This window comes from Lissotriton vulgaris, chromosome 9 (genome assembly GCF_964263255.1).
Source record: "Lissotriton vulgaris chromosome 9, aLisVul1.2, whole genome shotgun sequence".
NCBI classification, from domain to species: Eukaryota; Metazoa; Chordata; class Amphibia; order Caudata; family Salamandridae; genus Lissotriton; species Lissotriton vulgaris.
In genome coordinates, this window is record NC_141697.1 from 151,583,371 (window position 1) to 152,160,086 (window position 576,716).

The 576,716-nt window shown below is 46.0% G+C and overlaps 3 protein-coding genes across 4 annotated transcripts in view; 2 read left to right on the forward strand and 1 right to left on the reverse strand.

Moving 5' to 3' along the window:
* The first annotated feature begins 27,025 nt into the window (after positions 1-27,025).
* Positions 27,026-120,763, forward strand: HAUS2 (HAUS augmin like complex subunit 2). The gene is made up of 6 exons (XM_086936588.1): positions 27,026-27,175; positions 45,918-46,010; positions 76,890-76,959; positions 87,160-87,292; positions 113,044-113,152; positions 119,832-120,763. The coding sequence occupies exons 1-6, from the start codon at positions 27,086-27,088 to the stop codon at positions 120,021-120,023; spliced, it is 687 nt and encodes a 228-aa protein (XP_086792714.1). The 5' UTR covers positions 27,026-27,085; the 3' UTR covers positions 120,024-120,763.
* A 12,151-nt stretch (positions 120,764-132,914) lies between these two features.
* Positions 132,915-477,765, reverse strand: HEATR4 (HEAT repeat containing 4). Of its 2 annotated transcripts, none has more exons than XM_086937243.1 (17): positions 477,664-477,765; positions 437,758-438,677; positions 434,334-434,521; positions 376,643-376,783; positions 366,257-366,445; positions 331,906-332,049; positions 320,217-320,399; positions 296,018-296,178; positions 282,948-283,052; positions 278,824-278,942; positions 255,622-255,802; positions 248,602-248,671; positions 199,680-199,869; positions 191,738-191,816; positions 170,328-170,484; positions 134,115-134,167; positions 132,915-133,778 (listed from the first exon to the last, which is right to left on the reverse strand). In XM_086937243.1, exons 1-17 carry the CDS (start codon positions 477,670-477,672, stop codon positions 133,599-133,601), a joined length of 3,069 nt encoding a protein of 1,022 aa, XP_086793369.1. In that variant the 5' UTR covers positions 477,673-477,765; the 3' UTR covers positions 132,915-133,598. The 2 variants fall into 2 exon arrangements, with proteins under 2 accessions (XP_086793369.1, XP_086793370.1); XM_086937244.1 differs by lacking the exon at positions 477,664-477,765 and adding an exon at positions 476,946-477,037.
* A 74,529-nt stretch (positions 477,766-552,294) lies between these two features.
* The window catches only part of LOC147689764 (acyl-coenzyme A thioesterase 1-like), a 114,439-nt gene continuing 90,017 nt past the window's right edge, over positions 552,295-576,716 (forward strand). The window contains exon 1 of the mRNA XM_086939436.1: positions 552,295-552,378. Within this exon, the coding sequence (XP_086795562.1) occupies positions 552,295-552,378 (84 nt within the window). The remainder of the gene's footprint in view (positions 552,379-576,716) is intronic.

The following is a 576,716-nucleotide window of genomic DNA, read 5'->3' on the forward strand; positions in this document are numbered from 1 at the left end:
TAGTTGGTTAGTGGCTAGCCACTGGACAGTCAGTTTTAGGGTCTCGTTCAGGGAGAGGATCTCCTCCAGCGAAGAGATATTGATGTATATTTGGGTATCGTCTGCGTACATATGGTAGGAAATATTGGCGGTACGAAGAACTTCAGTGAGTGGCTCTAAGTAAAGGTTAAAGAGGGTGGGGGACAGGGTTGAGCCTTGGGGGACTCCAACCATCACCGGAGTGGGAGCTGATAGGTTGCTGTTGATGAGGAATCTCTGTGATCGATTATGGAGGAAGGACCTGAACCATTCTAGGACCACACCATCCAGACCCATCCAGAGATTGAGGCGTTCGAGAAGTTTATCTTGATTGACCGTGTCGAAGGCGGAGGATAGATCTAAGATGATTAGCAGGCAGGTTTTGCTTTGGTTTAGGGCTTGGAGGGCATCATCCACGATGTAGAGCATAGTGGTTTCAGTGCTATGCCCCGAACTGAACCCAGATTGGAAGTCATCAAGTAGGTGGAAGTTACTGATGTGCTGACTTAGTTGTTGCTGTACACATTTCTCAAGTACTTTGGCTAATAGCGGGATATTGGAGATGTGTCTGAAATTGTTGAGTAGGATGGATCCAGTGATGGTTTTTTTTAAATGGGGAGAACTTTGCCAGCTTTCAAGGGGTCCGGAATCGATCCCTGTTGGAGAGAGGCATTTATTATTGCAGTACAGCAAGGAACAATGAATTGGGAGGCAGCAGTGAGGCAGTTGGAAGGTAGGGGGTCATTAAAGTGGTGGTAATGAAAAACTACTGGGACATGCTACGATTGTTTGTATTGGAAAGCTGGATGACACAAGCTCACCCCTGTAAGCAGCAAACTTTAATACCTCGGCCTCTCTGTTTGGGTTCGCTGGAATGTCACTTCACTCTGACTGTCAATAATCCTTGCACTATTTCTGAGTGTGCATTACCCTTTCTATTTCAGAAGGAATAGTAAAGTGCCTTTCTCCAAAACAGTGAAGGAGAATGCATATGCCCATAACCAGATTCAAAGCAGCTTATGGCCCTGGTTCATCACTGGGAATGGTATAAAAGAATGTCGTTTAGGATAAAGGGAAAGGGCAAGAAGGTGGCTGGGTGGTAATGGGGCAGCACTGGGTATAGGAAACTTCCCGGTAAAATAAAATAAGAAAACCCTGAAAAATGTAGCAAAGTGTTAATTCAAGGTTTTTATTCGAGATTTAGACCTTACAATGAGATATATAATACATAAAAAGCATCAATTAAAATAACTATAAAATTAGCAAAAAACATAAAAAATATTACAACACATTAATTTATTCATAGCACAATTTATCATCTCCATTGCAGCTTTAGCAGTTGCAATTCCATATTTTTAAAAAAGTGATTTTAAAAATCTATTTTGATAGACCCTTAAAACGGGACAGACAAATATAACATGTTCAATAATCTGTATACCATTATAACAAATTGCATAATCTTTCCTCCCAGGCAACATTCTGCCATGCATCCATGACTGTTTTAATGGTAAGCATTTCAACATACAAAGCATTATACACCTTTTGACCCCAGGTTCCAATTCAAATATGCTTCGGGAACTGTTGCCTGACATGCATGAATAACACACGGAAAGCGGGGTTTTGCACTACATATTACCATATCATCCTCCATTGGCAAATTTGCCATAGTGAGCTTTAAAAAACATTTAAGGTATAAGAAACAGAATATGTACCACCTTGTCACTCTATTGCGATTTGTTAACTGTTGATACTTGACCATGTCCTGTATTGCTGAGATTCCACATGCTCATGTATTTTCTTGCATTTGTCTACGATCTTCTGGTGCATTCACATGCTTATTGTGTTCTCTGCAAAATGTCAATTTTTTTAATTTGTTTAATTAATGCAAATCTTTTAAGGTCAGCATAACTCATATTCTGAATCTCTAAGTTAGTCAGGAAACGTGCTGAAGTGCAGCTAAAATGTTAGTCAAAATGAAGTGGCCTTTCTTGAAGGAAGGAGACATTCCATGACTATAGGACTCCTTAAAGACTTTTCCTTGGCATCTAGAATACAATAGTACCATCTTAAAATAGTGGCTAGTCCTCTTATATAAGTGCTAAGCAATCCTAATTCTTGCCTAAGCACTTCTATCGAGACCATTGAGTTTAAAGGGCAAATAATGCGAAGAATTTTACCCTCCACCTTTTGCATAAAGTGTCATTGATAATGTTTATTAATATTTATTGGCACTATAGCATATATGAGGGGCGACTGAATCTTCATTTTATATACTTTTAGGACGATTAAAGTGCCTGTGACCTGTTGCACCAAAAAGTGAATTAGTGCATTCCCATGAGTGTATACCTTATTTGATGTGTGTCCAGTATGTTAAGTGCCGGTCGAATTTGCAGTCATAATTATTCCAAAATAAGGAAAGTATTAATTTTTTGTTGAGGACTTGTTAATATATAATCTCAACATTGTCATATTCATAATCTCACAGGTCCAGTTATTTTCAGGTGTCCTGTGCAGACACCATAGTCTTTCATGGGCAGGGCCATAAGGATTTACTCTGAAAAACCTCAGCCGAGGAAGAGAAAATGCAAGAAATCTCCCACGAGAACCGCAAATCAGCACACGTCCTTGAAAACAAACTTCTTAGAGTTAGAGGGACTGACTATTCATTTGTTGGCCAAATGCCACCTATGTTGTCTGTATAACAGCGCAGAGCAGTTAAAATGTTCTGCAGAGCCTTGGGTGAGCCACAGTTTAGAAGAAAGCTTAACAATCACTACTCAGGGAGGATGAGTTAGGTGGTAATTTGAAAGGCCAGGTATAAGGGTTGTTGCAATCTGATTTGTGTGTTCTGCTCTATAGGATTATGATTGTATTTAAATTCTGGAAATTTTCAGAGGCCGTTTTTTAGAGGTGATAGCTGCAATGTGCAAATGAGGCACTTCGTGCAAGTTAATCCGTGGACTTTATCCTGCCATGCCCGTTTTTGATGACAATGAGCAGAGAAGATCTGAGGAAGTCCTTGACAGTTACAGGTCCTTTTACTGGAGAAAGGACTTTTCTCTTGAGTCCCCACAGACTGTACGATCAATCTGGCACTTTGTCATGTCAGAGCCAGAGTCAGGATGATTCCCCGGCTATCCAGGTTAAGCATTTCTTTTCAACAGGTGCAGAGGATGGGGAAGAACCACTGGATACTGGGCCTGCTGATTTCTGTTACTCAGCAAGTTGGTGCTGTGAGTCTCAGTTTAGGTCTGGGTGAGATCTCTTCCTTCACTGTCAGGGGACAGCCATTGACTGAAGCCTCATGCTTTCCTGAGGGGACTTTATTCCATTGCCTGAAATTTAGGTGAATCCATGGTGTCTTGGGTGTAACTTCGATATATTTACCACCAGCGATGGAGGGGGTGGCCTTGCTTGTGGTGCAGGAGATTCAGTGAGGTTACCTTATGTGTGTGTGAGCTATAGGGTCTTTTGTGTGAGTGGTATAGGGCCCTGCTGATCAGGAAGGAGGCTATAAGAATGCTCAATATGTTAATGTTTTTGTCCCAGAAATACACATTGCATATTGGGCTACTGTACATGGTAGCACTATATGCATCTTCCTTTTTATCAACATGGATGTCTTCCAGAGAAAGTCTCAACCAACAAAATCAAAGATTTGGAAAAGGGACCTCAGAAATATCAACACAGAAGATCTAGAAACCCACCGTATATCTGCCCTCTCTCCTCACTAACTTCTACAACTCTACTATCACTAGCATCATGGAGGCCATTGCTCCTCTACAACAAACAAATGCCCCAATTAAAATTTCCAAACCATGGTTCAATGACAACTTAAACGCGCTGCAACCATAGGTCAATCGAACGATCTTGGAAATCAAATCCATCTTCAGACCAACTAATAATGCTTAAAACGGTAAGGAGTTCCCATGACAAACAAATCAAGATGGCGAAGGCTGACGACTTCAGGTCCCAACTCAATCAAGCCGCTAATCGCCCCAAGAAACTTTTTGAGCTGGTGAAACAACAATAGGTCGACACACCAAACCGCTCGGTTTCTGGAGTCAGTCCACCTTCAGGCGATGAACTGACTGCCTTCCTTGCTGAGAAATCCAGACTCATCAATATAGATCTTGAGGAAGACACTAATGTTATCCGGAAGGTCTGCACCCCCTCCCACCCCCCGGCGCTATCTGAGAAAATCAAACCAACTAGCCTGAACAACAAGAACAATGCCTCCTAGAGCACCTTCACTTCCCTCAGTGAAAGAGACACTAACAAGATTCTTCAGAGCATCAACCCACTAATCATTTTAGCGACCCAATACCACCGCCCATCGTCAAAGAAATGAAGGAGGTCGTCACCCCCATCTGGACAAAGATTGTCAATGCATCTCTCTCACAAGGTACGATCCCGGATTGCCTAAAAGTTGCTCAGGGAACACCAATCCTAATAAAGCCTACAGCAGACAGTACGGACCTTAACAACTTCCGCCCTATCTCTAACATTCTCACTCTAGCCAAACTCCTAGAAAAATGCTTCCAATCTCAACTCTGTGTCAACATTGAGAATTTCCACCTCCTGGATCAACAACAATCTGGCTTCCGGAGTTCGCACAGCACCGAATCAGCTCTCACTCACGTTATGGATGACATTTTAAAACTGCTCGACCAAAATGAATCCTGCCTCCTTATCCTCCTTGACCTTTCCTCAGCGTTTGACACTGTTAATCACGACAACCTCCTATCCATTTTGAAGCACAGGATGGGCCTTTCTGGTGCAGTGCTGCAATGGTTCTCGTCCTTCCTCCACCACAGATCCCAAAGAATGAAGGCGAACCACTCTCTCTCCCAGCCATCACCAGTACCCGAGGTTACGCCCTATCCCCTATACTCTTCAATCTGTTCTTGGAATCTTTAGCTAGAGCATTAAATTCCGCGGACATTCTCTTCCATATGTATGCGGATGATACGTAACACTATCTGAAAATCTCCTCCCCGAATAACCTCATATCACCCAACTCTACCCTAATAAATACTCACAACTGGTTAACTGAGAACCATCTTTTGCTAAACACCCCCAAAACAGAATTCCTTCTCATTTCTCCCCCGAATCACATCCCCAAAATAGACCTTTGGATGAACCACCTTACTGCCTTCAACTGCTCCCCCCTCATTGTTGACTCACCCAAATCTCTCGGACTCACCCTAGACAAGCACCTGAACATGAAAAATCATATCAGCAATGTGTGCAAGGGAGCTAATCACCTAATGAGGATACTCAGGAATCTAAAACCTTTCCTCCCACAAGCGGACTTCAAGCAAGTGGTCCAAGCACTTGTTTTGCCGAGGCTAGACTATGGCATGCTACTCTCTGTGGCCTCCCCAAATATACCTCGGCCCACTAAGGGCTTCTCTGAATGCTGCGGCCAGATTGGTCACAGGTACTAAAAGAAATGAGCACATCTCCCTAGTCTTAAAATCCCTAAATTGGTTGCCCCCTGAAGCAAGCATTCAGCTAAAGATTGCCTGTCCGTCTCACAAAGCCTTCCATTTCAAAACCCCTAGTTATCTAGCGCAAAAGCTAGAATTATCTGGAGGGGTAGACCTTCTAGGAGTGCTAACTCTCTCCTCCTGAAACCACAGATCTTTTGCAAAAAGAGAACGTGTCAACAAGCTTTCTCCGGCTCTGCGCCGAAGATCTGGAACTCTCTCTCACCGGAAATACCCAGAATCTCCTCCAAGATTGCCTTCAAATTGGAAGTAAAAAGATTCCTTATGAACAAGTTCCTACCTTAAAAGGGTCTTGGATTGTCTGCTCTAATGCTCTGGACTTACACCCTAAATCCTGCCTTTGGTATTATTCTGCTTTATGGGTCACTTGCTCCTCTCCCAGTTCTCTATGGTCCAATTATTATATTTCCCTTTGTTGTCCCTTTTGTTCATAACCTTTTGTTTGATATGCATATTTGATTTGCTTGGGTTGGTATTCCTTTTGATGACTGTACTTCAACTATTACCTTCCTCTCCCTCAAATTGTAAAGCGCTCTGGTAATCTTCGGGATCATGTTCGCGCTGTATAAAACTTTATAAATAAATAAATAGATCAGTGGTCTTCAAACTTTTTCATCCTGTGCCACCCCTGAAAAAAATCGTCATACTCCCTCAGTATTTTTTGCAATTATTCTAATCAATTGGCAATGTTTAAATAATTCTGCACTTCTTTAAACATTGAAGTTATGTTACTGTTTTAAACATGCAATCAAATGCATGATTGCCAAACATACTTTTCAGGTCAGGCCTTACTAATAACGTGTACGAGTATGATTATTAGAAGTGGGGTGTCCTCTCATGGTCCCAGATGGCTGTCCCGACCCCTCCCTTAAACACAATCAGCTTTAGGCCAATTAAGGATATGGATCTTTTATTGCGCGATATTTGTCACCAACATAGGGAGATGATTTCTTCTTGAACTGTATGATAGTTCTCAGGAATTTTAAGGCAGTCTGAAAATAAACATGGGTAGCATATCCTTTCTTGCTGCTTTACTCCCGGTTTGGGTGTAGTCCTCAGGAGGGATGGCGAAAACCGAAGGGGATTAAACATAGAAAGCAAAAAAAGTTCAGGTTACTGGCTTTACTCCGTCGTAGGGGTTTGGGGTTTGTGCACATCCACCAGTGCCCTATCTGTGAAGTGCCTAGGTGAGGAGTTTTGTGTCTGCCCACGAACACTTTAAAGAAAATAAACGTGCAGCTGGCACTTTCCTGAGTTCACGACCCTCCTGAGCCGTGGTGAGGGGAGCTACAGCCTCCTCGTTCCCCTTTGGAGTACCGGTCTCAATAGCAGTGCTCTGGGAGTATCTCTCGTCTTCCATGGTCTCCTCCTTCCCTCATAAACCATCCACCACCTTCGGGGACTCTTCTTCTCTCTCTTCGTCAGTTCGGGTTCTCATGAGGAACCACCGCAATGTGAGTGTTAGACTTTGGAAGGTTAATACACCTAGCATACCAGGGGCAGGAGAAAAATATATCACTACTCCGTCTATGACGGGCTGTCCTACTAGTCATTACAGCTCCACCTATATAAGGATACAATGCCACAATGTGCCCCACGCAACTAGCGATATATGAGAACTATGTGTTGTCTTATTGTACATTTACAAATCTATATTTTTTCTCCCTTTTTCTTTACAGGGGCAACAACAGGTCACCCCATTTTTTTGCTTAATTGGGGCCCACTTAATCCCTTAAGCAGAACCTATTAGCCGATTTTTGCTATTAGGTTTTAGGATCGTAGGCATTTCTCTCTTATTTAGAATTGAGAATTTTTCGGGATCATTTGAGGTCCTGAGGAGTAAGCAGTAGGGGACTGCTTACAAAACATGTCATGTCGACCAGGTAGTTAAACATATTCTGTTCCACTACATGAACCCTCCCTTTTTTACTGTTCCCAGCTAGTGAATCCATTAAATCAATTATTTCCACTAGCCAGGGAATTTTTAATTATTTTTTGACTATTTGCATCCACTTATTTAGGTCCCTACACCCCTATCACTTATCACTTCTACACTACCCTTACACCACACATAGCCTACCATCAATATACAAGTGCTCCCTTGTAGCTCGTCAGTCGCAGCACGCCCGCCCCGTAGAGGGGCGGGAAGACCCCCATGATGAAGCATGACACTAAGGGATTCTTAGTGTGTGATGGGGTATTTTAAAAACACATAGTGCTCTTCATTTGCCACTTGCAAAGGGAGTCTTTCTCACCATCTTTTCACTACATAGTTGAAAAAACATAAAAAATAATTTCCCCCCCCTTTTTTCATACTGATAGAATCTCTTTGTTTTTGCGGGTTCTCATGTCCTCTACTCCCGTAGCTCTCTCACATTGCTCCTCCTCTTCTCCGTCTGCCAACAACCTGCGCTTGTCTGTGCTGCTCCTTCTTGTCTCTCCCAAATTGGGGTCACGCTCTCTCGACGTAACTGGTGGTCTAGACCACCTCCTTCACTTCTGGGTTGACCCGTTTCCACCGTCATTTTGGATATGTTGTGATGCTCGCGGTTGTCAATGCGGAACTCCTCACATGGGGGTTTAGAATAATATTTGGAGCCCCTTCTCTTTTGACACATATTCCTAGCTGGGATATAAATGACATGTTAGTGATGGCCAATTACAGAGCAGCTTACTGCTGCTCATTTTATTTCAGCTTAAAACAAAGCACTGTTATCAGCATTATACTTCTTTTGGTCAGACCCTGGTGTCCACCTGGGATCACTTGAGGCACCCATGTGTCCTCTCCCCACACCAGTTTGAAGACCTCTGCTATAGATACAGATAATTTGCTCCTGGGTAGCTGGTCGTTTTCACAAATGTAGAGCCACAGCTCTTAGATACTTCAGTATATATTAACTCAAACTTTGAAAGCATCACTTTATCAGTTACACATGAAAAATTGACTGAGAGAAAGCAGTATTCTCTGACATCAAATCTACAGCAGTATGCCAGTTTGAGTGACGAAGTCTTGAAGGGAAAGCAAACTGGTAATTAAAGCACCCAAGATAAAACTTAAGAGCTAGCACCCTTACCTGCTAACAAATAGGAATAGGGATGTGGGATACTTACAAATAATAATCTGGAGATTTTAATTTCCCCATCAGTTTACATTGAAGTGGAGGAAGCTATTAGCGGGAGAAAGCTAGAATTCAGCAATTTGTGCCTAACAAGATCATGTGTGGCCTCCCAACATTGAAAGTGTTGATATGTATGAGAGCCTCTGTCTCCTTTATTAGAGTGTAATCCGATAAAAAGTTGAGCACTTGTAAATGCATAATGTCCCTAACAATTTGGCGTAAAAACCATTTGTGAAATTTATCAGCAAGGGGTAATTAGACACAATGACACCAGAATTGATAGAGTGTGTGATCTGCTGCTTTTTCTTTAGTCTCCAATCAAAAGAGCTACTGATGAACTGCGGTTAATCCCCGAAGGATTTTGTTGCTCTACAACTGGATTCGATCAACGAGTAAATTCAATATCAAATGACATTTCATAATTAAATGTAAAGCATATGATGCTTCACAATAAAGACAGACAAATATAATGAAAACCATGACAATTTATTTAAAAATGTTAAGTCATTACAGGAACAAGATCAACGGAAAAGCATTTGTCATATAAATGCTTGAAATTCTGAATGAAATGCCAATCCTAAAATATTAGGACATAGTATAGGGCAGACCAGTAAATAGGTCATAAATCAGAGCTCAGACAGACAGTGTCGCCATCGAAAAATCAAGGTATAGTGAACCCTGCACCTTCTGGGAAAGGCTCACTTTATAGGATAAAATACAAGAAGTCCATACATTTGATGTGAAAATGTAAAGGCCCAAAATTACTACCCAAACATATTACAGTAGGAATGATACAGTTTAAAATCACATTTGTCAGCACTTTCTCACTGAACAATGTCGTTTCAACACCCGGTGTTCCTGCAACACCATATATTTACTACAAATTCTGATACCAGTCAATGTTTAGTTCACATGAAAATAACAGTGTAGTCCCAATGGGTAAGCCCTTGGAAAAACATTCACTTTGCTAACACAGAATGAGAATGAAGCTTGAGAACACAACATCATGTTTTACATAAGAGAATGACATTGTGTTTCAAACATTATTTACAAATTACTAATCGTGTGCCGAGTATATGGTGGGGAAAGGACATAGACTTGACTAAGTGTAAAAATAAGATAGCTCCAGGAAGCATCGTCCATCTTGAAATCGAGGCCTACATTATCAATGTTAAAAAATAAAAACAGTTTCTCATAAAAAAATCTTGAATTCATTATGTTAATCACATCATGTTAATACAATTCTGATTTTTCATTAAAATTGCTTCACCTTATGTAATTTGCTGTTTTCTTGGAATGAGAATAGAGACTGAGCTCAGTGCAAAATAATTTACTGAGTTAACACCAATGCCCAGTCCTGTTTGCCTTTATTTCAACTTTTTCCCACTGAAAAAATCCCTGCTCCCACAATTTACCCTGATTTACTCCTTCTTCTCTGTTCCCAAAAATATTACTGTATGTTATAGTAAACATTTTGAAGCACATATTATTGGTGTTTTTACAATTTCTCTGTACTATGAATAACAGGCACTACTATTACTTTTATATTTAATGGTACTCTAGTTTAATATAATCCCTTTAAAAAATCAGTGAGCTTATTTATTTTATTTAGTAAAGCTATTTGTGTATCACAGATCATGGCACTTAGGCAACTGAGGGCATCACATAGACAGATAGAATAACAGTAAAGTAACGCTAAACATAACAGTGCATCCCTTAGATAGCTAGATAAAGCCTGAAATCGTGTGCTTGTCGTTTCTTTAAAAATGTTAACAAATTAGAATTTAATCATTGTTCCTTGAGTAACAACAGTGTTTATTTCCTATGTATTTTACACAAAAATATGTTTTAATAGTTTCAGAGTTTTTCATTTAAACATTGATTTCTGTACTGGTAAAAAATGAATTCTTCTAGAACAGGACCAGAGGCTTCAGATTATGCATTCATTCTCCTCTCTGCTTTATTCAGATATCAGCCATGTATGCTACCCATTTTTTCATTATGTTAAATTGTTGTATCAGTATAATATTGCCTATTAGATATGTTGTTGTTCTGATTTTGCCGCAAGGATCTTTTGGTAGGTGGCTAAAATATTTTGTTTATCCCAGTTGGTCAGGTGCATTAATTCTATGGCAGGACCGGAGGCTCCGATTATGCTTTTCTAATTTCTTTACTAGAAATGCTCAGCAGCCAATCACAGATAAGTAAGAAAAAATACAACTACAATACCCATGAATGCTTTGGGTATTACATGGTAAACTGTTAGAAAGGCGATTCTAGGGGGAGGCCGAGATTGTCTGGCCTACCACCCTGAGACCCACCTCTCCTTCTGGAGTTGGCCGAGCGCGGTCGAGAGGCCTCCTGGCGAGGTTCCTCTCCTACAATCGTACAGGCGAGCAATCACACCACTACAAATGGACACCACACCAGGATGGATTCTTAAAGTCTTTATCAGCAATCAAGGCAGGTTATCTCAGCAGTATATGTACAAATGGATTGAGGGATCCTTAAGGTCTCGGTAACTGTGGGAAGGGGGTAGCGGGACAGTCTTGGTACCAGCCTGGTACAGAGATACCCTGCGCTCAGCTCTCAATCCTCGAGCTGGGGGGTTCCTCGGGATCGGGCCGCGGCAGCGCCAGCAGGGCTCCAAAGATGGTTCAGCGAGGTCGGGCCGCGGCAGGGCCAGCAGGGCTCCGAAGATGGTTCAGCGAGGTCGGGCCGCGGCAGTGCCAGCAGGGCTCCGAAGATGGTTCAGCGAGGTCGGGCCGCGGCAGTGCCAGCAGGGCTCCGAAGATGGTTCAGCAAGGTCGGGCCGCGGCAGGGCCAGCAGGGCTCCGAAGATGGTTCAGCGAGGTCGGGCCGCGGCAGTGCTAGCAGGGCTCCGAAGATGGTTCAGCAAGTTAGGGCCGCGGCAGGGCCAGCAGGGCTCCGAGGAGTTCAAGGTTTCTGTAGTGAGTTCGTCTCCGGGTCAGCCGCGGTTCAACCTGCAGGGCTCTCGACTCCGGGATACAACTGCCGACCCATTCCAGAGCTGCCCCAGATATGGGTCTGGAGTTCTTTGATGTCCGGGCCCTCGCACCTGGGGGTCAGAGGGGCCGGGATGAGAGTGTCCAGACACCCAGCAGGGGGGTGGAGCCAGCGCCCAGGGAGGCTGGAGGGCGATCGAAACCAGGCGTCCGGGGACGGCTTGAGGGCCATCGAAACTCTCCTCATCCTTGATCCATCAAGTGGCCGTTTTACCACCTGGTCGGATCTTGGTGCCTCGATGTCGGGACTTCGCTGGGGCCGCGGCCGAGGTCGGGCTGAGGCCACTGGGCCCGGACGTGGAAGGCCCAAGATGGAGTCGGGGCCTGAGAGGGTGGCCCGGGATAGGGGTCGGACCAGCAGCGTGGGGCGAGTAGGGGTCGCCATGCTCTGGAGGGGGAGAGCCGCGGGTCGCCATGAGTGGCGGCTCTCGTGAAGGCTGGAGGGGGTAGCTTCAGGCCGGAGGACAGGGGTCGATGTCGTCCAGGGCCCGCCATGCGAGGAGGAGTGGGACCACTCCACGAGGCCGGGTCCAACACACGTCCCCCCCAGCTGAAGGCAGGGGGAGTCACCCATCTCCTTGGGGGTTCTCCTCGCCGAGGCGGAAGAAGCGGGACAGGCCGTCAGCGTTGGCGTGGTCGCTGCCGGGGCGATACTCCACAGTGAAGTCCATCCCTTGTAGGGAGATGAACCAACGTAGCAACTTCAGGTTCTCCCCTCGCATCTGCATCAACCACCGCAGGGGTCGGTGGTCAGTTTGCACCCGGAAGTGGGTGCCGAAAAGATAGGGTTGGAGTTTCTTGAGGGCCCACACACGGCGAAGGCCTCTCGTTCAATGGTGCTCCAGCGTTGCTCTCGGGCCAGTAGACGTCGGCTGATGAAGTCCACCGGCTGATCAACTCCTTCGGCGTTGATTTGGGACAGGACTGCCCCGATACCATGCTCGGAGGCATCTGTTTGGACTACGAATTCCGGGCTGTAGTCGGGGGCTTGGAGCACGGGGTTGGTACACATCGCTGTCTTTAGGGTCTCAAAGGCGGCCTGACACTCGGGTGTCCAGTGTACCTTCTGTGGCTGCTTCTTGGAAGTGAGTTCAGTGAGGGGGCCCACAATGCTGCCATAATTCTTCACAAAGCGCCGGTAATACCCAGTGAGCCCCAGGAAGTCTGGACCGCTGTCTGGGTGACCGTGGGCTCCCAGGCCAAGATGGCGTCGATCTTGGGTTGGAGGGGGGCCACCTGGCCGCTCCCCACTTGGTGTCCCAGATAGGTCACGGAACCTTGGCCGATCTGGCATTTGCTTGCTTTTATGGTCAACCTGGCCCGGCGGCGAGCCGCCAAGACCTCCCGGAGGTGCTGGAGGTGTTCGGCCCAGTGGAGGCTGTACACCACGATATCGTCCAGATATGCGGCGCTGAAGTCTTCTAGTCCCGCCAGCACCTTATTCACCAGTCTCTGGAACGTTGCGGGGGCGTTTTTCATCCCGAAGGGCATCACCCTGAAGTGGTAGTGGCCATCGGGGGTTGAGAAAGCGGAGCACTCCTGGGCGCCTGGTGTGAGTCCGATCTGCCAGTAGCCGGAGGTTAGGTCGAATGTGCTCAGGTAGCGGGCCGCCCCTAGGCGGACGATCAATTCATCAGCCCGGGGAATGGGGTGGGCATTGGTTCGGGTGACGGCGTTCAATCCCCGGTAGTCTACACAAAACCTTAGGTCGGGAGAAGCGCCAGGGGTGGCGGCTTTGGGGACCAGGACGACAGGGCTGGCCCACGGACTGTCAGAGGGTTCGACCACCCCCAGAGCCAGCATCTTGGAGACTTCCGATTGAATGCAGGTCCGAACTCGATCGGGAACTCGGTAGGCCCGGTGTCGCACAGGCGGGCTGTCCCCGGTGTCGACATCGTGGACGCACCACTGGGTGACTCCGGGGGTGAGAGAAAACAAGTCTGCAAATTGTCCCAACAGCTTTTGGCAGTCTCGGCGTTGTTCTGGGGTCAGGGCAGAGGAGAGGTTGACTCCCTCCACGGAGCCGTCTTTCTCGGAGGCGTTCAGGAGGTCCGGTAGGGGCTCGGAGTCGTCTTCGGCCCTGCCGTCAGTAGCCATCAGGAGGCTAAGTTCCGTCTGGACAAAGTGAGGTTTGAGCCTGTTGGCGTGGAGGACTCGGAGGGGGTTCCTGGGGGACTCCATGTCCACCAGGTATGTGACAGGGCTCTTGCGCTCCACCACTTTGAAGGGCCCAGTCCACTTGTCCTGGAGGGCACATGGTTCGACCGGGGACATGACCCAGACCTGTTGGCCCGGCTCGAACTCAAGGGAAGAGGCGTTTTGATCATACCAGTGTTTCATCTCTTCTTGGCTGGCCTCGAGGTTGTCTTTGGCAAGTTCCCGGAACCGCCGAGTCTGGTTTCGGAGGGTCAGGAGGTACCGGTATACGTCGGGCGGAGTATCTTGGGCGGCCACCTCCCAGCCTTCCTTGACCAGGCTTAGGGGACCCCGGACGGGGTGCCCGTACAATAGTTCGAAGGGGCTGAACCCCAGGGACTTCTGAGGGACCTCCCGATAGGCGGAGAGGAGGCAGGGCAGCAACACGTCCCATTGGCATCGCAAGGGCTCTTCCAGGCCCATGATCATCCCCTTGAGGGTTCGATTAAAATGTTCCACCAGTCCGTTTCCTTGGGGGTGGTAAGGGGTCGTAAATTTGTACGTGACCCCGCATTGTTGCCACAGGGACTTCATGTAGCGGGAAATGAAGTTCGTACTCCGGTCACTGACGACCACTCGGGGGAAGCCCACCAGGGAGAAGATCGCCATCAGTGCCCGGCCCACCACGGGAGCCGTCACGGTCCGGAGAGGGATGGCTTCGGGATAGCGGGTGGCATGGTCCACCAGGACGAGAATAAAACAGTGACCTTGAGATGTTCGGGGCTCCAGGGGTCCCACAATGCCGATCCCCACCCGCTTGAATGGGGTGTTGACGACTGGGAATGATTGCAGGGGGACCTTGTGCTTCCCGCCGCTCTTCCCGCTAGCTTGGCAAGTGGGGCAAGTCCGGCAGTGATAGCTTACATCATTCCTCATCTTGGGCCAGTAGAAATGGGTCACCAGGCGGCTGTATGTCTTGTCCTGCCCCAGGTGCCCGGCGAGGGGCACATCGTGTGCCAAATTCAGGAGGAAGTCTCTGAACCGGAGGGGGACCACCAGCACCCGGCTGGCCCCCAGCTCGGCAATCTTTTGTTCGCTGTAGAGGAGATCGTTGTCCCAATAGACCCAGTGGGACCCCGAGGGGTCTCTGGCAGTTTGAGCGGCGGCTTGCTGTCGGATCCCCTCGAGGGAGGGACACGTTTTCTGTTCTTAACGGAACTGTTCTCGTGTGGGGCCACCTTCTTGGCGCCATTGGGCCAGTTCCGGGAGGTCGCTGAGCGGGGCAATTTCTTCACGGTTGGGCCCCCGTGGACTGGGCTCAGGGTCGGAGTCTTCGGAGACGGCGGGCGGCGGAGGCTCGGGCCACTCCGGTTCTTCGGTTGGGGTGGTGGCCCGGGCGGTCATGGATCGGGTGGTCGCACAGACCCACTCGGGGAGGCCTAGCATCCCCAGATGCTCTCTCCGCTCGACGTCATTCCAGGGGGAACTTTCCAGGTCGTTCCCGAGGAGGCAGTCTACGGGGGCATCGTCTCGGACGGTCACTTTCAGCATGCCCGACACTCCCCCCCACTCAAAGGGGATTCGGGCCATCTGGCACAGGCTCTCTGAATTGTCCACTGACCGCACTGGGCACAGTACATTGGGCAGGATTTGATCAGGGGTCACCAGGTGGCAACGGATGGCCGTCACGCTGGCTCCCGTGTCGCGGAGGGCTTCGGCCCGGTGTCCATTAATGGTGACCCACTGGTGGTACTTCTGAGTGTTGCCCGGTATCGGGGCCCGAGGGACCATGTCTCATTCGCCTAGACATACCAGGGAAATGGCGGCGGGCTCCCACTCGGTCTGGTCTTCGTCATAGTTCTCTTCTTCGCCCCTTTCCTCTCCCAGGGAGGCGGCTGCTATCTGGCGGTTTGGCGGACCGGTGGTGCCGGGCCGCTGGTTCATCGGGCAGTTGGGGTCATTGGCATAGTGACCGGGTCGCTGGCATCTGTGACAGGTGATGTTCGGGCGGGGCCCCGGCCGTGCTGGGGGGCCCCTCATCTGGCCAGGGATGGCGAAGTGTTGGTTGGGGAAGATGCCGCTGGGGAGTCTCGGTTCCTGTTCTGGCCTCCTCCGCCGCCTCGTGGACGGTGGAACCCCTGGGGAGATCGGCCGTAGTCTCCCATCGAGTTCCGGGAGACCCGGGTGTTCACCCACCCATCGATCGGCCTTGATGGCGAGTTTACGTGGCTCGGTCAGCTTGCTGTCGAGGAGATGGTGCCTGAGTTCGACAAAACAGTTGTTGGAGAGGTGTTCCCATACAATGAGGTTGAACAGCTGCTCGTAGGTGGTGACCTGGCTGCCTTTGATCCATCCCTCTAGGGCTCTACTATAGAAGTTCACATACTCCACCCATGTAGTACCGGGGATTTTCTTAAGGTCTCGGAATCGCTGCCGGTATATCTCAGGGGTGAGTCTATAGCGAGTAAGGAGGGCGGCTTTCATATGTTCGTAAGAGGTCATCTCGGCGTCGGGGAGCTCCAGCAGGGCGTCCCTCCCTTCGCTGACGAACTTCCCCCATAGGCCGGCACCCCAGTCTTTTTGGGGTACTTGATGAGAGGACATGGCTACCTCGTAGGCCTTAAACCATTGTTGGATGTCGTCATTTTTGTAGTATTCTTTGACGACATCTTTGGGGATGTGGACCTTCGTGTCCGCAGGAGGAGGAGGGCTCCGGTTCTCAGAGGCGCTGGTCTCCCCATTATTGGCCTTGATCTCAAGTTCTTTTAAGCCACGCTCGTGCTCGAACATGAGCTTCTTCTCCTCTAAGTCCCTCTGCCTTCGTTTCTCCTCCAGGTCTCCTTGCAGCCGTAATTGCTCAAGGGCTATCTTTTTCTCGGCCAGCTGTAGTTCTCCGTCCAGACGGAGTCGGGCGAGCTCCAATTCGTGGAGTTGGCTCCTTTCTCGCTCTAGGGCGTCTTCGTGGGAGAGGCCCGTGTTCACGTTGGTATTTCTTTCTTCTGCGGGGGTTGTGAGGGGTTCGGGTTGCATATCTGGAACCGTGTTATCCTCATTCTGGGTTGGCGTCGCTCCTGCCTCCACCCATGTTTGCAGGGCCTGCTTGAAATCGTCCTTGGTGCTTAGTCCCGTGGTAGCGATGCCCAGGTTATAGTCTTCCAATCGTTCTTTCTGGAACTCTGCGGTCGGTCTTGTTTCTTTGGTAGTCATGGTCGGTAGTGGGTGAGTCACTCTCTGTACGATTTGAGTCGGCTCGGATCCCACCGCTTGCCACCAAAGTTAGAAAGGAGATCCTGGGGGGAGGCCGAGGTTGTCTGGCCAACCACCCTGAGACCCACCTCTCCTTCTGGAGTTGGCCGAGCGCCGTCGAGAGGCCTCCTGGCGAGGTTCCTCTCCTAGAATCGTACAGGCGAGCAATCACACCACTACAAATGGGCACCACACCAGGATGGATTCTTAAAGTCTTTATCAGCAATCAAGGCAGTTTATCTCAGCAGTATATGTACAAATGGATCGAGGGATCCTTAAGGTCTCGGTAACTGTGGGAAGGGGGTAGCGGACAGTCTTGGTACCAGCCTGGTACAGGGATACCCTGCGCTCAGCTCTCAATCCTCGAGCTGGGGGGTTCCTCGGGATCGGGTAGCGGCAGCGCCAGCAGGGCTCTGAAGATGGTTCAGCGAGGTCGGGCCGCTGCAGTGCCAGCAGGGCTCCGAAGATGGTTCAGCGAGGTCGGGCCGCGGCAGGGCCAGCAGGGCTCCGAAGATGGTTCAGCGAGGTCGGGCCGCGGCAGTGCCAGCAGGGCTCCGAAGATGGTTCAGCGAGGTCGGGCCGCGGCAGGGCCAGCAGGGCTCCGAAGATGGCTCAGCGAGGTCGGGCCGCGGCAGTGCCAGCAGGGCTCCGAAGATGGTTCAGTGAGGTCGGGCCGCGGCAGTGCCAGCAGGGCTCCGAAGATGGTTCAGCGAGATAGGGCCGCGGCAGGGCCAGCAGGGCTCCGAGGGGTTCAAGGTTTCTGTAGTGAGTTCGTCTCAGGGTCAGCCGCGGTTCAACCTGCAGGGCTCTCGACTCCAGGATACAACTGCCGACCCATTCCAGAGCTGCCCCAGATATGGGTCTGGAGTCCTTTGATGTCCGGGCCCTCGCACCTGGGTGTCAGAGGGGCCGGGATGAGAGTGTCCAGACACCCAGCAGGGGGGTGGAGCCAGCGCCCAGGGAGGCCGGAGGACGATCGAAACCAGGCGTCCGGGGACGGCTGGAGGGCCATCGAAACTCTCCTCCTCCTTGATCCGTCAAGTGGCCGTTTTACCACCTGGTCGGATCTTGGTGCCTCGATGTTGGGGCTTCGCTGGGGCCGCGGCCGCGGTCGGGCCGAGGCCACTGGGCCCGGACGTGGAAGGCCCAAGATGGAGTCGGGCCTGAGAGGGTGGCCCGGGATAGGGGTCGGACCAGCAGCGTGGGGCGAGTAGGGGTCGCCATGTTCTGGAGGGGGAGAGCCGGGGGTCGCCATGAGTGGCGGCTCTCGTGAAGGCTGGAGGGGGTAGCTTCAGGCCGGAGGACAGGGGTCGATGTCGTCCAGGGCCCGCCATGCGGGAGGAGTGGGACCACGCCACGAGGCCGGGTCCAACATAAACCATAGAGTAACCACACTATATAAGGAACCATAGAGAATAACACATCCTCTTTCTTTGCTGCTCCGCAGCCAGTTATGTCCTTTTCTCCATTATATTATCTACTTACTTGTGTCTTTTGGATTTGACTTGTACTGCTTTGTATGCATATTTCTTCACTTTGATTGTGCTGTGTTGTTTTCCTTTGCCGCTGTTGTTTCCGGCACTTTGCAGCGTTTTCAGCGTGTCGCGCTGTTTCTCGGCGGTCCCTTTGTTCTGCCGCTGGTGCGGGGAGCGCGGGTTCGCCTCCCCGGTTCGGGCGCGAGGCCCCCGCGCCTTTTTTGCAGTGGAGTGGGAGTTCTGGGGGACTGGGAGGCAGCGCGCGGTGCTTGCGTTGTCATCTCTGTGTCTTTGTGTAGGCGGCCGTTACCGCGCATGCGCGGCGGCCATTTTGGTTGTTGTTTTTCCGTGTTTTCACGAGGAATGCACGCCGGAGCAACGTTTCTTCACGCTAAAGCCCACAGCCTGCATTTTTTCTTGTCCCGAATTTACGCCCATATTGGTATTGATTGAATTTGGGCTGTACAATCAGCATAGGCATTGCCTAGAGTAGCCAGTGTGTCGGCAAGCCCTCCCTCCACATTTTATATCATATTGCTACAGTCAGGTGGCTGCCTGCATTCCTTTGGCTTGCTGTGGGGTTTTACCACTCCCCCTGACATTGCTTCTGGCAATTCGAATATCTACCTTCCTCTAGTAGGCATATATATCTTACACTCTGTGTAGAAATGGGTGATTATTACGAGGAAGAGGGTTACTATGATGATGAGGAAGCCTCTGGTTCTCTGGAACAAGATTTGGTGGAGGCCCTGGATCAAGGAGTCCAGTACTCTGTTAACAAGGCGTTGGTGCACGCCATAGAACCCTTGAAGCGTCATCTCTCCGATTACGCATTGAAGCAAGGCTGGTTGCCATCTTCGTCAGGGCGCGCATCTAAATCACCCAAGAATCTGCATCAGTCGGACTTTGCTAGGCTGGCCAAGGTGTTGTCAACTGAACAGGCTTCTGGGAAGTCTTCCAAATCTGCTCGCTCGTCGCCTGCTCGCCACACAGATGATGGTGATACCACCTCCACTACTTCTTCCTCTGATGGAAATATTCCACCTCCTACTAAAAAGTCTCGTAAGGAGCATTTTGTGGATGCGCCAACTCATCCTCAGTTACTCACCTTTGACCCTACCGACATTGTGCACCCAAATTCTACGTCCTGGCTTCCTTCTCCAGAGTGGCTGAATATATTCAGGCGCATATTCACCAGCCGTTCGAGCAGGATGTTCGCTCCTGCCTAAGGTCAGAATGTCCACGTCCAGACCTGGCGGAAAAGTTATCTGATACCCTGGATGTGGATCCCACAATGGTTACATACTTCAAGAAATATGCCAAAGATCCGAAAAAGGGTATAGACAGGGCCTGGTGTTCTTGTCAGGATAAGATGTTGGACATTTTGGGTCCCCTGACTAAGATTCTGGACTTGGGCTTTCGGGCCAAGGAGTCTGCTACTGTCATTGATCCCGACGATTTGATTGGTTGGTCCCAGAGGGCCATCTGTTTGTTAGGACATGCGAATTGTGCAATTTCCTGTGAGCGTCGTCGCTCTATTTTGCTACAACTGGATCCTAAACTTGCAGAGTTTGCCTCGTCTGAATCAGGTTCTCTGGCTCAGGGGTTGTTGTTTGGGCAACCTTTTCTCAACCAGGTTCGTGGTCACTTTCAGTGGGCTCGACAAGGCTCAGTCTTCGCTTTGACAGGCCTTCTGCCCAGTTTTTGGAAGGGCCGGCTGAGGATCCAACCAGCATGGTTATCAATCCCAGAGAGGTGGTGGCCAGGATTCCTCCTACAACACTAATAAGTCCAACTACTATCCTTCCCGCAAAGGGAGAGGACAATTCAAGAAAGGTCACTATGGTGGCAATCAAGGAGGTCGTCATGACTCCTCCACCTCAGGTGAGTTTGATTCTATCCTCGGAGGTTATGTTGGGGGGCAGGATAGGGTTTTTCCCCCAAATTGGCGATTGATCTCGAGCGATGCTTGGGTGTTGGACACGGTGCAGGGTTACAAGATAGAGTTCTACGGTTGTCCTGCCAGCCCCAGCCTCCTTCGCCCCTAGTTTTTTCCCAACAAGATCAAAAGATCATTTCCGCAGAAATCATGTCTCTTTTGGCCAAGGGGGCCATAGTTCAGTCTTCTCGCCATCCTCAGGGTTTCGTCATGCAATGTGTTTCTGGTTCAGAAGAAAGGGGGCGGTTCCAGATTGGTTCTCAATCTCAGGGAGTTCAATGGAGGAGTCGTTTACCGTCACTTCAAGATGGAGGGAATCCATCTTCTGAGGGATCTTCTTCAAGAAGGGGACTGGATGGTCTGCCTCGACCTGAAGGATGCTTATTTGTCGATTCCGATTTATGGCCCTCATCACGGTTCCTCCAATTCCAGTGGCTCGGGACTTGGTTTGAGTACAAGGTTCTCCCCTTCGGCCTCTCGTCAGCACTGTGGTACTTCACGAAGCTTCTGAGGCCAGTGGTGGAGTCCTTGCGAGCCCGCAGCGTTCGTCTGATCATATATCTCGACGATGTTCTCATTTTGGCACAGTGTCCTCTCCTATTGAAGACTCATTTGAATTGGTCAATCGATCAGCTACAATTGCTAGGGTTTCTGGTGAATCCTCAGAAGTCTGTTTTCACTCTCTCTGTCGATAGACTTCCTCGGTTTTCTAGTCAATTCGGTCTCCTGTCAACTCCTCTTGCCCAATCAGAAGATCAGATCCATCAAGAGAGAGTTGAGGTTAGTTTTGTCCAGACAGAGTGTGTCATTGAGATCGATAGCTCAGATTGTCGGTCTATTGGCTTCTTCGATTCAGGCGATTTTCCTGGGTCCTTTGCATTACCGGGCTCTTCAGCGTCTCAAGATCAGACATCTCCAGAAAGTCCTCCGCTATTCAGATCAGGTTCCTCTGTCGGAGGACGCGAGGTGGGAGATGTTATGGGGGTTGGAGCACATGGAGTCTTGGAATGGGCGTGCCCTGTTCTGAAAGTCCCCGGATGTGGTGATGGAATCCAATGCCAGTCTGTGGGGTCGGGGAGCCCGTTGCGGTCAGGTTTCGACGGGAGGCCGCTGGTCTCGGAAGGAATTGTCTCTCCATATCAATTGCTTGGAGCTTCTGGCAGGCTCTTTTGTGATTCGTTGTCTGGCCTCGCAAATGACAAATTGTTGCATACTCCTCCGCATGGACAATGTCTCAGCGGTTCGGTATGTCAACAAGTTGGGGGACGAGGTCCAAACTTCTGGCCGAGATTGCCAAGGATTTTTGGCACCTTTGTCTCCAACGTAAGATCACTGTTATTGCAGAATACCTTCCGGGTCGCGACAATCTGATCGCCGACTGGAACTCTCGTCATCTGAGGGATTTCAGTGATTGGAGGCTTTATCCTCGTGTGTTCTGGACTCTGTCCCGGATTTGGGGTCACTGTCAGATCGATCTGTTCGCTTCTCGCCTCAACACACAACTTACCTGGTTTTTCAGTTGGCGTCCGGATCCGGAAGCCCTAGCCATGGATGCGTTTCTCCAGGTCGGGTCTCCTCTCCTGTGCTATGCGTTTCCCCCATTTGTCACGATACCCAGGACTTGGCTCGCACAAAGCATTTCCAGTCGGAGCTCATTCTGATCACTCCTCTCTGGAGGGCTCAGGCTTGGTTCCTGGTTCTTGTGGAGATGAGTTGTTCGCCTCCGCTCCTTCTCCCCCAGAAATGGAACCTGTTGCTGGACCCTCTGCTCAATCCGCATCCTCTTGTACAATCGGGTCAGCTCCTCTTAGTGGCTTGGCGGGTTTCGGGGAACGCTGGCAAATTCCAGGCCTTTCTAGAGACGCTACTAGATTTATCAGCGAGGCTTGGTCCCCCAACACACACAAACGTTATGCAACAGCTTGGAAATGGTGGTGTGATTGGTGTTCACAACGGGAGGTGGATCCCGCTTCAGCAGATATCTCTCTGATTGTGAATTTTCTGGCCTCTATTGCCTATTTGGGTCTGGCATATAGAACTGTCAACAATTTTCGTTCTGCCATTTCTGCAGGCCACATCTCTATCAATGGCAAACCTGCAGGGAACATCCTTTGATTTCTAAATTACTCAGGGGTATATGGCTGGTAAAACCGCCTTGTCCGAAGTATGTGGCTCTATGGGATGTTTCTGGTGTTTTGCGTTTTTTTGAGTCTTGGCCTTCCAACTCTTTGCTAACTCGCAAACAGCTCTTGGCTAAGTTGACAATGTTACTGAGCTCTGGACCTTGCTGGTCGTATTTTTTCACCTGAGGGTGTCACCTTTACTATCTCCAGATGCACCAAATGTAATACGTCTTCCGTTACATATCCTGCTTTTCCTAACCACCCACAACTTTGTGTGGTTCAGTGCATTAAGGATTATGAGGTGAGTACTGCTCCTTTTCGGCAAGATCTGCATGGTCAATTGTTGATTATTCTACAGAAGCCATTTAAACCTGTGGCTGCGTTAGCCAGATGGGTGTGTTGGCTAATGCTTGAGGCAGGCATTGATGTTTCCATTTTTGGTGTGCATTCCGCACGGGGAGCTATGGCTTCTAAAGCTTTTTCTATGGGTGTGAGTCTGCTTGACATAATGAAGGCCGCTGATTGATCCTCTGATTCTGTGTTTAAATCTTTCTATTTTAAACCTATTGTGGATATTGCATCAGTAGTGGTGGCACAGCTTTGAACAAGCATAATCGGAGCCTCCGGTCCTGCCATAGAATTAAAAATGTGCAAACATACGTGACAAGAATTTTCAATTCTATTAAGGACACGGAGGCGAAGATTATCCCACCCAAAATTTTGTCTGAATAGTTTTTTCTGCATATGTTGATGTTATTGCTTTTTCATGCAATTGGATATTGTGTTTCATTTCTCTATGATCCTTGTTGTTTTACCCTCCCTCTTTTGGTCATTACACATTTCTTCTAGTATGGAATGGTGTATTACGACTTTTATTCCTTTTCAGGTTCTGATCCTAAATTAGGTTATTCCTGTCCATTCCTTTCATCTGCCTGATGATTGTCTCAAGTTCCAGTATTTATTCTGTTGCTGCGAGCATCGCGTCCTCCTATTCCAGTGGTCTGCTGTTTCCTGGTGTTGACCTCTACCCCATGGTTTTGTTTTGGACTGCGACTTTCTTCAATTGAACTGTTATTATGGACAAAGAAAGAGGATGTGTTATTCTCTATGTTTCCTTATATTGTGTGGTTACTCTATGGTTTACCATGTGATACCCAGAGCATTCATGGGTATTGTAGTTGAATTTGTTCTTACTTATCTGTGATTGGCTGCTGAGCATTTCTAGTAAAGAAATGAGAAAAGCATAATCTTCGCCTCTGTGTCCTTAATAGAATTGAAAATTCTTGTCACGTATGTTTGCAAGTTTTTAATTCATCACTGTCTGCCACGGCCAGCTCCTTCCAAGCAAACCTGCTACCATTTTGAGTTTCTCCTCAGACAGTGGCGGTCGCAGAGTGTCCGTTCTGTCGTGTGTGGACCCTCCTGTGCTTCCAATATGAGCCTTGAGCAGATGCTCACTTTCTCGCTTCCCGCCTGAACATGCTCCCAATTTGTTCTGAGTGCCTGATTTGATCCTTGTGCTGCCCTCTGCTGGCCCTCTCCCAGCCACCTTGTGTTGCCCTCTGCTGGGCCTCACCCAGCCCTTGTACCTGGTTTATTTCCTGGCAGCTTCTGTGCTGCCCACCCTGATCTTGCTATTGCCCACCCTCTTTAGAGGGGTTTGGGTATTATTCCATATTTAGCCGCAAGCCTACTCATCTAAAAACCCATTTCAGGCTTACTGCCTGTAATAGACGTCGTTGCTACTTAAAAGCAGGCCTGCAATAATTTATTAGGCACAGTTAACTGCGGGGGCAAAAGATTTAAACACAAAACCAGGACTGATAGTTAAATTAAACAAAGACAGGAAAGGCAATGTTAAAAATTAATATGGTCCCCTTTCTTGGAGACTACTGTGGATGATGACTCTACATCCATTCCTTCCTCTTCTACACATACTGTTTCGGCTTAATTCTATTCCTTCTCTATCACTTTACTGTGGGTACCCTTCCCCCTTCCTTTCTTCCAGTTTATTCCCTCTCTGTTTCTGTTGCTCTTGTACTCTTCTCTTTTCTTTTCTTTCTGTCTTCCTTTCTCTTTTCCTTTTCTTGTCTTTTCCTCTCCTTTTATATTATAATTTACCTATTATTCTTTCTTATTTTATCTTATATTGGAATATGGAATATGTTATTCTTTATCTCCTCATATTTGCTATATCTTATGTAAGTTTCATTATCACTTATATTTTCATCTGTTTATCATTATATCATTTTACTTTGTCAACACATTTGTATTTCTATCTGCAATTTTCAATAAAAAATTTCAACACAAAAAAAAAAAAAAATAATAATTAATATGGGGAATTGTATATAAAGTCCTGTTTAAGTATTATGTTCCAGCCTTTGCAGTTTCATAAAGTATGAACAAATAGCTAGTATCCAATCTCTGGAAAAGGTGAGAAGCCAAATTACTGCTCATGAATATATGGTCTCCGGGCTTGTGATTGATTAACATACCCCAAGACTCCTGGAACATTTTTCTAATATTGTTCATGGGTATTGTAGTGCTTTGGGTGTACTTTAACCATACATGCCAACATTTTAGAGCAGGCAAGTGGGAGATTTTAAAAATAGTTTGGAGAATGTATTTTTCTCACTGACATATTGAAGCAGAGACAATCTACTTGAATCGAGTCTATTGGTGTGTAGGATGACAATCTGCATTTCATTTTTGACATTTTTATAACATATCACAAACAAAAACTGAGTTTTAAACTCTGTTTTTATTTGCGCTATGTAAAACTGACAAAATAAAATGTCGAGGCCTGACACATGCTCTAATTTCCCTCTCCAATAAAACAAAGAGTGAACCTTTGATGGCAGAGGTAATTCTTGGAGGGGGAGATTGGAGCACTCGTGACAGTTATGAATATTTTATTTTTTGCCGTTTTACAAAACTCTAAATTGGGTTTCTGCATGCCGGAATCGAGAGGCAGGAGATTAGCTTTGAAATCAGTAGTGTACCTCCTAAATCTGGAGGGTTGGCATATATGTTTAATTCCTATATTTATGTTACTGTACATGGCTGCTGTTTGAATAAACTCAATCAATCAATCAGTCCGATTTATATAGCGCGCTACTCACCCGCTAGGGTCTCAAGGCGCTGGGGGGGAGGGGTACGTTACTGCTCGAAAAGCCAGGTCTTGAGTTGCTTCCTGAAGGAGAGATGGTCCTGGGTCAGCCGTAGGTGGATGGGAGGGAGTTCCATGTCATGGCCGCCAGATAGGAGAAGGATCTTCCTCCGGCGGTGGCTCTGCGAATGCGTGGTACGGTGGCGAGGGCGAGGCTGGTCGATCGCTGCTGGCGGGTGGGCGTGTAGTAAGTGAGGCGGTTGTTGAGGTACTTGGGGACCAGGTTGTGGAGAGCCTTGTGTGCGTGGGTGAGGAGCCTGAACGTGATCCTCTTGCTGACGGGGAGCCAGTGCAGGTCTCTCAGGTGGGCGGAGATGTGGTTGTGGCGGGGGATGTCCAGGACTAGTCGTGTGGAGGCGTTCTGTATGCGCTGGAGTCTTTTCTGTAGTTTGGCTGTGGTTCCAGCGTAGAGGGTGTTCCCGTAGTCCAGTCAGCTGGTGACGAGGGCCTGGGTGACCGTCTTCCTGGTTTCGGTGGGGATCCATCGAAAGATCTTTCGGAGCATGCGCAGGGTGTTGAAACAGGATGACGAGACGGCGTTGACTTGTTAGGTCATCGAGAGGGAGGAGTCCAGGATGAAGCCCAGGTTTCGTGCGTGGTCCTTTGGCTTGGGGGTGGTGCCCAGGGCAGGGGGCCACCAGGAGTCGTCCCAGGCGGAGGGGGATGATCCCAGGATGAGGACTTCCGTCTTGTCTGAGTTCAGTTTCAGGTGGCTGTTCTTCATCCACTCGGCGACGTCTTTCATTCCTTCGTGTAGGCTGGCTCTGGCGGTGGCGGGGTCGTTGGTGAGGGAGAGGATCAGCGGGGTGTCGTCGGCGTAGGAAATTATGTTAAGGTTGTGTTAGCGTGCGATGGCTGCGAGGGGGCTCATGTAGACGTTGAAGAGGGTGGGGCTGAGCGAGGATCCTTGAGGTACTGGAAGAGAGACTGAATAATCCTCCCTCCTATTCCTTAATAGAATTGGAAATTCTTAAATCACAGATGCTATCCCAAATCTAACTCTATCTAATAAAGTGCTAGAAAAATGCAAAACCTTATTGCAGAAGGAATTTGAATTGGGAACATCCTTAATTCTACTACAAATGTCTGTGTACACTTCCTGCTAAGACTTGAAGAGACACACAGACGCTGTCAGCGTTCCATTTACACCCAATTGAAGCACTGCTGTTTTAAGATGGCCGCCAAGCATTACATAACCAGAGCCTGTCTTTACCGTCCGTGCTTGACTTCCCTAGTCCCTTTTTTGTTTCCAGACTCGGCGGCAGTTTTGGATACTGTTGAGAAAAGTAAACCGGCCAGTCTGTTCTGTAGGTGTTTACTGATGGCGTTTTCCAACCCATGGGACCCGGTGCAGCCGTCGGCCGCTGCATTAATGCTGACCCAGTGTATCAGCTCAGGAGTCCTGAGTCAGGTGAGCAACTGCCGCGATAACCGACCTCCGCCCAGTCAGTGTAATGTAACATACAGAATGAAATTGGGGAATCCTCATCAATCCAGAGGATGAGCTGCGCCTAACACCGACGTTGCTTTCTTTGGATGTAGAGATCAAGGTTCTATTCCCAGCGTCGATCAACATCCTGTGATTCTGGGCAAATCACTTAATCTCTCAGTGCGGAAAGAAACATGAGTCTGACCTTGTGGAATGTGGTCACGTAAAATCGCCACAATGCTTTTTGGGTTGAGCTCGTGCCATCTTAAACTTCAAAAAGTGAAAAAAGCCAAAATATAGTTTTTCAGGGGCTCCCTTACAGTTCCATTCTGTACACTACTGTTTACAAATCAATTGTTAACATTTTCCTGATGTAGATCACTACCTGGCAGCCTGCATTACACCCTCATCTAACATGCCACATCCTGTCAACCACATTTTTTCATGTTTTTGTTTTTATTTACTCATTCTGTGGATAGCACAGACAACGGAAGTTGTATGTCGTCAAAGATGCATGTATCGCTAATGGTATCGTAGACAAAGGAAACATTTCTTCTCTATGTATACGTAAGGAAGCATTGTCAAAGCCAATAGGCCTCATCTATGGGCACTATTGGTTCTGCAAATGGTTCAAGCCAAGCTGAACAGCATAACCGATGCTGTGTCGCATGGCTTGTAAATAAAGACAGATGGTATATTTTATTGTGCAGCAGGCTGTAATGTTATTATTCTGGAAAGCAGTTCATATTACAAGCAATATTAAATAATGCGTCTGTAAGTAACAATTATGGGCAGGAACTGAAGGAAAGGGTTTAATCTGATGTCATGTAAATAACGGTGAGAGAATGTTTTGTTCACTTCTATCGTGATTGTTTATACAGTGCACATCACAAAAGGATTTGTACATTGGTTCTTAAAAATTTAAATTATTAGCAAATGAAGCAGTATTCATTGTGCTCTACTGTGAAAGTATGAAAGGCTGAGTCAGTCGTGCTGCGAGGTGAGCCTTTAACATGCAGGTTACATACAAATATCTTAGAGTGCTTGAATCGCTGCTTAATGTTGCTAGTTTTAGAAGGCAGCTGAAGGAAATGACGTTCTCAAGTCGCCCATAGCATTAAAAAAATGGGAACTCTAAGCTGTGATGACACAGAATACTGTCTGCATCACACAAAACATGACACGTGTGGACAGAGAAATAATCCACTGCTAAATGGCAAATTTATTTTTATTTATTTAATGCGATTTTATATAGCGCAAACATTACCTGAAGGTGTTGGAGCGCTTTACAAAAGAACCAGTTGCGATACATAAGGATTTAGGATTACATGAGTTACATAAAAGATACAAACGGAAAAAAATTGCAAATGTACAAGTTGTAAAGTCACACAAGGAAGAGATACAAACAGAGTAAATTGCAAATGTACAAGTTGTAAAGTCACTCAAGGAAGGGATACAAATGGATAAACTCTAATAATCACATAGGAATGGTTGTTAGTACAAGGGTCTACTACATATACTAGTGGTTAGAGTTATCTCTATATAGATATATATACAAATAGTAGATTTGCTCAGGATTACATTTTACTAGCGATTAGGCTGGACAAGTATATATCACATATTTACAGAGTTAACAGGGATATAAAAAAAATCAAAAGGGGTAGAGAGCGGTAGGTGGGGGAGAAGAGTCAGATGCTGAGTTTGGTGAGAGGAGAGAGGGTGACCTGAGGGGGAGAAATAGATAAGGCAGTCCAGCAAAAGAGAAATGACTAAAGGTCGGCAGGATGGAATCCAATGGACCAAAGGAAAGGACAAGAATCCACAAAATAGCGGACCCAGGTCGTGGGCATTGATGGAAACCATCTCAAAATGGCAAGATGCACCCAGGTCAGGACCCAATAACCATGAGAGCAGAGTTCTATTAAGTGGGGTCGGAGGGGGAACGCAGTCAGAGCCCCGAGGAGCACTCCGCCATCTTGTGCTCAGCAAGCGCGCATCTGACCCGGAGAGTTTAATGCCGGTGGGGGGACAGGTCATCGGAGCCCCCCACCGTCAATACCATAATATCTGGGGGGACTATTAGGTTTGTACGGCGCAAGGCCCTAGTGTCCTTTTAATAGGCGCTAGGAAATGTAATGTTTGTTGTGTGATTTATGCACCTTGATTTATGCTTATAGATGTGCTTTTATGCTTATGTTTTCTACTGTGGTCTAGGTTTGATGTATTCCCTACTGCAGGTTATGTTACTAAGTTTATTTCCTAATGCAAGTAATGTTTAGGAGTTGTGGTCTACTAGATTTAGGCTTATGAGGTTGGTGCAGAATAGAGTTCTCGCCTTATGTGCTACTGTGCCTGTTCTTTGATGTAATTATGTTCAGTTCAGTTCAATTCAATTTTATTCGGATGCAACAGTACCCATAACAGCACACAAAACAAATACATCACAAAAATTAACTATAAAATTTGAAATAATTACAAAATATTCAATATACAGATGCTAAAGTGACTTTGTGCAAAGCTATACATCATGACAAAACATATAAAATTGTTAAAATAGAAAGGCATTACAAATTCCATTTATAACAATATCAAGGGTCTGTCCTAGTTCTGCGCGCCCTTACTGCCGTTTTTAGAAAAGTGCTAGTGCGGAAAATAAGATCAACATCGTCTAATTCTAACATGGATCGAAATGCTACCTCTAGGCTGATTGGTCTTCTTTTGTTAAAGTAAGGACATAAAAACTGTTGAAAATACTTGATATAGTATTTGCAGAAAAATATAAAGTGCATGATAGTTTGCTCACTCTTCCCGTCACAAGGGCACAAGTTCAAATTTGAATTAGGGCTATAACCAAGTGGAAAGCAGAGTGAAAAACGAATTGTACCGGCTCTCGGGCAGCCATGCGCTATATAAATCCCGCTTTCATTTCATTTCATTTCAGACGAAACATTAAACTTGTCTCCCATCGGCTCATAGGTAAGGACAAATACATATGAAGTGGATGACAATACCGTTCAATATCCATGTAGTTGCGTACAGTTATTTTCCTGGCCTCTGCCGCCTTCCGCTCGATCTTAGGGAGTACAGAGCATTCTGCATTTCTTTTTTTGCGACTGAGGCAGCAAGTGTGCAATCCCAAAAAATGCTTTCCATATTTATACTGCGCAAACTACTCAGCACACCGCTCAACCATTGGATTTCTCCTAGACAGTCCTTGATAATGAACTGTGTCAAGGAAGCTGCTTCATTCTTCCATACTGCAATCCACATGAGTGCTGGGCAAGCCCGAATAAAATCAGTAATAAAATTAATATTAAGCTCTTTGTGACATATGTATTGGGAGGTTGAGATTGGGACATTCAATAATTTCCTACAAAACCTATTCTCCTCCTGCTGTATAACGGAGCAATTGACCGTTCCCCATATCGTGGCGCCATATGTGGCTACCAGGGTGCACTGAAGTTTGTAAATTTTTTGTACACCTAATAGTGCACCCGTGGTCTTTACAGCGGGGTATGCTTAAGATCGAATTGGTTGCCTTTGAGAACTTGCTCCTGGCTAACTCCAGGAGCTGTTCGCAGCAAAGGCCAATCCTAAATATACAAAAGATTTTACCGCGGTCATCTTATGGCCGTCTATTATGATCGGGCGTATGTCATGCTTACCCGGGCCACTGCTCATTAAAAACGATTTTTTAAAATTTACCCGCAGGTCTAGATTTTTCATAACATTGTTAAAATTTTGGACAAGGAGGCGCAGTTAATTTGGTGTACGACCTATTAAAACTGCATCGTCAGCATAAAGGAGCATAGGGATGGGTACTTTATTAATATATGGAACATCTTGGGTGGCCAATTTCAGGGAGGCATTCAGGCCATTGATATATATTATAAAAAGCAGGGGGGCCAACACACAACCTTGTCTGACCCCCCCCCTGCCGATGTCAATGAGTCCCGAGACCTCTCCCCCGACCCAATTCTTACTTGGGTCTTAAGATCTCTGTGCAAAAAAGCCAAAAGGTAGACCAGAGTTTCATCCAGACCCCCGGCCAGAAGGATTGCCCACAGCTTTGACCTATTTACTAGGTCAAAGGCTGTGGACAAATCCATGAAGGCCATATAGACCTGGGATTTCTTAGCAATGGCATATTTGCCAATAATTAGGTTCAGGTTGAGGCATTGTTCCTTGGTTCCTACCTTACCCCTGAAACCCAGCTGATGGGGATCTAGGATGTTATTTGCTTCAGTCCAATCTGTAATTTAATTATAAAGAACTCTACCTAAAATGTTAAGGGTATTATCTATTAGGGAGATGGGGCGGTAGTTACACGGAAGTGACCTATCACCCTTCTTAAAGATCGGGAATATTATACTTCTAGCCCATGTGTCAGGTATCTTTGCCAACGTCAAATTGTTTAAAATATTCAAAACCAAGGGGATCCAGTAGGCCGGGTTCCACTTAATTAAATCTATGGGAAGCTCACCGGGGCCAGGTGCTTTGTTGCCTAGACTATGATTGATTGCTTCAATTACTTCTAAAATACTGATATCTATGGGTATTGGATTACCAAGAATAGGAGTTGAGTCGGATGAGGATGGCACAGAGTAGATGGTTGAGAAATGATCCACCCAAGCATCGCTAGGTATATTGCAGCTAATTGGCGTCAGTGACTGACCCATGGAGCGCACTTCCTTCACTGCCGCCCAGAAGATGTTACCATTTTTTAGATTAGGTGCATCGGACAGTTTGTCCCAGCGTTCCTTCAGAACTTCATTTTTCCGATTCTTGGTAGCCACCTTGTAATCATTTCTAGCCTGTTTAACCATCATGGGGCATCTCAGGGTAGTAGTTAATGCCCTAAGTAGGTTCCTGTTTGCTTCAGAACAGTCATGATTGAACCAACTGCGGGCAGATGCCACCTTTTGGGCAGGTTTAGATAAAATAGTTTTTATTGTCTGACATATCTTCCCGAAATCCTCAATTATCTGCGCTGGTGGGGATTCAAGGGAAAGGCAGGAATCGATAAGTGGCATATTGCCTTTTACCAATCTCCTGAAAATGTACTCTGAACCTTCCCTCACCGTAGAGACCCTGCTATTTGTCCGGTGGAGCTACCTGTTAGCTGAAGAGGAGATGGGTTGTGGATTCCCCCCGGCCGTCACCTACCCAGCCGGATTTTGGGCAGACTTTCCTTCGTCTCTGTCGTTTCCCCCTCCTACCCTTTTACCCCACCCCTTCCCCTCTACGCTCCCTTCTTCTCGCCCTCTTCCCCTTTAATGTTTTTCTGTTGAGACCTAGCCATTTGACCGATGCCCGGTGGACCTACCTGATAGCTGAAGAGGAGCTGGACTGAGGATTCCCCCTCAGCCGTCACCTACCCAGCTTGACCTTGGACAAACTTTCCCTTCGTCTCTCCGCTGTATCTATACACTACCCCTTTTGCCCTCACCCCCTTTCCATTCCTCACCCCATTTTCCTTTTCTTCTATGCTCCTAAAGTTTTTTCTGGTATCTTTTGTAACTATTTTCCCCTCGTCTCTACGTCCTGTCTTCCTCCTACCTCTTTACCCTATCCCCTTACCCTTCCTGCTCCATTCACCTTGTTCCCCTATGTTCTTTAAATGCTTTTGTTGATACTTATGTAACTTTTAACTGATGTCATTTGCAACATTATTGTCCCTCATGTAAAGCGCTCTGTTTCCATCGGGTCCAGCCAGCGCTATATAATAACTCATTAATTACATTTGTTCCCATTTAGTACTCTTTCTCCCTTTATCTACCACCCTAGCTCCTAGCTCCTATCCTCTCTCCCCTCAATCTCTCGCCTTACCTGCTCGTCTGCCTAGCCCCTTGTCCTTTGTGCCCTTTGACTAAGCACTCCTTCTCCCCTTGTTGGGGAAAGATCCAATATTTATACTCTGGAGTCTCAGCGTACCCGCTGAGAGAGTCCACTGCGCCCAGGGAGCCACTCGAAACTGAGGTATGGTATGGCACCCCTTGCCAAAGCACTCCCTCTCCCCTTTTTGGGGAAGGATCCAGTATGTAGGCCTGGAGTCTCAGAGACTCCTCTGAGAGAGTCCACTGCGTAAAGGGAGCCTCCCGCAACAGAGATAGGTAAGTGATACCACTTCCCCTGGGATCAGAGCATAATGGACTTTGGACGTTGCTTTGACTCGTCTACCGGTTTGTGTCCCCGTCGCCCTTCCCCTCCTCTTTCCTTGCGATGTCCTTCACCCTCCCCTCCTCTTTTCCGCCTTCATTACCTATCTACTTCCCCAGCTCCTTCCCCCTCCCCTGAATCTTTCCCCTTGCTTGCTTTTCCCCTTTCATATTTGTGCTTATTGTTTATCTTGACCTTACAAGTAACTATGTTGCCATGCTCTGATAACTGTGTAACCTTTGTAACGATGTAACCTGTCACAACGATCTGATGCTCATGTAAAGCGCTCTGATACCTCTGGGTCTAGCCAGCGCTATATAAAACCTTTAAAATAAAACACCAGGGTGATTAGCAGTGCCCCCGCTCATCGTCTACCATCCCGCGGTGCGTGACAGCAGACAGTGGAGAGACCCCATGCATCCAGCGCTGCGCTCACCCCTCAAGAAGCACATCGCCAGCCGCCAACTCCGCTCCGATCTCCCGCACCGCGAGTGCCTAGGCGAGGCTTGCTGAAGTGCTGGGGGTCTCCGAGAGCGCCCACGCCTACCGTGTGTAGTGTGGGAAGGTGCCGGCAGCTGCGGGCAGTGGATCAGCCTTGGCAGCAGTGATGGCCGGTGGCGTAGCTCCGCCGATGCATTCTGCGGTTCCTCTTCATTACTGGCGGGACGGCCGCCAGGTGGCACTGGGGAATCGCAGTTCTGCAGCCACCCACTCCCTGGGTGTGTTGGAATCAAGATGGGCCACTTTCAGGGATATTTCGCCGAAAAGGCGATCCCTGGCCCGGTAGCAGATGCCTCCTTTTCTTTATGCTTTCCTATGTGCACAGCATCAAGCACTAAGTACATCGACTAGCTTAACGTTACTGAATGTGGTTAAGGTTTCTGTGCTCTGGCTTGGAACTGTAACAGAAGAGTATGGGAGACAAGAAAGGGAGAAGTAAAAACATGAACATAACGCCACTTCTGCACCTGTTAAACACGGATGGGAAAGCAGATTGCATAAGGATTGCTTCGGTACATGCTCTCACCCACTCAATTATATTTTTGGGTAACCCTGATGGAGAATTTCTTAAGTGAGTGTGTCTGGAGATAATTTATGTTTCTAGACAATGTGAACATTTTTTTTTTTAGATATGTAGGGTATATGCATTCTAATTAGATGCTTCCAGTTGTCACATTTCATGCTCGAGTTGCCCACCGAATCCTGTTTTTTGCCTTTTGAAATGTGTACTTCACTTACGCGGTAAAAGAAAAACGACGAGTACCTGAATGCAATGAGGAAAACCATGACTGTATTAGTCAATTACACTTTTGCAAAAAAAATGTAAGTGCTCCGTTCTACATGGTATCCATGTGTCCCCAAATCGTGTGACACACATTCAGCTAGCAAAAACATCACATGGTAAAGGGAGCGAGCGCTGGTGTGCAGGGCTCCCAAACAAAGTACAAACATGGTAGCAGTGGATGGATGCAAGTACGATAGAAGTACTTCGCCAATGCACTGGGGGGGGGGGGGGGGGGGGGGGCTGAACACAAGAAGATGCATGCCATGTACCAACCAAAATGAAGGATTTGAAAGTGACGAAGGAACACATAAATGGTAAGCCTATAGGCGGGCTGAAGTGCACTGAATTATACAACGCAGTCTATTCGAGACAGCGCATGCGCTCTCTAGCCAAGACCGGAAAACATGTCTTGTAAAAAATACATTTGTTCCATTTGGTGTCATGCAGTATTGTGACATTGTTTATTTTTGTATCAGAGCCTTGCTAGCCTTCCTGATTATGCTAGGCAGGGCCAGCGCTAGGTGTGGGCAGCTGCCCAGGTCCCGATGCTTACCTTATCACTGTAGGGTCCCACATCTCTTTTTCTCTCAGCTTGCCCTCGCAGTGCTGTGTCAAAGCTGCAAGGACCAGGGATGGGTTTCCTGGGCCTCCTCACTATGGCCAGAACTGTGAGGCCCAGCTGAGGTCTGGAGAGAGCAAAACATGTCCACTTTCTCTGGGTATCACAGTGCTGGACCATGGCTGGGAGGGCCATGAAACGTGTGGCCACAACCCCTGGGCCTCACAGCTCTGCATGTATGCCAACTTATGCAAACAAGAAAGAAAGAGATGTTGGAAAAAAAATCAGAGGGACACCCCTCCCCTGGGTTTGCAGTTATGACCCAGCACAGCAGAGGGAGCAGGTATTGCCAAAGCCAATAGGTCTTGCCTATGCAAGAGCTATTGGCTTTGACAGTTTGTATTAGCCATGTTTTACACCAGCGTGGTTGCAGTTCAGCATGGCTAAAAGTTAGTGGCGTAGAGTTTCGTGGAGTGTTGTGGTGTAGAGTGGAGTGGCATAGTGTTGTGGAGTGGCAAGCAGGGGAGTGGAATAGAGGGATTTGAGTAGAGTGGCCTAGAGTTGAGTGATGTAGAATGTTGTGGAGTGGCGTAACAGAGTGAAGTAAAATGGCATGGGGTGGAGTGTCAGTGTTGTGGAGTAGTGTGTCGTAGAGTTGAGTAGTGTAGAGTGGAGTCTGCATGGTGTGATAGTGCAACTTCTTTTGAATTGAAATGACCATTAAGTTTGCACAGACACCCAGGTTTGCTGATGATCTATACAGCTCACAGGCGATAATGTGTGAAAATAGCATCACCTAGTGTATTGATTTGATCATTTGAAAATATTGATTTTCAGCACACTTGAGAACTGCTTGATTTGTGCTTTCATAATTCTGATATATTTTCACAGTTCATTTACAGACATTTTAATTTTGTTGGTAGTAGAAAAAAGCCTTTCCTTTCACGCTCGTAGATTGTTAGATAAATCCTCTCACTTTGAAGTCAGAGAAAGAAAAGTAAACCCCAAGCTTTCTCGGAAACCAGAGCCTAACATCTGAACTCTTTCTTTGGATCTACAGCAAATGTGACAAGATAGGAACAACATTGAAAGGCCTGTTTCCAGAAAGTGAGTACTCAAGGAAGATTACAACAGACAGATTACGCTCCGCCGGAGGGACAAAGACATGCTGGGCAGCCTAAAACAAATAAAGCCAGCAAATGAAATGCAAGTAAATGGGAGGTACTAAGCCAATGGCGAGCAGTGGGTGAAATGCATTCTTAAGTCTGCTTTCAGAATGTCCCCAAGAAATCTTTAGCAACATGACAGCTTTGCTGTCTGGTAGGCTTCAACCTAAAAAGGCTCCTCTCCTGGGCTTCACTGCGCTAGATCATGCTTATAAAGACCAGGGGAGTGAGCTCTCCTCCTGGGCCTTGCAACGCCAGACCATGACTGTGATACTCCATACCCTTGGCCTTGCAAGACAAGATAATGGCTGTGAGGTCCCTGGATCTCAGGGACGGTAGAGGATGGCTGGTAGGCCAAGGGGAAAGGACCAAAACAAATGATTGAAGGGGAACAGTTATGTGGAAAAGCCCACCGGTTTCCCTGAACTGATATACATAAACCGAAAGTGGAGGATGCCTCCCAAACTAAGCAGTCACTATGCCCTGCTTCTTAGTGCTCACCAGGCACAGTACATGTGTTGTTATAGAACCCTCATCCACATTCTAATGATGTGCCATGCTTCCTCATCTGGCCGTCACCTAGTGAGGTACTCGCCACTAGGTGGGCCCACCTCGCAGTGGGAGTGAACACTTTGATATTCTCTATGTTTTTAATAGAATCTAAGGACAGAAAACGTTAAAATTATCTCCAGGGAGCTTGTTGTATTCTATTTCCATGGTTACTGAATGTGGAATTGGAATGTACTGGGGGATTCCAGCTGATCATTCGAGCTCCGACGGTTATGCGGAGACCTCTGAAGTAGGCTGGTGTGTTGGGACTGTGCTGTGTACTATTGGAGAATAAAGAAGACTTTAATCATCTTCATACTCTTGTGGATTCATTGAAGAACCCTTATTACAATTGGCGACGGTTGGGATATCCTTGTACACACTACAGCACTTCCTGACTTTGTTCTTGGAGTTTACGGATTTCTACACTGGTTGACGTGCAGTGCTTCATATCATGTTTGAACTGTAGTGCAGAAGCTTACAGAACTAGTTGGCGGCAGGTCGTATGTTTTTTTTTTTTTTTTCTCTTTAAAAAACTTCAATTGGGCCTGTCTCTCCTCCAACTGCCACCTCGCGAGCGCTCACTCCTACCTGCACATGTAATTCAGAATCTTCTTCACTAAAGATTCTTCTGCTCATCAGTCATTCTCCTTCCTGTTTGGTAGAGAAGGGGTTCCTAAATGACTAGTTTCAGATAATGGAGTCCAATTTAAGTCTCATTCTATGCAAAATATTTTAACCAATATGGGAATCATGCACATGACTGTGGCCCTCTATAGTCCCCAGGGCAATGGTTTGGTGGGGAGAGTGAAGTTTCCAAACATGCAGTCTTGGTAGAGAATGGGAAATGGTGGAGTATAAGGAATGTGGTTTTAGTGAAAAAAAATGTCCATGAAAATTGTGTCATTGAAACTCCTTGCACTTACTCTGGTCTGTCGTTAACAGATTGTTCTTTCTCCAGTCATTCTAATGATTTATCTTCTCACCACACTGGTGGTGGTGATGCCACGTTTTCTCAGGATGTTCAAAATGAAAGTTGTTCTGCCTCTAATTTTGCACTTTCTAATTCTTGCTTGTTGCAAGACCGTGATAGTGTTGTTGCTGATTCTAGAAATATAAACAGAGGAGAGAGGGACCCAAAACTCCCACAGGGGTAGGGTACCAAAAGACAATTGTCTAGAAAAGATTCCCCTGGGAGACCAGTATAGCAAACCACTCTTACAGGCACACTCGGCATACAACAAGATATCTATAGCACACTCACAAGTTATTCTATCCCCAAAGTGAACCAGAAAAGCAAATCGGATTGAAACAATTGAATAGTTTAAGAAAAATTAGCTTAACAATTTATTAACACGTGTAACAAAAGCAGCTATGTGATTAAAAATTCGTTGTACAATATAAATGACAAGTTAAAAACATTTCATAAAAACACATAAATTATAAAAGTGGGACAGAAATACAGCAAGACAAAATATATATCCAGTCAGGGAGCACCACGGTACTACGACCTATTGATAGATACATTTAATGCACAGAGCTCTAGGTAGAGAACACTTTAAGCTAGATACTCAAGAGCTATTGAATGCATATGGCATGTATCCGTGGAATATTCCCAGACAAAAAGCATTGACGCGTTTCGGCGGGTCCAAAATGGATAGCTGCCCGCCTTCTTCAGGATAACAACTTAATCTTCCCACATTCTATTGTAACATCTAATAAAAAAAACATATAAAACAACATACATATTATAATACAAACTAATAGTTTTTTTTTGTGCCATCTAGTGTGATCTTGTGAGACTGCTAGCAGCCTGAAATGTTTTTTCCAACCACAGGATGGTGGTTTGATACTTTGCTGTACATCATTGGAGTACTCTGTATTCCCTTAGCACTCAGCCAATCATAATATGGCGATCAGCATTTTTGTTCGCCGCAAAGTAGTCCGTTATCTTCAATAGTTTATCAGGGGACAGCGTCCCATCGCTTGAAGGCTCCTATTTTCCATTTTTCAGGGCAATACCTATGGGCGCCGTTATTTTAAGTCCTTTATTTTAGAAGCAAGGATTGCGTAATATCTAGATGTAGGCATTCTAAGATGGCGGCCACTCTAGTATAGGAACACCACGTGGCCCTTATATCCCAGCTGCCATGGATTTACAGCGGCCAGCGCGGGAGTTGTTCGATATATAAACGGGCACTATTTACTAATTCAGACGCCCTTGGAGGAACATTACCCCGCGTCAGAGCCCCTTCGATTTAATTCCTGGACAACCGCATGGAGGTAAGCTCATCTTTAGCGGTAGCGAAAAACAGTAACTTCAGTACGTGCAGACTAGCCCCCTCCGTTCTGCTGCACGTTTTTCTTCCGCTAGGATTAACTTTATAAGTGAAAACATCTATCTTTTTCATTGATTGAACCAATGGGGCTAGTTCCTCAACACAAAATATTAAAAAGGGTAGGGCTAAGCGAAGATCCCTGGGGAACTCCGCAAGGAAAACTAAAGGAATTTGATGAGAAGGCATCAATGTTTATAGTATGTTGAAATTCTCATCTCATCCTCTATATGTAATTCACAGGCCTGAAACTGGCTCATGAGGAGTACATTATTAAGCAGCATTCCAAACTTTTTGGACTTAGCAAAATGTCTGGACATCCTACTAAATGACCACTTGAATTTCTAATAACACAATAAGGAAGTAAATAAGAAGTCTTGATGGTCTCCACATGAGTCAGTTGGGAATTAGGCATGCTATCTTCTAGAGGACAGACCGAGTGCGATCTTCAATGGAATGAGACATCTATCACAAAGGACAAGATCCATTTCCATTTGACTCTTTTACTGGCAATTCTCACAATGAGAAGCCTCACTTTTCATAAAGGCTGTGTCTAGGGTGCAAGGTGGAAAAGACATTTGAAAATAAACCAGCCCAAACTAGTTCTGAAGCATGAAAAGTGAATCCACACCCCTTTGCTGTAAATTGTATATACTCGTAGGATTACTACCGCCTGATTGTTCCAGTTCTAATTTCTTCATGAACAAGGGAGGGAGTGCTCTGCAAAGTGCTAGAAGAACTGCTATGTAACTACAGCTCTTGTCTGCCTGACAACCAGTCTCCCAGATGTGAGGACATCACCTGAAGTATACACTTTCTGCTGGAAGAGTGGAGGTTATGCGTAGGGCATTGAAGCCCGCCTTCTAGGAAAGAGAAAGTGTTTTCTTTGCACAGCATGAGTTGAGACCATCAAGTATGTATGCATGTATTGCGACTTATATAGCGCACGTATCACCCGAAGGCATCAAGGCGCTTGCCTTGGGAACCCGTCCTGGCTTTTCCCTGTGAGATAACCCCTAGGCATCCCCAAGGTGAAAGCCAGGCATCCCGCAGCGGGTGGGCCGCCGTAGTGGAGATTAAGCAGCTATTGCCCAGAGTTGTAGCGTGGGACCCCATGATTAGAATAGGCACCGAGGTGAGAATTATCAAGTCCGTGGACATTTTTTGGGTTCAGGACCCTGCTGCGTCGGGAATTGAACCCTGGTCCCGGGCCAGACCTCTGCATCAGGGTCTGCCGCTCTAATCAGTGAGCCACACTTCTCCACTCCAAGGAAGAGAAGCCTGACATGCTGCATTCCTCTGGGAAATCGTGTTCCCAAGGGTGACTGCTATGCACTCTGACCTTCCCCTCCCAACGATTGCTGAAGAACCAACAAGCAGATATACAAGCCTCTGCTTGCAGTTGGAACAGAGCAAATGTAATGTGTGCCGAATTCTAGAGCGTGAGGGATTGAGACTGTTTGTTTTTTCCCCACATCAGTAACGGGGGTAAGAACAAGCAAGCTCCAATTTTGAACTTGTGGGATCAGCAAAACATAATGTGTGCCTATGTCTAATTCATGCCTCTGTCACAGAACACTGGCAACTAGTAGGTGAGGTCTTCTGGGTGGGAGAGAGTACTGGGGATGGGGGGGTTGTGGCACCTACGTAAGATGGTAACCATGGTTACCACCCTCTATTCACTAATTGGATTGCGTTGTGTATTATTTTGTTCTGCTGTGTGAATAAAAGTATTTACGTTTACAGAAAGAGAATCACTGTGCTGGAGGCTGGCTATTCAGTTAACTGTATCGGTTGGTTGGAAGCTTGTGACTGCTCGGCTGTCCTACCATGAGAATCCAGTGCAGGAATGCTTGTTCTTGACCCAATGTTTTGCAGAGCTATATATAGTACAATGGGCATCGGGACACCAGTTGCAAACTATCCCAACCACCTCAATTGTGTCACAGTAGCACTTGTCTGCCCTGTTCCCCCCCCAAAACGGCGCGTGACACACTGCAATTTGTTTTAAATTGTTAAATTGCAGAAACAACTAGAATATATATATATATATATATATATATATATATATATATATATATATATATATATATATATATATATATATATATATACACACACACACACACACTGGAACTCCGCATTACCACCTCCGATCCCCCAGGACCGGCGAAGCAGGAGACAGACCACAAGTTTCTTTCAGGTAAGTTTGTTTTCAGTTCTTCGTGGTACAACCAACCATGACGCGTTTCGGGCTTTGCAGCCCTTGTTTATATATATATATATATATATATTCACAGAAAAAACCATAGGTTATAGACCATATATAGTTAGGAATTTGCATTTACAAAACCTTGAAAATTCAATGAAAAAACCATAGGTTATAGACCATATATAGTTAGGGATTAGCATTTAAAAAACCTTATTTTATTTGCACAAAACCATTGAAATTCCATATATAGTTAGTTGCACTAACTATATATCGCGGACCCGCAATCCACTGCTAATGATGTCACATATTACATCATTCATGACATGGTCAGTGACATCACTGATGACAACACCCAGTGACTGTATGTTTCTGTAAAGTTAAAATATGTCTTACATATTGAAGAATGAGTGGATGTATAAGTGTCTGGATGAAGGATTTAGTAGGTGCATGACTGACTGTATGAGAGAATGATTAAATGTGTCTCACTGAGTGCATGGGTTAGTGATTAAAGTGTCTTAATTTGGCAATCATTATTTATGTTGTTCTGTAAACTGCTGCATGTTTAAATCAGTAGCTATATCAGAAACTATATGGGTTATTGAATGGTTGCCCAAGTATTTGTATGGGAGACTGAGTATGTGTGTGGGTGGCTGGGAGGTGTATAACTCTGTGCATAGATGTGTGAGCAGTTGATTCCCTAGGTGTATGGGTTCAAAAGTGCATGTAGAAACAGCTGTATGGACAGTTGACTGTGTGCATGAGTATATTGGTGAGTGAATGGATATCTCAGTGCTACATGTCAAAGTAAGTACATATGTAAAACACACTCCATGTGAGAGTTGACATATATAAATAACTGAACATAAGAGCCAGTGAATGTGAGAGTGGCTGTATGAATCATTACGAACTTGTATCAAGGATTGTATAAGAGAGTAAATATGTGTTAGTATATGTTTGAATAAGTAAGGTGTGTATAACTGTATAGTTGAGGAAATGGAGATGTGATTGATTCTTTGCATGACTGACTAGGTGTGTGAGTAACTCCATGGATGTGTGACAGTCTGTGAGTGCCTGTTTACACTGAGTGTATCTAAGGTTATATTAGAGTCTGAAGATGTATTATCACATAAATGATATCATCAGTGATGTAATCAGTAATGTCAAATGAGATGTCAGTGATGTCATCAGTGATGTCATTTGAGATGTCATCAGTGGTGTCATCAGTGATGTCATTTGAGATGTCATCAGTGGTGTCATCAGTGATGTCATTTGAGATGTCATCAGTGATGTCATCAGTGATGTCACTGACCATGTCATGAATGATGTAATATGTGACATCATTAGCAGTGGATTGCGGGTCCGCGATATATAGTTAGTGCAACTAACTATATATGGAATTTCAATGGTTTTGTGCAAATAAAATAAGGTTTTTTAAATGCTAATCCCTAACTATATATGGTCTATAACCTATGGTTTTTTCATTGAATTTTCAAGGTTTTGTAAATGCAAATTCCTAACTATATATGGTCTATAACCTATGTTTTTTTCTGTGAATTTCATTGGTTTTTTAAAAGCTAATATCTATAGCTGTAAAATATATTCTTTATTAAGTGACGTATCACGTAGCCCGTGAGACGCCTCATGATGCATCTCATAACCGTGACGTATCGTCTCTGCAGCGCGAACCAAACCCAAAACGTAAGCGCGCCAGAACACGCTTAAAGATATATATATATTTTTTTAACCTTAATTAGACAAAATCCACACGTGCACATATCACAAACGTTCAAAAAACACAATATGTCGGACTCCCGTTACGCTGCCGGTTAGCTGCCCGGTTAACATACCAGGAAGCACCTTTACCGCGAAAAATCGCAATTTTTTTTTCTTTTGCCCCGCAGGGAACTTTAATAGCCCCCTCATCAATCCTAGGGGTTCAGGAGGGGTCTGCCTTACCCCTTTCATTCATTTACACCTTTTTTTTCCACCTCTTGTCTCTCGATCCCACAGAGAGACAAGATGGCGGCCGCTCCAGACTGTTTACAATGATAACAGCCAATCAGCTTCTCCTCAGACTCCCGTTACACTCCCGGTTAGCTTCCCGGTTAGCTGCCCGGTTCGCGTGCCAAGACGCGTCTCTACGGCGAAAAAATCAGATTATTTTTTTTTTTTGGCCCCGCGTGGCTTTATAATATCCCCCTCATCAATCCTAGGGGGTCAGAAGGGGTCTACCTTGCCCTCTTCCTTCATTTCCCCCTTTGTTTTGGCCTCCTCTTGTCTCTCGATCCTACCGAGAGACAAGATGGCGGCCGCTCCGGACTGTTTAGAATGTTGACAGACACCGGAGAGCCAATCAGCTTCGCATCGCAAAGTTCCGTTACGTGAAAAGTACGCGAACCGGAGCGCTGCCCGGAGCGCTGTTACAGATATATATCTTATTTTAAACGTTAATTTCTCAAAATCCACTGAAGCACATATATTGAGACCTAGCAAAGGCACATCGGGCTAACAGTCCCTACAATTTTGCCAAGTTTCGTGCAAATCCATTCAGCCGTTCGAGCTAAAAGTGAGGCCAACCGCCCTATGGAAAAATGAATGGGAAAAACGCGTTTTGGGACCCCCCTTTTTTCTCGGCCCCCCCTTGACGGCCCCCCCCCCAAATTTTCAGGGGCTGCTCAGAAACAAAATGTGCCATTTTCCTGAAAATTTCAGCCAATTCCGTCCACAAACGCCAAAGTTATTAGACATAGAATTTTCAAAAGTTCCATAAAGAAAAAATCTTAACTATATATACCTACTGGCTATCGCCAGTAGGTAATATATATTTATTAATATGTGACCTCATCAGCAGTGCATTGCGGTCGCGCGAGTTATAGTTAGCTGAACTAACTAGAACAGGGAATTTCAAAGGTTTTGTATGAGTGAAATGTTCAGCTAACTATAACGTGTGAAACCTATGGCTTTTTCAATTAATTTGCAAGGTTTTTTAAATGCTAATTCCTAACTATAACGTGTGTGAAACCTATGGTTTTTTAAGTGAATATAAATATATATTCAATATATATATATATATATATATATATATATATATATATATATATATATACATACTCCATGAACACAACAGCTCTTTTTAGAGCCAACCAACATCTAAACACTCAAACTTATGTAACTGTATTTTTTTTTGTTTTTTTCTGACGTGCGCGCAACGTGCGCACCTCGCGATTTAAAAAAATTAATGAAATTTTTTTTTTGCCCTTTGGGTTCCTTCAGGGACACCCTGAGAAGGCCTAGGGGGTCAGGGAGTCTCTACCCTGCCCCCCTTTCACGTTCTCCACTTTTGTTATGGGCTCTCTTCTGCCTCGCAGTGACAAAATGGCGGCCAACACTTTCTGGTTTCCACCGATTAGAATGTTGACAGACGTATAACAGCAAATCAGAATTCTGCTCGCGCACACCCGATTCGCGCACGGTGCGCACTTATAGATATATATATTTTTTTCTTTTCATTTTCTCAGAAACTACTGGAAGGATTTACACCATTTCAGAAAAAGCGTGATCTGCGAATCAGACTCCACCATTTTGCCAAATTTCTTGTAATTCCGTTCAGCTGTTCGGGCTGTAGGTGTGTCTAATTGTCCTATGGAAAATAACATGGGGAATACACGTTTTGGGACCCCCTTTTTTCTCAGCCCCCACTTGACAAATCCCCCCCAAAACTTTCAGGGAATGAGCGGGCCATCTTCCTTGAGAAATTCGCGAAGATTCATCAACCGGCGCCAAAGTTATTCCCAATAGAATGTTGGGGATTTTCTATGGAAACTAGGTCCTAACTATAACTACCTTCTGGCGACCGCCAGTAGGTTATATATATATTTATATATTTCCAACAATGGCCCGAAAGCAACGAAAGCGCACTCAACAGCCGATAATTAAAATTGGAAACCAGCATCTGCATTCGGATGTCTTTATTTTATCTCGCCTGACGTGTTTCGAGGCTTGGCGCCTCTTATTCATAGGCAGCTTGCGTGCGAGTTCTCACAGAAAGGCTTTAATCACTGATTAAGTGCATGTGATTTCGATTTATCTTGACCTCCAATACGTCACATTGAGTATGTGTAGTTTATACATGTTGGGATTTGTAGTCCTTAAAGCCATTAAAGCCATCATTGTACTTTGGTAAGTTCTGTGCGCTCACATCTTTTAAGCAAATTTAAATACCACAGTGGGCTTCCGAGTGTTGCGCTGGGCATGTAACTCCCATCTGCTGTGCTGAACAATACTGTTAATTTCACTGCTTTAGAATATTTCTGTCCTCACTAAATAATTTTCCTGAAATCCATTACATATTAGAATATACTGCCAGTAATATGGAACACTGAAACAATACATTTAAATGCACATCTTGTCTGAAAAGTTAAGAATGCTGTTTATTCTATTGCTTTGTTATTTTCACAGAGCATGCTGGACTTTGCCCATGAAGATACTCGATGCTTTACTAGAGTTACAGAACTGGAACGCCTTTTGGACATCAAGGCAGAAATAAATCAGGTATGCCACTTTTTCGTTATTGTATATAACCTTGGTACACTCTGCTACAAGTCTGGGGAGATAACCTTAATACTCTGTAGGGCAAATCACTGCTTAAGAAAGCATGGCTGATGTAAATCCCCTTGATACTACAAAAGAAAGGAAGTCTCCTTCTTGCTAGCAGGAGTAGATTCCGGAAAAAGTTGTGGGTGAAGCTGCAGCAAAGGAGAGTGGAGATAACTAGGTGAATATAATTAAGGACTTCCTCTATGGGTAACAAATATCTAGGGACCCAACAAGCCTTTCAGGGCTGGAAAGAAGTCAAATGAGGCCTTTCATGGGCCACAGCACCATGCTGTTATATGTAAACATGGTATTTGGAGGAGCAAAGGGGTTATCCTTAGATTTCCCAGTTATCAAAGGCTTTAAAGGGCCACATTACGAAGATGTCTCAGTCTCCATCTTCAGGAAGAAACGACCATGTAAGTGCCATCTGACTGCACTGGGGAACCTCTGCAAGGAAAAAAGACCTTGATCAACCCCGGAAAATCCTAGCGTTTGTCCTCCAGAGAAAGAAAAGGTAACATTTACAGGTTAGGAAGGACAAAATTGAGCAAGAAAAATAATTCCTGTATTTTGATGATATAACTGCCAATCCAATTAATTTAAAGTATGAACACATCCCCAAACTAGAACTTGGCAAGAACTATGGCAATGGCATCAGCAGTCAAGTGGACATGATCATCTAAGCAACATATGGATGCAGGCTCTCGTACAGGTATGAAAAATGAGGGTTGAGCCCCAATACGAGTGAAGTAGGTGTAACAGAAATGAGATTCTTCAAAAAACTTCAGTGCTATAAGAATCCCTCAGCTGCTTCCCTCAAATGTTTCCTGAGAAGGATGTTTTTGAATGGAAGGAGGTGAAGAAAATCTCAAAGCTGATATCCAGTGAAAAGAAGTCTCGCGAACGTGTCTTGTTGGATGCTGCCTGGAGAAAGTTTGTGAAAACTGGCAACCCCAAACTGTATACAAAGGGCTGGGAAGAGTACATTATCAGGTCTAGAGACCACATTTCCGTTGTTCTGATAATACGAAGCTCTGATTATTAACGTCCCTTTTGACAATATGAGGAATCTGCATTGCATAATATGAAGTCCCCATTTCAAATGGCCTGCTAGGGGAAAGAATCGGACACATCCTTATCGACGGTAATTACCCCACCCCAAGACAGCTGGCTGTTTGTGTTAACGAGATCTAATTATCTTCTCCTAGGAGTGAACTTAGTCAAATCTGGAATGTCAGGCAAATGCACATGTGCAGAAGTAAAGAAACTCTGCAACATGTGTTTTAATATGTCAAGATGTTAGACAATTAACAATGAAACATCCGAAAGAGGTCAACATGCGGCCACTGCAGACCCCTCTTCAGCAGATTATCTACACAAATTGTGACATTTCTGAGGGAAAGATTGTAGAAAGTAAGTCTGAGGCTATCTCTACCATAGTCTTTAACTGGCACTAGATGTTGGGCATGAAGATGGCATCTAAGTAAACATACAAAAGGTAGAATGTGAAAAACAGCACGATGTCCAAGGGAATTAGCTTAGATAATGTACTTAGCAAAATAAGGATACCCCTGTCCATCTCGGGGCTACTGTACGTGACTTAGAGCAAGCATCTACTTTAGATTGGGCAGGCTGAGGATAGACATATATTCCTTAAAATTATTAGCAGTGACACACATGTTTTTGTGGGGGTTTACTAAATTGAAATCCCACCAACAAAGTTGTGCTAGGTTCTCAGCTTGATGACAACGGGAAGGACATGGGCACAGATTTGCTAACAGTCAGATGTTCCCACAAATCAGTTCTTCAGGAGATTTTTCCAAGTCTTTTTTTTGTGAGAGACAGAAATATATTCCAATCACATGCACATGGCAGACATATCCGGGACAGAGTCCGAATGTTCTGGATTCGTAGCAGCTGATGGAAGGCCTTGAGCTGCACTGTATCCTGGTTCCCTCCCATAAATGGCAACCTCTATGAAGATGATGTCAGGAGGGTCACAGTCATTTGGAAGTGGTGTATGACTGACTCTGACGAGCCCACCTTCAACAGCCAGTCGTTGAGGTAGGGGAAACCTGGTATCCCAAACTCCGAAGGTGTCCTGTGACCACCGCCAGCACTTTTGTGAACAACCAAGGGGCTGTGGTGAGGCCGAAGGGAAGCACTGCAAAATGAAAGTGCTCCTGGGCGTCTTTAAACCGCCTGTAACATCTGTGGGACTACAGTGTGGGAACATGAAAAATAACATTCCCTGAAGAGCCAAAGACACCTCACCATTCAGAGCCCCAAGTTTAGAGCAGCCAAGATCAGGGCCAGCGTGATCATTTTGACTTAGTCGTTCCACAAGAAGGTATTCCGGAGCTGAAGTTCCAATATAGACCAGAGGCCTCTGTGCTTTTTCGGCACAAGCAGATAAGAAGAGTAATACCCTCTCCTCTTTCAAAGTCTGAAACGCTCTCCTCTTTCCGAGTTTAGAACCCTCTCAATAGTACTTTTGGAGAGCAACACTCGCATCTCCTGTAATAGAATGGAGAAGTGCTCCTCTGACAGTCGGTCGGATATGGGGAGGAATATGGCAGAGCTAAAATTAGGGGTACAGTATAGCCATGCTGAACGATTTGTGTAACTTATCTGTCAAATGTGATGAATCAACACCCCAGGAAGAAATACTGAACCCATGAGATGGGTGTGTGCAGGTAAGGGCAAAGTAAATCTGCTTGGTGGCTGAGAATACTGGTGACACTGGCCAGTGCTTTGTATGGAATACCCAAGTACCCGATCTCAAAAGGACTAGGGTGACTGCTGCAACAGTTGGGGCAGCTATCGCTGTCTGCCATCAGCCACCTGGAGTATCCTTTGAATTTTCTGAACTTTTGTGAGAATTGCTTGACAGGGCCTAAGAGACTTGGCAAAAGTGCTGTGGCTCTTTTGTCCTTGAAACACCCAAGGGCAGAATCGGCTTTTTCATCAAAAAGACATGAGACCTCAACGTAATTATCCATAAAAGAGGCACATCTCCAGAAAATCCTGTGGAGCGCATATGTGCATGGCGGCAGAGCACAACTCTGGTGCCTACTGTGCCTCCCAGTCAATCAGTAGTACCAAGGCCAGCACAAATCGTGTATTTGGCCGCATCCTGACCGTCATGAATTGTTTGAGCCAGAGTAGGCCTAAGATCGTCCCGGATTGCCAGCACTATCTCACTGGCCATGTCCTAACTGGTATGTGTGTAACGACCCAACAGACAGACTGCATTGACTGATCTCTGTGCAAGGTTACCCGAAGAGAACTTTTGTTTTCCAAACACTTCAATTTTCTTGAACTCCCTATCTAGAGGAGTCTTGGGAAATGAACTGGGTTTCTCTCTCATAGATATCTTTTGAAAGTCATAAGCACTGAATAGTCCTGCAAACGTGCAATATATCTTCTTAAGTATAGATGTTTGCCTTTCTTCAGTAAAGCCTGAAGAAACACTTAAGACATTAATATTTTGCAGCATATAAGGAAGGCTACATTGGCCAATTGCTTCAGATTGCATTAAAAAAAGTCTAATAAATAGATGAAAAAATTCAGGCAAATTAACTGGAATTGTGATATTTGACTGTTGAAATCTTTCTCGAACCTTTTTTAAAAGGACAAAAATGAAAGCAGAGAAGACAATGTAGCCCCATAGGATGCCATTATGTAGATGTGAAATGAGCAATTGCGCCTTTAGTGGCTCATAGCTCATCAGTATCCCATCATGCCCAGCAGATTACAGTTGCCTCAGTTCTTTATCCAGCTCTTGGTGACAGGGTTGTGGAGCACTGGGCATGACCTTTTTGGCTTTTTTTCCTCAGAAATTTGACTAGGAATTCTTTGAAAACTACTTCACTTGACAGCTTTCATCTGTACCAGATGTAGTCTGAACATGGGACATCATGGGAGCAAGGAGAGGGTCAGTCCTCTACCAAGGCTCTTCCACCTTACTCTGAGGACTCCAGGCGAGGGAGATACAAAAAGAGAGACCACCATCAAAAACAACATTGTACCAGGTCAACGTAGAGGACATCAACGGTGAACTCGCCGTCGAGAGCCGGTAAATGCCGAAGGATTTCAAGACGTAGGAGAAGTTCAACGTCAAGAAGTCTGTCTAGGCATAGGAAAAGATCGACGTTGAGGAGTCTGCCAACATCGAGGTACTCCAGACCTGTAGAAAGAATCAGAAAATCAAGATTAAGGCGTTTAACATCAACTTCTGATACTGAATATTCCAGGGCATATTCACCATTGTTTCCCATATTTCTTCCAGATTCTCCCTCGCCTTCACTACCTCCTCTGGTGCCTCTTCCATCTCCTATACCGGCACCTTTCCCACAACCAGAGACACCTTTGGAAGCACCTTTGCCGGGGAAACCTCTTACTATTCCAAGATCTCTATCATCTCACTCCAGATCTCGACATTGATCTAGAGCACGGGTGCCTTCGAAACACTGCTAGCAATCTCGGCACTCCTCTTCACACCGAGACATCGCTATCTATCTCGGCACTCCTCTTCAACTGATCTTCCAAGCACACACGTCATTACCATCCTGCGTCCAGATCTACATCTAGAACAAGATCAAAATGCAGAACTCTTTATTCGACTTCTTCCTCCAGTGCTGGAAGATATTCACCAACTCAGCCAAGAGTCTCTCCATTTGACAACATTAACACCTTTCAAGAGTTGCTACTCAAAATTAAATATTCTGTTACCTGCCTGACAACATAAACAGCGGTGATTTTTCGAGATGTTCCACCAACAAACAGAGTCTATACCCCTCCTGCTCCTAATTCTGGGTTTATTGGAACCAGCAATTGCACTGTTCCTTACTCCAAATCAGCTTTGTTGAGGTTCCAGAAAAAGTATGGACCTCCGTAGAAGTACACGCTATTCCTTTGTTCTGATCCTCCTCCTGATTCAATGGTCATTCTAATTGCAAAAAATGTGCATTCTACTACTCCTTCGTCTACAGGCCTCCCGATCAAAAAGAGTAAAAAAACTTGATTTGGCTGGGCGCTAGGTGTGTAGTACGGCAGCCAGTATAATGAAGGACGCTAGTGTATCTGCCCTGCCGGGCAGGTAAAACAGGGCCTCATTAGACTCCTTGCAGCAGTTTGCAGAACACCTCCTGAGAGATTGAAGGGACGATTAACTTGAAGTGGAATATGGGTCCATAATGGTCTCCAACCAAGTAATTGGTGCTGCTGCAGACACTTCACTAGTGGCATCCCATAAATATTGCCATGGATCGACCCTTAGGTGGCATTCTTGGCTTTGTTTAACAGCACTAAAACAAGAATCCCAGTAGAAGATTCTTAATCTACTAATCTCTAGCAACACCATACTCTGCAGTCATACCAATGATGAAATGGCTCCGATGAAATCAGAAAGGGACACCATAAAGACGGTGGGCCTTGAAAAGCATAAGGAACAACACAGACAAAGCTGTATGAATGATGTTTCTATCAACCGAGGGTTCAAACCCCTCAGTGGTTGCAAGATCACCACCTGCATCATCAACAAAGACCTTTCCAGGAACACCAATGTCGTCAACCCAAACAAAATGTTGGTCATCAACTTGCCCAAGCAGAAAAGGCTCCAGCAGGCTCCAAGAAATGAATCTCTGCTTCCCCGTCTTCCGTTTCCCACTCTGGTAGGGGGAAGTGTCTTTCATTTCCTGACAGTGGCCATCCATCAATTTTGTGAAAAGAAAGGCCCCAAAAATGAATTCAGGGAGGAGCTTCGCGGGTGCCCAAGATGGCCGCGTAAGCTCGGAGCTCCGTGGACCGTCCGACCCGCCGCAAATATCCTGCCTGACATCCTAATCCACGTTGGTGGAATTGTATTGCTGGTGGTCTGCTGAGGCGGGGACTGCAATCGGCTTTCAAATCGGTAGTTCCTGTGCAAAGTTATGTCGAGCTGAACTCCGCTCCGTGACGGTGCCATTGTCCCTCTGTGGTAAATATTTGATTTACCGTCCTAATTTCTATGCAGGTAAGTACTTTAACAAAAATAACTCAATCGGAAAGAAAGAGGCAGAGTCCGTGGTGTTAGAGTTCTTAGGGGTTTTATTCCTTAAAAAGGAATGGTCATGGTACCAGATCGGATATCGGGTTCCTGCCACCACTGGGGTGCAGGAAGGGATAGAGCATACTTTAATGACAAGACACAACTTTTATACTTTAAGGCATATACTGGATACCAATACAGTAGGCGTAACAGCTGAGAGAAACAAGATAACAGCATACACGTGTTAGCAATACATAATCAAAAAGGCGTGAACTAGGCGTGAACATAGAGGTGTGTGCTAGAGACGTCACATGTAAGTGTCACAAGTAGGTGGGTACAAAGCAGAATCTTGCAATGTCAGCAGAAATCTGAGGTCTGGATGCGCGCGCAGCTGCATGACGTGTGATTGACGTGAAACTGGAGGGTGCATGGGACTTGACATTTACACTAGCGGAAAGAGACAGAAGTCTGGCATGCCAGATCAACTTGTTCCTATATCATATCTGATATCTGATGTTTGGGAACCATATTATCTAGAGGGAAAGGTCTCTTGAGCAGAGGCTGTTCTATACTGACTGTGAGTGCCTGTATAAGCGTCTAAGTGTCTGCATGAGATGCGAGGGGGCATGAGCCTACCATGGTAACAGAGGCTATGAATTATTTGCACGGAGACAGTGAGGCCGGGCCCTTTGCTCGGCAGCTGGGGGAATGTTTACTTAAACTAGTAGGTAGGAATGCATTTTCGAGGAGCGGAACAGATAATTCGAAGGTTGAATACAGTCTTGGCAGGCAGCAGGCTGAGCCAAGCGCCGTTAGCCGCACAGGGAGTAAGGCAGAGGTCACGGGTACAGAGGCAGCCTGGGCTGAGGCTTTCAGAGTCAGAAGGCAGGAAAAGGCTCGATGGCAGAATTCAGGGCCTACTTCGCCAGAGCAGAAAAACGTGTAAAGTACACCACGAAAAGACGTTGGCATGGCATACTTAGGAACGGAATATTAAACCCATTCAGGGTGGGTCTGAAAGAGGACATGTTAACGTTGGACGCAAATGTATTTGCGTCTTCATAGCTGACACAGGAGGGAAGTTACATGCACTTTAAGCTGGTACATGGAGACGGTGGGGTACACGTTAGGGAACATTACTTGACCATAACATTTATATTTCCTCACCTCCGGACTTCGCCACTTCGCACGATCGGACTGCGTAGTGTCCGCCTGCCGCCCTCAGTGGTGGGGTGATTGTGTTCCTGCTTGTGCCTTCTACACCTTGGTCTTGCCTCCTTGGCCCCACCTGCCTTCTGGCTGCGGACCCGGACTTGTGGACACCTTGCCTTTGTTCTCCCGTACCCATCATGGCGGGCAGAGGTGACCCGGACAGGACATCGAACAAGGGTGGCCGGGGCAAGTCGCAAACCCAACAGAATCGCATTGAGCGATATGTGAATCTCAAGTCACCGCCTACATCGGGGGCCGTTTCTAAAGGGACCCCATCGACGAGCCCGCCGGATGGATCGGACCTCACCCTCGTGGACATCATGGGTGCCATCACGAGCCTCCGGGCCGACATGCAGCAACAACATGAAACCCTTAATCACAAAGTGGACTCTATGGCCGTTGATATTACCCTTATAAGGGCCGACTTGGGCAGGACCAATGAGCGTGTGAAGGCGCTCGACATCAAGACCTCCAGCCTAACCTCCGACGTTTCCAAGTTACAGACTGAGGTCCGCAACCTGCGGACGACCACTGATCTATTCTCAAGGCGGCTGGAGGACTTTGAGGGGCGAGCCAGGCGGCAGAACGTCCGCATAGTAGGTGTACCGGAGGGGTCCGAGAATGCTGCAACGGACCTGTTTGTGGAGGACTTGATTAAAACTTATTTGGCGCCCTCTGGATTGAGCAACTTTTTCTCGGTGGAACGTGCCCACCGGGTACCGGGTGGCCCGCCGAAGACGGGGGCGGCACCGCGACCGATTGTGGCGCGCCTCCTCAACTTCAGGGACCGCGATGCGATCCTGCAAGCTTCCAGATCGCATGGTCCACTCCAATACCAGAATGCGGAGATACACTTTTATCCGGACTTCACCAGATTGGTACAGCGCCAACGCCTGAGCTACGCGGGAGTGAAGAGGCGCCTCAGGGACTTGGGTCTCAAATACTCAATGATGTTCCCCGCGAAACTCCGTGTTGAACACAAGGGACGTGCCCTTTTCTTTGACTATCCTGAAAATGTCAGTGAATGGTTGGACACGGTTTCGCCGCATCGGGATGAACAGGAGTATGAAGTTGGGGGCGCCTCGGGCGGAGCGGAACGGCGAAACTGAGCAAGGAGCTGATGCTCCCCCGCCTCGAATGACTGCCGGAATTGTGACTCGTTAATTAACGGTCTCTCCTTCATTTCCATGGTGGGTGGCGGGACGTATTCATGGGGATTCCTTTCTCCTCTGGGTCTTTCGTAGAGTAGTTAATGGGGCGACAGGCACACTGCTGGTTGGGGGGGGCTTTTTAGTCTGATGCAGGGGTGCAGGGTGGGGGGCATGTTGGGGAGAGTTATCTTGTTTGTTGGTTTTTCCTTTCTTTCTTTTGTGTGGCAATGGGTCATTTGTGCTCCTGAACTGTATTTGATGCGGGTGTCTTGTGGGACTGGGTGGGGCGGGCTGTGGAGGGATGGGGGGTAGAAAGTTGCGAATTCTCAGTTGGAATGTTAACGGGTTGGGTGACCGAATTAAGAGAGGGGTGGTGATACAACTGATCAAACCCCTGCCAAATGCACTGCAAAATATGCCACTTTGGCCAACTTGTGTGCTTAATTACTCCAACTTTAATCAAGTTTCATTTTAGTTGTACTCTCCGTGTTTCTCCGTGATTTTCAAAATGACTTTAGTAATGTAAATCCCCACAAGGAATCATGCGCCAATTTCCATGCTTCTTAAAGTTCGAACAGTGCCGCTCCGGACCTCATGTAAGAACCTGACAAATGCGTGATTCATCAATGGCAGTGTTTATTAAATCCAATGCATTTCGGGCAACGCAGTGCCCTTCGTCAGGGAACACTGTAAACAATAGAAATGATAGCCTGTTACTGCTTATAATTTAACATTTTGTTGCAAATATCCTCATGATTAAAAATGTAATAATGTAATGTGCCCATTATCCTCGATGTGTAACAATTAATTCGATTTTACTTCCATTCACTCTCATTACGGAAAATGTTTGTTTCCAAATGCTTTCTTACATTGCTTAATATCGAATAAGTTGTCCACTCTATCTTCACCTCTCTCCTATTTAAACCAACATTAGATAGAGTGGACAACTTATTCGATATTAAGCAATGTAAGAAAGCATTTGGGGATTTACATTACTAAAGTCATTTTGAAAATCACGGAGAAACACGGAGAGTACAACTAAAATGAAACTTGATTAAAGTTGGAGTAATTAAGCACACAAGTTGGCCAAAGTGGCATATTTTGCAGTGCATTTGGCAGGGGTGTAATGACGCCTCATATCATAGCAATTTTTGATGTTCCAGTGCCGTCTGGGCAAGGCACGATCCAAGTCGCACGCACACCTTGAAAAACAGTTGACTGAACATTATTGAAATCGGAGTGCATCCCGTATTACCAAATGTATGTACAACTGATCAAACGTCACATGCCTGATGTTGTCCTCCTTCAAGAGACACACCTGGTGGGAAACGCATGTAAAGCTTTGAATAGCAAAGGCTACAAAATGGTGGCACACTCGGGGTTCTCTTCCGGTTCCTGGCGGGCGGGTATCCTCATGCGCGCGTCCCTTCCCCTAGAGATAGATGTCACCTTGATTGATGACAGGGGGCGTTACGCTGCCGTGGCTGGTAGATGGGAAGGGCGTTCCCTCACGTTGTTTTCTGTATACGTCCCCCCAGGGCTTCAATCCAGTACATTTCAGGACCTTGGTGGTGCCATCTTGTCTATGCCGTCTGGCCGATTAATAGTGGGAGGTGACTTTAACTCGGTTTGCTCTGGTCTGCTTGATCGCCAACCGCCCCGTGACCTACGTAATCAACAGATGTGGCTGTCCTCCTTTCTTGAGTCTATGGGCCTGGTAGATGGCTGGCGTCTTCTACATCCTACGCTCCGTCAATTTTCCTTTCTTTCGGGTGCGCATGGGAGTCTTTCCCGCATCGATTATGTCCTCACATTGGCATCGCACGCATTGGCCGTTTCCGAAGCCCGCTTCTTGGCACGGGGCATCTCGGATCACTCCCCGATATGGGTCTCTTTCGACTTTGGGGTGGTCTTGTCGGAGCGACCGGCCACGGTCAATCCGTGGTATTTTCGTAACTTCAAGACCCGCTCTCTCCTGGCCAAAGCCATTGATCTTTATTTTTCCGAGAACGTGGGCTCGGTTAGGTCGGCAGTTACGTTGTGGGAGGCCTTTAAGACAGTGCTCCGGGGTGAGGCCCAGGCGCTCATCGCTGAGGCCCGCCGGACTAGGGATTCTGACCTGTTGATTGTTGAGCAGGAGGTCCTGCGTCTCGAGTCCCATTTGGGGCCCGAGCCGGACCCCTCTGCTTTACATACCCTCTCACTGAAACAAGCGGAGTACCACGACTTGGCCGTGAATGCCGCACTCACTCTGGCCAGAGAACAGCAGGGCGGTGTGTATGATGTGGGCGATAAGGCCGGGAAGTTGCTGGCTTGGTTAGACAAGAGGGAAATGGCTAGTCGCGTGGTACCTGAACTCCTGGGAGACGATGGTGTGGTCCTTATGGACCCTAGTGCCATTGTCGACTCATTCGCTGGTTACTTTCGTGGAGTCTATGAGTCTGCTTCGGAATTTTCTGAGGCGGACTCGTCGGCTTTCCTTTCGGATATTGACCTTCCCTGCCTTTCTGATGACGAGAGAGCGGACTTGGATAGGGACATCACCGCCGAAGAGATTGCTTTGGCGATCCGCTCCCTACGAACCGGTAAGGCCTCTGGGCCTAACGGCATACCAGTTGAACTGTATAAAATCCGCCCGGATGCGGTGTCTCCGCACTTGCGGAAAATGTTCCTGGAATCCTTTGAGAGGGGCTGTCTCCCCCTGGATCAGCGGCTGGCCACCATTGTGGTCATCCACAAGGAGGGTAAACCACGTGACGTCTGTCGATCGTACCGTCCTATATCTCTCCTTAACGTGGAGCCCAAGGTCCTCGCCAAGTTGCTCGCCAACCGGCTGATTGGTGTTATTGGCGACCTCGTACACCCTGACCAGTCGGGATTCATCCCCCACCGGAACACCGCTCTCAATTTACGTCGCCTCCACGGTGTAATGGCTAGAGCCCACACCCTCGAGGAGCCAGCTGTCCTCGCGTCCCTCGACGCCACGATGGCTTTCGATTCTCTCGAGTGGCCATACCTCTGGGCAGTGCTGTCCAAACTTGGTTTTGGGCCGATCTTCATGAGCTGGGTGAAGCTACTGTATGCGGATCCGATGGCTAATGTCACGGTCAACAGCCGCCTGTCGACGCCATTCCCCCTACATCGAGGTACTAGACAGGGCTGTCCCCTGTCGCCTCTTCTGTTCGCCTTGGCTCTTGAACCGCTCGCAGCCCTACTGCGTGTGCATCCTGATCTACGCGGGATTACGTGGGCCCCTGGCTTCGAAGACAGGGTTGTAGGAAGGTACATCCTGACTATGGTTGCTCCCAACTTTTTGCCCTGTGTTTTAGCTGGTTTTGGACATAGTCGACCTGGGACCCTGCCAATCAGGACCCCAGGCCTACTGCTCTCTCTTTAAAATGGATTCCATGTACCCTAGGTACATTTCCAATTGGTACTGGGCCACCTTATCAGACCCTGTAACTCAGGGCATAGGTGTACCCAGGGCCGCCAGGGGCTGCAGCATGTATTATGCCACCCCTGGCTGGCCTCCTAAATTTGACACAACTGGCTGCATGACAGCTGGGGCGAAGTCATGTAATCACCCTTTGCTTTAGATATAGTAGCCCTATATCTAACCATACAATGGACGCCCGAGTTCCTATCAGTCACTCCTATGGCAGGCCTTGACAATCCTGAAGGCAGAGTGCATGGGCTCGTGTGAACTAAGCTCAGGCCCGAGCCGAGCCCGGTTGCAGCTTGCGGAATCAAGACCCAATGGCTGTTCCATGATAACGCGTACCATATCGGTAACTTCGGTGTCGCGTTATCAAGACATGTCGAGTAAGGTGTCATACGAATCGGGGTGCTGCCCTCTCACCAACTCTGGCGACGAGGTTAGCATTCCGCCCTTCTAGAGGGACACGACATGTACGTAACTGTGAACCCCGGTTAAAGTTAACGAAAGCCTCAGCTCCACAAAATGGATGCTGCCACCACAGACACGAGTCTGACCTCCTGCTGCTGGGAGTCCTTCCAGCGAGGAGCACTTGGACAAAGGGTTTCCTGTCAAGGGCGGTGTTCGCACCGTCCCAGACAGGGTTTGTGTATTCTGGGTAGGTAGGGCTTTTGCGAGAAGGTGACTGCGGAGTGGCACCCCGGTGCTCACTACGCATCTGCCGGTTAGAACCAGTTCCAGGGGCGACAGCCCTGGCCTGGGGAAAGTCCGGCAGGGGAGAGGGGTGTAACTACCCCCCTTCCTGGTCCCACCCTTAGGGCAGGACCTAGTCATGTACCCACCCCTTTCTTTAGAATAAAGGCCGGAGCGGGGACCCTTCCAAATTAGATCATCTTTGAATCAAGAATACTTTCTACGAAAGGACCTTCAAGACTCTTCTCAAGATTTCTCCCTTGTGGCTAAGGAGTAGTCACCCTGCATCAGCGGGCACCATCTAAGAACTCTGCGGTTTGCTGTAAGTCCTTCCTCAAGGAATCCGACGGCCCAGCTCGACGAGAACCGGCTTCCCTGGCACCTCTGACCTCTACCCACGTCATCAGCTCAGCTGTGATCTGTGGGTGCGACGAGACCTCGAGGGACCGGCCATCATCAGAACCTGCACGCTCTTAAAAACCAGCACGACCATCGAGGTAACTCTCTGGTGAGTGCTCTGGGGTCCGAGAAGCCCCGACCCTGAGCCGCTCCAGCACCGAAGTGCAGTCTCCCAGCATCTCCACGATCTGCGTGGGGCCCTTCTGCTCGCTGCTCAGCACGTTGTCTGGTCACTAGCCGCTGGCTTGTGCCCTTCTGTGACGACATCCGAGAATCAACACTGCCGGTCTGGTTGCTCCAGACTGGCCCTTGCTTCCATATTTTTGAGAAGCACCCCGGACCCTCCTGGTCCACTCAAGACGCCGACAGCGACATCCGTCGTGGGACAGCTCGCACCTCCACCGTGGTCGCCGACAACGCCTCCTGGTCCGTGAGACTGCAGAGCCTAGCGTCGCCCACTCACCTGGTCGAGGTGACGGCCAACTGGTGCCTTCCTGGTACCCTCTGACTACTGGCTAGTAGTACGAACTTGGTCCCCTCTGCTTTCAGGTTTTCATCAATCTCCGATCCAGGCTTGGATCCCTACGAACTATTCATCACTGGTCGCCGGCCAGCAACTCCTTTTCTTCCGGCTCCTGGCTCGTCAGCGAAGACCCCGACGCCTGTAAGACTTGCAGCCGCAGCCCTCGTGGCTAGGTAACTCGGCATTTCAGTGCCTGCATAGCCTCCTTACTCTAGGGTCCCGAGTCCCTCGCTTCCGACTTGCCTTAACCTTTCCGTGTCCCCGGACACTTGTTTTAAACTGTGCACTTGAAGTATTTACTAAAGAGATTTGGTTTGTGCTTAGTACCCTGTCCTCATAAAGAGTACAGGGCTGTTGTGATTCTTAATAAATATATTGTTTATTTTCATAACACTTGTGTGGTGTCCTTTCACTGGGTGTTCAAGGGGTACATGTGTGGTAAACAGCTGGCTTAACGCGCCCTCTCGAGTCTTTAGCCTTAGACTGCTCGTATCCACGCTACTAGGATAGCTGGTCTATAGGTTGACTTACAACCAAACACCATAAGGGTCGTTGGAACGATACATAGCGGTCGCTAGAATAGCGAACGTTGCATATCGGGCCAACTTCTCACATTGGTGAGCAGCGGTTGGGATTTGAGCTTGCTGTTGTTTTACCACACGTATCCTAAGAATATCTTGTTGAAAGATCGCACAAGTACTGTTAGTACATATAACTAAAGCTTAGAATACTCTGAGTTCTACTGAACCAGCTGTTGTAGCTCCTCAAGGCTTAGCACACCTTGGCTACAGCTCTTAGCAAGGGAAAAGTAGGTAAACACATAGTGTAGGTAGGTGCATCACTTACACCACACTAGAAACAGTATGTCGGACAAAGGAGGAAACTCTGAGTCTCCCCTTGTGTCAGTTGACCCTCCACAGGTCATCCCGTCAAGATATACTGCGCTTAACTTCCATGAGTTACGACAAGTATGTACCTCTAGGAAGATTAAGCAAGGGGCTAACCCCACCACCTCCTTTCTGATTGGTCTCCTAGAGACTTATGATGCCAGAAAGGCTGAGAAGCTTCTTAGCCCTTCTAATCCAGAAGGAGACATGCCTCCCCTCGAGGGAACCCGGGACGATCCTGACCTCATTCACCTCGCAACCGAGAACGAGGATGTGGAGGAGGATGAGGATGAGGATCTCTCAGGGGACGAGGCAGATAAGGGACAGGTAGAAGTCGTCAGACTAACACGGTCCAACTTAAGCAGACACGATAGTGGTACTGGGGGAACCCCGGCGCTACTGTCGGTTCCGCTTAACATGGGGAATGGACGAGCCAGATCTCTATCGAGAGGCTCTGGCAGATCCCTCCATACCAACGGCTCTCACAACTCTTCTCAAAGAGGGATGACGTCCCCTCAGAGGAGAGTGTACGAAGCGAAGGAAAGGGCAGCTAATCTGCGGATCGAAAGGGAAGAACTTGCCCTGGCCAAGGAAAAGCTTGCTTTTGCTAGAGAGCAACAGTTAAGTGGGGCAGTCCCCACTGGTGGCAGCAATGTACCTAGTAATAGGGAAAAGAGTTTCGATACGAAACACCTTGGGAAGATAGTGCCCCCCTTTAAACAAGGGGACGACATCCACAAATGGATTACTGCTTTGGAGAGGGCCTGCACTGTGCAAGGCGTTCCCCAGAGTCAGTGGGCAGCTATCTTGTGGCTCTCCTTTGAAGGAAAAGGAAGAGACAAGCTCCTCACCACAAGGGTAGAGGACGCTAATAATTACCAAGTCTTGAAAAATACACTCGTTGAAGGGTTTGGCCTAACCACGGAGCAGTACAGGGTGCTGTTCCGGGATACCCAGAAAACGCAGTCTCAAGATTGGTCTGACTTTGTCGATTGTGCCACTAAGGCTTTTGAAGGCTGGCTACTGGGTAGTAAGGTTACTGATTTTAAAGGATTGTATAATCTAATTATAAGGGAGCAAATCTTAAATAATTGTCAGAACCAGTTATTACACCAGCACCTGGTAGACTCTGATCTGACCTCTCCACAGGAATTGGGTAAGAGGGCAGACAAATGGGTCAGAACCAGGGTTAGGCCTAAAAACCAGGGTGGTGACCAGAAAAAGGAATCGACCAAGCCTCAAGAGAAGGGTGGGGATAAATCCACAGAGAAGACTTCCCAAGGGCCCCAAAACTCCAACAAGGGTGGTGGGTCCCAGAACACTCCTTCAGAACAGAAGAAACCTTATTGCCATACCTGTAAACAGGTGGGCCATTACAAAAGTGATGCCAAGTGCCCTAAAAATAGCAATAAGGAAAACATACCCCCAAGTAACACTCCCAGACCTCCTGTTACCACTAGTGGTAATCCCCCAGGTGGTGGGAGTGCCCCCAAGAATGTGGTGGGCATTACTTTGGGAAATCAGGAGGACTATGGCCTAGCCAGGTTCCCTGACCACACTCTTGTCTGTGAGACTGGCATGGGGTTTGCCAACTTCACTACTGGACCCCACATTTTGGGAAGGTATAGACAAGAAGTTTTAGTGAATGGTCAGAAAGTTGAGGCATTCAGAGACACAGGGGCCAGCCTCACCATGGTGAGTGACCATCTGGTCCCCTCTGCTCAACTGACCCCTGGTTTTACTTATCAGGTGACGGACATTCATGGAATGAAGAGAAGGCATCCCATGGCAGTAGTCAAGCTCAGCTGGGGTAATGTCACAGGGCCCATGAGAGTGGCCGTGACCGATAACCTACCTGTAGATTGCTTACTGGGGAATGACCTGGAACTCTCAGCATGGGCTGAGGTGGAGCAAGAAACTCATTCCAGAATGATAGGCCTATCCAGACAGGTTAGTGGGGCAGTAATAGCTACAGCCCCCGTCCAAGCACCATTCCTCCCTGAAAAGGTTGGAAGGGCAGTGGTAGCCACTGCCCAGGCTCAGACAGAATTTCCAGAGCAGGATAGGAGGGCTGTGACAGTCACCGCCCAAACACAAACTGAGTGCCCTCCTGAAAAGGTTGGCAAGGTTGAAATGGTCTCAGCCTCTACTCAGACAGATAGTGAGGTTGTGAAGCCTGAAACAATGGATCACTCCACTCAAACAGAGAGCATTGAGGAGGAAGAAGAGTCTTCCCCCTCCCAGACACTAGGTGAGAGCCAGCCTCCTCAGGGAACTGACTCTACCCCTGTTGAAGGAACTGCCCCAGAGGTAGTCAGGCCTAGCCTGGCAGAGCCCCTGATGGTAGTGGACCCTTCCCAGGTGGGACCCAGTCTGGAGCAGGTAAACTGCACCTCTCTACCGTGCCTCAGTCAGCCCAGGGCTGAAGAGGACAGGGAGGCCAGTGGTGGACCCAAAAGGGCCCCCTGTCCAAAAGAACCCCTTAATCGACAGATTAGGATCACTGAAGCTGGTAAGCCTAGCCAAGTGAAAATAGAACAGACTCCTGAGGGATCCCCCTTAAAAGTAGTTAGGGAACTCCCACAGCTGGACACTGTAGGGCACAGCCAAACATGGGGCCTAAAAACCCCAGACCTGACCTGTCCCCCCAGTAAGCCAAACAGAGGGACTCAGCCTCCCGCTTTAGGTAGCCAGAGGCTGACCCTGAGAGCTCAGTGCATCTCAGCTAAAGAAAGGAAGGCACACATGATGGATGGTGATTGGAGGAAGTTGAGCCCGAAGGTAGAGGAGCCTCACTTCAGTACTCCATCCCAGCATCAGCCTTCTTCTTTCCCAAGACACACCAGAGACAGAGATTCCCTATGGTGGAGACCCTCAGATGCCCTTAGGGTGAGGGGTTGCCTAGTGGACCATGACACAGGGGGAAACCAAGCCAGAGCTGGTCCTTCCTTAAATGGCCACTTAGGTAATAGAGGCTTACCTGGACAAGGATAGCCTTATCTCCTTTCGTTTGGGGGGGGGGTTGTGTAGGAAGGTACATCCTGACTATGGTTGCCCCCAACTTTTTGCCCTGTGTTTTAGCTGGTTTTGGACATAGTCGACCTGGGACCCTGCCAATCAGGACCCCAGGCCTACTGCTCTCTCTTTAAAATGGATTCCATGTACCCTAGGTACATTTCCAATTGGTACTGGGCCACCTTATCAGACCCTGTAACTCAGGGCATAGGTGTACCCAGGGCCGCCAGGGGCTGCAGCATGTATTATGCCACCCCTGGCTGGCCTCCTAAATTTGACACAACTGGCTGCATGACAGCTGGGGCGAAGTCGTGTAATCACCCTTTGCTTTAGATATAGTAGCCCTATATCTAACCATACAATGGACGCCCGAGTTCCTATCAGTCACTCCTATGGCAGGCCTTGACAATCCTGAAGGCAGAGTGCATGGGCTCGTGTGAACTAAGCTCAGGCCCGAGCCGAGCCCGGTTGCAGCTTGCGGAATCAAGACCCAATGGCTGTTCCATGATAACGCGTACCATATCGGTAACTTCGGTGTCGCGTTATCAAGACATGTCGAGTAAGGTGTCATACGAATCGGGGTGCTGCCCTCTCACCAACTCTGGCGACGAGGTTAGCATTCCGCCCTTCTAGAGGGACACGACATGTACGTAACTGTGAACCCCGGTTAAAGTTAACGAAAGCCTCAGCTCCACAAAATGGATGCTGCCACCACAGACACGAGTCTGACCTCCTGCTGCTGGGAGTCCTTCCAGCGAGGAGCACTTGGACAAAGGGTTTCCTGTCAAGGGCGGTGTTCGCACCGTCCCAGACAGGGTTTGTGTATTCTGGGTAGGTAGGGCTTTTGCGAGAAGGTGACTGCGGAGTGGCACCCCGGTGCTCACTACGCATCTGCCGGTTAGAACCAGTTCCAGGGGCGACAGCCCTGGCCTGGGGAAAGTCCGGCAGGGGAGAGGGGTGTAACTACCCCCCTTCCTGGTCCCACCCTTAGGGCAGGACCTAGTCATGTACCCACCCCTTTCTTTAGAATAAAGGCCGGAGCGGGGACCCTTCCAAATTAGATCATCTTTGAATCAAGAATACTTTCTACGAAAGGACCTTCAAGACTCTTCTCAAGATTTCTCCCTTGTGGCTAAGGAGTAGTCACCCTGCATCAGCGGGCACCATCTAAGAACTCTGCGGTTTGCTGTAAGTCCTTCCTCAAGGAATCCGACGGCCCAGCTCGACGAGAACCGGCTTCCCTGGCACCTCTGACCTCTACCCACGTCATCAGCTCAGCTGTGATCTGTGGGTGCGACGAGACCTCGAGGGACCGGCCATCATCAGAACCTGCACGCTCTTAAAAACCAGCACGACCATCGAGGTAACTCTCTGGTGAGTGCTCTGGGGTCCGAGAAGCCCCGACCCTGAGCCGCTCCAGCACCGAAGTGCAGTCTCCCAGCATCTCCACGATCTGCGTGGGGCCCTTCTGCTCGCTGCTCAGCACGTTGTCTGGTCACTAGCCGCTGGCTTGTGCCCTTCTGTGACGACATCCGAGAATCAACACTGCCGGTCTGGTTGCTCCAGACTGGCCCTTGCTTCCATCTTTTTGAGAAGCACCCCGGACCCTCCTGGTCCACTCAAGACGCCGACAGCGACATCCGTCGTGGGACAGCTCGCACCTCCACCGTGGTCGCCGACAACGCCTCCTGGTCCGTGAGACTGCAGAGCCTAGCGTCGCCCACTCACCTGGTCGAGGTGACGGCCAACTGGTGCCTTCCTGGTACCCTCTGACTACTGGCTAGTAGTACGAACTTGGTCCCCTCTGCTTTCAGGTTTTCATCAATCTCCGATCCAGGCTTGGATCCCTACGAACTATTCATCACTGGTCGCCGGCCAGCAACTCCTTTTCTTCCGGCTCCTGGCTCGTCAGCGAAGACCCCGACGCCTGTAAGACTTGCAGCCGCAGCCCTCGTGGCTAGGTAACTCGGCATTTCAGTGCCTGCATAGCCTCCTTACTCTAGGGTCCCGAGTCCCTTGCTTCCGACTTGCCTTAACCTTTCCGTGTCCCCGGACACTTGTTTTAAACTGTGCACTTGAAGTATTTACTAAAGAGATTTGGTTTGTGCTTAGTACCCTGTCCTCATAAAGAGTACAGGGCTGTTGTGATTCTTAATAAATATATTGTTTATTTTCATAACACTTGTGTGGTGTCCTTTCACTGGGTGTTCAAGGGGTACATGTGTGGTAAACAGCTGGCTTAACGCGCCCTCTCGAGTCTTTAGCCTTAGACTGCTCGTATCCACGCTACTAGGATAGCTGGTCTATAGGTTGACTTACAACCAAACACCATAAGGGTCGTTGGAACGATACATAGCGGTCGCTAGAATAGCGAACGTTGCATATCGGGCCAACTTCTCACAAGGGTATCCTTGTATGCCGACGATATTTTGCTTTATTTGACTTCCCCCTGCAGATCCCTTATCGTGGCCTGTGATGTGATCAGGCTCTTTGGACGGTACTCTGGTCTGATTATAAACTGGGCCAAATCGTCCCTGTATGTCCTTAAAGGTGACATTCCACGACTTCCCAGAGGCTGCAACATTCAGATTGCCACACGTGGCTTCAGGTACTTGGCCATCTACATCTCTGGTAACCCCAAGCTGCGATACGACCACAACCTACTCCCTCCCCTCCAGCGTCTGCAGCGTGATGTAGACAGCTGGCGTAAGCTTCCGCTCTCTCTCCTTGGCCGTGCCGCGCTGTTTAAGATGATGTCCCTGCCCAGGTTCTTGTGCGCCCTGCAAAACGCCCAGGACCCTGTCCCGGCGCGCTACTTTCGAGTCCTTGAAGGCCTCCTTCGTACTCTTCTCTGGGATGGTCGCCCCCGCGTTGCCATCTACAAACTCACGCTCCCATGGTACGATGGTGGCATTGCTCTCCCAGACGTGCGCCGTTACTATTGGTCTTCTCAATTTGCTGCCCTCAACCACGGGTTCTATGGCCCTGTGGGTAGTCCTGGCTATGCCATGGATAGATGGCTGATGGGCGACGGTAACTACTATCGGGCCCTATACTCGAAGTCATTCGACCGGCGGTTGACGGGCCCTACACGTACGGCGGACCACACTTGGCGGGCGGTCACTAAAGCACAAGGCTGGCAAGGCAGACTCACTAGGTTCACTCCCCTCTTTGATTCGGACATTCTGGGTAGACTATGGCACACCAAGGGGTTTGATAAGTGGGACCTCATCGGCATCAGCAGGGTTGAGGACATGCTCTCCAGAGGCTCGATTAAGACCTTCCCCCAGCTGCGCACCGAATACCAGCTGGGTGCGACGGAGTTCTTCCGTTACGCTCAACTGAGACATGCGCTGCTCGCGGCCTCACCGCCGGACGGCGACATCCCTGAGAGTTCCCCCCTGGAAGACAGGATACTGGATGGGCACATGCCGGACAGCGCGATCTCCCTCTCATATAAGAAATTGATTAACGTGCGCACAGATCTCCTTGTTAGCTTGCGGGACCAGTGGGTGGCGGATGGCCTTGAACTTGATGACGAGGATTGGCAAAGCGCGATTTCCTCCCCTAAGGAGGTTGCAATTTCCTCCCGTCTTCGCTTCGTGCAATTCAAGATCCTGCACCGGGTGTATATGACAGGGCCTCGATTAATGCGCATGGGATTCTCGCCTGACGGTCTTTGCCGTAGAGGCTGCGGAGCCCTCGCCACTTTCTTGCACATCATTTGGGAATGCCCAGTAATAGCCTTCTACTGGAGGAGAGTGCACCGAGTCATGGAGGAGGTCACGGGCGTGGTTGCCCACGCGGAAGCTCGTAGATGCCTGTTGAACGTATGGGAGCCTTCTGACCACAGCGCTGCGCAGACTAGGTGGGTGACCCTTGGGAACATGGTGGCCAAAAGGGACATTGCTCAGAAGTGGGGTGCGTCCGCGGCCCCCCTATTGATACAGTGGAAAGCCAACATGGACTGGTGCATGTTCCGGGAGAGGACAGTCTATGTGGCAAGAGGGAGACCTCAAACTTGGAATAAAATTTGGGGGGCATGGAATGAGTACAGGGGGGACGTGTGCTTACCGCCTGAATCAGTCAGCCTGCACGACATTGTGTTACCCTGACCTGTAACGCCAACTGAGCTCTGATGTACTGTATTCTCCTGGTCCTTTCCCCCCCCCTCCTCCTTTCCATTCTGACGTCCCATCCTTGTTGTTCACTTCCCTGCCTTTCCTCCCCTACCCGTCCCTGACGCCCAGCTTCACATTGCCTCTATTGCTCTTTTCGCGCCCTCGGGCGCCCTTTCGTTGAACTTTCATCTTAATATAAAAATAACCTTCGATGATAATGTGTAAGATTGTTTGGCACTAATTCTCTCCTGTCATCCATGCTGCCTTGCCTCCGGGATATCAGGCTGAATAGCTGTGTGCTCTGTTTTAAAATAAAGGTTTTCAAAAAATTAAAAAAAAAAAAAAAAAAATGAATTCAGACCCATACTAGATCTGAAAGTAGCCATCAAATGGATTTGGAGAGAAGTTTTCCAAATGCTAGCATTACATCAAATTAATCCTCAAATCCATCAGGAAGACTGACTCAGCTGAATAGGCCTCTAAGATGGCCAACTTTCACCTCCCAGTAGCCAGAAAGCACTGCATATTTCTGAGATTTGTAGTAGGTCACGTTCACTACCAGTACAAGGTACTTCCATTCGGCCTCAAATCAGCCCCCAGAACTTTCTTGAAGTCCACGGCAGTGGTCACCACACATCTCAGGAAACTTAGAATATTCATCTATCCATATCTAGATGACAGTCTCATCAAATCGTTAACGCAACAATAAGCGCAACTCCATTATCAGATGAAGATCAATGTTCTCCACTGATTAGGCCTGCATGCCAATCGCAACAAATTAGGCTCTTCTCCTGTCTGGTCTCTGCATTTCCTAGGTGCCACCATCAACACCATACAAGCAAGAGTGTATCCTTCAGAGGAGAGATTGTTATTGATCAGTCTGAAGGGTCGCTCTCTCATGAAAGGTACTCCTCCTACAGTGAGAAAAGTATAATTTCTCCTGGGCTCAATGGCATTGTGCATTTTTCTGACTCCAAACGCCCGTTTCCACTTGAGACCACTTCAAGAAAGTCTGGAGAATCAGTGGGATCAATATTCAGGTAATTTGAAGGAGAAGATCACTCTCTCCCAAAGCAAAACAGTCCCTGAAAGGAGTGTGCTCACTGAAAAATCTCCTTCAAAGAATGCCTTTTTATCATGATATTCCCTCCGACTGTAGTAACAGATGCATCTCTGTTAGGTTGAGGAGTTCATATGGATCAACTTCAAATCCGGGGGAAATGGTCTCGGAGGGAAACGAGCGGTTCACCTACTGCTGAAGGCTTTTCTCCCATCTGTCAATACGGAATCCCTGCGTTTTCAGAAAGACATGACAACAATTTACTATTTAAACAAGAAAGGGGGAACAATGTCCAGGCCATTATCTCACGAAGCCCAGACAATTTGGAATTGTTTTATAACCAAAGACCTCAGAATCACTGTAACTCATCTTCCAGGGGCTCAAAATCTTCAAGCAGTCTCCCGAAGCAGGTTTCTTCAGGGAAGCCACGAGTGGGTTCATCTCAACGAGGTTATACAAGGCATCTTCAGTATGTGAGGTACTTCTATAGATTTATGCACAACTGCTGAAAACCATAAATGTTCAAACTTTGCCTTGAGGAACTACCAACCAGGGACGCTGGAGAATGCCCTATGGATCGACGGGCCTGGCAAATTTCTTTACACCTTTCTTCCGATCCCCCTGATTCTATCAGATATCATCAAACAGTGTTACCAGAGTTCCAGAGCAATCTTGATGCTCCGGAGTGGCCCTGACAATGGTGGTTCACAGACCTTTTCCACATGTCTGAGCATCCACATGTGACCCTGCCGTGCAGACCGGACCTTCTCATGAAGTTCGGAGGCCAGATGGTTTATCTCAATCTCTCCACTTAGGCAGCATGACTCCTGAGCTAGTACAGTAGTCAAGTCAGTCAAGTCAGAGAATTTATTGCTTTCTAAAAGCTAGGTGGTTCTGGGTAAGGCGAAGGTAGGTGGGGAGTGAGTTCCATGTTTTAGCTGCCAGGTATGAGAAGGATCTGCCTCCCATGGTGGTCTTGTTGATGCGGGGAACAGTGGCGAGGGCTTGGCTGGAAGAACGTAGTTGGCGGGAGGGTGTGTAGAAGGACAGTCGTGAGTTGAGGCATTCTGGGCCGATGTCGTAGAGTGACTTGTGTGCGTGGATTAGCAGTCGGAAAGTGATCCTCTTATTGACGGGTAGCCAGTGGAGGTCTTTCAGGTAGCCAGAGATGTGTTCGTTACGTGGGATATCTAATATGATCCTGGCTGAGGCGTTTTGGATTCGTTGGAGTTTCTTCTGGAGTTTAGCGGTAGTACCTGCGTAGAGGGTGTTTCCGTAGTCCAGTCGGCTCGTGACCAGAGCATGGGTGACTGTTTTTCTGGTTTCGGTGGGGATCCAGCGAAATGTTTTTTTGAGCATGCGAAGAATGTTGAAGCAGGATGAGGATACGGCGTTGACTTGTCTGTTCATTGAGAGTGAAGAGTCCAGGATAACACCTAGGTTCCGTGCGTGGTCTGTCGGGATGGGTGCTTTTCCAAGGGCTTCCGGCCACCAAGAGTCGTCCCAAGCAGAGGGGGATGTACCTAAGATGAGGACTTCTGTTTTATCTGAGTTCAGTTTCAGACGGCTTTGTTTCATCCATTCGGCAACTTCTTTCATTCCTTCGTGTAGGTTTGTTTTGGCGGTGCTGGGGTCATTGGTGAGAGAAAGGATCAGTTGAGTGTCATCCGCGTAGGAGATGATGTTGAGGTTGTGTTGGCGAGCGATGGCCGCAAGGGGGCTCATGTATACGTTGAAGAGGGTGGGACTGAGTGAGGATCCTTGTGGTACGCCACAGATGACTTCAGTGGCTTCGGATTTGAATGGTGGAAGGCTGACTCTCTGGGTTCTTCTGGTGAGGAACGAGGTGATCCATTCGAGTGCTTTTCCTTGTATTCCGATGTTTCTGAGGCGTTGTAAAAGGGTACTGTGGCAGACTGTGTCGAAGGCTGCAGAGAGGTCGAGCAGGATGAGGGCGACTGTGTCTCCATTGTCCAGTAGAGTTCGAATGTCGTCTGTTGCTGCGATGAGGGCGGTCTCAGTGCTGTGTTTTGCTCGGAAGCCAGATTGTGAGGAATCGAGGGATTTGTTGGCTTCGAGGAAGGCGGCGAGTTGGTTGCTGACAGCTTTCTCGATGACTTTGGCTGGGAATGGAAGAAGCGATATGGGGCGGTAATTTTTGAGTTCGGTGGGGTCTGCTGTGGGTTTTTTCAGAAGGGCGGTGAGTTCAGCGTGTTTCCAGCTTTCCGGGAAGGTGGCGGAGTTGAAGGAGCAGTTGATGACGTCTCGGAGGTGCGGTGCTATGACGGAGTCTGCTTTGTTGAAGATGTGGTGAGGGCATGGGTCTGTGGGGGATCCTGAGTGGATAGAGTTCATCAGGCGGATGGTGTCCTCAGTGGAGATTGGGTTCCAGTCGTTAAGAGCCTTCAAGGGGGGAGAATGTTCAGCATATGGTTGGATGGGTTGGTCTCCGGGTTGGTTGTCGAAGCTGTTGTGGATGTCTGCAATTTTGTTGTGGAAGAATAAAGCCAGGGAGTCGCAGAGGGCTTGGGAAGGGGTGATGTCGTTGGAGTTGGCCGAGGGGTTGGTAAATTCCTTGACGATGTTGAAAAGTTCCTTGCTGTTGTGGGCGTTGTTGTCTAGTCGATCCTTGAATGCTGTTTTCTTGGCCTTTCGGATTAGTTGGTGGTGTGTGCGGGTGGCGTTTTTGAAGGCGTCCTTGGTGCTAGTGGTTGGGTCTTTTTTCCAGGCCTTTTCAAGGGAGCGACAGAGTTTCTTGGACTTCTTAAGATCATCGTTGAACCATGAGGCCTTCTTGCTGCTAGGTTTGCGTTGACGTTTTTTCAGTGGTGCTAGGATGTCGGCGGTGTTGGATAACCATAGGGTGAAGTTGGCGGCGGCTTGGTCTGGGTTAGAAGAGTGGGCTGGGGTGTTTAGAAGGAGCGATGAGGAGATCTGGTCGATGGTGATTTTGTTCCAGTTTCTTTGCAGAGTTGGTTGGAGGTGGTTGGTGGGTTTCGGCTTGTTGTAGGTGAAGTGAACGCAGCTGTGGTCAGTCCAGAGGAGATCCGTAGTGTGGCTGAAGGAGACATGATTGCTGGAGGTGAAGATGGGGTCGAGTGTGTGACCTGCGATGTGGGTGGGGGAAGTGACCAGTTGTTTAAGTCCGAGGTTGGCGAGGTTGTCCAAGAGGGCGGTGGTGTTGCGGTCGTTGTTCTTTTCAAGGTGAAAGTTGAGGTCTCCCAGAAGGATGTAATCTTTGGAGGGGAGCGCGTGTGGAGTGATGAAGTCCGTGATGTCTTCACTGAATTTTGTGCGGGGTCCTGGTGGTCTGTAAAGGAGGGTGCCTCTGAGTGTGGTCTTGGGGTCGATGTGGATCTGGAAGTGAAGGTGTTCAGAGTTGGCGAGGTTGACGTCAGAGCTGGTTGAGATGTGGATTGATTTTTTTATGGACGATAGCGATTCCTCCTCCTGTGTGGCCGGTACGGTCCTTGCGTATGATCTTATAGTCTTCAGGGATGGCAATGGTGATGTCTGGAGCGGAGGAAGCGTTCATCCATGTTTCTGTTAGGAAGGCGATGTCGGGAGAGATGGTGTCTAGTAGATTCCATAGGTCAATGGCGTGTCTGTGGACCGATCGAGTGTTGAGAAGGATGCATTGTAGGTGGTTGGGGTCGGGAATCTGTGGTGTGGTTGTAGCGGAGATGTTGTCGGTGCCGATGAATTTGCAGGAGTAGCAAGAGAAAGGTCCATGGGTGTGTCCGGGAGCGGCTTGGACGCAGTTGGGGGCGCGACCGGGGTTAAGGGCTAGGAGGGTGGTGGCGTCGTAGGTAAAGCGGGAGGGCTGGGCAGCGCGAGGGGCAGGGGGTCTGGCGCTGGGCGCGGTCCAGGCGCGGACGGGCGTAGACGGGCTTACCTTTGGCGCACCTTCGGCGCGGATTGGGCACGGTCGCTGCGCGGGAACGCTGCGCGCGGGAACAGCTGTCATATATGGGGAGTGGAGGGGGAGGGGCGAGGGCGTCTCAGCTGGGAGGCGGGGCGGGCACACGAGGACAACAACAAACAAAATGGAGGCGGAGGGGGGAGCAAACTACAGGTGAACGCGCTGGCAGACTTTCAACAGCGCTATAACATACACAGAGCGCAAATTAAACAAAGCGGTCAAGCAGCACACAGTAAGCAAAATCAAATGGCTAAATTGAGAGGAGAGACAGAGGAGGCAATGCAGCGTTACGATACCAATTCTCAAGGACCATCAACACATTCAGCTCATTCATTTAAATTGAAGAGGTTCTGTATCTGTCCTGACAACAACTTTGATCCAACGAGCAGTCAAGAAGGACCGATTCTTCCATATTTGCTTTATCTGGCCAAATTACTGCCTATTACTTCCTACAGGAGATGTCCTTCACAAACCTCTTTCTTCAAAATTCCTGTTATTAAGGACTTCTTAGAGGGTTTGGGAAAAGATTGTCCCTCTAATACAGCGTCCATCTCCTCCCTGGGAGTTGAACCTAGTCCTTTCACGCCTCATGCAGGCCCCTTTTAAGCCCACTCTTACATCTTCATTGCAACACCTTTCTTGGAAAGCTGCTATTGTAGTAGCTGTCATGTCCGCACGTAGGGTCGGTAAGATTCAGGCCGTATGGTCTCACAAACTATACACTGTTGTTCACAGTGGCAAGATAGTATTGAGGGCTCATCTGAAATTCTTACCTAAAGCGGTGTAGGATTTTCACATTACCCAGTCCATTTCTTTGTCTGCTTTCTTTCAGCAACCTTCCACTCCAGCTAAAAGAACTCTAGATGTCAGGTGAGTTTTAACATTCTATGTAGATAACATATAGAATATCTGCAAGTTGGACCAATTGTTGGTAAACTATGGTCCTGTCCATACAGTTTTTGCCATGTCTCAACAGTCTATATCCCGATGGATAGTGCCTTGCTTTCTGTTATGCTGACCGAAAGCAGATAAGGTTTTGTCTGGTAGACCTAAAGCTCATTTCACAAGAGGGAAAGCGGCACCAGCTGCTTTAATGATGACTATTTTAATCGCTGAAATATGTAAACCGGCTACATGGAGATATGTTCACACTTTTACCAAATGCTATTTTTTGGACTCCGATACTAGAACAGATGCTCAAGTAGGACAGGCCTCCCAGAGAAATTTACGTGTTTAATCTGGTCTGAGGGTTGTGGTAGACGCATTGGTACAGAGTCCAGTTGTATGACAACTGGTTGCGCTTTAGTATATGGTCAAGATCACGCTGTAGTAGTTTTGGGTCAGATATTGCAATTCGTATTGGATCGTCATCTGGCGCTAACAAGAAACTGCCCTTTGCACCTCCTCGAGACAGTAGACGGCTGTGTCAGAGTGGGCACAAGACCCTAAACTGGTCCTAAGGGGTTAGATTGTACCAGGGAAGGTATTTACAGGCACACTGCTGGGCATCTGGGCAATGGTGGGACCTTGTCCTCCAGAAAACCAGCAGATTGCAAGGTGTCATAGGCTTACGAGGATCCTGCCTTCTGCATCCAGCACTCACTCTGGATAGACTGGTGGTGCAAGCCTCCACAAGTCGTCATAACCCAAATGCGTTTTCGACTGCCCTACCGGGCAGAGTCCTGTTTAGCCGTTCGCCTAAAAAATTTTCTCAGGCAGCCCTGCTCTCAGGTTGGAGAACAAAAGCTGCCTCCTGGGGAACATACTCGCTTGCAATGTGTGATTTGTGTGGCGGACATCTTGCCAGCAGTCCCTGATGACAACCGGACTAATCTCCTATGCCATATTTAAGATGGCCATGATGTAGGGAAGTACTCCATCTGCTTCGGTCTGGACACCACCAGTTGCTTGTGTAGGGCAGTCAGAACCAGCGTGGTGCTTTGTCGCCATGCTTGGATTCACACATGGGCTTTTCTCATGACATCCAACAGAATCTTATGGACCTGGCATATGATGACACCCCTCTCTTCGGAGACGAGACTTACTCAGCCCTGGAGTACTTTAAAGAGAGCAAGGCAACAGTGAGCTATCTTCAGTTGACACTATATGTACACCAGTTTCCTCCGCAATTTTGGCCCTTTGGAGGCTTCAGAAGGGAATATCCGTGGAGGCAGCATCACACCTTGCCTCCAAACCAGGCCTTTCAAACCTTTTGAGGCAAAGGCCGGGGATGTGGCCACTAGCCTTGAGGCCCCCATGGGCACCATACTACTTAATCACCTGCCCCTCCCCCGCTGCTACAGCAAAACTGCTTTATGTTGCCCTCAGTGGCCCACGATTGCCTGGTAGGAGGCCGCTTCACCTTTTATCTCCCCGGGTAGAGCAGCATCAAATGTGTCTATTGGCAGGTCCAGATTGCATAGAATCGTTACTTCCTTCCTGTCACCCCTCCCGACATGCCGCCCACACCACAGTGCCTCCTGGAGGATCACTTGTCCATACTCTGAGGAGAAGATCAAGCTCACTTGACTAAGCGAGCCATAGAAAGCGTATCGGCATCAGAGATCGGTATTGGTTGCCATTCTCTGTACTTTTTGGTGCTTAAAAAAGGACTGAGGCCTCTACCATATCCTCGATCTTCCCCCTCTGTACTTCTTCCGGTAGGACAAGTGCAAAATGCTCACCCTTGTCCAAGATATCTCTGCCCTGGACTCAGTCGATATAGGTGGCATTGCATTTTCAGGAGGCCTACTTCAGTTTCCTCAACCTGCAGTACAACAGATGCTACCTGTGGTTTCAGGTAGGCCATGAGCATTTTCAGGTCACGTGAGTAAGTTAGAAGTGCTGTCTGTTCCGCTGCCTTATTCCACCTTCTTCCCAGACGAGCTGGTGCTCATGGCAAAAGTGACATTTCCACCAAAGGTCATCATGCCCTTCCAAATAGGGAAGTCTATTACTCTGCCAGCTTTCTTCGGCCCACCTCGCTTTCTAAAGAGGAAGGAAGTCCTCTTCACTTTGATCCCAAGAGAGGCCTGGGCTTCTATATCAATCACACTAAAGAATATCGGGTGGATATTCAGCTCTTTGTGAGTGTCTTTGGGTTGAAAAAAGGGAAGCGTGTACAGAAGAGCACCGTCTCCAAATTGATTGTCTTCTACATCAAAATCCGTCATGGGCTTGCCAAACCACAGCCTCCAGAAGGTCTGTCCGATTATTCATCCGGAAGAAAGGCTGCTACCACTGCGCTGGCATGCAATGTGCCAGTCTGGGACATCTGCTAGGCATCTACATGGGTGGCAGTTCAAACCTACATGAAGCATTACTCCCTGGATACCTGGGTCTGCCTTAAAGGGCACTTCACCTATGTTGTCCTTGTATGTATCATTCCACAGACCCACCTGCTGAGTAAGTTCTAATTGGGTATCTATTCACAAGGTGAGGAATCTGCTGCTAAAACCATCCATTCGTAGAAAAAGTTACTTACCTTCAGAAATGCTTTTTCTGGCGGAAACTAACTGCAGATTCCTCTGGACCCCCATACCCCCGTGAAGTGGAAAGCACTTATTTGGTTCATTTTAATAAGGTTCTAATTTAGCGAGCTGTACACTGGCATAATCTGATTTCTAAGAGTGTGGATAGAGATGACAAAGAAACAAATATTTACATAAAGAGATGGCGGCTATGAAGTGATCCAGATGTCCATATGTCACTTCCGGGGCGGATCCAACACAACTGCGCAATGCCACCTAACTAATTGAGGGAGTTGCTATGAAAATCTTTTGGATCGAGTCTAGCACCTGGGGATATTTGCAAAGTGAGGAATCTGCGGTTAGATGGAGTATGCACCAGAAAGAGCATTACCGATGGTAACGTTTTCTTCAGTGCTGTTCTCACCCAAGTCTGGATAAATACAAATGATTGATTATGAGTCCATCTGTGTGCATACCATTTTGGGCAGAGTATGCAATCGCATACTAACGTGACTTTTTACAGTGCTGGCCGTTACTTGAGTAAGCTATGGCGCATGCAAGAACATTAAACAAAGGCTTAGAACAAAAGTAAAAAATATAGTTCTTAAATTTGAGAGGGTCCGACTGAGCTAGAGCAAAAAGGGCAAGCTGCAGTTCACAACCTACGCAATCTGGAACCACCAGAACGTAAACATTTTAGCAGGAGTGAAATTTCGACTGTGAGCAATTAACTTACCTAAACCCGCTTCTCATTGCTGTAAAAATGTGTTGTATTAAAATACCCCTTTCTGTCTGCATTACATTGCAGCTTTGTGAGATGTGAGCCTTGTGTGTAGAAATTCTAATGAAGTTTTCTATAGGTAGAATTGAAAAATGATAAACCTGTTGATGGCAGCACTGCCTTTTTATTGTAGAAAAGCCTTGAAATCGAGCTGCTCAGGTTGGAGCAGGAGACTGCAGACATCGCTCATCCTTTCTACCTTCGTAAGTAGTATTCAGTGACATAATAACACAACATGGGTTGCCTAGATCCAAATGAAAGGCATGTTTACTAAGGAAAAGTTTTCTTGCTGTTGGATGACATTTATGTTAACCCCTCGTAAAAATAACTTGCTTTATATTGAACTTGAGCAGGATTGACCCTACATGGGTCGATTTATGACCTAGTGGGTGCTTCTTTGGCATGTACTGCAAGTTTACTGTTCTGATGTTGGGTGTTACTATTTGCCCCAGGAGTGGCTGGGGAAGCCCAATCACGAAGAAAGGATTTGAGAACCTCGCTCTACTCAAAGTGTCAGCAAATACATATGATCCCCATCCCAAGATGTGTTTTAATAAGCATCAGCCTGAAAGAACTAGTTAACATGTGTTGTTAAACTTGCATTTGCCCTGTGGATTCACCCTGGAAATAAGAGAGGGGAGGTGTGGTGGCTGAGTAAAAGAAATAGGTGCAAGATTCCAAAGGAAGCAAGGACAGGGATGTAGCAAATGGAAGAAATGGAGGACGTTGACTTGGGGAGAAAGGAAGGAACAATGTAATAAAGGAATAGAAGTAAGTGGCATAAGTGAGCACTAGGCGAATTAGGTGCCAAGGCAGTGGAAGGCATGATTTAATTCAAAGGCAGACGTAAAATAGGATGGAATAAAGTAAACTGAGGAAGAAATGCGAGGAACAAGAGCAAGGTGCCAGTTCTCTCCATCTTATCAGTGCCGATCTGATCTGTCATTTCCAAATGTAATGCATTCTGGGAACTGAAGTCCTGGTTTACTTTCATTGAGTTACTCAGAATAAACCTGAATATGATTTAGTATATCGGAAAAGCTCAGGGCTGAAAAAGTGTTTTGCTGACATGGAACAGTGAGGCAACTGGCTAGGGACATTTTTGTTTTAAAAACCCATCTAGCTCAAAAAGTGGTTAGGGACGCTTTGTCTACGTATGGCGGGGCAGGGCCGAAATCAGCACTCTGCGGCTGGAAGCCGCAAGCACTTGTGCCAGCGCTCGAAGGCGCCTACTTTAGCCATGGGGATTCCCGCTGCATGGGATGCTTTGTCTGTGGGTGGGAAGGCAGGACCACAAGCCCCAGCACTCTCTGCGGCCAGAAGCCACCAGCAACCAGACGTGCCTACCTTAGCCGCGGGGGTTCCTGCTGCAAAACCTGACCGGGCCTAGAGCTGGCCGGGGACAATGCTGGGCTGGGCCAGCACCCCTTTTGAAGCCAGATTATGAAGGTCTGCAGGGGTAAGTTCCATTTGATTATTCCTAATTAAAGGGTCTAGGAGGACCCTGCGTTCGATGGGGAAATGCAGTTGTACCGGTGGGGGGCTTGCCACTCAACAACCTGCCAGAGTAACTACCATTAACCAAATGCTCCAGCGAGCAATTGGTGTAATTGCTACTGAAATAGAACTTACAGAGATGAGGCTCTCCTATGGGGAGAATGGAGAAGCCCCCACAAGCCCCGCCTGTATAGCTCAATCTACTCCCTGTCAGTCGAACCCTCAAGCAGATGTTGTTGTAGCCACTACTGATCTTGATCGTGACTCTAGCCTTGCAAGCAAACTACCTACTATGACTGCCAGTCCTACACGTGTTGTCCCACTGTTGCAATGGAACACTTAAAGGGAGGTGTCCCCCAGTTGCAACCAGACACAATCGGGCATTAACCAAACCGCGCCAGTCCAAAAGTGTTACCACTAGAGCCACTCTGGTAGCCAAATCCAAGGCTAAAAGTGGAAAAATTACTTAAGCCAAGAGTGAAGAAAAGCTAACTACATCAAAACCAGTCTGGTTAGACACGTTTGTATGTTCACTAACGGACCAACTTAAGGGGATGATACATCTGGAAATTGCCCTGCTCTTCGTCAAAATATCTGCCCTTGAATCTCAGGTAACTACGCATTCCAGAGTACATCCACACCAGCCCGAAGCATCACCGCTGGGCCTTGAGCAGCCAGTGGGGGATGGCATTTCTACTATTGAGGAAGGAGAGCTGGTGGAATACCACCAGTATGCCAGGCGCACTGCTGTGATTGAAGTATTAAACTGTTAACATAGGTAAGGCTGATTACTTGAAAAACCAATGAATCATGTAATTGTTTAACCGCTTTTTAGATCAAAAAAAGTTACTCCCGAAGATACAACGTATAAGTATGTTGCTAGTTGTATTGAAAACAAAATCAACAAGAAAATCACATTGTTTGCAATTATCATAAACATACTATTGTGTACAAAATAACTTAAATCAAACAAAGTTTATAACATCACAATACTTCAATGTTGTACAGAATTCATAGTTATGCCCAATGCATTTCGGGATGAAATCCCTTCTTCGGGGTCTAACCCCCTGACCTCCTAGATTCCTGCCCGCCCATCTATAGTACACCTGGCACCCCCGAAAGGCCCGGTGCGCTCCTTGTTCGAGTCGAACATGTGCTCATGCCAGATACGAGAGACGCGGCAGGGCGTCACCGTAGCCTGTTGGACAGTCAACAAAGAAGTAACGCTAGCCTTTCCACAATCTGCGGTCCAACTCGGGCACTACGACTGCTTTAAATGCTCAAACTCTGCCCTCTAACAAAGCTGGCGCCTCAGCTCCATACCTTCTAGCCCACCTCTAAGCAAGGAAGTGCAGCCTGACTCACGCTTTCGGAAAGCAGGGACTGTCCGCCCGATCACATGTTAACGTGATCGACGCTCCCCTGCCTTCCCGTGACCCCAGGACACCTCCAGAGCGAAACTTACAGGCACTGGAGCCACCTTCAGCCGTCAACATCGCCCTCTCCGCAATCCTCTAGCTGATGCTGGATCGTCTACAATTTGGCTGTCTTCAAGGACACTCCGGCTCGCGGACACCAGATACAAACTTGGTGAGTCGCGTCACCTAGCGCAACGCCGTAACTAAACTAGGTACTCTCACGCCCTTCACTACCTTCAGGATGGCTCGAGACCGACCTTCCCCTCAAGTATTATCTACCCACCTGAAACCCCACAGCCGTAACTCCTTCACCATCATCTTCCCCCCTCCTCACTACTACATCGAGATGCTCTTTCAAACAGAAACTTATCCGTCAACATAGGGAAACCCTAATCACAGACATCTACCACTCGTCTGCTAATGGTCCGACTAAAATGGACCATATATTCCATACTGAGAGACCTGATTACTGGATCTCCGTGATCAGAACGCAACTATTTATCGCCAAAACCACATCCACTCCCCATAGTTTCAAACTTACCACTATACTCCCTTTTAGATCGGTCGGTAGTGGCTACACTACGGTGACCATCTACACCAACGGCACGGTCCTTATCCAGGCCAATAACGAGAACCTTGAAGCCTTCGACTCCCTTTTCCCCACATTAAGATCAACCTCCCCAACCCTACCTCACCACTCCGCAACCCCCTCTCCGCCCTCCCTTACTACTAACAGAGAAGACTATGATCCTCTCCTCCGTGATATCTTTCCTGCCTGCTACGCCCCTCCTCGCCCCGTTGTCTCACAACAGGCTTTTACTCCCAATCAGCCACAACAAGAAACTCCATCCCCTCCCTCAATCCCCTCTTCCAACAGCCACACCCCCCCCAGTCACCGCCTCCCTCGTCCCCCTACTGACAATTCTTCCTCGCCTCCAGGAACCTCACGCCCCACGAACGTCATCCCAACTCATAGTCACTCAAACCCTCCCCCTGTCCCTTCCCCTCCTCGTCCTCCGTCTTCAGTAACCCCCCTCATCCCTGCTCACAGTCACTCAAAACCCTCCCCTTCCCCTCCCCTTCCCCCGCCTTCTCCCCTGATCCTTCAACCCGATCCCATCAACCGCACCCTGATCCCCCAACCTGATCCCATGAACCTCATCCCAGCTCACAGTCATTCAAAGACTCCCCCTGTCCCTTTCCCTCCCCTTCCTCCGCCTTCAGGAACCCCCTCCCCACGAGTCCCATCCCAGATCAGTCACTCAAAGTCCTCCCCTGTACCTTTCCATCCCCTTCCCCCGTCCTCTCCCCGGACCCCTCAACCCCCCAACCCGAACCTCCACACACCTGGCGCTACCCCAGTTACCCCCATCCCATCCCTCAACTCTGTGTCACTACGCCTCGCGGCTCTCGAAAACCAGATTGTCACAATCACCCAGGGCCTACTAGAGATCCTCTCTAACCTAGGTATAGCCCGCAGACCCCCCAAATGCCCCCCGCTGACGGCTCACTCCGGCAACGCTAACATCTCTCCTAGGCCCACAGAAACCTCTAATACCCAGCTTCACTATCCCCCCCCTCAGGATCTCGGAATCCTGCCTTCAGCAGGCTGCAATAATCGGAGACCCCTTCCCTAGGTCCAAGACTCGTACTCCTTCCCACACTCCTCCAAACCCCCTATCAGACACAAAAAACTTGACTTCAAGGCCTTTAAGATCAGCAGCACCTATGTCAGACAGCGAAGCAGCCCTACTAGCCGCCACTAACAACACCCCTGCCTTAGATTCTCCCAAATCCAAAATCCAAGTAATCACAGGTCACCGGAAAGTCCCTCCCAGCACTAAACCTCAGAGATACCCTGTCCTCGCCGCCATACCAAGGGAGATCAAAGATAAATCGGCCAGCAATCAGGAGCAATTCTCCAATTGCTTGCTAATCAACTGTAGATCGGCCTCGCTGCACGCAACAGAACTAGCTGAAGCCATCCTCACTCACGATATTGACATTGCGTTCCTCACAGAGACCTGGCTAAATAAGATATCCCCCCCTGCCTTGACTTGCTGGTACCACCTGGCTTCTCCCTCATTACCAAAGACACGATAGAGCATAGGGGAGGAGGGGTGGCCATCATCCACAAGGACAGCCTGGACATCTCGGAAACCACCTCTTTTGACTACGACTCATTCGAATGCTTATCCACCATCATCAAGATCAATGATAAAGACTCTCTACTGTGTCACCTGCTCTACCACCCCCCAGGTAAAAACAACCCTTTTGGAGGGTAGGGTGTTAAAATATCGATAACAAAAATATAGCTGACATAAATATCGTTGCAAAAATATCGTTTACAAAAATATCGACACCCTATACTTAAACAGGTAAGTACATAAATATCGACTCCAAAATATCGTTGTAATTAATATAGATGTAAAAAATATCGACTTTTTAAAATAATTAAAATTACATTAAATAATAAATAAATATAAGTACTATTAACAAAATACATTACATTACTTTTATTTTTTAACTATTTCAAACAAATTTACTACACTTTTTAATTATAAACTTAATAAATGTGGACATATAAATTAATTTTACACATTACTTTATATAACAACAATAATACATATATATAATTAAAATACCCCTTTACCCAAAAACCCAAAACTGACCCTGAACCCTAAAAATACCCCTTTACCCAAAAACATTTTCACAAAAAAAATCCTGTACACACACCTAAAAATAATTAAAAAATTAACATAATTAATGACATAATTATTATTCAATTAACTAATTAAAATTAATTAACTATTATTTATTACACTATTTATATTTATTTAAAACATTAATTAATCTATTATTTCATTATATTTAAAAACCCCTTTACCCAAAAACTGAAAACTGACCCTGAACCCAAAAAATACCCCTTTACCCAAAAACTAAAAACTGACCCTGAACCCTAAAAATACCCCTTTACCCAAAAACTGAAAACTGACCCTGAACCCTAAAAATACCCCTTTACCCAAAAACTGAAAACTGACCCTGAACCCTAAAAATACCCCTTTACCCAAAAACTGAAAACTGACCCTGAACCCTAAAAATACCCCTTTACCCAAAAACTGAAAACTGACCCTGAACCCTAAAAATACCCCTTTACCCAAAAACTGAAAACTGACCCTGAACCCTAAAAATACCCCTTTACCCAAAAACTGAAAACTGACCCTGAACCCTAAAAATACCCCTTTACCCAAAAACATTTTCACTAAAAAAATCCTGTACACACACCTAAAAATAATTAAAAAATTAACATAATTAATTACATAATTATTATTCAATTAACTAATTGAAATTAATTAACTATTATTTATTACACTATTTATATTCATTTAAAACATTAATTAATGTATTATTTCATTATATTTAAATTACTTCCCACCCTACTCCCCTATAAACCCACAACCCGCTACGGAACTATTAATACTAAATTCAACTGAAAATACATTATTAAATAATAATATACTACTAAAAATACTACTTTGACTACAAATAATCATTAAAAACACTACATTACTTATAATTATTTAAAAAACGATATTATTGTAAACTATGTTTTTGTAAACGATATTTATTACAACTATATTAATGTTAACGATATTACTTACCTGTCTGTCGATATTTTGGTCAGACGATATTTTTGTCATCGATATTTCTTCCTGTAGATATTTTTGCGGCGATATTTATGTTAGGCGATATTTTTGCGGCGATATTCCTGCTCTGTACCCTTTTGGAGAACAACTTTCCGACTTGATTGCACAAGGCGCACTCGGTGACTCCAATAACCTAATTCTTGGGGATCTGAATCTTCGCTGGAACGAGACCCACAATCCCCTAATCCAATCGTTATCTAGCCTCCTTCATGATAACAACCTGCAACAACATTGCACTGAGGAGACTCATTACAAAGGAGCCAGACTGGATGCTATCATCTCACAAAAGAAATCAATCACGATCAACCACATTCTTCCCGTCGACTGGTCAGACCACCACATGATCCTCTTTCATATCAACCACCCCATTACCTCCCATAACCCCCCCCCCCCCCCCAAATGGACAAGAAACCTCTCCCAAATACCCCTGGATATCCTGGATGATCAGTTAAGCTCTCTTCTACCGGCCAATAAAGCGCACCTTTCCACCAATGAGCTCATCGACTGCTACAGCTCAGAGCTAGTGTCCATACTCGACAAACTTGCGCCACTAAAGCTCAAAAGAAGCAGAGTTATCCCTTCCAGAACGTGGTTCAACACCGACCTCAATGCAGAAAGGAGAACTCTAAGAGCCAAGGAAAGAAAGTGGAGAAACAACCCAACGGCCATCCTTCGCGATCAACTGAAAGCAGCCCGAAGGAAATACAACAACCACATCAAAAACAAAAAATCCAGCTTCTTCCGCGAGGCACTGGACAAAGCCAAAAATAGACCGAAGGAGCTCTACAGCATCATCAGGCAACAGACGTCCAAACCACTGTCTTCTTCTGTGCTAGTGTCCAAGGATCTTTGCGACAATTTCGCCCACTTCTTCAACGAAAAGATCACAAAAATTGAACTCTCACTCGACCCCAGCAATTCACACCCCAAGAAGACCAGTTCGGCTGCACCGCAGGCTCTCTCTCCCGGCTCTTTGAGCACCCCTTGGCTTAGCTTCCGCCCCGTCACAGACGCAGAGATAATCTCGCTGATCTCGTCCTCCAAACCATCAGCCCATATCTCCGACCCTATTCCTCCCTCACTAATCATGAAAATGAAACACTCTCTTGCACCTATATGGGGCATCATCATAAACAGCTCCCTAAAAAATGGAGTGGTCCCTGACTGCCTAAAAATTGGGCAAGTTACCCCCTTGCTGAAAAAAACAGGTCTTGACTCAACAGACCTGAACAACTTCAGACCAATATCTAACCTCCCTCTACTAGCCAAAACATTGGAACGCTGTGTACGCCTGCAACTGACTCAACATCTGGACAACATCAATCTCCTAGACCCCCTCCAGGCTGGCTTCAGACAAGGATGCAGCACAGAAACAGCAATGCTGAACATCATAGACGATGTCCACGGATCTCTGGATTCAGACAAATGCTGCCTCCTTATTCTCCTTGACCTTTCTGCAGCATTCGATACGGTGGACCACAAACTCCTCACCAAGGCTCTTCAAGAAAGAGCTGGCCTCGGCGAAGTAGTTCTCAAATGGTTCTTCTCATTCATACACAATCGAACACAAATAATAAAAATCAAGAATTTCACCTCCGAAATCCAACAGGTCAATAAGGGCGTCCCCCAAGGTTCGGTGCTCTCGCCTCAGCTTTTTAACATCTATATGGAACCACTTTCCAAGCTACTCAGAAAAGCCAACATCCGCTTTCACCTCTACGCGGACGATACACAAATCTATCTGGAAACTTCCTCTCTCACTGACATACATAGACTAAATGATGTCCTGAAAGATGTTCAACAATGGCTGACAAACAACCACTTGAAACTGAATCCAGACAAAACTGAGACACTCCTCATCTCGAACAAGGAAGACCACCCTCAAATCACCGAATGGCTAAAAGCAATCGATGCGCTTAAAGGAAATCTTACTCTAGCTGACTCTGTTAAATCTGTTGGCATCATCATAGACCCCAAACTAAGCATGGTAAAACACATCAAGAATGCAGCCAAAGGTGCCTTCTTTAACCTCAGACTGTTGAACAAGATCAAACTCTACATTCCCAACAAGGATCTCAAACTGGCCACTCAATCTCTAGTACTGTCAAGGCTAGACTATGGGAACGCAATCCTAACAGGCATCCCGAAATCAAACTTGGCACCGATCAAAACAACACTAAATGCTGCATCTAGAATGATTACCGGCATCAAAAAATCGGATCACATCTCCCCAGCACTCAAGGAACTCAAATGGCTCCCAGTAGAAATGCGTAGTAACTTCAGAACGGCCTGCCTAACCCACAAAGCCCTCCATACCGGCAAACCTGAATACCTGGCAAATAAACTCAAAAAAGCAGGCCAAGCCAGGAATCTGAGAAGCTCTAACTCCTTCCTTCTCATCCTACCCAAAACCAGAAAGAAAAGAACAGCGGACTGCTCTTTCACTGGAAACGCCCCCAAAATCTGGAATTCCATCCCCCCGCACATCAGAACTATTCCTTCTTTTGTAGAATTCAAAAAGCAACTCAAATCCCTGTTCCTGATCCGCTCCCTTGGCTGTGGATAACCGGGGTCAGCAAGCAACCCCTGAACTATGTGATTACAGTGAATCCCATAACCAAAGAAGCTCGGCAACTCACCCATGTTCCGCTTACAATGTCACTCATTGAATGCTTATACCTCACATATGTTATGTTTATGTTTATGTTATGGATATGTTTATACAGATTTTTGTCATTCTATTACTGTAAAGCGCTCTGCTACCTCCGGGTCTTGACAGCGCTATAGAAAACTTCCTAAATAAATAAATTAATACTAATAAACATACAATCTAGTAAGACTAAATGTTATTTGCTATTGAAAAGTAGCCTCAAAACGACCAGGGAGTCAGGTCAAAAAGAAGGGAAATAACTGATATGACTACTCATAGTCAATAGCGCAGAAAGTGAAGACTCCACCAATAAAAATATAAGTGACCGAGACTTACAGAAAGCTAGTGTTCTAGTGAAATATTGTGAGGAACACAGAGAAAGTCAATAGCGCGGAAAGTGAAAACGACGCCAATAAAAATTGAGTGACAGAAACTTGCAGAAAACTAGTGATCTGATAAAGTGTTATGAGGAACACAGAGAAAGTGATCGTGATTTCATGCAAAACACCACTAAAAACGGGTATAACACTCACATGTAACCTGAAGTCTGATAGAATGTCCTGTTCTCTACTATAGGCGACCGCGGTCCCTATTGACAGAGAAAACGATGTCTACTGAGTAACAACTGGACTAAACTGGTGCCAGAACTAGGACAAACACAGAGTAAACTCACTCCGAATAAGATGGGTGGTACACCAACCTCCGTAACGGTGAACAAGAACTCACTCAGGATCACTGTGAGTAAAAAACAAGCCAAGTTTCTGCCACTCAATTATCAATTTAGTTAATTATCACATATGGAAAGAGAAAATTGTACATTTACAAAACTCCTTAACAGAACGAGCATGAAAGCAAATATAATCTTCAAACATGAAGCAGTAATGTGATTTACACCCATCAAACCATCATTATCTTTTCGCCTTCTCTGTACTATGGACTTCTTAAGGTACTCGCAGTGTAAATTGGCATGACTTCCTTCAGCATGTTGAAATGGGAGAAATAGTTATAGACCATCACTGTTTGGGGAATACTAGGTGCTCAGAAGGGATGCTAAGCGGGGATGCTTGAGTCGAAGTTCCTGATATGGACTGTACTTTGTTCATGAATATCTTCTTTATCAACAAACTTCAGGACAAAAGTGTGAAGCTCTGCAAACTATGAACACCCATCTGGATGCAGTGCTTAAGGAAAAGAGATCCCTGAGACAGAGGCTGGCAAAACCCCAGTGCCAAGAGAACCTGCCTATTGAAGCCAGCTGCCACAGGTAATCATGCAAAGATGGAATTATGTGCAGTTATATGCTAAGAACGTACAAAGCTTACGGCCACATTCCAGAGTTTTAAAAATTAGCACCCAACGCAAACATTGAAACGTAAGAAAAAAAGAAGAAACAAGCACTGGCGTTGCCAATAGGTCTCGCAGTAGGAAAGTTGGAGCTATTACAATTGCAAATAACAATGCCTTTTTTTTGTTTTCATTTAAAAAACATAAAGGGCTTTGTCATTTACAAAACCAATAGCTCCAACTTTCCTACTGCGAGACCTATTGGCAACGCCAGTGCTTGTTGCATTTGTCACCCCGAGTGAGAAGGGTATGCTCAGACGTGAGTCCCGTGCTCTCCATGCCACTGGAATCAAGCTATCCAGGCTGATGAGGGCTGAAAGCCCGAAACTGGTCCTTGTATGCTTGTTTCCAGTCCAGGGAGGACCTGGTTTGGCAGTTCGGCCTGGACTGTTCCCATGGGGGAGAGGTTCAAGACTGATTTGCATATGGCTGGGTTCAAACTGGAATGGCATGGTGAGCAAAAAAACGATGGATTTAGGCCCAGATCTCTGTACTGGGGTGAATGTATGACATTGTTCTGCATTCTGTCCATCACCTGTTGTTTTTTTAAGGTGACCTGAAGCAGCCTGAGATACGGTTGACAGTGCATCTTCGTTGGGAAGGATGTTTATCTTCGCCTGTTGGAGCTGGCCCGAGAAGTGGTCCGGTGGATGTTCGGTTTCAGTCTAGATTGCTTAAAGGTTTTATGAACTTATGTTGTTTTCTGCACAAAGAAAGGAGGGAGGACTACACTCGGATGGACATTTATAAACCGTGATGATGCCCTTTGATTGGTGGAGAGAAGGAGCTGTGAGGGCTCACAGGTTATGTAGTTTAATGTTTGATTGGCTGCTGTGATTTACTAGTAAAGAAAGTGAAGAATAATCCTCACCTCCGTGTTCTGAAAAGAATTCAAAATTCTTGATGCATTAGTTGTTTTTTTTTTAATTTTATTTGTCAGCAGGTTAAGGTATATTTCATTGGCAAGTGTACAGTCCTTCCAGAAATGCCTTACTTGTTTTTAATCACAGAAAAAACAAACCTTCATGTATCAAAGTTTAAATAATAAAGAGACCACCCTTTTTGTTCACTGTGGCAAATGCCTCATTTCTACTGATGGAAAAGATGCACTTGAAGTGCTCTGTTTCTGATGTGCATTTTTTTGCGGTTTTCTACAGCGTGAACTTGAAGGCATCAGAGCGCTTTACTCGAGCACCAGTTTCGTTACAGGCGGACACATTTTTGGGCATTGGGAAATTAAGTGATCTACCCAGAATCACAGGATGTTCAAACATTAGCCTTATGCCAGACTCTAAAGTTGTTCCCCACCTTCCGAGACGGCCCTCCAGCCCTTAAAGCCACATCCTAATTGCGTTACAACATAGCTTCCAGCAATATTTCCATGCTAAGAATTCAAATATCATAAAGCTGATTTTGTGAAACGGATGAGCATACTAATTTAACCGTATCGCCAGAAGCAGTATTTAGGTGCCTGCCATGCGATCAGTAACTCTGCCAAAATGGAGCGTCAGCGTCACTCAGAAAACTCCAGTCCGCTTGCTTAAAACTGGGCGTCACCTACCGACCACAAGAAGGTCGGCTAAAAAAACAAGATGGGCATTTAGATATCGGGAGCACTGTACAATGAAGTCTAGCACAAGCTTCTTCAAATTGTTGGTATTCCTGTCGCATTGGCTAAGATCATGCAATTCGTCGCCACTGATGAACAATGCAGTGCTCCATGAAAGATACATTAATCTATATAACAAGAGGGGAGCTGGGTAGAGGGTGGATTGTTGAAGTAACTAGGAAGAAAGTGGGTGAGGGGTGAGGGGGGGAGGCAGGAGTGTTGCAGGGGGCGAGAGGAGGCTGCGTGTGAAAGAAAAGGCATAGGGGAGGAGAAGCCGCAGAGCGCACGCTGGGCGAAGCCCTTTGATGTGCTGTGAGCGGCCGGGAAAGTGAATAATTAGGGGAGGTAACCAAGGGGTTTCAACAACAACAAAAATGAGTAGTATCAAAAATATATTTTTATTTTTTCTATACTTTTATATATTTTTTCTTTGTGTTCCGAAATCAAAAAGACTGGCAACATTAAACCACCGACGTAAATATCATAAATCATGGGGTGGCGTACAACACCTTTACCAAGGAATGTGGACACAATGAAAGACCCACATGCACAATCCTATATGTGCAACCTAATTCATACAGTGTTGTTACAAATGAATTTTTACAGTCTGGTTGTCTAAAAGGTGTTTATGCGTCGACGTTTCGGTCCATGTTGGTCGCAAAGATCCGAAGGACCATCTTCAGGACAGAAAACGTTGCACAGAGGTATCTAATATAAACATAATAACATAACAATATCAGTGAAACCCTAGGGTACACGGAGGTATTTTGCAGCTCAAAAAACAAGAACAAAGTGACAAAACACTTTACTAGGTGTGGCATGCACCCACAGACCATCACCAAGTGCACTTAAAACAACACACTGGTACATGTGTGCCAAAAACAATCCCAAAGAAAATGCCATAGGCAAGACCACGTGACTTGTGCCTCCATGTCTTAATTACCAAGGTGCCAAGAAAGTAGACCCTTCCACTGCATACAAATATTAGCATGAGGCATTACATCCAACAAACACTACCCTGTTTAGCCTATCTATTACTTACATAAAGCAAAAAACGCCTCACAGGTCGTTTCTGTAAAGTCAGTAAATCAGAATGCATGAATAACGTTATGTGAGCCAGAGAGGTAGACTTATAGCCCAAGATGCACACAAAATCAATCTGCACAACAAATCAAAAACCACTTACATTCTAGCAGGCCAACCGAACCCCTGAAAGACAGACAAGTCGGTGATCAGGAAAATATAATCACCGGAGTTGATTAAGAAGCGACATTCTAACATGCCTTCCACTTACTTCACTATCCAAAAGTCGCCGGCTCCGAAGGAGTCCGAGTGTCAGCGCTGGTAGCGCTCGCGGAATCTGTATATTCCGAAAGACAAAGCAAAGCCAATATGTAATCAGAGGCTGTCGGCACCTCGGGGACTGCAAAACTATTATTTAGCATGCGTCAGACTTACTATTTTAGCGAGAGACGCCGGCTCGACGGAGTCCGTGTGTCCTCTCAGGTTGCACTCGCGGAGCCAGTCAGCTTCCGCAAATAACACAAATAACGTTTGTGCGCCATGACGTCATTACAACAGTGAGCTTGGCGGCCATCTTAGAATGGTCTATAAGGCTCATGCATTCAATGCTAACAGAATGGGGAACGTTTAATAAAAGGTGAAAAGTAAACTAACGATAACTGAAAACTGAAATACAAAGATGTACTGAACTCTAATGAAGTTACTGATACAGTATTACATACAGCCGTATGTAAAAGTCAGAGCTTGAAACAACCTACATTAAGGTAGCCAGAGAATGCCATTCGATAAGGGTATTCAGCCCATTCTCTACAGTGTCGCATAGCCAAATCAGTTTGTTCTCCCTTTGAGCAAGCAATTTATCCACATTAGGACGTCTCCTTGTACCCCTTACACACTCAATAACAAACCATTTCAAATCAGTGGGAGCATGGGACATGTTATTAAAATGCTCAACTAGAGGCGCCGTTTGAATTTTGCATCTAATACGGGACTGATGTTGTGTTATCCGTTTCCGTATCTCCTGTGTTGTTTTTCCCAGATAATACAGGCCACAGGGACACTGGATGCAGTACACCACGTTCTTGGACATACAGTTGGAGTGATGTTTCAACGTCAACTGTCTCCCATTAATACAACAGGTTTTCGTTATTTGTGTGGTCGCGCAAGCTGTGCATCCACCACACGGGAAATGCCCGACAATGGGTGTCAGGCCCCATAGCCTAGTTATGGTATTGACCTTAGGTTCCCTGTATGCTTTGACCAAATGGTCACGTAAATTCTTTCCTCTTTTGAAGGCAAATCTGGGGAGGGCTAGTTGAGGTTCAACCTTATTGATCAGGTGCCAGTTGCGTTTGATGATTTTTGTAATTTCTGTAGATTCAGTACCAAAAGTCAGAACACAGGTTGTGGATACTGTGTCTGATATGGTACTGGGATTAGGCAGTGGCTTTTTTTGGAGAAGGGATTGTCGGTCATAATACCAAGCCCGTTTCATCGCATGTTTGACTAACCGGTATGGGTATGACCGGGTCACAAGTTTTTCTTGTAAGATTTTGGCTTCCCTGAAATAATCTTCCCTGTTGGTACAATTCCTCCGAATTCGGAGAAATTGACCAAAGGGGAGATTATCCCGTAGGTTTCGGGGGTGGTGACTATTATACCTCAAAAGGGTATTACGTGCCGTGGGCTTAGTATATAAACTCACGGAAAGTGTCCCTCCAACATGTATGATATTCAGGTCAAGGAAGTTCAACGCCTCACAATTACTCTCCAGGGTGAATTGTAGGTTCACGTCCTGTGTATTTAGCCATGTGTGGAATTCTTTCAACCTGTCTATGCTTCCCTCCCACACTATACAGACATCATCGATGTATCTTAGATAATGAACCAAGTTGGATGCAAAGGGGTTGTTATTGTAGATAACTCTTTCCTCAAAATCTGCTACAAACACATTCGCTACTGTGGGAGCAAAAACTGCTCCCATTGCCACCCCCTTCAGTTGGACAAAGAAGTCGTTATTGAAGAGGAAATAATTTTCCTCCAAAGCGAGTCTTGCACATTCAGTAATGAACCAAGTTGGAACTTGGTGAGGCCGGGTGCGCGTATCTAAGATGTTATAGATTACTTGTAGAGCTTCAGCCTGGTGGATATTAGTGTAGAGACTTTCGATGTCCATTGTAGCCAGAATGTTATGATTAGGGCTAAAATGGACACCCTCCAATTTTACAATTACATCTCTACTGTCTTGAGTGAATGACCTGGTTGTGGTAACAAATGGTTTCAAAAAATGATCTACGTATTCTGCCAAGGGTTGGAGAATAGACTGGCAACCCGCCACAATTGGTCTTCCCGGCGGTTGTTGATCATTCTTGTGAATTTTTGGTAGCGTATAAAACGCAGGGATACTGTAGTCATCTTTATTCAGGTAGTCGAATTCCTTTTTGCTAAGCCATAAACCTTCCAGGCCTTTGGTGGTCAATGTGAGGATAAGTTTACGAATCCTAACCGTAGGGTCACTAGAAAGTTTTTTATAATGCTCTTGATTGCTCAATTGTCTAAGGGCCTCCTGATCATATACAACTTTGTCCTGCAAGATGATTCCTCCCCCCTTATCAGCCGGTTTAATTACAAGGTCTTCCTGCTCTGATAAGGTTTTTATAATAGACATGTCGTTCTTTGATAGATTAAATCTGACATACTTTCTGTCTTGGAACAATTGTTCAATTTCAGTGAGTACCACATTTTCAAATGTGATCATCTCCTTTGGTATTAGGTTGTTGGCTGGAAAGAATGTCGACGGACATTTCAGGCCACTGATGTTACTAGGCGTACTAATAGTGGTTTTGTGAAAAAAATGTTTCAATCTTAGGGTTCTAAAAAACCGATGAGCCTCAACTAAAATTGAGAACAGATCATTCCTATTGGTGGGGACAAATGATAATCCATGACTCAGAACTTCTATCTCCCTGGAATTCAACTGGTATGAGGACAAGTTAAAAATCGGTACAACTTCCATATTCGGGTGGTTGGTGGTGAGCACACCCGTATTATCAGTGGACTGTGTGGTTACCATTCGTAATAGTTGTTGCGGGTTTGCCTGAATCCCGGGGTGTATTGGTTCCTGAACCAGCCTCGTCTCGGATTCCGAGCTCGTCCTCTGTGTGGCGTTTGGCCTCTGCCTAAAAAAGGTGTAGAGTTTGTTCCTCTATTAGACCTATATGAAGAGGCTGCTCTATTATGATTATCGTCAGAACTTGAAGACCCAGAATCAGAAAAAGTTGTGTGTTTTGGTGCAGGATTATCCTGATTCCCTGTTTGTTGGAAAAAATCTTTTTTCAGGTAAGGATAGGTGCGTTCACGATTATAGTTCCTTAGATCTTTCTGTAACTTTTCAGTTTTTTTCAGAATGTTAGTACGTTGGAACTCTGCTATGGTCACGTCAAGTTTACTCAAGAAATCGTTTGCGTCAGTGATTGCTGGATCTTCACGTATTTGTTTTTCCAGATCTGCAATTTCTGCCTTGATTTTGTCTATCAGTCGTGCCGCTGTCTCTATACTAAGCACCATCCAACTTCTGGAACACTTATTGGAAACAAAGCTGAATCCGGTCTTATATTCTTCGTCCTCTATAAAAATACAGGGTATATTCCGCACTTGTAAACCTATCGGAATGATATTATTGGTGAGGCAGTCTCTTAGGAATTTCGCATGCAATTCTGTTCTAATCAATTTTTTATGGAGTCTTTCCAAATTATTACGTAGAGTGCTCTGTGGGGAATTTAGACTACTAGCATTAGTTTGGGGACCTAAGAGAGAACAAACTGATTTGGCTATGCGACACTGTAGAGAATGGGCTGAATACCCTTATCGAATGGCATTCTCTGGCATTCGAATTCGGAGGAATTGTACCAACAGGGAAGATTATTTCAGGGAAGCCAAAATCTTACAAGAAAAACTTGTGACCCGGTCATACCCATACCGGTTAGTCAAACATGCGATGAAACGGGCTTGGTATTATGACCGACAATCCCTTCTCCAAAAAAAGCCACTGCCTAATCCCAGTACCATATCAGACACAGTATCCACAACCTGTGTTCTGACTTTTGGTACTGAATCTACAGAAATTACAAAAATCATCAAACGCAACTGGCACCTGATCAATAAGGTTGAACCTCAACTAGCCCTCCCCAGATTTGCCTTCAAAAGAGGAAAGAATTTACGTGACCATTTGGTCAAAGCATACAGGGAACCTAAGGTCAATACCATAACTAGGCTATGGGGCCTGACACCCATTGTCGGGCATTTCCCGTGTGGTGGATGCACAGCTTGCGCGACCACACAAATAACGAAAACCTGTTGTATTAATGGGAGACAGTTGACGTTGAAACATCACTCCAACTGTATGTCCAAGAACGTGGTGTACTGCATCCAGTGTCCCTGTGGCCTGTATTATCTGGGAAAAACAACACAGGAGATACGGAAACGGATAACACAACATCAGTCGCGTATTAGATGCAAAATTCAAACGGCGCCTCTAGTTGAGCATTTTAATAACATGTCCCATGCTCCCACTGATTTGAAATGGTTTGTTATTGAGTGTGTAAGGGGTACAAGGAGACGTCCTAATGTGGATAAATTGCTTGCTCAAAGGGAGAACAAACTGATTTGGCTATGCGACACTGTAGAGAATGGGCTGAATACCCTTATCGAATGGCATTCTCTGGCTACCTTAATGTAGGTTGTTTCAAGCTCTGACTTTTACATACGGCTGTATGTAATACTGTATCAGTAACTTCATTAGAGTTCAGTACATCTTTGTATTTCAGTTTTCAGTTATCGTTAGTTTACTTTTCACCTTTTATTAAACGTTCCCCATTCTGTTAGCATTGAATGCATGAGCCTTATAGACCATTCTAAGATGGCCGCCAAGCTCACTGTTGTAATGACGTCATGGCGCACAAACGTTATTTGTGTTATTTGCGGAAGCTGACTGGCTCCGCGAGTGCAACCTGAGAGGACACACGGACTCCGTCGAGCCGGCGTCTCTCGCTAAAATAGTAAGTCTGACGCATGCTAAATAATAGTTTTGCAGTCCCCGAGGTGCCGACAGCCTCTGATTACATATTGGCTTTGCTTTGTCTTTCGGAATATACAGATTCCGCGAGCGCTACCAGCGCTGACACTCGGACTCCTTCGGAGCCGGCGACTTTTGGATAGTGAAGTAAGTGGAAGGCATGTTAGAATGTCGCTTCTTAATCAACTCCGGTGATTATATTTTCCTGATCACCGACTTGTCTGTCTTTCAGGGGTTCGGTTGGCCTGCTAGAATGTAAGTGGTTTTTGATTTGTTGTGCAGATTGATTTTGTGTGCATCTTGGGCTATAAGTCTACCTCTCTGGCTCACATAACGTTATTCATGCATTCTGATTTACTGACTTTACAGAAACGACCTGTGAGGCGTTTTTTGCTTTATGTAAGTAATAGATAGGCTAAACAGGGTAGTGTTTGTTGGATGTAATGCCTCATGCTAATATTTGTATGCAGTGGAAGGGTCTACTTTCTTGGCACCTTGGTAATTAAGACATGGAGGCACAAGTCACGTGGTCTTGCCTATGGCATTTTCTTTGGGATTGTTTTTGGCACACATGTACCAGTGTGTTGTTTTAAGTGCACTTGGTGATGGTCTGTGGGTGCATGCCACACCTAGTAAAGTGTTTTGTCACTTTGTTCTTGTTTTTTGAGCTGCAAAATACCTCCGTGTACCCTAGGGTTTCACTGATATTGTTATGTTATTATGTTTATATTAGATACCTCTGTGCAACGTTTTCTGTCCTGAAGATGGTCCTTCGGATCTTTGCGACCAACATGGACCGAAACGTCAACGCATAAACACCTTTTAGACAACCAGACTGTAAAAATTCATTTGTAACAACACTGTATGAATTAGGTTGCACATATAGGATTGTGCATGTGGGTCTTTCATTGTGTCCACATTCCTTGGTAAAGGTGTTGTACGCCACCCCATGATTTATGATATTTACGTCGGTGGTTTAATGTTGCCAGTCTTTTTGATTTCGGAACACAAAGAAAAAATATAGAAAAGTATAGAAAAAATAAAAATATATTTTTGATACTACTCATTTTTGTTGTTGTTGAAACCCCTTGGTTACCTTCTTTAAGTAAGTGATCATAGTGATGACACTGTTGATTAATAATTGATACTGCGAATGATTCCTACCCGGACATTTGGCTTATATGATTTACATTACCCAGTCCTGGTGGGATTATTGGGTGGCTCTGTTCTAGTACTACTGTGAAGCGCAGACGCTGTCTGCAAGGGCCCTTTATGAAGTGGTTTGTCCTATTTGTTAGAATATATATGTCAGCTCTTTGATGTTGTATATGTTATATGTTTTGAATAGTGTGCCACAATTCTATATTTGTTGATTTGATTGTATATGTTGAAATATATAAATGTCTGAACTCGAAACCATCACTTATACTGATGATTACATCAAGACAATTGCAGGCGGACCTTCTCTCATAGGTCCCCAAACTAATGCTAGTAGTCTAAATTCCCCACAGAGCACTCTACGTAATAATTTGGAAAGACTCCATAAAAAATTGATTAGAACAGAATTGCATGCGAAATTCCTAAGAGACTGCCTCACCAATAATATCATTCCGATAGGTTTACAAGTGCGGAATATACCCTGTATTTTTATAGAGGACGAAGAATATAAGACCGGATTCAGCTTTGTTTCCAATAAGTGTTCCAGAAGTTGGATGGTGCTTAGTATAGAGACAGCGGCACGACTGATAGACAAAATCAAGGCAGAAATTGCAGATCTGGAAAAACAAATACGTGAAGATCCAGCAATCACTGACGCAAACGATTTCTTGAGTAAACTTGACGTGACCATAGCAGAGTTCCAACGTACTAACATTCTGAAAAAAACTGAAAAGTTACAGAGAGATCTAAGGAACTATAATCGTGAACGCACCTATCCTTACCTGAAAAAAGATTTTTTCCAACAAACAGGGAATCAGGATAATCCTGCACCAAAACACACAACTTTTTCTGATTCTGGGTCTTCAAGTTCTGACGATAATCATAATAGAGCAGCCTCTTCATATAGGTCTAATAGAGGAACAAACTCTACACCTTTTTTAGGCAGAGGCCAAACGCCACACAGAGGACGAGCTCGGAATCCGAGACGAGGCTGGTTCAGGAACCAATACACCCCGGGATTCAGGCAAACCCGCAACAACTATTACGAATGGTAACCACACAGTCCACTGATAATACGGGTGTGCTCACCACCAACCACCCGAATATGGAAGTTGTACCGATTTTTAACTTGTCCTCATACCAGTTGAATTCCAGGGAGATAGAAGTTCTGAGTCATGGATTATCATTTGTCCCCACCAATAGGAATGATCTGTTCTCAATTTTAGTTGAGGCTCATCGGTTTTTTAGAACCCTAAGATTGAAACATTTTTTTCACAAAACCACTATTAGTACGCCTAGTAACATCAGTGGCCTGAAATGTCCGTCGACATTCTTTCCAGCCAACAACCTAATACCAAAGGAGATGATCACATTTGAAAATGTGGTACTCACTGAAATTGAACAATTGTTCCAAGACAGAAAGTATGTCAGATTTAATCTATCAAAGAACAACATGTCTATTATAAAAACCTTATCAGAGCAGGAAGACCTTGTAATTAAACCGGCTGATAAGGGGGGAGGAATCATCTTGCAGGACAAAGTTGTATATGATCAGGAGGCCCTTAGACAATTGAGCAATCAAGAGCATTATAAAAAACTTTCTAGTGACCCTACGGTTAGGATTCGTAAACTTATCCTCACATTGACCACCAAAGGCCTGGAAGGTTTATGGCTTAGCAAAAAGGAATTCGACTACCTGAATAAAGATGACTACAGTATCCCTGCGTTTTATACGCTACCAAAAATTCACAAGAATGATCAACAACCGCCGGGAAGACCAATTGTGGCGGGTTGCCAGTCTATTCTCCAACCCTTGGCAGAATACGTAGATCATTTTTTGAAACCATTTGTTACCACAACCAGGTCATTCACTCAAGACAGTAGAGATGTAATTGTAAAATTGGAGGGTGTCCATTTTAGCCCTAATCATAACATTCTGGCTACAATGGACATCGAAAGTCTCTACACTAATATCCACCAGGCTGAAGCTCTACAAGTAATCTATAACATCTTAGATACGCGCACCCGGCCTCACCAAGTTCCAACTTGGTTCATTACTGAATGTGCAAGACTCGCTTTGGAGGAAAATTATTTCCTCTTCAATAACGACTTCTTTGTCCAACTGAAGGGGGTGGCAATGGGAGCAGTTTTTGCTCCCACAGTAGCGAATGTGTTTGTAGCAGATTTTGAGGAAAGAGTTATCTACAATAACAACCCCTTTGCATCCAACTTGGTTCATTATCTAAGATACATCGATGATGTCTGTATAGTGTGGGAGGGAAGCATAGACAGGTTGAAAGAATTCCACACATGGCTAAATACACAGGACGTGAACCTACAATTCACCCTGGAGAGTAATTGTGAGGCGTTGAACTTCCTTGACCTGAATATCATACATGTTGGAGGGACACTTTCCGTGAGTTTATATACTAAGCCCACGGCACGTAATACCCTTTTGAGGTATAATAGTCACCACCCCCGAAACCTACGGGATAATCTCCCCTTTGGTCAATTTCTCCGAATTCGGAGGAATTGTACCAACAGGGAAGATTATTTCAGGGAAGCCAAAATCTTACAAGAAAAACTTGTGACCCGGTCATACCCATACCGGTTAGTCAAACATGCGATGAAACGGGCTTGGTATTATGACCGACAATCCCTTCTCCAAAAAAAGCCACTGCCTAATCCCAGTACCATATCAGACACAGTATCCACAACCTGTGTTCTGACTTTTGGTACTGAATCTACAGAAATTACAAAAATCATCAAACGCAACTGGCACCTGATCAATAAGGTTGAACCTCAACTAGCCCTCCCCAGATTTGCCTTCAAAAGAGGAAAGAATTTACGTGACCATTTGGTCAAAGCATACAGGGAACCTAAGGTCAATACCATAACTAGGCTATGGGGCCTGACACCCATTGTCGGGCATTTCCCGTGTGGTGGATGCACAGCTTGCGCGACCACACAAATAACGAAAACCTGTTGTATTAATGGGAGACAGTTGACGTTGAAACATCACTCCAACTGTATGTCCAAGAACGTGGTGTACTGCATCCAGTGTCCCTGTGGCCTGTATTATCTGGGAAAAACAACACAGGAGATACGGAAACGGATAACACAACATCAGTCCCGTATTAGATGCAAAATTCAAACGGCGCCTCTAGTTGAGCATTTTAATAACATGTCCCATGCTCCCACTGATTTGAAATGGTTTGTTATTGAGTGTGTAAGGGGTACAAGGAGACGTCCTAATGTGGATAAATTGCTTGCTCAAAGGGAGAACAAACTGATTTGGCTATGCGACACTGTAGAGAATGGGCTGAATACCCTTATCGAATGGCATTCTCTGGCTACCTTAATGTAGGTTGTTTCAAGCTCTGACTTTTACATACGGCTGTATGTAATACTGTATCAGTAACTTCATTAGAGTTCAGTACATCTTTGTATTTCAGTTTTCAGTTATCGTTAGTTTACTTTTCACCTTTTATTAAACGTTCCCCATTCTGTTAGCATTGAATGCATGAGCCTTATAGACCATTCTAAGATGGCCGCCAAGCTCACTGTTGTAATGACGTCATGGCGCACAAACGTTATTTGTGTTATTTGCGGAAGCTGACTGGCTCCGCGAGTGCAACCTGAGAGGACACACGGACTCCGTCGAGCCGGCGTCTCTCGCTAAAATAGTAAGTCTGACGCATGCTAAATAATAGTTTTGCAGTCCCCGAGGTGCCGACAGCCTCTGATTACATATTGGCTTTGCTTTGTCTTTCGGAATATACAGATTCCGCGAGCGCTACCAGCGCTGACACTCGGACTCCTTCGGAGCCGGCGACTTTTGGATAGTGAAGTAAGTGGAAGGCATGTTAGAATGTCGCTTCTTAATCAACTCCGGTGATTATATTTTCCTGATCACCGACTTGTCTGTCTTTCAGGGGTTCGGTTGGCCTGCTAGAATGTAAGTGGTTTTTGATTTGTTGTGCAGATTGATTTTGTGTGCATCTTGGGCTATAAGTCTACCTCTCTGGCTCACATAACGTTATTCATGCATTCTGATTTACTGACTTTACAGAAACGACCTGTGAGGCGTTTTTTGCTTTATGTAAGTAATAGATAGGCTAAACAGGGTAGTGTTTGTTGGATGTAATGCCTCATGCTAATATTTGTATGCAGTGGAAGGGTCTACTTTCTTGGCACCTTGGTAATTAAGACATGGAGGCACAAGTCACGTGGTCTTGCCTATGGCATTTTCTTTGGGATTGTTTTTGGCACACATGTACCAGTGTGTTGTTTTAAGTGCACTTGGTGATGGTCTGTGGGTGCATGCCACACCTAGTAAAGTGTTTTGTCACTTTGTTCTTGTTTTTTGAGCTGCAAAATACCTCCGTGTACCCTAGGGTTTCACTGATATTGTTATGTTATTATGTTTATATTAGATACCTCTGTGCAACGTTTTCTGTCCTGAAGATGGTCCTTCGGATCTTTGCGACCAACATGGACCGAAACGTCGACGCATAAACACCTTTTAGACAACCAGACTGTAAAAATTCATTTGTAACAACACTGTATGAATTAGGTTGCACATATAGGATTGTGCATGTGGGTCTTTCATTGTGTCCACATTCCTTGGTAAAGGTGTTGTACGCCACCCCATGATTTATGATATTTACGTCGGTGGTTTAATGTTGCCAGTCTTTTTGATTTCGGAACACAAAGAAAAAATATATAAAAGTATAGAAAAAATAAAAATATATTTTTGATACTACTCATTTTTGTTGTTGTTGAAACCCCTTGGTTACCTTCTTTAAGTAAGTGATCATAGTGATGACACTGTTGATTAATAATTGATACTGCGAATGATTCCTACCCGGACATTTGGCTTATATGATTTACATTACCCAGTCCTGGTGGGATTATTGGGTGGCTCTGTTCTAGTACTACTGTGAAGCGCAGACGCTGTCTGCAAGGGCCCTTTATGAAGTGGTTTGTCCTATTTGTTAGAATATATATGTCAGCTCTTTGATGTTGTATATGTTATATGTTTTGAATAGTGTGCCACAATTCTATATTTGTTGATTTGATTGTATATGTTGAAATATATAAATGTCTGAACTCGAAACCATCACTTATACTGATGATTACATCAAGACAATTGCAGGCGGACCTTCTCTCTTAGGTCCCCAAACTAATGCTAGTAGTCTAAATTCCCCACAGAGCACTCTACGTAATAATTTGGAAAGACTCCATAAAAAATTGATTAGAACAGAATTGCATGCGAAATTCCTAAGAGACTGCCTCACCAATAATATCATTCCGATAGGTTTACAAGTGCGGAATATACCCTGTATTTTTATAGAGGACGAAGAATATAAGACCGGATTCAGCTTTGTTTCCAATAAGTGTTCCAGAAGTTGGATGGTGCTTAGTATAGAGACAGCGGCATGACTGATAGACAAAATCAAGGCAGAAATTGCAGATCTGGAAAAACAAATACGTGAAGATCCAGCAATCACTGACGCAAACGATTTCTTGAGTAAACTTGACGTGACCATAGCAGAGTTCCAACGTACTAACATTCTGAAAAAAACTGAAAAGTTACAGAAAGATCTAAGGAACTATAATCGTGAACGCACCTATCCTTACCTGAAAAAAGATTTTTTCCAACAAACAGGGAATCAGGATAATCCTGCACCAAAACACACAACTTTTTCTGATTCTGGGTCTTCAAGTTCTGACGATAATCATAATAGAGCAGCCTCTTCATATAGGTCTAATAGAGGAACAAACTCTACACCTTTTTTAGGCAGAGGCCAAACGCCACACAGAGGACGAGCTCGGAATCCGAGACGAGGCTGGTTCAGGAACCAATACACCCCGGGATTCAGGCAAACCCGCAACAACTATTACGAATGGTAACCACACAGTCCACTGATAATACGGGTGTGCTCACCACCAACCACCCGAATATGGAAGTTGTACCGATTTTTAACTTGTCCTCATACCAGTTGAATTCCAGGGAGATAGAAGTTCTGAGTCATGGATTATCATTTGTCCCCACCAATAGGAATGATCTGTTCTCAATTTTAGTTGAGGCTCATCGGTTTTTTAGAACCCTAAGATTGAAACATTTTTTTCACAAAACCACTATTAGTACGCCTAGTAACATCAGTGGCCTGAAATGTCCGTCGACATTCTTTCCAGCCAACAACTTAATACCAAAGGAGATGATCACATTTGAAAATGTGGTACTCACTGAAATTGAACAATTGTTCCAAGACAGAAAGTATGTCAGATTTAATCTATCAAAGAACGACATGTCTATTATAAAAACCTTATCAGAGCAGGAAGACCTTGTAATTAAACCGGCTGATAAGGGGGGAGGAATCATCTTGCAGGACAAAGTTGTATATGATCAGGAGGCCCTTAGACAATTGAGCAATCAAGAGCATTATAAAAAACTTTCTAGTGACCCTACGGTTAGGATTCGTAAACTTATCCTCACATTGACCACCAAAGGCCTGGAAGGTTTATGGCTTAGCAAAAAGGAATTCGACTACCTGAATAAAGATGACCACAGTATCCCTGCGTTTTATACGCTACCAAAAATTCACAAGAATGATCAACAACCGCCGGGAAGACCAATTGTGGCGGGTTGCCAGTCTATTCTCCAACCCTTGGCAGAATACGTAGATCATTTTTTGAAACCATTTGTTACCACAACCAGGTCATTCACTCAAGACAGTAGAGATGTAATTGTAAAATTGGAGGGTGTCCATTTTAGCCCTAATCATAACATTCTGGCTACAATGGACATCGAAAGTCTCTACACTAATATCCACCAGGCTGAAGCTCTACAAGTAATCTATAACATCTTAGATACGCGCACCCGGCCTCACCAAGTTCCAACTTGGTTCATTACTGAATGTGCAAGACTCGCTTTGGAGGAAAATTATTTCCTCTTCAATAACGACTTCTTTGTCCAACTGAAGGGGGTGGCAATGGGAGCAGTTTTTGCTCCCACAGTAGCGAATGTGTTTGTAGCAGATTTTGAGGAAAGAGTTATCTACAATAACAACCCCTTTGCATCCAACTTGGTTCATTATCTAAGATACATCGATGATGTCTGTATAGTGTGGGAGGGAAGCATAGACAGGTTGAAAGAATTCCACACATGGCTAAATACACAGGACGTGAACCTACAATTCACCCTGGAGAGTAATTGTGAGGCGTTGAACTTCCTTGACCTGAATATCATACATGTTGGAGGGACACTTTCCGTGAGTTTATATACTAAGCCCACGGCACGTAATACCCTTTTGAGGTATAATAGTCACCACCCCCGAAACCTACGGGATAATCTCCCCTTTGGTCAATTTCTCCGAATTCGGAGGAATTGTACCAACAGGGAAGATTATTTCAGGGAAGCCAAAATCTTACAAGAAAAACTTGTGACCCGGTCATACCCATACCGGTTAGTCAAACATGCGATGAAACGGGCTTGGTATTATGACCGACAATCCCTTCTCCAAAAAAAGCCACTGCCTAATCCCAGTACCATATCAGACACAGTATCCACAACCTGTGTTCTGACTTTTGGTACTGAATCTACAGAAATTACAAAAATCATCAAACGCAACTGGCACCTGATCAATAAGGTTGAACCTCAACTAGCCCTCCCCAGATTTGCCTTCAAAAGAGGAAAGAATTTACGTGACCATTTGGTCAAAGCATACAGGGAACCTAAGGTCAATACCATAACTAGGCTATGGGGCCTGACACCCATTGTCGGGCATTTCCCGTGTGGTGGATGCACAGCTTGCGCGACCACACAAATAACGAAAACCTGTTGTATTAATGGGAGACAGTTGACGTTGAAACATCACTCCAACTGTATGTCCAAGAACGTGGTGTACTGCATCCAGTGTCCCTGTGGCCTGTATTATCTGGGAAAAACAACACAGGAGATACGGAAACGGATAACACAACATCAGTCCCGTATTAGATGCAAAATTCAAACGGCGCCTCTAGTTGAGCATTTTAATAACATGTCCCATGCTCCCACTGATTTGAAATGGTTTGTTATTGAGTGTGTAAGGGGTACAAGGAGACGTCCTAATGTGGATAAATTGCTTGCTCAAAGGGAGAACAAACTGATTTGGCTATGCGACACTGTAGAGAATGGGCTGAATACCCTTATCGAATGGCATTCTCTGGCTACCTTAATGTAGGTTGTTTCAAGCTCTGACTTTTACATACGGCTGTATGTAATACTGTATCAGTAACTTCATTAGAGTTCAGTACATCTTTGTATTTCAGTTTTCAGTTATCGTTAGTTTACTTTTCACCTTTTATTAAACGTTCCCCATTCTGTTAGCATTGAATGCATGAGCCTTATAGACCATTCTAAGATGGCCGCCAAGCTCACTGTTGTAATGACGTCATGGCGCACAAACGTTATTTGTGTTATTTGCGGAAGCTGACTGGCTCCGCGAGTGCAACCTGAGAGGACACACGGACTCCGTCGAGCCGGCGTCTCTCGCTAAAATAGTAAGTCTGACGCATGCTAAATAATAGTTTTGCAGTCCCCGAGGTGCCGACAGCCTCTGATTACATATTGGCTTTGCTTTGTCTTTCGGAATATACAGATTCCGCGAGCGCTACCAGCGCTGACACTCGGACTCCTTCGGAGCCGGCGACTTTTGGATAGTGAAGTAAGTGGAAGGCATGTTAGAATGTCGCTTCTTAATCAACTCCGGTGATTATATTTTCCTGATCACCGACTTGTCTGTCTTTCAGGGGTTCGGTTGGCCTGCTAGAATGTAAGTGGTTTTTGATTTGTTGTGCAGATTGATTTTGTGTGCATCTTGGGCTATAAGTCTACCTCTCTGGCTCACATAACGTTATTCATGCATTCTGATTTACTGACTTTACAGAAACGACCTGTGAGGCGTTTTTTGCTTTATGTAAGTAATAGATAGGCTAAACAGGGTAGTGTTTGTTGGATGTAATGCCTCATGCTAATATTTGTATGCAGTGGAAGGGTCTACTTTCTTGGCACCTTGGTAATTAAGACATGGAGGCACAAGTCACGTGGTCTTGCCTATGGCATTTTCTTTGGGATTGTTTTTGGCACACATGTACCAGTGTGTTGTTTTAAGTGCACTTGGTGATGGTCTGTGGGTGCATGCCACACCTAGCAAAGTGTTTTGTCACTTTGTTCTTGTTTTTTGAGCTGCAAAATACCTCCGTGTACCCTAGGGTTTCACTGATATTGTTATGTTATTATGTTTATATTAGATACCTCTGTGCAACGTTTTCTGTCCTGAAGATGGTCCTTCGGATCTTTGCGACCAACATGGACCGAAACGTCGACGCATAAACACCTTTTAGACAACCAGACTGTAAAAATTCATTTGTAACAACACTGTATGAATTAGGTTGCACATATAGGATTGTGCATGTGGGTCTTTCATTGTGTCCACATTCCTTGGTAAAGGTGTTGTACGCCACCCCATAATTTATGATATTTACGTCGGTGGTTTAATGTTGCCAGTCTTTTTTGATTTCGGAACACAAAGAAAAAATATATAAAAGTATAGAAAAAATAAAAATATATTTTTGATACTACTCATTTTTGTTGTTGTTGAAACCCCTTGGTTACCTTCTTTAAGTAAGTGATCATAGTGATGACACTGTTGATTAATAATTGATACTGCGAATGATTCCTACCCGGACATTTGGCTTATATGATTTACATTACCCAGTCCTGGTGGGATTATTGGGTGGCTCTGTTCTAGTACTACTAATTAGGGGAGGAGCATCCAGCTTTGCTAGTAGTATCAGTGAGGGACCCCGGCGCCCACTCAGAGAACATGAGAACTCCCCTCTGAAGCGAAAGAGTAGGGACAGTGTGTGTGGGGGGGGGGGGAGGGGGGGGGGAGTCTCTCCTAAGAAGAGCATGGGGTCACTGTCACTCACTCATCGTTGTACTAAGGAAGCGCTGCACAGAAGCACGCGCTGGAGTGCAGTGGTCGTTTCCTCACACCCCTCTATCTGGTGTCTCTGATGCACAAGGGTTAGCTATAATAAGTACAGTAGTTGCACCGGGGGCTAGGGGGTGGGGAAAGGGGCGTGGGGAGGGGGGCGATTGTGCCCCAAGTAGAGCTGATGGAAGGGGACAATTTTCCTATAACTACTTATCGTGCAACGTAGGCTGCGTCTAGCGATAGCTCTGCTGTCTGGGGCCTGCGACGTTGGTGAAGCACAGCAAGTACATGGAAGTGCATCAGTGAGGAGGATGTGGGCATGCGTGCTCGTGTTTGCGATCAGATAGTTAGTTAATCGCAACACGTAAGGAAGTGTATCAGTGGGGAGGATGCACAATTTGGCACTGTAAAACAAACACGGGCCAGTGAGGTTTGAAAATCTATGTCTGTCCTTCTTGGCACAAGAGGGCAGAGGCAAAAACAGAACCTCGGATCTGCCATAGCGAAGTGGCTCCGTCTAATGTGAGACTCCAATAGACATTGCGTGCTAATAGAACAAAACCGCATGTGATACTCCAATAGACATTGCGTGCTAATAGAACAAAACCGCTTTGTACTCTGGATCTTGCAGTTTCCCAGGCACCCTCATAAGTATGGACTTAAAACCACAACACATATTAAACAAGCAGGGCAACATTTGCAGGGAACGGTGGAGGCAGGGCGGGGAATGTGACGTCAGGGAAACTGATACAGGAGGGAACTGAAAGTAAGGCCGGCCTGCGGCCGGCCATGAATAATTAGGGGTGGAGATGCCGGCAAACTGAAAGTGCAGCCGGCCTGCGGCCGGCCATGAATAATTAGGGGAGGAGAAGCCCTTTGATGTGCTGTGCTAGGCGGGAATGCGCGTGCTTGTTGCTCACGTGATTCACGTGAACTTCAAGAAAACCGCGGGGCTGAAAGCCCTTAGTTTGAAGTTGATTTTGCCGACATGAATTCTCGCTCCGCTCGATGCGCTTGCGCACATCGATAGGTCGCGAGACCTAAAAAAGCTATCTCGTCGTACTGCGCCCCCTTCCTTAGGAAAACTGGTACTACTCATTTTGAAGTTTATGAAAGAATTCAATACTTTCCTAATCTCAATGCATTTAATCACCCCTGACCTCAGACCCAGTGAGACCTGTGGATAATGTATACATTAGGAGCTTTGTGGAAACTGCAAATAAGATGTTTTGCTGATGTAGTTTTTCTTACATGAACACAGACAACTTTGTTACCAGTTTTGTTTGTAAACGCCGACCTACGTTTCCATAACTCCGAGTAAGTGGCACGCACTGACTGGATCTATATAAAGCACGCTGCTACATCCAGGTTTAGGATCCTACAAAATAAATGCCATAAAATAACTGAATACATAGAAGCACTAGCCGTAGTAGACTGAAACCATCTGCTCTCGGCTCCCTCTGCATGAGAGCAGCCATCTTGTGTCAGGAGAGTAACTGGTATCAAGAATCGAGCAATTCGCTAAAAAATGATTTAAGGCAAATCATAAAAAAATATTTCAAAGCAACTTTATTGATGCACGACTAGAAGCACAGATCAGCCAAGAGGCATTTGGAAAACATGTCTAAATGAAGCCCACTCCTGCCATCACCTCGAATGCTTTGCTACCACCTCGAATGCTTTGCTACCACAATCTAATATTTGACCAGGGATATTGATAGTTGATAAATATCTGGAATTATCTGTGCTTAGTGGTGTGTTTCAGATGTTTCATAGGCAATGTCAATCTATTAGGGGCATTTGATATTTTGTATCAATCTATTCAACATGTGTAATTTTAGCTTGAATCATACCATTTGATTTTGCAAGTGTTTCCAATGAAATCTCTGGCTTATTTTTATTAACTGTAGTTGTATTACAAGAGTTTACCATAATTGTGCTTCCTGCTAATCTTTTTACTTAATTGTAGTAGTTTTTTGGGTTCTTCTTTTGCGATCTATAGCACTGCAAGTTTTTAGTGGTGCATTAATCCTTTATTATTGTTTTCATACTTTGATATCCATGCAGCATTTGCTTTAAATCTTCTGAAGAGTTCGGACTTTTGGATATAGGCATATGCAAGCGAGGCACGAAGCACGATGCTAATTAAATCCTAGATTGAGAGCTTTGTACAGGAAGCCAGCACAAGCTCCTTCCTTGCCCATGGTCCCACGCCTGTGCTCAGGAGTCGCCAATCAGTTTCTTCACCTATCATCAAGATGTAAAGGAAGGTTTCTCATGACAACAACTTTTTTCAGATTTGCCTCTTTTTGCTTTCTCCAGGTCATGGACACTGGATGTTTTTGCTTCATTTTCCAGTTTCATTTCACTAAAAAATAAAGAAATTGTCTCCTTCGTCCCTGCATGCCTTTGAAATCCAGCATGTGGTCCAACAATTTTTGTTTTGGTTCGTTTTCCATTTCCAGTTGGCTAAAAAAAGCTACATCTCTCTTCTCTGTAAGCCGTTTAAAACCATCTTTAAGCATTATAGACAGTGCAGCAGTTTTGATGTGGCTCATCCTCACAAGGGAATTTTCCAGCAATCACTTGCTATCCTTTCTGTGCATTACGCTGTCCAGTCAACTAGGACAAAAATGATGTTGTCTAAAATTGGTCTAGTCCAGCCGGAAACATCAACTTTGTGACCAAGCTAGGCATGTTGCAGAGGAAAATCGGGACCTAGCAGAGTGCCTTTTATTTTCCACTCAGGCGGCACTCCCTGGAGCTGACACAATTGTAAGTACGTCTTGGGAAAGTGTCCAGTTGTTGACCTGTGGTGCTGTACACCCTGTTCAAACCTTGTATGGTACTGCAGAGTAGCACTTCTGCTGGGGTCACCAGTCAGTGAAAAGGTCAGAGCTCTTTGGGGTTGAACATGGATGCTGAGTCGATATACTATATGCTAGGTCTCTTCACCCAAGCAATTGAAGAGGACCTTCATAGCCCCATTCTGGCAGAGCTAGACTTAGCGACAATACAGTGGCATCACTTTTGCCTTTCTGCTCTTGATCGCTGCCTCAAGCCTTAACTTGATTCTTTGGCTTAATGTTTATGACCCATGTAGCTAATTCAAATAGCCTGGTAGACTCCTGAAATCGCTCCCTCACTGAACCAACCAGAGGTATTTCATCCTTAAAGACAGAGGAAGTAAGGACTCAGTATGTTGTACGTGTTGATAAATAGTAATAATAAATCCAGGATTTGTAAAGTGCAGCAAATTACCCATGAGGGTCTCAAGTCGCTGAATTATAGTCGCATGAAGATTACTAGATTTGCCTAGAATCACAGGATGTTGAGCCGACGACGAAACTCAAACCTGGTTCCTACCGTCTCTGAAGTCGCCAGCTCAGGCCATTATGCCACATCCTCTCCCTACTACACTCCCATACCGCATCAGTTCCTTCAGAAACATCATCGTTTTGAATTTGGCCAACTTTATCACATCAGATGCTTACCTGTCATGTTCTACATCACTATCAGGCACATGCATCAATGTAGGCTTTTGCGATTCCTTGATTGAGATTATTAAGGAATCGCAATTAAGGAATTGCAAAATCCTATGCATGTAGGAATCGCTATAAAATTAGCGATTCCCAAACATTCCTTAATTGCGAGTCACAAATTGCGAGTCGCAATTAAGGAATGCCTTCCCTTTCATTGGTACTCGCATATTGCGCATGTAATTTCAAGGGTGCAAGCGTGTCAAAAGGATACCCTGTTGCACCCCTGAAATTGCTCTGTGCACACATGTTGCGCACGCACATGCCCCAAGGGCATGTGTGTGTGTGTGTGTAACCTACAACTTTGAAAAATGCAATTAAGTGCATTTTTCAAAGTTTTTGCCAATTACCATCTAAGTCATGATGGTAATTTGCGCCCACTAGTAGCGAAATCGCTATTTTAAAGCGGTTCTTGCAATGCATTTAAGGAATCACAATTTGCGATTCCTTAAATGCAATCTCAATTTGAGAAATCACAATTCATTGCGAATCCTCAAATTGTGAGTTCCTTGAACCTTGATGCATCACAAATGCCCTTTTTGCGGGCGCAAATGGCTGATTTTTGCAAATCGCACAGTTTACGCTCGCAAAAATGGTTGATGCATGTGCCTGTATATCTATACTATTTCATGTCCTTGATACATGACACACGTATAGGTATAAGATGTATTTACCTCTTTATGACCTCAACACAACATCATTCAGCTGCTGTTAATCATACTGCATTATCCCTGCATATGCAAATTGTTTTGCTATGTATGCTGGCTATGCAGTTCATTGTGCAATTTTATACCCTTGTCTGGATTATGTGGGGTGAGTGACTACCTACCCCAAGGAAGAAACACAACCCTTGGCAAAGTCACTAAATTAACTTGAGCTCAATCCCCTGGTAGCTATGGCACTGAGCAAACTTAGGGCGTAATAGCACTAAAGTCAAAAAGAAAAACAATAAAATTCCCAAACTGAATTAGAAAACTATACTAAGATTTAATGAACAAAATGACAAAAATAAAATAAGGGGATCAAAAGATACACATTTTAAAAGTTTTTTTAATAGCGGTAGCACCAAAAAAGCACCAATGATAGTCAATGGTGGCAGTCAACCCGGAGTTAGGCGTAATGAGAGGCTGACCATGATGGAGGCCTGGTCAGATCCACCAAACATGTTCGTATTTGTCAAAGATTTAACCTTCTGACTTAGGTTGCAATCCACCACTGGAGTTCTCAGAGGAGGCACTTAGTGTCAGGCATGGGTCAACAGCAGGATCCAGTTCAGATCCAGTTAACATTGGTCAGTTTGGGAAAAGGCCTCTTGCAGCTTGTTGTTCCCGTGTTGCCACCTAGGAGGTCAGCCAGCTGACTCTTGGACTTTACTTCTTTGTCCTGTGTATTAGGGTCTCCAGTGCTTCTCTCCAATCACAGAGAGCAGCTGCAGCCCTCTTCTGATCTTCCACAGGTCCTGAAAGTGCTCCGAAGTGGGTGCCTGAAACTGCCACATTTATGCATGGAACAGGTATAGAGGGTGGGGGGACTCCTGAGCTTGTTCTAACTAATGGAGTAAAAGTTACCGGGCCAACCTACTAACTTTACCAGCAATTCTTGTTTGCCTTACTGCAAATGGACCCAAAATGCCATTTGTCAGGGCATTTTCAAAATGACAATAGCCTTTGGCCACACTCAACTTAGGCCCTGAGGGATGGGGTTGGAGAAGTGTACTCTGGTATTCCTACTGTCGTCCCACATTTAACACTAAAATCCAGTTTGACCCAGGCTCTATACCCAGAGCAAACCCAGATACTGAAATCTGGTAAGACCAAGCATGGTTCTTCTTCAAGCAGAAAGCTTAGCATCCTGTTCTTTCTCTTTCAAGTGTGCCCCAAGTTAACATGTGGCTCACCAGAGCTCTCTAGCAGGATTTGACACTGTATTGCCAAAAAGGATGCCCTCAGCCCCCCCCCCCCCCCCTGCATATTCTGTGGAGTTCAGAGGAGTCACCTCTGTTCCTTCAGCAGCCTATTGCTTGTTCTTGGGATGTATTTCATATTTTTCACATGTTTTCAAGGTGGAGAGCTAGCAGAGACTTATGTTTTAGCCCCCTGACAGTTCAGGCAGAGAGTAACTTTTAAAAAGCTAATTTTCCTTCACCGTTTAATTGGATTTTACCAACCATTAAAAAAAGTGGTTTAATTCTGTTTTATTAGCTGGTCCCTCCATTCTAGAGATACAATATTAGTATTTTAACCTGTGCTCCTATTTTCTACATAGGACAGCTAGGCCTGCCGGAGTGCATTTCGTTTTAGGGCCTTGTCACAAAAGGGAAATGGCAATATTAACGTTCTACATGTCCTATTTTTAAATATCAAGCAGTCTACTTTGTGGCTACAAGGCTTATTTAAGAGTAACTGATTCATATTTAAACAGGAGGTTTTTATCCGTCAAAGGGATTTTATTTAAGGGTCATAGTGCATGTTTACACTAAAACAACCAGGCTTCACAGGGTAGGCCTGAAGCCATGTTTGCACTGCCGCTATAGAGGATGGCACAATAAGTGTTGTAGTCCTCAAGTGGTATTTAACTGCCAGACCTTGGGTGCACTTTTAACACCATTTATTAGGAACTTGCAGACAAGTTAGATATTGACATTCAGCACTAAGCCAATGTAACTGTGGCTAAATGGGGCACAGGCACTTTTGCTGCTGGTTATCAAGTGTAAAGTGCACAACGTTCTAAAGTCAGCAAAAAAAAATGGTTCGGAAAAAGGTCACAACTTTGGGGTTACCATGCAGAAAAGGCAGGTTTACTACAGTTTTTATGCAGTAAATTCCCTTTTAAATCTCTGACTCTTTTGTACGAGATTCAGTGTTAGCAATTTCATTTTGTAATACCAACAAGTAAACTCTACTAATTCTAGTTGTATGAAAAATGGTTCAACCCTTACAAGTTCTGGCACTCTGCTCATCCGCATATTCCCTCTTGTCATCAAAACAGCTGCTTGTCTCCACTTGTGAAGGAGGGTGGGCGAACTGATGCCACACAGTCATTGTCAAATCCTTAAGTAACTTTCAATAGTTTCTGTAGTAGAAATCCTAGAAATGTCATGCTTGATGACCATAGCTGGTGAAGAGTATTCATGGAGTTTTTTTCTCGTGCAAACTTAAATTCCCCTTCACATCCCAGCCTTCTGTAAATGAAATTCTGCACTTACTATTTTAGTTTGTGTTGCTAACATATGTAACTTGTACTAATCATCATAGTGATTTAAAAGTGTATTTTCTTTGGCAGGGATGTTGCAGAGCTATTAAAGCTGGGAATCACCTTTGTGGAAAAACTGGAAGTGTACCTGCAGACTGTGCGCACGATTCCTGATATAGATGAGCATATGCGAAAGATGGTAAGCACTGACCTTAATGTAGCTGTTCTGTGTACGCAACATGGAAGATTTAAGGAATAAGCCAGAGCATCATTCTATTTCAAAGATTGTCAGGAGGAGAGCTGGAGAGAGGCTATCCTTGGGGCAACATAGCCACAAGCTCATAGGTTGACCTGGAGGTAGCTTTATAATAGGGTATGATGTCTCACAAATATCCAGACCTACTGACCATGCATGGTCTCAGTCAAGGCATATTAAGTTATACCTCTTTTTCACCACTAATTCACTAGAACAGCTGTATGAATCCACATATGAGACAACCGATTTACCGCAAAGGAGTCCAGCTTTTGAGAGACTGGCAAAGCTACCTGCCCATATTCCAAGGTACCACAGGCCTTCCAAGGATGGTGAGCAGCATCTGTTTATGCGCTTCATTGCTGATCATCTCAGATGACTAATAGCAACCTGCAGGAGTCCGGTTCACTTAGGACATTACCACCCAGCCAGATACTCCCACCCAGCTTACCCCTGCACCAGCCTCACTTTCTGATAATCAGCGGTACTATGGACATATGCATCCTTACGCTCTGCTGTCATTTCCCGCCCTGCATCTCCAGAGTCATGACCATTGTGAACTACCTCACAGATCGTTCATGCCTTTCCTCCCAACTAGAAGCCTCCGGTCTGCTAACAGAAACCTCTTGATCGCCTGTGTGACCATCTATAAGCGGTATGGTGGCCGAACTTTGCAAGTGCAGTTCAGAACTCCCTACTTTTATACCAGGCTTGAAAATGACTACGTCAAAATCAGGAATCACTTAGACTCACCTTTCATGGTATTTGATTAATTCATTCCTCATCAGTCTTTTTCATCAGCTGAGCTGAAAATCCAACATGATCAAATGCCTGAGACCAGTATGGACCACCTTAGGATCCCTCCAGCCCCTAATTGGGGATGACAAAGCAGCGACAACTGGGCCTCTACTGTGTGGGTTGAGGTTGTTTGCCTCTGATGTTCTGGGGTCCATCCTGCTATGGCTGTGCAAACTGGGCCAAGTACAATCCCTTGAGCACTTGACTTTGGTAGCAATGGTGAGTTGTCACAGGTTTTTTGGGCATCACGTGAAGGTGTTCGAGCTCACCACTCAAATACAAATCATTGTAATAACAGATTGTCCTAGCCAGTACTTTGCTTAAAAGAAGAAAAGTACTTTAGTGCACAATAGAAATATGTTGTATCCGAAAATAAATATACATGATGCATCTTGGTGTCCTGGTGTTGGAGTACAGTGGCGCCTCTCCCAGCTAGAGCCCCGCGTCCCCCACTCCCTTGTTGACCCAGATGAATTATCCCCTTTCAACAAGGAGTAGCAAGAATCTGTGGTGCAGTTTTACCCCGGGCACTCTTACAATATCGCACAGTCTATTTGTCTTTGTTATTGAGTCTCACCATGCGTGTATGAAAGTCTGTAGATCTGGTTGTTGTCTCAGCTGGCCACTTCTTCCTTACAACTCTGAAATGTACCTGCTTCTCAGGTTGAGCGTGAGACGACATCCCTTTTAGGGCCTCCTCATCAGTTACACCAGTTTATCAAAGCTCTGCTCAGGTTGTGCGTTTCTAGATCGATGTGGCTACTTGCAGACCCGTTCCTTAGTAGTTGTGAAGTGTTGAGTGGGCCTAACCAGGAGGGTCAGAGACCATGGCCCAGGTCACACCATAGCCTTTGGTCTGTAAGTAAGTAGTGTGGCTCACTGGTTAGAGGCGGCAGACCCGAGAGCAAAGAACGGCCCGGGACCAGGGTTCGATTCCCGGCGCGGCAGGTTTCTGGACCAGGGTCAGCGGACTCGATAATTCTCTCGCCTCGGTGCCCACTCTGATCAGCGATCACACTCGGCAACTCTGGGCATTAGCTTGCCTCATCTACACTAACGGCCCCACCAGACCGCCGGGGATGCCTGGTCTCACCCTGGAGATACCCATTAAGGGACCATCTCTCAGGGAAGCCAGGAAGGGTTTCGCAGCGGTCGAAGCGCCTTGGGACCCTACGGGTAAGTAGTGCGCTATATAAATGCCTATACATTTACATTTACATTTAACTTTGGATGCAGCAACTCAGGTCATGCTGCAGTTGCTTACCTAGGGTGTAGCAGCTCACGCCATGCTGCATATTAACGATTCTTCATTGGAATTGCAGAGGAGAGTGGTGCTCTTTCATCAGCACACAGACAGCTCTCCCTAATCCTTCCCTCTCCTTCACCCCCCTTCCCCAACCCCTCCTCCGCGCTAGGATCTGATTTGGCCCTTTGAAGCGCAGCTTTTCACTACTGGGCCAGTTGTCGTCCACTGTAGGGCAATAGATAAAAGGTCTGATCACAGCTATGGATTCTGAGAAGATGGTATGCTGCCACCACCACTCTGTGAGCTACACCCTTCAAAAGGGAGGTAATCCATTGTCTGCACAATGAGGGCACACTGGGTGCGCTCATCCGGGTCACAAGATAGATCCAGAATCTCACTCAGTTACTAGAGGGGTTATTGCCCTCTTTGATCAGGATCGCGCTACTGTTTATGCTGCTATACCTTATTTTTTAAAACAATTGCTGCTACGGTTTTATGTTCAGTGCTCCGGTGGTGGGGACAAGAACAATAGCAATAGCAATAGCAATAGCACTAGCTCACACAAGGGCTCTCGCAGTTTAGGCGCCGGGTCAGCGTTCTAGCGGCTGGACCTGACGCACAGCTGACTATATAAAATGCCAGGTGGCGTGACTGCGCAGCAGACGCTCGCAGCGGTCGTCCCAAAGGCAAGCCTGTCTGCGCCCAGGGGCCAGAACCCCTGTGTTTGTGCCCCCAGAAGGCTTTTCCTATTCCAGTTTGTTGTTAAAGCAGCCTAACAGAACCACAGGCCCCAACTGTGCTTACGCTATTTCCCTGGAGGAGCTTCAGGACAGATGCTCACACTGTGGTCTTAGAACCCCCCCCCCCCCCCCCCCCCTCATCCTCAGCGAGGACCTTTTATAAATTACTTTTACTCAATTGCAGATCCCTATCCGAACACACAACTGAGATCTCAATGCTGTTAAAAGATTCTGGCCCAGAGGATTTGTTTCGTACGGAGACCTGGCTTACTGCTAGCTCAGGGCCGGACATCGTCCAATCACTTCTCCCTGGATATTTAAGCCAGAGGAAAGATAGAACGACAGGGGTGGGCGGTGAGATCGCCATTATCTACAAAGACCATATGACCTGTCAACTTCTAGGAAGTCCGCTATCCGACTGCGAGAATGTCCCTTTTTTAATTGAATTCACCCCCTCACTGTCACTCTCAGGTATTCTGATCTACCCTCCACCTGGGTCAATGGGCCAATTTTGTAAATCTCAGTTCTAATCAGTTATTAATCTTGCTAGCTTCTCGGCTAATTTCACTCTTCTTGGAGATTTCAGTTTGCACTTTGATGATCCCTCGGCAGCTCTGGCGATTTAACTAGCACAAGATCTGATGGCTTGTCTATTACACCAGAAGGTCTCCCAAGCAACTCATATTAAAGGTCACCTTCTTGACCCAATTTTCTCTAGTTTGAGGGAAGTAAAAGGGAAAGCCCCATCTCCATACCATGGTCAGACCATTTTTTAATCTCGTTTGTCTGGGCCCCACCTACCCCCGTCTCATACACCCAAGCAACACAAATACAAATCCGTCCCTGGCCCCAACTACACTTGAAGGGGTGGATTCAGGAATTGTAAAAACTCCAAACCTAACCTGGATCTCAATCCAGCCACGGATTATCAGAACTTTACACACTGGATGGAGGAGTCACTGAAAACTGTGCTCCCAAAGAAATCAATCCAGAAGAAAACAGGACCTAATAAGTCCGCATGGTTCTCCCCTAAGCAAGGTGTCCTAAAACAACAATGCAAAAGACTGAAAAGGACATGAAGGAAAGATTTCTCACACGTTAAGAAACCGGAATGCAGGGCGGCCGTTGGAATATACAAGGCAGAAATAAAACATGCCCAGGCCACCTACTATGAGGAACAAATTACAGCAGCTGCCAACTCCTCTAGAGAGACTTTTCTCATTGCCAAAAAGCTTCATAAAGTCCCTAATCCTCCAGCGGCACGCGATCCTTCAGAACACCGCTGTAACAAACTTGCGGAATTCTTTGCCACCAAAGTTCATAATATTCTTAAGCATCTTCTGCAAAGAGACAATGACGCACCCAAGTTTATGGCCGCCGACCAGCATCGAAATGAACACCATCTGGAGACATGTATCCCGTTGACTCAGGAGTCATTTCTAGCCACCTTAGCTTCAGTCAAATCTGGGTCACCACTGGACCCGGCACCACATTTTGAAAGTGGTAGCACCTACAGTTGCTCTTATAATTTTCAGCCTGATTAATGCCTCCCTGGCATCAGGTATGATGCGAGTGGAAAAGGGCAATAGTAAAAGCCTTGCTAAAAAAATAACTAACTTGGACCCTGCTGACTTGGGCAATTACCGTCCTATTTTGCTCCTGCCGGGAATAAGCAAAATCGCAGATAAACATGTTAATCACACGCTCTCTGCGTTCCTTCAGTCCCATAACCTGCTTCACCCCACAAAAACGGGTTTCCGCCCTCGTCAAGGCACTGAGACAGCCTTATTAACGGTGGTGGAAGAAGCGAGAAATTCTTGATTCAGGAGGAACGTCGGCCATAATACTTCTTGATCTAAGCGCAGCCTTTGATACAGTGAATCACGGCTTCCTGGATGACAGGTGTTTCCAGGTTTTAGAAGGTGACTCCTTTTCAAAACCTATCCCCCTTCAGTGTGGAGTCCCCCAGGGATCATCCCTGAGCCTGGCCCTTTTTAATGTCTATATGTCCCCATTGGGGGATATTCTTTCCCCCTTTGGGATTCATATAGTAACATATGCCGATGACACACTGCTGGTTGTGGCATTGAGCCAGGCTGACCATACGCCCTCTGATCTCCACTCTTGCCTTGAGAAAGTCGCCAAGTGGATGAGTTTGTCCGATTTAAAACTAAATGGGTATAAAACCGAGCTCATGCTTCTTGGCAACCAGCTAAATTTCAAATGAAGGACCATGTGGCCTGTCTGTATGGGCCCGGTACCATCCCCGAAAACTGAAATAAAAAGCTTGGACGTCTGGTTAGATCAAGACCTTACATTTGAAGTCCAAGCCAGGAAGACCGATGCTTCATGTTACAGCAAGTTAAGAATGATTCGCAAAGTGTTGCCACTTTTACCGGACCAAGCAAAAAAAACGCTGGTCCAGGTGCTCATTCTCTCCAGGATTGATTATGGCAACGCCCTCTACTTGGGCACCCCAAAGGCAGTGGCCAGGAAACTGCAGATAGTACATCAATCTGCTGCAAGACTGCTCATGGGAACCCACAATTGCTGTTCTGCAAAGCCAGCACTACGCACCCTTCATTGGCTACCGGTGCAGGAGAAAATTAATTTTAAAGCCCTTTGCGTTGCCCATAAGTCTCTAGGAGGGAATGGACCTCCCATCATTAAATCCATGATTCGCCCTTACAAGACCAACAGAAGACTCCGTTCAGATGAGCTTTACCTAGCAGTGGTACCTAGGATTAAGAAGGCCAAAAGTGACGGACGGTGTTTTTCATATAATGCAGCTTAACTTTGGAACAGCCTTCCACTGCAACTTCATAGGGAATCCAACCATCTCTCATTCCGGAAACAGCTAAAGACCTGGCTCTTTCCATAGAGATCCTGCTCGACTCTAGTAACCGCTACAGCGCTGGTATGCTCCCAGGAAGCCATACGCTATACAAAAACCTTTCCAATCCATTCCTTATCCAGGGACAGGCGCAGGCCTCTGTGTACACTCTAGATTAGTGTGAGCCTAGAGCCAAAATCGAAGACTAGGTTACCGGATACATGGAGTCCGGCACGCAAGGAAAGGGGACAGCACTGTATACCATGCAGGTAGAATTCCCATCCCAACAACGTCCATCCATGTATCCGCACATTGACTGATTCGCTCATTCACTGACCCACAGAAGCACATACAAACTTACCAATCAGAAGCAGTCATTTATATTGTAAAAAAAAAGCCAGACATCGTGGCCTTGTTAGTGCTTGTTAAACATTTCATAAAATAAAAAGTTTTGAGAAAATAAATTAAACAATGCCTTTGTTCCCTAACTGCCTTCTTGAACCCTGCGTCCCTCGGCACTTTGCTGGTTGCTTTGTTGTTTTTGTAACTTTGAGCTCCTACTCAGTGTCCCCTAATACAAGTGGTTCATCTTTGGCTTACAAAGGAAAGAAAGACTGGAAATAGGGATATTTTTGTTGTTTTATGAGGGTATAAAGCTGCTGTGGTAATGGTTGTTCTCCACCATGTGTAGATATGTTTAAAATGTAACAAAACCTTCCAAGCCAAGGTGGGGGTGGGAGACACACTATGAATGCGCTGTTTAATGTTTACAACGTTAGCATGTGATACGTTTATATTTGTACAGGCTTCTGTTTAGAAAATCCTTTCGTTACTTGATTCATTATTTGTATTTAATGGTATTTATTATGATCTATTTTCTCATTGAAGCTATCACTGCAGCTGTGACTTTGGCACTTGTTGAATGACCTCCATCCATTCTGGAGATAAGCAAGTCTCCACCTTCGAGTTCTTTGCCTGAGGTTTATTCCCTTTTGCCTTCTTTCACAGGACAACTCCCTAGTGCGAATGGAAACCATGGAGACGGAGATGGAAGAGCTGGCCGAGCAGATCATAAAATGGAGAGCCTCCCAGAGTAAAATCCACAGTTCAGTGTTTAAAATCGACCTAGAATCCTTTTGCAACCCCACAGATACGAGCACTGTGTGCTTCACTCCTGATGACGCTGTTCATCAACTCTGATGGCCTGAGCACATGGGTCACCTGGACGCCTCACATTAACCCTTTGGTGACTCCGAAGTCCTCTCTGAGGGCCCGGTCTGATTCAAGGAGAGAAAGGAAGGCCTCCCAGGATAGGCTAGCAGGACATTGTGTTTGTAGACTGGGGAGGCTAGCATGATATATAGCTAGCAGCGAGTTGTACAACCAGGTGGTTAGTATCGAAGTATACCCTCAGTGCAATCTAAAGCCAATAGCTTGTAACTCTGTGAAATTGAAGCTGTGGTGTCCATCTACAGTTGTACAAATGTTGATGCTGCTTTGGTATTTACTGCTATGCTCCCTTATTTCCTACGATCCATAGCAGATACATAAGTACGCTGCAATCACTGATTTTAATACTGCGCCTGCTGTTACACTGTGCCCCAAACATTCAACAGCGGTACTTTGAAATGTAACATCTGCGACAGCGTAAGAACTTAGCCTTAGCCTTGTCCATTTTATGGGAAGGTTTTTCTGCTTCTTTTCCTTGTGGTATTTTGTTTTGGTACTAGTTCTCCTGTTTCGTACACGAGTTGTATCCATTGAGCAATATATTACAGTATTATGATTGCCTGCAGCCTTCAAATCATTCTGTTGTGTAAAACGCCAAACTCTACGCTCCTTGTTACTTGCAAAAATTGGTTTTCCTAATATTAGGCAGTTGTACATTCTCTGTATATAGTCGCAGATTGGTTTATGAATAAAGTATTTTTTCATGCTCTACGCTGTACGGTTTTTTTCAAACCAACAAGGGACTGCATACACTTGATATTCTTATCCATCCATTTCTCGTCTGTTATTCGTTTTGGAGTAAACGTTTGCTACATATAAATAAAATCAAAAACTGCGCTAGCAGCTAAAGGTGTGTAAAATCGAGGAACCCATGGAGGGTCTGAATTTGTCGTCCTCGTGTCCACCTGTATTGCTGGTGTGTCTCACTTCGAGTTGTTTTTGCCATCCGTCTATGTAGGATTTCGGTTGTGCAACAGTACCTTCTGCAGAGTAATTTCCTAAGTTTGTGATGTGTGGAGATTGTCATTCTTTGGGCCTTGGACACTTGCTCGGGAAGCTCATTGATTTTCAGTGAGACCAGAACCTTCACACACTGGTCACTGGCAAATCCATCACAATATGCTCTTTTAAATGTTTAGCCTATCACTGTCCTCGTGTTTTTTGGAGTTTACTTGTATTGAGTCATTCAACCCCGTTCAGCAATGAACGACTCTCCAAGAGCCTGTGGTGAGGAAAGTGACTGGGGCAATTGGCAGTCCCTTTCTTCATCATCTTCAGGCCTTATGCGCTCCGCCGCGAAGACACTATAGGACTACGCGCGTTGCCATTAGGAGCAGCATGGGATGCAATACTAACAGACTTCTGCAGCTCCTGGCAGGAGAATTCGGCAATGCAGGACCCCCCACCCCTCCACCCCCCCCCTCCCCCCCCCTTTAGAAGGGATAGACTAGGTGCCTGAGCAGGCTCACGATGCAGAGTAAATTAGTCATCATGACAGTGGGATTAAAGCCCGGAAGGTCTGCTAGACCCCAAGCATTGTACACCTCATATGCATATCCAAGTTACAACATGAACATTCAAACAGTAGTGATGGACGTCATACAATCTCCAATATGCGATCAATGTGCAGTTGTGGGTGGGGGATGCGTCTAGATGGGCGGCGTTACATTGCCACTGACTTATATTGTTTTTCTAATATGTTGACTCAAGGGGGCGCTACTCTTATGTTTTATTTGAAAATATTTATATACTGTTCTATTTGACACTCCAAAACGCTTTGCATGAATAAAAAACTGATTATGTGATGTTTGTATGAGAAAATTTGCTTTGTACATTTTTCTATCAGTGTCAACATACATTAGATTGCCAATGGCGCCTGTCTTAAGTACGTGAAAAGTTTAAAATAAACAAATTTAAACAAAAATCATCTTCAGGCCTTTGATCATAGAAAGGCACATTTTTTTCATTCCTTTAAAAGCAAGAGTGATGGGTAGTCTCATCTGCTTGAGATATGGGACTTTCGTCCAGTCTGTTTCTGGTACTTCTGTGGAAAGGAAGAACAGTGCTTTTGACACAACTCTACCCTGTTCTCTTTAGTTATCACAGACTATTGTGCCATGACTTTCCCATCTTCTCTGGTTTTGAAACCACACCAGTCCAGCTTCTGGGCCTAGCAATAGGTTCTTGTAGCATGGAGAGATTCTTTGAAGGCCATCTTCGCCATCTACCACACACTACATGAACTAAGACTTTATATTCCTGTTGGCCCAGATTTAGTCAAGGATCAGAAGCCCAAAGGCCCATCTCACTGTTTACGTTCTGAATTATTATTGACCTGGAGACTCAACTTTTTCTAAAGCAGACAACCTAACTATAAGAACTCTTTCAGTCGAAGTAAGACACCTTTATGATCATCTGACATGTTGTAAAGCTCTAAAGACCTAGTTGTTCCATTTTACCTAAAGATCTGGCAAGCAGGCATGTCTTGCACCATGGCCCTCGAACCACATGTAGTTTACTTTTGGGTACTTGTTGGAAAAATGGCTTTTTCCAAACAACTGACTGTACCACTGTTCCAATGTCTTGCTAGGCAATGGACCAGCAATCCTACAAACCTGTTACTCAATGGTTGTACGATGGTACAACGCATGCCTGAACCATGTATGCCTGCACAACGTGGTCTCTTCCATGACCGCGTCTATACCGCACAAGCCTTTATCACACAATTTTGTGGTAAAGACATGATGGGTAAAGGGACAGGCATGTTAAAGTTCATACCCCTGCCCTGTAAACTGTCCCTTTTCCTCCTTGCCCTGAGCCTTAAAAATTAAGCCCAAAAACGACCCCGACCACAGCCCCCCCTGCCCTGTGCCCTGAAAACAGTCCCCTACATCCCTAAAGTACCCCGACTCAGCCCCCCCACACTGAGGTCTAAAACTCCCCGTGCCTGGTAAACTGTCCCTTTTCTTCTGCCCTCAGCCCAAAAAACTGTCCCCCCTAAAAATGACCCAGACTCAACCCCCCATCCTGAGCACTAACAACTGTCCCCTACATGCCTTAAATAACCCAGGCCCCTGCCCTGAGGCCTAAAACTGTCCCTTGCCCTGTAAACTGTCCCCACCCTCTAAAAAAAATACCCCAACCCAGCCCCCTGCCCTGAGCACTAAAAACTGTTCCCTACACTTGCTAGTACCCTGACCCTGCCCTCCCGCCCTGAGCCCTAAAAGTGCTCCCTGCCCTATAAACAACCCTGACCCACCCCCTGTGTCCTAAAATCTAACCCGAAAAACTACCCCACTAAGACCCAGCCCAAGCCCCATTTACCTCACCACGTCCTCTCCCGATCGTCCTTCCTCTTCCTGTTTTCTCTCCTGCCAATCCGCTCGGCATCTAGACCGTGCTTTGCCTTAACCACGCATATATGTTATTAAGGCATATGCGTGGTTACAGTACGCATGGGAGGGCTTGCGTGGAAACCGCATGCGTCGCTGAGCTCGCGTAGTAAAGGGAATTTCCCGTACTCAGTACCAGAATTTTGTGTCGCCCATGGAGGATATGTCTTTATTCCCTCTCCTAAGCTTGCCTGTCGCCATGATCTGAGCAGATTTCTGACCCTCAGACACCACACCTGCCTAGACGCACCCTCATGGCACTGCTACTCACACACATGACTAGCCTACTTATAGGTCCTGATCTTTGGACTGGGTAAGAGTGGTCTGTTTAACTCAGACACTCTGTTCATCACCACCCCCTTTTTGTAAATCGTACTTATAGGTCCTAAGCACGCACTAGCCACCATTTAAACTTAGCTGCACGTTCTGCTTACTCTACTATGATCGAAGTACATCTCTGACCCTCACACGCATCACTTACACATACATTTAGCTAGGGCTTAAAGTGGGGCAGTTCTTGTCAGTTTTCCGTGCTGGCAGTATTTTGTTTTTTGTTTTCAGACATTTTATTACTTTTTTAAATTAAGCCATCATACAAGAATCCACATTACAGTTCTGTTAGCTTACATAATATGTTGATGATGCTTCTAAAGACCACGATTGCATGCAGAATAAGAAAAATCATACAGGCGAGTGACAACATAATCTGCCATAGCCGGTTGGACTTGGCAAACAGTGTGGTGATAAGTCCACCTAAAAACTATAAAGCAAGAGCGATGAGGATCCCTGTGGCTCTGCAGCAACTGATAATATATAACAGAAGCATATAATGGTATACATAAGTCGTCTCATGAGGAAAAAGAGAAATAAAAGGAAAGAAAGACGAAAAGCCCTGAGTAGAACTGGGGAAGATGATAGCAAGAGATAGAATAGAAAGCTACCTCATATTAATCTGTGCGGACAAACGGGGATCATATCTGGTAATAACTGTGAAGTAAGCAACAGTTGCATCATGCATTTGGCAACCTTCTTGTTCAAAAAAGCACCTAAAGGGTTTGCTTTTCCCTAGGTATTTATCAAAGGAGTTCAAAAGGCGTCTAGTTCTGGAGGCATTAGGCAATTTTGCATACAAGATGTTTTTCACACTTCTGATGGAGCACAGCAAATTCCACCATTTATTGAAAGAGCTCACTGAGATTATTTCCAGTCTAAAAGTATTGTCTTAGAACCCAGTGACAGCAGTAGACCTATCACCGTCAAGTTCTGTTCAGTGAAATCCGGTGAATGGGTATTTTGGTGCAAGCCACTGACAAAGTAAATTTTGAAAGATTCTCCTGTGATGGGAATTAAAGCTTGTATCTTAACCCATAAAGGGCGGGCCATCTTACATGTCAAAAACATATGTTCTAGGTCCCCAGCCGCCTCCCCACATCTAGATGGAGTCCAATATGTCTTCTGAGTGGAGCAGAATCTGGTCTGTGCTAGAGACGCTGTTACTTTTGCAATAAAGGGAGATTGCCAGATTTCTTTCCAAGAGGTGTCTGGTGTGTTAGAGAGGAGTGAATATGAATATCCCATTGCCAGGTGAGTTTTCTCAGCAAATACCTTTTAGGAGATTCTAGAAGTTTCCCCTTCTCTTAAACTACCTAGTAATCAGGGTAGGTCTGGTAGGTGATGAGACTTCAGTTTACCAATTGCACTTTCCAATCTCAAGAATTTATAGAAATCGATGTCTGGTAAATGGAGTGTAAAGCGTTTTTCCTAGAAAGGGATAGGGTGTAATCGGTTAGCTAAGTCCCCTGTAGAGTTTAAGCCCTTCCTTGCTCACGATTCCCAGAATACCATCGTCCCATCTTATTTAATCCTATGATTATGCCAGTAACTTAGACCATTAATTTGTTGATCTAGCAGTAGTAGGACAGATTCTGTATCCATTTCTGGATCTTGAATTCTCCAAGGGGAGTCTGGCTAAGTTGTGTATGGAGAAGGTGGCACTGAGAGGTAAAATGTATGATAGCTGGGTCTCTATCTTAAGCTGGGTGTGGGGAGGATAGAGGGGCAAGTCTTGTGTATCCGGATCCACCAGGACTCTTGAGAAGCTAGGTATGCTTGTAGGTATCATGGCTAGTCTAGATTTTCAGACCCCCCCCTAGCCGTTTTACACCTCGTCAATGTTATCATGGAAATTCTTGCTTTCTTGCCCTTCCATAACATTTTGGAGATCTAATTTGCCACCGATTTCAAAAAGGAATGGGCAAGGGAGACCAGAAGCATACTGTCAATAAAACTGACTAAAGGTGATAACATAATTTTAAATTTATGGGAGACCTTGCGTTAAGTAGGTATTTTATTTTGATGGGGGATTTCTGTTCATTAATGGAGACTGAATGTTAGTTATCTGGTTTGGTAAGAATCCCAAAGTATTTGACAGGATCTGGTTGCCCAAGTTACCAATCGCCGCTGGAGTGCAGGGGTTGTTCGGGGGATGAGCTTGGCTTTGTCCCTGTTTAAAGAGTAACCCTCCACTAGTGGGTATCTCACTATCTCCTTCATAATGATGAGAATAGTCAGTGGTGCTTCCTCAGTGAACAAGAGTACATTGTCATCATAGGCTGCCACCACTTGTCTGCCTGGACTAAAATCGATCCCTTCCTTATCTGGGTTATCCCTTATTGAGGAGATCAATGGCTCAATGACAAGAAGTAAAAGAAAAGGGGAAAAGCAGACAGCCCTGTCTAGTCCCTTTTGACAAAGGAAGGTATTGAGATAGGTGGCCATTGACCCTTGCTTTCGCCGTCGGGTTTGAAATAAAGTGCCATAGTCGTACGTATAAAAACGTCCCCTAAGCTGTGTTTGTGTAAGGCTACTTACAGAAATGACCACAAGACCTTGTCTGCATCTACTATGCATGTCGCAGTCGGTGTATGGGTGAGTTTAACTTTTTCCAATACATGGCCAAACGTTCTGATGTCGTCTGAAGCCAGTCTTCCTTTTTAAACCTTGTTTGCGAGGTGACAACAAGTTTCAATCCCACTGGCTCCAGTGTACGGGCTACAATCTTCACATATATTTCACAATCAAGGTTGAGGAGCGATATTAGTCTATAGTTTTTAACATCCAGGTGGTCCTTTCGTTCCCTCGGAATGACCACGATAGTAGCTTCAGTAGTGGAACCCGAGATCGAGCCTGACACTGTATAATATTGAAAGACAGAGCGTAACAGCTTTGCCACTTTACTCCTCACAAAATTTCTCTAATCTGGCCGTATAACCATCTGGACTGTGTACTTTTGCAGACCTAAGACTGTGTTTTATGACCCTACTTGTCTCCTCCACAATAGGCACATTAAGATTAAGTGCATCTACTTGCGAGACCTGAGGGAGGTTACATGATTCAAGATATTCATTTGTCAGGGAGAAGGGTGTGGGCTTGTTGGAGTTGTATAGATAGGAGTAGAATGTTCTGAAAGCATCAATGATAGCCTGTGTTGAGGATATTGTCTCCCCTGCAGTCTCTTATTGCTGGTATGAGTGATTTGCTCTTTGTATATTTCAGATACTTTGCAAGGGTTTTCCGGCTCTGTTTCGATTTCATAATTTCCCAGCATTGGAGATTTCAACCCATTTACTTAAAATTTGGTTGTATTAGTATTGTAAGCCACGTAATTTAGCTAATATTTGTGAACCCTTCGAGTGTCTAAGCTGTTTGTCCAACTCCAGAATGTCCGTTTCTAACTGTGCAAGTTGTACGGATATGGATTTGTTTTTGTGTGCCATTTGTTGGATCATGAGGCCTCTAAGTGTGGCTTTGAGTGCATCCCCTCTCGTGTTTGGGGAAGTTTCGGCAATATGATTCTTTTCTGGAAGTGGTCAATAGCCTCTGCAATTTCCTCTACTTCTGTCATCTTCATGAATATTATAGTTTTGGTGCCATATTTTGGGGGAGGGGGGTAGTTTAGGTTATGGTCGATAGATATACATGCATGGTCTGATATTATCATCAACTCTATTTTAGGGAAATGAGAACAAGGAAGTAGACGTTTACTGACCATTATGTAGTCTATTCTGGAGAAAGAATGATCAGCAATGAGTAGAACGTGTAATTGTTGCCTGAGGGGTTATATAGCTGCCATATGTCAGTTAAATTGTTATCTTATGTTAGTTCGGTATTTAAAAAGCGCACGGCTACTCCCAGGAGTGTCCCGGCTCTGAGCAAAGAACCACATAACAACCACAGTGAGAGAGAGCAACACAGACTGATACAAGCAAAACAGATTAGAGCTGGAAAATGGAGGTCTTGAGCTTTTGCTTAAAGGTAAGCAGATCCTGAGCCTGTCTGAGGGCCAAGGGAAGGCCGTTCCATAGATGGGAGGCAACCACCTGGAAAGAACGACCTCCGACCCGAGCAAGTGAAACTTTAGGAACAGGAATCGGGAGTTGAGTGGAGGACCTCAAAGTACGTTGAGGGATGTTGTGGGGAAATCTTCGTAGGGAGCTCCAATCTGATTAAAGGCCTTAAAAACCTAAATCAGAGCTTTAAAATGAATTCTTTTCTGAACAGGAAGCCAATGCAGGGATGACAGAAGAGGGGATATTTGAGTCCTGGGGCCTGCCCAAAAGATGGCCCTGGCCGCCGAATTTTGAAAAACCTGCAAACGAGCAATTAAATAACTGGGAAGTCCCAGGTACAGAGAGTTGGCATAGTCCAGACGCGAGGTTATCAAAGCTTGGACAATGTTTTTTCCGTGAGGGACAGAGAGCAGGGGCAAAAAGTTCTGCGCCATTCTTAAGATCCCGAAACAAGTCCCGGCTACAGATTGTATCTGGGACTTCATAGAGAGCTTAGCATCTAGTCTGACTGAGGTTCTTGACTGTAGTCGCAGATGAACTTGGAGGGAGGGGTGGGGGGAATAGATTCTGTGGCCAAAAAATTATCAGGATTACATTTCATCTGATTATCTTCCAGCCATGAGAAAATATCTGAGAGACACGCATTTATTGTATGACCATCAAACTCTGCACCCTTCTCACAAGTGAACAGCAGCTGGGTATCGTCTGCATACAATACCATCTTTGTTCCGTGTTGGTCAGCCAGAAGTGCAATGGGGTCCATATATAAATTAAACAGAGTTGGGCTCAGAATAGAGCCCTGCGGGACCCTGACATTCATGGGCGGACTAACCGCAGAAAATGGGGGAGACCAATCAAATCCAAGATCAGTATAAAAAAATATGATGAGCCATATATAAATCCCATTAAAAGCAGGATGTTAAATAATCTGGTTGCCTTCTTTCCTGTACCACGCAGTAAGTAAGTGGTTGCACACGCAGCACACCTAATAATGAATGAGCACAGCATAGTCTTAACGGCTCTTTAAGTGTGCGGCGTCCCATGGTTTGTGCTTGTACATTTGTAATGTGTAATCGTGCCCAGTGTGCCTTAATATGTATTAAAAAAAGAGATGATGTGCAAAAAGACTGACGGGAGTAGGTCAGCGTCCGCCAACAGCCTCCACTAGTGTCCTCCACTAATTTAATTCAAAATTCAAAGTAATCTATAACGCGCGCCGCCTGAGCATTTGATTAAACAGGCGGCCTGTGGACTTTTCGTGCCACTGGATTTCTTCAGTGAGTCATGCAGATGTATTTTCCCCAAGAATTGTGGCGGAGACTGGCACAGCTGCAGTATGTGTCTACTAAGTAGACAAATACCTTGGGATTAATTAAGTTTATTTATGCCTCTCTACTTTCATAACTTCATTTTTACGAACTACAGAAGAACAGAAGCATGGTAGCAAGAGGTGAGGAATAACTTCCTCCTTACTTCTGCCTTCCTCCTTACTCAAACCTCAGAGATATGCTTAGCGCTTGGACGCCTCAGGGCAGCTACCCGCGCTTTAGAATTCGATAACTTAGAAGATGCCAGTAGGGAGGAAAGTGTCGGAAGCAGAGAGGGAGAGAGAGAGAGAGAGAGCGAGAGAGAGAGAGAGGAAAAGAGGGTGAGCCGTGAGGTCACATACCAAGAGAGATATGACAGAGCAAGAGATGGGTGAGGAGAGAAGGAAAAATATATAGAAGGAAAGGGTGTTGAGGGAGGGATAGGTAGACTAGAGAGAAACTAAAGTAAAGACAAACCGAGTTAGAGGTAGACAGGAGGGGCGTGGCGGTGAGATTTAGAGAGAAAAATAGAAGCAAGAAGAGAGAGAATACTGGGGACTCTGCTACATTATGCTCCCAAACAGGGCGTTACACATCTGATTTTTCAACAACTTTGAGCGTTGTTTTTCATATATAGGACAACAAGGTTATGGTGAAAATGTCTCTATTTTGCTCCAGACAAAAACATATTTGTCTAGTGTGGCCTGCAACAAAACTGTAGTCCAAATTATCTACTTTAGGCCTTCGTTTATTACTCCTGAATGTCATTACATTGAAGTTTATTTATCAAATGTGTAAGTTTGATGATGTGTTAAATAAGCCTGCACATGTGCTCAAGCCCGAACATAGATGTAAAGTTATCCCTCACTTATACACCCTATTAGTAGCTACAACACACAGCTGTTGCAGGAAGCTCAACAAAGGATCCCTGCCAGCACAGTATCTCTGAGAGAGGCTCGGGATAGCTTGCCGTTTCACTCTTACCATTAAACACAGGCCTACATGCTGCCTGCAAAGTGCCCTTGAGGCCTTGCTTAACCCAAAGCACGGGTCTGTTTTTCGGATCTGGGTAAGTAATATTTTCCCATTTCGAGGGATGACAGCTCACCTCGCTAACCCATTCCTGAGATTGCCTTAAGTTAAAGTGCCAAGCACTGGAGGTACCAAAGAAAACATACCGAATGTGACGGCAGGAGTAGGGTCCCTATGCAACCTGTGTCTTCCTCACAGGACTCACTTTGCTTCAGAGACCTATGTCAAGCCATCTTGAATCGTTACTGCTGTTTCGTAGAGCTATTACTACATACATATCATTAATAAATAACAACTAGCAATGTCTCTGGTAGCTACTTCACTGTCCAAAGCATCAGCCGATATGCAGGCATTCTACCACAGCACTGGATAGAGCAGGAAGTTGAGGCACTTGGGGTTGGTGAGTGTGGGATTTGGTTCATACAGTTGAGTTCACCAACACCACTCAACAAGCAGTGGGCTTCTAAATGCTCCACTGCAACATGCCACACTCTCATCACCTCCGCCTGAAGGAGCAAGGCTCATTTGCTTTGTTTGTCCTTAGTGTGATGTTTGGATTTTTCTCAATCTTATGACTTCTTCAGGAATGTAACATTGAGGGCAGCATCAACACTCTGAAAATTGTTCGAGAATTAGTCCCAGACTTGGAGGCAATTCTTTGACTTATCCTGCAGCTTGTAGATGAGCCTGTTGGAGGATCCCCTTCGCCTTCTACATAAGGTATGTTGTTCCTGGACCGATGCATTGAGAACTTGCAACATCCTAATTATGAAGGCCTGGATGGCAGAAGAGGGCTATGTCTGAGAGCATGTGTTTTCACATCTGTTTTATTACATTAGTGGTTCTCAACTTTTTGACTGAATCCCTGGACCACAGGCTAAGCAATTTTTATGATTTGAACATCAAAACAAAACACAAAGATACAGATACATCAGGCATGTAATAAACTATGAAATACTGTATTTAATTCACAAACAAAAGAATACAGTGACCACAGTTTTAATTGGAAGGTTTAGAACGTTTCAAAATGTGGTTTTATTTCTAATAGACAAAGTTGTGTGGCATATCTTTATATCTTGTTTTGCACCTAATGTATTCTCTTTTTGTTGGCACATACCAGTGCTTTAATTGAGGACACCCATTGTCCAGAGTAGATTCTGTTTGAGGACATGCACTTCTCCATCGAGACCGGATATGAAAAGCATTTTAATTTTTAGCCTCTGATCTCAAACTCCTTCACATTTACAGCCAATTTTAACATTTCAAATGTTTGATTTTTTATGTCATATACTTTATGAATTTGATATTTAGTTTTCTAAAGAGTCACATAACTCCTAGGTAGGAGATATTGCCCCCCAGGTGGTCTGTTGACCAGAGGTTATGAACCACTGATCTCATGGAAGGAAGAGGCTGAACCTGTGCATGGTTGGGGTTTACTTGAAAGAAGCCTAACCTATCCCTCAAAAGACCATTTTGAATCTGCATCATTGGGTATATATGTACTGCACACACTGACAACTGAATTACATGTAGGTGCTAACAGGTTTGGCTGATAAGGAGTCTGAAGGGAGGTGAGATATGCGCAGAATCACAACTGTAGGCCAGGGGAGAGGCTGAGATTAGGAAACAGATCTAAGTAGCCATAAAACTATATTTCAACCCTAGTTAGCCATCCTCATGATGACTTTACTAAAGGTGAATTTAGTATTAGGCTTAGGAAGAGGGATATATGGGACAACTGACAGATGGGGAGTATCTAGATGGTCTCATGTTGCCCAGGGAGGTCGTCATATCCTCTTGCTACTGCTTCATACAATTCCGGTACTTACATAGAGTTTTTTAATTTCTGTGACTGGTTGAGGCAAATGGGTCGGGTGCAAGTTACATGACAGCAACTTTTTCCACACGAATGGAAGGGCCTGCTCATCAAGTACTGTGAGGCAAAATTCTTTGACTCTCTGTCCTTGCTGCATATCGTTGAGCGCACTGAAGCCAAATGGTTCTTTAAGGCCTTGTTGAATTTCTACCTGTTGCTGGCTCAGAGCAACATCACCCAGGTTTGGATCAGGCTAGCAACGATGGATAGAACCGTGGTGTGAACAAATGTGTGTGCTTCTGGAAACGTGGGGGTCCCCTGAAACGCCAGAAGATCGGGGAGCCAAGGCAAGAACATTTTCAGTGATCCACGTTTTGGGGTTGGCCTATGTGGTGGACTGTGCTGGAGATGCCTTCATTGGTACTGAGCTATTACTTATGAGCTTTCAGTAATGTTGTAATATGCTTTCTACTGTGTGTACCTTATGGAAATGGTTTGTCTCTGAGGTTTGTAGAGTTGTTATAATCTCGATATAGCATTAAATTAGTTTATATAAAAAAGTAGGGCAGAGTCAGTCGCTGCAAAACATTTTACTTGACATACACCTTTTGGAAATAGAAATTCAGTAAGTTTGCAACTAAGTGAAATGTGGCTGAACCACAATTGGTACAGGTAAACATATGCAAGAAGTTACATACTGCAGTCCTTTCTCGGAAGAACTGACTGTCTTGGAATCTGATGCCCATTACAAAAATGGGGTTACCCAATCCTGGTCGAAGACCTGGTTTCAATGTGATACAAAAACAATGGTCCCAGACCGAAGTTTCAAAAAAATATATATATCAAATTCACAGTACTGAGTTCGAAAAGCAATTTCACGAGCATAAACAATACTTAGCTCGCAGTAATCAATACAGTAATTGAAACTAAAGAAGTGCAACAACCAAAGTATACTTCACCAAGCATTTATTTTTATATCATATGGTGAACAGTTGATTATTCACTGTATCAGCGCGGGGGAGTAGGGAAGGTAGGTTGCTCCAACAGGAACGTGCAGAAAAGAGGTGCTCTGGAGTTTGTAGGGTGAAATGGAATTTCAAGGTAGTGAAAAGAATAGAAATAAAAACATTCAAATACTAGACTGGCTAAACTTCCCAGTCTTGTCTGGCCTGGCCACGTAAAATTAATCAAACATTTCTTTTAGTACAATTCATAAATACACAAATATGTATCTTTGGGTGGCACGTTTGAATAGAGCTCGTGGTCCAGGCTCCTTATGGGGTGCGACGTTTCGACCCATCTTGGGGCTATGAGGGTGATTCGTGGCCACGGCCTTGCGGGTCTTCATCAGGACTGTGTAGGGGCAACCTGAGTAGGTATGATGGTCGTGTCATACACCCGCAGAGTTGTGTGGGGCGTGGATTCCTCACATATGATTTAGTCATGATGTGCACATCCTTCCGTTAGAGAAGGTCGTTCACTCCAAGCAATTGATTCAAGAGGCTTTATTTATTTCCCTTATCCACAAATAACAAACATTGTGTTAAACAGAGGAAGGCAGCTTGGTAACAGTGACTTTTGATGAGAATTATGTATCTGCTTCACTCAGCAAGATGTCTCCTTCTCCAACTCAGTCCATCGCCAGCCGTCTACGCGGCTGCCTGTCCCCTTGGCTCTGACCGAAGACGATAAAGCGCCTGTGGTGACTTCTTACAGGTCCTAGGAGTAAGGCGCTTCTTGCCACAACTGTGCACCTCACCCGTGCCACAGAGACCTGGAGAGGCTATTGTGCCCTGTGTGTCCGGCCTGGACGGGCTGTCCATCAGCTCCTGAAATGGAACAGTTCAGAAATGAGAAAATAATAGACTTATGAAATGGAAACCGGATTATGACTATTGTTTTTAAAATAAGTTAATAACCATAATATCACAAAAAGTAATAACATAATCACTGCTGTAATTCTCCAAGGAGAAGCTGAGACCAGCAAGCACTGAATTTCCTGCACGAAGTTAAACTTGTGTTTTACAGTTGTATGCCTCTATAAGAGCCCTGTCTGTGACAGAAGCAAGCAGTACAAACAGGTGTGGACCAGCATTAAAAGTGAAAGAGAATGACTGTAGAACCAGACACCCTTCCCAGACACACTTTGCATTTCCAGACCCTACCTGCAGCTCGGGTTCAGAGGTCGCAGTCATCCTGGTAGAGGGACGGCTTTTATCTGCATGTGTGGGAAAGAGAGACAGCTATCAGAACCAAGAACCATGCATGGAGAGCACAGAGATGTTCTCACTTTGACTACAGCCCCACTCTGCTTCAGATGTACCCAGCAGGGTGAGGGTTAAGTTCTTAATTAACATGGAAAGGATGTTTTGTGTCCACTTAACCCCACACAGTAAGGTATGGAATGGTAAGGCTTGCCTTCGCACTTAGCTCAGGGAAGTATTGTTTTCTATCCTAGGTAAGCACAACCCCTAACACAACTATGATGATAAAATCCACAAATGCATGGCAAAATAAGTGAAATCAATTTGTGAGCTTGTTATAAATTAAGGGATGCAGCAGACAGACTGAAACACACAGGCGTACTTCCTGCACACATCCTCTCACGCACGCACGCACGCACACACCCCTCTGTTGTAAATATAACTGTCCAGTATTTGTAAAGCGCAAACAATTACCCGAGGGTGTCAAGGCACTGGGGGCTGTCAGGAAGATTATCCAGAGTCACATGGGGCTGGGCTGATCTGCCGCTGGTGTTGTGGATCGAACCGTCAGCCCCTGGGTTTTAGAGTCAGCCGCCCTGGCCGCTGCGCCACATCCCTTCCTTGTCTACCAACAAACACTCTGAACAGGCCAGCTCTGAAAATCAGGCCTTCCTGGTCGCAGTATATACTCAGGTCAAAATGTCTGACCCTTCATATGATGAGCCAGACTGGGAGACAAAGTTTAAACTATAGGATCAAGAATGCTTCATAAGGCTATGCCATGCTCTGCAAAGAGGCTGTTATACACACTTACGGGCATATGTATGAAAGAGTTCCGTCCCCCTTGCACCATGCACTGGGGGGCAAGAGCGATGCAACTCATAAGTAAGATGTATCAAGCCACACAAGGCCACCCTGCGTGGCCCTGCATGGCTTGATAAATCTAGTGTAACGCAATGCAGTGCAAATTGCTGTGTTGTGTTACTCTGCCCAAGACATGCATTCCATGGGTGGAGCGTGTGTGTTCCCACCCAACCACCTATGTATTTTGGCGAATGCATCAAAATGCTCCACCTCCTCAGGTGAGGAGTAACGAGGAGAATTGTCTTTATATCTCCTTGTTACGTCCTCTTTCTACGTTTACTGCATTCTGCAGCACTCCAAGAAAGAGGAAAATGCCTTGCAGGATTGTTTTTGTGCTGGAAAGTTTCCCTTCCTAAACAAAAATAATCCTGCTTACAACGCAGTCACACTTGCACCGTGGTGCACGGGTTCCTGCATTGGCGCTAGTCCGCACATTGGGCTCCAGCACAGGGAAAAGATGGTCATGCGCTGTATAATGTTAAGTACAGCACATTCCTGCCGTTTCCCTATTGTACAGCGCAGTAAGGTGACATGCTGCTCTGCATGATGGGGGCGTGGCTTGGATGCCGATCGGGATGGCGGCGTGAGCTCGCAGCTCCGCGCGGAATCCCGCTAATTCTCCTGTTTTCGGAACCCTAGGCGACCCGAAGACGACGCTCCTGCCCTCTGAAGTGTAAGGGGACAGCTGGGCACCATCGGAGAGTCACCGGGGGACTGCTGGCCCCGAGACGACTGAGTTGAAGAGGCGGCCGAGGTGTTGCCGAGGGTGCGAAGAAAATGGCGGCGAGGAGGTCGGACGGCCCCGAACTTCAGCCCTGAGCCAAGTTGTCGCCGACTGGCAAGAGATCCTGCAATCGGCTGATCGAGGCACTGGGATCGGCGGTGCTGTGTCCTAGGACCAGGGGACGCTGACCTGATTCGCCCGGAGCTTGGGGACCCTCGTTGGCCACCGCCCTAAGACTCATCCTTCCCCCCTCAGGCTTCCGAGGGGGGCGACGGAACGGGGCTCGTCTAACTGGTCATTGCTCCTGAGAGCGTCGGTGGGGACATTGCACGGCCTGGTGCCCGGGGACTGGCACGGACCTACGGGCGCCAACGAAAAACGGGCTCCTGGACCTGTGACGCAGCACCCTGGAATGGCGGCGATCGGAGGGCCGATGGCCGAGGGACGCGCAGAGGGGGAATCGGCGACTTCACCTCGGCTGGGCGAGAGTCCCTCCCCGGAGCTTGACCAGGAACAGCGGCTGAACCGGCGTCTGGATGCCATACTTGATGCGATCACCTCAACTAAGGAAGCATTGCACCAAGACATTGCCCAAGTGGCCACGGGCCTGGGGCTGCTACGTGCGGATCACGCGAAGCTAGCGGACAGGGTCAAGGACCATGACCAACTGTTGCTGGACCTGAAGCCATCGGTGGTGACCGCGGAGCACAGGATGACGGACATATTGGCCCGGCTGGACTCGCTGGAGCGGAGGGCGGAGGATGCCGAAGGCCGCAATAGACGGAACAACGTGCGGGTCGTAGGCCTGCCGGAGCGGATTGAGGGGGAGGATGCGGTGGCCTATATGGAGAACTGGTTCCGCACTGTGGTAGCGCCGGAGGGGCTTACTCCTTTTTTCACTCTGGAGCGAGCTCACCGGGTACCTGCTCACCCGCCGGGGCTTGGCCGCCCCCCCCGACCGATGGTGGTGCGGCTCCTCCACTACAAGGACCGGGATCTCCTCATCCAGCGGGCCAGGATGTCGGGCCCGTATGAGGTGGAGAACAGTAAGGTTACGATCTTCCCGGACTACACTCAAGCGGTCCAGAAGAACAGGGCATCGTTCCTCGCGGTGAAGAAGGAGCTCAGGGAGGAAGGTATCCAGTACTCCTTGCTCTACCCGGCTAAGCTGCGGATCATAATGGATGGCTCTACGCACTTTTTTCAGACTCCGGATGAAGTTTGGCAATGGCTGGAGTCGTATAGAGCGGGGACGGACAGATCGCATAAAAGTAGGCGAGACCAACCCAAGCAGCCCCGGGTGAGGCAATCACAACGCATCAGATCCCGCAACAGGCGCCAGCGGGAGAAACGGGAGGCTCAAATGGCGGCGGAGAAGAGGGATGCGCTCGCAGCGACGGCGGCCATTACAGGGTCGCAACAGAACAGTGAACGGGCAGAAACGGACTCGGGAGGGGAAGGCAGCAGGACGGGAGAGGAACTCTCAGAGGCGGAAAGCTCGAAGGGGCCGATAGTGACCCCACAGACATCGGATGGTATCTTCTGCGGCTGAGATTGAATTGGGACTAGATCGAGACTTCATGGTAGGGTGGTATCCTGTTGATGGAGGGCGAGATGCCGGGAGGGGGAGCTGTGTGCTTCGGAGGGGATGAAGGCGCGGGGCGCGGGCTCCGCTTGCTGGGGTCGGCGGTGACTCATCCCCCTTGGGCCCTTAAGGCCGACTGTGGTGGAGACCACAGGGTAAGAGTGCGAGAAGTTGGTTCAAGGTTTGGATGGGGGCGGACATTGGGTTCCTGTGCTCTGTCCTGGGGAGTGGGGTTTGGGAAGTTTCTCTGTTTTGGGTATGTTCGGGGGGGGCAACTGCATTGGGGGGGCTATGAACCTTCGTTATTTGAATCGGACTGTACGAAGCTGGAATGTGGACATTACCTAATTTGAAATGCCTGACGTGGAATGTCCGAGGGCTGCGAACTATGGTGAAACGTCACAAAGTCCATGCATATTTAGTGCGCAGGGGGGTTCAGATTGCTATGCTCCAGGAGACTCATCTCACCAAAAAAGAGTGCGCTGCCTTGCAGAAAAGATGGCGGGGCCAGGTGTTTGGCACCACTTACTCAGCGTACGCCAGGGGGGTGTTGATCTGGGTGAGGGCGGGGATACCCTTTCAAGTGCTGAATCAAGTAGTGGATCCGGATGGCCGGTTTGTGGCGGTGGAGGGGAGGTTGTATGGACGGGATGTGGTTTTCTGCTGTGTATATGCACCGAACACTGATCAAGCTCGATTCTTTGATAGCCTCTCGGGGTCCTTGGCCTCTTTCCTGGCGGGCCCGATAGTGTTAGGGGGGGACTTCAATTCGATCACGGATGTGGCTCTGGATAGGTCCCATCCCCCCCTGGTGGACTCCCCGGTGCGCAGGCTGGCCGCGCACAGGAAGGACTGGCAGGATAGATGGGGGTTGCTGGATGTCTGGAGGGAGCGGCACAGGGGGGCCAGGGATTATTCCTTTTATTCTGCTCTCCATGATCTGCATGTCAGGATTGATTCGGTGCTCTGCGGTGGATCCCTAGCCCCATTGATTTCTCATGCGGAGTACCTGGCTAGGACTATCTCCGATCATAACCCCCTATTGGTACACATTCAGTGGCAGAGGGAGCGCTCAGTGATACCAACATGGCGGCTTCGGCCGGAGACGCTTGAGGATTCTGTGTTCAGCGACGCGGTTCGGCAAGGCATTGACAGCTATTTCGGAGTGAATGAGGGCACGGCCACGAGTAGGTCCACTGAATGGGATGCAATGAAAGTGGTGGTGAGAGGGGTGTGTTTGGGTAGGTTCTCGAATGCTCGCACGACTGTGTTGAACGACCTCATGAAAGCGGAAGAAACTTTGAGGGACTTGGAGCGCCGCAGGCCGGCTAGGCCGGATTTACAGACCCAGTTATTGGAAGCGAAGGAAGTGGTTGCCACCGAGACGGAACGTTTAAGGTGTTATGACTACAGGCAGTATATCATCAGGGCACATGCAGAAAGGGACAAGGTGGGTACCCTCTTGGCCAGACTAGCTAACCCGGAACTTAGGGGCTGCCCGATCCTCAGCATTAGTAATGCGCAGGGAGAAATGGTGTACTCCCAGGCAGCGGTATTGGAACGTTTTAGGGGGTATTATGAGGAATTATACCAGAGTCAGCTGGGAGTGGGGGTTCAGGACATTGCGGAATACCTGGGGGAGAGGCAGCTTCCGGTCCTGGACGAGGAGGACGCGAAGGAGCTGGGTAGCCCGATCACGCTCACAGAAATACGGGTGGCCATCAAACATATGGCCCGCAACAAAACTCCCGGGGTGGACGGTCTGCCGATTGAATTTTATCAACAGTATGTGGACAGCTTGGCTCCCAGGCTGCTGGTGGTGTATACGGAAGCTTTCGAGGCTGGGGCATTGCCTGGGTCCATGCGGGAGGCCTTGATTGTACCGCTCTTAAAGCCTGGCCGGGATGCCGCGGATGTGAGGTCTTATCGCCCGCTATCCATGCTGACGGTAGATTATAAGATTCTGAGCCGAATCCTAGCCACCAGGCTGGCCCCACATATGACGGGCCTGGTACACAGGGACCAGGCCGGGTTTATACCCACGAGGAGTACGGCGCTGAATATCCGCCGCCTAGTGGGAATAATGGACGCCATCTTGGACGGGGAGGGAGCTCCGGCGGTCCTGTCCGTGGACATCGAGAAGGCCTTTGATAGTTTGGAATGGTCTTTCATGGATGGAGTGTTAGAGAGGTTTGGCATGGGCGAGGGGTTCCGCAGATGGACGAAGGTCTTATATACCTCGGCAACGGCGAGAGTGCGTTTGGGCGGCCTGGTGTCTGCGGCGTACCCGGTGGGCAGGGGCACACGACAGGGTTGTTCTCTCTCCCCCCTATTGTTTGCTTTGGCGATGGAACCCTTGGCGGCCCATGCGAGGTCAGGTGACAGGTACGCGGGGATAGCCGGCGGCGGGCAGTGGCATTATATATCGCTATATGCGGATGACTTGCTCCTGTACCTCGCTGACACCTCGCGGGCATTGGTCGGAGCGATGGATCTGTTGTCTGAGTTCGGCCGGCTGTCGGGCCTTAAGGTCAATTGGGCAAAGACTTGTGTGTTCCCGCTGCGAGCGGGATCGCCAGACCCTGGCAGCGACTTGGGCATGGTGTGGGAGCCCTCTTGCTTCACCTATCTGGGTGTTCGCATCTACCACGCGACTGCGGACTTATTGGAGGGCAACATTGGTCGTTGTGTCCGGGCACTGAGGGGCAGCTTGTCTTTCTGGTCGACCCTCCCGCTGACGGTTCTGGGTAGGATTGCACTTTTGAAAATGGTGGCGCTCCCCCGCTTCCTCTATTATTTCCGAACGCTGCCTGTCTGGATTCCCCAGGGGGTCTTTAGAGACCTGCGGTCAATGATTATTGGCTTCCTATGGGGGCATGGCCGCAGTAGAGTGGCCCTGAGCACGCTACTTCGCCCCAAGCTAGAAGGGGGCATGGCTGTGCCCGACTTCGAGCTGTATTATCTAGCGGCGCAGTTGCAGGTCCTTACGCAGAACGTAGCTAGGGTGTTTCGGGGTCCAGAGGAGGACCGGGATCGGGGGATACAACGCCACGTGCTGTCCTATATCATCATGCAACAGAGGCTCGAGTTGCGGGCCCTCACCATGGAGGAGAGGACGCTCCGGCTGTGCTGGCAGAGGAGCCTTCGGAGAGCGAAGGCATCGCGACCTTATGCACCGGAGATCCCGATCGGAATGCTGACGGCCTTGCCGCACGGGGGAGATTGGTCCCCGTTGCTGGATTGGGAAGAGGCGGGACTGCAGGTAGTAGGCGACTTATACATAGACGGGGCTTTGGCGCCGTTCGAAGCGCTCCGGGACCAGTTCGGGCTGCCCGATGGGGGGTTCCTCCTACACGCGGCAGTAGTGGCTGCCATACAGAAGCACTGGAAAGGGGGGCTCATGGAACCAACAACGACTATGGCATGCCAATATGTGGTGATGGCGGCAGGTACGTTCAAAGCTGTGACGTGCCTCCATAATAGGATGCTGAATGAGGGACTGGAACCGCTCCAAGGGCTCAAGGCTAAATGGGAGGAGAGCGTGGGCCGGCCCATACCGGATACGGCATGGGGCCACATCTTGCGGCGCACATGGAAGGGCACGAGAAATGCGCGCTTTCAGCAAGTACATTTCTACGTGCTTCATAGGGCTTATTTAACTCCTGAGAAATTACAGCGGTACTTTCAGGTGCCGGATGCCCGATGCCCACGGTGTTCGTCTCTGGGAGCGGGCATGGACCATTTGTTTTGGGGGTGCTCACACTTGGGGACCTATTGGGCGGAGGTAGGGGAACTCCTGAACGAAGTGACTGACAGGGAGGTGGAATTCGACATGGCGGCGTGCCTGCTGCTCTGGTTCCCGCACACTAAACACACCAAGGTGACGAGCAAATTCATTGACCTGGGTCTGATATTGGCGCAGAGGGAAATATCGTGGCATTGGAAGTCCAGGGGGGGACCCTCACTGCGTAGATGGAAGAATGAACTGCTGCGGTGGTCTGACTGCGAGAGTGTGCTCCGGATGAAGCAGGCTGTCAAGATGGGGAATGAGAAGGCATTGGATGCGGCGCGTGCATGGGAGTTAGTGGTACAAGCTTTGCGTGATTCTTTGGTAGAGGATGAGGATGGTGAGAACTAAGCCGGTGGACACCGCGGGGCGAACACAAAAGTATTGTACCCCGCACTGTAGTGGATCCATCCAACTCGACAGGACGAGGCATACACCTTAGCAGTTGCCAGGGGAGGGGGGGCTTTGGGGGGTCTGGTTAATGGGAGTTTGGGGTGGGCCAGAAGCCATTAGATGGTAGCCCGCTAGGGCACCTTGGATCTACTAGGGAGGTGGGTACTGTGTGGAGAGTGGAATGGCTGGGGAGAGCGGTCAGGCGTGACAGACCCATAGCGCCTAGGGCAGGTCCCGACGAGGGCGGTACCACTGATTATCACTGGGATGGCTGACGGGAGTGTTGTTGTGGGTGGGGGGGTAAAAGCAGATACGCAAAACGACATTTCAACCATGGTCCCTATGGGACGTGCACCGTGATGTTTTCCTATTGAAGGAAGCAATATGCCGCCCGGCCTCCGGGATGCGGGCTGAATGGCTGTGTACGATTTGGATTTCTTATTGAACGGGGGGATATCACGAGTGAACTGGCTGATTAATTGTATCCTGTGGTTTATAACTCTGCAATAAAAATATATTTAAAAAAAAAAAATGTTGCTCTGCATGATTTCTATATGCCCTTTAAGATTTAAAAGATGGTTGTATGGCAGAGGCACACATGGCTGAATCACACGTAGCTCTACAACGCCCCCCAACAACGAATGCATTTAAACGCTGCATTCCTTTACCACGCATGCCTTTATCATGCAATTTTGTGGTGAAGGAATAACTTGTAAAGGGATGTGTGGTAAAGATCACACTCCAACCGCCCCTCCACCCCCTGCCCTCAGCCGTAAACACTATCCCGACTTTACCCCACCGAACCCTAAACACTACCCAACCTCGAGCCCTAAACACTACCCAACCCAGAGCCCTTAACACTACCCGGACCGAGCCCTAAACACTACCCAACCATCTCCTGAGCCCTAAACACTACCCCAATAGCCCCAGGAGCCCTAAACACTACCCCAACCCTCTGAGCCCTAAAGACTACCCCAACCCCCCCCAAGCTCGAAACACTACCCCAACCCCAAAAACGATAAAAAATAACCCCCACCCCCCAGAACCCATCCCCACATACCTCATCGTGTCCTCTCTTGATCCTTCCTGCTCCCGGACCCTCCCATCCCAGCATCTAGACTGTGTACTTCCTTAACCACGCATATGCATGGTTAAGGCATGCGCATTATTAAGGCATGTTTGGTTGAGCCTTGGGGAGCTGGTGTAATCTGCACTGTGGCACTTTCTGGTCAGAGATGGTTGGTACTTGTTTTAGTACCGTCATTGCCAGCGATGGGAAATGGGTGGTGCAAGCCTCCTGGTCAGGGCGCTGGCACTTATTATTTGACAAATTAAGCACTGCCGGGTATCTTCACCTTTTACACATATACTATTTATTTAGTTCATAGTTCGGTTCACCCGTTATCTTCTTCAAAGCTCAGTAATAATGTCTGAACGGAGACCAAATATCCTTCAGGCGTCAGATCTCGGGCAGCAGTTCGTCATAAAGTTCTAGTTGTTCTTTACAATAGGTCAGTTCTGCCAACCACATATTTAGCATTGGAGAGCGACCTCATCCCCTAACTTGGGCCATCAATCATTTTGCTAACAGTAGTGCAAATAATGTAAATTTTTTGTTTGCTGTATTATTATTATTTTTTTTTTTAAATATGTTTATTTCGAACAGCATTGAAGGCATAATCAGACCGTCAGATCACAGGCGCTAGAAGAGAAAAGTAAACGAGTATCGTACAGGATAATACACAGCCAACGGCCCACATCCCAGAGGCCGGGCGGCGTAAAGTCAAGGTGCGCCTCACAGAAATAGATAAACCTGACCATTAGCAGAAAAGAGATATGCAACGCTAGCGTCCGTCGTTTTACATTTAATCCCCCTCCTATGTCTTCCATCAATCCCATCGGGCCTCAGTCCTCACAGATAATGTTCGTATTCGAAACTCAATCAACATAGAACAATGAAACAACCCCTCCCCCCTTCCCCCCCCCCAGAGCCCCACCCCCCATGTGGCATCGACAACTAAGAACGAGTAAAAGGGCGGTGACTGCTTCATGGCCCAGCAGGGTACAGACATCACAACGATAAGCAGTACTCCGGGAATCTAGACAAGCATTTAGCAACCAAATACGGAACAGTTGTGCGCGCTCATCAGGACACTACCCCAGAGCAGGCCCCTCTACCCCATCTCCTGTCACCACCTCCTCAGATTCAGACTCCTCAGGGGTGAACAGTTCGGCACTAGTCGCATCCGATTCATCACCAGGCAGCCCCTCAGCACACATCATCCTCCAAGCCAGCAGGTCGTTCTGAAGCCGCTCATCACGGCGTGTACGCTGCATGTGTGTCTCCTCAGCCAGGGACCATTCCTTAAAATCCCTAAGCCAGAGGGAGAGCTCGGGGGCCCTCTGCCCCATCCATGTAATAGCCACGCGCCTCCTCGCCAACACTAGGAACAACTGTAGCAATTTGTAAGACAAGTTCCTCTTTTTAGCTTTGGGCACCAGGGCCAAAAGACAGTGCAGTGGATCCAATGCAATCCGAAGGCCCGTAACGCGGCCAATGTGCTCCACCACCGCCCTCCAAAAGCTACTGACCTGCGGGCATTCCCAGGCCAAATGGAAGAATCCAGCCCTCTCCGTTCCACACCTAGGGCAGTTGTCAGTCCGATCCGCTGAAATGCGGGCCAGGGAGACTGGGGTCATGTAGGTACGATGCAGAAAATTAAAGTGGATCAAATACGGAACAGTTGTGCGCGCTCATCAGGACACTACCCCAGAGCAGGCCCCTCTACCCCATCTCCTGTCACCACCTCCTCAGATTCAGACTCCTCAGGGGTGAACAGTTCGGCACTAGTCGCATCCGATTCATCACCAGGCAGCCCCTCAGCACACATCATCCTCCAAGCCAGCAGGTCGTTCTGAAGCCGCTCATCACGGCGTGTACGCTGCATGTGTGTCTCCTCAGCCAGGGACCATTCCTTAAAATCCCTAAGCCAGAGGGAGAGCTCGGGGGCCCTCTGCCCCATCCATGTAATAGCCACGCGCCTCCTCGCCAACACTAGGAACAACTGTAGCAATTTGTAAGACAAGTTCCTCTTTTTAGCTTTGGGCACCAGGGCCAAAAGACAGTGCAGTGGATCCAATGCAATCCGAAGGCCCGTAACGCGGCCAATGTGCTCCACCACCGCCCTCCAAAAGCTACCGACCTGCGGGCATTCCCAGGCCAAATGGAAGAATCCAGCCCTCTCCGTTCCACACCTAGGGCAGTTGTCAGTCCGATCCGCTGAAATGCGGGCCAGGGAGACTGGGGTCATGTAGGTACGATGCAGAAAATTAAAGTGGATCAATTTAAACCGTGCATTGCACGATACCTTCCGGGTCAGGAGCCCGATACGTTTGCGTTGTCCTGGCTCCAGGGCCATACCTAAGTCCGCCTCCCAGGCCGCCCAGGAAATGCGCCCAGCGGGGTTGAATCCTGTCTCATGGCTGAATATAATAAGGTGATCAGCTTACGTCCCCTTCCACAGGAGAGAAGGATGTTGAGGGTGTGGGTCAACGGAGGTGCCTCCGGGAATTGAGGCCAAGTCGCCCTCGCCAACTCTTGTAGTCCTCTATATGCAGGTATTGGCCCCTGTTCAGGCTGAAGGCTGCCTCAGCACGCTCAAAAGACACGAAGGAGTCGTCTGGGTAAAGGTCAGCCAGAGTCTCACAACCACTGTCTCGCCACTCCCGGAAGGACATATTCTCCTCCATCAGCTTTACCGGGCCAAGATCCAAACTTGCAGTTCCCTATGAAGGGGGCCCGCCTCAGAATCCGCTCTACGAACCGATGCCAGATCCCCGCCGCATGGCGCACCACATAGGGCAGGGCACTGTCTGCCCCTCGGGCCTGCATCAGCGCCACCTGCAAGGCCGATTCATCCGCTCTACCCGCCAGGAGCTGCAGCTCCCAATTGTCCGTGCCCGCAAACCACCTCGCGGCTGGCAGGACTTGGGCCGCATAATAGTAGAGGTCAAACCTCGGAGCCTCCAGGCCCCCCTCCCCCCAACTTCGGACCACAGTGCAAGGCAACCCTACTACGGCCACCTGCCCAGAGCAAGGACGTAACCAGTGTATTGAGCGTGCGAAATATTCGCGGGGGAGCGGGCACAGCGTATTTTGCTGGACATATAATATCCTAGGCAACATTACCATTTTGGGAATCGCCAACCACCCCATTAGAGAAAGGGGGAGCGTATTCCAGAAGGACGCGGACTGGAGCAGAGAGCAAAGCACCCTCTCAGCGTTGCGAACCAGCAGCTGCTCGTCAGACGAGGCCACCTGAATGCCCAAGTATCGAAAGGCATCCATCTCCCATCGCAGTCCCAGGCACTGAGGGCTCCCATCCGGGTCCACGTCGCAGCCCGCCAGGGGAAAAATCAGGGATTTCCCAGGGTTGACGCACAGGCCAGATGCCGCCCCAAACCGGTCCAATAACCGCAATAGGACGGGGAGCGATTTGCTCAGGGAGGTTAAATAGAATAGGGCATCATCCGCTTATAGGGAAATCACATGCACAGTGTCCCCCACCTTAATGCCCCATTGTTCCATCTCCGCGCGAATAGAGACCACCAAAGGCTCTATCGCCAAGGCGAAGAGGAGCGGTGATAGGGGCCCCCCTGTCGAGTTCCCCTCTCCAAAAACCACTCTTCGCAACGGGCTGACCCAAGCCGAACTCTAGCCCGGGGAGCCCCATAGAGGATCCGGATCCAAGCGCAAAACACAGGCCCCAGCCCCACCTTCTGGAGCACATCCAACAGATATCCCCAGCTGACCTTGTCAAAGGCTTTAGCCAAATCGACCGACACCAGGACGTGTGGCTCCTCACGGCCACGCCTCTCGCGTAGAATATGATTCAGACGCCGCAAGTTCATTGCGGTATTACGACCTGGAATGAATCCACACTGGTACTGATGGACCAAGTGTGCCATATGAGGGGCCAGTCTATTGGCCAAAAGCCTGGTGAGGATCTTAACGTCTGTATTAATCAAAGTGATAGGCCGGCACGCCGCGGGGTCACAACTGTCTCCGCCTGGCTTCAAGAGCATACAAACCTCTCCCTGATTCATGGTGGGCGGGAGGGCGCCGCGCTCCAGGGCCTCGTTGTAGACCTGCAATAAGAGGGGACCCAGGGTTTCCCCAAACGAGTGATAGAATTCAGGCTGGAAGCCATCCCCGCCCGGCTCCTTAGCTCGCGGAAGGGCGGCCAACGCCACTCTAATCTCCCGGAGTGTCAACGCCGCGTCTAGTTCCTCCGCGACCTCCCCCGAGCGTGCCTGGAGAGGCAATTCCTGGAGGTAAGGCTGATACGAGGCCTCCGTAATCGTGGGGTCGGCAGTGTACACCTCCTGGAGGTGATACCGAAGGACCTCGAGGATGTCAGATTCCGAGAGCGCCATGTCCCCAGTGGGGCCCCGCAAGGCAACTATCCGCTCCGGTGCAAACTCACGCCGAAGTATCCAGGCCAGCAGGCGGCCGGACTTGTCCCCCTCACGGTGGAGGCGCTGCCGATATTGACCCAAAGTGTACTTGTGCAGACGAGTAAGGATGTCATGGACAGACACCAGAACCTCCCTCTCCGTCTCCTGGGCTGGGGCATCTGGATCCGGAAGAGACTGACGGCGCCAGAGTTTTTCCTCCGCGTCGTACAACTCACATAGCAAGTGCTTGCGGACTCCATAAGTGAGGCCCATAGAGGCGCCCCGTACCACCGCTTTCAGGGCCTCCCATTTAGTTGAGTGCTGTATTATTTTTTTTAACCCATCCAAGCAGAGCAACCAACAAGGTCATCTGACTCCAGGTTGCTGCTTTTGTGTGTATCTTGTTAGTTGTCAGTTCCCAGAATGCAAAAATCATAGGGCGCACCCACAAAAGATGGAAGAACCCCAATCAGTTTCCATTTAGGTAGGACTGATGAAGTATAGTACATATGGTGTAGGAATCTGAATTTGATTATTCGCAATCTGCTGCTGGGTAACAATTCCCATTTTGTCAGCCGCAATATTTCCATATCTCATTGGGGGTAGGCTCTAAATTCTCATCCCATCTTTCCATTGCAGGAACAACATGCTAGGGCATTGTTCTCAAGGTCATCCAGTATAAGGTCATTCTAAGCTATTTGAGAGTCTTCACAGTGATAGCTTTATCCAGTGGGTCAAACCGCTCTGGTTCTGTGGGGAAAACAGGTGTGATGTTTTTACAGGTGTACTTGATTCTATGGTAATGAAAGACATCAATTGGAATAATGTCAGAGCGTGCTTAGACGATATCTATTGCTATGAATTGACCCCCTTCAAACAAGTCTCTCCAAATATTAATATGTAGTTAAGTATCTGCTTTTTTTGCTTTGACCACAGTGAAGAGAGGATATGATGACAGGGGAACATCCTTTACAACGCGGATGTTACCCCGCAGTGCTGTTCCGACGCGTCTTTTACAAAGCAAGTCATAACCACGACTTGCGCTCGAGGGCGCTCAAGGATAAGGAATAGTAGATTTACTATTCCAACACCTTCCCTACTGTACGTAGGCTGGTGTTGGAATAGTAAATTTAACTATTCCTAAGTCCGCACCCCTACAGCGCAAGTCGTGGTACAACTTGCGTTGTAAAAGACGCGTTGTAACGGTACGCGTGGTAATACCACGCGTTGTACCGTCATACATCCATGAGGACAGTAGTACTAAAAGTTTACATAAGTTCATGTTTGGGCTTGCTTGTGAGTTTGTCCCATGCTATCGCTATACAATCTACTGTGATTATTTCTTCAGTTTTGTTATTATGTTTGGCTCAGAGAACGGACTGAAGAGGGATGGAATCTTCCCCATCCCTCGCCACTGCAAGGTGGGCCAGATATCTCTGTGGATTGAACCTGTAATGTGCGAAATGCGCTTGTGCAAATACATACTCAAGATCCATACTTGGCACTATAAAGCCCCCTTGTTTGTAGGGTGTAGTTAGCGTTTCCCAGGCAATTCAGGTGGCTTTGTTGGCCCTTGCCAGTTTGATCAGTAGGGTTGTAAGGATATGAAAAAAATGTTGTTTAGGGAAATAGGTATATTGACAAAAGAGTATAATAATTTGGGGAGAATAACCATTTTGATCAATCCTAATCTTCTGGCCATAGTATGTGGCAACTTAAGCCTCTGTCAATTTGTTCGTGAATGGTGCTCATTGCACTTTCATAGTTTGTCTTATGATTTTGTCCATATTATGACTGACACATATCATATCCTTAGATATAAAATGGGTTCGGCATGCCATTCTAGAGGACAGTAGTTCTACCTCTTGCGTCTTCTGAGAAGGAAGATCGCCAACTTACTACAGTTGATTGTAGGCCTGACAAGTGTTCAAATTGGATGAATTCCCACATTATGGAAACAAGACTGTCTTGATGGTTTTTACAGATAGCGTGTTACGGCTTCTATACAGAGTGAGGCCAATAATGGTTGGTCCATGAACCATAAGGCATTTTGCTAGTATTTTTGTCTGAGTTTAGCTGAAAGCGGTACAAGTGAAAATAAAATCAGTGATTGAGGTCTTCTCTGACAGGAACCTTGTCCTATTCGAATAGTGGGGAAATTCGGCCAGTCGTATATAGCTTGGCCATTGGACTGGTATCTAATCAGTTTCATAGGTTAGGCATATTAATACGCACCAGTATTTTTGGAAGTAGGGCCATTCAAGAGAGTTGAACCCAATAATATCCTCCAAAGTAGTATTCAAGCCAATATATAACAAGGTTCAGCCAAACCGAGTTTTATTCACAATTTTTTATATTAAATGTGTGAATAGATGAAAAGTATAGTTGAATTTTTGTATCCATTATTGTTTTACATTGTAACTGCTGCCTCTCTCCTGTACCAACCAACCATCTCGCTGTGTTGTCACTTTATTTCACTTTTTTTCTTGGTTTTGGTTTGTTTACACACCTGGGGTCTTCTACAACTATACTTTTCACCTATACACTCATTTAATATAAAAAAGAATTGTGAATAAAACTCGGTTCGGCTGAACCTTGTTAACAGTTTGGATGGAATTGACGCAGAAAATTCTGTGAAAATGTACAATTGTTTCTAAATAAGTTCCATGTGAACGTTTTTTCCAAGTATTCTTGATACCCTTGTTGGCATGGACAAAAGGGTTGCTATTGTTGTTTTTAGGGCCTCAACTAGAATTCCTATCCTCACTGGGGCCTAGCAGGTGGCCAATAGAGTCTCTTTCTGCCACCCCGTTACCAGCGCCATGAAACCACTTGGTGTAGGAGCGCTTTACAAATATTTTAACATAGCATAACATTTCTGTCAGAAAATTTTGAGCTACATCGGAGTATTGGTAGAAACTCTTCCATATGAACATATCTATGGCCTCTCTCCACTGTGCCCAAGTGCAGGCGTGGAGGTCTAGCTTCCTGAACATTTCTATGGTTGGTAGGCTGGTATCGCATTATGGACATTGTCCCCTGTCACCTGAACTGCCAGAATGGTCGTCAAAGTACTTGGTTCATTGAGAGAACCTATGGAAAAAACTGAGCTTCAATTAGAGATGCAGTAACACAGAGTGGCAGACATAACTACAGCCCCCACTCAGAAAGTAATCAAAGGTTTATTCATAAAGGGCATACACTTAGACTCTCCCCTCTCGAAAAGCATCCATGACAAGCTAATCGTTCAAATCTGCAACCAAGAGCACACATCTAAATGACAGTTCCACGTAAGAGAAAATCTGCCATTATCAAAAGAATAATTCTCAATATCCATTGTTGAGTGGAGCAGTGATCACTTCTTCCTCGTTAGCTATAACACTCTTTTGTTCCACTGCCAAAGGAACTTCTCTAGAGGTGCCATAAATGTTGAAAATGTGAACAATGTGGGTCACAGGCTCTATTTCTTGAAATATTTGTTTCTGCTTCTGCCCAGTTCTAGCATTTCTGAAGTAGGAACAGGCATTGTGTTAACTGGCAATAAGGGACTGACAGTCTAGTGCCTCTCCACTGCTGGTGCAAAAATGTGTTTGCCATCTATACATATTTCGCTTCACCACTTAAGCCGGTGGATGTGGTGTTGCTGGAGGCATTGCACATGATCATGAAATACATCAGATTTATTGGAATCTGAAGGTGGTACTCCATGTCCAAAAATTGAGCCATTTGGTCCCGCGCCATGAACCTCTAGACATACACCAGTGTGATCCCACTTGGACCTGTAGTCTGGCTTTTGGGGTGCCTAGCGTATTTAGAAGTATCTTATTGAAAAGTTCTGCTTGTGCATCCACATTGAAATGACAACTTTCTCTTGGAAGTTTTAACCTTAGTAGGAGGACAGTCTGGTTGGCTATTTGTAGTATACAATGAATTTCTTCCAGAACTCCTTGGTGGCACTGGATGCTTAACACTTATGCATATTTTCTGAAATCATCTCTGATAATACTGTAGTTCTTTGACAGTCTGGTGCCAGTAGCATGAAAGTCCACAAATCCCAAATCCAAACAGCCACCAGTTTGCAGGAGCTGTATGTTTTCACTTTTTTATGATGGATATTACTGGTGAAGCAGGAGCTGCTCTATCAAAGCTATGTACTTCTCCCTGACAGGCCTCTGCAGCAGGGGGAGGGGGATTCTGCAGGCCCAGACGAGAATCAAGAGTTACTTCAAAACATGTAGGAAGACATAGTTGGATGGAAGATAGGCATCATCAGTGCAGATCCTGAGAACTTCCTCATCAGAGGCACCCCCCTTACGAACATGTTTACGTTACATCCAGTGGTAGGAGGAGATATGATCTACTCCAGCATCATATGATTTTTTTGATTGTGTACCAAAATAAGGTCAGCTAATTCCAAGACCACATTAACACCAAGGGCCAGATGTAGGTCGCCAATTACCGGTCGGTAACGGCCGAATTCGGCAGTTACCGACCGGTAATTGGTGATTGAGATGTAGGGGCCATTATTTTACAGAATCGGTAAATTTACCGAATCGGTAAATTTTCCGATTCTGTAAAATACCGAATCGGTAATTGTACCAATTCGGTAAATCAAGATGTAGGTGGTACTCTACAGAGTGCCACAGGCCCTTAAGAGTCGGTATTTTACCACCCAATCCTATTGGGTGGTAAAATACCGAATTCAGGTGTGCATGCACACCTGTGCCATGTGACACACAGACATGCCCTTAGGGCATGTATGTGTGCCACATGGCACACAAGCCTGCACTTGGGGTGCTAGAGGGTGTCAAAGTGACTCCCCCTGCACCCTTGCTGGATTCGGTATTTACCGATTCGGTAAATACTGAATCGGTATTTCCCATTGATTCCTATGGGCTCCAGAGCCCATAGGAATCAATGGGGAATACCGATTCGGTATTTACCGAATCGGTAAATTTCGAATCTTACAGATTCGGTAATTCAAAATAAAAAATTACCTACATCTCCCTCCTTCTAATTTACCGACTCTTAAATACCGATTCGGTATGATTCGGTATTTAAGAGTCGGTAAATCGGAATTACCTACATCTGGCCCATAACCTTTCACATTATCATGTTCTTTCATTGAAAACCCCATCATGAACCTCACTCACCAGACCCATATGGGCATGCGTTTTGGCCCTGTGCCATTTTTGTTTTTAATTTTCATTGTCCCATAGAGTATAGTCCATTAAAGCCTGGCTCCTTGATGGCCAGTTGTGTTGGAAATGTTTAGGAAGATCCAGGCTCCTCTGATGGCCAAGGGGCAGATAAGGCTGCCTGCCAATTTGAAGTATGGCCAATGCTGACTAGACTAGACCGCGCCACGGTTAGATGTGTAAAATACTTGGGCCCCGTTTGCAAACTCAGACACTGCAGAATCTGTGTGAGATCTGAGCTGTGCAACCTGCAGGTGCCTACTTTGGGGAATTCAATTACATAATTGTATTGTTTATTGTGTGCTTTTCTAGGTCTGATGGTCCTTTCTTATAGAAGACATGTTGGGCAGACCTGGGCAGTGATTGTGTGAGTATGGTGCTCTGCTTCTTTTGCCTTGAGGTGAATGGAGGGATTCTTCTTAATCTTAGGGCACTATTAGAAATCTTCACCAAAGGAGTTTACACAACCTGTGGTTGATGATGATGTTTTTCAGTTGGATCCCTATTGGGTGTGGTAGAGTGCAGAGGCACCTCTCTCACGCCTATAAGGGAATCACCCAGAGACATTTACTCTTAGCGATGGACAGCGATGATCACTCACAGCTAAACTACGGTCATTACCCAGTAGCACCTTTCTTCATGTGTTATTGCACCATGAGCGCTCAGGGGAGTTTATGAATCAACAAATCCTTGTAAAAAGTGTTCAACTGAAAAAAGAAACACAGTGGGACATGTCTAGTTCAAACCCATGTGGAGCTATAACATAACGTGTATTTGTAAAGCACACATTCACTCAAGGGTATCTTGGCTCTGAATAACAAATGTTTGTCATCCAACTCAATGGTACTCATTGTATCGACCTCAGAAGGATGAGTGGACTCCTCCGGGATTTGAACCTGTGACCATGAGGTCAAACACAGGCCCCTACAGTGGACACATCCGTCCACTAAGCCACCAGACCTGGCTTATTGTTGCCATTTCTGGTAAACGCTCAACTAGGTGCTGAAGTGCAGAAGTTCGTGTAGCCCATAATGGGAACATCAGCAACTAGTGCACCATCTGCAGTTTCAAGCCAATTTCAGTATATTTTTAATGAGCCTGTAGCAAAGGGTAGCCCCTACAGGAAGGCAAATATCTCTCTTTTCTTCTGATTTTCCACTAAACTGTACTAAAATCCGCATTTTCCTAAATATAACTTCATGTTGCACAAAGTACTGGTGATCAAACCACTCTTGATATAGTCACAGTGCCATTATTGTGAAACACCTCATTACACAGTGTTCCAATCTTTAAGTACATTTATGGTAACAAAGTCTTTCATGTCAGTTAATGACATAATGGACTAAGTGATTGAAGTGTGATTATTAAAAACACACACATACACCTAGTCCACATTCAGCGTATTAATTTCCTTAAATCAACCCGTCCTTCACTGTGCAGTGTGTATCTCGCCTTTGTACTGTACTTCATATTCGTACATCATTCACATCTTGGTCCTAGCACCCGACTGTGCCCTAGAACTATTTGGGCCCTGTCCTGAATGCCTATATCATCAGACCTTACAGTGCCTCTTCTCACTCTTCTTTTTATATTGGGGCTCTTGAAAGCGAGACTTCTAAAGGTGCTTACTCCCAGCTCCGAGTCGTAGGTTGGAAATGCATAACAAGCAACACGTCTTTGATGATGGAAGCTTCACTTTCAGCTCTGTCTCTCCTTACTAACAGCATCTCTGTTCCCACTATCTACTCGGCAGTACCAAGCACTCCTTGACAACAAAGAAATCTGGTCACTACCCATGAGGAAAGGTGTAAATAGAACTGTTCTCTGCGGTTTTCATTGGGAGCCATGAGCATGAATACTTGATTTGAACCACAGTTACACTGCTGGTGTGGTGCAGCAGAGAAAAACAAAACAACATTTTAGTGCTGTGCTATCTGAAGAAGCAGCTGCATCCCTGGTCTTCCCCTGCATCAACTGGCTCTCCAAAAGCTCAAGCAGTGAAGCAGTGGATGTTGTTCTGCAGTCTGGCTTGGCTATTCTCCTCTCTCTGGGCACACAGACCCATAGGAAATGATATAATGCATGGTGCTGCCATCTATCATTTTCCCTATCAGCCGCAAACCTGAATAGGTTGATCAGGAAATGCAGTGCTGGCAGTGGTCCTCATAGTGCCAATATCGGCCCAAACCCAGACCTTTCTTCATGCAACACACCCCTCCACCAATAACGGACACAACACAATTTTGTTGGAGAAAGTTGTTGCAGTTTTATTAGCATAAACATTATGCCAACATGTTGGGTTATCTTACGGGTGATCCTGAGCAGGTCGCCTCTCGCGACCCGCCCACCTGATGAGCCATAACCCCCGCGGTGTTAACCGTCGGGGAGTTGTCAGTTTTGGGGGGGGAAGGTCTAACCCCTCCCCCGGAGAACCTCTCGTCCGCCAATTACTCACGCCCCTCCCCCCTCGGGTGGGGGGGGGGAGCGTTGGCAACCCCGGTTGCTCAGGTACACAACCGCCCGAAGGACTAACGGGGTGCCGTCGGTCCTCCAGGATCCATCATGGATCTCCCTGGGGGATAATTCGCTCACGCACCCTTCCGGTGCTCATGTAGAGGGTACCCTTCTGTACCTTCCTGTATTGGATCACCCTGTAACTCCGCCTGCAACACAAAGACAAGTCATTAGTATCAACAAACCCCCCCATCGATCTGCCCAAGAGCAGGGTAAGCGGATGGGAGGGAAAACGCTGGGCAGTCTTCTAGTCCCGCGATGCAGGATCAGCCTGGGGGAGGGGGCGAGGGTCAACTCGCCGCTGCATCAGGAACAAAGATGGTGCTTGACCCTCGCCCCCTAGGCTATATAGCCATTCACCCTCTCCCCCCCCCCCCCCCAAGGACAGGAAGTGACATCACGGGGGACCACTGGTCCCCCCAACCACTAGACCGCTCAGGGTCTGTGCCATCCTATGGCACTAAGGGTGGCCACCCTCATAGGTGGCCACCTTTGGTGTCCCGGGGCAGCCTATCATAGTGCCAATATCGGCCCAAACCCAGACCTTTCTTCATACAACACACCCCTCCACCAATAACCGACACAACACAATTTTGTTGGAGAAAGTTGTTGCAGTTTTATTAGCATAAACATTATGCCAACATGCTGGGTTATCTTACGGGTGATCCAGAGCAGGCCGCCTCTCGCGACCTGCCCACCTGATGAGCCATAACCCCGCAGTGTTAACATTGTTTCACTTGACCGCTGTATGAAAGATTGTTACACTTGACCAGTGTGTGAAAGATTGTTTCACTTGACTGCTGTGTGAAAGATTGTTTCTCTTGACCAGTGTGTGAACGATTGTTTCACTTGACCGCTGTGTGAAAGATTGTTTCACTTGACCAGTGTGTGAAAGATTGTTTCACTTGACCAGTGTGTGAACGATTGTTTCACTTGACCGCTGTGTGAAAGATTGTTTCACTTGACCACTGTGTGAAAGATTGTTTCACTTGACTGCTGTGTAAAAGATTGTTTCACTTGACCAGTGTGTGAACGATTGTTTCACTTGACCGCTGTGTGAAAGATTCTTTCACTTGACCAGTGTGTGAAAGGTTGTTTCACTTGACCGCTGTGCGAAAGATTCTTTCACTTGACCAGTGTGTGAAAGATTGTTTCACTTGACCAGTGTGTGAAAGATTGTTTCACTTGACTGCTGTGTGAAAGATTGTTTCACTTGACCAGTGTGTGAACTATTGTTGCACTTGACCAGTGTGTGAAAGATTGTTTCACTTGACCAGTGTGTGAACGATTATTTCACTTGACCGCTGTGTGAAAGATTGTTTCATTTGACCAGTTTGTGAAAGATTGTTTCACTTGACCGCTGTGTGAAAGATTGTTTCATTTGACCAGTGTGTGAAAGATTGTTTCACTTGACCAGTGTGTGAAAGATTGTTTCACTTGACCGCTGTGTCAAAGATTGTTTCACATGACCACTGCTTGAAACGTTGTTTCACGTGACCTCTGCTTAAACCATCGTTTCACTTGACCACTGCTTGTAACGTTGTTTCACTTGACCACTGTTTGGAATATTGTTTCTCTTTACTGTGGTAGTAGTGTATCGAGAGTTTGTTGATTTATTGCTCTGGATGGCTGTTTGAAGGTCTGGTTAATTTTATTCAAAACGTGTGTTTACTTTTCCACTTGGGTGAAAAACGCTTGCTCGGGCAGTGAGAATGCCATGATGGCCAGCACGTAGAGTCTCACTCTGAGGATAAAGGATTTATCTCTGGGTTCCACAATTGGTATTACATTGGTTGTAAAGTCTGATTTATTTACAAAGATTGCACATGTTCAATATGAATGAATTCATTTGAATGCCAGGCAGTCGAAACTTGTTTATTTACACAATTTGTCTTTTAAGCAACACACTGTAAATCACATATGTAATATATAAACAGTGGTTAAAATCCCAATTTCACACACACACAAACACACACACACACATATATAGATATATATATGTATATGCATATATACATATATATATGATACTCATGTCCCGCATCAACCGTACTTCCCATCACACGCCATTCATTGAGGGCACAGGAAGACAGCACTGAAGCAACGAGCAGGTCACTGAAGCAAAACAGTTCCGTAGATCATGTGGAAACGTTTTTATTCTTTTTAAAGTTTTTAGATTTCAACAAAGTGCATATGCAAAATGGGGACAAAGACAAACGCGTTTCTGGGGCCTTCGTCAGAGATATAAACATATATACATATACAGACCTACTGATGTGCTAACCAGCATGACGGCGTTGGGAGCAGGTGCGTGATTGAGGGAGTTACGATGCTGGTTCCATGAGGAGTTTGCATGCCACAATCCACTTGGATTTTAATTTCGATTTTAAACTGCTGCAAATGGCTCACGACCCACTGGGGCAACATAATAGCACTACTAGTTCCAGAATGCTACAGTTGTAGCTATGCCCACTGAGGTGGTGCCTCGAACTTAATACAGGTGCTTTAATCAACGGGGTGCCTTTCTGCAGTTAAAAGCCTAAGTTCCTGAAGATATGCACACAGCATGAAACGCGTCGGACTGTGGGGCTAACTGAGTGACAGCCGATTCCCTGTTAACACGGCAACTCTCAATAAAGATATTCAGCTACACTCACCTGCTGTGGGCCCTTCCTTTACAGGCACCCTTTGGCGGATGAATGTTGGCGGCCTGCCTGAGCCGCGGAAGGTGCCCTTCTGTGTTTACAGACCTGCTGATGTGCTAACCAGCATGACGGCGTGGGGAGCAGGAGCGCGATTGAGGGAGTTACGATGCCGGTTCCATGAGGAGTTTGCATGCCACAATCCACTTGGATTTTAATTTAAATTTTAAAATGCTGCAAATGGCTCACAACCCACTGGGGCAACATAATAGCACTACTAGTTCCAGAATGCTACAGTTGTAGCCACGCCCACTGAGGCGGTGCCTCGAACTTAATACAGGTACTTTAATCAACGGTGTGCCTTTCTGCAGTTAAAAGCCTAAGTTCCTGAAGAAATGCGCACAGCATGAAACGCGTCGGAACTGAGTGACAGCCGCTTCCCTGTTAACACGGCAACTCTCAATAAAGATATTCAGCAACACTCACCTGCTGTGGGCCCTTCCTTTACAGGCACCCTTTGGCGGATATATAGAGACATTAGTTTTTTCCAACACACGTTAATGCTGGTACATATGGCAGAGTGGTGCCTGGAGAACAATACCTTCACTTACTACAAGTTACTGTACAAGCAGATACAGGGGACTGCCATGGGTACTTGCTTCGCCCCCAGCTATGCTAATTTGCATTTGGGCTGGTGGGAGGAGCAAGTACTCATGACCCAACACATTTTTTTTTTTTTTTAACTTTATTTTTGTCGCAGACAATGATAGTATATAACAGTTGCGCCGACAGTTACAAAAAATCAACGACATTATGGCCAATAACATACTGCTGTGTACACGGCCCTTCAGCCCACAACCCGAAGGCCGGGCGGCGATAGGTGGTAACAAGGAAGCCAGGTCTTGGACCTAGCCATGTAACTGCGCGGCAGGATATTCTAATCCGCTTTTATTTTTTCTTTTATACAGATTACCCCCCAACTCCCCAATGGAGCCCTCCCCCCAAAACTTCGGCATTCGTGACTAAAACATGTGTACACAGGTCGTTCACCTCATTATGGCACTCCTATCGGCAGAAAAAGCAGCGATCATTACGTATATTAGGCATGAAACTTGCAGATACCAAGACACAATTCCTCTCAGGTGTATCCTACATGTACGTGTGCGGTCAGACACTCCCCTGACTCACTGCCCATCCTCACCCTCCCCACCACCCTCATCTTCAGACCCTGTGTCCCCGGAGGTGAACAACTCCGCACTTGTTCCATCCGAGTCCTCGGCTGCCTCCCCCACCTCTCGCATCATTCTCCACGCAAGCAGGTCGTCCTGCAGCTTCTCATCCCTACGCACTGTTTGCATAAAGGTTTCCTCCGCCAGGGTCCATTCCCCCACATCTCTAAGCCACTGTGACATCTCTGGGGCCCTCTGTCCCATCCATGTGATGGCCACCCTCCTCCTTGCCAGTACTAAAAGCAGTTGCAACATCTTGTAGGACAAATTACACTTCCTGGGCTTGGGGACTAAGGCTAACAAGCAGTGAAGGGGGGACCCAACACCTTGACACCAACAACAATAACATTGTCTTGTACAGACGTTACATAGACGATATATTCATTATATGGCGTGGTACTGAAGAAAGTGCACTGCAATTCTCCAGAGATATCAATTGCAACGATCTGAATCTGAAATTTACATGTACAGTCAGTAGAAACAGCATTACCTTATTAGACTTAGAGGTTTCCCATGAGGGAGGCAAAATACATACTCGCACCCACAGAAAAGAAATGGCAGGGAACACCATTTTGCACTCAACAAGCTCCCATCCTCTAAGCCTAAAAGAGAGCATACCTTATACTGAATGCATAAGAATGAAACGAAATTGTAGTCTTGCTGCAGACCTCCATAAGAGTACAGACAGTCTCTGCACCAGACTCAAGGAAAGAGGATATAGCCTTACCACCCTCAACAAAGCAAGACAAAAAAACGAATGCCTAGTTAGGTCATCCTGCTCCAAAAAAAGTCAGTAACAACTAATAACAAGAAATCAACTACCACCAATGCCACGCCTAGACTAATCACAGGGTTCAACATACATCACAAAAACATCAGAAAAATCCTGTATAGGCATTGGCATCTGATTAAAAATGACACTGTCATAGGACAAAACTGTGCTAAACTACCCCAACTAACATTCAGAAGAGCAACCTTAATGAGTCAGGAATTGGTCAATTATGCGCCATCAGCCCCAACCAAAAAAATCTGGTTACATTCCCAACCGGGTTTCTATAAATGCACCAAGTGCAAAGCAAGCCAACATGGGGTAAACACAAAAACCGTCAAGTTCCCCTTCAGAAAGTCCCCATTCAGAATCAGACAGCACTACACATGCAAAACAGATTTTGCAGTATACGTCCTCAAGTGCTCCTGCAATTTGATATACGTGGGGAGTACCATTCATCCAGCTCATGTGAGGATTCTGCAACACCTCCGAGCAATAACCAACGATGATCCCGCGTAACCTGTGGCCTGCCATATCAATGCATACCACAGTGGCAAGACAGAAAATCTAAGGTACTTTGTACTAGACAGTGTAGCACCAAACCCCAGGGGAGGGAACAGACAGCTGAAATTAAGACGGCTCGAATCCAAATACATTATCGAGCTCAACAGCAAGATCCCTAATGGGCTTAACGCTGATGAAGCACTCAGTGTACATCTCTGACCTAGAAACCCACTAATAAAACTTTAACACTCTCTTCACCGTCTTATAAAGTTTCCCATTTCTGCAGATAAACATCTAGTTTCACCATCTAGGATGAATCCTTTTTAAACCACCACACAGTGCACTTTTAACTGAATAAATGACTTAATTTAATCAATTTTCACATGATCCTAAGTCCATTGGAAAAGTAAAGCGCCTCCAACTTTACCCGATTTGCTAGGCAAACCTTAGTTCCTTAACAAATCTGAGAGATAGCATACACCCAATACAACCCCCCACCTGTTTTTTCATAACCACATCTATACAATTTGATGCAGGGCATTTAGAATGGTTACATGGAGGAGAACATGGACATAAGTCAATTAAGCCCACTTGGGCTGGACTCCGTCAATTCTTTCGGCCTAAATTTTAATTAAACTCTTATTTAAATTTTGTATTCACTTTCCTTTCCTTTAACACTGCAGAGAACTATTTAAAACCCCAGCGCAGAATGCGCATCCCGCCCTTGCATCCTCGCACTTGCGATTATATTTTATAAATATACATAATTAACTCGGACATCATTGCCTTCCTTCACTCCCAAGCCTGTGTCTGGGACCGCTAAAATATACATTTCCTCTGACGGCCTCTATCGTGCGATTATTTCCGCACATCGTGCGGCCCCTTGCCCTTGACTTAACCCCTTTTAGGAATAGGTGACAGTAGGACATCTGTACAATTAGCTTTCACTCTATCGCCCTACCTTGATTCAGGCTCATTTCAGAGACACACCATACCAGTAGGCTGTGGAGCATAGGCACACGATGTTACAGAGTGAGGGCATGCAGACTCTTTTAAAACATGCCGCGTTAGGAACTCTTTCATTCCTCAGCTGACACGTGTGAGAACACAGACTATGCTTTTACAATTTTTTTGGTTTGTTTTAACAGCGTCAAAAGCCTTGTTGTATGTTTTAAACAATTGTCACACTTTGACTAGAATAACTACATGTAAAGACGGATTTACAAATTATTTACAACAATTGATTTTCTATGCTTTTTATGCTGTGTCATGATGACTTGAAAATATAGAGGCGCTTTTAACTCTTCTATGTCCACGATCACGTGTTATTTTTGTCACATGGTTATTTCACTAATTAATCAATGTGCACTAGTATAAAAACAGCTAGCAAGCAAGGTGTCAAACAGATGTAGTGAGCAAGGCGGTTCCATCCGCCGAAACACGTCTGATCGCTGTTATTGGTGAATAAAGAAACCTTTGATTACATCCACAGAGTCGGTGCCTGTTCTTCTTGAATGCTGAAAGCCAGGATTGGGAGAATATATATATATATATATATATATATATATATATATATATATATATATATATAATAATAATAATATGAAATTTGTAATGCGCTCAGCTTACCCGGGGGCATCCCGGCGCAACAAACCAGAAGGAGAGACTCAGCTAATCACTACTGTGGAAACAGGTAGGTCTTAAGAAGTTTCCTAAATGGTAGGATCTTGGGCTCTGAGCGAATCTTGAGGGGCAAAGAGTTCCAAAGAGACGCCACCTGCACAGAGAAATGCCTGCCCCCAGAACGGGCTCTCCTTACTCTCGCTGACTGCAAAAGATGTTTTTGGTCCGAGCGCAGCAGACGTGGGGGTTTGTAAGGACGGGCCATGTTAGCAAGGATGGGGGGACCTTTGCCATGCAGAATTTTGTGGGCTGTACATAGCGCTTTAAATTTCACCCGCTCCTTCACGGGGAGCCAGTGAAGCGCTATGAGGGCCGGAGCAGCAGACTGCCTTCTGGGAACATCCATAAGGACTCTCGCAGCTGCGTTTTGCACCTGTTGGAGGGTTTTAAAGGTCGCTTCGGGAGCACCGAGAAACAACGCATTCCCATAATCGAGCCTCGATAGAATTAGGCCACGTATCAACAGCTTCCTTGCTGGATCAGGAAGCAGAGGTAGCACCTTTCGGGCTGATCTCAGCAGACCAAAGCAAACCCCTGCGGTTTTCCTGGCATGGGTCCTGAAGGACAGATCTTCTTCCAACCATACTCCCAAGGACTTGATCTCCTTCTTGGGGGATGGTGGGTCGCCAAGAGACCAGGGCCAACAGCTTGCAATAATGGAGAGACTGGAATTGCCCAGGAGCATCAGCTCGGTTTTACCTCCATTAAGCTTTAGGGCGGAGATAGACATCCAACGATAAACATTGGCAAGGCAGTCGTGTAACACCTCAGGTTGTTCCGCCAACTGAGTGAGGCCCACCACCAGCTGAGTATCATCAGCGTAGCTGATGATCTTCACCCCTGAAGGGGCGACCACTCTTTCAAGTGGAGTCATATATATATTAAATAAGGTAGGGCTCAGCGATGAGCCCTGCGGGACTCCACATTGAAGAGGGATTAGGGCAGATTGCTCTGATCCTTCCCAGACTTGGTAGAAACGGTTAGAGAGAAAAGATCCCAACCATTTCAGAGCCGTCCCTGAGACACCTACCTCTGACAGACGTTGGAGGAGCACCTGATGACTCACGGTGTCAAAGGCAGCACTCAAGTCCAGGAGGATCACTGCCACTGACCCTCCTGTATCTAGAGTGCTCCTTGCCTCCTCCACTACTGCCAGCAAGGCCGTGTCTGTTCCATGGCCGGGGCGGAAACCAGTCTGGGAGTCTCCTAGCAGGTGGTTAGACTCTAGATGGTGAGAGAGCTGACGGTTGACCAGCTTCTCAGCAATTTTTGAAAATCCAGGCAGAAGTGAAATTGGCCTGAAGTTGGTCAAGTTGGATGGATCCAATCCTGGTTTTTTCAATAAGGCTTTTACCACAGCCTTTTTCCATCTCTGGGGCACTGTGCCCTGAGCGAGTGAAAGGTTCATGAGGTCAGTCAGAGGGGTTGACAAGGTGTTAGCCACGAGCTTAAGATGTTTTATGGGGACTGGGTCACTCGGAGAACCACTCCTTCATCTCTAACAGGACTTTTATAACCTCCTCTTCCGAGAAGGGGCCAAAGGATGCTAGCTCAATCGGGCGACTTATTGGACTAGTAACCGGTTCATGGATTTGAGGGATAGTGGGTAAGGAGGATAGTATTTTCTCTATTTTAGAATGGAATATATATATATATATATATATATATATATATATATATATATATATATATATATATATATATTTTTAATATACACATATATATATTTCAAAGAAAAATGTGCCAGCTGCTTAGAATGCACTCAGTAACAGGTCGGGCTCCGTTCAATTTTATAAGGGTCCTTTATTTCAGCAGGTCAGCATGCTTCAAAGTCCATTACAAATGCCAGACGCGTTTGTCATATCCGCAGACGCGTTTCTGGCTTCTGCCTTCATCAGTGCGGAAAAGCCGTCGATGATTAGCCACAGTCTTTTGAACAGTCCTCCCATTTAATAGGTGTATCCTTGGCAAATGAACGGCCCGCGATGGGGCGTCTTCATTTCCGTTGTTTCTTGCCAATCGCAATGTTCATGGCGCACCCATCGTTGAGATTAAATGACAGCTGCATCTGCTGTGACCCTGTGTCCCCTCGCCTGCCGCTCCACACCTGTGAGTGCCCCACGCATTAGAGAGACACTCCTGCTTTGTATAAGCAACGACCTCACTCGGTCGACAGTACCTGTTAGCGGCGTTTCTGGCAGCCCAAATTAATCGAAAAAACACCATTCCACCCAGGGCCAGCCGAACTCACGGCGGGTGCAACCGAAAGTGGAGGTGGAACCGCTTAAAAGATCAACAAACACACGGCAACTTCGTTGCACACTCGGGGCATTAGGGGGCTTTGTCATATCCACAGACGTGTTTCTGGCTTCTGCCTTCATCAGTGCGGAAAAGCCGTCGATGATTAGCCACAGTCTTTTGAACAGTCCTGCCATTTAATAGGTGTATCCTTGGCCAATGAACGGCCCGCGATGGGGCATCTTCATTTCCGTTGTTTCTTGCCAATCGCAATGTTCATGGCGCACCCATCGTTGAGATTGAATGACAGCTGCATCTGCAGTGACCCTGTGTCCCCTCGCCTGCCACTCCACACCTGTGAGTGCCCCACGCATTAGAGAGACACTCCTGCTTTGTCTAAGCAACGACCTCACTCGGTCGACAGTATCTGTTAGCGGCGTTTCTGGCAGCCCAAATTAACCGAAAAAACACTCGGGGCATTAGGGGCTTTGTCATATCCGCAGACGCATTTCTGGCTTCTGCCTTCATCAGTGCGGAAAAGTCGTCGATGATTAGCCACAGTCTTTTGAACAGTCCTGCCATTTAATGGGTGTATCCTTGGCCAATGAACGGCCCGCAATGGGGCGCCTTCATTTCCGTTGTTTCTTGCCAATCGCAATGTTCATGGCGCACCCATCATTGAGATTAAATGCCTTCATCAGTGCCAGAAATGCCGCTAACAGATACTGTCGACCAAGTGAGGTCGTTGCTTAGACAACATTTTCTCATATGCAGATAACACTCAACTGATCCCCAACCTCACCGAGGACCTATCCAACGCCAAAACCAAGTTTTGCAATGCAACATTGCCAATTGGATGAGAGACATTTGCCTCCAACTAACTCGCACAAAATTGAAGTACTGATCTTCGGGAAGACCCCCTCCACAAGGGGCCACAGCTGGTATCCTGCAGAACTTGGACTTACACCCACACCCACCGACCATGCACGCAACCTCAGCATCATCCTCGACAGCCAACTGACCATGAAACAACAAGTTGACGCAGTCACCTCCTCCTGCTTCCACACACTCCGCAGAATCGTCAGATGGATCCCAATCAACACCAGCAAAACCGCCACTCAGGCCCTCATCACCAGCCGCCTTGGCTATGGCAACACCCTCTATGCCAGCATCTCCACCCAGCTCCTCAGAAGACTCAAGTCCATACAAAATGCTGCAGCCAGACTCATCCTACCAGACTCATTCAGCCAAACAAACTCACATCGCCCCCCACCTGGAAGACCTCCACTGGCTCCCCATCCAGCTGGAAGCAAGTTCAAGATCCTCACACACACCTACAAAGCCCTCCACAATTTAGAACCTGCCTACATCAACCATCAACTGAACTTCCACCAGTCCAGACACCTGAGCTCCTCTTCATTCACCCTCTCACCCCTGCATCAGTCATAGCCACCGTGGTGGCCGCTCCTTCCCCTACATCGCAGCCAAGACCTGGAATGACCTTTCCCTCCAGCTTCGTACTGCTCCACCACAGGTAGACTTCAGAAAGAGACTCAAGACTTGGCTCTTTGGCGGAGATACAGCACCCAGATACCCCTAGGTGTAACAGTGCTGCACTATACAAATACTGTTTGAGTGGCTTCTTTGGCAGCTGGGCAGAAGGCCAATGGGACTAAGAAGGGGTACAAGTCAGAGATATCAACAGGACATCAAAACGTTAATGACACAGTTGGGGAATGCCCCTTGATTTGTAGGTTGATGGAGGGGATTAGATATGGAAATCCTCTTAAACCCAGGTATTTTGTTTTAGGGAATGTGAATTTGGCATTGCAAATATTTCAGTCATGAGAGGATAATGACAATCTTTCTTTGACGCTATTTTCTGGCAAGCTGGTTATGATACTATGTCTAATATCATTTAGGAGGGTCTAATATGTTAGATCTTTGGACATTTCTACAATGCATATCTCGCAAAAGGGGTCCTCTTTACCATTATAAGTTGCACCAAGAACACATCTACCTCTATAAAGTTTACTTAATTCCACTAGTACTCTAAGTTGTGCAATGTGAGGTGCCTTAAGCATTATGTGAAAGTGACTGAGACCCTTAGAACCTCTATCATGCAGTTATTGATGTCATTATTCAAACCTTTCTCTCTGGTATCTGCAGTCTCTAAGTAGATGGGTTTAAGGGGTGATGGCCCTTGAGGGGTTGATGCAGGGTGATTTGGGGCTCACTCAGCCCGGGGTGCTAACCCGGGGGTAGGTTAGAGGATATGGGCTAGGTTAGAGAATATTCTTAAAACAGTAGATTGGTCTAGAGCAGTAGCAGATGCTACTGGGGAGTAGTGGTGGGGCAGGTAGGGGGGTGTTAAACAAAGAAGAGGGGGAGAGAAAAAAGAAAGAAAGAAAAACAAACTTACCTTCCCAGTAGCCGGCTCTCCTTCGTCCTCTTCGTCCACGAGTCACGCAGGAACAGAAAGCACCCAGGCTCCTCATAGCAATGCAGCGTTGTGCTTGGTCTGAGTACCGTGGATCGGCACTCATATAGGGACAGGGGGCCTGGGCATGTTCCTCACCAGGCTGTGTAATGCAGCCTGGTGGGGAACATGCAAAGTGCGCATGACTGTTTGGCCGGGCCAAGACAGCCGGCCAAGCAGTCATGCTCACTTTGGAGTGCGCAAAGCACATCTCCTCCTGCTCTGCAGCCAGCACACAGCCCGCCCGCCCGCACATTTACAGCGCCAGAGAATTGTGAAAAAAAAATGATAATAACATTGTTATTAGCATTTTACTTTTCCTATGGGGCCATGCTCCTCCACCCCTGGTCTAGAGTGTCAACTTTTAAGAATTTTTGTTTTAAGCCAATTCAGCATGCGGCAATGACAGTTGCTAATACTCTTTGAACTTGTATAATATGCGCTTCTTGTCTTGTAATAAAATTCCAGTTCTCCCAGCTAGTTGGTAAAGGAGAGTCCGGATATTATTCAAGACGATAGAGGCACAAATTATCCCACCACTTAAATGTGTGCCTGCTTGACAATGGTGGTGATATGTTGTTTACAATCACTCCTGGTGCTAATCACGACCAACCAGATAACATCTGAGTTACCAAGTGGTGACGTGGTTGAAGGAAAGTTTTAACTACCGGTTAAAAAAAATTTTAAGCGTCATCTATTTGTCCCATTTTTTGTGGTTTCAACCTTCTTGTAGTCTGTGGTGGAAAGAGGTGTGAAAGCCAAGGGTGACCGTGGAAAACAATACATTTCTGAAAACTGGACAGAATTCCAAATTCAGTAAGGGGTCATTTATGTAGATGGCCCATGTTTTTCCCAAAGCAACTAATTGTTAAAATAAATTAAAAAAATAATGAAAAAAGTAAGAAACAATAGGAATTTGTGATCAAGTTTTTATCTGTAATTGTTTGCTCCCATGGCCAATTTACATAATAACATACTATTACATCCAGCAGACTGTTCTAGTTACAGGGATATGGCCAGAACAAAGAGATACCCAGGGCCAACAACTGAGCTGCAGCTTATAATGATTTTTCATTGTGTCAGGCATCAATTCAATGGCAAAAACACATGGATGAAAAATTGGTGTGAAGGAAACACATGTATTTTTGCAATGTGCACCTCTGAATTTATCCACACTCTCATGAGTCAGATGGTATTTTAATAAACTTGTTCTTTCTTTCACATTGGCATACATTTGGAAGCCAAAAATAGAGAGAAATCAAAGTGATAATAACACATTCTATAATATCCTATATTCCTGATAAAATCATTACCCCACTGGTTTGGGTGGGCCTACACCCACTACATGAGATGCAACAAAATTCAACATGAAGACATCAACATTTGGTATAGAGAATTCAAATTTTTAGTGATGTGGCTTGCTGATTAGTTTAAGCCAAGGCTTGGCTGACACTCAGGGAAACCTATTAAATTCAGACATTTCTGAATCTTAACACCCAAGAGAGTCTAGGGTAGCGTGACTTGTGTGGATACCATTACGTTTCTTAATCACAATGCCCTGCAAATCCCAAACTTTGGCTAAAAATACGTTTCTCACTTTTCGGTGAGAGAAAGTTCAGAAATCTATGGGGATCCCCAAAAATTCCTGCCACCCAGCATTTCCGCCCTCGTGACAGAAAGAGTACCCCACTTGTGTGGCTGGGTCCCCAAATGCAAAGTGGAGGCATCAAATATTCCCCAACTAAATCAGCCCACTTTGTTGATGTGGTAGTAGCAGTATTTGGGCCATGGCTTGGCTGCCACCTGGGGAAACCATTTAAACCCAGACTTTTCTAGGCATCCAGGGGAGCAGCGGCGACCCCTCCAAAAGAGCGGAGGAGCTGCACCTACCTGCGGCCAGCGCTGCAAAGCAGAAAAATAAAATGGTAATAAAAAGAATTCGTTACCATTTTATTTTTTCCTTTTCCCAGTCAGCCTTGTTTGGGGGTGGGGCCACTGCTGCTGACTGGCAGGCCAGGAGTGGTGTTCATTCCACCAGTTTAGAGTGTGCATGTCATTTTGGCCAGCTGTCTCGTGACAGCCAGCCTGACATGCATACTGTAAACCACTCTACCCAGCTGTCTTAGACAGCTGGGTGGAGAGCAGGCACAGGCCCCAGTGCCAGTAGGAGCATCGAGGCAGCCTGCTCCAGCCAATCCTGGCACTGCTTTCATGCTGCTCAACATTATCAGCAGCATGAGAGCAGCGTCTGGATTGGACTGGAGACTTCAATTGCTACAGAGACCACCAGTGCCATGGGGCTGAAGCACAGGGATGACCTGAGGAGGTGAGTCCGTAAGTACAGTTTTATTTAACATTTTCTTTTTTTATCGCTTTCCCTCTGACAAGCACTGCCTTCAGCCTCAAACACCAGAACTCTCAGTCGTGCTTCATTATAAACTCTGTTTATAATGAGCCATGACTGTCAGCTTTAGCATTCACCGCATGCTGGTCAGTGGTTGGATGGTTGGCCCACCAAATATTTAGGATACCAGACCCAACTGCATGGGAGTAAAGGGTGGTTCAACATGCACCGATACCCACTATGTTTACTTGACCAGAATGGCTTGCAAACCTCAACATTAGCTAAAATCCTACATTTTCAACACATTTCTGCCAGGGAAAGTTCAGGGATCTGTGGAGATTTTCAAAATTCTTAGCATTCAGCATTCCCACACATCTCCAGATAAAAAGTCAATAGGGTATTTGCATGGTCCCTGGTTGAGGGTGCTAGGATAGCCAGACAAGTGTAGTGCAGTTGTTATTGGGAAAAGTGTCAAAGCGTTTAGTAGGGTCCCCTAGTTGTCTTCTGACCTCGAGCCCAAACAGTGCAGCCACTCAGCGTGACACATGAGAGGAAATTGAGAATAACCTCCAGTTTGCAAGCCCATATGTCAAAGCTATGCCCAAAAGTATCTCGCTTACCTCCTCAGGCTTCCTCATCTCCCAGTCCATTCCCTCCCTCCTGTCCCACGTCAATCTATAGTGTAGGTGATGAAATGAGGTGGCTGCATCCCTGGTGAGAACAGCCACATGGTGCTATACATCAGCAGGATTCAGGAGATAGACAGCTGGGGGCATATTTAACAATCTGTCATGCAATACAGCAAGCCATCTTGCTGCGCTGCGTGAAAGGGAAAGGCAGGAATGCACCATATTGAACATTATACTGCACATTTCGGTCTTTTATTAATGCTGGCATACTTTTAGCTGCCTCGCGCCAACATCGGCACCTTTGCAGGGGAACCTGCATTGTATGCAGGATTGTTTTTGTGCAGGAAGGGACAGCTTCCTGCACAAAAACGGTCCTGGGAGGCAGAATACAATACATGCAGAAAGAAAAAACAAGGAGAAATAAAGATATTTCGCCTCGCTATGCCTCAGCAGGAGAGGAGTAGGATTATGATGCATTCACAGATCTACCACTAATGGCAAATCTGTGAATGCACCAAAATCCATGAGTGGATGAATGGGAACACCCATGCTTGACCCATGGCACTCCTTCCTGCATCAGACTAACACAAGGAAGATGTTTGCACCGTCTTGTGTTACTCTAGATTCATCAAGCCATGCAAAGCCAGACAAGGTGGCCTTGTGTGGCTTGGTAAATCTCACTTAGGTTTTGTTTTGCCCTTGCGCCCCCCTACATGGCACAAGAGCAGCACAAAACCTTGATAAATTTGCCTCCTGCAGTTTAGTGTCTTGTGCCCCCTAAATCCTGCTGAGACCCTGCACTAACATAGAGCAGTCTGTGGCTCAGTGGATAGGGACAGAAGGACTACAGGAGTGAGGAGATGCAAAGGAAGCTCTATGCCAGGGGCTCTCTCCCAGGCCTGCCTTGATTAAAGTTACACTGACCCAGGCTGCACAATGGTGAAGTCACCAACTTTGCATGCGCAGTGTGTCGCTGCACTGCTCTGCTGCTCTTCCACTGCCAGACTGGGCATCAGCCGTCCTCTACTCCAAAATTTGGCAGGGCGTACACCTATATTGATGATGGTTGAGGTCTAGTTGTACTCAGACACCCCCTGGTGTATCAGGCTCTGAATTTAATACAAGAACTTGTTACCTGAGCAAGCTGCTTCTAGGAGTGCTGCCATGTCCTCAAAACCCTCTTCATAATGGTCAAGAAGAAGTTTCTGTGCCATCTGACGTCCATTCTCTACAATCTCGTCCAGCTTCCTTAGTTTCTCGATGACGACATCCTTCTGGCATAGTCTATGCAGCTAGAGAGAAAATTAGTTTAGTGCTTTGGCATGTTCCCATTAGTGGATGGTGGTGGATGTCTTGGGGTGAAAGGTGAGTACCTTTACACATGTTCCTGTGAGTTTTCAGCAATAGCCTTAAAAATTGTTAAGTAGGTATGTGTCAATTTCCACCATGCACAAATAGGTTGTGAGTAGTGCACAGGCTTTAGAACATCATAGTCCTCCCAACCCACCATCAATATGGCCAGCCCGAATAGGATTTCAAGTGCTCTTGAAAAAGTCTCCCTAATGCTTCTCGTATCCCTAGCACGACGTCTACTCTTTCCTCTGTTAAACCTTCTGTTAGCTAACACTCCCTTTTCTCCTCATGCATACTCTCACCTCCAAGTATCTAACTTCCAATCGCGTGAAATTCTCCTGTGTTTAGTGCAAATCTTATACATTGCCCCTTGCCAAGAATGAGTAGTTCAATCAGTTCTGACTTTGTTTTTTTTTTTGCAATCATGTGTACATTGAATCTTATATAAATGGATATACCGCAGTCATTATCACGTCATCCCCGATTAAGTAGGAATGAAAGAACAATTTCTCAACTAAAGCAATGACCGTATACTTCCCACCTTCACCTCTCTGGTTTTCTCACACCGGACGTCCCTCTATAAATCGGTGAAAAAAGCCCAAATGATCTCCCATTCACAGAGTCCAGTGCCTGCCACCTGAAATCCTAAACCACAAATCGAAGAGCTGTATGGCTCTTGGTTTATGTGGGCATGTCCTAAGGTTCTTGTTCCTAGTTAGGTCACCACACCCTATTTAAATTTTGGTTGGCAATAACTTAGGAAAGTTTTTTTAAACTCATGTTATTCCACAGTCTGAGAGACTACAGGGCTATATTTGGTATATCTTAAAGCAGGCCTCAACATACAGGCCACCCACATGTGCTATGGTAGGACATATCTATAAGCTTTGATGTCTACCATGTGCAATGATCGAAGACGCAGTATTATCTCTACTTGATTTTCGTGAATAGGAAACCCCATGTCCTCCTTAATATGGATGAACCTCTTTCCAGAAGGGGGTAACTGCTTTACATGACCAACTTATATGGAATAGAGATTCTGCTTTTTAGCCACATCTCCAGCAAGTTCCATCTAACCCAGGTGCTTAATTTTCGGTTGCTGGGCTTTGAGGTACCATCTAAAGATTAACAGGTATCTGGATTCTTGAAAAATGATGCATCGTGAAGATCGCTGAAATCCCACTGCAATATCCATTGTTGCTCCCACTCCCCAGATTTTACTGACTTCCTTAATTTCTTTTCCCAGGTCTTTCGATATGCCCCTTGGTTGGTGATCCATGCCCTTTCCAAGATACTAAAGACAGGCAAGATAAATCCCATCATGATTGTATTGTCACATATACATTTCTCAAAGGAAGTCTTATAGCCTCTTCTTCATGTGGTGGGTGGCGCACTCAATGCTTTAATTGGAGGTAGGGTACCCTGTCATATTCAGCAAGTGCAAAGTATTGTTTGCACTGTGAAATGGGCTTAATGCACCTTAATACAAACATGCCTTTCAGAGTTCTACATTCTCCAATTATTGGCCTTTAAAATGTATGAGGGTCAAGGGTGATGGGAGTGTAGTTATTCCCAATTCTGAGGTTGCCCTATATCAGATGCTGAGTACAATGCATGTGTCCCGGCTTACATATGCATTTTTAGGTCGTAAAGTCTTAAATAGCACCACACAAGGTCCAGCAGCAGCCTGCCTGCAACCTCTGCATCTCTACACTTCATATCAGATTCCTCCTGCTGGTCGCATTGAAGGTGTTATAGTTTGTTGCCATAGATGTGTTGGGAGTGTCTGAGTGTCTTTGATAAATATTAGAATTTCACTACTATGTGATGCGTCTCTTACTAAGGTGGGATTTAGACTCCTTGAATAGTCTTTGTGTGCCCTTAGGGTTTAAAGCCATGAACATTCATGTCATTAAGCCGGGTGTGTCCTGTTTCTTGATAGTTCCTGGCAAATAACAGGAATTCAGCTTGAGTTTCAGGTAGGCACTGGACGTTGAGGTCTGGATGATGTGCAGGTAGTGTTTGAGGCGTTGGGTGTCTGAAGGAGAGGAGAAAGTCAAGTAGAGCAGTGTGGCTCCATGTATAGACTGAATATGATAGGGACACTATAGAACCCAGGGGGACTCCACAGATGATATGGATTATTTCGAGCATGGAGGTGCTTGGGTGAGCAATTTGGTGTCACTTGGAAAGGTAGCAGGAGCTGCATGGATAACATGGATAACAAGACATCTATTAATTAGAGCACCACAAGGCTTCTACGAATGGAGTATTCTAACTCCTCCTTGCTCTTGACGAGTAATAAGATAAATTAGAGCAACTCCCTTATAGTCGTAATAAACGCCTCTCCGGTTTTACTTTATACATCCTTCCATTGAAGACTTCAACAGGTGCACTGGTCTAGCGTTTCTACCTCTCTAATAAAAGAGAGAGGGACCCTCTACCAAAGGGATGGGGTACCAACTGTTGACTTTGTCAAAAAAGCAATTCCCTTTGGCCACACTTATCAACACAACATAAAAAACAACTGACAATGCAGACAAACTAAAGAGCAGTGCAGTAAAAACCCAAATTCTGAAACAACAAATAAATTACCAAATGTACAAGTTTATTAAAATATCATTAAAAACCAAGTAAAAATAGGTATAGTCAAAATCAAGGGAAAACAGACAATAAAAGGAACATACAATCTCCACAGTTCATCATATAAGTTCCTACAGTTCCAAAGGAGGGAGGAATTCAATAAGGTTATATTCAGTAACAATCAGAATAATCCTTAGCTAGTCATATGAATTCTCTCCCCCAATCCTCAACGCGTTTCGACGGGCAGGTAGAATTGCAGCCGTCTTCTTCAGGAGAGTTATTAGCTGTATTCCCCAGAAATACTATGGTCAAAAAGAGAAATAGGTCTCATCATCAGTTTCTAAACTTTTTAAACAAAAATTATACATGAGGATACAATCCATCTGCTAACCAGAATTTGAAAGTTATAACCACCGCTCAATACAATATAACACCTTTCAACAACATTTACATAGTAAACATTACAACACATTTACAAATCATATTATTACTCTTCTTCAGTTGTTTACAGTTCATCACATTTTTCTTAATATACAGTTCATCACATTTTTCTTAATATACAGTTCATCACGTGATCCATAAAAAACTGTGATCACGACATAGTGTATGTTTTAAACCACCTTCGTGTCTGATCCTAAGCCACACATGAGTGGCCAAAGAGCACATTTATATATATAATTCATTCGTAATACTCTCTGTTGCCACATCAGGCACAATTGTTAAGAATGGTGATTGCGATTCCAATTTGGCTTAGGTTGTTTATCTCCTGGATTTTATAGTTGACCAGGCTAACCCCCAGATAATCGGTTAGTACTGACCTTTAGAGTGGACGAAGAAAAACAGCTTCCGCTTGGTCTAAAACGGGCAATTTTCTTTTTTGAGCCAAGTATACGTATAGACTGAAAAAAATGTATAGAAAATACATCTTAGAGGCCCTCCTTGTATTCAGTAGGCTGTTGACTAGAGACGAGCTAGAGTCTTCACTCGCTCGGTAAGTGGTCGTCTCACACGGACCTGACATACCAGGTAAAGTAGCCAGTTACGGCCGCCTATAGAGTTCTTTTTAACTATAGAAGTTACACACATCCGATACTTACAACTAGTATTTCTAATATGTTCCTCTCATTGGTCGGTGCACTTAATTCTCTAGGCTTGAACCAAAGAACAGTTCTTCGTAGGGTTATACCTCCTAGAATAAAGCAAATATCTCACTATACATTTTCTTACGTAGCTGGACAATCATAATATAAGAGATGGGCCGACTATGCTACTTACGAATAAGATCTTGCAGTATTATGTGCATGCGGTAATTAGGATATATCGATTAAAACATCCCGCAATTGGGAACACTGTCGAGAAAATGAATGGGATATATTTAGTTCCCATGTTGCATACACATAGGGCGACATAGACTTACACTAAGCCTACACTTACTTTAAAAAAATGTTAGCACCAGCTAATAAGTGATGTGGGGCTGCATTCGTCCTCCCATTCAATCCTAGAATAGAACAAATGTCTCACTATATATATTCGTTTAAAAGACATATTTTAAGTATGAAAAAACTGACTGTTCTACTTACACAATGATTCATTTAGTCTAGTGTGCACGCGGTAGTTCCGATGTATAGATAAAAACGTCCCGAAAATAGAAGCACTATGGAAAGAGTAAGATCAAATCTCTTCAGTGCCCATGCTGCGTATACGTAGCACAAAACCAAATAAGGCCGAGCTATTACTCACATAAGATAGACTTTTCGCCAACTCTTAAATGATATGGGGCTGCTTACGTCTTCCCATTCAGTGGTGGCTGCTATTCCTACAAAAGTTACAAAGCGTAAACGCGCCTTAGTATCAGAGTATTTACACCAAGGAAATTTAAACAAAACTAAGCTCTCGCAACTACAAGTGTGTTCATCAAAACAAGGTACAATGACCAAAAGTTAAAAAAGAAGCGCAGAAGCAGGTTCTTTGATGTAAGTCTTCTTGTCACAGCAAGATGTTTAATTTTCTCCAGACTTGAGAATAATACAGTCGCCGACACGTGTTTCGTCGTGTGCGGTTGAGTCACACGACTCTTCAGGGCTTCCACTCCAATTCCAATGTATGGATGGAGTAAGTCTGGGTCTTTGAAAGCTCAGTATCAAGCAATGGGTTTTCTGTGGGTATATGACAAAGTCGATGCTGTATAACACAATATTCAGTTGCAGTGTAAGGACAGAAAATGTCGTATCCCACTGGTAGTTTTCATTTGAAGGTATAGCACTCTCGTACACGAGAGACGACCGCCGGGAACTAACAGAGGAGGGATTGCCTGCAGCGGCACACCACCGCGGAGGTTACGTACCCGTTTCCTCTTTTTGGCGCCATAAAGAATCCCCTCCCGGCTCCCCGCCTTACAACATAGTGATACACAGTGCTATACCTTCAAATGAAAACTACCAGTGGGATACGACATTTTCTGTCCTTACACTGCAACTGAATATTGTGTTATACAGCATCGACTTTGTCATATACCCACAGAAAACCCATTGCTTGATACTGAGCTTTCAAAGACCCAGACTTACTCCATCCATACATTGGAATTGGAGTGGAAGCCCTGAAGAGTCGTGTGACTCAACCGCACACGACGAAACACGTGTCGGCGACTGTATTATTCTCAAGTCTGGAGAAAATTAAACATCTTGCTGTGACAAGAAGACTTACATCAAAGAACCTGCTTCTGCGCTTCTTTTTTAACTTTTGGTCATTGTACCTTGTTTTGATGAACACACTTGTAGTTGCGAGAGATTAGTTTTGTTTAAATTGCCTTGTCTTTTGACTTGTTTGGACGGTTAAGGGTGTTTTGCCGTCTGCTCTTCACGCACTACATAACGACTATCTTGCCTCTCACACACTTTGTAACGTATTAACCTAGGCAGCGCGCCCTTCTAGTCCTAATTTTCTAAAAACCCCCGTTGCACAGTATTTACACCAAGGAGTTGGTTACACAGCAGGTACGTACCCTACGAGCCAACACATACCTCTTCATTGAATCCGGTAGGCTTTCCGCGTGCCTTCACCATGGAGTGCTATCCCTACGAAAACGCCGTTTAAGTACTTTATCTCGGCGTCCGAATGCGGAAGTAGAGGAAAGATCGCCGATGAAGATCATGGACATAGAAAGAGGCCTGCCGATAGGAGGTCGAAATAGATTGCCATAGCAGATCTTTTTTTGGGTATCTAAATTGCTCACGATTATTCTATTCAGGCGCAATGGGCCTTTCAGATTTCCCTTCTTTCCGTTAGTATTTTTGGACGGTCGAATTTAAAAGAAATTAGCATGGTTCGAGTAAATAGACCGCGCATGCGCATACCAACGTTGTTTTTCCCTAAGTAACATATCTATGTATATCTATACGCAAATGCTCACAGAGCCTTGCAGTAGATTGTTATGGGCATTATTGCGGAATTCAGTATATGAAGTACTACAGTAAATCAAGTAAATGGAACATATCTGTACCAGACCAGGAACTACAGTGGCAATACCATTAGTGATAAGAAACCACCAATCATCACCCAATCAGCCTATCCCACTCTTCCCGGGAATTAAGTCCATTTCTTACCGTGTCAAAGTAAGAGATGTACCATTGTTCTCTTTGTTTGCGTTTATTAATAATATTCCCTCCTCTCTTACCTATTTTAACTCTTTCCAATATAAACCACTTGAAGTCGCATTCACCATGATTTTTCTCTAAAAAATGTGAAACAATTGGTGCAGTCAACTTTTTGGTCCTAATGGCAGATCTGTGTTCCTGCAGTCTAATCCTAGCTTCTCTACCAGTTTCTCCCACATAAAAAAGCTCACAGGGACATTTTAGTATGTATATTATGTTTTTGCTTTCGCCAATAAAAAGTTTCTAGAAACATGGACACTGGACACTGATCTCTAACAGGTGCAGTAGAGACTGGATGCTCCTCATAATAGAAACTGCGCAAGGACTCATTATACTCGAGCAGGAAGAAATAGACAAATTAGAAACAGAACTAAAAGGGTGCCCTGCTCTAGAGGAAGCAAAAAAGAAATTAGCTGAGATAAACCAAGATGTTGAGGGATATAGTGAATACCTGATAAATAAAAAAACAAATAAACTGAAGAAAGACATTGAACGCTTCTCTGTTGAGAATGTATATCCCTTTCTCAGAGAAAACTACTACCAAACCAAGAACGAGGGTAATTGGGATAGACCATATACCTATCAAACTTACTCCAGAGGAGGTAATAGACGTGTCACATTTTCAGAAACCTCAGGCTCCGGCAGTGAGGAGGAGGAGTGTAATACTAACGAAACCGGTATGAATGTCCGAGAACAGGAAGATTTTTTAGAGTCCCGCCCAAGGAGACCCCAGAGATTCAACGGGAACCGAGGGCGAGGACGGTTCAATGGGAACCAAGGACAAGGACGAGGACAATTCAACCGGGGCAACTCCCAATACAACCGTGCACCTCAACAGCAGGAATACATGAGCACACGGAGCAAGCAGTACTGGAGACCTGCAAACTACCAGTAATAAATTTATCTAGTAGAGAATTAAGTAACATTGAACTCAACATTCTAAGCAAAGGCTTTAGCTTTGTCCCCACAACCACCATAGATAGATTTCAATTGGAGAAAGACCTTAAGGCCTTCTTTAGAAAAATAAGACTGAAGCGCTTTTTTGAGAACAGAGAGAGTAGAATCACTGAGAACATCACGGGATTTAAACCTAAATCCACTTTTACTCCTACCGTAGGGATGATAGGAAAGAATGTTGAAGCCTTCGAGATAGCAGTAGAGAGTGGAGTCTTCAAAATTCTTGATAAAGAAAAGAAAGTACCCTCATACAACATATCAAAGGCAGAGAAGGAGGCACTAGATAAGCTTAAAAATGACAACTCGATAACGGTTAAACCTGCCGATAAAGGCGGTGGAGTTGTTATCTTTGATACCACTGACTACGAAAAGAGAATCAGAAAGATGCTTGAAGTGAAGGAACACTATGCTCCTACTAATGCTTCCTGCCTTCTGGGAATCTCCAGGGCTTGTCTACAGTTACTGACGAATGCTAGAGATGAGGGCCATATTAGTGAGGAGGAATTCAAGTTTTTAAACAATACTGATCCCAAAACCCCAGCTATATATGGCCTACCCAAGGTTCATAAGCATAAATTGGACCCGCCTATGCGGCCTATCGTTAGTAGTATAAACTCTCTTCTTGAACCTATTAGTAAATATGTGGATCACTTCCTGAGGCCATTAGTATGCGAACTGAGATCATATGTGCGAGATTCCGCACATATTATCTCCTTAGTTGAGGGATTGCCCTTTTGTGAAGAGACTCAGTGTCTAGTTACCCTGGACATTGAGTCTCTTTATACCAACATCCCTCAAGATGACACAATTAATGTCATCGAAGAACTTCTGTCCCATCAGGATCTAAATGGGGCCAGCAAAGAATTCCTAGTGGACTGTGTCCGCCTAATCCTAACCAACAATGTTTTTCTGTTTAAAAATGAATATTTTAAACAGTTGAAGGGGACCAGCATGGGGGCCACCTGTGCCCCTAGTCTGGCCTGTCTGTATGTGGGCAATTTTGAAAGTAAACACATTTACAATGAACTGGCACCTTTTTTCGAGAATGTAGCGGGCTGGTACCGCTACATCGACGACATCTTTTTTATTTGGGAAGGTACCATTGCGGTTCTGGAAGAATTTCTCCTATGGATTAACCTGGGTGACCCCAATCTGAGGTTCACCTCTACCCACAGTACGACTAAGGTTGATTTCTTAGACATCTCTATTAAGAATGTGGATGGTTCACTAGCTGTGGAGCTGTTTACAAAGCCTATGGCTAAAAACACGCTCCTTCACTTTACCAGCTTCCACCCTAAATCACAGAGGGAAAGTATTCCCTTTAGTCAATTCCTCCGACTCAGGAGGAATTGTTCAGATGTCAACGACTACTACAAACATGCTGCAGTTTTAAAGAAAAAGTTTAGGGATCGAGGCTATCCTAAAAAACTTTTATCTAACTCTCTGAAGAGGGCCAGATTTTATGATCGTGAAGCCTTAATCAACAAATCTGACACCCAGAAAAGCCCTCTAAACAGAATTGTTTTTGCGACAAAATTTTCCCACATCAGCAACCAGATTAAGAATGTGGTCAATAAACATTGGCACATTCTTAATCACGAGGAAGATACAACATTGGCCAAACCTCTTTTTGCTTTCAAGAAGAATAAAAACTTGCGAGACCTGCTAGTCCACACATACAAAGATGAGGGAAGAGAAAACCAAAGAACTCTTGACAACACCACTGTTGTTGGCACCTCTAGGTGTGGCAGTTGCAATATCTGTGATCAATGTATGACAGCCACTGAAATCACATGCAACAATAAAACTATCAGATGCAAAACTCACAATAACTGCAAAAGCAAAAACATAATATACATACTAAAATGTCCCTGTGAGCTTTTTTATGTGGAAGAAACTGGTAGAGAAGCTAGGATTAGACTGCAGGAACACAGATCTGCCATTAGGACCAAAAAGTTGACTGCACCAATTGTTTCACATTTTTTAGAGAAAAATCATGGTGAATGCGACTTCAAGTGGTTTATATTGGAAAGAGTTAAAATAGGTAAGAGAGGAGGGAATATTATTAATAAACGCAAACAAAGAGAACAATGGTACATCTCTTACTTTGACACGGTAAGAAATGGACTTAATTCCCGGGAAGAGTGGGATAGGCTGATTGGGTGGTGATTGGTGGTTTCTTATCACTAATGGTATTGCCACTGTAGTTCCTGGTCTGGTACAGATATGTTCCATTTACTTGATTTACTGCAGTACTTCATATACTGAATTCCGCAATAATGCCCATAACAATCTACTGCAAGGCTCTGTGAGCATTTGCGTATAGATATACATAGATATGTTACTTAGGGAAAAACAACGTTGGTATGCGCATGCGCGGTCTATTTACTCGAACCATGCTAATTTCTTTTAAATTCGACCGTCCAAAAATACTAACGGAAAGAAGGGAAATCTGAAAGGCCCATTGCGCCTGAATAGAATAATCGTGAGCAATTTAGATACCCAAAAAAAGATCTGCTATGGCAATCTATTTCGACCTCCTATCGGCAGGCCTCTTTCTATGTCCATGATCTTCATCGGCGATCTTTCCTCTACTTCCGCATTCGGACGCCGAGATAAAGTACTTAAACGGCGTTTTCGTAGGGAAAGCACTCCATGGTGAAGGCACGCGGAAAGCCTACCGGATTCAATGAAGAGGTATGTGTTGGCTCGTAGGGTACGTACCTGCTGTGTAACCAACTCCTTGGTGTAAATACTCTGATACTAAGGCACGTTTACGCTTTGTAACTTTTGTAGGAATAGCAGCCACCACTGAATGGGAAGACGTAAGCAGCCCCATATCATTTAAGAGTTGGCGAAAAGTCTATCTTATGTGAGTAATAGCTCGGCCTTATTTGGTTTTGTGCTACGTGTACGCAGCATGGGCACTGAAGAGATTTGATCTTACTCTTTCCATAGTGCTTCTATTTTCGGGACGTTTTTATCTATACATCGGAACTACCGCGTGCCCACTAGACTATATGAATCATTGTGTAAGTAGAACAGTCAGTTTTTTCATACTTAAAATATGTCTTTTAAACGAATATATATAGTGAGACATTTGTTCTATTCTAGGATTGAATGGGAGGACGAATGCAGCCCCACATCACTTATTAGCTGGTGCTAACATTTTTTTAAAGTAAGTGTAGGCTTAGTGTAAGTCTATGTCGCCCTATGTGTATGCAACATGGGAACTAAATATATCCCATTCATTTTCTCGACAGTGTTCCCAATTGCGGGATGTTTTAATCGATATATCCTAATTACCGCATGCACATAATACTGCAAGATCTTATTCGTAAGTAGCATAGTCGGCCCATCTCTTATATTATGATTGTCCAGCTACGTAAGAAAATGTATAGTGAGATATTTGCTTTATTCTAGGAGGTATAACCCTACGAAGAACTGTTCTTTGGTTCAAGCCTAGAGAATTAAGTGCACCGACCAATGAGAGGAACATATTAGAAATACTAGTTGTAAGTATCGGATGTGTGTAACTTCTATAGTTAAAAAGAACTCTATAGGCGGCCGTAACTGGCTACTTTACCTGGTATGTCAGGTCCGTGTGAGACGACCACTTACCGAGCGAGTGAAGACTCTAGCTCGTCTCTAGTCAACAGCCTACTGAATACAAGGAGGGCCTCTAAGATGTATTTTCTATACATTTTTTTCAGTCTATACGTATACTTGGCTCAAAAAAGAAAATTGCCCGTTTTAGACCAAGCGGAAGCTGTTTTTCTTCGTCCACTCTAAAGGTCAGTACTAACCGATTATCTGGGGGTTAGCCTGGTCAACTATAAAATCCAGGAGATAAACAACCTAAGCCAAATTGGAATCGCAATCACCATTCTTAACAATTGTGCCTGATGTGGCAACAGAGAGTATTACGAATGAATTATATATATAAATGTGCTCTTTGGCCACTCATGTGTGGCTTAGGATCAGACACGAAGGTGGTTTAAAACATACACTATGTCGTGATCACAGTTTTTTATGGATCACGTGATGAACTGTATATTAAGAAAAATGTGATGAACTGTATATTAAGAAAAATGTGATGAACTGTAAACAACTGAAGAAGAGTAATAATATGATTTGTAAATGTGTTGTAATGTTTACTATGTAAATGTTGTTGAAAGGTGTTATATTGTATTGAGCGGTGGTTATAACTTTCAAATTCTGGTTAGCAGATGGATTGTATCCTCATGTATAATTTTTGTTTAAAAAGTTTAGAAACTGATGATGAGACCTATTTCTCTTTTTGACCATAGTATTTCTGGGGAATACAGCTAATAACTCTCCTGAAGAAGACGGCTGCAATTCTACCTGCCCGTCGAAACGCGTTGAGGATTGGGGGAGAGAATTCATATGACTAGCTAAGGATTATTCTGATTGTTACTGAATATAACCTTATTGAATTCCTCCCTCCTTTGGAACTGTAGGAACTTATATGATGAACTGTGGAGATTGTATGTTCCTTTTATTGTCTGTTTTCCCTTGATTTTGACTATACCTATTTTTACTTGGTTTTTAATGATATTTTAATAAACTTGTACATTTGGTAATTTATTTGTTGTTTCAGAATTTGGGTTTTTACTGCACTGCTCTTTAGTTTGTCTGCATTGTCAGTTGTTTTTTATGTTGTGTTGATAAGTGTGGCCAAAGGGAATTGCTTTTTTGACAAAGCTAGCGTTTCTACCAACAGGAAGATTACACCTATTGCTGTTCCAACCGTTATGTCTGCTATATAAGCCATGTATGGCCTGGTCCTGTCTCTCCACTCACTATCAGCTTCCAGCAACCTTACCTCTGCGGCACATCATCCATCTTCTGGGCATGTCGTTTTTTCTCTCTGTGACTTGGATGGATTCCTCCAGGAAGACCTCAGTCTTTTGCCTACTGTCACTCATGCACTTGACCCAATATCCGACTCAAGGCATCCCTAGTGTTAATATTGTCTTCATCTTGGATGTTCAGAAGACTCTTTCCTTCCTTTGGAGAGTATACTGAACGCTCGTTGTTGGTTACTATGTACAGTAGGCCTCTGGGAACAACCACCAGAACTTGATTCTCTTAGAGTTGAGTTACTCTGCTACTATGTGATATGGCTTGTGCTTTTTAAAAGTACCTGGTTCAATTTTCTGGAGAATAGTAACTTTACTGTCACAGACGTTCTGTGATTCGCCTTCTCTTGCCATGCATTTAGAGTTAAGAAGGACATTTCACCACCATGTCCCTCAGCCTCTTTTGTGGTCACATTCTCCCCCGCCACTGTATCTGCCTTTTCTATCACCACTGTGAATGAGGCATTCCTCTGTCCTGGCATTCCTCTAGGATGGATTCCTGGAGGTATCTCAAAAAATCATCTTCTTCCCTTTCCTTGGGTTGCACACTCGGATATTCCCTCATCTGGAATGTTTCTCATGATCTTCACACTTGTCAAATACTTGTTTGATCTGTGTCTTCAGTATTGCAATAGCTGTGGAAAGCACTTGAACCATATGAGCTGTTGATTGGAGTTGGGCCCAAGCAAAATTAAGCCTCATTGTTATGGAATGCATACCAGCTTTCATGTCAGAAATATCTTTGCCTCAGTTGTTTTTTAGTTGTGCAGGATTAGTGGCAGTGATTTACTGATTTTAGATTTCAATTCAGCAAGGCAATCATCAGATTGTCCTTTGTGAAAGAGGAGGTTGTTTTCAAGGCCACTGTATCATTGGCCGCTGACTCACAGACTGGATGGCACATTTCACCAGAAAGTTTGTCCAAAACATGGTCTGGAGCACTCTTGTGTACCATCAAAAGCCCTCCAGAATTTATTTCCACTGTGGTCATCCACAACAATTAGGTCGGATTAGATACTCGAGGAATATTTAATGACATGCACCAGTGTGGTCAGTTCAGCATTGCATTCTCATTTCCTTTAAAATGTTAGTTCAGAAATGAGATTAAGGGCCAGCATCCAGTGTTCCATTTACAGGAGTCCTCCACCAGGTGCATCCACTGATTTCTTCCAGTGACATGATTCATGCCTGTATCAGGGCAACTTCTGAGTTTAGGGTGCCACAGCCCTTTCCATCTTAGAGTACCATTACTATAACCAGTTAGGTGGTGGCGCAGTGACTGCCACAGCTATGTGGGTCCACCCTCGAAAGGCATCGGATCCTTTTGCAGCAGGCAGACAGCTCAGGCACCGCTTTCTTTCTGGGAGATCACTCCTCTTCAGGGAGTCTGCAGACTCCCTGAAGAGGAGTGGTCTGCTGTCCATAGAGCACAGGAAGATGACTCAGCATCTGTACATCTGTGCACCTACACAATAAAGACCAAATGTTTCTGCAGTTCGCATGAAGATTGTTACCTGTCAGTGGTTGGTGAACGGTTCATTCGCTTCCAAGTAGTGTTAACATAGTAACAACTACTATTTGGACGAGTGGCTTATATAAAATAAGGTGCAACAATTCAACTGGCACATTAATGTGTCCCCTTGCCTACAGTCTCAGCAGAGAGGCTAGGGATGCAATAAAGCAATATAACGTTCCAGAGTTTTGCCTATTAGGAGTCTTCAATCCACCCCATCTGGCAGTTCGGTTGGCGTGCAGACGCTTGCGCTCGTCTACGGCAAAAGAAAGGACATCCCTGAACATGTGGTGGTGGTCAAACATAGGTCAGGCTGGGACAAAGCCAGTTAGATGAGATATTCTATCTGACTTAAGACTGACACTGCCTAACCCATTTCAGAGAAATGAGCCTCTCAGTAAATCTCACAGTTTCCCAACTGCACCTCTGCATGGGTTCTGCCTTTTGAATATAAGCATACACAAACTAAAAGCAGTAGCAAAAGATGCAGACATCACAACTAAAATCTCAAAACTCGTCCTGCTTGCATTTCAGCCACGCTACCTTTGTGGGGTTCAGATTCAGCAATCTCCTTGTATCGTCAGAAACCTGAAGCATATTGTAAGCGATCTATTGTAGATTCATCTATTCTAATGCTAGTAGTCTGCCCCAAAATGTGTGGCACTGTGATTTTTTTCCTGAGGGTAATGATTAAGCATGGGCGGAAAATACGTTCCGCTCGCGAATTTTGCGGATTTTCGGTAAATTCGCAATCCGCGAACGCTCGCAAATTTACTGAAAATCCGCAAATTCGCACGCAGCGGATTTTTTTTTCTTGGTGATACAATTTTGCGGCGTGCGGACATGTAGGCAGCAAGAATCTCGCTCTCACGAAATTACAAAAATTGCAATTCTGCACAAGAAATCCACTAGCAAGCAGCGTAGACCTTCTGAAAATGATGATTTTTATCAGAATAACTCCTCAGGTTGACATTTGCCTGCACTTTTTTGGATTTGAGGCCTTTTGACTTTCTTTGGATCACTTTTGGATTAGAAATCAACTTTCACAAGTAAGCTTGTTTGGGGCATTACAGTTGCTGTAATGCTGTTCTGCAGAAAAACGAGTTTTGCAAAAGCATTCAGCAGGTTCAAAAGTTCAAACTCATCATTAGTAACCATTCCCTGTCGTGCTTCCTGACTGGGGCCCCTCCAGAGTTCAGTTGCTAGTTGCAACAATTGTATGACCCTGCTCTGACCCTCACAGCAGGCTCATAGAATAGCTACAAGTAGGCCATAAAAGGTCCTGGAAAAAAAAATTGCACTGCAACAGAAAGCAAATTACAGATAAGGAAGCAGGTGCCAGACTGGAATTTTAAAACAGTGACACATTAATTAATCAACCCCAAATTAATTCATGTCAGTTGAAGCAGGGCTGGTGTGCTTGCTTTTCCCCCCCATAATCTACAGTGATGATGAACCAGAGGGTGGCATTGATGTACCAGAGGGTGGCATGGGTGAAACAGAGGGTGGCAGGGGTGAAACAGAGGGTGCTGGGAACCTGTGATGATGAACCAGACGTAGGAAACAACATAATCGCGACCGTTGCGAGCCGACATGTAAGTTCGCAATTGCGAACTGGTACAAAACCCTTGCGAACTGGCAGAAATCCTTGCGAACACAAAAAAAATTTGCGGATTTTGCGGATTGCGAGTTCGCAAATTCACGAACGCCAGATTCGCAAAATTCGCTCATGCTTAGTAATGATACCCTTGAAAGAGGAGCTGTGATCGGCAGGATATATTTTTACACGTTATTTTGACAACGTTATCCTTGACTGCCTTTGAGAAGCATTTTATAGCTTCTTGTGCCAGCTTTCCCCTAATCACTCATGTGCACTGGATTATGGCATTAAGGGGAAGATTAACAAAAAATTCACACAGCGCAATGCAGCCCCCCGCAAGGCTGTGCTGCGAGTGCCATGTCTTCAGCGATATGGCTCTCTCCTCTACTGACTAGCGCCATACCACTAGGGTGTGTGCATTAGTCTAGCATAAGTTTTGTACAGGAAGGGTACCCTTACAAAATATGATGCCCAAACATGATGCAAAGTTTTTCCCCACTTTCTATGTCTGCTGCACAGTGCAGCACGCATGCAAAGTCGGAAAAAGGAGAAACAAAGGCATTTCTCCTTCCTTGCGCTTACCTGAAAAGGGCGCGATTTCCCATGCTAAACCCAATCTACTTTATTTAGTAAATTGGGTTTAGCGCGAGAAACCATGGGTGGATGCATTGGAACGCCCATGCTCCACCGTTGGTATGCCCGCATGGCACATTACTTTTCCGTTATTTCCAGCGCAAAACAAGTTTAGCGCTGGAAAGTAAATAGGAAAAAAAAGATTTTGTGCCGAAATACGGTACAAAATCTTAGTAAATCTCCCCCCAAATCAGGCCCGGGGCAATGCATACCCTTCCTGTCTATGCTCCGCCTCCTCCTGTCTCTCTGCATCCTCCGCACACTCTACCTCTTTTTTACGTATGCTGCTCAGTCGACTTGCTGCAGGTGTAGGCTTGGCTCCATTGCCCCAGATTGTGTCAGTGACCGAGTGCTGAAATGAATCATGGCTTTGGCTTTCACGCCTTTGGCTGACTCTGGTTAATGTCTCAGCCTGCTTTGAAACACTCTGGGGGACATTTACTAAAATGTGACGCAATGCGGCACAGAAATAAATGCATCTGCAGTGTGTTGCATCAAACGGAGACAGAAAAACGGTGCCATATCTACAAAAATATGGTGCTGTTTTCCGCTTTCTCTGCTCTGGCGCACTTAATGCTGCAATTCACTAACATGCCCACCATAGTGCAAGAGTGTGTGGAGTCTGTCAAGCATAGGTTTTGCACTGGAAGGGGACTCTACCAGGACAAAAACCATGTTTAATACCTCTTGCATGTGTACTGTACAATGCAGCACACATGTAAAGTTTGGAAAGTGTGAAGAAATTAAAACATGCCTCCTTGATTGATCCCGCCTAAAGGAGGAATAAGGTCTTAGTGGAAATCCCTGTCCACAATTGTTAGAAGATAGTGGTTTGTGTTAAACCCACAAGTGGTTGCATGGGAACATCCATGCATCGCCTACGGATCACCCCCTAACGCAAAGTAGCGCACAAAAGTAACACAAATCTGGTGCCAAGAGTTAGTAAATCTGGGCCTTTGATTTCGTAGGTAGCATTCAGCTGTGCAGTAAGGGCCATAAAGGATAGTCTATGATAGGCTCATTCGAAAGGTGAGCAGCAGGGATTAGAATGGAGACAGCAAGGCCCTCCTCCAGACAGGTTGGGAACAGACATTACGGGGCAGTTTTACGAATAATTTGAGGTGGATTTGCATCACTAAAGCATGGGCCCTGGTGCAAACTGTGGATTTGGAATTTACTTTCCAAAGCAAAACATTATTTGCACTGGAAAGAAGTCTTAAAATAATGCAACGTAGCACCAGTGCTTTTTGTGTCAAAAAAGTCCCATGGGTGATACATGGGCGCTGCCATGCAGCCCCTCAGGGGTTCTGAAGCAAACCCAATCTACTAAAACATGGTAGCATGGCTGTGCACCACAAAATAATGCCTCTTTGAGGCAGGCATTAAAAAGGACAAATGCTTTCAATTCTACTAAGTGTGTTTTGCCTTACAGCACACATGCAATGAGGGAACATCTTTAAACCATGTCTAAGTATAGTATTTTGTATTTGAAGGGTTACCTGCCAGTACAACATACAATGCTTAGACATCTTCCACATCCGTGTGTGTGTGTGTGTGGTTCATGGCAGTCTTGCAGAGCGCCAGCAAAAGGGTAAAAGAATCATTGTTTTAATTCTTCCTTAACTTTTTAGAACCACAACCCAATTTTTAGAACAACAGATGTTCACGACCCACCTACCTCTAACGGACATGAGGCGGGCGATTTGTTAATGTTGCTAAAGCATGGTGTGGGAGCACCTTGTCACTTACAGACAGCATATTTCCCATTGAAATGCCCTCTAAATATTGAACAGTCTTTCAGTTCAATTGATACAACTTTAAAGCACACAAATTATAATGTGTGGTAATTGGGGTTCCTCAGAATATTTATCATGTGTGCATCACCACGTAAAGTGTCTTGATTCTATTAAAATCAGTTTCCAGTACACTTCACAATTACAAATTGCTTTTTTTTTGCTTTCCTAACTGCTAATGCATACAGTTAATTTACAGATATTTACATTTTGTTGTGTGTTGCAAAAAAACAACATCCTGCAGCCTTTCCTTTCACACTCCCTATACTAGAAATTGTCATATAATTCGCTTTAAAAACTCCTCTCACTTTGCAGTCAGAGAAGAAAAGTAAATACCAATCCCGGTGTTAAAAGAATAATCTAATTCCATTGCCGACGCTGTGTTTTTCCAGAGGCCTTTTGTTAGCGAGTGAATCGACGGATACTGAGGTTCTCATTAAAGAAGAAGAAGTCAGTGTGGGAGAGAGACTTGTGAGAGCAGATTAATGTAGCCTACCGTTTGTCCGGTGTGATAATTCAAGGATATAGCCATGCATGCATTATTGTTTAGACATGCGAAGATGGAGAGCATATCTGCCCCCAGAGTCTGGAGAGAACTGATTGGTTCCAGAGAGTGGGAGCATCCTGGAATGTTGCAATTAGTATTTTTTTAACATATAATTGTGTCTTCCTTAGACTAGTTCAGACACACTTATCATTTCACACACTCTCTCTCTCTCTCTCATTCACGCTCTTGTTCGCTAAGGAGAGACGCTAGCTTACTTTGACTGAGAAGACCCTTCTCACCCCTGCAGATCTCCACTGCTTGAATGCAAAGGCTTTCTGCCTTACCTTATTTACCCACACCCAGGTGCATATTTATGAGCCCTTTTGGGTCACTTTTTGGCTCTGAGGCCCATGCGAAACTCTCGGATTTCTCCGGATCTTTCTGGACTCTCTCCGTGAATTCAACCACTTGCACCAATTTACACTTAAGGCCAGGCCAGCCCCACAAAACTACAAAGCTGACAGGTTCCACCCATCACCGGCCTTCTTTCAGCCAATGGGAGTCCACGCTCCTTGACTGGGGCGTGGCAAGGCCTTGCACAGTGTCACTGTGCCAAACCTGCTCTGCTAAATGTCATGGCCTCTTCCAGAATGCATTAATAATGCATCTAATACTGCATCCTTATCGAATGCTTGACTAATGCATTTAATCATGAAATTCAAGAAGGCATCCTGGGCAGAGCACCAACCAGCACTTCTAACTTAAATCCAGGGGTGGAACGCAAAATAGCGCCCCATCTCCCCTGCAGTCTGCAGAATGTGATGAGCGACCCCTGTATCTCATAGATCTCACAGATATCCATTAGCTTTGGGCTGAAGTGTGCCCCCCTGATGGGTTGAGGCCGGGCCATCTGAAGGGTTGGGCTCCCTGCGCCACTGGGGCTGAAGCAGGCCTGGTCTGGGGGGGGGGGGGGCCCACCCAAATATGAGCTTCGGCCCTCGAAGTGATGGAGCGAAGGCCGATACAAAATGTAATTTCAAAGGTTACTCCTAGCCAGGGCTCGAGTCGGGGGTAAACGCGTGTGGATGGAGTCCCCCCACTCTTTTCACAGGGTGGACGACGTCCACCCTGCCAAGAAGCTGGGCCCCACAGAAATAAGCTGAACGTGTCCCCGTGTAATTTTGAGACACCGGGACACGTTGAGCACGTGACATCATGAGGTCATTTGCATATTGTCAGTCCCCCCACTTCTTTTTATAGGACTCGTGCCCTGCTCCTCATGTTGTTTTCCTTCCTGTTCTGGGAGTTGAGTGATTTGGCCTGGGCTCTTTGTCACAGCCATCCCCATTCACCCAACTCCTTTTAGAAAGGTGGGCTGTGTTGTGCAGGTACAATAGGGTCATGGCAAAGTGGAGAAATTGTTTATTTGGCACTCAGTAACTTTTGCCTACCGTGTTTATTTGGCACTCAGTAACTTTTGTACCTTCTTGCTGTGTGGGTATTTCCTTTTCTGTTCAGCGCTGGAGAAAATAAGTTTGTTTATTCCTATTCACCCTTCCTGATCCTTGCAACTGCATATCAGATCAGGCTGTGACACAAAGTTTAACAAATGGAGTAGATAAGAGGATGTGTTACTATCGTGTTTTTTTTAAAATCTGCACAGGCCCAGCAAGGACATACTTTGTGTAAATTGTTTAAATTGTTTTTTATCATTATCATGGCCATGGATGCAACAATAAAAATGTCCAGATAACTGGTGATTAATGATCCTGCTGGAGAGCAATCCTTTGCCTGTTGGTTGTTTTGAAATGCAGATAAGCTGTATTTTATGTGGATATCTCAGTGGGTTACTGCCTGTGTCACATAGATTCTTGTGTTACTTGCAGTACCGAAGTTACAATCCTAACATAGGACAGTGACCTATGAACTGGCATCAAGGAGCTGCCTACAAACAGGAATGGTATAGTTAGGCCTTCACTTTTTTTGTGTTACTATATACTTAGAACTTCACCAGCCTTTCATTATTTTAATGTTGCAAAAAAGAGTTTGGGCCGATATACATTTTAATTAGTAAAGCCAACCCCCAACCACTGGGACATGCTTTAAATCCAGAGTTTGTGCTTCCCCAGCCCAAACCCTCTTAAAATATACTGCCCACCAGTATGGATGACGTGATTCCTACACCTTGTAATCCTCATTGGCTTTTGCGGCATTCCCTATAGCCCGATTTACATACTTGTATGATCCATTGTCTCTGTATACTGTGTGCGTTGTGATACCCTACACTGATATGAGTAGGGCTATACAACAAATAAAATGTATATGAGAGAGTGGCTACGGAGAGACGAAGGGCACTGTTGGAGGGTGGTAGGAATGGTATCTGTGGAGAAAGAGGTCATTGGTGGGGCGCCAAAATAGACTTTCCCACTAATGCTAAAGCCAGCCCTGTCATGGCCTTTCTGTTTTTATTTAATTACCTGTCAGGTCATTAGGGCAACTGTGGAACATATTAAAGTGTGTGCTAATTAAATTTACTGCTATATTCAATGTTTTAAGTTTGAAGGTGATTTTACTAATGTTTTTTACCGGAATAATGAAAGTGGTGCTAGATGGTGGCTGATGTGGGGCTAGGGCCTAAGGTCAGCTGTGAGAGAAGGTGCACAGGAGAGGCATGGTAGAAAAGTGGATAATCAGGCCCAAAAGTACTTGTTTTGAAGCCTGGCCTGTTGGAATTTGAGGGTTTGCACTTGCAGACATTGCTCTTACTTTCAAATAACTCTCCACATGCTCGCTATACACACAGAATCGATCAGTTGTATCATGGTGACTGTTTGCAAGTAGATATGATGTAATCTAGGGCTTTTAGGCTACCACAAGTAGTGACAAATTGGGCTCGCAGCGGCCTACCCAAATGCACCCTTGGCCCACCCAACAATAAATTCCTGTAGCTGGGCCTAGGCTGAAGGGGTCTCTGTTACACATCTGCTTAAATCGAATTGGCTTGAGTCTATTACTAGCCTCTTTTATGATTTGCGCAGCATAATTTTAAAAATGTTTACTTCTAGCATGCATTACAATATTTCACTTTACCTCATTTTGCATTTTCGTAATTGGCTTATGCTTCCCATCAGGAGTAATGTTCAGCGCCATCAGGCCTCGCTTCACCTCCCTAAACAAAAGAACGTGTTAGGTGCAAAGCAACTCTATACTAAAACATTTCAAACAGACCTAGAACAAGCTAACGACTGACAGGGTGTACTCGGGAACGGGAGATGTGTAACAACACAATCTGCAAGCACACATGTAGCAGGAATGCTTTAAGCAAAAACAAACTGTTCAAAAAGATATTTGGAATGTGATTACAACGCCAGTACACCACTTTTCCAAAAATTAAAAATGATTTTATTTGCACATTCACACGGGTGGCCAACAAAAAAATGTGTGTCAATGATTGTACTGTCATCAAAAAGTCAGTGAGTGAATACACTTTATAAAAAACTCTTTTTGATACAGCAACTTGGCTGGTGATTGTCGTGTCCTTGACGTAATAACGACAAACAATGATTATAGTTACCAAGGAGCTTTATTCTGTGCTTCTGGTTAGGTCCCTGTCCCTACTCTAACTGCCCTCTTTCCTGTCTTGGCACCTCCTCTTCCTCCAACCCCATAACTCCTCTCATCCCAACTACTAGACTGTCAACATCATCTCATCTCCCCCTTTGTTAACAAAAAGAAATAACCAACTTGATTATAGTTCTTCAATCAGTCTCTTGGGCTTGTGTATGTCTCTTTGAGGTCGGAGACTCATTCCAATGACTGCAGGCGCCACTTCTGTTTGTCGATCAGGTCTCTGGGTTGGCCCCAGTTGACTAAGTCCTTCGGCATCCCGTTGAACCGGATCGCCTTCAAGTATCTCTCTTATGGCCGGGGTACATTTCTGAAAACAGGACACATTTCGAGTGATCCGTCTGCCCTCAGATTCTGCAGTGATCATGGTACCTTTTTGCTGAGTGATAGTCAATGGTTCATGCTTGAATCTACAATCCGTCTTCTTCGACTGTTCTTGTTTGACCACCACACAATCTCCTGTATGAAGAGATGGAGACCTGGCTCTCCGTCTGGTGTCTGCATATGCTTTAATTTTGGTCTTGCCAGCCTGATCAGCCACCGACGTTTCTCGATAGACGCGTGTCGGCGACACCGGTCTCAGAGCTTCTTCCCATGTCGGGATCCTTTTCTGATGGGTCGCCCCAGCATGAGAGTGGCAGGACATTTTCCGGTGGTAGCATGTGGTGTCGTTCGATAGGCTCTCAAGACCTCATTGAGAGCCACTTGTAAGTCTTTCTTCTCCAAGGTGGCTTGTTGAAAAGTCTTTTTCAAAGTGGCCATGAATCGTTCAATGGTGCTGTTGGCTTGTGGCCACAGAGGCGTGACCTTCCGATGTCGAAAGTTGAGATGTTTTACGAATTCACTAAATTCATGTCCGTTAAAGGGAGGACCATTGTCCTTCTTGAGTTCCCTGGGAACACCCCATGCGGCAAATACTTTGTCGAGTACGGCAATTGTGCTGGACGCGCTGGTAGAAGACACAAACTGGGCTATCGGGAATCTCGAATATTCATCCATGATAGGCACTACGTACCTGCCTGACTGAAGTGGTCCATAGAAGTCCATGGCAAGCTCCTGCCATACCCCACTGGGTAGTTTATTCATTTGAAGAGGAGCTGGGGGATCTCCAGGCTTCACTAGTTGACACTGGGGACAGTCCTTTAAGGTGAGCTCCACCATTTGGTCAAGTTGTGGGAACCATACCCGCTCCCGAAGAGCTCTCTTAGTTGCAACAACTCCCCGATGACCTTCATGGGCGAGATTAAAGACGCCTTGATGTAACTGCCTCGGGATGACAATCCGATGGTCTCTCAGCAGGAGCCCCTCTGAGGTAGCAGACAACTCTTCACTGACGTGTCGGAAGACTTGCATTTCTTGACTGATTTGCGGGTCACTCTTTTCCTCCTCACTGTCATGTCTCCAGCGGTGTGTGTGCAGTCGGCGCACTACTTTCTGCAGAATGTTGTCTAGTGCAGTCGCTTCCTGTATCGCTTCCAAAGGTACTGCGGGTGGTCGGGCCACTCATATCTAAAAGTGTATGTATTCTTCAGCTATCGACGGACGTGAGGCCTGAGATGCTTGAGGGTGTCTGGACATGTAGTCCGCAGGATTCTCGGCCTTTCCGGGTTTATGAATGATTGTGTAGGTGTATTCTTGCAGGCGTAAGCCCCACCTTTCAATGCGAGGTGGCATCTTGGCCTTGGGATTACCGAAGATGGTGAAAAGTGATTGGTGATCAGTAATCATAGTGAAGTGTTTGCCATAGATGAACACATGGAAATGCTCGCAAGCCCAGACGACCGCTAGGCTCTCTTTCTCTGGCTGAGAGTAAGCCTTCTCGGTGTCGGATAGGCTGCGACTGGCGTACGCCACAATGTGTTGTCGATCAGTGTCACTATCATACTGAGCCAGGATTGCACCCAACCCCACTGGACTGGCATCCACCGTTATCTCCGTCTTCCTCTTGGGGTTAAAATAGGCTAGATTGTCAGCCGACTCCGCCGCCTGTTTAATTTCTTGGAACGCCCGCTCACACTGAGGGCTCCACACAAACGGTTGTCCTTGCTTGGTGAGGGCACGGAGTGGGTGACTGATTGTGGCGTAGTCCTTGATATATCTGGAGCAATAGCTTGCCATGCCCAGAAATGATCTAATGTCGCTCACATCTTGAGGGCTCTTGGTGGTGTTGAGCGCCGTTACTTTCTCAGGGTCGGGCTTCATTCCAGCCCCCGAGAATACATGTCCGAAAAACTTAAGGGTGGACTGATGGAATTCACACTTGTCCTTGTTAAGAGTTAGATTAGCTTCTAGGGGAGCATGGCACACTCGAACCAAAGCTTTGTCATGTTCCTGTGTGTTCGACCCATACAGCAGAATATCATCACTATAGTTCAGTGAATTTGGTATGTGTCTGATGGTTTGACGGATGACCTCTTGGAATATTTCCACTGCAGAGGAGATACCGAAACTCAGCCGTTTATATCGAAACAAACCCAGATGGGTGGCAAATGTCGTTATGCACCTTGATTTTTCATGTAATTCCAGCTGATGGTATCCCTTGTTGAGATCAAGTTTGGAAAATACCCGGGCTCCATTCAATGCTGATATCATATCACTCAGGTGAGGCCCTGGGTGATGCTGTCGTTCTATGGCTGTATTGGGAAGCCTCATGTCCACACATAGTCGTACCTTCTCAGGGGTGCCCTTCTTCGGAACTATGACAACTGGTGACACCCATGGTGTGGGACCATCCGTTTTCTCAATAATGTCAGCCTGTAACATTTCATGGATTTCGTCCTCTACGGCCTGCTGATGATGGAAAGGCACTCTCCTTGGATGCAGAGCAACAGGGCGCACTTGATCATTGATGTGCAGGCGAATCAGACTCTTGTTCATTTTTCCGAGCCCAGTGAATAACTTGGGAAACTTACGGACAATGTCTGGATTGTCGTTGACTTGGTACAAGATCTCCACCAGTCGGAGGCGCTCCGCTGTAGGCAGACTGAGGAGACAATCAGCCTCCGGACCTTCGATGACGTGAATGTACGCCGACACTGAGGTGGATTCATGCTTGAGCGTCGTTGCGAATTTGCCCAGGCATGGAAGTGGTTTTCTCGCCATCCAGGTGAACACCCTGACATGTGTTGGACTCAGGATGGGTGGTGGTTTCATTTTGTTATATTCGGTCACAGGCATGTAGTTCAATGACGCCCCTCTATCTAACACAAATTTGGTTGCATGTGTCCCCACTTTGATGTCTAGTGGAGGATACTTCTTCAGCTAGTCCGGGTCGGCCACCATGCATATATATTCGTCCGTATATACTGTCTCCTGAGAAGTCGACCTCGATTCCCTCGACGGTGACCTTCTCGGCGACCTTCTGTTCCATTGGGATCTGCGAGACTCCCTGCTGGAATGTGACGAACCAGAGGATGATATTGCTCTGTCTTGGACAGCTTTTGCATGGTGTCGCTTATCATCTGGGCGAGACGACCTGGTTGTCTCACTCCTTCTCTCCTTGCTATACACTCCGCGCATCACTTCAAAATGTTTCTTTCGTCCACATTTTCGGCACTGTTGGCCCATTGCTGGACATACATCTATATGAGGGAAATCATACCAACATCGATAGCATTTCCGTGGGCGCTCTGGCTTCTTGGCGTAATTTGATTTCTTGTCTCTCCTTCCAGATTCATGGTGTCGATAACTTCTGTGTTGGTGCCGGGACGCTGGACGAGACCTTCTCTGTCCATCGTTTGATCTTCTCTGAGTGTTAGTGTTTTGAGTTCAATATGCTTGATCTCTTCTCTCACTACGCCCTGTCTCCATGTTCTTGGCATGCTCTTCCGCCTGGTCATACACCCTAGTCATTTCCTCTATTTCGTTGAGATCATGACTCTTCCTTAGCAGCCGCCTTTGTAGTGTCTCTGAATGACAGCCTTCAATGACTCTCAATCGGATGGCATCCCCTGTCGAGAACGCGTCAAAGTTGCAATACTGAGACAGTCGGCGTAGTCTGGATATGAATGTGCTCATCATTTCATTCTTGTCTTGACGGGCCTGATGGAACACATATCTCTCGTAGTCCACATCTCTTTTGTGCACAAACTTTCTGTTTAGCGCATCTCGCACCTTGTCATAAGTTCCTTTATCATCCGTTGGCAATTCTTCGATCACTTTGCAAATCTCTTTGCCGACCAGATTGCGGAGTGCAATTAACTTGTCTCTGTCTCCTGTGACTTTTGATCCTTCAAGATAATCCTCAAAATCCTCCAGCCACCAGGGTCAGTGATTCCAGGGGGCGCAGATGTGAGACTACAGGCGTGACAGGGGCAGCCACCGCTGCACCGCCTCCATTCCGGTTCGGTGAGTTTGACATGGCTGGACTGATATATTAGTGTCACGTTTATACACTTGCCAGTGCTTGCTTTCACAATTACCAATGCTTTGTTTGCAGTTGTCAATGTTTGTTTTGCAATTGTCAATGCCTGTTTTGCACTTGTTAATGCTTGTTTAGCAATTATCAATGCTTGTTTTGCTTTGGCCTTGTGCTGTCTGACTTCAAAATGTCCGCTTGTGATTCACACATATAGATTGTCCTGAGGGTTGCCTGATCCTAGGATGGCCGTCGTTCATGTGCTTTCGGTTCACACGAGGCTTGCTTTCATTCACTCCTTCAGGGCATACTCATTCTCCAGGACTCACCGGCCGCTGATGTCTGCATGCTGCATTGCTTCATCAGTGTCTTTATGCTCCTGGACCTTTACGACCCCCAGGTACTATCAAAGAAGCTCCTAGCGTCAGACATGCCATTCCTCACGCATCGGGGGTGAGCTGTCTGTTTTCGCGCGTCACGGCGCTCTTCATCGGGACACTTCCTCGAGTCCTAGGCAGCACCTCAGACGCTCCTTGGACCCCGGAGCGGTAGGCCGAATCGGGGTGGGCACCAGACTTCTTCTCACGAAGCGCGTGCCGATTTGCACGCATCGGGGGTGAGCCGCGGTTTTGGCACTAACCTGTGCACCGCTTTCAAACACCCCAGCGCTCGATGGCATTTTCTCCCTCTGTCCCTCTAGGGTCTACGCGACCGCCAGATCGCGGATCAGGGATAGCTACTGCTGGCCTCTTGTTCTGGGTGGCGGACTTACTTCAGCCAGACGTGGCTCGACAGCGCTTTCTTCTTTCACGCTGCAGGTAACAGGGACGCTTTTTCTCTGGGTTCTGCGGGTGGCAAACTGCACCATCCCACCCTCGTCGCCAGTTGTCGTGTCCTTGACGTAATAACGACAAACAATGATTATAGTTACCAAGGAGCTTTATTCTGTGCTTCTGGTTAGGTCCCTGTCCCTACTCTAACTGCCCTCTTTCCTGTCTTGGCACCTCCTCTTCCTCCAACCCCATAACTCCTCCCATCCCAACTACTAGACTGTCAACATCATCACAATGATCGTTTTTATTAATTTATATATTTAATATTCAACGGCCTAGGTTTGAGATGCAGCAAAGTACTTTACACAGAACATCACTGGGGCTGGACCATTTCAAACACAAGGAGCTGTATACAGAGCTTTAAGGAGCAGAGAAGTACTTTACACAGAACATTACTGGGGCTTGAGCATTTCAGACACAAGGAGTTGTACACACAGCTTTGAGGAGCAGCAATGTACTTTACACAGAACATAATTGGGGCTGGAGCATTGTAATTGTAATTTTAATGGGATTTCTAAAGCGCATGGCTGCCCGTGAGCGTCCTCGGGTAACAGATGATCCAGTGCGGAAAAGATGGTTACGGGAACAGCCAAGTCTTTAGAAGCGTTCGGAAAGGCAGAAGGTTGTGTTGGGCACGGAGGTCAAGCGGGAGGGCGTTCCACAACTTGGACGCGTGATGGGAAAAACGCCGGCCTCCGGAGCGTGCTTTCTTGATCCTGGGTATTTGGGTTAGATGGGCATCTCAAACATGAGGATGGGCATCTCAAACATGAGGAGCTGCACACAGCTTTGAGGAGCAGCGAAGTACTTTACCCAGAGGATTGAAAGCATCATATGGCGAACAAACATGTCATACTGTTTTCCTTTTCTTATCTGTTGCATCCTGCTGCCAACCAGTGTGAGGCCCCACAAATCATACTGGAGAAGTGGGGGACAAAACACTCCCAAAGAAATGATCAGTCAGGAGCCCAAAAGGATCTAGTGCCCTCATGTGCACTCTGTTGGACTACCTTAAAGTCCCTCCCAGCCCCAGCGGGAGGAGGGCGCCTAGGCAGGGGCAGATAAAACAACACACCCTGGAGGTGCAGCAGCAAGAGCTGGCCTCGCCAGATGCTCCGTCCATCACCACCCCCTTTTGTACCGCTTTGTTCGCCATAAGTTGGCAGGGTATGCTTAGACGTGAGTCCCTTGCTGACTTTGCCACTGGATTCAAGCAGGCCGGGCTGAAGACGGCTGGAAGGCCAGAAACCAGTCCTAGGAAGCATGTTTCCGGTCCAGGGAAGGCATGGCTTGGCAGTTCGGGCTGGACTGTTCCCATGAGGCACAGGGTCAGACTGTTTTGCATATGGCCATGTCTGAACTGGGGTGGCAGAGTGGGCTAAAGAACGGTGATGGATTAAACCCAGATCTGTTGACTGGGTGTGAGGTGGTTCAGATGCTCCGTCCATCACCACAGCCCTCTTTCGTACCGCCTCGCCCAGAACTGCAGCAAGGCAAATCTATAGAGTCTCTCCTCCACCTCCTGTTGGTAGGTGAAAGCTGCAGTTATCCATCCCCTTTCATTCTGTGTCACTGCACTGACATCTATGGGGCCAAAAGGAGTCATGCATAAAGGGCACTATGATCATCTTAAATCAGATAATTGCATGCAACCTGATTCCTTATGCGTATGTCCAGTCACCTTGCCCTTCAAGAAGGAACATAAAATGCAATAAACATGCTATCCCTGCTCCTGTTTGCTATACAATGCTGCAACTGCATTTTGTGTGCAGTTAGAATGTTTGCCCAGTAATGATATTGCTTAAGATAGCTGGGTTTTGGGCTGGCAAGCCAGATCCCTGAGGCTAGCGTGGAGTGGAGAAGAAGAATGGATGTACCATGTTACAACGCATACTGTTACAACTACCTACCGTTACAACGCGACCATTACAACGCATACCATTACAACGCATAGCGCTTTGAGGTGCTGGATAGTGGTAAGTATAATTTACTATTCTAACTCCAGTCCCCGTGGACCCTAGGGAAGGTGTTGGATAGTAAATTATACTTATTCCCTATCCTAGAGCGCCCCCCAGCGCAATGCGTTGTAATGGTATGCGTTGTAAAAGTCGCGTTGTAATGGTAGTGCGGAGTAAAAGATGCGTTGTAACGGGTGTATACCAAGAAGAATCATTGCCAGTGCCGCAGAATGGTGGATTCGGAAGCATGCACTTACTTTCTCACCACCTTCTCTGAATCTAGAATCCGCCTGTCCTGCAAGATGACTTGGACATCTGGTTCCCGCAGCTGTAGCGCCACAATGCAGCGACAAGCCTCCACGCGCACTTCCGGCTCTTCCTCATAATGAACGGCCCACAGGAGAATATTCTTCAATTCTGCACTCGCCAGACCTATTTGGCCAACCGCTATTTAATCAAACAGATATACAATAACCTTCTCAGTTTAATTTACAACAAAACATTGAACACCATAAACTATCTTTTACTACTCCTCTAACATTTCTTTGCTCTTTGTTTATGCAAGTACTTTAATACCAATACCCCAACTCCAGTAACATTTTTTTCTTAAAACGTAGCATTACCTCAAATAGGTTCCATTTTCTTTGTAAATTGATGTTACTATTTTGGAAAACAGATTATCACAGTCTCCCTTCTTTATTAAGAAATCTTCTACCTTGAGGCCTATGTAATAATGATGCTCTTTGTACATTCTCCAGGCGTCAGGATTAAGAAATATAGTTTTCCCATAAGGATCATTCCTTCATCACTGCTTTATATAGACACAGCTTATCTTGGTAACTGAAATGTTTGACCCCAACATGCTGCTTTTACCACTAACTAGATGCTCTCTCAGTCAGTAGTAAGATCGCTGAACAGCCACTAACCTCTGTTAACTCGACTATAGACATTGATGACCCGTACTGCAAAGTAATTTAGTTAAAGCCGAATAGTTCACCTTACATTACCCTAATATGTATAAGTACAGTGGGAATGACCCACCTGGAAGAGCTTGAGAAGCATTAAATGAGATCCATATGGATAATCTCTTAAAAAGTTCAGAAGGTAGCGCTAAATTAAGGAGTGTGACTTTGAAAGGTCACTTATGTATAGCTGTTGTTTTTTGGCATTGTTGATTTTGTCATCATGGTGGATCTATGCAGCATAGACATCCACAGGGAAGTGATATTTATGTCCCTAAATATAGAACTTTAAATCCTGCAGAAATACGGCAACCCTAGTGATGCTGCCAAGGAACATTAGAGATCTGAGAGGACCTCCACTTGAGACTCTCCCTTATAATCCTTATGTGACACAGCCACAGGACAAGTACCTATCAATTATTCATTTCCAAACGTGTAACATTGAAACATTTGGGAAGCACTGAATGTTAGGTTACAGGGTGTAAGTACCAATGATCGGGCCTAAGAAAAACCAGGGTCATCACACGTGTAACAATTGTCCAGGGTAATTCATTCCACTGGTATGGCCTTTTTGTATAAGATACATAATCGGGGCTGTAGAGAGAGAGAGAGGTTATACTGATTCAATATAGTTGTTTGGAAAGTGTACAAGATTAGAAACATTAATCTAGCACCTTTCTTGCCATGCACAATATAATTTTTACATTAGTGTCAAGATACCCATTCAACCTTAATATGTTTGCAAATGAGGAATACATTCACATAATAATATAGCCTCATAACCTGCAGAGCCTTACAAAGGTCCTTGTATTCTAATCCAAAGCAAATTGTCTATCATAGAAATGTATCCACTTGCCTATTTGACACAAGTCCCTTCTTCATGACACATTACTGGGTCATATGTATAATCCTTCGGTCACCTACAGCCAGTATGACCAACACTGTTTTGGGTAGTTAGCAACTGTCAATAAATTCACTGCTATGTTGAAGTATAAACACAATATTTAGAAGTACAAAAAGTAATTTTACACAACTTTAGAGTGCACACATTTAGGATAATTCAAGTTCAGACATCCAGCACCCAAATATGTGAGGGGTTCGAACATAAGATTTGAAATTAATACATTTAACATCACATCTGAAGATCTACTTCAAACCAAGCTACAGCCATTTTGTCATCACCCAGAAATATATAGCTCAGAACAATGCAAAACAAGTCGACCAAAGATTTTAAACAAATTGATCTTTACACTCATACCAGAATATTGTGAATGATGCTTCAGTTTTACTTGTAAATGTTAAAAAAAATCCAGATCTTCAGTTGAATCCTAGCACATCCCTACAGTTTCCTGCCAAAAAGCGATAATCACTTAAACAAACTGAATAATTAAACAATTCTTAAAATGAGTGGTATAAAAATTCAACGACTTTCTTTAGGGGGTGTGTTGTTGGACTAGTGTTGGATTTTAAGTCCAAAACCTTCCCTACTGATGCATAGACTGGAGTTGGAATAGTAAATTATACAAAGTCCATCGCCCCCTAATACAAGTCGCTGTACCGAATTACCTGGTAAAGGAACGTGTGGTAACGTTGCAGTCAGGGCAGTGGCTGCGTTGTGAAGGCATGATTGGTAAATGCATGCAGAGTTCCTTCATACAACCCTTGTGCACAGTAAACACATATAATTTACAGTGGTCATCATTACAGTAAGGTTTTGGCAAAGAGGGACCAACTTTCTCCAGCTATAGTTTGAAAATGTCTTCTGCACAGAATGCCAGCTACATTCAGTAATTAGACATGATCTCCAGATAGCTGCCTATCATTAACTTAAAATTAAGACAAAGAACATACCAATGCCTGCTTGAAGCTTTTCATATCAAACTATGGTCCTAATTTAGAGCCTAGCGGAGAGGGTACTGCACTAAAAATGTAGCGCAGCATCCTCTTTGCCAAGCTGACGGTCCGTCCACTCTGTTTAGTCAGACTGACCGTCACGTTTCTGACAGAGGCACCCCGGCTGACTTACCTGGTAGAAGCCCTACACTGAAGACATGAAGGGCTTGTGGGCTATCAGAGTAACTACATCACCATATTTAGAGGAGATGGTCTGATGTACATTTTAATGTTTGGGACCACCAGGAAAAACCTGATGGTCAAAAACAGAAAAACAAAATCCTAGGGTTTTAGGGTTATTAGTATTTTGTATTTCAAAAGCAAACTCCGGCTTTGGGAATTTATGAAAAACAAAAAAGTTTGTTAAGAGGCAGGATGAATTTAGCAGGTGCTCAGCAAACTTTCAGTGCCTTCAGGGGAGCTGCTGTGGCTCCTATGAGGAATACAGATCTCAGCAGGGCCAGAGGAGATCTCTCAATATTGGGGATGGTAGTCCAGTCAGGGTTGCTGAGGTAACAATCTCTGCCACATGACGGAAGGCAGGCCACCTGCCAACCTCTAAATCAAGCCCTATTTTGCTATATAACTGTTAGACTGGTTGGCACAGGCAAGTACTTGTGACAAGTTGGGACCCTTTCCTCTAGTCAGGGCAAGGGACTTACTCTAGAAAATAACCCCTGCTCACCCTCTAGGTTGCGTGGCGCGAGCAGACAAGGCTAATCCCCAAGCGTTATAGGTTAAGCATTTATGACAGTATACAGTAATCAGATGACCCACCACAAATGGACACATGTCTAGTGCTTGTATAAAAAAATAGCTTGTTTTATATGTATAGATCAAGAGGACTTAAGACAAGACTCAAACAACAAACAACGTTTCTAATAAGGCCACAATACTTTTTATGCAAGGATATGATTATTTAAAAGAAAGCGTCTCTTTTAGGCTCATGCGCGTCGTGTTGACTGTGCGGGCATTGCGGGATCGATCGTACCATAAATAGAAAGGGGTAAGCAACGAGCGGACTCTCGGGTCCGGTGCTTAGGAGTCAGAATACGATTCTCACGGTACCTTTGTTGTGTAGAATTGTGCACACAAAATATATAGTAGGTTTTTAGGAGGGGGGAGCAAGATGGCGGACTGAGACCGCCAGTCCGGAGCATAGCTGATGGTGGATCTAAGCCGTGCCAAATGCTAATGATACGAGAAATTACCTGCCGAGTACTTTGCGTGTACAGTTTTCGCCGAGGTTTGCAGTTGAAGGCACAATTCGGGGTTTAAAAACGGATGTGGCGGCCGCTGAAGAGCCGATTCAGGCGTTTGCTTCACTCTGTGCGGCTACCCTCGTCGGGTCCGAGCGGCTGGTTCGCGTTCGGCTGGTCGAGTTTGAAGGCTGCTTCTGGGACTTCTGGGTCTGTCCCTGCAGTGGCAGCGTTGGAGATGGCGCAGAAAAGTGTAAGGAGTACCCGAGCAGGGAGAACAGCCGGCACGAATGGTACAATTGAAGCAAATGTCATCAAGGGTTTTGAACCGGCGGAGCCTGTGTGTGAAAAAGCCTCGGGGAGATTAACCGAGAAAATGGGACTGATCACCTGTAAGCCTCTTTTACGCCTACCATTGCTTGGCAAAGTAACTTAGTCCTTTGCAAGCAGCACACGAAATGTGGGGTGTGCTGCTGGAGACAAAGGTGTTTCAGGGTCAGCGGTAGATAAATCCTGCAACATCGTAACTACTACAAAGAGAAATGAAAACGCTGTTGCTACCGTTTCTAGAGGAGGGTACAGGGGACAGAGGCTGAGGTAGTGAGAGAGGGATTGGATGAAAGTTTGGTGTCAGCTTTGAACCGAGGGGGCCAGACAATCATTGATGTACTAGCTATTTCACATATCGAGAACCCGAAAAATACAGACACAAAAGGAGAAGGCTCCAGGGGAGAGCTCAAATGTTTTAACAATGGAGACCTTGTCACCGTTTTCTAATATTACTACGGTACTGACCCCAAAAGACCCTGGCACTAAGCTGACTCTGGCTGTAGATGAAATTACAGAAGAGGTTGTGGAGACGGATGCAATGGAGGGGGTAGATACGGAGGAAGAATATGTGGACTATGTGGATTCTACAAATCGCACACCCCTGGGTACAATTAAATCCGCCGGCATTAAGAAAGGAAGGGGCAAGCTTAAAAACAAGGTGAAAAAGATAACTAGCAAATTGAAAGTTTCAGCCTCAATGGAAAGAGTTATTGCAGAAAATAGACCTTTGCGGAAATGGGTACAGGCGAAAGGCGATGTTAAATCCATGGCTTTATGACTGTCTGGAAATAGTCCTACTGAAGGTACTTTAACATCTGTTAAAATGGATAAAATTGATCAATCAGACAAAATTACCTCTAAACCCAACACAAAGATATCAGAGGAGGGTCAACCCGTAACATTAGCTCTTACGTTTACCTCTACCTCAGCCCCAGCCTCTATCTCAACCTTTGCCACAGCCTCTGCCCCAGCACCTGTTCCAAAGATAACATCAATATCGACCTCACTAGAGACAATAGCTTTAAGTACATCTCCGGCGCTTACCAAAGCCCTCGATAACGAAATTACTAGCTTACCTAATTCACCTTTAGTCACTTCACAATCCAGCATGACTTTGGTGGCGTGCAGTCAAGAGGAATCATCATCATCACTTAGTCTGATACTTCAACTGCTAAACGAGCAAAGGCAAGAGGCCCAAGAACACTATCATCCGATGCGAGAAGACAACAGTAAAACGCAGTTTTCATTACAGGAGATGGCAGGCAAACTGGGCTGTATCTCCCGTGAGGTTGAAGAGCTACAGCAAAGAGTTGTGGATACTGAAGAAAAATCTGTTCACACAGAAGCTATTGTGGATAGGCATGAGGCTCAGATAGGGATTATGCAGATCAAACTTGAGGATATGGAAAATCGGCAACGTCGAAAGAACCTCAGACTTTTTGGGATTGCGAAAGGGGCCGAAGGAGCCGATCCAAGGGCATATGTGGTACAATTACTTCAGACGGCATTTCCTGATCTTTCCGATTGGGATTGAGACTCACAGACTCAACGGGCCCACAGACTGCCGCTGATACAAAGAAACAAGGGGGGGTCAATACCCTAGACCACTTTTGATCAATATAGGAAATTTCTTACTGCGACAGGCTATCTCACTAAAAGCACGACCTAACACTCCAGTCTCAATAGATTCTGTCACTTTTTTTGTGAGATCAGACTTGTGTAAAGCCACTAGGGAGAGACGGTGGAAACTACGTCAATTTATTGATCCGATAAAGGCCCTCGGCGGACAAGTCTTGTTACAGGAACTTGCAAGACTACAAATTTTTAAGAATGGCCGTACTTATTTTTTTCGGACAAAAAAGAAGTTAAAGAAGCTGTAACTAAATGGCAAATTGAAGCAGCTGATAAAAGTATGACATAATCAATAACATCTATTATGTAATTTTTGGAACTGGCCAGAAAGATGCCTGGACAATCAATCCTGATGAGCTAATTGTTATGATATAATCAATAATATTTACTACGTAGATTTTTGGAACTGGCCAGAAAGATGCTTGGACAATCGATCTTGATGAGTTAATTGTTAAAAATGAATGGGGGTATTCGAGCTCCCACTTTTCAGAAATCTTCTTCTTCACTACTTTTTTTTCTTTCTCTCTTCTTTTCTTGCATCCTTTTATTTTTCTTTACTTACTTCTCTTCTAGCCAAGAAGGTAAAACTAGAAGATTGAATTAGGGCTAACAGTTCCACGCTGGATAACATCATAGAGCTCACGTACCTTGCGAAGAAGGCTAACACGAGGAACAAGTTGCCTCTGTTCTGTTGCTTTATACACTATTCAACGGCCTTCAACCGAGTGAATAGAAGCCGGCTATGGGCAAAACTAGAGACCTGGGGGATCCCCAAAGTCCTGCTAAAAGCCATACAAGCACTTTATGAGGGGACCTGGGTCCAGGTGAAACTAAACCCTACAACCACAACTACAAGAATTGCCACCAACTCTGGTTTAAAGCAGGGGTGCGTCTTGGCGCCCCTACTTTTTAATCTGTACACAGCAGACATGGGGCAAGCCCTGAAAGATGCCAACCTAGCACCCGCCAGACTAGGGAAGCTGGCCCTGGGAACGCTGCAGTACGCAGACGATACAGTAATCATGGACCACACCAGGATAGGGCTTCACAGAGCCTTCAATAGTCTTGCCACCTACAACAAGGAGAATGAGCTATGTATCAACCTGAGCAAGACCAAGATAGTAATCTTTGGCAAATACCATCACAAAACAAAAGCTTCATGGTCCCTGGGGGAGCATTGAATCACCACAACCCCATCCTACAACTATCTGGGCACATGGGTATCTGAGAGGGCCACTGCAGTTAAACACCTGAAGGAGCTCAAACCAAAAATAAACAAAATAATATCGTCTTTAAGACGCTTAAGCCATGGCCTGGCCAGTCCTTCTGCAGATCCGATGTTGACAGTACTCAGGGCTAAACTGATCCCCACCATCACATACGGTCATATAGCCTACCCAGGGGCCTTTGAGAAAGTGGTTTAGGCGGTCCAGGTGAAAGCATACAAGATGGTGCTACGGGCCCCTAGACAGGCACGGAACAACAGGCTTAGACTAGAAATAGGCCTGAAATGACCAGAGCTGGTACTACTGGGGGACTTGCTAAAATACTATTGGTATTGTATTGTGGTATACTTATAGAGCGCAGCCTGTCACCACCAAGGGCATCCTGGCGCTTTGAACCCTGATCCAACAACAGCTTCAGCAGCTAGCCTATCCTCGGGAAGAGGTAGGTTTTCAACGCCTTTCTAAAGGCTGGAAGAGCCTCAAGGCTCCTGAGGGATAGTGGCAGGGAGTTCCAGAGTTTGGCCGCCGCTACTCTGAACGATCGGCCACCCATCCTCACTCTCTGGAAACGCGGGACTACTAACAGCTTGGATGACGAGGAGCGTAAGGCTCGAGATGGGAGATACCAAGCAAACATTTTCCGCAACGGGATTGGTCCCAAGCCATGAATAGCTCTGAACACTATGCATGCTGCTTTGTATCGGACGCGAAGGTGAATCGGCAGCCAATGGAGTTCCTGTAGTGCTGCTGTAGACGAACTGTAGTAGGGGCGGGAAAGAGCGAGTTTGGCAGCCAGATTCTGTACCCTTTGAAGCTTGCCCAGTAGTGTTACAGGGGCATCCAAAAGTAGTGCGTTGTAGTAGTCGAGTCGACTTAGGATGGTACTCCGCACTACTTCGGATCTGGCTTGCTCAGGAAGGAGAGGTAGGACCTTACGCAGCATCCGGATGAGCATCATGCACGTTGACGTGGTCTTATTCACGTGCAGATCCAGCTGTAAATTAGGCCCAAAAGTGACCCCCAGATTACGCGCCGAATGTGTGGCTGACACCGTCTCAGAAAAAGACGGGGGCCAGAAGTCATCTGGGAGGTCCCTGGGGACTCGGTCGCCGGAACAATGCAGCACCTCAGTTTTAGTACCGTTGAACTGTAACGAGTTCAAGCGGAGCCAGTCCGCTGTGGCCTGCATGCACCGGTGGAAAGTCTCCAGTGGGACCGCATCCTGTCCCTCCAGAGAAAAGACCAGCTGGATATCATCTGCATAGTTAAATGCAGAGATCCCAAATGATTTAATAAGCTGGACTAGAGGGCGGAGGTAAATATTAAAGAGTATAGGGCTGATGGCTGAGCCCTGAGGTACTCCTTGTCCTACTCTCCGCTCCTCTGAGCTGAAGGGAGGGAGCGACACACGTTGTTGACGATTATCCAAGTAGGAAATTAACCAGTCCCTAGCCTTGTCTTTAACTCCACACTCTTCCAGCCTCGCTATCAAGGTTGGATGGCTGACCGTGTCGAACGCGGCCGACATGTCGAGCAGCACCAAAAAGGCTGCCCGACCACTGTCGACTCGCACCCGCAGATTGTCTAGCACGGTCACTAACGCGGATTCCGTCCCATGAGCAGGGCGGAAGCCAAATTGCGTCTCATCCAGCCAAGTGTTTCCTTCCAAGAAGCCGGATAGAGTGCGGGTAACCCACTTTTCCAAGATTTTGACTGGAAAAGGAAGCAGGGAAATTGGCCGGTAATTGGAGAGACAGGCAGGGTCAAGCGTAGGTTTTTTTAGAAGCGGGGATACCACTGCCTTCTTCCAACAACCCGGTACAATACCTGTTTCGAGTGACTGACAGCAGATGGAATGTAAAGGCTGGAAAAGTTCCTCCTGAAACAGCCTCCAGAGTTTTGGCGGAAGAGGGTCAAGAGGCGAGCCAGATGAGATCGTAAGGGCTAGGCTGCTAAACTCCTCCAAGGAAGGCAGAGGAAAACTACTCAGTTGGGGTCGACTGGCCTCAGTCGCCGGAGCTCCCAGACTGAGAGCCTGGTCCAAGGAGGGCAGGGGAAAACTACTCAGCCGGGGTCAACTGGCCTCAGACGCCGGAGCTCCCAGACTGAGGGCCCGAACCAAGGAAGACGGGGGAGAGCTACTCAGCTGGGGTCGACTGGCCTCACTTGCCGGAGCTCCCAGACTGAGAACCTGGTCCGCAGGGGGCAGAAAGGAACTACTCAGCTGGGGTCGACTGGCCTCAGTCGCCGGAGCTCCCAGACTGAGGGCCCGGACCAAGGAGGGCGGGGGAGAGCTACTCAGCTGGGGTCGACTGGCCTCACTTGCCGGAGCTCCCAGGCTGAGGGCCTGGTCCGAGAAGGGCAAGGAGAAGCTACACAGCTGGGGTCGGCTGGCCTCCATCGCCGGAGCTCCCAAACTGAGGGCCTGATCCACGGGGGAGGGGGGAGAGCTACTCAACTGGGGTCGACTGGCCTCAGTCGCCGGAGCTCCCAAGTTGAGAGCCTGATCCTCTGGTCGGGGTCGACTGGCAGGTGAGGCCGGAGCTTCCAAACAGGGGTGAGAAACCCCCTGCAGGGGTCGACTGGCCATCGCATCCGGAGCTCCCATACCAGTAGAAGACTTGACTGGGTCCTGCAGACCCTCCAGGATTCTGCGGATTTTCTCCTCAAAGGCCTCGGCAATAGAGTCACAGAGAGCTTGCGATGAGGGGACAGAACTGGCCACACACGTGGGGTGGGCGAGGTCTCTGACAATTTTAAAAAGAGCCTGTGCCTTGTTAGGGGCATGATTCAAGGTGGATTCAAGATAGGACGCTTTAGCCATCTTGATCTGAGCCTTGTAATTTTGTATGGCAGACCGGAACACAATTTTCTCCGAATCTAAGTATTGTTTCCTCCACGCCCTTTCTGCACGTTTGCAGTCGAGTTTGAGCTGACGAAGTTCGCTCGTATACCAAGGGCTAGCTCGGTTCACCCTACCCCGTGACTTCCGAAGGGGTGCCAGCTTATCCAGTGAGCTCGAGATAGATTGGCAGAAGCAAGCGTAGCTCTCCTCGGCTGTATTGCCAAGCTTAAAGTCCTTATCTAAGATGTTCGGCAGAGGGGAGGTTTTAAGAATTCGGGACCAAGGTCTCTCTAATTTGGCTTGGGGTAGTCCAGCCTCCCGTGAGGTGTGGTCCTCCAGCCAGAGAGAAAACATGATCAGGAAGTGGTCTGTCCAGTACTGGCACTTAATATCCTCTATTGAAACCCATAATGGATCCGCGAATATTAAGTCCAGGATATGACCTTTACGATGCGTGGTGGCGTTCACCAGCTGTTCCATCTTGATGTCCATGCAGGCTTGGCTGAGGGAGAAAAATACATTATCCCTTGAGCCGCCTGCCCACAGGTTAAATACTACATTAGAGTACTGAAATCGCTCGAAAACACCTTAAAGCACTCCCTAAAAATCATCTTACGCAGGCTCCCCATGGCATTCCAAGGTGGAACTAGACATTAAAGTTCTGAAAATCGAGGGAAGCAGCCTGTATCTTCACGAAATTCCATATCCCGCCTGGGCTCAAGCCGTTAAGCGCCAAGTCCAGTCTATTTCTTTTGAGCTTGATCTTTCTTCGCTTCGGCATAACCCACTAATTCTGGCCCAGGACAAGTCCTATATCTCCGGCAAACCCCAACCATACCTGCATGACTCATTAACAACCCAGGCAAGACAGAAAATTCTGTTTATGTGCCTCTTGGCCCTCAGGATCGCGGACTTCAACCCAACCTGGGCACGTACGGACGGTGCCATTGCTTGCCGTCTTTGCAACTATCGCAGAGAATCCTGGCTACATCTGCTATGTTGCTGCACAAAGTTGGCCAGCGACCGACAGCGACTGATGCGCCCAGCATTACGGAATCTGCGTCATAGAATATGCAGAGAGGCCTCGGACTGGTGTTTCTCAGAAACCACAACCTGCTTATTAGCTAGGGTCGGCAAGTTCATCCACCAAGTTAAAATGGCACTCGATTCCCAACTAAAGGCTACAGATCCGATGTGCCCCGACAGTGGGCTTAGCGCTTCCCCCGTCGCCCCAGAGTTGTCAGCCTATAGTTAACCCAGGGAGTTGTCGAAAAGAAATTGGAACCATCGGACTTAGGTACTAATTCTGGGTCGGCTAAGGATCTGATGCAGATCCCAACAGTTGTCATCTGGCTCCGCAGCGTGAGTGTGGATGTCGAACTTCTACACGTCTCTCAGACTTTAGTAGGCGTGGTCTCATGGTGAAACTATAACTCTTATTCTTTTAATAGAACCCTGATTGGACAATAGTAGTTAACACAGTCAGTCTTGTAACTATATAGTTGCACTAATAGTTTTACTTGGTTTTGGTCGAGAAGGGGGGGTATTTTATTTTATTGCATTTTATTGTAGTTCACTGTATTTTACACTGTAAAGATTTTAAGTAATAGCACAGTTTACTAATAAACAGGACGAGTGGCCCATTTAACCTGTTAAGGGCAGATATGCCGACTTTAAAACTAGGTTCCGGTCTCGGACTTAGATAAAAAAAAAATAGAAGATTGAATTGTGTATATCTTTGTTTAGGTATGGTAATATTGCTAATATGGGTATAGCATAAGCACAGGCTGGATCCCAAAGCTATGACTCTGCATGGCTGCCCAAAACAGCGGCAGCTGGGTCAAATGGGGAGGTCTCCTCTGAGGGTTAAGGTAGGTTTTTTGGGGGGTGGCTAAAGTGAGGGTAGAGGGTGGGTTTTGGGAAGGGGGGGAAGTAACCGGGGTGAAAAACGCAGCATGAGGATAATTAGTTCAGAGAAATTATTTAGCAAGGTTTTTTTGTTTGAATTTTGTAAGGATGGGAAGTCAAACCATATAAGATGTATCAGTTGAGATGTCTGGCATGGAATGTGGCGGGCTTGAACAGTAGGAATAAAAGAAGATTAGTATTGGAAGAATTAAAGATGTATAACCCACAAATAGCATTAATTTCGGAGACCCATATTGCATATAAAGACCGAAATCTGCTTAAACAATTGGGGTATGATGTTCTTGTGTGCACTGATTTAAATACTTCAATACGAGGGGTAGCCATTTTAAAACAAAGGAAATTTAGAGTAGAAATTGGTAAAACTCCTGTCGATAAAGCGAATAGATGGGCTATAGTACAGTTGACACTCGAAAACCGCAAATATACGTTTTGTGGCATATATGGTTCCAATATAGATGAGCCAATAATTGTTGATCAAATTAATATGGAGTTGCTGGGCTGGGAGGGGGAGCATATAGTAATGGGGGATTTTAATTGCATTAAGAATTATGGCATCGATACTACCAGACGGGGGGCGTTCCAGCGAATGCGAAAGACACGTGCCGCTATTATAGATCTGGCCCGTATCCATGCCATAAAAGATGCTTGGCAGCATTTACACCCAAATGTAGCTGGCTATACTTATTATTCTACTGCACATAAATTATGCTCACGCATAGACATGGCTTGGGTATTGGATAGGATTTTAGAATCAAGCACTGTGGTAATTTGCCCGAGAGTTTCCTCTGATCATAATCCGATTGTTTTATCCTTTAATGTGGCAGCGGAGAAACAAGGTCCTAGGTCTTTTTCGTTCCCTAGATACTTATTTTAAAATTCAGATTTCTTAAGACAACTAAAAGTTCACTTGAAAGAATTTATCAATATAAATACTGATTCAACTTCACCGCTAATAGTATGGGACGCCTGTAAAGCCAGCATACGGGAGTTTACACAGCAATTTATATGGAGACAGAATAAAGAGCGTAAGAGTGAAAATGAGAAAATCATTGCTGATATAACATCCACTGAGAATCAAGTAGCTGATGCATTAATTTCGGGGTCTGGAAAAATAGCAGAATTGGGTCATAGTTTGATTGACTTAAAATGTGCTCCTAAAAATACTCTTAGGGAAAAAAGTTTTGCTAAGCTAAAAAAATACCCATTGTCACAGAGGATAGGGCTAAAACAACTATAAAAGAAATTAAGGGCGCTAACAATCAGACATATAATAATTCTAAGTTGATCCTGCAACAATTTGCCAACTATTACCAAGAACTTTATACTCCGGAAAATTAGATAGCCAAAGACGAGATACAAAGATACATTGATATAAGTAAAATTAAAAGCATGGGGATGAATACTCTGATTCACTAATTGATGATATTACAGGAGCAGAAATTAGACTCGCCATCAATGCCTTACCATCCGGCAAAGCGACAGGAGAAGACTTGATACCTTTGGAATTATAGAAAGCATGTATAGAAGAACGGGTCCCATTACTCTCCCAGGTTATTCGTTTTATTGGGGTAGGGAAAAAAGCACCCAAATCTTGGAACTCTACACAAATTATTATTATTATTATTTTTTTAAATAAGCCAGCCGATGAATTTGGGTCTTATCGACCCATCTCGCTCATAAACAACGATGCCAAAATATTTGCCAACATTTTAGCAACCCGTCTGGCACCGATAATGTTGAGCTTGGTATCACCCCAGCAACATGGGTTTATCCAAAAGAGGGACACTACATCTCACATTAATATGGCGGTGACGGCGTTTGACGTAGCTCAGACCGAGTCAACCCCGCTCGGTATGATATTATTAGATGCAGAGGAAGCATTCGACCGAGTGGGGTGGGACTTTCTCTGGGCTACCCTGTCTGCATTTGGCATTAAAGGCCACTTTTTGAACTGGATTCAGGCCTTATATGACAACCCGACTGCTAAAACCAGCTATTCGGGGATGCACTCTTCTACTTTTCCGATACGCCGAGGTACAAGACAAGGGTGCCCCCTTTCACCCTTGCTATTTGCTTTAATAATGGAACCTTTCATATTAGCTTTATTGAACCAATTCCAGATAGCCCCTTTTGTATTCTGCTCAAATTCAGTTAAAATTACTGCCTATGCGGACATCGCAATATATTCTACAGATGTGTCTGAAGCTATGAAGGGTATTATACTGGAAGCAAAAAGATTTGGAGCTGTTTCCGGATACAGGCTTAATACCAATAAGACCCAAATCATAATGAACTATGAGTATCTGACCCCTATACAAGGCGTATGTGAGGCTGCCACTTATTTGGGGGTTAAAATTTCTGCTAAAATAAACAAAATACCTGCCTTAAACTAAGAGACATTTTTAAAAGAAACTGCTACTTCACTTAAAAAATGGCACAAGGTGCCTTTAAGCATTATTGGTCGAATAAATTTGGTAAAAATGAAGATTTTACCCAAATATCTTTATTTATTTCGCTCTATCCCTTTACGGGTGGATAATCTTTATTTTAAGCGTTTAGATGTGATCCTTAGTAGCTTTATTTGGGGGTAGAAAAAAGCTCGCCGAGCTATTGCTCTATTAAAACTTCCATTTAACCAGGGTGGTCTCGACTTTAAGTTATACTTTTGGTCAACTTTTCTTAGCCGTTTCTGCAGTTTGCTAAATCCTATCAATAGTTTTTTTTTCATAAATTTATGCTGGGGGAAGATTCCAACATGTTTTTCTATAGACTTAATGACCCAAATTACTTTAAGATTGTAAAATTCAAGACTGCGCGGGATATTGTAACTATTTGGCGTGCATTCCTTACTAAATGTAAGACTTCTCTGTACCACTGTAGAGCACCCCTGTGGGGCAATCCTGGCTTCCCAGAAATTTTTCATGATAAAGCCGGTCAACATCTATTTAGCTTCGGTATAAAAAACTTAGGAGATTTGTATGACCATAATGGCTTTATAACATTTCAAAAATTGAAGGATGGTCATAATCTCACTGAAGGGGCTTGTTTTAAATACTACCAGATCCGTGACTATTTTATACGTAGGCTAAATCTTACAACTATCTCCGATTCTGATATTTTGAACTGTATATACGCAGAAAAAGATAAATCATTGATCAGTATAGGGTATAAAATCTTAATGGTTTAAGGAATGACGACTGCTTGAAATTAGCAGAGAAGTGGAGTGGGAAATTAGATACTGATGTGCTGCCAACCACAATATCTATAGCACTTAATCGTATGAGTCGATCTGTGCACTCTTCTAGTCTTAGGCTACAACAACATAAAACTATATGTCAGTTATATTACACGCCAGAAAGAATATCGAAGTGGTCATCTAATTATAGCAATAATGATCGTACCAAATGTCCAAAATGTGACCAAAAGGCTGCAGACCTGAAGCATATGTTCTTTACATGCCCGGAGTTAACTGAATTCTGGGAAGGAGTTATTAAAGTTCTCTCTCAGAAACTTGCACAACCAATTACACTTACAACTTTAGAAGTGTTGGTTGGCGGGTACAATGGGAACAGGTGTCAGACTGATTTAATGACTATTTTAATTACTTGTGCTAGACTAACAATAGCACGGGTTTGGATACAGCAATGCCCCCCGACAGTCTTGGAATGGTGGAGATTGGTCAAGAATACACATGATATGGAACATGCCCTGGCTAAAACAAGGGGGATTCACTCTATGTGGAAAATGGAAAAAATCTGGGGATCAATTGTATACATTATTTTTTCTTTTTCCTTCCCATACTCTTTATATGTAATTTTTTTATATTGCTAACTATCTTCAATTAACTATTATTTGATTATTTGATTATATGTATATGACTGTATATTGTATTCTTCCTCATGTTGTCAATAAAAACATTTTTTTTTAAAAAAGAAAAGAGTTGTGCACGCGGATGAGGCGTGCGTACGCGAGGCGTCCTAGGGGCAATCTGGCGGCCCCTCTCCCAATGGTGCGTGTCCCGCTCGTGCAGGCATCTCCGACTGAGACGTACAAGTGGGATGCCGCCGGGGAATGAAGCGGGTGATCCTAGGCGTGGAGACTTTGGCGTAGGCAACGTTTGTTCGTGTGGTGCCTTCCGAGTGGGGGATGCATTTCCTTGTTGTCAGCAGCGTGACATCTGGCAGCTGGTACGCTACGGCGTACGAGTCGTCTCCTTTCGTGCAGGGCTGCTGTTCTCTGGTGCGCGTTGAAAAGGGGGCCGGTACGCTTCGTACGGGCCGAACTTGCGATGTGCTCCCTTCAAGGTTCTTCCTACAGCAGGGACGCTGCGAGCAGTGCGTCTTTTCAGAGGAGGGTGAAGCAGGTGTGGGCGGCCAAGCGGGACGGTGTGAGCGCGGCTCGCAGGCGGAGCGGTTCACACGGGGCGGGCGGTCACAGGTACGGCTTCACGGCTGTCCAGGGGTACGGGATGCACTTACCTGGTGGCTCCAGCAGCAGGGGAAGATTGGGCAATTTACAGTGGCTCGGGTACAGGCAGGCAGAGTCCAATGTTCCTGGGACTCAGGTCAGGGGGCCAGCTTGCTTCCAGGCCCTTGGAGATCGTTTTGAAGCACAAATCTTTTTAGAAAATAGCAAGTCTTTTTAGGTTTTTCCTCTCCTTTGGCAGCAAGGCAACCACGGCAGTCCAATCCCCCAGGATAGGGACAGTCTTCCTCCTTCAGCTTTCCCGGTTCCTTCTCCTCAGGCAGAGGTTTCTTCTTGGTTCAAAGCAGGATCTGATTTCTTAGGAGCAGGGCTCCTACTCTTATACCCAAAGTCCTTTGTTCTTTCAGGCCAGAGGGGGCCTTTACTTAATCCAGTCCAGCTCCTGAGAACTTTGTTTTGGTGACTCTGGCTTTTCTTTCAGTGTGCAGGGCAGAGACATCAGACGCTCCCCAGGGGGTGGAGCCAGCATTGAGGTGGCAGAGCACAGCCCTATTCAGAGTCAAGGGGCACTCCTCCCACCCATCCTGGTGTAATCTCTCTATTCACCACCTGGCAGCCCAGACTGCCTCCTGGAATTCCCCAGCCCTGTGACACAAACCAGACAGCAGATACACATAAGAACATAGGCGGGCTGAAATGGTTAGGCAAGCAAACACCAGCTTTCTAAAAGTGGTGTTTGCAAACACTGGATATTAAAAATAAACTTTACTAAAAGATGTATTTTATTATGCTGAGTTCAGGCATACCAAACTTGACTTTCTACCATGTTCCCTGAGCCTGCTGGGATTATAGACTGTAACAATTCCAGCAGCCCATCTGGCCTATGAGAACAAGTAGCCTTCCAATAGTGAAAAACGAAAACGGCTGTAATTGACTATTAGGACAAGCCACACACATCAGGGCTTGTCCTACCTTATGCTTACAATGCACCCTGCCCTTGGGCCTACCATAGGGGTGACTCACATGAAGTAAAGGGGAGTTTTAGGGGCTGCCAAGTGTGTGCACTTGCCCAGCCAGCATGACAGTAGCAGACTGTACGCAGGTTCTGCAATGGCAGACCCTAGACATATTTTACAAGGCTGCTTCTGTGGGTGGCACAACCAGTGCTGCAGGCCCACTAGCAGCATTTGGATTTAGAAGCCCTGGCACTCCTGGTGCACTTTACTGGGGTCTGACAGTTAACCAAATAAGCCAATCATGGAAGCCAATCACGTATACACTTTTCATAGGGAACACTTGCACTGTGGAACTGATTGGCAGTGGCGCAGTGCCCTGAGAAGCTAACACCAGCAAAACACATGAGGCACATCAGCAAAAAGTGGAAGGGAGACTCACGCCAAGGTGCCAGGTCTAACACGTGCCCCTCCAGTTGAAATGTGGGGAGAACTACCCTACCCCAGGGAGTTCCTCATCACTAAGGGGGAAAAATCTGGACAGACCGTCAGCATTGGCGGGATCTGTGCCAGGGGGATGTTCCACCGTGAAATCCATCCCCTGTAGGGTAATGGACCACCTCAACAACTTAGGATTCTCACCCCTCATTTGCATTAACCATCTGAGGGGCCTGTGGTCTGTTTGAACCCATAAGTGAGACCCAAACAAGTAGGGTCTTAGCTTCTTCAATGCCCAGACCACAGCAAATGCCTCACGCTCAATTGCACTCCACCTTTGTTCCCGGGGAAGTAACCTTCTACTGATGAATGCTACCGGTTGGTCCCAGCCCTCCACAGTCATCTGTGAGAGAACAGCCCATACACCATGCTCTGAAGCATCTGTCTGCACAAGGAACTCTTTGGAGAAGTCGGGTGCCAGGAGCACGGGTGCCATGCACATGGCAGTTTTTAGGGTGTCAAAGGCTTTCTGACAGGTGTCAGTCTAAATCACTTTCTTGGGCTGCTTCTTGGAAGTCAGCTCTGTCTCTGTCTGGGTTTTGGGGGGTTCCCAAGCCAGGGTGGTTTCAATCTTGGGTTGTAGGGGTGCCACCTGGCCACTCCCAACTTGGTGTCCCAAGTATACCACAGAACCCTGCACGATCTGGCAATTACTCACTTTGATCGTGAGGCCTGCCTTGCGCAGTGCCAACAACACTTCCCAGAGGTGGCGCAGATGTTCTTCACATGTGACACTGAACACTGCTATGTCATCCAGGTAGGCGGCACTGAATTCCTCCAGCCCAACCAACACCTGGTTGACCAACCTCTGGAAGGTGGCAGGGGCATTCTTCATCCCAAATGGCATAACCCGGAACTGGAAATGCCCATCTGGTGTGGAGAATACTGACCTCTCTTTGGCCCCATCAGTCAAGGCGATCTGCCAGTACCCAGACGTTAAATTAAACGTGATGAGTTACCGTGCAGCCCCTAACCGATCAATGAGCTCATCAGCTCTGGGAATGGGGTGCGCGTCAGTCTTGGTGACTGAATTGAGTCCTCTGTAGTCCACGCAGAACCGGAGTTCTGGTGTGGCACCCGGCGCTGCAGCCTTCGGGACCAAGTCCACTGGGCTGGCCCAAGGACTGCTGGAGCACTTAATCACACCAAGAGCAATCATCTTTGAGACCTCCTCTTTGATGCAGGCTCTGACCCTGTCAGTCACCCTGTAAGCCTTGTGCTTCACAGCTGAACTGCCCCCTGTATCCACATCATGGATGCACCAATCAGTGATACTAGGGACCAGGGAAAACAGGTCAGAGAACTGTCCCAGCAACTGGCGGCAGTCATTCTGTTGTCCGGGGTCAGGATGGGTGAGAGGTTAACTTCATCCACTGACCCATCTTGCTCTCTGGCTACCAGGAAGTCAGGAAGAGGCTCAGTCTCCTCCTCCATTCCATCATCTGTGGCCATGAGCATGCCCACTTCGGAACTCTCCAAGTGGGGCTTAAGGCGGTTGACATGCAGGACCCTCAAGGGGTTCCTGGGAGACTGCAAGTCCACCAGGTAGGTAACAGGACTCTTGCGCTCCATAACCTCAAAGGGGCCTGTCCACTTAGCCTCGAGTGCACAAGGCTCCATGGGGGACAAGACCCACACCTTCTGACCAGGCTGAAGCTCAACCAGAGTGGCATTCTGGTCGTACCACCGCTTCATTTCCTCCTGGCTGGCTTCCAGATTTGCCTCAGCAAGTTTCTGGAAACGCCTAGTCTGGTTCCTAAAGGCCAGCATGTAGCTATATACATTCTGGGGATGTTTCCTGGGAGATTGCTCCCACCCTTCTTTGACTAGACTTAGAGGTCCTCTCACTGGGTGGCCATACAGGAGCTCAAAGAGGCTGAACTCTAGAGACTTCTGTGGCTCCTCACGGTAAGCAAAGAGCAGGCATGGCAAGAGGACGTCCCACTTACACCTCATGGGTTCTTCCAGACCCATAATCATGCCTTTTAGGGTTCGGTTGAATCTCTCAACCAATCCATTTCCTTGGGGGTGGTAAGGGGTGGTAAACTTGTAGGTTACACCACACTCTTGCCAAAGGGATTTCATATACTTGGATATGAAATTGGTATCTCGGTCAGACACCACCTCTAGAGGTAATCCCACTCTGGAGAAAATTCCCATCAGTGCCTGTCCCACCACGGGGGCCGTCACTGTCCTCAGAGGGATGGCTTCCAGGTACCGGGTGGCATGATCCACCAGGACCAGGATTAACCTGTTGCCCATGGCTGTCCTGGGGTCCAGTGGCTCCACAATGTTGATTCCCACTCCCTTGAATGGGGTACTGACTACAGGGAATGGCTGGAGAGGAGACTTCTGCTTCCTCCCACTCTTTCCACTTGCCTGGCAAGTCTGGCAGGTCCTACAGTGAGCATCTGAGTTTCTGTGCATTTGAGGCCAGTAAAAGTGGGTGACAAGCCTTTCACAGGTCTTGTCCTGCCCCAAATGCCCTGCCAATGGCACATCATGAGCCAGCCCCAGTAGGAAGGCTCTGAACTTCTGGGGTACTACCAGTGCACGGGCTGACCCAGGTTCAGCAACCTCAGGCTCTGAATACAGGAGGTCATTCTTCCAATAAATTAAATGTGTTCAAGACTGATCACCATTGGCCTGGTCTGCAGCCTGCTGCCGCATACCCAGGAGAGAAGAACATTCTTTCTGCTCCCAGCAGAATTCCTCCCTGGAGGGCCTCCTTCCTGCGGCCAATGGGTCAGCTCAGGCAGGTCCCCCAGTTCAGCTATCTGTTCTCCGGTAGGCTCCAGTGCAACCCCCTCAAGGTCTGCTTCCTCCTGGGCCGTGGGAACTTCAGGGGCCAGTTTCCGCACCTCCTGTGCCTTCTCTCTAAGGCCGGTTCCTGGGCCTCTCCCTCAGGCTCCAGGACCTCTTGAACACCCCTACTGGCTGTCATGGAGTGGGTGGTCACGCACGCCCAGTCAGGCAAACCCACCATCTTCAGGTGAGTTGTCTTCTCCACCTTTTCCCAAGGGGAGCTCTCCAAGTCATTCCCTGGCAGTTCTCACAGCAACCTACAGGGTACCAGAGACCCCCCCACTCAAAGGGAACCTGAGCCATTGGACACTGACTCTCAGTGGTATCAGCATTGACAACACGGCAGTATGCATGGGATACAACCTGCTCTTCAGACACCAGGTGCTGACGGACTGCAGTCACACTGGCTCCTGTATCTCTAAGAGCCTCCACCCTTTTTCCATTGATGGTCACCACCTGCCCATATTTCTTAGTGTTAGAGGGCAGTTGGTCCTCAGGGACCATCTCACTGTCTCCTAAAGAGACCAGGGTCATATGAACGGGATCCCACCCACCTGGGACTTCTACTTCCTCCCCAAAGGCTACACTAGCTATTTGTCGGGGCGGAGCACCAGTGGGTGCTGGTTTACCAAACAGGCGACACTTAAGGTCAGTTCACCACAGTTGTAACACTTAGGGGGCCCTCTTTGAACAGGGGTACCTGTCGGGGCCCCAGAGGGTTTCTGGGTTCCCTTGGGGATTACTTTGGGGCCTCTTCTGAAATTCCCTCTGTTAGCCCTTGTCCCCCCACTCTTCTGCTGGAGACCCTGCCCACCTTTGGCGAAGTCTCCCACTTGACCCTTGTGGACCCTGGTGCTGACCCAGTGGTCCGCCTCCTCAGCAAGCTTCCTAGGGTTAGTCAGCTTGCTATCAATCAGGTGCTGGCGTAGCTCAGGAAAACAATTACTAGACAAGTGCTCCCATGCAATTAAATCAAAGAGACCTTGAAAATCATCAACTTTGCTACCCTTCCCCCAACCATCCAGATCAATAAAGAGCGTAAGAGTGAAAATGAGAAAATCATTGCTGATATAACATCCACTGAGAATCAAGTAGCTGATGCATTAATTTCGGGGTCTGGAAAAATAGCAGAATTGGGTCATAGTTTGATTGACTTAAAATGTGCTCCTAAAAATACTCTTAGGGAAAAAAGTTTTGCTAAGCTAAAAAAATACCCATTGTCACAGAGGATAGGGCTAAAACAACTATAAAAGAAATTAAGGGCGCTAACAATCAGACATATAATAATTCTAAGTTGATCCTGCAACAATTTGCCAACTATTACCAAGAACTTTATACTCCGGAAAATTAGATAGCCAAAGACGAGATACAAAGATACATTGATATAAGTAAAATTAAAAGCATGGGGATGAATACTCTGATTCACTAATTGATGATATTACAGGAGCAGAAATTAGACTCGCCATCAATGCCTTACCATCCGGCAAAGCGACAGGAGAAGACTTGATACCTTTGGAATTATAGAAAGCATGTATAGAAGAACGGGTCCCATTACTCTCCCAGGTTATTCGTTTTATTGGGGTAGGGAAAAAAGCACCCAAATCTTGGAACTCTACACAAATTATTATTATTTTTTTTTTTTAAATAAGCCAGCCGATGAATTTGGGTCTTATCGACCCATCTCGCTCATAAACAACGATGCCAAAATATTTGCCAACATTTTAGCAACCCGTCTGGCACCGATAATGTTGAGCTTGGTATCACCCCAGCAACATGGGTTTATCCAAAAGAGGGACACTACATCTCACATTAATATGGCGGTGACGGCGTTTGACGTAGCTCAGACCGAGTCAACCCCGCTCGGTATGATATTATTAGATGCAGAGGAAGCATTCGACCGAGTGGGGTGGGACTTTCTCTGGGCTACCCTGTCTGCATTTGGCATTAAAGGCCACTTTTTGAACTGGATTCAGGCCTTATATGACAACCCGACTGCTAAAACCAGCTATTCGGGGATGCACTCTTCTACTTTTCCGATACGCCGAGGTACAAGACAAGGGTGCCCCCTTTCACCCTTGCTATTTGCTTTAATAATGGAACCTTTCATATTAGCTTTATTGAACCAATTCCAGATAGCCCCTTTTGTATTCTGCTCAAATTCAGTTAAAATTACTGCCTATGCGGACATCGCAATATATTCTACAGATGTGTCTGAAGCTATGAAGGGTATTATACTGGAAGCAAAAAGATTTGGAGCTGTTTCCGGATACAGGCTTAATACCAATAAGACCCAAATCATAATGAACTATGAGTATCTGACCCCTATACAAGGCGTATGTGAGGCTGCCACTTATTTGGGGGTTAAAATTTCTGCTAAAATAAACAAAATACCTGCCTTAAACTAAGAGACATTTTTAAAAGAAACTGCTACTTCACTTAAAAAATGGCACAAGGTGCCTTTAAGCATTATTGGTCGAATAAATTTGGTAAAAATGAAGATTTTACCCAAATATCTTTATTTATTTCGCTCTATCCCTTTACGGGTGGATAATCTTTATTTTAAGCGTTTAGATGTGATCCTTAGTAGCTTTATTTGGGGGTAGAAAAAAGCTCGCCGAGCTATTGCTCTATTAAAACTTCCATTTAACCAGGGTGGTCTCGACTTTAAGTTATACTTTTGGTCAACTTTTCTTAGCCGTTTCTGCAGTTTGCTAAATCCTATCAATAGTTTTTTTTTCATAAATTTATGCTGGGGGAAGATTCCAACATGTTTTTCTATAGACTTAATGACCCAAATTACTTTAAGATTGTAAAATTCAAGACTGCGCGGGATATTGTAACTATTTGGCGTGCATTCCTTACTAAATGTAAGACTTCTCTGTACCACTGTAGAGCACCCCTGTGGGGCAATCCTGGCTTCCCAGAAATTTTTCATGATAAAGCCGGTCAACATCTATTTAGCTTCGGTATAAAAAACTTAGGAGATTTGTATGACCATAATGGCTTTATAACATTTCAAAAATTGAAGGATGGTCATAATCTCACTGAAGGGGCTTGTTTTAAATACTACCAGATCCGTGACTATTTTATACGTAGGCTAAATCTTACAACTATCTCCGATTCTGATATTTTGAACTGTATATACGCAGAAAAAGATAAATCATTGATCAGTATAGGGTATAAAATCTTAATGGTTTAAGGAATGACGACTGCTTGAAATTAGCAGAGAAGTGGAGTGGGAAATTAGATACTGATATGCTGCCAACCACAATATCTATAGCACTTAATCGTATGAGTCGATCTGTGCACTCTTCTAGTCTTAGGCTACAACAACATAAAACTATATGTCAGTTATATTACACGCCAGAAAGAATATCGAAGTGGTCATCTAATTATAGCAATAATGATCGTACCAAATGTCCAAAATGTGACCAAAAGGCTGCAGACCTGAAGCATATGTTCTTTACATGCCCGGAGTTAACTGAATTCTGGGAAGGAGTTATTAAAGTTCTCTCTCAGAAACTTGCACAACCAATTACACTTACAACTTTAGAAGTGTTGGTTGGCGGGTACAATGGGAACAGGTGTCAGACTGATTTAATGACTTTTTTAATTACTTGTGCTAGACTAACAATAGCACGGGTTTGGATACAGCAATGCCCCCCGACAGTCTTGGAATGGTGGAGATTGGTCAAGAATACACATGATATGGAACATGCCCTGGCTAAAACAAGGGGGATTCACTCTATGTGGAAAATGGAAAAAATCTGGGGATCAATTGTATACATTATTTTTTCTTTTTCCTTCCCATACTCTTTATATGTAATTTTTTTATATTGCTAACTATCTTCAATTAACTATTATTTGATTATTTGATTATATGTATATGACTGTATATTGTATTCTTCCTCATGTTGTCAATAAAAACATTTTTTTTTAAAAAGAAAAGAGTTGTGCACGCGGATGAGGCGTGCGTACGCGAGGCGTCCTAGGGGCAATCTGGCGGCCCCTCTCCCAATGGTGCGTTTCCCGCTCGTGCAGGCATCTCCGACTGAGACGTACAAGTGGGATGCCGCCGGGGAATGAAGCGGGTGATCCTAGGCGTGGAGACTTTGGCGTAGGCAACGTTTGTTCGTGTGGTGCCTTCCGAGTGGGGGATGCATTTCCTTGTTGTCAGCAGCGTGACATCTGGCAGCTGGTACGCTACGGCGTACGAGTCGTCTCCTTTCGTGCAGGGCTGCTGTTCTCTGGTGCGCGTTGAAAAGGGGACCGGTACGCTTCGTACGGGCCGAACTTGCGATGTGCTCCCTTCAAGGTTCTTCCTACAGCGGGGACGCTGCGAGCAGTGCGTCTTTTCAGAGGAGGGTGAAGCAGGTGTGGGCGGCCAAGCGGGACGGTGTGAGTGCGGCTCGCAGGCGGAGCGGTTCACACGGGGCGGGCGGTCACAGGTACGGCTTCACGGCTGTCCAGGGGTACGGGATGCACTTACCTGGTGGCTCCAGCAGCAGGGGAAGATTGGGCAATTTACAGTGGCTCGGGTACAGGCAGGCAGAGTCCAATGTTCCTGGGACTCAGGTCAGGGGGCCAGCTTGCTTCCAGGCCCTTGGAGATCGTTTTGAAGCACAAATCTTTTTAGAAAATAGCAAGTCTTTTTAGGTTTTTCCTCTCCTTTGGCAGCAAGGCAACCACGGCAGTCCAATCCCCCAGGATAGGGACAGTCTTCCTCCTTCAGCTTTCCCGGTTCCTTCTCCTCAGGCAGAGGTTTCTTCTTGGTTCAAAGCAGGATCTGATTTCTTAGGAGCAGGGCTCCTACTCTTATACCCAAAGTCCTTTGTTCTTTCAGGCCAGAGGGGGCCTTTACTTAATCCAGTCCAGCTCCTGAGAACTTTGTTTTGGTGACTCTGGCTTTTCTTTCAGTGTGCAGGGCAGAGACATCAGACGCTCCCCAGGGGGTGGAGCCAGCATTGAGGTGGCAGAGCACAGCCCTATTCAGAGTCAAGGGGCACTCCTCCCACCCATCCTGGTGTAATCTCTCTATTCACCACCTGGCAGCCCAGACTGCCTCCTGGAATTCCCCAGCCCTGTGACACAAACCAGACAGCAGATACACATAAGAACATAGGCAGGCTGAAATGGTTAGGCAAGCAAACACCAGCTTTCTAAAAGTGGTGTTTGCAAACACTGGATATTAAAAATAAACTTTACTAAAAGATGTATTTTATTATGCTGAGTTCAGGCATACCAAACTTGACTTTCTACCATGTTCCCTGAGCCTGCTGGGATTATAGACTGTAACAATTCCAGCAGCCCATCTGGCCTATGAGAACAAGTAGCCTTCCAATAGTGAAAAACGAAAACGGCTGTAATTGACTATTAGGACAAGCCACACACATCAGGGCTTGTCCTACCTTATGCTTACAATGCACCCTGCCCTTGGGCCTACCATAGGGGTGACTCACATGAAGTAAAGGGGAGTTTTAGGGGCTGCCAAGTGTGTGCACTTGCCCAGCCAGCATGACAGTAGCAGACTGTACGCAGGTTCTGCAATGGCAGACCCTAGACATATTTTACAAGGCTGCTTCTGTGGGTGGCACAACCAGTGCTGCAGGCCCACTAGCAGCATTTGGATTTAGAAGCCCTGGCACTCCTGGTGCACTTTACTGGGGTCTGACAGTTAACCAAATAAGCCAATCATGGAAGCCAATCACGTATACACTTTTCATAGGGAACACTTGCACTGTGGAACTGATTGGCAGTGGCGCAGTGCCCTGAGAAGCTAACACCAGCAAAACACATGAGGCACATCAGCAAAAAGTGGAAGGGAGACTCACGCCAAGGTGCCAGGTCTAACACGTGCCCCTCCAGTTGAAATGTGGGGAGAACTACCCTACCCCAGGGAGTTCCTCATCACTAAGGGGGAAAAATCTGGACAGACCGTCAGCATTGGCGGGATCTGTGCCAGGGGGATGTTCCACCGTGAAATCCATCCCCTGTAGGGTAATGGACCACCTCAACAACTTAGGATTCTCACCCCTCATTTGCATTAACCATCTGAGGGGCCTGTGGTCTGTTTGAACCCATAAGTGAGACCCAAACAAGTAGGGTCTTAGCTTCTTCAATGCCCAGACCACAGCAAATGCCTCACGCTCAATTGCACTCCACCTTTGTTCCCGGGGAAGTAACCTTCTACTGATGAATGCTACCGGTTGGTCCCAGCCCTCCACAGTCATCTGTGAGAGAACAGCCCATACACCATGCTCTGAAGCATCTGTCTGCACAAGGAACTCTTTGGAGAAGTCGGGTGCCAGGAGCACGGGTGCCATGCACATGGCAGTTTTTAGGGTGTCAAAGGCTTTCTGACAGGTGTCAGTCTAAATCACTTTCTTGGGCTGCTTCTTGGAAGTCAGCTCTGTCTCTGTCTGGGTTTTGGGGGGTTCCCAAGCCAGGGTGGTTTCAATCTTGGGTTGTAGGGGTGCCACCTGGCCACTCCCAACTTGGTGTCCCAAGTATACCACAGAACCCTGCACGATCTGGCAATTACTCACTTTGATCGTGAGGCCTGCCTTGCGCAGTGCCAACAACACTTCCCAGAGGTGGCGCAGATGTTCTTCACATGTGACACTGAACACTGCTATGTCATCCAGGTAGGCGGCACTGAATTCCTCCAGCCCAACCAACACCTGGTTGACCAACCTCTGGAAGGTGGCAGGGGCATTCTTCATCCCAAATGGCATAACCCGGAACTGGAAATGCCCATCTGGTGTGGAGAATACTGACCTCTCTTTGGCCCCATCAGTCAAGGCGATCTGCCAGTACCCAGACGTAAATTAAACGTGATGAGTTACCGTGCAGCCCCTAACCGATCAATGAGCTCATCAGCTCTGGGAATGGGGTGCGCGTCAGTCTTGGTGACTGAATTGAGTCCTCTGTAGTCCACGCAGAACCGGAGTTCTGGTGTGGCACCCGGCGCTGCAGCCTTCGGGACCAAGTCCACTGGGCTGGCCCAAGGACTGCTGGAGGACTTAATCACACCAAGAGCAATCATCTTTGAGACCTCCTCTTTGATGCAGGCTCTGACCCTGTCAGTCACCCTGTAAGCCTTGTGCTTCACAGCTGAACTGCCCCCTGTATCCACATCATGGATGCACCAATCAGTGATACTAGGGACCAGGGAAAACAGGTCAGAGAACTGTCCCAGCAACTGGCGGCAGTCATTCTGTTGTCCGGGGTCAGGGTGGGTGAGAGGTTAACTTCATCCACTGACCCATCTTGCTCTCTGGCTACCAGGAAGTCAGGAAGAGGCTCAGTCTCCTCCTCCATTCCATCATCTGTGGCCATGAGCATGCCCACTTCGGAACTCTCCAAGTGGGGCTTAAGGCGGTTGACATGCAGGACCCTCAAGGGGTTCCTGGGAGACTGCAAGTCCACCAGGTAGGTAACAGGACTCTTGCGCTCCATAACCTCAAAGGGGCCTGTCCACTTAGCCTCGAGTGCACAAGGCTCCATGGGGGCCAAGACCCACACCTTCTGACCAGGCTGAAGCTCAACCAGAGTGGCATTCTGGTCGTACCACCGCTTCATTTCCTCCTGGCTGGCTTCCAGATTTGCCTCAGCAAGTTTCTGGAAACGCCTAGTCTGGTTCCTAAAGGCCAGCATGTAGCTATATACATTCTGGGGATGTTTCCTGGGAGATTGCTCCCACCCTTCTTTGACTAGACTTAGAGGTCCTCTCACTGGGTGGCCATACAGGAGCTCAAAGAGGCTGAACTCTAGAGACTTCTGTGGCTCCTCACGGTAAGCAAAGAGCAGGCATGGCAAGAGGACGTCCCACTTACACCTCATGGGTTCTTCCAGACCCATAATCATGCCTTTTAGGGTTTGGTTGAATCTCTCAACCAATCCATTTCCTTGGGGGTGGTAAGGGGTGGTAAACTTGTAGGTTACACCACACTCTTGCCAAAGGGATTTCATATACTTGGATATGAAATTGGTACCTCGGTCAGACACCACCTCTAGAGGTAATCCCACTCTGGAGAAAATTCCCATCAGTGCCTGTCCCACCACGGGGGCCGTCACTGTCCTCAGAGGGATGGCTTCCAGGTACCGGGTGGCATGATCCACCAGGACCAGGATTAACCTGTTGCCCATGGCTGTCCTGGGGTCCAGTGGCTCCACAATGTTGATTCCCACTCCCTTGAATGGGGTACTGACTACAGGGAATGGCTGGAGAGGAGACTTCTGCTTCCTCCCACTCTTTCCACTTGCCTGGCAAGTCTGGCAGGTCCTACAGTGAGCATCTGAGTTTCTGTGCATTTGAGGCCAGTAAAAGTGGGTGACAAGCCTTTCACAGGTCTTGTCCTGCCCCAAATGCCCTGCCAATGGCACATCATGAGCCAGCCCCAGTAGGAAGGCTCTGAACTTCTGGGGTACTACCAGTGCACGGGCTGACCCAGGTTCAGCAACCTCAGGCTCTGAATACAGGAGGTCATTCTTCCAATAAATTAAATGTGTTCAAGACTGATCACCATTGGCCTGGTCTGCAGCCTGCTGCCGCATACCCAGGAGAGAAGAACATTCTTTCTGCTCCCAGCAGAATTCCTCCCTGGAGGGCCTCCTTCCTGCGGCCAATGGGTCAGCTCAGGCAGGTCCCCCAGTTCAGCTATCTGTTCTCCGGTAGGCTCCAGTGCAACCCCCTCAAGGTCTGCTTCCTCCTGGGCCGTGGGAACTTCAGGGGCCAGTTTCCGCACCTCCTGTGCCTTCTCTCTAAGGCCGGTTCCTGGGCCTCTCCCTCAGGCTCCAGGACCTCTTGAACACCCCTACTGGCTGTCATGGAGTGGGTGGTCACGCACGCCCAGTCAGGCAAACCCACCATCTTCAGGTGAGTTGTCTTCTCCACCTTTTCCCAAGGGGAGCTCTCCAAGTCATTCCCTGGCAGTTCTCACAGCAACCTACAGGGTACCAGAGACCCCCCCACTCAAAGGGAACCTGAGCCATTGGACACTGACTCTCAGTGGTATCAGCATTGACAACACGGCAGTATGCATGGGATACAACCTGCTCTTCAGACACCAGGTGCTGACGGACTGCAGTCACACTGGCTCCTGTATCTCTAAGAGCCTCCACCCTTTTTCCATTGATGGTCACCACCTGCCCATATTTCTTAGTGTTAGAGGGCAGTTGGTCCTCAGGGACCATCTCACTGTCTCCTAAAGAGACCAGGGTCATATGAACGGGATCCCACCCACCTGGGACTTCTACTTCCTCCCCAAAGGCTACACTAGCTATTTGTCGGGGCGGAGCACCAGTGGGTGCTGGTTTACCAAACAGGCGACACTTAAGGTCAGTTCACCACAGTTGTAACACTTAGGGGGCCCTCTTTGAACAGGGGTACCTGTCGGGGCCCCAGAGGGTTTCTGGGTTCCCTTGGGGATTACTTTGGGGCCTCTTCTGAAATTCCCTCTGTTAGCCCTTGTCCCCCCACTCTTCTGCTGGAGACCCTGCCCACCTTTGGCGAAGTCTCCCACTTGACCCTTGTGGACCCTGGTGCTGACCCAGTGGTCCGCCTCCTCAGCAAGCTTCCTAGGGTTAGTCAGCTTGCTATCAATCAGGTGCTGGCGTAGCTCAGGAAAACAATTACTAGACAAGTGCTCCCATGCAATTAAATCAAAGAGACCTTGAAAATCATCAACTTTGCTACCCTTCCCCCAACCATCCAGTGCTCTGCAGAAAAATGTCACATATTCAACATAGGTACTCCCAGGAATCTTTGTACACCCCCTGAACCTCTTTATGCGTGGGTAAGAATTATAATCTTCAGAGGGCAAATCTAGCAGTGTGTCCCGCCCCTCGCTAAGGAACCGCCCCCACAACCCCGCTCCCCAATCTCTCTCAGGGACCTGGTGGGAAGACATGGCTACCTCACAGGCTTTGAACCACTGCCCTATATCATCATTCTTAAAAAATTCTTTCACCACATCATTTGGCATGTACGCCCCGGACTCTACCTGTACTGGCAATGCGCTACCACCAGAGGGAGTAGTTTCCATACTTTTAGCTTTCAGCTCCAACTCCCTCAACTTCATTTCATGCTCCAATTGAATTTTTTCTTCTTGCATTGCCAATCTTTGTTTTTCCATTGCCATCTGTCCATTAAGTTGTGCCATCTCCATTTTATGTGCACGGGTTTCCTTCCTGTCTGCCAGCTCCTCTGGCCACAGGACTCTGCCAAACCCATTGGTGACTTCTGCCTGTTCATTTTCCACCATATTTTCAGGAGCCCTTGACTCAATCCAGGCCCTCAGTGCCTTTTGGTAGTGAGCCTTGGTTCTACATCCTGACTGGGAAACTCCAAACTTTCTGCAGAAGCCTCTTAGCTGCTCCCAGGTGTAGATCTCAAGTCTCTCTTCATCCCAATCTACTTCTTCTATTTCACTTCCACCAGAGACTATGGATGCTGCCTTCTCTACGGACTTTGGGCCAGGCATGACTTTTCAAAAATGGAGATCTTCTTAGCAAACAAAAAACTCAAAAGTATGTGGCTGTGTTATTGGTCTGAACTCACTACGTGGTGTTCACCGATCACTGTACATCAATCATAAATGCAAATTCAAAATCCTCACCGCTGCCTCCAATGTTAGATTTGGGGATCTCTGGTTGGCACAGGTAAGTACTTGTGACAAGCAGGGACCCTCTCCTCTAGTCAGGGCAAGGGACTTACTCTAGAAAATAACCCCTGCTCATCCTCTAGGTTGCGTGGCGCGAGCGTTATAGGTTAAGCATTTATGACAGTATACAGTAATCAGATGACCCACCACAAATAGACACCAGTCTAGTGCTTGTATAAAAAATAGCTTGTTCTATATGTATAGATCAAGCGGACTTAAGACACGACTCAAATAACGTTTCTAATGAGGCCACAATACTTTTTATGCAAGGATATGATTATTTAAAAGAAAAGCATCTCTTTTAGGCTCATGCGCGTCGTGCTGACTGTTCGGGACGTTGCGGGATCGATCGTAACATAAACACAAAGGGTTAAGCAACAGGCGGACTCTCGGGTCCGGTGCACACGAGTCAGAATACGATTCTCACACTACCTTTGTTGTGTACAATTGTGGACGCGGATGAGGCGTGCGTAGGCGAGGCGTCCTAGGGGCAATCTGGCGTCCCCTCTCCCAATGGTGCGTGTCCCGCTCGTGCAGGCGTCTCCGACTGAGACGTACGAGCGGGATGCCCTCGGGGAGTGAAGCGGGTGATCCTAGGTGTGGAGCCTTCGGCGTACGCGACGTTTGTTCGTGTGGTGCCTTCCGAGCGGGGTATGCCTTTCCTTGTTGTCAGCAGCGTGACGTCTGGGAGCTGGTATGCTTCGGCGTACGAGCCGTCTCCTTTCGTGCAGGGCTGCTGTTCTCGGGTGCGCGTTGAAAAGGAGGCCGGTACGCTTTGTACGGGCCGAACTTGCGATGCGCTCCCTTCAAGGTTCTTCCTACAGCGGGGACGCTGCGAGCAGTGCGTGTTTTCAGAGGAGGGTGAAGCGGGTGTGGGCGGCTCAGCGTGACGTTGTGAGTGCGGCTCGCAAGCGGAGCGGTTCACACGGGGCGGGCGGTCACAGGTACAGCTTCACGGCTGTCCAGGGGTATGGGACGCACTTGGCTGGCGGCTCCAGCAGCAGGGGAAGATTGGGCAATTTCCAGCGGCTCGGGTACAGGCAGGCAGAGTCCTATGTTCCTGGGATTCAGGTCAGGAGGCCAGCTCGCTTCCATGCCCTTGGAGATAGTTTTTTAGAAAATAGCAAGTCTTTCTAGGTTCTTCCTCTCCTTTGACAGCAAGGCAACCACTGCAGGCCAATCCCCCAGGATAGGGACAGTCTTCCTCCTTCAGCTTTCCGGGTTCCTTCTCCTCAGGCAGAGGTTTCTTTTTGGTTCAAACCAGGATCTGATTTCTTAGGAGCAGAGCTCCTACTCTTATACCCAAAATCCTTCGTTCTTTCAGGCCAGGGGGGCCTTTGCTTAATCCAGTCCAGCTCCTGAGTACTATGTTTTGGTGACTCTGGCTTTTCTTTCAGTGTGCAGGGCAGAGACATCAGACGCTACCCAGGGGGTGGAGCCAGCATTGAGGTGGCAGAACACAGCCCTATTCAGAGTCAAGGGGCACGCCTCCTACCCATCCTGGTGTAATCTCTCTATTCACCACCTGGCAGCCCAGACTGTCTCCTGGAATTCCCGAGCCCTGTCATTCACACACACCAGACAGCAGATGCACATAAGAGCAGAGGCGGGCTGAAATGGTCAGGAAAGCAAACACCAGCTTTCAAAAAGTGGTGTTTGCAAACACAGGATATTAAAATAAACTTTTCTAAAAGATGCATTTTATTATGCTGAGTTCAGGCATACTAAACTTGACTTTCTACCATGTTCCCTGAGCCTGCTGGGATTATACAGTGTAACAATTCCAGCAGCCCATTCTGGCCTTTGAGAACAGGTAGCCTTCCAATAGTGAAAAACAAAAATGGCTGTAATTCACTATTAGGACAAGCCACACACATCAGGGCTTGTCCTACCTTATGCTTACAATGCACCCTGCCCTTGGGCCTACTATAGGGGTGGCTCACATGGAGTAAAGGGGAGTTTTAGGGGCTGGCAAGTGTGTGCACTTGCCCAGCCACCATGACAGTAGCAGACTGTCGGCAGGTTCTGCAATAGCAGACCCTAGACACATTTTACAAGGCTGCTTCTGTGGGTGGCACAACCAGTGCTGCAAGCCCACTAGCGGCATTTGGATTTACAAGCCCTGGCACTCCTGGTGCACTTTACTGGGGTCTGACAGTAAACCAAATAAGCCAATCATGGAAGTCAATCACATATACACTTTTCATAGGGAGCACTTGCACTGTGGCACTGATTGGCAGTGGCACAGTGCCCTGAGCAGCTAACACCAGCAAAACACATGAGGCACATCAGCAAAGAGTGGAACGGAGACTCACGCCAAGGGGCCAAGTCTAACAATAACATTGCAAACATAGTGATTTGTGTAACTCCTTATTAGGTAGGTATTTCACAGTTCAACAATAAACCTGTATCTGTGGTTAAGGCAACCTGTTTAATAGGTCAGGCGCATATCTCCTTGTTTCAAATATCTTTTAAATAAAATCACTCATTGACAGTGTATGATATTGATTCAGCCAGAAAATAATTGTACAGTTCCAGTAATCATGGAAAGTCTTTATAGAAATGTTCAATAGACATGATTTGTTTTGCAAGAAAAAATAACCTAGCAGAAAAGGACTGGAGGGATCAGGAGATCACAGAAGAAAGACAACCCAAAGAATAAAGAGAGTAAGGAGAGATGTCACTAGTGCCATTATTGTGAGCGGCCTCTTTGCTCCGATAGAGCTGGTAACAGCAACAACCAGCTCCATTGGAATTATGAGGTCTGAAGAAACACTGCAGTTCTCTTTGTTTTCACAGTGATTTTGGCTGATAAAAGAAGGCAAAATATCCACATGAAAGTATCAGGAAATCAGACCTAGAATTACCCATTCCCCTGATAGTTCCTTGTTTCTTCGAACACCCAGAGGATTTAACTCATAATGGGCCCGATTTTACCTACTCCCGGAATTACCTGTACACCCAGTATCAGGGTAAAAGGTCTTAGAGTTCTCATTAGATCAGCTAAGGAGACAACCTTGAAGTTTTGGGCACTGCTGGCACAGCTTTCCAAAAGAAAATTAACTCACCAAGAGCAGAACTTCCTTTCTTGAGATTTACCAGTTACACACTCTTGAGTATGACTTTGTATATCTACAAATTGATTTAAATAGTTCTTAGAGACTTCGCTTACAGAATGATTTAGCTTTCTTCACTGATAAGCATGAGCAAGCACATTCAATTTTGATTAAAAGTACATTATTAAACATGCAAAGGACATGAGATTATTATTCATGTTGTCAGATTTGCTATAATATGCTATAATATTTATTCATGTAATATATAAAATGTCTAGAGTGACCTTGATACATTCCCACAGTCAGATTTAAATATATATTTATAGACACTCTTGGTTAAACCAACCCAGTACAACTACAACCAATTGAAAATTGATAAATATTTTAGAACCAAAACACTTCAGATGTTATTAATTCTGCCAAACTAGGCAACATGGTCATTAACCATAGTACGAATTATGTTGAAGAGGTTATGAATCGATTAGATAATATTTCAACCTACTTAAAAATGACTGGGGCTCTGACATGCCACTTCATTACACACATGCCTAAAAACTGATGAGTTAGAAATAAGGTCTAGTATGACGTGATAAATAAAATTGTATTTTTTTGTATTGTAATTGCATGTATATAGCGCTTACTACCCCTTACAAGGCGTCAAAGTGCTTTTTCGGCAAGTAACACGCTACCCCAGAACCCATTATGTATTAGTGGTGAATTAGTATAGTGAAATATGAAAGTAATTTAAGTGGTGGCTATGTTAGTCAGTTATTTGGATTGAGAAGGATAGTGGAGGGATGGAAGAGGGAAAAGGTTTGCATTTTCATAGCGCTTGCTACCCCTGATGCAGCGTTGAAGCGCTTTTTCGGCAAGTAGCATGCTAATCTGGAACTCATACAGGATTAGTGGTGAACTAGTACAGTGAATTTTGAAAGTAATTTGAGCGGTGGATAGGTTAGTCAGTTATTAGGATTGAGAAGGATAGTGGAGGCATAGAAGAGGGAAAAGGTTTGCATTTATATAGCGCTTGCTACCCCATATAAGGTGGTGAATCACTTTTTGGTGAAGAGCACGCTTCTCCAGAACCCAAACAGGATTTGTGGGAATTAGTATAGGGAAATATGCTATTAATTTGAGTGGTAGACATGTTAGACTATTATTTGGACTGAAAAGGAATAGTGAAGGGATAGAAGGAAGGGTCAATTTTCATAGCAGTAGGAGGTGGTTTTGGATGAGTTAAAGGGAGGTGGGGGAAGAGTCAGAGGGAAGGGTTTAGAAATGTCTGTTCAGGATATCTGAATAGTAAAAGAGGTATGAGATGATATAAGGAGGGGTAGAGAAGAGAAGAGTCTAGAAAGGGTTATGTAGTGGTATGGGGTTTGGGATGAATGAGAGAGTGGAGGTAGAAGATATATTGATAGAGGTATAGGGTGAGAAATAGGGTAGTGCATTGGAAAGAGTAGTTGAATGAGGTTTGAGATGGGTCGGAGAGTTGAGGCAGAGAAAATATTGAGAGTGGTATAGGGTGGGAAATAGGGTAGTGCATTGGATATGTTGAATTACAAGAAAAGTAATAAATATATAGATACATAAGTACATGGAAGGTATATACATACAAAAGGAAGGTAATATATGTAGATTGAAGATGCATTTAATAAACTCCAGCTTTCAAGTGTTGTTGTACATTAAATTAATTTGTTTTTATTTTTTGTAATTGAATAGTGAAGCAATTGTAGATACATAGTTTTTTATTTTATTTTTGATCACAGAATGCCATACATACAGAGCTAAACGCCTACAACCCATCCTGGGCCGGCTTCACCGTATCCTAAATAACACATGTCCTGCAAAATGAATAGTTAGTAACAGAAAAAGTAAAAGCATACATGGAGTCTCTTTTGCAGGTCTCGCGTCTGGCGTACTTAGCTCTGCTCTTTGCACAGACTTGACAAAAACAATACTTTTTAAACTTTTTTCGCCCCCCCAACCTCCCCCCGAACACCCACTCCACCCCCCCAACTTCCCCAGTGATACTCCTAATGTCTGTTGTTGTGTGCTAGTGCTTGTATCGCGCCCTACGCTCTACCCACCCGAATCCTCGGGCATCTGTACTGTTGCCACCCGAAATCGGGCATCTGTAGTGTTGTGTCCCATCAGCTACAACGCTATTCTAGCTGTAGGTCCCCGTCGGGTATATCTGAGTGTCCCTCCCCCTCTGGTACTGCGGGTTCTACATCAGTGTCTTGGGCGTTCAAGTAGGTTTGGTATAAGGCCCAGAAGTTTTTGGGCCTACTCCTGGGAGGGAGTAGTTCGCCATACAGTTCAGATTGTGTGTTCCAATACATCATGTCGTTGGACCATCTCTTCAGCGTGGGGAGCGGGCCCCTCATCCAACACATTGCCACTACTCTCTTTGCTAGGAGCATGTCCATGCCCAACAGTTTCCTCACCGCCACCGGTACTGTCCTCGTGTATCCAAGAAGAGCTAGGGCAGGGTCAGCGGTCAGCTCCAGCTCCACTATTGTGCTCATTTCGGCAAAGACTCTGTGCCAGAAACGCTGCACACCCGGGCACGCCCAGGCCACGTGTAAGAAGTCTGCCACAGGAGCGTGGCATCTCTCGCATTCCGGGGTGTCGCGGGGTCCATACCTATGCAGCCTCTCCGGCGTGTAGTACACACGCTGAAGGTATTTAAAGTGGACCAGGCGATGTCGTCCGTTTAAGGAGATTTTTCTGGTGGCCGCACAGCAGTAAGCCCACATATCGTCTTGGATCTGCATACCGAGGTCGGCCTGCCAGGCCAAGCGCGCTTTGGTGTAGTGTGGCGCAGTGTGTTCATGTCCTATTTTGTAGAGTTTGGTGATAAGCTTCTGGGGTGCCTCCGTAGCAAAGACATATGCCAGCTCCGGAACTTCTGGGGGCTCCTGAAGGTCAGGTCCCAGTAATTCCTGGAAGGCGCTTCGCACTCTATGGAATTGGAAGCGCTGAAGCAGCGAAGGATGTGCTCCTCCCCTTGTGAGCTGCTTCCACGTCTTGACTGTCCCGTGCTCAAATAGATCTCCCATTTTGTGAGCACCGAGGTCCTGGAGGGCCTTGCAGACCCCCGCTTCCGCCAACGTTGGTAGCCATAGCGCCCATGGAATAGGCAGGTTCTGCGCATATAGCAGTTCTTTGTCCTGTTTCCGCAGCAGTGAGTGCCATGCGTGGTTGGTGGTGAGCAGGGAGTCTAACGTCCCCACTCTGCGGTCCATGGGGCCACATACAGTCGCAGGAAGGGGTACCGGGTCCACGAACAGTCTTTCCAGTATCACGTGTGGAATGTCCGGACTGCCGTGGATCCACGTGTGTAGATGGGCAGCTTGCGCGACCCTATAGTACCGTTCCAAATTTGGCGCTGCTAGTCCCCCCTGCTCATACGGCAACATGAGGGTCTCCCGTTTCACTCTAGGTTGCTCCCCCCCCCAGGCAAGGCGAATGAGGAGTTTAGTCAAGGTGGCAAAAAAGGACTTAGATAACACGACTGGGATGTTATTGAAGAGGAACAGGAACCGGGGGAGAACCACCATCTTGATTATGGCTATGCGCCCCATCAGGGGCAGTGGCAGCCTGCACCAAACCTCAACGTCGTCGGACAGCCTGCTATACGCTACGCCATAATTCTCCCTAATCATGACGTCCGGGTCAGTGTGAAGCATGATTCCCAAGTAGCGTATTGGGCCCGTCGACCACTGGAGCGGGTAGTCCATGTCAAACGGAGTGATAACAGGGGTGAGGGGGAACGCCACTGATTTGGGCCAGTTCACTCGTAACCCAGATAAGGCTCTGAAGCGGACCACTTCCCTCAGGACTGAGGAGAGGTTGTTGGCCGGGTCCCGCACATACAGTAAGGTGTCGTCCGCGTAAGTGAATATCCCTATCTTGTAAGTAGGGTAATTAATAGCCTCATAAGAGTGGTACTCTCTGATTGCACAGGCCAGGGGTTCCGCCACCAGGGCGTAGAGTAGTGGGGAGAGCGGACAGCCCTGCCTTGTGCCCCTGCTAATCTCAAACGGTTCGGAGACAGTGTCGCCCAAGCGGACTCGGGCCGTAGGCCTATAATAAAGCGCCCCCAGAAGCTGTAGGAAGAGATCGCCCAGTCCTAGTTTCTTCAGGACCCTGCTAAGGAACGGCCACTCCACAGAGTCAAACGCCTTCTCCATGTCGAGGAATACCGCAATGGCCTTGGAGTCCTGCCGGGTGTGCTGAATGGCCCCCACCACCGTCCGAATATTATATGTGAGGTTACGTGACGGAATGAAGCCGGCCTGTTCCGGCGCTACCAGTTCTGGGGCGACCATAGCCAGACGGGCTGCCAACACCTTTGCATACAGCTTGGCATCCACATTCAGGAGGGACAGTGGGCGGTAAGAACTCGCCTGGGTGTGTGGCTTACCCGGTTTTAGTATCGTTACAATGATAGCCTCTCTCATGGAGGGTGGCATGGTACCTTCTTCGTAAATATCATCGAATAGCGACGATAGTTGCGGTAGTAGCTTGTCTTTAAATGCTTTATAAAAACCCACTGTCAGGCCGTCTGCCCCGGGTGCACTGTCAGATCTCATACTATCCAGCGCGTCCGATATTTCGTCCTGTTGTATTGGGGATCTAAGGAAGTCTCTCTGCCAGTCCTCAAGGAACGGCATTTTAATGTAGCTTAAGTAGTGATCGATTTGGTCTTCTACCCCAGAGATTTTGGTGGTGTACAAGTCCTTGTAGAAGTCCCTGAACTCTGTGAGTATCTCCCCCTCTTCAGTGAGTGTGTCACCTGCGCCCGTTTGCAACTCTGTGACCAGTGGTCGTCTCCTGGCCCCTTTCATGAGTTTGGCTAGTATGGAGCCGGGTCGCTCCCCCTCCCCGTACACTCTTGCTGTTGCGTACTTGCCCAGGTGACGGACCTCTCTGTCTGCCTCTTCCTGAAATTCCTTCAGTAGCTCCTGCAGGTTCCAAGCTCCCTCTGTTAGTATGCCCGCTACTTGTTGTCTCTCTATTTCAGCAATTTGCCTCTCTAAGTGTGTCAGTCGTTGTCTAATGGTTTTTAGAACACCAGAGTGCTTGGACTTAGCTACCCCCCGAATGAAAACTTTGAATGCCTCCCACACCGTGCGATAGCTTTCAACTGATCCAATATTTGTTGCAAAGTAATTGTCAATTTCCTCACCCAGGTCACCCCAGAATGTCTCGTCTAGCAATGAATACGGGGGGAAACGCCACGTGAATGGCGGGATCCTTAGTTTGGGGGAGCTAAGTGTCAATAGTAGTGGGGAGTGGTCGGACAGCGTGGTAGCACCTCACAGCCACGGACCATGTCTAATAGGGCATGTGTGGTCATCCAATAGTCTATCCTGGTGTGGATATTGTGGTAAGCGGAGTAGTGGGTGTAACCCCCCTTGTCTATGTGCCTCTCCCTCCAGACGTCCACCAACCCCAGTCGCACCATCTATGCCCGCATTTGCAACGCCGCTGCCGCAGGACGTCTAGGTGGACCCGCTGATCTGTCCAATTCAGTATCAAATATCAAGTTGAAGTCTCCCCCCCATAACATCTTGGTGGAATTCAGTTCTACACAACATCCTGCAACTGCAGCATAGAAATCAGGCGAGTCATAGTTAGGGCCGTACACATTCATTACCACAAAGTTGTGCCCCTTACCCACACATCTGCTCAGGACAAATCTTCCCTCCCGGTCTGCGCACAGTGACGTAAGGTGAAGCCCTGTTCTCGGGTTGACCCATGTGGGGAGCCCCCTAGCATGTGTGGTGAAGCCTGCGTGTGAAGTGTTGCCTTGGAGCCCCTTGTAAGAGAGCATCCGACTGCTGTTGGGAAGGTGTGTCTCTTGCAGCAGAGCCAGGTCTATGTGGTGTCTTTGTAGATAGTGTAGGACCCTGCGCAACTTGCGATAATCATTAAGGCCCCTGACGTTCCATGTCAGTGCTCTGAGGGACTCAGTGTTTGCAGTCGAGTTCCTCAGACGTGCATTAGCCATAGTCAATGCATTGCGTCACATCGTGGACACCCAGAACACGTGGTAACAGTATACCACCCACCAGCAACGTAATTGTTTGGAGTACAACCGTGCCCCCCCCTACCCAAGCCCCCCGTTCCTGAACTCCCCCGTCCCCCCCCTCCCACAGCCAACCGACCCCAACCTGGTCCGACCGAGCTCCCTGTTTCCTCCCCCTCCCCCCCTCCAAACTGCAACTCATTGAAATCCCCAACCTAGACCCACTGTGGGTCGTATCTGCTGACAGCGCTAGGGCAGAGGTAGCCTATGAAGTCTCTCTACTGGTCGTCTCTTGCGGCCACCAATAGGCAGCTATCTGTAATTGCCCCTTCGCCATCACCCCCCATGCAAATGGTGACAGTGGCCATTGATCGCCTAAGCAGCAAAGCGGCAGTGGGCCTCCCCGCCCCGAAGAGTATACCCCAGCAAATCAGTTCTCTCTTAGTTGTCTATGTTCAAATGTCTAGCCAGGGCACCCTCCAGCATGTTCAGCCCCTCTTGTACAAGTCTCACCCCGGGGTAACGTGGCGGGACCCTCCAACTGGGCGCAAACAAGGTGCCAGGGGAGTCACCCGCTCCTCCAGGGGCTCGCCACGGTATTAGTCTCACCAGTGCATCGGTCCAGCCTGTAGATTCCTGCTCCGGATCAGTCCTGCTCCTCCAGGTCGTTGTTACCTCCCGTCGCCGTCGACTGGGGCCCCGGACTCCCACGTCGCTCCCTAGGCCACACCTTCAGGGATTTTTGTAGTTCCTTAGGGTCAGTGAAAAAGTGAGAATGGCCTTGCCTGTTGATGCGGAGTCGTGCTGGGTACAGCATGGCGTAGTTCAAGCCAAGTTCACGTAGCTACTGTTTGTACGGGGAAAAGCGCCGTCTCTCCTCCTGAACTTTGGCGGTGAAATCTGGGTATAGCGAAATATCCATCCCCTCATACTGTAGTTTCCCTTTTTCGCGGGCCGTTTTCAGGGCCGCATCCTGTCCCTGTAATTAAGTAATTTCGCTATGATTGGTCTGGGGTTGGCGCCCGGGGGGGGATGCGGACCAAGAGTTCGGTGAGCACGTTCAACGATGAACATTGGCGAGAAGGTGCTCTCCCCCAAAAGTGTCACCAGGAGTTTTTCGACAAACAGTTCCATTTTACCCGTTTGGGTCGTCTCTGCCACTCCTGTAATGCGTATGTTGGAGCGCCTATTGTGGGCCTCCAAATCTTCGGATTTGTCCTGGATGACCTGCAGTAATCTGCCAAATTGCTTTCGGTCTCCGTCCCACTCCGTTTGCGCCTCCTCAGCTTCAGTCAGACGGCGCTCCGCCATGTCTAGTCTCTCTGCGTGCTTGACCACCCTCTGCCGATGGCCGACATACCCTCCTGGAGGCCCTTTTCCATCGTTGTTAGCATCTCCTTGATTTCTGCGCAGAGAGAGGCCCCTGGCTCCCTCCGGTGGGCGTTGAGAGCGGTGTTTTAGGTTCCTGCTCCTTCTGCCACCGCTGGTCGAAGGAAAGCTTTGGCTGCGTTCTGTCCCCCTTTCCCATAACTGCCGATGTGGGGGCCTTAGCCGTTCCAGTCCGGAGTGCCCCCGAGATCTTCCTCCAGATGCGCAGTCCGTCGATCTGTGCGATAAGTGCACGAGTGGTCTGCCGGGTGGGGCGGCTCTCCCCAAGTGTCCGTGTAGCTGGCGGTGCAGGCCCTGCACGTTACCGGGCGTGGTGGATCAACTAGTCGCCCAGTCGGCCGCTCCTCTTGGCATTACAGATCCGGTCGGATGCAAGGCCCCGATGCGGGGGCTCCCCGCAGGCAGTCTTTTGTGTGGGTCACTGTGCGCTGTCTCGCTCGAAATGCACCCGGGTAGACTCCGGGTCCAAGTCTCGTCTGGCGCTTAATGGCCGCGCCGCCACGTGGTCTCCTCAGCGTCCCCGCGTGGTCGTCGCCACTTCAAGCCTTCCACGCGGTCCAGACCAGCACCGACCTCCCCTCGGCCTTTCCTGTGTCCGGGGGCAGTAGCGGGGTGATCAAGTCTTGGGTTCCGGAGAGCTCCGGGTGCCGGGCCCCTCTCCAGCCGCACGTCGGATGACGCAGTGCGGATCTCCAGGTAGGAAAGTCCGATGCTTTTGGGCCCAGCCACACGCCCGCGGCGGGAGTACACAAAGCTCGGATAACAGGCGCGCTCCTCGCTGAAATTCTCACCAGGGCTGTGTCGAGGTATGGGGGAAGATTCCCACTAGTTTCGTCTCGGAGGCCACGTCTTAAGTAGGATTATTTAAGGATTTTGTTGGGTGATTGCGAGGAGCTCCGCTCTTACGCGTCCGCCATCGACGCCAGCTAGCTCCGCCCCCCAATTGTAGATACATAGTTATGATTAAATAATCACTTATTTATGCAGTCCCTTATATACGCGAGTTCAAAACATAGACTAATCTAACTATAAGTAATATGTACATTTTGTTAGCAGAACTAACGAATATCTATATTTTTCAAACATAATTATTAAACACATTTATACAAAGCAATACATATATGTAGGTACATATCTATAGTCCGGATAAATGCTTATTATATACAGAGGGATATGCTGTATATCTAACGTTTTCGTACGGTGGTTTTTTGGGGCAGAGCCAATTCTTGAGTGGTTTTCTGAATATAAGGTTGTAATCTGTGGATCTTATGTTGGGGGGTAAAGAGTTCCATAGTTTGGCTGCTTAAACAGAGAAGGATGTGCCATCCATGGATTTATCCTGTAATGGGGGATTTTGAGACGAGGTGCCACTCTAGAGTGGCGGTTCCTTTGTTGAATGTATTTTGTAATTTTATTCCTGAAGAAGAGCGGTCCTGTTCCATGTATCGCTTTGTGATTGATATAAAGCGCCTTGAATGTGGATCTTATAGTAACCGGTAATCAATGCAGGGCATTCAAGGCAGGGGAGATGTGGGCTTGCGGCTTTATATGTAAGAGTAGTCTAGCAGCTGAATTCCGATACGTTGTAGTCTTTTCATAGTCGTTAAAGGTGAACCTTGGCAGAGGTTATTGGCGTAATCAGGTTTAGACAGAACAAGATAAATGGTAGCCTTCACCTTATGTGGAAATCCCAGATAGGGGATAGATTATTCACAGTTTTTATAATAACTACGCTCGATTTTGCTAGTTTGCCCACTTGGGCATTCATTGATAGCCTGGAGTCCATGGTCATTCCAATAACAGATTAGAGAAAATACCATGGGCTGTAAATGTGATGCGCTTACGATTATGTGCTAGTGCCATAGAGGATGCTACTCTGAGGCTCTTAGGTGTGCAAGACTTCAGGAGCAGACAAGGATAGAAGGGTTCGGGTGCTGCTTGGACAGAAGTCTCGCGTCTCAGAAGGATGGATTTTGGGAAACAACTAAGTAAAGATAAAAAGGATCATGGGCGTCATTTAGGGGTCACTAGAGGTTCCAGCTGCGACCCCTGGCTTGCTCTTTGCTACCCCTAGCACTGCCTTTGCAACCCTTGACCATAGAGGTGGCAAATTCAGTGCTAGCAACACAGGGGCACTTGGGCTCCACTCTCTTTATTTTCCGGTAATTTGATATTACACTAATAGTGAATAAATAAAATATATTATTCACTAACTGCCACATGCATCAATGTTGCCCTTTGCGAATCCTTAATTGCGAAAATTAAGGAATCGCAATTAAGAATTCGCAAACAGCAATGCATCAAAATTTCACAAATGTTTTTGCGATTTCTTATTTTTCCTTAATTGCGATTCTCAAGTTGCGAATCGCAATTAAGGAATCCCATTCCCATTGATTCCTATGGGCCAAGAGGCCCATAGGAATCAATGGGAAGGTATTTACAATTTGCGATTTTCAATTTGCGAATCGCAAATTGAAAATGCAATTTCAAGGGTGCAAAGAACCCCTCCCTGCACCCCTGAAATTTAACTTTGAATGCAATTTACACACACACATGCCCCAAGGGAATGTGTGTGTGTAAATTAAAAGTTTCAAAAATGCAATTTGTGCATATTTGAAAGTTTTTGGTAAATTAGCATGAAGTTCAAATTCATGCTAATTTACCCCTTCCAAAGTGCGAATTCGCAATTCAAAAATAATCATGCATTGCATTTAAGAAATCTGAAAATGCGATTTCTTAAATGCAATCGCTATTTTAGAAATTGCAACATGGTTGCGATTCCTAAAATTGCGAAATACATGATGCATTCCAATTTAGTCAATTGCATTCGCAAACGGACGAAAATTGCGATTCGCACCGTTTACGAATGCAATTGACGTTGATGCATGTGGGCGTAACAGTGTAATAAAAATGGAGTACAATACATTGGAATATGCCCTTCCATGGCAGCTGAGTTCAGCAAAAAAATGCTTTCAAATGTATGGTGTGTGCATGCTTACAGATGTTTATGTGAGAGAGATTGTATATGTGTGAATGTGTGTGTATGTGTAAGCGTATGTGTAAGTATGCATGTGTGAAAGTGGATGTCACTTGCGCAGCATCTGGCATTTCCGTGAATTGAGGTCCATGATAAGGATTACAAGTTCCATGGAACCACAGGACTCTCAAGAGACTTGCCATTGGTGGTAGCCATTTGAAAGCATAGAAAATAAAGGCTAGAGTTACTAAGCCTTTGCGTCTCTTAAGGCAATGCAGGGCAACACAAAGACTTATTTGGGATTTGCGAGGCCTGATTTGAGTGGCCTTGTGTGGCTTTCCAAAGAAATGTAAGGCAATGCAATGGCTTGCACTGTATTACTTAACATATCTTAGTGGTAGGCATTCCAGTGGTGGAGCTCTGGCATTCCCACGCACCCACCCATGGATTTCGCGCAATGCAGATAAAGCTGGAATTGCGTGAAATCGGTACGTCTACTACAGAGAGGTGTAGCAAGCAGAAATATGTGTATTTCTCTTCGTTACTTCCTCTTTGTTTATGTAGAATGCATTCTGAATCACGCATAGAAAGAGAAAAATGCCTTTTAGGGTTGTTTTTGTGCGGGTAGGTACCCTTCCTGCAAACAAACAATGATGCTCGTAACACAGGCACCTTTGCAGCATGGGCGCAAGGGTGTATGCATTGGAGCTAGGCAGCCACATGTGCACCAGAGCTGGAGAGAGCTGGACAGTGCCATATCTTTGTAAATATGGCACTCTTCAGCTCTCTCCCATTCATTCAATGCAGTGCAGCACCTTGCCTATATTAGAGAGTATAATAGAGAGTGGAAATAGAAATACAGCAGATACCAATGCTGCTGTAGTGAGATTAATCACAGCTGTGCACGAGGCATGTGAGGATATATATTGTCTCTGTTTTTCTCCTATCCCATTCTCACTTCTGAGGGCTTTCTGCAAATATCCACAATAATAGTTTAATAAAAGATTTCGACCCAATCCATCGGCCAATGGTTTGAGAGACATTGGTTTAAACATTATAGTGTATTTGTTGGACTTGGCCCTTCTGGCAGGTTCACCTCTGAACTTTTTGCCTGGCGTTAATAAATAATTATAGTGATGTCTTGGTTTCTGCGCACTTTCACTGTGTCCCAGTGGAAAGTGCATGCGCACCCTGAGTGCGTGGAGTAAGGTTGGCCTGCCCACCCATAGGAATGCATGGGGAATGTCTGTGTCCCTGTCAGTTCCTGAGGTGTGCATGCTCGAGTTTGGTATGTGCGAACTCGTGTGATTGAATGCTGCAAGATGATGTATGCGACATGTATGTGTCTAGTGTGGAAGTGCCACTTCTAGACAATGCTGTGTGTGTGCTGTGAAGGTGCCCGGCGTGTGATTGGCTGGAGCTGGCTGGGATGCCAGGCTCCATGAGTCTGTGTGGGTCTGCCCCGGTGGTGAATGGAGAGATTAGCATGCTGATGTGAGGGAGGGGCTGCACCTGGGTCCTGAATAGGGCTGGGCTTTCTCCACACAATGCTGGCTCCGCCCCTTTGGTGCGTCTAATGACCCTAGCCTCCCTAGTGAATAGAGTGAGGGGCTGAGCACATCAAGGGTGCTCCAAAACCAGCTGCGACTGGTTTCTTCCCCACCCTGCACCCTAAGACAAAGGAATTTCATGTATAAAAAGAGGCTGTGACCTCTTCTAAAAGGTTCTTGTTCCCAACTTGAATCTTACCAGGGGCATGCTGCTGCTGGGGCCCGGGGGAAGGCTTGCCTCCCTGGGCCCTGCCCAGCCCCTGGACTGCTGGTTTCCTGGATTACTGAAGAACTTTGTTGGGTCTGGACCTTGCAACTAGCGCTGGGGAGTGCTCAATTTGTCGTGATAGCGCTTGGGGGCGCTATATTCACCCCTGAAGTGCCTGGAAGCGCTTTATCTTTTCATAGCACTTGGGAGCGCTTTATATCGTCCTACTAGCGCTTGGGAGCGCTTTGTGTTCCAGGCAGGTGCCCACCCTGCATCTTCCAGCTGCCAGGGACCTTGCCGCTGTGGTTGTTGAGCGGATCCCAGTGGCTGCCCACGCCGTAAAATTGCCGTGTTCGTGCTCCTTTGTTGACCCCTGACGGGTGCCCATGCCACCAGGGACATTGTCGGCATAATTATTTATTTAATTAGAGGGAGCCTACCCCTCGTGTCTTCCCGCATTCACCGCCGAGGCCTATTGGCCGGAGAGCACCGAAACCGGAAGTCAGGCGGAACGGGCGGGACAACCGGAAGTCGACGGGAGCCCACCCCGCGCTCCGGTACAAGGAAGTGCTGCAAGAGAAGTCCGGTGAAGAGGGAGAGCGGCGCCTGCCTTCACAGGGCTCCCTGGACTGAGGGAGAGCCCCGGAGACACCCTTGCTCATTGAAGGCCCCGTGGGGGCCCAGGCACATCCCTAGAGCAGCCCCAAAGGCAGCGGGCTGCTCCTACGTTGCGGGGCAATTTGTTTAGAGCCCACGAGGCTCGTGGGGCATATTTGTGACAAGCCTTGAAGAGCCTCCCCAGTTGTCCGAGAGTCCCCCGAGCGGGACTCCCACGAGGAGCACAGTTTTTTAGAGCCCCAGAGAGGCTCAAGGGGGCATATTTGTTATATTTGTTTTACGAGCCTGAGAGGCTCAGAGTGCCAGTCTGCTTGTTTAGAGCCCAACGAGGCTCTTGGCGGACACGAGAATAGTTGGTCAGAGCCCCAAGGCTCCCACGCTCTGTTTTTGCCCCATTGTGTTCTTGAGCCCACGAGGCTCCAGCATTGGCCCAATTGTCTTCACAGCTGCCCAGCACTTCGTGGGCAGCTGCTCCGTTTAGGACCCTGACATTGGGACACAGGGCGTCCTAGCCCCAACAAGGCCAGAGGGCCTAGCGACAGTCACAGGTGGTGACTTATGTGAGTTTGGCGCAATTGTTCTTTCTGCACCTCTGAATGTGTTGTAAATGCATCATGTGCCTTGTTCCTTACACCTCTGAATGTGTTGATTATGCATCATGTGTTCTCCTGTGCTGCACCTCTGAATGTGTTGTAGATGCATCATGTGCCTTGTTTCTTACACCTCTGAATGTGTTGATTATGCATCATGTGTTCTCCTGTGCTGCACCTCTGAATGTGTTGTAGATGCATCATGTCACTTGTTCCTTGCACCTCTGAATGTGTTTTTATGCGTCATGTGCCTTGTTCTCACACCTCTGAATGTAGGTTCTGCATCATGTGTTTTCCTTCCCTACATCTCTGAATGTGTTGTGATGCATCATGTGTAATGTGCCTATACCCCTACAGGTATTGTGATACTTAGGTGGTTGTTTTCTCCTAGTACAGGTGTTGCTAGTGAGGTCCTGGTTCCCTGCGTGTCCTCTCCTAAGGTGGTTAAGGTTGCGTAGGTGGTACATACCTGGTACCAGTAATTTATGGTTGTGTGCTACATGATTATTTGGTGTTTAACTATCTCCAAGGGCTTGGTACTGAGCTCGCTCCCTGACCAGAGTCCCAGGACCAGTGGACTCTACTGTGCCTTCCCTGACAAATTGCTGGGACTTGTCTGATCTCCCTGGGCCCCTGGCACCTCACTGAAGTGTGCCTCGCTCACTCCCCTCGGCAGCTCGTGACCGGCCGCCCGTGCAAGCCTCGAGCCGTGCCGCTCTCCCCTGAGCCGTGCCGCTTCGCTGGGCCACCCGCATCCTGCCTCCCCCTCCTCCTCTGAGCCGCACACATTGGTCGCCCCAGACAGACGCTTGTAGCTAGCCGGCCGCCCGCTCAAGTCTACTAAGGAGATCACTCTCATTATCCCGCGCAACCAGGACGGAAGGTACTGTCCGATAGGCTCTATGTTCTAAGTTCTAGGCCTAAAAGTATTGTATTCTAAGTTCTAAAATTGCTGATTCCTGACAGTGGTCCATGTGGCCCTGTCTTGTACATATCCCCTGTAAATTCTGCCCGTGCCTTTTGGCACATTGTAAAGTGTGTGTTTTTATCTAATGTGTTTTGGTGTAATACAAAGGCTATTTTTATATATAACCTTGTGTGGAGTTTCCTTTGTGGTGGGCCTTGGGTGTTGTTGCTGGGGTGCGTGCGCAAATACTTAACTCACATAGCCTCCAAGTTTAGCCTTGCTGCTCGCGCCACGTTACCTAGAGGGTGAGCAGGGGTTATCTTGGCGTGTAACTCTCTTGCCCTGACTTAGGAGTGGTGGTCTCTGACTGACTTTGGCGCAAGGCCTGGCCAGCCAGGGATCCCATTTCTAATAGCATTCATTTGACCACAATGTCAAATCATGTAACTAAAATATTATTACAATAGAATCTATGTCTTTTACCTCTAAGTGCAAACACCTTGATTTTCCAGACAGGGTCACTGTGTATCAGTTTGCAGAGGCACTGGTGCACCTGGAATGAGATTAAGATAGGCATTCATAAACTTCAGTCCAGACACAAAAGGAAGGTTGTAGCAGACAGGTATTTCCTATCTTCATCTGTCTTTAGTTCTCTTCTCCATGCGGCAGCTATGATGATAACAATCTCCTATCAGGAGAGTGAGGAGTGTGGCTTTATTTATAATTGTCATTCAAGGCCATGTATTTACCAAAATCTGCTTATCTATAACTCAAATTACAAAAGCCTGAATCATTTTCACAGAACAGGGAACATCCGTTTTATATAACCAGAGTACCTATCATAAATCAAACATATGTAAACCTGTTACAAGTAAACTACAACATATTGAAAGTGAAACTATTGATTGTTAAGTGTCCTGGTTTCATTTTTATATATTTTACCTTCATCTGTGTGGCAGTGCTTTTCTTCAATTTAGCAGAGCCCTGTTTGAGTACCTCTCCTTTCAGGCTCTGCTAATCTTCACACTAAGGGGCCCATTAGGATGTCGGGCGGATTGCCCCCGCCAGGCTGGCGGTGGCTACCGCCAGCCTGGCAGAGGCAATCCGCCCGACATCCGCATTTGTTTTCCTCCTCGCCATATTAGTATGGCGGGGGGGACCTCAGCGGACGGAAAGACTGTCCACCGCTTTTCCGCCCCGGTCGGCTTGTGGCCAGGGCGGAAAAGGAATAATATGGTGGCGGTGTCTATCAGAAACTGCCAGCCATATTATGATGGGCAATTGTGGATGCCTTTCCGTGGCGGCAATGCCGCCACAGAAAGGCATGCAGAGAATCCCTGCGGGAGCACGTTGCGGGCCCCCAGGGACTCCGGGGGGGGGGGGGGGTGCACATCCTAATGCTGCCGAAGGGACCCCCGCCCTTATGGCGGGCGGTCCCTACTACCGCAAGGATGAGGCCCTAAGTTGGAAAGTCTGTTTCCCGAGATGATCAACGGGTACTTTATTTATTTGTTTATTTAGCATTTTTTATGGTGCCACTTATGTCACTTCAGAGCCCCTGAAAGAACTATGAATCATTTGGGTGAACCAGAGGTGGCCTGAAAACCACCATGGGAACCCAGACGGGCATCTCCGCACTCCATCATCAGACACCATCATGAAAACTCAAGTACGGTGCATATGGTCTCTAGAAACAGATAGGTTTACATTTTTTCTTTTCTTTTACACTCTCTGACAATGAATTATGGTAGGGGAGGTAATTGGTGGCATAGTAAAATATTTTTGGTACCAACAAGCTATTAATACATCCAACATACAGTAATAGTAAAAATATAAGTTCTTTTTTACGAAACATAAAAAATCTAACAATTACAAACAATGACAGTGAGCTTAAATTTGTCATTAGGGAGCCTAAATGCCGGCTAACGTACAAAGAATCAACCGAATAAGAATATCTATAAGGAATGCCTTAGGACTGAAATATGTGTGTATCTATATATACATATATATATATATATAGATAGATAGATAGTTTCAGGGCTTTTTCTCATCAGGATTCTCGTTCTTTAGGACCAAATGTAATTAATTAACATTCTGATAATGGTAAATGAACCATCTCATCTGACAAAGTTACTGTTCTTGATATCTCCTGAGTATACTAGACCAACCTGCTTAGTCGCTTACTTAATTATAACCCAATCCAAAAGGAAAGATTCCGAACACATGTCTCTCAATCTAATGTTCTAATATATATTTTTTCAAATAAAAGATAACAGCAGTCTTCATCACTGTTTGTTTTGTCTCTTGGTGTATGGATACCAAGGTTTTCTGGTTTTCTTGAGCCATTGACGGCTAACTGTGGTAAATCAGAGAAGCAGGTCTCTCCGCCATAAGGGAATAAAGGATTGCACTAGCTGAGTTTTATGAAAAACATTAGCATTAAATTTTCTTCCTGGGTAGGTAAGAAGGCCAACCTCTACCCTACCGAGGCACAGGGTTGATTCTCCAATAGCCGATGTGAAGAATTGTGGGCAATATCTGAAGTATTTCTGATTGCATCTTAATAGACCTGCACATTTTGTTAAGTTTCCTCACACTACATGCTCAAACCACTCATGCACGGTATGGCCTGACACACACAAATCTAGGGATCAACATTTACAACTTGGGTACAGATTCCACACTAGGGAAGTAGAACTTGGTGGTATCTCTACTCTAGGTACACAAGGCCTTAGAAACTCCTCACTTACCATGCATCATGCCCCAGTACAGACTGCATGGCCCACTCAGCCACAGGACTCGTTGTCAGTTTGTGAGTTGCCCAAGAAAATGGCATTCAGTAGCACATTCAAGGTCCACCAGAGTACGGGAATACAGGCCATGTTTATTATGTTTGCCAGAATGGTGGAGAGTTTTCTCCCATTTAAGGTGAAGAACCGTACTCCTTACCAAGATGGCAGAGTGCATATCTATTAATGGTGAGGAATAGCCAGTTTTTAAAAAAACGTCTTTATTGTTTTTTTACAGGTTATGCGTAGTGCAATCTGCCAGCTTTATTATACAGAATAGTACAGTGACATTCACATACTTGACACTTGGTGGGGAACCAGGTTGCGTTACATGCTGGTGGCAAAAAAGAAAAGAGAACCGTATCTAACATTTTGTATATGTCTATGTATGTTATCCACTTTGTAATCATCAAATAAAGCAACAGACTTTCTTAGTCTCAATATTTTTACACCAACCAATTCAGTGAACACAGAACTATAGGATCTCAACTTATTCACATGTACTATGTGATTCGGGTCATATGTGGGCTAGGGTGACTGCTTATGTGGGTACTCTTTCAGGCCAGCGGGTGCGGCGAGAAGGGAGGGGGGGACGGATGCAGCGCGCACCACACCATTGTGTGTTCGCAAAAGCCAGAGGTATTGCCTAGTTAGGCCAAGTCATACCTGGGGAGGGGCCCAGCTTTGATGCATCTATATATTAGCGTGTTGTTACTCATGCCTACAGCAGAAAACCATCTTATCCCTGTGAAGAAATAGGGGCCATATTATCAACAAAGGGCGATACATTATCGCCACTTTTATCGGCAAGAAACTGCCCCTAAAGCGGCGATAATGGGCTTGATAATATGCCATTGAGAATTCCAATAGAAGCCCAGGTTAACACCAGAACCTGGGCTTCAATGGGAATTCACAAGGGCATATTATCAAGGCCATTATTGCCGCTTTAGCGGCAGTTTCCTGCCGATAAAAGCGGCGATAATGTATCGCCCTTTCTTGATAATATGGCCATAGGTGTTTTCAATTTGCCTTCCACAAACGACAAGTATTCCTGCCTTTGCATGGGGTTAGTTTGTGAGGGGTCACTGGGTGCCTCCAGTATTTGTATCATGTGCTCAGCCACCAGCGCCTTGCAAAGATCCAACAGCCAAATGCGTGTATTGGGAGCAGCACTAGATTTCCAGGACAGCTATTCTCCGCTTTGCTAATGCCAAAGCTAGGTCACGGAATTTTTTAAGGTTTTGCTATGCTGCAGTGCGCTTTGTGATGCCAAGTAGAAAGTGTAAGCCTTGCACAGGTACTGTAGTGTTAGTTGCTTGCCCTAGTGCCGCTGTGATCTCATTCCAGTAGGCACTAAGGCAAGGGCATGCCCAGACCATGTGGAGAAACTTTGTGTCTGACCCCAAGCAGCGAGGGCATATATCGACAAATGTAGGGTACATACGGGCCAGCCTGTGTGGTGATAAATAGGTATGATGTAAATAATTAAACTGTGTGTATTTCAGCCTAGCGTTTGTGGATATAATTTTGGGGTACCCTATACACTGAGCCCACTCATGGAAGCCGACAGCTCGGAATCCCAATATGCACGAAGTGTTGCCAGTAGGGGGCTAGGACCAGGCCTAAGGGAGCTATGTATTGCTGTTACCGCATGTCTGAGCTTCCGATGTGTAAGCAAGGTCTGCAGCACCTGCGATGTGTCTGGTTCTATCTTGACGCTCCCCATGTTTGGCTGAATTGCTGCGCTAGTAACGCATAAAACATGAATGTAACCTGCGTGATTCCGAAGTCCCCTATCAACTCTTCTAGGCTCTGGAACTGTGCAACCACAAATAAGTTGCCCCAGGTATCCAATCCCACCGCCGACAAGGACTCAAGTTCCGGACGGTCGTGGCAAGCGAACGTACCCGGTAAAATCTCAAGTGGTAGCATGGGTGCATATGGTGTTGCTTGGCTTTTAGGCATCATGTACCGTAGCCAGCTACATCTAGCTGCTGTCATTAGCAGATTACCCTGCTTCTTTTGCATCAGAGTGGTGGAGCCCGATAGCCATTCTATTATGGCTGTACGTCTTAAGAGTATTGCCCAGCTGGACATCTCTGTCACCTGGGCACTCGCTAGCCATCTCATTGGCCCTTGGAGCGGCGCAGCAGCATAATAATATTCATAATTTGGAGCCCCAATCCTCCGTCTGTAAGTAGCAGGTACAGTTTACGGAGTGCTACTCTGGACCTTGAGCGTCCCATAGCAGTGCAACTAGGAGTACTTCCAGGTCCTTACATCTGTTCTGAGGCAGCCTATGAGGGTGTGCAGTAAAAAAGTAGAGAAGCCTGTGGAGAAGAAGCATTTTAGCGATGGCCACTCTGCCCATTGGAGACTGGTGAAGGCCTATAGTGCAAGGATGTCTGCGTGCAGGTTAGGATTGTTGTAAACAATCCTGAAATGCCATTTTGTCACTTCTATGTGTGCTGCTTAATGCAGCACAATGTTTATGTGCAGGAACGGCCACCTTCCTACACATAAACAATCCAACAAGGCAGCACACATGGAAAAAGCAAAAACGAGGAGAAATAAAGCATTCTCCTTGTTTCGCCAATTTAAGACCAGGTTTTTCCTGGTCTTAATTTTGGTGCTGCCTCTTATTCACGCTGCCCATGTAAATAGGGGGCGGCCTCAAAATCAATGGGTGTTGCGGTGGAACGCTCACTGCAACACCCACGCCCACCCCTTTCACGCTAAGCATTGCATGAAAGGGGGCCTTATTTACATGGCAGCGTTAAGCCACTTTAAGTGGCTTAACGCTGCCTTGTAAGTAAGGCAAAGCCCCTATCTCCACGGAAACATCACAAAAAGTGACGTTCTCGTGACGATAGGGGCTTGTACATATGCCCCCATGTTTTAAAGTATTTAACAACTTGGGCCCTGTGGCTCTTAAAAATTTGTTGAGGTGTTATGTAACAACAAGCTCCCTCCATTCTGCCAATGAATCCTTGCTTTACGTTCGCAAAATCAAACGAGCTCAGCAAGAGGGCATTACCTTCTCTTTTAGGGTGGCTTTTGACTGGCATGATCTCCCACCACAGACTCATGCCATCTCCTGAAACTCGAGGTTTCGGAGGGCAGTGAAGCCTGGCCTTTTTAGATTTAACGTTCTGATACTGTCTTGTCCTTTAAGCTAGTGCCAGACTGCCCTGGGGCAATGATTGCGCTTTAAAATACAAGAGATACATAGATAGATACATGCTTTGACATTGTGGGAGTGCCCACTGAGATGCCGGACACACGTAAACCACTCGGCCTTCAAGCTATGTGGTCAAGTGTTCCAATCCACTCACCCTAGCAGCATACTCCAGGTGGACCCAGTAGGCCAGCAGAGAGGTTTCGACCCCACTCCAGAGAAATTTTGGGACAGTGAAGTCGAAAGGGGTGCTCACCCAGAAGACTAGAAATACTGTTGGGGCATCAGTCAGTAGCACACAGCCTGCAGCCTCCATATTACCTGTTGCCATATCCCCAAATACTAATCACTGCTGCGAACCACACTATGGATGCTCACATGCCTCTGCCCAAGACGCAAGTCTGCGTCACAATTCAGGTTCAGCACTGCAAACTGTGCAGCCCCAAATTCAATATGTGTGGGGGGCACACACAAAGATGGATGATAGGGCACCAATTCCTCTTAAGTTTCTGTGGCCTCCATGTGAGCATCAGATGTCATAGCCTTCCCAGATCTACAGGTTCAGCTACCACTGAGTAGGCCACAGTCTCTAGGTGGGGTCCACCTCTCCCAGACTGCGAGGCTGCATCACTATAGGACACCAATATCCCAGGCAACCTCGCCCGGAACCCAGCTTGACTCTGTGACAACAGCCCTGGCAGCGGAGGAGAGGACCCCAGATTCTGGGGTTGGCACAGTGCCGCTCTAGTAGTACACATCCCAAAGCATGGGGAAGGGGCCCGTCTTTGCCAGGTTTCTTCGGGTTCCCCTCTACACTGGCACATGGTATCACTGACGCAGTCGTCTTCACTGCCACAATCTGGACCTCTTTCAAGAGTGGTTGACCTCGAAGCTGTGGAAACGGTTTTAGTCTCTGCAAGGACGCTCAACATCCTGTGATTGTGGGCAAATTACTTATTCTGCCCGTGCCCAACAAAATGAATTTGTTCGTCCGTAACACGGAACTGATGCTCATGTCAAGTGCCCTGATCCCTTCGGGTTGAGTTTGTGCTATATAAACCAAAAAAAAACATGCTAGCAAATTACAGGATTCATCTTCAGTACAATGCTAGAGCTGAAGAAGCAACAGCTATCCTTTGGTACCTGACAAGGTTTCTCCCCACATGAAATCTTAGTGGTGTATCAATTACTAGATGTTCCAAAGCTTAGCAGGATTAATGCAGTCACCTGGTCTTGGTGCATGTATTCATGCTTGTCTAATTGTCCTCTATGGACCACAAGAGATACAGATTAGGACATTGTCTTACAGTACCCGACCACTCACAAAATCTAAATTGAAGCTTTAGAAAGAGTCCCTTATCCCTAGTCCAGTCCACTCTTGTAACCTAACAAGCAGCTTTGCAAAAGGTGTTTTACCAGTAAAATCCAAGAGGTAGATAGATCAATAATATTCTTATATCTTAGTTCCCAACATCAAGAGGGTACGGCACTGCTGAAGTGGTTTCTGCATTTTTTGCTATTTCCGACGTCACTCACCATCTCATCTTTGATCTGGAGTGCTCCGGCCGCATTACACGCTCCGCGCCTCACAGAAACAATGTCATCAGAGAAGCACTGGAGGAAGCCAGGCAACAGCTTCGCCGTCATTAGCTTCAGCCAGCCAATCAGACAGAGGGCTTCCACCCTGGTCCGGGAGTCTCCTTTCTCCAGCTTCTCCCTGGATGGGGCAAATGGATTGTTATTGTAAAAGGTCAGAAGGACTTAACAGGTTTGTGAACTTCTATTTTTATTCATAACAACATTTTTATAGTGTGATTTACAGCGGCTAATGTTAAATGATAAGTGAATATTTATTTAGAGACATAGTGCCAATTTCAATATCGGCAACACTCCCCATCACCCCACAGCAATATCCTGGAGAAATAAACAGACAAGACACTTTTTTGTGTGGAGGAAATTGCTGCAGGTTTATTTGCATAACAAATATGCCAACATGTTGGGCTATCTTACGGGCGATCCCAGAGCAGAGAGCCCCTCGCCGCTTGCCACCTGATGAGCCAAATTACACCGTGGCCAATCCAATCGGTGTTTGTCAGATTTGGGGGAGGGGCTAACCCTTCCCACCAGTGGACAGCCAGTCCACCCCATTACTCACCCCCCCCAGAAGGGGGGGGGGGGCAGAACGTTTCAGGCAACCCCTGGTGGCTCAGGTCCACAACCGCCCGTAGGACTAAGGGGGCACCGTCGCTCCTCTAGGGTCCAACGCGAGGACCTCCTGGGGATATTTGGCTTTAGCACCCTTACTGTGCTCCTGCAGAGGGTACCCTTCTGTACCTTACAGCCTCTGGATCGCCCTGTAACTCCGCCTGCAACACAAAATAATAAGTTAGACAAACCACCCCGTCACCCCCTGCCTGAATGCCGGGCAAGCCGTAGGGAGGGAAACAGCATCAGGGCGGCGGGAAAAGAGGGTGCCCAGTGGGTGGGAGAGATACATGTACCTCGCCCCGCCCACACCTGCCCGGAAGTGACGCGGGCATGCAGACCCTTAGGGGGTCGCAAACACTGGGCGGCTGCCTCGTGTGCCATCCTGTGGCACTAAGGGGGGCCGCTATCTTAAGAGGGTCCCCTTCATGGACCCGGGGCAGCTTGCATAGTGCCAATATCGGCAAGACTCCTCATCCCCCACAGCAATATCCTGGAGAAATAAACAGACAATACACCTTTTTTGTGGAGAAAATTGCTGCAGGTTTATTTGAAACGGCTTCAGGGCAACGGGAAAAGAGGGCGCACAGTGGGCGGGAGAGGTATATGTACCTCGCCCCGCCCACTCCTGCCCGGAAGTGACGCGGGCATCCTGTGGCACTAAGGGGGGCACCCTCTTAGGAGGGTCCCCTTCGTGGACCCGGAGCAGCCCAAATTGGAGTAACTCAAAATGGTTCTGCCCCCTCAAAAATTTGTTAAGGGGTAAAGCAAGCACAGCATTATTGCTAAAACATAAGCATACTATGCCGAAGAGCCAATCACTGATGATGTAGTTGGGTCTTGGAGACACTATCTGGAGCACTAGGGAGGGAGGTACTTTACAGAGCAGTGGGGAGGGAGGTAAGGAGCCCTTTGGAGGGAGCTAAGAAACACAGGGGAGGGAGGTAAGGAGCCCTGGGGAGGGATGTATAGAGCAGTGTGGAGAGAGATAAGGAGCCCTGCGGAGGGAGGTAAGGAGACCTAAGGAGGGAGGTAAGGAGACCTAAGGAGGGAGAAATGGAGCAGTGGGGAGGGAGGAGTGGAGCAATGGGAAGGGATGTGAGGAGCCCTGGGGAGGAAGCTAAGGAGCCCTGGGTTGGGAGGTTATGGAGCCCTGGGGAGGGAGGAGTGGGGCAGCAGGGAGGGAGGTAAGGAGCCATGGAGATGGATGTATGGAGACCTAAGGAGGAAGAGATGGAGCAGTGGGGAGGGAGGAGTGGAGCAATGGGGAGGAAGGTAAGGAGCTCTGGGGAGGGAGTTAAGGAGCTCTGGGGAGGGAGTTAAGGAGCCCTGGAGAGGGAGGAGTGTAGCAGTGGGGACGGAGGTTAGGAGGCAAGGAGCCCTGGGGAGAAAGGTGAGGAGCCCTAGGGCGAGAGGTAAGGAGCCCTGGGGAGGGAGGTAAGGCACTCTGGGGAGGGAGGAGTGGAGCAGTGGGGAGGGAGGTATGGAGCCCTGGGGAGGGAGGTAGGGAGCCCTGGAGACGGAGGCACAGAGGTAACCACTGCTGGTAATCTTGCCTGATGCACTGAGGAAATCACTTCTGGTAATCTTGCCTGATGCACTGAGGAAATCACTTCTGGTAATCTTGCCTGACGCACCAAGGAAATCACTTCTGGTAATCTTGCCTGATGCACCGAGGAAATCACTTCTGGTAATCTTGCCTGATGCACCGAGGAAATCACTTCTGGTAATCTTGCCTGATGCACTGAGGAAATCACTGCTGGTAATCTTGCCTGATGCACTGAGGGAATCACTTCTGGTAATCTTGCCTGATGCACCGAGGAAATCACTGCTGGTAATCTTGCCTGATGCACCGAGGAAATCACTTCTGGTAATCTTGCCTGATGCACCGAGGAAATCACTTCTGGTAATCTTGCCTGATGCACTGAGGAAATCACTTCTGGTAATCTTGCCTGATGCACCGAGGAAATCACTGCTGGTAATCTTGCCCGATGCACCGAGGAAATCACTTCTGGTAATCTTGCCTGATGCACCAAGGAAATCACTTCTGGTAATCTTGCCTGATGCACTGAGGAAATCACTTCTGGTAAACTTGCCTGATGCACTGAGGTAATCACTGCTGGTAATCTTGCCTGATGCACTGAGGTAATCACTGCTGATAATCTTGCCTGATGCACGGAGGTAATCACTGCTGGTAATCTTGCCTGATGCACGGAGGTAATCAATGTTTATAATCTTGCCTGATGCACGGAGGTAATCAATGTTTATAATCTTGCCTGATGCACGGAGGTAATCACTGCTGGTAATCTTGCCTGATGCACGGAGGTAATCAATGTTTATAATCTTGCCTGATGCACGGAGGTAATCACTGCTGATAATTTGGATGGTGTGGCCAGTAATGTGATCTTGTCTGACGTGATCACTAATATCAAACTAATAATATGTAGTAGCTCGTTATGATTTTCCTAGAACAGAACTATCTCTTTTTTCAAAAAAGGTTGGTGACCCTTGGTGTAGAGTTTGGCCACTGGATCACCAAAACCGTTCAAAACACTATAAATGATATTCTTGATTTTACTCGTGAAGTCAAAAGGAAGCACACTCCCCTGTGAGAATACCTGTGGGCAGCCATGAGGGGTTCCACAAACTGCTGATGCATGAGCTTTGGGGGACCTCTGTGTCTGTTTAGTGCCTCCAGAATCAGCCTCGTTATGGTCCAGACAGAGAACATGCACCTCTGAAATCTATATTATTCAAATAGACATTTGAAATAATATACTACAAGGCTTTATGATGGCTTTAGGTATTCTAGAATAGATCATTTAAACTACTATGGACATTGACTTCACCATTTTCATAATATATGTCAGGTGGGACGGTGAAAATGGTGTGTGTACCTGACCCTTTGGACCAGATTTACTAAATTTTCATCCAGCACAGCGGCCAAAAATGGGACACTGCGTTGCGTGAGGAGAGCGCCATATTTACAGAAATATGGCGCTCTCCTTCCCTCTCTCTAGATCTGGCGCTAAATCAGGCAACTGTGCGTCATGCACACACCTGTTCACCATATTGAAAGGATGTCTGCGTGAGTCTAGCATAGGTTTCTCATGGAAGGATATTGTTCCAGTACAAAATACCATTCTTAGACTAACTTTTAAACATTTCCCACTGTGTATGTGTGCTGTAAAGTTCAGCACACATGCAAAGTCGAAAAAGAAAGGAGAAATAAAAGCATTTCTCCGTGATAGCGCCTATTTGAAATGAGTGCTTTTTTTTTACACAAATTTACAACAACAAAAAGTAGACATGTCTTGTGACAAAAATCTTGGGTAGTTGTATGGGAACGCCCATGCACCACCCATTGAACACCCTCGCAGAGCTGAGTAATGCAAAGGAAATAGAGATTCAAAGATTTGCGTCGATTTGTGTCACTTTTGTGATGCAAACATGGTGCATAATCATAATGGTCAGAGCAGCTGGATGAACTAATTCATACCGCAAATACTCGAAAATGAACATGACATCCAGAGATGTCAAGGACGTGGCCCATTGTATCCACCTTGGATGCAAAGCTTTTGAATTTGGTACACTGGCTTTCGTCACTGCCTCCAGGGCAGGATAGGGAGTAACAACCAAAATGCGTTTTCCCTGTGTCAGTGCAAGTTTCTTCAGAATCACCATTTGCACTTCTGTCAAAACTTTTTCTACAGTGGAAAACCGCAGCTCAGCCGAAGTGTACAAGTGTGACTTGTAAGCAATAGGGACTGTGTCACCTTTCTTAAAAGTCAGGTACGTGAAACCCACTGCCCCAGGTACAATTCTTATTACCAACTTGGTGGGGTTATCACAAGTCAATAAGAATTTAGATTCTAGAAGATCAGCCTGCAAAGATTGCAAGATGGCTAAATGAGCAGGCAGCCAGCAATATTTGAAGAAAGTAGGTTGTACCGAAGCGTAAAGAGGTTTGATAAGCTGGGCATATTCGGGAATGTAATTACGCCTGAAATTTAAAAAGCTCAGTAAAGACTGTAGTTTCTTCAGTGTAGTAGGAGCGCGCAGCTGTGCGCATTTCTCCAGGAAGAGGGGTGCTAAACCTCGACCTTCATTGTTGAGCTCATAGCCCAGGAACAACAATGTGTACTCAGCAATGTGAGATTTCGCAAAATTAAATTTGTAACTGAAGTACGCAAACTGACAAATTATGCGGTCAATGTGACACAGATGCGGCCATAATTCGTTGTCTGTGAGATAAATGTCATCCACATACGAACATGCATCTGGGTCGAGTCTCTCCAAAAGAGAGACTATGCGGGTGGCAAAGACGCCTGGACTGTTCTTATAGCCCATAGCCAATCTTCGGAACTGGCGTCGTTTGCCACCACTGGTGACAGCTGTCCATTGACTACTAATAGACTGGTTATGGCCAAAGAAGCCATTGGATATGTCCAGTGTGGTTTTAAACCGTTCACGCACAAGACTATACACAAGGGCAGAACTGTGAGGGTTTTGTACTGTGCAGGTCCGGCAATGAGAATTCAAGTGCCTGTAATCCAATACAAAACAGTACGAGCCATCAGGCTTTGTCACAGTAAAAAGAGGGTTATTCATCAGAGACACACACGTTTCAATCACACCTTGATACTCCAATTGTTCAAGGATTTCTGCCACGGATGCTTTCGCTTCACGCTTCATGTCGGGGGGGAAAATTGTCCCAGCCACAGTGAGTACGGTACAAATCCAGTGCAAGCACCTTAGCCCACTCTTCTGCAAACTGCAGAGCCTGCTCCTTCAGCACTGTGTGCGTGAAACTGGGGAGGATTACCTCCTCCCCTTGCGGAGCAGCTAAAACAAAAGGTGGGGGTCAATCGGCCTCCGCCAACAAAATGTCATAGGTAGTAGTTAGATTCTCCCAAAAGACCCCTTTTACAGTACGTTGTATGTCCCCTTCAATTAAAAGGACTATTTCATAAAGACTTTCAGGGGGAGCAACTCTAGTGTCAGCTGTCTCAACAACAAGGAACGTGCCAGTTGCTGTCACCTTCAGAAGTGGACGCAATGCTTCCCGCACAATGGTAAATTCCGCTGCGCTGTCTAGTAGCGTAGCGTCAGCGCTCATGTCAGGTTCCGAAGCTGTGTTCTCACTATCCGTGGCATATCTCGCTGTTAAAGCAGCAACTTTTTTGTCTGAAACTGGGGTCTTTGACGTGTAGAGTTGACCTGTTTGCCTTTACCGTCTGTCTTGCTGGGTTGCTCTTGTTTTGCACCCCGTCCTCTGCCACCGTGTCCTCCACTGGTGGGTGAGACTGATGAGTCCTGCAAAGAGCGAGGAGAACGTTGATCAGGAACCTGAAAACGATCAGGTGACTTAATAGTTGTGCGGTCGAGCAATTCATATGTACGCTCAGTAGAGGCAGGTATTGGGAAAGCGGGACGGGACCCTTGTTTCTTTTGCTGTTTCCCCAATTTTTTATTCTTATTCCAAGTCTGCTTTGAAACATTGGGGCGATCGTCTTTGTCAGACTTTGCCGCCTGAGTTTGCTTCTGCGCTGCCTTGGCAAAAGGCTTAACACCCAAACTATTACGACCAATGGTCTTATAAGCCGCCGTAATAATTTATGGTAACTGACGGGGTTTCTCGGCATCGGGGACATCGCGCAAAGCATTAGACACCTGGAAGCTTACCGCATCTCCCTTAACATTAGAAAGGACGAGATCGGAAACTACGTCAAACACTCCAACGAGTCTCATTCCCAACTCATCAGCCGCCTCAGGTCCATGCTCATCTTGAACACGCTTAATGACAGAGGGCAGGACAGCCATGGACGGAGTGCCGAAGCACTTAGCATAGACTGCCGCAAAAATCATACCCCATGTGGTACAGTCAGTCACTACCGGTACTAAGTCTTTCTGCAAACTAATTGTAAGAATCCTGTGTTTCTCCAAAGGAGTCATGTTAGGAAATACTGCCTCCAGTTGGTCAAATTTCTCAGCAAGCCAATAAGCATATCATCCTTAACCTGGGGGCGCTTGCCCATAACCGCATTAACCATGACAGGACTAAGCTTCATCCCGCCCGGTCCAACTGGATGCGCCGCAATACCAGGTGCCTCGCCCTGGACGTTGCGGGCTATGTATTGAACCAAGGCCCGTATAACCCCCACAGCAGAGGTATAAAGTGGCCTCAATTCTCCAACGGCAACCACCCCGGCACAGGGGTGTGGGGTAAATCCAGCCAAGACAGGCCAAGAAGCGCCTGGGATGGACAAAGGACCTAATCGAACCGTCGTGAAAGAGTGGGGGAGGGCGCCATTAAACCACATTTGGTGCTGCCAAGCTGAAATTGGATTCTCCTGTGTCCTATAAGGAGCGTACTCCTAAGGCACGGCAGTGGGAGTGTAAATATGAAATGTATTAGAATGTGCATTCACCGCAGGAAATGTAACCCAAGAGTAGAACATCTCAAATTGGTATGCTGCGTCAGCACTCACCACAAAAACAACTGCCATGCCCTCCAAGGGGATGGCATAAGCCTGCAAATCATAGCGGACCGCCATCCGGCTATGCTTGGGTATTTCAACTTCACCCATAACGACACAGCAGAGATAAAAGACAATACTAAGTATTGTAGCACAACTGGGTAGAAACTCAATAAAAACCGTTTAAAAATATTCAAGCTTGAAAATACCTATTTAACTATAGGTAGGTTTATCCGGCACCACTTTCAACCGGAAACAATAGTGAGGGAGTGTTGGACTGATATAAGCACTACTCGAGAGTCTCAAAATAAGACCACTAAGTTGGGTGTGCCATATTGCAGGGATTCTGCTCCTACACAGAACTGTGCACGGAGACCCAGGACCTCAGTGATTTGTGGTGAACTAAAAAACTCACCTCAGTACCTAGAAACCCTAACCGACTAGCATTAGTGTCACATTAGCTCTTCGTCCTATAGCAAAGGAACCAATGAATAGACAAGCCAGAACATGCGACTTAGATTATACTCAGGAATGGTGGGAATCAAGAACACTCTTTTGTTGGTTATTCTCATACCAGTCCACAACAGGAGTAAAAAGAGACACAGGAGAGGGTAAAATATTTATTTTAACGACGTGCTCTTAGATGCATTATCTTTGCTAACATAAGCAGACATATGATTAGAAATAATATGATCAGCATTGTTACAATTCAATAAAACACAAAAGGAGAAATCATATTACAATGATGGTGAAAACAGGTCTTATAGTGCCTAGTGTATCACCCTCCCTAGGTAGAAACTATGTTTTATAAAATATAGAAGCTCTCTTAGGCTTGAATAGGGGACCCCATACCTCCAATGTCAGCAGGAGTAAATCACATCAGGATCTGCAAAAGCTTCTGTCTCTCTTGAAAAACGGGATTCTTCCAAGTGTCTGAAATCATGCTTACAGTGTAATATTAAGGGCGCCGGAATCTCCACTGGCTCGCAGCTGCATGGGTGTTTTGTCTAAAACGTGAGCCAATAAGCCCGAACAACAGCTACCTTGGTATGATAACCTTAGAGGCTTTAGCACTCACTGTGCAGACTAGGGTCACGATGTAAGTCTAGGGATGCCAAAAACAAGACTTTCTCATGTGAAATAATTCACGCAGCCTAACTTACAATAACAGCTATGTGCAGTGTTGTGTGCATAAAGCAGCAAAAGGTAACATGGCATTTAAACTTCTAATAAGCATATGCTAACATTTTTTTTTTTTTTTTAACATCATTTTTATTGCATCACCAATATAATTGTACAGACAGTATAACCAACTGTATAAGTTCTCCGAAAACAAGACATGGCATTGTCCTTTGCACTCCTGTTCGGGAGGTTCGCCCCGTCCTTGGGCGCAGCTCGACCTCCGTTCATTAGTAGTCCTTGTAATACCTTACATCGTCCGACACTAGTATTACCAAGGTAATGCTGGGTTGCTTTTGTGATTTTCGCCCCTCCCCCGCCCCATAATTTCGATCCCCAACAGCCCGCCAATTCCAGCTTCCTCCCCCCCCCCCCCATGGTCGCGCTATGCTAAATCACTGCCGTAAGAGCGTCTGTTGTGGTGTAGGAAGTACATACATTTGCTAAGGTGTGTCCCCCGGTAAGGTGACAGGGTTAGCTATATCCAGCCCCTCCTCGCCCTCCTGCTCCTCGTCAGCTGTGTCTCGGAGCGCCTGCACCATCATTTCCCACGCAGTCGCCCTCTCCAGAGCCTTCTCATCATTCGTTCTCCAGGCCATCTGGTATCTCAAGGTGCTCTCACATGCCGCCCACCGCAGGCATTCCCCAAACCATCTTTTATACGTGGGCCCCACTCTCGATTTCCAATGTCTCGTTATCTCCCGCTTAGCCAGGATGAGCCCCAAGTCTATAAATTTGCTGGTAGTCTTATTCCTAGGCGTATGTGGAAACCAATGGAGGACCCCCACTGCTTTCGTGTACTGGATGTCCCTGTCTGTTGCACTGTTGAGGGCCCTCCCAATTTCCTGCCAGTAGTCACCCAGAGAGGGGCAATCCCACAACATGTGACCCAGGTCCGCCCCGACTGTATTGCACCTGGGGCAAGCAGCGTGTTCCACCCCAAAATATTGTCGTATTTTCCCCGGCGTGAGGTACGCCCTGTGAATGATGTAGAAATGGATTAACTGAAACCTGGCGTTTCTCGAGCTCTTCCGTGCGCACCTCAGCAGCTGGCCCCAGGTCGTATCAGGGATCTCCAATTGGAGGTCCAGCTCCCATTTGGCCTTCAGAACCGCCAGAGGCTGTAGGGCCTCCCTCAGCATCCTGGAGTACAAGCAGGTGACGGCCTTAAAGGTCCCCGCTGCCATCATCGTGTATTGGCATGCCATAGAGGTGCCCGGTTCCTGCAATCCTTCCCCCCAGTGAGCCTGCATGGCGCCGGTGACCGCTGCGTGCAACAAGTAGTCGCCCCTCGGTAGGTCGAACCGCTCCTGCAATTCCTGAAACGGCAGCAGTACCCCATCCTCATACAAGTCGCCCAGCATGTGTATCCCCGCCTCCTCCCATCCCAGCAAGCGCGACCAGTCCCCTCCATGAGGAAGGGCCGTGACCATCCCCAACGGGATTTCAGGAGCATACATAAGGCGGACCCCCGCTCGCTTACGTGCGCGGTTCCAGCAGAGTCGGAAAGTCTGCTCCTCAACCGTCAGGTCTCTCACCAGGAGCCTCTGGTGCAGTGTGATGTACACCAGCACGTGTCGTGGGGTACCTTCAACTCTCGCGTCCTCAGGGCCTCTATAGACTCTCGCGACCTCCTGAGTAAAAATCTGCAGCTGCGCAGCCAGATAATACCCTTCAAAATCAGGCACCGCCAAACCTCCTTCATCCTTGGGACGTAGCAGAGTATCCAGCGCTATGCGCCTCCTGCCCGTACCCCATAAGAACGCTATGACCAGAGACCTCAGGCGCCGAAAAATAGGACTCGGGACCCACACCGGGAGCGTCCTAAAATAATACAACAACCTGGGCAGGGCCACCATCTTGAGCAGGGAGATCCTACCAGCCAGGGATAGCGGCAGTGTAGACCAGAAATCCATGCTCCCCCGCAGAGCGTTAATACAACGGGTGATGTTACCCTCCAGCAGATCTGCCGGGGTGTGATAGATATAGACTCCCAGATAATGCAGACAGCGCGGTTTCCATCGGAGTTCTTGCGCGGTGAGTGGGCACGGTTCTCCCGATCTCAGGGGGAATAAGCAGGACTTAGGCCAGTTAACCCTCAGGCCTGATAACCGGCCGAATCGCTCCAATAACCGCCTTGCCCCCTCTAGCTCGGGGCCCGCGTTAGCCAAAAACATCAGCAGATCATCCGCATACAAAGAAATGAAATGTGGCTTGCCCCTATACGATAATCCGGCATAGTGGCGGCCCAACCTGGCCTCCACAGCGAAGGGTTCCATCGCCAGGGCAAACAGCAGAGGAGATAGGGAGCACCCCTGTCTAGTGCCCCGCCGGACAGGGTATTGCCTCGAGATCAGAGCGCCCACCCGGACTCTTGCTACCGCGTCAGTGTACAGGACCTTGGTCCAGTTTATGTATCCGTCCCCCAGCCCGAAGCGCCGCATCACCTCATACAAGTACCCCCATTCAAGACTGTCGAAGGCCTTCTCTATGTCAATAGAGAGAACAAATGGAGAGACGGCGCCTGGCCAGTCTTCCCCCATCAGTCTTGTAAGCCTGCGGATATTGTGGGCGGTGTTGCGCGTCGGGATAAAACCGCACTGGTCCTTATGAACAAGGCCAGTCATGTGCACCAGCAGTCTGTTGGCAAGAATTTTACTCAGGATCTTGTAGTCCGTCGTCAGCATGGACAACGGACGGTAAGATGATAAGGCCGCCCCCTCTCTGCCCGGTTTTAAGAGCGGGATCATGATGGCTTCACACATGGAGCCCGGGAGCCGACCCCTCGATTGTGCCTCATTATAGACTTCTCGCAGCCGGGGAGCAAGGTACTCCAGATATTTACTGTAAAACTCGATCGGGAGTCCGTCGAGACCCGGGGTCTTATTCCTAGCCATCTGTTTCACTGCGCACCCTATCTCCCCGAGCGTAATGGGCCGACCCAGCTCCTCCGCCTCCGAGTCTTCCACCCTCAGCAGTTGTAGGCCGTCCGAGAACTCGCACAGCTCATCCATCCCCCCTGTTTCACCACTCTCATAGAGACCCTCATAATACGCCCGAAACTTATTCAGTATCCCGGGTTGAGTATGGCAGGGTTCCTCCCCCGTCTCTTGGATCATCATGATCGGCATACCCCTCCTGACTGGGTTAGCGAGCCACGCCAGCATAGACCCCGCCTTATCGCCCTCCGCATGCGCCCTCGTCATGTACGCTTTATGATCAAAGCTGCGCAGCCGTTCCAGTTCCACTGCCAGCCCCTCCCTGGCCCCACTAAGCCCCTCCTGCAACTCAGGGTGATTCGGGCGTCCCTTCTCCAGATCCCTCAACCGCGTCTCAGCCTTATCCAAATCATCCAACAAAGTCTTGCGAGCCCCAGCCGCGTGTCCAATACAGTGTCCTCGCACCACCACCTTAAACGCATCCCACTCCACCGCCCTCGTGGAGGCCGAGCCACTGTTCTCCTCAAAATAACACTCCATGCATTCTCCAAGGGCCTCCCTGAACAACAAGTCATCCAGGGTGTCAGGTTGCAGGCGCCATGTTGGTACGCAGTTAACGGCCACCATCCAGTTCAGGGACAACAACAAAAGGTTGTGGTCCGACATCGTCCGGGCCAAATATTCCGCCCCTCCCACCGCAGAAAGTACACATGAGGAACACAGAAATGCGTCCAGCCTAACATGTAGATCATGCAATTGCGAGTGAAAGGAGTAGTCCCTAGTAGTGGGGTGTAACGCCCTCCATGCATCCGTGAGGGCCCAACTCTCCTGCCACTCCAGCCTGCGCTTGGCCACCCTATGCGCTGGGGACGCGCGCAGCGGGGGATGGGACCTATCCAAAACCACATCCTCAACCGAATTGAAATCCCCCCCAGGAGCACCGGCCCCGCCAAATAACCCGAAAGTTTACCCGAGAGTAGGGACAAAAATGCGGGCAAATCCACGTTGGGAGCGTACACACTGCAGAGAGACACTACCCTGCCCCTTAGCCTCCCCTCCACCGCCACATATCTGCCCTCAGGGTCCACCAATGTTTTAGTAACCTGGAAGGGAACCCCCGCTCGTATCCAAATCAGCGCCCCCCTTGCAAAGGCCGAGAACGTCGTGTTGAACAGCTGCCCCCTCCAACGCCTCTGTAGCGCTATCCCTTCTTGCTTATTAAGATGTGTTTCTTGCAGGAACGCTATGTGAACCCCCCTACGCTTGAGGTATGCCTGAACTTTATGCCTGCGGGTCATGGACTGCATACCCCGCACATTCCAGGACACACATTTCAATGCCCCGGTACTAGCCATTCCCCTTCGCACAACCAGACCGAACAATAAAGATCATTGACCTTATTCGCTGCGCGACCACGGACCAACCCACCCACCCTCTCCAAACAGGAAGCCAAACCCCCCCTCCCACAACAACACCCAGAGCAACCCCAACTGCTCTCAACTCCCACCCCCCAGGACAGGCCCCCCCGCAACTGGAAGTACCCCCATCCAAACCAACACTCCCAACCACCCCTCAAAGAAAGGCAGTAATATTCGCAGTCTCCACTGCGATGACCTTAAGGGCCAGTAGGGCGCGGTCCGATGCGAAAGGTTCGTGAAAGCAAATCATTCCCGCACACCCCACCCCACAACCCCCACATCATAGCGCCCCGAAACCTCAAGTAACAGTGTACCGCAGCCATGGGCCCAGCGCCCCGGTGTCCAACCAACGAGTCCGCTCCACTAGTCCAGATTAACACGCCTCAAGTATCTCCTCCGAAGTCTGCGGCGTCACGATGGGGCCACGGGCTCCACCAAATTCCGAAAGTCCCGTCTCTGAGCCCGTGCCCGGGCCCTCCGAGTCCGTGCCCTTCCCGGACTGGCTTCTGGTATTTTTGGATAAGTCCGCCACTGCCTGTAAGGCCGCCTGCCTCTCCGTCTCCGTCTGCGACACCGAAGGCCTGCCGGTCCTCCTACGGTTCTTCCTGATCCGTTGAGATTTCCTGATCGGTTGTGCCACCTTAGCCTCCTCCTCTCTGGCCTTGGCGCCATCTGTTCCCGCTTTATAAGTGTCCCACCAGGCCCAAGCGTCCGCCGAGGATGTGAAGAAGAGTGTCTGTTCATCTACCACCACTCTCAGCTTCGCCGGGAATAGCAGGGAGTACTGGATGCCCTCATCACGGAGCTCCCGCTTAAGAGACAGGAAATTGGCCCTGAGCCTCTGCGTCTCAAACGTATAGTCTGGGAACATAGTGACCCTGTTGTTGTCCACTTGAAAGGGTCCTGCCTCCCTCGCCCTCTGTAATAACCAGTCCCTGTCCCTGTAATGGAGCAATTTGAACACCACTGGGCGAGGCGGGAGGCCCGGGGCCGGCGGACGCGCCGGGACCCTATGTGCCCGCTCAAGGGAGAAGAAGGGGGACAATCCCTCTGGTGCCACCTCAGTTCGTAACCAGTTGTCAAGATAGCCCACCATATCGTCTCCTTCGATTTTTTCCGGCAGGCCTACAAGGCGTACGTTATTGCGCCTATTCCGGTTTTCCGCGTCCTCGGCCCTCCGTTCCAGCACCCTCAGACGATCCATCACATCCGCCACCTGCGCCTTCACCGCTGCATGGCTCGGGGCTAATTCCTGAACCGTGATTTCCACGGACTTCACCCTGTCCTTGAGCTTATCGTGGTCAGCTTTCAGGAGTCCCAAGCCTGTCGCCACCTGGGCTATGTCCTGCTGCAAGGCGTCCTTGGTGGTGGCGATGGCCTCCAGGATACGGTCCTGCATACGCTGCAGCGCCGACAGGTCACGATCCGCTCCTTCCCTGGCTTCGGTGTCGGTCGCACCATCCCCCTTCCCTTTCGGCTTCCCCATCTGGGCTGGAAAGAGTGGTGGCCTCCAAAGCTGCTTCTGCTCCCGCTCCGCACTTCGCTGGGCCTCGCCCCTAGGAAGGTCCCCCCGTAACAGTAGTGGAAAGGCCCGCCGCGTTCCACGCCTTGGGCACCACTCTAGTCTCCGGGGCCAAGGCTGCCTCTCGGAATCAGGGTTTTCGACCGACCGCTAATCCAGCTGGCGCCAGTCGTGCTCAGAGATCCGGGGTCATCGTCACTGGGTTGTCGCCACGTTGTCGCCGCCACTATCAAGGGTTCCGGTCCCATCCACAGCCGGTGGCCCTCGAATGGTCCACTCCAACACCCCGAGAGAGGTCCGATGCAGCCGCCAACACCTCTTATCGGAGAAAAGTAGCAGCCCTTAAAGTGGCTCCGGCCCTGCGACTCCGTCGTCTCCGTGCCTCATGCCACCGCCGCCATCTTAGCTCGATAACTTCACGCCTGAGTCCGGCTTTCAGATTCAGATACCGGGCTGGGATCGGTCTCGAGTCGTCCGCCGTCGGCGCCGGACCCTCCCTGGCACCTTCCAGTATCGGATTATATCAGTTTCGTCGGGGTCCGACCAAATATTCAGGATATTTTTCAGGATCGGGCGCGGAGCACCGAGCTCACGCTGCCTACCTCCTCGGCATCCAAGCCACGCCCCCATAAGCCTATGCTAACATAGCAATGTGCGCAAACAAATCCCAGCCCACACTACAATATATGTTGTGTTTATTTCTAAAACAGATGTAGGTAACGTGTAATGCCCCTTTTATTTTACATATGGCATTGCACACTAACCACACACATGCACTTTGAATGCACACCCATATGCACCACAAGCACAACACCCACAACCACCCCAACAGCATACATATATATTTTGTAAGTGTCACTATAGGTGTGTTCATTTTTTCATGATAAGTTGTAAAGTGAACACTAATGAATTACACATAAATACAATGCATGTAAAAGCAATGTTAAAATACACAAGCCCAAGACAATTGTCAACACACAATTCATAGTAAGACAAGTGTAAAAGATGCTCACCTTAGATCCTGGTGACAACAGAGTGATGAAGAAGATTCAGTAAAGGAAGGACCTGGACAATAGGGGTTCAGGACAAAAACAGAAATAAGAAAAATGCAAAAAAAGTATGTACCTCAGTTTCTTCGATTCCACCAACTCAAAGTAGGAGGTATTCTCGCCACAGTTTCCTCAACAGAAAGGTACATCGTGCTTTGTGCAGCGGTAATCTTGGCTGGATTTCAGCCAACAGACGCTTCTGCCTATGTTGTCGTTGACCTGGGTGTTGATTCCTGGTGGATTCGGCAGGACTCGGATGGCCTTTCGTCCACAGACCCGCCAACATCTAAGTAGAGTGGACAGACCACCAACTAGGCGGGTGGTGAAAGAGTCGAAAAAGTGACGACAGGCCCAGTTCCACCAAGATCTAAATCAGTCCCCTAGTCACTAATTGATTGGAATTTTTTAGCCAGACGAGTGGTGGGTTGAACCAGAAAATCATTCCTAAAGTGGAGTTCTTTGAGTTCAGCTATGTGTTGCCATGAGTCAATGTTTCTGAAAGATGTTATTCATTATCTACTCCTTTTCAAAGAGCATCACCAGAGTCAGCCACATCGCAGTTACCATAGTAAATAAAATTCAGGGACGGGCACCTAACTCACTACCAAGTGTTTGGAAGCATTGAGTAAGGGCATTCACATCTTTGCAAAGAGCATTTACCATGTCAAGCGAGGTAGGGCTGATATTTTATCTACCACTGATATGATATCTTAGAGCTGTTAATCATCACACATGAAAGCAACTGGATTATTTGAAGAAAAAGGAGAAGGAAGAAAGCGAATCCTATAATGAGAAGGTCCTTTCTTATGCCTCTTGGGGATCCAAAGATATTGAATTAGATGGTACACCCTGGCATGTTGGTTCCACATGGGCGGACTAAACGAAAGATAGATAGGAGTTCTTAGATTAAATCAAACTGGATAAGCAGGGATCCAGAAGAAAGATATAGTATTAAAAATACCTACAGGTATACCCAGAGGATTCCTTTATTCATAAGGTACCTGGGGCATGGATACAAAAATATTTGGAGGGTTTCTTATTGAATGTACTTTTCCAATTAAACCTCTTATATTCCTGCCAACATGTTTTGGCCAGTGCTATGAGCCCGTTCAGGTCTGGGACTTTCGTCTGTGCTTTTTGAATACACCCCTGCCTTTTCACGCATGCATGTCTGAGCACAGTGGCGGGCTGGGAGACGAAACAAGGTACATCCACGGTACTTGATCTTTGATGAAAGGGTGACTTAAAGACGGCACCACTCTCCAGAACCGCATCACCCTTGGGAAAACCAAAATAAGGGAAACCCTCAAGGACAGAAGACCTAGACAGATGAGAGGTAGAACACAATAGGAGAAAGAAAGAAAAATAATATCTCAATCATAGTGCGTACAGCAGAAGGACACTAATCAAGATGAAGCAATCAGAGCTTTGTCCATGATCCACACGAAAGAAGAGGAAGTGAAGCCGTCATGCACTGTCCAATAACACAGCATCAAGAGTGATAATGTAGCCTATGAATGGTAAGCAGTGGATGGGCTACAGGCCCCTTGTAGAAAACAATATCTCTAGGAACCAACAGCGCAAGCATTAATGCAGAGTGGCAAGACTTAAATAGTAAGGGTAGCAAGGGTACTCCCTATGGTACTTTAAGGTCTAGAGGAGGGAGTGGCAAACCAACAACAAGAATAAGGGGAACCTCTATTCTGACCTATATATCATTACATCTGAGCATTTAAGTCTGATCGAAATTACATGTAGGATGCAGCAAGAAACATGAAATCATTCACTTAGACTTTATATTTTTTCTTTCATTTATTTTCTATCAACTTCATATCAATTTTATTTTTCTCATTTTTTAGTAATATATTTTATCAAAATAGTGATATAATGACATGGTGACATATGTACAAGGAATTTAAAATACAGGGTTAAGTCATTTCTTAGCAGGAACCCCTACACAATACATGTATATAAACTGTCACTCAAACCTTCATTCATGCAAACTCACTTTAACATTCTAACTATACTAACAACACTAACACAACATACACAGTGAGATAAGTGGAAAACATATAAAGTGTCCTTTCATAGACTTCTCAGAGTAAAAATGAACCAGTGGTTTAAATTTTCCTCCTTTCGTTTCTTTCTTCAGGGATTGATTTTATTTTGTATGAGGGTCTCTGGTGCGAACTGCCTACGTACGTTTCGGTGGTATCATTGCTTTACTTCACCTTCCTCAGGGCCAACATGAAACTGGACAACAGACAGGTACATCGATACTATTAAAACCAGGGGTTTCTCATAATCTGTGTGTTTAAAGTTTCTTTCCAGACACTAATGGCGATGTACTTTTCTGGGCGCCTTTATGTTGACTCAGTAGGCAGGTTTATGGTCCCCAGCTCTTGTGGTCCACGGTTTGCACCTATGCTTTAATGTTTGTATAAAGTGCTTTTTGGAGCCTGCACCAGGTTAGTCGGTGCTTCTATGTGGACCTGTGGCCATCCAATGATTCGTCTCCGGGGGGGCGCCTCCGGCCGATGTCACTGCCACTGACAGTCAGTGGCAGTGACATCGGCAGGAGTCAGTGCCACTGACAGTCAGTGGCAGTGACATCGGCCGGAGGCGCCCCCCTGGAGACGAATCATTGGATGGCCACAGGTCCACATAGCAGCACCGACTAACCTGGTGCAGGCTCCAAAAAGCACTTTATACAAACATTAAAGCATAGGTGCAAACCGTGGACCACAAGAGCTGGGGACCATAAACCTGCCTACTGAGTCAACATATAGGCGCCCAGAAAAGTACATCGCCATTAGTGTCTGGAAAGAAACTTTAAAGACACAGATTATGAGAAACCCCTGGTTTTCATAGTATGCATGTACCTGTCTGTTGTCCAGTTTCATGTTGGCCCTGAGGAAGGTGAAGTAAAGCAATGATACCACCGAAACGTACGTAGGCAGTTCGCACCAGAGACCCTCATACAAAATAAAATCAATCCCTGAAGAAAGAAACGAAAGGAGGAAAATTTAAACCACTGGTTCATTTTTACTCTGAGAAGTCTATGAAAGGACACTTTATATGTTTTCCACTTATCTCACTGTGTATGTTGTGTTAGTGTTGTTAGTATAGTTAGAATGCTAAAGTGAGTTTGCATGAAAGAAGGTTTGAGTGACAGTTTATATACATGTATTGTGTAGGGGTTCCTGCTAAGAAATGACTTAATCCTGTATTTTAAATTCCTTGTACATATGTCACCATGTCATTATATCACAATTTTGATAAAATATATTACTGAAAAATGAGAAAAATAAAATTGATATGAAGTTGATAGAAAATAAATGAAAGAAAAAATATAAAGTCTAAGTGAATGATTTCATGTTTCTTGCTGCATCCTACATGTAATTTCGATCAGACTTAAATGCTCAGATGTAATGATATATAGGTCAAAATAGAGGTTCCCCTTATTCCTGTTGAAGACTTAAATAGTAGACATGTGTAGATGCAACCAAAGGATCTCTCTTAACCAGTATGCCAACAGTACTTGACTACATATGAAGGTATCGTTGAAGGCAGGTGTTCTGCTTGTAGGACAATACCTTGGCGAGAAACATTTGTGGGAAAATGTTACATAGCTCAAACAGACCACATTTTCCAATATGTGCAATCTTACAATCAGCAAGTGCAATTTATGCGGACTTCGCAGTTATTCTATTAGTTTCAGAGTCTGGGGGCAACCCAGGTTTTGAGCTTACCAGACTGGAGGTGTCTGCATGCACACTGCACTTAAGGAGCAAATATGACACAAGGACGTACTCCCATAGTAGGTAGCTCTGCACAATATGGTAAAATTAAAAGGCAATTTGCGAGCTACTGGCTGAGCTAATGCTCATTTGCACTGGCCTTGGGAAAAAGCTAAGGAAATTTCAAAACAGCTGCTCGTGCTTCAAGATACATGCATGGGGAGCCAGCTTGAAATTACTTTTCTTTTTTTGATGAAAAAATCTGTTCCAACATGCCCTCCAGTGCGTCATAATCATTTGAACGCATGCGCATGCCTAAGTAGACACTTAGATTTCAAGATGGCAGTCTGTGCATCTTCATGCTTAGTGACGCCCTGGAATTCAATTTGGCAGGTACTGCACCACTTTTACTACTCAACTACTTTGCATACAAGCATTAGATAAATACATTTAAAAGGCAATTTGCCTCTACTAGCTGTGCTAATGCTTATTTGCATTGGCATTAAAAAAAAAGCCACAAATACATCCAAAATGGCTGCTGGTGCTTCAAAATGCATGCATGGGCAGCTATTTTGGAATGATTTATCTTTTTTTATGCAATAATCCGGTCCAACTTGCCGTCCAGTGACGCCACATATGCACGCATGTGCATGCCTAGCTGGCTATTTTGATTTCAAGATGGAAAGCAGTGAGTCTGCGTGCTTAGTGATGCCCTGGCAACCAATTTGGCATTTAAAAAAAAGTGTTACTGTTCTGAGAAGGCAAATGGGTATTTTACCAAACTAAAAGAAAAAAACATGGTGCGCATGCACTGCTGCGCAATTGTGTGGCCCAGTAGCAGTACGCCGTTGTGGGGCCCTCTACCTTTAAACATACAATAAATACATTCAAAAAGTGTGACGATGTACATGATAAGCTTTCCATTTCAAGAAAAGTATATTCCTTTCATAGAACTAGCCCTTTTGGCCTGTCCACGTAGTATGCGGTTTAAATATTAACAAACGTTAAATTAGAATTAGATTTTCTTATCCTTGGTGTCAAAAAGGCTCGATTTTATTAAAGACACAGAGGTGGGTATTATGCAGCCTTTTCTTGTTTTTATTAAACAGCCGTCAGGCAAGAACTACGTTTCCCAAAACATGAAGAAAAGAATACTACAGAAGGACATCATAAAGGGCAGCCCAAAGAGATGTTGAGTGAACCCATAATTATGTTGACTGCGAACAACAAGTCTTTTCTTGGTGCGATAAGTTAAACAGGTGGAACAGAGGAGGAAAACCCTGACAATATAATAAATGACATAACAGTAATGTCCAAAAAACAGTCTAAAAAAATTAGGAGTAGATAGGTGGTCACACGTAGAGAGATATCCAGGGAGAGAATCCTGGCCCTGAAATGAGCAGAAGTTCCATACCGATCAAGTGGAAGTACCAGAGGAAGGAGTACGAAACGTGAAAGAAAAGGGAGGGTTAAAACATATTGAGGAGGGATAATACTCGCTTCCGAATAAAATCTAGCCTTTTTGACACCAAGGCTTGGAAAATCTGAATTTTATTACCAGACATGGAGGCTCCTATTATGCAATGACTCCTCTGGCCAAATGGGCACTAAAAGAAGAAATGTCAATCCCAGTGAGAGACATAATCCATTTGATCCAATGAGACAAGGTTGGAGAAGGTGCAAGCTTATGAGTTTTTGAAAGGAGATGAGTAACTGGTGAGAAGACGAAGATCTTAGATCTGCAGTTCGAGACACATAAGTCTTCAAACAATTAGCAACACACAATTTAGGTTGAGAAGGAATAACGGGGTAGAGAACAGAGGCTAAATTAATTTTAGTATGTCTGTAAACTTGAAAAGTGACACCCAGAGAGGAAATATGGAAAGAAGACCCCTCCAGAGCTTTCACGTCAGAAACAAGCTTCAAATAGATTAAGCAAAGAAGTATAGTAAGTTTAGCAGAAAGTTGTTTTAGCGAGAGTAAGACATTATGTGGCCATGCAATCAAGAACTGAAGAACCAGGTTGACATCCCACATGGAATTGTATCTGGGAACAGGAGGTTTTGTGTGCCGTACCCCTTTCAACAGGCGACCGACCAAAGGATGTTCACCATCAAGTCTCCCACCCACATGGAGATGTTCTGCAGAAATAGCGGATCAATATGTATTAATGGTAATTGACCACTAGTGTGACATCAGCTGAAACGGGATCTGAATTCCTGTCCATACACCAGCTACACCAGATGAGCCAGGCTGATTTATAAACCTTCGAGGTATGAGGCGCCCATGATTGTTGAATGAATTGGATAGCTTCTTCTGAAATCCCTGGGGTTCTCCAGAAAGGTCCGAAATCCTCCAGGCGATCATCCCAGAGGTGTCTGGAAAGATCTGCGTGAATCTTTGATCTTGTACCTCCGAGATGGCTGATATATCTGACCGCAGATTGTCCATGTGAAGAAGAATGGTGCAACTTACTCTGTTTTTGGGAAAGGACTGGATTGCAAAGGAACCTGCAAGCATCTCTAAACTGTTGATATGCAAGAAGGACTCCTTCCGAGACCAAACGCCTCCAGTCGAGAACTGTCCACATCTTGCGCCCCAACCTGGTCGACTTGCATCGGATTCTAATACAAGATCGGGGGCGGCAGAGAAAATTGTTCTCCCATTGCAGGCGTCTAGATGTTGAAGCCACCAAAGAAGTTCTTCTTTGGACTCTTGATCGAGAAAAATGGAGTCTGAGTCCTGCGAAGGTGACAACATTTTAATCACTAAAAGGCCCGATAATGAAGAGGGCCCTGAAAAATGGCTTCAATAGAAGAAGTCAAAAGGAATACTAACCGAGGGAGAGATCCAAGGGTGAGAGTCGAAAGCAAGAGGGAATGATACCATGTGAGGAGGAAGTTGGAGAATCGAGCGGGAGGTGTCGATGAGGAATACGAGAACTTCCAGTTGTTGAGTTCCCACTGACACTAGTTCCTAATCGCACCATGTAGTTTTTTGTAGGGGTAGAACATATCTTTAGTGAGTCTCAAGATTAGATAGGTAGGGAAATGTTCTAAGTTACTCTCCTTTGGGTCCTACTTGTGGTCTTATTAATCCTCTTCTTCAGACATAAGACAAAGGAAAAACAGTGTCTAGAAGAGAAACAGAAAATAATTTCTGGAAAAAAATGGTTACTACTAGCAGAGAAAAAGAGGGGGCGTGTGGAGGACAGGAGTAACCGCAATTAAACTTACAGGCAAAAGGCGGCGACAACAAGAAACACACACCAGGAGGACAGAGCAAATGAAAGTCCCCAACGAAGAAGGAATAGCCAGCTGATATTCAAAGGCAGCCGGGGAAGCGAGATTGAAGGCACTGCTGAAGAAAAAAACAAGCGCATCAAAGCGCAGAACACGAATGGCTGGGAACAACATCTGACAGGCGTCAGAACGTGGTGCACCAACAGCTGAAGAAACAGCTGACAGACATGTGGGATGGACAGTAAGACTGTTAAAGGAAAACGGAAGACCGCTGAAAAGGCAATGTGTGGGCGTGCTACACGCGCACAGAGGAAATTACTTAAAACAGATCAATACAATTAAATACACAGAAAAACCATGAATAACCTCTTAGGTGCTGCGCCTATTCCAACGGCCGACGGCACCACTACCTCAGGAGTGCTGCCGTCGGCCGTTCGAACCTCACCTGCGCAATGGAACGTTCAGCACTGGAGCTGGACGTTCCATAGCTGCTAAGAGGCTAGAGAGTAATTATAGACGAATGAACTCAGGTACTTATCTTGACTGCAAGGAGCAAGAAAAGAGGTCTTGTTGTTTGCAGTTAACATAATTATGGGTATACTTGACATCTCATTGGTCTGGACTTTATGATGTCATTCTGTAGTTTTCTGTTCTTCATATTTTGGGAAACGTAGTTCCTGCTTGGCTACTGTTTGATAAAAGCAACAAAAGACTGCATAATAGGAGCCTCCGTGTCTTGTAATAAAATCAGACTTACTTTCGTTTAGGCCTGAAGTCTTCATTATTTCAGCCTCCTTAAAGTGGCTGTCCTTTGAAAACCTGGGTTTGTCCATTACACCCAACATTTAGGAACAAAATGAAAACTTGGCTCTTCCTGTATTAGGCACAATCAATTGTGAAACACTGTATTTTTTTGGCCAGAATATAATGAAAGCCAAACTGAGCCCGCTGTAAGCACTCCTCACCTCAGTTGATTATGGACTGCAATTCCGAGCCCAAGGTGACCAAGTGCATGGGCAGCTGCTTGACGCACCGCTCCGCTCCAGTCGTTCCAGAGAAGGTGAACAAGCTTGTTTTTCACATCCTGCAAAAGGAGTTAAAACACACTGTTAAAATTGGCAGTCATCATTGTTTCTGCACATCCTTTACATTTCATAAACTAAACCTGAAACACCGTGAGTACGCTTTCAACTCTTTCAATCAAAAACCTAAAATAATCAAATCAAACGTCAATGATACGGATCCACAAATAAAAGTTAGGTGCTGCCATTTTCAAGGGATTCAGTGGCCATTTCTGTAAATGCCTTCAAGTTTGCACAGCCTTTTGTAAACTCTTAGAGAACCATATCAAGAAACGTCCAAAAGTTGAAATTTGCACCCGAGTACTTAAAAGTGATTGTCCCTGAGGACTGCACGCCTTAATAAACAAGGGTTGCTTTACTGCTACACACCCATACAAACAGCCAACTAGAGGTTGGCCAAATGAAGCCACGTAACACATAATCAGAGTCAGACCAATACAGAAATTAGGCCCATGAACCAAAATAAATGGGACCCCCCATTAGTAAATTAGCTATCTAAAAAGTGGCCCATGTTTGCACAATGGGGCAGTTTTGAACTTGCAAAGACACGATGTATAAGTGTTTAGGGAAAATGTCATGGATTTGACCTTGCTTAAGGCAATGTTTATATTAATATCAGAGAAATCAACAGTAAACACTGGGGCTAAGCAGACCACAAAACAGACCCACAAACAGCTACAAAATAGCCCACAGACTGTTCTGTCAGAGCAGCCCTTCAGCCCCTGCCTGATTGCCATATAGACCAGTCCTGCCTTATCCATAATCCTGACCCCTGTATGATTTAGGAAACGGTCATACAGATTATGCTTTCTCAGTAAAACTGTGCGTTTGTTAGACAACATAAACATCACAACTGTGAAAGACTGATTTTACACACACCATCAGGATACGTTGGCCTTAGTCCTGCTAGCTCATAATGCCCCATCTGTGCCCCTAATCTTGCAAGGTAACAGGTGGAATGTGCAACCTCAAAACATGACAGCTCTTAGTCCCCAAGGAAATCATGGATCTAGAAAGATTTTTTTTGGTAACTCATGCATACCCAAAGAGATACACAAGAAAGACACAGCATGGTGTTCCAATATTTATTAGAGCATTATGATTATTGTGTAAAATACATGTGCTGCAATAATCAATAGAAGGAAACAGAATTGTGTGAACAGCATTACGAGAATGGTGAAGAAGATAAATAATTCAACCATTGTGCTGTTACAGAGAATATATGCTTGTACATAATTACTGTAATATTTTGCATACCTACCTAGCGCTACTTATTAGCGTCCCTAGGGTGGGTGAATCTGCCAGAACCCCTGTAGGGTGATCTAACTTCCCCATTACCTGTGGGTAAGTGTCATCAAGGGAGCCTGGGCATCATCCCTCACAAGAGGTAAACAGGAATCAGCTGGGCTGCAATTCCGCCTGGGGTGGCCTCACAGTGCCAGTGAAATGCTCCTTTAACTAAAAAAAGGAGTGCTGCCATTTATATAATAAACATCACCCATGTAGCCATGCCGAAGTCCCGATCAGGCTGCCATTATTGATTCTACCCTGCAAAGCTGTCGCAACATTTTGCTCAGAGAACTTTAGCTTTCGTACAGAATGTTTAAAGCTCTGATAAAGTGCCTACAAAAATGTGTAAATGTAAGCAAAGTGATTTCATGGAACATTAATCCATACAAGCATGCAGGCAAAAGGTGTGTTGAGTGTAAACGTCCAAGATAAGATATCAAGTTTAAACCTGTACATGTAAAACATGACCACATGACCGGACTTCTATTTATTATTAATTTATTTATTATTTTGTCTTGTAACGCGCTCAGCTACCCCAAAGGGTTTCCCAGCACTGGATCAAGGTAGGATGAATCAGCCATCATGTTTAAAATTGCCAGGTCTTCCCATTTTTGCTAAACACCGTGAGGGAGGTACAACTTCGAAAAAATTCTGGAAGATCATTGCATAACTTTGGGCCTAGGTACGCAAAGGACCGATCTCTTTACAAAGAGACAGGTTGCATTATCAAAGCATATGCCCAGATCTTGAATATATTGTGGGCTTGTCTTAGATCTAGCCTTATGTATATAACACAAGGCTTTCAATAATATCCACTTATCACAGTCAACCAGTGGAGCTCAAGGAGACGATTTGGCACCAAAGCACACTTTGGGAGGCGATGAAGTAGCCTTGCCGCGGCATTCTGGACAACTCGTAAGTGTCAAATGCTGGCTTTATCTGCTCCCAGATACACGATGTTCCCATAATCGATTTTGAAAGAATCAAAGATTGAACACTCTTCCATGGGCTGGCGGTGGAATCATGTTAATGATCTTTTTGACCCACCTCAGCTCTGCGAAGCATGTGGAGGTCACCTTAGTTACCTTCATAGATAGCCTCTCATCTAACCATAAGCTACGGTTCCTAAGCTTGGAGGACAATTCTGGAAGGACTCCAAGAGCTTCCAGCCAGTGCAGGGGGCCCCATAACTAAGGGGTTTTACCATCCAGGTGGAGATCTCACTCAAGCACAGATTTTAAGATTCAGTGCTGTGTCCCTAAGCATAGGACAGAGAGAAAATAAGGTGTGTGTCATCTGCATACGAGAACAGGGTAAGTCCGCAACTCTCCACCACGTCTGCTAGAAGGCAAATATATATGATGAAGAGCATTGTGCTTAGGGCAGAGCCATGGGGGACAACCGAGGTCACAGCATGTGGCTCTGATCTAGCGCTGGCTGAGAAGACTTGAAATGAACTGCCTTTCAGGGGTGATGTCATACAGGCTAAAGCTGTGCCCTGAAGTCCCAATGTTGTTAGCCTTTCTAGAAGCATGGAATGGAAAACCATGTCAAAAGCCCCGTCGAGATCTAATAAAATCAGTGCGGCTGTATTGCTCTCATCAAGGAGTCATCTCAGATGTTCAGTGACTCCTAGGAGGATGGATTTGGTTCTGTGTTCCGCCATAAAGCCCTACTGCGATAGGTGCTGGAAGTTTTGAACGTCCAGAAAGGTGGTAAGCTGTGAATTTACATGCTTCTCCAAAAGCTTGGAGAAGATGGGCAGCATTGAAATTGATCTAGAATTAGACTATTTGCTTGGGTCAAGGTTGGAGTTTTTTAGAAGCAGTAAGGCCATGGCATGTTTCCAGGTCAGTGGGATGAATCCCTGTCATAGTGAGTAGTTAAGCAGTACGACTACCATTTGAAGTAGATCTGGCCCGGTAAGTTAAACTTTGATGGAGGGGGCGGATTGAGCCGTAAGCCTGATTTAATTGACCGAAGTAGGGTCAGAAACTGAGTAATGTCCAACTGGAACCCTTGTTCCCTGCCAGCCGCCAATGCATATAATTGTAGCTGGATAACAGTGAACAAGAGGGATGCATCACATGGACAAGCAGATCGAGGGCGAAAAAGAATCCCGTCATATACTATAACATAGCTAAATGTTTATCGTATGTATAACCCCTCAAATCATCTGACCTTGCTTTCAACTGTAAATGATTTGTGGCGCCAGGCACAACATGGCCTCACGTGCCACAATCCCCTGTCCCTGGTTACACCTGGTCTGCTGCCTCCCTCCCCACCACCATCTGATCATCCCTCCTCATCCAAAAAGAATACCTGCCATCCTGCCACCATGCCACCATCCCACTACACCCTCATTATTAGATTCTCTCCTCAGATTTTTTTAAAAACTATACAAGGTGCCCTGCTACCCACCGTCACCACCCTCTGCATTTATCCTTCCCTCCCCAATGATTTTTAAAAACAAATCTGGTTTCAGCCCCACCACCGTCTGTGCCTTTCTCCCACCCACGAAGCTGTCATCCTGGCCTGGACTTTCTTTATGACGTAGCATCAGTGATAAACAATGTTTCTTTCCCACTGATGTGAGGTCAAATCAGTGAATTTGGAACTTGCACTCCTGTCTCGCTGTGAGCTTCATAGATATTTAACTTCATAAACAGAGGCTGGTTTTCAGAACGCGATACAGTTCCATATGGGGTAAGACTCACCTGTGTGGCATGTCCCTTTAAGCGCGCAAGCGTGCCACAGGCCACACTCCTGTCCTTCCAATTGGAACTGTTCAGTCTTTCTGCCAGCAAGGAGTTCACCAGATTCTGAAAAACAAGAGTTTTACATACACGTAAATCCGAGAACCGTAACATATTGCAACTTTCCAAATTCAGTACAAACTTGTCTTGGATGGCGTAAAACATGCATCAGTCAGTACACAAGTGAAGGAAAGCTTCACAACTGATGAACTCCTAACATTTTAAGAGGTCAAATTAACTAGTCTCAATATACATCAAAGTGGAAAGGAATCTGCTCCCAGGTGAATCGGTGCAACCCTTGCATCAAATGGATATGTTAGTAGGATCCTCACCCACTGGTACCACCAGTGACATGCTTCATCATCGGAACCTAAACCATTGCACCTAGTGTGAGTAGGTGGGCTCAACGCTGTTTGTAAGCGGAGCTCTTACTAAAACCTAAGTGCAAGGTTAAAAAGCCTTCAGGATCCTAATAAGTGATTATTTATAAGGTCCTTTAGCTGGGATAAAAACAGTGTGATGTTCTATGAGTGCATTGACCCCTAACATCTATAATTCATTTAGGAGTTCATCAGTTGTGAGCAGTGCTTAATTTGTGCCAGTGCTTTCCGGTGCTTAGCATTGGCAAGTAATTATAAGGGCCAGGTCTACACCTCAGCCCCACTCCCACCTCGCATTAACAACTCGTCTACACTTCATGTGTCACAATTAGTAGAATTTACTTTTCAAACTGTCTCCTGAGCCCCGGTGAAGAGTGCTGGTGCTGCTGAGCCTGCAGCTGATAATAAACGCATGCCTCAATTTTCTGACTGCTCACTGTTGCCAGTGGGCGGGCACCGTTTGGGCTGGATTTGTTTCTGTAAGGAATGAGGCAGCCGCGCTAGCGTGCGTGCGTGTGCGTAACGTTTTTTCAAAATTCCATGCCACATGCAGTGCATGAGTCACACCCTGGAAGTTCAGCGCCTCAACGAGAGCACTATTTTTTAAGCAGGCCTCGTTCTTCCATAAAGGCAGAGCCTGCCACCTGAGTGATTCAGTAAGTAATCAACCAACGGTGCTTTTTTTCTTGAGCTTCGTCACCATTGTGTGTAACACTTGTAAACTGAGTCTGACAACGTTGTCCCCGGTGTGTAATATAGCGGAGTGTTTCGGTTGTGTATTCAGATGATGTGTGTCAGTGTGTGACGTGTTGTAAATTGAAATGTAACTTACGTGTATTCATTTCCAACATCAAGCCTCAGGGCTCAGGTTATTTATGCAGTGAGTGGTTCTTGTTCTGGGGTACACGGATCGGTGCAGCCTTCACCTTTGTGACACCCCAACTGCTGATAGGGGAGCAGCGATGCTCGACATTGATTCAGCCCATCGTCACCTCTGAAGTGAGAGCGCAACCAAATGCACAGCCACAGGCACCTCTATAATTTCTCCGATCTGTGGTACTTAATATATATTCATGCATGCAGGTCAAAAGACTAGTTGTGCCAGCAACACTGCAGACTGGTCTGTGGAGTGACTGAGTCCTTATAAATGCAGCTGATGGTTTCAGTACACTGCACACGTGCCATCTGCCGCTGTGGGCAGACAGCGGGGCAGTGTGTTGTCATCATGGGAATCACATGGGATAGAATGTTGCCTCTGCATTGCTGCTTCTCATGCAGCTCCCTCTCGAAGCATGCGTCTGTACTCTAAGAGATGTAGGAACATATTAAGGCTGGTTACAAACTTATACCGGGACTGTGACATCATTGAAGTAGTATCCATTGTGCCTGGCTCTCTAGGCTACACGACACAACTACATGTACATAACAGGAATACACATGCAAACGACACTTTGAGAGTATTTTATCTGTTAATTGGTTTTAAAAGAACTCTTCCAAGCCTTGCAGCCACACCAGACCCATGGCTTCTGGTTTGAAGAAAAGGAAGCAAACTTAGCCAAAATGAAAATTAACAAAACCAACACAGGCCTCTGTATTTTTAAAGAAAGAAGGTACTATGCATTTCAAGCCTTTCAAAAGCTGTGTTTGATCACTCTCCCATACAGGCTGTAGTATCTTACGTGCTTTCTAGAGCTCCCATAACCCTAATGGGCTCCATTGACACAAAACTGCCACCCAGGACATATGTAAGATATACTCCCTGCAGATCTGTGTGCATGTTCGGTATGGTAGGTAGTAGATGTGAGGTAAGACAGGTTTGCAACCTCTTTGTGCCACGGCGACGTAACACTGACTCCTGCATTTAATTGACCTGTTGAATGTCACCCTCTCCAGCTCAGATTCTCAAATCTCACTTGAGGTAACAGCCGATGGTTGTCAGAAAACCTGGCGTAAAAACAGATATTCTAATGACACATTAAATATGTTTCATGCTAAAGCCTAACCAGTGGTCAAAGTGGGGAAAAAAGTAGGAGAACAGTGGAAAGAGAATCAGAGGGCAGGACTAACCTGAGGATTGGTCAGTGGGCAGGGTTCGTGATGTGGCAAGAAAGAGCAAAACATCCCAATTTCTAGTATTTGTTTGGCATTTCACTGACCAGTGGCAGCTTATTACGTTATTTAATTCCTATCAAAACCTTACTTGGAGGAAGTTTTTCCTGCTGAAATTCAGATCGGGTATTACATTTGACTTTCAGCAGGGCCATTTGACGATGTGGGTTGGGCCCATAGAGTAGCTGGGTGGCGCCAATGGAGGAAGTGGGTGGGGCCAGGGAAAATGGGTGTGGCCTCCAACAAACATTTGAGCACCTACCTATTATTTGGCCTGTGGTGAACTAACCAGTTTCAAGAAACTTCTAAAGACATGGCTATTTTAGATGTACCAAGTACCTGGTGTCTCAAAGCGCCGAGAGATCCCCCTGGGGATGATTCGCCTGCGCTTTATAAGTGAATAAATAAATAAAGAGGAGTGTGCTGCGGCGGCACAATCATATTTTTCCAGTGCCTTGTCTATAACTAACAAACAAAGAGGGCTGTTAACAGAAGGTGTGAGGATCAGAACTGGTCTTGTCCTTACACAGTTTGGTAAGCGGGATGGGTGTTTTGAAGTCCCACTCAATATTGTCTCTGCCTATCCATCAAAGGCTGCATTTTGAGATTTGCAACCGAAAGTGGTGAAAACCATAGGCAATAGTAGTCTTTAAAGATTTTATACAGAACAAACATGCAAACAATGATGGAATCTGATGCCAGAGGCTTTCCCAGTAGCTAGCTGTTGGCTTTAAGAGCTCCATTGATTTTGTGGTACTCCACTGAGTCCTCCCTAGTTTGAGTGGGTAGGTCCTGGTGTGACACATTTTTAGCTGTGCCTCGAGACTCAAGCTACACATCCTTTCCAAAGCTCAACTAAGAAGAAATGTCCAGAGGGCTGCTTGTTGTCTCGTGCAGTTGGCTAGCTGCTCAGGCTAGGCTCCTCCTTTTGAGGTGTGCATGAACTGATATCTATGAGGTTGGTCCCTGTTTGTTATGGTACAGACAAGCTGCAAAATGATGGGAAATCCGATCTAGGCATATTCTCAGGGGTTAAGAAGTGCTGAATGAAGCATTTCTACCTCATTTGTTGGCCTTTGAAGCTTTAGTTCCCACAGAAAAGCCAGCTAAAGAGCTCACTATAAAATCAGACAGTTCTTACTCATAATGATGCACTTCGGAAGGATTATCTTTACACACTGTGTCTCGTCCTTCCCATCTTGGGAGCATGCGATAGACCACGCCACACACAAAGCTCTTTAGCACGTCTTTTTTCCTCAGCATACAAACGCAAATAACTTTATTTATCACACCCAGACACACCCAAACCAATTAAGTATTTCTGGCAAGGAGGGCGCATAGGACCAAAAAGGTCCCAATACACATGAGCTCAAGATACTACATCTGCCCCTTCCTTAAATAAAAAATACGGACAACATAAACATCATAGCTCTTCGATGAGTCATTGAGGGCTCACACAAGTCTGCTAGATCGAGGGGAATGAGGGAGATGACGTGCACCTTAGTCGAGTGTCATAGATGTGGTATCAGACTCTTGATTTGGGCATTCAGGTGGAATGATTTCACTCATGACATCAGGAGCCTACGAGCATCAAGGCAAGGGCTTAAAGTGTGACAAGTCCCTTGGAATGTGTTTTACAGGAAGTTGAACAGTCACCATATGCCCTGTACAGATCAGAGCTCTTAATGGGTCAACTTCAAATGGGGCATCAGTCTTGCGCTTTTGTATTTGATTCTCTAGAAACCAGCCTCCTTTGTTGAAGATCGTGCCTTAGCGCATCTGCATTCGTCAGCATGGGTTTTCATTTTGCGCTTTTGAGAAGTGTCATTGTGGAGTGGTGTGGCTCACTGGTTAGAGGTGGCAGACCCGTAAGCAGAGGACGGCCTGGGACCAGGGTTTGATTCCCGACGCGGCAGGGTCGTGGACCAGGGTCAGCCGGCTCGATAATTCTCGCCTCTGTGCCTGCTCCAGTCAGGGACCACACTTGGCAACTCTGGGCATTAGCTTGCCTCATCTTCACAACGGCCCCCCCAGACCGCCGGGATGCTTGGTCGCACCTTAGAGATACCCATTAGGGACCATCTCTCAGGGTGAGCCAGGACGGGTTCCCCAGCAGTCGAAGCGCGGAATACTCCTCCGGGAGTCGATTCCTAGCACTATATAAACCCGCAATTAAATTAAATTAAATTAAATTGTTGCTAATCTTGTCTGCATCCGGTGAACGATTCGAGGTCCATTGTGGTATAATTGTTCCCATAGTTCTCTCAAAAGTTGGCAGGACGTTCACTCGTGGTGGAGTGGGGAGTTGAGCGATAAACACGAAGGGCTCGGCATAATGATGACTTGAGACCAATGACCTCCATTGCGGCCCGTTGAACTACTTTCTTTAGAGTGCTCATGAATTGTTTAACAATGCCATTAGCCTGCGGCCAGAGAGGCGTGGTTTTCTGATGCTTGACACTCAGCAGGGTAAGGAACCCCTTAAATTCTTTGCTATTAAAAGGTGGATCATTGTCCGATTTGAGAACAGCAGGAAGGCCCCACGCTGCGAAAATGTCATCCAGCCTACTGATAACCTAGTCGTGAGTGGTTGACAATGTCTTCCACTAGGGGAAAACGAGAGTACTCACCGATGACGACCATGATGTTATGTCCATTGTTTAATAATCCAAAGAAATCAATTGCAATCCTTTCCCATAACTGGGTAGGAAGGTCAGGCATATTGAGTGTAGAACAACCACCGGTGGGAGATCCTTCCCCCACCTCGCCTCCAAGACATGGAACACCCTCCCACTGAGCCTACGACAGACCCAAGACCTGCTGACCTTCAGGAGGATACTCAAGACCTGGCTGTTCGATCAGTACCCCCCCCCTCCCCCCCCCCCCAGCGCCTTGAGACCCTCGTGGGTATGTAGTGCGCTTTACAAATGATTGATTGATTGTTGCGTTGTTTTGGAGACAGACAATTGCAAAGATGATATGCTTTTAATTCTTTCTCCACTCGTTCATCTAGGCAGGGGAACCACACCCAATCTCTGAGAGCTCCCTCTGTGGGTACAATGCCACTATGTCCTTCATGTGCCAATTTAAAGAATTGCTGCCTCAGCTTTTCAAATATCACAATTTTTGCACCTCGTAATAGGACACCCTCTAGAGTGACAGAGAGTTCCTCTTTCACATTTCTAAACTTTTGATATTCAACTTCATCTGCCAGAGGTCACACGGCTTCCTCCCATAATTGCTTTGTAGTTATAGCTTTGATAGTGAGCAAGCCTTTGACAACGTTAGCAGCAGTGATGATCTGTTCAATGGAAAGAGTGGCAGGTGTACTTGACTTCACAATGAAATTGATGTAGTCTTCAGCTCCTTTGGATATTGAAATGTGATTATACAACAGGCACTCATGAAAAGTAATCTGCAGGGTTTTGATCCTTTCCGGTTTGTGCACAGTAGTGTAATAGTTTTCTTGCAAACGCAACCCCCACCTTGCAATTTGAAGTGACATCTTGGCTTTTGGATTTCCACAGATAGTGAGCAGTGCCTGATGATCAGTAACAAGAGTGAAATGTTTTCCATGGAGAAACACATGAAAGTGCTAACAGGCCCACCCCATAGCCAGGCTCTTTTTCCCAGCTGTAAATAGGCACATTCTGTCTGAGACAGACTCCAACTGGCATAAGCCATGATATGTTTCTGTGGATTCGGATGTCCGTTATGTTGAGCAAGAATGGCACTTAGCCCCACTGTGCTTGCATCCACCACAATCTCAGTATGTAACTTTGGATTAAAATAAGCCATTTCACTTGCATTTTGAATTGCATATTTTATCTTTTTGAAACTTTGGTTACATTAAGAAGATCAGTAAAATGGAACATTCCATTTTGTTAGCTTCCTCAACGGGTCACTTAATATGGCAAAGTCTCGAATGTATCTGGAGCAATAGCTGACCACGCGTACGAAGGATCCCAGCATGGTTACATTGTGTGGGGACAGATAGAGGACAATGCTCATACTTTATCTAGAGCAGGAGTCATCCCCCTTTCAGAAAAGATAGGTCCAAAGAATTTGAGCTTGTCTTTGTGCATCTCAAATTTTTCAGCGTTCAGTGTGAGACCTGCATCAGCAAGTAGTTTGCATTTTTGTACAACAGCTTTATCATGCCCTTTTTTCCTTGCCCCAATCACCAGAATATCATCACTATAAATGAAAGCCTGTGTGATTGGTTGAATTATTCGACGAATGACATGTTGAAACAGTTTTGCAGCTGACAACACTCCAAAACTTAGTCTTTTGTATCATAACAAACCAACATGAGTTGAAAAAGTAGCTATATACCTGCAGTTTTCTTCCAGTTCAAGTTGATGGAAACCTTTGTTCAGACGAGACGAGAAAAGACTTTGCCGCCGTACAGCTGTGTGATCATGTCAGCTATGTGAGGACCTGGATCTCTTTCTCTCTTAATTGCTTTGCTGGCTGGCTTGACACATGTCAACACAAATACACACTGTACCCTCACTGTCCTTTTTTGGCTCAACCACTATTGGCTAAACCCATGGTGTAGGACCAGTGGAGCGCTGAATGATGTCATCCTTTAACAAGATTTCTAGTTTTTTTGCAAGAGCTTCCTGTAGATGGAAAGCAATTCTGCGAATGTCTTCATTATTAAGAAGCTGCACTTTCACTGTTTTGAGTTTCCCTAGGCCATGAAACAACGATGGGAACTGATTCACAATTTCAGACTGTGCACTTAGGTTGTCATTAAAATATATTAGTCCCATGTTAGAAGCAATAGTGACATGCACTGAACGAAGTTCCTTGAAAAACATGTATTAGCGATTGTACTACCGTCTTCTTATGCCTCGTGGTTGCCAAGAATGATCCTTGACTTCGCAATGGTGCGGACGCAGGCTAGGCTATGTGTACATCTTCCTAGTCGATGAAGTGAGGAGTGGCACAGGAGACAATTTGTTGAACTTCTCTGCAGGCATGATGTTGGTCGGCGCACCACTGTTTAAGATGAAATTTATGGGACATTCATTCTCCTTACGTTTAATTTTAGGACACCGTCCAAAATGAGTTTTGTTGCTTAGGTTGGCGTTTTTTCTTTAGTTTGCAAGCACCCAACCCTACAACGTCATTGCACACTCATCTTCCTCACTGTCGCCTGATAGCGACGCTAATGAGCCTGAACAAGATGGATTTGAAGCCGATCAACTTTGTTTAGCTTATACCTGTCGTAGTCGATGGTGCTGTTTAGCCTCGTGGGCGTGGTGAGAATGTTCTGGAACTTTTGAGCATCCATTTTCTCTTCTCGCTGTGACACAGTTTCTCTTTTGCTTTGCAAACCATTATGAAATGTTTTCTTTCCCACATCATTTGCATTTCTGTCCAATGGCGAGACATTTGCCTTAATGGGGAAACAAAAATCCACATCGAAAACACAATTTCTTCTTCTTCGGAGATGTTGATCTCCTGGCCGTTACCTTATGCTTGTGTTTGCTTTCATTATCAACGCTGATACATTCTGTGCTCTTCCAGGTTCCATATCAGCAGCGTGTCAATCTGCATATTTCTCTACTCTTGCAGCCATGAGTACTTCCTCCAAGCAAAGGGTCTCTCTTAGCATGCGTCTTCTGAAGGAATCTGAGAGACAACCATTGATAACTCTCAGGTGTATGTCTTCTTCATCATTGAATTCACTGAGCTTTACAATACTTAATGAGTGTGTCAAGTCTATCAACAAACTCATCCATCAGTTCCCGAATTTGTTGTTGTGCTTGATTTAAAATGTACCTTTCATAGTCAACATTTGGTACTGGGTTGAACTTTGCTTTGAATGCTTCTTTTATCTGACTGTAATAGGTTTCATCAGTTTGTAATATCTTTTTTTATTACTTCTTTCACTTCATTACTAGCAAGGTTCTTTAAGTATATGATGATCTTTTTGTCATCTACTTCTTCTAGTGCATCAATGAAGTCATCAAACATCTCAATCCAGATAGTCCGTCTGAGGCAAATGTTCTGCTTTTTTGCTGTGTTGAATGGAGGGGGTTGTTTCAGAATATCCAGTGTTTCCTTCCGCTGCCATTAAAAAATGTCTCCATTCTGATGGACGCCTGACAAAATGGATGCCACTGGCTACTTTGCACACCAATCTTTCACCAGGGCCTGGGGTTGTCACGTCGACACAAGGTCGTATGGTGCTTCCTTTGTTCACTCTGGTAAGTACGTTTGTACTTCCATGCCTGGTTAGTACTGTCATCATCGTTTTCACGCACTTGGCTGTTGCCTCTTGTAGTGTTTTCTTTGCACCTGGTTGTTGTTGCCTTTTATTATTTGCTTTGTATAGAGGATGGCTTTGTGTTAGGCTGTGGTGCAGTATCTCTTATTTTGGTCCTATCAGTGGGTTTCTGGTGAGCTTTCTAAAGTGTTTCTCTGCAGGGCCTTTGCCTGTGTTGACAGCCATTTGTGGGCTGGAGAAGGGCTTCAATTACAGACATGCCAGCTTTGAACTACTTCTCATTGAAATAGGCGCACGTGGCACAGACAAGGAGTTTGCTGTAGCTTTGCAAATTTCCAGGGAGAGCAGTCTTGTTTCTTCGGGGCACAGATCCCACACTCGTCGCCAGTTGTAGCATCCTCCCTAGCCCGGGAGCATGCAAATGACTACACCACACACGGGGCTTTTTAACACACTTCTTTATTCCTTAGCATACAACTGTAATCTGCGCGCATTGCATCATAACTTTATTGAACATAGACAGAAACACTCAAACCATTGACGTAATTCTGGTAAGGAGTCCGCACAGGGCCATGAGGGTCCCAATGCACACGAGCTCAAGACACTACACACAGGTTACAACAACATCTAATTTAACAGCTGTCAGGGATTCACAGAAGATAATAAACCTGATGATATCACTGAACACCATACACACATTGAAAAGAGCACATATCATGTTAGAACTTATTGGCATCAGAAATCTATTTAAAATGTTTTTATTTGAAAGCAAATATCATTTGATTGGTCCTTACATTAGAGAAATAGATCTTCACTTCCCTCAATTTATACTTTAAAATGTTTCTAAAATATTCTGTGGACATATAAACACAACATGTATCATATCTTGTACAACTAACCAAAATGGATGAAGGTTACAACCATCATGAGTGTAAAAACTCCAGAATGGAACACAGGCTCAATGCATCGCTTAGGCAATAAGCAAGGTTTCTCCTCCACACCCATTCAGACCACAGACAGAGCAGCTAGGGGATAGGCCGGAGTGGGCAGGAAAGACGCCCTGCTCAGGTCAGGGAGTCTGCGTGGTTTCTCCAGCCCTGGAGAAACCTAAGTGCACATGTGTGTTTTGGTCGGCTGGCACACAAGGGCACTTAGGTAGTGCACCAGCACTCCTCCTCCACCCTCCCATGCCCTGCCCCTCACTGCACAAGCCGGCTCAGAGATGGCAAAAGAAAAATAAAATAATGCTAGAGCATCATTTTATCTTTAGTTTGCTGGCTCTGCGCCAGGCAGCAGGGTGACGCTCCTCCGCCACTGCGAAGGAGCCGCCACTGATTATTTCAACATTACAAAAATTGTGGAGTTGCTTATTAACAAGTTCAAAAAGTGTTGTACTTTTAAATAAAAACATGCTTAAACTATCTAGCTCATGACCAGCAAAAATAAATTATACGTATCTTTTTTTCTCTAACTTCTTTCTCATCTGTCATTTCATCACTTATGAACCACACATGATTTGCCAGCTGCTCTCCAAGGAATAACGTCCAGCAACTTTAAAAGATGAATATAATTGTGCATGCCACAGCAACACTGAGCATGTACAAACAGATTTTGCTTCTAAACAGATTAGCTGTTTCAGTGTTTAATGTTCTGCAAAGTGTTTGCTAATCCTCTTCGACCTCTGTTCACCTACACAGACCTCCTTAACAGGTCATTTACAGACAGATGCAAAAACCAGGCTAAAAAACTCTTGTCACTAATAACATTTACATCGTGGGCCACATGCACTAACAGTTTTAGCGTTCACAAACCCTCCGAGTCAGTAAATCAGAGGGTTTGGGAACACTAAAACCCTCTTTAAAATGTAGGAAGCCCATTTAAAGATTTGGAAAAGGTTTGATGTTTCTGAATTGTTAAATGGGTTAGGAAAACTAATACTAATCGGTATTTGGAAGGGGCGTCTTAAGGGCTTCCATTTTAAATACCGATTTCTTCTGTATGTATTAATGTTATAGGACCGAAATCCGCTCACAAAACATTAATATTTTACCACCATCTCCAAGAAGAAAGTAAGCCATTCGCATATGAGTAGGGCTCCTTCTGTAACTGTGAATAATTAAAAAGCATTTTTAGGACCACTGCCTACCAACAAAACAAGTTTCAAAACATGTCTTTCTTTTTAAATGTGTCCTGCTTTCCCTTTAACCCTTTCGCTGCAGCGGCTATTCCGCCGCAGCGCTAACAGGGCGGGGCGGCCGCGCGGCGGCCGCATGCTGGTGACAGAACTGCTCCGTCACCAGCCGCGGTTGAGCTGTGCTCGTGACGAAGCGGTTCCGTCATGGCCCGCCCCGCTCAATAGAACGCGCCGCGCAGGCGCGGCGGCCGGGCCATGACGGAACCGCTCCATCATCTGCACAGCGCCACCGCAGCTGATGACGGAGCGGTTCCGTCATCAGCAGGGGAGGGGTTAAGAAAACACTGCGCATTAAAAAAAAGGGTTTGCTTTAATGAAAAGCAATCAGAGACATGGTGGGGTGCTGACCCAGTAGGTGACAATGACTTTAATTGTAGCCAGTTGTACTGGATCAGAATTTGCGAGTTGCCTCCATAATATCATGATCGAATTGCAACCCACTACGATTCTGTATTTTGTGAACCAATCTATTAATACATAGGTATAATAATGAGGGCGTGAGTCTTCAGGAACAATATGCAATTTGTTGGTGCATTGAACAGTAAGGCTTGGTTTTAGATTTTTGATATTTTAGCTTCCAAACTTTTGAGTAGGGGGTCAGGGTTTTGCTCCTAGTGCCTCTTACAGTGCAAAGTTTGTTCTTCATGTAACAGGGTAAGCTAGCCGATGTAGCCCTCTCTGTGATGCATGAAGTTCTGAATTTAAGTCTGACTTGAAGAGGAAAACAGTGTAGTTTTATTTGCAACTTTAACAACTAGTCTGACGTCTGTCGACCGTAATAGAGGTTTAAGTACTCTTAGAAGTACCAGTTTGAGGGGTGTAGGTTCCATTGTTTTGATATGTGTGGCAACATTGTAAAACTTTGATCAATGATGAGGTGTAGTAAATTGGTAAAGGTGATTAGTGTATGAAAGAGAACCTATACCTGTTTGGACCAGAGGTGGACATTCTTTAACACTCAGGAGAATGAGTTTGGTTTTTGCAGCGTTATGTTTTAGCAGAAATTGTATTTTTAAGGATGTTTTCAGGATCGCACAGCCACATGCATCAAGGTATTTAGGAATCGCAAACGGTGCGATTCGGTAAAATCGGCCGTTTGCAATTTCTAAATATCTTTTTGGTATGCATCAAACATTTTAAGAAAAATCGCTATATTTAGCGAATTCCAAAAATGCGATTGCTTTTAAGGAATGGCAAATTTGCGATTCCTTAAAAGCAATGCATGATTACTTTTAAAATTGCGAATTCGCAATTAGGGGGTGCAAATTACCACGAGGTTGAACCTCGTGGTAATTTGCGAAAATGTGTTAAAATGCTCAAAATTGCATTTTCACACACTGTCATGCTACAGACACACATGTCCTTAGGACATGTGTGTGTGAAACATGCACTTCAAAATACATTTCAGGGGTGCAGGGAGGGGTCCTTTGGACCCCCCCCTGCACCCATGGAATGCATTAACATTTTGCGAATTCTAATTTGCGAATTCATAAATCCCATTGATTCCTATGGGCCTTTTGGAATTCGCATAATATTTGCGATTCGGTAAAAATTGCAATTTTTACCGAATCGCAAATTTTATGCGATTTTAATCATGCATCCCGTTTTGCGATTCCTTATTTGCGATTCCCTAATTTTCGCAAATAAGGAATCGCAAAACCTTACATTGATGCATGTGGGGGAAAGTGTCTGAAGGATTTGCAGCTCTCACATATAGTTGGGTGTCATTTGGATTTAGGTAGATGGATGTATTCTTTTTCTAGCTGCATAAGTTGCATGCATAGATTAAACAGAAAGGGTGATAGGACTGATACATGAGGCACTCCAAGTTTTAAAGGGTACAGTCAGTATACTGACAGATGAACACTTTGTGGTCAGGATGACAGGAAGGATGCAAACCATTTGCTTCCATTTCAGTCCTACAGATCAGATTTTAAGGAGTACAAAAGGCAGGCAACAGATCGAACAAGACTAGAAGGCTGGTGTCACCATGATCAGGCACGCGCAGTATGTTATCCAATACGTGGGGGGATTTATGAAATAAGCACAAATATCGAAAACCACCTGGTGCTAAGATCTGAATGTACATTTTAGTGTTTATACTCACAGTGCCATCATTTAGCTGGGTCAACAGCTGGCAGACTTGCTCCTCTGTATCCATATCTCCCACCTCAAAGAGTTGGGTAAGGAGTCTGTTGACCACCGGGAATGTGTTATTGCCCCCTGAAGCAAGACACTGTGCCGCTGCCCAGCTGTCTGCATCATTGCCTATGGAAAATAAAAAGAACACTGAGTGCCTTTGCTGGGTATGGCCAGCACACCTCTTATTATTTAATCAGATTTATAAATCATTGACAATAGATGAAATGACATTTGTCGACACAATAACCGATAGCCTAGAAAATGAAAATAGTGCATTGTTGATGCCAAAATCCTTTATAGGGGAAACCCAGTTTTTTTTATACCACTGTTTTAGCCACAGCAAAGCCATTACCTCATAAAAAGGTGAATGAAATGATCCAGTTGAGTATGAGAAGAAGGGAAGTTGATTGAGTAATCACATACTTAAATTTGTAAAGGCAGTGAAAAGAGGCCCAGTTAAAGAGGAATAGTTTTCAGTTTCTCAGAATTATCATTCTTTTTCATTTGCATGTTTAGCAGAAGCACCATATTTTACCACCACGTTAGAATTTCAGTGATGCAATAGGCCAGGAGCCTGGGTGTACAGAACACCACGGAAGCATGTATTCTAGATGTGAAATGTTGCAGGAGTCTGTGAAGGGTCTTTGATGTGTCTATACATCATCACAGAGACTGCTGCAGCTTTCATTGGTAAAGATCTTGGCTGTGTTTCTTTTTTTTATTTATTTGTATCAACCCATTAGCGGCATCCATGGTGGTAACATGAGGAGAGGCTTGAAATCCACTTTGGGTGTCTCACACTGGGCCACAGGCCAAGTGATTGGCACAAAGCTATAGATATGCAAGCTATTGGTTGGTGGAATTTGATGCAGACTTCTGGAGCCGCGTCATTTTTGCTACACCCTTACACGTCACAGAGACGTTGTTTTTACATATACTCGACCATATACTCTGTGTGCCTAACTTTATTAACATGGAGTGAAGCATTCAGAGGTACCACCGAAGTGTATTCACTGTAGAAAATTAGACACTCATAAACATGTGCGTATTAATGTTTAGCGTAATCATGATAACATGTAGTTCTCATGTATATTTCTACTTATGTCTCAAGACTTATTGCATATATTTGAAGCATATTGCATATGTAACTATGAACACATTATTAATTTGGCAGTTATTTTGAAGTTATACTTGCATCTGTAGTCATATATTCAAGTGCACATTGAAACTGCTTAAGTTAAGTTAGCTTCTCTAGGCCTTTATTTCTTGATATGAAATGTACTTTTCCTTACTCTCTATGCTCTTTTCCTTTGCAGGTACTTTTTCGTGATTTCATAGCTAGATAAAGGAGTATTGTGTATTAGAGTGGTTTATCTGTCTACGCAAACTATTGGGGAGATTGCGGATGGAGTCCTTCTGGTCCAACCCTGAAAACATGTTGTAAATATCGAGGATGAAGCTGAAAGAACTATATTGGGTAAAAATGCTTGCTATGGACTTGGCAAAATCCTTGATAGGTTTGACGAAAGACTTTTTGACTTTTAAATCTGTTCCACTGTTTGAGCCAACTATTGATGAAATTACCCCACCGTTGGCACTTAAACTGTTCCTCCAGTTCCGCTACAAGACCTTGCCCACAAGATTTTTCAGCTCTAAGTGGCGTTGTAGTGCTTCACAGGATGACCTGTGCCCTGCATGTAAGGCCTGTCCAGAATCGATTGTCCATTTACTTTTCTTCTGTCCACATTATTTATCACTGAGCAAAAATGGATACTCCCTTTGTGTAGACGTGTTGGTCCGGGCCACTATATCGATGTATTGAGAATATTGTGCACTGATACCTGAAGACCAATAGTTTTTGGTCTTTCTAGATTTTGATTTGCACTGTGGATCAGGTGTGGGAAGATACCTGTTAGAAGCACTTTTCCTGTTAAGAATTACTATACTTTGCCTTTTTGCACATTTCCCAAATGAAATTGCTTTTAAATATTTATAGGGAAGAAACCAATATGTTGCAGTTTTCCTTTGCAAATAATTGTCGTACCTCTCATTTTGCACATTTATCTAAATGAACTCTTCTTAATTTTTTTTCTTATGTTTCTTAAATGTTATATACTGTTTTTATATCTGTGCTGTGTGTACTGTTTTGGATCCTGGTGATCGTAATAAAGTTTTTTAAGGATGATGATGGTATTAGAGTTAATGAGGCCTGATAAGAGAAATCTTGCCAAGAACGGGACGATATAATGGGCAGAAGAAACCTCCTATTCATAAATAAATAAATAAATAAATAAATAAATATCAGTATTAGAGAGATACCCAAGGTAATTGTGACTGATCAAGTTCAGTGGGCCGGGAAAGTCTGGAGATGTTGCCTTTGCAAAATGTGAAGTTTAACACCGTTGGTCCCTGGAGAGAGGTATGGCTAATGTGGAGTATTTGGCAGCTCGACCATCAAGACTTCTTGTAGCAGAGACGAAGAAGAGTATGTGCTGTGAACATAGATTTAAAATAAGTGATCCCAGGGCAGGGACTCCAGAATGTTGTTATACATGACTGTAGTCATGAGTTCCCAAGGAGAACTACTAGGTCCAGGCTTTGTTGGGCAGAAGCGTAGGTTTAGCAGGGGTGTTCGGGGAGTGACACCCTCAAATACATTCGTGCTTTGATAGTTGGGTCTTGGGATCCTGAGTTGAGTCTGCTACGTTTCTTTCGGTTTTTCAGATTGTTCTCATTTCACTAAGAAGTTTTAGCTTGTTCATTTTTTGGATAAGGGTATTAAATATATATAGTGACCGCTTTACCAAAAAGTAGTAAATATGCATCCATAGAAGTACTCCTTGAATGGGTGCAAATTTGCTACATCTTGGAATTCACAAACATTGTCATTAGTAGGCTTGGAAATCTGCGCCAGTCTCAAGTTTCCAGGCATACTACTGCCAATCAAACACCCAACAGGTGATGAGATGAATGCTTGCAAAGAGCCTAACCGATGTCAAATATTAGTAATTCAACTCATTGTTTTTTCCACCACTCTGCCAATCTAGAGAGAGGCCCACCTAATGCAGATCAATACTGGCCCTGTTCCTCATGGGAACATGCAATCCCAAATATCTTACCCCTGCACCCTGCAGCTCACCGTTTTATTAGTTGGGAAATTTGAGATTCACACCTTCCTAATACAATTGACTAATCAACACCCTGACTACGTGAGCAAATGGTTTCTTCTGCCACCTGGATGTTCAAATTGACATCATGAATGGCACCAGGAAAACATAGCTTACCAGAGCAACAAATCTGTTATGCCATTCGAATATTTATCTTTACTAAAAGATCTACTGTATCTTTAAAGAAGGACACCCAAATGAGATCTTCACTCAAGCCATCAATAGAGTTGATTGGATTGACTGTAAAAATAAAAATAAAAAGACAAACAAATCTGCAAAAAAAGACAAAAAAAGTACAAGATGAATTGTTTTTGTTTTTGACATATGTGACGCCATCCCTGGCAATTAAAGAAGCCATTTTGAAACGCTGACAGCTAGTTGAACAAGATGAATATATAAATATGTTATTCAAAGAGAAACCTATGCTTTTCTATTCCAGATCTCCCAATGTTAAACACTAATCACACCACTGGATACATCTAAGATCAGCAACACTCTCTCAGTCAGAAATAACAGTGACAAGAACTGGCACACTTCCCAGCCTCAACTGCATATGTGAATAAATCATACATAATTTATTATCTATATTCTGGCAACCTGAATAAATCAAATGTTAGTCCATGAGTATACAATGAATTTATTTAACATGGTTATATGCCTCTGTGAAGCGGTGCATGTTGTCATATAACCTAATTTTGATGGCTAAAGCAGAAGCAATATTTGAGCATGAAATATGTCATCACCATTAGCCTGACACTATAATGAAGACCACCACAACATTCATCAAAAGAAAATACATATCAGTCATGAAATTAATGATCATTTTATGGTTTTCAATAGGAATGCTGCTTCATTGTAAAAGGAAGACTATTGGACTATGAGCTTTTGTATAGCAGCTCCAAATGCTTGACTGACAGACTGGACAAATCAGTCTTATTGTAAAAACTGCAATAGAAAGAGATGAATTGTAGACTTTATCAGTCATCTTAGGTCTATAACAGACTTGGAAATAGCCATGAAGCATAGGAACTAACAGTATACCTACATGTTCCTAGAAAAAGGTGGAACTAACATGCAGACAATGGCAGAAATTCCTTGAGAGTTGGCATCCACATGATACGCTGTTGCAGACTGCTATTATCTGCAAGATATGATGAATTTCTATACCAATATATTTTGTTTAATGGCCTACCTACTTCATCTTACTCTTACTAATTCCTGTGAATTTGTTTTGGTTCACAAAGTTTTGATGCTTCTAAAGAAGGACCATGTTTGAAATTGATTGAGAAATAATGTTTACAGGAAAGATATATTTTTGGTTGAACAAAGCAGGGAAGAACTGTTATTGCAAACCATGACATTACAATGAAGTTCTGTTCACTGGAATAGGGAAGTCCACACACACTTTTAATGAAGGCACACTTTTGATGTGATTGTGTTCAATGAGTAACTCAGTGCAGTACCGTAGGCTAATAAATTGCATAAAATAACTGACGTGGTGTAAAATAAAGAGTGCAGACAGTCTTGGATGTTTTTGTGATACTTAGGGGTCCATTAGGATATTGGGCGGATTGCCTCCGCCAGGGTGGCGGTGGCCACCGCCACCCTGCGGAGGCAATCCGCCTGACAACCACTCTCGTTTTCCCCTCCGCCAGATTAGGATAGCGGAGGGGACAGCGGCGGACGGAAAGACCGTCCGCCGCTTTACCGCTGCGGTCGCCTTGCGACCGCGGCGGTAATAGATTAATATGGTGGCGGTGTCCAATGGACACCGCCAGCCATATTACGATGGCTAAATTCAGGGGCCTTTCCGTGGTGGCAATGCCGTCACGGAAAGGCAGGCGGGGATTGCTGCAGGTCCCCTCCCCCGCGGGGCCCCCAGATGATGCCAGTGTTGGGGGTGCACATGGGGGTACCTATGGTACCCCCCACATTTGCATATGCAAAGCGGCAGGCACCGCGCGGTGCGTGCTGCTTTGCATATGCAAATGCTTGCTGAAGTGTTTATCATTGTGGCGGGCGGTGCTGAGTGCACCGCCCGCTACAATGATAAACATGTAGGATGTGCCCGCCACTGTGGCGGGCACATCCTAATACCCACAACGGGACCCCCGCCCTTAGGGCGGGCGGTCCCGATCTCCGGTAGGGTGGCGGGCGGACAAAGTCCGCCCGCCATCCTAATGGACCCCTTAGTAGCCAAAATCAAGATAAAAAAATATTTACTTTTGTAGATCATTAAAACATTTTTGTCCTTTATGAACAGTCAGTCAAAAAACTGAACTACGCTTAAGTTGTAGAAAAGAGAGGTGAAAAATGGTTTTCCAGTGCTCGCTTGAGAAATACCACTGATTATTTAAACACAGATCAAGTAAGGATCACTGAAACAATATCGAGGTCAAGAATAGCGAGTTACAAAAATATCGAGGTAAAAAAATAGAATGCCAAAATATCGACCTCCTATCTCCAAACAGGTAAGTACAGAATTATCGAATCAAAAATATCGATGTAAAAAATATAGTCAAAATATCGAATTTTTTAAAATGCTTTAAATTAATTACAAATTAATGAAATAATAAATATAATTAACTTAAACATACTTAAATAACCTTAAAATGATTAAATAATTAATGTAAGTAAAAAAAATACAAATTAATTTGTTAATACAAATATATATATATATATATATATATATATATATATAAACGTACTATTAATAAAATAATTACAATATTTTTACCATAGAATAGCGGAAAGTGTAAAATTTACTATAACCACTCCAGTAAGTGCAACAGTAGGGAAAGCGTTGGATAGTGTAGGGGTAAAAATTACTATTCCCACTCCAGAGAGTGCAACAGTAGAGAACGCGTTGGATAGTGTAGGGATAAAAATTACTATTCCCACTCCAGAGAGTGCAACAGTAGAGAAAGCGTTGGATAGCGTAGGGTTAAAAATGACTATTTCCACTCCAGAGAGTGCAACAGTAGGGAAAATGTTGGATAGCGTAGGGGTAAAAATTACTATTCCCACTCCACAGAGTGCAACAGTAGGGAAATCGTTGGATAGCGTAGGGGTAAAAATTACTATTCCCACTCCAGAGAGTGCAACAGTAGAGAACGCGTTGGATAGCGTAGGGGTAAAAATTACTATTCCCACACCACAGAGTGCAACAGTAGGGAAAGCGTTGGATAGCGTAGGGGTGAAAATTACTATTCCCAATCCAAAGAGTGCAACAGTAGGGAAAGCATTGGATAGCGTAGGGGTAAAATTACTATTCCCACTCCAGAAAGTGCAACAGTAGGAAAAGCGTTGGATAGCGGGAGGGTTAAAATTACTATTCCCACTCCAGAGAGTGCAACAGTAGGGAAAGTGTTGGATAGCGTAGGGGTAAAATTATTATTCCCACTCCAGGGAGTGCAACGGTAGGGAAAGCGTTGGATAGCGTAGGGGTAAAAATTACTATTCCCACTCCACAGAGTGCAACAGTAGGGAAAGCGTTGGATAGCGTAGAGGTAAAAATTACTATTCCCTCTCCAGAGAATTCAACAGTAGAGAAAGCGTCGGATAGCGTAGGGGTAAAAATTACTATTCCCACTCCAGAGAGTGCAACAGTAGAGAAAGCGTTGGATAGCGTAGGGGTAAAAATTACTATTCCCACTCCAGAGAGTGCAACAGTAGAGAAAGCGTTGGATAGCGTAGGGGTAAAAATTACTATTCCCACTCCAGAGAGTGCAAAAGTAGGGAAAACGTTGGATAGCGTAGGGGTAAAAATTACTATTCCCACTCCAAAGAGTGCAATAGTAGGGAAAGCATTGGATAGCGTAGGGGTAAAAATTACTATTCCCACTCCAGAAAGTGCAACAGTAGGGAAAGCGTTGGATAGCGGGAGGGTTAAAATTACTATTCCCACTCCAGAGAGTGCAACAGTAGGGAAAGCTTTGGATAGCGTAGGGGTAAAAATTACTATCCCCACTCCAGAGAGTGCAACAGTAGAGAAAGCGTTGGATAGCGTAGGGGTAAAAATTACTATTCCCACTCCACAGAGTGCAACAGTAGGGAAAGTGTTGGATAGCGTAGGGGTAAAAATTACTATTCCCACTCCACAGAGTGCAACAGTAGGGAAAGCGTTGGATAGCGTAGGGGTAAAAATTACTATTCCCACTCCAAAGAGTGCAACAGTAGGGAAAGCATTCGATAGCGTAGGGTTAAAAATTACTATTCCCACTTCAAACAGTGCAACAGTAGGGAAAGCGTTGGATAGCGGGAGGGTTAAAATTACTATTCCCACTCCAGAGAGTGCAACAGTAGGGAAAGTGTTTGATAGCGTAGGGGTAAAAATTACTATTCCCAATCCAGTGAGTGCAACAGTAGGGAAAGCGTTGGATAGCATAGGGGTGAAAATTACTATTCACACTCCAGAGAGTGCAACAGTAGGGAAAGTAAATACTTCATATATGAATACAAATAAATTAAATATTAATGCCAAATACAAATTAATTAAAAGTAATTAACAATTTTATATAATATAATAATTAATCAATTAAAAATACCCCCAAAAAATTATTACAAATAATTACCTATTAATACAAATTATTTACCAATTAACAATTAATTAATTAACAATTAAACAAAACAAAACCAATAAATAAATAACAATATTTATTTATTTACAATTAAATTACTTCCCACCCTATTCCCCTATAAACCCACAACCCGCTACAGAAAATAAATTAATACAATTAACATAATTAACAATTAAACTATGAATTAAAATTAATTACCAATTATATTTTAAATAATTACCAATTAAAAATTTAAATATCAATTAATTCAAAATAAATACCAATAAATACATTTAAACATTTAAATAATTATATTTAAATCACTTCCCACCCTATTCCCCTATAAACCCACAACCCGCTACAGAAAATACATTAATAAAATTAACATAATTATCAATTAATCAATTAATTAAAATAATTAACAATTATATTTTAATTAATTACCAATTAATTATTAATTAACAATTCATTAAAAATAAATACCAATAAATACATTTACATATTTAATTAATTATAATTAAATTACTTCCCACCCTATTCCCTTATACCCGCTACAGAATTATAGTACGCAAAAATTGAATACCATAAAATTAATTATTTAAAATAAATTATAAAATAAATATACACTTTCACACATATACTAACATAAAAAATACTTTAAAAAATTAATATTATTAACTTACTTACCTCAAACTCGATATTTTTGTTGTCTATATGCATGTCCATTCTATATTTTTGTTGTCTATATTCTGTCATTCTATATTTTTGATGTCTATATTCTGTCCATTGGATATTTTGTCCATTCTATATTTTTGATTCGATATTTATGCTATTCTATTCGATATTTTTGTAGTCTATATTCTGTCCATTCGATATTGTGTCCATTCTATATTTTTAGCTCGATATTAATGTAACTCGATATTAAAAACTCGATATTTTGACTGTATACCACCAAGTAAATACGGTGCACACAAGGAAGAATGTTCACCCAACATTCACAAATTAGAGCCCCTCTCACATTCACAAATTAGAGCCCCTCTCTAGGTTCTGTGTAAGTTTATATGGCATATGCATCTGTTTTTAGTAATATTGTAGTCTTCAATAGATGTTTTTCTTTCAGTCTTGTTCTTTATAAGTAGTTTATTGCACTCCAAATGGTTCTTCACAATAACCGACACGTGTTTAGTCATAATCATGACTTCATCAGGGTTACAGATAACAATAAGATAACAGAAAAATTGTCTAATCTAAAAAAAACTGTGAAACACCGATATACCGCCACCAGTGACTTCAAGGTGCAACATGTCTTGCGTGTGCACACAGTGAGCAAAGTGTGGGCAAGTCATATCACCATTTTGTTTTCAAATAAGGGCGATGCACTAGGTGTCATACTCAACTAGAAGAGGTAAGTAAAGAATAATAACAATAATTTTCAATGGTTGCCGTCATGTTTGGGTTTTGTACATATACATAGTGGATGCAAGTTGCTACTTTCAGGGCCGTTTCTACCATTAGGCAAGACTAGGTATCCGGCTGGCCGCCTAGGGCAGCAAAAGGGGGATGGTGGCAAAAAACATGAGTTGCGGAATCCGAATGGCCTTGGACCTCAAAAGCGCATTGGGTAGCGCCTTGCGCCTTCTACAATTCGATGTGACGTTAAGTTCGGCGCCACGGGTGGGGGCCACGCACGCGCGGCCGGCGGAGGCAGAGAGTTTCCATCTAAGGCCCAGCAGGTACCGGGGAGGCATGATTGGGATCCGGGTCGGCCAAGAGCCAGGTAGTTTATAAATGTATTTTTTAACTAACTACCCTTGTTAAGGGAAGACCCGGAACGATCATGGCGCACAGACAAGGAGTGTTTTGAGAATCTTTCGGGCTCTGGTAAAGCAATCGCGGTGCTGACCAGCGGAGGGGTATCACAAGGTAAGCGGCTCGCATGGAGGTGGTGGGGGTGTGAGGCGAGAGACGTGATATAGCGCTGGGTGGAGGTTAGAGTGGGGACTCTGTATTTGGAAACTGCTGCCTGTCTTGTTCTCTCTCCGCCCGGGAAAATAAGCTCACCAACTTCTGTGGCACCCAGCTCATGAACGGCACCCATGGGGACGCGAGGGATGTTACGTGCATAGCATGCTCCGCGGGAAGGCGATGACTAACAAATTACATAGAGGAAGTGCAGCTCATGAAAAACTAGTGGCTGTGCGAAACGTTGGTGCATAAGAACTCAGCGGATAAGTTATCTCTGTCCAGCAAGACTTGATGTAATGTAACATTTGAATAGCATATACATGCAGGATGATGGTGCTGCCCATTGTTTATAAACAGTTCATAAGTGTGAATGATACAAATTCAGATTTAGGAGTGTTTGGCTAGAGTTTCCTGTGGAGAGTAATAAATACCACCGAACAGGATGTGACGCAGGGGTATAGGAGCAAGGGGTTTCAGAAACGCTAACATCGTGGAAGGGCCTTTAATGGTGCAGGTGTGATGATGGAATACCTTTCTGCACTTACATTGTTTACGGAAATGTGCTCCCTGTGCTTTCCTGTGAGGAGTATTGAGTGCATGGTGTAGTACATAAAAATGGATAAGCATCTCCGGATCTGATTGTGGCAGACAGAGATGCAGCAGAGGTTTGTGGTCACTCGCTTCCATTTCTGCACATTCATGCACCTTAAACCGGAAAATGTACGCTTGTCCCTAATGTAGCCTGCGCGAGTACAGGTGCTGCAGCAACAGTACTCCATTGCTGTGGGACCAGAGCCATGATCCAGGTTTAAACCTTCTCTAATCTCAGTTCCTTCGTTAATCGGATGCACCGACCAGAGCCGTAGCCTCCATTAGTGCAGCTGGAGCATTGGCGACGGGGTTCGGAGGCCCTATATAGACACCCAAACACACACACACACAATATCCCTATAGACATCCAAACACACACACGATTCCCCAGAGAGACACCTAAGCAAAACAGACGCACACAACCTTTCTGTAGACACCTAAGCACACATTCACGCAGACACACCCACAAACGTGAGCACACCCCCACACATTCATGAACTCTTTTCCAGACACCGAAGCCCACATGCACACACGCGCACACACAATGACACACTACAGACACACTGGTCCAAATTGCAAATAAAGTAAAAGGGAGGGGCGGCATTTTTCAATTCTCGCCTAGGTCGGCAAAACACATAGAAACAGCCCTGCTTAATTACTTTTAGCCTTATAAAAAAATTCCCATATGTGTTATCCCTAAATTATATTTCCTTCCAATTTAATTAGAAGGTTGGATCATTAACACATTTCCGAGCGGTACTTAGTATTACATTTAGATCCTTTATTTTTGCATCCATATTAAGATACACTGTAAAACTTAAAGGGATTCTGACAGTACCTGTGTGTTTTGGAAATAACTTAATACAGCAACACTTTTTGCCCCGGAATTAGGTAGCCCTACACAGATTTGGTAGTCCGTTATCTAATCTCTGCCTTCACACAGAAATCCAATATGGTGGCCGTTACAAAGGCCATAACTCCCCACATACTCGCATTGTTGGACAAGTCATAGCTCTTAGTAAACATCGGAAATTCTTATATCCCCCAAAAAAGATTTGAGTTAGATCCCTGCTTGGTGTCTTTTGGCTTTATGAATACCGTGGAGATATTGGGGTAGTTATATAGGAATCTTTCATATGTTTTGAACATTGTAGGGTTTTACTCTGACCCAGATCATTATATTTTCAGAACAGCAACCTGCCGCATATTCGCTACGGGTGGACTTCCCAAATAAGTGGTGAGTCAAATGTACCCATAATGTTTTACTAAGTGCACATAGTGGATGGTGTAATATCCTTGGTATTTACAGTGACCATTCATATGTTGACCTGTTACAGGTTTTAATTGGACCCACAAACATTGGAACTTAAACATTTCCACTGTTGAATTCATTCTACCTTTGAAGAGGATGAGTGGGTATTTGAAAACTCAGCACACAATTACACTGTTGTGATAAGTGCTGGCATCATTTTTATTGGCACATAATATTTCTTTATGTGTACTTGTGGCTTGTGTTGATTAAGAGCACAGTTGTGCTCATATTGGGAATTGTGATACATTGGTAAAATGTCTGCATGGCCTTCTTGCATTTCACCTGCATGTGGGTTCTTGGTGGCCTTCATTCACCCTGACCTTGTGATATTTAGATAACATTGATTAAGGTCTAGGACATTTTTAGGGAGGTGTACATGATTCCTTTACTTTAATACTTATCTGACTCCATTCACTAATGTCAATTTCAGAATGTGGTCTCATGAATATTATTATTTGCCAGTCTCTTCTGGTTGAGTATGATATCTAGTGCATCATTCATATGTGAATACAGAACGATGATATGACTTGCCCACACTTTGCTCACTGTGTGCGTGTCATGATTTGCTCCCTGCACTCTCATGTCCACCACCAGCAGGGTGCATAGTGTGACTTTCCTGTAGTCTAATAAGCTTCCAGATACTCCCCTGCATGCATATCCTGACTTCCATCCATTTGGACACTATTTGGGAATTGACATCCATTCCCAATACATTCCGGATTTTGTGAAAGCCAGCCTGCTCATGCTTTAAGCTAGCCTGCTAATGTTTGACACTCTGTTACCTAGAATTCCCTGCTTACTGCTTTATCTCCACCCCTGCAGGCCAAGGATGGGTGGAGGAACTCAGCTCACCTGTGGCTGGCTGCTGCTAGCTTGCTCACACCTGATGAATGTGATTAATGTGAGCTCTTTTAACCCCTTCCCTGCGGGGCATATTCCCCCGCTGTGCTGGGGGGAGGGGGGCGCGCGCAGCGCCCCGGTGCTCATGACGAGCTCAGCCCATCATGAACCACAGTGGTTGTGTGCTCATGACGAGCTGAGCTCCACACACGCTCGCACAGCAGGGGAATTTGCCCAGCGTGCCAGCGTTCCAATGGTCATGACGAGCTGAGCTCGTCATGAGCACACGAGCACCGTGGCTCATGACGAGCTGAGCTCGTCATGAGCATGGAAGGTGTTAAGCCCCATCTCCCTTCAGGCCAAGGTTGGTCATTGTAGCTGTATACCGTTGAGAGCAGCCCTTGTTTCCAGTGTTTCCTGAGCTTTTGATACCCTTGCTTCCAGCATTTTCTGAGCTTTTGATACCCTTGTTTCCAGTGTTTCCTGAGCTTTTGATACCCTTGCTTCCAGCATTTTCTGAGCTTTTGATACCCTTGTTTCCAGTGTTTCCTGAGCTTTTGATACCCTTGCTTCCAGCATTTTCTGAGCTTTTGATACCCTTGCTTCCAGCGTTTTCTGAGCTTTTGATACTCTTGCTTCCAGCATTTTCTGAGCTTTTGATACCCTTGTTTCCAGTGTTTCCTGAGCTTTTGATACCCTTGTTTCCAGTGTTTCCTGAGCTTTTGATATCCTTGTTTCCTGTCTTTCCTGAGCTTTAGTTATTCCTTGTTCCTGAGCTGCTGCTGTTTTTCTTGTTCCTGAATTAGCACTGCCTGCAGTGCTGCCTTGGATTTTGCTCAATTCTTGTTCCTGCTCCAGCACAGCCTTCAGTGCTCTTTTGTTTTCCTGACTCCTGATTAAATACTATTCTATTATATCCTTGTAGCCTTCCCTTCTGCATATCCTTTTCCAGTCTTTGCTTTTCTTCCAATTTCCTTGGTCCCAGTTTCTGGTTTACTGTCTTTCTATTCCTGCTGTCTTGCTTCTATAACCTTGTATGTTTGTTACTTGATTTCTGCCAATTGTGCCCTGTTATTTCCTCCTTTCCTGTTAAGCACTCCTCCTTGCTAGCTCCATGTCTACTGTGCTTGTGTTTAGTTCTACACCCTTGCTGTTACTGCCTTGTGTGTTCCTGTTTTATCGCCAGGATCCGTAAGCACAGCTGACTACCTAGGTGGTGTTTCTTGTTCACTGTGAGTATTGTCTTTGAGTTACATTTAAAACATCACCATAGGTATCAGCTCCACAGACCCTGCCTTTGCATGCATATCCTATTTGTGGATATTTGCAGTCAGTATCTATAACAGCAATTGTGGGTGGGGAACCTACTGAGCTTCAGTCTTAGCGTGTGGCGGTCCTGAGTGCTTTACCCCACACTCCCTTTATTGTTAATGTTGTTTTATATTAGTGATTCTGAATGCTGAACTGCCTCATGAGGGCCTGTCCTTTCTGAGTCTTAACTATCTTGTTCCTTTCTGCAGGCTTCCCCTTTGGATACCTTTTCTCCTCCGACTTCCTGTGTGATCCTGGGCAGTGCTGTATACTCTTTTTTCTGTCTAATTTTCTACCAAGTCACCAGTCTTTGCCCAAGTCCTTGACTGTGTCCCAGACAGTCCCGGACAGTCCCTGACAGTGGGCATTCAAGAAATGTTGCAACCTGAAGTCACACGTGGTGGTATACAACGCTTTACAGTTTGTTTGAGATTAAACAATTTTTCTGTTATCTCTGCATCTGTAGCCCTGATGAGGTTGTGATTACGACGAAACACGTGTTGGCTATTGCGAAGAACCATTTAGAATGCAATAAAGTACTTGTAAAAAACCAGACTGAAAGAAAAACTTCTCTCAAGGACTACTTTATTACTTAAAACGGTTACATATATAAATTTGCGCATGCCATATGGGTGTATATATGTTTAAGTTGTACTTGTGTTCTAATGTTTCATTTGTTATTTGTAAGATATTTGTAGTTGCATTTGCTATTAACTACTGATTGAAGAGGAGGCTTGAATGTTGTGTTGCATTGTCTCCGTGATGTTATATTTTTTATAATATGAGGTAAAATAATGGCTTCCTTGTCTTGACTTGATCTCATGCCTCTTTGTTCCAAAACACTAGAGTCCCTGTCTCTTTAGCTCCCTCTTGAAGCTTCTTTTTTATCCATTTCTCTCTCTGCCACTGCTGTTTATCTTTCTCTTTCTCTTGCTTTCATCCTTTGTTCCCTTTCTCTCTCTCTTGCTTAGAATCAAAGTCTGAGAGTAAAAAAATAAGTCCCAGTATACCAAATAATGAGTGCTGGTGCGTACCAACGCCAATCTGAAAAAAATTATCACTTATGTATAATACTATGATTACAATCAAATCAAATCAAAATTACTTTATTCGGTTTCAGTTAGGAGAAAACCATGAAAGTACATACATAAAAAAATTGATTACAATAATAACATTCGATACATATTTTAAAATTATTTAATTCTGAAAATATTTAAATAGCATAAAATACTCAATTTGTTCTAAAAACCTAGAGGAGTGTGTAACAGATCAGAGTTTGAAGTATGTCAATTAGAGATTTCTCCTGTGTCGAATACAAAATTTAAAAAAATTAGCAATATTCAGTGCCATACAGTCAAATTCCATGAGTTGGAGGACTATTAAGGCAGGATGGCATTGACGCAAACGTAAACTTTTTAGAATTGGAACTAACCAACGTTTTCTAGGTTCAGCATTAAATTTACAGAAAAGGGTTAGGTGTATTAGGGATTGGGTTGAGATATCGTCGCAGGGGCACAAAGATAACAGGTTCGACCAGCCATTTATTTTTGGGAAAGTAACCAGTCGATAAAAAAGGTTGAACCTAAAACGGGTCAACAAAAACCTGTCATAACCAGATAAATTCCAGGTTAGATATGGCTGGATGGCCACTGTCGACTGGATCAGCAGAGAGTGTTCAGCCGAGATTTTATTGGCTTCTGAAGCCAAACGCAGATCCGCTAGGTGGCTTAAGCATAGGTTTTTTAGAGCTTTTCTTGACACTTCTGCTATTAGAGGAGGATTATGAAAATAATTTTTCAAACCCAAATCAAACAAAAAGTTCTTAACATAGTGAATCCAGGGAATCTTGACAGAATTTTCGAGTGAGAGGCAGTCCTTTAAATTCGGTGCCATAGCAGAATTGGCTGCATCTTGATAGTGTCAGAAATATAAAGTAATCCTAATTCTATATGGCAACCGAAACTTGTGGTACCTTGTGGAACAGCGAGCAAAATCCTCAAAGAATTGTTTTCCACCTTTTGAAGGACTTCCATCTGTGCGTAGCCCCACACACCTGCTCCGTATATGGCAGTACTAATGCATTTTGCCTGGTTGATGCGAGTCATCTCAACCGGGGGTCTTTTTACTAATCTCTGAGTAAAACATACTAACGCCATGGTTGACCTTAAAAACAGGAGCTTTCTCGCTTCTATTGCTTTTCTCCATGAGCCTTTTTCATCTATTAAAATCCCAAGATAGGGGTATGTCGTGGTGTTCTCCACCCTGGAATTATTAATAAAGATGTCTCTCCTTTTTTTGTGTTTAGCTCCTGAACTCATAATAAAAGTTTTTTTGATATTAATTTTTAAATCGAGATCAGACATAAAGGCAGAGTATCTATTAAGTGAGCGTTGGAGTTCTATAGGGGTGCGAACAATAATCACGGCATCGTCCGCGCAGAGAAGAGCTGGTATCGGGCGATTATGGAGTAGGGGTAGGTCCTGGCACCCCTTCAACATGTCATTTTCTAAACCGTGGGTATAAAGAGTGAAAAGAAAGGGGGCCAGGACACAACCCTGCCTCACACCCCGCTCGACCCTAAACGGCGCTGTCAGCTCCCCTCTTATGCCATATCTCACTCTAGCCGTTGCATTAGAATACATTTCACGAAGAAAATTGACTAAAGAAAGGTCAACACCCATTTCTGTTAAAATACCCCACAATTTTTGATGGCTTACGCAATCGAAAGCAGATGTTAAATCTACGTATGCCATATGGAGTTTCCCACCTTTTACGTTTACGTATTTGACCATAATTAGAGTTAGATTTAAAAGTTGCTCAATGGTACCCATACCATCTCTGAACCCATATTGGAGGTCCGATATAATTTTATTGTCATCCGCCCAGTGTTGAAGCTGTTCTAATATAATACGCCCAACAACCTTTCCCAGAGAATCTAATAAGGAGATTGGGCGGTAACAAGATAGACTCTGTCGATCTCCCTTTTTGAATATGGGGGCAAGGATGGAGAGTGACCATGAGTCTAACATTCCGACTTTACACGTTGCCTCCAGATCTCCAAGCAGGATCGGCACTCAAAGGTCCTTGCCAAATTTGTAGAGGTCAACCGGGACCCCGTCGGGGCCTGGCGCCTTTCCCCCACTACTAGCCATTAGGGCTGATTCGACTTCTGCCTGAGTAAAATCTAAAACAAGAGGAACAAATGGTGATTTGGTACTCAAACCATGTTTCTACTGGCTTATGGGCGGTCAGTTCAGTAACATTTAGTCCAAAAATCTGGGAAAAATGTTCCACCCAGGATGTTTCGTCGATTGCCATTTCTATTTTGTCAGAATCTCTGATTTCTGCAAGAAACGGGGCGTTAATTACTTTCCAGAAGGCGGTGATGTCGTTCATTAAACAGCTCTTGTGGAGTTCAGCCCATAATTCCTGTTTTAATTCAGTTTTCCTCGATCGGATTGCTGAATGGTAAATTTTACGAAGATGGATTATTTCTTGCCTATTTTTAACCAGGTTATGGTGATTACAATCAATACTTCTTTGGCGCTGTAATTATAATGATATTTTATTATCTTCTACCACTGTGGTATTCTATTACAAACAGTTTCAGTTTCAGTTTCATCAACTTTTATTCGATTATCAATTTCAATAATCATAAAAAGTACATTTTGAAAAAGTTTTAAGCACAGAAAGTTAAAAAGAAAATAATAAGATCACAAAGAGATTAAATCATGATAGAAAAAAGCATTTTTTAAAACAGTGGAATAGTTTTTACAGTTTGTAATAATTTAGCTAGAGATGTTGCGACGTGTTGTTATAACTACTTTGAGAAAAGTCGCTATGAGTTTGGCTTCATGTGGGGATTTTAGGGATTGCAAGTAAGAAAGTGCTGGGTAGGATTGTCTGAGTCCACTGGATCGGAGAATAGGGATGATCCATCTTTTCCTTGCTGGTTTGTAAAATTTGCAAAAAAGGACGACATGAATCGTAGATTGTGAAGAGACTCCGTCACAGGGGCATCTCATCAAGTTACGGGACCAGTTCTGCATTTCCGGGAATGAGACCAAACGGTAGAAAACATCGAAGCGTAACCTTGTAAGTAAAAACTTTTCATGGTTGAATAAAAAATATGTCAGGTAGGGCTGGATAACTTTTCCTGGCTGCAGTAAACGGATTTTTTCGTTTTGTGGTTTGGTAATCTCTGCCTGGTTTCGGAGGTCTCTCAGGTGACCCATACACATTTGCTTTAGTTGCTTCCTGGAAACATCTTCGACTGAAGGAGGTACGTCAAAGTAATGTTCACAGTCCAGGTCTTTGAGGAAGTTATGTATATAATTTAGCCACAGGATTTTCCGCCAGTTTGTCAAGCCTAAACAGTCAGTAATAAGGGAGCGGGTTAGGTGACTTTCAGGATTACACCATATTCGGTGCCACAGTAAGATGGGCTCACATCGGATGGTGTCGATGATGTATTCCATGCCAAGCTCCCGGTGCGAGGCTAATATCGGGGAACTTTGGGGGAGGGCTAGGATGTATTTTATAAAGGCATTTTCAGTGACCTGAAGCTGGTCAATACGACCATGTCCCCAGATTCCAGCTCCATAAGTTGCCACACTGTGGCATTTTGCATAGTATATGGTTAAAAGTTCAGGGGGGGGCGGTTTTCCCAATTTCCTCGAGAAGGAGGTTAGTGCTGAGGTTGCACGGTGGAAATGGAGGTTTCTAGCTTCGACTGCCTTATGCCAGTTCATTGCGTCATCCACTAGGATGCCCAGATATGGATACACCGGGGTCTTTTCTAGACTATTGTTATTGACCAATATGGGTTTGGAAATTTTTGTCCTGGGGCCGATATTCATTGTAAACGTTTTTTTGATGTTAATTTTAAGGCCAAGTGAGTCCATGAATGTTACGTATTTGTTGAGCTGCAGCTGAAGTTGGTTTAAGGTCCGTGCTAGGATTACTGAATCGTCAGCGTACAGAAGGGTAGGTATCGGGCGATGGTTTATCTGGGGCAAATCCTGGCTCCCTTCCAGCATCGCCTGTTCAAGTCCATTTGTATAAAGGTCGAACAGGAAGGGAGCCAGTACGCACCCCTGTCTTACTCCCTTCGTTATTTGGAAAGGTCGTGACAGTTCGCCTCTGGTACCAAATCGTACTCGACCTTCTGCGTTTGTATAGAGTTCTCTTAGGAAGGTTAATATCGGGGGATCCACACCAAGGTCGGCTAGTATTTGCCAAAGCTTCGCGTGCTGAACGCAGTCGAATGCCGCGCTTAGATCTACATAAACGAGGAAGATGTTACCTCCTTTGGCGCGAGCATATTTTCCAGCCAGGAGGACAAGGTTGAGGGCCTGCTCCACGGTCCCGAGCCCCTTCTGGAATCCGTATTGCAGGTCAGTTATGATGTTGTTCTCCCGGGCCCAAGATTTTAGTCGGTCCAGGAGTAATCGACCTGCAATCTTGCCCGTGGAGTCCAGAAGGGAGATTGGTCTATAGCAAGCGGGATCGTTGCGGTCACCTTTTTTAAAGATGGGTAGTAATGTTGAGGTTGACCATGAATGGAAGAGACCAGTTGAAACTACTGCTGACATGACCCGTGTAATTATTTTTGACCAAGAGTCTACATCATGAAGGAACAAGTCCATTGGAACCCCATCGGGCCCAGGGGCCTTACCAGTTTTTGAGGCCTTGATTGCTTTTGTGATTTTGTTAAGGGAGAAACGCAGCTTAATCGGGTAGATGTTACTTTTCTCCGGTTGGGCTTCTTTTGTTAGGTTATTTGGTACGGCGTCTGATGGTGTTCCAAAGATTTTTGAAAAATGGGAGACCCAATCATCCTCAGTTATTGCCACGTCAAGATGATCAGGGTCAGAGCTGTTGGCCAAGAAAGGTGATCTTATGGTCTGCCAGAATGCAGTGCTATCTTTCCTTTGGGCACTGTCATGTAGACGTAGCCAAAGATCTCGTTTGATCTGTTTTTTACGGTCTTGCCGGGCAGAGTTATAGTTTTTCCTCAGTTGGGAGATTTCCTGAGGGTCTCTCGTGTGCTTGCGTAGAGCTTCTTTGAGGGATGTGAGCGCCTTCCGGCAGGCGGTGTCAAACCATCTCGTGGTCGGGGGCTTGGGCTTATTTTTTAAGTTGACAAATAGCTCGTCCCTTATTGTTTCCTGGATACTTTGGAAGCAGGTGACAATTATTTCAGGTGGTGTCTCCAGGGTCATGCATTTGGACAGCCAATGGTGTGTTTTTTCGAGGATCCTCTGTGTCATCTCTTCTGGGTCAATCTTTGCCCATTTGATTGTGTACCCGTTCAGTTTGTTCATGGACACCAAGTGTTGATCAAGGGAACTTAGCTTTACGGGGTGTGCTCCTGGTTGTTTCATATGGATTGCCACGCTGAGCGGATAGTGGTCGCTTATTGGGTTCGACCCAATTTCGTAGTTAGTTAGTTGCCCTTTGAACGAGTTTGAGGCTATTATATAGTCAATGATTGTAGAGCAGCCTCGCCCGTGGAAGGTGGGAAAATAATCCTGCTGCGGATCAACTAGTTCGTTGACAAAATCCAGATCTAGGGAGAAAAGGATTTCATTAAGTTTGTTGCCGCATGGCGAATGTGCGAAGTGAGGGGTAGGATTCCCAAGTTCATTTTGGAGACCACAGTTCCCGTTTTTGTGTTTTGGGCACAATGGGGAGTTAAAATCGCCACCCCAGATAAGATGAGTTGGAGATTTGGTATTGTCATTTTGAAATGGGGTTAGGAATGCGGCTATTTCTTCTAGGTATGACCAGCATTCCAGAGTGCCTGAGTTATTGTAATAGTTTATGAGTATGTGGTTATTTCCTTTAGGTACTGTTGACTGCGTGATTTGTATGATTTGAAAAGTTGGTGACTCCTTTAATAGTTTCACTCAGAAAGGGAGGGTGTTAGCAATATAGTTCGTAAGCCCCCCCTTTGGTCTGCCCATGTTTCCAGGTACCTCTTGGGTAAAAAGAGTTTTGTAACCCGCAAGATGCAATGGGATTGTACACCAGGTTTCTTGCAGACACAGAATCTGATGTTGCTTTGCTGTGTCGAGCCACAAAGTCGATGTTATTTTAGAAGTCAGGCCTGCAATGTTCCAGTATGCGATGGAGAAGCTCAGGTTTGCGGGGTCCATCAAGACGTGTGGTGGGGTTATCGAGTTGTTTGCAGCCTGGGTTACTGGTAATTGTCGTGGTTTGACCCGAGGGGGTTCGACTAAAACTTTAGAAGCTACAGTTGGCTGATGAGACAAGTCAAAGGTGGTCCCGTCTTCTAGTGAAAAGGTGATATAAATGTCTTTTTTTGGAATATTTGAGGGAGCAATTTGCAGTTCCTGGGATGGGTTGTTATGATTGTCAGGAAGGGACTCTGGGTGTGCTAGGTGTTGTATAGAGTTGGCTGGTTGTGGTGTGGTAGCGGGTTTTGCGTGTCTAGATTCCTCCCTGAGTGGTCAGTCGACCATCTCTAGACAGTCAAAACGGTTTTGCGTTGAGAGGCCCTGCCAGCCTTCATAGGTTTGACAGGGTCTTTCTTGCCAGTATTGCCTCGGCCGTTCTCTCGGCCCATTTCTGCCTGCATGATCATATGTGTACTCCATCTGATTCCATGGCTCTTGGTTCCATGGTTCTTTGGGGATCTGATGCCAAGACCAGGGCGGAGTATTGCGATGCTGTCTCGCTGGGGGATAGAAGAAAGAAAGATGCCGAGCATCGATCCCCCCCTTTTTTTCCAGCGAGGGCCAGGCGCAAATGTAGTCCACTGCGGAGGGATCTCTGCATGTTACTATAATACAGTCTCCGCGGGTTGATTTTATTGTTTTTCCTACCCAGACTACCCTGAGGACTGTAGTGATCCCTCCAGAAAGATGGGATTCTAGAGGTCTGTTAATGCTTAACCACTGCATGACCTTATTTTTAAGTGACCATGCAGTTTCAGGTGTGTCATCGGTTAATTCAGGTACACCTGTGAGGACTATCGTGTAGGGAGTGGCTTCCGGGGGCAAATGGGCAGGGCGTCTGGTTGCTGGTGTTTTTTTAATGATGTTCTTGGGAGACGGCTGGGAGGCCACTGGTTTCAGTGGGAGAGATGCTGGCTTTTTTGCCGAAAGAGCTTTGCTGGTGTTGTTATTTGTCGCTGGTCCTGGGGTATCTGCAATGACTGAGTCTGTGTTTTCTGTTTGTTGATTGGGTACAGCGGAGGTTTTTCGCTGTGGTTGGGGCGTTATGGATGGTAGGTTTTGATTTATGGTGTTTTGTTTGTGACTTTTTTGAGCTAGAATGGTTGGATTTGAGTGTTTTGCTAATTTCTCTGATTGCGCTTGGGGTTGCTTTTTGGGTGGCTGCGGTGGATTTCGCTGGCCTTTTATTTCTATGCGCGTGTTGGTGTCGAGGAGGGTTGCAGAAATTATGGTTAGCTGAGCTTCTATGTTTCTAATACTAAGTTGAATGGGTTTCAGATATTGAAATAAGAGGTCTTTTGTTGTAGTCAGAACTTGCGAGGTGACTTTGCATGTTCTGCAGATTATCGGAGGCCTCATTTGAGATTGCCAGGTGAGGTAGGTTGGTTACAGAGGGAAATAGTGTGTTTTGTTGCGTTTTGGAGTTTGAATGAGTTGTAATATGATCTGAACAGGGAGCTTTGATTACTGCATTTTCAGCAGTTAGTGTGTTTTGTTTTGGGATAGCTCCTTCCCTTTCGCCTTGATGGAGCGGGTTGACGTTTATCTGGGCGTCGTCCTGGGTTTGACAGATCGCCAGGTCAGGGGTTGCTTCCAGATCGTCCGAAGTTAGTGAGAGGTCAGACTCGGACTGTGTTACAGAAAGGTTTACTATGGATGGCACTGTATTTATGTCTGGTGCTGACAGAGTCACGGGAAGGGAACAGTTTTGTGAGTTGAGATGAATAGGAGAAGTGGCGTTTGCTATAGCGCCTAAAGAGGATCGTTTTGCGTTCGCATTCATGAGGTCTAGTGACACTCTCTTTTCCATTAGGGCTATACTCTGGTTTATTACCTCATGGGTCCGTGAGATGAATAGGTCGATGGGACCCGTTATTTGAACTACCTCCTGTGCATGTTTCGATTTGGTCTTTGAGGTACTCCTGGTTTTTGGTGGCATGGTGTTATCTGCTGGCTGCAGTTTCAGTGATGAAAGGGAGATGGCCCGGTCCGGTCTCTACCGGGCACTAACGGGCAACAACGGGCCCGCCCTTGGCCCGGGCTTCGCCCGGGCTGCGACCTGCGCGCGTCCCGCGTTGCGTGAAGTGGTCATTCTTTTATGGCTATGAGGTACAGAGGGGGCGTGGCACTGGGAGGCGGCGCGGCTCCCTCGGGAAGAGGACCAGCTGTTGGTGTTGCTTGCTGGTCCTCGCAGTCCCGGGGCCGTACCTCTCACCTCCGCTGCGGCCTCGCTCACGCGCTGCTCCTCACGTCGTCGGCTTGGTTCCAGGAAGGCGCAGGTAGGCAAGTGGTCTGCTCCTGCAGTGAAAGGCAAAGAGTTCTGGCAGCAAGGAAACCTCAATACGAGTGGCACCCGCGAAGCGGGGGCCGTGAGATGTTATGGACGCGGCAGGGGGCGTGGCACTGGGAGGGGGCGCGGCTCCCTCGGGAAGAGGACCAGCTGTTGGTGTTGCTTGCTGGTCCTCGCAGTCCCGGGGCCGTACCTCTCACCTCCGCTGCGGCCTCGCTCACGCGCTGCTCCTCACGTCGTCGGCTTGGTTCCAGGAAGGCGCAGGTAGGCAAGTGGTCTGCTCCTGCAGTAAAAGGCAAAGAGTTCTGGCAGCAAGGAAACCTCAATACAAACAGAAATTGCTAGTGAAAAGGTAAACTATTTATGTTGTGTGGCAAGAGGGAGGATCTCTATCTTTCTTTATTGAGAAAGTGTAAGACTCAGTGCAATACATATTTCCAGTATGGAATCAGCGCAGGGGTCAAGTATGACGAAATGTCCACAAAATTAGGCCACTTAAAGTGTTAAGTTCCATTTAAAATGCCACTATATATTTTTGGGACAAGTGGACGTCGGGGTACAGCATTAAGAGTGAAAAAGATAGCAACACAGAGCTGACTTCTTTCAGCACCATCTCTGACACTTGCCCTATTTCCTATTTTGGATTCTCATACAATGTATCTAAGTACCATGAAACAAATGTGTCTCTCTACAATGTTGAAGAAGCTTGTAAACGTTATTTTCCAGTCCTTGGTCTCTATTGCATTTTGTGAATTTCAGATTCTTCTGAACGTTTGTGCTTTTCAAACAAATATTATTCACAATTAGCAATGACAATAAAGAACTAAAAGACAGCAATACTAGAGTGACTTGTGGTTTCACCCATGATATACATTTGTGCTTGTGGAGTGGTGAAAAAACTACAAGTGGGAAAGCTAGTTTATTTACCATGGTCTAGCGCCTCTTGCATGATTCCTCTGGCTTCCTCGCTTTCCGTTTGAATTACATAGTGAAACACGGCCGCTACCATTCTCACACGAGGATTGTGGTCTTTCAAAGCTGCTGTAATCAGTGGCATCAGGTCTTCCGGAACAATAGAGATTGGCACATCTTTCTTATAAGTGCAGATTCCTACAATCACAGGAAATCAGTGTAACAAATACAATCAGTGTAACAAATACACACAAAGCAGTCTCACATAGATGTTCTTAGTGGCACTTACTCTCATTATTATTTCACTTAGAGTAACCCAGAACAAACATTTCTGATTTTTATGAGTACCACTACAAAACCGTGGAATATTCCATCTTCTATCACTACAGTTAGAGGTTGCCAATTGGGGAAATGTGGTGACAAAATGGGTCTTTGTAAGCATGTCTTGTGTTATGCATTTATTGCAATTTCTTGGAAGTATTGAATTTCTTGGAATTTCTTTTTTCACTTCACTTGTTCAACAGACTGGGAAGGGACTCAACAGCATACACCTACAGATGTTTACTTGATGTGACATTAACTGATGGATAAAACTATGCGACTTAATTCATAACAATACCACGTAATCTGAGGTTCTGAATTCAACACAGGTTAAGAAATGCATTCACAAAACCCTGGCAAAATAGTCTCATATAATAAAAAGGCTCAGATTAATGTCTATTAAAGAGGGTAGTATTTCCTTTACAAGTCACCTTAACAAGATACTCCTAGCCTATTTGTCAGCCCACTGCACAGCTTGTACTAACACAATGTGACAGTAAAGAGAGTTCTGAACTCTGAGCCTGATTACAATCTTGGCGGATGGGATACGCCGTCACAAACGTGACGGATATTCCGTCTGCTGTATTACAAGTTCCACTGGAATTGTAATTTGACGTACGGGATATCTGTCACGTTTGTGAGCAAGTAACCCTGTCCGCCAAAATCGCAATCAGGCCCTCTGTCTATATAGTAGTCCTGATAATAAAAATAGATGGGCTTCCTCAACCAGTCTCCTACCATGAAACAGGATGTCACTGGCATACTGGGATACCACGTGAGATTTCCCAATGATGTTTCTCATTGCTCAATAATGTTTACCTAAGTATTTAAGAAAGCTGAGCAACTGTCATCAAAAACAGCAACAGGAACTGGAGGTAATGGCTTTGAGGCCTTTGGTGAAGCCCTCACTCCCTGAGAAAGCACCATTAGTATTAACGCTGGCCATTGGATGTGTATTCAGTGACCAAAGTAAGCCAGATAGAAATGGCACAAACAACCCCCTTAGTGCGAGAAATTAGGTCTCTAATTAACTGCTATGGAAACCAATTAAAAGCACAGTCGGACGTCCCAGAACATCCATATCTCACTCCCACAATTCAGAACCAATCCCGTGGCGGCATTCGCTGGGAGCCAGCAACCTACTACATTCCCATCCCAATACAATTAAGCAGCCATCTGCTCTTCCTTGAGTGTTGTATCCTCCCGGTACACCGGGTACAGAAGGCTCCTGTAATCGTCATTTCTCCAAACTTGCTGCCAACTTCTCATCTTCATGCATTCCTATCAATCTATTACAGAACGATTAAACTTTCTCTAACTAATGAGAAACGTGATAACGCACCTGTAAAGACATGAACAAGCAGCATACTGACAGTTTCGAGATGTATAACATTTGGCTAAGGCCTAATGTCAAGCTAAGTTTACTCGAGAAACAAAATGGAAGCAAACTACAACGTTATTAACCCTACAAAAGCAAGCTATCCTCATTAAAACCTGAACATTCAATACATGTAAATTCATATGTTATAAATTTCCTCAAATACACTACAGTGTGATTTCTAAATGAGCACAGCAAAGTTACCTATAGCAATACATATATGTGGAATACACGCGTTAATAAGTGTAGCCTAAAGGGACTAGGCCGCCCCAATCTTCCACTAAAGATCTATTGTACTATATATCTGAATGTCACCCCACCCTATTTAGACCAGGGGGATGGTCACTAGATTTCACTACTTGGGACCGCCTTGATGGGCATAGCAGTGCTGGGCAGAGGGAATCAATTTATAGTCTGCACGCCCACAGAGAAAAAGTACCCGTGCATCAGGGGCATTGATTTTTAGTTTTTTCTATAATAGTTAAGATACATCTGCTGCACCATTAGGTGCTTTGTAGGTAGTGGGGGAAGTCAAAATACAGCGGGCACGCTTTCGTTGACCGGGCAGGTGGCCCACTAAAGTCTAAATGGCCTTCCAAGTTACCAGGATGTTATACAGATTCTTAGAGCGGCAAAAACAATCTCGAATATTATTGTCAATAGTATACAAATCTGTTGCAGTAGGGTTATGCTACAATCGCAGTTTTCATAGGAAAATCATTTTTTGACCATGAAGACTAGATTAAAGATATTCAATTAGAAATACGGCTCTTATGAGGTTGTTGTTTTACTTATTTCTAATACTGATGTTTCAAATTTCTTTACTAACTCTGCTGAAATAAGAGATTTTCGTAATAGAAACAATGCCTCTGAAACAGAGCTACTTTATAAAATCAACTTGATTTAATAGAAAAATTTCTTATGTATATATGTTGCTCTGTGATGTATGAAGATAACAAATAATCAATAATATGGCTTAATCAACGAGGTACATTCTATATCAAAAAGTCAGTTAAACAATTAATATTTTGTCCTAAACTTAAATATTATTAACCCATAAAAGGCTTAAGCCTCGTGTTAAAATGAGAAAAAATAGCTCTTTCTGAATATGGTTCCTAGTTTTGAGTCACTTACTTTTTTGTTTTTTACATTTAGCCACATTTATTTTCTGCTCATTTTGTATGTTTTTATTCATATTTATATTGCATTTTTTTAAAACATGAAGCTTCAACTGGTACATTTCTACATTAATTGAACTAATAATTGTACACTGACACCTAGATGCATGACGAGCTTTAGCATAGTAAGCAGACATATGTTTACTACAACATACTCATCTTAATACATTGGTACTGTACGAAAATGTCAGAATCTACAGCTATTTAAGATTCATGAGGAAACGCCCCTGTCTCTCAAAATGCACAGCTCTTGGCCCAACTACCAATTTACGGCACTGGTTCACTGAGGAGAAGTCCTATTTTCCAATTCTTTCAAGTAAATTAAAGACAGTGGACAGAATTGTATTTGTAAAAATCTGTAAAAAAACTAAACTGGGAACTTTAACTATATGCAGAGGTTAAAATAGTCTGTGATTTCTGCAAGAAACATGTTAATGATATCTTAACCCCGAAAATGTATTGGTTGATAAAATTGTGCTTTTGCTAGCTGTGCGAAAGAGACATGTATTGCATTTTGTCCCTCCTTTCAACTGAAATACCTAATTAATTTTCAAGCCATACCAGTAGGAATATCCCTGTTCATGCAAATATACTAGGAAATACATTTTTTTTTTTAAAACATTGTATTGCCACACAGCTACATAAGGGTCTGTTTTCAAGACAGACGTATTTTTACAGAAGTGTTTTTCGGCAAATAAACACTCTGGGCCTGATTCACAGAATGAACTTAAGACTCAATCCTAAACTTACTACTATTTTAGTATTCACAGAATGCACTTACTACTTTTGGCATTCACAGAAGTTAGGACTTTGTCTTAAGTCTGTCTTAAGTCTGTCTTAAGACAAACTTAAGACAAAAGCCTAACTTCTGTGAAAACCAAAAGTAGTAAATTCATTCTGTGAATGCCAAAAGTAGTAAGTGTATTCTGTGAATACCAAAATAGTAGTAAGTTTAGGATTGAGTCTTAAGTTCATTCTGTGAATCGGGCATTCTGCTTTTGGAATTGGTCTATTATTAGGTCGCAACATATGCACAGGCACACATCTTTGCAAGTTCTATTCAAATCAGTAAATTGTTTGACTCCCAGAGGTTATATTTTTTAGCTCAAATAATATATTTTTTTATTTCCAAAGGCATGTAATCTGTGGTTCAAAGTCCTAAAGTAAATCCGTTGCTATCACTCTTTTATTTCCTTGTTAACTAAATACATTAGATCACAAACTGACCAATGTGAGATTGAGAATAAATACTGGAAAACAGATGATTCTTGAAAGCAGAGATAAAACTGTTAGGGAATGTTGTAAGTGACACACAATTTGAAATCATCTGCGATATTGTAAAAACCTACATTGATATGTTTTCCATTACGTCTAATATTAATATGAAATATAATGTAATGTATCAAGTTCTGAAAAAAAGATCGCAGAACCTGAAAGATACTCCAGTTACATCAAGGGATAGTACCTATGTTTAAGATTTGCAAACGGTGAAGAAAAATTACAATAAAACACTTCAAAAGTCAAAGATCTCAATGTTACACAGTAAAAAAACATTTAAATCACCCAGATTCCTGTTGAAAGAGGAAGCTGAACCAAGGAATTACATTATTTTACTCTATGGAAGCTCAAATAAATAGAACATGGTTGCTGTGTTGTCTGTGAGAACTCACACCACTTTTACAAATTAAAGCAAAAGAAAAGATGTAGGAGTTTATTTAGTGTTTGACGGACAGGGTACTCATCCACAAACGTGATGGAGTACCTTGTCCGCCAAACGGAGGTTCTGCCCATTCTCTTTAGAGTTGGGAGGACTGTCAGCTTTTCTGTTGATGGAGCCCCCGCTGTCTCAGAGGATGGAAAACTTCTTCCACCGTCCTAAAGGATTAGAGGGTGGTAGGAGGAAGTTCATTACACCGCCCACCCTAGCTGGTAAGGAGTGGTCTGTATCTTTCTGTTCGTCCTCGGTATGTAAAACCTGGTGCTGAGGGACAGGAAAAAGCAATGACTCCCGCATGCAGGAAAAACATCCCTAGGTGTGGGGGGGTCATTCGTTTTTCTTTTTTTTCTCAAAAACAAACTCCCACTTCGAGAGCTTGTTTTTGAAAAATAAAAACTTGGTTGCATTTTGGTGGATGGTCCTCCAAAATAACGACAGCTGTCCACCTAACTTAATATACCTTGATAGGAACGACTATCAAGGCAGTTCCTTTTAAGGTACAGAAATCACTGCTGGGCTAACGCTGCTCTCTAAAAGAAGGGAACTCTTTATATTTGACCCAGTCTCTCATTCTCTCTCACTCTTCTCTATACGTTTCCTCTATCTTTTATTCTCTTTCTTCCACAGCATATTTTTCTATTAACTAGGTAAATATTTCATATTGCATATTTTAATTAATTTGTTTATAAACGCTGTGCGAGTTATTTTTGTTATAAAGGTTTCCTTTTCAAGAATGTCAAATTCCAGAAATACCATCTTTTTTCATATTAGTGTTAATTTCTCATTATTGGATTAACCTCATTGATGCTAATTATTTTGAAAATCTTGATAACATTAATTAAAAGAAAACAAATCACTGTCTCCGTCGAGGTCTAATCAGTGCCAACACCATACCATTCTCCCGCCACAGCTGCCATTGGTAATTGGCCCTAATTACTGATTTGTCGGGTAGTGGTGGGACAATGGTGGGACAGCACTGCGCTGATACCCCTTTTCCACCGGGCAGCACTGTAGTCAGAGACCATCCTTTTCCAGAGAACCCAGGGTTCTAGAGAATCCTCAGAATGTTCCGGTCCCGGTGGTCCCAAGGTAACATTGTGATCCTTAGGAATGTTTTTATGGCTGTATTAGCACCTACAACAAAAAGGAGATCCAACAGGTACTGCTAGTATAGGACTGTCCTGGCTTCCACTTAGGTGTCCCTTCCTGCACAAACATACTCCTGCCTGTAACGCAGGCCCACTTGCACCATGGTACAAGGCAGTCACAAGCATGCCAGCACAGAGGAAGAGCAGGAATGTGCCATATCTTAGTAGATATGGTGCATTTATGCCCACTCCATTTGATACAGCGAAGCAGGTTGTCTTGCTGCGTTGTGCCACATATTAGTAAATCTGCCCAAGAGTTTCTCCCGACCAGCTGCGCATTGCATAGAAGGATGGCTGGAATTCACAGGAATTCCATTAGTCCTGCAAAGGGGAAGATTGGAAACTACCACCAGGTCACAGGTGATAGGCTACACAATCTTCCATATGAAAATAAGGTGACTTCTCAATCGATCCTCGCATGTTAGTATTCGGCTAGCTGCTGAAAAGGCAGAGGAGCGGATACCACCTTCTAAATCAGAGACGTTTTAAGAGATAGGCAATTGCACAGGTGGCCCGGTTTTCTAGGAGCCCCCTGGGAAAGTGGAGTATTTCTCTAGCTCACTTTTGTGTATTTATGTATCTTAGCCGTTAACATAGAATTCAATATTGTTAGCCAACAATGGGCTTGAATGAGCAAAAAATGGGTAGTCAAATTTAAAGATGCTCCAAACAGTGCCCCCCAAAATATTTCTTCCCTGGGGCCCCAAAAAACTCTTAAGATGACACTGTTCTGAATGACTGTGTCCTCACACAACGTTATATTAGACCGTTCAGAAGCCAGAGAAGGTTGCTTGGCAGAGGAAGTCTACCGCTTCCCACAGGCGTTGCTTAAGTAGGGGACTAAGTTCTCAATTGTCACATGCAATCGGAGCAAACAAGAGGTTTGTAAAGAGTGCATATTTATATAAAATGCATAAAAATAATCACATTAGAAAAATACATTGTTTTAGCAAGGCAATGAACTGAAGTGTTTACTACTGGCTCTTGAATCAAAGCAAGAAATTTAAAACGGCGATCTGTTGGGGTTAAATGGGCCTGTATCATTGTACAATTCCTATGGAAAGATCAACATTTGTTTTAACCTTATAAAAGTGAACCTATATTACCCAAATACAGTAGATGGTAAGAATGGTATGGTAGTTTTTTCTGTGCTGGAGACAGGCACAAGTAAACACACAATGATGTACACGGGTAAACAGTCATTGTGTGTTCTCTTTTACTATTCAGATCTTCCAAACAGGCCTTTCTAAACCCTTTCCTCTGACTCTTACCCCTCCACCTCCCCATTACTCATCCCAAACCTCCTCCTACTGCTATGCGCTCCTTTACATTTTTAGGTCGAGGACTATCGGTTCTGCCGTAAGGCAGAAACCGGAAGTCGGAGATTTAATGATTCTTAGAGTGCTGCATTTATCCCTCCCTCTTTTTGCTCTTTCTCCATTGGCTGGCTTCCTAAATGGAGGCCAGCCATTGGAGGAGAGAGCTGTCTCTCAGAATAGGCTCCGTCTTTTTCGGATTTGGGGGTGTGTTCCTTGCTGTTCTTTCCACTTTTTTCCACGCCTGCTTGAACAGCAAGAACACGCCCCCAAATCCGAAAAAAACGTGGAGCTTTTATCCGCCATTTTGCAGCTCGCTTCCCGACATCGGTCGTCTCATCCTGCCTCCCCGAGGTCAATGGCGGCAGATAGCGGCATTGTTACAGTGGTTGTGGCTCCCGAGCGAGTGGCCACCTCGCTTTACAGTTTAATTGAAGCTGGTGCCCACCCGGCATTTGCCCCGCAAAGTGCGCAAAATTGTCCCCGCTGCCGCCCGGCCGCGACCAGGAAGTCAGGCAGGCCGGGGGCGGGACTGCGGGACCCCCCGTGAACTCATTTCCTGGGCCGCGCTCTCATTGGCTGCCGGCCCGGGATTCCCTAGTGACGTCACTCCCCGGGCCGCGCTGGGATTGGCTGCCGGCCCGAGGAGATTGCGAGGCGCCGCCTGAGGAGAGGAGCCGGCAGAGAAGATGGCCGGATGCTGCCCGGGGCTCCCGTGAGCTGCTGGGAGCCCCGGTGGTCCAGCGGGGAGCAGGAGTCCCCGAGAGGAGGAGAGGACCCCCCCGCTGGAGCCGCCGCCTGGGAGAGAGCCGCCGCCGGGAGCTGGCAGACCACGTTTGTGGTATTCGGTGTAAGCTGCTTTGTTGAAAGATTAATGTTCTTGTCTTATCTTGGCACAGGGTAGGAGCAGTGTTCCACATAGCGCTGTCTTTGCAGCCTCTGTACCCTATCCTGCCCGCAGCCCTCCTCCGTCCCGCTCTCGCCCCCCCTTCCCTCCGCCCGCAGCTCTCCTTCATCTCGCACCCCCCTTCTCTCCGCCCGCAGCTCTCCTTCCCAGCGGTTCACAATTAAAATAGATTGTCAGCTTCGCCAGTGGTCACGGTGAGATATTAAAATACAGATTTTCAGAGTTTTAATGCGTCAATGGCAGCTTTATCAGGTGTTTGGTGTCAGATGTAAAACAAGGGATACTTTAGTTGTTCAAATTGAGGTGTTAAGAGTCAGACCCTGCTAAGAGTCAGGTTTTCCAGTGTGTTAGTGTGAGAGATAAAATGATAGGTTCACGCGGTTCTGGGTAAGGCGTTATAATTCAGATTTTCCAGTCCTTCAGAGTGATATATTAAATGTAATTTTTTTGGGAACTCAGTCAGATATGAAAAGACATGGACACTTTTCCAAAGGATCGGAAAAATAGCTTGGCCCTGCCGATCAACTCACTCTGGTTGGAGCTGCCCCTGCACAAAGGGTCAGCCTGACGGCCCAACAAGAAGCGCGACGCCCACCCCGCTGCGACCCACCATGCTCTCGTCCCAGCTGAACCCACCTCCTCCCCTCATCTTGTTGTCCCTGCCCCTCCCTCGCAAAATTGTATCGTATTGACTTTGTGTTTGCCCCCCCCCGGTCCTCCTGCCCACACTCCGTTGTCTGTGTGCTTTGCCCCTGCCAAAAAATTTAATTTGTCCATGTGCTTGGCCCTAGCCCCACCAGCTCACCCTCCGTTGTCCATGTGCTTGCCCCCAGCCCTTCTTGCCCACCATACGTTGTCCGTGTGCTCACCCATCCCCTCTCGCCTATTCTACTTGCTCTCTGCATCCTTCTCTGACGTCCTCCGTCCCCCATGTTGCTTCAGGAGCACACACCTAAAAATAAAAAGTGCTATGGCATGGCCAGTGCTAAAGCACATTTGGGGGAAAAAGCATTGGTACTGGCTGCATCATAGCGCTTTTATTTTTATTACTTTTAGACATGTTGCACTGTAGCTTCACTGCTATAAAGCATGGTTAACAAACATTTCCAAAGCCAGTAGCTCTCTTAAGCCAGATCTAGTGGCTTTGACAATGCTTGTTTTTTCTTATGTCAGTCAGTCAGTCCAGGTGCATTGCTTGAATTATACTCCTACCCAAGTCTACCACTTTACTGGTAGTACTGCTTCTTGACGTGGCATTACTTTAAAGTCTGCCCAATGTGTGACTACTCCTGTAGTCCCTGTGTATGGTTTTATTTGTTGCATCCCTTGCATGGCTTTACTTGTAGCCCTGCCACAGTGCATAACTGAGCTTGTTGTTCTGTGCGCAGGACATGATTGTATGTGTAGTCCTACGCCATTGTTTGGCTTTACTAGTCATTCTGGCTTGTGTACATTGCTTTAATTGCTGTCTTGCCCAACCCTATTGTTTTATTCAGAAATCGAAAGCCCTTTTATCTGTCACTGAATTCCCCATTTTTTCAGAAGGGACAATACAAAGACTTGCCTATCTCCTTTTCATAATATAGGAAACGGGAATTTCTGTTTGATTTGAATCGTATGTTCGGAGCATGTGCCGCTGTTTATCACATTCTGTGCACACTCAACATTGGGATTGGATGCTGGAAGTTGTTTTTCTTCGAAGAAAGAATTTTTGTTTCATGTTGGGATGTGCATCTTCAGCTGTGTGACCGCTGCGCTACGGATAAAAGCTCTTGCCACCGACAGATACAAAATATCAAACTTGTGAAATGAGATCCCTATAATATCATACTTTCACAGCCTAACTCCCTGATGATCCTGTGCCCAGGATATATACATGAATGACTCGTATGTGGTGGAGGGTATGGTGAAAACACCATTTAAACTTTGCCTTCATGCAGCTGTGTATTTATATGTTTGGAACAGAATTGTGTCTGTAACCACTGTCTGCTTAGGGACCACAATGAGAGCTTCTGTTCATTGTCCAAAGTTTCAGGTCGAAAAAGATGATTCATTACTGAAAGGATAGAGGGGGGCACATTACTACATGCAGCAACAGCACCTTGTCAAGTCTCTATCTGTTGCAGTCACCAAGAAAGTCAAAGTGCTTGAGTCTGACAGTGGAGTGGGTCCATCTGTCCGCTTGGTAGCCTTAATCATAGAAAGAGGACATCAATGTGTCCGCCACTCTGACGCCCATTGCAGTTGTGCTGCTGCATATTAGAGGGCTCCTAATCAGGGGCTCCCTACGCACTCCCCTCCTCCCTGTTCAAAGGCGTACAATTGATGGGGCACTATGCTTTTCCTTTCCGACCCTCAGAGGAGGTCAGAGAGTATTAGTGTTCAGGTCTTTGAAGAAACTTCTGGGTAATAGGATGGATAGTGCTGAGAAGTGATTAAGCAATCTAGGCAATACTAACATTTTAGCTATAGTCACTCTGCCCATAGGTGATAGCGCAAAAGGTTCTCGAAACTGCTATATTTAGCAGGCTCGGCACTGGTGCTCATTTTCAGGTTGTGCAGCGTATGCTGAACGCGTTAGCAGGTCTGTGTTTGGCGGCGCTCTATCTCTGTAAGAGCGAGTCTGTGCAGGTAGCTCTTTTACAATGACTGTGTAAATAACTTTGTGTGACTAACTTTGTGTGGGTGGCTCTGTGTAGGTGTAAATGCAATAGGTCCTGCATTTGCAAACTAAAATTCTATTAACATTGTAAATGACAATGCCATTTATTTAAGGATTAAGCTATTGCATATGTAAATAACAAGGCCATTCCTTAATGAAAACAAAAAAAATAAAAAGCTATGCCAATAGCTCTACCTTTGCTATTGCCGAGACCATTGCATTGTAAATGCTTGTTCCTAAATCCTTCCTATTCTATTCCTCCACTATCCTTTTCAATCCAAATAACAGACTAACGTGTCCACTATTCAAATTAATTTCATATTTCTGTATATTAATTCCCCACTAATCCTGTATTGGTTCCTTGAGTAGTGTGCTACCCTCCGAAAGGTGCTTTGGCACCTCATCAGGGGTAGCAAGCGCTATAAAAGGCAAACCCTTCCCTCTTCTATCTATCCACTATTCTTTTTCAATAAAAATAAAAGTCTAACATTTCCACCGCTCAAATTAATTTCATATTTCCTTATACTAATTCACCACTAATCCTTTTTGGGTTCCGGAATAGTTTGCTACCCGCCGAAAATGCTTCAACACCTCATCAGGGGTAGCAAACGTTATGTAAATGCAAACCCTTCCCTCTTCTATCCCTCCACTGACCTTTTTCAATACAAATAACAAACTTGCATGTCCACTGCTCAAATTAATTTCATATTACCCTAAACGAATTTCCCCAATGATCTTGTTTTGGGTTCCAGAGTAGCATGCTCCCTGCCGGAAAGCACCTCAACACTAATAGCAAGCACTATATAAATGCAAACCCATCCCTCTTCTATCCCTCCACTAGCCTTTACAATCCAAATAACAAACTAATATGTCCACCTCTCAAATCATGTTCATGTTTCTCTATACTTATTCACCACTAATCCTTTTTGGGTTCCAGAGTAGCATGCTACTTGCCGAAAAATCACTTTGACGCCGCGTCAGGGGTAGGAAGCACTATATAAATGCAATTACAATGACAATGTTACCAGCCAATTACTAACATCCAGGTCTTAGCGATTATTGCTCTTATCTCCTTACCTAGGTCCCTGATGGCTTCATCCGTTCGCGGTCGTTCCAGTGTTGCTGACGCACAAGTAGCTATCGCCAAAACCTTATAATCATCATGAATGCCAGTAAGGTCCCTCTTCAGCTGCTCCAATGTGGCATCATGCCACCGTCCACCTGAGGAAGAGCATAAAATATTGCAGTGGCACATTTAAAGGGTTGAAGTAGCTGCAGTCAGTATCATTTTTATGTTACAAATGATTTCACATTATAGTACTTAGCTTTCAATGCTAAGGGTTGCCACTGGACTCCATGGTGTTGGTTTCTTCTTTCTGCAGTAATGCAGACAGAAGCTCATACAATGCTGGGGTAGGGCAGAGGGGTGGAAGTCAATGACTGAGAATATGTGAACTAAGTTAAGTGAAGGAGACACAGAAAGAAATGGGGAAAATACTGAAAAAGGGCTAAGGAGCAGTAAATGAAGCGAGTTAGAGAGAGAATAGTAAGAAACAAAAAAAACGTGATAATCAAAGAGCAATGGTAGATAGAAAATGGAAAGCAATATTGAAGAAGGAAGGAGGGTAGGAGCAAATGGTGGAAGGAAACAAGGAAGGAAGAAGAAAGGGAGGGTGAAAAGAACAAAAGAAGAGAGCGTGCAAGGATGAATGGATAAAGGATGAAAGGATAGATGTTTGTAAGGGTGAATTGGTGAGACGATGGATTGAAGGAAGTGTGAAAGGATGCTGGAAGGAATAGATGGATGGATGATGGATGGATGTGTGAAAGGAATGGTCACTGAATGGATTGGTGGAAAGGTTGTTGAGCAGGTGAAAGGATGAATAGATGAATCTCTGAATGGATGGATGTATAGATTGCATAAGCTAAAGCATTCCGATGTGGCCAATTGTTGCAAAGCCTTCCTTAGTACCTAGAAGGGACAGTTGCTTTTTTGTGCTATAATGGCAAGGCTTTGGATCTTGCTTCTAAGATAATATCTGTTGAAGTTCAATTGACGACTTGTCCTGAGAAGATCTTTTTATCTGTCCTTTTATAAGTCCTCTGCGTCAGCTTGTTTCAATTGTTTCTTATTAAATGTTAGGTCACTGCCTAAACACACAGTAGAACTTTGCGACTTGCTGTACTCCTCTGCGCCTTAAATAGGAACTTTAACTGAAACGTGGTAACTGCCATCGCAACAGCCCAACCTGTCAACTATTGCATGTTTGAGGCATGATAGAGGGGGGCGGGATTGCAGTTCTTTTTAAAGATACTGTTAAAATGGGCAGAAATCTGTGTTTTTCAATTTGAGCTCTCCCCTAATGATTGAGGGAGTGGGGCCTTAATCTATTGGCCGCCTGGTCCCAAAAGTCATTAGGTTATGGAATTTATTGCAGCTCATGTCTTGTCCTCCTAGCATTTATTGTTGGGAGATTTCAACTATCATGGGATAAACCGTCAAGGCTTAGATGTCTTGCAGCTTATGACCGATTTAGCTGCAATTGGCTTAACTCAAAAAGTTATAGGCCACACTCATGTTGCTGGACATAATTTGGATTTGATTTTTACAAATTCAATTTTCCTGACTTGTGATAGCCCTAAACGGCTTGTTTGGTCGGATCATGCCATCATCCATTTTCAGATTCAACACTTAAATAGGCCAAATGACTGTAATTTGTACTGAGTCTAAGATGACCAGACAATGGAGGAAGATTTTGCCGGACTCTTTTGCAGCAGTGTATAACCACCCACCTTACTTTCCAAGATGACTAACGTAGATGCAGGGTTGTTAGAATATCAAAACTTGTTAATGCTTGCGTTTGACAAATTAACACCTGGCCGAGGGTTACTTCTGAATTGCAAACTGAAAAAACCTTATGTAAACAGCTGGAAAGACAATGGTGACATATAAAGAACTCAACTTCCAAAGAATCTTATCGGACAGCTTTGACTTGACGTCATCGCAATCCTAAAAGAGCGAGAATGCTTTATATATCTAATCAAATCACTACAGCTGGCAATTCCTCCAAAGATCTGTTTAAAGTTCTAAAGGGCATATTATCAAGGGCAATGTCGCCGCTTTAGCAGCACTTTTTGCTGCTAAAGCGGCAATATTTTTATCGCCCTATTAGCAAGCTGTCACTAACAGCTGTTAGCGACAGTTCACTGGCAATAGCTCACGTTTTCTTGCCGTTTTGCATGTCAGCGATATTTATCGTTAATGAAATGCAAAGTAGGCGTCCCTCAGTAACAGTAAAGGGAAACAGTCGCAAAGACAAGTTCCCACTATTATCAATGCCCACGTTGCGTCCGGAAAAGTAGCGCTAACCGCGATTACCGCCGTAAGATAACTTCTGCAAATAAACAGACTTAGCTATACATATCATGGACGTTGGATTGTATGGCTGAATCCACATCTCCCTATCATCAAGCTTTCCCCTCTCGCTGCTGGAATATACAGCTGGATTTTCAGTGATATTCCTGCATATCGCCGCTTTTGCTGGATTTTTGATCGCCTCGGCGATACGCGTTGATGATAGCGCGCTAACCGGGCAAACATTTCGAGAGACAGACGGCAATAAATATTAAACTGCTAAGCACGCTTTGCGATATTTATCGCCGTCTGTTGCTGATATGCCCCTAAATTCTCTATTAATCATCTAGCTTGCACTCAAAGCGTACAGGCATCTCAATCCTTAAGCAATTCGCAAACCAACTATTTAGATTTTTTTTAAAACATATTTTATTATTTTCATCTCGTCAATCAAATAATCATCATCGCATTTAACAACCATCCACAACCACCCACCCCACCTATTCTACCATTATCAGTGGGCCCCAATAAATATCAACTTTCTGCTAGGTAACAGACATGCCCTGCATGCACTTAACAGTACATTATGAAAACTGCACTGTACCGCCAATCCTCATGCGTTGCTGCAAATCAACCAACACTTACATACTATTCCTAATCTAATGAACAAATGATAACTGTATGGACTTCCCAATGCTCGCTTCCCATTTTAGTCGTAGCGTATCTAGCGGAGCCAATCCCTCATTCAGCATTCTCGAATATAGGCATGTAACTGCTTTAAACGTACCGGCTGCCATCACCACATATTGACACACCATTGTTGTTTTAGGCTCTACCAATCCCCCCTTCCAATGCTTCTGAATTGCACGCACCAGGGCAGCATGTACCAGAAAACCTCCCCTAGGGAGATCATACCTCTCCTGTAATACCTTATAAGGTAGCAACTCTCCATCCTCATATAAGTGCCCTAGCACTTGGATCCCTGCTTGCTCCCACTCCCATAACGACGTCCAGTCTCCTCCATGGGTTAATGCTGTCAGCATCCCCAGCGATATCTCAGGCGCATAAGGGTGCAGCACACCCGATCACCGCTGACTTCTATTCCAGCACAACCTTGGAGTCTTCTCTTCCAAGGAGAGATCTTTAAGGTCCAATCGCTGCTGCAATACTATTAAAGACAGGACATGTCTCTGGATTCCACTGCCTCTCAAGGATTCAGGGCCCCGCCTGTGTAAGAAACTATAGTTGCGCCGCTATATAATACAGTTCCAGGTCAGGAACCGCCAGTCTGCCCTCCGCCTTTGGCCTCATCAGCGTTTTTTGAGCAACTCTGCGCCTCCCAGACCCCCAAATGAACCCCACGACCATGGATTTCAAGTGGGTAAACACGGAGCATGGTACCCATATAGGTAGGGTCCTGAAAAAGTACAGTAGCCGAGGGAGTGCCACCATCTTCAGCAAGGCTATCCTTCCCATCACTGATAACAGAAGGGTACCCCAAAATGCCATGCTCCCCTTTAGGGCTCGCACGCACCTCCCTATATTGCCTTCTAGTATATCACTGGCTTCATGGTAGATATGTACCCCGAGGTACGCTAAACAAGACGGCTCCCACCGCACGGTCTTCAGCATCATAGGCGCCCTCCTCCCTGGCCGTACTGGGAATAAACATGTTTTAGACCAATTAATCTGAAGTCCTGAAACCTTGCAAAAGTCAGATAACAATTGTGCTGCCCCCACCAGTGCATCTTCCGTATTCGCCAAAAACATCAACAAATCATCCGCATATAACAAGATGTATTGCTGTTCCCCTCTAAACGCTAAGCCCTCGTACCAGTGTCCCAACTGAGCCTGCGCTGCCAGAGGTTCTATTGCCAAAGCAAATAATAGTAGGGAGAGTGGGCAACCCTGCCACGTCTCGCGGACTACCATATAACGGGGGAAATCATCTGCCCTACTTTTACACTAGCCACTGCCGAGGTATACAACACCGTCGTCCACCCCACAAATGCCTCACCCAGTCCAAAGTACCCCATTGTCTTATACAAATACGGCCATTCTAGGCTATCAAAGGCCTTTTCTATGTCCACTGAGAGGATTGCAGTTATGGGGGAGCCATCGCATGGTTCTCCCAAAACCCTCACCAATCTCTTCACATTGGTAGCATATTCCTGGTTGGGATAAACCCCGCCTGATCCTCATGCATCAGGCTAGTCATATGCTGCAGCAGGCGCGACGCCAGGATCCGGCTTAGGATGTTATAATCTGTGGACAGCATTGACAATGGACGGTACGCCGCCGTGTCCGTACTATCTCGACCCAGCTTTAGCAATGGGACAATAAAGGCTTTTCGGATTGTCATCGGGAGCTGTCACAATTCCCGCGCCTCACTATAGACCTCTAGCAGCCTTGGTTCCAACAAGTCTATGTATTGCATATAAAATTTGACAGGCAAACCATCTACTCCCGGGGTCTTATTCCGCGCAATCTGTTTAATTGCACACCTAATCTCTTCGAGTGTAATGTCCCGGCCCAGCTGTTTCGCCTGCTCTTCGTCCAGCTGCGTAAGTGTCACACTCTCTAAGAAGGACTCAGTATCTGCTTCACCTGCCACTAACGTACTCTCATAAAGCTTCTCATAATACTCCCGGAACCTATTCAAGATCCCACTTTGAGTGTAGATCGTAGTACCCGCACGCGCCCCTAGTGCCAAGATTGGGGAGCCCCGTGGTATAGGATTAGCCAGCCATGCCAACAGCGTTCCAGCCTTATCTCCTCCTGCATGAGCCTTCTCAACATACTTCTTGTAATCGAAACAGCGCAACCTCTCTAACTCTGTGGCCAGTGTCTCCTTAGCCTCTATTACTTCCTTTTGATTCTCCGGGTGCTCCAGCCTCGCCTTTTCCACCCACCTCAATCGTTGTTCTGCCTTTTCAACGTCCTGCAACAGGGCCTTCCTTACTCCAGCGTACTTAATTATACATAGCCCTCTTACCACCACCTTAAAGGCGTCCCATTCCACTGCCCTACTAGAAGCAGTCCCTGCGTTCTCATTAAAGTAGTGCGTTATCCCCTCTCCCACCTCCCTATGGAACACTGGGTCATCCAACGTCTTGGGGCGCAATCTCCATGTAGGGATTTCGGCCTTTTTCCTTGTCCAATGTAAGGTAACCAGCAGCGGGCTGTGGTCGGACAGAGACCTAGTGAAGAACTCAGAATAGGTTATGGAAGGCACCACCAACGTGGAGCACAGTATAGCATCTAGCCAAACATGAAGCTCATGCAGTGCTGAGAAATAAGAATAATACCTAACTTGTGGGTGATGCATCCTCCACACATCCACCAAATTCCATCTAGTTTGCCAATCAAGTCTATACTTGGACAGTCTACAAACTGGAGAATCTGGCAAGGGGGGTGAGACCTGTCCATGACCGTTTCCGTTATTGAATTAAAATCCTCTCCCAATATTATCGGGCCCGCCAGATAATGTGCCAAAGTACCGGACAGCCAGTCCAGAAATCACGCCTGATCCACATTCGGGGCATAGATACTTCATAATGTTACCTCCCTGCCATACAAGCGCCCTTCAACCGCAACAAATCTGCCTTTAACATCTATTGTTTGTTTAGTTACCTGAAAGGGGACCCCAGCCCTGACCCAAATCAAAGCCCCCCTCGCAAACACCGAATAAGATGTACTAAAAACCTGTCCCCTCCATCTACGCTGCAGTGCTAGACCCTCCGACTTAGTGAGGTGCGTTTCTTGGAGCAGTGCTATATGTACCCCTCTCCTGACCAGATATGCATGAACTTTGTGGCGCGTTGCCATCGCGTAGCCCCCGTACATTCCAAGTGATACATCGCAAATCAGGTACTGCCCCCATCGTCACAGTTCAACCATTTCTCCCCTCCTTGTACAGAAATGAACACACCGGTGAACCCCATATCCCAAACAGTCCCCCAACTCCCCCACCCCTCCACCCTACCAAGAACAGGCCCTAAAACAACACTGGTAATCTCCATCCAAACCATTCCAACACATACCACACACCTAAGCCCAGCATTAACCAGTGCAGGCATGCCTCAAGGGCAATGGGGGGGCTTAGCGCCAACGGGTGACCGCCCTCACTCTTATAGTAACCCCGCTGCAATCCCCCAAGAAAACACAGCTAACTACTCCCACCCGTGCACCGGTCAATATTTCAACAAATCACTGTGTATTGAGGTGCTGCCCCGCCCCGGAGCAGCCTCCCAAAATACCCTCTCAATCCACCTTGCGCCAAAAGCGCTCAACTACAGTGTAGTACATGGCATGGGCAAAAACAACAATTGATGGACAGAATGCAGAACAATGTCATACATTCACCCCAGTACAGAGATCTGGGTCTAAATCCATCGTTTTTTTGCGAATTGTTCTACATTCTGTCTATCAATTGTTTTTGCATTTGTCAACCCGAGTGGGATGGGTATGCTCAGACGTGAGTCCCATGCTCTCCACACCACTGGAGTCAAGCTATCCTGGCTGAAGACGGCTGATAGCCAGAAACCAGTCCTAGGATGCTTGATTCCGGTCCAGGAAAGACATGGCTTGGCAGTTCGGGCTGGACTGTTCCCATGAGGCACAGGGTCAAGGCTAATTTGCTTATGGCAATGTATGAACTGGGGTGGTGTGGAGTGCAAAAAAATGATGGATTTAGGTCCAGATCTCTGTACTGGGGTGAATGTATGACATGGTTCTGCATTCTGTCCATCAACTATTTTTGCATTTGTCACCCCGAGTGAGATGGGTATGCTCAGACGTGAGACCCATGCTCTCCACACCACTGGAGTCAAGCTATCCTGGTTGAAGACGGCTGATAGCCAGAAACCGGTCCTAGGATGCTTGATTCCGGTCCAGGAAAGACATGGCTTGGCAGTTCGGGCTGGACTGTTCCCATGAGGCACAGGGTCAAGGCTGATTTGCATATGGCCATGTCTGAACTGGGGTGGTGTGGAGTGCAAAAAAACGATGGATTTAGGCCCAGATCTCTGTACTGGGGTGAATGTATGACATTGTTCTGCATTCTGTCCATCAACTGTTGTTTTTGCATTTGTCACCCCGAGTGGGATGGGTATGCTCAGACGTGAGTCCCATGCTCTCCACACCACTGGAGTCAAGCTATCCTGGTTGAAGACGGCTGATAGCCAGAAACCGGTCCTAGGATGCTTGATTCCGGTCCAGAAAAGACATGGCTTGGCAGTTCGGGCTGGACTGTTCCCATGAGGCACAGGGTCAAGGCTGATTTCCATATGGCCATGTCTGAACTGGTGTGGTGTGGAGTGCAAAAAAACGACGGATTTAGGCCAGATCTCTGTACTGGGGTGAATGTATGACATTGTTCTGCATTCTGTCCATCAACTGTTGTTTTTGCATTTGTCACCCCGAGTGGGATTGGTATGCTCAGACGTGAGTCCCATGCTCTCAACACCACTGGAGTCAAGCTATCCTGGCTGACGACGGCTGATAGCCAGAAACCGGTCCTAGGATGCTTGATTCCGGTCCAGGAAAGACATGGCTTGGCAGTTCGGGCTGGAATGTTCCCATGAGGCACAGGGTCAAGGCTGATTTGCATATGGCCATGTCTGAACTGGGGTGGTGTGGAGTGCAAAAAAACGATGGATTTAGGCCCAGATCTCTGTACTGGGGTGAATGTATGACATTTTTCTGCATTCTGTCCAACAACTGTTGTTGTTTGTACATGGCATAGGCACAGCTCTCTCGGCAGCCTTTCAACTCCAACCTTCAGAAGTGCGACCCATCACTCATCCATGAGTCCATCAGCCGTGGCCGGGGTGACCTGCGGTATCCAAACACTCCTGACGTCCGAGGTCTCAGTGTCCGACTGTGTTTTGTCCTTCTCCGTGTCCGTGCTCCCTGGCGACTGCAACATCTGGCTGCTAGACAACGCCGTTACTACCTCCAACGCGTCCTGTCTTTCCACCTCAGTTTGGGACTGTGACGGTTTCTGCACACCTTGTCGCCTGCGTCGAAGGTGCTGCGATTGGCGCTGGAGCAGCCCCTCAAAGGTCCCCTGCAAGTGACGCCCCTGTCGATCTGTTCCAGCCCTGTACGTTTCCAGCCACGCCCATGCGTCTTCTGGTGTGTCATGGAAATGAGTGCCACCATCCAGCATTATTTTCAATTTTGCTGGGAATAGCCACGAGTACTGAAGGCCTTCTGATCTCAATCCTCTTTTAACTGCCAGGAATGATGTGCGACGGCGCTGGATCTCCAGTGTATAATCCGGGAATATAGTCACTCTACCATTGTTGACTTGATACGGCCCATCCGTCCGTGCCTTCTGGAGCAGGAGGTCCCTGTCCTTATAATGCAAGAGCCTAGCAACCATTGGGCGTGGGCGGCGCCCCGGCTGCGGTGGCCTAGCAGGCACTCTGTGTGTGCGTTCCAATGCGAAGAAGGAAGACAGACCGTCCGCCGCCACCACTGTCCTCAACCAGTGCTCCAGATACTGCACCATATCCGACCCCTCCACTTTTCAGGTAGGCCCACCATACAAATTTTGTTTCGCCTATTCCGGTTTTCCGCGTCCTCCGCGTGCTTCTCCAACACTTGTACGCGATCCAGCACATCGATCATCTTGCTCTCCAATACCTTTTGGGCCGGCGTCACCTCCTGTAGTGTTACTTCTACCTGCTTCATTGTATCCACCAGTTTAGAGTGGTCTGCCCTCAGTAGACCCAGCCCCGTCGCTACTTGTGCAATGTCCTGTTGTAGGGCTGTGCGCGACTCAGCAATCGCCGCTAGTATGTGGTCAAACAGTTTTTGCAAATGGGGGTCCTGGGCTCCTCCGCTCTATCTGACTCGGCCTGGGAGTGCAATTCGCCGTCTGGTGGCTGGGCCGCTCCCCCTTGCTTTCCTCTCTGTTTCCCCATGGTTCGGGCCTTCTGCCATCAGTCAGGTGTTAGTGTGCTCGCCGCGGTACCCCGGGCTCCCAGAGTGACACCAGCGCCCGCTTCTTCTCCAAAGGAGTTCAGGTGCCCCACTTGTCAGGGAGGACTTCCCCTAGCAGCCCCGGTGCCTGTGCATGCAGTCCATCTGCTCCCTTCCGCAACCTTTGATCAAGTGGTGTCGACCAAATCCGGGTTTCCCCAGTGCCCAATCCGCTATAGTGTATCCTTGCACCCGGCAGGCGCAGCGTCGGCAAAGGAGCCACAACCCAGTCCTCCCTGAAAATCAACACGTTGGCGAGTCGCCGTCCGCAGCACCACTCAGCTCATGTTCCTCCTACGGTGCTAGGCCAAGCTCAGTCCTCTAAGGCCTGTGCACGGCCATGTGGTAAATGCCGGCAACTTGGTTCTCTCACCCCTAGCGGCGCCGCAGCACGCACGGCCTCCTCTGCTCCTCGTTCCGCCGCTCCCCAAGCCCGGGGCACTGCCACCAACTCCCCTCCACAATGTGCTGCGCACCTCTGCCTGTTGTGTCCCGGTTCGCGGGGCTGTCTCACCCTGGCGGTCTCCTCATGCAAACGTGAGCTCCCCCTCGTCAGCCGCCAAGCGGGCCCACAGCGGTCTCTTCCAGCAGGGTCTCAGCTATCCTTCCGCGCCTACCTCCGTCCCTGCCGTGGCTCGTGGGCCGCAGCCGTCCCCACGACCCTTCGACCGCCTCCGCAGCCAAGGGCTGCAGGTCAGGCCGCACCCCCCTCACCCAGGCCACAGGAAGGCATCAGCGCTCCGCCACTCGACGCCCTGCAGTTTCTCTCCGCCGTACAGCCTCCTATCCACGGGACGCTGTATCAGGAAATCCAGGTCGCAGGGTGCGCTCACTCTGAGTCTGCCTTCATGCCTTCTGCAGGCCACCCTCCTGTAGAGGGCACAGCCCCGCTCCGTCAATCTTTCGGCCCCGCTGTGCGGCTTCACTCCAGCCCCGATTGTCTCCTGCCCTCACATCCGACAGCTCTGCATCGCCTCAGTCAGAGGCCCGGTCATTCTGCACCAGCGCCACCGCCATTTTGTGCCTCTCCACCACCTCCAGTCCCGGGTCGGGGAAACTGGCCAGAGCTCCTATCCCATGCCCCGAGTGTCACCGGGCAGGCTCCAGGGCAGGGTCGCCCCCCGCCTGCTACTCTCGGTGCCACCGGGTGGTCTGAAGGGCCGAGTTAATTCATTCAGGATTTCATTAGGATCACCTTGGAGCTCGGTGCTCACGATGCCAGCTCCATCGGCCTCCAAGCAACGCCCCCTCTAACCAACTATTTTGATGAGAAAACTATAATGATTTGTGAGAACTTTTCTGAGGTAAAGCTTCAGACAACTGAAGAACCGGATTATGATAACTCACATGCAGATGTATTTACAGTCTTGAGCATTTTACTATTTTTACAATAGACTCCATCCAGACGGCTTTTCCTTTGGTAAAATCTGGGTCTCCTCTAGATATTTGTCCACCTCGGATATCAGCATCTCTCTAAAAAATGCTTGTACCTGTAGTTTGCACTTTGCTTAATTTATCTACAACTAGTGGAAAAATTCCCTGAGCATGGGAAGCTGCTGAGGTTATCCATATAAAAGAAAGTTAATGTGGGGCTTAATGATTTAGCTATTGCCCTATTTCGCAGCTTCCCCTATTGGGAAAGTTTCTAGATGGCCAGAAGAACAGGACATTTATAATTTACTTTTTAGATTCTTTACAATCAGGGTTTTGACCATGTCATAGCACCAAAACGACTTTAGTGGCTATTACTGATCATATTAGATGTTCTTTAGATACTAACAGTCCCATTAAGTTAGAATTACTCGATTTATCTGCAGCTTTTGACTCAGTGTCACACCCTTGCCTTCTGCTGAGACTAAGGTGTGGTGTTTCCCAAGAATGAATTAAAGAGGAAACAAGGTGTAGGTCAGGAGTCCAGTTTATTCTCCTCATCCATCAACAGCTTCAGGTCGTAACTGACCTGGAATCACACGTACATTCCTATTCTAAGAACATAGAAACATTCCTATTCTAAGCAAGAGGGACTAGAATGTGGGAAGGAGAAAGGCAAGTAAGAAAACACAACATAACACATCTCCCATCTTTACCAAAACATAGTGAACAGAAAACAAGGAGGCAAAGAAGGTAAAAGAAACTGATGAGCAGACGGAAATCAATGACCATAACCTACACATAATCTTTCATGTACATTGGAGCACTGCGTAACCTTTGACTCCTCATGTGCGAACTGGATGGAGAGTTGTGACAAGAGCGAGAAGAATTGCTTATGCCAAACAGATTAGATGTGATATCAGAGTCAGACTGAGAAAGGTTCTTAGACTTAACAACTACAACTCGACTCTTGTTCCAAATCCTCCCATCCTGTGTCTTTACGGCATTACCAAACACTTTAATGACCGGCCTAACATTGGTATACCTGGACCACGGCCGTCTCCCTACCGGTGCCTTTATTTTTATAAGGTCACCTACCTTTACATCATGAAATTTAACACGTTTGACTTTGTCAAAATATGCCTTCCTACAAGTTTGTTTCTCAATTTCTCTCTCCCTCCAAGCTCCCACATGATTATCCACAAATCCCTTCTTCATGTTCATCCAACCTGGACACCACATCGTGTTCGGAACTCTACCTTTAAATAGCTCAAAGGGAGATTTTCCAGTGGTCGAGTGAGGGGAGTAACGATAAGCGTCTATTCTTTCTCTTAATGCATCCTTCCAATTCAAGCCACTAGCTCTTGCGAGCTGAATGCACTCTTTCAATGTACGATTGACCCTCTCAACCGCACCATTTGTTTCAGGGTGATATAACGATGTTCTCTTGTGTACTATTCCACATTTTTTAAGATAATCTTCAAAGACACTAGAACAGAATTGAGGACCGTTATCTGACAGTACACTATTAGGGAAACTCTCTCTCAAGAATATGTCCGATAAAAACTTTATGACAGAATTAGAAGTAATTTCACAGACTGCACGAACCTCAATCCACCGTGAATACAAATCAATTAGGACTATCAGATAGGGAGTGTCAGAAACACCCGTTAGAGGCCCTAAAATGTCAATTGCCAATTCGTCCCAGGGATGATCGGGTAACTCCCTACACACCATGGGCATTTGCCTGACTTTTAGGATCTTATCACTTGCACAGCATTCCACACACTCCCTCACTAAACGTTCTATTTCTAAGTCCATTCCTGGCCACCAAAACTGAGTACGAACCATCTCCTTGGTTTTTACTATCCCCAAATGACCAGAGTGTGCATGAGAGAGTAATTTTTTCCTTAAAGCGAAAGGAGGTATAAGTCTCAACCCACGAGTTAGCAGGTCATCTGAAATTGAAAGTTCCTGAGAAACAAGAGACCAAGGTTTGTCCAGACGCTTGTTATCTTTTAATAAGGACATTACTTTAACCAACTCCTCATCCTTTGACAATTCCTCTTTCCACTCTTCTTTACTTACAACACCCTCTGTGACCTCACAAACATCTAAATATTCATCCACATCAACATAGTCATCTTCGTACCCCGTATCATCATTTTTAACCAATCTAGAAAAACAATCAGCTGCCTTGTTAGACACACCGGGTAAATACTGGACTTCAAAGTCAAATTCCTGTAAAGATATGATCCATCTTCTTATCCGAGAAGAAATGGAATCTAGTCCTTTTTTACAAAATACTTCCTTCAAAGGCTTATGGTCAGATTTAACAATAAATTTAGTCCCCCAAACTAAATTCTTGAACTTTTTAAGTGCCCAATATATCGCTAATGACTCCTTTTCGATTACGGAGTAGTTTAACTCCGGACCACGAAGGCACCTGGATGCACATGCAATTAAAGACTCATGGCCTTGTTTATTTTGTACCAACACCGCCCCTAATCCCTTTTCACTTGCATCAGTAAAAATGAACGTAGGTAAACCAGGAACAAATGCCTGCAAGGACGGAGCTTTCTTTAATTCCTCTTTTATTCCCTCAAATTCCTTCTTACACTCATCTGACCAGACAAAAATGACACTTTTTCCAGTGAGTCTCCTCATGTTCTTCGTCTTGTCCGCAAAATGTACAATAAACTTCCCATAAAATTCTACCATCCCTAAAAAGGACAATAACTCTTCTCTATTGATAGGTTCTGCAACATTACTGATGGAAGTAACCAAATCCGATTTAGGAAAAACACCTTGACTCTTGATACAATGCCCTAGGTAATTTACCTCTTCTAAGCCAAATTTACACTTCTCTTTCTTAAGAGTCAAACCAGAATCAGCCAGTCTTCTCAACACTTCACACACACGCTCATTGTGTTCCTGCAAGTCCGACCCATACACTAGAAGATCATCCTGGTAACATTTTACCCCAAGAAGACCTTTAAGTATGTGTGTCATAATCCGCTGGAAAACGGAGGCAGCCGATATCAATCCAAAGGGCATCCTTTTGAACTTAAAAGTCCCCATCGGTGTTACAAATGCAGTTAAGTCCTGACAAGAAGTGTCTAGTTCTACCTGGTGGTAGGCAGATGCCAGATCCAGGGTAGTGAAGTATTTCGCACCCTCTAATGTGCCTACAATTTCATCTATGTTGGGTAACGGAAATCTGTCCACCACCACCTCTTTGTTTAACGCTCTTAGGTCAATACACAAACGAATCTCGCCAGTAGGCTTCTTCGCAACCACAATGGGAGACAACCATTCCGTGGCTTCTACAGGCTCTATAATGTTATTTGAAACTAACTTTTCTAACTCTTCTTGTACCTTTACCTGTTCTGCTAGTGGAATCCTTCTAACCTTCGCTACTACAGGGATAGCATTTTTCTTAAGCCTGATACAATGCTTATAGCCAGTTAAACATCCCAACTTGTCCTCAAAGACAGATGGAAATTTTCCAGAAAACATGTCAGCAAGATTTTCCACCTCCTGAATTCTCACCTGAGGTGTGGCATTAGGATCAAGTGTGACTCCAAGATCACGTTGGTCACGCCAACTAATTAGTGCATCCCCAAAATTGGTAACATAAATTTTTCCAGGAATGATTTTACATCCTAATTCCATGGTGGCAGTAAAATAACCTAAAATCTTAATGGGTTTACTGCCATACCCTAGCGGTAAGATGTCACTTTTGAACAGTTTTACATTTTTCCCAAAGGTTTTGTGCAGAAGCTCCTCATCAATCATAGTGATCTGGGAACAAGAATCAAATTTAAATTCAATCATGGCATCATCTACTTTAACTAAATGTGTGGGGTGTTCTAATACTCCATCACTAACTTGAAACGTAACCGTTTTCACCTGTGGTTGTGCCCATTTCTTGTACGTATTATCCCTTTTATTACCTTTTGTCCTACAACATTTTGAAAAATGACCTCTTCTCCCACATTCATTGCAAATAACTTTCAAGGCAGGACAATTTGGTGAGTCAGCTAAATGTCCGGGATTAGCACACCTGAAACAAGAAAATTTGTTAGACATATTAAAATTCGGATTATATCTGTTCGTCATATTGTCATTCCTCCCACTGTCTTCTTTTCCCTCTTTCTGAACCTGACAAACTACTTCTTCTACTTTGGATTCGGTTTTCTTCTCAGGTTCTACTGTTTTCTCTTTTTCTCCTTTCAGTTCATCTACGCATTTGGTCATGTGTTCGACTTGTTTTGCTATCACAAGTACTTCCTCTAGGGGTGGTTCATCCTTTAGCCATAACTCTTTACGAATGCTGTCATGAGCACATTTTAAGACGAACTGATCTCTTATCCTTTCTTCTAATGTCTGTCCAAACTTACATGAAGACGCCAATTTTCTTAGAGCGGACACGTAGTCTTCTACCGATTCATCTCTCTTCTGACCCCTCAAGCCAAAATGGTATCTCTCCATTATTGTGCTCAATCTTGGAAGATAGTGACGATCTAATTGCTCTATTGCTATTTCATACTCGTTTAGATTTCTCTGTTCCGCTGCTGTGAGCTCCGGCAAGTGTTCTAGTACATCCTGTCCTTCACCACCTAGACAGTGTAACAGTAAAGAAAGTTTCCTTTCTGCACTCAGGTTTGTACCACACACTCTCGCATAATTCGCAAAAATCTTCTTCCATTTCTGCCATTTCACACTAGGTTCACCTGGACTTATCAAAAAAAATGCTGGTTGTGTGACATTCTGCATATTTAACTTCTTTCTTTTTATTTTATGTATAGTATATAGTCTTTCTTCTCTTTATCCTTTATTGTGCCCTTAATAAGCTTTTCTTTATTTTCTTCTATAAAGAAATGTCATTAATAAAGATTTAGTTGTGTTAAAAAAAAATTGAGCTTCTCTTTGTCTATTTTTTTTATTCTCAGTGGAGCAGGCTTTGTGAGATCATCCTCTTTTTTTTTTAATAAAGACACATTCTATTTTCCTTCAGAAACGTTCCTTTACACTGTTCACAAAGACAATCAGGGTTCTTTTCTCAATATCTGTGTTTTTTCCTATGTAAAACGAACGTTCCTTCACTCTACGTTCTTTTAACTGTGAGCACATAAAGTTCAACAATCAGAATTCTTCTTTCTTTAAACGCGCGTTACACACTGCGCGCAATGAGGCTTGAAACGCACGGTGACTTCCTTCACACGCTGCGTGCTGCGTCACTGAACCGCATGACGCCTTCCTTCTGTACGCACTGAAATCTCTCGCGCATATAGAAACGAGTATCGCGAGCGCCTTTAACGGCTCCACAAACAAACAACGCGCGTTGTTTATGTTCGTTCTTTTACGTCCCCTTATTATTTTTTTAACCTCCCTCCGTACTCCTCACCAGATTAAGGAGTTTTCTTCCTTCGTTTTAAACCGTCGATTCAGCCGCTGGAAAGACTTCGCTTCCTTCGAATAGAATACAGCCGCTGGGGAGGTACTTCACGCAGAGGACAGCTGGGTGTTGAGGCGATGTGAGGTAGGATCGTCGCCAATAATAATGTGGTGTTTCCCAAGAATGAATTAAAGAGGAAACAAGGTGTAGGTCAGGAGTCCAGTTTATTCGCCTCATCCATCAACAGCTTCAGGTCGTAACTGACCTGGAATCACACGTACATTCCTATTCTAAGAACATAGAAACATTCCTATTCTAAGCAAGAGGGACTAGAATGTGGGAAGGAGAAAGGCAAGTAAGAAAACACAACATAACATAAGGGAGTGTGGCATGTGTGGTCTAGCTCTGTGATGGGTCAAGGACTTTCTTACTAATAGAATGCAGACCATTACTTTGGGTTCTTTTAGATCTCGCATTGTACTATTGGACAAGTGTGTCCCTCAGGGCTTGTCTTTGAGCCCTACGTTATTTAATATCTGAGTGACACCCCTGGCCAAGATAGTGAAATCCTATGGGCTGGAATTGTAATCTTATGTGGACGACACACAGCTTCTGCTTTCCTTTGACTGTGAATCTAACATAGTAAAAGAGCGTTTTGTAGCTGGTGTCAGAGCTACAGTTGCCTGGGTGACAGAGAATTGTCTCCAGCATAATACAGGTAAAACCAAGATTATGCTATTCGGAAAGGTCCCTAACTTATATTCTCCTGGTTGGTGGCCCGCTGAAATTGGCACATTTCCAACTCCAAAAATGGTTGTTAAGAATCTTGGAGTGTATCTAGACCCGTGTTACTCTTAGTACGGGCCGCAGGCCTCCAGCGGTCTGGCTGGCCTTCCTTGGCAGCCTGCGGACCTTGCCGGTAATGTACCCATGGCCCCGTGGGGAAAGAGAGAGAGCAGAGAGAATGTGGTGGGAGAGAGAGAGTGTGGAGAGAGAGTGAGTGGAGAGAGAGTGAGTGGAGAGAGAGAGAGAGAGAGAGAGAGAGAGAGAGAGTGAGAGAGACAGTGGAGAAAGAGTGAGTGGAGAGAGAGTGGAGAAAGTAGAGCGAGACTGACTGAGAGACTGACAGAGAGAGGCTGACTGACAGATAGAGAGACTGACTGACTGAGACATACTGACTAAGAGAATGACTGACTGAGAGACTGACTGATTGAGAGAGAAAGAAAGAGAGAGAGACTGACTGACCGAGATAGAGACTGACTGACAGAGAGAGAGACTGACTGAAAGGGAGAGAGAGAGACTGAGGGAGTGAGAGACTGACTAGGGGAGAGACTGACAGAGAGATAGTGACTGACAGAAAGACCGACTGACAGGGAGACTGACTGACAGGCAGAGAGAGAGAGGGAGATGGAGAGAGACTGACTGACTGAGGAAGAGAGCGACTGACTGACAGAGAGGGACTGACTGACATAGAGAGAGTCTGACTGACAGAGAGAGAGGCTGACTGAGAGGGAGACTGACAGAGAGGGACTGACTGACAGATAGAGACTGACTGACTGACAGAGAGAAAGACTGACTGACAGAGAGAGAGAGAGACTGATTGAGAAACTGACTGACTGAGAAACTGACTGGCTGAGAGACTGACCGACAGAAAGACTGACTGATAGAGAAAGAGACTGACAGAGAGAGAGTGAGACTGACTGACAGAGAGAGAAACTGACTGACAGAGAGGGAGACTGACTGAAAGGGAGACAGAGAGAGAGAGAGAGAGAGAGAGAGAGAGAGACAGAGAGAGAGAGAGAGACTGACTGAGAGAGAGACTGACTAACTGACAGAAAGAGAGACTGACTGGCAGAGAGACTGACTGGCAGAGAGAGAGAGAGAGTGAGAGAGAGACTGACTGACAGAGAGAGGGAGAGACTGTGATGGAACTGGGGCCAAAGTGTGTATGAAGCTATGCAGTGCCTCTTAAGATTGCTGTTGTCTGCTAATAAAAAGTATTAGAAAATATGATCTTGGTAGTAACATCTACTTTTGAAATACAGTATTATCCAATGTTTTGAAATGAGTTTGATTTTTTAAAGTCTAGTCCCCCCCCCACTGAGCCCACCCCTACCGGTGCGGCCCTCGGCCACAAACCACACTGTAATTTTGGCCCCCGACAGAACGTTTGTGAGAACCCACGATCTAGACCAATCTCTTTCTATAAAAGAACAGGTCTGTAACTCCTCAGGGCTTCGTTTCCATCTGTTATGCCTGTTAAGATGGGTTTTTCTGCTTCTTCCTCTTTCAACAAGGAAAACATTGGCCCAAGCCTTAGTTGTGAGTTGCTTGGATTACAGCAATGCTCTATTTGCCTCTATAAATGAGTCCTTCTTAACGAGACCACAGGTGGTGCAAATTATGGCAGCGTGCCTTATTAGTAATGCTCCTGCGAGGTCTTCATCTGCTTCCCTTCTACGCTTCTAACACTGGCTACCTGTTCCCAAGAGCGTTATTTTTAAAATTTCTTGTATTTTTCCACAAAGCTATGATAGGGAAAGGGCCTCGTTATCTTGCTTCGGAGCTCACACTCTACAGTCCTGGAAAAGCTTTAGGATCATGAGATAAAATGTTGCTTACAGTCCCCCAGATGAAAAAGTGTCAGTCAGGGGTAGAGCGTTCTCTTATAATCTGGCCCCTTTATTGGCTTTCCCTTCTGGTTCACATACATCTGTGCCTTGATCATCTCAAATTCAGGAAGTTACTTAAACCTAAATTGTTTTTCATAGAATATTCTGTGACCGCTGCCTGTTGTTGGTACCCTCCTGCACTGAGGTACCTCTTCCGGGGTGAGTCATGCGCAATATAAATAACTGTAACATAACATAACGTAACATAGTATAACATGCATGAATTGAATGGTAAAAGGATGATCAAAAGGAGGATAGGATGGATGAAGGAATGGGGGAGGAACGGGTCGGAGGATAAATGGATAGATAGGGGATGCAATGGTTAATTGAATTATTCTAGGACGGGCTTAATTCTTCTTTGTCACTATAGATTTGGTTTAAATGGTAGCATTTTAATTTTCTGGCTACTCACTTGGCAGTAAGGGTACTCATTGTGGTTTTTAAGTTATTTCAAAGACACAGCGTGCCTTGTATTCTGCGTTTAGTGATTTACAGTAATCCAGTGGATATTATGAATTTAGTTTTGATGTAACATGAATGACCTAAAACGACACTACTGGGTTTGGGCTCCCAACAGCACAGCTTGCCACAAGCTAGTAATAAACAAAAGAAGATGCCCGTGCTGTTATGTGATTGATCACCTTATTTTTGGCTAAACATTAGAAATTAAAACAAATGTTTAATTCGATCAAACAGGTTCGATTTTCTTTTCTTTTCTTTTAGTTTCGTTCATTTATTCATTCTTTTGTTTGGAAAATTAAATTTGAACCAAATTTATCTTTTAAGACCTTATGTACAAAACACATGAAATCACATATATTTGAATATCTATTTACAATCAAAAAATCAGAAAATGCATATCAACGTAATCTCACTCAAACAGTCAATCACACTACTTTCACACCACAATATATACAGGATATATATCAGAACAGACAACAAGAGAAAACATATAAATTATTTCCAAATTGTAATCATATGAATTACAATTAAGCCATGAGTGATTCTTATATTTTACAAGAAACCATTGATATTTTAACGATTTTTAGTTCTTTTAAGGCTTATAGAGTCTGCGTTTCGAACTCATATGATTATTGAGTTCTCGTCAGGACCATCGTCTGTAAAAAGAAAAAGAGAATTTTTGGTGGTTTTTTAAGTTCTCTCTAATCCTGCTGCGCCCTTTCCTACTACAAGCGACTGTATCTTACCTCTCAGTTAATTTCGAAACCAGAAGTGGTGCGGATGTCTCCGTCGATGACAACAAACATCTATTGTAGGAACATATATAGCCGTCAATAAACTGCCATGTTTGATAAACAACAAACGCCATTCAATCATACACTCTGTTACAAGCTTACTTGATGTAGGGGAACACGGACCCGGCTTGTGTGAAGGCGGTCCTAATGTCAGTTGAATTTGTGCTCTGCAAGGGAACATACGCGGGGCGTCAGTATTCCATTACTCTGTGACCCATGCGAGGCACTGGAGAGCAACAAGACAGCGTTTACCTGATTGCGGGAGGCTGACGTGTCTAACCTGCACCGGCGAATCTAAAAGGGAATTATGATAATCCCGTTAGGAAAAGACTACGGGGAGGGTCTGGCGAGTAATTCTGTGGGGTGAAACGGTGTGATTCGAGCGGCTCTTACCTTTGTTTTCACGTGTGGACGAGCAGCGGTCTCTTCCGTGGGTAGTAGGTCGCGTCCTCTTTCGACGATGCTTCCGGGTCCGCAAAGGATCCTGAGGCATGTAGTTTGGTCTATTGTTGTGGTCTTAAATACCATGTCGTGATGGAATTGCTTTCCAGGAGTTGATGTTATAAATTGACCTATTGTATTTACGATGACATGTGCATAATTAATTTAACGCAATCTTCAGTTGGCCACTAATTACGCGATTCAAATGCTTGTTTACAAGTGAAATTGTCACGCAGTTTCTTCTGTTGACTGCCGGTACTTGCAGTATGTATGGTGCAAAGCAAGTTGGTTTATGCGGATGGGAGCAATAAGATAGCTCCACAGTCATATCTGTCCCGCATACCGTATGGTGGTAATTTGGTGGTTCTTGGCGTGCAAAGAATCTGTTCCTAGAAGATGCCAATAGGCATTGGGATGTCATACGGGCACCAATGTGAATATGTGTGCTAGTGTAAAGCTGTGGCAGATATCAGCTATCAGTTCTGGCGGATGAATCTATTGGTGGAGTTGGCATCTCTCTTTTGGCAATCGGCATGCTATGTTATGAATAGGTGGTTCAGAGTTTGAACAATTTTGACATCTCATTCAATCCTGATAGTGCTGTATTGAATTTGACAATTAACATCGCTTCCATCCTTGTTAGTTTTGCGTCAAGATCACCACCTCTGGCATCCTTTTCCACTTTTGCAATAACTGTCCAAATTAGGTTGCTCTCTTTATGTTGTTTTTCTCTCCAATGATTGACATGGGGTGCTGTTGCCACATTATTGCGGATTCTTGATTTGTGTTGTTGTATACGTAAACGTACTTCTTGATTTGTTTTTCCGATATATGCCAAATTGCAGGGGCATACTATTCCATAGACCACGTAGCGTGATTTGCAATTTGAGAAGCTATCATGTTTCCAACTGATTCGATTGTGTGTGAACACTGCTCCTTCTTTCGTGGTATCACAACATGTACATGTCCCACATCTATGGTGTCCCTGGATTGGTGGTAAACATAACATGGTCCGCAAATCTAGATTTTTACTTTGTGGTAATGCAGCTCTAACCAATTGATTGGCAACACTGTAGTTCTTTCTGAAAGCAAAAAGTGGTTCATTTTTGAAGGTCTCATCCAAATTGCGTAACAAATGCCAGTTTTGTTTCACTACTTTATTCAAGGCGTTTGAATTAGGACAAAAAGTAGAAACAAAAACCATCCTGTCTGTGTTCTTTTTTGCTCTTCTTTCTAAGAGAGTGTCACGAGGGGTCCACCATGCTCGTTTTGATGACTGTTTTAGTAATTTATTTGGGTACCCACGTTGTAATAAATTAGCTGTGAGCATATTTGCATGTCTCCAATATTCCTCTTTGCATTGGCAATTGTGTCTAATCCTTAGATATTGTCCATATGGGAGGTTGTCTTTTAGGCTTCGTGGATGATTACTTCGAAAGTGCAACGCCCTGTTTCGATCCGTAGTTTTTTTGTGAAGTGTTGTTATCAAACCACCTTCAGAGGGGTAGACTTCTACATCTAGAAATGAAATTTTGTCCATTGAATGTTCCATACTGAATTTTATTGTTGGTGCTCTGTTATTGATCCAATCATGGAATCTCTTTAATTTTTCCTCTGGTCCAGACCAAATGAAAAAAATATCGTCTATATAACGACACCAATGGGATATCCATTGTACAAAAGGGTTGTTGTTATAGACAAATGCCTCCTCATATTTTGCCATGAACAACACAGCTAGTTCAGGGGCAAATGGGCATCCAATCGCCACACCCCCTACTTGGAAGAAAAATTCCCCATCAAAGTTGAAATAATTCTTTTTCAGGGAGAATTCCACGAGTTTGAGGATGAATTCAGTTGGTATTTTGTGCGGTCTCTGTCTCTCTTCAAGGAATGCTTCCAAAACATAAATGCCCTCATCTTGCGGGATTTGGGTGTATAGTGAGGTTATGTCCATTGTAACCATTAACTGAGAATTTTTGTCAAATTTGATTGTCATAAGCTTGTTAATAAAATCCGTGGTGTCTTGTATATAGGATTTTACTTCAGGCAGAAAAGGCTTCAAAAAGAAATCTACAAACTTAGAAACCGGTTCCAATAGGGAATCACAACCGGACACTATTGGGCGTCCTGGGGGTGTTTTTTCGTTTTTATGTATTTTAGGCAGTACATAAAATAAGGGTGTCCTGGGATGTTTTATTTTTAAGTATTCGCTCTCCTTTTTACCTAGGAATCCTTTTTCGAAACCTTCATCAATAATTTTATGTAGTTCATTTTTTAGTTCCAATGTAGGATCTTTGTTGATTTTCCGATAGCAGGATTCTTCATTGAGTTGTCTTCTCACTTCATTTATGTATAACTCTTTGTCCCAAATGACAATAGATCCACCTTTGTCGGCCTGCTTTATAATTACCGAGGTGTCTGATTTGAGGTTATTTAAGGCCTGTGACTCTTCTTTTGATAGATTATATTTGATGCGTTTTTTCTTAGTCTCCATTTCTGTCACAGCTGAAAGTATAGTCCGTTCGAATGTGACCACTTCCTTTGGTACTTTACTTGTTGGTGGGCAGAAAGATGATTTATTCCGTAGTCCTGTTGTTTCCAGAGTGGGTTGGTAGGTCTGTTCAGCAAAGTACGTTTTGAGTCTTATTTTTCTACAAAATTCAATGACCTCCGTTTTGAGTTTGACAAAATTAGTGTGTATAGTTGGGACAAATGTTAATCCTTTTCTTAAGATCCTTTCTTCTTCAAGTGTCAGAGTTTTATTTGACAGATTAAATATTGGTGAAGGAACTAGTTCTTGTAATTGTGTCGTCTTGTCGACATCTCCCATGGTTGGGGGGCGAATCGTGTTTTTCCGCGTGGCTTTGTTTGGCCCCTGACTAAAAAAGACCTCTGGTGTTGCTGTTGGAATCCTTGGTTTTGTTGGAATCCTCCTCTTCTATTATTTCTTCTGGGTGTCAAATTGTCTCCGTCGCTCCCACTTCCTGATGATGATGTATCAGAAAAGGTTATAAATTTGTTGAAGGACCTTCCTTGGTACTCTTGTAAGCGTTTCCTAGAGTCAGGTTTCGTGTAAAAGTCTGATTGAAGAAAAGGGTAGACTTTTTCTAGGTTGAAGTTTTTTCTATCTTTCTCAAATTGTACTGTCTTTTGATTTATTGTATAATCCTTAAATTCACTAATGTCTTTCTGAACTTTTTCCAACAATGATTTTGCATCCGTGATTAACTGATTTGTAGAAATCGCCGTTTCCAGAGCCTCAATTTCTTCCAATTGTGTCTTCGTGAGTCTTTGGGCTGTTTCGATTGTTAGCACCATTAGATAGTGACTACATTTCGTCTCGATGTAACTATATCCCTTTTTATATATAGGGTCTTCTGTAAAAATTACAGGGGCGTTTTTGATCTGTAGTCCTCCTGGGATCGTTCCACCTCTCAGATGTTGGAGCAAAAAATGACCATGCAGGTCAGTGCGAATTTGTTTTTTCTTTAAGCGTGTTAACTTGTCTATTTCATTCTGATTTTGAGCTGAGACGCTCAAAGATGCAGAAGCGAATAGGGGTGGGGCAGCAAGTAAGTTTTTTATATGTTCCTCACTATACGCAAATGTTTCATTATCACTCATACTCACTACAACTTTCACACACAAGGTCAATCTACCACATAGACAACCACCGACGCAGGACCTACAGTTCCGCTCAGTGGAGGATGACGAAAAATCCAATCTTACTTATTCTTCTCTTCTTGAGAAGATAAAGGACCACACAGGCAGCCGCCTGCTATTACAACCTAAAACGACACTACAGGGTTTGGGCTCCCAACAGCACAGCTTGCCACAAGCTAGTAATAAACAAAAGAAGATGCCCGTGCTGTTCTGTGATTGATCACCTTATTTTTGGCTAAACATTAGAAATTAAAACAAATGTTTAATTCGATCAAACAGATTCGATTTTATTTTCTTTTCTTTTAGTTTCGTTCATTTATTCATTTTTTTGTTTGGAAAATTAAATTTGAACCAAATTTATCTTTTAAGACCTTATGTACAAAACACATGAAATCACATATATTTGAATATCTATTTACAATCAAAAAATCAGAAAATGCATATCAACGTAATCTCACTCAAAGAAGGAGCAGTGTTCACACACAATCGAATCAGTTGGAAACATGATAGCTTCTCAAATTGCAAATCACGCTACGTGGTCTATGGAATAGTATGCCCTTGCAATTTGGCATATATCAGAAAAACAAATCAAGAAGTACGTTTACGTATACAACAACACAAATCAAGAATCCGCAATAATGTGGCAACAGCACCCCTAGTCAATCATTGGAGAGAAAAACAACATAAAGAGAGCGACCTAATTTGGACAGTTATTGCAAAAGTGGAAAAGGATGCCAGAGGTGGTGATCTTGACGCAAAACTAACAAGGATGGAAGCGATGTTAATTGTCAAATTCAATACAGCACTATCAGGATTGAATGAGATGTCAGAATTGTTCAAACTCTGAACCACCTATTCATAACATAGCATGCCGATTGCCAAAAGAGAGATGCCAACTCCACCAATAGATTCATCCGCCAGAACTGATAGCTGATATCTGCCACAGCTTTACACTAGCACAAATATTCACATTGGTGCCCGTATGACATCCCAATGCCTATTGGCATCTTCTAGGAACAGATTCTTTGCACGCCAAGAACCACCAAATTACCACCATACGGTATCCGGGACAGATATGACTGTGGAGCTATCTTATTGCTCCCATCCGCATAAACCAACTTGCTTTGCACCATACATACTGCAAGTACCGGCAGTCAACAGAAGAAACTTCGTGACAATTTCACTTGTAAACAAGCATTTGAATCGCGTAATTAGTGGCCAACTGAAGATTGCGTTAAATTAATTATGCACATGTCATCGTAAATACAATAGGTCAATTTATAACATCAACTCCTGGAAAGCAATTCCATCACAACATGGTATTTAAGACCACAACAATAGACCAAACTACATGCCTCAGGATCCTTTGCGGACCCGGAAGCAACGTCGAAAGAGGACGCGAACTACTACCCACGGAAGAGACCGCTGCTCGTCCACACGTGAAAACAAAGGTAAGAGCCGCTCGAATCACACCGTTTCACCCCACAGAGTTACTCGCCAGACCCTCCCCGTAGTCTTTTCCTAACGGGATTATCATAATTCCCTTTTAGATTCGCCGGTGCAGGTTAGACACGTCAGCCTCCCGCAATCAGGTAAACGCTGTCTTGTTGCTCTCCAGTGCCTCGCATGGGTCACAGAGTAATGGAATACTGACGCCCCACGTATGTTCCCTTGCAGAGCACAAATTCAACTGACATTAGGACCGCCTTCACACAATTCGGGTCCGTGTTCCCCTACATCAAGTAAGCTTGTAACAGAGTGTATGATTGAATGGCGTTTGTTGTTTATCAAACATGGCAGTTTATTGACGGCTATATATGTTCCTACAATAGATGGTTGTTGTCATCGACGGAGACATCCGCACCCCTTCTGGTTTCGAAATTAACTGAGAGGTAAGATACAGTCGCTTGTAGTAGGAAAGGGCGCAGCAGGATTAGAGAGAACTTAAAAAAACACCAAAAATTCTCTTTTTCTTTTTACAGACGATGGTCCTGACGAGAACTCAATAATCATATGAGTTCAAAACGCGTAGACTCTATAAGCCTTAAAAGAACTAAAAATCGTTAAAATATCAATGGTTTCTTGTAAAATATAAGAATCACTCATGGCTTAATTGTAATTCATATGATTACAATTTGGAAATAATTTATATGTTTTCTGTTGTTGTCTGTTCTGATATATATCCTGTATATATTGTGGTGTGAAAGTAGTGTGATTGACTGTTTGAGTGAGATTACGTTGATATGCATTTTCTGATTTTTTGATTGTAAATAGATATTCAAATGTATGTGATTTCATGTGTTTTGTACATAAGGTCTTAAAAGATAAATTTGGTTCAAATTTAATTTTCCAAGCAAAAAAATGAATAAATGAACGAAACTAAAAGAAAAGAAAATAAAATCGAATCTGTTTGATCGAATTAAACATTTGTTTTAATTTCTAATGTTTAGCCAAAAATAAGGTAACATGAATGACAGCATTTTGCAGTTTACATTTGAAGGTATTCATAAAGAAGACAACATTATACAAGTGAGTGATCTTTAAAATATATTACACATATAAAATGCATACCAATACATTTCTTCACATGAAAGACTTCATCCCAAAGTAATTGGTGTATGAATGTTGCCTTTAAACCACCTTGGCAGTGTCCAAGTAATAGCAATGGCTTGCTCTAAATTTATCTCCAATTGGCATAGAACAGAATTGTGTTTACTTAAACTCCAGCTCTCTACCCAAACATTGTGTGGAGATCTGGGATATCCTAGTGGAAAAAACAGACTTAGATTTTATTCCTGAAACTTGGTTAGATAATAATAATTCCCCCGATATCGCCGCTGTTCTTCCAGAGGACTATAAATTACTAAAATGTGATAGAAAGGGGCGGAATGGAGGGGAAATAGCCATTATTTTTAAAGATTGTTTTACCTGCCTTCTTGAACCAGTAACACTACCAGGAGATCACGAAATGTTATCATTCCAGGTCTCCAGTGGGAACAAAAAAATGTTGGGAGGTGCAGTTATTTATTAACACCCTGGCTATAAGCCCGAATCTAGTGCTAAATTGCTTGCTCAATTGTTTCCCTTTTGTCTGAAACATAGTCATTTCTTAGTTATATGTGATTTTCATATCCATTACAAAGACAGGGATGACCTTAGGGCAAATCACAATAAGGTGGATATGCAGATTCTACAACTCAAACAATGGGCTAACGGACCCACTCATGTTGCTGGGCATTCACTTGACCTCTTATTTTTCAATATTGAGTCTATAGAGGTCGCGGAACCGGAGCCCCTTACTTGGACTGACCATTCTCTAATTGACTTTTCTTTCACCTTACTGCCAAAAAAAATCAGCTTGAGCACACCCTCGATCGGGATAAAAAGTCACTTGAACCTCATAACTCCTGAACTGTTTGCCTCTCACTCTCCCTTAAGAGGTCAAACTACCTTAAAGACATTCCCAGTCCAGACAATGGGTGATATATTAAATTCAGCAATACATTTTACACTGAACTTATGTGCTCCTAAGATAGTAAACAAATCTACATGGAAATCACCCTCAGAAAAGTGGGATTCTTATGACCTAAGACTCCAAAAAAGAAAATTTAAATCCTTAGAACATAAATGGAGAACGACCAAGAATAAGGACGATAAATTAGCTTATAAAGTAAAGTTAATGAATTATCACACAACTATTAAACATACTTAGAAGGCATACTTTGTCAAAAGAATTGAAGCAAATAGTAATTCAAATAAAGAACTATTCAAAATAGTGAAGGAACTGTGCAGACCAGCGGGTGTGTCACAAACCTTGGCTGCGTCAGCAGACAATTACGAGAAAGTCAGTAATTTTTTATTTGATAAAATAACCCAAATCTACTCTACTTTTAAGAAACAGCGTACCCTAGAGGGCACTGACTGGGAAGCCCTGGAACCTTACCCTGGTGCTCAATCCCACCTAGGTAATTTTGTCCCTACATCAGAAGAAAAAGTTGCTAAGTCAATGCCAGAGGTCAAATCAGGATCTACGCTCGACCTTTGCCCACACTTCATTTTTTATCAACTTACAACAGTTCTTTGGCCTTACGTTACACCAATTTTCAATCGCTTGCTAGATACAGCTGTGTTCCCAAAGTCTTGTAAACAAGCAATTGTATCCCCCTCTGGTATAAAAAGTTGGCTTTAATGTGACCAATTAATCAAATTATTGACCAATCTCCCAACTTCCTTACCGGTCCAAAGTTTTGAAGAGATTGATTAATAGGCAAGTATAGGAATATATTGGGATGAATGATCTTCTAGACCCCTCACAGACAGGCTTTAGGGCCTCTAACAGTACTGAGGCTACCCTGTTAGCTGTTTTAGACAACATTAGACTTTCCTTGGACCATGAAAAAGCTGCCGCCCTGATCCTTTTGGACTTGTGGTCGGCTTTTGACCCGTATCACACAATCTACTATTGAGAACCTTATATGAAAAAGGGCTTCACTCCAAAACTCTTCATTGGTTTAAGTCATTCTTGCTTGATAGAACTCAAGCAGTACAAATGGGCTCTTTTTCTTCCAAATCCAAAATAATTAAGTACGGTGTTCTGCAGGGAGCTTCCCTCAGCCCACCTCTTTTTAACACTTATGTCTCTCCTTTGGCCACGATTGGTTGAAAATGGGTTTTAATACCCGGTCCTACGCTGATGATAATGCTAATAGCATTTGAGGAAAAATATGAGAACACTAAGAGTAACTTAACTAACTGCCTTTCAGAAACCGCAGGTTGGATGTTAGACCACTGCTTGAGATTAAACGCAGAGAAATATGAGATACTGCTTTTCGTCGGTGCACACCTAGTTTGGGACACAACCTGGTGGCCCCATCCATTAGGCACTGCTCCCGAGCCCAACCGTATGGTAAAAAATCTTGTATTCCTGGTAGATAATACGTTAAGCATGCAAGATCAAGTTCGAGTATTGTGTGGCCAAAGGTTTGCCATGCAAAATTTACTAAGGAGACTTTGTATGTGTATCCCCTTGAATTGGAGAAAAATAATCATTCAGGCTTAACTGACCAGTAATTTAGACTATGGAAATGCACTTTATGTTGGCATGCAGCTGCCAGATTGGTTCGTAACTGTAACAAGTATAGTTCTGCTTCAACTTGCCTGAAAGAGCCTCACTGGTTGCCTATTTATTTATTTTATTTATTTATTTTATGTGCTTTTATAGCGCCTGAATAAAACCCCGAAGGGGTATCTCTGCGCTTTTGCCAGTGGGGGAAACTGTCCTGTGCACGATCGTTTCAGTGACTGAGAAAAGTGACTATTACTAAAAAGATGAGTTTTGAGGGTTTTACGGAAAAGAAGGTGATTGGTAATGGTTTTTAATGTAGGGGGTAGGGAATTCCAGAGCACTGGTCCAGCGTGTGCCAGGGCCCGGCCTCCCTGACGAGACTTTCTTATTTTAGGGACCTGTAATAGGTGAAGGCTGCTGGATCGTAAGGAGCGGCCAGGGATGTAGGGTTGAAATGCTTTAGAGAGATATTTGGGGCCCTTCCCTATCAAGCATTTGTGAATCGTACACAAAATTTTAAATTTAGTGCGTTGCCGCACAGGCAACCAGTGAAGTTTCGCCAGTAGAGGTTGGGAGGGGGTCCTGGGTGGAGCATTGAGGACTAACCTCGCCGCCGTATTTTGGACTACTTGCATTTTGTTCATTTGGCCTTCATTAGTTGAAAAAAGAAGGCCATTGCAGTAGTCCAATCTACTGGTAACTAGTGCCTGGACTAGAGTCTTCCTGTGATTATCAGGTAAGTAAGGGAACACCCTTTTCAGTAGACCAATGATCCTGAAACATGTGCCAGCGACTTGATCGACATGATGTTTGAAGGTCAGGTCTTGATCAAACAGTACTCCTACATTTTTAACAATCTGCTTTGGGATAGGTACTGGTCCTAGTTCTGCGGGCCACCATTCATCAGACCACAATGTCACCGCCTCCCCAAACAGTAGGACCTCTGTTTTGCCCACATTGCACTGTAAGCAATTCTCCGCCATCCATCTTGATACTGCCTTCATTCCTTCTGAAAAAGACTTTTGCAGTGCAGGGGTGAAGGTTTTAAAAGGGAACAGAAGTTGGGTGTCATCGGCGTAGGACACCGGGGTAAACCCAAAAGACCTCACCAAGTCGGCCAGGGGGGCCACATACACATTAAATAATGTGGGGCTTAGGCATGAGCCCTGTGGCACACTGGTGAGCTCCCTGGAGATGGATTTATGGGAGCCCAGCCTGACTTCTTGGGATCGGCAGGAAAGAAAGCTTTCCATCTAGGACAGCGCCACTCCTCCCAACCCTACATCCCTCAGACGGCCGAGAAGCACTTCATGAGACACCGTGTCGAAGGCAGCGGATAAATCCAACAACACCAGAATCATGGACCCCCCGTCATCCAGTGTCATCCTGATGTTATTGGACACTGCAAGTAGGGCCGATTCGGTGCTGTGATTTGGCCTGAACCCAGATTGTGACGGGTCCAGGCCATCCGCTGCCTCGATATAGTTAGATAAGTGGGTGTTTACGTGCTTCTCTGTCATCTTACCGATGTATGGTAGGAGGGAGATGGGGCAGAGGTTGGAAAGATCCGTCCAGGGGGAAGCAGCCTTCTTCCTGATGGAGTTTACCACCGCAATCTTCCACTCCCTAGGGACTTGACCCTTTGCCAGTGAAGTATTCATTACAGACTGAATAGAGGGTCCCAAGATGGAAATCAAAGGGGGCACCATTTTTGCAGGGAGGAGATCATTGGGAGAGCCGGTTTTCATGTGGTTAATGAGGAGTGGGAGGTCTAAATCACTAACTGGTGGGATTGTAAGGAAGGAATTTTTGTTTGGCATTGGTGGATCAGGTAAAGGTGACGAAGTTCCTCCTGCATTTTGCGAGGCCACAATTTTGTTGTAGATAAGATTAATTTTATCTTCGAAAAACCTGGAGATCTCATCACAAAGAGTTTGTGAGGCATCGTCCGGGCTTTCACTGGCTATGGGTTTCACAAAACTTTGCAAAATTTTAAATAATTCCCTTGGATTGTTACCAGCCTCGGCAAGTTGAAGGGAGAGATCGTTTTTTCTAGCCAGTTTTATTTGTTTATAATAGTTCGACTGAGCTTCTAGAAAAATTTCCCTATCCTTTCCAATTTTGGATTTCCTCCATGCTTTTTCCAGTCGCCTACATTTCTGTTTTTCTTTCCTAAGATGTAAGGTATACCATTTTTCCTGCTTGGTCGGGGGATACTGTTTGTGACCTATGAGACAAAGAGCCAAGTTCAAAATACTATGCTAGAGCAATATATAAACTTGGACCTACAATAAATCAATCAATCAAGCAAAGTATTTATAAAGCGCACTACTTACCCGTGAGGGTCTCAAGGCGCTGAGGGGAAAGGTGTGCCGCTACTGCTCGAAGAGCCAGGTCTTGAGGAGTCTTCTGAGGGTGAGTAGGTCTTGGGTCTGCCGTAGGTGGGTAGGGAGGGTGTTTCAGGTCTTGGCTGCGAGGAAGGAGAAGGATCTGCCACCTGTTGTAGTCCGTTGGATGCGTGAGACCGCGGCGAGGGCGAGGCTGGCGGAACGGAGCTGGCGGGTTGGGGTGTAGAAGCTGAGTCGGCCGTTGAGGTAGGCTGGTCCGGTGTTGTGGAGGGCTTTGTGTGCATGGATGAGTAGCTTGAAGGTGATCCTCTTTTCAACAGGAAGCCAGTGTAGGTCTCTCAGGTGAGGGGTGATGTGGCTGTGGCGAGGGACGTTGAGGATCAGTCGGGCGGAGGCGTTTTGAATGTGTTGCAGTCGTCGTAGGTGCTTGGCCGGGATGCCTGCATAGACTGCGTTGCCGTAGTCCAGTCTGCTGCTGACGAGGGCCTGGGTCACTGTTCTCCTTGTTTCGGTAGGGATCCACTTGTAGATCCTGCAAAACATGCGGAGGGTGTTGTAGCAGGAGGAGGAGACGGCGTTGACCTGCTTCGACATGGAGAGGGAGGAGTCGAGGATGAATCCCAGGATGCGTGCGTGGTTGGTTGGTGGGTGTCAGTGCTGTTCCCAGTGTGGTCGGCCACCAGGAGTCGTCCCAGGCTGAGAGGGTGGTACCGAGGATGAGGACCTCCATCGTGTCCGAGTTCAGCTTCAGTCGGCTGTTCCTCATTCATTCGGCGACGGCCTTCATTCCCTCGTGGAGGTTGGTTTTGACGGTGTGCGGGTCTTTGGTGAGGGAGATAATCAGCTGGGTGTCGTCGGAGTAGGAGATGATGTTGAGGTCATGCTGCCGGGCGAAGTGTGCGAGGGGGGCCATGTAGACATTGAACAGCGTCGGGCTGAAGGACGATCCCTGGGGTACGCCGCAGATGATGTCGGTGGCTTCAGAGCAGAAGGGTGGAAGGAGGACGCTCTGGGTTCTGCCGGAGAGGAAGGATGTGGTCCAGCCCAGGGCCTTCTATTGGATTCCGGCTTCTTGGAGGCATGTCTTTAGTGTTAGGTGGCAGACAGTGTCGAAGGCGGCTGACAGGTCCAGGAGGATGAGGGCTGATGTTTCGCCATTGTCAAGTTGGATCCTGATGCTTCTGTGGCGGCGATGAGGGCTGTCTCGGTGCTGTGCTTTCTTCGGAATCCGGACTGGGATGGGTCTAGGATGTTGTTGTCCTCGAATTAGCGGGTCAATTGCGTGTTGATGACTTACACAATGACCTTCGCCGGGAACGGGAGCAGGGTGATGGGCTGGAAATTCTTGAGGTCCTTGGGGTCCGCCTTGGGTTTCTTGAGAAGGGCGTTGATCTCGGCGTGCTTCCAGCTTTCCGGAAATGTGGCTGTCTCGAGGGCGAAGTTGATTACTTTCCGTAGTTGGGGTGCGATGGCTGAGTCTGCTTTGTTGAATATGTGGTGTGGGCAGGGGTCTGACGGTGCACCAGGGTGGATGGAGTTCATGATCTTGCGTGTTTCGTTGTCGTTGACGTTGGTCCAGGAGGTCAGACGGTTGGTGTGGGTGGAGTTCGCAGGTGGGGTGGAGTCTGGTGATGTCGGGGTGGTCGAGATGTTGAAGCTGTGGTGATGTCTGCGAGTGGTGTTCTTGTGGGCTGCGTGGCTGTCCGGTGTTCGTTCGTGGAGCCATTTCTTCTCCAGTTTCCGGCATGTGCTTTTGGAGGTCTGGAGCTCTTCGGTTTTCTTGCTGGTGCGACTGTTGGTGCGACTGTTGGAGGGTTTCTTGAGCGGGGCGAGGGTGTTGGCGCATTTGTCTATCCATTGTCTGAAGTTGCGGGCGGCGGTGTCTGGGTCGGTGGGGTCGGTGGGTGGTTTCTGGGCGAGGGTAGTGGCTAGCTGGTCTTCAGTGATTTTGCTCCAGCAGCAGCGGGGCAGCTGTTGGGTGCGGTGGTGCATGGTGTGCTTCTTGTAGGTGAAATGGACGCAGCGGTGGTTGGTCCAGTGGAGTTCGGTGATGTGGTCGAAAGAGACGTTCCAGTTTGTCCTTTAGGACAAACTGGAATTCTATGTACCCAGGCGCCTCTGGGAAGGTGACATAAGAAGTGTTTTGTCAAACTATTTCCTGAGAATTTTTCCTTCTGTTAATGTGCATTTATTTAAAGTATTTCCATCTTCTTCTGATAATTTCTGGGTTTACCTTCTACAGTACTGGTGCCTCTATTGCTCACCCTTTCTGTGGTTAATCCAACCCAGCCTCTCCAACCATTCTTTTCTATGCCACCTTATGCCACCAGCCTTATTGACTTTCTTGTGCAGAAATCCATGTCTGTCTATGTTATTTTACGATGGCCACTTGACAGGCAACTGAAAATTCAGTCAACTTTTTCTCAAAATATTTAGAAAAAGAATGCAGCCAAAAAGTGCACGACTGGAAATGGCTGTACATCTAAAATATAAAGTATTTAATTTGCAATAGCATTATATGTTCAGAAGAGACTGAACTAATGAAATCATGTGCATTCTAAAGTTGTTGAGCCTCTAAGAAATAATTAAGCATCAAATTGTATATTCAGTCAGTGAGGAGGATATTTATAGTTTGGTGGATGTGGGACATCTTCCAAAACTTGGTGTATATTTTGCATCCATCAAATTCTAAATGACTCCCTGAGTTATTACATTTAAAGACCGATTGACATGACAGATAACTTGCACCTCACAATCTTTTGGGTGAAAATGTTGTGACGGGGTGCAACGGAAATGGATTATTGGAGGGACTTTCCGTTTTTGTCATGGGGTTGGAATAACAGGTGTCACAATTGTGTGTACTTACTCAGTAACCAGGCCTCTTTCCATTTATCCAGCATGTTCTTGAGGAGCTGCAGCTCCTGAGGCAAGCTGACCTTCTCCCTTTCCTTCAACTTCTCCTTGGTGGGCCTGGGTGTAGGATTCATTTCTGCCTGAGTGTCCACGGGGCAGGGTAACGCCGTCCAACGCAGAGCTTTCCTTGCAGGCTTTTTAGCTGGTAAAAACAGGGAAGGAATAGAAAGTCATCCTGTCAACCGAATAAAAATCACTATTTTAAAAGAAAAACTTTTCTTCCTTCTACTGCAGATATCTTTAACTGTCAGTAGGGCAATTAAGGAATAGAGGAACACTTGAAGTGGACATTATTGGTATTGTCTGTGAAGATAACAGAAGCAAAAAATGTTGGGCACTCCCAGGGGTGGGGTTTCTTTAAGAAGCTTTGTTTCTAGTCAAACCCTTCTAGCCCTCCATCAGCAATGGAATTGCTAGTGCAGAATGCCTGTGAGTCAGGGCATCCTGCTCCTGACATCCTGCACAGAGAAAAGCAAGAGGCAGCTACTGCCTCCTTTGTCCAGAGAGGTCAGTGGTGCATGCAGGGGCAAGTAGATAGGGTGCGGGTCATGGTTCCGCTCAAGTGGTGATGGCATGGGGTGGAGGTAGCTGCAGAAGGGATGGGTTGGGACTCAGGACTTTACCGCAGACAGCAGTATCTGAATCAGGAACAGGACTGCTGCTGCTTTGGAAATGTTTTTCCATAGCAGCCACTGAAGTTTTCCCATTTTAAAACTTTTTTTTGAGAAATGGGAAGCTTACTAAGTAAAAAAAAACAATTTTCAAATTTGGAAGAATGGAGAGGTGGCAACTTCGCCTACTGCTACGCATAATAACAGACGTAAATTGGGTTTGAGTATGTTGTTTCCAGTGTTATTTTATATTTTTCTTAATTATTGAGGAGTTAAAACATTTTCACATGAAACAGCGTACGTAGTAACACATACAAATTTGTGGCTTGGCACCTGGGGAGTCAAGACAATAGATAAGGCAGTACACATATATAATATTAAACATATATTACATATTGTATTTAATATAGTGCGTGGCCACCAATTTAGGGACTAGGGTGTAGAGGTGAGTAAAAGTTAATGGCTAGGGGAGGTGAAGCGTGAGGAATTCTCATATCTAAAAACCATGAAAAGGTAGTGTATTTGTGTACATCTAGGTTCATGAAAATCAATGAGGAGCATATTAGAAGCCAGACTGTTCTTGCGTAACGGAAGACATCACTCTAGAGACTCCAAGGCACTTTCAATGTAAAGCGTCTACAGTATATAAAGGTGAAAGCCAAATATTGCGCTGGATGACAAGAAAAATAATTACAATAAATATTTACAAATGTAATCCAACTGCCCTGAAATGTAATCCCTGAGTACTATCATTAAATGTAAAGTGATTATCTTAATGGACGGTTAGGTCATTTGAACTAATACTGTGAAAAGCATGTATCGTTACTTCAATATCGTTTTATCTAATCTAATGTACAGGATGGATGCCACTTGACAAGCCTCTCATTCACTGTAGCAAATGGCAAAGTCATAAATGATTTAACTCAATAGTAGGTCTTTAAGAACTAGAATTCTTCTACAAAAAATATGCTGTTTACTATGGCTGTCTTGAAGGAGAAGGAACAGAAACATGCAGTGTAACGTGAAATGTCAACATTAAAATTGCACAGTGGGGTAGCAGGGAGGGCAAGTCCGCCTCATGCGGCATGAGTTTTGTAAGTTGTGTCCTCCCCACCCAGCTCTTTCTTGCGTCCGTCGCGGGGTGGCAAATGCAGGGACCGCCATGGGTGGCAAAAGTTCTAGCTATGCCACTATATTGCACATTAAAATGAGCTGAGGATAGTGGGTAAGAGGTGGTATATGAGAGCAGTAATTGCCCCAAGAAGTTTAAATAAATCTGGGAGGGTTGGTGGGCACTGGATAGAAAATTTGGTAACAGACGCACTCAATCAGTATGTGTCTTGTAAAGCGCACTGCTGCCCTGAGGCGTCGTGGCGCTGTAGACCGCTGGGGAACCCGTCCTGGCTATCCCTGTGAGATGATCCCTTCTGGGTATCTCCAAGGTGAAACCAGGCATTCCCGGCGAATGTGGGGGGCTGTTGTAGAGATGAGGTAAGCTAATGCCCAGAGTTGCCGAGTGTGATCCCTGGTTAGAGTAGGCACCGAGGTGAGAATTATCGAGTCCGCTGACCCTTGTACACGACCCTGCCGCATCGGGAATTGAACCCTGGTCCCGGGCCGTTCTCTACTTCCGGGTCTGCCGCCTCTAACCAGTGAGTCACACCACTCCACAATCAGGAAATGTGTAGAGTGCACTACTCACCCGTAAGGGTCTCAAGGCATTGGGGAAGGGGGGGGTGGGAAGGGGTGTGCTGCTACTGCTCGAATAGCCAGGTCTTGAGTAGTCTCCTGAAGGTTAGTCGGTCTTGGGTCTGCCGTAGGAGGATGAGGAGGGTGTTCCAGGTCTTGGCAGCGAGGTAGGAGAACGATATGCCGCCGGAGGTCGCTCTTCAGATGCGAGGGACGGTAGCTGTGGCGCAGTCGGCGGAGAGCAGCTGGCAGTTTGGGGTGTAGAAGGTGAGTCGTCTGTTGAGGTATGATGGTCCGGTGTTGTGGAGTGCCTTGTGTGCGTGGGTGAGGAGATTGAAAGTGATCCTCTTGTTGATGGGCAGCCAGTGCAGGTCTTTCAGGTGGGGTGTGATGTGGCTGTGTCGAGGGATGTCGAGGATCATGCGGGCAGAGGCGTTCTGTATGCGTTGCAGTCGTTTCAGCAGTTTGGCCGGGGCTCCCGTGTAGAGGGCGTTTCCGTAGTCTAGCCTGCTGCTGACGAGGGCCTGGGTGACTGTTCTTCTTGTGTCGGTGGGGATCCACCTGTAGATCTTGCGGAGCATGCAGAGGGTGTTCAAGCAGGAGGATGAGATGAGATGGCATTGATTTGCTTGGTCATGGAGAGTGTTGAATTGAGGATGAACCCCTGTTTGCGTGCGTGGTTGGTGGGTGTCAGTGCAAAAACACACAGGAAGTCGGGGTGTGCTATAATAAAAATGGGAGCCTGTTTCGAATTGCAATGCTTACACAGAGCACTAGCACCCTGAGCCAAGGGAAAATTGACAATCTGTTTTCAATCAGAAATAATAATGTCATATAGCATTGGAAATCACAATCTTGCCCACGTATGGAGTTGTAATCTTCATTTGATTATAACTACTGTTTGCCACATGGGTGGTCCTACTGGATTCTTAGAAAATCAATAAAATATTAAAAAAATATGAGTTGGTTTAAGAAAGACAATGTGAATGAACATAAGTTTCACTCCAGAGAAGACGTGCATGGTTATTTTGTGTATGTCCTTGTTACTTTATATCATCCAGAGAATATTAGCTGGCCATTCATATCTCACTAGGCTACTTACAGGTTAATAGATCGGATGCCATCTTGTTTGTGCTCTTGCAGTGTTATGTTACAATGTGATGACAAAGAGTAGGTACCTATGGTGTTTAGCAGTGTTACTGTAACTCCACATCTGTAGGCTAAAAATGGTTGACCTGTCTAGCCAAACATCATCTACAAAATAGGCAGTCCAACTAAACCAATGTAATGCGTGTAAATTAAGACATTGTGAGAGAAGATAGTACCCACATTAAATGTAGTTACCCACTAAACCTCCAAATACAAAACTGGTCTGATTTCACCAGTTGGTATGTAGTCCAACTACATTAAATAAAAAAATTAAGTAATGGGTAAGACTCACTGGGATGCTTCAGCAAGACACGTCATCTTCCTTGAAGACAGTATGATTTAAACCTTGTATTTCTGTTCTCCACTTTCCTAAGTTATTTCTGAGTTTGCCAGGAAATGGATCGAAAGCTAAAGCAAAAGCAATGGCGGGAGGGGACAACATTGGCATGTGCAATTTCCCAGCTTCTAGCGTTTGGAAATTAAATTACAGCCCCACCTCACATCTGGCACACAGAAGTCAGAAGAGTACATTTACCCATAACATTACCTTGGGTCCAAAACGTAGGTGGCTTAGACCCCTTGGTATAAATGGCCATTTAACTGCATCAAAAGCTTTTTTGATATCTAATAACACTACTATGTATTCCTTTACATCTTGGGAAGGTTGGTTAATTAAATGCAAGAACTGTCTGACATTTGTAATCAAGTTCTGACCTGGGAAAAACATATTCATCAGGGTGAACAAGGTTGATGGGACCCTCATCAATCTAGTGCTCTGCTGAGCAGTTTGATGTTTTCTTTAACATTGATAGGACTCAGTGCGCCCTAAATTCTTGGGATCTTTATCTGGTTTGGACATTTTATCGAGGAGAGCCTCATGCAGTGCTAACTACTGCTTCCCCACCTTTCTAGCTTCCCTGCAGATATCTTTAGGTGATGTGTATTCTCTCTCTGCATGTCTTATATTGCAATTATCACTTCAGATTCTAATGTTAGTGAGTTTGTTAAGTTCTTTAAATGTTGATTGACTTGGGAATGAAAAAAAATTCTCCTTTCCCTTGTTTTTCTCCTTTCATTAGCTTATAATGTTAGTTTGGGTAAACATAATTAAAGACTCCTAGAATACTAGACCTTTAGTTGTTTTTTTTGTTAACTGACATTCCATTTCCAGATGTTATAAACATCACTGCATGCCCAATTTTCATTAATTTTGCATCTATAGTATTTAAAATATGTAATTACTTCTGAAATGCTTCCACTTGACTTTGAAAAACGGAATTCAGAAAAAAGATAATCAGTTATTATTTATTAAAAACATTTACCCAATTTTGGAAACAAAACATATATTTTTTCATCTCAGATCTTGTGAACTAGTCTAAAGCCCTTTGGTCCTTTGTAAGACTTTAAGGGTTGGGTCAGATGTCACTTATATTTGATCACCATTTAATAGCTTGATGTGTGGACTCAGAATGAGATTCTCAGCTACGGCCAGTGTAGGTAAGAGCAGGGATTTTGACGGACGATGATGAGGAGAAACTCATTTTTTATTTAATTTTCCATCGTCATTGTCGGTCGAAATCCCCCTCACCCGGCCCTATCGCATCACCGCTCTCACCTGCACGGGCCGCGGCTGATTTACCCAGTTCGATTTTCTTAAACTACAGATATAATACCTTGGTATTTTGGGTGTGGGCACTCACGGGTGAGTAGTCGCACTTTATAAGACCCTGATTGAATTATTGAGCGATATGCCATTTTTTAAACTCTGCTACTCTTGGTCAAAATAGCTTTGTTATAACCGGTTCTGCAATTGTACTATTATGAGTATTCTCCTGGTGAAGGAATCAGCAGCGGGTTTTGTATGCTCCATCCGTGAATTTGAACTTTCGTTTGTTGTACTCAACATTTGAACTATCAATATACCTTGTTTGATACATTTTAATTTTCAAACTACCTAGATATTATCCTTTTGGATGTATTTATAATTTGGATACTGCATTTGAATTTTTAATACAACAATGCTATTTATTTTATAGGTGACTGTGTTCCGGATGTTTCTGTGATTCATTAGTAACATATTTTTTAAGTTTATAGAAAGTTAGAAGTGCAGTAAGTGTGATGTAATAATATGCAACTGCAGCAATGTTCTTTGATTTAGAACAGTAGTTCTAGGAGCATGGAATGTTCACTGCAGTTCCTTTTACTTTGTGACTCATCAAGGCTCTGTTCACGGAGAAGCGAGGTTTCGGCGCCGGTCAAGATGGCTACCTGAGGAATTAACTCCGCCGCACCGGCACTCTCTTCAGCTGTTTCCTCTGCTCATCACCGTGTTTGTGGGCTCCTGACATCATGCTCCAGCAGCGGAGTGCTTAAGGAACGATGTGACGCTGTTTCGAAGGCTCCAGCGCATCGCGCTTCAGGGTATTTCGCCAGCGCCTCTTTCCGCGCCACTGGCCGCCATTTTACGCTTCTCCTCAGCGCGTGTTTTCCTATGTCGGGGAACGCCGGATTTCGCCCGCAAGGTTTGCTGAGTTGGTGCAATATGCCGCTCAGTTATTTTTTCTCCTGCTTCTCCTACCAGTGACTGTTCTTGCATTATTGTACCAATAGCAATGTTTTCATCGGCAATACAATGATGATTCTTTCTTAAAGAGAGGGCAATTCAGTAACACCCAAACCGGCTCAATCCAGCTACATTATTATTTATATACTCTCATGTGATGCAGCCTGACAATCTACACATTCACCACAGCTGTCTTTAACAGTGCACTCCTCATTGTCTTTGTGGCACTCTTATTTTACCTTGGAAAACGCTGTTTGTGAGGTACCTTCGGAGTTGTGTATGTTCGCTGGTGAAGGGTGTTGCTTAGTCACCTCGACCTCTCCCTCATTATCGTGGAACTATTGATTGCTGGGCATTGTTAGAGCCTTGTTTGTGTTATAAGAGGGAGGCTACTCTGACATTTCATGCAAGTTCACCCCATCCGTACCCTCTTTGGCATTAACATCCATCATTCAAGCTTGCCAAGACGTGACTGTTTATGACGGTTCTCCACAATTTAATGCCCTTCGGAAATAACGCTGCAAGTGTTGTCCTTTACATTTTATGGAAGGCATTGTTTTGCTTTTTGAATATATCTTCACCTCTTCTTCAACAATTCTGCCAGTGTAATTTTCAATACATTCGCTGTTTCTCATTGTTATTAACTCAAGAGTCACATATATCTTTTCTTGACGCAGCTATTGGCCTCTATATCTTCCTCCTTTTGAGTGCTGCACCCTAGATTACTGAGTTGCATCACTCTGTCCTTCAGCCCACACCTGCCACATTTGCTGTTCTTCAAGTCTATGGGCAAATTACGAAAACCCAAATTTGTTTTTGTCTCTTCTACCACGAACTGCACATCACCCTCTTCAGTCCCAGGTTCTCCTATTGCAGAGACACAAATGGCTGGTGTAACACCTAATCGTTCGTCTTCGCAACATTCCACTTCTACTAACATTTCTTCTCCTACTACATTGAAGCAGGATCTTCCGTCTCTGGATAAAGCTTCCTCCACCATCTCCATGGAGTTAGTTTTGGAGGGAATTCGCGCTTTACGCCCTTTTATAGAGGAGACTAGCAATGATATGCAAATCCTGAAGGAAAAATGGTCCTCTATGGACAGCAGACTTACCTCTGTAGAGCAACAAGTATCGGAAATTCAAACCAATTCTCAACGTATCTCTGCTCTAGAAAAGTCTGTTCAGTCTGTTTATCTCATCTCAGACCCAGATTCAACTATCTCTCCTCTATTATCTGAATTTGAAGCATTTTCCTGTGTTTCTGACTATAAGATTAATTCTGATAAAACAGAAATTCTCCCGTTAACTAAGTTTTGTCTCCCTCATTCCTTTTCTTCCACTGGTTTTGCCTGGAGTAGCACTAAACTTAAATATCTTGGGATTTTGTTCTCTAATTCTATCTCTTCCTCCATTAAATTAAATGAGTCTGCAGTTCTTTCTCAAATTGATCGATTATTCTCTTCTTGAAATTTCTCTCTTGGTGGGGTCGACTTGACGCCATTAAGATGATGATCGATCCTATTCTTATTTATATTTTCTCCATGCTACCTGTCCATATCCCTGCTATATCTTTTAAACGCATTGACTCCTCTATCTCAAAATTTCTTTGGAAAATGGAAAATAAATCTAGAATTTCTCTTCTATCTCTTCGCAGACCTAAATTAAATAGTGGTGTTAATTTCCTGGACTTTCGTTTATATCACAAATCCTTTTCTTTCCGTCAAGCTTCCCGCTGGCTCTCATTGGAACCTTCCCCCCTCTCTCCTCTTTGGCTTTTTATCGCCCTTTTCTTTTGAAGAGGTACTGCGTTTTTCCTCTAAATCCCCAGATGATTTGCTTCCTTTGTTTAAGCACACTTCCTCCCTTCTTAAACCTTTATTCTCCTCGTCGCTTATTTCTCGCAAATCCTTTTTACAGTTACCCATATGGTATAATTCTCTTATTCTTTTCCATAATATACCTATTTGTTGGGCATGTGGAGTTGTAAGGGTATCGTCTGGATCCATCAGCTCTTTGATGGTGTATCACCTTGCACCTTTCCTCAATTTCAAATGAAATTTCCTTGTCCTCGTTCCTTTTTGCAGAAGTACACCCTTCTTATGGAAATCATTCTTGATCGTTATTACTCTCTTCCTTTCCCAGCTTCTCCTACCACTCCTTCTCATATTCTTGAATTACTCTCTACTCTTCCTAAAGCGTCCCTTATTTATAAATTATTTTCTTCTCCTAATCCGAACCGTCTCAAATCCAAATTGGAGCTTTCCTGGGAAACAGATTTGGAATGCAATTGACCCACTTCCCTTTGGGACAAACTTTGGTCTAGGTCCTTAAAGATTTCTCGTTCTTCATCTCTCACTCAATCACTCTTCTTCTCATATCATAGGCTTTATCTTTCTCATCTTTCTCTTTCCCGTTTTACATCTTCTTCTGACTCTAGCTGCTGGACTTGTAAATCACCTAATGCTGATCTGTTACATATATTCTTTTTCTGTCCCACAGTTACTACTTTTTGGGACCAAGTTTGGGCTTGTATTTCCCAACTTTTCTCACTTTCCATTCCTTACTCACTCCCTCTTCTTTTTCTCGTTAGTCTCTCAGACTCTCTGACTCTTTCATCACATTCACATGGCCTCCTTGATCTTATGCTTGCACTTGCATTTCAACATATATCTTCCAATTGGAAAACCCTTACAAATGCCTCCATACAACATTGGTGGAACTCTTTATGTCATTTTCATAGACTTGATGTCTCCTTTGCCTCTTCCAGTAAACCTCCTCGTAATGTTGACCTGTACTGGTTACCTCGTACCATATACCTAGATCGTTTAGCTCAAAAGAAACCAGCCATTACCAATTCTGAAAATGTTAAACCTCCTTGAATGACTTTACTCTCTCCTCCTTTTGTATTTAAATGCTGTTTTACATTCTTTCTTTACTGCAATGGTTTGTACTACTTTTTATGAATTTTGATTTTTGCCTGTGCTATTTTCTTCTTTGCCGTTATTTTTTTATAATACTGTTTTATGATACTGTCTGATTATTGTTTCTTTTCCTTACCCCCTTCCCTTCCCCTCCTCCCCCTTCCCTTTCCTTTTAAAAAAAAATACCTTAAAAATGCTTTTGGTTACTTATTTTGGCATTAGCAATGTTGTGACTTTTATTTGATTTATACGCTTCATATTCCCTTTTTGCTGATGTCAATTGTTATCATCCTTATCCTTAATAAAGCTTTTCAAACATAAAAAAAGGCTCTGTTCACGATTTTTGGACTTGGGAGTTGGGATTTAACCTACCAAATTCTGCATGGCCTGCCTTTTTTTATGCCTCAACCCTCCAATCTATTTCAGGAGGTTTCCCCTATGGAAATCCGGCTGCGGGAACCGCAGGGGGAGTGATGCTTACCACACAACTCAGAATTCAGATCCCTGCAGAAACGTATATTGACACAAGGACCGGAATTCTACAATCAGATTCTATTCAGGCCCTAAAGCTTGCAGAGTGTGTACTTCACAACACCAACTGTAAATTGCAGTGCACATCTGTGCATTGCAAATTTGTATTTTTTCATTTGCAAAATCAACGGTGTCAGCTGTGCAAATGCAAAACACTTTTGAAGTAGGTAGAAGAGGTGTGGCGCAGCGGCCATGGTGCCTGACTCTAGACCACGGGGTTCATGGTTCGATACCCAGCGGCAGCGGCAGGTTGTCCCAGCACTATGTTAATCTGGGCAATCTTCCTGACGGCCCCCAGTGCCAGGACACCTCTCCGGAGGTATCTGTGCGCTTTCCCGATACAGTTATTTCATTTCATTTCAAGCATGCCCAACTTGTAAAATGTCCTATAAATGTCTTGAAAACGTTAACAGAAAAAGAACAAGCGGCAGACCAAGGTGCAATCACTTCCTGCACCCGCTGTCCGGAGATGCCAAGAGTTGCCAAATTTTCAAGAAAAATGGAAGGTGCACTCGTTGCGGAGTCAATCAAGCAAGCAAAATTCGTATACTTGGAACTCTCCATTTCTTGCGTGCAAGCCCAGACGAAGTTCCCAAATTGGGAAGGAAACGCGTTGGCTGTGTGCCATTTTTAAAGATTGATTAAATAAAAGGAGTAACTTTGGAACGAATTTTGCTTGCTTGATTGACTCCGCAACGAGTGCATCTTTCATTTTTCTTGAAAGTCTTGAAAATGCTCCCACTATGTCATACTATCCCTATCATGAACGTGTATTCAAACAAAAGGGTAGCTTCAATAAGTTAGGAAATATGGGTACAAAATATCAACATTTGTTTTTCAGAAGAACGAAAATACAGAAGCAGAGTTAGTTACCTTTCTCTGGCTCTACATAACTCCAATGCTCTGGTGCCCTGGGAAACACCTCCTGCAGGTGCTTATTGTATTCGTTGAGGCTTTCCATCATGATCCGGTCCTTCTTGCTTCCATCCCTCTGATGTACAATTCTGGAGGACCCTGTGGAGGTAAACACAAGAGGCTCACACACAAGCCAGGGATGGAGGTGTGCAGCAGTCACTGCAGGATGCCTGCTTAGCATGGATGCTGCTAGGAAGTAGAAGCGTTGATTCCAAAATATCGAAGCCATTACTATCGATCTGCACTTATATAGACTCTAGAATATCCACTATCAACATATGGCCAAGTAAGCATGCACAGGGAGGTATGGATTTACTATTCTGACCTCCATATCCACGAACCTTGGCAGTCTATGTGTGGAACTCACCTAAGTGCAGGTCGACAGAAAAACTATATTTTAAATATGAATTCATATTACTGTTTATACCTTAAAAACAATAGCTTATAACACGCTTTGAAATCAGCACTTTACATAACACATTTATGAACCTAATTGCATTTCTGTTCTCAAAAACGTTCCCATAATGGTTCAAAAGCGTATTAATCCTTTCATCCTCAACTGTGCCAAAGATGGGGCAGCAGTTGCAGGTTATCCCTGGGCTTATAAAAACAAACTCATGGAACCATGTGTGTTAAAGAATTGTAACACTATATAAAGGTACTTATTAAGAGGCTAGCAACAATGCTCAGTTTGTACCGGTGGTTGCACTCATGTATCTGAACTGGGGCTTTTTTTTCACTACTGACTTTCACCCAGTGCAACAGAGAGACGGAAGTCAGATGGAAGAGGGAAGAGAAAGATAGGAAAACAGTGACAAAGAGAGAAAGGTGGGAGAAAGGTGGGACGAGGACAAGCCTGCATGAGTGACATGAAGAGGAATATGATTTGGAGCTGTTCTCCTATTTGCTAGGAGTATATAATGATACCACCTAATTGGCTGTATTAGCCGCATTCCGAGATAGGTAATCATGGTCACTCTACCTAAACCCAACAAATCTCCCACGTAATGTGGTTCTTATAGACCGCTTTCACTAATGAACACAGATACTAAAATACTGACAAAGCTGTTGGCAAATTGAATTATCCTGTAAATGGCCTGGAATGCCTGCACCAGTCTGGGTTCATTCCTGGCAGATCAGCTGTTAATATTCTGTGCTCTTTATTTGCAGACACACACCAAGTTGTTCCTGAATTTCCAGCGGTGGTGGCCTTCCAGGGGCAACTCTTCCACGTGGGCGGAGGGTCGCCCCACTTCTTTCTTGCAAGAAGCAGAAATATAAAATGGTATTTTAAATACCATTTTATGTTTCTGCTTCTCGCATTGCAAAAAAACATAAGGGTATGCCTGGTTGGGGCAGGCAGGTGGGCGGTCCTGCAGGAGTCCAGGGGAGGAGTGGCTTGCCCATTCTGAGTGAGCAGACTGTTTGGTCGGCACCAGGGCCGACCAAACCAGTCATACACACTCTGCATTTTCTCTATGTAGGCTGCCTCCTCATAGACACCTGTGGGGTCCGCGTCCTAGCCAATTTCAACACTGACATTGCAGCATTATGATTGGCTTAGGGGGAGGAGAGGGAGGCTGCCTGCTTCTACTTCCTGTGAGAAGAGGGAGGAGACGCGACGAGGGACCGTAGGCAAAGGTACGGTTATTTATTTGTATTTTTTATTAACTTAACCCCCTTCCCCTCCCCCTGTAACCCTCCCCTCACACCCGCTCCCCCACCCACGAGTCAAGCCGGCCGCGACTGGGGCCGTCCAGGACGTTACTATGTTGTTTGATTCAATCAAATGGCTCTTCTTATTGACTGTAATAAAGCGTATGGGCATGCTTTTGCTAAAGTGGGCAAAACTTTAGTATGCTGAATTGTCAACCAGAATTAAAGTAAATGGACAAAATGGACAAATGATGGCACCAATCCCCATAAGCAGTAATGGGGCAGTAATGCCCCTTGTCGCCTATCCTGTTTGCATTGGCTGCTGAGCCGTTAATTTGTATGCTTAAAGAACATAATTATCGAAAAAGGTATACATTTTGGCCTGTGCAAAATATTAATCTCATTTTTTGCAGATGATATTCTGCTACTGGTGCTATATCTGGAATGTAATCTGACGTCCATTATCCATGAAATCATTGCCTGTAGCAGATGGTTGGGGTTATTAATAAATAGGACAAAACTGTAGTAATGCCCTTTACCAGGAAAACAAATCGTTTCATTAAGAATACACACTTACATGGCAGACAGAGCCGTTCTGCTAGCTGGGTATTCATTATCATTGGGACATGGAAAAAATAATAAGTGAAACCTTTGGTAAATAAATAACCACACTTAATACCTGAGGGCCCGATAACGAATCTGGCCGTCCAAGGACCGCCATACTTGCGGGGCAAGGCGATGGAGGTCTCCCAACTGGCCTATTAGGATTTGGGCGGTCAGACTGCCACAGCATCGCCGCAGCTTCCAGGGAACAGCCATTTCCTGGCAGGGTTGTGACGGTCAAGAGGCTATATTATGCTTGACCGGACTGCCGCGGTCCTGCCAAGCCTATTACAAGTTTCGTCTTTGCCGGCCTTGTCATGGAGGTTCCTCTTTCATGAACACTGCAGCGGAGAGGAAACAAAAGGGGCCCTGCACGGCCCTCAGTGCCACCTCACATGGGAATGCACACATGTTGGGGCACAACATGTGCCCTCCTATGTGCATGCATTCCAGATCGTGCCCAATCAATTAATTAATCAATCATAGCATTTGTAATGCGCACTTCATACCTGTTAGGGTCTTAAGGCGCTGGGGGGGGGGCCCTGCTACCTTTCGAAGAGTCAGGTCTTGAGGAGTCTCCTGAAGGTTAGGAGGTGTTCGGTCTGCTGTAGGCGGATGGGGAGGGTGTTCCACGTCTTGGTGGCGAGTTGGGAGAATGTTCTTCCGCAGGCATTCACTCTTTGGATGCGGGGGCGGTGGTGAGGGTGCAGTCCGTGGAGCGGAGATGGCTAGTGGGGGCGTAGAGGCTGAGTCGGCTGTTGAGGTACGTTGGTCCGGTTTCCTGGAGTGCCCTGTGGGCGTGGATGAGGAGCTTGAAGGTTATCCTCTTGTTGATGGGGAGCCAGTGCAGGTCTCTCAGGTGGGATGTGATGTGGCTGTGGCGGGGGATGTCGAGGATCTGGCGTGCGGAGCGTTCTGGATGCGTTGAAGGTTATCCTCTTGTTGATGGGGAGCCAGTGCAGGTCTCTCAGGTGGGATGTGATGTGGCTGTGGCGGGGGATGTCGAGGATCTGGCGTGCGGAGCGTTCTGGATGCGTTGGAGCCGTCTCAGGAGTCTGGCCGGGGCTCATGCTTTCAGTGCGTTGCCGTAGTCTAATCTACTGCTGACGAGGGCCTGGGTGACCATCCTCCTAGTTTCGGTGGGGATCCACTTGAAGATCCTGCGAAGCATGCAGAGGGTGTTGAAGCAGGAGGAGGAGACTGCGTTGACCTGCTTCGTCATGGAGAGGGTGGAGTCGAGTATGACCCCTAGGTTGCGTGCGTGGTCGGTGGGTGTTGGAGCTGTACCCAGTGCGGTCGGCCACCAGGAGTCGCCCCAGGCCGAGGGGATAGAAGAGAGGATGAGGACCTCCGTCTTGTCCGAGTTCAGCTTCAGTCAGCTGTTTCTTATCCAGTCGGCGACGGACTTCATTCCTTTGTGGAGGTTGGTTTTGGTGGTGTGGGGGTCATTGGTGAGGGAGAGGATCAGCTGGGTGTCGTCGGCGTAGGGGATGATGTTGAGGCCATGCTGTAGGGCGACGTGGGCGAGCGGTGCCATGTAGACGTTGAACAGCGTTGGGCTGAGGGATGAGACTTGGGGTAGGCCGCAGATGATCTCGGTCGCTTCGGAGCGGAAGAGGGGGAGGCAGACGCTCTGAGTTCTACCGGTGGCGGCGACGAGGGCGGTTTCAGTGCTGTGGTTGCTGCAGAACCCGGACTGGGACGGGTCCAGGATGTTGTTCTCTTCTAGGAAGCTGGTCAGTTGTTTGTTGATGGCCTTTTCGATGATCTTCACCGGGAACAGGAGCAGGGAGGTGGGGTGGAAGTTCTTGAGGTCCTTGGGGTCCGCCTTGGGTTTCTTGAGTAAGGCGCTGATCTCTGCGTGCTTCCAGCTCTCTAGGAAGGTCGCTGTCTCGAAGGAGATGTTGATGGTTTTCCAGAGGTGTGGTGCGATGGAGCTGCTGGCTTTGTTGAAGATGTGGTGTGGGCAGGGGTCTTCCGGGGATCCGGAGTGGACGGTGTTCAGGATCTTGATGGTGTGGTCGTCGTTGATGTTGGTCCAGGTGAGCAGGCGGTCGGTGTGGGTGGTGGTCGTGGGAGCGGGGGGATCGGCGGCTGCCGGGGTGGTGACGGCGTTGAAGCTGTCATGGATAACTGCGATTTTGCGATGAAAGAAGGTGGCCAGCGAGTCGCACAGGTCTTGTGACGGTGGGATGTCGTTGCTGTTGGAGCTGGGGTTGGAGAGTTCCTTCCCAATGCTGAAGAGCTCTTTGCTGTTGTGTGCGTTGTTGTCTAGGCGGTCTCTGAAGGCGGTCCTTTTGGCGGATCTGATGAGGTGGTGGTGTCTGCGGGTGGCGTTCCTGTGGGCTGTGTAGCTTTCCGATGTTCTTTCGTGGGTCCAGTTTTTTTTCTAGTTTTCGGCAGGTACGCTTGGAGGCCTGGAGGCCTTCGGTGAACCAGCTGGCTCTCTTGCTGGTGTGTGTGATGGGGGGCTTCTTGAGCGGGGCGAGGGTGTTGGCGCAGTCGTCGATCCATTGTCTGAGGCTGCGGGTCAGGGTCGGTCGGGTCTGCGGGTGGGATCTGAGCGAGGGCGGTGGTTAGCTGGTCCTCGGTGATCTTGTTCCAGCTGCGGCGAGGCATCTGCTGAGTGCGGTGGTGTGTGGTGGGTTTCCAGAAGGTGAAGTGGATGCAGTGGTGATCGGTCCAGTGGAGTTCGGCGGTGCGGTCGAAGAAGACGTGGATGCTTTCTGAGAAGATGGGATCAAGCGTGTGGCCGGCAGAGTGGGTGGGTGTTGTGACGAGTTGTCTGAGTCCGAGGCTGCCGAGGTTGTCGATCAGGAGTTGGAATCGTTGTTGTTCTCGAGGTGAAAGTTTAGGTCCCCGAGGAGGATGTAGACCGTGGAGGCGAGGGCGTGTGTGCTGATGTGGTCGGGGTCCGGGGGGTCTGTAGATGAGGGTGCCTCTGAAGGTGGTGTTGAGGTCGGCGTGGATCTGGAGGTGCAGGTGTTCGGCGGTGCTTAGGGTGTCGTCGGCATCTGTCGAGATTTCGAGAGTGTTTCTGTGGACGATGGCAATTCCTCCTCCTCCATTGGTGTGGTCCTTGAGGGTGATCTTGTAGCCTTCCGGGATGGGTATGGCGATGTCGGGTGCCGAGGATGGGGTCAGCCAGGTCTCCATCAGGAAGGCGACGTCTGGGGCGTTGGTGTCGAGTAGGACCCAGAGTTCGGCGGCGTGTTTGCGTGCGGAGCGGGTGTTGAGCAGGATGCATCTGAGGAAGTTGGGTCTTTCGGTGGGTGGGTTGGCAAGTCGAATGCTGGTGAAGTTGCAGTTCTGATAGGAGAAGGGTCTTGGGTGCGCTTCGGGCGGCAAGGCAGCAGGTGCGTGATCGTCCGGCACTGAGTGCGTGGAGGGTGCTGGGGTCGTAGCGGAGGTGGGCGTTGTGGCGTTCGCGGGGTCCAGAGGTCCTGGCGCTGGCGAGGTCCAGGCGCGGCCTCCATATGAGGGGATTTGGGAGGGAGGAGGAGCTGGGAGACGGGAGCAGGGTGGCAAATGGGAATGCTGGGGGGGCGGGCCACAGGGGATGCAGCGGCTGGGGCATGAAGAGGGGATCAGGGTCACAGAAGACAAAATGGGAACACAAGAAGAAATGGGGGCACAAGGGTGGAAATTTGAAAAAAACAGATGTTGCACAGGGATTACAATAATCAACAATGCAGGCAGTAGAAAGCGGGACACCAAAATAATACGATCAGCGGCAGCAGCGGGCTCAGGTCACACAGGGGGGCTGTGTGGCGGTGAGGGGAGCGACCTGTTGGGTGATAGGGTTGGGTCGCTCTCTCTACTGCTGCTGGTGGAAATTTGAAAAAAACAGATGATGCACAGAAATTACAATCATCAACAATGCAGGCAGTAGAAAGCCCAGCCCAGCATGGACTTTTCAGGTGTTTGGCCTACCCATTGCGGTGCACATTTTTAGAGGCACCTCTGTGGGAATGCCAACAACCAGCCCGCCAGACAGGAGGAAACTCCTCCTAATCTGGCGGGTGGTCTGACTACAGCTTTGGTGGTGCAGCAGAAGGACGGCCCCTGCACTGCACCGCCAAAGTCGTAACTGGGCCCTTAGTGATGAGAAGGATAAAACTCCCACTGTTGGTGGCTGGAAGGATACAATTAACCCCTTGTATGCTGGTGACGAACCCCAACCGTCACGCTCCGCGGTGCTCGTGTGCTGATGACGGCTGGGGTTCGTCACGGCCCCGCCCTGTTCGTTTGTTTACCGCACAGCGGCGGAAACGAGCAAGCAGCGAAGGGGTTAATGAAAATGGTTATCTTGCCCAAGCTTTTCTATTGTTTCCAGGGTAAACCTAGTCCTCTAAGGTGTTTTTTTGGGCAATTGAAACCTTAACAGTAAAATTGGCATTGGTGGGTAGATAGCCATAAGTAGCATGGCACAAACTGCAGCTCCCCTATAAACAAGGACAGTTTGCCACACCAAACTTTGAGGCATATTACCAGGTGGCACAGGTGCAGTTTCCTTTTTCTGCTGCATAGTACAAAACAAGAGCCAAATTGCAAACTTGAGGCTGGTTTGTCACCGTGAGGCCCCCTTTACAAGGTACTCTTTCAGACCCCTAGTAGACCTGTCAAGGAAATACACACATTACAGTGTTCCACTTGGGCCTGGGACAAACTTGCTAAAATGGTGGGTATTGTAAGGGCTTACTCGCTGCTCATTTTATTGGTAGCTAGCCCCAACACTACTATCTCAAGCGGAAAGGTAACAAATCAACATCCGCAATGTAGAAACTTAGGGCTCGATGTAGGTGGCTCAAATACCGATCGGGAACAGTGAAATTCGGTAAATTTCACCGTTACTGACCTGTATTTAGGCATTTGTGATGTAGGGAAGGATTCAGTATTAAGGAATCGCTAAATACCGATTCCTTAATACCAATTCCGAATTGGCCTTGTATTTAAGGAATCGGTCATACTGACTCCTTAAATGCAATGTAGAAAGCACATAAAAGAGTGCTTTTGGGGCTTAATGAATCGGTAATTACCACCAACTTCAAGTTGGTGGTAATTACTGAATTCCTTAAAAAAAGCACTTTGTAGCTTTTTTTTATGTGTCATATGGAACACATCCATGACCTTAGGGCATGCATGTGTGCCACATGTGCACACATGCACATTTCAGGGGTGAAACAGGGTGTCCTTTGGACACCCTGGCACCCTTCAAATACCGCCCGGTATTACCGATTTGGTAATACCGAATCGGTAATACCAAATGTCTTCACAATCATTCCTATGGGCCTCCAAGCCCGTAGAAATGAATGGGGAGGTATTCATTATTACTGAATCTCAATTACCGATTCGGTAATAACGAATATTAAGAATTCTGTATTTTTTACCGAATTCTTACCTACATCTGAAATACCGAATTCTAAATACCAAATCGGTAAAATTCGGTATTTAGAATTCGGTATTTTACTATTACCTACATCGGGCCCTAAATGTCAATGGGAGACCTCTTTGTTAACCATGCATTTAAATTGTTTGAAGAACATTTGGATGGGGATCAGGTGACTCTGATGGATGTCAAACTGGGCAGGACTTAAATCTTCCATAGTGAGACAATTTGGTAGTCTTTCTGTTACTCAGGATGATTTTATCTAATCCCTCCCCTCCCAAGATCCTCACCAGAATATATAATGACGTAGTTTGTCCAATTCCAAAGGAAAATGTCTATATTAAAAGCAAATGGGAAATGGAACTAAACATTGAGATAACAGATGCACAATGGGTGTACTGCTGTCAGTAGATGAAAGAGGTTTCACTGAATGGTAAATTCTGGCGTATCCATCTAAATTATAAACACCGCCTGTAATATACTACGGTTTGTACGATGAGATTTGGGATAGTTGCTTCTGCTGATTGCTGGTGTTGTGGTGAACAGGATGCAGATATGTAACACTTAGCATGGCTTGGCCCACAGGTACATTCATTTTGGCAAGCTATTATAAATATATTGAAAGAAATGATTAACTGTTAATTAAATGTGATCTGACTAATAGCCTTGTTGAGATATGTGAAGGAGGTTCCGAAGCAGAGCCAGAAATATGTAGCATTGGCTCGGAAAGTGAAGAATTGTTATGACCTGGGGTGTGAGAAGGCCTCTATCTAAGGGTGACTGCATGCTCCACTTGCTAGGAGCATGCAGAGATGTATAGTTTAATGCTACCTAGCGCCTCCTGACCTAGAGGCATAAAGCCCTCACTGAAAACTTACCTGGCCAGCATAAACAAAGCGACATAGGTGACACACGATGAAGATATTATACTGCATCTGTAATCCATCTAGTTGTGAATTATTGGGTTGTGACATGCGTAATGTTGGTACTGATTTACTTTTTTATGCCTGTCCTGGGTTGTACAATGGCGAGCTGCATGGACTGAACCAAGTATTGAAATGTATGTTGTGACAATGACATTTGCTTCAACAATGTAACTGCTGATGCGTTGTTGCATTGTTTACATTGTAATTTTCAAAAATGACAAATGCTTAAAAAAAGAGTGCTATGAAGAGACAGGAAGTGTGGGGTGGGAGTAGAAAGAAGCATGAGATGGAATAAAGACTAAGAAGCCTTGGCACCAGCAGTGGGTTTCTAAGAAAAAGTTTGAACTCCTAAACGTACTTTTTTTTTTTTTACAAACTGAGCGCTAGCTACCACTAGTGTGAAGTGAATGCCAATTGCGCAAGAGATAAAGCAGTCAAACACGGACAGTATATCTGTAAACAAAATTCCTAAGTGCTCCTCACTGGTGGTCTATTCCAAGTAGTGGGCCAAACCTTTAAGGGACATGGAAGAGGCAGTTATAATTTGCTAGGGTTAACTCCCTTACAAAGAGTGGACAGTCTTTCTGTGGACTGGAGGTCGTTTGGTTTCATGGTGAGAAACAACTTTACCACTCGCAGAGAGTAGCTTTGACTTGTCTCTGCCCTGTGACTTTAGAGCAAATCATACTTAAGGAAACCTGTTATGAAGAAACATCCGTTACAAGCCTGTTTCTTCATTTTTTTTCCCAAACAAATGCTATTCCTGTGGTATTGACTCCAGTGTGGTGAAATCCCTGTATGCAAAAAATATCCCCCCACCTATTTTTCCCGCTTTGCAAATATCCCTCTCATCCCGTCCCAATCCACCCTCTTTTTTTAGGTTTCGCTTGCACAAGGCTTGCGTGAAATCTATTGTATTTAATATAAATCTGAAAAGGGCTTACATCCCACCTCCTTGCTTTTCATTGGTTCATGTGCTTGTCACTTACTTTGCAACTGCTTCTATTGGCTGTAGCATAGTGTTTCCTGGTGTTCCTGGAGTTTTTCTCGTGTCCTTCTCTTATCAGTTTCCCAACATCCAAGTACAATTTCCATCCGCTTTTGTGGAACACATTTTTTAAGTTTTGCATGCACAGCACTTGTTCTATTTTTTGTTTCCCATTATTTAAAGAAGAGAGCACTATAATGGCAATTTTTTTTGTTTCTCATTATTTACAGAATATTGCACTATATCGGCCACTTCTATGTCTACTATCATCAAGACGACCACTTTTGTAAACCATCCTAGACGTTTGGCAAAGAAAGGGGAACTTTTGGACCTTCTTCTCATGATTCATCTTTCCTTACCTCACACCAGATACCACTTCAGTAAGTCAGAAGTAATTATGCAGGTTGGGATGCTAAGGTCACATGAATGACAAGTAAGTTATCAAACAGCAGAGACTTTGCCTCTTTCCCCTTTTTTTTTTAACTGCAGCACTATCACATGCTCTTCTAGGTTGACCTCCTACATGTTCATGCTTTTTCCCATGCCACATGTCTGTATTTGGTAATTGTGCACATGCTGGGTGATGTGTTACAGCGCATATATACATTGTGCTTGCTCTGATCTCCATCCTCGTGAGCATTCTCACTTTCACCCATCGGTGGCCTGCTGTCTGTTCATACTCACACACCCTCCACACATGAATCACAAACCCTCCATTAACATTAACATGGTCTCTCTGTACCACAAACACACTGTGCTCATTTATCTCGTGTGAGGGGGTGATGTCTGTGCCACTTTCATCACACATACAAACATCCTCTTTGTATGGTGCTCGTGCTGGTGTGTTCTAACCGGGGTTGCCCCTCTGTAATTAGCCCAAACAAAGTCTCTATGCACATCAGATCAACTAACGTGTTTCAGTCTGAAATGTACTGCAGCCATCCATGCTAGATGTTCCATGGGTTTTCACAGCAGTCTTTCCCTCGCCCCTAAATGCACATCCTCTGTGTATATCACTCAGGTTGATCTGTCATGATACTTGTCTGGAAGGTGTGGTTCCGTGGTTTTCGAACTGGGGTCGATGGTTCCGAACCCGTTCACTAAAGATCGTCGGAAATGGACGATTTTGGTGTCGGCAGACCGCAAATGGCGAGTGTAGCGTGTCTGAGTGTTTTCGTATGAATCGATATAGGAGAACACTCTGTATTCAAGGATTTAGTTTGAACCTCCGGGTTCCATTTTGTATACGGCAGCCATTTTGTGTGGTTGCCCTAACATAGGCCCGATGACTGCGGCCGAACGAGTCCTTGAGACACGTACGCCTTAGCTGACTCCTGGGTGACCTGGCCGAACTGACTCCTTGCCCGAGGCTGACCTCGTTGAGCCAGTTCCTTGTTCAGCAGCTGGTCTGATAAAGATCAAAGACCAGGACGTGCCCGAGTTTATGGTACACTGCTCCCACCTTTCTATCTCCTTTCCAATCTGTTTCTGCCTTTCCTTTACGACATAATCATTGATTTGGGTTGAAGGCTTTAGATGGGTTTGTCCGGCCTGATCGAACAGGAAAACCTGGAATTTGCTTGGTCATTTCTGGTGGGCTGGACAACGGAAAATGGGATTGTCTTTGATTATCGTAATTCGCTACTTTTGAAATGTTGCACTGTCATTGGTCAGTTTGTATGCACCGAATGCTGATTTGAAATGTTGCCTGAGGCTTGATTTTTGGAATAAAAGACCATGCTCCGCTTATTGAATTTGTGCAGTCTCTAGCGAACCACCCGTGTGTGCTTCGTAGATCTCTGTTCCTGGTTGCAGCCAATAAACTTTGGTCTTTGACGTTATCAAGAAGTATCCCATGTCTCTGTTTGCTAAGACAGGTGAACTCGAAGGTTTCAGGCGTTCTCCCTGACGCCGCTGGGTTCTACAAACCCGGTCCTTCAGTTGGCGCCCAATGTGGGGCGACTTCAGCGGTACCGGTCCAAGCCAGAGGTTAGTGAGAAGCTTCGTGTGAAAATTCTGGAGGAAGGCCAGCCACTTCCTCGACCCCTGTATGTCGTCGTGGTCCGAAAGTCTTTGCTGCGAGGTTTCCCGCTTTCCGACGGCTACGAAGGACTGCTGCCCTGACTGTCGCCCTGTTTTGGAGCCTTAGACGTTTGTAGAGCGAGACGATTGACGGGTCATCTGGTGACGCCATCGACATTTCAGTTAAGTATAAGCGGAGCGTCTCCTAGTCCTTAGTTTGTTTGGTATCCTTTAGTGGATCGCTTTGATTTGGTACCTGCAGGCCCCAAAGCCAAGGAATTCATGTATTCACAAGATTATCGTTTTAAGATTCCCCTTGTTGTTTGAAGCTAGACTAGTGAGCAAGATGCCTGGTTTTAGCAGTTTTAGAAACTTGTTTAGTTGTGGTTCAATAAGGGACTCCCGGTTAGAGGATTGATGTCCGGTTCCTCCGATCGGAACTCCTACATACGAGTTGTATGTGAAACATGGTGTGGGCCCTATTAGTTATAATGAGATCTGGGTAAAATATACGAAGAGTGACGGTGTCCTACAGTGGCCCCGTTATGGTAGTTTTGAAACTGAAATTCTAGATAACCTCGAGGTGAAGTTGTTCAAGAAGAAAGCCCGGCCGGCGATGTTTGACTCTTTCCGCATATGGCGCAAAGAAGCCAAACAGAAAGAAATGAAATTAGCGAAAAAGAATAAGCGAGACAGAGGTATGTCAATGGTGCAAGCTGCCATTGCGTATAAAGATAACGAAGAAGAACAGGAAAGTGAACAGATGCTCAGAGTGAGGAAGTTAGCGGTAGATAGATGCTATCCAATCTTGCCGCTTAAAGAGCAGAAAGACGAGAAAGATCTTACGAAAGATCCTTTAATGTCGCATCTGTTAAATTCACCGCCACCTTATGCACAGAATGCTACGGCACCACCGCCACCAGTGGTGGCTGTCCAATTGCCGGTTATTGTGCCTCCTGTAATTCCTCCACAGCCAGCTCTTCCGTTGGCTACTGTTCCTTTGGCGCAGCCTCCTCAGGGGCCGCCAACTTTGCCTTCTTCTTCTACTGCTACTCCTATGTCTGTCCCTAATGTTACTTCAGCTCCGACTTTGGATTCTTCTACTACTGTTTCGTCTTCCCTTATTCTTCCCACTACTCCTTCTCCTAGACAGCGGATGACTGCTGCCTTTTCTGGTTTTCTGACTCCTTGGTTGGGACAATTGGGTATGTCTCCAGTGAGTGAGCGTAGACAGTCACGTAGTCAGTTGCCTGACACGGATGAACGAATGGTTTTGGATCACATGGCACGTAGATGGGTTACGTACACGTCTCAGTACGACCTTGAGGGTATCATGGATGTCTTTTGGCAATGGGAAGCACCTAAGCAACGATATGTTTTTGAGTGTGCGTTCCTCCATGACCAATGGATGGACGAAGTGGGTAAACCTCCTGAAGAGTTGTTCCGATTGCGTTCCGAATTTGCAAAAGGAATGATTGTGAGTTTCCTCGACATCTAGAGAGCGGTGTCGACGTTATTGTCATTTCGAAGTAATGCTTCTTCTGAACGGCTGTTTGAGCCCGATTCGTTAGTTGGGAGAAAAGCGCGTCAATATCCGATGCGAGAGGTTCCTCCGGTTTGGAGACCTGCTGATGCCAATGCTGTTCCGCCTGTTGTTGCGCACTTTCAGCGAGTGTGGGTACATGTTCCATGGAAGCATGCTGAAGTTCTAGCGCTTAAGCAGACTTTGCCCGATCCGCGGAAAAATCCAGCGGGATATTATAAAGAGCTTGCGCAAACTGTGAGTTCGTGCATCATGAATTTGGCGGACATAGCTATGTTATTTGGGAATGTTGTTCCACAGCCAATCTGGAATGTCATTCGACATACGGATCATGATAATGAATTGGGTGATTCGTGGGTTAATCTTGTTGCTGCAAACGATAGACAAGTTGGAGGTGCTAAGCCTGAAAATATTATTACAGAGCTCCTTGGTAGGATCATTAATCTTATGAAGACTTTGATGCCCGAAGTGCGTGTTAATTGGGACAAGTTGTCTGCATGTAAGCAGAAGAAAGATGAGACTGTCAGATTTTTTCACACGTTTCGAAGAAACTTTTGTCGATCATAGTGGGCAGGAAATGGCTACCGAGGGTGGCCAGAGATTGTTCGTCGACAAATTTGTACACAATCTTCTTCCTGAGTTATGCACTAAGTTGAAGGATTCTGAGAGTGCTTGGCCTGTTTCTACATCAGCGCAGATTTTAGCTACGGCTCAGTACTATGGGAATAGACGCAAGGATGAGTTAGAGAAAGCGGATAAGAAGACTAAGGAATTGAAGACTAAAGTTCTTCTACAAAAAGCTTATCCACCCCGTGTCAATAATCAGCTTGATTATCAGCAACCTCAACAGTATTCGAGAAACTCGCAAAGAGACGAGACTTCTCAACAGCGTTTTCCATATGGCCCTAATCAGTGTGCGTATTGTAAAGAAGAGGGTCATTATAAGAATAGTTGTCCGGTCTTGTTACAACGAGCGAATAGTGCTCCTGGTGTGAGAGGTAGAGGTGCTCAACAAGCGCCTAGATGTAGAGGTCGCGGACAGAACGTACGTTCTTTGCCTCCACAGAATTCAATGAATAGTTTTGACCAACAGCAGAATTCGTCTGGTAGAACAGCACAGTACTATGTAGATGATTATTACGTTGAAGGCGACGAAGCAAATGGTAGTAATTGTTAGGACAGCCATGGACAAAGGGAGGGAGTTGTTTCAGTTCCAGTAGATCAGAGTGGACCTTATGTTGAAGTGATTGCATCAGGTGTGTCAGAACCTTTACTGCTAGACACTGGTGCTACGAAGAGTTCTATTATGCATTCTAAACTCCCTGGCGCACCTTTGTCTGGCTTTAATAATGTTTCTGTAGGTTTTTCTGGCGCCCCCGTTACGAATCCGATTTCTGCTCCATTACCCCTTTCTGTTGGTCCTTGTACGTTTGAAGCACCCCTTCTTTTGACTACAGGTTGTAATGAGAATTTGTTGGGATTGGACTTGTTGAAGAGATTGTATGCGACTTTGTATTGTTCTCCGGCAGGAGTACAGCTTACTTTGGGTGAGAGTGTGATCTCTCCGATGTATGTATTGAAAGATTGTCTTCCATCGGAGTTGTCTTTGTTACCGGATTCATTGTGGGCTACAGGTCCAAATGATGTGGGCCTGTTGGATATTCCCCCGTATGTTGTGACACTGAAGGCGAATGCTAAGTTACTGCGCATTCCACAATATCGTATCTCGAGTGATGGTGAGCGTGCACTTTTAGCGATCATTTATGATCTGATCGACAAGGGTGTTATTGAAGAGACGCGAGGTAATGTGTGCAATAGTCCTGTTTTGCCTGTTCTAAAGAGAACTGATCCTTCACAGCCTCCTGTATATAGATTTGTCATCGATCTTCGTGTAGTGAACAAGATTGTTGTTCCGCAATTTCCTGTTGTGCCTGACATTAGTGCATTATTGACTTTGATTCCGGCTTCTGCCACCTGGTTTTCGGTGATCGACTTGAAGAATGCTTTCTTCAGCATCCCGATTGCCATGGAAAGTAGAGATATCTTTGGATTCTCCTAAAAAGGACGAAGTTTCTGCTTTAAGCGCGCTCCTCAAGGCTATTGCGAGAGTCCATCGATTTACAGTCAAGCTTTAAAAACACAACTTGATCTGTTGGTTTTACCTGAAGGTGCAGCTCTTATTCAGTATGTTTATGATTTGTTAGTTGCTGCCGATACTGAGGAGATTTGTAAGGATGCTACTTTGGTATTATTGCGTCATTTATCTGATTGTCATCACAAAGTTTCTCTCTCAAAACTGCAATTCTGTCGACAAGAAGTTACCTACCTAGGTCACCTCTTATCGAAGGAGGGAAGGAAATTGACCCCAGAAAGAATTCAGGCTATTGTGAAAATGAGTGTTCCTACGACACAGAGAGAAGTACGTGCGTTTTTGGGTATCACATCGTACTGTAGGCAGTGGATTCCTAATTTTTCTTTGCTAGCGAAGCCTTTGATAGCTCTTACTGTTAAGGATACCCCACATCCTATTCCTTGGACCGATGAATGTCAGAAGAGCTTTTCTGAATTACGCAATGCGTTGTGTTTGGCTCCTGTGTTGGGTACTCCCGACTACAGTAAGCCTTTCCCATTGTATGTCCACGAGAGAGAGGGTTGTGCATTATCGGTTTTGACTCAGCAGTTTGGCGATAAGCAACGCCCATGTGCGTACTTTTCGTCGACTTTGGATCCTGTAGCTAGAGCGTTGCAAAGTTGTTTGAGAGCCACAGCGGCAGCGGCTGTGTCAATTCGACAATCAGCTGGTTTGGTTATGGATAACACGTTAGTGGTTATGGTTCCACATGCAGTGGATACTTTGTTGAATCGTACCAAGACACAGCACTTAACTAGTGCTCGGTTGTCAGGGTATGAGCTTACACTGTTAGCGAGTCATGTGCACATCAAAAGGTGTAATACCTTAAACCCAGCTACATTGTTGCCAATTTCGCTTGAGACAGATGATGATAGTAAAGAACAGCATGATTGTTTTCTGAGAACCGAAGAAGAGACGAAAGGGAGAGTGGATCTCCGGGATACTCCTCTTCCTGACTGTTATGATGCTTTGTGGGTTGATGGTTCATGCTTTAAGTTGCCGAATGGTGATACGACTGCAGCCTATGCTGTGACGACTTTGCATACGGTTGTTGAAGCTGCACGTATCCCACATAACTCAGCACAAGCGGCTGAATTGATCGCACTTACGAGAGCGTGTGTGTTGGCAAAAGGAAAACGTGTGAATGTGTATACGGATAGTCAGTATGCATTTGGTGTGGGTCATAGCTTTGGACGTTTGTGGCGTGAACGTGGATTTCTGACATCGCATGAGACGAAGATCCAACATGGGCAACTGGTGAATGAACTTCTTGAATCTCTTACGTTAACACTACAAGTAGCGATTGTGAAATGCAGTGCCCATAAAAAGGTTACGGATGATGTTGGTCGTGGTAATGCGTTTGCGGATGAAGTTGCGAAAGAAACTGCTAGAAACATGATGAGTCGAATGTATGTTGCGGGTCCAGCGAGATGGGTTCCAGAGAAGAGTATGTGTGAAGACACTATTGAGAGCGTGAAATCCATTCAGGGTGAGGCCACAGAGAAAGAGTTGAATGAATGGAGAGAAAGCAAGGGTAGATTGGATTCGAATGGTTGTTGGACTGATTTGTCATAGCATCAGAGATGGTTGTTGCCTAACGCGTATGTGCTTCCAGTTGTTACAATGGCTCATGGAATGGCACATATTAGTGTGAAAGGGATTTGCAAACTGTTGGCCCCTGTTTGGCAGAATGTGGGAATCCCCAGATGTGCAGAGAATTTGGTCAAGAACTGTATGGTGTGTTTGATGCATAATCCTGGTAAGGGAACTCCAACACCAGCTGCTCATTTTGCTCCTCCTACCTATCCGTTCGTGGCTTTGCAGCTAGATTTTATCCATATGGAGAGATGCAACAACTTGAAATATGTGTTAGTGGTTGTTTGCTCCTTTTCTAGATGGGTAGAAGCTTATCCCCTTAAGGACAATACTGCTTTGTCCACAGCGAAGGCCTTGATAAAAGAGTTTTTCCCGAGGTTTGGAATGCCGAGAATTATTTGGAGTGATAATGGGAGTGAATTTGTGGGTCAAGCTATGAAGAGAGTGTGTGAGGGTCTCGGGATTAGGCAGAAATTCCACGCTGCAAATCACACCCAATCAGCTGGTTTAGTCGAGTGCTACAATGGCACTCTTAAGTTAAAATTGGCCAAAATTCAAGAGAGCACTGGTTTACAATGGCCAGATGCCTTGCCATTAGCACTTTTGTCCACAAGAATGACTGTGCATTCGCGAATGGGTTTGAGTCCGTATGAGGTTGTGTTTGGTCGCCCGGCAAATATTTGGGGCGTACCAAGACCAACGAGGTTCAGTGACCTCGAGTATCCTGTGTTGCTTGACTACTTGCGTGAACTGACAACTAAAATGAGTGTTTTACGCCAACAGGTGCATGACAGCCTTCCACAAGCTGAAGAGGATCCGGGTCACTCTATTGAACCTGGATCGTGGATTTTTGTACGTAACTTCCAGCGGACCAAGAACGAACAGCCCCGTTGGACGGGGCCCTACCAAGTACTCCTGTCAACAAGATCTGCGGTCCGAGTGCGAGGCAAGCGTAACTGGATCCACGGATCTCATACTAAAAGGGCACCTCTGCCCTTGCCATACGATAAGTGGGTCCAGGAGGGACTTGCAGACTCTGAAACAGAAGTTGTCCCACGGTTTATACCGTTCAGCGATGCTCGACTGATTGGAGCAAACTCAGAGAAAGAGAGCGATAGAATTTTGCAAGAATCAGTACATCCTGCAGATCGATTGGACACTACAGAACCTCACCTTTTGTTCGCCGATCAAGAATTAGCTGGAAAGAATCGCTTTAATCTGAGACCGAGAGTTACGGACAAATAAATAAAGACTAATAAAGTTTGATGATTTTTTTTTCCTGTTTGCAGGTTAACTCTCCACCAAGGATCTACTCATTTTTGTTTTTCTTGAACCACCATCCGGTTCTTGCTGCTAGGGTCGCGGTTGCCACCAGTCTTCGGGGTGCAAGCCTGAGACACTAGGTCGAGGGTTCTGTTGGCCCAAGGCAGCCTTCCTGGGTTAGCAGAGGCATTCCGGAGCAGAAACAACCTACCACCGCGGGCAGCACATTTAGTTCAGGATGGATTTCTTTGAGTTGGAGAGACCTGTACAGACATTGACTTTTAGAAAACGAATATGTAAAATAATATCGAAGAAAAGTTTTTTGATACAAGGTTTATTTTTACTATTGAGCTTCGTGATATTTATAGCTGGTTATGTAACATTTGTTTTCAAAATGACGTTTAATCCCACTGTACAACCTACACCTTCACCTACTATTTCCTCTCATTCTTTCCATCCTTTGCCTGAGCATGAGGTAGTTAGACGATTGGAATTTTCTAACAATTCCTTCATCCAACTTCTGCACCAACACCAGTTAGTGATGAATATGACAAATTGTTGGATTTGTGGTTTGATGCCTCATACAACTGACAAGGGTATTCCTTATTTAGTTTTGCCCTTTAGTTTAAATGGTTCGATTTGGGCTTATAGAACGATGTTTATCTATGCCCATAGTGTTTACCCCCAACGTTCACTGAAAGACAACCCAAAGAGCAGTGCTATAGTTAAAGGCATTGTTGACATGATTAGAGGGATCAGCTCGTATGAGACTATTCCGAGAGATGAGACATTAGCTTACATTGGTTGGAACGTTACTGGATATTGGGTTAGTCTGAGTGTTAACCAGCGAGCGAAAAGTTCTCCACCGATTTGGATAGTACCTCATCAGGGCCACTATTGTCTGCAGGGCAACGGCAAGAATCCGAAGGCTCAGTTATGGAAGAGTGTTTGCGCTGAGACTTATGTATTTGCGTCTCAGTCTTCCCCAGCGTTTCTAGCTGCTAAGGGTACCTATTTTGTTTGCTACGACAAAGCTTATACATGGTTGCCCTCCGACTTCTCGAGCACATGTTTCGTTTCCTTTCTGTTGCCTCCCACTTTTACAGCTGCGGCAGATTACCATAAGACGAGAGTTGCTAGAGGTGTCTTTAGCCAAGAAGACACTGCAGGACAAGAACTGGGAGATTTCTTCAAGGGTTTTCTGCCGTTCTGGGGACCTATGGCAAACAGTAGGAATATTCGTCAGCTGACGAGAGTGGTTGAGTCCACCATAGTCGAAACTGCTGGTGCCCTTGGTAATCTGACTGCTGAGCTCCAGTCGGATAGACTCATGACACTTCAAAACAGAGTTGCCCTTGATGTTATTCTAGCAGATCGAGGTGGAGTTTGCAAGCTGATTCAATTGAGCTGCTGTGTTTTCATTCCAGACAACACTCCATCAGTCTTCCAGGCCATTTCCAAATTGCATTAAATCTCCGATTCTGTCCATTTGGACAAAGGAGATTGGTCTTTGATGGGATGGTTATGGGGATTGATATCCACTTGGGGTTGGAAGATTTTGATGGTCATTGGGAGGGTCTTAGCAATCCTTTTCATGTTCTGTCTCTGTGTACAGTGTGCTCCTGCTATTTTTGGCCTTTGCGCTACTTCGTGTGCAAGGAGACCTGTCCAGAGAGAGGTACTAAGTAATAGGATGATGCTACAGCAACATATCGATGATCTGATGAATATAGATCCGGATTCAGATTAACATGGGCTTGGGTCTGTTGCCTATGTAAGGGCAAAAGGAGGGTCTGTGGTTCCGTGGTTTTCGAACTGGGGTCGATGGTTCCGAACCCGTTCACTAAAGATCGTCGGATTTTGGTGTCGGCAGACCGCAAATGGCGAGTGTAGCATGTCTGAGTGTTTTCGTATGAATCAATATAGGAGAACACTCTGTATTCAAGGATTTAGTTTGAACCTCCGGGTTCCATTTTGTATACAGCAGCCATTTTGTGTGGTTGCCCTAACATAGGCCCGATGACTGCGGCCGAACGAGTCTTTGAGACACGTACGCCTTAGCTGACTCCTGGGTGACCTGGCCGAACTGACTCCTTGCCCGAGGCTGACCTCGCTGAGCCAGTTCCTTGTTCAGCAGCTGGTCTGATAAAGATCAAAGAGCAGGACGTGCCCGAGTTTATGGTACACTTCTCCCACCTTTCTATCTCCTTTCCAATCTGTTTCTGCCTTTCCTTTACGACATAATCATTGAGTGGGTTGAAGGCTTTAAGATGGGTTTGTCCGGCCTGATCGAACAGGAAAACCTGGAATTTGCTTGGTCATTTCTGGTGGGCTGGACAAGGGAAAATGGGATTGTCTTTGATTATCGTCATTCGCTACTTTTGAAATGTTGCACTGTCATTGGTCAGTTTGTATGCACCGAATGCTGATTTGAAATGTTGCCTGAGGCTTGATTTTTGGCATAAAAGACCATGCTCCGCTTATTGAATTTGTGCAGTCTCTAGCGAACCACCCGTGTGTGCTTCGTAGATCTCTGTTCCTGGTTGCAGCCAATAAACTTTGGTCTTTGACGTCATCAAGAAGTATCCCGTGTCTCTGTTTGCCAAGACAGGTGAACTCAAAGGTTTCAGGCGTTCTCCCTGATGCCGCTGGGTTCTAAAAACCCGGTCCTTCAAAGGGATGGCTTGTCCATGCTCCCAGGGCATGTGTTTGCTGTTGGGGATAGCTTCTCTATGCTTCCAATGCTTGTGTTCACCTGCAAGGGATGTCCTGTCCGCTCTTCCTATCCATCAGCCCTGCTGCAACAGATTGTGTAGTTGTACCCAAAATGCATATATTCATCTTCAGTGGATGGTTAGTCTGTTTTTAAACCCATTGTGGTGTTTAATCTGCAAGGACTTTCCTACCTGCTTACTTAGTTTGATGCTCACCTGTATTATTACCTGCTCTGTTTTTGCTGCTTATGCAACGTGGCTACATTTCTCCTTACCCTTGCTGCAGGTAGTCGGCCTGAGTCATGCATGATGTTTGCACAGCCCTTACCCATGCCAGGAGTTTTCTGCTTGCGTCTTATACTCTGAGAAGCACACATTGGTTTACCACATCCTGGCAGTGCCGCGCATGCAGAGCGCTTGCTTGCACTAGCCTCCCTCCTACAAGGGGTGGTCTACATGTTTGAAATCAGGAATGATGTCTAGTGCTCTTCCTCATTCATTTGGTGGTCTATGGCTGCTCCTAGTTCCTGGTGCTTGTGCGCTTTTAAATCCTACTGTGAGTGATGTTCTATATTTGACCCCATCTGTGGTGCCCTGTTGATCTTCTTCATCTCTCCGGTAGTTTGCCCCTGATCCAAGTGCATAAAATTGTGAATGTATGATGGTACAACGCGGTACATAACACTGCAGTACCATCACAATGCAGCTTTTACAACGCAAGTTGTTACCGGGACTTGCGCTGTAGGGTGCTGGACTTAGGAATAGTATGATTTACTATTCCAACTCCAGCCTATGTACAGTAGGGAAGGTGTGGCAATAGTAAATCACACTATTCCTTAGTCTAGAGCGCCCTCCAGCGCAAGTCGTGGTAACGACTTGCATTCTAAAATCCGCGTTGTAATAGTACTGCGGTGTTATGACCGCGTTGTAATGATTGTTTCCCTAAAGTTGTCATTCTATGGGTTACCCTTTACCATTCTGGCATTGTGAATTTGTATGGATGGGCTCAATGCCTTTTGCATTAAAGTGAATAGACCCACAGGTTTACAATTTCATCCAGGTGTGTTTCTAAATTATGTGCCTATGCTCATACCTAAATCGTGCCAAAAGAGTTTTATATACTTATTTATACGTTTTTAACTGTTTGTAAGTTACTTGATGCATGGTTTAAGAGTTCTGTGGTTTCCATTTGCCGTCTACGGTCAGCCACGAAAATATCACTTGATATTGTTATAAAGGATGACTTGATAAAGTATTTACCAAAGTGAGTTTGCATAAACTACAAACTTTGTTTAATAGTATGAAACAATCCAAACAAGTTTTATAAAAGTACTTCCTATACATAATTGGGTTGGAGTTTAACAGCACTTGGTCATCCAATATAAAATAATTAAGAGGGGTACGCTGCGGAAAACCTTCTAGAATGCCTTTGGCAGTCTCACTCAGTTGCAGCATAAATTGGGGTAGTTAAATATCCCCCTTCTGATTCTTAAAATAAATTCATATGTTCCACTGTGATACTTGGCTTGGGGATATCTTAGGTGGGGATGAAACCCCATGAATTCTAATCAAGTGACTTTGAAGCAGTGGTATGCCCTGACCCTGTCTCATGTTTAGTTTCTTCACATAGGATCTACCATTCTCTGTTAATTCAGAGGTAATAAGCGTGATCTTTGAACTACTCAGCATACTTTATCTTACTTTCTCTAACTTAGTTTATTAATGTTAAGAAAGTTGCCAGTAATGCTCTGTGATGAGTGCACCTCGGTGTGGTAACAAGAAGTAGAGAGGTTTTTCTTTATGATCTTTGAAGTTGGCATATGGGCACACATTTATTCAGCAAAAAATTCTAGTTGGTGTTGGGGTGTTGAAGTAAACTCATAACTTAAGTGCCAACTGGCACTCTGTTTTGCCCCTGTGCAGGAATACTTCCACTTCTGCTGTTCAAGGGGACTTATGTTGGTGGCCTCTATTTATATCGTATGAAAGATACCATCATGTATGCTAGACAATTAAGGAAAGATGAAGAAACTATTTGCCTAATTCAAAGTTTTGGCAGACAGGTTACTCTGTCACACATGACGGGTATCCTATCTGCCTTATTACATGTGTATTAGGGGATAGTGCACTTGTAATAAGGTGGAGGGGATGTCCGTCACATTGTGATGGAGTAACCTGCCTGCCAAACTCTAGATCGAGCCCTAAGTTGTAACCAAGGGCCAAGAAGCATTATTTTGTATAGGATGATATGGCCTCCCAAAGACAAGGAGGGGGGTTGCTGAAATGAGTAACCCTGAAAGCATTACTCAAGATGGGAGTTGTTAGCACTGCCTTACCAGAGGTAAAGACGTGCAGAACAACTTCTCCAACCCTTAAATTTATCCAAAAAGCAGTTAAATCTACAGTGCAAAAATGTTTCTGCAGAGCTGAACTGCATTGGATAATTGGACTCTCTTCTAAGTCTAAAGCTATGAGATTAAAATATTATATTGTAAAATGACAAGAGAGAATTGAATCCTGGTTTCATAATTTGATCTTGTAATCCAAATTGCATACACCTTCAAATTATGAGCCTAGTTAATGTCACAGACTTAAGAAGAGAATTAACCCTAAAGTGAAAGCAAAAATTGTATTTCTCTACCAGGGATCCAGCTGCAGACAATCTGTCAGCCGCCTGTGTCACACATAGGAGCCACATGTTTCATACTTGGTTGGGTGAAAAATATCTTATGCCACAACCATATAAGATCTTGCTCATAGTGTCTCAGAAATAACAATAAAACATCTCTCTGTGTCATTCTGGTGACCTCAACAATGTCAGACAGTCCCATCATAGTAGCAGCTGAACAGGGAGAGGACAGCGGTGAATGCCATGTTGCATAGAAATACATGAATTTCAGGCATGGTCGGCAGGGCTCAGACCGCATCGGGTCCAAAAGTGAAAAGAAACAGGGGACAAACCCAAACTTCATGTGAGATCTCATATGTGCTTATTACGTGCTGTTGGAACTATGCATCATGTATGTCAAATGTTCTATTTAGGTAAGATATAGATTTATGAATGTTTGCAACATTAGGTGCTGAATGAGAAGAGTATCCAAAATAACAAATGGAAAGCAAGGATATTCCTTAGGAAAAAGGTTCCATGGGAGTTTGCACTCGAGGGTAGAAATTATGGCCACCATTATGAGAAGAAGCACCATATGCGAAAGAGTGTCTGTAAGGGACAAAAACAGACACACAGGGCCCGATTCACAGAACTAATCTGAGACAAAATCCTAAACTTACTAATTTTGGTATTCACAGAAGGCACTTACTACTTTTGGTATTCACAGAAGGCACTTACTACTTTTGGCTAAACTTACTACGTTTGGTTAAATTACTACTTTTGGTATTCACAGAAGGCATTTAGTAGTAGTAAAATTAGGAGTCCTTACTTTACTACTACTAAATGCCTTCTGTGAATACCAAAAGTAGTAGGATGTATTTTTAATAATAACATTCTGAATTTTGTATCTAAAATTCGGATATGAAACTCTCCCCCTGAATTATCTGCTCAACAGTGCCCCGTTTGTATGATCAATACTAAGAACGAAATGCATTTTCTCTTCTTTTTCCCATGTTATGGCAGTCCTCAGCTATAACGGCTCATGCCTCTATTGAAGAAAGTGGTTGGTTGGACATTGAGGTCAGCCCTACCATTATTAACATTTAATTAATTCTTCACAACCGCTAGTGTTTTCATTAACACCATTTTTGCATGATGGCTGGTAACTTGGGCCTAGATGTTTCAAGCCTTTTGCGATTCGTTCTGCGAATTTCGGCCTTAACGAATGGCAAACGGACATTTTGCATCTTTTGGCATGTATGTAAAATTAGCAAAATAAGGAATCGCAAAAAATTGCGATTCCTTATTTTGCTTAAACATTTAAGGAATCGCAATTTTGCGATTCCTTAAATGCCATGTATGAAGCTTTTTAAAATTGCGAATTCAGGTTAAGAAATCGCAAATTAACACCAACTTGAGGTTGGTGTTAATTTGCGAAATCCTTTCAAAATTCACAATTTGGCAATTTTGAAGGTGGCATGTGACACACATACATGCCCATAGGGCATGTATGTGCACCATATGCACACACATGTAAGTTTCAGGAGTGCAGCAGGGTGTCCATGAGACACCCCTGCACCCTTGAAATAATTCTCAAATTGCGAATCGCAATTTGGAAATTATTTCGCAATCATTCCTTATTTGCGAATTTGCAAATTGCGATTTCGCAAATAAGGAATAATAAGAAATCGATAAAAAAATAGCGATTTCCTAAAAACATCACGTTTTGAGATTTCTTAATAGCGATTCGTTAAAAATCACTATTAAGAAATCGCAAAAGGTAATGTTGATACATCTAGGCCCAGATTTGATGTTCGAAAGCAAACGCTTAAGATTAAAAGCAATTTTGCACTCAAAGCTTTTTAAACTCCTGTTTAAACATTTATAAGATAATATGCTGAATTCCATAGTTCGATTTTCAATTATATCATTATTTCTTTTATTTATGAACTCTTGAAGCTGTTATGTTTGATTATGTTTATGAAGAACCTTATTCATTGGAAGATGAATTGGGCTTTCCAAGTTTTCTAATTGTGCACAAAATTCCATTGAAACAACACTATGGGGCTAATCCTTCGCTTAAGAGTCAAGCTACATAGATTGAGGGCTAAAAATATGATCATGATGATAGTATCTGTGAAGGTGTTTAAAAGTGAAGAATATGAAGCTAAGATTTTTCTGGGCTATATTACTATACAAGATTAAAGGTTAAGATTAAGGAAGGTAAAACAGTTTTTCTGTGACAAACATATTTAGTATTCAACTATTAGATCATAAAACCTAAGGATTATTTTCGATGATAAAAGTTGTTACTCCAATGAAAGCATATGTGGAAAGCCTAACATGAGAATGAAAGGAAGCAAATGTAATACAATATTTGGTCTTATGAAAAATATTTAAGCTCAGCTCAACTTACTCTCCTTATTTGGTATTGAACTTTTTAATACCCCTCATTGGACCTTATTAAGTGGTCCACAGCGTTTGACCTAGTAGGCCTGCCTCATGGAGTTACTGATACCTGGTAATTCTAAGGGGGAGAGTTGGTGGGATGACAGGTAGAAACCCGAGGTTCCCCTAAGAAATGAGCAATTACCAAAGGAATAAGTAATTTCAGATCAGATTCCCCAGAAGCAGCCAAAATCTCAGGGTGAAAATAAACAATAAAAATTCAGAGGACTTCAGTCTGAACTGTATGTCGTCTGGCAGTCAAAAGAGGGTGCTAGAGAAGCCCAAAAATTACTTTGCCCTTTCCACAAAGCGGTTTTGCATAGAAGTACATTTGACAAAATACCAGAAGAGTAGCATGACAAGTGACATAAGCAGCATTTGGCCATGAATGACATTGCAAAGTTGACTACAGGTCCACATCCCAACAATGACAATGTCTGGTTTACCAGAAGAAAGTCAGGTGAAGTAAATGCTACCTCCAGCTACACTTAATTGACAACCAGAGTACTCAATGTAAATAACATTACTGAAAGGTTTATAAACAATGAGAGAGCCATGAAGAATGTACCTGTGTGAATATGTTTTAATTGTAAGTTCGGTAGTGCCCAACATAGTTGGGAGGCTGTTAGCTGGTATAGGCGTTGCTCAGTCCTAGGGCTCCGTGGCTATGGTTGTGCTATCGTAACACAGAATATGTGAGTGACATTCGATACCATATAGCATTATCAGTCATAAAACACATTCTTAAGAAGGTGAAAGGCTTGAAAATACTAAACTTCCACCTTCAGAGGCCACCATATGGAGATTTAATGTTTAGTGGAGAAGTGTGGCTCACTGGTTAGAGGAGGCAGAGCTGGAAGCAGAGGTCAGCCTGGGACCAGGGTTCAATTCCCGGCTCGGCGGTGTCTTGAGTCCTAAAATGTCCACGGACTCGACAATTCTCACTCCGGTGCCTACTCGATTCACAGGTTCACACTCTGCGACTCTGGGCAATAGCTTGCTTAATCTACACAATGGCCCCTCGCGGTGGGATGCCTGGCTTTCACCTTGTGGATACCCTGCTGGGGTTATCTCACAGGGGAATACCAGGACGGGTCCCCTAAGCAAGCGCTTAGATACCGGGTCGGTGATTTGCGCTATATAAATACATTACATTTACATTTACTGTCTCAGAAGAAGTTTCAGTATTAGATCCATCCTTATGGAATAAACTTGGCTCATAACTAATATTTTTATTTATAATTTTTTTATTGCAAACTCAGCTCTTTAAACCTTTACTTGGCAACTTTACTGAGGCACAATGAATTTCCAGTACCACATTCAAATGGTGTAGTTGCAGATTGGAACCAGAGCTCAGATGCCCACGGTGGGAGAAGAGGATGCTGGGGAACAACACAATCAAGCTGTGGCTGGTGGACTCTTGTTCTGACTCACTTTTGGGCTATATCCAGTTAGAATCTGAGGGGTAGGTTACCCCTCAGACAGATCTTCCACAGATAACAGAAATGTGTTGGTCTACATGTGCAGATGCAGGAACCTGGTGTTTAGAGAAGCCCACTTGTAAGGGAGGGGTGACTAAGCACACTGCAGATGACCAGGTGCTGGAGTCATGGATTCTGCCACAGCTACAACAGTTGTTGCCCATTGGAAGCCTGGGAAACTGAGTTCTGCAAAACAGAATAGTGTTAAACTCTGACCTTAGTTTGAGAAGGCACAGTCTGGTGGGGAGGCTGCTAGACATTTTACGGTTACATGGGAAGATGGACTAAACCCTTGGATTCTGAGCTTATGCCTGGTGATAGCAAGAGAGGTGATGGTCCCTGCTACCACTGGAGCTTGTTGTTGCATTATGCTTGTGAGGTGCCTCTATTCCACTGGCGTAATTTAGGAAAATGGGTAATGTATTCATAATAATACTAATATAGCAGATTTATAGAGCGCAGATATGGGGAGCCACATAGGTAAAAGAACTGCATCCCATTCTGCCTTTTTGGAATCTTGGGACCAGAGCTAACCTGGCATCAGAGGATCTTAAATTCCTAACCGGGACATAACATTTGATAAGCGTCTAAAGGTATGGAGACTCAACATTTAACAGCACCTTTTAGCAATAGCAAAGAGCTTTAAAGGCCATTCGCTTCTCAATAGGGAGCCAGGGAAGTTTTCTCAAATGGGCCTCAGTAGAGTCAAGTCTGGGGATTTTCAACAACAGATGCAAAACAGATTTTTGGATGCACTGTAGTCTATTAAGTCTTGTTTGTGAAAGCCCGAGGTAAAGGGAGTTACAGTAGTTCAGCCTGGAAATTGCCATGGAGTGAATTATGGTTTTCTGGGCTGACAAAGGTATAAATCCCAGAATTTTCTTAAGGGCTTTCAATATCCCTAAACATTTTCCAGCTAGATGGTTTACTTGGTGATCAAGTGAAAACTTATGATCTAGCAAGATACCAAGATTTTTTACTTTTTGTTTTGGCGATGGTAAAAGACCTAGACTGACAGGCCACCATGTAGTGGATCAAATATCAGTCTGATTGCCTAAAATCAGTACCTTGAATGTCTTGCCATTTAACTTTAAGAAGTAAATGTCCATTCAGTTCGCTACTTACAAAAAGGCACAGACTTAGCTTGGAAGCAGCATTGTTACTATTTTGAGACAGAGTGATAATCAGCTGCGTATCGTCTGCGTATAAAATAAAGCCGACCTGACTAGAAAGGCAGATCAGGACGGGACACTGACGCACCGTCTAAGGCTGGTGCAACAGGAATTGCGAGGGGGGGGATGGGCAGCCAGGGTCCATGCACTATCCGTGCAGCAAAGGGTCTATGAAGTAGGTGACAAGCCCACAAAGCTTCTCACCTGGCTGGAGAAGAGGGATGGCAAAAAGAATTGGGTGACGACAATCCTGGATCAAGACAGGGTGGAGCATACAGGGGACGAGGCAATAGCAGCAGTATTTGCGGAATTTTATGAGAGCTTATACACTGCTAGGTCCAACAGGTCCACGGAGGATTGTGCAGAACTTCTCGCAAGTGCAGAACTTCTTGCAACCATGCAGTTGAATACACTATCAAAAGAGGACTCAGAGATGCTGGATAGCGACATCACAGCAGAAGAAATAGCAGGAGCACTAGGCGATCTTCAGTCAGGAAAGGCCTCGGGGGGGAACATCCTTTACAATGAGGATGTTACCCCGCAGTGCAGTTACGACGCGACTTTTACAACGCAAGTCGTAACCACGACTTACGCTGGAGGGCGCTCTAGGCTAAGGAATAGTAGATTTACTATTCCAACACCTTCCCTACTGTACGTAGGCTGGTATTGGAATAGTATATTTAACTATTCCTAAGTCCAGCACCCCTACAGCGCAAGTCGTGGTAACGACTTGCGTTGTAAAAGACGCGTTGTAAAGTACCGTGATGTACTACATCGCGTGGTAACAACGTACATCCGGCCTCGGGTCCAAACGTACTGCCCATAGAGTTATTTAGGAAAACGGCCCAAATTCTGGCACCATAGTTGCTGAATATGTTTTTAGAGGCTAAAGAGGTGGGACACTTACCTGAAGATCAGAGAACCGCCACTATAGTAGTGATCCCCACAAAAGGGAAGCCCAAAAGGGAGTGTACATCATGTAGACCAATCTCGCTACTCAATGTAGAACCCAACATTTTAGCCAAGGTACTTGCGAATAGATTAGCAGGTGTGCTATCTACATTGATTCATCCAGACCAATCCGGTTTTGTTCTGAAACGGAGTACATGTCTAAACTTGAGAAGATTGTATGGGGTATTACACCTCACCAAGGTGTATGGGGCTGAGGAAGTGGTGGTGCTATTGTTGGACTCCCGGATGGCCTTTGATAGTGTGGAATGGAATTACCTTTTTGACTTGCTCCTGCGACTGGGCTTTGGCCCAGATTTCTGTAATCGGGTGCGCCTGCTATACCAGGGTCCAAGAGCCATGGTAATAATGAACAGCTGTATGTCGCGAGCTATAGAACTGTGGAGAGATATGAGACAGGGCTGTCCCCATGATTTTTGCTTTGGCCCTGGAGCCGCTGGTGACCTTAATCCGGGGAATAGTAGTTGAGGACAACTGGGAGTAAAAAATATTGCTGCATGTAGATAATATCCCGCTATATGTGAGTAAGCCCTGTATGTCTATTCCACAAATCTTGCATATTTTGGATCTATTTGGCAGTTATGCAGGCTATCAAATTAATTGGGACACGTCCCTGATTTTTCCGCTGGCCCAGGGCCCCCTGTTCTTGCCGATGAGCTGTCCTGTCACAGTGGCAATGGACGGATTTAAATACTTAGGCATTGAGGTAACAAGACAAGAAGATCAATTCCTGGCGAGCAATATCGTCCCTCAAATAGATAGTTTCCCGATAGACGTGCACTCCTTCTCTCACTGATGGGAAGGGCTGCCCTTTTCAAAATGATGACCCTCCCGAGACTCCTTAATGTTTTCCAACATACACCTTTCAAAATTCCTGAATCACACATGCAGAGACTTGACAGTTTTCTGAGAACCCTGCTGTGGGATGGAGGAGCGGCAGGAATCTCATTAGCAAAACTTCAGCAGGGGCATTGCCGAACCTCAAGGCATATTACTGGGCAGCCCAATTGGCGGTGGTCAATGAGTGGTTATTTGGAGGGGAGACAAGCACCAGTATACAGAGTAGACTACCTGGCCATGGGAAGCAGAGACTACCCAACACTTCTTTATGGTAAGAGTGACCAGGGTCGGCCCCCACCGCACACATCTGCAGTGCTGCGCATGGAGGACAGCAAACAGTAGTCTGGGATAGGAAGGAAAGCCCAATGCGGAAACCTCATTATGGGATAGTGACCTGTTGAGAGAAGTCGGAAGTCTGAGAGTCTATCCGAAATGGCACAAAATAGGTATTGAAAAACTTGGAGATATATGGAGGTCAGGAGCACTGGTTTCTTTCGAAACAATGGCCAAAGAGTTCGACATGGCATCGTCAGAAATATTTCAATACAGGCAACTACAGCACGCCTTGAAACACCACCTACCCGCGGGAGAGCAGATCCCAGATTACTCTCCCTTGGAAGACCGAATACTTTTGGACCCAATACCCAGTAATGCAGTTTCCCTGGCATGTAAAAAAAGTTATGAACAATATGCCTGACAATCTTGGTAGGTTGCGAGAGGCCAGGTCAGCGTATATAGGCTGCATAGATGATGAAGAGTGGAACGAAGCGCTCCAGAGTTCATGGGAAATAGCAATGAGGGCTAGGTTTCAAATAGTACAGCTACAAATACTTCACAGGTCATATTTGTCCAGGAAAAGAGTGTTTAAAATGGGGCGGATAGGTTCGGCCAGCTGCCCCAGGGGATGCAGGGAGCTGGGTACATTTTTTCAAACACTATGGTCCTGTCCAGCCATACAGAATAATTGGACCAAAAGACTGGCAGTGATAATAGAAGTGACGAGGGTACAGGTGCCACTAGACGCCAAGTGGATGTTGTTATGGATGTCTGTAGAGGAAAAAGGTACCTACATGCCCTGTAGATGGTATCCTCCAGTTTGGAACACCAGTCCATTGCATTCCACCACTATGAAATTGTAGGAGGGATTGTGGAGCTCCATTTGCACATGATATCCTGCATAGCCAGGACCGATGTGACACCCACCAAAAACCACTCAACCCTATTTCCTCCCACATTTCCAGGATCACCAACAGACCCATTCTGGATGTGAGTTCAATGCATCTCCCCAGCACTTTCTCCTAATGCGTCCCCAGGATGGTACAGTATTAGGGCAATGCCAGACCACCTGAATAAAGATCGCCTCAGGATGGGTGCATCAAAAGCATTTGAGTATGGGGAGTCTTTCAGCCCGCCAGAGGCAGCGGGGGTGAGGTATGTCACATGAAGACTGTTCCGTTGAATAAGTCACAGTCTAGATGATATTGCAATCTTACGGGGAGCCATACGTGCATCCATCCAGTCTGCATCGTCAACTTCCCCCACCAAGGCTTCCCATTTCTGCTTCAGGGACCTAAACGTGTCTGGGTCGATGTTTATAAGGGAGCAGTATGTTTTAGACCTGCGGCCACAGCCAATGCTGCCCATCAGCAAGCGAGCCTCCTGTGGGTTATACTCAGGTAGATCTGAGTGGCCCGAGCAGTGAGTGGCCAACGGGTACCAGAACCTGCAGGTACTTGTGAAATTGTGTATGTTGAATCTGAAAATGTGTCTGCAATTCAGCAAAGGACTTCATCTGGGATCCGCTCCATATGTCTCTCAGGTACAGAATACCAGTCTTGTGCAAATGACAGAATACCTCCAGCTGGGCTGTGTGGTGCAACCAGCATCTGCTCCACAGGGAGGTCTGTTGCGTAGGTTTGTGGTCCCAACTTGTTAAGTGGAGCACTGCCTGCCATCAGAATAGCACTGTTTTCATGGGCTCCAGCTTGTGGGCAGGAATGGGGCTGCCACACAGGTACCCTAAGACCCTGGCTAGACCCATTACGTACAGTTTTGCACTGTATGCTGGGTCACTCCAGCCTCAAATCATCCTTTCATTAATGACCAGTAGTAGAGTTTGACGTTGGCCAGCCCCATCTCCCTATCAAATGTCACTCATCGGCAATTGTTCAAAGCGATACGGAGTGATCATCTTGGCAGAGGAAAATCGGGAGTAGTACATTGAGTTGTTTGAACCAAGAATAGGGGATTGGGAGTGGAAAGTTTTGCAAGACATAGAGATGTTTGGGAAGCAACATCGTATAGAGGGCCACCCTGCCCAGAGTGTTCAGCAGGAGACTGGATGAGGACTGTAGTGCTTTTTTTATGTCTGCAAGTAGGGACACAACTTGAGTTTGTGTGTAAGTTCTCGCAGGACCGATATGTAGGCCCCCAACTATTTAAAACTCAGACGAGACGCTGGACTGGGAGAGTGCCCAGCCAGCACACGACTTCCATGTCACCCTTCAGTGGGACTAGACTTTTGCCTATTCACACAGAGATTAGATTCTTCTCTGTGACCCCCAAAACATGAAGGACATGAGGACCTGACAACTGTAGATGAGTCAGAAAGAGGAGCACATTGCCGCTATACAGGGCAATCTTGTCCTCAGTACCCTCCCTCCCCCTCCGGACCCACACCTGACCACTGTGCTGGATAATTTGGGCCAAGGGTTATATCGCCAGGGCAAAGAGAAGGGGAGAGTGCGGGCATCCCTGCCGTATGTCCCTGAATATCAGAAAGGGGACGGGGAGAGCTCCCTCAATGAGAACTTGAGCAGAGGGCTCTTTGTAAAGAAGTTGAAAAGGTCTGCAATATCTCGGGCCAAACCTCATGTAATGGAGGATAGTTCCAAATAGGGCCCATCCACCATGTCAAGTGCGTTCTAGAAATCAACCAATAGGAGCGCACAGACATCAGTCACCTGAGCGAGCGCCGCATTGACACGTTGAATGCAGCGGTGGGTGCCTTGATTGAGCATGAGGCTGCATTGGGTGGCATGAATGAGATGGGTCAGTATGAGTAGAAGCAACATTTTCACACAAATCTTAAGTTCCACATTAATCAGTAAGATGAGCTGGTAGGAGGAGTAGGTGTTGGTTGTCTACCCTGGTTAAGGAAGCATACAAGGAATATAGTAGCCACATCCAACTCAGGAGGAAAATAACCCCGTTGTTCTGCTTCGGAGTAGAGGTTCCCCACATGGGGCATAAGCAGGGATTGGAAACAACAATAGCATTCCATTGGGAAGCCATTGATCTCGGGGTCCTATCGGTGTTCAAGTCTTGAATGGCCATCTCTACCTTTTCTGCTGTAATGGCAATCTCCGGTTGATTCTATGGAGCGCTGTGAGCCTACACAGGGGCATGTCCTGGAGGAGTGGGTTAGCACGCTCCTGCTTGGGTAGAGGGTGGTGGGCGTACAGTGCCTGATAACAACAGCAAATGCCTCCTCTTTACCCTCCGCACTGGTGGCATAATGTCCTGTCGCACTTCTGATGCAGGGAATTATCCTTGATCTCACCCCTACCAATAGCTACAGTTTTCCATTTTCATCGCCGTCTTCATACACTCTCTGGGTGGCCGCTTTCCAACATGGGTGGGCCTCTTCAAGCACCAGCAGGCGCAGAAAGGCTTTGTCAATTTTGAGTTGGCATGAACCCCCTCAGAGGCACTCGCAGAGCAATGTTTCCCTAGCTCCCATATTTGGGTTTCCAGTTGGACCAGCTCCTCGCGTTTGCGCCTATCCACCCTGCAGAGATAGGATTTAGCAATCCCCCTAACAGTGGCTTTGCCAGCCACCCAATGCTTCCCGAAGGGAGGCCACTGATTCTTAGTTGATCGCAAAATACATTTCAAGTTCCATCTGAAGGTTTTTCCGAAGCTGCTCACTTTTGAGACATGAGGCAGTGAGCTGCCACACCACACGCCTAGACAAAACTGAGACCCCAAAAGTGACAGTCACTGTAGAGTGGTCATAAATTCCTCTAGAAAGTATGTGTGTTGCCATTGTGTCTAACATGTCAGCGGCCGAGAGCGTGTGTATTTCTTGTCTCTGGTGTTCCAATCCCTCCAAGCATCGCACAAGCCCAGGGAATCTATCCAGGACCCCAGTTGTCAAAACCTATGCTGCAAATGGTATGTTGGGGGGGCTGGAGGAGTCCAGTCCAATTTAGGTCAAGCTTTAACGTTGAAGTCCCCCCTCCCCCAAGTATGGTGGTCCCATGGGGTAGCCCAGATGTGACCTCTTTAAGCGCCGCAGGGGTCTGTGTCAGGAGGTGAGGCAGTACGTAGAAACCCAGGCGGCTGATATGTCTGCACTCCAATGTTCCCTCAACTGCAACATGGTGGCCCTGTGGGTTTGCTCTCCTCTTGGTCACCACCAAAAGGAACCAAAAGGATACTCCTGGCCACCAGTAGCCAGGAGTATAACCACCCCACTGAAGTCCCTGGCATATGCTGCGTGATAGTCTCGTAGTAGTTGAATTTGCACAAGAGTGAACAATGAGTGCCCAAACAGGGGGGTCTCTTGCAGCATCAGGACTGCAGAGTGGGTTCTTTTGGCTTAGCGAAGGACTGCTGTTTCTGTCCACACTCAATGGAAGCTGCCTCAACCGAAGTGACCTCCCAAGGGTCCAGATGATGGTAGGACCAGCCAGCGGCCATGGATGACAAGGACGGGAGCCTGGGGCGTCCAGATGGGGCAGTGGGTCCAGAGCGTTACTAAAATGCGTCCGCCATCTTCGCTTCTCACGCCACACCTCTGGTCAGTTGATTTTTATTTCATGTTGAAGTCTCCTATCAATAATAGCCTTCTATCAAGGAAGGTTTTAGAGTTTTCTGCCACATTGTTTGGGAAACATGAGAAAATAACTTTGAATTATGGAAGTCAGGTAAGTTTCTGAATTGTATGTAGCATGGGTAAAATAACATCTATTTATATGTTAGTAAGTTGGTATTTGTTTTTTTGCTTAAATATCATTGTCAATTCTGAATATGTTGGGTCACTTTTTTGGGCAGTTGGACGCAAAGTAGTTATTATTGTTCTGATACTTGCAATGGATTATGCAAATTTGTTTAAATGGTAGAGGTTATGTTACAATAATCCAGATAGGGTTGTTCTGTAATGTATTTAACTTGCTTTCAGTAGCTACACTCACAATAATGTTGATCATTATTGTAATTTAAGGAGATTTCTTTTTTGTTGGTAATAATTTTTTTATATTTTTATTGGAATATGTTGTTGGGAAAGTTGGGACTTCAAGTTCCAAATGTCTTTTTCTGTTTAGGGGACTTTTACATTCTGACTATCTAGCAGCTAGCCAGCAGGATGCTCTAGCGTGTTTCAGAATGTCCCTAGTTCGGTCACAAGATGTATTAAGCTTATTTTTTCTTTCTTCTACTGTAGGTCTGTGTTTTATGTCAGAAGCAGGTTCTGCATAGCAATGGTCATTAGTTTTTTCTCTGTTGCCAAGCTCTCTGGTAGCACACCTCGTACATACAAGGGAATAGTAATTTACGCATTCCCATTGTGAATTTAAATTTTTACATTTCTCCTTAGGAATATGCAAAACTATGCATATGCATACACCTTACTCTTGTAGTAAAGGGCAAACTCCCTCACTGTGAAGGGGCAAAGCTTGATATTTTTGAATTCCTGAGCAGCTTTGTAAAAACACAAATTAAGAAATGTTTATTAAATGTTATTGTTTAATTTTTTCTACCTGTTGTGTTTTGCTCTGTATGTAGTTGTCTTTTTTTCTGCGGCTGTATTGATTGCAAACCAGTATTCCTGTGGGGAAATATACTTTTTATTTTTAAACTTGTTGTGACTAAAAGAAGCTGTCTTACCATTTTGAAAAAAATGTAGGGGACAATGTTGTGTTCAAAGGTGCAGCAGAGACAGTTCGCATGTGCGCCACACTCTCTTCAGGAGCGAGCTTCACTGATGAAGGACAGTAATTTTTTTAGGTCTCGCGACCTATCAATGCGCATGCGCATTGAGCGGAGCGAGAATTCAAGTGCTCAAAATGCTCGTCAAACCAAGGGCTTTTTGGTGCGGTTTTCTTTGAGTTCACGTGAATCACGTGACCAAACAAGCACGAGCATCAGCCTCCCTCCCTCCCTCCTAATTGCATTTTTTCACGGCCGCCACCACATCAAAGGGCTTCTCCCAGCGTGCGGTCTGCGGCTTCTCCAACATCCAACTCAGGAGGAAAAGAACCCTGTTGTTCTGCTTTGGAGTAGAGGTTCCTCACATGGGGCATAAGCAGGGATTGGAAACACCAATAGCATTCCATTGGGAAGCCATTGATCTCGGGGTCCTATCTGTGTTCAAGTCTTGAATGGCCATCTCTACCTTGTCTGCTGTAATGCAATCTCCCGGTTTATTCTATGGAGCGCTGTGAGCCTACACAGGGGCATGTCTGGAGGAGTGGGTTAGCACGCTCCTGCTTGGGTAGAGGGTGGTGCAATTGATTGGTACAATCTCCCCTCCAACCCAGAACCTGTTTTCCAAACTTTACCCCCTCACCCTCACACCCTCACTCACCCCCTCATCCTCACCCCCCTCACAACCCTCTCACCATCACTCAGCCTGACACCCTCACCCTCACACACTCTCACCCTCACACCCCCTCACTCACCTTCACACACTCACACACCCACTCACCCTCACCCTCACACCCCCTCACCCTCACACCCTCACACCACTCAGTGCTACAACACATATGTGTGTGTAGGTGCAAATGCAATGTTCTTGGATTTTCGTCACAATAAAATACACTGAACATAATCGTCACAACATTTATTTACAAACGTTTAAGCTATTGCCATTATAAATTACAATAACTTTTATTTAAGAATTAATTATTTACAAAATTAAAAGCCATTGTTATTTGTAATATCAATACATCTAAGTCACGTAAATACAACACACATTGCATTACAAATGCTATAGGTGTCACATTTGCGAAAGTTAAAACTATTGACATTGTAACTGACAAAGCTATTAATTTTGCTATTTTCAAAACCAACACATAAATTAAAAAAGTGTCCTTTACAATACCAATCGTTCAAACTTTCCTAATGCAAAAAGTTAAAAGTATGGGCATTGTAAATCACAAAACAAAAAAATAAAATGTCATTTAGAAAACCAATAGCTCAAACTTTCCTACTGCGAGACCTATTGGCAACGCCAGTGCTTGTTTTTGTTTGTTTTTGTGTAGTGAGGATTTTTTTACTACAGAAGTCATGATTTTATTTTCATTTTTAAATTTAATGACAGTTCTAATGGTGATTGACCTTGGAGGATGCCACTTTAGGGCAGTTGACATGTTTTTCCATCTTTTCTAAACAACTGTAAATTATATTCAAAGTACAATATTTCAACTATTGTTTAAATTATGTTCACAGAAGGAGGAAAACCAAAGTAAAATTGATGATGACGTATATTAAAAGCCTGGGCAGGTGATGTATTGGTAGACAAATTAATGAAGGTGATGTCGTGAGATGGTTAGATGGCATAGTAACACAACACCAGACTACATCGGTCTTTGCCCAAAGAGCAGAGATGGGCTAAGACAGGGAGAGAGTGCCTTCCCATTTTAATGGGCATTAGAGGCTCAGGCCAAACACGCTTGGGGGTCATTTTACCATCCCAATGGACCCCAAACCAGTCAAGTAGTTTTGACTTTGAAGGATTGTTATCCCAGGCTTTTGCATTCTACTTCCCATTGGATTTCAATGTGGATCATACACGAGGGACAGCACATGACAATGCAGATGGACTTTCAAGCAAGTTTTCCCAATAAGATAAGGAGACTCACATGGAAAGGCAGAGGACCTGTAGAGTCTTGAATGTGAGAATAAAATTCCTCGCAATGCGTAAACCACTATGACACAATGGCCTCTTCACTTTTCTAGAGTCCCCCTGCATATTTTCCAAGTGGGTTCAATATCTGTAATTCTACAAAGGTGCAACAATCAAAGTTCAATAAAGGGCTCAATTAGGGGGACACAAAGCATAACCTCATCACTAGTGGGTGGTAACTACTGTCTACTCAACAGGTTATTCCCTATGTGGGAGAACTAGCCTTTTTATGTATTCCCTTGAAAGAGAGTTTAGCAGTCCCTTAAAGTAAATTCTGTTTTAGCCCACAAAACAGTACTCACCCATCCATTAATTTCTGCGTGATGTGTATTTTTTTTCTATGTACCCTCCATGCCAAGGACGGTCTGTATCCCTATATGCTAGTCAAGCCATGATGTACATATATGCCCATCTGCCAGTCATTACATGATGTGCCACCTGCTTCCTCATATGCCAATGTTGTCATGCATGTGCCTTGTTCTCTCATATGTTACACATGTCCTGATGTGCCAACCCCATGTACCATCCATGCCATTATGCACTTGTCTTCACTATGTTTGAGTGATACCATTTTGGACCCAACATTTTACTAATGTAGGTTTATCTTCCGAGTGACTTTCTGTCGTTCTCATGATGCGGAACAACAATACACTATAGAGAAGAGTTATTCGCTGTCTACAACAACCATCATATGATTGGTGACACCTTTTTCATATTAAATGTTTTGCCTTAACACCACATTCACATATAGACATGCAAATGTTATTTGTAGAGAAAACGTGTTCACATACGTTTAATTTGAATATAGCTAATGCAGGCCTGCATTTTAAAATGGCTAAGATTGACCACCAACGTGCTCGTGAAACATGAACATTTTACTTCTAGGTGAGCCTAAAGTTCTAGTTATCAAATACAATGAAAGGTAAAACTTTATTGTTTAGTTAATTAAAACCATAACAAAAATGAACATGGAAGAAATTTTAACATTACAGTGAAATCAATAAAATTTCTGCATCGTACAGTTTAAATTGCAAAATTAAAAATGATGCTGGTAGGAGCTATATCCAATTGTTTGTCATTAAAATAGTTAATAAAACTGAGCATCTTATTTTAAAATATCAAGAACTTTCAGCCGCTTTTCAAAGGCTATCAAGAATTTTATAAATTTGCAATTAATTATTGGGTCAGTTGAGTCTAAGGCACCAATAATGGCAGATCTACAGGTGCATAGACCTTTGGCCTTAAAAATGTTCTTTAGAAAAAGTGTTCGCTCCTGGGTCAGTGATTTGCAGTGGCATATAATGTGGATTATATCTTCTTTTATAGTGCCACATAGTCGGCAGGTATTTGCTTCTGAGCGTTTCCAGACAGGTTCATCAGCCACAGTTGGTAGTTTACCGAATCTCACTGCCATCAGCCTTTTTTTTACAGAGTATGTTGATGCAAGGTAGGTAGCCGGGATGAGATTGTTATAGCTGTTAATCACGGTCCAAGCGTGGGAGCGGGCAGCAAAGATGTCTTTATCCGTGATTAATGAATGGAATTTGGCCGCTTTTTTTAGGACCTGTTTAAAGGACGTGAATGGTAGGTTTTTTTCCCACAAGGTTACCATGCATGTTTGCTCCAAAGCGCCTGTCAGATATTTGTTTGCAGCAGAATTTTGGTGATTTTCTCATTCCTGCCATAACAAGCTGTCCAAGGTGTTATTTGTAGAGTTCAATTTAATTCTATACCATACTCTAATGCTTGTGTAGAGTCTTCCGAGTGTCTCGTTCATCAGGCCAAATTCTAAACGCGTCTGGGCAGGAGAAGATGAGCGTGGAAGTTGCAAGACCTTCTTGTAGATTTTTGCAGTAAGGCTGTTTAAAGTAATATCATCCTTGCCCTGCATAGCTATGCTTGCATAGGATAGTGTTGGAAGTACTTGGTTGCCATTACTGTTAGTAGAGGTTTCAACGAGGGGCCTTGAAGCTTTTTTGCCAGTGAGCTAAGTGCGAAAATTAGTGCTCCGGCTCTCTGCTTCATATAGTTTTTTTGGGCGTTCAGAGTGAGCTTGTCATCGAGGAAGTATCCTAAGTATTTATAGTCTGTTACTCTTTCAAGCGATTTTCCCTCAAATGATATGTTAAGTTGCACAGTACGATGGTTGGTTATTGACATAGTTTTTGTCTTAGATAAATTCAGAGTAAGGTTTTTTGCCTTCAGAAATTGTGATGTTACTGCCAGTAACCTGGACAGGCCCACTTTAGTTTGGCTCAAAAGAACGATGTCATCAGCGTAAGCCAAATGGGTAAGATGACGGTTGCCAAGTTTTGGTGCATGCGCATTACAGATGTTTAAAGTTCCTGAGAGGTCTGATATGAATAGATTAAAAAGCTGTGGTGCTAAGACGCAGCTCTGTTTTAAGCCAATCGATGTGTATACTTTTCTTGATAGATGTGATCCATCCCCTAACTTGATTTGTGTCCAAGTATCTGTGTAGAATAGGAGTAGACCCCTCTGTACATTCTCGGGAATGGCCCAGGCTTTCAGCTTCGTCCATAATAGCTTGCGGTCAACGCTATCGAAGGCCGCCTTCAGGTCGATAAAACAGAGATTCAGGTCCTGCTTCGAACGCTGGCATTTTTCCGCTATCATTGTTATTGTTAGTATATTAGACGTAGTTCTGATGCCCGCTCTAAAGCCAGTTTGATTTATTGGAATTATTGCTTTATCGTCTGCCCAATTTACCAGGTCTTTTAAAAGGAGAGAGGCAAAGTATTTGGCTTCGATGTCCTGGAGTGTTATTAGGCGGTAATTTAAAGGGTTTGCCCTGTCTCCTCCTTTGTGTATTGGGGTGATGATAGAGCCTTTCCAGCTTTCTGGGATGCGATTATACCTTTGAACGTCTGTAAAGAGCTCTTCAAGATGTTGTGCCCAAAGGTCTGGTGAATCCTTAAAGGCAATTTGTGGGATGCCATTCGGGCCAGGCGCTCCATTTCTTTTTCCCTTTCCGATGATGGCTATGATCTCGTCAGCAGTATACCAACCTTCTGTGGCTTCAGTGCACGTATGTGTCCTTTGTGCTGTTGTCGTGCGGTTAGTGTGATGATGTTCTTCGCAACTGTTTAAATGTGGCTCCGCAGTTCCCAATGTCTGTTCTGGAGCTTTCCGTCGGTTTTCTTCAAATTTTGTCGACAGGAAAGTTGACCATACCGCTTCTTGAATATTCGAGGACGGAACATTTCGTGGCCTTGTCAGCTGGTTTATTATGGTCCAGAATTTATTTGAGTCCTGTAACTTAGAGCTGGCCAGTAAGTTAATCCAAAAGTCATCGTTCGCCTTCTTTTGCAGCTCCCAGATTCCTTTTTTATATAATTTTCTGTGGACAAGAAACGTATTCAAGCAGCTCGGGTCATTCACTTTTAATTGCAGATTTTTTTGGCTTCTACGTAAGGCCCTTCTTTGTTCATTTAGTGCCCCGGGCAGTTTCTTAGTCGAATGCTTAGTTTTTACCGATGTTTTTGTTGGTTTCATTCTTTTTTTCCAAAATAATTTTTATTGCAGAAAAAGACGAGCATGTTATGCAATCACTCCACCTCCCCCTGTACGGGAGAGGCAATATGTTCAGAAGATACTTCATCACACGGCCATTCAGCCCACACCCCTGAGGTTGGGCGGCGCTTGTAAAATGTATGTTAAAGGCACACCAGTGCCGCCGGTGGAGGTGGTCCATATCACTGTACACATCTGCTTTTATAGTGTGGGATTGATTCCCACTGAAAACCCCCCAACTCCCCCCCCCCTTCCCCCCTGCAACTTGTTAACTGTATAGCCACTTGATACACCTTGGGTTGGTAGCAGGAGTTTTGTTGGTTTCATTCTTAACTTTAATTTTGCAAGAAAGAGAGACCAGGCTTGTATCTTATCTGTTGTAGCTCTGTTTGCCTCTTGGAGAGCGTCCTTTATTATTAAGGTCCAATTCAGTTTAGTCGAACTGTTCCAGTGTATTCGTTTCTGGTTGGTTGTTCCTAAATAGCCTTCCAGGGAATACACCGGTTGCAATGTATCTGAAAAATAGTTGAGTTTCAGATGTTGCATACTGTGATCACTCATTGTTGTATATTCGATATAAAAACTGAGTACTGAAGGAATCAGTGGAAGACTTATTATCGTAAAGTCCAATGTGGATTGACTACAAGGACCTTAGAACGTTTTCTTTGGTGGGTTGTCTTTCTCTGTTCTGCCATTCAGTACTCGCATACCTAGGTACTCTAGGTCAGTTACTAAGTGAGTGGCTAGGCTATCCTTTCGGCTCTTTGTTGCACCTGTTGCTTGCTGGGGGACGTTCCAGTGTATGTTATCTGAGGTTAGTATCTCATCTTCCTCTGGTGTATAAATTAGATTGGAGTTAAAATCTCCTGTTAAAATGATGTTCCAAGTTGGTTCAGAGCTCCGACATTTTAGTATTTCCTTGCATAATAAGTTGAATTTAGTCTTTTTTACCTGATGATTCGGTTGGGTGTAGTAATTAATCAATATTGTCGTTTTATGGCTGTACTTTTTTTGGCCTGACAATTTGATTAACTGTAAACTTGGATCTGGTGATTGAAGTTGTTCTGACTTAATTTTAAGAGCAGTAGACACGTATACCATTAGGCCTCCGATTGCTCTTCCGTAGGTTTTACATTTTTTAGCTAGCACCATGTAGTGGATGTAGCCCGCCAATGCAATTTCTTCCTGCAGCCATGTTTCTTGCAGGGCAATTATGCCGGCGTTGTCCCATTCATCCAAGGCGAGACCGTGGTCCAGCAGTCTTTTTGCGCCTGCTATGTTCCATGAGATAATATGTATTTTATTATGTACTACTTTCTTTCTTTCTTGGCCGATCGGTCAGTTAGGCCGTTATTGTTTAGTATGTTAGGGAGCCAATTCCAAGAATCAGTTATGTTTAGCTGTTCTCCCACTGTAACTGCATTCGACTCTTTGCGTGTAAGTTCTGCTTCGCTTCTGCCTTTGGAGTTATGTAATATAGAGTAGACTGTTTTTTTTGGGGCAAGGTCTGCCAGTCTTCTTATAAGTTGCGTGCCACTATTTGTCTGTAAAGGAAGCGGGTATCTTGGGGCAGTTGGCTGTGATAATTGAATGCCCCATGCTTGGAAAATCTCCGTATGCCCTAGAATAGCTTGGGCTATAGCAGCGGAGGTCCATGTTGTCCTTGTTTGTTCATGCGTTGTTGTATTAGAGCTACTTAGAAATTCTACCCGGTCTAAGTCGGATGATTTGATAGCGCTCAGTTCCTTAATTTCTTTAGTCAGTTTTAGGATATTATTCCTATTTAGGATATCGTGTCTGCCTTGGGTCACGTACTCGGGGGTAAAGATAATTTGGCAGCTGACATTATCCGCATTGGTCGTGTCTATTATTGGTTTTATTACTGCCTCTTTGCTTAGCCGTGGCGTTTGGAGCTGATTGTGCTGGATATCAGGTGATAAATTGATGGTATCTAATTTCTGGTTTGTCGCTGCCGCATCTCTTGGTCGTGTCATTTTGTTGTTGGTGACAACGAAGCTCAGCTTTGTCTGAGTCAAATTGCACTGGCTGCCTGATGTTAAGGTGTGGGGGCTTAGCCCGGGGTGTTGGATGGTGCTATGCAATTTGTCTCGGTGTGCTGGATCTGTGTTATTTGCTTTAAGGCAGTGTTTGTCAGCTTCGCTCTTTCTCTCCTGCTGTTGTTGGTTGCTAGTGCGTTCTTGGGCAATTTTATTTCCATCGTGAAGTGATCGAAGTTGAGCATTTTGAGGGTTTAATGATGGTGTTGTGTTGGGCGGGTGCTTCCGCCAAACCGATTTTATTGATTCCATAAGTGGCATCGGATCATTGGATGAACTCCTGTTTAGTAAATTTTTTGACTGCTCGTTGTGTACTTGAACAATAGTTTTGTTGTTTTCAGGTGCCGGGGATATTTTGTGCTCCGGCCCTTTTGTAGTCAGACTAGTCTGTTTTGAGGCGGGATTTTGATCGAGTATTTGCGTCAACTGGGGGTTTTCCCGAGATTCCAGTGAGCTTTGAGGGTTGGGTTTCGCGTTTAGCGAGGTTGTGTATATATGTTGTCCGATGGTTCCTGCTTCAGCCTTCTTAGAGGTGTTCGTTGTGCCTAACTCTGGTGTGTTTTGTGTATGGTGTTTTAGAAATATAGGATAGCTGCTATGGCGTCGGAGCACGTCATCTTCCATTTTTTTGTTTCTTGCTTTCCTTTCTTTTTTCTTTTGTCTTTTCGTTAAATTTTGTGTCTTTTGCTTGGCCGTGGTAGATTCCGTCGCTGGTTTTTCTGGTGTGTTATTACTGATTATATTGATCTCATGCCGTGATGTCTGTAATTCAGGTATTTTTTCTTCTCGAGGTCTGTTGCTGCCAGGTTGTTGATCTTCAAGTTTGACGCTCTTTAAGCTTTCGGTCACTCTGTCGCAGCTTATTGCTTGCTTGTTTAAACTAATGATCTGGTCAAGGACCGTTGGTAGGGTGCTCAATTTATCCAGAATTGGGCCACAAGGGCAAATTTGATGCTGTTCGGTCGAGATGGATTGCGCCCTTTTAATTAAGTTATTAAGGTTATCCAGTTTTGTATTTATTCCTGCTATGTAGGATGCAATTATGTTCATCAAATCTATTTGGATGTCCAACTTGTCGGATTGCATTGTTAGCGTCGCCGTAGCTGTTTTTAGTGCTTGCAGGAGAGGTGCCACGAGGGTCAGAGACTCGTCGCCTGTAGGTGAATTTGTTTTGTCGTCGTGTCTTAGCGAGTTGTTAAGATCCTTCATGTTATTGAGTGGGACTTGTTGCCCAGCGGGGGCCTTTGAACCGTGTGCTGTATTGCTTTTCGGGATGTGTGGGTATGGGGCTTCGTCTGACTGGAGTTTTTCAGGCTCTATATTTCCTATTTCCTGGTTCGACAGGTCGTAGGGGCCTTTTCTGGCTGATAGCTCTCTCACTTTAATTTTGTAAGGTAGTTGATTGGTGGTGGGCCTTTGTTGTGACGGATTATTCAGACTTGAGTTGTCAACAGAGTGAATTATTGCAAATGTGGTTACACTTGTTCGTCCGTTTGGCGGATTTGTATTGTTCTCACTGCTTGTTAGGTGATCTTGACTTTTATTAACAGGACTGTCTTCAGTAAGTTGAACAGCTACTTTTACAGGCGAGGTTGAGTGTGTACGTGCATCTTTTGTTGACTGGAAGCTGTCTTCTGGTTCTATCTCAGGATCCAATGGGGTTTGTAGGCCCACTACGTCGGTCGTGGAAGAGAACAGTACCTCGCCTGGATCTTTCAAAAAGTTGAATCGTAGGTCCTTTAAAGAGTTCTTGTTTGCTATTGATTTCTCAAAGAGAGTTGCAATTGGTGATATTAAAGGATTTTTCAGGGTGCTATTGGCCTTATTTGCAGATGATTTATCAAGTCTCTCCGTTTGGCTGAGGTCTTCCGTGCTGTCGGTTTCTCGCTAGGTGCTTTTCTTATTTTGCCGGACCTCATTGTTTGGGCTTGCTGGCTTTGGGTTACAGCAGCGTTGTTATCGCTGTCGCCGCGTTCACGCTGTCATGCAACCTATGTGGTGCTTAACCTCCTACTGCACAGTGCTGTGCACTTGCTGCCCCGGAGTTGCCTGTGTGGCGTTGGTTTCTCAGTGTGGATCAGATCTTTGTGATCACGCTGGCGTAAGACCTACGTGCAGCCTACGTGCAGCCGGCCGTCAGTGTTCCTGTCTTGTTTCGGCTTGTCTGGGCTTGTGCTCTTCCACCGGCACCCACCGGCTATCCGGACGCGGGATTTGTTCCAAGGGTCTAGATTACGCTGGAAGGTTGTGCCCCCTTAGTGATGGCCCCGCAGTTTTGCTCTGCTTGCGCTCACCCTCTCACTCGCGCTCGCGCTCCCAAGCCCGTCTGCCCCAAGAGGGACAGCTGCCATCAGGGAGAGGGCGGGGGCGGTGTCAGAGGAAGGTGCGTGGTGATACGGCTTTGCTTGCCTATTTTTTAGCAAGTATGTAGGACTGCTTAGACCGGATCCGGGTAATACACGGTAATAAACGGTGCCTTTAACTTGGAGGTAGGCCACTGCCTATTTATCAAGCCAGCCTTGGTCAGGTTGGTATCCGCTTGTTAGTTCATTGCTTTTATTTCTGTAGTTGACTGTTAATTGTTGGTTGTGGATTGTCAACCAACGAGGGGTGGGATCACCAATGTGCGATGAGACAGGCTTTGTTGGTCTACGCTAGGCTGGACTACACTTATCACGACCGGCTTGAATGCCTTAAACTGTCCTTCAATCTTCAGCCTCTGGCCTCAGTTGGCAGTTAATAACTGTTAATGACTGTTTGTTGTCTTGCTGGCGCTCCGCTCCGCCCCCCCTGCCCGTTTTGCCGCTGTCTTTTGCTGCCTTGACCTCCTCCCCTCCCCCTCGTCTTGCTCCTGGGGGGTGCTGGGTGGTGCTTACAGGGGCTGCTACCGATGGATTAGATGGATGGAATAGAATCTTGTCAGCAGTGTCAGTTAGTCTTTGGGCGTGTTTTTTCTTTCTATTTTCTACTGAAAACCCAAGGATGCAGGGTAGCAGGGATGGGCTGCCTCTTGCACTGCCACTGGCAACATGACGTGTTGCCCACAGGTCACGAGCAGAACAGCTACTCAAGCGCGATCGGGCAGTCCACCCCCCATATCCTCACTCACTCACCGGATGCTGTGGGCAGGTGGAGGAGTTTCGAGCCGAATTGCTGCAGTTTGATCCTTCAGTACGCAGCGGTACACAGCACCTGCTTCCTGGGTTCAGTGCGGCTGCGGCTGAGGTAGGAGCAGGTCGGAGCAGTCTCTACCGCGATCGGCAGCCAATCAGTCAGCCGATTTGCCGGTCTGCCGGTCCCGGAGATCAGGGGGGTTCTGCAGCCGGGCGCACTCCCGTTCACCGCGCCACGCCACACCACGCCGCCTGACCCGGCTCGGCTTGGCCTGGGTGCTGCACTCCACGCCGTATCCTCACCGTATCTCTGCTTCCAGCACACACACAGCAGCAGCAGCTCTATGCTCCGCTCGTGGGTTGCCCGTGAATCCGCTCGATGCTCTGCTCTCTGGCGCCACATACAAATACAATGTGTTTTTGACTTCTTTCCCATGTGAAAAATATTTTTTTTCTCCTTCTGATAATCATGGAATGTTTTAATAAGAAGCACATTCACAAGGACATCTGCAGAGTCCAGGCTAGTCTGTGTACCTTATGTTCTTACAGTACATTTAAAGTATGCTGAGAGAAGCTCTTATTGTGAGGAGTCCTGAGAACCTAATGAGCAGATAATTATATGATCTTGCTTTAACCTTGTTTGGATAGCCTCATGAGGACTACATGTAGATGTGTAGAGTGTCAGAATCGCCTGTTTCAATACAGTGCAGAGCTATTTGAGTAGATTCAGATGCAGACTTAGATTAGAGCTGAGCAGGAGATTTTAGAGGGATCTCCGAAGTGAGAGAAATGAATTTCCTTTGTCTTTCCCTTTGAGGTGAATCCAAGCTGATTTATTCTCTGATATATAAGATGTTGATTTCATTTTGAATTTCATAGTAATTGAAGCACACACATTTTGATCAATAAATGATACTAACGTGATTTTTGCCTTTTGTAAACCTTTAACCTGAATAAACCTTTATGGTGTGAAACTTAATAATGCTCTTTCTTGTAGAGCTTCACATTTATTGGATCCATTGTTTTGTTAACCAAGCTCAGTTGTGAAATTCGATGCAATTGGTGCATGGATTCTTGACCTTTGGTCTGAAACATTTGTTCATGATGCAAGGGACCTTGATTTCTATACTTTCCTCTGCCAGGAGTCAGTTGAGCTCCTTCAGTGCTAGTGATACTTCAGCTGAGACATGGTCTTGTTATCTGCTTTTGGATTCTTTTAAGTTTTACTATGTATTTCTTTCATGTGTCCATACAGAAAATAATGCTGCATCTAGGTGTAGCAATATAACTACTTTTATAATTTCACTTCCAAAATGATATAACCGTTCGAAGCAAGATGAGCTGAAAGTTGGTACTTTTCACCACTGTTGTGATTTACTGATTGAAGGAGAGATCTGAATCCCACAGGTGGCAAGTTATTTTTAAAACTTGCAATAGTACTCGGAGTGGCAAGAGGCACTGGCCTCTCCTAGATAGGTGGGGATATCTGTAAGATTCCGGCTAATACAACTTAAGATTCTACATCGGGTGTATTACACCAGGTCTATGCTCCACAAAATACACAGAGCACAGCATCCATATTGTCTTAGAGGGTGAGGGGAGGAAGGAACATTCTTTCACACAATATGGGAATGCACAGTAGTAGTAGAATACTGGAGACAAGTTATGCGCACAGTGTCGCAGATGATGGGAGTGTCGCTGCTCCCTAACCCACACAGATGCTTGCTTAATATTTGGGAACCAAACGATCTTACAAGGTATGGGCAGATATGGGTGACACTGGGAATCATGGTGGCAAAACGTAATATTGCACAGAAATGGGGAGCAGGTGCTACTCCCACTCTGGAGGCATGGTGTAGAGATGTGGATCTACTGATGATAACGGAACGAACAGTATATGTCAACCGTGGGTGCCCCAAGAAATGGACAAAAATCTGGACAACTTGGAATATATATAGGGGAGATATTTGTGAACCTTTACCGGAGTCAGAGGAAGAGAGCTCAGAGGAGGAATAAGGACACACTGGGAGTAGAATTAGAAGGGGTGTCATCATGGAAGAAAGTAAATACGGAAATGCAAAAATCTTTATTTTATTGTGCTATGATTGCGAATGTATACCATCAACTCGAAATGTATGTTTCTTGGTACAATACCATTGTTGCCCTTTTGCTGTATAAAACAATAAAAACAGTTTAAAAAAAAACTTGCACTAGTGCAGAGCTGCTCCCAGTTCCTTGGCCAATCGAACAAGAAGGTGGTCTGAATTATATGGTCCATTAGCACGACCTAGGGCCAGATGTATCAAGATACACTTTTGCGATTCTCAAATAGCGATTTTTAAGGAATCCCTATTTTAGAATTGCAAAATGGTATGTATGTAGAAATTCGCTATTTTTTATTGATTTCTTAAAATTCCTTAATTGCGATTAGCAAATTGCTAATCACAATTAAGGAATAATTTCCCATTCATTTCTATGGGCCAGGGGGCCCATAGAATGAATGTGAAATTATTCTCAATTTGCGATTCGCAATTTGTTGATCGCAAATTGAGAATAATTTCAAGGGTGCAAGGGTTTCCAAAGGACACCCTGTTGCACCCCTGAAATAAGCATGGGTGCACATGTGGTGCACATATATGCCCTAAGGGCATGTATGTGCAGCACATGGCACTTTGTAAAAATCAAAAATGGGCATTTTTTAAGAAATTCGCAAGTTACCACCAACTTGAAGTTGGTGGTAATTTGCGATTCCTTTAGGACAATTAGCAATTTTTTTCGGCATCATACATTGCATTTAAGGAATCGCAAATTTTGTGATTCCTTAAATGCAATCGCAAAATACGGAATAGCAAATTTGCAATTCCTTATTTTGTACTGAAATTTGCTACATACATACCATTTTGCTCAAATGAGTTCGCAGATGCCAAATTTCGGTGTTTGCAAACCCATTTGAGCTTCATACATCTGGCCCCTAGTTCTTAGATTCCCTGAGGCATAGACAATTGTCCTTCCTGCAGACTTAGACGTGCCTTAGGTATTCAGTGATCTTGAAGAGCTGTTCTGGGATGCATGTCATCAGCATATGTTTAGAATTACAACTGGTGTTATGATTTCCCATGTACCTGAGGCTGCATGAAAATGTTGAGGAAAAGTGGTGTGAATGAAGAGCCATGTTGAACTTCATAAACCTGCTACACATATGGGCTGTGTTCATAAAGGCATTTTTGAGTACAGGAACTAGTACTCCAGAAGTACTACTTTCTGTACTCATAAAAGCTATTCCCTAATTGCTGAGCGGAGATCTCGGCTTTTGCCTGTCCCGTCTCTAATGTGTGGAGATATCTGCCACAAGTACCAACATCCCCACAGACAAAGGTATACATTTTTATTGTAATTGTGGGATGGGCAAGGAAGATGGACTGGAAGATGGTGCAAATTACTGCAAAAAGAGTGAGATTTATGGAAATGTAAGGAAGAGTTTAGGGAAGGACATGCAAATGATAATACACATGAAAAAACGCGTAAGTCAATTGCTATTCACAGAATTTACAACTAAATCTACTTCGATTACCACCAACAAAACAGATTCAAATGTACTACAAAAAAGCCTTGAAGAAAGATACTTGCCCCCGGAACAAACTCTCATCGCAATCAGATGAAACAGGGAATAAAACTTTCACCCCTCTAGGTGAAACTATGGCAATACATGTTAAAAAAAATTGTAATGTTATATATTTTAAAATTAATATAATTGTAAATATACAACACAATGTTTAAGTACAAAACATATAAATGACAAATTCCAACAAGACTTAAAAAATATGCAGCCCTCTTGCCCTGCAAATGGAGCACAGAGTGAACATTCAGAATTCTGCCACTCCAATCAACAGATGAAATTCACTACAAAATCAAACAATCACATATAGACTGGCCACAAAACAAGGAAGTAATCTATCAGAATAGTATAGTTTTCTCATAATGGTGAATATCTTTGTTGCTTTACTCCTAATTTTGAGGACTCATTATTAGAGAAGGAAAGATAGGATTTACTGACAGAATATCAGCAGTTTAGGCATTTCCAGGTAAGCCGCCATTACTTGACATCACGTTTCTCCAGATGTGATCCTTGACATGGTTCTACACTGTGGACAGAAGCTCGATTCACCTACAGCTCTCTCTCAAGCCATACCTGCACATGTCAAAATGCTGGCTGCACTCCATTTCCTGGCCCTGGAACTTCCATTGAAAGCAAATTGGGCATGAACAGGCAAGCCATCCATGATGCTTGTGACATGTACTAGGATAAAACACCAACCTAGCGCACCAATATATCACCAAGCCACTGTCACTGATCGAAAGTCAAAAGAATGATTTTTTTCCACTTCTCTTGGGTGTTAGGTGCCAATGACTGGCACTTCAACTAACCCAACGCAATATACACCATTTCCACAACAGATACCATTGGGACTCAATCAACCTGTGAGGTGTTTGCGTTGCCAGGGACAGTTATCTGATGTCTCCGCTGCCTTTCTGGGAGCACACACAATAGCTACAGCTTCTGACAGTCACTTCTTGCACGTCAGTTAGTGCAGAGGATTTTGGTGGTATGTGGCTAAGAGGTAGGTAAAATAACTCAAACCGGTGTTGCATGTAAATCTAGGGAATGACATCCCAAACAGAGCCACTCTTAGCCTCTCCCTATCAATATACATACCTCTAATGTTACCATTGCATGCATGCATGCATGTATAGAATGTGTTTAGCTTTTACAATCAACCTACATTTCTTTTTAAGTCACGCCTTTGTTGTGGGTGATGTCAGGTATGACCTTCTCCCCATCTTCTCACCACTTTCTGACCTCAAACCACACCGTCTCAATGAAGGTACAACAGGTCATACGTACAGGAAACATCATTGAACACACTTTTTGATCCTCAAGCTGCTATTCGGGTGTCGGGATTGTACAGTGGAGCTGTTGCAGTATTCTTTACATGTGTTTCATTATGTTTTTAGAAAATCAAAATCAACACTAACATATGACTTTATCGCCTATATATTCCTTTGTACGAGACATTTCTTGTGGCAGCACAGAGTAAAGGAAATGTATTCATATCAACAGTGTGTTTATAGATATCTCAATATAGTTGTTGTTAAGTAGTTCACCAGTGTAACTCCCCTAGTTGTCGTGTTCGAAGTGTTGAATGTGTGGGTTTGATCCCTATGTTTTAATTGTTCTCCACAGTGTGTTGATACATCTTCTAACTCGTATCTCTTGGTGAGCCTCAGTCCTCACTGGGAGTAGAGGGAAAGAGGGGTAATGAGGAGGGGATGAATGAAGCTCCAAAGCAGCGTCTATCCATGGCTTATGTTTACATAGTTGTTGCATCATTTCCGCCTCTAATACAGCTGCAGCCGCTCCATTAGAGCAGTGGAGCGCCACCCCCTGCCACCCCCTGCCAATAAAACTATCATAAAACGAGTTTTAAACCTTTTTTATTATTGTTTTATTTTAATCCCTTGGACCTGCCCCCAGGACTCTGACAAGTCTTGGGGCGGGTCCAGGGTATGGCACTACTGGTGGGGGAGTGGTGGGCACTCCCTTCACTGCGCATGAGGGTTTGGCCAGCCGTGTCAGGCCGGCCAAACCCTCATGCACAGTGAAGCTTCTCCAGTCCCAGCTGTGTTGATGGAGCTGGAGAGAGCAGGCCCAGCCTCCAAGTCTGCCTGGGAGCGCAAGTTGCCGGTGCTCAGGTCAATCCCGACACTGCTTTCATGCAGCCTAATAATTGGCTGCAGTCCATTCTGGGAGACTGGCCCAGAAGCAGGAGGAGCGCAATGTGGTGGGCGATGGTGGAGGGGGTGTTAAGGTAAGTTTATTTGTATTTGTATTTTTTTATTTATTTTGTCCCCGAACCCTCCTTCACTCCCCACTTCCCTCCTCTGACCCTGCCCGGCCCGCCTCCCACTTTGGCAGGGGGACTTGCCGCTACTGTTCTTATATATCCTCTAGAGCAGGGGTCTTCAAACTGTGGGGCGGGCCACCTAGGGGGGCCTCAAGTGATCCCAGGAGGGGGACCAAGCTCTAGCCAAAAGAAGCATTTTGCTGATAACATTGCTTTGTTTTCAGTGAACAAAAGGAGCTGCAGCAAGCCGTTTTATAATGGGCCATCAGTAACATCTTTTGTTATTTATATTGTAGCTGGGAGAAGGTGTCAAAAGGGAAGGGACTCCAAATATTCTTCAAACCCCCCACCCTCATTTCTAATAATCACACTGTGGATACTTTTGCACGTTAGTAAGGCCTGCTTGACCAGAATAGTATGTTTGGCAATCATGTATTTTATTGCATTTTTAAAACTGTAATAAAACTTATCTGCAATGTTTAAATAGGTCTAGACATATTTAAACATTGACAGTCAAATAGAATAATAAGTGTGAAAATGTTTGAGGGGGGGGCAATGATATTTTTATTTGCACACGGGAGGCGCAGCATTACAGAGGTTGAAGGTCACTGCTCTAGAGGGTCTGTTATTGTGTTTACTTCCCATTTGTGTCAGAAACGCCCCCCACTCAGTAAGAAATTATTGTGGGGATCATTTTTTAGGATAAAGGAAGCTGGGGTCCACAAATAAAAAGTAGAAACAGCGCCCTTGTAAGAACATTGTCGGCCATTATGGGCTTTAGCAGAAGATTGGGGGCAAGGCCAATTTCAGCCCTCATGAACATTTATAAATCTAAGTGCCTGTCTGTTGCCACATATGGCTGTTCACTATGGGGCTATGGTCCAACAGACTCTCTTCAAGTGACAGAGAATACATTTTTTAGATCAGTCTTGTCTGTACCCCATTCTACGCCATCTTACTCTATCCATTCGGAGTTGGGGGCAGGTTTTATAATAGACACAATCAGAGTGGCTCCTTTAATCATGTGGCTTAAGACTTGGCTGAACGATGAACTGTCCCTTAATCGGTCTATCTTCAAAGATTGTCTTTCACTTGATAATGTACATAAAATTAAGTGGCTGGCTTATGTAAAAAATGGGTTCAACATTCTGGGGAGATCTGAGCTCTTTTCCTCACCGGAAATAATTACACATAAAGACATTGCCATAACCAAAAGGGATGTGCATACGAGGTTGGCCTCAGTAAGAGAGGAAAAGGAGCTCATAAAACCAACTGTAAGCGCAAACCTTTTGGTTGCCAATATCCCTGGTCCTGAATTTTATCTTACCTTGGTTAACCGCCCATTTCATAGATTCCTTTTAACTCGCTTCCGTCTAAACATGATACATCTGATATTAGGTCAATATCCAACATGGTGTAAGCCTGAACAATCATTACCTTGTTCCTGCGATAATTTTTCTTCGCAGGACACCATGCATTTCATGATGTTTTGTAGTCATTTTATAGAGGAGAGGAGAAAGTTTCTTGTGCCTGTCCTCAAAAAGGCAGGGTTTTTGCAAGTTAGGCCAGCACTCCTCTACCTGCAGCTACTAAATAACCCTAGTGTCATCTTTCACGTAGCCAGTTATTTGGTGGGTGCTGTGCGTTCAAAGAACAGGCTTATGAGAAATGCGAGATTGACCATATCCTCATGAAGTTTGCATCTTGTTTTACAAAGGATACCGTGTATTGGGAGTAAAGACAACGGAGGAGAGATTAATTTTATATTGTGATAAATGTCGATTTTATGAATCTAGTGATGTATTTTTAAAGTTTATTCCTTTTCTTGTTTTTAATATGATTGTCTTTTAAAAAAAAAAAAAACTGAAGTATATTTTAAATCGTGAATGATGTGTGTTTTGTTTTGTATGAATTATTGATATTGTATATTTATTTTACCGCGCCTTTTGTTGATATTGATTTATCGAAATAAAGTATTTTGACTGACTATTGTGGCTCACCCCTCCCTTACAGTTAAGTAAGTGTGGTAGCTTTAAGTTCAACCCAGGTAGTTAGTTCTTTCCTCCATTGGACCAGCGGAGATCTTTTCTACAGCTTTGCTATTTGTCTTTGGCAAGAGGCAATGCTAAACCTGTGAGTCTATATTTTGCACTGCTTGGGTCTTCGAATTAGTCACAGCAGACATGCTCTAGGCCTCCTTTCAATCTCATGGTCTGTTATTTTGTTATTTTTGTTTAGTGTGCCATAAAAACAATAATTGGTCCAGTAGGACGACAGTGTGGGACAAGCCAGAACATATGTGAAAAGCGCCTGTAACCCAACAGCGTGGGCATCTGCCTGATGATGCTGAGAACATGATGTATAGCCTGCTAGCTGCCGAATATGTACGAGGTACTATGTTGCATTGCAATAGTTTAAATTGTGCGTAACGTGACACTGTTATGGGGTAGTTTCGCACCCTGCACTATTCTTTTATCAGGTTAATACTCCCCAATATCCTTTTACCAAAGACCCCATATGAACACCTGTTTAACCTTCATCATATTCATTTGTGCTTTTTGTGTTCATGTACCCACCTTTCTACTAGTTGCCAAAGTTATTACAATCTTATAACCACATGTGTCTCTGGGGTACCTTTTCCCAGTCTCCTTGTTATTAAAACAGTGTCATTAGCAGGTCAACCATCAGATACTGGACAGTGGGCATTGGATATTTCAGGGTTAAGGGCTGGAATGTGTGGTGTATTTGATTCTCGAGTAAATTCACAAGAGTTGTGATGGCAGCTTCAGAACAGCAACTCAAAAACAACATTTGGGTTGGGGGAATGAATTTACTTTTCAGTGCTACGTTTGACTTCTAGTTGAAGATTAGGCTTAAAGGCTTCTAGACTATTATTTGGACTTTGTATTCTCCAACACACAGTCAAGGGTAGAAATTTACATGGGCAGATATCCCCGCACCTAGATACCCTTTAGTGAAGTTCCTCAATCCATCCATGGACATTTCAGGTAACCAGCAAGACAGGAATGGCTATTTAAATGGAATTCATTATTATGATATTGTCTATAAAAGAATTCCAATCAAATTGAAGAAATTGAGGGAAACACAAATTTAGATATTACCTAACAGAGCATTAACTTACACAATAGCACTCCACGTGGGATAGCCGGAAAGATTGTCGCAACATGGTTTCTGCTACAAGATTGATAACGTACGGATAATAAATATTGCGAGAATGGCTTATGTGCCAATGTACGTTAGTGGAGCGGATAGGATCCCTTCCAACACTACAGCTGTGTGACTCACTGACTGCAGGGCATGGGGCACAGGATGAGGCTTATTTATTTCCATGCATTCACACCCTTAGTTCTCTGTAGAGCTTCATAGTGAGGTGAATAGGACACAGGAACAAGAGAAAAGTGAGAATTGTAAACAACTCCTACATCTTCCCTTACATTTGCATGAGGGGAATGTGCCTTGAAAATGGGCCAATTTACTGATCTCAGGTCTGGTTAACGAATGGCTCCGTGCCATCGAGGACACCAGGGGCCTCATTTATGAGAAATGACGCATCGCTGTGTGAAAGCAGCGATGCGTCTCTTCTCAGTGCGCACTCCTTGCGACATGATTGATGCGTCATATTTACGTCAGTATTTCTGACGTATCTGTAGGCGCAAAAGTGACGCATTGCTGGAGTGTGTCACAAAAGTGACGCAACTCCAGCAATGTGTACTTTTACATGGGCAAGTCCCATGTTGTTAGTGCCTGCGTCAGTCGTACGCCTGCCATGAAGCAGGCGTAAGATTTTGATGCATTAGCAGCCAAGAAATGGCGCAGTGAAATCTTATAGATTTCACTGCGTCACTTCCATGACCTTTTCTTGCGTCAAAACGCCCTGCTTGCATACATTATACCTGGCGCAGGTATAATGTGGCGCAGGGGTTTACAAAGTGACGCATCTACCTAGATGCATCACTTTGTAAATATGGAGCAACAAGGCGCATATTTTTACGCCACTGGTGCGTCATAAAAAGTGACGCACCGGTGGAGTAAAAGTGACGCACAGCCTCATAAATGAGGCCCCATGTTCCGACCCGGGTCATTTATTTACTTGGACTGTGCACTCTGCAAGTTGAGTTAACAGGGCTAAAATTTAACCGTCAGTGGTTTATAAATGGAAAACTGTGCTGGATTGGAACATGATGTTGCTGAATGGATTTGGCAACATTGCGGTGTAACTCCTCGCTAAGGCGCCACAAGAGCATGCTATGGTTTACGCCTCCACATAAAAAAACATGACTTTGCAGTTAAACGTAAATCAAAGAGACATTTCGAGTATATCAGCATTTGCAGAGTTTTGATACTGCTATGCAACATATTAAAACATACTTTTAGAAATCCTGACACTTGGTTTGTTTTGGTTCAACCGTTTCAGTGCTCATGCATATTTATTTTAATTAATTCAGCATTTATAGGACACAGAGGGAAAACCGAGTGCTTTACAGATAACACTGTGAAACATTATAGCAAGAAAAAATAATTAAATGAGGAAGGAGGCGAAAAAAGAGGTAAGAGCTGCGAGTATGACTTGAGGAGGTGGCCTTGTGGAAGAGCAGGTTTAGGACTATTCTAAAGTTCTCTGGAAAAATAATCTTCCAGCTTTTAGGGGGAAAGAGTGAGTGTGCTTGATTTAAACTGCATAAACGTGAAACCTTTGTAGACATGCGGCATGAAAGAATAAATGCACAGTAGAAAGCAGTAAGAAACAAGGCTGAGACCATTACCAGAGTAAAGTTCGTGCTCAAAGGGGTTTTCGGTAGAAAAAACATATTTGCCAGCAAGGGGATTCATCACATCCTGCAGTGTCAACGGAGGTGGTGGATCAAAGTGCACCAGTGGCAAAGCATCCCCCGTCCTGTTCTGACTGCCCGGCTCATCATCAATCGTCTTTGGGGGGCAATATGAAGGCACCCTGGAACAAGAAACACGGTCTCACACTCAAAGGAGATGGAGAGAGAGAAAACATTGTCAACAAAAGAATACGTTGCTATTAAAGATCAGCGAAATCACAACAGCAACATTTCTGCAGCATTTTCACTGCATACCCCTTATGCCTTGATTCACAGTCGGTCTGCACCTACCTTTGAACTTGCTCTGCATAGCTGGGAATCCAACTGGTGTACTGGGTTAGAAGGCCAACTTCCAGTGCTCAGAAAAGGAAGTGCAGGACCCCTAGGTTTTTCTTAGGGCCTCATCTCTGCCTCGCCTTGATTCCACCTCATGCCTTTTTCCTCAAACGCCCCACACTTCTGCCTCTTTATCTCACTCCTGCATGTAGTTTTTCATCCCTGCTTATTGACTTTGTCACTGTTTTCCTATATTCACTTTCTCCTTCTTTCTCCATTTAATGGCTGTCTCTGGATCAAAGTCTGATGATGAACAATAAGTCCCAGCCCCCAAAAATAAGAGATGCTGCCCACCACCTGCAACCACTCGCTCAAATTAGACACCGTCAACTTCCATTCATTCCGCTTGCCGGTATGTTTTTGTTTGGTGTGCTCTCTGGCTTGATGCAGTCAGTTTCTCTCCTGAACTCGTTTCATCCTTGTCTGCTGGTCCTTACCTCATTCCTCCTCATCATTATCTCCCCTTTCACCCTTCTTCTTGTTAGAACTCTCTCCACTTCTACCCCTGAAATCACCCTTGAGTCTGCTGCTGACGTCACATCACCTGAGTCCTTCTTTTATCTAAAGATGGCTTCAGGTGAGGTGGTTGTTAAAATCCACCAAAGACCCCACCACCGCAAAACTCAACTTCCAGAGAGGAATGCAAAAAGTGGCAGGCTGGATGACCAACAGTTGCCTGAAACTCACCAGAAGAGAGAAAACAGAAGTCCTCATCCTCGGAACCACCCCTTCAGCTTGGGACAACACCTGCTGGCTCACTACCCTCGGAAGCCCACCGACCCCCTCAGACCACGCCAAGAACCTCGGCATCATACTTAATCCATCGCTCACCATGAACCAACAGGTCAACACCGTCACCTCCAGCTGCTTCAACACCCTCTGCATCCTCCGAAAGACCTTCAAATGGATTCCCCCCCGAATCGAGGAAAACTGTCCCCCACACACTCATCACCAGCAAGCAAGACTATGGTAATGCACTATACGGCAGCATCCACAAGTCCCTACTCTGCAAATTGTAAACAATGCAGAACACTGCGGCCAGACTCGTCCTCGGCATCCCCCGGCACGAACACATCAGCCAACACCTGCAGGGACTCCACTGGCTTCCCTTGGAGAAGAGAGTCACCTTCAAGATTTTCACTCACACCTACAAATACCTCAACCACAAAATAAACTTCCACGTACCCAAAAGGAACCAGCGTTTATCCAACCTCGTACTGGCTGAAACCCTGCGCATCCTTAGGGTCAGATCAGGCGGAAGATCGTTCGCCCACATCGCAGCCAAGACCTGGAACGAGCTACCGGCAGACATCAGATGCACCCCCTCCCAGAACACCTTCAGGAAGACCCTGAAGACCTGGCTCTTCAGCTGTACCGAGTGGCTCACGGCTGAACGGTGCGGCATACCCCCCCCCACCCCCTCACTGGTGAGTAGCGCGCTTACAATTCACTGATTGATTTAATATAAGACAGTAGTCAAAGTAATGCGGGAAAATTGGCCTGCAGGGAGAATCTTGCTTTGAATTCGCTGTGGAAGATGGCAGTGCAGCCCAGGTGAACATATGTTCATGGATGCCACTCTATCAACCTTTTTCTTAGGGGTGCAAATACAGCTGTGTAGGACTAGACCTCATGGCTGTGAAAGCGCAGGAGTACTGTAGGCCTTCAGGCGGGACCAATGCTACTGGGAGGACACCTTTCTGAATGAGAGGTAGTCTGTGCTTTGAAGTTTATAGGGGGCCTGGATATGATTGTCAGCCACGGGTTTGTGTGGTTACTGGCAGGCACTTTTCACATTTAAAAACATGTGTAATTGGGTCCTGCTTTATTTCACAAATTTCAAGTTCGTTTTTCAAATGCCATCTATTTTATTCTAATCCTCTTTTAACTCATTTAATATTTTTTGTTTTACTATCTATTTTTTACAAAGTCTTGTCTGAATATGAAGTTATGTATATCTTATTTATTGGTGAATGGCTTTAAGCGGACTCTTCTACCAAATACACATCTAATGAGAAAAGCTCGGTACTTAGCCAACCACCAAAATGTTGCGACAAATGGACTCCCAGGTCCCAGCGGTTCACCAATGTGACTGAATAACCGAGCCTTGGTACAGTGTTCTGCTGAGACCCCACCTATACATTTAGCCATGTTCCACTAAAGTAAAGGCCAATGAAATCTGTACAGATGAACATCGATAGAAACACCAAACGGTATACTGGGATGTGCACACAAAGAGGCGCCCCATTTACCCCTTTGAGGAAGAAGCAACCTTGATTCTAGAACAGAAATGAAGAGTTTGAAATCTATATATTGGATCGAAAAGCATCCTGGGAGACTATCTAGCAGGGCGGGGTTGTCATATTAAGATTGTTTTATGAACTCCCCCTGAGTGTGTAAGTTCTCTGTACAACTTTCCATATATTTTCTTTTCTCCAATCCCAAAAACCAGGAAAGCCAGGCATGGTGGTAGACCTTTCCTCTTCTTGGTTGCTAAACTGTGCAACTTACTTCACCTAGATATCTTTCTATCTACTGCCCACCAACAATTTGGGAAAAAACATCAACGCTTGGCTGTTTAACTTACACTCTCTCCTGCCTCTATTTAGCTGGAGCTCCAGACACCCGTTGCAGTTTAACAGAGCGCTTTACAAGTTTTTCATTCATTTATTTTCCATAACAATCCCCATTAGAAAGCTTGAAAGACACTGGATTCCTCAGATTTGTGTGCTTCAAAATCTACATTTGTTATTGATGTCTTCACATCCAACAGAGTTTAAGGTCCAAAATCAAACAGTTGAGGCAGAAATATCAGGAGGACAGTGTTTTTCTCTTTTTCTGTTTTTTGCTAAGTGATATTTTTCTACCCTTCACTTTTCCGGTTATGGAAAAAAAATGTGGTTGAATGGGATTAGGAAAAAGGAATGACATGGATGGAATGGGTCAGGTTTTTCACCAAGATCCCACGTGGCAATCTAGCACATTCAGGTATCTGTGAATTTGTTCTCAAAGAGTGTCTTACCTATAATAGACAGGAAGGGGTATGTCAGGTTCCTTTTCCTTCACAGGGGTTGGTGCACGCTTTCTATTAGCTTCTTCCTGTTCCTCAAAGGTCGCAAAATCAGACTCAACCATGGGCTCCTCTGTAATGAGATTATGCAAGCTATGGAAGCCGAACCGCAGACGTAGGCGATCCCGGGCCACACCAGGAGCTGCTTGATGGCTCATGATCCACTGAGCTGTGTTCTTGGTCAGCTTCTTCAGTATGTCTTCTTCCCAACCTCTCTCAGATGGTGTTTCCACCGTGCTTTTGTCGGTTGTTTCGTATGTCTTAGCTGTGGTGGGACCAGAGGCCGCCTCCATTGGTTCTGTTACAAATATCCTTGAAGGAGTCGCCTTATCAGCAACAGGAATAGCGGATGGGGGGACAGCCATTATAGTGGTCAGGCTCTCAGTGACTTTAGACTTAAACAAAGGCTCCCCTAGAGACAGTGGAGGTCTGGCAGGGGTTTTCTGAGGTTTAGGAACTACACCTCTCAAAAGGCAGAGTTGGTGTTTCGGTGGATTTGTTTTAATTGACCTTTTCAGAGCATGTCCTTTCCTCTTAATGTCTGGAAGGATGTTTGAAACATCATATAGAACGCTGGCATCCCACTCTTGGTAGGGAAGGCTTTCAAGTCCACGTTGCACCACCACATCCTTCGAGAAGCTGAGGTCTGAAGCTACACTTCTGAGGTACTCTGCTTGGAGATGCACTGAGTGGCGGTGGGGCAGATTGCTGCGCAAGAGATGCAAGGAAGTGTTCAGTGTCACCGGGATAGCTTCTGGGGCATCTCCCTGTGGAAGCTTTACTACCCCAGATGAGGGAAATTGGCAATGCTTGGGACTGCGGAGTGCGACGTCCATCCTAGTTACCAACAATACAACCTGTCCAGGCAAATACTGCAAAGAATAAGTAAAACAGCTTAATATTGAGAATAAACAATATTTTAAAAAATAATATATGCATTTATCTTTACTACTGCTATGCACATTTTTGCTGTTAAAAAAACATAATTTTTTTATTCTTGCAAGGCGTGTATGGCTTTACAATCCTGGACAAATTAAATTCCCACTGGCAGGAAAAGTCCCCAGAGACCTGTAATAGTCCATGTTGTCTGCATTCTCTGTCGCCATTCCTCTGTGCTCCATATCTGAATTGCAGAGCACGCATATAATATAATAAACTTTCAGCTTTGAAAACTATCAATATTACTACAAAGTTGGGCATTTACAGGGAAAGACATTTTTGTTAGAACCTCTCCTTTGAAACCAACAGCATACACAAGTGTCATAAATTTATGTTCCTTTTTTTTATTTACTTACTTTTTTAATACAACTTTTCTGTTCGAGGAATCCAACACATTTTAATGTGAATATGCTGAAATTCATTTTTAGATTTATATAAGACTCATTTGACTTAATATCTTTGTGGCTAATGAGTACTTATGTATTGTTGTTGACTAAAATAATTATAATTCTCCCTACTTACTTTACGGAAAAAGAACAAGTGATGGACAGAATGTTAAACAATGTCAAACATTCACCCCAGTGTAGAGAGCTGGGCCTAACTCTATCGTTTATTTTGCTCCCCGCGCCATTCCTGTTTAAACCCAGCCATATGCAAATCAGTCTTGGCCCTGCTTCCAATGGGAACAGTCCAGCACCAACTGCCAGGCCAGGTCCTACCTGGTCCAGAAACAAGCATTCTGGGGCCTGTTTTGGGATTTCACCCCTCATCAGCCAGACAGGCTTGACTCCAGTGGCCTGGAGAGTTTGGGACCAACGTATGGGCCTACCTGTCCATTCAGGGTGACAATGCAGAAAGAACAATTGATGGACAGAATGTTGAACAATGTCAAACATTCACCCCAGTACCGAGATCTCGGCCTAAATCCATAGTTTTTTTGCTCCCATTGCCATTCTAGTTTAAAGCCAGCCATATGCAAATCAATCTTGACCCTGCTCTCCATGGGAACAATCCAGCCTCAACTGCAAGGCCAGATCCTCCCTGGACCAGAAACAAGCATCCTGGGACCAGCTTTGTGGTTTCACCCCTCATCAGCCAGGCTAGCTTGACTCCAGTGGCATGGAGAGCATACCCATCCTACTCGGGGTGACAAATGCAAAAAGAGCAATTGATGGACAGAATGTTGAACAATGTCAAACATTCATCCCAGTACAGAGACCTGGGCCTGGCTTGGCAGTTCAGGGTGGACTGTTCCCATGAGGAACAGGGTCAAGACTGATTTGCATATGGTTGGGTACAAACTGGTGTGGCAAAGTGAGCTAAAGAATGATGGATTAAACCTAGATCTTTGTGACTGGGAGTGACGTTTGCATTATTTAGCATTCCATCCATCATTTGTTCCTTTTGCTTTTGTCACCTTAAGTGGGAAGGGAATGCCTAGACGTGGGTCCTGTGCTCATTGCACCACAGGATTCAAGCGAGCATGGCTGATCAGGGTTGATGCCCCGAAACCGGTTCCAGGGTGCTTGTTTCTGGTCCAGGGAGGACCTGGCTTGGCAGTTCAGACTGGACTGTTCCCATGAGGAACAGGGTCAAGACTGATTTGCATATGGTTGGGTACAAACTGGTGTGGCAAAGTGAGCTAAAGAATGATGGATTAAACCTAGATCTTTGTGACTGTGGGTGAATGTTTGCAGTTCAAAATTGTGTCCATCATTTATTCCTTTTACTTACTATAGGGGGCAGCTTCCACATCACAATAACCTATGGGCCCGATTCACAAAGGTAAACTGAGACGAAAGTCTAACTTTATGACTTTGAGGATACACAAAGGTAATTTACGAGTAGTAAAGTTAGACTTTTGTCTCGGATGAACTTAAGTTTTGGTCTTAAGTTTAGCTGAGACCAAAACTGAGACAAAAGTCTAACTTTACCACTCGTAAATGCCCTTTGTGAATACCGAAAGTCGTAAAGATAAACTTTCATCCCAGTTTACCTTTGTGAATCGGGCCCATTGTGTTTAGAGCATGCTCACACAAGCCGTAGTTGAGGTATCTGTCCCTTTGCTCCATGTCATGGCTTGCTTCACCAATGGATACACTGTACCTAGGGAGATTCCTCATGCACCACAGTGTTGGCTATTATGATAATAGTCCATAAGATTCACTTTTTTAATAAAAAGAAGTAGCAACATAAAAATCTGGGAAGATCCCCTTCTATTCGCACTTGCGTGGAGCCCCTGGCGGCGATTATTCGCCAGGACCCCCTTGTCCAAGGGTGGGCCTGGAACGCGAGCCATATAGATAAAATAGCCCTCTACGCGGATGATGTGGTCCTGTACCTGGCAGACCCAGCGACCTCGGGTCCCAAGAGCTTGCTCTCCATTGCGGCCTTCGGACGAGTCTCCGGACTCCGGCTTAACGCGGCTAAGTCCACGCTGGTCCCATTACACCCATCGAGGGAATGCTACGACTGGCAGTCGAACATCCCCCTACGGCACCACTCCGTCAAATATTTAGGGATATGGGTAACTCTTCTGTCGGACCTTGAATGGGCACTAAATATCGCCCCCTTAGTTGCCCGGACGAAGGCTGATCTTAAAAAGTGGCAGGCGCTCCCTCTTAACCCTCTAGGGAGAAGCTCACTCTTCAAAATGATGATCCTCCCGCGCTTCCTATATGTCCTGCAAACCACTTCCATCCCCCTCCCCCATGCCTAGTTCTGCGAGCTTGACCCGCTTTCTGTGGGGGAACGGTCGCTCGCGTATGTCCCTGGCAGGCACCCGAATCCCCCCTTATGACGGGGGACTGGGAGTGACTCACCTCTTCCTCTACTACCTCGCCTTCAAACTCATGGTTGTCCATGACTGGTATGCGGGCGGCTGGTCCGACCCGGCGTACCGGGTGGAACTCGAGGTGATGGAGTTTCCCCGTATCCAAGCCTTGCTGTATGGCAGCCCGTTGCCGCAATCTATGGCCCCCATTACCAGAACGATCTTCATGGCCTGGCGGGCAGCTCTGCGTTACACGGATGGGACCACAAACTCACTAGGCAGACGCTGCTGTGGCATGGTACCTGGCTCTGGGAAGTTGCGGCCTTGGACGGATTCCGCCGGTGGGATCTGGTTGGCGTTTCGATCCTGGGGGATGTTTGGGTCGGGGACCACATCCGGCTTTCGCGGACCTACAGCGGAACCATGCCCTCTCCCATACATAGCACTTTCGGTACCTGCAACTGCGCCACACGCTCCAGACCCATCTCCCACTGCCAGTCCCCCTCCCAGAATTGAGTGCCCTAGAGGCCCAGGTGATGATGGGGAACTTGGGGAGGGGATGGGTGCCCCGCATCTACCGCTCCCTAGTTAATAATGGGTCCGCATCCCTGGACACGCTGCGCGCTCGTTTAGCCCCTGGAGGAGGCGGACTGGAGGGATGCCCTTATGGCGCCCAGAACCCTGACTGCCTCTGCCAGACTACGTCTGGTCCAGATCTATTACCTGCACGCGGCCTACCTTTCCCCTGAGCGCCTCTTCCGCGCCTGCCTGCGACCCTCCCCGGATTGCGCAAGGTGCGGATCGTCACCCACGGACTTCTACCACATGGTGTGGCTTTGACCTGGACTGGAGAAGTTTTGGAGGGGAGTAGAACGAGAACTCATGCAAGACCTGGGCTGGGAGATTCCACACGAGCCACTGCAATTGTTGTTGGGGATTTTGAGTGATCTGGATGGATCCAGGGTGGACAAACGCCTGCTGGGGACTGCGATAGCGGTGGCCAAAAGAGATATAGCAAGGCACTGGTCCCGGGCAGCGCCGCCTACTGTGGGGGGATGGAGGAGGGGGTGTTGATTGGTGCAGGGCCCAGGAGGAGGCCCTCTTTGAAGCTAGAGGGGCAACGGAACTGTTTCACAAAATTTGGGGGAAGTGGTTCAATCTATTGCCACCGTGATTGGAGATGTACTGTATGCATTATGACTCTATATTTGTTCCTATGAATCTATGTATGGACTGGAGATGGATGACTCGACCTACTCGAACTGCTGGTAATATTCTGCTGCATGACTTGTATGAGCTGCGCCCAATGAATTCTATTTGCTGTTCTAAAAACCTAATAAAGTTGATTATCAAAAAAAAAAAATCTGGGAAGATAACATGTTTACATAATAGATATCAGCTGGCATCTAAATAGTTCATGCCTGCCTGTGTTTCCAAATTTTCCAAGCAGCCCTTAAAACACATGGTAAAGAATATGTCCAAGAACTCGACCAAGCAGCCTTTTACCTCAGACATTTAAGGATGCAGATTGATAGTTACCAGAGACATCTCTCCCCCCTCTTTTGTAAATGGGTTGCGTAATGGCATTTCACCATGCAGTAAAGAGCCATCCCGTTCTGACCACCGCTGGTCATAAATCATCTTGATGGCTACATCCATGACTCCCTCAAAACAGACAAACCCTCTTCTAAATAAATTCCCTGATTTTTAATACCTACAAATTCTTTATTATGGTTTTAGGGTGAAGTGCTCCCCACTACAAAAAGGTTGAAAGATTTGATTACCTTGGGATTACAAGGGACAATACCGACATGTGGAAATCTCAATTACATTTATACTGTTACATAACTCTTCAGCAGTTGCTAAGAGTATATCTCCTGTCAACTGCTGAAGATCTATGGAACCGTATAGTAACACATAGGTTAATTTTGTGACTTTTGTTGTTTACCCTGACATGGATTGTGGCTGTTGTTCAAGAAGGGTTAACTCCACACTCATTCAGCAACTCATTTTCTCACTTGTATTCTTATCTGTTGGTCGGTTTGTTTGCAAGTGGAATCAATACACAGATGACTATGCCTTTTGCTTACATTGCAAAGACACAAGAGAAGATATAGACCATCTATTATTTTTTAGCCATTGTATAAAAGAGCAATAAGGACATGGCTTCGACCTCTTTGCTTGAACTCAGGCACCAAGCATGATCCGAAAGTTTCCAGACTATTCTGAACAGACACCAATCATCTTATCATTTTTTGTATAAGTAAATTTCTTTACATTGTCTGGCTTCGAAGGAAGAGGCTAGGTCTACGGCTCTGACATTTTATTTATTTATTATTAAATACTGCTGGCTCTTAGTATACATATAGCTGAGTTGTTTGTCTGGAACTAAGGGTGGGTGAATGAACATTGATGATGTATGCTATGCATTAAAGCATTTGTACATACAATCTTTTCATCGTTGTATAACTATTTTAACATAGACGTTGTGCAGGCATTTATCTCAGACATTGCAAAGCCAGTATTGATAGTCTATGTTTTGTAATAATGGACTTGTATATAGAACCTCCTTTATCAACCTTTTAGTCTAATCAATTGTATTTAATGTCATATTGTATTGTATGGGGGTTCTTCCCAAAATAAACAAAATATGACTATTACCGCATAAAGAAGCAAGCTGTGTACTTCAAACGGGCAGTGAGCAGCCAAACGCACTCATTTGGACATAACTTGGACTTAGCACTTACACACAACCTTGCTACCTCCAATCGAGATCTGTCTTAGATGCTCCACCACTTAGATGTCCTTCTAAGCCCTGTAATAGATAGTTTAATCGTTTACGTAGCATGGAAAATAGGGTCCCATGAAAGTTCTAAAAATGAAATCCCATTAATCAGGTCTGTGTCACACAGCCTATAAGAAACATTTAGTCACTTCAAAGGCAGAGCTTCATGAAAAGGCATGGGCAGATCTGCAATCTGCCAGTTAGGCTCAGGATTATACCACGTTTTGGTAGTTGGTTAACAATCATTTGTAACACATGATTCTCAGTGTGCTCTACATGCAAATATTTGGGTCAGTGACTGGTATGATTTTTTGTCAAAACTTTGTAGAGATTCCAAAAATAACTAGAAGTCATGATCCTGAACACTGGGCAAGCTATGTCATCCCTTTGGTCTTTACATACAGTGAGGCCGTAACCTCTTCAAGAAACAATCCATCTAACAAACTACCAGGTCCAGATAACGTTCCAATAGCATTACAGATTCATAAACAGTGATTATGATTGTCATAGTGAATGCCAGGGTTTGAAAATCTATCACTGACTCATGGACTATATTAATCAATCATCATTATCCTATTCAAAAAGGGCAATAGGAATGATTTTTAATGTCACCGGGTGTATTCTATTGTTAGACTCTCTAGTAAAATCATAGCACTCTTGTGTCAGGCCTTCAATAGTAGAATACCGACATAAAGATTCGGCCTCAAGTCTAGTATGGATTCAGTCCTGGTTTAGGACCAGTTTTGAAATTTGCACCTAATGTTAATTTCTACACATCCATTTGTACAGAAAGGCACAATAGCTCTTACCTTCATGGACCTGGTCACGGCCATTGGCTGTGTAAACGGTGAGACGTTTTGGAACATACTGGCACTGAGGGGACTAGAGCCTACTTTATTGGATCTAATCAGCAAGTGCATGTTATTCTATACATTAGTGTTAGGGAGGGTGGACAGATGTCTTTTCGTCCGTGAAAGGCGTGAGATAGGCCCACGTTCTGGGCCTTTTCCTCTTTACCCTTTGTATTGATCAATGGAGGAGGTTGAGAAAAATGGATAAGACACGCACCAACAGGGGTTGTAGAGTTTGTAAGGTTGTCGCGTGCTGCTGGGGCTTCGCTCTCTGAACCACAGGGCGTTTGGAAGTAGAACAAAAAGGCAAATCCTGATAGGAGTTGTCCCTCTGCGCACAGCGTAAGTGATACCCAAAAGGGTATAATAAAGTTAGTGGAAGCGATGAGTTTGTCCATCATTAATTTTAATTCATTAATGGTTTTCAAATGTCAAGAATTTATTCATTCCAAATTCGATGCAAAAGGTATATCCAAAATGCTTTGTTCTGTATCCCTATGCATTTCGGGCCTCCATAGGCCCTTCTTCAGGGGAAATCTTGAAAGCATTTCAAAAGGCAGTCACAAGCTGCTGTTCGCGTACAGGTGAACGTGCATCTATGCATATAAAGCATTTTGGATATACCTTTTGCATCGAATTTGGAATGAATACATTCTCGATATTTGAAAACCATTAATGAATTAAAATTAATGATGGACAAAACTCATCGCTTCCACTAACTTTATTATACCCTTTTGGGTATCACTTACGCTGTGCGCAGGGGGACAACTCCTATCAGGTTTTGCCTTTTTGTTCAATGGAGGAGGTTCCCAAAACCCATCAGCACAGGAAGTGACATCCCTGGATCTCCTATAATCCACCAAAATAGGAAGTGACAGCACTGAATTTCCCATCATACATCTGGACAGGAAGTGACATTACTGATTCCCCAGCTAAAACCATTTTTAAAAAAAGAAACCAAGCAAAAGGACCTCATTTCCCATCAACACAGGAAGTGGCATCACTGTATCTCCCATCATGCACCTACACAGGAGATGACCATTGAATTATTTCCCATCATACATCTAGACAGGAAGTGATATTACTGGTTTTCCCGCCAATACTGTCTTCAAAAGAAGAAGTCAAGCAAGAGGACTTAATTTCCCATCACCCATCAGCACAGGAAGTGACATCACTGGACCGCTCATCATCCACCTAAACAGGACATGACATTACTGAATTTCCCATCATACATCTGGATAGGAAGTGAAATTACTGGTTTTCCTGTCAAACCGTCATTAAAAGAAGAAGCCAAGCAAAAATACTTCATTTTTTATCACCCATCAGCACAGGAAAGGAAATCACGACACCTTGCACTCCTCCCCCTAATACGACCTACTTACTGGCATCTGCAACCAGATGTGCAGCAAACGGGCAGAGTGGGTGCGCTGATAGCATCGGAAAGGTGTGCCATAGGCAAGCCCGTCTGTACCCGTCCGTGCCTTGACCCGGCCAAGTGCCACGATCCCTGGTCCTATCACCACCCAGCAATACTCTGGAGCACTCCTTAATGCTGATTGATTGATTAAGTCGCAAAACCCCAGATGCTGTTCCCCTAACTGCTGCTGTGCCGCACCTCACACCACCATAGGAGTTTTCACCTACACCCACTGCTGGTTCTCCAGTGCCATACACCCACACCCCCCATGGTTTTTATTAACTGTACAATAAAGCATTTACTTACTTACACACCCCCCATGCAAATACTAACAATGCCCTCAACACCGCATCCAAACATACACGCCATACAAGCACCAACATCACCTCAACCCCCACCCTACACCACACACCACAGCAGCCCGGCACATCAACAACCACACGCATGCATGCATGCTTCTCAACACACGATCACTCAGCAAACACAGAACCGAAATATGGGACCTATTGAGTAGCGATACACCTGACGCCCTCTTTATCACAGAGACCTGGCTCAATCCCTCATCTTCTCCTGACATCGCCACTGCAATCCCAGTAGCCTACAAAATCGCTCAACAGGAGTGCCTTCACAAGCCAGGAGGAGGACTTGCCATCATCTACAAGGAATCTATCAAATGCACAACATCCACAGAGAACGCCACCACATTCATGGAACATCTACACTTCAAGCTGCAAATCTCAGAAAACTTCACCCTAGGTGGAACCCTCTCCTACCGATCACCCAGACTACAAATGACCTTTACCAACTTTTTTTTTTTTTTTTTAAATTATTTTTATTGTTGCATCAGAAGTATCACAGATGTAGAAATTAGCATACAGTCGGGTGTCAACATTCCGCCCTGGCCGTCAGTTATGCAATTTTTATTAACTTTTTGTGTTTAAATAACATTTTCGTTCGCATACCACACACATCATGAGAACACTTAGCTCTGGAACTTGGAACATAAAAACAATATAAGAAAATCCATCAAATCCCCCGAAACAGCCGCGTGCCTACCCACCCCGACCCCCTTCCCCTCCCTGACACATTCCTCCCACTCAGTGCAACATCCACCCACCTCGCATATATGATCTGCGCCTTGAAGGTCTTGCCCGGCTATCAGAGCTCTCCTTCGTGCTGTCCGCTGTGGTCGGAGCTCCCCCTCCCTCCCATCCCCACCCCGTGAAGCCTCATTCCAGTCCATGGTATTGTCTCCATTTTGCCCATACCCTTCGAAACTTTTTTGGGCAGCCCCTGGCCTTGTAGGTCACTCTCTCAGCCGCCATGTACATATCTAGTCCCCTCCTCCATGCCTCCAAATCTGGTCTTTCGGGTGCCCCCAGTACTGTGCAATATCTCTTTTTGCTACAACGAAAGCCAACACCAGAAAGATAAGCTCCTAGTATATTGTTGGTCAAGGTTTTATATGTGAGTGACACCGCCCCGCCCAATATTCGTTCCTGTAGTAGTCTACCCTCTAGTGGTGCGTATTCCGGAAGGTCTGTAAATGCGATGTTTTGTGCTCTCCATGCGTGCCTCAGCTGTGCATACTTGTAGTACTGGGTGTTGTGCAAACCAAATTCTTCCCTTAGCGCCTGAAAGGGTTTCAATTCCCCCATCGCTATCACGTCGCCCACCGTTGAGATACCAATATCATCCCACCGCCTGAAGCCTCTCAATTTATTAAGTTCTCTCAGCCACGTGCAGCACCATAGTGGTGTCTGTCGGGTGGGTCTCTTGTCCCATCCCATTCGTTTAGTCGCCTTATGCCATGCCGTCAGCGTAATCTTCGTGGCCGGCAGGAACTGCTTACCCACCGTCCCACCATAGAGGTAGTGCAGAATGTTCCTGTTCAACCACTTGGACCTTTCTAATGCATAAGTAGGGTGATCGGCCGCCGCATGTAGCCACTCGTTAATCGGGGCAAGGTGTTCTGCCCAATAGTACGCCTCCAAGTTGGGGAGCGAAATCCCTCCACTGTACTGGTGGCGCTGAAGTGTGGGTAGGGCCACTCTCGGTTGTTTTCCTAACCATATGAATGCCCTCAGGTCTGCATGGATTATAGTCAAAGTCCCGGTTGGGAGCGGGTAGTATTCGTTTTGTAGTGCGTAAAGAAACTTCGGCAGCAGGACCATCTTATAGAGTGCTGCGCGTCCCAACAGGGTGAGTGGGAGCTGTCTCCATCTATCCATCTCTGCCGACGCTCCTACCATCACTCGGGCAACGTTTTTGTCAAAGGAGCGTTCCCTATCCCATGTTATATATACACCTAGATATTGAAAGCCTTCTTTTGTATGGATAAGTAGCCCTGGCAGGCACTCTCTCCGTTCCTTGCCTTGTGGATCATATATCACTGATTTGTGCCAATTTATAGTGTGACCCGCTCTTGCCCCGAAATCGCCTAGGTCTTTGAACAGTTCTGGGATTGTCTTGTCTGGGTCGGTAATGAACAACAGCACGTCATCGGCATACAAGGATATTTTCTCCTGCGTTGCGCCTGAGTCTCCCCATGTGAAGCCCCTGATCCCCTGATTTTGCCTAATCCGTATCGCTAATATTTCTATTGTAAGTGTAAAAAGAAGGGGGGACAACGGGCAGCCCTGGCGCGTTCCCCTGCCGATTGCAAATTCGCGTGACAGCCTCCCGTTAACCCGCACTCGTGCCCTCGGGTCCGAGTACAGTAGCTGTACCCATTTCAAAAACTCGGGGCCAAACCCAAACCGCTGGAGGGTCCCCATCAGGAAGGGCCAATGAACAGCGTCAAAGGCCTTCTCCGCGTCGAGGGAGAGGAACCAGTGGGGTTCGCTTCTCCCCCAAACCCCCTGTAGCCAATTGTGCGTGCGGCGGAGATTTAATTTGGTCGCCCTATCTGGAAGGAAACCGGACTGGTCCATGTGTACCAGATCCGTGATGACCTGCCGCAGACGTTTAGCCAGGACAGTGGCCAAAATCTTTGTTTCAATATTGAGGAGGGAAATTGGGCGGTAAGAGTTACATTCGACCCTGGGCTTTCCCTCCTTGTGAATCGGGACGATAGTTGCCAAGGCCAGATCAGGCGGTAGGCTCCCTTTCTGGTGTGCTGCTGTGAATAGTGCTTTTATATGTCGTTGCAGCAAATCCGCCGTGCGTTTGAAGAATTCCGCCGGGAAGCCGTTGGGCCCCGGTGTTTTCCCCGGTTTCAGCGATGCTATGGCTTCCGATATTTCCTCCAGTGTCAACTCAGGCTCTAAGGTCTTGCTGGCCTCAGGGGACAGAGTCGGCACCTCCATATCTCCCATGTAGTGTAAGGCATCCTCCCTGTCGCCCAAGTCCCTGGCCCTGTAGAAGTTCTCATAATAGGACGCAAAGGCGTCCGCAATGGCCTCGTCTGTGTTCGCACGTCTATCACCAACTAACGTGATCTGGTCCACCCACTGCGCCACCCTTTCCTTCCTACTCAACCATGCCAAGAGTTTGCCGGATTTGTCGCCTACATCATATAATCTGTGGAGTTTTGCAAGTGCCTGGGTGCGTGCCTCGTCTGTGACTAATTCCCTGTAGTGTCTCTGTGCGTCTAAAAGTTTCCTCTGGGGTGCCTCTCCCTTCTTCTGGTGACATTCCGCCTCTAGGGTTAAGATCGCCACTTCTGCACCCTCTATCTTGTCCTGCCGTTTCCGCCTTACCTCACCCACCCTACTTTGTATGAGATCTCTCAGGACCGGTTTCATTGCCTCCCAAAGGGTAACCTCAGAGGCAACCGAACCCTCGTTTTCAGCCATGTATACCCGTATATCCGCTCGTACACCCCACAGCATTTCTGGCGTTTGGATGTCCCAGGCCGCCAGTCGCCACTCCGCCTTCCTCTCTCCCCTGTCTCGTCCCAACTGTACATACAGCGGGGAGTGATCTGAAATTCCCCTTGCCCTGTATTCTGCGAAATCCCTTGCCGATACATCCTGCCTGGACACGAAAATATAATCTAACCCAGAGAAGACCCTGTGAGCCCCCGAGTAAAAGGAGTAGGCCTCCTGGGAAGGGTGGAGCCATCTCCAGACATCGGTGAGGCCGATGGTGTTCATTTGCCGCGATAGGGCCGAAGGGAGTCCTATTGTATGCTGTGCTCCCGACCGATCCTGCGAGGCGCACACAATATCGTTAAAATCACCCCCCACTATCTGCACCGTGTCGGCCGTGTCTAGTAGTATGGCGGTGATGGCCTGAAGTGTGCGTGTCTGTAGCTTAGGTGGGGCATACACTGATAGGATCGTGTACCTACGTCTCTTCCATACCCCCTGAACTCCCACATAGGTCCCCTGTGGTTCTAGCCAGGTGCGAGTGACCGCGAATGGCGCTGTCTTTTTTATGAGAATTGCAACCCCCCATGGAGTCCGTTGTGTACCTTGCATGTGCCAGGACGACGTGCCGTCCTCTCGCTATAAATGCGCACTGGGTTCCTCTAAGGTGTGTTTCCTGGAGTAGGATGATATCAGGTGCCAATCTCTTGAGGTATGCGTTAACTAGGCTCCTCTTAATCTTTGACCCCAGGCCATTAACATTCCATGTCAGTACAGTGACCCCTGCGTCACCTACACGTGTGTTCTCTAGTGTACCTGCCATTGTGTGTCACACTCTCCTTCCCATTTAGGTCCCCGGAGTAGGGATGACTCGAATCGTGGTATGGCGTGTCGCTGCTGTTTCTCAACAAACCCCCCCCCCTCCCCCCGCATCCCTCCTGAACCCCAACTTGAGGGAATGTAGAAACCAATCCCCCCGCACCCCCCTCCCCACCTCCCTCCCCTTCCAGTCGCATCCCAACCTGGGACCAAACTATCCGCGGGAGAAGGCCTGTCGCCCTCCCACACATCCCTCCCAACATTAACCAACAACCAGTATTAAAAACTCAATTAACAGTAGGGGGTGTGTCAACTTGCGTGCTCCGTGTTGCCGAGCTGCAATCTCCCCGAGCCCCGTACACCAATGTTCAGGAGTGTGAGTCCTGTGTTTCCCTGGTCGGCCCCTGCTCCGAGGAGTCCTGTTCCAACTGCTGGATTTCCCTGACCAGTGGGTGAATCGAATCGCCCATTGCGTCCTCCTCCTCTCCTCCGGACGTGCGGCCCTTTGAGTCCTCCACTTCCTCACCCTCTGAGCGGATTCCATTGCGCAGGCAGCTGAACCGAGTGTCTGCAACTGAATCGGTGCCAGGGGAGGCCGATCTGCCTCCTCTCCTGTCGTCTGTGCCTCGGGTTCGGTATGGTGTCGTCGGGGGTTTCTGTTTCACTCTCCCCGGCAACTCCCAGCGCGGCCTTTCCCTTATTGACCTGTCTAGTGCTGCTCGACCCGCCCCCTCTCTACTATTTAAGATAGGGCGTTCCTCAAGCCACAGCCAAGCATCCTCGGGGTGTGTGAAGAAGATGGATTTGTCCTTATATATCACCTTGAGTTTAGCGGGAAAAAGGAGCATGTACGTTATGTTCAAGGACCTCAGTTTTGCCTTCACGGAGTCGAACGAGCGGCGCTGCTTCAATACTTCCTGGGTATGTAGTCCGGGAAAATCATAATGGTGGAATTCTCCAGGCGGATCTCCCCCATTTTCCTGGCTTCTCGTAATATCAAGTCTCTGTCTGCGAAGTTTAAGAAGCGTGCTATAACCGGTCTCGGTCTTGCTCCCTCCGGTGGTTTGGCCAGAAGGGCCCTGTGAGCCCTCTCGATGATGAAGCACGAGGAGAACTGCGTCGCTGGGAGGGTAGTTTTCAGCCAGGTGAGGAGGAATGCGGACATGTTCTTCCCCTCAATTCCTTCCCTAAAACCCACAAAGCGAAGGTTGTTGCGTCTTGATCTATTTTCCGCGTCGTCTACCTTCCAGAGCAGCTGCCGGTGTGATGCTTGTAGTTCCGCCATGTCTTTCTTCAGTGACGAGATCGATTCCTCATTGTCGGTTATTCTAGTCTCCGTCGCCGTCACTCTTTCTGCTAGGTTCCGAAAATCTTGCCGCAGCAGCGTTACTTCGGAGCCCACTTCTCCATTTTTCACCTCTAGGGCTGTTCGCGATGCCTGTATGTCCATCCTGGACGCCTGGATGGCCTCCATTAGCATGGCCATATCCGTCCTTGGTCCTGGCGGCATGGACTGCTGCTCCGCCACTTGTCGCGGTGCCGCGAAGTTGTCCATAGGGCCCTGTTTTGTAGATCTGGGCACCGGGTCCCTTTCCCCATGGCTGCTTGTCCCTTGTATTGGAGGCTCACCGTTCTCCGTGGTGGTGGGGCAGGCAAGCGTGTTCTGTAGTCGGGTGTAGAGGCTCTGGGTAGTGTTTTCCCCTGTTCTCCTCCGAAAGGGCTCCTCGCCACCCTCCTGGTTCTGGCTCTCGCCTCCTCAGTCACCCCCTTGTGTAGAGGGGGGCCGGCGCCCTATACAGCAGGTGAGGCGATGCCCTGCCAAAGTGTGGTATGAGCGTTCCAGTAATTACCACCTCAGGTGTCTACACCACCGCGGGCCGTTCCTCTGCTTTCCAGACCCCAGCGTTTCACTTTTCAGGCCGGGTCCGATGTCATCAGTTTCACTGGGCGTCCCCGGCCTTCCGCCGCCACATTGGTAAAGTGCGGCGCGGTACCGCAGACGTCCCGGCTGCCTGCGTTACTCGGGCTCAGCTTTTCACTGCCTCCACACAGCGCCGCACTTCCTCCTGCCGACCCCCGGTCCCACAGTAATGCGGGAAAGACCGCAGAAGGCGGCCTCTCGTCACTGTTCTCCACCGGCTCCGCCGGCCGCCATCTTAGTAAAGGCGGGCGGACACCGGCTATGTCCCGATCTCTCCTCCGTTGCCCCAGCCGTTGCCGCACAGTACCTCCTGACCGGCGGGTGGGTCCTGGCGTCTCCGCAGGCTGGAACCGCCTCTGCGGGGCTGTGAGCGGGCTCCTAGGATTGCCGCAGCCCGTCCGGTATCGCGATCGCCAACTTGGTTTCCCAGGGAGTCGCCGGGTCAGTTTTCACTCTTGTGTTCCTTGGCGATTTCGATCACCACCGCCACTGCAGCTCTCCCTCCCGCTGCCAGCGTGTTCCGTCTGTCCTCCGGTTTCGTTTCTGGCTCCAGGGGCAAGTGAAAAGTCGGATTTTGTCGAAGCTCGGCCGGAGCTGCAGTAAGGCACGTCTATCCGGCCATGCTGCTGGCCACGCCCCGACCTTTACCATCTTTGTTGGTCCACTCACCATTGACTTCAGAGCCTACATTCTCCTCAGTGACATCAACTTTCCCCTGGAAGGCCGAAACAACCTCTGCTCCACAGCAATCTTCAAAAGCTTGAGCACCATCGGATTCAGCCAATTCATCCTAGAACCAACACACACCTCAGGACACACACTGGACCCCTTCTTCACCACAAGCAACAGCATCAAATACACCTCTACCACACAGCTCACATGGACCGACCACTCCATCATCCACTTCCAAATCAACACACCACAAGTCAACACCCTTAACAGGTTCAGTATTCCAAGCCACCACTGGTGAAATCATAGACTGGCTCAGTGCCCTCAGCACGGATCAACCTAGCCCCACAGACAACCTCAGTAAGGACATCAACATTTTCAAAAACTGGATCAAGGTTTACACAGACTCCCTCACACTCATCAAACTCAACACGCATAGTAGATCGCACAAGCAGGCCAGCTGGTACACAGAAGATCTCAGAGATACCAAATGACACTGCAAACAGCTAGAAATGAAATGGAGAGCCAGCCACTACACCACCAACAGAACTACCTGCAAAGCTACACTCAGATGCTATTACCAGTAAATAAGAGACACCAAGAAAAAAGCACTTGAGAACCACATCGAGGAAAGCTCCAACAGCTGCGAGGAGATCTTCTCGATCGTTAAGGATTTCACCTTGCCCTCAGCCACTGTCATCAACATAGTTTCCTCCCAACAACTCTTTGACAACCTATCCAACTTCTTCCACAGCAAAATCACAAACATCTACAGCAACTTTGCACACCACCCAAACCCCAGAGTACTCATTGCTGACCTACCCAGCATCAACTAAGGCGGCCACCTGACCTAATGGACAACCCTCAACAGAAATTACAGAAATGACGCAACTGTAATAATGCAACCATTCACTCAAGGACCCCAACAGACCCATGTCCCACCACATCTACAACCCGGGAGCATCACCAATCAGCACCACCCTGACCCACATCATCAACACCATCATCACATCAGCCATTCTCCTGGATGAATGAAGACTTGCAGAAATCAACGCCCTCATCAAGAAACCAACAGCCGACCCGAATCAACTGAGTAACTTTTTTTATCCAACCAAAGTGAATGAGAAGGCCATCAACAAGCCATTCAAAACCCACTTCAAACTTCACCATCTTCTAAACAACACTCAATCAGGGTTGATAAAGAACCAGAGCACCAAAACAGCACATTGTGGCCACCAATGACATTTTAAATATCCTGGACTGAAGAGAAAGTGCATCCCTCATCCTGCTCCACTTCTCTGCGGCCTTCGGCGCTTTCTCCCAAAACACCATCATCAGAAGCCTCCACAAGATTGGCATACAACGATCCACTCTCAAATGGATCTGTTACTTCCTCATGATAAGAACCCAAAGGGTCAGGCTGCAACGCTTCACATCAGAGGCCAATAAATTGATACGTGGAATCCCACAGGTATCATCCTTCAGTCCCACTCTTTTCAACATATACATGACACCGCTCGCCAACATCACCCTATTACAATAAATCACTGTCATCTACTACGCCGATGACAACCAACTCATCCTCTCCCTGACAGACAAAGCAACCACTGCCAGAAACAACTTCACCAACTGTATGACCATGGTAACAGACTGGCGGCAAACCAACTGCTTGCAGCACGAATTCTGACAAGGCGGACATACCTGTCTTCGACAACAAGACCGCCCCATGGGACTCCTCCTGGTAGCTGTCGGAGCTAGGTCCAACACCAGCCCCCAAAGACCATGCAAGAAACTAGAGATCATCCTTGAAGAAAAACTCAACATGATGGCTCAAGTCAACTCGGTGTGCAGCTTCTGCTGCTACATCGTATGCATGCTACATAAAAGTTTCAAATGGTTGCCTTAGAACACCAGATGGCCCATCACACAATCACTCATCACCAGCAGGCTAGATTATGGCAACATTCTCTACGTTAGAATCTCAAAACAACCCCTACACAGACCACAGAGCATCCAGGACCCTGCTCCAAGACTCATATTCAACCTCCCATGCCGGACCCACATCACACCACACAAATCAGTAAGCTTCATTAGCTCCCCATTCACAATTGCAGCCAATTCAAACTTCTTGCACACACATACAAAGCCCTACACAACACAGGACCAGAATACCTGAACTGCTACAATCACTTTCACCAACCTAGCAGACACCTATGCTCTATTTGACTCTCACTCGCCCACATTCCCAGCATCCTCAAAAGAATAAGCATTTGAAATGCAATAGGTCTCGCATTAATGAAACTTTGAGCTATTGGTACAGTAAATGTCAATAGCTTAAATTCTTGCAAATGCGAGACCTATTGAAATGCAAATATTGTTTGTTTCCAGGCGCCCCATGCTGCGCTTGCACTTAATAGAGGCCACGCCCCTTTCTTTAGACGAGCTGCGTCTGAAGAAATGAACGTGGCCTCTAGTAAGTGCAAATGTGGCATGGGAACCTTGGAAACAACCTAAAAAAATGTGTACAGCTATAGGGCTACCATTTGCGAGAGTTTAAGCTATTGTCATTTACAATATCGTTAGCTGCAACTCTCCTAAATGCGAGACTTATAGCATTGCAAAGAAGCAGCCGCCATTGTACCGGCTGCTTGGAAAGCGAAAGCACGCATGGCGAGCTGAATGTTGCAGCGAAGCACGTCGGGCCTGCAGTAAGACAAAACTCACTAATGAAAATAGTGCTTACAGACTAAATAACACAGCTGGTGTAACAATAAAAGTAAAAGGGTCAGTCCTCATGGGAAGTTACAAATGAATACGAGACGGTACTAAGGAAGGACGAACAAGCCGATTACCGAATCAGAAGCCAGCATTTACAAAGGACAAAGACACAGCCAATGAAAAATATGGGCGGAGAGTGGGCGGAGCTTCGAAGGCATACTCTAATATAGCATGCCTCGCAGAGCAGCGCATGCGCTGCCCAGGCTCAACCTAAAAACCATAGGTCGTTCATTCTCCTACAATGCACTCAAGGCATGGAATGACCTTCCTCAACATCTCTGAGCCTACTCCTCACTTCTCGATTCCCGCAATAAGCTGAAGATCTGGCTCTTTGTACAAGCACCTTGAGGACTACAAACCTACACAACTGCCCTGAATACCCTCTCAGGTAATTAATGCATTATACAAATCAATGTAAGATAACAAGGAGAATGTGTAGGATCGTCCAAGGCTAGGTTCCAAAGGCATTATCTTATTGATGTATATATAAACATTCAGCCTTGATCTCCAGAACTGCATATGGCCTGCAAAAGTTAATGTATCAATGTCTGATCGTCAAGGACAACTTGAAGCATACCACAAATCTGTCCACAGTGCAGAATAATAAAGGATGATAGACAAAACCTAAAGTCAAAATTACTGTCAATTCATCAAACACCTCCAATGGGTGGGGGGTATAACATTGCCATAGTTAGGCATGGGTTAGAAGTTAATACAAATTATCTAGATCCAGGTGTGAGGTTACTGATTATTTGCTTTCTGTTTCTAACTAATGCTTTCACTTGGAGGCAATGCACTTGTGTCCATGTGATAACATTCTGCTGAGTCAGACATCAATGCTCTTTGCAAGTCTCGGGTGATGTTAGTTCCGCCAAAAGGAGTCAGTCAGACTGGGAACAGCAGAGTCCTGGTCCAAAGTCCAAGGCAGTTTACACGTTTCTATTCTCGCATGTGCTCAAGGGCCAAGTGACGCAACTCTGCAGAAGAGGGCAGGCGTGTGGTTGTAAGAGCAGGGTGTGTCCCAATGCCCAGGCTGCCTGCCCCCAGCAGACATTAGTAAATATGCAATGGCAGGACCAGTGGCGCTAGAGCAACATCTAGAGTGGGGGGTGCTGGCAGTAACCACAACTCACTAAAGGCATAGCGGGTATGTGCCAGGCTGTCTTTGAAAACACAACACAAACTGCCAGTAGAAAACAGGGGCGTAGCTTCCATTGGTGCATCCCAGAGGATCCCTGCTACCCCAACAGCAGACACAGGGGCCATTTCCCATGCTTGCCCCAGGGCCCATGGCATCCTTGCTACACTAAAGGTGCCCTTTATTTTTCATTCGCCATCTAAACCCTTTCAAGGTTTATGGGGGTGTTTTAATAGCCCCTGAACCCCTAGTTCCAGCACAACTGGACACCGCTGCTCTTAGCCTGGTGAGAATGACCATCCTTGAGTTGATCTTCACGGGCAGACATTCGACAGGCAGACTTTGACGTCAGTAAATGTAATAATATAATATTACGTGGTACTCCCTAGCAAGCGTGTTGGTATTTGACACATTGCTTTAAGGGACAAGCCCTACTGTGTCACAGACCGGCCAGAAATTAAAATTATCTTTGAAACGGGCCCTATCTCCGTGTCCTTAACTTTACAGACAAAAACATTGATCCTGTTCACGACTGCAAACATCCTCAAACTGATCCTTGCCACCAAAGCATTTACATTTCACCTGATTTATTCCCTAAGACTGTTTGCTTTTGTATTATGTTCTGTTTTCCTCCCACAGCAGACGGGTTTTGTGTGGTGCATTATACTGTGAACTGAGTCGCCTCTAGGTGTCCGGGTGAGTTCAGGTTATGGGTGGGTGAATTGAGTTGCCTCTAGGTGTGCGGGTGAGTTCAGGTTATAGGTGGGTGAAATGAGCCGCTTCTAGGTGTCCAGGAGAGTTCAGGTTATGGGTGGGTGAACTGAGCCACCTCTTGGTGTCTGGGTGAGTTCAGGTTATAGGTGGGTGAACTGAGCCGCCTCTAGGTGTCCAGGTGAGTTCAGTTTATGGGTGGGTAAACTGAGTCACCTCCAGGTGTCTTGATGAGTTCGGGTGATAGGTGTGTGAACTGAGCCGCCTCTAGGTGTCCGGGTGAGTTCAGGTTATCGGTGGGTGAACTGAGCCATCTCTAGGTGTCTGACGTGTTCAGGTTATGGGTGAGTCAACTGAGTCGCCTCTAGGTATCCGGGTGAATTCAGGTTATGGGTGTGTGAACTGAGTAGCCTCTAGGTGTCCGGGAGAGTTCAGGTTATGGGTGGGTGAACTGAGTCGCCTCTTGGTGTATGGGTGAGTTCAGGTTTTAGGTGGGTGAACTGAGCCGCCTCTAGGTTTCAGGGTGAGAAGGTTATGGGTGGGTGAACTGAGCCGCCTCTAGGTGTCTGGGTGAGTTCAGGTTATACGTGGGTGAACTGAGCTGCCTCTAGGTGTCTGGGTGAGTTCAGGTTATACGTGGGTGAACTGAGCCGCCTCTAGGTGTCCGGGTGAGTTCAGGTTATGGGTGGGTGAACTGAGCCGCCTCTTGGTGTCTAGGTGAGTTCAGGTTATGGGTAGGTGAACTGAGCTGCCTCTAGGTGTCTGGGTGAGTTCAGGTTATACGTGGGTGAACTGAGCCGCCTCTAGGTGTCCGGGTGAGTTCAGGTTATGGGTGGGTGAACTGAGCCGCCTCTTGGTGTCTAGGTGAGTTCAGGTTATGGGTAGGTGAACTGAGCTGCCTCTAGGTGTCTGGGTGAGTTCTGGTTATAGGTGGGTGAACTGAGCCGCCTCTAGGTGTCCGGGTGAGTTCAGGTTATGGGTGGGTGAACTGAGCCACCTCTAGGTGTCTGGGTGAGTTCAGGTTATGGGTGGGTGAACTGACCCGCCTCTTGGTGTCCGGGTGAGTTCAGGTTATGGGTGGGTGAACTGAGCTGCCTCTAGGTGTCCGGGTGAGTTCAGGTTATGGGTGGGTGAACTGAGCCGCCTCTAGGTGTCAGGGTGAGTTCAGGTTATGGGTGGGTGAACTGAGCTACCTCTTGACGTCTGGGTGAATTCAGGTTATAGGTGGGTGAACCGAGCCGCCTCTAAGTGTCCGGGTGAGTTCAGGTTATGGGTGGGTACTGAGCCGCCTCTAGCTGTCTGGGTGAGTTCAGGTTATGGGTGGGTGAACTGAGTAGCCTCTAGGTGTCCGGGTGAGTTCCGGTTAAGGGTGGGTGAACTGAGCCGGCTCTTGTTGTACGGGTGAGTTGAGTTTATGGGTGGGTGAATTGAGCCACCTCTATGTGTCAGGGTGAGTTCAGGTTATGGGTGGGTGAACTGAGCTACCTCTTGGTGTCCCGGTGAATTCAGGTTATAGGTGGGTGAACTGAGCCGCCTCTAAGTGTCCGGGTGAGTTCAGGTTATGGGTGAACTGAGCCGCCTCTAGGTGTCTGGGTGAGTCCAAGTTATAGGTGGGTGAACTGACCCGCCTCTAGGTTTCCAGGTGAGTTTAGGTTATGGGTGGGTGAACTGAGCCGCCTTTAGGTGTCCAGGTGAGTTCAGGTTTTGGGTGGGTGAACTGAGCCGCCTCTAGGTATCCGGGTGAGTGCAGGTTATGGGTGGGTGAACTGAGCCGCCTTTAGGTGTCCGGGTGAGTTCAGGTTATAGGGGGGTGGACTGAGCCGCCTCTTGGTGTCTGGGTGGGTTCATGTTATGGGTGGGTGAACTGAGCCACATTTAGGTGTCCGGGTGAGTACAGGTTATAGGGGGGTGGACTGAGCCGCCTCTTGGTGTCTGGATGAGTTCAGGTTATGGGTGGGTGAACTGAGCCGCCTCTTGGTGTCAGGGTGAGTTCAGGTTATGGGTGGGTAAACTGAGCCGCCTCTTGTTGTGTGGGTGAGTTCAGGTTATGAGTAGGTGAACTGAGTCACCTCTGGGTGTCCGGGTGAGTTCAGGTTATGGGTAGGTGAACTGAGTCGCCTCGAGGTGTCTGGGTGAGTTCAGGTTATATGTGGGTGAACTGAGCCACCTCTAGGTGTCCGGGTGAGTTCAGGTTATGGGTGTGTGAACTAAGCCTCCTCTTGGTGTCTGGGTGAGTTCCGGTTATGGGTGGGTGAACTGAGCTGCCTCTAGGTGTCTGGGTGAGTTCAGGTTATGGGTGGGTGAACTGAGCCGCCTCTAGGTGTCCAGGTGAGTTCAGGTTATGGGTAGGTGTCCATAGGGGTGGGGGGAGCAAGACTGCTAAACATTTGATGGCAGTGTGAGTTTCTCACAGTACCTGGGAGTGCCCCACCAAAATATCCCTACCCTTCCTCACACCTTAATAATGTTTCATTAACCGACAGCTCATAGAGAGGCAAACAAATACTGTATGGTGGCAGGTTGTATGAAGAAGCACAGAATTTTCGTTCACGTTTTAAGCCACACCCTTAATTAAATGGGCCATGCTTCCTAGGTAGGATTCCCAATTTGACTCCTTTGATCACACTCCCTCCTCCTGCCCCAACTATTGTCACCCCACTGATTTTAGGAATGTTTATTGAGACATATTATGCTAAAAAGGGTTGGAAAGGTGAATTCTTTTGAGTGTCTTCAGTTTGCAAATCCCGAATTACTGTTTATTACATTTAGAGGTAGAATGATTTATCCTTTGAAGACCTGTGGAATCTGTCACTCATACCTCACATTGAAACCAAAGGAAATTAAACATTTTAGGAAACTGTAAGGTTTGCAGAATGTGCAATTCCAGGGTATGGGACCAATAGTCCCAAGTTGGCACTATATGTTTATAAGAATTATAAAGTGGTTAATCTTTAAAAAAATTCATCTCTCTGGTTATGTTAGATTTTTGTCGTTTTGGTGCCATTTTAAAGATAAAAGTATTTCCTATTTTTAGAAATTGGTGTGGGGTTTTTATTGTGTTGTGTCTTGCTTTTTTAATGTATTAGTGTTTTCAAATGCTTTACATACTGGTCACCTAAGTTAAGTCTACCTGCTCGTTGCCAGCTATCAAGGGCTCAGCGAGGAAATCATTTTTTGAGACCTTGTCTGCACCTTATATTTCATTGGCGGCCTTATTGCTAGTGGTAGGTCCAGACGTACCTCTATTAATAATCCACCTTCCACCAGTTACCAACATCAATACTGTTTCAGAGGATTTCATCTGATGTACCTTGAGTTAGTTTAGGCAATTCAATGCTCGAATCCCCGGAGGCACCGGAGCTGCCATCAAAGTCTGAGTCTCCAGCAGCCCCATCCTCCACTGGCAACAAGGGGCCTGTGCCAGTCCCACTCGTCGATGCTACTGCTTCTATTGCTTTCTGTCTCCCTTGCCACACTTCAGCCTGTGACGGAACAGCAGACTTATGAGGGTTGTTCCTGTGACTTGACCTGGGCCCGAGCAGGCACGAGTGGGGTGGGTAGCCGGCCGAGCACTTTGCCAGGGCCGGTTTTGGTTACCAGTCCGGCCCTACCTGCTCCGGAGGTCTTGGCTGAGGCCAGGCTGAGGGTGCTGATCAAGCCAGGACCACACTTCAACACACTTCACCATCCCCCCAAATACACAACCCATCAGCTCAGGTTTAAGCACTGCATTTCCTTTTCTTTTGGCATCGTCATTATATTGATAGCTGCGTACTCACTTTACACTCTTTCCCATAAATCCCAATTCCAATTGACATATACGTGACCATCGCTCTGTGAGCTCTGCAGAGAGGCCATGGATTGCATGTGCTTGCACCTTTATGGCCTACTGAGACTGTGAGAAATTCACATTACCTTCAGCCTCATCTTCAGAGCTCTCACCTGTTATGAAAACCCATCAACAATCAGAACTCAACCACACACCTGAGGCGGCTCATCTCACATTATAGAGCCATATGATGCATGAAAAAACTACAGTAGCACATCATATATTAAAAACAAGTACTCAGATTACCGCAAGGCTTTCTACAGTCATCTACAGTCAAGCATATTTTTTGCCTGTAAAGTTATGAATTTTGAGCCCAACATAGATCCATCTCAAAGACAGTTTTTACTGCTACGTCTAAGACCTGGAAGGACCCACGTCTCTTAAAGCCCTGCAGGTGGCACACAGATGTGGAGTGAGTGACAGGCTGGGTCCCAATCAGATCCGTGCCTGGGCCCTGATGGAACATCTCACATATCTTTATAGGTCTCCGCCATTCCAAACCCCCTGCCTAAAGCTGCAGCTGGACCGGACTGGCCTTTGATTCCTTCGGGCATTTCCTCTGGAGGCTGGAGCCATTGGAGACCGGTTTTGAAATGCCTGGCCTGTTGTTGGCACCTCTGTCACTTTCTCCAGCTCCAGTGGCGGAAGAAGGGGGGGCGGTGGATGCGGGCCACCCCCAGTGTCATCACTGAGGGGGGTGACAAAATGGCAAAAATATGTATTTTAAACCCATATTTTTGCAATTTTGTCAAGCCATGGGTGACAAGAAATTTTCCACACTGGGTACCACCTGACCTTGCTATGCCACTGCCCAGTTCTTCCAAGGTAATATTATAAGGCACATTGGAGCTTTAAAAGAGAGAAAGAGAGAAGTGGCGAGAAAAGGGAAATAGAAAGGAATATATGACGTTACAATGCATACAATTACAACGCATGCCTTTACAACACGGTTTTTACATCACAGCATCCATTACAATGCATGATATTACAACGCATGCCATCACAATGCATTTTTAAAAACTACATTCACAACACATTTCATTACAATGCATACCATTACAACGCATACTATTACAACGCATAATACTTTTAGGGCAAGAGTAGGGTAAGTGTTAGATAGTGTAGGGGTAAAAATTACTATTCCCACACCAGTGAGTGCAACCGTAGGGTAAGTGTTGGATAGTGTAGGGGTACAAATTACTATTCCACTCCAGTGAGTGCAACAGTGGGGTAAGTGTTGGATGGTGTAGGGGTACAAATATTATCCCCATGTACCCCAAAACCTATACCCACCCTAAAACTAAAAAATCCCCATTACTTACCTTATAAGGGGTTGTAATGGCATGCGTAGTAATGGTATTCGTTGTAATGGTATGCGTTGTAGTGACATGCGTTGTAATGGCTCCATTGTAAAGGTAGTGTGTTGTAATGACTGCATTGTAATGGTTGTTTTCCATAGCAAGTGGAGAAAAGATAGAGAAAAGCTGGGCTGGTTTGAGCATTTGTGCCAGGGCTGCTTGTGGTTCCCCGGTCACTTGTTGTTGCTCTCACAATACTTTTCTTGATTTAATTGTATGTGTTTTGCATGTTTCTAATTTATATTACTATCCATCCCCATTACAAAAAATCACAATTTTTCTAGAAAAACATGCTTTTAAAGAAACATTTCCACATGTTCTGTGAAAAACGAGTTTACTTTAATGCATGTTATCAGACCAAAGACAGCTTTCTCTTGAATTCTATGATTCTCACATGTAAACTGCAGACCCGCCTGTCACTGCAAGGCCATGGCCGACTAGGAAACTATTAGGGGGTGTCCCTCCCAATACACCCACCAAGAAGCTGCATTCCTGTATGTGAGGGAATCTTGGCTTGCCCTGCTGCTGGCCATCCTGTATCTGTTCTGTGTCGGGGAGCCCTTTACTGCTGCCAACTGCTGCACCCAGAGGGATTGTGTGCATGTGTGCACCCATAGGAATTGACTGCTGCTGTAGATGATGTCCCTCTTCTATGTATGTAAGGAAAGCTTGCATTGCTTCTGGCTAGATCTGCATGGGTTCAGTGTGTGTGAGGGCAGCTTGCCCTACTGCCCTGTGCTTTATATGGCTTGTGGGAGGTACTCCTGTTCTGCTTCTGTCCAGGTAGGTGTCAATAACAATAATCTGTGTGTATGCTGTGCCTGCTGCCATAGTCAGGTTGCTTCATAGCACAGCAGGTGCCTAGTGTTCCTATTCGTCAGATCAGCACTGCTACTTTCATAGTTTTTAAGAAGGATGTACACTCTTTTCTAGGTTTTAACCATGTGCTGCAAGTTGAACAAGGATTTTTTCAGCAGACACTCAAGGCCACTAAGCAAGCTTTTTAGACAGCTGTGAGTTTCCTATTACACATTCATCAGAAAGGTAAGTGACCAGAAAATTGACTGTTAAGAAATAATGTGATAATGAAAAACATAATAATCTCTCATTTTATAGTTAGCAACATAATCACAATTTATTTCTAGTGTCCATCTTTAGTATTAGTTCAACAAAATATTGTTTCTGACTGCATTTGTAGTTAGGAATAAGTGTTCATAGGCAGAAGAGACAATGAGTGACTGCAGAAAGAGTTTGCACTACCTAATGCTGCTGAGAGAGAAGTGAAATAATTTGACTCCTGAAGAAAAAATGTGTGCAAACTGCTAGTTATTAGTGTTTTACCGCAGTCCAAGAACCGCTAATAGAAACATGTAGGATCTTAACCGAACTTCTGTTTTTGGAGTTGTGGATTTAGCTTACACAACTGATGCAGAGTTCTGGCCCGGGACCAGGGTTCAATTCCCGCCTTGGCGGGTCTTGGTCTCAATTTCCTCGGACCTGACAATTCTCGCCTCGGTGCCTATTCTAATCATGGGCCCCACGCTGCAACTCTGGGCAATAGCTTGCTTAACCTCCACACCGGCCCCAACAGCGCTTGGATGCCTGGCTTCACCCTGGGGGTGCCCAGGAGTGGACACTTCACAGGGAAAGCCAGGAAGGGTTCCACAGCGGTATGAGTAATAGCGCCAGGAAACTGCTTGGTGGCAGCGTGCTCTACAAATACATTGACCTTTTACGTTTTAGAAATACAACAATGTGTGGTGGGCATGGTGTTGATGTGGCAGGTACGGACTGTATCAGAGGGGGTTGAGGAGTCCCAGGGATAGAGGATGTGGTCTTACGACTCGATTGCCGACTTTGGAGCTGGGAAACCAAGGTTCGAGCCTCGGGGTCGCGTCCACATCCTGTGATTCTGGGCAAATCACTTAATCTCCCCCCGTGCCTACCAAAAAATGAATGTGTCCTTGTGTAATGAAACTGGTAAAGCGATCCAATACCTTCGGTTCGAGTTCGTGCTATATAAATCTGCAAATTCTTTTTTAAATAGCTGCCACTCCTTAAGGGGCTTCTCTCTTGGACTGACACCCAAAAGAGGGGGGATCTTTCTTCGCATCCTATAAGAGCCATTGCAAACTAACAACACCGCTGCAAATAACAAAAGCATCGATTTTTTAAAATGGCAACTATGCAAATCTGAACAATGTGGTAATTATTTTAGGACACTATGACATTTGTAATCATTCCTACACTCAAATGATGTTTTCCGGGCTGTAAAAGATGCTGCCAGGTTGTTGCTGTGATCCAAACCTGGATGGCACCACACCAGCACAAAGTCACCTTACTCTAGACAAGGTTCTGTTCTGATTGACCCCAAATCTGCCCTATCCCAATCCAAGCCTAGATTACCATGTGGAGGAGTGTGGCTCAATGGTTAGAGCGGCAGACCCTGATGCAGAGTTCGGACCAGGGTCTTGGGCTCAATTTCCTCGGACCGTCAATTCTCGCCTCGGTCCCTACTCTAATCATGGGCCCCACGCTGCAACTCTGGGCAATAGCTTGCTTAACCTCCACACCGGCCCCAACAGTGCTAAGAATACCTGGCTTCACCCTGGGGGTGCCCAGGAGTGGTCACTTCACAGGGAAAGCCAGGAGGGGTTCCACAGAAGTATGAGTATCAGCGCCAGGAAACCGCATAGGCGACACCACTGGTGATTGTCTGGTGACAGTGCGCTCTATAAATACCATGACATTTACATTAACATTTACCAGCGGTAGCGTAGCAAGGATACCATGGGCCCGGGCGCAAACAAGGAAAATTACCATTTTGACGGTTGATTGTATCGTAAAAAACAGCAATTGTCAGGGAGCAATGGGCCTCGGTGCACTGCACCTGCTGCACCAATGGTATCTATGCCCCTGCTTACCACATGCTCTGTGCTGCATCGGTAGCCTGTCGTTGTGTAATGTAATGTAATTTGTACTTGTAAAGCGCACTAATACCCCAACTGGGGTGTCCTGGCACTGTAACGCATACCGCTGTGGAACCCTTCCTGGCTTTCCCTGTGAATTGTGCACTCCTGGGCACCTCGGAAGCAGGCAGTTATGAGAGGTGGCTCCCGCAGAACAGTTGTGTTCTTGGGAGACCTCCCTGCCGGGTGCCAGTTCGGGTTGTGAATTTTGATAAACTCGTATATGCATCCCGTGTTGTTGGGATTCTCCACCACACAAATTACGATCCTTAGAAATTATTTATACTTGGTACACTGACCGAATTGCGGCTTGGCCAAGTCCAGGACTGGGAACGACAGACGTCCTGAAGATGACCGGGGTGACCTTTTGAGGCACACTAAGTCGGTCGAAACATTTTGGCACAAGCAGTATTAGGAGGGATGTTTTGAGAACCTTATTTCTCCTCTAAACACGACCCATCCTACTTTTCTTTTAATCCTGGTGTGGAACCTATGAATAAAGGTGTTGTTTGGTATCCTCAAACCAGTTTTAGAGCACTTTCTCTTTAACTGCACTTTTGTCGTATCACTATTCCCAGTCACAGGGGTGATAATTGTCACTTTACCACAGTGTGTGTCATAATACGTTTTGTGTTGTATCTTGTGATCCTGTATTAATTTGTTATTTTTACCCCCTCCCTTATGCTCCGCCCTGAGTGTGGCTACACCAGGGCGTATTGTAAGCTGACCCGATGATGAAGCATGTCACATACTTCGGTATGTGAGTGAGGGCAGTTTTTCAAAACAGATGAATTTTTCTCTGTTTTGTATTATTAAGAGTGTTTTTTAGTCTCTCCACCCCTTTTGTGTGTGTCCACTTCTGGGCACCCCCAAGGTGAAGCCAGGCATCTCAGCGCTGTTGGGGCCGTTGTGGAGATTAAGCAAGCTATTTCCCGGAGTTGCAGAGTGGGACCCATGATTAGAATAGGCACCGAGGCGAGAATTATCAGGTTCGAGGAAATTGAGCCCAAGACCCGCCGAGGCGGGAATTGAATCCTGGTCCCGTGACGGACCTCTGCATCAGGGTCTGCCACTCTAACCATTGAGCCACACTTCTTTGTGGATACACTAAACCACTAGGCTTCTTCCTGGATAAGAATTTGAACATGAAAGTATACAAATGTCTGGCTCAACAGGCACAATCTACACTCTGACTCCTTTGGGGAATAAAATCCTTCATCGCCGTAAATGATTTTAAGTAAGTTATCCAAGTCCCTGAGCTTTTAAGGCTGGACCATGGAAATTCACTACAGGAAGGGATTCCTAAAACATAGCAAACCTCTCTTAAAGTAGCATTGTAAGGAGGCACCTGGTTACTCACTGGCACAACAAGGCTTGATATAACTCCAATCCGGATCAAGCTGAACTGGCTTCTCAATGAGGCAACAATATCTACAAGCTAGCCTGCACCCCGCTCAAGGCCCTTTACTCTGTATTCTCCGCATATCTAGCCCAGTACATCGGCAATTTGATGTGTGGCAACAAAACTTCAAAGAGCCAACTCTTTCTCTTTGAAAGTCCATTTTTCAAATTGACAAATACACTGAAGTACTCCCTCTCCAGAAGTGCCCCTAGGTTTTAAACTTGATCCATCTAGCCATTAGGAAACTTTCTTTATTTGATTAAAAAATGTTCTGCGTCACCTCACACCAGGAGGTTCCCATAATTGCACTAACTTATTTACTCTCTGAAAAATCTTAATATGTAATTATGAATGATACTTTCCCACATTTTCGACACTGACTTTATATTTCCTACAGTATGCCCCCATATGTTTCTATATTATTTGTAAATCCCATTTACGCGCTGTGTAACACACATTATGGTGCAATATATTATTCTTTCTGTTCTAATACGGTCCTGGGGTCTGGCCCTGTGTAAAGCTCTACGTCACTGCAGAGTTTAGTTTGTGCTGAACAACCTGTAAATAAATAAGCAAACAAATAAAACAAAATACAATACAATAAAATGACGCCCCTTCGGTTTACTCCTGCTTTCATAATCTGCCCTATCCCAATCCAAGCCTAGATTACCATGTGGAGGAGTGTGGCTCAATGGTTAGAGCGGCAGACCCTGATGCAGAGTTCGGACCAGGGTCTTGGGCTCAATTTCCTCGGACCGTCAATTCTCGCCTCGGTCCCTACTCTAATCATGGGCCCCACGCTGCAACTCTGGGCAATAGCTTGCTTAACCTCCACACCGGCCCCAACAGTGCTAAGAATACCTGGCTTCACCCTGGGGGTGCCCAGGAGTGGTCACTTCACATGGAAAGCCAGGAGGGGTTCCACAGAAGTATGAGTATCAGCGCCAGGAAACCGCATAGGCGACACCACTGGTGATTGTCTGGTGACAGTGCGCTCTATAAATACCATGACATTTACATTAACATTTACCAGCGGTAGCGTAGCAAGGATACCATGGGCCCGGGCGCAAACAAGGAAAATTACCATTTTGACGGTTGATTGTATCGTAAAAAACAGCAATTGTCAGGGAGCAATGGGCCTCGGTGCACTGCACCTGCTGCACCAATGGTATCTATGCCCCTGCTTACCACATGCTCTGTGCTGCATCGGTAGCCTGTCGTTGTGTAATGTAATGTAATTTGTACTTGTAAAGCGCACTAATACCCCAACTGGGGTGTCCTGGCACTGTAACGCATACCGCTGTGGAACCCTTCCTGGCTTTCCCTGTGAATTGTGCACTCCTGGGCACCTCGGAAGCAGGCAGTTATGAGAGGTGGCTCCCGCAGAACAGTTGTGTTCTTGGGAGACCTCCCTGCCGGGTGCCAGTTCGGGTTGTGAATTTTGATAAACTCGTATATGCATCCCGTGTTGTTGGGATTCTCCACCACACAAATTACGATCCTTAGAAATTATTTATACTTGGTACACTGACCGAATTGCGGCTTGGCCAAGTCCAGGACTGGGAACGACAGACGTCCTGAAGATGACCGGGGTGACCTTTTGAGGCACAGTAAGTCGGTCGAAACATTTTGGCACAAGCAGTATTAGGAGGGATGTTTTGAGAACCTTATTTCTCCTCTAAACACGACCCATCCTACATTTCTTTTAATCCTGGTGTGGAACCTATGAATAAAGGTGTTGTTTGGTATCCTCAAACCAGTTTTAGAGCACTTTCTCTTTAACTGCACTTTTGTCGTATCACTATTCCCAGTCACAGGGGTGATAATTGTCACTTTACCACAGTGTGTGTCATAATACGTTTTGTGTTGTATCTTGTGATCCTGTATTAATTTGTTATTTTTACCCCCTCCCTTATGCTCCGCCCTGAGTGTGGCTACACCAGGGCGTATTGTAAGCTGACCCGATGATGAAGCATGTCACATACTTCGGTATGTGAGTGAGGGCAGTTTTTCAAAACAGATGAATTTTTCTCTGTTTTGTATTATTAAGAGTGTTTTTTAGTCTCTCCACCCCTTTTGTGTGTGTCCACTTCTGGGCACCCCCAAGGTGAAGCCAGGCATCTCAGCGCTGTTGGGGCCGTTGTGGAGATTAAGCAAGCTATTTCCCGGAGTTGCAGAGTGGGACCCATGATTAGAATAGGCACCGAGGCGAGAATTATCAGGTTCGAGGAAATTGAGCCCAAGACCCGCCGAGGCGGGAATTGAATCCTGGTCCCGTGACGGACCTCTGCATCAGGGTCTGCCACTCTAACCATTGAGCCACACTTCTTTGTGGATACACTAAACCACTAGGCTTCTTCCTGGATAAGAATTTGAACATGAAAGTATACAAATGTCTGGCTCAACAGGCACAATCTACACTCTGACTCCTTTGGGGAATAAAATCCTTCATCGCCGTAAATGATTTTAAGTAAGTTATCCAAGTCCCTGAGCTTTTAAGGCTGGACCATGGAAATTCACTACAGGAAGGGATTCCTAAAACATAGCAAACCTCTCTTAAAGTAGCATTGTAAGGAGGCACCTGGTTACTCACTGGCACAACAAGGCTTGATATAACTCCAATCCTGATCAAGCTGAACTGGCTTCTCAATGAGGCAACAATATCTACAAGCTAGCCTGCACCCAGCTCAAGGCCCTTTACTCTGTATTCTCCGCATATCTAGCCCAGTACATCGGCAATTTGATGTGTGGCAACAAAACTTCAAAGAGCCAACTCTTTCTCTTTGAAAGTCCATTTTTCAAATTGACAAATACACTGAAGTACTCCCTCTCCAGAAGTGCCCCTAGGTTTTAAACTTGATCCATCTAGCCATTAGGAAACTTTCTTTATTTGATTAAAAAATGTTCTGCGTCACCTCACACCAGGAGGTTCCCATAATTGCACTAACTTATTTACTCTCTGAAAAATCTTAATATGTAATTATGAATGATACTTTCCCACATTTTCGACACTGACTTTATATTTCCTACAGTATGCCCCCATATGTTTCTATATTATTTGTAAATCCCATTTACGCGCTGTGTAACACACATTATGGTGCAATATATTATTCTTTCTGTTCTAATACGGTCCTGGGGTCTGGCCCTGTGTAAAGCTCTACGTCACTGCAGAGTTTAGTTTGTGCTGAACAACCTGTAAATAAATAAGCAAACAAATAAAACAAAATACAATACAATAAAATGACGCCCCTTCGGTTTACTCCTGCTTTCATAATCTGCCCTATCCCAATCCAAGCCTAGATTACCATGTGGAGGAGTGTGGCTCAATGGTTAGAGCGGCAGACCCTGATGCAGAGTTCGGACCAGGGTCTTGGGCTCAATTTCCTCGGACCGTCAATTCTCGCCTCGGTCCCTACTCTAATCATGGGCCCCACGCTGCAACTCTGGGCAATAGCTTGCTTAACCTCCACACCGGCCCCAACAGTGCTAAGAATACCTGGCTTCACCCTGGGGGTGCCCAGGAGTGGTCACTTCACAGTGAAAGCCAGGAGGGGTTCCACAGAAGTATGAGTATCAGCGCCAGGAAACCGCATAGGCGACACCACTGGTGATTGTCTGGTGACAGTGCGCTCTATAAATACCATGACATTTACATTAACATTTACCAGCGGTAGCGTAGCAAGGATAACATGGGCCCGGGCGCAAACAAGGAAAATTACCATTTTGACGGTTGATTGTATCGTAAAAAACAGCAATTGTCAGGGAGCAATGGGCCTCGGTGCACTGCACCTGCTGCACCAATGGTATCTATGCCCCTGCTTACCACATGCTCTGTGCTGCATCGGTAGCCTGTCGTTGTGTAATGTAATGTAATTTGTACTTGTAAAGCGCACTAATACCCCAACTGGGGTGTCCTGGCACTGTAACGCATACCGCTGTGGAACCCTTCCTGGCTTTCCCTGTGAATTGTGCACTCCTGGGCACCTCGGAAGCAGGCAGTTATGAGAGGTGGCTCCCGCAGAACAGTTGTGTTCTTGGGAGACCTCCCTGCCGGGTGCCAGTTCGGGTTGTGAATTTTGATAAACTCGTATATGCATCCCGTGTTGTTGGGATTCTCCACCACACAAATTACGATCCTTAGAAATTATTTATACTTGGTACACTGACCGAATTGCGGCTTGGCCAAGTCCAGGACTGGGAACGACAGACGTCCTGAAGATGACCGGGGTGACCTTTTGAGGCACAGTAAGTCGGTCGAAACATTTTGGCACAAGCAGTATTAGGAGGGATGTTTTGAGAACCTTATTTCTCCTCTAAACACGACCCATCCTACTTTTCTTTTAATCCTGGTGTGGAACCTATGAATAAAGGTGTTGTTTGGTATCCTCAAACCAGTTTTAGAGCACTTTCTCTTTAACTGCACTTTTGTCGTATCACTATTCCCAGTCACAGGGGTGATAATTGTCACTTTACCACAGTGTGTGTCATAATACGTTTTGTGTTGTATCTTGTGATCCTGTATTAATTTGTTATTTTTACCCCCTCCCTTATGCTCCGCCCTGAGTGTGGCTACACCAGGGCGTATTGTAAGCTGACCCGATGATGAAGCATGTCACATACTTCGGTATGTGAGTGAGGGCAGTTTTTCAAAACAGATGAATTTTTCTCTGTTTGTATTATTAAGAGTGTTTTTTAGTCTCTCCACCCCTTTTGTGTGTGTCCACTTCTGGGCACCCCCAAGGTGAAGCCAGGCATCTCAGCGCTGTTGGGGCCGTTGTGGAGATTAAGCAAGCTATTTCCCGGAGTTGCAGAGTGGGACCCATGATTAGAATAGGCACCGAGGCGAGAATTATCAGGTTCGAGGAAATTGAGCCCAAGACCCGCCGAGGCGGGAATTGAATCCTGGTCCCGTGACGGACCTCTGCATCAGGGTCTGCCACTCTAACCATTGAGCCACACTTCTTTGTGGATACACTAAACCACTAGGCTTCTTCCTGGATAAGAATTTGAACATGAAAGTATACAAATGTCTGGCTCAACAGGCACAATCTACACTCTGACTCCTTTGGGGAATAAAATCCTTCATCGCCGTAAATGATTTTAAGTAAGTTATCCAAGTCCCTGAGCTTTTAAGGCTGGACCATGGAAATTCACTACAGGAAGGGATTCCTAAAACATAGCAAACCTCTCTTAAAGTAGCATTGTAAGGAGGCACCTGGTTACTCACTGGCACAACAAGGCTTGATATAACTCCAATCCTGATCAAGCTGAACTGGCTTCTCAATGAGGCAACAATATCTACAAGCTAGCCTGCACCCCGCTCAAGGCCCTTTACTCTGTATTCTCCGCATATCTAGCCCAGTACATCGGCAATTTGATGTGTGGCAACAAAACTTCAAAGAGCCAACTCTTTCTCTTTGAAAGTCCATTTTTCAAATTGACAAATACACTGAAGTACTCCCTCTCCAGAAGTGCCCCTAGGTTTTAAACTTGATCCATCTAGCCATTAGGAAACTTTCTTTATTTGATTAAAAAATGTTCTGCGTCACCTCACACCAGGAGGTTCCCATAATTGCACTAACTTATTTACTCTCTGAAAAATCTTAATATGTAATTATGAATGATACTTTCCCACATTTTCGACACTGACTTTATATTTCCTACAGTATGCCCCCATATGTTTCTATATTATTTGTAAATCCCATTTACGCGCTGTGTAACACACATTATGGTGCAATATATTATTCTTTCTGTTCTAATACGGTCCTGGGGTCTGGCCCTGTGTAAAGCTCTACGTCACTGCAGAGTTTAGTTTGTGCTGAACAACCTGTAAATAAATAAGCAAACAAATAAAACAAAATACAATACAATAAAATGACGCCCCTTCGGTTTACTCCTGCTTTCATAATCTGCCCTATCCCAATCCAAGCCTAGATTACCATGTGGAGGAGTGTGGCTCAATGGTTAGAGCGGCAGACCCTGATGCAGAGTTCGGACCAGGGTCTTGGGCTCAATTTCCTCGGACCGTCAATTCTCGCCTCGGTCCCTACTCTAATCATGGGCCCCACGCTGCAACTCTGGGCAATAGCTTGCTTAACCTCCACACCGGCCCCAACAGTGCTAAGAATACCTGGCTTCACCCTGGGGGTGCCCAGGAGTGGTCACTTCACAGGGAAAGCCAGGAGGGGTTCCACAGAAGTATGAGTATCAGCGCCAGGAAACCGCATAGGCGACACCACTGGTGATTGTCTGGTGACAGTGCGCTCTATAAATACCATGACATTTACATTAACATTTACCAGCGGTAGCGTAGCAAGGATACCATGGGCCCGGGCGCAAACAAGGAAAATTACCATTTTGACGGTTGATTGTATCGTAAAAAACAGCAATTGTCAGGGAGCAATGGGCCTCGGTGCACTGCACCTGCTGCACCAATGGTATCTATGCCCCTGCTTACCACATGCTCTGTGCTGCATCGGTAGCCTGTCGTTGTGTAATGTAATGTAATTTGTACTTGTAAAGCGCACTAATACCCCAACTGGGGTGTCCTGGCACTGTAACGCATACCGCTGTGGAACCCTTCCTGGCTTTCCCTGTGAATTGTGCACTCCTGGGCACCTCGGAAGCAGGCAGTTATGAGAGGTGGCTCCCGCAGAACAGTTGTGTTCTTGGGAGACCTCCCTGCCGGGTGCCAGTTCGGGTTGTGAATTTTGATAAACTCGTATATGCATCCCGTGTTGTTGGGATTCTCCACCACACAAATTACGATCCTTAGAAATTATTTATACTTGGTACACTGACCGAATTGCGGCTTGGCCAAGTCCAGGACTGGGAACGACAGACGTCCTGAAGATGACCGGGGTGACCTTTTGAGGCACACTAAGTCGGTCGAAACATTTTGGCACAAGCAGTATTAGGAGGGATGTTTTGAGAACCTTATTTCTCCTCTAAACACGACCCATCCTACTTTTCTTTTAATCCTGGTGTGGAACCTATGAATAAAGGTGTTGTTTGGTATCCTCAAACCAGTTTTAGAGCACTTTCTCTTTAACTGCACTTTTGTCGTATCACTATTCCCAGTCACAGGGGTGATAATTGTCACTTTACCACAGTGTGTGTCATAATACGTTTTGTGTTGTATCTTGTGATCCTGTATTAATTTGTTATTTTTACCCCCTCCCTTATGCTCCGCCCTGAGTGTGGCTACACCAGGGCGTATTGTAAGCTGACCCGATGATGAAGCATGTCACATACTTCGGTATGTGAGTGAGGGCAGTTTTTCAAAACAGATGAATTTTTCTCTGTTTTGTATTATTAAGAGTGTTTTTTAGTCTCTCCACCCCTTTTGTGTGTGTCCACTTCTGGGCACCCCCAAGGTGAAGCCAGGCATCTCAGCGCTGTTGGGGCCGTTGTGGAGATTAAGCAAGCTATTTCCCGGAGTTGCAGAGTGGGACCCATGATTAGAATAGGCACCGAGGCGAGAATTATCAGGTTCGAGGAAATTGAGCCCAAGACCCGCCGAGGCGGGAATTGAATCCTGGTCCCGTGACGGACCTCTGCATCAGGGTCTGCCACTCTAACCATTGAGCCACACTTCTTTGTGGATACACTAAACCACTAGGCTTCTTCCTGGATAAGAATTTGAACATGAAAGTATACAAATGTCTGGCTCAACAGGCACAATCTACACTCTGACTCCTTTGGGGAATAAAATCCTTCATCGCCGTAAATGATTTTAAGTAAGTTATCCAAGTCCCTGAGCTTTTAAGGCTGGACCATGGAAATTCACTACAGGAAGGGATTCCTAAAACATAGCAAACCTCTCTTAAAGTAGCATTGTAAGGAGGCACCTGGTTACTCACTGGCACAACAAGGCTTGATATAACTCCAATCCTGATCAAGCTGAACTGGCTTCTCAATGAGGCAACAATATCTACAAGCTAGCCTGCACCCCGCTCAAGGCCCTTTACTCTGTATTCTCCGCATATCTAGCCCAGTACATCGGCAATTTGATGTGTGGCAACAAAACTTCAAAGAGCCAACTCTTTCTCTTTGAAAGTCCATTTTTCAAATTGACAAATACACTGAAGTACTCCATCTCCAGCAGTGCCCCTAGGTTTTAAACTTGATCCATCTAGCCATTAGGAAACTTTCTTTATTTGATTAAAAAATGTTCTGCGTCACCTCACACCAGGACGTTCCCATAATTGCACTAACTTATTTACTCTCTGAAAAATCTTAATATGTAATTATGAATGATACTTTCCCACATTTTCGACACTGACTTTATATTTCCTACAGTATGCCCCCATATGTTTCTATATTATTTGTAAATCCCATTTACGCGCTGTGTAACACACATTATGGTGCAATATATTATTCTTTCTGTTCTAATACGGTCCTGGGGCCTTATTTATGAAGGACTTGCGCCGCCGGTGCGTCACTTTTTCCCATGTTAAAAGTGACGCACCGGCGGCGCAAGTCCTTCATAAATAAGGCCCCTGGGGTCTGGCCCTGTGTAAAGCTCTACGTCACTGCAGAGTTTAGTTTGTGCTGAACAACCTGTAAATAAATAAGCAAACAAATAAAACAAAATACAATAAAATAATGCCCCTTCGGTTTACTCCTGCTTTCATAAGTAGCGGCAGCACAGACAAAAAGCATTTTTACCTAGATGTTCAGCCTGTAGCGCAGGATAGGGAAGGAGTCTAAAGCTGTTTGGTAATGCAGCATGGCGCCCAAATCGGGTACATTTTTGTATCTACGTCGGCATTGCAGCTCTTTTTTAGAACTCTGGATCGGTATTCTAAAACTGTTTAGGGTATTCTGACGTTTCTCGTGTCATCTCACCCTTTGTAGTCATCTTAACGTTTCTAATACTCCCTGATTATAATCACTTTCTGAACTTTAAGTCTGATCACTTCTGTAACGTGAAATATTTTACCAACGAGAGAAGACCAAAATATTACCTTTCAACAGCAAAGTCATGGTGCCCTCCTCAAAGGATCGCACGGAACTTGTATTAATGTAGCCGGAAATCACTGCTTCGGGGCCTTACAATGGATGCTGTGTTTACACCCGTTGCTTGGCAACCTATGATGCAAAGGTATGCAGAACTGCTTGCCTCTCAGAAATCTGAAACAACTTCTGTGAATGGTTTTGCCTCTAAAAGTCTAAATGGCTTTCCTCCAAATGTTGTGTTACAGGTTTACTTAGGGTCGTCTGAGGTGGAGTTACTTATGCATATTTCAATTGGAACGGTTTCTTCCACAACGCTCAGCATTAAAATGAATCACTAAAATGTAAAAAAAAAAAAGGTAAGTTTTAAAGCCAAGAGAAAAACAGTTAATAGTACCAGGAAATGCAGGGAGGAGTTGTGTGTTAACCTCAGTTATTAGCTTTTCAAAGCTGCCCAGCTTACTGAAAACCATAAACTGAACACCTCTCTCACATGTCTTCATCCATCATACTGCTAAGCTCTGTGTCCCATAACACAATTAACGGCACCTTGGTGGTCTTCAGGCATGACATGAAAATACATACAATCAAAAAAAAAACAACACCTTTCCATCCACAGTCTACATTGTGCAGCATGAAATCATTTAGGAAAATGTTTCAGCACGCCCACACAGAGGTAATAAGCGCTATACAAATGTTATGATACAATACAGCACAATTATGTGTTACCTCAGTCATTTCTAAGATGTTGATATCTGAGACACTTGAATACAAAGTAGGCAAGGGTTTCGCGATTCTCTCTTTACAGAAGCAAACATTAGAACTCCAGGAAATGTGTGCCCATCCACTCCAGATCATGTGGACTTTGGTCAAATAAATGTGGCGGCGTGACCCAGTCAATGTTCTGTCCTAGGAAAGACCTGTCAATTAATGTAGATTTTCCTATTAATTTACAAAGGAACGTCCTAATTTTATTAAAGACACACAAGAGAGTATTATTTGTCTCTAATCTTGCATTTATTTCAAAAGCAGCAGTCAATAGAGTATAAAAAACTACAAATCCCATGAGGCTGTGAGACAACTGGCCAATGGGAAACAAAATGTAGTACCAATAACAGGTGACAGCATTACCTATAATACCTATCTTGGCTGCGAACAGCCCTCTTTTCTTGAGTGAAAAGTTAAAAATAAATATTAAATAAAGGAAAAATAGAAAGTACAATGAAGACACTAAAGTAAACGTAAACAGTTCTTGGAAAAAGTCTGTAAAGCTGGGTCCAAAAGGGAGAGCCTGAAACTTGGAAGAATAGGAAACACCAGGAAGATCCGTATCTGAAGATTTTTGAGGCGATGATGGATGGTCTGGTATGCTGGATTGTCCTTAAGTGGATGAAGGTGATGGAACAGCAGTAACTGCTAGGGTGGAAAAAACACTGGATTAATACAGTCTTGTGGTGGGATAATGTTCGTCTCCGTGTCTTTCATAAAATTAAGACTTTTCTTCATAAATGACGATGAAAATCTACATTTTATTGCAAGACTGAAGGCTCCTATTATGCTTGTTTAAAGCACATTAATTACAACATAAGAAGCAATATGTACAGGTTTCCAATAAAATGTGCAAAAAACGTTATCATTAGACCAATAAGCAGATCTCAAAATTTCCTCTACACGGGAACCTACCCCGAAGGTTTTAGATTCCATAGTTCCCCTGGAAGAGTGAGCACAAAAAAATGGCGGTATCAATCCCTGGAAGAGACATGACTGACTTGACCCAACGGGTGAGAGTAGTGGAAGAAACAGGTTTGTGGGGTTTTCTGAAAGAAATGAAAAGTTGGGTATTTTTGGAGGTTCTGTGTTTTGCTAATAAACCTTAAGACATTTTCCAACACAAGTTTGGGTTGATCTGGGAAATAAGGATATAACATAGTAGTGAGGTTTCGTCTTGTGCGTTTACTTATGGAGGAAAGAATGCCTGTGGGAGTAAAATGGCAAGCAGAGACACCCAAAGCTTTAACATCAGACAGACATTTTATTTATATCAAACACAATAACATAACCACAGCCTGTCAGTGTGGCTGGATCATTTTCCTTGCACTTCTACACCGGTACCCCTCAAACAACATTGCCGACTATCAGGGACAGATAGGCTCTGACCATGACGCACATGTCCCTGACCTTGCCTGGGTGGCCCTCTACCTATGTCGCCTATTCCACATGTAGGATCAAGTAATGGGGCAATTCCACATGACAGCCTACCTCAGACTTAACCTGGAAAAGGCGTTTGATCCTCTAATCTGGCAATAGTTATTTACAGTACTTACTCATGTGGGAATCGGCCCCAACTTCTTAGCCAACACCAAACTCCTATACTCAGGCCCGACCTCACTGGTCCGTTTGGACCACCTTGTCTTGCCTTCCTGGTCTAGAGTGGGACGTGGCAGGGGTGCCCACTGTCCCTCCTCCCATTCATCTTCACCATGGAGTCATTGGTGGTGTGGCTGCGCATGTGAGCATTCCGTTGGTGAACAGGACCCATGCAGCATCCTTTGTATGTGAACAATGTTCTTCTCTACATCCGTGATATAACCATGGACCACACACCCATTTGGAAAATACTGACCGAATTCCCCTTTGAGGTTAGACTCTGTTAATACTGGATGAAGTCAGCAGTCTACCCCCTTTACCTCGGACAGCCGTTGCAGGAGGTGCACTTTTGCGACACCGGCATAACCTAGCATGACCAAGCACCTCGCTACCTGGGAATACGCCCGTACCTTACTCCCCTTGACCTCAATGAGGGGAATCTCCATAGGGTTCTTGCGTGCATCCGATCCCAGATACAATTCTGGTGCACTCACCCCCTGGCACCAATTTGCAAGGTCGCCTTAGCAAAGATGATCGTCCACATCTGCACTTCATTCAATTACTTCTACTGGGAGCGCACCCTGCCTACACATGGCCCCTCCAGCATGTTCCTGTTCTACCTAGCGAGAACAAGAACATGCATGACCCGAATACATCGCCTTTGCCAGTAGACCACTCTCTACACCCAAAACGTAACCCTAGTCGGTCTACCCCGGGATGGGAAAACTACACCGCCAGGGCACTGCGAGCCAGGACAGACTGTTCGCTCCTCACGGTGGATGACCTATTCGCTGAGCTTCTTCCCCTTGATCAGCTGGTAGAGGAGAGTAGCTTCTACTGGGGCAGTTTCTCCTGTACAGAGAAATAATAAGCATATCCTGCACCCTTTGGGATCTGTCGGGAGGCGAACCGGTGGCACATCCAGGGCTCCAGACCATGTTTACCATGGGACCAAAGATGCACCTTATCACATGGCTTTACAAAGCCATCCGGGAGCTGTCCATCAACCCCCTCAACATGCTACAACAAAAATGGAAGGACGAATGTAGGAGACTACAACATGACAAAGAGTGGGATCAAGCGCAATAGTTCCAGAAGAAGGTTTCCTGCAACTCACGCTTGAAGAATATACGGTTCTTCCTTCTGCACAAGACTTATCTAACCCACTTCAGCTTCAGTGCTACTTCCCAGAAGTACAGTTCTCCAGCCCTTGATGCACGACCCCAGACGCAACATTAATACACATGCTCTGCACATGCCTGGAGCTCCAGACCTACTGGCGGACCATACACGACACGCTGCAGGAGAACACAGGACTGCAGAACATAGACATGGGTAGCTTGCTCCCTGGGGATATTTAAATGCAGAAAGTAACACAAGCTACAGACATGATTCATTGCCCTTAAACTGCTTCTTGCCAAGTGGGCGGTCACAATGCATTGGCACTCAAACATGGCCCCTTCAGTGGAAGCATGGAGAGGGGCGATGTACAAATGGGTGCTGTGGAGTAGGATGCCCTCCGATACGAAGAGGTCCAACGCATTTGTCGACGACTCATCTCTCCTCAATGGAAAGCTGTGTTGCTACACTTTTGCCAGGCTCCCGGCAATGATGATCTACCCCCATGAGACCACTAGCTCTTCCACTTCCCAGAGGATTACACTTCACCAGGCCCAGAACACTAGGGACAACACTGAGCTGCTGAGCGAAGTAACCACCCAAAGCAGTTCTACTCTTCACCTGAACACTTTATTCCTCAGCTGCTGTCAAAGGCCACTCTATGTGTACACATCTCTGTTCTATCACTGCTAATGACTTGTTATGTAGGAATGCCTCTTTTTCTGTTCCTGTGTTAAAAAAAACCAATGAAGAATATTTACAAAAAAAACAAAATCAAACACAATAACACTTAAGTTTTGCAAATAACATTTTGAGTGAAAGAACATTATTATCTAGCCAGGAGGTAAACAATTTCAAAACAACATTTACATCCCACAATTGATAGCATTTTGGAATAGGAGGGTTACAGTATTTTACTCTTAATAGACAGCAAACGAGTGGATGTTCTCCTACAGGTTTTCCATTCATGTAAGGCTGGTTTGTGGAAATGGCTGATCTGTAAAGGTTTATAATTCGATAGGTTTTCCCTCCACTAGCTTTTGCTGCTAAGAAATCGACGATGAAAGTTATATCTGATGACATGGACTGATAGATTTTCCCAAACAACAGTTTGATCATAAGGGCTGATTTGTAAGCCTTAGTGGTACCCGAAGCCCAGGAATTATTGATGTACTCTGTAGCCTCTGGTGAAATAAAAGGGATAGACTGGGGTTTCCCACTATCTTCCAGACAGGGAGATGAGGGAGTTGTCTAGTACAAAGTTGTGAGGAAGTCCCTGTGAGTCCAGCAGGAGATTGGGGAAGGAAGGTAGTAGAACTGGAAAATCTATTGTCAGTTCTAGGAGAGGAGGGAACCATACTTGTGATTGCCAGAATGACACTACAAGTACTATGGTTGCTTGTTGTTGTCTGACTTGAGCCACAATCCTGTTGATCATAAGAAAAGGAGGGAATCAATGTTGGTACGGAGGTGGCAAGAGGGTGGGTGCCAGTTGGTGGTCACCTATACCAGAATGTACACTTCATCACGAGGGGGGAAGCTGAGACCTCTTTTACATTAGAAGCGGGCCAATTTCAACAGTATGCGAAGATCGCAAGGGTGGCTCTGGAGATCTGGCCATTCTTACCTGAGAAGCCCCCGTGTACTAATGTGCTAAAAAGTGATGCTGTACATAGCGCCGGACAAGAGACTAATGTCTCATCTGTACAGGGCCATCAGGGATGATGCCGCAGGTGTACCTATTCTGGTGGCGTGAAGAGGGAGGCAACACTTGGGGAGCCGTTAACAGACCGGAAATGGATTTGAGTTCATGAGAGCGCCCGGGAGGTGAGCTCTAATGCTCGATTTAAAATTATTCAGTACAATTTCATACATCAACCAAAGCTTACAACTTGGATGCTACATGTGATCTATCCAGGCCGCTCTAGAGGTAGACTTTTTACTCATGATATGGACATGTCCTCCCCTTGCTCCATACTGGGATACCATACTGACACGCTTAAACAATGCTGTGGGCTGGGTGATCCCTAGAGAAATCGAAACAGTGATCTGGGCCTACTCCCTACTCCTAAGAGTAAGAAATTGAGCAGGACAATCGTCCTGCTGGGGCTAGTCCTGGCAAAAAGAAGGATTGTAATTACATAGCTGACTTCTGCGCCTCCACTTGGGAGAGCGTGGCTGAGAGATATGTGTGAGTGGGTGACCGCCGAGATGGTGCATTTGAAACACGTCTAATAGGACGAGAAACTCAAGGATGACCTCCTGGCATGGGCAGCTATGCTATCAGAGTTGTGGAAATCACCTAACTCAGACAAACAAATGGGTGGGAGAGTGAGCGTGCGGGGTTGATGCACCTGAACTTATGATGGCAGGAAATGAGACTATAAACAGCAATGGGAATACTAGGGACACCTAAAATGCTCCTGATGAACTCAGGCAGATGGAGACATGAACCTGTTTAGCATCAATTAAAGGGGGTGAGGGAGTTGGGGGCAGTTATACAGTTCATTGTTGGCACAACCACTACAAAGGAAATGTATGTAGAGATGCCTTTTACTTATGGAGAATAAGCGAACGGTCCAGGAAGGTAGACAATATGTTCCTGACAGTGTATTATGTTGCTAATGTATGATTATGACTTGAAATGCTATTAAATAATATTTTTTTTAAAAAGACAAAGCATAGTTGATCGCTTGGGACCAGTCCTGTAAAAAGGCATCTGAAGCTAAAGCTAGTGGGTTGGGGCACCAGCTGAAGAATTGGAGAAGGTGAGAATTGATTCTGGTTGCAAACAGATCTATTTGAAAAGGACCCGTTTGAGAAACAGGGACTTGAATACGGAAAGGCGAAGTCTCCAATTGCTTGAGTAATGAAGATAATGAGAATACCAGTTGGCTACTGTATTGAGATCTCCTGGGAGATATTCTTCAAGGACAGATATATTGTGTAGAAGGCAAAACTTCAAAAAGCTCTTTGCCAGTTCTGCTAGGGCGTTGCATCTGGTGCTGCCGAGATGAATGGTGTACAGCAATGCGGTATTGTTTTCCATGCAGAGAAAGATGGAGCAATGCAACTTGTTTTTGCTAGGCTTCTTATTGTAAAGGAACCTGCAAGCATTTCTAATCAATTTATATGCAATATGAACTCCACGCATGACCGTGTTCCCACAGTCGAGATCGGCCCACACTGCATGCCCCAACCTTTCTGGCTGGCAACAGATTCTAATACAAGATCTGTGCTGATGCGAAGATGGTTCTACAGTTCCATTCCTCTAAATGGTCTTTCAACCACTGGAGTTCTAGCTTCGATTCTGGATCTAGAGACTGATGGAATCAGATTAAGCAAGGCCCCTGCATAAGTGGCAAATCTTTGGCCTTTGAAGTTCTTGGCAATGAAGGGGGCCTAAGAAGATGGTCTGGCTCAAGGAAGAGAGAAGACCCACAATTCTCGCCAGAGATCAGAGAGAAATGGAAGAACTTCAAAGAGTCTGGAGAATCTCTGATTTGATGGCTTTGACTTTGGCCAAGGGTACCTGAAGCGTTGCAGTTGTGTACTTTATCAGAAAACCTAAGAATTCCATCTGAGTGCAAGTCACTATGGTCGATTTTTCTGTGTTGATGAGAAAACCTACATCTGAAAGCAGAGAACAAGTAAGCTGGACTAGTGAGAGGAGAGTGTGTAAGTTTTGACACATTAAAGGGATACCGTCTAGGTAAATAATAAGTCCGATACTTTGTGATCTGAGATGACCCACAGCCGTTTTATTAGCTTTGTAAAGCACCATGGTGCTGAACAAAGTCCGGATAAAAGAGAAAAATTGATATGTTTTTCCATGCCATTGGAACTGAAGGAATTTTCTGTGGTCATGATGGATGGGAACTGCCAGGTATGCATCCTGAAGATCTAACCATACGATCCAATCATGTTGATATAATGAGTCTCTGAGATGAATGATCGTCTCCATTGTGTAATGACGGTAAATCACAAACTGGTTGAAGTGTCTGAGATTGATAACAGATCTCATCTTTTTGTTTTTCTTTTGTACTAAGAACAGAGAACTGGCAAAACCCGAGGATTGCTTTTTTGTGTAGAGCGATTTGATTTCTAGACATATTAGTTCGGACATTTCGAACAAGAATTTTGGAGGGAGGGGAAACACAGTTTGAAAAGACATTAGGTAAAGTTCTGTATAATAATCTTGCATTGTGTTTAGGACCCAGGGATCTGAGGTTATAGATTGATATTTTGTTAGAAAAAATCAGTCGGCATCCTACAGGAAGGTGGCCAGAAAAGAGACTTGCCTGCTTGGTTTGGGTATCTGTAGCTTCTTTGTCCTCATCCACATAAACCTCTGCCTCTCTGGGGATAGCATTGTGGTTTGTAATCTTGATAGTTTGCATTGTAGGAACCTCTAAATCCCTGGTTTTGGAAGTTACGACCAGCAAAGGGGCTCCTGTCTCTACTGGCCCTGGAGAAAAACACATTGGGAAAAACTTTTTTAAGCGACTATAGGGCTTTGTCTATGGAGACAAAAGTAGTGGCATATTTGCTGAGTTCCTTAATTAAGGAATCTCCAAATTAGAGACCTTCTGCTTTAATACCAGGGTCCATAAAAGCAAGGTTTGCCAATTTGGGATTGTCAGCAAAAGACTTTTCCTCCTTTCGTGAGTAATGGCAGAGTTTGCCTAACAAACAGAAGGCCCTTTGGATCCACATAGACAACTCTTCAGGATCGATGATGGAGTTATCCAACCTGGTGGATTCAGCCAAGTCAAAGATACGAGCCAGTGGACCTGTAATGTCCAGTACCTTATCCTGGCAAGTAGACAAGGCCTTATCCTCTCCTTTAAGAGGATCCTTTCTGAAGTTGGAGAAAAACATAAGCATATTAGGATCAATAGTAGGGTTATATGTGATATTGGATGGTAAAGTAGGTCTAGTGCATTCAGATTTTAATGTGGCCCTGGTTTGTTTGTCCAGTACAACCGAAGTCTGAAGGCAATATAGCTTTCGAACCATTCAGTAAAATTTGGGCGATGGATACGTTTGGGGTCAAATGTAGGCATGCCCTCTGAATCCCAAAAAGTTTTAGAAGTAAAGGAATCAAGAGAGGGTGAAGCCACCTTGCTTTTCTTAGCAGGAGGGACTGAGAAAGAAAGGGTCTATGTCCCACAACAAATCTTTGTCATCATCTGTATCCAGATCACCCATGTCATCATCTATGTCAAGTATTTGAGAAATCACAATTTTGAATGCTTTGTTATCATTATTTTATATCTTAAATTTGCATTTTGCAGCTTTAATATTACTCCCCCATTAGAAGGAGGCCTTAGGAGGTTCCATATCCTCAGTCATGTGTGAGGGAGTCTCACTAGTCACAAGTGCAATATTAGATTTGGGGACTGATTGAATACTTTTAGCCAAAGTGGGACTCGTCAACGCTTTGCACTTTCTGCTTTTCCCCACAGAATGGAAAAAATAGTCTTAGTCTTAGACACCAGATTAATGACGGAATTTTCAATATTCTTTGTGACTTTGTCCATCAAGGTAGTAACAGCCTGTTATACAGAGGACTGGATGAATCAATTTAAAATATTTTTGAAGTCTTCCCCATCTTCATCGTTGTCATTAAATATTGGGGAACTATCCTGTTCCATGCTTGGAAACACGTTTAGTAGTAGTATTAATGAAGAAAAATGGAAAGGCAAGACAAATTCAGCCCAGAAAGAGTTAATAAACCATGGGTACGAAAAAGAGCACCATCTCCTTTTAATGGGTGTTTACGTGCTGAAGACAAAAGTCAGAGAAATATCAGGAGAGGTGGGAGAAAGCCGCACCACTAGGCATGTCAGAACTCCGAAGTCGGAAAGTCTGAAGAAGCCAACTGAAGGTCCTATAAAAGGTAGCAGGAGGAAGTGGAGTGTGAAAGGGCCCGCAAGGTGATAAAACAGAGAAGAAATGGAAAGAAATGAGTGTCTCTTGTGCTGCGCTATCAGAAAATGGCAGACGTGGCCAGGTAGGCAGGAGCGGAACACGGAGGGGATTGGCAAGCACTTGTGACTAGTTTAGAAATGGACAAAAGAAAACAGAAATGTGCATGCAATAAGGGTTCAAAATACATTCTCTTTACTGCTGATATTGAAATAAATGCAAGATTAGAGAAGCATAATAGGAGTCCCCCGTCTTGCAATAAAATTATAAAATTAACCTGAAAGATTGTATTTCTTTGAGCTAATGAAAAGTTGCCTAAATAAACTAAATGCATAAACTCTAAAACACTTACAGTCTTGATATTCTTATAGCTAGTATATCTCCTGTGTGCATGGTGCCACTACAGTCTTCTTCTGTGTAGTTGGTAGTGTCAATGACATTCTTCTTATATCCATGTTTTTCTTAGTATCTTTATAGTTTTGTGAACAGTAAGTAGAAACATATGAACTTTGATGTTGTCACAGGAATATTTTCAAAGAGATATAATTGTACATCCCATAAATCATGTTTCAAGCAGGACATCAAATTAAGTTTTCACTCTGTCACACATTCAGGAAAACTTTTCCACATCTAGTTGCATTGCATAGTGCATTGTGCATAGATCTCACTGTGTTAAACAATTATTCCATTCCCAAGCGCTGATTTTTAGTCACTTTTTTTTTTATTGAACAGAGCAATAGGTAGCCGAAGGTACAAAACATATTTCACTTTAAATTTCAATATCAATACATTTCAATAAATTTCTAAAAAACCTTAAAATATCAGACAAGAGATAGAAAGATAAAAGGGAACGAGATTCATCAAGATAGAAAAAACAGCCAAAATCATCATTAAAACTTTCAGGACATTATGTATAAAATTTACAATTTGTAAAGTGCATCTGCAAAATTGTAAAACTGCAATAAAGTGCTGCAAGTGCAAGAGGTACAATAAAGTGTAATCTTGAGAGTGCTTAGTGCAAGCTAGTGCAAAAAAGCAAAAAGCGTTAGTAAAGTGCAAATGTCATTAAAAAAACCTGTTACATTCATAGATGAAAAGGCTTTTAATAGTGAAAAAACTTATATCATCTACTCTCGATTTTCTTCTCGAATCATCCTCCCTTCAATTGTTCTAGATTCCCAAAATATTTCTAATTCCTTTCAAATCTCCCGATGGCTCCCACTCTGCCAGCATAAGCCTTTTCAAAAAGACAGGTTCTCCTCATTTTGTTAAACCATTTTAAGTGTGATGGGATCTCTCTGGATTTCCAGTTTTGAAGTATTAAAGAACGAGCAACAGTGCAAGATATAAATATAAATACTTCTTCAGCTTTATTGAACCCACTTCTATCCTTGCATATACCGAACAGGGACGCTTCTACCACTAGCAGAAAAGATATCCCAATAGCCTGTTCGATATCGGCAAATATCCCCTTCCAAAAAGATTCTAGCTGCGGGCAAGCAAAGAAAATATGGTGCCATCCTCCCTGACCATTAGCCATACATCTGAAACACTTTTTCTCAACTTCAGGGTACATCTTCTCCAGAGCCTCCGGTGTATAATACGCCAACCAGCGAGATAAAAAGGACATCCTCTTATAATTGGCTGCGCGTAAAAATGTATTTCCCAACCAACACAGGGCCTCCCAATCCTTCGAGGAAAAAGTACATTGAGTCGAGAGGCTTATTTTCTCCAGATGGCTGTCTACTAGTACGGTTTGTCAAGAGCAATGAAGCATCTTGTACCCATATCCTATACCTTTATTTTTTCCTCCGTACAGGGCTGTTAACATGACATTAGGAGAATAAAGCAGGCCACTTATCTCATTTCTGATGAAGTAGACAATCTGCATATATTCAAAAAAAGTCGGACGCCTGGGACTTTTCGTTCTAGCAACCACCTCCTGCCAACTAATTACCCTGTTTTGGACTACCAAATGTCTCAACTCACGGAGCCCGCAAAGTTCCCAATTTTTTATGTGATTCAAACTTACTGGGAGACCTATTTGAGTACATTCAATTAAACTTAAATAATGGGAGCAATCGGTACAATGTTTTTTTTAAAAGGAGTGACAGTCTTGGCACATATTCTCTTAGCGTCTTGTATCTTGACCTCTTAGGAAGTTTTGCAATTTTCAAAAAAATTGGAATTTGAGAACCTGCCTCTTGTAACATCTTTGTAAGAAAAAAATTATCTCTTGTCTGATTAACCCTCAATAATCCTGCCAATATATCAAAAAATGCAGCTACATAGTAGGTCCTTAAATGGGGTAGAGCTAAACCTCCTTGATCAACTGAAAGTTGTATCACTGGCAGCTTGACTCTCGAAGCTTTGTTGCCCCAAATAAAACCTCTCAGCATTGTTTACAGCTCTTTAAAGAAACCTAAATTAATTTTAATGGGAACATTGCTGAACAGAAATATAAGCAGGGGCAGCACTGACATTTTAATCAACGATACCCTGCCTATAACTGATAATGGAAGCAAAAGCCATTGATCTAGAAGGTTCCGAATTTTGTTCTTCATTCTAGTGTAATTCAGGACAAAAAGCTTATCATATTCGCAAGTCACGTAAATACCCAGGTATCTAATTGGGTCACTTCTTGCAGCTTGGGCCTGCAAATAAAATGGGAGAAAATGTAGATCAGTGTTTAAAGCAAGGACCTCAGTTTTTTGGCATTTATTTTATAGCCCCCAATCTTTTCATAGTCCTTAAGCTCTTTCATTAAGTTCTCAATATTTTCTTTTTTAGGTATTAAATAAAGGATAATGTCATCGGCAAAACCTTTAGTTTAGACATACCGATGATAGGGGGCTGAATGGCCACATTGTCCCTGATCTTTACCACTAGAGGCTCAATAAAGAAAGTAAAGAGCAACCGGGACAACGGGCAGCCCTGCCTTGTTCCCCAATTTACCTTAATCTTCCCAGCCTCTTTTGCATTGATTATTACTTGAGCCGATGCTCCCTCATAGATATTATGTAGCATCTTGACAATTGAGGCCGGGAATCCAAATTGACCGAAAGAGTAAAACAATGCTGCCCAGTTGACCAAGTCAAACGCCCTTTCTGCGTCAATCATTAAAATACAGGCTGGAGTCAAATTTATATTAAAATAGTCCAATGCCTGAATTAGGAACTCGGTGTTTGCTGCCATATAACGTCATGCAATAAACCCAGTCTGATCTTGGTGGATAACTTCTGCGAGCACAAATCTTTCCGCTCATATTTTCATGAGGATTTTATAATCCAAATTTAATAAACGAATTGGCCTGTATGAATTGACGTCGTTTTGGTTTTTGTCTTTTTTAACAAAACATATAATTGTGGATTCCTTAAAATCCACGGGGACATGCCCACCTAATCTAATATAGTTAAATAACTTTTTCAAGGAAGTTACTAGTTCTTTAAAAAAAAACTTGTAAAATTCAATTGGGTACCCATCCTGACCGGAAGCCTTTTCCCCTGATGTTGCCTTTATACATTCTTGTATTTCAGAGGTACTTATTTCAAGCCCGATTTCGTTAACCCGATTTTCAGAGATTCTGGGGATCTCTATATTTGCAAAATATTCCTGGATCATTACTTCCTCTACCTGGTATTCCGTAGAGTACATTTTTTCAAAATGGTCCAGGAAGATCCTAGAGATCTTATCACCATCCACTTCCTCCAGTCCACTTTGAGGGTCGCGGATTTTCACTATCACTGATGACTCCTGCCTCTTTCTCGTAGAGTTAGTCAGTAATGTTCCCACCAACTGGCTGTCTTCATAGACCTTTTGCTGGAAGGCTTTCGAGCTATTTATCTCTTCCACAATAAAAACATCCAGTAGAAGAGCTTTAGCCTGCTCTAATTGACTCGAATGTTGTTGGAACTGTAGAGCATATTCCTTTGCTACGGCTGACTGAAGCTTAGATATTTTTAGCTTTCTTTCATTCGCCTGGGCACTGGTATACGCGATGATCTGGGCGCGTGCTGCTGCTTTAAATCCGCCCCAAACTGAAAAGGGTTCAGCTGTATTATCATTCATTTCAAAGAATTGTGTAATCCATTCTCTGAATCCTTAAACCCAATCCTGATTTTGTAACAGGGTGCGATCCAGCTGCCACCTGGGACGCTCCCCATCCACCCCTCCAAGTACTAGCTCTAGTTCTATTCTGCCGTGGTCAGAAAATGGATTGCATCCAATCAAAGTTCTTGAGATCTGAAAAGATATAGATATTAAAAAGAAATCTATTCTGGATGCAGTCCGAAACCGGTGGGAATAGCATGTATAAGATTATTTTTCTACGTTCCTGCAACGCCAGGGATCCCTTAATTGATACTCATGTACGAGTGCTTCAAAAAAACATTTTGTTTTAGGTTTTAACTGCTTCTTTTTCCTATTAGAAGTGTCCCTTAACAAATCTTGAACATAATTAAAGTCCCCTCCTAGAATAATCTGTCCTGGGGCGCCCCTTAAAACTTCATAAATTTCTGTCAACCCAGAAATATCATCAAGGATGGGGCCATAGTAGTTCACAAAATGTATAACTTTCCCTTGCAATTTGCTACCACCCATAGCCACCTACCCTTAGAATCTCTTTGAACCTGTAAAAACTCCCAGGCCAGATTCCTCGAGAAATAAATAGCAACCCCTCTCTGGGCCACCCTTGCTGATGAAAAAAAGGCTTTAGAGTAGTATCTCGGGATAAACAGCTTAGGGGTATTAGACTTCAAATGAGTCTCCTGAAAATAGACCACCTGGGATCTAAGAGATATTACCCATTTCACAAGAGCCCCATACTTCTGTTTATTTAACATACTATTTGCATTAATTGACAGGATATTACATGTATTAAATTTCATCTAAAAAAGGTCTTTTCTTTGTTAAGTACCTAACATTAGACATTGAAAAAATGCTATACCTATTGCACATATTCCTTTTTACTGCATTTAACCCCCCCCCTCCCCCACCTTACCCAGGAATATGGAAACTCCCTTCCCTGCCACGCTGTCCACATTCCTCCCACTTCTTCTGTTCTGGGTGTCCTTTTGCTACACCCTAAGTGACCCGTTGATCTGGGGCCGCCCCATACTACTATAATTTAAGATTAACGCTAGACAACACATCTCTTGTAGAGGGAAAGATAATAAAAGTGAAGAGAAAGAAAGAAAACAACTCAGAAAGAGTAAAGAATTACAAAACCAAAGGTTAGATTTTTCCTTTTTTTTTTCTTCCCCCTTTTCAGCCCCTGGCTCCTGAAGAGATCTCTTTAAGAAGAGATTGTACCTCTTCTAAGTCAGTAAACAAGTAAAATTTTCCCTTAACCAGGACCTTTAACTTTGACTGCTGCGCAATCGAGGCTTGGGCGCCATTTGCTTTAAATAGGTGTAGAATTTTAACAAATTATTTTCTTCTTTTTGCAGCTACCGCTGTCATGACAGAAAAGATCCTACATTTTGTTGTTTCTGACACCGAAAACTGAGGTTGTTGATAGGCTCTAGAAAGAATCCTCTCCTTAATCCTATAATCAGGAAAATTCAATAGAATAGTTCTTGGAAATGGTGAATTTGGAAAGCGCTGTGCCGGGACCCGATGAGCCCTTGTTATAGTCAAGTCCCCCTCAAATTCAGGTAGAACTGTATGCTGAATAAAAGAATTAACCCACTGAATAGTGTTGGAGCCTTCTGTTCCTCCCGGAACCTCTACAATCCTTAGATTTGATCTTCTAGAGTGGTTTTCAAGCTCCTCTAGCTTGTTTTCAAGAAAGTTTTTCTTCTTGGCTGCCTCCCTAGCTTCCCCCGAGACCAGGTTCATTTGATCTTCAAGGGTAGAGATCCTTGCCTTTGCCTCCTGTAGTCTATTAGGGAGCGCCAACATTAACTCCTCAAATGTGTCCATTCTTGAATGTAAGGTAGCTATCTCCACTTGCTGATTGTTTTTTAATTCTCTGATCTCATCAAGAATTAGATTCAGCATTTCGCGGATGTCTAGCTGATATCTCACCTCATCCCGGGAGGCTGTCTTTTCCTGCCAGAAGATTTACGTTAGTACTCATATTATTCTCATTAGGACCCAGCTGCACCTCTTCTCCCTCTACTCATGCTATCCCAGATACTCCGCTTTGTATGTTCGGAAATGGAGAAGAATCTTGCACAGAGTCCCCCTTATCTACCACCTCTTTTGTGGGGATTAGGGGAGATTGTGGTATATATATTAGGAGAGGTTCAGGTCCCTGGTCATGGCAATGAGTCTTAGACGTTTTTGTCGGGCCAGAGTCTTCAGACAGTACAAAGTTAGTTGGTGAGGCAGCAAGAGTTGGGGCTGTAGGGGATTATAAGGGGAGAGACTTTGGGGTGGTTTTCTTTGCATAGAGTGGGTAATCCTTTATCTCTTTTCCTCTAATACCACTCTTACTTTTACCCTCTCCGGCCTGGGGTGGTGTTTCTGAAGCTGACACCAAGGTAGAAGTTGGCACCTCTGCTTCTACTTCGGATTGCGCAGTTATATTTAAGTTATATTTAAAATGTCTTCATAATCCACAACTGCCTTCTCAGTAACTTGCAGAGAGGTAGAAGAGGTAGAAGAGAGAGGTAATTCATCTTCTGATGACTCGAGCATCGTATCCTCAGCCGAGTTCTCTTCCCTAGTTTTATCTTTATTTTTGTCATTGTCCTTGGCTGCTTTTCATGAAGCCTTTCTGGCTAAGGCAAAGCGGGTCTTTGTTTTCTGTCGGGCAGCCAACTCGACTTTGCTAGGCTTAATAGACTCTTCTCCCTCCTTCTGAGGCTTGCCCATTATGGCGTTTAATTTGACAGGGAAAACCCCCCCTTCCCCTCCTTTCAGTTTTTCTTTATATTATATTGTAGCCGTGGGACGGGTCAAGATGAGGGTAATGGCCAACATACCGCCTGGTGGAACCCTGACCTGCCTCCAAACCCCTCTCTTCCCCCGCTTCAGGACCCTTGGGATACCGAGTCCGAAGCCCGGTGGACAACACAGCTGAGGGAATACGAGGAAGGCCTTTTTAACTGGGTCGGATCAGAGTAGGAGGATACGCCCACCTGTGCCGAGCTACTGTGCGAATTGGCTAAAGCGCCAGTAGAGGAACGAGCGTGGTGTGGAAACACTACAGAGACGGGAGTGGAGAGTAGAGAGTGAGCAGAAGATTTAGAGAGGAGAACGGGAAGACGAGCGGAGAACTTGGAGGACAAAGCGGAGAGAGGAACATCGGAGAAGGAGTGGAAGACAGAAGCGGTGCCTGGAGGCCAACTACACCACGCAGCGCCCAGCCACGCTCACGGGAGAGTGTGGCTTAGGCAGGAACGTGAGCGTGTGTCAGGCTGGTTTGAGAGGCGAGGAGACGCCGTGAGAATATTGTAAATAGATTTCCCATCCCTTGTTTTCCTACCCTTCCCTTACCTCCTTTCCCCCACCGATAACCCCTCACATATAGCACACCGGAGAGAGTTTGTGATATACACTAGCACCGGTGCCCTCACTTCCCGGTTTCCCTTTGGGTTTACTGACACACCGAACGCCTTACTAAAGAGTCCTCTTTTCTCCGCATGTGGCATTGGGACACGACGAGGGAAGACGAAGGGGACACCGTAGACTCCAGACAGAGGCGGACCAGCCCCTGAAGATCCCGTACCTCGACTACCAACTTGGACCCAGCTGCTTTAGCCCGAGAAAGGTTGACACAGCGAAAGAAAAAGACTTTCATAAAAATAAAGCCCTACTTACCACGCATTGGTGTGTCTGCCCCTCATTCCGAACCGCCTACATATATTAAATACTTCTGCCAGCCGTTACTCACAGAGTTACTCGCAGCGTGAGAATGTTCCAGGATTTCTTATCCCTCCACTGCAGCAGCAAGCTCCGAGCCCCCACCTCAGTTCCAGCTCCACCCTTGGCAAAAATTCATACAGCAGCCGATTCAGCATTTTCTGAGCGTTTCTTTTGCGTCCTCAAGCAGTCCTGCGAATCAAGAATATCAATCCTCAGGGACCGTGTACAAGTCAAAGGCAACGAGCATCAAGTCCAGAGGAAGCCGTAAAAAGCCCTGGAAGCTGAGTTTCTTAAATCAGCAGCAGCTTCGTGGATGGATTCAAGTGCCCCCAGCTTCACGCTCAAATCACGGGACGCCGGAGCCCTGGAAGCTGAGTCTCTTAAATCAGCAGCAGCTTCGATGATGAATTCAAGTGCCCCCAGCTTCACGCTCGAATCAAGGGACGCCGAAGCCACGGCCCCCGCGGGCACCCGCGACAAAAAAAATCCGCCGTAGAAGCAGAATCCAGCCCGCAGCAGCATTCTGTCGGCTAGCGTTTCTCTGCCATCATTCCAGGGGCGGGATCCCAGGTCACGAGTCACGGAAGGTTACACGGAGGCATGGTACTCCGTAGCCATCCCCCTTGCACAAGCATTCATGTTACACATTATTTTTAGTCACTTCATCGTTAGGCATCCTGACTAGTTCATTGATCAGCTTTGTCTTCTGATGCTCTTCTTCCCTTCTTACAGTTTTCATACATATCTATTCAGCACGGAACATTCTGTTATGTCTTCTTCCCAAGCTTTCTCTGTTGGCCCGCTAGAGTGTACCCAATGTATGGTTAGCTGGCGTTTTGCCAGTACTAATTCCAGTTTTTCAGATTTAGTATGCCATCTCTTCACTATATTTTCCTAGTAATTAATTAGCTCTCTGCATGACCACATAATGAATCACTGTCTCCACATCTGAAACAAGAGGATGACATTTTTAGGTACATTTTCTTAACAAATTACTGAATAAGTGTGGTGTACGAACTTAAAACGCATTAATTTAAGTCTAGCGTTGCTTGTGACCTTCCCCCTGGGCGAAGATGGTGGAGCGGGACTACACTGAGGTTTACAGAGTTGGGACCCAACTCCGTAGAACTCCGCTCTGCCACATGACTCCACCACCCTGTTAAAAATTAATTAGACATTACTTAAAACAAAAACAAACACTTACCTGAACTGTGGGGTCCCCGGGCTGTCCTCCTCCTCTTCCTCGCCATCTCTCTCTCTCTCATTTCTTGCAAGAAATGTGCACACGCGCATGCGCAGTTTTCACAATGATCACCAAAGTTTAAAGAGAGAGAGGACAAGGAAGAGGAGGAGGGCAGACCGGAGATGCTGCAGTACAAGTAAGTATTTTTTTGTGTTTTAAGTAATGTCTAATCAATTTTTAATAGGGGAGGTGGAGGCGGGGCTGGCCGACTCTGCCCCGCTGAGGAGTGTGCAGAGATTTGCCTACTCCACGTTGCATGGAGTACGCGAAGTAGGCAAATCTCTGCACACTCCGCTGGCGGAGCGAAGTTCTCCGCCTGCGCCTAATTCATGTTTTCCATTATGATTCTGTGGTGGGATCATTTATGTTGTTCTACCACTATGGTTTCACCTTCAGGGATACCTTCTTTTAATTGATCTTTAAGGGTTTCTGGTTTCTTGAAACCCATCTGCGTCCTCGTCCTAGGTTCAATAGCGCCTTCAGTGTCTCGGACCCTCCAGGGATATTTGGGGACCCTGTCCAGATTTCTCTGTGAGTCCCCACTACTCTGGAATACTGGAGAAATTGGGTAGGTCCTACCCCAAAAGCTCCCTGAGCTTTGCTGAGTGTAATAAAAATTCCCCCTGGTAAAAATCCCTAAGGTGTTACAGCCACTTTCTCTCCATTATGTCACTCACATTTCTTGACATATACCTGAAGGGCTCAAACCACCATATCTCCAGTTCCCTTGAAGAAGGAGGCAGTTGAAGCACTCTCTTAATTGCTGTTTCCCTGGCAATTTTGAGTTGGCGTCACAAATACAGGTTTTCAGGTCACAGTTCCCTTCTCACATGAAGAGTAGTGTGAAGGATTCGTCCTCAAAGAATCCTCTAATATTATTTTCTCCCAGTTATCTTATGTTATACACAGTTGCATGTTAGAGTCGGCTCACTATATAGTAAAGTTCTACATGGGGAGTGTGAGGCCCCCATTGCTATGTCTACGGTGGATGCAAACTTGTAGACCTTCTTCTGTGTTTGGAACATGTTCTGGTTTATTGTTTTAAAACGCTAGAACCCTCAGCTCACCCTGACACTGTTAGGACCAGGACAAGCAACACTGTGGTAATGAGATACTACTCTGATGTTCTGGACGTTCGATTTACCAAGACACCCACAGAAGTGGTGCATGGGATAAGTCCAGTCCTTAAAGAAGGGTCAGTAACGAAGTAGGAAAACAGGAAGAAAAGTGGAAAGTGAAAAGGACCAATGAACAGATTAGACTGTACTCCTTCACATATTTGAAGAAAAAGTATTTGTTCTGATCAGAGTCTGCTCCACCAGGAAAATAGGGCTGTACATAAATCACCAGTGGGGGTTGAGTCATAAATAGATAACCTTCAAGCTGAAACCCATCATCACTGCTATAACTGTTAAGAAGCCCGTGCATGCACAATACAGTGCACAGAGATTACAGCATACACATTTCCAGTACACACCCAGTATATATGACCTAGCACTACCTAAGGTCATTTAAAATCTGAGAATTTGTGGGTAAGTCATAACGACATCATCTGATGGAACGTATGTTTTGCAGCAAGGAAGGGAAAAGATTTCATTTTGAAGATACACTACACATTGATGAACATCACATACAAATAGTAAGATGTTGCAAGTAGGGTTAGTCTTTTAAAAGATAGGCCGCATGGGTTTGTTATATACATAACATTTGATCGAACATGTTACCTCAAAGTTACAGCCTTGTCTGATGAAAAAACATCCAACTATTGTTATAAGTCTGAATCTTCACGATTGGAAGATATCACAAACAGGTTAGGGTCTCTGGGGAAATGCTTCCTCTGGAAACAAATAGTAAAATCCATTTTTCGTTATTTAAATAAATGTTTTAGTTATCCAACTCAAAGCTCTCTTGTCAGGAGCTTACAGAAGCATCTTAACATTCTAAACTGACAAACCATGGAATGTTCAAGGGTAGTCATAACACATGTATAACATTTACTGTTCTTGAACTGTAGCACAATAAGGAATAGTGAATGAGTTACTATTAGAAATGGGCTCTCTAATTGGCAGAGGTTTGCACCCTGTCCAACAATGGACCACCACTTTCAATCAATCAATCAATCAGGGGTTTGTAAAGCGCGCTACTCACCAGTGAGGGTCTCAAGGCGTTGGGGTGGGGGGGAGCAGTCAGATACACACCCTACATTAACCTGTGTTCCCCCTCTGGTAGCTTAGCACAGAGCAGTCAGGCTTAACATGAGAGGCAATGTGTAAAGTATTTGTGTAACACTTAAATTGCAGTAACTCAATGAAAACACCACAAGAAGACTTCACATAGGTTTAGCATAGTAAAATAGAGAATATTTATCTGATTAAAACAAGAGCAAAACAGCAAAGATCAAATAAGAAGTTGAGATATTACTTCTTTTTAAGTTCAAGTTTATTGAAACTAAGCATGAAAAACATACAGAAGCATTGCATCAAAGATAGAGAAATATATAAAAAACAATAAAAATATCATGCAAAAGTACAATGAGGCGGAATCAATAAACACTTAGCTCTAAACCAAGAAAAAAGAAAGGAGGAGAGAAACTAAATCACATAATGGAGTAAAACAACATATGCAAGTACTACATTGTATGCAATAAGTAAAACAATAAAAATAAGTATTAAGAAGAATAAATATGTACTAGGAGATAAAATGACAAAAAGGTATGCAAAAAGACAACAAAAGAAACTCATGGAGGTTTACGGACTTCGTCAGAAGAGGTGGGACTAATGCTAATGGTCGTGAGGCATGGAGGAGAGAGTGAGGATAGATAAGTGGTAAGAGGAATCCAAAGTAGATCCCTCTTAATGGCAAGGGAAATAGGGGTAACGTAATTGGTATCAAGTCTGTGGTTAAAACAAATAGCAATCCACCAAGCAGAATAATTAAGTTTTGAGGAATCCTTCCAGTTGGAGGTAATAAAGTGGAAGGCTACAGCTACAAAAAGATCTAGTAACTTATAATGAGTGGGGGATTGGGGTAGATCCGGAGAAAGGGAACCTAGTAGGACACTGGAGGGGGAAAAAGGGAGCTGAAGGTTGAAGATAATGTTTATACATGACCAAATTGAACTCCAAAAGGTGTCAACGTTTGGGCAATGAAATAGCATATGGAGTAAGTCAGCAGACGGGGAGGAACAGGACCAGCAGTTAGAAGAGAGGCCGGGAGAGAAGGAGGCTAATTTAGCTGGGGAAAACAATAACCTCTGATAAATAAAATAAAGGGTCTGAGTAGTATTGTCTGCTCGTGATGTTTTGTGAATTTTTACACATAGCTTATCCCATAAAGAGACTGGCCAAGAGACTGCCAAGCCTTACTCCCAAGCCAATTCAGTCTTCGTTTTAAGTTGTTCAGAGGGGGTTAGCAAAGAAGTGTAAATGGGGGAGGCTGAAGGAGAAGAAGCCAATAGCGGGGAAAGATGCAGATAAAGGGGAGGAAAATCAGGAGAGGCAGGGAGAGACTGAAGATATTGAAGGAGTGCATGGAGTAAAAGATCATATTGTTTCTTAAAATTATTGGGAAGAAGAATTTGAAATTGAAGATCAGCAAAGGTAAGGGGAACCTTATCAAGGAGACGCTGGGAAATCCACATTAAACTTTTGGATTTCCAGGAGTTCCAGGAAAAGGAGCGATTTTTAATTTGGAGTAATTTATTGTGCCAAATGGGCTGTTGGGATAGAGAAGACAAAGAAGGGTACGTAGAGGGTACTAAAAGAGTCAAGAGGTGACTGGAATGAGCAATGATAGGAGAATGCAGAAAAGAGACGTTAGCAGAAAAAGCCAAATTTCAGAAAAATCAAATGGTGAAATGAGAGATTTTTCCATGGACAACCAGACCGGAGGGAGAGCAGGAGTATCCGTAGACAACCAATGGGAGGCTTGCTTACAGATAAAAGAATGATGATAAGATTTAAAGTCAGGAAACTTAAGACCTCCAAGAGATTTATCTTTTTTAAGGGAAGACAAAGCAATCCGTGGAGGCTTACTCTTCCAGAGAAACTTTGATAGAATCAAATCCAGTTTCTTTAAGTAATATCCAGGTATTAGAACAGGTATAATCGAAAGAGAGAATAAAATGATAGGGGTCAACATCATTTTAATTGAATCTAATCTTCCCCACCAAGAGAGGAAGAAAGGATGCCATTTAGTGATAGAATCAGATAATTTTTTAATAATATAGTCGAAATTGGCTTTTAAGGTGTCCGAAATAGAAGGGGAAAACCATAATCCTAAATATTTGATTTTAGTTGATTGCCAGGAAAAACCAGTGTGGTCAAAATAATGACGAAGACATAAGACATTAAGGGGTAAAACTTCACACTTATCACGATTAAGGCGATAGCCGGAAACCAATGAGAAAGCGTCAACCTGACGCAGAAAAGAGGGTATAGTGGATTCAGGGTTGGAACAATAGAAAAGGATATCGTTCGCATAGACAGATAGTTTGACTTGATTGGGTCCTGGGTTATATCCAGTGATTTGAGTGTCCTGTCGAATCTTTGTCATAAAGGGCTCTAATGCTACAATAAATAATAAGGGTGATAGGAGGCAACCCTGCCGAACCCCTCTGGAGAGGGAGAAGTATTCAGAAATTTTCCCATTGGCAAAGACGGATGCTCTAGGACCGAAATACAAAAGGGAAATAAGGGAAATCAATTTAGGGGGAAAGCCAATCCAGGTAAGGGCGCGGAACATAAAATCCCAACTAATCCTGTCAAACGCCTTCTCGGCATCTAAGGCTATGGCCGCCAATGGATATTGTAAGGAAGAGGCTCTGCTAAGAACGTTAAAGAAAACCCTAGAGTTGTCAGAGGACAAACGACCCTTAACGAAGCCAGATTGTTCAGGGTCAATAAGTTCAGGTAAAATGGGATCAATACGTAAAGAAAGCAACTTTGCGAAGATCTTATAGTCCGTAGTTACGAGGGAAATGGGACGATAGTTCTTACAAAACGTGGGGTCCTAATTGTCTTTGGAAATCAGGCAAATCATCGCCTCTTGAAAAGTACCCTGGGAAGAACCATTAGCAATAAAATGTTTAAAAAGAAGGAGCATATGTGGAAGGAGAAGTTTTGAAAAATGATTATAAAATTCAATAGTGAAGCCATCCGGACCAGGGGCTTTACCACGTCTGAGGACCGAAACTGCATGAGAAATTTCCGCTAAAGTTATATCTGATTCAAGTGAGGCAAAATCGATATGGGAAGAGGGAGGAGTAGCAAGTGACTGAAAGTAAGAGGACAGATCAGAAGGAAGGGGGACGGATTCAGGAGTATAAAGTTGTTTATAAAAAGTAACAAATTCCTGTAAGATATCGGCATCTTTGAAATGGGAGGCGCCGGTCAAATCCGTTATCGCCGAAATCCGAGTTCTATCCTGACGAGTCTTCAGATAAGTAGCCAAGAGTTTTCCCATTTTATTTTGACCCCCATAATAGCGAGCACTACTCTTCAATAAGTAGGAAGCCGCAGCATCAGTAGAGGATTTATTGAAAGCAACTTTGGCCGTAATAACGTCTTTCAGAGAAGATTAAGAGGGAGATTGATAGTAAGAATATTCTAAGAAGAAGAGAGGATTGTTGCTCAAAACCTTTTTTCTTCTGAGAAACTTAATTAATTATAAACCCCCTAGCGGTAGCTTTAAAAAAATCCCAAATCATAACCGGAGAAGATTCAGGAGTAGTATTAGTAGTGAAAAAGTCAGCAACGAAAGAACTGAATTGGCTAGAGAATTTGGGATCAGCCAGAAGGGAATTATTAAAGCGCCATCTACCAGAAGAGGGAGAGAAGGGGATCAGGTCAAAATCAACAATAACAGGGGCATGATCGGATATCAGGATGGAACAAATCTCTGAGGAAAGAACACATTGGGTGAGGGACTTACTAAGAAAGAGGTAGTCAATACGGGATTGTGTTTTATGGGGAGGAGAGATGTAACTGTATTCCTGAAGGTCCGGATGACAAAGCCTCAAGATATCCGTTAGAGATTTACGTCTTATGGTAGAGGTAAATTGAGTATGCATCTTGGACCTAATAAAAGTAACAGGGGAGTGCCTATCAAGGAAGGGATCATGAACTTGATTGCAGTCACCACCAAAAATGATATAATTGTCATCCAGGGAAATTAATTTGTCCGAAATAAGAGGCCAGAAGGTAGTCTCAACAGATACTGGAGCATATACATTGAAAATAACAATAGGTACATTATCAACTGACAATTTTAAGATCACCCAGAGACCATCAGAGTCAATTTCTTGATGGGTAACAGAAACATTAAACGTTTTGTGGACTAAAATAACAACACCATTCTTTTTTCCTAAAGCTGGGGAGGAGAAAACATGACCGACCCAAAGCCGATTTAATTTAGAAGCTTCAGCCTCATTAAGATGGGTCTCTTGTAGCATGGCAATGTCAGATTTTAATCTAGCCAAGTGAGATAGTACTCGTTGTCGTTTAATGGGACTATTCAAACCTTTAACGTTCCATGAGGTAACTCTGAATGTAACACAATAAAAATGTAAATTTTATACAAAAAGCATACAATGCAATAAACAGGCTTAAAACAATATCATGGTGCAATTGAAAGAAAATGTAGTTAGAGAGAGAAAAAGGAAGAATAGAATAGTAAAGAAGAAATAGGAAGAGCAGAGAAAAGGAGAGAAGAAGAGAAGGAGAAAAGAAGGAACAATGAGGAAGAAAAAGAGAACAAGAAGTAAGGGGAAAACAGAAGATACAGAGAGATCGAAAAAGGGCAAGATAAGAGCAAAAGAGAACAAAGAGAGCAAGAAGAGAAGAACACATAAGAACAACCAGAGAAATGCATGAACCAGAAACATACCTACAAAGGAAGGATTCAAGGATACAAGGGGAGGGGAGGAACCAAACGGGACGACGGCACAACCGGGATTAAGCAAAACGGATGACTGGGAGGCATCACGTCAAAGGGAGGGAAGAACTGTGGGAAAAAACAAAAACCAAGAGAACACGGTAAATATAGAAACCAGCAAAATAAGAGAAAAAAATCCAGCTCAACCAACCAACAGACAAAAGTGGGAAGTCAAACAACCAAAGGAAAGACAAATAATCAGCCAACATTCGATGAGGAGGATTCCATGGGATCAAAATGATGGGAGTTGATGAAAATTTGAAGACGGAGCAGGTCCTCATAGGTCGTTGTTCTGTTGTTGTAGGTGACCTTAAGGAGGCACGGGTGGAAGAGTCCATATCGAGCGCCCATAGCACGAAGAGCAGGTCTCATGTTTAGGAAGGCCTTCCTTCTGTTTGCAGTAGCCTTGGCGTAATCCTGGGCAAAGAACAAATTAGATCCGGACCAAGTGACTCGTTGAGAAGATTTAGCTGCAGAAAGAACCTTCAACAAGTCCGTATACTCCAAGAAATATAGGATTACCCCTCTAGGCTTCTGTGAGGGGGAGGCAAATGAGGAAGGGCAGTCCAATCTGTGCACTCTTTGAATATTAAGCATGGTGTCCTCTGGCATGTGAAGGACTTTGGGGATAAAGGATTTAAAGAAAGTGAGGGGGTCGGACCCCTCCTGTCCTTCTTCAAGCCCATAAATACGGAGATTATTGCGTCTGTTGCGGTTTTCAAGCTCCTCCACTTGACGTTGAAGAACAGAGACTTGAGAGTGAAGAGGAGATATTTTTGCACAGTCATCCGTAATTGAAGAGAGCGATTGTTCCACAGCGGTAACTCTGCTGTCTAGTAGTGACCAAGAGTCAGTGCGGACTTGAAGTTTAGCGTTTGTGTCTTCCATAAAAGGGCGCAAAGCTCGAATTTCCTCTAGTAATATCTCCATTGAGACGGGTGAAGATGATTTAGGCGGTGACGGAGGGTTATGCTTGAGGCGCTTGGAGAAAGATTTTCCAGAAGGAGCCACGGCAGGATCAGAAGCTGCCATGTTATCCGCTGGAGGAAGAGGCAGAGAGTCTTGCAAACGAGAGAACTCGGAGAACAGCTTCGAGTTCTTTATAAAAATATGTTTTGCTGGTGTTTTCGTAGATAAGGAGCCTTTGGACCTGCCCATAAAGAAGGGCTATAGGAGCGAGACCAAAAATGTCAGAGAAGTTAGTAAATACAAAATGGCCGTCGAGATGAGGTCAGTCAGAACAGGCACAATAAAAATCTTTGAAACATGTGGAGAAGGTATGTTAGCCTCCGACACCAGGAAAGATGATAAAAGTACAAGAAAAAGAGCCACAATCTTCCAAAAGAAGCATTGAATGTCGGCATCATAGCGCGACTTGAAAAACAAAATGGCGGTCGCAAGGCAGCGACATTGAAGAGGAACTCACATAGTCCATAAAATCGATATGCCGCTGTCAAGCAGAACCCCGAAGGTAAGAGGAAGAGGAGTGGTAGTTCCGACATCCTCACATCCCAAAATTAGCGCCGGAACAGCACGAGAAGGTGGCCGTCGCCCGGTCAGACCGAGGAGCTTCACTCGGGCGCCATTCCCGTCGGGCGCCAAGCCATGCCCCTGAGATATTAAATTTTAAAGATTAAATGAGAAACAGTGAGACATCACTAGCAGTCAAAAGATTATTTCAGGTTGCAAGGGGCCAGCATAAATCCAAAGTTCAGGCTAACTGCGATAGAGGGCAAGCCGGCTACAGAACCCTTGCAAGGAGCTGTAGAAAGAGTACCTCTTACGGAGCAAAGCGCTGAAGTCGAGGGCACGATGCATAGATCTTTTCTATGTAGTCCGATCACTGCGTCATCATCAGGCTTCGTTGAAATACAGGCAACGCATCATCGTCGAGGCACACAGGCTGTGGATCCAATGTTGTCAAACAGCAGCTGCGTCGAAGGGCGCTGCAGCGTAATTTCTCATGCAATCGAGGCAAAGCATCCGTTTTCAAAGTAATCAGTTGCAGAACTCACTGCAGAGGCTCAGTGCTGGAGGGGGTACCCCAGGCAAGGGTAGGACTCACAGATGGCAATCATTTGCGTAATGAAAACAATTTTCCTCTTCACGCTATTGTGCTTCATTGCTAATATACAGCTCATTATTCCTAAATGTGTGCTATATTGTCTGAGTAACAGTTAAAACTTAAATTTTTGTTCCTAACCATCATTATATGCATAGAATGTTGTTGCAAGCTAAAAGATAAAAATGATGCAATATGTGCATTCATGTTACATGTATGTTCTTTCAAATGTAGTTCTTAGTCATACTTACCGTTGAACAATTTGAGTAATTCCTGTATGTTTATGCTGAATAAACTAAAAGTAATATAGAATGTATGCTCACATATGTTTAAATTTGCACATGTCCATTAAATGTGCACCATTGAATTTAACGGTTACATTGACATTATTCTGTAGGCCTGTATTTTACTATGCAGTATTTCACAAAATCTGTAATTTAGTTCAGGCTTTCACATGCATTGTTAGTTTAGAATAGATACATTTCTGTATTAGAGATAGATAGGTATTCTGAGAAGCAGACCTTGACAAGAGTACACAAGAACTAGAATGCTTATGACAGGACTATTCTTCCCTGATCTGGGTGTGAGAAGGAGATGTCGTCCCCATGTCTACTGTGGGACAACTTGCAAATGTTGCAGTCTGCAACATTTGAATACCATGCTCAATAGATTGTTTATGATAATGTAACCAAGTTGGTGTTACCTATGGTCTTTATGGATATGACATGCTGTTTAGCCTGGCTGACTTCAGAATCTCTTCTTGGAACTCTGCAGAACTTTCACCCAGACTCTTTGTGGACTCCTTTCCTAAGCCCCTATGCAGCCTTTTCTTTGCAGACCCCTTCCATGATTACCCACTGCTTTTGAACAAAGTTTGAGAGGTTAAGAGCTCTATGCTTTCCTTGTATTCTATCCTAACGGTTGCTTAGGCTGACACTTATTCCGACCCCCTGAAGACTCTTGATTGTGCTTCTGTGATGCCGACACTTGTTCTACCCTAATTACCTTGTCAGGCTTTTTGCTTCCTTCATGGAACACTTTTGTTGGAAATGGCCCTCACTGAAAGGTCACCCAAAACTGTTTCCTTTCATCATCCTATGTTTCTGGTCTTGTTTTTGCTGGCTTTAGGACTCTGACCACGTTACCACTGCTAATCAGTGCTAAAGTGCATCTGCTCTCTCCCTAAATCATGGTAACATTGGCTCATACCTAATTGACATGTTTAATTTCCATAAAAGTCCCTATTAAAGTGCACTATATGTGCCCAGGGACTGTAAATTAAATGCTAGACGCATTTATTATGCGACCCACCTAAGGAGCCATGTCTCAGGTCTGCCATTGCACGGTTTGTGGGTGCAGTACAATTTGGAATTTAAAACAACCTGCCAAGCCTTAAACTCCACTTTAATTACATATAAGTCACCTTTAAGGGAGATCCTAGGTAACCCTAAGAGCAGGGTGCCATGTAAGTAAAAGGTAGGACATGCACTTTTATGTTTTGCATGTCCTGGTACTGATAAACAGCCTATTTCGTTTTAAACTTCTGTGAGTCCTACCCCTCTCATACGTCAGCATTGGGAATTACTTAATACACTTTGAAGCTGTAATTCCTGATCAGAGAGGAGTAGCTTTTTCATGTGTCATATCTCTGGAGTTGTAATGATAAATACTGGTAAGGTCAAATTTAGCATTACTATTTTAGAAATGCCTCTTTTAGAAAGTGAACATTTCTCTGCACTCATTACTTCTAGGCTGGGCGACAGTTCCCCTTTGTGCATTTCCACCATCTGAAAGGCTGAGCACCCTTCTACATACCTCTGTCTTCCGATGGCCCTTCCTGGGCAGAAGGGAGGAAGGAGCCCACACTTACACTTCAAAGGGTAGTAGCCTGACCAACACAAAGTACTGATTACACCCTACAGGTAGTCTAGCAACCAGGGCTAGGCTGAAAGAATATGTGTGCCCTTTTTTCCGTGCCGCATATCTTTGCTGTGGCCACCGATGCCGATACCTGCCACCGGACGCTGCCCTGACTTGAGCGCCGCCATCACCATCTGGACACCAGGGGACTACATCCCCCAGCATCCCACGCGGCAGTCTCTTTCCGCACCGCGAGTGTGAGCACCAGGAGGTGCTCATAAGGGTATTTTTCGTGCCTCATACTTTTGCTGTGGCAACCGCTGCCGATACCTGCCACCGGACGCTGCCCTGACTTGAGCGCTGCCATCACCTCTGGACGCCAGGGGACTACATCCCCCAGCCTTCCATGCGGCAATCATGCTGCGTACCGCGAGTGTGAGCACCAGGAGGTGCTCATAAGGGGGCCAAGGGCGGGGCCGTCAGCGCCTGTCCGAGCCAGGCAGAGGCAGGGCTGGGCCACCCCCTTTCTTCTTCTGTCTTGAAGCTGATCCTGTTGCAGGTACTGTTTTTGAAGGAACTCTCTCAGGTTCGCCCGTGTGTCGCCTATCAGACGAAGGAGTGAACGAGTTTATGCACATTCCAGTACTGTGGGCACATTGACTTTGGGAAAATGCGTCTTGTTCTCAGACCTAGGAGCTATCTTTTTGTTTTATTATCCCTATGTTCTGTTATGCATACATATTACCAGTGTACTAGATATTTTAATTGCCGATTGCTAATTTTCATTAGTCTAGTGTTAAGACTTGGTGCTTTCTAATTGTTTGAGCAACTTTTGTTAAAAATGAGTAGGCGGAAAATGACTGTGGTGAAAGGAGTAGTTGGAACTTTAGATGCCTTCTTAACAAGGGCAGAATCTATCCTCAATAACTAAATTTTGTTAACGGATCACAGGTTATCTTTGGAGCCCTCTATTCAACATGGTAGGCTTTCCCTCACTCCTGCTATTCCTGATGTCCCGTTTGCCCCAAACTAGGAGATGCCAATAGAAAAGGGTAGTCAATCAACAATAGCAGATGTAACACAGCTCAATGAAACAGTCCCCTCTGTAATTATGGAGCAGGAATCAAGCCCAGCCCAACAAAAATTAAGAACAAGAGCGCAAAAAGCAAATGCAAAGCCCACCCGCCCTACCAATCCCCTAACGGTCATCTAGAAAAACCGGGGGACTAGGCAGATGAAGAAACCTGTGAAGGGCAGTTCAGGGAGGAATAGAGTAAATGCTCCATTTATGGAGCATTTATCAAAAAGCTAATCCCTTACCTACCTCCATCCGCAGGCAAAACCTTAGTCAGCACATTAGTCTTCTCCAAAACAGACTACTGCAATGCCTTGCTACTAAATGCACAACAAAAGGTCCTTAACAAACTACAGACAGTGCAAAATGCAGCAGCCAGAACCCTGTTATCCATCCCCAAATTTGCATCTGTCTCCCCCTACATCCGACAGCTACATTGGCTGCCGGTGAGGAGTCGTATTAAATTCAAAGCTTTATGCATAGCATATTAAGCTATCCACAACCACGGCCCTCTATTCTTAAGACAAGCCTTCCGCCCGCTCGAACACCCAAGAACATTACGTTCATCCTCAGCTCACTTACTAAGAGTCCCTCGTACAAGAAGGGCTAACTGGGGCGACAAACTTTTTTCTGTTGCCACAGCCAAATTGTGGAACACGCTCCCCCTCCACATCAAATCTGCTCCGACTCTGCTTAATTTCAGAAAAAAACTGAAAACTTGGTTGTTCCCAGCCTAATTCTCTCCTATCCACTTGAGAGTTCTGCAACTATAGCGCCGAGACACCCTTGGGTATTTGCGCGCTCTAAAAATCGCCAAATAAATAAATAAATAAATAAATGGGTGATGTTAACGTTGCAAACTCAACTACCCAAATTCACACCTGGACAAGGATTCCATCTGTGGGTTGTCTAGAGGGGAATACTGGGGGAGGCTAGAAACCATGCTGACTACCCTAATTGAACCCATATTTCAAAAAATAGGTACGATCGAAACCAGGCTGTCTAATTTAGAAACATTGGTGGCAAATATTACCCAGGATAGTGTAATTGCAAACCGAAAGAAGCCCAATACTCAACTTACTTTTGAAAGAGTTACAGAGGGGCTGGACAGAGATGGGGAGCCGCTGCTGCGAGTTTAACTTTTAATAGCAGGTCACCAGAAAAAAGCTGTTTAGGCAGTCACAAGTTAGTAAACACCAAACCCTTAGACTCTAGACAGGGGACATCTCTCAGCACAGGACCTTATAGGGTGCAGAAGGACAAGAGTCCTGAGGTGAAGTCTCTCCAGCTAGCTAGTCTCCCTACTATTGACCTCCCCTTGAATCCACCCCCTATGTAGCAATTCTGGAGTATGTTCCTGCCCTTACCCCAGGGAAAAGTGAAAATTACGGGCAGCTATTAAATAAAATAAGACACTGGTTTGCACAGAACACTATAGCTGGTGCGAATATATCCAACAATATAGTCATGGCACGCAGGGTGAACTGTATCGGGAATTCACGCAAACAAGGGACTGGTGATTGTATCATTATTAATTTTGATAGCCCCCATACTTCTGGTCGTATTTTTTCAAGGGATTACAGTCTCTCCCCATTAGTGAGTTCTGCAATTAGAATTTTACCTCTGGGTTTCTTCTATAGGCCGCCTACTCGCATGGATACGGTGGAAGTAGCTTATGGAGGACAGCATTTGGGAGATGCTAGAATAAGATCTGAACGTACTCACCAACGTATCCTCCCAGTTCAACTCCAACCATTGATGGACAGGCACCTTGGAACTTGGAAGTGACCATAGACTAACCCTAAATAACAGATTCAACACTTTGACTGGTATGGAGGAATGTGATTGACTGCGTGCCCTGTCTCTGCTGGGCCGGAGCCAGTCGCTGCACCCCAGGATCTCAGGGTTATAGCGGCTGGGCTGCCAAGGAGGTGTTCAAACAATGTTTTATCCTGGAACATAGCGGGTTTGGCTGTTAGGCTTCAGGATCCTAGTTGGATAGTTTACGTTAAGCAATTTTTGGTAATCTGTTTACAGGAAACGTGGTCAGTAGATTGTGACCTCTTCCTGGAAGGCATTACAGCCTTTTTTGTCCCAGCTAAACCCTCTTTAAGGGGGAGACCAATGGGTGGTTTGGTTATCTACATCTCCGCGAAAATTGCATGCAAAGTGCAGGCACTACCAATTACACACCCAGGAATCCAAGCACTAACGATACAAAAGGGGGGTATTAGATGGGGATTGGTTAACTTTTATATCTCTGTTGCTTCCCCGCATGAGTTCAGTAATGTAACCGCCCTTAGCGAAACTATAACCCAATTCCTGAGCCAAAGTTTACAGAGCCTTGTGGTTGCCGGGGATTTTAATATACAACCCTGTGGTGAGCCGCTATTGTCTTGGATATCTGACATGGGTTGTCCTTGCATGCCTCGTTTCCACTTTGAACACACGGCTGAAGGGGAGTTATTAAAAGCTTTGATTAATGAATTACACCTGATGGCAACAATGGTTTTAATGGACCCTCGCACTATTATTACCGTACCAACATTTAAGGGACACTGCAAGGGGTCATTTATTGACTATGTCTTAATTTCATCTTCCCTACAATCTTTAGTAAGCTCCTTTAAAATTCCAGAGAGTGAATTTAGCGATCACAACCCCATAACACTTTATGTGACAAGCTCTCTTGCTGAACAAACAGGGGTTGCACCAAAACTGGGTTCACTGCGACCAACTGATGGAATGCGCAGATTGCAGTGGTCGCAGGTGACCCCAGAAATAATTTTTGATAGAATTAAAATTGTATGTGCTGATGAATTATCTCTCTGCACAGCAGTACGGTCCTCACCAAAGGGGGTTTGGACTCCTTTATATCCATATCAGAAAAGGTTGCAGGACTGTTATCTTACCCAGCACAAGGTGAAACCCTGGTTGGCCCCAGATGGTTTGATACCCACTGCTGCAAAGCAGCTAGGAAGCTTAGGGAAGCTTTGGCACCAAAACCGAGAGTGCAAGCTGTTGTCTCTGCTTGCCGCAGGGAATACAAGTTGGCCCTTGCGGTACGAAGGGGATCACTGAAGGACGAATCTTGATGGGAGTTACTAGACCCCGGCACACTTAGAAATAGCTCGAAGTTCTGGAGTGCGGTAAATAAACCACTGTTTGCCCAGGAAGGGGGGGAGGCCTTGATTGTCACATAACAGAGGAGGAGTAGGAATCACACTTTGAACTTATGTTTGATTGTCCCTCAGCGCAAAAGCAAGGAACCTCGTACGGTACTCAGGAGTTGGCTTTAAGATTTGAGAGGGGTGAGATCCTGGAAGGTATAACTGGCTTAACTACTGGAAAAGCACCAGGCCCTGACGGGATCCCCCCAGATCTCATTAAGTCAGACCCCACCTTCTGGCTGCCGATACTGGAGTCCATTTTTAACGCGGCGGCACAGTATGGATGCCCTCAGTCTTGGGCCACCTCCACCATAGTCCCTGTTTTTAAAAAAGGAGACAGAGGCAGTCCCAACTGCTATAGATCTATATCTCTTATAGATTCAGTGGTAAACGTGGTGGGTAGGGTCCTCCTTCAAAGACTATCATCCTGGGCAGAGGAGAACATGATACTGTCGGAAGCTCAGTATGGGTTTCGACAGGGACAGTCCCCAGTTACCCAGAGTCTTAACCTTCGTTTGATACCGAGCAAAAATACCGTCACTCGCCCTGGGACCATTCATCTTGCCTTCATGGACCTGTCATCGGCTTTTGACTGCGTCAATACGAATAAGCTATGGCAGTCCATGAGGGCAATGGGTGTGGAGACCAGTATTGTAAACTTTTTAGAGGATTTACACAAGTTAACCAAAGCCAATGTTAGGTTCTCGCAAGACCTTCGTGTCACGAGGGATTTTAACATTAAGAAGGGAGTCCGGCAAGGCTGTATATTGGCTCCCTTTTTATTTTATTTGTATATTAACAAATTGGATAGCGTTTTACAGGCATCTGGGGGCTGACAGTCCTAGGGTAGGAAGGCGAGGAATTCCCGTCCTGCTACATGCGAACTATGCTGTCCTCATATCCAGGACAGAAAGGGGTTTACTATCACTTTTAACTGCCATTTCAGGCTTCATGTCAGATAGGGATCTGGCAATTAATAACACCAAATTGTACATCATGCAAGTGGGGCAGCCGGCAAAGAAGAATTTTCACTTTAGAGTGGGAGACTATAATTTCCCACACAAATGTGTTTTCATACCTGGGGTCCTCTTCGAAAATAAGCTCAATTGGGGTCCACTTCTAGGGGAAAAAAGGGGATGTTCATAGGGTGAATGCAGCGATTTCTCATTTTGCTTCCAAATTGGGGAAGAAACCCACTGGAGCGATGCTGCAAGTGTACCAGGCTAAAAGCCTGGCCATCGCTTCAAATGGCAGTGAAATCTGGGGATACATCGTGGGAGAATCCCTTCAAACAACGGAAAATGATTTCCTAAAACGGCTTTTGTGTGTTCCACGTGCCACGTCTAATTTAGCGGTCCACGAGGAATTAATCAAGCTCTGATTAGGGACGGCCAGCCTGGAGGTGAGGATATAGAAACGGCGGTTTCTAACCTGAATAAGCGCATTACAGAAGCGCTTGACCAGACCGCTCCACTCTGCCGTACATCCGCATGCGGCCGCAAGGAAAGATCAGCCCCATGGTTCAGTGGAGAGCTGAGGCGAACAAAGGCGGAATGTAAGCGAGCCGAAAGACCTTGGAGGGTGTCAGACGATACTCAGGCCAGGGAACTGTTTTTAGAAAAAAGGCGGCTTCATCACAGGCTGATTAAAAAGTCAAAGGCAGCCTTTTATGTAGGACAAATTTTAGGGGCAAAAAATTTGGTCAAAGAACTCTTCGGCATCTATAAGTCTTTGACTACTATAGACTCATCTGCAGACCCGGAGAGTTGTTCGACGGAAACATGCGATCGTATCGCCGAATACTTCTCCACTAAAGTCGAGAAAATGTACTCGACCTTTCCTAACCCTCCCCCTACAGGGGTTGAGTTTGAGGTAACATCGGAGGGCACGGAGACTGCGGGGTCTCTCACAAACTTTAGTACCCCCCCTCCTGAAGAGCTAGTCAGGGTATGCCTCTCTGTTAAATCGGGCACCCCTTTGGACCCGGTGTCCCCTAAAAGTTTGAGGGACAGCCTGGAAGTACTGGAGCCCTACATAAGGCATGTCCTGGATACCTCCTTCAAGTCGGGCATGTTACCTGAGGGGTGGAAACAGGCAGTGGTGCTCCCTCTCCGGAAGAAATCCCACATTGGCTTTGAGGTGTTAGAAAATCTGAGGCCCATCTCACTCCTGCCTTTTCTGTCCAAAGTGGCGGAGAAGGTGGTAAACACCCAAATTATGAAACATGTGGAGGAGGCGGGATTGCTCCACGCCACGCAGTTTGGCTTTAGACCGCGCCACTCTACTGAGTCCGCCCTTCTTATGGCCACAGAACATCTGAGACAGGGCGTAGATGAAGGGCAAACTATGGCCCTGATCCTGCTAGACCTCAGCGCGGCGTTCGACACTGTAGCACATACCACCTTGCTACAGTGTCTGAACAGAGGTGGCATCGCTAACACTGCGCTGAGGTGGATCCAGGCCTTCCTTACGGGGAGAAGCTTTCAAGTGAGGCAAGGCGACTGCTATTCTAAGGGGGTACTTTTGGGCCAAGGCGTGCCTCGGGGCTCGTCCCTGAGCCCGACCCTTTTTAATTTGTATGTAGCGCCTGTAGCCTCCATTGTGGAGAGCCATGGCCTCCAATTGGTATCGTATGCCGATGATACGCAACTGGTCATCTCCCTGTCGCACGCGCCCTGTCTTGCTGCAGATGGCTTCCGGTCGTGCATGAAAGAACTTGCCGATTGGATGGCCATCAATTGTTTGAAACTTAATGGCAACAAGACAGAGGTGTTGGTGGTAGGGAGAGCCCAGTCTGCTTGGTCGTCGGCATGGTGGCCATCCTATTTAGGACCAACTCCCACCCCCTGCCAGGAGGCAAAAAACCTTGGGGTATGGTTTGATGCGGGTCTTACTTTCGGGCCCCAGATCAACCGGGTGGTCGGAGTGTGCTTTGGGGTACTGAAAAGATTGAGGAAAGTCTTGGACCTACTGCCAATGGAAGCTCGTCAAACCCTGGTACATGCTTTGGTGACCGCCAGGATGGATTACGGGAACCTGCTGTACCTGGGGGTACCAGAGAAAAGCATGGCCCGCCTTCAAGTGCTGCAAAATGCGGCAGCGCGTCTGATCCTCAGGCTGCCTAAAAGGGCGCCTTCGAAGGTGGCCCTGCAGAAGTTACACTGGCTCCCTGTGAGGAGCAGAGTCGAATATAAAGCCCTCTGCACTTGTCACCGGATCCTGAATGGCAGGGCACCTCGACCATTGAGGAGACTGATTGAAGTCTACGAACCTGCTCGAGCGCTCAGATCCGCTGGTGGGGGTCTGCTGAGGATCCCCAGGGTGAAGAAAGCGCGCATGGGAGGCAGATCCTTTAGGTGTCTAGCGGCAAACTACTGGAATAAACTCCCAGTGGACTTGCGCCTGGAACCTGAAGAAGCGAGGTTTCGAGCGAAATTAAAAACCCACCTCTATGCTAAATAACTGCCTGCTCGGCAGCTGTGTTCCCTGTTTGCCGCTTCTCCCACTTCTCAGCGCGTAGACACGCCGGTGCGCGTAACTCAGCGCTTTATAAATGTCCCTATTATTATTATTATTAGGGTCCCGTACATAAATGATGCACTCTCCCTGCGCCCACTGACCTATTGATTAAAGTGCTGGCTGAACCCTGACCTCCCCCTGACCCATACGATCATAAAAGATTGTATGTCACTTGGCAACTCAGCTCGCATCCCGTGGCTGAGGTATGTCAAGGAAAACTTCAGCAGGTTAGGGCAGGGGGATATATTCTCTAATCCTGAATGCATTAACAAGAGAGATGTGGATGAAATTAAAACCGCCTTTTTGGCAGGTAGGAATCTGGATAGAGAGGCAAAGGAGGTACAGAAACCAAGTGTGTGGACGTACATAATGCTAAAAACAACCCCGAGAACAGAGCCTTATCTTATGGGGTCACTGTCCACGCACGAAAAATTCCTTCTAACCAGGTTTCGATTGAACCTTTTTCATCTTTTGCTTGCCAGACCCAAAAGTTTTACTGTAAGTAAAGTGGAACCTCCCTGCGGCTGCGACGGAGAGTGTCCGCAGGATATGCTGCATTTTATGTTCTTTTGCAACATGTATGAATTTCAGCGTAGACACTATCTGGTTCCTCTTTTAAAAAAACTTAATTTTAGGCAGGTTCGACCAGCATTGTTTTATCTCCAACTTTTGAAAGAGGACTGCTTATTTTTTATTGTGGGTTTTTTAAAAGCAATTGTCAACTGTAGACATTATATGGACCAGTAATGAGTGCTCCCCAGGTCTTTTAACTTTTTATTTCTATCTGCTGTCTTGATAGTCTCTTAAATAATGACAAGAAGCTCCTGAGGCGGAAGCCGGGAGCGCGACAGCGCAAACCTATTTTTAAAACTTGTGTGATATTGTGATACCCTGTTTTTAAAACTGCACTGTAATTCCTGGCACCACTTTGCACTTCCCTGAACAGCGGATCTATCGCTGTTTCAGGCTCAAAACTTACTCGCGACCGCCATCAACAACAACGAGGGAGCCACGAGATACGCCCATCTCGGCTGGCCACGCCCCCCTCACCTAGTATAAATAGTGTGCGCAGAACTCCAGCGCGACACTGACAAGAAGCTCCTGAGGCGGAAGCCGGGAGCGCGACAGCGCAAACCTATTTTTAAAACTTGTGTGATATTGTGATACCCTGTTTTTAAAACTGCACTGTAATTCCTGGCACCACTTTGCACTTCCCTTAACAGCGGATCTATTGCTGTTTCAGGCTCAAAACTGACTCGCGACCGCCATCAACAACAACGAGGGAGCCACGAGATACGCCCATCTCGGCTGGCCACGCCCCCCTCACCTAGTATAAATAGTGCGCGCAGAACTCCAGCGCGACACTGACAAGAAGCTCCTGAGGCGGAAGCCGGGAGCGCGACAGCGCAAACTTATTTTTAAAACTTGTGTGATATTGTGATACCCTGTTTTTAAAACTGCACTGTAATTCCTGGCACCACTTTGCACTTCCCTGAACAGCGGATCTATTGCTGTTTCAGGCTCAAAACTTACTCGCGACCGCCATCAACAACAACGAGGGAGCCACGAGATACGCCCATCTCGGCTGGCCACGCCCCCCTCACCTAGTATAAATAGTGCGCGCAGAACTCCAGCGCGACACTGACAAGAAGCTCCTGAGGCAGAAGCCGGGAGCGCGACAGCGCAAACCTATTTTTAAAACTTGTGTGATATTGTGATACCCTGTTTTTAAAACTGCACTGTAATTCCTGGCACCACTTTGCACTTCCCTGAACAGCGGATCTATCGCTGTTTCAGGCTCAAAACTTACTCGCGACCGCCATCAACAACAACGAGGGAGCCACGAGATACGCCCATCTCGGCTGGCCACGCCCCCCTCACCTAGTATAAATAGTGCGCGCAGAACTCCAGCGCGACACTGACAAGAAGCTCCTGAGGCGGAAGCCGGGAGCGCGACAGCACAAACCTATTTTTAAAACTTGTGTGATATTGTGATACCCTGTTTTTAAAACTGCACTGTAATTCCTGGCACCACTTTGCACTTCCCTGAACAGCGGATCTATCGCTGTTTCAGGCTCAAAACTTACTCGCGACCGCCATCAACAACAACGAGGGAGCCACGAGATACGCCCATCTCGGCTGGCCACGCCCCCCTCACCTAGTATAAATAGTGCGCGCAGAACTCCAGCGCGACACTGACAAGAAGCTCCTGAGGCGGAAGCCGGGAGCGCGACAGCGCAAACCTATTTTTAAAACTTGTGTGATATTGTGATACCCTGTTTTTAAAACTGCACTGTAATTCCTGGCACCACTTTGCACTTCCCTGAACAGCGGATCTATCGCTGTTTCAGGCTCAAAACTTACTCGCGACCGCCATCAACAACAACGAGGGAGCCACGAGATACGCCCATCTCGGCTGGCCAGGCCCCCCTCCTACACCCAGCCCAACCAACATACATCATGTGTCTTGGTCGGAAGCGCAGCGGACGAGCGCAGCGGGCGCGACGATGGCGCGCCGAAGGCGCGCTTAAGGCAAGCTCGTCTGCGCTCGTTCGCGCTAGGCAGAGCGCAGAGCCAGACACTACCGACCAATCGCGCAACTACGCGAGAGACACCCTGCTCCACCTGAACAAAGAGGTACATGCCCTATGCCGACACTCTGTTCCAGGGGACCATCCACTCAACAGATGCTCGCATTGCCAGTATACTCTCAGTTCCACCGGCCTCGACAACCTTCCTCACTTAAACATGCACATGGCCCTCATTAACTGTAGATCCCTCCCCAAGCACTCTCTGGAGATATATCATCTACTGGAAGACCATGATCTTGATATTCTCTTCCTAACGGAAACTTGGCTAGGACCGAATTCAGACCCCAATATTGTCAACTCTCTCCCACAGGGCTTCCTCATCCACCATCTGGACCGTCCCAAGGGAGTAGGCGGAGGTATCGCCATTATTTACAAAAACCACCTTTCCTGCCGTCTACTAGGCAGCCCTCTTCTAGATTGCGAAAACGCCATGTTCTCTATTCAGGTCTCACCATGTAAAGCCTTTTCAGGCTTTCTCATCTACCGCCCTCCGGGGCCCTTGGGTCAATTCTGTGAATCCCTCGCGGAACATACATTCACTCTAACCACTACCTACCCTGAATGTCTGATCCTAGGAGGCCTGAATATCCACTTTGACAAAAAGGAAGCCAAATCTGCCACCGACCTAATAGCAGACCTCGAATCTCTCCAGCTAAAACTATCTAGCCATCTTCCTACTCACTCACAGGGACATCTACTAGACCCTATTTTTACCAACATTAATGACCTCACTACCTCAGAGCCCATCCCTATGCCCTGGACTGATCACTTCCTAGTGCCAATAAATTGGCAGCTACCCCCCACCCCTCGCCCTACCGCAAAACCTAGCATACCCACGCGATCCTGGTCCAAACTGGATGTAGAGAAGTGAAAACACCAGCTTCAATGCTCCCTTCCTAAACTTGATACGAACCCAATTCTCGCCGACGCAGAGTTCGCAAAATGGGTAGGAGACACGCTGGACAAAGTTCTCCCCCAAAAAATTTCCAGTAACCCTCGGGGCAAACCCTCCTCCCCTTGGTTCACTAGCGAAATGCGGCTTCTAAAAAAAACCTGTAAAAAATCAGAAAGAGATTGGAGAAGAAATTTTGACGCAGAGAAAAAAATTGAATATAAAAAAACCCTCCTCAAATACAAAAAAGCACTTAAAACTGCTCAAACTACCTACTTTGAGGAGAAAATAAGATCCTCCACTAACTCTTCGCGGGAGACATTCCAAATAGCGAAAAAACTTCTTAAAGTACCGGAGCCCCCTCCCTTGATCGAACCTTCAACCGCTCGCTGCAATGAACTCGCAGAATTTTTCAATCAAAAAATCAACAAAATCATCAACTCCCTTCCTCCGCTCACTCCGGACACCCTCTCCATCGTCCCTATTACTGCAGCAACTGTGGACCAGCTATCAGATTTCACCCCCCTAACGACAGACACTATCCTTCCAATACTGAACTCTATCAAAATTGGTTCCCCCACAGACCCGGCACCTCTCCACATCCTAAAATTAGTTGCATCCACCATTCTTCCCCACTTGGTTAATCTAATCAACAGCTCACTCACCAGCGGCACTGTCCCCCCAAGTTGGAAAAAAGCAATGGTGAAGGCACTGATAAAAAAACCGCACTTGGATCCTCTAGAATTGGGAAACTACAGACCGATCTCCCTGCTTCCAGGCATTAGTAAAATAGCGGAGAAATACGTCAACCACAGCCTCTCCTCCCACCTTGAAACTAAAGGTCTGCTTGAACCCTCCCAAACAGGATTTAGACCAATTGCAATTTTGGCGGTAGTCGAGGAAGCAAGGAAAATCATGGACACAGGAGGATCAGTGGCAGTGATCCTCCTGGACCTAAGCGCTGCCTTCGACACCGTCAACCACTCTACTCTGGTCCACAGGCTCGAGGACCTTGGAATTGCAGGAACGGTCCTGACCTGGCTCAAATCCTTCCTAGAGAACAGGTCTTTCCGGGTGGCAGACGGAAAATTCACGTCCAAGCCTACGGCCGTCGGATGTGGGGTCCCTCAGGGCTCCTCCCTGAGCCCGACCCTTTTTAATGTTTACATGTCCCCCCTTGAGAAAGTCGTCGCCCCTTATGGGATCAAACTCCTAACATATGCCGACGACACTCAACTCGTGGTATCCCTCAGCCAGCAAGATCACTCTCTTCCCAACCTTCAAACCTGCCTCACCGAAATAACTAAGTGGATGAACCTTTCCCACCTCAAACTGAACAACGACAAAACGGAAATAATGATCCTAGGAAACAAATCTCTCTACAACCCCTCCTCCCTATGGCCAGCCACCATGGGACCTCCCCCCGCCCCGAAACATGAAATTAAAAGCCTGGGCATATGGCTAGATGAAGGCCTCAACTTCTCTGCCCAAGCAAGGAAAACAGCGGGAACTTGCCATGGTCTCCTAAGATCAGCTAGAAAGGTTCTACCTCTTCTCCCTGCACACTCCCGCAAACTCCTAGTCCATGGCCTGGTGCTGTCCCGCCTGGACTATGGTAATGCATTGTACCTGGGGGCCCCAAAAAAAAACGCGGCAGCGCGCATTCTCACAGGAACCAACCGTCGCTGCTCAGCCAAACCAGCTCTTGCTGCTCTACATTGGCTCCCCGTCCAGGAACGAATAAAGTTCAAGGCTCTCTGTACCACCTACAAAATTCTCCACGGCAAGGCCCCTCCAATACTACAAAACTTGATTACACCCCACACTACCACAAGAACTCTCCGCTCCTCTAACTGTAAACTTGCCTCCATACCCAGAATCAAAAAAGCACGTTCAGGTGGGCGACTGTTCTCATACAACTCATCCAAACTCTGGAACACTCTTCCCCATAACATCAGAGCCCAACCCAACCTGCTCTCATTCCGTAGAGCGCTCAAAACATGGCTATTCCCGTAAGACCCCTCTACAGTAGGTTCTTGTCACTTAGCGCTAGGATGCTCACGGGCAGCCATGCGCTCTAGAAATCTGTTAAATAAATAAAATAAAATAAATATTTTTTTTATTGTATTTGGTTGTGTAACTTTTATGGTTTACATCTTTTAAACCGAATAAAGTTTTATTGAATTGAATTGATATGTGTGCACTTCAAAACCACTCTTTGAAGTTTCCCCCACTTCTAAGGCACATTTTGGTATAAGTATTAGATCTCTGATCTCATCAAAACAGACACTTCTGGATCTTGAACAGAACCTCTGTCAAAAGAACTGCTGTGCTGCTCAAACTACTCAGTGGGACTGCTTTTCTGGAAAGGACTGCTCTTCTGCTTGTTGTGCTGCTGCCTGCTGCTCTCTGACTCTTCTGAAGGAGAGCTGGACTCTGCCTTTCCTCCAAGTGATCTCAAATGGCTAGCTGGCTTGCTTGCCTCCTGTTTGCTGAAGTCTCAGGGACACAAAATACTTCCTGCAATTCTGCTGGTGCAGTTGGACTCTGCCATCTGAGTCCTACCCATGCCTAATGTGCCCCCTCCAGTCCTGAGACCCTGGACGTGGGGTTTCTGCACTGCAGCCCTTTAAAGCAAGCTTTTGGCCTCTTTGTGACTGTGAATGGGCCTTTACGCTCCAGAACTGCGTCGCCCGCTCAAAGGATCACTGCAAGTGAGAGCAAGTTACTCTTCGCACAGCAGCATCGCCGCACATGACTGTGAGACCCCATCCCATCTGTCCACGATGCCAAGCGACTCTCCATGCCCCGGGGACCACAGTCAATGACGCACACCGTGCATCTTTGCAAACTCTTTTCCTGAAATGGGACTCTTGGCTCAACTTGAGAAGGTACATTTTCAGTGGAACCTGTTTAGAACTGTATCCAACCTGCAATCCATCTCGGTCAGCTTGAATTTTTTAGATTTATCCCGGTCTAGTGCCACCTCAAGTAACTTTTTAGAGATATTGATGTCTAAACACTGTTGTTGGATTTAAGCTTTAAAAATCCATATCTCAACTTCTATTAATTAGATTTTTGTCATTCTTGTTTTACTCAGATAAATATTCTCATTTTATCTAAACCTGTGTGGAGTCTTTTTGTGGTGGACTTGCTGTTTTGGTGTATAACTTATTGCATAAACACTTTACACATTGTCTTCTAAGTTAAGCCTGCCTGCTCTGTGCCAAGCTACCAGAGGGTGAGCACAGGATAATGATTTCGATTGAAATGATTAAATGCTAGCCCTCCTTGCTCCTCAGTGAACACAAGAAAATTAATCAGAGGACCAAGTGTAAGGTAAAGTGTGGGCCCAGAAAATGCTGGATCACAACCATTGACGGCTTCACTTCAGCTGAGGCGTATGTGGCACTTACCAGCAGTCTGCTCAACCTCGGCAATCTCTTAGGAAAAGCACTTTTGTTACTTTGGTTTACAGATCCCCTAAATCATCACTGGTTGTAGCGTCTTCTCCAGCCCGGTAGCATACAAATAACCACGCCACACATGTAGTTCACGTATTTATCCTTTACATCACTTGATTCTCCTTTGGAGTCCATCTGGGACCAGAAGGGTCCTTCTATTCATATTCATAGGACACTACACTGGCCTGGCAGTTGTGGCTGACTGTTCCAGTTGGACAGACCTTCTTCTTTCGAAGTCCTTGTAGTCCCAGTTTAACAATTCCCCTGCCATCTGCATTTAATGTGCAGCAAAATGCAACTTATCTATTGAGCAAAAGCATTGTTTACATCATGGAAGCAGCACACAAGCGTAAGGCTCAAAGTATATCTATTAACACACCCTCATTTAGAAGATGTTACCCTGTAGCCACTCATCATCTAAGCAATATTGCCCCCATTGACCAATTGGCCCAATGGCCAGAGCAGGCAACTTTGTAACTGGGGAACCAGGTTGAAGTCCCAGCATTGTCTCAACATCCTGTTGATCTGGACAGGGGCAACCCTTCAGGGGGCCCCAACCTTTCAATAAGGCCCCCTATTCAGCTGAAGGCCAATGACTATCTCCAAGATATTGGAGTCTCAGGGGCCGCTCATCACATTCTGCAGGTGGGCCCCGTTATTTTGTGTCACACCACAGATGCGGGGTAGGCTGTGTTTAAGCTGTGCCTAAACTAAATAAATTAAAAAAACTCACCTTGGGTAATGTCATCTGGTGCTCATGTAAAGCGCTCTGATGCTTTTGGACAAAGTTTGTGCTATATAAAACTGCAAAAAAATAAACTCCTCACCCTCACAAAAGGGTGATGGGGGGGAGTGTGGGACTTCCTCCCCCTCCTCACTCACCCGGTCAGTTGTGTGTGTTGTCAGGGTGTCGGCCCTCCCAAGGAGAAACTGTTGTAGCGGTTGCCAGATGTATTGGCCTGGATGTTATTGGTTGTAGGTCGGCGTATAGCTCACTATTAGTGTTACAGTGAATTAAACTGCTGAGCCATGCCTTTTGTGTAGGTGTGTGTCTACTTCCCCAGTATACTGCTGTCGCTCGCTTTGCCAGAAGGAGGGCAATCGCTGTGAAGTGCTGTATGGTTTTTGTGATTTCCTTTACATAGCCCATAAGTGCCATTTCTGGTGTCGGTGTAATGATTCTGTGAACCATTTGCGATAGAGCTGTGAATATTTCCCCCAGTAGAGCGTGATCTTGGTACAATTCCATGTAATATGCGCAACATCATTCTGCGCCCTGCATTTGGGGCATGACGATGCAGTTTATCCTGTGTAGTATAAACGCGCCTGAGAAGTACAAAATGGAGTAACTTATGCTTGTGATTAAGGGATACTTTTTTTTTGCTCTGTTATTTGTATTGATGTTTGCCAAAACAATACAGAAAATACAGTAAAACAGAGAAACACCTTATCTCAGCACTCCTGTCACTAATCGGAGAGGATAGAAGTTATTTGTTTTGATACTACTTTGGTGAAGATGCTTACAAACGGTACAATTGCATAGACAGAAATGATGACACATAATTGACAGAGCACATCGGACGGATAGAACCTTGAAGCTCTTCTCCATTTTGATTTGACACCCTACGAATCTTGCCTGCTTCTGATTGCTATTAGCGATGAGCCACTGTTACAATTGTGATCATATATCGACTCCATTACATAACCTCAATCCTCCAATGAAATCTATGGAAAGTAAGGTAAAGTAAACAACCTAAAAAAAAAATCAAAAAGTAAATAAGTGCATAGTTAACCAATAAGAAAGTAGAAGAAAAGAGAACTAACTTGGGGCCAAGGGGTACTCACTCTGCATTGAAACGGTTCGCAGCTCCTCAACATGGTAACTGTATGATGGGGGACGTAATCAAGCTCTTGCTGTGCAGCCTGTTGGGTCTTTCGATTTGGATAGCCAAGTAAATTTCAAGGGGGTTTAAAAACCGTAGCTGCATTATCCAGGGACTTCCATATCTTCCTGCATCTTGGTTTCCAAGCTGAAACTTGTAGAGCAGTGTTACCTGCACACCTCTTGAAAGTGAGCCATTCCTGACAAGTTTTGTAGGAAATTTTATTAAAGTTTTTTGAGTTACACAGGACTATTTTACATGCCAAGGTCAGCATTAGGTCAAGCAGAAAGTGGTTATCATCCCCTTTTAGGTCCAGGTACTGGAAACCAAATAAGATATACGATATCTCTTTCACTGGGGAGATGTTGAGTGTCTGGGAGATATGATTAAGCACCTTGTTCCAGTAGTTCTGTAATGGCGGACAGAGGAGAAGCATATGTGGCAAATCACCTGTTTGGGAATTAGAATTCCAGCATTGTGGAAACTGGATAAGTTTAAGTTTGTGTAGTCTAGCAGGTGTACAAAAGCTCTTATTTATTATCATGTATTTTGTTCGAGAGAGTGTGGGGGATATTTTGTGTTTAAAGGGCATCATATGGATTAGCTCCCAATCCGGTTTAATTGCTTTGCTATTCTGTTCAGACTCCCACTTCCCCTCGTTAGATTTATGGGCCTTACAAGGCTCAGGAAGTAATGCTTTGTATATTCTTGAGACCATGTGGTTGGTGCTACACAACTTGTTCGACTTGGAAGGGAGTGAAGGGGAGAAGGTTTTGTAGCCAGTTTAGAAATCTGTACCTTAAGTTTAAGGAATTTGTAAAAGTCTATGTCAGGTCGCCCTCTTACTCTTTTGAGAACAGAGAATGGAATGGGTGAAATATTCTAGTAGAGGTCTTTGATAAAAAAATGAATGCCTTTTTGCGACCATTCCTTCCAGTAGATTGTTTTCCGGTCTATTCATATTAAGGGGTTATGGCATAGCGCCAATAAGTAGAAGACACAATTTTTGTATTAGATAGTGTGTCAACGTGTGACAGAGCTTTCTTTGTGTTAAGTATGATGTATTTGGAGTGTCCTACCATTGAGACCTGCATAGTCATTATAGCATCAAGTGGGATATGATGAAGCAGATTTATTTCTACGCCTAGCCACTGGGGTCTGTATTCAAGATTATCCTTGAACCAAGCAGACCCCTGATACTTTTTTGATCTAGCCACAACAGTAGTTCCACTGGAAGTCAATGATTTGGCGCCCAATTTCCCACTCCCATGCCGCCCTCACCCTGGCGTCCTTACTGGGGAGTAAGTTTAAGGTGGTCTTATATAGCTTGGAAATTATGTGTTCCCCTCCCGCATCAGAGATGATTTGTGTCAGGGGGTAAGCTATCTGGTTCCATTGGGAAGCTGCAAATCTGGGATTTTAGGGCACCCTGCCTTCTACCGAGAACAAACTGGTCCATATATAGGGCCCCTCTAAACTTGGCGTCTTCTGTCCTCGAGTACACTGCCCCCCTGGGAAAAGATCGCAGATGATGGTAAGAGAGTATTTGTTGAAGGGTGTGCACCAGCGCTTCCTGCCTAATGGGCAGCCATGGGTTGCCAAACAGTGGGATGTTTGACTAATATAGCAGCCGATTACCAGTCATTTGGGCCATTCTTTTCCAGGACCAGCAGGTAGTTGATACCGTTTGAGTGTCCTTGGGGTCTCTGGGCAGGCCGTTTGGTAACAGCAACGCCAGGGGCGTCGGGTCTGCAAGATCTGCCTCTGGTTTTGTGTACGGTATCCCCTCATCTGGATGGTACCAGTGATGTACGAAACTGCACTGTGCTGCCAGGTAGTATAGCTGTAGGTTGGGAATTATGAACACCCTGCATTCATATGGCAGGGTCATTGTGTCCCAGCCTACCCTGAGCTATTTGCCCCCCATACCAGGTGAGTGAGAGTGGCATGTAATATGCTAAAAAAAATGCTTGGGTGAGCGTTGTGGGATTGTTTTGAAACGTACAAAAATGTAGGCAGTACCACTATTTTAATGATAGCCTCTCGCCCGGCTAGTGACAACAGAAGGTTCATCCAACACTTTACCTGCATGTTTAGCTTAGCCATCGTGGGTCCTTAGTTCAGTCTCACGATCTGCTCAGTTTTCCTATGTACATGTATCCTGAGATATTCCACTGTTTCGTTGCACCATTCCAGTGAGAAATCACATTGTGCTACACTGGCTGCCACTGTTAAGGAGAACGCTACTGAATTACTCCAATTCATTTGAAGCCCTGATAGCCTGCCATAGTGGACTACCTCTTCCAGACTGGGGCTGAGGTTTTCGCTGGGTCGTCAGACGCAGAGGATGATGTCATCCGTGTAGAGTGTGATCAGCAATGGGCCTGGTTTGACTTCAGTCCCCTATGTAGGTGTCACTCTTGTAGGTGTCGTACTAATAGGTCAAGGATGATAATGAATAACGGGGGATAGTGTGCATCCTTGTCGAGTGCTACGCGTTAAAGGAAAGGGGGGAGTCGGAGTCCCGTTCAGCTGTAGTCTGACTGTGGGCTGAGTATATAGAACAGGGTTATAAGCGCAATGTACTCCTTTGGCATACCCATCTTACGTAGCGTGGCCAGCAGGAATGGACACTCTAAGGAGTCAATTGCTTTTTCAGCATCCAACAGCATTGCAACAGTGGGTATGTTGGGTTCAATTCTGTGCAGTACTGAAAATAGCGTGCGTAGGTTCAGGGCCATTCACCAGTGTAGGACAAAACCCATCTGCGCCGGTCCTATTACTTGGTCATGAAGGAGAGAGAATCTGGTGGCAATCATTATGGCCAGTATCTTATTATCGAAATTCAATAGAGAGAGTGGCCTATACGATCCACACAGCTGCGGGTCTTTGCCAGGTTTTGGAAGCATATGATTACCGCCTCATGTAGTGTGGGGGAAAGTATACCAATATCCAAGGCTTTCCTATGTACTTCGAGGAGATGTGGTGCAAGCAAGTGTTTGTATGTCTTATAAAATACCCCAGTGTATCTGCCACCTCTGCACTCCCCAGTGCATCAATTGCTTGGTGATTTCCTCTATTGTGAAGGGTTCCCCAGAAATTGCTGGTGTGCAGAGCTGAGCCAACCCATCGCAATCTCCTCTAGATACCCGGTCCTTTCCTCCACATCATCTGTGATTCGGGTTGTGTAAAGATCTGATTAGTATGCAGTGATTACTTTTTGAATAACGAGGGTGTCGGTCATTAGGGTTCCCTCTCTAGTTCGGAGGCTAGTGATGTATGACTGGGTTCTAGGTGTTGACAGACCACTTCCTTTCGTGACGTCAGTCGCTGGAAGTTTGCCGATCGGAGCTCTGCTAGAGTAAATATCAGAAACACAGCAACAATCCTGGGTCTATGCCGTGACCGATTCGTCCACCTGTACCGGCTTTGATTAACCCAGACCATCAACCGTATTTCAGGTTTTATGACGGTGTATCCAAATCATTAAAATATCTGCCGTAGCTCCGTGACGCATGTCCATATATACATTGAAAGAAACTACCTGGTCTATATTTGCGACCCCTTTTAATTTATCGTGTATCTTGAAGATATTACTATAGAATAGTCTCTCAAGTATTAAGAATCACATCCCTTCAAACAATATAGCAGAGCCATCCATGCCTTGCTGTGTTTTCCTGTTTTAAATGTGGTAATTTCCTGAAGAAGGCGTATGTTACGCCAAAACGCGCGTCAATACTTACTACTGTATTGTGTATTTTTAACCTTGATTTTTTATGTGGATTTTATGTACTGTTTAAAATAAGTAGATTTGTTATGTTACACTTCTCCAATATACTGGAGTTGGTACATAATATACAATAAAATATGTTGTATTTTTTAGACATTGGTTTCTCTGGTTTTTGTTGACCCCTCCATGCAGTACTGTTATTATTATAATTGCCTAGGAAATCTATTTTCTCACATTGTGGGTTCTAGGTGTTGGCAGTATTTGCCTAAGTGTTCTCCCGGGCAGTTCACCCTCACCGTATTTCCTGGCCGTGGCATACTTGCTTAAAACGTGTGTCTCCCTAGTTGCTGCTTCACGGAATTCTGCTAGTAATACTGCCCGGCGGTGCATTGACGCCCCTGCTTCTTGAGTTCTAGACTCTTGGTCCAGTGCTACGAGTTCCTCCTCGAGTCGGAATAGTGTGCGCCTCAAGTCTTTTAGTATCCCCACATGTTTGGCAATACAGATCCCTCTCGAATACGCTTTAAATGCTTCCCATAATGTGGAATAGGACGATACTGATCCCTTATTCATCTCAAAGTATTCTAGCATAGCTACACCTAACTTGTACTTGAAAACTTCATCTCTTAATGCCAACCCTGGGAACCTCCATTGCCGCTCATCTCCACCTGCTATGGGTATGTTGAGTTTAAGCAGAAACGGAAAGAGGACAGAGAGCGTCCTGGGGAGGTGGCGTGTTTCGTCATGCTAAGTCGTGACATTGGGCGAGATCAACCAGTAGTCAAGCCGTGTCCATGTGTCTTGGGGTGCCGCATAATGTGTGTAGGAGGCGTCCGCTAGATGCCTGTTCCTCCAAATGTCTACTAAGTTATATATATCACAAAGTTCCATCAGCGCATGTCGTGCTTGTGGCTTTAGACCCAGAGTCTTAGCCGTGCTGTCTAGTAAAGGGTGCAGAACAAGGCTGAAACCACCCTCCCACGAATATGTGATCTGCTTCCATCTTGTCTAGCTGTGCCTGTAACTGTAAAAAAAGAATTCGAGCCATCAGTGTTCGGGGCATACATGTTCAAAAGGGCAATGGCGTGTCCCATAAGGTGGTCCACTACTAATAAATGTAAATGTTTTTGTACTTGTATAGCGCACAGCTAGTGCCCTCATCGTCTACCCGGGTCATTAACTGTTGGAATGATATTCGTTTATGTATAAAGATGGTTGTTCCCCTGACGTAGTTGCTGTATCCTGCAAAGTATCGATGCGACCCCCCCATGTTGCTGCAAAACCCTGCGATTGTGCGCGGGGAGGTGTGCCTCCTGTAGAAAGGCTATGTCTGCGTGGTATCTTTGTAGGTACTTTAGGACTTTTTTGCCTTTGCGCGCATTGTTCAGTCCTCTTACATTCCACGTTATTGATGTTAAGTCTAGATTGGGGCTAATCTTATTGTGGGTACTCATGTGGGGAGTCTTGTATGTGTTACTGTTTGCGAAATGTACCGCCGTGTGTCATAAGTGTTGTCAAGAACTTGTAATGCTGTGTAAACTTTCTCCTGCATCCCCATAGTCTTCCTCCTCGCCCTCCACCCACCCCTACTAAAGAACATAGTTGGGACTTGCCAAATTTAAAACCAATGGCAGAACGTTATGTCTATTCCAAATTGTCTTACCGGTTCAAAAACCAAAAAAGGAGGTGTGATCAATACTAAGGGGGTGGCGACGCCTCGTCAGCTACAGCAGTCAGAAATTTTGGATGATACATTATACTTGCCAGAGTTTGAAACAAAGGAACAATGAAGGTTTTAATGGAGATGTGTGAGGTTTCTTTTATGCATCTGAGTCCATAGCATTGTTCGTTTGGTCATACCTGCGGTGCGGTTGATGGGGCTTCACTCTGTGGAGAAAAGGTCAGTGCTGGTACTGGAGCTGCTGTCAGGGGGTGAGCCACATGGTGTGTCTTTCCAGTGGGTTCCCTGAGCCCCTGAGTAGTTGTGTCAAAATACTTGCACTTCCATGGGGTGTCAAATATTTGTGCTTTGCCATCCACCATGATCCGAAGACGAGCAGGTATATCATCCCATATGCTTGGTCCAGGTTGCGCAATGTGGCCTTGACGCCTGCGTTTTTATGGTGCTCATCCTGCACTATGGCGATGAAGTCTGGATATAGGTACATGGTGGCGCCCTGCCAGGTCAATGCCCCCTTTTCTCTGGCCAATCTTTTTTTTATTAAATTTGTACTTTATTGCACCTTCGATGTAAGCACACAGCACTCATCGCCTACAACCCGGAGGCCGGCGGCAACAGTAAACAGCATCCAGCACAGTGGTCAGTAGCATCATACACAGCCTTAGTGCCAGCATCCCGGAGGCCTGGCGGCGCAGACAGAAAAAGCGTTCTACATGAATAGCTTTGCCGTGTAGTAAGAATGGAGTGGATAATCCGGGCATCGGCGCCCATGACCACGGAGTGATGTGCAAATACAATGCAGCTAGTGTGACTGTGCAGAAGAAGTCCCGAAACCATTTAAACAAGTTACCTAAAGAAAAGTGCAATAAACCCACATCCTGACAAACCCCCTACCCCCCAAACAACCAGCCTACCCGTACCTGTGTCCACCCACCCACCTGCTATATCTGCTGAGTCTGAACGTTAACAATGCACCTATAGCCAAGGATGCATAGGCCCAAGGGTGCAAGGGACCCCACTAAGGCAGCCACCGAGTACCACCCTCCCTGTGTAACCTCCCGGGGACTCTCACCCCCCACATCACAACGAACAGCAACAAGGAACCAGGCGACCACCTCACAAAAAAGAACAGTCAAACGTGTAGTATGTCAATCTCTGACGCCGCCACCCCTTCCTCCTGTATCTCATCCAGCTCCTCCCCCTCAGGTTCTGACTCTCCGCCCCCCTTGGCACACTGATATTCCCTATATAGCCCCCAGAAATTCTTAGGGCGACTCTTCGGAGGAAGCAGTTCATTATACACCTCCGACTGTGTACAGCAATACAGTAAATCCGTCTCCCAGCGCCTTTTAGTAGGAATTGGTCCCCTCATCCAGCACAACGCAACCAGGCGCTTGGCAGTCAGCAGCGCAATATCCGCCAAGCGCCGCACTGCCACCGGCAGTGGTTTGGAAAAGCCCAGCAGCGCCAGAGCCGGGCACGGCAGGACCTCCGTCCCCAACATCACACTAGGTTCCGAGAATACCCCCTGCCAAAATGTATGAATACTAGGGTAAGTCCAGGACATGTGTAAGAAATCAGCCGAGGGAAAGTGGCACCGCTCGCACTCCGCCGACTCCCGCAATCCGTACCTGTGCAATCTTTCCGGTGTGTAATAGACCCGCTGCAGATACTTAAAATGTATCAGACGATGTCTGCTATTAAGTGAAATCTTTCTAGTGTTCGTGCAACAGTAGTGCCACATCTCATCCGAGATCGTCAACTGGAGATCACACTGCCAAGCCAATCTGGCCTTGGAGAGTGGGTACTGCTTGTGCCGGTCCCCCAATTTCTTAAGGTTCGTAACCAACTTACTGGACGATGGGTTCTTGATAACATATGTAAGCTCCGGCACCTCCAGCGGCTCCGACATTTCCGGGCCCAGTAACACCTGTAGCTCCCTACGGACCCGATAATATTGGAAACTGTGCAACAGCGTCTTCCCAGGATGGGATTGCAGGACCTGATGCAACGTCTTTACTGTGCCGTTCGAGAAGAAATCCCCCATCTTTTCTATGCCCAAGTCCCGTAACGCCTTAAGGACCCCCTTCTCTGTCAGTGGGGCCAACCACACCGCCCATTCCACACGCATGAGGGGGGAATACAGCAGCTCGCTATCCCGGGAGCGGACTAGCTCACGCCAAGCGTGGTTCGTGGCTGCAATGGAGTCTAAATTTCCAACCCTACGGTCAACAGGGCAGCATATTGTGGCTGGGAGCGGGGTGGGATCCGCGAAGAGGTGTTCAAGTTTCACGTGCGGGATGCCAGGGTCCCCATGGATCCAAGTGTGTAGATGAGCCCCCTGCGCTATTCTGTAATACCGCTCCAGATCTGGAGCCCCCAGGCCCCCACGTTCATAGGGGAGCATTAAAGTCTGCCATTGAACCCTCGGTTGTTTGCCCCCCCACGCAAGCCTGATGAGCGTCTGCGTGAGCTGCCGGAAAAAAGCTTTCGAAAGCACCACGGGGATATTAGCAAAGAGAAAGAGGAACCTGGGGAGGACCACCATCTTCATTATCGCTATTCTGCCCATCAGGGACAGCGGAAGCCTGCACCACACCTCCACATCATCCACCAGTCTAGAGTACGCAACACCATAGTTCTCGCGCACCAGTATCTCAGGATCAGTGTGGACACGGATCCCCAAGTAGCGGATAGAATCTGTGGTCCACTGCAGCGGGTACTCCGAGTCAAACGGGAGGGTCACCGGGGTCAGAGACAACGCCACAGACTTGTTCCAGTTGACCCGTAATCCAGACAGGGCTCCAAACCTCACCACTTCCCGCAAGACAGACGCCAAGTTCTCCTCTGGTTCACGAACATATAACAGGGTATCGTCAGCGTACGTCGAAATGCCAATCTGATAGGTAGGGAAGTTGATCCCTTCAAACCCATGGTATTCCCTAATAGCGCACACCAGCGGTTCCGCCACTAAAGCGTACAGAAGCGGGGAGAGGGGGCAACCCTGTCGGGTGCCCCTGCTGATCTCAATCGGGGCAGTGACCGAGTTCCCTATCTTCAATCGTGCAGTCGGCTTATAGTTCAAGGCCCCTAGCATCTGTAAAAAAGGTTCGCCCAGCCCATACTTACGCAGAACCCTGAGCATAAACGGCCACTCCACTGAATCAAAGGCTTTTTCCATGTCCAGGAAGATAGCAACAGCCTTATTCTCTTGCCGGACATGTTGAATGGTGCCCAGCACCGTACGGATGTTATACGTCAAGTTCCGAGCGGGGACAAACCCAGCCTGCTCCGGAGCAACCAAATCTGGGACAAGTAGAGCCAGACGCGCAGCCAGAACTTTTGCGTATAGTTTGGCATCTACGTTAATCAGGGAGAGCGGCCTATACGAGCCACACTCGTTGGGGGGTTTCCCCGGCTTCTGGATGGTAATGAGAAGTGCCTCCCTCATAGATTTCGGCATACTACCCTGTTGGCAAATGTCATCAAAAAGCAGCATCAAGTGTGGCATAAGTTTGTCTTGGAAAGCCTTATAGAAGGCCATAGTAAGCCCATCAGCCCCCGGAGCGCTGCCTGACCTCATTCCCTCCAGCGCCTCCGAAATCTCCTCTTTCTGGAACGGTGCCATAAGAAATTCTCTCTGCCAATTGGCCAGGAAGGGCATCTGGATATAGCTCAGGTAGTCGTCTATTTCCTCCTCTAGGTGACCTGACCGTGATTTGTACAGTTCGGTATAATAAGCATGAAATTCCGCCAGTACATCCCTTTCCTCCGTAACCACCTCACCACTAGATGTTAGTAACTCCTCAATCACCAATGGCGGTCTGCTATTACGCATCAGTTTAGCCAACAGGGAGCCAGGGCGGTCCCGTTCCCCGTATGTGCGTGCCGTGGCGTACTTCCCCATATGTTGTATCTCCCTATCCGCCTCATTGTGGAATTCCGCCAGCAGGGATTTAAGCCTCTCATTCGAGTCAGTGTCCACTGCACCCCCCGTTTGTCGCTCCAGATCAGACAGCTGTGTTTCCAAGTATTTCAATCGCTGCCTGATAGCTTTGAGCACCCCTGAGTGTTTGGCCATCGTCATCCCACGTATGTACACCTTGAACGCATCCCAAAGAACCTGGACACTATCCACCGACCCCACATTAGTCGTGAAGTAAGTGTCTATATCCTCAGCTAATTCCCCTCTGAAAGCCTCATCCAGGAGTGAATATGGGGGGAACCTCCAAGTGAACGGGGGAATCCTTCTAGCCGGTGCCTCTAGCAGCAAAAGCAGTGGTGAATGGTCAGATAACGTGCGGGGCAATACTGCACATCCCTTCACTGAATTAAGGAGGGAGTGGGAGGCAAACCAATAATCAATTCTCGTGTGTATATTATGATAGGCTGAGTAATGAGTGAAACCATGACGCCACACATCCAACAAATCAAGCTTCACCAATTCCGCCTGCATGAGTAATGCCGAGGCCGCCGGGCTTTTGGAAGCGCCAGCCGACCTATCCAGCTCTGGATTCAGCACAAAATTGAAATCGCCCCCCCACAGCAGCCTGGAACCCTCATACTGTCTGCATAGGTCCGCTAGCGAGGTATAAAAGGAAGGGGTGTCGTAATTGGGGCCATACACATTCACAACCAACAAGTCGTGGCCTTTCCTCACACAACGGGCAATGGTATATCGACCCTCCGGGTCCACAACAATCTTCTGTAGTTTCAATTGCGATTTGGGATTAGCCCACGTAAGCACACCCCTTGCATGTGTAGTAAACCCTGCAGCAACACAATCGCCCCCAAGACCCCTGGTCGACAGCATAGGACTAGATAGAGGCAAGTGGGTCTCCTGGAGCAGTGCGAGGTCAACCCGGTGGCGCTGTAAGTATGCCAGTACCTTCCGGAGTTTACGGAAATCATTCAGCCCCCTCACCAGTGTTGATACAGCTTTTCTACATTACAAACAGTGCGTTCACGAGGGGTAGTTAAAACACAGCATATATATACCGGGGGTCTCAGCCAGGGTCAGAAGTGGGCAACCCAGGCCCAAAGAGTTCATCCCGGAAGGAGGAGAAAGGGACCCACGGGGTCAGCACGGTCCCAGAGCTGAGCCAGCCCCTACCCTCCAGCGCTGCTTGCCCCGATCCCTCCAGACAACATAAAATGTCAAACTGCCCACCCCAACTCCCGCCCCCCACCCACCACCCCGTTCCAGGTCCCGACCATACGCACTGAAGATGCTGTGGACTACTCTGTTGACTTCGTGACAAGGTCATCCGGCAGCCGAAGAAGACGCAAGAATCTAGGACATGTCACCTCCCTGAACTCTGAAGCAAGGAGAGCCAGAAAGGGGCGCCACAGATCCGGGTATTTATCCCACTCCCCCCTAGCTACTAGCGACAGCTTTTCCATCCCCAGGACCTTCCAGAGACGGTGCAACCAACCATGAAAGGCAGGAATGTGGGCAGTGCGCCAGAACGTGAGTATATTCTGCAACGTGGATCCCAAGGCTATCGCTATCGCTATCAATCTGCCCCGGTGGGAGCGCAAGGGATAGGAAACTGGATTGGGGGAACCCAACAGGACATATGCGGGAAATCGTGGGAGTGTAGTGTCTAGGTGGAGGTCCACCTCGTCTAGTACCTTGCTCCAGTAATCCTGTAAGTGTGGACAGTCCCAAAGTAGATGAACCAGCGTGCCCCTCCCTTCACATCCTCTCCAGAACAGCGCCTCCTTTGTGTGATCCATCTCATGTAGTTTTTCGGGGGTGTAGTACCAATAGTAGGTGATTTTCGTGAGAGTGTCGGTAAGACCCATATGATGTGCGGAGTGGCGGGCTCTATAGCAAATACCCTCCCATTCCTTGTCACCCAGCTCCCGGCCCAATTCCCTCTCCCACCGCGCCTTCCCGGGGTTGTAGATGTGAGTGTACCGCTCCAGGAGCATACGATAGAGATCAGAGATGAGCTTACGGTCTGATTTCCTCGAGAGCAGCCAATATTCATACTTGCTAAGTTTGCCGTCCGCACCCTCCCTAGTAGTCATATGAAGAGCCCAGTGTCGCACCTGAAGGTACCGTAGGCGCTCTTCTTCCGGCATGTCATTTTCCCGACGGAAGGCGTCAAATGGAAGGACTCCCTCCGGCGCATACATATGAGCGAGTACCATGCAGCCAGCGGGGGCCCACCTCCCGAAGGCAGTCGTGTCCATACCAGTGCTAAAGTCAGGGTTACAGAGCAGGGGCGTCAGTGGGGAGGGGAAGGACGTCAGTTTGTGTGCCACATTGACCCGGTCCCATACCTCCAGAGGGGTCCTCGTTATGAACGAGGCGTAAAGGTTAGGAGGGCGATGCTGCCGCCGCATAAACGGGACCTCCTGCAACGTGCGGCCCGCCACCGCCTGGTCCTGGAAGAGCCAGTGTTTTTCCGACTCCCATCTACTCCACTCCACCAGTGTACGCAGCTGTGTGGCCTGGTAGTACAGTAACAGGTCAGGGAGGCCCAAACCTCCACTCTCAGGGGGCAGCATCGCGAGGCGCAGCTTCATCAGAATTGTGCCAGCTCAGACTGGGTCTGACGGATCCACCCATCCAGAGGCCGCATGGGGATGGCTCTGAACACGTAAAGGATCTGCGGCAAGACGGTCATTTTTATCGCCGCTACCCGGCCCAACCAAGATAGTGGAAGGTGTTTCCACCTAGTTGGCTCGGACCTGATTGTTTGACGTAGCCGCGAATAGTTGAGGCAGACCGTGGCTCGCAAGGTGCTCGCCAGTTTGATACCCAGGTATGGAACGGCCTCCGACGCCCAAGGCAATGGGAAGAGTTCCTGAAGATGTGCTTTCGTGGACTCCGTCAAGGAGAGATCGAGCGCCACCGATTTGCTAAGATTTATCTTGAAGCCCGCTATTTTCGCGAAGTCTTCTAGAATGGTCATGCAGGCCGGGAGCGAGGTTCGCGGGGAGGACAATGAGAGTAGTACATCGTCTGCGTAAAGGCTGATAGTATGGTCAAAGGCGCCCATTTTTATCCCATGTATCTCAGGTGCAAGGCGAATCGCCCGAGCCAAGGGTTCCATATATAAGGCGAACAACAGGGGAGACAGTGGACACCCCTGTCTTGTGCCCCGTTCTATGGGGAAGCGGGGCGAGGAGCAGCCATTGACGCGGACCGTAGCTGAAGGCCGGGAATAGCAGTTCAAGACCCAGGTGCGGAATCGGTCCCCCAACCCCGCTCTCACAAGGACCCGCTCCAGATACGGCCAGTGGACATGATCGAACGCCTTCTCCGCGTCGATAGCAAGGAGCATGTACTCCCCGTCTGTGCGTGTGGCTTTCTCGATAAGATGGAGCGCCCTCTTAGTGTTGTCCACCGTTTGCCGCTCCGAGATGAACCCTGCCTGGTCTGGATCTATCAGTCTCGGCATCAGCGGGCCCAGACGCGCAGCCAGTATCCCCGTATACAGTTTCAGGTCAATATTGAGCAGCGAAATGGGCCGATAGGCCGCACAGGTGGAAGGGTCCTTCCCTGGTTTGGGGAGAACCGATATGGAGGCATCCAAGAGATCCTCTGTGATCAATCCAGGCTCTGAGAAAGAGTTGAAGAGGGCGGTTAAGAGCAGTGCCAACTGGGCACAAAAGGTCTTATAGAAGATGGCGGTAAAGCCATCAGGCCCTGGGGCTTTCCCTAGCTTCAGCCTGGAGATGGCCCAGATGACCTCCTCCGGTCTGATCGCACTCTCCAGAGCTGCTGCTTGTTCCGACGTGAGGGCCGGTAGGTGGACTGAGTCAAGGAATGCCGCGCCCCTGTCGTGGTCTAACGTCTCACCCGTGTAAAGGGAAGAGTAAAATTCACAAAAGGCTGCTGCGATCTCGCCGTCGCAAGGTTACCTGCGAATGACCGAACCCCTTTCACCAAGTGTTGCTGTCTTTTCTCTCGCAGCGCGCGTCCCAGCAGCTGACCGCATCGATCCCCCCCATGTAATACAAATGCCGCGTCCTCAACGCCGCAAATTCTGCTCTGTCCTGATCCAACGCGCTTAGCTGTTTCCGCGCCTGAGTCAGCTGCCACCAAATCCTAGGCGTGCAAGTCCTCTGATGCATTCCCTCCAATTCCCTGACCTTCTGTGTTAACTCCTCTCTTTTCTCTGCGCGCGCTTTTTTTCCGGCCGAGGACAAGGAGATAAACACCCCCCTTAGTACCGCCTTCAGCGCTGCCCAGTGAGTCGCCGGGGAAGTGTCGGAAGTGGCGTTGTGCTGTAAATATTCCCCAATAGCGTGTGTGATCGTCTCGTGTGTTCCCTTGCACTGCAATAGTGTGTCTCTGAGTCGCCAGCACCTAGAGAGGCGCTGCGCTGGAGGAAAAAGAAGGGTCACCGTGATGGGAGCGTGATCAGAAAGCGTAGCCACTCCTATGTCTGCGGTGGATGTCAGGGCCTGAAGGGAGCTGGAGGCTAAAAAATAATCTAGTCTGGCGTATGTGCGGTGTGCGTTGGAAAAGTAAGAATACGACCTAGAAGTGGGGTGAAGGTTCCGCCAAAGATCCACCATACCCAATTCCCCCAGTCTCCTGTGACCCCCTACCGACAAAGTCCCCGCCGAGGTGGAGCGCTGCGCTGATCTGTCCAGTGTGGAGTCTAGCACCAAATTAAGATCACCCCCTAAAAGGACATGCCTGTCTTCCGATGCGGCTACAATGCTGAGTGCGGTCTGAAGAAACGTTTCCTGACCCTCGTTGGGGGCATAGACTGAACAGACCGTGAAGGCCAGACCTCCCAGTGAAAAATGATATGACAGTAACCTCCCCTTAATCCCCGCACCTTTATGCAAGACCTTCCCACGGAACCTCTGGGCCACAAGGATTGCCACCGCTTTTTTATTCGGGCCGGATGAGAAAAACTGCTGTGGAAAAATGCGCGCTTTCAACCTAGAGCAATCTTTGGGTAATAAATGCGTCTCCTGTAAGAGACATATGTCAGCCTGCGCGTGCTCTAAACTGGACAGCACCGCCCGTCGTTTGATTGGGTTATTGAGCCCCCTGACGTTCAGGGAGAGAATGCGCACTTCAGTGTGGGCCATAGATCTGATCCCACCCCACCCGCCTTGTGTACAACATCGCCATCTTTGGGGTCGTTACTAGGTACACGCGATAAGCTTTCCCAGCAATGGGTTGTGTCTGCGCTTGGCAGGGAAGTCTCTCATCCAGTAGTCGCGACGAATCCCCTAGGACCTGGAACCCCACCCTCTCCCATCCCCAAAGCAGGCCAAGAGAAAGATGCATTCCCCAACATGTGCCTCTTCCCCCTTCTCCCCCACCCCACCACCCATCCCATCCCCCTCCCCCAAACACCCCAAAACCAATAACCATGAATGAAAAAAGTCAAACGATCCATCATTGTCCTTCATCTCACACAGATGACCGGTCAGTTTATACTCCGGGGAAAAAAGGTCGAACCCCTCCCCCGTCTCCCCCACCGTCGACCCTCAGAAGGGCGTAGAAGACCCCTGGCGTGGCCCATAGTAGCGGTTTCAACCTCCGGGCTGCTGGGATAGCTCAGCGGACACTGCTTCCACTGCCGCCCGGCGGCCACTCTCAATCTCCGTCTTCAGTGGCCGCTTTACGCGCCTCCCATTCCTCTGCTGGCGCCATCGTGACGCGGATTCCCCCTTCCCAGTCTGGGAGGGCTGCTGGACCTCCTCCTCCGGCGGAACATCGATACCCAGCAGTTGACATGCGTCTTTGAGGGAGCGAAACTGATGGAGCTTGTTGTCCAGTTTGAAAATAAGCCGAAAAGGATGCCCCCAGCTGTAGGGTATGGCCTTCTGCTGAAGATAAGGCGTCACAGGCTTGAAACAGCGGCGCTTCTGGAGCGTGAGCGCTGACAGGTCCTGATATAGCGTCGGAGAGTGTCCTTGGAAGGAAATGGGTTGCTTCTGTCTTGCCTTCTGAAGGATGTCTTCCTTAGTGCGGAAGTCCTGCACACAAACTAAGATGTCGGCGGGGAAAGACGATCCAGAACGTTGCGGTCCGACTCTATGTGCCCTGTCAATCGTGAGGTCGGCATCCTCCGGTCGCCCCAGGATGTGATTGAAAAGTCCTCTGGTGAATTTGAAGAGGTCCTTGTCCACCTCTGAGTGGGCCACTCCTCGAATGTGCACGTTGTGCCTCCTAGAGCGATTTTCAAGATCCTCCAGATGCGTTTGTAGGTCCACCTGCTGATCGTGGAGCCGTATGATCTCTTGCTGGAGCGCCTCCGTCTCGACGTCTCTGGCATCCTGCTTCGCCTCCATATCCGCCACACGTTCCCCCACGCCGTCCAGATCACGCCGTACCGCCCGTATCTCTTCGGCAAACTCCTTCTAGAGCGTGTGGATGTCCTCTCGGAGTGTCGTGAAGAGAGACTCGAGGAAGGCCTTGGTGATGGGTTCCGCCCCCTCCCCACCTTGTTTCATGCTTGTGGCCGAGGCCTCTTTAGCTGCCGTGGGCGAATGCGACTTCGTAAATAGGTCCTTCACTGTCCGGTCTTTACGGACTTTGGAGCTTTGCGCCATGATGTGGTGTGCTGGGTGTGTCCACTCCCACGCAGAGTCCAGGCCAAACTCTAGGGGACAGCAGTGCTCCGCAAGCCGCTGATCCACGTGTCAGCGCTCCCCACTCTACGCCGCAAAATGGCACCTCGATATGCTTCTTCTCCAAGGGGCCACCCTGGAGCACTCTGTTGGGCCAGTATTAGCTGTACGCCTATGGGGCCTCGAAGATTATCCGTGTCAAGTCCTCTCTGCGCTCCCCCGAGCACCTGCTGGGCCCCTCCAGGACAGCTGCAGCACCGTAGGGCCTTTCACGGCTGTCCCGGCGTCTCTCGACCCCTGCCCCACGCCGTCTGTGTGCCAGTCCGCGCCTGATTATGGCCTGTTAATCCCTGCACGCTTCGTCAAGCGCAGGCCGCAGGTTGGGGGGCCCCACCCCAGTAGCGTCCAGGCTTTGGTATCGACACTTCCCACTGGGCCGGACTGCAAATTACGTTATGCCCCGAGTTATGGACACAGAGGTCCCGGCCCCGTCGCGCCCCACCTCCACAGCGTGCTCCACAGAGGGCGCGGGTTCCAGTGCCGCCCCGCTGCTCCGGGTCTATGGCGGGCCCGCAGAAGCGCCAAGGACAAGTGAGTCCCGGCACCTCGCACCGGGGGTGCGGGCCAGGCCCGCCGAAGGCTTACCGTATAGGTTGCGGTAGGCCCGATCCCCGGTCTCTCGTGCTGCTCTTCTGCCACAGTCGGGCAGTGGTGCCCTAGACGCCGGCCGCGCCTGTCCGCAACTCCCGATTCCGGCAGTCCTCAAGCGCCGGACCTTCCGTGGCGGGTGCCCCCGAGCAGAGGGCAGTTGGCACACCAGTGGGACTAGCGCAGAAGGGGCTCCACGAGGCGGGAGCCCGTGCTTCAAAGGGCCGACGGCGGGAGCTCCGGGAGACGCGTCCGACTATGCCGCCATCTTGGCCACGCCCCCGGGAGTAAACATTTAAAGAAAAGGCTGGACATACCCACACCTTTGGCCATTTGCGTGCTTTCCTTTGTGAAAGCAAGATGCAGTGGCCAATCAAATGTGTGGGTGTAAACAATCCACACAGAAAGGTTGCAAGGAAGTTGGGAGTGCTTACAAGAAGCCTCCCAGAATCGCTAGGCTCGAACTAAATACCCAATACCTAAAAACTGCAAATACAGATCCAGCAGGGATAAAGAAATAGTATAAACACATGGTTCAGGTATTTAGCCTCAGATATAAAGTTAAATTAGTGCGAGGTACCGAGAAATCCTGGAACATTTTTCAGATTTCTTCGAGAAACTATGAGATGACCTCAGAAATATGGGGGACATCCATGAAAAGGCCACTTTCAAATTAAACACTTAAGGTCTTTACTTTCTGAACGGACTAAACAAATGTAAGAATGTAGGGCCTCTGCACCACTTGCTCTTTTCAGTTTCGATGTACATACCCTGTTCCCATCGCGACTGGCTATGTATCATGACAGGTTCCCTACTTTCTCACATCTAAGGTCAAGCCTTTTTGCTAGTAAGAGCCCGGGAGTACAGTCAGACAGAAGTGATTAGAGATGGGTGGCTCTGCGTAAATAACAGTATGAAGGAGACATACGACTTAGCCGAGCTACAGCAGCACTTTCTGGTCTTTTAGTCATTCCGCATTCGGTTGGATGCTCATGAACCTTGTCTGGCTTACAATTCAGGCCTAATCTGTTTGAAATCTCCAAAACATGCAGGAAATGCAAAAAACAAATGCTGCCTAAATCTCAGTTGGTAATCACAACAAAATAGTGTCCAATATCCCAAAAAGAAAAACATGAAGTTATACACTAACCATCCACTACACAACTCCTCTGTGAGCAACATAATCCACCCCCCCCTGAAATCTGACAAGACCCTCCTTTTCGTTGGTTGTTCACTCCCACAAAGTAGGCCCCCAGTGCTTGTAGGTTTCCACGTATCCCATTTTACCATCTGTTTAGGGACCACTTTTCCCTTTCCCTTACTTTCCCTGACTTCAAAGTGAGAAGATTTCCCACGTCCCCCAAACCCATCCCACTTTGCTAGGGTGCCTGCCCCATTAACAATTCTCCTGCTCCACTTCGCTCTTAACTTCCTCGTGGCACGTAGCTGGAAAAGACCAGCTGTTGTGCTCTGATCGAAGCTGCTGCAATCACCCATGAAGCTTGTTTTTAAAGCACCCGGACCACTGGCTGGCAGAAAAGCAGGCAGCCTCCAATTCGAGCTTCAGGAGGGTTGACTGTCATGAACAAGACATCTTGATGAAATAGGTGCTTGGCCAGCTCTCGCTTCCACCAAGCGCCCCATCTGTTGCCATTACCTCAGAGGAGCAGGCACACCATTTTGATGTCCCCGCTTTTAGATAAGGTATTATTATGCATAGAGAGGTTCAGAGGAGTTCGGGGATGAGATTTTGATTTATGCAGCATGTTGGAAACCTGGGAAGACAGGTCACCTAGGGTAGCCTGGTCTAGGGTAAGACACAAATACTAGAGGCACATGTGTTAAGGTTGCAAACCACCCAGCAGTAAATCCACGCAATAACACACAAAAATGACACTACACCAAAGTATGGAAAAATATGAGCTGCTTTATAAAAATATTATCTGTTCTCTTATTCTTAGTATTCACAGTTTAGTATTATACATTCTGTCAGGAGAATTAACATTACCCTATGTCTTTGGAAAAACTACAGCTCAGTACATGCAGTTGACATGAAATCAGTAGTTATATTTTCAGCAGTGTTAACTTGCATTAGTAATCAACAACCATAGTACATTTCATTACATTAATCTCCAAACTTTACTGGCTTTGACTTCTCTACAGTGTCTAAACTTTTACCTCCCTTATCCGTACCTTTAATCACAAAATGAGGGCACACCCAGTGAGAAGTGTAGGAAATATCCAAGTTCTATGTTATCACCAGTAAGCTTTATGGGGAACTTATAACTTCCCTCAAACCATAAGTAATTTCAGCACTCTCTTTGCGGTTCGTTTCCTCAAACTACTCCCCACCTCACAAATCACAGTTAAGGAAGAACAACCAATGTCTAAGTGATCTCCTTGCAGGACTTAGCGCCACCTTCCCCCTTCAGATCACCTCCTTACTTGTAGACGAATGGTCAGGTGAATCCTTGCAACGCCAGACGGTGGGGGAATTTACCAGGCAGGTCAAAGGCGCCCAGCGCTGGCAAGACTCATCAGCCTCTCGGGCCCCTCTGCTCTCCCCACCCCGCTCGAGCTAGCTCCTTTGTGTGGCGCTCGAGCGGACAAGGGCAGTTATCACAGGACTCCAAAGCCGCTATTAGATTCCACAGGTCTCCCCTCCCGCTCTCGCCAGCTACCGTGTGGCGCTCAAGCAGGGGAGAGAAAATAGAAGAAACCTGCAAGCTGCTGTCGGGCTCCTGACGCTTCTCCTCAGCGTCGGACGGACGAGAACACTACTTCTTCAGGCATGCGCGGATCACCCACGCTGGTGCCGCCTCTCACTTGAGCCTCCGGGCACTTCCTCCAGGCCCGCCCTCACTGCGCAGCCACCGCGGGGAGACGCCTCTCCCTCTCCCTCAGTCGGACCTGAGACACTACCGCTCGTCGACCTCACAGGAACTCCCTCAGCTTCAAATCGGCATCGCGTACCACGTGCCAACACAGGGGCGGAACAGCCCGACTTCCTTCGGCCTCCGCTTCCTCAGCGACCGCTGCTCTCCTCAGACAGCGCTCAGCCACTAATCCAGCACGACTCATCAGGCGCTGGCTTGGGAGGGTAGACAGGCTCCGCTTCACCCCGCTTCCACCCCTTCCAAAGTTGGCTCCTTTCCACAGCCAGAAATCGTCCACCAGGTAAGGGATGACTCTCTGTGGGATTGTGTACTGTGGGAAAGTCACAGCAACCGGGGGCAGGATTCAGTTGAAGACTGAACAAGGGGGGCCACAATGTTAGCCCTATTCCTTCTCAGCACTTGTTCAATAAAAGCCTCTCACAAGTCTCTCTACTGGGCAGAGGACTGCGCTCCGCAGCACTGCAGACTCCTTCTCCTTCACACACCCCCTCTATTTCTAGACTAGGGGTTGGTCAGGCGCCCAGGGTCTCCAGTCATCCACCGCAGCAGGGCCAGAACAAATAACCCAAGGGAGGAAGGGTGGTGAATCAGTAAGGCAACCCTCTGACTATCCTACCCCCACCTTTTGCTACAGCCTGTCCTCCAGCTGACTCTCTCTGGTTAGACCAAATGGCTGTCCAGCATTCCGCCTTTTATAGGCTGACCCTCAGGAGTCCAGAAAGGACCAGAAGGTTCTGGAACGCCCTATTCTACCCTATGGGACTGGTTCTGGGTTTGGCAGTTAGGGCAGCTGGTAGCCACCATTTTGTGACTCCAACTATATTCCTGTCAGGACAGGCCTCTAGGCCTGAGGTGGAAAACTATGAGGGGGGGGGAAGAACACCTATCCCCTTGACCAACACCTAGAAAAAGCTAGTGGACACAAAAATTAATAAAAGTATGAGGGGCAAAAAGGGGACAAAATAAATAATAAATTGGAGGGACTACGCAAAAAGCCAGACAGGTCTAACACGCGTCCCCCCAGCTGAAAGTGGGGAGAACTACCCAACCCCTTGGGAGTCCTCATCACTAAGGCGGAAATACCTGGAGAGACCGTCTGAATTGGCGAGGTCCACTCCAGGCCTATGTTCCACCCGGAAGTCCATTCCCTGTAGGGAGATGGACCACCTCAACAGCTTGGGATTTTCCCCCTTCATTTGCATCAGCCAACGAAGGGGCCGGTGGTCAGTCTGAACTAGGAATTGCGAGCCAAACAGGTATGGCCGCAGCTTCTTCAGAGCCCACACCACCGCAAAAGCTTCCCTCTCAATTGCACTCCGCTTCTGTTCCCGGGGAAGCAGTCTCCTGGATAAGAAGACCAGAGGCTGATCCAGGCCCTCTTCATTTAGTTGCGATAACACTGCCCCAATGCCATGTTCTGATGCATCTGTCTGGACAATGAACTCCTTGGAGAAGTCTGGGGCCCTCAGGACCGGTGCTGCACACATTGCCTGCTTTAGTTTCTCAAAAGCTTGCTGACAAGCTTCCGTCCAAACTACCCGTCGAGGTTGTTTCTTTGAGGTGAGCTCTGTGAGAGGCGCTACAATAGTGCCATACCCCTTCACAAAGCGACAGTAGTAGCCTGTGAGGCCCAGGAAAGCTCGGACCTCAGTCTGTGTCTTGGGGGGTTCCCAGGCCATGATTGCCTCAATCTTCACCTGCAGGGGCTGCACTGTCCCCCTACCCACCAAGTGTCCAAGTTACACAACTGACCCCTGCCCAATCTGGCATTTGCTGGCCTTGATTGTCAATCCAGCTTGTTTCAGGGCCTGGAGAACTGCTTGCAAATGTTGCAAATGGTCCTCCCAACTGCTACTGAAGACAGCAATGTCATCCAGGTAAGCAGCAGAGAAACTCTCCATCCCAGAGAGGACCTGGTTCACCAGCCGCTGAAATGTGGCGGGGGCATTTTTGAGCCAAAGGGCATCACGCAAAATTGGAAGTGTCCCTCAGGCGTGGAGAAGGCTGACCTTTCCTTTGCTCCATCTGTCAAGGAGATCTGCCAGTACCCCGAAGTGAGGTCAAAGGTACTTAGGTATTGGGCAGCTCCTAGCCGGTCAATTAAGTCATCCGCCCTAGGGATCGGATGAGCATCAGTCTTTGTAACTGAGTTCAGTCCCCGGTAATCCACACAGAACCTCAGTTCTGGTGTGGTGCCTGGTGGAGCGGCTTTTGGCACTAGCACCACCGGGCTGGACCAAGGACTGTTGGAAGGTTCTATAACTCCCAGCTCTAGCATCTTGGCAACCTCTCCATGGATGCTAGCCTTCACCTTGTCGGACAGCCGGTAGGTCTTCGACTTCACTGGTGGGCTGTCCCCTGTGTCCACATCACGGGTACACAGGTGAGTCCTTCCCGGGACAAGGGAGAACAACGTAGAGTACTGCTCCAGTATCTGGCGGCAGTCCTCCCGCTGCTCAGGAGTTAGAGTAGGAGAGAGAATCACTCCCTCCACTGACCCATCCTTCTCTTGAGACGAGAACAAGTCTGGGAGAGGTTCGCTTTCCGCTTCCTCTTCCCCATCAGTCACCATCATCAAAATGACCTCGGGCCTCTCATGGTGGGGTTTGAGTCAGTTGGCATGCAGCACCCGTAGGGGCTGTCGAGGGGTCTTAAGGTCCACCAGGTATGTGGCCTTACCCTTCTTCTCCAACACTTCAAATGGGCCTGTCCAGCGATCCTGAAGGGCACTAAGCTCTCCAGGCTCCATCACCCACACTTTCTGGCCAGGCTCCAATTCCACCTGGTGAGCATTGTGGTCATACCACTCTTTCATGACTGCCTGGCTGGCCTCCAAGTTGTCAGAAGCTTGCTTCCACAACTTCGCCATTTGGCTCCTGAAGGCCAGCATGTAGCTCACCACATCCTGGGGGGTTTCCTGGGAGACTTCTCCCAACCTTCCTTCACCAGGCTGAGAGGACCGCGTACAGGGTGCCCATACAGAAGTTCAAAGGGGCTGAAGCCCACTCCCTTCTGTGGCACTTCCCTGTAAGAAAAGAGCAAACAGGGTAGGAGGACGTCCCATTTCCTCCGCAGGCTTTCGGGCAGACTTCTGATCATGCCCTTCAAGGTCTTGTTGAACCTCTCAACCAGTCCATTCGACTGGGGGTGATAAGGAGTGGTGAACCGGTAGGTCACTCCACACTCCTTCCACATCGCCTGCATGTAAGCTGACATGAAGTTGGTCCCCCTGTCAGACACAACTTCCTTGGGGAATCCCACTCGGGTAAAGATCCCCATTAGGGCTCTAGCCACCACAGGTGCAGTGACTGTCCTCAGAGGAATTGCCTCTGGGTACCATGTGGCATGATCCACCAGAACCAGGATGAACCTGTGACCAGCTGTTGTTGGTGGATCTAAAGGCCCTACAATGTCGATGCCCACCCTCTCGAAGGGTGTGCTAATGACTGGAAGTGGTTCCAGGGAAGCCTTCAGCTTCACCCCTGTTTTCCCACTGGCCTGGCAGGATACACATGTCCGACAGTAAGTGTTGGACGCCACTTTCATCTGAGGCCAGTACAAGTGGAGGACACGCCGAGCAAAGGTCTTGTCCTGGCCTAAGTGTCCTGCCAAGGGTATAGCATGAGCCAATTCCAGCAGAAAGGCTCGGTATTGTTGCGGGACTACCAAGGCCCTTGATGAACCGGGTAAGGGTACCTTGGGTTCACTGTAGAGGAGTCCATCCTCCCAGTAAATATGGTAGTGTCCCGTAACATCACCTGCTGCCTGGGCTTCAGCCTGTCGCCTCAGTCCCTCAAGGGTAGGGCACTCCCTCTGCCCCTTACAGAATTCCTCTCTGGTAGGACCTCCCTCCACATGCCACTCAGCAGGGATGGGTAAATCCTCCAGAGAGTCTACTTCCCCCTCCACGGACTCCTGGTCCACCACCGCAGGTGGCCGATCTGTCACATGGGGTGTGGAAGCCGAAGCAGGCTCTTCCTGTCTCCGGGTCTGTCCCTTTTTGGCAGCGGGTTGGGCCATTGTTCCAGCCTCCAACCCAGACGAACTCCCTCTTCGGGCAGTCGCAGACCGTGTGCTCACACAGGCCCAGTCAGGTGTACCCAGCATCGCAGAGTGCGTCCGGTATTCCACCTCTCTCCAAGCGTTGTGCTCCATGTCATTCCCCAGCAGACAATCGACTGGCACGGCAGGGCTTACGGCAACTCAAAGTGAACCTGCAACCCCCTCCCACTCAAAGGGAACCTCAGTCACTGGATAGTGGCCCATTCTGCTGTCAGCCATCGCGGCGGGGTGGAGTACATGGGGAACCACCTGCTCTGGAGACACCAGTTGACTTCTCACCATAGTCATACTGGCTCCTGTATCTCTCAGAGCCTCCCCTCTCTGGCCATTGATGGTGACCCATTGCCCCTACTTTGCAGTATTTGGGGGCACCTGGATCTTTGGAACCATCTCCCGCTCTCCCAGGGACACTAAGGTGACACCCGCCCACTCACCCCCCTTATCTAAGGGCAACTCCTCCCCGAGCGCTACACTAGCTACTCCCGGTGGTTTTCCTCCGGTGGGAGGGGGTGGTCTCTTTGGGCATCTGACATCTCCCTTATAATGTCCAACACCACCACAGTCAAAACAGTGGAGAACCCTTGGCTGCTGGCTTTGGCCAGGATTAGGGTTCCTGGGCGGGTTTGCCTTAGGGGTGAAACCTGTTCCCTTCCCTTGGAAATTGTTTTGGGGACCTTTAGAGAACTCCCTCTTTTTATCTCCCCCCTCCTTCTTCTGGGGGGCGCCCTGTCCGGCCTTTTGGGAATCCCCTCCAGTCCCCTTTGAGGACACCCGGGTACTTGCCCAGATGTCCGCCTCCTCTGCAAGCTTCCGGGGATTGGTTAGCTTGCTGTCCACCAGGGGTTGGCGCAGCTCGGGAAAACATTTCTCGAGGAGGTGCTCTTTCAAAAATAGATCATACAGCCCCTCATAATCCTTCACCTCACTGCCCTTGACCCAACCCTCCAAGGCTTTCTTGGCGTAATCTAAGAAATCCACCCAATTCTGGGTACTCAGTTTGTGACTTCCCCTAAATTTTTGTCTGTATTTTTCAGGGGTAAGTCCAAACTTTTTCACCAGTGCCACCTTCATTGTAGGGTAGTGGGTTTGCTCATCCTGCTCCAGAGCCAACAAGGTATCCCTGCCAGCAGGTGGCATACACTTATACAGCCCACCCCCCAGTGGGTTTCTGAGATCCCGTGAGCCCTTAAAGAGACTTCATATGCGGCTAACCATTTGGCAATGTCATCGCCTGTGGTGTAACTAGCAATAACATCCTTGGGTAGATAGGGTCTGGGTTCCCTGGTATTTACTTTGTCTTCGCTGCCACCATTGTTTGGATTAGGAGACCTTAGTGCTAAGGCTTGAAGGTCTAGCTCCTTTATGGTTCGTTCGTGGGCCAACCTCCTGTCCTCCCGCTCCATTTCTAATTTAGCCAACTCCAATTTCAGTCTCCTCTCCTCCCTCCTGTCTTCCAGCTCGGCGTCAGTTAAACTCCTCACTGAGACGCTGCTGCCCTCCCTTGAAAGTGTCCTGGGACCTGTCAGCAGATTCCCCCCTTCAGCTTGGTACAGCATTGCGGTCTCAAGGACAGTGTCCCTATCACCCTCTTCTGTGTCCTGTTCCTCCTCTATATGAGCTTCCACCCATGCCCTTATGCTTGTCATTAACTCGCCTTTCTTGGCACCTTTTTTGAAGAATACCCCCTGTCGTTGACACCACTCTTTCAGTTGGGTCACAGTGTAGGACTCTAGCCCCTCAAGGTTTAATTCCATTCTCCAAATATGGGTTTAAATGAGCAGAGGGCGTGGCTTGGATGCCGAGGAGGTAGGCAGCGTGAGCCCGGAGCTCCGCGCCCGATCCCGAATATCATCCTGATTATCCGTGCGGATTCCAGTAAAACTGGGATAATCCAGAATCTGAAGTCATCGCGGAAGCTACGGCGTTCAGAGTGGACGACCTGGAGCTGTTCCTTGTCCTGAAATTTGACTTTGAAGACCAGCACCGGGTGTGATGCCGTCGATCTAAGATGGCGCCCTGAGGCCTGGACAAAGCAACGACGGGGGTACGAGGCCTGGCTCTCCTGCTGATCTATTACTGGCAGTGTTTACTAACTGGAGGGCCCCTCTTGACCTTCTCGGCGGGCACGGGTGATTTTTCCTCACGCTGGCGCGAGCTGTTGGGAAACGCGACCACATTTACGTTCGCCGACGAAGTCCTAAAATGGCGGCGGTCCCGATTATCCGAGCACAATCTGCTACCTTGAGGCTCAGCGGCAGCAGTGGACCCCCGGGAACTGAACCATCTAGTGCGATCGGAGCAGAGTCCAATGCCCTGAGGACATCCTAGGTCCCTGATCCTATTGCCCGGGGAGTTATCCAGTGGCGGAGCTCTGCAGTGCGGAGACAGTGAGGGGGACAAAGGGACCCTACGGGCCGCTAACAGCTGCAGCCAAGATGGTGAAACCAAAAGGGAAGGGGGACGGAGCGACTGATACAGAGGCGGCGTATGGAGCGGATCGCGACCAGTCTGCTCTCCAGCGCATGCAGGATCGTATACTGGAGGCCATCGCGACCACGAAAGATGCCCTGCAGCAGGACATCGCCCAGGTGGCGACGGGCTTGGGTCTCCTGAAAGCGGATCATGATAAACTTAAGGACAGAGTCAAGTCTATGGAGATCACTGTTCAGTAATTGGCCCCGGACCACGCAGCTGTGAAAGCGCAGATGGCGGATGCTCTAGATAGGCTGAAGGTGTTGGAGAGGAGGGTAGAGGATGCGGAAAACAGGAGTAGGCGCAATAATGTTCGCCTCGTGGGCCTACCGGAAAAAATTGAGGGCGACGATATGGTGGGCTACCTCGACAACTGGCTACGCACTGAGGTGGCACCAGAAGGACTATCTCCTTTCTTCTCCCTGGAACGGGCCCACAGGGTTCCGGCTCGACCTCCGGCCCCGGGCCTGCCGCCTCGCCCGGTGGTGTTCAAGTTGCTCCATTACAGGGACCGGGACTGGCTACTACAGAGGGCGAGGGAAGCGGGACCCTTTCAAGTTGACAACAACAGAGTCACCATGTTCCCGGACTACACTTTTGAGACCCAAAGACTCAGGGCCAACTTCTTGTCCCTCAAGCGTGAGCTCCATGGAGAGAGCATAAAATACTCCCTGCTCTTCCCAGCGAAGCTGAGAGTTGTGGTGGACGAAAATTCGCTTTTTTTCACGACCTCTGCGGATGCTTGGGCCTGGTGGGACACCTATAAAGCTGGAACGGACGGAGCTAAGGCCAGGGCGGAAGAGGCTAGAGAGACACAGCCGATCAGGAAGTCGCAACGGATTCGTAAAAATCGCCAGAGAACTGGAAAACCATCCGTGTCACAGACAGAGACAGAGAGGAAGGCGGCCCTACAGGCGGTTGTGGACCTATCTAGCACAACCAGAAGCCAGTCCGGGAAGGGCACGGACTCTGATGAGCAGGGCACGGGTCGGAGACGGGGCTCTCGGAATTTGGTGGAGTCAAAGGCCCTATAGTGACACCGCAGACATCTGGGGAGATAGTCGAGGCATGAACCGCTGGACTGGAGGAGCGGCCTACTGGTCAGACACTGGGGCGCTGTGCCCCTGAGCGCAGTTTACTGTTGTATGGGATTTCATGAGTCTATTATGGGGGGATCATGGGGTGGGATATGCGGGATTGATTTGCTTTAACGAACTCTCTCGACATCGGTCCGCGCCCTACTGGCCCCTACGGTCATCGCAGTGGAGACTGCGAATAATAGTGCCTTCCTTTGAGGGGATAGTTGGTTGTGATAGTTTGGATGGGTTTGCTTCCAATTGCGGGGGGCCTTTCCTGGGGGGGTGGGAACCGAGAGTAGTTGGGGACGCTCAGGTTGTTTATGGGGGGTTGGGGGGTTCACTTGTTTGGAGTGGGAGGGGGGGGCAGCTCGTTGTTGGCAAAAGCGCATGGTCGATGGCTTTTATTGTTCTGTCTGTATGTGCAAGAGGACGTGGCTAGTACGGGGGCTTTGAAATGTGTGACCTGGAATGTGCGGGTTCTCCATACTATGGTGCGTAGACACAAGGTTCACGCGTATCTAAAGCGTAGGGGTGTGCATATAGCTTTCCTACAAGAGACACATCTCACCAAGCAGGAGGGAATTGCGCTGCAAAGAAGGTGGAGGGGGCAGCTGTTTAACACGACATATTCGGCCTTTGCGAGGGGGACATTGATTTGGATACGGGCGGGGGTCCCTTTCCAGGTCACTAAGACGGTGGTGGACCCAGAGGGTTGGTTTGTGGCGGTGGAGGGGAGACTCAGGGGCCGGGTGGTATCTCTCTGCAGTCTGTATGCCCCAAATGTAGATTTGCCCGCTTTTCTAACGACACTCTCGGGCAAACTGGCGAGTTATTTGGCAGGGCCGATGCTCATGGGAGGGGATTTTAACTCGGTGGTGGATATTGATTTGGATAGATCTCATCCCCCGCTGCATACATCCCCAGTACACAGGGTAGCGAAGCGCAGACTGGAATGGCAGGAGAGTTGGGACCTGGGGGACGCCTGGAGAACACTACACCCCACCACGAGGGACTATTCCTTTCATTCACATTTACATGACCTGCATGTTAGACTGGATGCGTTTCTGTGCTCGTCACATATGCTCTCAACAGTGGGTAGCGCGGAGTATTTGGCTCGCACGATGTCGGACCACAACCCTTTATTGTTGTCCCTGAACTGGATGGTGGAAATCAACTGTGTACCAACATGGCGGCTGCAACCTGATACCTTAGATGACTTGCTCTCAGGCCCGGACTGGCAATGCCGGGCACCGGGCAATCCCCTGGTCGGCTGGAGGGGGTGGGGGCCGGTTTTCAAAAAGGGGGGGCCGATTTTCAGTCCGCCCGTCACAGCCTGTGATGGTCGGACTGAAAATCGGCCCCCAGCAGCGTCACGTCACTACTCACTTAGAAGAAGCCACATCATGACATCAATCATGACTCTCAGTCAGACTTCCAAGTCAGTTACGATGCAGGACTGCCGTCCACCGAATTAGTACTGTAGCGCCGCCGCCAAGAAAGCCTGATTGACCGGTGTGTGCACTGTAGCAGTACAGGAAGTATGTGCAACCTAAAAAAAACAAACGGAGCGAGGAGGAGGAAGTGCCTGTGCGCAGCGCGCAGAATTCCATTTCCGGCCCCTGCAAAATTGTATTCCTACAGTGGCTACTGGCAGTGGCTGGGTAGCGCCGCCGCCTACCCCCCGACCCCTCCCCCCCCCCGACCCCCCTGTGTCTGCCATAGTGCCAGTGCCACCCCGTCCCGTGACCCCACCAACAGCAGGCTTCAAGACGGCAAACACGGTAGAAAACCTAACGCTCCAAGACCAGAGGCCCGAAAACCAGCAAGGTAAATGTCCGGTTGGACGTTAAAAGACTTTCATAATGGCAGAGTCACTATAGGGTGGAAAAGCAGTGTATGAATTACCTGATTGCTGCCAGTGCATTAGGGCTGGAAAAGAACGAGTACTCCACCAGCTTGCTTTTTCATGAGCTGGGAAGTGTTGGGACTGAAGCTCTTCGGTTAGGCTGGGGAGGGGGGCCACGGACTGCAGCAGCAAATGGCAGTTTAAGGATGATTATTTGGACAGATATGAGTCACAGGCAGCTCCTCGACCAGAGCTCCTCAGCCGGCAGCAGGGAAACTAATTATTTGAATAATTCCTACGTGAGATAGTCACATCGCAATTTCAAATTGTGATGTGACTTGTTGAAATACATTATTTAAATATTTTAGCACCTCTGCTGCCAGCCAACCCGCTTCCAGTGTTTACAGGCTCCCCATACATGTCAGAGGTTTCTTGGGGTGGAAATCTGCTCATGTGTTCCTTTCGCCAAGATGCCGCCCACGCCAGCAAAAGACCCCAACTTCCATAACTCACAACTTAGCCGCCTGACCGTGCTAGATGGGAAGCAGCTAGACGTGCGTGTCAGAGGGGGCACTGGCTGGGGCCTCAGAGGGAGCACAGTTTGTTTTTGTGGGAAATGTAAAATAATGTATCCTACTGTGCCGATCCACGTCACCATAACAACGAGTCGGTGTGAATAGATTTAGCGCTGTGCTCCTGTTTTGTTTTTCTGAGCGACACATTAGCCCCAAAGCATGTCAGAGTGCTCTCTATGCGTGGCAATACATTTTCATGCAGTGATGCCGACACCAACATCAAAATGCAATTTGTCTAATTCCTGATGTGTGGTACTTGTTAGAGTTGTGTGATGATGTACTTGACTATTTATTGTCTGTTGCAAATTAAAGGTGCGCATTAACATTTACAAGAGGTGTGCTGCAGCCGCCACGGCGACTGGATGCTAGGGATCACGGTTCGATCCCCGGCTCCGGTAGGGATCTGCCCCGCACCATGTGACTCTGGGCAATAGCAGTCGCTTAATTTTCCCAACGGCCCCCAGCCTCTTGACACCTTCGAATAATGGTTCGCGCTTTACAAATACTGGACATGGACACATAGCTGCCAAGTTTTCAGGTTGCTTATGTGTGACATTTCCGTGGTTTCAGTGTTCCTATGAGAGGCATTCTACAACCGACAATTTGAGTGACCATTTCTCGCCAGTAGAATGAAATAACAAAGCCCATATAAAGTGCTAAATACAGACATTACCAACCTTTCTGCAATGAGAAGCACTAGCCTGACTATATATGGTCCATTCTAGCCCCATTAACACACGTTGGAATTAGCCTTAACAACCCCAGTCCATTCTAAAACTCCATTAACGCTCATCAGAGTGTTTTAGTTTTAAGTATGCATTTAGAGGAGCTTTACGCGAGTTTCCTTTATTTGTGTGCCAACCAGGGTATTCAAGTACTGGTCAGGCAGGTAAAAATCACAGCCATGTTGCAACCCTGTGATAATACTCGATAGATATGGGGCTAGAATGGTGTGAGCTGGTAGTTGAACACACGGGGTGGGGATGGCTGTCAGTGTCTTAGATGGGAATGGGGCTTCTAGTGGGGACTGGACAGGACCGCACTAATTTGTATAAAAGAATTTTAGTAAGAACAACATTGTATGTCCATCCGTATGGGTATAGATAATCCGATTCACAACGGTTTCTATGACAAAATATATTTTATGTTTTCTCCTAGTTTTAATGCATTTATTTGTTCTGAAGAATGTGGGATAAAGCTCAAGGTTCCACTGAAACACTGCGTCTACACAATAACTTTTTTTGTGTTTTTATTGTATACAGTTGTTTTCTAAGTTATTTTTGGACCACATATTTTTGATATTGTATTTGGTCCAATGCATGATGAACTATATTAACAAATGTCACTAGTATTTTATGTATATTTTGGGAGAATTATTGGTTATTTTTTTACTTTGAAGTTCTGTTCTTCTTATGTTGATAAGCATCCACATAGCAAAAATCTGGATTTTAACAAGAAAAACTTTTGTATTGGTTTAGATGAATCCTATCCCTTGTGCCTTTTTATAAAATGGGGTTCTCTCTAAATTGTTGATAAAGAGTTGTATGTCGGCCATACCCATCACCCCCATTGTGCACTGAGAGGCGACATTTATCCATACCAATGCGAGGCTGTTGGCCTGCACAGAGAAAGGAGTGGATCCCAAACTTTAGGTTTTTTTAAACCATGTGCTGGTATCATCAGTGGAAAGTTTTGGAGTACATATAGGAATCGCAGGAGTATCATCATTTTAATAAGGACTACTCAGCCAAGTATGTTTAGCAGCTGGAGTGCCCTTCGCTGGAGAATTCTTTTAGTTTTTGCCCGGAGGGGAATAAGGTTGAGGCTCCATATAAGGCCTGGTCCCCAAGATGTAGCATGGCCCAGGTATTGGAAGATAATGCACCTAATAGGAATCGAGGAATGCCATTCAAGATCTTGCTGTTCCCCTGAGTGGGGACCAGCAGGGATTTACTTTTGTTCACTTTGAGGCGAGAGGCCTTCTTGTAGAGTTATAAGAGGGAAAGGCAGTGGGGTCTGGACGCCATCTGTGTATAGCACGATTCTGTCCTCATCCCCACCCTTCCATTGGCAGTCGTGATTTTGAGCATCACAGCCTACCAGTCTGGTCAGGGATGATGGCTTGCACCAAAAGGAGTGGGGTGAGCGGGCATCCTTGTCAGGTACCACAACGAATAGGAAAAGAGGCTAACAACACACCATTTATTTGCACCCGTTCAAGGGTTGGAAATAGAGTAGTTTAGCATACCTACGAAAACATGGGCCTAAGCCCATACGTTCGAGAATCCCACCCAAAAAGCTGCAGTCTATTCAATGAAACTCCTTCTCAAAGTCAACTAGAAGAAGGGCACACGGGTCTTGACATTTCTGTAGTCCGGCCAGCGCTACATGCACCGCTGAATACAGTAGCAGATTCTAGCGCCAGGCATAAAGCTGCATTGATCCGGGTGGACAAGATCAGGCAGAATGTATTTAAACCTTTTTGCAAAGATTTTGAGCTCAGTGTTTATTACGGAAATGGAGCGACATGCCGCACAATGGTGGCGACTTAGGGATGACGGCAATTGTGGCCAAATCCAGGTCCACCAGTAAGGCTCCAGTCACGAACGCTTCTTAATAAAGGGCAAGTAAATGAAGGGAGAGGATATCACGGAATCTATGGTAATTCTCCATTAGGAAGCCACTGGGTCAGGTGTCTTACTGTGTTCATCCAGAGGACTGTGTGCTCTATGTCTTCAACAGCGAGGGGTGCATCTAGGTCAAATCTAGATGCTATGGAGAGTACAGGGAGTGGGATCATTGAGAGCAAGGGTTGGTGGTGTTCACAGGATGGACTTGGGTGGTATGCAAAAAGGTTACAGTAGTAGTAGAAAAGGACTGCTACTATTTCGGTGGAGTGACTAGTGGTGTCGCCCGCAAAGTCTCAGATCGCAGGGATAAATCTGAAGGTCAGATGCCTTGTGACCAGTCTGTATAATAGTTTGCCAGTATTGTCCCTGTTTTTATATATCTTATTTGTTGAGGATCTCTAACATTGCTGGGCCTAGTTATTAGCGATTTGGCGCAGGGAGATTCTTGCAAGTTCTAGCCAGCAGTGAAGGTTTTCTGTTTCGCCCTCTTGACACTGAGGTTTCAGCTGTAACATTTGAATTTTGTGGGTGGTAATGTGGTATAATCTGTCGCTCTCTTGGTGCCAGATGTACCCTTACACAACACCTCTCATGGTGGCTTTACCTGCCACCTATAGTTTATTAGGAGAGGTGACTGTGCCCAGGTTGTCTGCTGATTCTCCTCCTGAATGTTCAAATTGGTAGATATTTGGAATACAGGCTCTGTTCACTGTGGCCTTTCCGAATTTCGCCACCACTGTCCCCAATAACCTTGTCAAAAACATTTGATAAGGCACAATCCCACAGCTACTTCGGTCTCAATTTATACTAGCCTATTATTAGTATTATCGCACTTTCCCTGGCTTCAAGAGCAAAGGGAAATTCCCTACTTTTCTGGAGTGCCTGTCAACTATTCCCCTTGTAATTTGATCACCCAATTTGAATATGTGATGAAAATGTGCTGTAAAATTCACCATTTTGGTCTGTCGTTTTCCAAAAATGTAGTAATAGTCGGGCTCGTTCGCTGCGCTCGCTCGCTACGCGCCGGACACGGGGGCTGGATAGCTACGTGCCGGATGGGGGCTGGTCTGACAAAATTTGCCAGGGCTGCTTTCAGTTCCCAGTCCGGCCCTGCTTTCTCTTTAGGGAGGCCTTGGGGGAGCGAATAGCGCTTTACTTTGAGGAGAATAGTGGCTCTGCCTCTACTAGAGCTGTGGAGTGGGACGCGTTTAAGGTGGTGGTCAGGGGTCACTGTATTGGGAACACTGCAGGGGCTCGTAAAACTTTGCTAGATGATCTCAAGAAGGCGGAGAGACGATTGAGGGAGAAGGAGAGGGAACGTCCGAATCACCCCGAGCTTCAGGAGGGGATTAGTGGCGCCAGGGAAGCGCTAGCGGTGGAGTTGGAGCGGCTGCGTAGCTTCGACCATAAGGCGTATATGACGAAGGCGCATGCGGAAGGTGATAAGGCGGGGTCGATGCTGGCGTGGCTTGCCAACCCGATCAGGCGGGGCGCGCCGATCATGGCGATTCAGGCGGAGGGGGGGGGGGGGGCTTTGCCACACCCAAGCCGGGATTCTGGATAGATTTAGGGCGTACTACGAGGGTTTGTATGAGAGCGGACAGACGGGCGGGGCGGACGAGCTGGGCACCTTTCTCGAAGGGTTGCAGCTACCACGATTGGAGGACTCGGAAGCAGAGGAGCTGGGTCGGCCTATAACGATTGGGGAGATAGGGAGTGCAGTGAAGCAGATGGCTAGAAATAAGACTCCGGGGCTTGACGGTCTCCTGATAGAGTTTTATAGCAAATACTTGGAGTATCTGGCTCCGCAACTGCAATTGGTTTATAATGAAGCGCAATCACGGGGTAGGCTCCCGAGCTCCATGTGCGAGGCCCTTATGATCCCATTGTTAAAGCCTGGCAGAGAGGGCGCTGCCCTTTCATCCTACCGTCCATTGTCTATGCTCACGACGGATTACAAGATCCTGAGCAAAATCCTGGCAAATAGATTATTGACCCACATGACCGGTCTGATTCATAAGGATCAATGCGGCTTTATCCCGACACGTAACACTACCCACAATATCCGCAGGCTTACAAGGTTGATGGGGGCCCAGTGGTCGGAAGCCACTACTCCATTCGTGCTCTCTATAGATATCGAGAAGGCCTTCGATAGTCTTGAATGGGACTATCTGTATGAGGTGATGAGGCGTTTCGGGCTGGGGGACGGGTATATCAACTGGACCAAAGTCCTATATACGGAAGCCACAGCTAGAGTCAGAGTGGGTTCATTGATCTCGAAGCAATATCCGGTACGACGAGGCACTAGGCAGGGGTGCTCCCTTTCTCCCCTCTTGTTCGCTTTGGCAATGGAACCTTTTGCAGCGGAAGCCAGGTCTGGCCGCCATTATACGAGGCTGATATACAGGGACAGGCCGCACGTCATCTCCTTGTATGCGGACGACCTACTGATGTTCTTGGCTGATGCGGAAGCAGAGTTACTGGGGGCGAGACGTTTGTTGGAGCTGTTCGGGCGGCTGTCGGGCTTGAGGGTCAATTGGCCCAAGTCTTGTCTATACCCTCTGAGACAGGGAGAGCCGTGCCCTCTCACGGCGCAGGAACTCCGATGGGAACCGCATTGTCTGCACTATCTTGGCGTTTACATCTACCATACCCCAACGGATATGCTGGATGGCAATATTAATCGCTGTATTACTGCCCTGAGAGGGTGTATGGATTTCTGGGCCACTCTTCCACTCTCACTGGCTGGTCGAGTCTCCCTACTTAAGATGGTGGCTCTGCCCAGGCTGTTGTATTACTTTAGGACTCTTCCAGTATGGATTCCGGGCTCCGTCTTTCGACGCCTGAGATCATTGACCATAGCGTTTCTCTGGGGCACGGGCAGGTGACGAATCGCGCTGGATACCCTCTTGCGTCCCAAGGATGAGGGAGGCATGGCGGTGCCCGATTTCGAAGGCTATTATCTGGCGGCTCAGCTGCAGACTTTCACTCAGGAGGTCGCGAGGGTGTATCGAGGCCCGGAGCATTCTAGAGATGAGGGCACCCCGCGGCATGTGCTGGCATATATCACGCTGCATCAGAAGCTCTTGGTTAGAGATTTGACAGTGGAGGAACAGACGTTCCGACTTTGCTGGAACCGGGCACGCAAACGAGCAGGTGTCCGCCATATGTATGCTCCGGAAATTCTGCTGGAATGGTTACAGCCCTGCCTCATGGTGGGGACTGGTCGCGATTACTAGGCTGGGAAGAGGCTGGGGTTCAAATGCTGGGCGACTTGTATGAGGATGGTGCGTTGCTTCCGTTTCAGGAGTTGCAGGAGCGGTTCGACCTCCCGCGAGGAGATTACTTGTTACATGCGGCGGTAACAGGCGCCATGCAAGACCACTGGGGAGAGGGTTTGCAGGAACCTGCGACATCCATGGCGTGCCAATATACGATGATGGCAGCCGGGACCTTTAAGGCGGTAACCTGCCTGTACTCCAGAATGTTGCGGGAGGCCTTGCAGCCGCTCGCAGCTCTGAAAGCTAAATGGGAGTTGGACCTCCAAATGGAGATCCCTGATACAACTTGGGGTCAATTGCTGCGAAGGGCGCGGAAAAGCTCAAGGAACGCTAGGTTCCAGCTCATACACTTTTATATTATTCATCGGGCATACCTCACGCCTGGGAAAATACGGCAATACTTTGGGGTGGAACAGGCGGCCTGTCCCAGGTGTAACACAGTTGGGGCAGATTTGGGTCACATGCTGTGGGACTGCCCTGCCTTGGGGGAATACTGGCAGGAAGTTGGGAGGGCCCTGAATAATGCCACAGATAGGGAAATACAGTACACCAAAGCAGTGGGGGTCCTACATTGGTTTCCACACACGTCTAAAAATAAAAATACCAGCCGATTTATAGATTTGGGGCTGATCCTGGCAAAGAGGGAAATAACGAGGAATTGGAAGTCAAAAGTGGGACCCACGTATAAACGGTGGTATGGTGAATGTCTGCGGTGGGCAGCCTGTGAAAGCACTTTGAGGTACCAGATGGCTAGGAGGACTGATGATGAGAAAGCCATGGAGAGGGCAACAGCGTGGGAAATGATGGTGCAGGCGCTCCGGGATGATAATGATGAGGAGGAAGGAGAGGAGGAGGACTCAGTAGCAGCTGACCCCACCAACACACCTAGGAACACACCTTAGTGAATGAATAGGACCTCCTTGCACACACCAGACCTTAATCTGACTGGGATTATCACAAAGCGCTGCCACGGGGGGGAGTGGGGGGAGTTCGGGACTGTAAGAAGTTGGGGGGAGGGTGGTTGATGGGGGTGGGGGAGGGGCGAAAATTACAAAAGCAGTCCACTTCTTCCTGTGAATGTGACCACGGACATTGAACTATGCGGCAGGGAATGGACTCAGCACGATGGCAGCTTAGTCTTCTTTCTGGAGAAGTGCCTGGTATGGTGGGGGGAGAGAATTGATAATGTGCCTTCCTGCTATGTTTACTTTTACTGGATATACCATAAAGATATTGTCTGTACAATTATTTTGGTGCTGCAATAAAAACGATGTTAAAAAAAAATGGGTTTAAATGAGCACTCAGGAAGGAACTAAGAAGCGTGATCTGAGGATAACCTCCACCCACCACCAGAAACAAATTTGGAAAAACAAAAGTCAAATTAGGAGGGCCGCAAGGAGAAAACTCCTGGTGTAGGCCTAGTGTATTACGTTTAATTACTACTGAGTAGCTGCAACCACAGTCAGGATCCCACCGCTGCCACCAATTTGTTGGAAACCTGGGAAGACAGGTCACCTAGGGTAGCCTGGCCTAGGGTAAGACACAAATACTAGAGGCACATGTGTTAAGGTTGCAAACCACCCAGCAGTAAATCCACGCAATAACACACAAAAATGACACTACACCAAAGTATGGAAAAATATGAGCTGCTTTATAAAAATATTATCTGTTCTCTTATTCTTAGTATTCACAGTTTAGTATTATACATTCTGTCAGGAGAATTAACATTACCCTATGTCTTTGGAAAAACTACAGCTCAGTACATGCAGTTGACATGAAATCAGTAGTTATATTTTCAGCAGTGTTAACTTGCATTAGTAATCAACAACCATAATACATTTCATTACATTAATCTCCAAACTTTACTGGCTTTGACTTCTCTACAGTGTCTAAACTTTTACCTCCCTTATCTGTACCTTTAATCACAAAATGAGGGCACACCCAGTGAGAAGTGTAGGAAATATCCAAGTTCTATGTTATCACCAGTAAGCTATATGGGGAACTTATAACTTCCCTCAAACCATAAGTAATTTCAGCACTCTCTTTGCGGTTCGTTTCCTCAAACTACTCCCCACCTCACAAATCACAGTTAAGGAAGAACAACCAATGTCTAAGTGATCTCCTTGCAGGCCTTAGCCCCACCTTCCCCCTTCAGATCACCTCCTTACTTGTAGACGAATGGTCAGGTGAAGCCTTGCAACGCCAGACGGTGGGGGAATTTACCCGGCAGGTCAAAGGCGCCCAGCGCTGGCAAGACTCATCAGCCTCTCGGGCCCCTCTGCTCTCCCCACCCCGCTCGAGCTAGCTCCTTTGTGTGGCGCTCGAGCGGACAAGGGCAGTTATCACAGGACTCCCAAGCTGCTATTAGATTCCACAGGTCTCCCCTCCTGCTCTCGCCAGCTACCGTGTGGCGCTCAAGCAGGGGAGAGAAAATAGAAGAAACCTGCAAGCTGCTGTCGGGCTCCTGACGCTTCTCCTCAGCGTCGGACGGACGAGAACACTACTTCTTCAGGCATGCGCGGATCACCCACGCTGGCGCCGCCTCTCACTTGAGCCTCCGGGCACTTCCTCCAGGCCCGCCCTCACTGCGCAGCCACCGCGGGGAGACGCCTCTCCCTCTCCCTCAGTCGGAAGCGCCCCAGAGACACTACCGCTCGTCGACCTCACGGGAACTCCCTCAGCTTAAAATCGGCGTCGCGTACCACGCGCCAACACAGGGGCGGAACAGCCCGACTTCCTTCGGCCTCCACTGCTCTCCTCAGACAGCGCTCAGCCACTAATCCAGCACGACTCATCAGGCGCTGGCTTGGGAGGGTAGACAGGCTCCACTTCACCCCGCTTCCACCCCTTCCAAGATTGGCTCCTTTCCACAGCCAGAAATCGTCCACCAGGTAAGGGATGACTCTCTGTGGGATTGTGTACTGTGGGAAAGTCACAGCAACCGGGGGCAGGATTCAGTTGAAGACTGAACAAGGGGGGCCACAATGTTAGCCCTATTCCTTCTCAGCACTTGTTCAATAAAAGCCTCTCACAAGTCTCTCTACTGGGCAAAGGACTGCGCTCCGCAGCACTGCAGACTCCTTCTCCTTCACACACCCCCTCTATTTCTAGACTAGGGGTTGGTCAGGCGCCCAGGGTCTCCAGTCATCCACCGCAGCAGGGCCAGGACAAATAACCCAAGGGAGGAAGGGTGGTGAATCAGTAAGGCAACCCTCTGACTATCCTACCCCCACCTTTTGCTACAGCCTGTCCTCCAGCTGACTCTCTCTGGTTAGACCAAATGGCTGTCCAGCATTCCGCCTTTTATAGGCTGACCCTCAGGAGTCCAGAAGGGACCAGAAGGTTCTGGAACGCCCTATTCTACCCTATGGGACTGGTTCTGGGTTTGGCAATTAGGGCAGTTGATAGCCACCATTTTGTGACTCCAACTATATTCCTGTCAGGACAGGCCTCTAGGCCTGAGGTGAAAAACTATGAGGGGGGGGGAAAGAACACCTATCCCCTTGACCAACACCTAGAAAAAGCTAGTGGACACAAAAATTAATAAAAGTATGAGGGGCAAAAAGGGGACAAAATAAATAATAAATTGGAGGGACTACGCAAAAAGCCAGACAGGTCTAACACAGCAAGATTTAACAAATTAATAATTGCAGGGAGTACGGGAGACATGAAACACGAAGCGGTCGCACTTCACTGGCAAAACACCCTGTCCCCTTAGTTTACAATAGGACATCCAGATGATCAGGTCGTGTCAGGAATTGCTGTTGCCTTTTCATGTTCTTAGTCGCATGTACATGCTGTGGCTGAATGGTTGGTGAAACAGAGTGCCATAACAAGGAGTATCTTACATAGGCCGGCTGAATGTGATTCACTACGGCACACACACCTTTGTCATTTTCATTGAGTTTGAATGGAGACTTAAAACCCCTCTTCATTAAACCCCACTGTAATAAGCATTACTAAAATGCCTCCCCACTAACAGCCCCCAAACAATTGGTATACTGTCATTTTGAATTATTTTAAAGTCAGGGAAGGTTGCAATTATTTTATACTCTTAATTTGTATTCTATAATCCCTTATTGTAATGGTTGCATTGACGAGTCTCATTTAGTTTGATGGCAGTAAGGACCTTTACACAGTTTCTGCTTTAGCAGATGTGCCACAGGGATATTTAATATGGGGTCAGCACCACAATGGTTATGGCTTTAAAGCATATGAGGCCCCTGTTTGTACTCTTATGTGTGTGATAGCACACATAACATCCATTCCCTCCTGTATCGTTTCCTTTGCTGTAATGTGCAGTAAGGTCCCTGCTCTGCCGTCACGGGCTGACTCCGACCCACTGTATGATATGCAGCCCCTCTCCTTCTCCATTGCTAGGGGTTTCTTCTGCCCCTATGTGATAGGAAGGGCCCTTACCACCCCAATTTGTTGAATTATATTAGGTTGATGGCAAAGTACAAAAGCCGTGGGCTTTCTCTCCTATCTGGACTGATAGCAAGGAAGCATTAGATTTAGAGAAATCAGGAGAGGATGTAGCCTCAGCCTACAGTTGTGACTGAGGATAATAAGAAAGCAATTTGACCGTGGCAATTTGTGCATTAGTACTTGAAAACAAAGACAACTTATTTGTTCCACTTACCTTTTTATTGCGCTATGTAATGAGTATGGTTTGAGACAGAATTTAATTTTGACAGGTCTTGGCCATCCGCCATGAAACCATGGTTCATTGTGCTCACTTTTGTTGTTGAGTGTATATTTTCATTGCTCTTCTGATTAATCTGTGTCAAATTCACTCCACGGATTCCTAAAAATTATTGTTTCAGTATTAATCGTAGCAGGAGGCCCAAAGTTTAGGAGGGAGGTCTTAATAGTGCAGGCAGTGTTCAGCAAGTGGAGTAGGGACTTGAACTTGTTCTATCTACACGTCGTTTTCAGGAATGGCTGTTACTAGGGGGCAGTTTGTGATTATTGTTGGCTCTGTGTTGATGATTTTCTCCTTTGAACCAATTATTAGGAATGGAGATTTGTTTTTTTTTTAAAGTTATTAGCAGTTGGCAGACACCCATTCTTTAATGTGTCAGACGTTTGTGAATTATCTATACAAGCTATGTTAACATTGATTGTGAAATGTAGAAACTAATTTTTAAAGCGGTTTATACATTTAAGTTAAACGTGAGTGTGCACTAAAATGCATTTACAGTGGCAATTTTCCTATCCAGAGTCATAGAATAATGATTGTGTTGTGACGTCATTACACTCCGCGCTAATGATAGAGCGCGCAGGTCACCCAATCCTTATTTACCAAATATATATACGTTACTGGGCCCGTCAATAACATTTTCATAAATCAGGTAACCTTCCCAGCGCTATCAATAATTTGGGGTTCTTACTTTCCATATATTTCACGTGTACCTGACTTACCAAGTCTCGAGAAACAGGTACCTATGACCACGATGAATCAGGAGCTATAATTACGTTTTTCAGGCAGATAACACCAACACCATATACATTTATATTTTGTCTATACCTTTTTTTTTTGTTAGAGATATTTTTATTGAGAATACAGGAAGGAAGAAATAACAGAAGAGAGAAGGGATGGAAACACCTGAAATGCAAAGAAAAAAAGCCCTCGCAGGGGCTAACTCCATATGACCAAGAAGCAGCAACATTGATGAAGAGTCGTACAGCGTGACCGCTCTGGGCAAGAGAAGGCTCACAGTCCGCCAGCAACAGCGTCGTGCCCAACAAGGAACCCTGGAGGGGCATAAACCCACACTGGCACCAGGCAAAAGCTGTCCAAGTCCGAGGCTCAGTCGACCAGTTCAAGTTGCGCCTCCATGTGTCTTGGCCATGAGAAAGACATTGCAGCGAGGTCTAACGGAACCCCCCCCCCCTTTAAAGAAACAAACCAAATCCCCCCCCCCCAAGGCTCCAGCCTTCTATCAATCCCCCTCCCCCCAGTGGTGGCGCCCAGCAGCAGGCATTCGCTCAAACAGTCTTCACACCTGAAACAAATGTAAGGCACGTAAAGTGGGTGGACAGACCGCCGACGGCAAACCTCGAGAAAGAAAGCGGACTAGTGGGCCCCACCTGAAAATGAAATTCTCAAAGTCACCTCCGAAAACATCAGCCATACGTTCCTTACTCAACAGCTTCCACAACTTAGCAAACCAGTGGAAAAGTGCAGGGGCCTCCTTCTTCTTACAGGCCGCAGCCAAGGTCAACTTGGCCGCACCTATGCAGAGCCAAAGGATTTTTTTATCTGCCTTGGTCTGATGCTCTAAAAGCGGGTCCCGGAGACCCAGAAGCACAAAGCCTGTGGAGTCCGGAATCGGGTAGCCCAGCCTGTCCTTGATATAAGACAGTATCTCCTCCCAGTAGGGGCGTATGATAGGGCAGTCCAACCAGATATGGCGGAAATCCCCAAGGAAACCACAGCCCCGCCAACACCTATCTGATGCAGAGGAAAAAATCTTCTTCAATCGGGTTGGGTAAAGATACCAATCCAGCATTGTTTTCATATGGGCCTCCCGAAGATCAATAGAGTGATTGAATTTGTGTAAATCGCGCCAGAGGCGAGTCCACTCCTCGTCGGAGATATCTCGCCCTAGGTGCTCTTCCCACAGACCCATGTATCTAGGGCGAGGCGAGATAGCAGTAGTCAATAGGAGATCATAGAGGAATGAAATCACCCCTTTCATAGATGATGTGCGGGTGATATAGGATTCAAAATCTGTGGGAGGCCTTGTCGCAGCATCCCGCACCTCTGGTGACAATGCCCAGTGGAGCAGTTGGGCGTGCCGGTAACGCTCAGAAGGTAGCACCGCGTAGTCACGCATGCAATTATGGAAGGTGAGCGGCTCATGCCCATGGAACAAGTGTGTGAGTGCGTGGCAACCCCCCGCCCTCCACCCGTCAAATGGCCCCTCAACGAGAGCCGGCGGAAAGGCCGGATTAAAGTGGATAGGCGTGAAGGGGGATGGGAAGGAGGTCCACCTCTCGTCACTAGAGACCGAGTCCTAGACCTTCAGAGTGGTACTCGTAGGAGTGCTAATGTAGGCGTTGCGAGGCCGATCCCCCCTCGCCTTCCAAACCAGGTCCCATATCGATCTTCCTGCCACACTCCTATCCATATGTAACCAGTGCTTCTCCGACTCCATTTGGGTCCACTCGGCCAGCACCCGGAGTTGCGCCGCCTTATAATAGAGATGCATGTCTGGGAGGCCGACCCCACCCTTCTTCAGAGGCTGACGCAGCGTAAGAAAGGAAAGTCTAGCACGGCCTCCCTGCCAGATATAGAGCAGAATCATGGATTTAAGGTAGCGACAGACGAGGTTAGCCGGACCCCAAGATATTGTATGGAGGAACTAGACCACGACAGGGGCTTGAGTGTTCGGATGCGGTCCACCTCAGCGGGCGGCAGCGCGAGATTGAGGATGTAGGATTTGCCGGGATTGACCCGAAAACCCGCCACCGCTTCGTACTGAGAAAGCACTTCCTGCACCCGTGGGAGGGAAGTCCCCGGGTCTGCTAATGACAATAGAACGTCGTCAGCAAAGAGAGATATTTTATGCTGCTCCCCCGAAAAGGGGAGACCAACAATATCCGGGTCCTCTCGCACCCTAAGGGCAAGAGGCTCGATACTGAGCGCAAAGAGTAGAGGAGATAGGGGGCAGCCCTGCCACATACCCCGGGAGTGTGCAAAGAAGGGTGAAACATGGCCATTCACCATAACCCTTGAGCGTGGACCATGGTAGTTGGCCCGAAGCATGTCGATAAATTTGGGAGAAAACCCAAAGGCCTTCAAAGTACTAAAGAGGAAGTTCCAATCCACCCGATCAAACGCCTTTTCAGCGTCGAGGCCCACCAAGACCGCCGGGATCTTAAAGCGATTAGCCTTCTCGATCAGGTGAATCAGCCTTCTGGTGTTGTCGTGGGTCTGGCGACCTTTTATGAAGCCCGATTGATCGGGGTGAATAAGGGCAGGCATGAGGACCTGGAGCCGGGCAGCTAAGATAGAGGAGTACAATTTAGCATCCACGTTTAACAGGGCTATGGGCCGGTACGATTCACATTTAGAGGGATCTTTCCCTGCTTTAGGAATAATCGAGATCATTGCTTCCGCCATGGTGCCTGTAGTTTGACCCGCCTCCCTCATGCCATTGAAAAGAGTCACCAAAAAATCCCCCAGCTCAGACGCAAACGTTTGATAGAAGGGAGCCGTAAATCCGTCTGGGCCAGGCGCCTTGTGCGGTTTAAGGGACCGAATGGCGGTCAACACCTCCTCCCTAGTGTAGGGGGCCTCCAGGAGGTCATTCCATTCCTTGGAGACCTGCGGAAGTTGATAAACCCCTAAGTATTCCTGCTGCTCTGCAGGCGCCAGGTGGTCTGCCGAGTATAGAGTGCCATAAAAGTCGCCGAAAAGCTCGGCCTTGATCGCGTCCCTATGTTCCATGGCGCCGGAGAGCGCCTGATGCCACCCACATATTCCCTCTCATGCTTATCACGGAGCTGCTGTGCCAGATGTTTCCCCACTTTGTTGCCTTGAGCATAAGAGAGGCGCCGTAAGCGCAAGAGGGTATACTCGGCCCGATTATTATAGTGGGTCCTGAGTTTACCCCTCACCGCAGTAAGAGGGTGAAGGGTCTTTCGAGAAGGATTCTGTTTATGCGCAGTTTCTAGTGTCGCCAGCTCTGCCTCCAGCGCCTCCCTTTCCTCACGCCTAAGCTTGTTCAGGGCGGAGTTCAACGCAATGCACGTGCCCCGTGTCGTCGCCTTAAAGGCATCCCATTGGGTGAAGACCGAGGTGTCCCCAGCTTTGTTGAACTCAAAAAACTCACCAATGGCTGCCCTAAGTTTTTTGCAGGATTCCTCATCACGCGTGAGGGAGATAGGGAAGTACCATTTGCGGTGTGGGGACGTCTCTGGGGCCCAAGTCAAGCACGTCGCCAAAAGACTGTGATCTGAGACAGAGAGCGGAAATATTTTACTGTCACGCAAGTCCCCCTGCAAAGACTGATTTATAAAAAATGTGATTGAGACGTGAATACGTGTGGTGAACATGGGAATAGAACGTGTAATCCCTAGTGTGGGGGTGGAGGGTGCGCCAGCTATCAATAAGGCCTAGACTGATCAAGGCGTTGCGCAACTCAGGGGAGAAGAGACCTGCCTCCGTCCTTTGTTGGTGTGAGCAATCAAGACTTTTGTCCCAAACCAAATTGAAGTCCCCCATCACTATCAGTGCTCCCTCCCCAAAGTCCCCCACCTCCCTCAGAAAGGCCTCAAGGAACCCATTCTGGCCCGCATTCGGTGCATAGATAACCACCCACGTGCAGAGCTTACCCAGGAGCATCCCCTTCACCATCAGCCATCTTCCCTCCTTGTCACCTCGCACCCCCATGGGTTGAAACTGAAGTGTAGAGCGGAACAGAAGTGCCACCCCCCGGTGCTTAGTAGTGGCAGAGGATTTGTAAATCAGAGGGTATTGCCTATGCTTAAGTCTAGATTCGTCTTTACGGGCCAAATGAGTTTCCTGCAAACCCACCACATCCAAATGATGATCAAGAATATACTTCCACACTTTCTGACGCTTTTGAGGAGAATTAAGGTCTTTAACATTCCAGGAGCCTATCGTAACAGGCATCATTTAGTCAGTGCCCCCCCCCCCACTCCAATCAGTGCCCCCCACAATGCCAGAATCAAACCAAACACACTCGCAGTCATACCAAATCCCCTGCCGCCACCACTGAGCCCGTTCCAAAACAACCCTTCCACAATCCAAAGGAGCCCCAAAACAATGTACAAAAGAGAGAGAATCAGAACCAGAAAAGGAACAAAGAAAGTCGGACATGACCATAAGGGTCGGGGGTAGAAGACCCGGGTAATGCCCCCCTCGAGTTCAGGGTCGGGGTAACCCTCCAATGGAGCACGGTCCTTCAGAGTACCTGAGATGGTAGAGCCCCCCCGCCCCCCCGGGCCGCTGTTGGGGGAGCCTAGGCCGCTGAAGAGCTGTCCACCCGGCTCGACTCAGTCACCAGGGCCACCGAAGCCAAACCTCTCCCCTCTCACTTTGGCTCGCCGATGGAGTCGGACGCTCTGCCACACCATGTCGGCCCACTCTCTGCCACGCCGGGGAGCGGGAACGGCGACGTCTTCTCGGGGAGGCGCTGGCGCCCGCCGACGCGGCTGCTTCCTCCATGCCTAGAAGTTCCCTGGCGGCTGCTAGAGATCTCACTTGCACCAGTCTGTTCTGCCATCTGAAAATGAGCCGAAAGGGGTGACCCCAGGAGTAGGACACCCCGTGCTCCCGCAGGAAAGCCGTGATCGGGCGGGAGGCCCGTCGTTTTTGCAGTGTGGAAGCCGCCAGGTCTTGAAAAAGCTGAGGGTTGTGCCCACGAAAGTGCAAGTTGTTGGTGTCCCTCGCTTTCCGTAGGATTGTCTCCTTCAATTGAAAATCATGGACACAAACCAGAATGTCAGGTGGCGGCGAGCGCGCGCCACGCGGCAGACCAACCCGATGTACTCTGTCCATGCGAACCTCCGTGCGGTCGTCCTCCGCCAGAATTTGCAGAAACAAGGCCTCCACATACTCCCCCAAGTTCTCACCCTCTCCTTCCCAGGGTACCGCTCGGATCCGAATGTTATTACGGCGGGACCGGTTTTCCAAATCTTCGAGGTGGGCCTGAAGATCCAAGTTCTGCTCGCGTAGCCGGAGCACGTCCTGCTGTAGCTGATGGACGTCACCATTGAGGCCCAGATCATGGTCCTCCAGGGTCGCAACCCGTTCTCCGATGCCGTCCACATCTCGACGGACCTCACGTAGATCGGAAGCCAGTTGCGACTTCAGTTCTGTAATATCGTCTTTGATAGAAGCGAAAAGTTCAATCAAAAAGGCCTTCGTGACTGGGCCCTCTCCGTCGTCCTTGGCCGGGGACTTGCTAGAGCCGGGGGGCGATCCGGACGGCCCTTTCCCAGGACCGTCCTTCCCTGGCTTATTCATGCGATTCCTCGTCGTCATGATGCGGCGCCTCAGCCTACTCCTGGGCTCCTCGCGTCCTCCCGGAGCGTCTCGGATATCAGGCAACGCTCCCTCACACCTTCTGCGATCTCCGCTCCGTAGTCACCGGGAGGCCGATGCGATCAGAAGGCAGCACTCGCCGTGTCTCCCAACGCCCGTTGGATCGCCCCCAAGGCAGAGAGGGTTAGGGGCAAGATGGCACCTCCTCGTCTTCCCACAGCCTTCTGCGCTGTCCAGCAGCCGCTAGACAGGTCGGTGCCTCCTCGTCACCTCCGCTCAGGCGCCAAGAGCCAGATGGGTCACCGGGGCGCCAGGTGGGCTCGCGACAATCCCAGTCGGGGGATCCCGCAATGCAAGTGCTACACTAGACAACTTGCTAAGGTCCAGGGTCCCCTCGTGCTAAGAGCCGATGCAACCCAGGCGAGGCTCCGTAGGCCGCACCAGCGCTCGTGCGTCACCACTCCGACACCTCGGCTAAGTCCGCCGTTCCAGGTCGTAGCTCGACGGGAGAAGGCTCAAACTCATTCAGGGCACCTCGGTGACCCCAGGAAAGTCAATTCCGGAGCTGAAATCGCCCCAATTCAGCTACACAAAGCTATGAATGGCTCTGGGTGCCGGAGGAGCTCGCAGGCACGTCTCACTCCGTCGCCATCTTGGCCACGCCCCCTTGTCTATACCTTTTAATAACCACAAACGCAAGAAGTTTTAAAAACCTTTATCTAGTATGCCATGAGAATAAAATTCACACAGATCAAAACATCTATGACCAAGAATTGAAAAATGGTATAACTATGAATTAATGTAAGGATCATCTATCATTAGAAAATATAAAGGAGAGGGAAAAGGGAACATGCTGATTTAATCTAACAGATTAATATTTGAGTTTGAGTTTGAGTTTGAAAGTACTTTTAAAGCGCACGTATACCAGCGGTTTCTTGGCGCTATAGCTAACGGGGACTGAGGTTAAAAGCAGGGAGGGCAGAGGGGGCATTTATTCAAAGGACTTTGTGAATAAGTGGGTTTTAAGGCACTTGCGGAATTGTGAGTAGAGGGTGATGGAGCGAAGTTCAAGGGGAAGGGAATTCCAGAGGGTGGGGGCAAGGATAGCAAATTTGGATCCCCCCCACTTCTTTCTCCGGAAGCGCGGGATGGTGAGGAGGGACTGGGAGGAGGAACGTAGAGCCCTGGTGGGGACATATGAGACAATCTCAGAGGAGATGAAGGCTGGCGCCAAGCCTAATCGGGCCAGAAAAGTGATGGATGCGAGCTTGAATTGAATTCTAGCTCGCACGGGGAGCCAATGAAGTGATTTCAAAAGTGGGGTAGAATGGTGAGATTTAGGGAGATTGAAAACCAGGCGAGCCGCCTGGTTTTGTATCTGTTGTAGGCGACGCAGACTATATGCAGGGATACCGGCATACAAGGTGTTCCCATAGTCCAGGCGGGACACCACCATGGCCAAGATGATGAGTTTGAGGGCAGAGGAAGTGAAGAAGCGGGACACCCTGCGTATAGTACGCAGTGAGAGAAAGGAAGAAGATACCACAGAGCTAACCTGGGAGTGAAGGGTGAGTTGAGAGTTAAGTTTTATGCCTAAAGTTTTAACTTAGGAGGAGGGAACAGGAGAAGAACCAAGAGAGGGGGGCCAAAAAAGAGGGGACCAGGGACTGGATGAACCACCCGTCAACACCAGCTCGGTTTTATCAGGGTTGAGTTTAAGGTGGTTGTGGTTCATCCAGTCCCTGATATGAAGCATGACAGTTTGGAAATTAAGAACAGCAGAGGGAGAGGAAAGATTGAAGACCAGCTGGAGGTCATCCGCATAATTAAATACGGCGACCTCCATCTGTTGAAGAGAAAAAAATCAGAGGGGCAATATACAAATTAAACAAGAGGGGAGAGAGAGAGGAACCTTGGGGGACCCCGCACTGAACTTTCCGGATGTCCGCTGTGAAGTCACCCAGGCGGACAGCCTGGGTGCGGTTGCTCAGGAAGGAGGATAACCAGACTAAGCATGGGCGAATTTTGCGAATCTCGCATTCGCGAATTTTGCGGATTTGCGAACTCGCAATTCGCAAAATCCGCGAATTCTCGCGAATTTGCGGATTTTTTTTTTTTGTGTGTTTGCGCGGGTTTCTGCCAGTTCGCGAGGGTTGTGTACAATTTCGCAAACGCAAACTTACCTGTCGGGTCGCTAGTTTCGCGAACTTGTTGTTTCTACGTGTCCAGCCTGTTTGGGACACTCTTCTTCATCACTGCCACTCTCTGTCACCACTGCCACTCTCTGACTACTCATGCCACCCTCTGGCCCACCCATGCCACCCTCTGTTTCATCACAGCACCCTCTGGTTGTCCAGTCAGTGTATATTATTGTGGCAAAGCAAGCACACCTTCCCTGCCTCAAGTGACCTGAATTAATTTGGGGCTGATTAATGTGTCACAGAATATTTTTTTAGCTGGCACCTGCTTCCTTAGTGCTTCCTGATTAGTGATCTTTTGCACTTGCTAAGTGCTTTCATTGTTGCAAAATTAGTTACAACACCTGCCCTGCCCCAACTGACAATAATGAATTAGGGGCTGATTAATGGATTTGAACTTCCAGCCTGGCTCCTGCTTGTCTCCCTTAGCTGTAATTCAGGACCTTTGTGGCATATGTGTAACTATTCTGAGGTTCAGAGCAGGGTCACATAATAGTTGCAACTGGCAACTGAACTCTGGAGGGGCCCCTCAGGAAGCACTACAGGAAATGGCTACTAATGATGAGCCTGAGCTTTTGAACCTGGTAAGTAGTTTCAGTTTTGCTAAGATCGTATTTCTGCAATTTTGCGCTTATTCGCGGGGCACGAGGTTGAACTGGGAAGCCGCGAACTCACGCGAACAGTGCGAGCAAATCCGCTGCTCGCGGATTTGCGGATTTTGCGGGAAATTCACGAATCTCGCGGATTGCGAATTTACCGAAAATCTGCAAAATCCGCGAGCGAAATGGATTTTCCGCCCATGCTTAAACCAGACCAAGGCAGTCCCCCCGATCCCCGCCGCCCTGACACGGGAAAGTAAGATGTTATAATCCACCGTATCGAAGGCGGCTGAGAGATCGAGGAGCACAAGGGCCTGGTGCTGATTGGTGTCCATACCCTCCCTGAGGGTGTCTAGAACCGACAAGACAACGGACTCCGTAGAGTGTGCGGGGCGGAAGCCGGCTTGGCGGGGGGCAAGGGCTCCGTGCTTCTCCACAAAGGAACTCAGAGCGCAGGTGACATGGCGCTCGAGCACCTTGGCCAGAAATGGCAGAAGGGAGATGGGGCGGAAATTGGCTGGGACAGAAGGATCTGCCCCAGGTTTTTTCAGAATGGGCACAATTACCGCGGATTTCAGGGAGCTGGGGACTATGCCTTGAGAAAGGGAGCTGTTGAGGAGGTGAAGGGGAGGGTCTGGGCAAGAAACAAAGATGTGACGGAGGATGTGGGCAGGACAGGGGTCGGGCGGGGAGCCAGATTTGATCAGAGGCACCAAAGAGGTCAGACTTTCCCGAGTGATAGGGGGAAAGGTGGTCAGTGCGCCTTTGGGGGGAGGACATTGAGGATCAACAAAAGATGGGGAAGGAGGAGGGATGTTGGCCTTAATGGTGGCAATTTTGTGAATGAAATAATTATTGAGAGAGAGGTAGAGGTCTTCGGACGGGGCCGGTTTTAGAGTAGTTCTGTCCGAGAACGCCAGGTTGTGGACGATGGAAAATATCTCCTTGGGCTGGTTCTCTGCAGCTAAGATCTTGGAGGAGAAATAAGATGTTTTAGCCTCCAAGATGCCTTTTTTGTACTGGCTCAAGATGTTGGTGTATTCCAGTTTCAAAGTGGGGCAATAGTTTCTCCTCCAAGCCCGCTCCGCGCGGCGAACTGTTAGTTTGGTGGTTTTAAGCTCTTTATTAAACCACCGATTGGCATCTTTGTCGCGTTTGGAAGTAATGCGCTTGAGCGGGGCAACAGAGTCGCAGCTATGGGAGAGCCACTGATCTATGGCATCAACCTGGGAGGCGGTGGTAAGGCCCTGAAGAGAGGGAAGGGAGCAGGTAAGGAGGGAGGAGAGATTCTCAAGGTTGACACGGCCCCATGATCGGACCCAGGTGTTTTTGGGCCGAAAGGGCTTGGCTGGAGGGAGAACAGGAAGGAGAAAGGAAATCAGGTGGTGGTCAGACCAAGGACAAGGGGAAATAGAAAGTGATTCCACAGGGCAGTTCAGGGACCAGATCTGGTCAAGCCGATGACCTTTAATGTGGGTGGGGGAGTGAACATGAGGTATAAAGTTGAGGGAGTAGAGGGTTTCGGAAAATTCCTTTGATGACGGACATTCGGCGGGATCAGAGGGCCAGAAATTAAAATCGCCAAGGAGCAAGATAGAGGAATTGTTGACTGCAATGGTGGCCAGGACCTCCAAAAAGTCAGGGAGAAACTGTAGGGGGGACTGGGGGGGACGGTAGGTGAGGAAGCAGGTTAGGGGGGGAGAGGTGGAGACTGTGCGAATCACCAGGAATTCGGTGGTGGCAATAGTAGGTAGGGAAAGAATTTGGAAGGGGAGATCGGTACGTGCGATGACCGCCACGCCGCCCCCGGCTCTGCCTAGAGAACGATCCGCCCTGAGGGCATAGTAGGAGGCCGGTAAGGTGGATAGGAGGGCAGGGAGGGAGTCATCGCAGAACCAAGTCTCGGTTAAAAAGAGGAGATCAGGAGCATGAAGGTCCAGCAGGACCGAAAGTTCGTGCGCATGGGCAACAGCAGACCGGGTATTGAGGTAGAAGGCAGTGAAGTTTTTAGGGACTGGCAAAGGACCTGACTCACAAATCGTGGGAGAAGTGTCGACTGTGGGAAAAGGGAGAGTTAGGGGGGTGGGGGGAGTTATGCGTTACTAAAGGATAGGTAAGAACAAAGGAACATGCTACTAAATGCTAATTGGAATATACTAAGGAATTTGGGAAACAAGTGCTTCAGAATAAATGCAATTTCTATAGGAAAGGTACCAGTGGAACATACTAAATATGTAAACAATTCAGCATTTAAGTAAGGGTACGGGAAAAATAAGGAACATGCTAGTAAAATACTTTCATGAGAGTTCAAGTGTCAAAGGTAATTCACAGGCAAGATTTGCTTTATTAGGAAAAATAGGAGAGAAAGATTCAGATGGATGAACACCCACATATATTTTATATTTACCTAGGACATAATGAGGACTAACCGTGGCCACGGGTCAGTTAGGAAAGGCGGGAAAGGACCCTCAAGGACTTGGAATGCCAGAAGGCGAGTAGGTACAGCTCATGGACAGTCAGGACAGGATCACCCTGGGATATGGATCAGGACTAGACTCATCTAAGGGTAAGACCAACACCTGCAGCTTCGGATGCAACGCCTGCGCTACGCCCTCTCTGCAAGGAATCCGCCAATAACCCCGAGTGGGTTCTCAAATCTCCAGCAAAGTGCTTTGCCAGCACTTAAAGGTTTCTCCACCCCAGACTAAGTTTGTGGAAATTTACGGACAGGGGGCTCCGCAGCTCTATGTATCCATCACCTATAGAGTTCGTAGGGTCAGTGACAGGTCAGCTACTCGGACAAGTCGGACAATTTCTCTAGCTAAACCTAGGCCAGTTATACGGTTTTCGGGTCAGTAGACCACCTACAAATGTTGCAAGTGCAAGGATCCCCGATTTGGACAAGAGAGGTGGTTAGGTCATTGTCACCACCTAGAATTTGGTGTTCCCACAATTAATATTCAATTACTTGAACCCACCCCTTACATTCCAGTTCCCATGGCATACGAATATGAAGACAATAGGGCACACAAACATTATCATAAAATGTAACATTTTCAGGTACAAGTCGAAGTTTTCTCCTGGAGCAGGGGTCACTTTCCCATGAGCATCTTAGCTTCGGCAGCCAGCTGGTTGAGTTCGACTGCTGCGAGCCTCGCACGTCCCCTATCACGTGATTGGTGACACATGGGCTTCCAAGATGGAGCAGCACCTCTCCTCCCAGGCCCTCGGAGAATGTTACATGAAAAGTAAGCGAAAACAATTAAGAAACACAGAAAAAAATGAATACACTGTATACCATGAATAGCTGCACTACACCCCTTACTTTATAATCTCTATAGCATTAGGAGTTAAGCAGAAATAAACAGCTGAGCCAGAGCAGCGATAGCAAGCAGAGAGCATGATAGAAATAAAGCGGCCATATTAGCAATACTGCGCATGATCGAAAAATCCCTCCAGAACTACGAGTGCGTCACATCACATGGGTATGACCGACGCATGCGCAGACTTGAATCCCGCATAGCAGCGGCCATTTCAGCTTGCAAGCGTAGTTATGATTAATAAACACATAGGCAAGCATCTCTGGGACACCCACGTGTAGTGTAAAAGTGCAAGATTAATACACGAAACAAGTTGGTTACTATATTAATGTTAGGCGAGGGGTTTGAATTCAAGCAAGTCGCATAACGTGCGAATCCTTGCTCCATCAATCCCCTCTTTGACATTTACTATCATCACTATTAATGGAACCAGATGCCAACTTTCTCTTTCACATCTCATTCAACTCAATTTCAACAAATTTGTTGTTGATCCTCTTTTCTGCATCCTTATTAGGATGGAAACTTTTGGTTCTTTTGTAAATCTGATTTTTCAGCTCTTCTAATTCAAGTTCCTCAACATTCCTTTTCACTTCTCTCTTATTCACAGCATACTTCTTTCTGCATTTTTTACATTTGCAGCAAATTATTATTATTAGCACAATTAAACTAATCCCTGCTATTGGCATCAGTATTTTACTCACAAGACTTTTACCTATGTTAGAAAACCAACTACCTACAGAGGAGAGACCATCAGTTAGTCTCTTCCAGGCACTGTCAACCTCCAGTGGTTTGAGCTTTTTTTCCAAATTAGTTATGTTTCTCACATATTTCTTAATTTCAACACTTTTATCTGGAATGTAAGTGCAACAATGTTGCGCTTTCAACATTCTACAGACTCTGCCCTCTTTTGCCAATAAGGTGTCAAGAGCAAGTCTATTTTGTAAAACCATTGATCTGATCGCAACCATTTCAGTATTGACCAGTAGGAAACCAGCAGCGGTGTCAGTAGATAACCGATCCACTACTGTAGACAATTTGCAAATTCGGTGTGTATTCAGAACCACTCCCACTCCAGGTATCAATGCACTAAATATATCACCTATTATTTCTCCTACACTTTCTCTTCTACTACGCACTAAACCATTAGTATTTTCATTGCTTCCAGCGGCGTCATTCACATGGTATATTTTCGGGAAGGCAATGCCAAAATAGCAGCTTACATACCAGTGATCTGGCAATTTGAAATAAGCCTTGTTTCCACATATATAA

Coding starts and splice junctions, on each gene's coding strand:
- HEATR4 (XM_086937243.1), bottom strand. Junction 366,446..376,642: donor TTATGTAGAGCCAGAGAAAG/GTAACTAACTCT, acceptor TGTTTTTACCAG/CTAAAAAGCCTGCAAGGAAA. Junction 283,053..296,017: donor CCCAGCTAAATGATGGCACT/GTGAGTATAAAC, acceptor CTTGTTTTTCAG/AATCTGGTGAACTCCTTGCT.
- HAUS2 (XM_086936588.1), top strand. CDS start 27,086: ATGGCGTTTTCCAACCCATGGGACCCGGTGCAGCCGTCGGCCGCTGCA. Junction 27,176..45,917: donor GCTCAGGAGTCCTGAGTCAG/GTGAGCAACTGC, acceptor TTATTTTCACAG/AGCATGCTGGACTTTGCCCA. Junction 87,293..113,043: donor ATTGAAGCCAGCTGCCACAG/GTAATCATGCAA, acceptor TTTCTTTGGCAG/GGATGTTGCAGAGCTATTAA.